Source organism: Choloepus didactylus, chromosome 1, assembly GCF_015220235.1.
Source record: "Choloepus didactylus isolate mChoDid1 chromosome 1, mChoDid1.pri, whole genome shotgun sequence".
Taxonomy (NCBI): Eukaryota; Metazoa; Chordata; class Mammalia; order Pilosa; family Megalonychidae; genus Choloepus; species Choloepus didactylus.
The window spans coordinates 31,082,691-31,659,406 of NC_051307.1; the positions used below are offsets into that span (position 1 = coordinate 31,082,691).

At 35.9% G+C, this 576,716-nt stretch overlaps 3 pseudogenes; 1 reads left to right on the forward strand and 2 right to left on the reverse strand.

The window, feature by feature from the left end:
- The first annotated feature begins 17,362 nt into the window (after positions 1-17,362).
- LOC119527931 lies at positions 17,363-18,294 on the forward strand (annotated as a pseudogene).
- A 342,326-nt stretch (positions 18,295-360,620) lies between these two features.
- Positions 360,621-362,275, reverse strand: LOC119506461 (annotated as a pseudogene).
- Positions 362,276-395,638: 33,363 nt separating this feature from the next.
- Positions 395,639-397,613, reverse strand: LOC119506550 (annotated as a pseudogene).
- Positions 397,614-576,716: the final 179,103 nt, after the last annotated feature.

The following is a 576,716-nucleotide window of genomic DNA, read 5'->3' on the forward strand; positions in this document are numbered from 1 at the left end:
ATATTAGCACCAAGACCATAAAACTCTTAGAAGAAAATGTAGGGCAATTTCTTAAAGATCTTGTGATTGGAGGTGGTTTCTTAGACCTCACGCCCAAGGCACGAGCAACCAAAGAACAAATAGACAAATGGGATCTCCTCAAAATTAAACACTTTTGTACATCAAAGGACTTTGTCAGAAAAGTAAAAAGGCAACCTACACAATGGGAGATGATATTTGGAAACCACATATCAGATAAGGGTTTAATATCCCGAATATATAAAGGAATCCTGTATCTCAATAACAGAAAGACAAACAATCCAATTAAAAAATGGGCAAAAGACATGAACAGACATTTTTCTGAAGAGGAAATACAAATGGCTCAAAAGCACATGGAAAAATGCTCAACTTCACTGGCTATTAAGGAAATGCAAATCAAAACCACAATGAGATATCATCTCACACCTACCAGAATGGCCATTATCCAAAAAAACAGAAAATGACAAGTGCTGGAGAGGATGTGGAGGAAGAGGCACACTTATTCGTTGTTGGTGGGAATGTAGAATGGTGCAACCACTCTGGAAGACAGTATGGAGGTTCCTCAGGAAGCTAAATATAGATTTGCCATATGACCCAGCTATTCCATTGCTAGGTATATACTCAGAGGAACTGAAACTTAAGACACAAACAGACATTTGTAAACCAATGCTTACTGCAGCATTATTCACAATTGCCAAGAGATGGAAACAGCCTAAATGTCCATCAAAGGACGAGTGGATAAACAAACTGTGGTATATACACATGATGGAATATTATGCAGCTGTTAAGACAGAACAAAGACATGGATCATGTAACAATGTGGATGAACCTTGAGGACATTATGTTGAGTGAAGTTAGCCAGAAACAAAAGGACAGATTCTGTATGGTCTCACTAATATGAACAGACATTAATGAACAAACTTTGGGAGTTAAAAGCTGACAACACAGGTGACCAGGAGATAGAAAGAGGGCAGAGATCAGCCATTTTATGCTGAAGGATTACAGAATGTTTAGGATTGATTGCATAGATCCAGAAATAGATAGCATAATACTGTGTGATTGTAGCACAGTATTGTAAGTACACTGAACAAAGATGTCTGTGAGTAAAGCTGAAAGAGGTAGGATAGGAGAATGTATGACACCAGAGGTAAAGATAGATGATAAAGACTGGGACTGTATAATGTGGCAAAAACTGGAGTGGCCGATGACTGTTACTAAATATACAAATATAAAAATGTTTTTGCATGTGGGAAAGCAAATGAATGTCAACCATGTAGAAATCTGGAAAGGGGATGGTATTCAGGAAAAAACATAATCAAAGCAAACTGGAGTCTATGGTCAACAGTAACATTGTAATATACCTCCATTAAATGTAACAAAGGCAATATGCCAATGCTAAATGTATATGAGAGGGGGATATAGGGGAGGAATATGGGATTCTTGGTAGCGGTGTTATTTGCTGTCCTTACTAGTATATTGTATTATATGACATGTTATTTTTCTTTTTATCATTTTTTTCTTATTGCTAAAAAAAAAACAATTTTTTCTTGTAGTAATCAGTATGTTCAAGTGCTGATTGTGGTGGTAAATGTACAACTTTTTGATGATACCATGAACAACTGATGGTACACTGTGTATAAATGTATGGTATGTGAATATAACTCTATAAAATTGTAGGAAAATATATATATAGGAATAAAAGTGTTGGAGAAAACATGGTGAGAGGGATAATGCCTCACCAATATGGACTAACTACAATATGTAAACTCAGAATTGAATCTTAGAACATAGCTTAACGTGGACATAATAATTGTAATAGTCCCTAGATTGTAAGCTCTTACGGAAGTTAACTCTATCCCTGAATTGTAATGCCTGTCTCTAAACTTTGAGATGCTGATCCCCTAGCGTATAACCTGATTGGTCTCTGGAACAATGCATATCTCTGAGACACCTGAAACTCAGAGCTAGAGCTCGGCAGATATGAATGTCAGTATTAGTGCATACAGCCACTCTCAAAAAAAAAAAAAAAAAAGCTGAAAAAGAGCCCAAACTTCAATTAGTGATATGAATGAAGCAGGTCTGGTTAAGACCAGGGCAAGCCAGGCCAAAGGGTAAAGGTTGAAACTGATTGTGTTTTAAAACTTCAACTGCCATATGAGACCAAGGGAATAGATATCTATTTGGTACAGGATCTAAATTTTCTAAATGGTACAACTCTACAGTTGATTAGTTCAAACACCACAATTGCATGGAACTTTGAATAGGAAGTGAGATACGGTAGGTTAGTATAGGCTGGAGTGAAATAGGGACACATCCCAGAATAATGTGGGCAGATAATAAAAAATATATTTACAGCCTCCCCCTCCCCAGCCCCGAGGATCTGGGGAAAGGTGCGGATGTGTTGGACATCCTCACCTGGACTGGTGTTGATATTGTCACAAACATTGGGACTGGCGGTTTGATGTGCTGAGCCCTCGAAAAATGGGGATAAAAACTAAAGGACAAATGGGGTGGGAAGGGGGGATGATTTTGGTGTTCTTTTTTCACTTTTATTTTTTATGTCATGAAGAACATTCTCTTAAATAAGGAAATTTTGGAATGTTTCCTTTCTTCCCTTCCTTTGTCCATTCAGCCGCCCAGTACCCTCCTAACTCATTCCCCCAACTGAGCAAAACCCTAAAAGCCATTCTTACTTGGGGATGCATTGAGGGAGGGGAGCATGTATGGAGGTTTAGGAATAGGGTCCCAAAGGGGAAAATAGTTTTTCATAGATTTGCTATCTTTCTCATTCTAGATACAAGGCAGAGTTTTTACTTATTGCAAAATGGTATCTGCTGATATATGTCATTAATTAGGCCTGACCTCACAAACTTCTAAATAATGCCTTGCACAGCAGCAGCAGAGAACCCTCATGTTATACTGAATATCTTTCCTTTTTACAATTGAGTTACTATAATAGCACTAAATGACCACCACTGGATGTTAACAATTGCTCTATGTTGGCAGGTCGACTAGTCCTGTGCAACCTGATCGGATTTCATGTTATGTGATGTGAAACTTCCAAGTTGCTAAAGGACTATAGTTATAGGCTTCTGAAGCCTTAGCTGAGTCTGAACAGTCAATAAAATAGAAAAATCTAATAATTACAATATTCTGTTTATATTTTGTGTTTAATATTTTATAGCTTAAAAAAATAGTATTTGTATTTGATTTACTTCAAAAAAAAAAAAAAAAAAATCAGCTTGATTCTTCTTTCCCAGGAGCAAACATTAAGGAATCATAATTGCAGTAACAACCCAATGCAATTTACCTTAGAATAAATCTCAAAAGGATGTGCGAGAACTAAATGGAAAATATTATAAATCATACTGAATTCCTTTAAAGAACACCTAAAAAAGAGGAAGCTAAAAGAATTATTTGAATACCTTGTCTAACCATATATTAAAACTTATTTCAAAGCTGTAATAATTAAGACTCTGGCATAGGCATAGTAATACATGAGACAAAACAGTGATCCCATTATTTATTGAAGCATAATTAATGATATAAGAAAATAGTCATGTTATATTGCTAAATAGGAAACACATATAGGTTACATGACAATATGACCACCATGATCCTAATTACACAGAAAGCATAACAGGGAGAATAGTAACATATTAGAAGTGATTTTCTTTGAATAGTGCATTTTCAGAATGTTTATTTTATTTTTTCTATATTTTTAATTATTCTACAAAGTATCTTACTTTTTGTTTTTGTTTGCTAATGCTACCAGAATGCAAAATACCAGAAATGGATTGGCTTTTATAAAAGGGGGTTTTTTGGTTACACAGTTACAGTCTTAAGGCCATAAAGAGTCCAAGGTAACACATCAACAAAGGGTACCTTCACTGGAGAATGGCTGATAGCGTCCGGGAAACCTCTGTTAGCTGGGAAGGCACGTGGCTGGCATCTGCTTGCTCCCAGGTTGCATTTCAAAATGGTGTTCTCCAAAATGTCTGCATCGCCTTCCAATGACTATCTTTAAAATGTCTGTCTAGCTCCAGCTGGCTATGAGCTCTCTCTGTCTGAGCTGAGCTTATATAGTGGCCCAGTAAACTAAACAAGGCCCATGCTGAATGGGCAGGGCCATGCCTCCATGGAAGTTATCCAGTCAGAGTTATCACCTACAGTTGGGTGGGTCATGTCTCCATGGACACTGAGCCAATAGGTTCCAACCCAATCCACACTAATACGTCTGCCCCCACAAGAATGCATTAAAGAATATGGCTTTTTCTGGGGGACACAATACATACAAACCGGCACTCTTTTATAAACAATTAATGTTACTGAAATTGACAATAAAAATTACCAAAAGAGTATGAATAGGCAGTCAAAAAGAGAGACCTTTTGAGGGCAACTCCTTTTGGAATTTTGGTGATGAAGAAAAGCAGAAAAATAAAATGGCAATGATAAAGACTTCTATATGTTGCCTTTATAAGAGATGTGAATTTATTCGCTCATCTCTAGCAACTGGTTAATGCCAGTTGTTGTCTAAAAGTTGTAAATTAGTTGAAATGAATGTCCTTGCCTACAATGCCAAGTAAGGGATATTGTCGTGTTAATCCGGAACACTTCTGCCAGTTCATAAATACTTTTAAAATCTTTCAAGGGAGATATGAATATTTTGAGTCTATTATTTTCCATTGGTGAAACCTCTAAATAATATGTCTACTGAAATAATTTCTTGCCCTTTCATTTTTAAAGAGCTAATCCAATTTTATTCTTATTTACTATGTGCTCTCTAATATTTAGATCAAGCTATAAATTAAATTTCTGTGCTCATTCAATCTGATTAAAGGTTGTCATAACAAGTAGACGGCAAGAATAGTAGCATAATGCAACACTTTGAACAACATTAATAAATAATTTGTCTCATGAGTTTGGTTGTCTCAATATTCAAGGGCACATAAAATTAATTTTTCCTTGTTCTGCTTAAAATACATTTGGGAACTATTTTATTGAACCAAAATAGGAAATGAGAGAAAGTAAATAGATTCCTGACTGATTGAAAAACATTAAAGTTAACTACTTCAAGTTAATAATTCTCAAGTCATCTATTTCACTGATAATGAACAAAAATGCTTCCATCTGCAATAGTTATAAAAAATCACACATTAGATAATGCATGCAATATAATTTTAGCAAAATAGGAAGGAGGTGACCAAATACATCTATAATACTGAAATTATATACTATTATATTCTACAATTATAACATATTATCAATGAGATATTTAAATTTTCTGGATCTTTTATTGACAGGGAAATCCTTGATTACAAAAAAACAAAAAACAAAAAAACAAAAATAACTACCTACTCCTATTTGTAGGCCTCATTATTTTCTGTTTGTTTTTCCTTCATTTTTCTTTTGTTCATTGTTTTCTGATGTCCTAGGCTCTTACATGCAATTTAATCAATTTATTAATTTCCCAAACTCATTGGACTACTTCTAAATATATGCTTTTCTTTTTGGTCTCTTTTTAAACTGTGTTTTTCTATTTTATTTTCTTCTCTCACAGGATTTCATTGGTATTTCATTTCTACTAGTGTTCTTTTTAATCATGCAAAATATGGCTTTTATTTAAGTTAAAATATACAGGTCTATCTGACATTTTGAAATTTGATTCCAAGTAAGTGACTATACAGCAATGTGAAGAAAGGCCTATTTTTTTTTTTTTTTTTTTAATCCTACTCACTTAACATTTTGCAGCCCATTCTTTGCTCATTGAGGATAAGATTGCAGGTTTGTAATAATGAATACTTGCTAAGCAATTTCAATGTTTCAGGTAAGATTCTGAGTGCTCTATACACATTTTCTAGTTTAATTTTTTGTAGAGTGGGATAACATTTTCATTCATTAGCTATTGCTCTCTGCTTGTACCCCCATCGACATTTCTTGTCACTCTTTCTCTTCCCTCATTGGTGAGTTAGATCTTCCTAATTCATCAATTCAGAGAAAGGCTAATACAAAAGAATCACATTTCTTAGTTTTGGAGTTAAATATATAAAATTTAAGGTTTAACCACTAAACTTGAAATATTCTACCAGAGAAAAGTTTCCCTAGCATGCCCATATCTCCTCATACCCCTTACTCTCCCACAAACACATGCACACACACATCACACTCATACACACATACACAATTAATTTAATTTTGGAATGGAAGGAAGATGAAGAGGAAACCAGAAAGGAGCTTAGACACTGATGTTTCCCTGAGAGGACATCCACTGCTTCTATTCACAGAGATCTGAGTCCTGAGTATCAATTGGTGGGAAGTAAGGTCCCCTCTGCCATTGTTACCAGAAAAGTGCTAAGATCCTGGAGTTCTCCTCAGCCTAGCATGTCTCAAGAGCCAAAAAGTTAACTGAGGTGTGTAAATCCATAGGCCAAACAGAGCTCAGAGATAGGCAGTGGACCGTTTCTGATGTGGTCAAGAGTCACGGGAAGCTGGCTCTGAGCGGGAATTAACCTGAGGAGACCTAGCAGGGATCTGCCTGGCTCCAAAGTGAAAGTCCCAACCTGAAACTTGACAGGCTCACTTGGAATATGGCAGTATGTGTGGGTGATGATCAGGCCTCAACTCAATGACTCTCCCTGCTCCTCATCACATAAACACACACTATTGTCTTGAGAGCGTCTGATTTTTCCAACTACACTTCTTATCTGGAATTTAGATGCTGATCCAGGAAATGGTGACAGAATGTGACTTAAGGGAGATTGTAGTTATCAGAGGAATGAGGAATTTAATTATTAAAGTCCAGATATAGACACATAAAGACTATTTCTTGCACATCTGTATTTTTGAGTTGATGAATGTGGAAAATAAGGCTCAGTATGACTTATTAATTTCCCAAGGCTTCATAGCTATTAAGTGCTGCAGCCAGAGCCTAAATACTTATAGGCTGACTCCAGTACCCACAGTTTTAAAAGATATGACTTCTCAGAAATTTTTCTTTATATGAAAGTAGCTAAGTATTTGGTTTTGTTGTTTTACTTGCTGCTTCCAACTAAACATTATGTGGGTGGATTCTATATATGACAATTATGTTTATGTTTGAGGAGCTTTATTTAAATGATTAGTATATTTTCTAAATACTGTTTGCAATTAAAATGTATTAAAATTGAGAGGTATTTATAAAATTTACTTCCCAGGTTTATTAGAAATTGATTTGCTGTCACATTAAAATAAACTGACATCTTCTTTGTCAAAAATATTACATCACTGTGGTAGGCTGAATTATGTAACCCCACAAAAGACATTTTCTTAATCTTAATCCACATTCCTGTGGGTGTGAACCCATTTTTAGATAGGATGCTTTGAAGTTGTATTATTATTTAAGATGTGGTCCAACTGTATCAGGGTGAACTTTTGTCCATATTACTGGAGTCCTTTCTGAGCAGAAGAAATTTGGATGCAGTGAGACAGAGAGGGCCACAGAAGAAGCCAGAAGTCAGCAAAAACCAGAAGAGCAGACAGACACAAGGGGAGAGAGAAAACCATGTAACAGGAAGCACAGATGAAAGCCAAGGGATCCCAAGGATTGCAGCAAGCCAGCACCAGAACATCAGAGACTAGTGACAAAACATGGTCTTGTCGATACCTGATTTTGGATTTCTAGCATCTGAAACCATGAGACAATAATGCTTGTTTTTTTACCATTGTCATAGCAACCCTGGCAAATTAAGATAGTAACTGAGGCAGGTAATCCCTGATATCAAAGAATGATAGTGGAGACAGGTGTTTTAATGTTGAAATTACATAATAATACATCCATGTATTTATATATATATATATTTAATGTGCAAGAGGTATTGCACATCAGGAGTGATGTGCAATTTCTATTTCAGAAGATTAAAAAAGGAGACGGATTTTGAGTCAAATCATGAGGCTCCATAGTAGAATATCCATAGGGTGAAACACAAAATAAAAAAAAAAAAAAAAAAATAGTTCTGGGAGAATAAATCAAAGCACAAAGGCTGTACTGGGTTGAATAGGGTTCCCCAGAATTATATGACTACCCAGAACCTCAGAATGAAAACTTTTGGGAAATAGGGTCTTTGTAGATATAATAGTTAAGGTAAGATGGATTCAGATGGACCCTAAGTCCAATGACTGGTGTCCTCATGAGGCCCTGTGAAAGGACACGGACACACACAGAAGGAAGATGGACCTGTGAAGATGGAGGCAGACACTGGGGGTGATGCAGCTGTACTCCCAGAATGCCAAGGATTGTTGGCACCCACCAGAAGCTGGAAGGGGCAAGGATGGAATCTTTCCTAGAGCCTTCAAAGAAAGCACAGTCCTGCCAAGTCTCTCTAGAAATGTGAGAGAATCCATTTCTGCTGTTTTAAGCCATGAAGTTTGTGGTAATTTGTCTCAGCAGTCCTAGGAAACTAATACAATGGCTAAATGGTACAAGTTGAAGACAGAGTATCTGCAGCATTAGGTAAGTAGTGAAAGATAAGACTCAAAATATCACTTGAATATTAATCAGAGAGTGTATAGCCTAAATATTAAGGAGTATGAAGCTTGTTCTTGAGGAAAATGAAGAATATCTACCTGGATTTAAATTATGTGATATATGAAATAAAATATACATGGATATGTGAGATCTCTGTGAATATCCATACACACTGCTCACTACACAATCCAAAGAGATGTGTAGCATTCACATAAGCTCCAATTTAGTGACACACTTAGAGTTTTGCCAAAGAGCAGTTCTGAAGATAACTTAGTAGATGGAATAAAGGATATTTCAAGAAGCAGTGGAAATGAAAAATGAGACCTAGCCTTAAATTTTAGCCCTTTAGGAATTTGGGATGAATGTTTTAGAAATACCTGAGTAGGAAACGAAGGAAGAATAATTCAGTTATTAGCATATTGCTCTTGGCTCCAAATGCTGCTTTTTTTTGTTTGTTTGCTTTTTTGTTTTTTTTTTGGTTTTTGTTTTGTTCTGTTTTGTTTTTTAAAACCTGGTCAGCAACAATGCAGCTTTGCAGCAAGCATGTTTTTAGGCTTTGTCAGTAGAGGGTGCTGGAGAGACATTGCTGTAGTAAAGGTCTACTATGTTGCCATTTTTCTTTCTTCTTGCTGCCACCGCACAGCTGTAAAATGGACTCTGTTTAAGCTCAGGCACTGCAGTTTCTCAGCAAGCCTGCAGCATCGACCCTGGCCTGGTGGCCACCTTTCTGAGTCCCTCCTGAAACAGACACTGTGTACCCAGACCTCACACTGCCATGTTCTCCTGCACTCTTGGCTCTGCAGTCTTGCCTGCCTGACTGAGTCAGGCTGCACCTGGAAAGTAGGAGGACAGTTTCCTGCAACTCTGCCTATATCACATCATGCACCCCAAGCTCCCAACGCCCTAACTGTCTTGCATAGCTTTCTTTCAGCCTCAATCCACATACCCCTGGATGGGGTGTTTCTAGCCTGCCAGGAAACTGTAGACCAGCCCTTGTCTGGGCAGCCCAGTGAATTTTTCTGCCATTCTATGGGCAGCAAACCACAACCTCTTGGAAAGAGTTCTAAATGCCAGCCTTAAGTTGGGGATCCAGCCCAACCAAATTTGTTTTTCAATGGATAATTTTCTTTAACCTTAGAGTCTGCTTTAAAGTTCTTTTTACATCTTTATTGTACTTGTCTGTTATTGTTAATAAAGCTTTATATTAAACTTCCTCTGTTCCAATTACATTGGTATCTATCTCTTAATTGAACACTGACTGATACAAGGAGTGCCAAGAAAAGGTGAAGGTGAGGGAAAGGGAGGACTATAATGAGTTTGTATTTGTTGCAATTTGACAGAGTTACAATTGAGATAACTCCTGGGAAAGTTATTTCAGAAGCCAAAGGAATATTGTTAAACTTCTTCTTTCATTCTCTAGTTAAAAAGCTGCTTAATAAATACTTGACTGCTTGGCTGACTAAGTAAGTAATTAAGTTAATGAGATATAAGATGACATGGTCAGTGCATTCTGTACTCCAGTCCTATTAGTATGGATATTGGATTCTTAAAGCTATTTATAGATAAACCTTTGTCCAGGTCCCCATGGGGGTGAGAATTATACTTGTCAACCTCTAGATCTTACCCAAATGAGAAAGCAGTAAGGCCAAATGACAGGATCCTCATCTAAGGTGATGACCCAGATATTTTATAGTGGATTTTCCTTAATTTCTACTCCACAACATCAAGGTTACATCCCCTGGTCCTTATGCTCCATATTGATTAGGTCATTCCTTTATAACACCTAGGGAGGTGAGTATTTTGGGGGCACTTTAGGAGATAAGTTTTGAGAACATTTTACTAGATAGGTCTCAAAAATATGTAAATAATTAATTTCAATTTATGTTAAATTTAAGCTAAAGTGATTTCAATATTTAATATAGTGTGACTTTTGATTTTCTCTGTGAAAGGATGAAAATCAAAATTTCTGGTTATTAAATTTCCATGTATATATTGTTTAATCATTTTTCATCCTCTGAAAGGTAATAGTCATTAAATAGGACTTTAAAAAATCTCCATGGAAAGAAGGACAGCTAACTGCGTGCCCAGTAATTGCCATTAGATTGTGAGGCTATCATTCTGTTATATAATCACCATTCTTCATGAACGTTTGAGCTCTATTCTTGTTTATTAACTGAAAATTCTATCCTAAGTAATAAAATGTCATCTAATTCTGTTCCCCCTTCCAGATTTTGTGCATATTATACATTTCCATTTTTTAATGTTTGATAGAGTATTCTTTCACATAATCATTGGACACATCCACAAATTATGTACTTGCAGGCTTTCTAGATCTTTTTGGTGCGCCTTTAATGAACTGCACTGAAAGTTATTTTTCTTATTCAGCTTATACATCTCTAAGTTTCAAACATTTTTTTCCATAAGAAAAATAAAGAAATAGCCATTACTATTTTCTGTCTTAGGAAAAAAAAAAAAAAAAACATTTTTCCACCTATACACTTGTTTATAATAATTTTTTCTTAATTACCAATCTTTAGCTGTTGTGTACATCATTTTCTTGACAGACGCTTCTCTAATAATCCCAAATTCATTTCATCTTCATCCTCAGATAAGCACATTTTCACTTTTGGGGGCGGTTATCTATACTTTCTTAAGTTTCTTAAATTCTTAAGCTGTCATTTAAATTTCTATTGGTATTATTTAATCAAGTAAATATAAAACATAGATCTCTCATTTTAGAAATGCATACCAATTTGTATATAATAGCCCATACACTTAACTTTTAATCACAATATTTAAGTGTTATGTATAGCTTATTCCAGTTTCTTATCACACCCTCTTACTATAACACTTAAGATTATTGAACAGTTTCTTTTACTGATTTTATCCTATTTTTGTCATCACAGTTTTCTTAGTCTCCAAAGAGAGTGTCTATTTTACTTTTTAAAATTCTTTTTCTTTCCAAGTAACCATTGTGCCACTCATTACCCATTCATTAACATATTCATTGAATAATTTTGTGGAGTGGCTACTATACCAGATGTTGTTACAAGGTGTGGGGATACAGGATTGCATTGAACAAGCAAAAATTCATGTTTCCTTAGAATTCATATTATAGTGGAGGGAAGACAACCCAATAAATTAACAAACAAACATTGTTAGAAGATGGTAAGCATTATGGAAAAATATTTTCAAAACGAATGGAAGTCAGTAGTTCAGTGAAGAACTCATTGAGAATGACAATTTTTCAATAAAGAGGGGAGAGATCTACCCAAAAATGATAACCCGGGACAAGTTTTCTAGAGAGAGAAAGTGCCAGTGCAAAAGTCCTAAAATGGGTATGTGCTGGCTATCTTCCTGGAAAAACAAAGAGGCCAGCATGACTACAGCAGAGGAAACATGGGAGAGTTTTAGGAGATGACATCACAGAGGTAACAAGGTAGGAGAGGGCAATCATGGAGAATCTTCTGAACCATAAAGGATTTTGGCCTTTACTCTGAATAAGCTCAAGACACTGGAGGATTTTGACAATAAGGATGAAATTATCTGACATTGAAAAATAAAACACCAGACAATGATTAGAAAATAGACTGTGGTGGCAGGGTGAGAAATGTGGAAGCAGGGATGCTATTAAGAAAGTGGTTATTGCAACAATCCAGGTGTGATATGACTGGCTTTGTCCTGGGTATTAGGTGTGGAGTTAGTTAGAAGGTTTAATAGCATTTTGTAATATCTTTACACATCCAGTTATATAAGCTCAGAAATTTTGTAATTCATGCATGTTTACATAAGTAGAATTGTAAAATTTACCAAAAACTTGCTCATTGATAAAGCCTGTTTCAGTTTCCTTGCTGCTAAAATGAAAACCATACACTAGACTGACTTAACAACAGGAATTTATTAGCTCATGGTTTCAGAGGCTAGAAGGCTTGCTTCTTCCAGGGGTTTGTATCTGCTGGCTGGCTGTCAAATTTTGTGGTTCCTTGGTTTTTCCATCACATGGCAGTGCACATGGTGGCATCTTCTTTCTTTTCCAGGTTCCACTGAATTCCAGCTTCTTGTATCTCCGATGGCTTCTCTTCCCTGTCAATTTCATTTGCTTATAAGGAAGTCAGCTATATTGGATTTTGGCTCACCCTCATTCAGTTTGACACAGCATAACTAAAAACATCTCAAACATGTTCAAAGACAAGATAGAATTTAACAATGGATTATGAATACTGACTCTCTACATAATTTTCTTTTTCTTATTTGCTAGCATATTAGAATAGCTAGAAGAAAGGAATTGAAATGGTGGAACTGAAACCCATAGCAATGAAATTTGTTCTATAGCTACTTGTTAAATTGTAATTTGAAAGCTATCACCTTTTTGTATATATGTTATATTTCACAATAAGGAAATAACTGAAACAATGGTACTGTAACTCATAACAACTTTGGAAATTTCCTATATAACTACTTGTTAAATTATACTTTGAAAGGTATTGACTTTTTGTATATATGTTGCATTTCACAATGCGTAAGTGACTGAAACCGTGGAACTGTGACCTACGATTTTTTTTTTTAATTTGCTCTCTAACTGCTCATTAAATTGCACTTGGAGAGTTATCACACAACACATACACATACACACACACACATATAATATATAGATATGTATGTTATATTCTACAATAAGAATATGAAAAAAAAAACACAACCTCTTCAAAGGTCTCAATTACAAATGGATTCACACCCATAAAACCAGGGCTTGGAACTCTAACAGGCATTTTGTGGGGGCATGATTCAATCCCCAGGAAAGCCAATGGTAAAATCTCAGTCCTCATCTCACAGCTTCTTCTCCCTGATTAAAATGTAGATTTTCTATGTGTGGCAGTTGGGAATCCTGTGGATATCAAATGTTGGAGGAAGGCAACCAGGAATTCGATCTTGGCCATGTTTGGGCTGAGATATGTGTAGGCCATCTGGATGAATATACTGTGTGGATAATCAAATACATGCATCTCAAATATAGTAGGGAGGCTCAAGACAGGGATATACATTTTGGAGAGCTCAGCCATTTGTTGGTGTTTTTAGTGATGAGAAAGTATGAGATCACTAAGGGAGTGAGTGCAGCTGAAATAGAAAAGGGATATTTCAATGTTCAGAAGGCAAAAAAAGAAAGCCAAGAAAAGAAAATCTGGAAAGAAAATTAAGAAGTCGGAAGAGAGGAAGAAACCATGGAGGGAATGAGAAGCAGCATCTGTCAATGAAGAAGAAGGAAAATCAAAAGCAACTGTCCTGGAAGACAAATAAAGGCACAGTTCCAAAGACATGGTTGTAAATAATGCGCTATGGTGAATTCTGCTGCTAGGTCAAGAGAAATGAGAACTGAGAATTGACCAACAGATTTAGCTATGTGGATGTCATTGGTAATTTTGAACAGAGGCACTTCCTTTATGCAAATTTGGGTAAATCACAAAAGCTCTGAACTTCTGTCTCTGGTTGTATAAATGTCAATACTTGACCAGCGAACCTAATTAGATAATTTTTATGCCTTAAAATTGGCAAAGACATATATATATATATTTAATAATTGACATTATTAAATATATATAATTAATAATTGACATTCCATAGGTCATTTCTCTTTTTCAGTTAACTCTATTAAGTGACCATTTGGTATGCTGTTTGGGTTTTTAACCTGCTTGCTTTTAGTCTGTGTTTTGAAAGATAGATGTACCATTTCTATGAGCTAATAGGTATTGGAAACTGTTTTTAACCATTTCTCATTGAACCATGTCATTTATATGTTTCTGCCAGGAGCTCTACCGGTTTATAGAATTCTAACCCAGCAAAAAGAAGTGTGCAATACAAGACAGTGAAAAAACAATTTTTGAAAATGTAATATAGATTTGCATCATCTCATAAATACATATGCAGGGTACACGTATTTAGTTCAAGATTTAGTTAGTTAGAGAATATAGTGATGTAAAATGCATTAGGATTTTGCTGCTATTACTAAACCTGCAGCTTAGAGGATAAGACATTTAAATCTTTCTACCTCAAATTTTCATCTCTGAAATTAGTGATTTAATTTAGATGTTTCTAAATTCCCTTCTAGCTCTTAATTTCTATGATTTAGTTTTCAGAATGATGACCAAAAATATTTTCAGGTGAGCAAAATCTCCTTTCTCCAAAAATCTTTAAGCATGACTTTCAGTTTCATTGAAATTTATTGAATAAAACAGTGAAGAATGTTCCTAATATGTTTTATTAAGGTATCCATTGCACTGGCTGGGGAAAATAGTTAATATTAAATGGTTGACACAAATAAGTTTCCAATGAAATCTGTTTTATTTGACTTGCCATGTAAGGCCTCCTGAAAACATTACCTATACTTTAGCCATAATCAGATCTATTGAATATGTTCCGGGAGATGAGTTAATTACCACACTTTATGTAATTCCTGAAGAAATCAAATTTCTAGCGTTGTTTCAAAAATTGACAAAAGATTTAAGCCATTATTTAAATAAATTTGAATGAGCAATAAGTGTACACTAACTACTAGGAAAATAGGGATTTCCTGTAGTTTATGGGAGATACATTGTTGAGTAAAGCACACACTCTGCTCCAAGTAAGTACTAATGCAATAAAAGAGATATGGTCAAAAGTATTTATGGTGATTCTAATCCATGTCAGATTACATGCTAGATCTTGGGGATGGAACTGTGAATAAGACAATGTTTCTTCCATTTTGGAGTTCACAGTATAATGGAGGAAAAAATGACCAAGTACATAATTAAAGTAACATCTAATAAGTGCTACAGTGTGATGGAAAAGAGCACAATGGGAATTCAGAGAAAAGCCACTTAATTTGATTTTACAGATACAATGCAAGTTTTCTGGTGGAAATGGCATTCATTTCCAAACCTGAAGGAATGGGAAAGAGGAAGGAAAGAGAGTTAAATCTAGAAAATAATATGTAGACAAAATTAAATTAAGGAAGAGCATAAGTAATTTGTTTCACCAGATTTTAAAGAAGAGTATGCAATGAGGTTAAAAAATAATTTAGGCATATCATAAGGAGATTTTAAGCTACTTTACAAAATTGGGACTTTATTGTGATGTACATGTGGAAGTTGTGTATTGCTTTAATCAGAAAAATCATGATTTTAAAATGTCACCCTTCCTGCAATACACAATGAATTGACAGGAGACATGACTGAAGGTGGGATGACAGGATGGTGCAGGTATCCATGTAGGAGGTGATGGATGCTTTCTCTAGAATAGGGGTAGTGAAGATAGTAAGAGATGTACAGTTCCTTGAGATATATTTGGGGGGTAAAATTGCTAAGATTTGATAGACTGCATGTGAATATTGAAGGTCAAGTATGCCTGCCAGTATTGAATTATTAGCCAGTTAGATGGCGATGTCATCCACTGAATGGATGGTTGTAGGATGCTAGCATATGCAATTCATATCTTCCATTCTAGATCAAGCCACTTCTACCCTGCATACTGGGAGTATTGGTACCTGATAGTTTTGATTTGAGGTGCTTTTAGGAGCTGCCCTCATCTAATGGACATTCTTGACAAAGACTATTTATGCTCTTCCTGGGGAAAACCCATGACTACTGACTGGTCACTGAAGTGATATAAAAGCCAGGCAACTTTCCCTCAAGGAGGGAACCCTGATGGGCCATCCAAACTACAGAATCCATGGGGTGTTTTCTATGGCCTATATTCCAGATACATTATTCTTGAAGTTCATCTTTTCCCATTGCACAATTCTCCTTCACTCTCTCAGAGTTGTTGATTCTTAAGCACTATCTAGTAAATCTCCTGCCCATACGTTTTTGTCTCAGATTCTACTTCCATTTTACTTAAGACTACTGAGCCAAGGTTAGTCCTAGGAAGCAGGCTATAAAATGGAACTTTGGAGCTGAGCCAATTATGTTGATTAGTGATGAGGATTAGAGTATTGGTGGTAGGTGGAGTGGTGATAGCCCCTAGAATAAAGTAGTGGTGCAACTGGATTGCCAAAGAACTGAGATCAGATATTAGTGGAAGGAAATGTACTAGCTAGTGCAATAAATCAGGCATTTACAAACTGTGGGAGTGTTGTAAGGACCATGGAATCACATGACTATTACTAAATGCTATCAATATGTTGGAGAAAGACAAGGAAATACCTGTGAGAAAGTCAGAGGGCAACCTTGAAAAAAGACATTTTTAGTTGTAGCCAAAGGGCAGAAACTTAGAGATCAGGTCTGCATTTAATCATAAGAATAGAGGAATTATGGGAAAAGTTGGACTCTCTACTTTGCAATTCTGTTTTTATAAGGTCAGAGCTTGTTTGGGAGAGTGTGGGACTCTGAGAGTTGGAGGGGAGAACCCTGAGACAATGTGACTGAGAACTGTGTAAGCCCCAATCTTCTGGAATTCCTTAGGCATTGAGAAGTGGCTAATTCCTCTTATAATAAATCTTATGGATCCCTTGCCTAAAGAATGATGTAGGACCCCCTCCTTGGCAATACAGCCTGTCCCTTCCTCCCAATCTCTCCACTGTTCTCTGGCCATCAGATTATCAACTAGTGTCAAATAAAATCATTGTTGGATGCCTACTGGAAGAAAAGAACCTAGTTAACATATATAATAAGATGCAGTAGAATATGTAGAAACTGCTTTTTGAGGGAATTGGAGCAAAGGTTAGGGGTTAAGGGTATGTGATTAGAAATGTCCATTGCAGAATAGATATATTATATAAAACCAAAAACTCACCAGCGAAAATCCAGCTCCATACAACGCTCCGCTGCCGCCGCTACCGGGACTCAGTCTGCGCGCCAGCACCCCCCTACCGACAATTCCGCCACCATGGAGGCCATGAACGAGTACAGCAACATAGAGGAATTCGCAGAGGGATCCAAGATTAACGCGAGCAAAAATCAGCAGGATGACGGTAAAATGTTTATTGGAGGCTTGAGCTGGGATACATGCAAGAAAGATCTGACTGAATATTTGTCTCGATTTGGAGAGGTTGTAGACTGCACAATTAAAACAGATCCAGTCACTGTAAGATCAAGAGGGTTTGGATTTGTGCTTTTCAAAGATGCTGCTAGTGTTGATAAGGTTTTGGAACTGAAAGAACACAAACTGAATGGCAAATTAATAGACCCCAAAAGGGCGAAGGCTTTAAAAGGGAAAGAACCCCCTAAAAAAGTTGTTGTGGGTGGATTGAGCCCAGATACTTCTGAAGAGCAAATAAAAGAATATTTTGGAGCATTTGGAGAGATCGAAAATATTGAACTTCCCATGGATACAAAAACAAATGAAAGAAGTGGATTTTGTTTTATCACATACACAGATGAAGAGCCAGTAAAGAAATTATTAGAAAGCAGATACCATCAAATTGGTTCTGGAAAGTGTGAAATCAAAGTTGCACAACCCAAAGAGGTATATAGGCAGCAACAGCAACAACAGAAAGGAGGAAGAGGAGGTGCAGCTGCTGGAAGAGGTGGACTGGAACCAAGGATTTAATAACTATTATGATCAAGGATACGGAAATTACAATAGTGCCTATGGTGGTGATCAGAACTATAGTGGCTATGGCGGATATGATTATACTGGGTATAACTATGGGAACTATGGATATGGACAGGGATATACAGACTACAGTGGCCAACAGAGCACATATGGCAAGGCATCTCGAAGGGGTGGCAATCACCAAAACAATTACCAGCCATACTAAAAGAGGACCTTGGAGAAAAGAGGAGGAAATACTAAAGTAACCCATCTTGCAGGATGATGTTGAAGATTGGTCTTCTGTTGATCTAAAATGTTTATTTTGTAAAAGACTTTCTAGTGTACAAGACACAACTGTCCAACTGTATATAGCTGCCAATTAGTTTTCTTTGTTTTTACTTTGTCCTTTGCTATCTTTGTTATGCCTTAGTGTGGATTTGTGTTTATACGAATTTTATTTGTATGATTTCATGTTAAACCTCAAATAAATGCTTCCTTATGTGAAAAACAAACAAACAAAAAAAAAAAAAAAACAAAAAAACTCACCAGCTGAGTGTGCTTTATCGGAGAACGTGGAAGAGAAAGATCATTAGTGAAGAGGACAGGAGGCTTTCTGCAAAGCTCAATGGTGTCTAGCCTCTATAGGCCATGTCTGACAATAGTAGATACTGATACAGAACTGAGCTCCCTAGAAGCAATAGGGAGCAGTAGGTATGAAAGGATCTTAAAATAATAGAGGCCAGGTGGCTACGCTAAACAAAAGAAGAGAGCAGGGGTAAAATTAAGTAAAAAAAATAGCAAGGTCGGATTAGCAGCTAGAAATCTTGAACTGCTGAGGGCTACTGAAATGTTTAATAGAACATAGTGTTCTAAGAGAACATACTGTTCATGTGAGAGACAGCCAAAAGAGTACTTCTCAATGTGAAGAACAGAAGAAACAAAAAAAAGATGCATGATCAGCAGGTAGAGAGTACATCTGATAAAATTTAGGATCATTTGCTCAGTTTCTAGACTTGAGCTAGTTCTCAAACTTGGAACCAATTGGCCGGAGGATAGACAAGGTCCCCTTGAAAAGGATGTTGTGACACCTTTGCAAGTATATTCACTAAGGATATTTCCAAACTTTCCCTAAGAGTACCTAATGCCAACTAAATGGTAATCAAACACTTGGGAAAGAGGAATATTCAGACATTTCAATGACTCTTTTTTTAAATTCAGTTTTATTGAGATATATTCACATATCATACAGTCATTCATGGTGCACGATCAACTGTTCACAGTACCAGCATCATACAGTTGTGTGTTCATCACCCCAATCTATTTTTGAACATTCTTCTTACACCAGAAAAAATCAGATTAAGAACAAAAAATAAAGCAAAAAAGAACACCCAAATCATCCCCCCATCCCACCCAATTTTTCATTTAGTTTTTGTCCCCACTTTTCTACTCATCCATCCATACACTGGATAAAGGGAGTGTGATCTATAAGGTTTTCACAATCACACTGTCACCCTTTGTAAGGTACATTGTTATACAATCGTCTTCAAGAGTCAAGGCTACTGGTTTAGAGTTTGATAGTTTCAGGTATTCACTTCTAGTTATTCCAATACACTAAAACCTAAAAAGTGTTATTTACATAATCTGTAAGAATGCCCACAGAGTGACCTCTAGACTTTGTTTGAAATCTCTCAGCCACTGAAGCTTTATTTTGTTTCATTTCACATCCCCCTTTTGGTCAAGAAGATGTTCTCAATCCCACAATGCTAGGTCCAGATTCATCCCTGGGAATCATATCCTGAGTTGCCAGGGAGATTTACACCCCTGGGAGTAGGTCCCACATAGGGGGGAGGGCAGTGAAATTGACTTTCATTCATGAGCCCCAAAGCATCATCATAGTCAGAATAATTACTACATGGAGCCCATTTCCAAATATCACTTATCATGGGGTCATTTGGGTACATAAGATCACCCAGCAGTCATTCTAGCAAAAATACAGTTGGAGTAAGCATACTTTTTAGTTAGCAGAACTATCACAGTACTTCCTTGTCTTACAGACTAAATGGCAACTCATTTAGAAGACCACAAGACCACATGGAACCGTCTGAAACTGCAAGACCAGGAAAGACGATAAATCAGAAACAGTATTGCATCTGGTAAGGGAAAGAATAGCAGAGATTAAGACTTAAAAATTGCAAGGGTTATTGTCCTCAACATAACCCATTTAAGCCAGATTGATGCAGATGGATCCTAGCAGATTAACAGTTTAAAAAAAGATTACCTCAATTGTATTTGCTGTTCCAGATATGGTTTCTTAGCTAGAGCAGATTAATGTTGTCTTTGTTACATGATAGGCAGCCACTGATCTGGTAAATGCATTATTTTCTATCTCTGTTAGAGTAGTGATCAGAATCAGTTCTTATTTATGTTGCACAAACATTTACTTCTTGTCCTGCTGTACTCTCTCATACCCTGTCATCAGCAGTGGTAAAGGACAATGACTTGTTTATTGATCAGGAAACTGGAGACTAAAAACCAAAAAGTAAGATTGAGAACAAGGAAGTATTAAGAAATAGCTTGTGGATAAACCTATGACAATGAGTACAAAGTATGCTCTTTGAAATGCAAACTAGCCACCAGAGAGTATACTTGATGGAAGAGACACTAAACAAGCAAGTAGACAGAATGGTATAGCCAACAGATATCAGCCAGCCTCTGTCGTTGAGTACTGGCACAATGATTTGTAGTAGAGTTGCCATGTAGGCCGAGATCATGGCCATGCATAGGCCCAACAACATGGGTTCCTACTCCCCAAACTAGATATCAAAATGTCCAAATATCTAGGGCTGAATGTGAATCCTGTTAGCACATTTATTATGTTATGTATGTTCCAACTTGAAAGGGCAGTGATTCTTATTGACTGAGATCAATATATATCCCAGCTAAGGGTTTGCTTTCTTGTCCAAAGGGCCTTAGTGAGAATAAACTTCAGAGGTTGGCAGACATACAATCCCACAGAAGACTGCTTCAGACCATGGGGCCTACTTTACAGCAAAGAGTATGACAGGATAGTCATGACCTGGGATCTACTGGTTATGTTGCAAACCATAATCCCTCAAAATTACTAATGTAACAGAACAACAGACTAGGTTTTGAAGCTGTGGCTGATAAGCCATTTTGGAAACAATACACTGAAATGATGATGTCCCATGATTCCATCCTCCAGGATGCAGCATACATTCTAAAGCAATCATCATATTGTGGTCCAGTGTCCCCAGTACATCTACAAAGGTACAGGAACCAGGAGATGAAAATAGAAGTGCACCACTTATTATCACTCTCCGAATGGGGAATTTATGTTCCCTGTGTCACCAACTTTAGACTGTGGATCCAGAGTTCCTGCTTCCAGAGCAGGAAGGCTTTCACCAGGAAAACCAGGAAAAAGAGTCATATGAAACTTTAAATTACAGCTGCCATATAGTGATTTTATCTATTCTTGTCAAGGAATGGTGCCACCATACCAGCAAGGGTAATTGACCCTGATCATTGGGAGATGATAGTGGCCGTGTTGCATAGTGAAAATAGGTAGTAATTAAATTGGCATGCCAGTGAAATAGTGGGATATCTATCACTACTCCCCTGTCCAATTTTGATAGCAAGTGGACAAATGTAGCAGCCACACACTGGGCAGGGCATTTTGAAATAGACAAGCTCAGACACATCTAGGATGAGCATCAGACTCACTCTACTGTATAAGCCACTTAAACTAAGTCAGGGTGTGTGAAATCTAGACTGCATAGTAGAAGGGATGATCAGTGTCACCTTGAGGATTGCTAAACCATTGGGTGTTGTACTTTGTCTCACTAAAATTTCTCTTTTAAGTTTCTCCAAGAAATGAGACCAATATGAATGTTAGAACACCTAAACCCAGCTGGGATGGATTCACATGGTGCAAGTCATGGCCTGTACTGGATTATGCATTGAGAAGCTCATCTACTCCATTCAGGACTGAGGGAACACTTATTCATTCATCTGCCAGGAATGTTACCAGCCAATGGCTTACAACTGAGGAATTGCTCTTGACCTAAAAGCTGCATCCCACATTTAATGACTCATAAATGCCAGGGTACAAGGACCCTGTCCCCTTGCCTCAGTTTGGGACAACTGTGAAGGGCCATTCTAGGTCCAGAACACACAAGTGTTGAGGGCTGAGGCCTATGTTGCAATTTCTTCACAGTTCAACTTTCTTCTTTTCAAGCCCAGTTTTCTTACTTCCCTATAGGAGATAATGTCCGGGTACTTCCACAGAAATTTCCTGCATGCAATTGTCCATCACAAGGTTTGTTTCCAGGGAACCCTGAGCAAGATAGGAATTGTGGGTAAATTAGAAGAAACATGTATAGAGCTTAGTTGATATATATGGTGCCTTTTGCTGTCCCACTTAAGGAGATCTGGGCTGGAGGTATATTGGGGATACACTGCCCTGGAGATGGCAAGTGAAATAATGGGAATAAAGGAAATCACTCAGTGCAAGTGTTTGAGTGAGAAGAGAAGAAAGCACTTGACAGAATACTGGAAAAAACTAAAACAACAAATTCAGTGGATGGGCAAAGGATTAGATACTTGCAATGCAAAAGTAGAAATTGAGGAAGAAAGTCATTCAACAAGAATTATCAATTAACTCAAATAATGCTGAGAAGTCAAGACAACTAAAGTAGGAAAATTTACACATGCAAAAAGGATAATACTGATGTTCTGGGTAAGAGCAAATACAGCAGTGGAGACAGAAACCAGATTGCAATGGCAAAAATAATGTGTGTGTGGATAAAGTATTAGTAATTTTAGAAAGCACTTTAAAGAAGTTTCTTTGTGGAAAAGAAAAGAAAGATGGCTGCAGCGAGATGTGGAATGGAATGAGATTTTGTGGGGAGTTTTATAATGGAAATATTTTGAGAATACATAAACCATAATTTTGGAAGTATATAAAATCCTAAAATATCCCCAAAAGAAGATATAAATAAAGTGCTATAGCAATTTGGTTATATCTTCCCAAGAAAAAATTCTAACAATTTTGAAAATAAATTTCTTAAGTGGCAAAATATGTGTGAGCAGTTTGAAGAACTTTTAGTCATTTTGCAGTTTTTCTATCTACTTAATGTCCAGTTTATTGCTTTGGAGTAATCCATGAGAATTGATGTTAGCATTTTGCTAATAAGTAAAAGTTATGAAAAAATACTGGTTAGGGCAATATAAGAAAGTCAATACAAAACCTAAAACTGTAATATTTCATATATATTTAAGTTATTGGAGTGAATACTATATCAATTAGCATAGACAAGCCATCCACTGCTAGCTATTTCAATTAAAAATAAAAAATCTTTCATTTTGCCCATAGGAATCAGAAATTTTAATGGTATTTTTTTTTTTTAAGAGATGCAAGAGAAAAAGAAATTTAGATATTCTCAAAAGAGTTGATTCCTTTAATTGTTCTATTACTCTGGAATATATTTAAGTGTTGGGAAATGAAAGTTTTGGAAAATAGCTAAAGGTTGATGCAGTTTAACTACCTAGACAAAGAGTATTACTTACATAGCTGTCAGTCATCTCTACCTAGTGTTCTAATAGCTGAAATTTGTATTGGCCCCAGGTGCAAGATCACCTGTTAACTGAACAGAAATGCCTGCCCAGTGGTGGGATGGAGAGGTATAATCTAGTTAGTCTGATTGAGTCTTACCTTAAGTTGTGCATTCTCCAAAGCAGGAGACAAGTACTTAACAACCAGCAAATCATTGACTGCAGTATGAAAATTTGGTGGAGTATCCTGAAAATGCAGATTTGTATGCCAAATTTAAATAAATTTGGCATACAGGATGTTAATTTGTTTTGAAAGTCAATTTTTGAACTAGCACATTCTAAGCACCTGACTAACTTCTTTTGAAAATTCTATCAAGAAACTCAAACATGAAGATTAGATATCAAAGTTAATTTCAGTTTAATAGTTTCAAATAAGTATGAGGATAGGTAAACTAATGTTTGGTTTGCATTAAAGAAAAGTCAATAGTCTCTGTGTTCATTGCAAAAGTGTGAAAGGATGAGTTGTATGTGGAAATCAAATGCATAGAAAAATAAAATAGAAATGTATTTCCATGTGTACTGTATCTTCTTATTGCCATTTCAAAAAGAAGCTGTCTTATTCTTTTCCTTGCACCCTTGTCTCTCCTAGCTGTGGATAATTGACAAAAATATATAAATCCTACTCAATGACAACATTTGATAGCCTGGTTATCTACCTTTGATTTGTGACTTTTGCTGAAATGATAACCCAGAAAAATCATATGGTATTCAGTGGGCTTGAGAAATTGATAAATTAAGTCTTTTGGTGATAGATGATGAAGCAGGAAGGGCATTTACTTACTGAGGGACAGTATGTACTTGACAGTGATGGAGAAATCAGAGAAAGATGCTCAAAATAGAGACACGTATGTAGGAGCCAGAGGAAGAAAAGAGAGAAACAGAGAAAAAGAGAGAGAGAAACACAATGAAAGAGAGACAAAGAGACAGAAAACAAAAGCCTGAGACTGAGAGCAGAAAGAGATAGAGAAGAGTATTTTGTCTGTAGATCTTCCATGGCTTTTCCCCCATTTCGAGGAATATGGGATATTTGTTCATCTTTTCCTGAGCTATCAGGAATCTGTATCTTTGCCTACATGTTATTCATCTTTAGAAAACTCGAGTAATCCTATCCATTGAAAATTAAAGCTTCCTAAATAGAAAAAATGAAAGCTAATTTTGTGGAAAAGGACAGAGAAATATGAATTTAAAAACATACAAGTGGAATAAAGATAAACAAGTTGGGACAAGAAGAAGCCAGGGCAAAGTAAAGGTAGTAAGTGATGACATTTTTGTAAAAAAATTTAAAAATGCAGCACTTTTCTTTGTTTTGCTTGTTTACTTTGATTTGAATTATAATTTATATTCTTGGGTTTGCTCCTTTGTAAGTTTCCAATTTCAAATAGTCAAATATCTGTGTTTCTGTGACTGTTTTACACTTTTACTACCATCAGCTCTAAAGAATATAATCCAACATTTGGCACTGAAACCCAGAGAAATATTCTTATCATCTTTGAGCACTTATATTTTGGGGGTAGTTTCAACAATTTACACTTTTGAACTTGGTCATTTTATTGCTTCTCTATTCGCAACATTGTACGTATAATGAAATACAGTAGTATAGGATTGAATTCTTAAGACTGCGCAAGGAATACATTCAGAATGCTGTCATCTTTTACTGCATCTATTCCATGTATTCGCACTTGGCACATAATGTGCTCATGAAAATGATGACCCCAAAAGAAAATGAGACATGAATCCATCGTCTGCACTATGAAGAGGAATAAAAAGCAGGAAAGATAGGTACAGCTTATATTTGCTACGCTGGATAATTGTATGGACATCTTCAATTCCCTAGCAACTGTTTGATCTGATTTTCATTTCATTTCTTGAGAATATTCATCTGTTCCATGGTAAATCATGACCTCCTGGGACATGACATGTTTGATGCATTATTTTTTTAAATAATGAAATATAGCATGTCAAGGGTTATTACACACCAAAAAGCAAACAAAACAAAAGAGGTAGGAATAACAAGGTACCCAGAGCTCCAGAGAACTTATTTCTTAGTGTTTGAAATATTAGTGACTGGTTCAGTACATTTCAAATTGAAAGTAGACAAGACAAATAATGTTGTTATTCTAGTCTCTGCATCTACTTAAGGGTTACCATGGACTGAACAATAGCAATCAAAGTAAGAAAGGAGAAAAATGTAAAAGAAAATGTCAACCAATCTCATATCAACATATTTTTCTTTAAGTGTTATAAAATCACACTCTGAGAATTGAGCTAATCTAATATTCTATTGTATAAAGCAGTATAACTGAGATTTATAATCAATCTACCAAAACATATTTGTGTTTAAAATACAGTATAGTCACTCACTCAAGAAAATTCTTGTGCCCTTAAAATGTTTTACTAGCCAGATGGAATGGCCAAGTCTCTCAGGACAGTGGTGGAAAGAGATATGCAAATAGTACCAAAATTCATCAGCGATCAATATATTTGAGTGTGTGTGTGTGTGTGCATACATACATGTTTCCTTCAATCTGACAGGAAAACCATAATCCTCAAAAGGGCATATCCCAAGTCAATCTAATGCTGAATGCCTACAGATTCACACTAGCGTCAATCCTGTTTTTTTTTTTTTCTGAACCAAACATTCGTCACTGATTGAAACCTTCTTCATTTTAGACATTGATTCCAAAATAGATTTAAATCAGTCAACACAGGTAGTCTTTTTCGGAAGCAGGATCCTGACCTCTTTATTGGAGAAAACTCCTCAATCACCCATATGTGTTATTGCTTAGAAGTGTCATACTTTGCCCAAGGCTAGGTCAACCATTGCAAGTTGATTTTACCATAATTCCATTCTTACATTCTGGGAGCTATCCTGCTTTACTGCTTAGAGTGATAAATGCTTTAATAGAGGTAGGGAAATTGACCTGTGCTGCACAAAAGATGAATACATTCTGAATGCCATTATTTCTGATAGATTCAACTAAAATAAGAAATTTCCTGTATGGGGAGTCTGAAATATATAATGGCATATGATCTGAGTTGGAGTATTCGATAAGAAGAAGGTAGGGAAGGGCATTCTAAACAGAAAGACAAGACTAAGTAAAAGCCCTGAGGCATGGAAGTTTGTTGTGGTTGGAGACAAAGACAAAAATCACTTAGAAAATACATAACTGCCTATGTGGAAGCCAGAGCATTTTAGTTTTCTAAAGTTGCCAAAATGCAATATACCAGATACAGGCTGGCTTTTAACAATGGAGGTTTATTAATTTACAAGCTTACAGTTCTGAGGCTGTGAAAATGTCCAGATCAAGGCACCAACAGGTAATCCTGTTTCTCCGAAGACTGGGGCCATCTGGGACTCCTTTGTCACAAGGCAAAGTACATGGCCAGTGTCTGCTGGTCTTTTTCTCCCAGGTTTTGTTGCTTCAGCTTCTGGCTTCTCCATCTGTGGCTTTTTCTCTCAGCTGCTGTATGTGTCCTCTCTCAACTCCTGTATGTTTCTCTGAATTCTATGTCCTAGAAAGGCCTCCAGTAAGAGGATTAAGACCCACCTGGGTCATGCCTCAACTGAAATAACCTAGTCAAGAGGTCCAACCCTCAATAGGTTTATACCTACAGGAATGGATTAGCATTAAGAACATGGTCTTCTGGAGGTCACAAAACCTCCAAACCATCACAAAGAGTACACTTCTTCTCTGTCTGTCCTCATCCTTCAGGACCAAGACCAATTTATTCATATTTTCATTAAGCTCCAACTGTATGCCAGTCACCAGGCTAAAAGTGAGAACTAAACCGATGAATAAGTCACATTGCCTGCTTCAAAACTCCCACATTTTGGAGGTAGAAAATACAGCATTTAAAGACACATATAATCAATGTGATAAAGATAAAAGAAGTAACTTCAAGGGAAATAGTAAACAATCAGTAACTAAACCAGACTGATGGGGTGGGGAAGGGGGATGAAGGAAGGCTAAACAGACAAGGAAGTCTTCATGGCAGAGAAGACAAATTGCCTGATTTATTTTAAAAGATCAGTAGGAGATTGAAAAGAAAAGGTGAAATGAAAAAGTCATTTTAATCAGAGGAAATAACAAAGCTATAGAAATTGTAAATGATTCTAGGACATAGAAGGTAGGCCTGAGAGCAGTGAAAATTTATGGATGAGATAATGGCAAGAGATCATACCAGGGAGGACTTGCTTTCCTTGTTAAGGAGTTGAAATTTGTTCCTGAGCTATATGAGAAACTATAGAAGGGTTAAAAATGGAAAGGGCACAACCAGATCTCTATTTCTCTCTCTCTCTCTTTCTCATATATATATATGTGTGTGTATATATATATATATTTTTAATCTCTTTATATGAGATAGATAGATTTGAGATTTGAGTATGCAATATTAGAGGGAGAATGCCAGGTCACAGCAGTTAATTGAGAGATGAATTAATTAATTAGGAAGGAATAGAGATTAGAGTACTGATCCCAATATATCATGAAGCAAAATATGCATGCCTCTGTGATTGACTGTATATGAGAGATGGAGGGTGAGGAAATAAATCTGAATTTATTTCCAGCTTTGTAGTTTTGTTAATTATGTAGATGGTGATGCCAGTAAGTAAGATACAATATCAAGGAAGAGAAGAATTGCAGTTTGTCAAATTGAACATGCTTATTTATCTTTGTTACCTTTCAAAACACACTAAAATCTCAAGATGCATAGAGATCCACAAGAATAAAACAATGGCAGAGAAGAAGACATTGAACAAATAATGCCAGTGCATACACTGAAAAAAGAGGAAGAGTTGGACTCTTAAGCAAAGCAGTGAAAGTTGGAACCTAAGTGAAAAGTGAGATACTGTTAGGGATAAAACTAGTCCAATACTGAATCTTGAAACTGGAGCTTGAGGGACTGTGGGGAGCTGGTAAAAGACTGGGATGAAATTATAAGGATTGGGATGAAAGGATGTATCTTTCCCTCCCCTATGATCCTAAGGGAACCAGCAGTTTATTCTCTGGAACTATTGAACCAGAAGGCTCTTGACTCCAAGATATCTGGCACAGGAGAAGATAAGGGAGGCAATGGACAGATAAAAGGGACATCAGTAAAAATCTTCGCAATGGATCTTGTGAGCCTCCAGACCCTCCCCCAATATCATTGGGTTCTCTTCCCAGGATGCACCCCATCAGGCATATAAACTCCATCCCACTGCTAGGGCTATGAATTCTTTTCTGGAAGAACAAGTTAGCGACAAAAGAAATATCTGTGCATAGAAAAAGTTTATTCATTTTAAAATAATGTTAGAGCAAAATTCTCAGATAGAAATGCTACATACCCCCATTCCACCCTGCATTAGTTTTCTAGGATGGCCATAAGAAATTTGGTGGATTTAAACAGAAATTTATTTTCTCACAGTTCTGGATGCCAGAAGTCAGCAGGGTGATACTCCCATTTAAAGCTCTAGGGAAGAATCCTTTCTTGCCTCTTCCATTTTCTGGTGTCTTTAGGCATTTCTTTGCTTGGGGCAGTGTAACTACAATCTCTGCTTTCAGCTTTACATGGCTGCTTTGCTATTTGTAGGTTTTCCCCTTATCTTCTCTTATAAAGATATCTGTCATTAGTTTAGGGCACACCCTAACCTGGTATGTTCCTTCTCAATATTCTTAATGTAATTATATCTGCAAAGATACTGTTTTCAAAAGTCTCCAGGGGTCAGGACATGGACATACCTTTTGGGGAGCCACAGTTCAATGCACTACACACCCCAATCTTCCAGAGAAGGACGTGTTATTGCTCATTCTTAATATGGCTTAGCAGCAAAGGAATGCTTTAAAGCAAGTAGAGTAGGAGAGATTGATGTTGAAGTTACAGGAAAAGATAATGAAAGAAGACAGGATGAGGTCAAGGCTCATGCAGAGGAGTTTTTCTTGTAATGGAGAAAGAACCAACTTATCACCTCTATTAGAGAAATGGAGGTTTAGACTGATAGTAATACATGGTGGCTTATGGATAGAGAGTAAGAAATCACGTCAGGTGACCCTAATCTTTTTGTTGATATAGTGTGCTATTGGGATCCTCCAGGAAATAGATACTGAGACAGATTTAGGAGTGAAAGCAATTTATTGGGGGATAATCCTTATAAATGATAAATGGAGAAAAGATAATTCTTGTAAAAGATAAATGGAGAAAGCAGGACTGCACTATGTGGTAGGTTAAATTATGTTCCCCAACAAAAATTTATTCTTAATTTTAATTTGCATTCTTGTGGGTGTGAACACATTGTATATAGGAACTTTTGAAGAAGTTAATTTTAGTCAAGGTGTGGCTTAAATGAATAAGGGTGGGCCATAGTCAGTATTACTAAAGTCCTTTATAAGCAGAAGAAATTTGGATGCTGAGAGTCAGAGAAGACCACACAGGAAGAAGCCAGAAGTCAGCAGAAACAGGAAGAACAAACACAAAGAAAGAGAAATCACCATGTGACAGGAGACAGAGGCACAAGCCACGGAACCCAAAGGTTTGCAACAACCCAGTGCCAGAATGCTGTAGACTTCGGGGAGGAAGAAAGTGTGGTCTCATGGATACCTTGATATGGGACTTCTAGCCTCTGAAACTGTGAACCAATAAATATTGTTTAAGCCATCAGATTGTGTAGTATTTGTTATAGCAGCCTAGCGATCTAATACTGATAGAGAGAGCCTCAGCCTCACAACACACATCTTTCAGTGTCCCAGGAATGCCAGGAGCCCAGTGAGAGAAGTTCCGAATCAGATAAAAATGACCAGGCCATAGAACATCCATCTTCTCAGTTGTTGGTTGTAGGCTGCCCATGAAGAGCATGGCATTGGCTCAAAAGCTGAGGGAAATCCTGAATATATTGAAGCCAGAAGGTGTCAGCTCACCATACTCTTTGCATCTGAATGTAAGTTCTTTCTTGGAGAGAGAGCCAAGCAAAGCTTTTCCGTGGCCACTCTGTGTAAGAAGGGATGTTGTTTGCTGTAAATTGTGATTGCTAAGAAGGAAGGAAGAAAGGAAATGAACTGGCTCCAGCGGAGGGTGGAAAGTATAATATCATTAAATGCCATTATCTGAGAATAGGGCCAAAAAAGGCAAATTATAAAGTTAATGCTTATTTGGTAAGCATTTTTTGGAGGGAGGAGATAATGGTAACTGATTTTGGAATGACGGAATTAATTCCATGAGAATTTAGAGGTTGTGGTTCAACAATTCATATCGTAAACTATGAGGTAGTTCAAGGGGACAGGGAATCCAGTAGTTTTAGCACTATATACACAGAACCTGACAGTTTTCCCTACTTCCAGTATCACTAAGCAGAACTCTAATACAGTCAGGCAGGAGTGAGCAGGAGGCATTTTGCACCCAAAACAATAAAACCTGAACTTTTCAACAAAAGTAATTTTATACCTGATTATTGCGCTATGCTGATGTCTGAAGACATGATACAGCCTTTTTGAATAAAATGCTTCTGTTTTCCGCCACAATTATTCAAATGTAAATTTGGTAAGATTTGTAATATTTTCCAGGTTGTTCTTTTTTTTTTTCTGTTAAACACTATTGTATCTTTTATTTGGTGAGCCAATCTTTCTTAAGTTTGACTTTTTTACTTTCTTTAAAATTAACTTTCTTTTAAATACTTCTCCCCTGAATCTTCCTTTGGCAATGTATTGGAGATGTAACAGTGAGACAAAAGATCAGGTATAGAGGAAATGAGGAAAGGAGAGATCTGAGAAAAGGATATGCCACTGTATAATTTCTGAGGTGAAATCATTCATATGAGAAGATCCACTGTGGGAATCAAATGGATCATAAATCAAGTCCACTTAAATTGAGAATGTCCATTTCTTTTAAGGAATCTTCAAAGATGTTAAACACTCTCAGAATTGTGATAGAAGTTGGAATGAATCTACAATAGGCAAGATCCCAAAATCTTCAGTGAGGAGAAGGGCTATTTCTAGAAAATATGGATGCAAAATATTAGAAAATGATAGAACACAATGGAATGAACTTCAAAGAAAGATTCCATGTAATTGAAAGCAAACTATTCTGGTATACATATAAGCAGCCAGGAGGAGACCCACCCCTCCTGTGTCACCTCCCCTCTCTCCTAACTTTCTATCCTCGGGTCCTCCATGCGTGAGGACTATAGGACATATGGTGGCTTTAAAATATGTCCACAAATTATTTCAATCTCCCCCTTCAAGAGGTGAAGGCTTTTGTGTGAAGCTGGATTTATTGACTCAATCCTATTGAATAGAGTAAAGCTCTGTTCCTTCGAGCTTTCGAGACTAGGCCGTTCAAGCACTGCAACTTCTCCCAAGATCTGTTGCATTGCTTCCTCTAGGAGAAGTTACCTGGTATGTCAAAAGGACACACAAGCAACCTGTGGATAGACCCATATTGCAAAGAGCTGAAATCTACTGCCAACCACCATGTGAGTCTACTTGAAAGCAGGTCCTCCAACCCCAGTCAAGCCTTCTGGAGAATCAACATCTGAGTGCAGTCACACTGAAGACCTTGAGATACCCAGCTAAGCCACTTCCAAATTAAAATTTGGTCTTTTAAACCATAGAACTGGGAGAAAATAAATGTTTGTCCTTTTAAATCACTACATTCGGAGTCATTTCTTACTTAGCAATAGGTAATTAATATAGGCAGAACCAGGCTATAGTTAGGGGAATAAATGTGAGGAAATTTTGTGAAAAAATTAAGAATATTGGAGAATTTACTAACAATTTAATAATTCAGAAAACCACAATATAGAGGATAAGAGGTGAGTGAGTATTTGGAGAGTCCAGAGGTACATGCTTTCACAAATCGATAATGACATGTCTGATAAAAGAACACCAACAGCACAGAAGATGTACATTTTATTTAGAAACATATGTATATACTGAGAGATAGTATTGTATCTTAGAAAATAAGACTATATTCTCTGATTGTTGTATGGTGTTCTGGTTTGGTAATGCTGCCAGAATGCAAAACACCAGAAATGGATTGGCTTTTATAAAGGTCGTTTATTTGGTTACACAGTTACAGTCTTAGGGCCATAAAGTGTCCAAGGTAACACATCAACAATCGGGTACCTTCACTGGAGGATGGACAATGATGTCCGGAAAACCTCTGTTAGCTGGGAAGGAACATGGCTGGTGTCTGCTCTAGAGTTCTGGTTTCAAAATGGCTTTCTCCCAGGACGTTCCTCTCTAGGCTGCAATTCTTCAAAAATGCCACTCTCAGTTGCTCTTGGGGCATCCTCTCTTAGCTTCTCTGGAGCAAGAGTCTGCTTTCAACGGCCATCTTCAAATGGTCTCTCATCTGCAGTTCCTGTGCTTTCTTCAAAGTGTCCCTCTTGGCTGTAGTAAGCTCACTCCTTCTGTCTGAGCTTATATAGTGCTCCAGTAAATTTTAATCAAGGACCATGCTGAATGGGCAGGGCCATACCTCCATGAAAATTGTCCAATGAAAGATCTCACCCACAGTTGAGTGATCACATCTCCATGGAAACATCCAATCAAAAGTGTCCAACTCAATCCACACCAATATGTTTCCTGCCCACACAAGACTGCATCAAAGATAATGGAGTTTGGGGGCACATTATATATCCAAACTGGTACATATGGCTTCACAGATCCACAGAGTTTTCCAAGGATTCTTAAAATTTTTAATCATAACACCTTCAAGGTGTGGGAATTGTTATAGCCATCACCATAGGTGTTTTAGATTCTGCTGCCCACTCCTCACCACAAGTATACAGAGGACACATGCAATTGCATGCACACATACACACTGTGGTAGTTTGAAGCTGTATTCCAGAAAAACATATTCTTAAGTTTAATCCATTCCTGTGTGTATTAACCCATTGCAAGTAGGACTTTTTGATGAGGTTACTTCAGTTAAGAAGCTGTGGCCCACCTCAATCAGGATAGGTGTTAATCCTATTAAGGGACATACCTCCCTTGCCTGATAGGTGCTCATTTGGCATATAGCAGCTAGATCCTATCCTGTTACATCACTACTGTCATCTCCTCCTAACTGCTTAGGCAGAAAGCAATATGGTCCAAGAGACAAAAGAAAAAGGAAGAGATAAATGAATCCATCTGTGCCGGTTTTAATGTATTGTGTCCCCCAAATGCTATTGTCTTTGTAGTCCTGTGGGGCAGAAGTTTTGGTGCTGGTTAGATTTGCTCGGAATGTGCCCCACCCAGCTGTGGGTAATGATTTTGATGAGATGTTCCCATGGAGGTGTGGCCCCAACCATTCAGGGTGGGCCTTGATCAGTGGAGCCATATAAATGTGCTGACTCAAAGAGACTGAACGGAGTGCATCTGTGAGTGACATTTTGAAGAGGAACAAGCTTGCTAGAGAGGAACGTCCTGGGAGAAAGCCATTTTGAAACCAGAACTTTGGAGCAGACGCCAGCCACGTGCCTTCCCAGCTAACAGAGTTTTTCCGGACGCCATTGGCCATCCTCCAGTGAAGATACCCAATTACTGATGTGTTACCTTGGACACTTTATGGCCTTAAGACTGTAACTGTGTAGCCAAATAAACCCCTTTTTTATAAAAGCCAATCCATCTCTGGTGTTTTGCATTCTGCAGCATGAGCAAACTAGAACACCATCCTTTTTCTTAGACCAACTGAGAAATTTCATTTTCTTTTCTGTACACTTACCTGCCACTGTTCTTGAAGGCCACAGTGCCCACATGTCCTAAGTTTTGTACTGGAGTTCCCACTGCCTAAGACTTGACCTACTCCCAGCCCCTGTCAAAGTTTTCATAACCATGGGCCTTAGATTTGGAGAGTTATATTTGGGGACTGCATCTAAAACCTCATGAACTTATTTTATTTTTTCTATGTTTTGTTTTCATATATATATGTAGATATCATGTATATGTGTATATATGTATGTGTATGCACTAATACAAGAAGCCTGAAAGATATCTTTTTAAAAAGTAACACTGAGTTACTCCTCCAGGAAAGTAGGTAAAAAGCCAGGAACTGCGTGGACTGGACACCACAGAGCAATCTGTCTTTGGGCATACTTCATACAACACTCATGAAAACGTGGAACTGCTGAGATCAGCAAAATCTGTAAGTTTTTGCGGCCAGGGGACCCGCGCCCCTCCCTGCCAGGCTCAGTCCCGGGGGAGGAGGGGCTGTCAGCTCCGGGAAGGAGAAGGGAGAACTGCAGTGGCTGCTCTTATCGGAAACTCATTCTACTGATTCAAACTCCAACCATAGATAGACTGAGACCAGACACCAGAGACTCTGAGAGCAGCCAGCCCAGCAGAGAGGAGACAGGCATAGAAAAAAAACAACACGAAAAACTCCAAAATAAAAGCAGAGGATTTTTGGAGTTCTGGTGAACACAGAAAGGGGAAGGGCGGAGCTCAGGCCTTGAGGCGCATATGCAAATCCCGAAGCAAAGCTGATCTCTCTGCCCTGTGGACCTTTCCTTAATGGCCCTGGTTGCTTTGTCTATTAGCATTTCAATAACCCATTAGATCTCTGAGGAGGGCCGTTTTTTTTTGTTTTGTTTTTTTTTTTTAAATCCTTTTTTCTTTTTCTAAAACAATTACTCTAAGAAGCCCAATACAGAAAGCTTCAAAGAATTGCAATTTGGGCACGTCAAGTCAAGAGCAGAACTAAGAGAGCTCTGAGACAAAAGGCAATAATCCAGTGGCTGAGAAAATTCACTAAACACCACAACTTCCCAAGAAAAGGGGGGTGTCCGCTCACAGCCACCATCCTGGTGGACGGGAAACACTCCTGCCCATCGCCAGCCCCATAGCCCAGAGCTGCCCCAGACAACCCAGTGTGACGGAAGTGCTTCAAATAACAGGCACACACCACAAAACTGGGCGTGGACATTAGCCTTCCCTGCAACCTCAGCTGAATGTCCCAGAGCTGGGAAGGTGGAGCAGTGTGAATTAACAAAGACCCATTCAGCCATCATTTGAGCAGACTGGGAGCCTCCCTACACAGCCCAGCAGCCCAGAACTGCCCTGGGGGGACGGCACTCACCTGTGACATAGCACAGTCATCCCTCAACAGAGGACCCGGGGTGCACAGCCTGGAAGAGGGGCCCACTTGCAAGTCTCAGGAGCCATACGCCAATACCAAAGACTTGTGGGTCAGTGGCAGAGACAAACTGTGGCAGGACTGAACTGAAGGATTAGACTATTGCAGCAGCTTTAAAACTCTAGGATCATCAGGGAGATTTGATTGTTAGGGCCACCCCCCCTCCCCGACTGCCCAGAAACACGCCCCACATACAGGGCAGGCAACACCAACTACACATGCAAGCTTGGTACACCAATTGGGCCCCACAAGACTCACTCCCCCACTCACCAAAAAGGCTAAGCAGGGGAGAACTGGCTTGTGGAGAACAGGTGGCTCGTGGACGCCACCTGCTGGTTAGTTAGAGAAAGTGTACTCCACGAAGCTGTAGATCTGATAAATTAGAGATAAGGACTTCAATAGCTCTACAAACCCTAAAAGAACCCTATCAAGTTCAGCAAATGCCACGAGGCCAAAAACAACAGAAAATTATAAAGCATATGAAAAAACCAGACGATCTGGATAACCCAAGCCCAAGCACCCAAATCAAAAGACCAGAAGAGACACAGCACCTAGAGCAGCTACTCAAAGAACTAAAGATGAACAAGGAGACCATAGTACGGGATATGAAGGAAATCAAGAAGACCCTAGAAGAGCATAAAGAAGACATTGCAAGACTAAATAAAAAAATGGATGATCTTATGGAAATTAAAGAAACTGTTGACCAAATTAAAAAGATTCTGGACACTCATAGTACAAGACTAGAGGAAGTTGAACAATGAATCAGTGACCTGGAAGATGACAGAATGGAAAATGAAAGCATAAAAGAAAGAATGGGGAACAAAATTGAAAAACTCGAAATGGACCTCAGGGATATGATAGATAATATGAAACGTCCGAATATAAGACTCATTGGTGTCCCAGAAGGGGAAGAAAAGGGTAAAGGTCTAGGAAGAGTATTCAAAGAAATTGTTGGGGAAAACTTCCCAAATCTTCTAAACAACATAAATACACAAATCATAAATGCTCAGCGAACTCCAAATAGAATAAATCCAAAAAAACCCACTCCGAGACATATTGTTCTAGTTTGCTAATGCTGCAGAATGCAAAACACCAGAGATGGACTGGCTTTTATAAAAAGGAGGTTTATTTGGCTATACAGTTACAGTCTTAAGGCCATAAAGTGTCCAAGGTAACACATCAGTAATCAGGTACCTTCACTGGAGGATGGCAAATGGCGTCCGGAAAACCTCTGTTAGCTGGGAAGGCACGTGGCTGGCGTCTGCTCCAAAGTTCTGGTTTCAAAATGGCTTCTCCCAGGACATTCCTCTCTAGCAAGTTGCTCCTCTTCAAATAACATCACTCACAGCTGCACTCCATTCAGTCTCTTTGAGTCAGCATGTTTATATGGCTCCCCTGATCAAGGCCCACCCTGAATGGGTGGGGCCACACCTCCATGGGAGTATCCCACCAGAGTCACCTCCCACAGCTGGGTGGGGCACATCTCCATGCAAACAACCTAATCCAAACACTCCAACCTAATCCCCACTATTCTGTCTGCCCCACAAGATTGCACCAAAGAATATGGCTTTTTCTGGGGGACATAATACATTCAAACCGGCACACATATACTGATCACATTGTCAAACATAGAAGAGAAGGAGCAAGTTCTGAAAGCAGCAAGAGAAAAGCAATTCACCACATACAAAGGAAACAGCATAAGACTAAGTAGTGACTACTCAGCAGCCACCATGGAGGCAAGAAGGCAGTGGCACGATATATTTAAAATTCTGAGTGAGAAAAATTTCCAGCCAAGAATACTTTATCCAGCAAAGCTCTCCTTCAAATTTGAGGGAGAGCTTAAATTTTTCACAGACAAAGAAATGCTGAGAGAATTTGCTAACAGGAGACCTGCCCTACTGGAGATACTAAAGGGAGCCCTACAGACAGAGAAACAAAGAAAGGACAGAGAGACTTGGAGAAAGGTTCAGTACTAAAGAGATTCGGTATGGGTACAATAAAGGATATTAATAGAGAGAGGGAAAAATATGGCAAACATAAACCAAAGGATAAGATGGCCGATTCAAGAAATGCCTTCACGTTTTTAACGTTGAATGTAAATGGATTAAACTCCCCAATTAAAAGATATAGATTCGCAGAATGGATCAAAAAAAATGAACCATCAATATGTTGCATACAAGAGACTCATCTTAGACACAGGGACACAAAGAAACTGAAAGTGAAAGGATGGAAAAAAATATTTCATGCAAGCTACAGCCAAAAGAAAGCAGGTGTAGCAATATTAATCTCAGATAAAATAGACTTCAAATGCAGGGATGTTTTGAGAGACAAAGAAGGCCACTACATACTAATAAAAGGGGCAATTCAGCAAGAAGAAATAACAATCGTAAATGTCTATGCACCCAATCAAGGTGCCACAAAATACATGAGAGAAACACTGGTAAAACTAAAGGAAGCAATTGATGTTTCCACAATAATTGTGGGAGACTTCAACACATCACTCTCTCCTATAGATAGATCAACCAGACAGAAGACCAATAAGGAAATTGAAAACCTAAACAATCTGATAAATGAATTAGATTTAACAGACATATACAGGACATTACATCCCAAATCACCAGGATACACATACTTTTCTAGTGCGCACGGAACTTTCTCCAGAATAGATCATATGCTGGGACATAAAACAAGCCTCAATAAATTTAAAAAGATTGAAATTATTCAAAGCACATTCTCTGACCACAATGGAATACAATTAGAAGTCAATAACCATCAGAGACTTAGAAAATTCACAAATACCTGGAGGTTAAACAACACACTCCTAAACAATCAGTGGGTTAAGGAAGAAATAGCAAGAGAAATTGCTAAATATATAGAGACGAATGAAAATGAGAACACAACATACCAAAACCTATGGGATGCAGCAAAAGCAGTGCTGAGGGGGAAATTTATAGCACTAAACGCATATATTAAAAAGGAAGAAAGAGCCAAAATCAAAGAACTAATGGATCAACTGAAGAAGCTAGAAAATGAACAGCAAACCAATCCTAAACCAAGTACAAGAAAAGAAATAACAAGGATTAAAGCAGAAATAAATGACATAGAGAACAAAAAAACAATAGAGTGTGGAAAGCCGCCTCCCGAATCGGGCCTAGCGTATGCGCTGCAGCCTGCTCTAGAGTTACCCCCGCCCATCGAGTGAGCCAAGATGGCGCCTGCATCCTGTTTCCGCATAGTGACGCATGTATCCGCCACCCGCTCCTACCAATCGAAATCCTGTATGCGCGATACTAGCCTAGAAGCTTATTGGTTGTTAATTGTGTATAAAAGGTCTTACCCGGACGGGGTAGGGTGAGACAGCCCACAAGGAGCCGTGCCTGACGGCCACATCGAGGCTGCTCTCCCACGAGGCGCCGTGCCCCGTGTGGGAACCAGTAACACAGAATGTTCATCTAGCTGTAGTAAAGGGCTTGCTTTCACAACTGCCGTGTGGTTCGAGTCGTGATTCATGACCAGGTTAGTTCGCGCAGTCTGCATCTCTCTCTCTCCTTCCCTGTTTCCCCTCGCCGGCCGGGAACCGGGGACCGAGCGGGGCAGCGCCGGACAAGTGGTGGCCCGTATGGGGAGCTCCTCCTCCTGCCTCGCTCTCGACGGTCCCTCTGTGAGGAGAGCAGCGCTGCGCGTCGAGCTTACGGCGGACTTCCCGCGCCTGATCAACGCGAGAAGGTGAGTGCGTCTTATTACATGATAGATAGGGCCCGTGGGTTTTCAGGTGACCCCGGGGGACTCGGAAGAGCTCTCCGAGTGACTGAAGTATAGTGCCGACTGCAATCATGGGGCAGTCCGGAAGTTCACCTCTCTTAGCTCCCTTAAAGAACCTTTTGAAACAACAGGGTATCTCGGTCAGGAAAAGCTCCCTTCAGCGTTTTCTTGATGATGTTGATACTTTTGCCCCTTGGTTTGCCTGCACCGGCAGCCTTAGCCTACCCTCTTGGATGAAGCTCGGTCGCGACATAGACCGAGCGCGCCAGACGGGCGTGTGTATGGACCCGATTCTAGTACCCATATGGGAGACCGTCCGTGCGGTCCTTGAACTAGAATCGGCTACCGGCCTAAGCCCGTCCTCTGTCTTGCAAGAAGCACGGTGCGCGCTCCAAGAAACCCAGTCAGTTTCGTCAGCGGACGGCTCCTGTAAGGGCAAACCGCCGGAGTCCAGTGACTCTGACTCAGAGTCAGATAGCGATACTGACGAGAAGGCGGAAGCATCCCCGCTAATTGAGTGGGAGGAGCCTCCCGCCACACCCGTGCGGCCTTCCGCCCCGCCAATGTCTACCGCTGCACCCCCAGGGACACCCCAGCTCCCAACTGACGCCTTGGGCGGTCCCACCAAAGGACCTTGCCGAGAGCTCCCTCTAGTGGCCATGCCCAGTAAATGTAATTATCCTTTGCTGCCAGACCCGGAAACCCCGATGGGTCGGTCAGGGGAGGGGCAACCTTTGCCGTACCCCCCGCCCGAGTATACAGGCCCTCAGGACCCTTTGCCATTAGGTAGTGGTGGGAGACATTTCTGGAGATGGAACCCTTTCACAACATTTAGACCTTTTGGCATGCTGGGTGGCTACCAGCCACTTGAGCCGCAGCCAGTCTCAGAAATGTACCCGGTTATTATCAATCCCCAAGGTGGCAATCGGCACGAATCATATGATTACAAACTATTGAGGGAATTGAGGCAGGCCGTCCATCAGTATGGCCCCAATGCCCCTTATACCTTGAACATGATCGAGAACCTCTCTGCTCTAAATCATACACCCGCAGATATTTTTCAGCTAGCCCGTGCTTGCTTGCCGTCAGGCCGATTCATAGATTGGAAAGCATGGTTTGAGGAGTTAGCTGAAGAGCAGGCCGCAAGGAATGCGGCGGGGAGACGTGGCGGGTGGAATGCTGACATGCTGTTGGGGAGAGGCGCCCATGCCCAGAACCAAACGGGTTTCCCACAAGAGGTCTATGCCCAGATCTTCCGCTGTTTTGTGGGTGCCTGGAAAAAGCTAACAGGTGAGGGAGAGGCTCAGGCCTCACTCAGCAATATACACCAAGGCCCCACAGAACCATTTGCGGATTTTGTAGCCAGGATGCAAACCGCAGCTGAGAGAATCTTCTCAGATCCAGGAGTAGCAGAGACTGTGGTTAAGCAAATGATTTTTGAGCAGTGCAACAAGGAGTGCAAAGTTATCCTGGCACAAAACAGAGCAAAAAATTTGACAGAGTGGGTCAGGCTCTGTAGAGATGCTGGCAGCCCTTTAACTAATGCAGGTCTAGCTGCCATGCTAGCCAGCTCCCTACAGGTGGCTACAAAAAGCCCGAGAACCTTAGGGGCAAAGTCTAACGGGTGCTATGGCTGTGGCCAATCAGGGCACTTTAAGAGAGATTGTCCCAATAGACGTCAACCCCCTGCCACTCAACGGTTTGGCGAACCAGGTGCAGCAACCAGGCCGTGTGGCCGTTGCCACAAAGGCCCCCACCGCGCAGAAGACTGTAAATTGGTTTTCGATGCGCAGGGTAGACGCCTCTCTGGCCGCCCCGAGCAGATTCCAAAAAACGGGAAGAGGGGGTCCGCCCTTTCGACGGACCCCCTTGCATGCCATTCGACAACACAGGATCCGATCAAATTCGTGCGTTCCCCCGGCTCAGCAGGACTGGACCTCTGTGCCACCTCCAGACTCGTACTAACCCCCTCCATGGGTGTCCAGTTAGTAGGGACCTCCTTCAAGGGGCCCTTACCGGCTGGTACTGTAGGGCTCATATTGGGAAGAGCATCCACGGCCCTGAAAGGATTAACAGTTATACCAGGACTTGTAGATTCAGATTTCACAGGCCGTGCCCAAGTTATGGTTCAATCTCAGCGGGGCACCTTAGTCATTGCAGAAGGTGATAAGCTGGCGCAGCTCCTGCTCTTACCCAGCTTACATGCAGTCTTTCCAAGCAGAATCAGACAGAGAGGGGAAAAAGGGTTCGGATCCAGTGGAGCGATTTTTGAGGGACTCCATATGTCCCTGGAGTCTCGACCTATGCTAACCATTAAGGTGCAAGGCAGATCTTTCTTGGGCCTGCTCGATACAGGGGCCGATCGGTCTATCATAAGACAACAAGAATGGCCCCCCACCTGGCCAACGAGCAGGGCGGAAGAGCCCATTAGAGGAATAGGCCAAATTTCAGCGCCCATGCTCAGTGCAGCTGCCCTTCATTGGGCCGATGAAGAAGGACACCAAGGCAGTTTCCAGCCTTATGTATTAGCCCTGCCTGTGTCTTTGTGGGGAAGAGACATTCTGACCCAAATGGACGTTACTTTAATTAGCGGCTACTCCCCAACCTCTAAGCGACTGCTAAAAGAAATGGGGTATACCCCCGGCAAGGGTTTAGGAGCTTCACTGCACGGACGTGCGGAGCCTATACAAGCTGCCCCCAAGTCTGACAGACGAGGCTTGGGTTTTTCATAGGGGCCACTGAGGAGAGATTCCCACCCACACCTATAAAACTAAAATGGAAAACCGAGGCTCCGGTGTGGGTGCCTCAGTGGCCCTTGCCACAGGAAAAACTTGCAGCGTTGCACGCCCTAGTATCAGAACAACTAGAAAAGGGCCATATCGCCCCTTCCACGTCACCGTGGAACACCCCTATATTCGTAATAAAAAAGAAATCTGGTAAATGGAGACTGCTACATGATCTAAGAGCTATTAACGATTGCATGGAGCCTTTAGGGCCCGTTCAGATGGGACTGCCCCTCCTCTCGGCATTACCAGAGCACTGGTCGATTTTCATCATAGATCTGAAAGATTGCTTCTTTTCTATTCCGCTCCACCCTGAAGACACCCCTAAGTTTGCCTTTACTGTGCCCTCTAGTAATCAAGAGGAGCCCTGTCAACGCTTTGAATGGACAGTCCTGCCCCAAGGCATGGCTAATAGTCCTACCATGTGCCAGCTGTATGTCGCTGCGAAGCTAGCTAGCACTCGGCAGCAGTTCCCTCAAGTGAAAATCATCCATTATATGGATGACATTCTCTTAGCCCATAGAGACACAGATCTTCTTAAAACAGTTTTGTCACATTTAGTCCTTAGTCTTAGAGAAGCTAACCTAGAGATTGCCCCTGAAAAAATCCAAATGACTGACATTACCACTTTCCTGGGGGCGAAAGTCGCACCCACTCATGTTTCCCCCCAAAAGGTGTCTCTCAGGCTAGACAATATACACACTCTCAATGATCTACAAAAACTCATGGGGGATATCAATTGGATCCGTCCATACCTAAAAATACCCAATGTCAAACTAACACCTTTGTTCGACCTGTTGAAGGGGGATTCTAATATAAACTCACCTCGAAGCTTCACTCCAGAGGCAAGGCGAGCACTATGCCAGGTGGAACAGGCGCTCAGTGGCGCTGCATTGAAGAGAATAGACCCTGATGAGCCTTTTGAAGCCTGCGTGCTGCCGACAGAATTACAGCCCACTGCGGTACTGTGGCAGCGGGGGCCGCTGCTCTGGGTCCACCCTGGAGTTTCCCCCAAAAAAGTCCTAGAGCACTATCCTACAGCGGTTGCAGACTTGGCCCTAGAATGCATTAAAAGGGCTGTGCAGCATTTCGGTCAGCAGCCCAAAAATCTCAGGGTGCCTTATTCTTCCCAGCAGCTTGAGATACTCACCGGATGCATAGATCAATGGGCCATTCTCCGGTGTACATTTCTTGGTCCCATTAACAATCAGTTCCCTAAGGCTCCTCTCTTGCAGTTTGTCACCCGGCACCCAGTGATTTTTCCCAAAGTAACCTCTCCTAGGCCACTAGCAGGCGCCCCCACCGTATACACGGACGGCTCCAGCTCTGGAACAGGGGCGTATTGTGTGGAGGGGGACACTCCTAAAACAGTGCTCTTCCAACCACAAAAGCCTCAATGGGTAGAACTGCAGGTTATCATTGCAGTCCTGGAAAGCCTTTCCGAGCCCTTAAATGTCGTCTCGGATTCTGCTTATGTTGTGAACTCTGTACAAATTTTAGAAACGGTGGGCATTGTTAAACATTCCTCTACAGTAAGGACGTTCTTTGCCAAACTACAGGAGGTTATATGGACCAGGCAACACCCTTTTTACATAACCCATATTAGAGCCCACACAGGTTTGCCTGGCCCTATGGCCCAGGGGAACCATAGCGCAGATGTAGCCACTCGACAGCTGCACATCTTTCCGACGCTGGTACCGTATCAACAAGCCCGAGAATTCCATGCCAAGTTTCACATCAATGCAGGTACCCTAGCTAAGCGGTTCAGCATACCACGTGCAGCTGCTCGAGATATTGTCCGAGCCTGCAACAATTGTGCAGAGCAGAGAGCAGTCCCCTCGGTTGGGGTCAACCCTAGGGGTCTCACCCCAGGGGATACTTGGCAGATGGATGTCACTCATCATTCAGAGTATGGTAAGATCAAGTACTTACATGTGTCGGTGGACACATGCTCCCAAGTTTTATTTGCCTCTGCTGAACCAGGAGAAAGAGTCTCCCACGTCATTGCACACTGCCTTGCTGCATGGGCAGCTTGGGGTAAGCCAAAGACGTTAAAGACGGATAACGGGCCTGCCTACACTAGTAAATCCTTCCAAAAATTTTGTGACAACATGGATGTCCAATTAAAACATGGCATCCCCTATAACCCTCAGGGGCAAGGAATCATTGAAAGAGCGCACAGATCTCTCAAAGACTTGCTTAAAAAACAGAAAGAGGGTATAGGCCACGGCCTGTCCCCAAAAGCTCGACTGTCTGTAGCCTTGCTCACATATAATTTTTTAAACGAAAATTCACAAGGAATGACACCTGCCCTGCAACACACCACCCCGAGTCCTCCGCATAGAGGTCTAGTCCGTTGGAAGGATGTCCTGTCGGGGCAGTGGAAAGGCCCTGACCCGGTGCTCAGCTGGGCCAGAGGCTCTGTTTGTGTTTTTCCCCAGGAACCAGGACGTCAACCAGTGTGGGTTCCGGAAAGACTGGTGAGAACCGTGACATCACCTGAAGAAGCCAAGGAACAGCTGTCAGAAACGCCAACGAATATACAACCTGAACCATTAGACCAAGCCTCCGACCCTGCTGATGATGGCGACGACCGACAAGACGATAATAGTAGGACTGACCACCCCGCGGTTGCCCAAAAAGAGGATCGGTAACTCTGTTCTTTGCTCTCCTATAGCAATCCTTCTAATCTGCCTTTTTCTTTTTAGTGGAACTATATTTCCTCCACAAGCTTCAACGAGTCCTTCCCCCTCACCAATGACACACTGATCCTCTCTTTTGCTAACCTCTCTGTCAAGGTTGTCAACACCACAGTTGCGGCGAATGCTACTTGTGAAACTGGTAATGGCGAGTTAAGTAAGGGAGTCTTGCTTGAATTTCTTAACGTTACAGGGAAGAGCCGCCAGTCTTGTGAAGGGATCTTGAGTAAAAAGGAGACTCAAAGGTGCCTTTTCCTTCCAGGGCTTGCTCCTACAGTCTGCAACCGTTCCAAAGACCCGGATGCCTCGCCGCCCCGCTATCCTAGTGTATCGCCCAAGTTATGTCTGGCTCCCCGTCAAGGCAACCGACTGGGTTGGCCCTGTTTCTCAAGTTGTTTCACTTAACAATATCCCCTTCTCTAAGTCTAGGCGTCCAAGAGGCATAAAAGAATGGCTATCGAATGCTGCCAGTGTAGCTTCCTCTTTGTTTGTCCCAACGATCGGGCAGGCTGTGCTACAAGCATGGACAGATCGGCGGCTCGCCATAACGATGGAAACGGTAAATGGCTTGGTCAACCTTACCCGAGACGTGCTACGCCGCCACAATCAGATGCTGAACTTAAATTTCCAGGCCATTCAGAAACTCCAAGCGGAGATAGATGAACTTGGACTGGAAATAGATGGACTCTGGAGAGTGCTTCAGCAAACATGTGACACCCGGTGGCTTACGGTTAAACTCTGTGTCACTCCTGTCAGGGCCAACGTGACCGGAAGCATTTCCAGAGTCTCTGATTGGCTGAAAAGGTCATATTTTCCTGAATTTGTTAATCTCTCCCAACAGGTGGAATCTAGTTTAGACACAATTGGGGGGATCAAGTTAAAACCCGTTAAAGTCGATCTCTCCGGGTTAGGCGAGGTTCTACAGAAACTATTGCACAGTGTTTCTTCCTGGTTCTCTTGGCCCAATTTAACTAATTGGATCCTCATTGCAGTGGGATTATTGGTGGGATTAGTCGTTGTTAAATGTTTGCTAGAACGCCTGTTTCAAGCGCAGCAGCAATTGCGTGTTACCACTATGATGGCTATGACTCCCACCTCTGTTACCCCCGATAGTGACCAATTTATTAACCATACCCCTTCCTGGTCGCCTCAGGTGGGGCGCTTTGGAGCAAAATTTGTAGCGAATCGCATGGCTGTTTCTCGGGTGTAAAAGGCGACACCAGTAGTCATAATTTTGTCTCAGGTGGGTCTCTAGGGCAGAGTCCTAGCTGTGGCCAGACTGGACCCTAGCCATTGCACAGAGACACCTAGTGACACCCCCGACTCTGGTTACTGCTGTTCCTGCCCCCGTCGTTGTTCCCCAGTTGCCAGGCAAAGCACTGCAGGGAGAGTCACGTTGCTTCCAGCTTACGGACTCTCCGGTCTCCATATGACGTGAGCATTCTGGTTGGTGCTAGAGGCTCCGCCGCTGGATGGCTGAGGCCTAGTCCAGACTCCCCAAAGCACCAAAGAGGTTGTGAACCATTTGGGTTCACGGGAGCACGCTCATCACTGGAGACACTGGGTCAAAAATAAATAAGAAAGGGGGAGATGTGGAAAGCCGCCTCCCGAATCGGGCCTAGCGTATGCGCTGCAGCCTGCTCTAGAGTTACCCCCGCCCATCGAGTGAGCCAAGATGGCGCCTGCATCCTGTTTCCGCATAGTGACGCATGTATCCGCCACCCGCTCCTACCAATCGAAATCCTGTATGCGCGATACTAGCCTAGAAGCTTATTGGTTGTTAATTGTGTATAAAAGGTCTTACCCAGACGGGGTAGGGTGAGACAGCCCACAAGGAGCTGTGCCTGACGGCCACATCGAGGCTGCTCTCCCACGAGGCGCCGTGCCCCGTGTGGGAACCAGTAACACAGAATGTTCATCTAGCTGTAGTAAAGGGCTTGCTTTCACAACTGCCGTGTGGTTCGAGTCGTGATTCATGACCAGGTTAGTTCGCGCAGTCTGCATCTCTCTCTCTCCTTCCCTGTTTCCCCTCGCCGGCCGGGAACCGGGGACCGAGCGGGGCAGCGCCGGACAATAGAGAGGATAAATATCACCAAAAGTTGGTTCTTTGAGAAGATCAACAAGATTGACAAGCCCCTCGCTAGACTGACAAAATCAAAAAGAGAGAAGACCCATGTAAACAAAATAATGAATGAAAAAGGTGACATAACTGCAGATCCTGAAGAAATTAAAAAAATTATAAGAGGATATTATGAACAACTGTATGGCAACAAACTGGATAATGTAGAAGAAATGGACAATTTCCTGGAAACATATGAACAACCTAGACTGACCAGAGAAGAAATAGAAGACCTCAACCAACCCATCACAAGCAAAGAGATCCAATCAGTCATCAAAAATCTTCCCACAAATAAATGCCCAGGGCCAGATGGCTTCACAGGGGAATTCTACCAAACTTTCCAGAAAGAACTGACACCAATCTTACTCAAACTCTTTCAAAACATTGAAAAAAATGGAACACTACCTAACTCATTTTATGAAGCTAACATCAATCTAATACCAAAACCAGGCAAAGATGCTACAAAAAAGGAAAACTACCGGCCAATCTCCCTAATGAATATAGATGCAAAAATCCTCAACAAAATACTTGCAAATCGAATCCAAAGACACATTAAAAAAATCATACACCATGACCAAGTGGGTTTCATTCCAGGCATGCAAGGATGGTTCAACATAAGAAAAACAATCAATGTATTACAACACATTAAAAACTCGAAAGGGAAAAATCAATTGATCATCTCAATAGATGCTGAAAAAGCATTTGACAAAATCCAACATCCCTTTTTGATAAAAACACTTCAAAAGGTAGGAATTGAAGGAAACTTCCTCAACATGATAAAGAGCATATATGAAAAACCCACAGCCAGCATAGTACTCAATGGTGAGAGACTGAAAGCCTTCCCTCTAAGATCAGGAACAAGACAAGGATGCCCGCTGTCACCACTGTTATTCAACATTGTGCTGGAAGTGCTAGCCAGGGCAATCCGGCAAGACAAAGAAATAAAAGGCATCCAAATTGGAAAAGAAGAAGTAAAACTGTCATTGTTTGCATATGATATGATCTTATATCTAGAAAACCCTGAGAAATCGACGATACAGCTACTAGAGCTAATAAACAAATTTAGCAAAGTAGCGGGATACAAGGTTAATGCACATAAGTCAGTAATGTTTCTATATGCTAGAAATGAACAAACTGAAGAGACACTCAAGAAAAAGATACCATTTTCAATAGCAACTAAAAAAATCAAGTACCTAGGAATAAACTTAACCAAAGATGTAAAAGACCTATACAAAGAAAACTACATAACTCTACTAAAAGAAATAGAAGGGGACCTTAAAAGATGGAAAAATATTCCATGTTCATGGATAGGAAGGCTAAATGTCATTAAGATGTCAATTCTACTCAAACTCATCTACAGATTCAATGCAATCCCAATCAAAATTCCAACAACCTACTTTGCAGACTTGGAAAAGCTAGTTATCAAATTTATTTGGAAAGGGAAGATGCCTCGAATTGCTAAAGACACTCTAAAGAAGAACAACGAAGTGGGAGGACTTACACTCCCTGACTTTGAAGCTTATTATAAAGCCACAGTTGCCAAAACAGCATGGTACTGGCACAAAGATAGACATATAGATCAATGGAATCGAATTGAGAATTCAGAGATAGACCCTCAGATCTATGGCCGACTGATCTTTGATAAGGCCCCCAAAGTCACCGAACTGAGCCATAATGGTCTTTTCAACAAATGGGGCTGGGAGAGTTGGATATCCATATCCAAAAGAATGAAAGAGGACCCCTACCTCACCCCCTACACAAAAATTAACTCAAAATGGACCAAAGATCTCAATATAAAAGAAAGTACCATAAAACTCCTAGAAGATAATGTAGGAAAACATCTTCAAGACCTTGTATTAGGAGGCCACTTCCTAGACTTTACACCCAAAGCACAAGCAACAAAAGAGAAAATAGATAAATGGGAACTCCTCAAGCTTAGAAGTTTCTGCACCTCAAAGGAATTTCTCAAAAAGGTAAAGAGGCAGCCAACTCAATGGGAAAAAATTTTTGGAAACCATGTATCTGACAAAAGACTGATATCTTGCATATACAAAGAAATCCTACAACTCAATGACAATAGTACAGACAGCCCAATTATAAAATGGGCGAAAGATATGAAAAGACAGTTCTCTGAAGAGGAAATACAAATGGCCAAGAAACACATGAAAAAATGTTCAGCTTCACTAGCTATTAGAGAGATGCAAATTAAGACCACAATGAGATACCATCTAACACCGGTTAGAATGGCTGCCATTAAACAAACAGGAAACTACAAATGCTGGAGGGGATGTGGAGAAATTGGAACTCTTATTCATTGTTGGTGGGACTGTATAATGGTTCAGCCACTCTGGAAGTCAGTCTGGCATTTCCTTAGAAAACTAGATATAGAGCTACCATTCGATCCAGCGATTGCACTTCTCGGTATATACCCGGAAGATCGGAAAGCAGTGACACGAACAGATATCTGCACGCCAATGTTCATAGCAGCATTATTCACAATTGCCAAGAGATGGAAACAACCCAAATGTCCTTCAACAGATGAGTGGATAAATAAAATGTGGTATATACACACGATGGAATACTACGCGGCAGTAAGAAGGAACGATCTGGTGAAACATATGACAACATGGATGAACCTTGAAGACATAATGCTGAACGAAATAAGCCAGGCACAAAAAGAGAAATATTATATGCTACCACTAATGTGAACTTTGAAAAATGTAAAACAAATGGTTTATAATGTAGAATGTAGGGGAACTAGCAGTAGAGAGCAATTAAGGAAGGGGGAACAATAATCCAAGAAGAACAGATAAGCTATTTAACGTTCTGGGGATGCCCAGAAATGACTATGGTCTGTTAATTTCTGATGGATGTAGTAGGAACAAGTTCACTGAAATGTTGCTATATTATGTAACTTTCTTGGGGTAAAGTAGGAACATGTTGGAAGTTAAGCAGTTATCTTAGGTTAGTTATCTTTTTCTTACTCCCTTGTTATGGTCTCTTTGAAATGTTCTTTTATTGTATGTTTGTTTTCTTTTTAACTTTTTTTTCATACAGTTGATTGAAAAAAGAAGGGAAAGTTAAAAAAAAAAAAAAAAGAAAGAAAAGGACAAACAAGGAAAAAAAAAAAAAAGATGTAGTGTCCCCTTGAGGAGCCTGTGGAGAATGCAGGTGTATTCGCCTACCCCACCTCCATGGTTGCTAACATGACCACAGACATAGGGGACTGGTGGTTCGATGGGTTGAGCCCTCTACCATAAGTTTTACCCTTGGGAAGATGGTTGCTGCAAAGGAGAGGCTAGGCCTCCCTGTATTTGTGCCTAAGAGTCTCCTCCTGAATGCCTCTTTGTTGCTCAGATGTGGCCCTCTCTCTCTGGCTAAGCCAACTTGAAAGGTGAAATCACTGCCCTCCCCCCTACGTGGGATCAGACACCCAGGGAAGTGAATCTCCCTGGCAACGTGGAATATGACTCCCGGGGAGGAATGTAGACCCGGCATCGTGGGATGGAGAACATCTTCTTGACCAAAAGGGGGATGTGAAAGGAAATGAAATAAGCTTCAGTGGCAGAGAGATTCCAAAACGAGCCAAGAGATCACTCTGGTGGGCACTCTTACGCACACTTTAGACAACCTTTTTTAGGTTCTAAAGAATTGGGGTAGCTGGTGGTGGATACCTGAAACTATTAAACTACAACCCAGAACCCATGAATCTCGAAGACAGTTGTATAAAAATGTAGCTTATGAGGGGTGACAATGGGATTGGGAATGCCATAAGGACCAAACTCCACTTTGTCTAGTTTATGGATGGATGTGTAGAAAAGTAGGGGAAGGAAACAAACAGACAAAGGTACCCAGTGTTCTTTTTTACTTCAATTGCTCTTTTTCACTCTAATTATTATTCTTGTTATTTTTGTGTGTGTGCTAATGAAGGTGTCAGGGATTGATTTAGGTGATGAATGTACAACTATGTAATGGTACTGTGAACAATCGAAAGTACAATTTGTTTTGTATGACTGCGTGGTATGTGAATATATCTCAATAAAATGATGATTAAAAATAAATAAATAAATAAATAAATCTTCCTTTGTAAACTTTTTCCAATTACTAAAAAAAAAAAAAAAAAAAAAAGTAACACTGAATAACACATAGTATCTGAAATCTACTGACTGCGAAAAAAGGAAAACAAATTGCCAATAAACTTGTCAATAGAATTGTTAGAGAATCGTGGGGACACATTAAAAAAAAAAATACCCAAACTCCACCAGAGAGTACCAGGAATTTGGATATAAATATATTAAAATAGAAACTGTGAAGAAAAAAAAAAACTGTAAATTAGAGATTCAGATTTCTTCTAACTGTAAAAAAAATTGTTGTTAAGTCCAGAACACCTACTAGTGAGCTAAAATTATTTTACAACCAATTATGTCTATTTGCTTGCAGTAAAGTCACAAATTAAGTGTTAAGTGTTGAAAAGAACTGAGTTCCATTGACAATGTGAATATAGTGAACCAATTTTGAACAGGACAAAAACATCCTGAGGTGAAAAGCAGGTCAAGAAAGTGCAAAATTTCTTTGTTTTGCTACTGCATAATGTTCAGATAACAGCTGAATGCAAGGGAAAATATATCAATGGGCTAGAAAGCCTTACAAAATAACTCACGTACAACTAAAGCAATGTAGTATGACTTTAATGTTGCTTATAAAAATACTTGTGTGTGTGTGTGTGTCTGTGTTTGTCTGTGTGTGTCTGTGTATGTGATATTATAAAAATCTTTGCTGGTCTTGGGAACTTCCTGTGATGGAGTGTCTTTTTTTCTGAATCTTTGGAGTTTCCTGTGATGGAGTGCCGTTTTTTCTTCATGGTGGTCCCAGGACCACACCTGCTATTTTTAAGGTAGGTCTACCTCTGCAGTCTTAGGGTGGGGAGCTGGCCACACTGGGCAAGATTAACCATGTCATTAGGGGGTTGGTGCTTTGAGCACATCATATAGCCCACTTCCCTAACCTCTAGGAGGGGAGAGGGAACTGCAGATTAAGTCCAACCACATGGACATTGATTCTATCACTCATGCCTTCGTAATGAGACCCCATACAAACTCAGACACTCAAAGCTCCAGAGAGCTTCCATGATTGAGAAAGTACGTCTCTTTGCCGGGAGGGTGACATGGTCTGACTCCCCATGAAGAAGACATAGGAGGTTGCATTTGGGACCCTCCCAGACCTTTTTCTATGTGTTTCTTCTTTTGGCTTCTTTCCTATTTTTATCCTTTTATTATAATAAAACTATAATCATGAGTATAGCATTTTCAGTGAGTTCTGTGAGTGGTTCTAGAGAGTTATTGAAGCTGAGGGGGTGTTGGAATGCCACCTGAATTAGTAGTCAGTTGGTCAGAAATGTGGGCAGCCTGGGCTCCCATACTTGGGACTTGTGCCTGAAGGGCATTCTTGTAGAGGATTGCCCTTCATCTGTGCAGTCTGGCCTAACTCCAGGTAGAGTCAGAACTGGATTGATTGAGTTACTGCTATTCTTTGCAGTTACTAATGAAGGTTTTTTATAACCTTTATAGTAAGTTGGCAATTGAACTTTTGTTGGAAAAAAATTAACTTTTTTTTATTTCTTATACAGTGTATATTCATGAATAATATATGTATACTGTGTGTCTTTGTATATATATATAGTTACATAATTATTTTTCCTTATAGAAAATGGAAAAAAAATCAAAACTAACTAAACTATATTAACATGCTTTTGAAAAAAGCATTTAATTATGGAAAAGAATAAAGATTTAGTTGCATTAATTCCTTTGTAAGAACAGAAGATATCTGTTAATGCCATTATTTAAAGCTTTTCATCACAATTCATATCTCCCTCCACACCCGTATGGGAATGCCCCCAAACGTAAATGGTTCTTCGAAAATGGAAGTGGGCTGCTTCCTGGGAAATGTGAATGAGCTGCCATAGAGACATGCAAATAGTGTGTTAAGGGGATAATTGACTATAGTAATAATTATAAGTCCTTAATGCCTGCCCTTTTGAGCCTAGAAATTGAGTGAAATTACTTCTGAGGTATGTGTGTAAAAGATAAGGGTTAATTTGTCCAGAGCTGAACCCCTGCTGTTGGAAAGGGTGTTTGTTGTCCACCTCCAAATCCAGTCCATAATGCAAATAGTTATGGCCAACCTGGAGACTTGGATCTCAGTCCCAATATGGGTCAGGAGCTTGCCATGCAATACAACAACTGCAAGTCTTGTGTCCCAGCCCCCAAATATGTCAGGGGAAGGAGTTTTCTCCTCCATACCTCAGCCCCTATACTGAGCCAGCAATAGAGGGCTACCCAGATTCAAGGTTCTAAACAATCATATTGCTCCTGTATGCTGGCCTCTGCTAACTCCAGAGATTTCAGGCTCTTTCCTAAAGCTCCATAGTCTAAAGTCTGTGTCTCTTTATCTAAGTCTCAATTCAAGTCCTATTAGCTCACTTCAGATTTCTATGGGCTGCCCCAGAATGTGAAGGGGCAACAAGCATTACATATTTATTCCTAATACTACCTCTGCAAATTAAAAAAAAAAGTACTGATCCAGCAAGTCACATAATTTGGTTTGACTATTTGCCCTTTTTATTGCATGAGAGTAAGAACACATTAACATTTGCATACACACAGAAATCACTATACCTCCCCAATTCCTTGAAAGGATAATGTTTCATGACAATTTAGAGGCTCTTAACACATACCAGTCAAATTTATAATATGATCTCTTTTATCAAATAAAAATCTGACCAATATTTTTTATTCTATTAGATGAGCAGCAAAGTGATTTAAAAGTAAAATAATTTTTGCATGCTTTCAGGAAATTTTGCCTTTTAAATATAGAAAATTCATTTGGAAAATTATTGAAAGCAGAGAGAAATTAGGTCAATGTGTAATAATACATGTTTTTAAAATTAAATATTAAAAACAAAAGAATGAAATACAATAAGTTATAAAGAAAAATAATTTTGTCTTGAAAATAACTAAATACCTTTGTTTTTTCACATAAGGGCAAATATTTTTCTAAACAAATTTTAGAAAATAGTTTTTAAACTATTTTAAACTATTTTATAATAAAAGTATCACAAAAGTGAGAAACCTATATAGTTTTCAGCTGTTTTCATCCACTAAAATTAATTGACCATAAATTTGTTAGCAGTTGGGCTTTGTAGTAGGATGGAGCTAAAGCACGGTTACATATTATTTTTAATGAACAATGATGTGTAAAATGAATCATAGCTTTGTCAACAAGATAATTGTGAATTATAGCCTATTTGTGGATGAAAGACTGTGTGACAAGCACATGGTGTGATTTGTGGGAGATGCCAGTTGTGGTTTATATTTGAAAGAAGGAAAAACTAAAGGAAGTCTATAGCTTTAGTGACATGCGCATTCAATAACCACACTGAATTCTTGTTCCAAAGAATTTGGATGAGGTGGAACACTTTATTAGTTTCCTGTTGCTGCCCTAACACATTTATCACACTCTTAGTTACTTAAAACAATACAATAGAAATTGATTATCTTATAGTTCTTTAGGACAGAAGTACAACAGATGTCTCACTGGACTAAAATCACAGTGTTGGCAAACTATATTCTTTTCTGGAGGCTCTAGAGGTGAATTCATTTTCTTCTTGTTCAAATTGTTATCAAATTCCTTTTTTTTTTTTTTTTTTTTTTTTTTTTTTGTGGTTGTAGGTCTGAGATATGCTTTTCCTTGCTGGTATTCTCTGAGAATTATTCCCAGCTTCTAGAGGGTGCCCCATCCCTCCATCTCAAAGCTAATGATGATGGGTAGAGTCCCTCTCAGGCTTTGAATCTCTCCTTTGTGTTCTTTTACCTCATCCCCCTGTTTCAGTTGGGAAAGATGTTCTACTTTAAAGGCTCATGAAATTAGATTGGGCCAACCAGGATAATCTCTCCAACTCAAGGCCCATCCCCATAATCGCATCTGCAAATTCCATTTTGTCATGTAAATTAACATATACACAGGTTCCAGGGATCAAGGAGTGTACAACTTTGGGGGACCATTTTTCTGCCTATTACAAACTTGACTTCAGTAATTCTAGGATTATGAGATTCTAAAATTGGAGGACAGTTTAAAAAGCCATTTCTCTTGAAGAGCTACTGAGGAAACCTATAATCAGATAAAACTTACTCAAGGTTACCCAAATAATCAGTTGTATGTTAAGAACTCTAATCTTAAACACCGCATTTATAGTGCAGACTTGACTTCCCCAATATTCCATGTTCCCCTTCCACACAAGCCATATAATTTAATACATGCATTTGCAAATTTTAATAGTAAGGCTTGATTTTGCAAAGATAGAACATAAAAAAAAAAAACTTATATAAGCCCACCTACTCTGACTTCTGAATATGCAACACCTTTTTTTTTTTTTTTACAATCCACGTATTTCCACAGACTTACGCTTCTAAATGATTTGTTCTTCTGAGTTGCTTTAGTAGGGACACATTTTCAGAATTCAAGGAAAACATCACCTGTTCACTATAAGTGTTCACCAAATTCATATTAAGGACTGCCGGTCCTAAATATATAATGATGAAATGACTCTGGCCCTGAATATAAACAATCCACAGGAAAATGAAGCATCAGACAAAGGAATTGGAAATACCAATATTGTGTGGGTTAGTTTTAGGTCATGATTTAGGATAGTCCAGCCTTCCCACAGAGTAGGAAACTGCACAGTTGAGGGGTAGAATTGGGATGGCTTTCTGGAGGAGATAACACTGAGTTTACCTGGCGAAGGCAGGATGTTGATTAGAGAGAGCCATCATAGATTAGAGAATTCCAAAAGTGCTAAGGCTCAGAAGGAAAAGAAACAGTATGCCAATTTAGGATCCTGAATGTAAGTGGTTCACTTTGCTCAGAATCTGGAGGCCCACAGTAGATTCGATATTTAAAAAGGAAGGATAATGGCTGAAAAATGAGTAGGTTAGTGAATAGCCATGAAACCAGAGATATAAATAAAGTCCACATGATGAAAAGCCAAGAATGCTCTGCTAAAGCATTAGGATTTCATCTAGATGCTCTTGAAGAGCTTTCAGTAGATGAATGAAATAAGGGGAGGAGAATGGAGAAGGAGCTACCTTTCTCCTCAAAAAAATTTCATTTTATTCTTACAGTACCAAGATTCCATACCTTCCCTGATGGCCTCCCTTCCTTTAATTAAAAAAAAAAAAAAAAACAAACTGTGGGCAATGACTCTGTCCATCATAAATCATGTGCTATTTTCGTGGTCTAAAGGAGCAGGTCACTGAGATAGACAGCTAGAATTGTGAGTAGGATGAAAAGAAATTTCCCAGAGAAAGAAAAGTAGTTTTCCTTGAAAAAAAAGAGGGAAAGATATGTAGATAAATTAAAGATGATCTCTAAAAGGAACTGTTGGATATGAACCTACCACAATGTTAAAAGGGAAGACCCCTGTATTATTGTGATAAAGATATTTTTAGTATTTTTATTGTAAAGACCTTAAGAAACATCCCCTGCTAAAAGCACACTGTAAAAACATCATTGAACAAATAATTCAAAATAAAAATTAATTTGACATTTGCAAAATGCAAATAGATGTTCTTAATTAACTTCATCTAACGGAAGTATTCAACAGAACATGATTTTACTTGAAAGCAGATTTTCTACCGCCATTATGCTCCTGTATGGGCATAATGGCCAATTGATATCACCTGTCCTTAAATATTTTGAGCTCCAGATGGTCTGTCCTAAGCTTTATGGTGCCGAACTTTGGATCTCAAACTGCACATATCTAAGTACCTAACTAAAATCAAAACTCCGTTTTCAGGGAAAAAAGTAATATATGTTTTCAAACTACATACACTCTTGTGTCCTATACCCTGAAAAATTAAATTGCCATCTGTCTATAGGATCAAGTGAAAGTCTTAAATTTTCAAAATAGAATGTCAATTATACTACCTATGTAGATCATCTACTTGTCACACTTTATTCACCAAGTCAGCACATTGGCATATCGGGCTCTTGGAAAAATTTAGCCAAGTGTTAGGTGTGACCCAGTGGTTTATAATGCTTGTTTGAAACATTTGACATCTTATAAAACTATTTCTTTAAGTTGTCTTAAATTTTAGCCCTTTATTAAGCTAGATTATTAGAAAGCCATGCATATACATTATTTATGTTGGTCTCCATAGAAATATACTCATTGAGTGATGGGTAATGTCACATTTTGAGCTTTTTTTAGAGACACAAGAAAATGGAATATTTGACAAATTTTATCATAAATTACTAAATATGGCTTTTTGAATGTCAAGTTGAGAAAATTCTTTCAGAAATCATTTCCAGTTGAAAAGGTTTAGCTGTACTTAGGTAATTGGCTACTCTAACCAGACAGTTTGAACTCTGAAATACTACATGCATTTTTTTATTCCCATTTTATCAAGATTTTGAAAAATAACTTTAATAACCTTGCCTTATTCAATTGGCAAATGTATAGGTTTTCAAATTATTTTTTCAAAGGTATATTCTAACTAGCTTTTCCTTTTCCAAATATATGTATTTGAACTTTTCCCAATTTTTTTGTTGTTGTTGGTGCTGTCACACAGAGTGGACATGGCAGTCAGATACTCGGCACTCATTACCTCATTTAATCCTGAAAATAAAACTATGAAATTGGTATCCATACCTCATAGATGTGATAGCAGACATAGAGGAGTTAAGTCACTTGCCAGATATCTCTAGCTTCAGCATTGACTTGTGTCCAAATAATGCTGACTTTAGAAGTTATATGGCCTACTGTACGTCTAAAATGTTGGAAGATTGTGAAAGAAGGGGAGCCCACTCCATCCTCCGTGTTCCTGCAAAAGAAAGTTTTATTCTACTCATTTCTACAGGTCTTTATAGCATACAAGGTAGTTTCCTACGTGACTGTTTTCAGGTATTTCAGGGAGGGTACATTTTTTCTAAAGCCATAAGGTATATTTGCATATTCTTAATCTCAAGGGACAATTTCCTTGGGGCTAGACAGGAAACAGCAGGGGCAGGAAGCAGGAGACAGGAGCACTGAAGGAGTCCAGCAAGAGCTCGAGACTATTCCCTTATCTAAATTGCTGTCTGCCTTCAGACATGCAAAGCTTTTGGCCTTTTCCCAGCCTGGAGCCCACCTTCAGGCTTCCAGATTTTGAGAAATGGGCCCTATGTATAATTCTATCCAGCCAGGGGACCTTCTGTGCTCCACAGAAGATGAGAGTGATTGGATGCTATAGCTAAAGACTCAAAAGCATACAAATTCAACCAAGCCAATCATTCCATTCTTCTAGCTGGACACCCAAGATGCAATAGCGAACAGGTTTCAAAGTATCAGTATCACTTTGCAAGAGCTCAGTACATTAATGAGATTAAGGTTTACAGAACAAGTGGGGTTTAAAGCATAAGCAAGGTCTCCCAATTCAAGTTTAAATTAATGAGTATAAATTTATAGAATGTTGATAGAGAGAAATAGATAGAGAAATAGATAAATGAACACATGGATGGATGGATGGATGGATGGACAGAGGGACAGATAGAAGGATATAGGGAGACAGAGGAATTATCTAAAAAATTCTATATCACACAGAAGAAAAACAGAGCTTTTAATGTTTTGAGCCTTTACTGCATAGTTAGTGCCCTGGTCTCTAATAAACAATCATATTAGTAACTTCTCTTTCTTTGAAGAATAGAGAGAAAGAAGGGATGGATAGAATGATGTGTTATAGGATGATTCATAGAGAAGCTTCTCCTTCCCCATATTAAACAAATCTGGGTGTTGGTTTTACTTAATCCCCTCCTGGTTGTGTTATCTTTAGCAAGTTATTTAGTTATTAACATTACATTAATTACACATGAATCTATGATGATAAATGGAATATTTCATTTTAGTATTAATGAGTCCATGTACCTGTAGCATCTATCTTTCTTTCTGTCATTGTTTTGATCCTGAAGGAACCCTCAATCAGAGGATTTATTTTCATCTGATAGTGTCTAATAGTGTCTCCAATTTCCAAATTTCCAAGGAATGCAGCACTAAAGGAAGTTAATGGCTAAGGGAATATAATGCAACATTAAATATCATTCAATTGTAATCTTATATAACAAACTCAAATGTCAAAAAAAATATTTTCTCATAAACATATAGATACCATTTTAGCATATCCTACTGCACTTTGCATTATTGCTTTCCAGGATTGGCTTCATGTACTTGTACTTAAAAGGGCCCCATTGTTGGCTTAATTTCCTGCTGTTGATGTTTTGAAATTCTTAATAAGTTTTGAACAAGGGGCCCGTATTTGCATTTTGCATAGCACTTTGCAAATTATGTAGCCAATCTTGCTCCTATGGATCCAAAAATAGATAGCTGGCACACTCTCCTTTAGTCCTTCCTAAGTAACCATGCATGTTCAGCATGAAGGAAAAATTAAATAAATGAAAACATTAATTCCTTCTATTACACATAGAAATTGAGAATCCCAAAAAATTGCTGTCCCATAAATGTTCACTCACATGACAAAATTTGATGGATTTTTTGTTTTTTCTGCTCTGGGTCCCCAAACTGTGGCCTCTTCTCCCAAGATCTAGCTTCTGGACCTGCCTGGTTTTTGAGGGAGTATTTTACTCCTGGAGTGTCAGGACTCAAATTCTAAGTGTCACTCTTCTGTGCATTATGCTTCCTCAAACACTTCAAGTTCAGTTGCTGCTATATAGCTCATATTTAGAGAAAAGAAAGGTGGCCATTACTTTCAAAGATCTGCTGTATTATTATTTTTCTTCTCTCTGAAATGTTCCCAGCTCTTTTATGGGTTTTCCATAAAACTTTGTTCATATTCCCCATATAGTTACCTAATGAAGAACCTATAATTTGTTGTGTTTGGAAGGTTAATTCTTTCACTCATGTATTTAATAATTTTTTATGTATTTAATAATTTTTAAAATTTAATCTCTATATTTTTCCTGGCATTCTTCTAGGTACTAAGGAAGCAGCAGTGATAGAGATATACAAAAGCTTTTCCTTATGAGACTAAATGATGATGATCATTTCAACTTTCTAAGTGACTCTAACACATATGATATCAGAAAACAAAAATAAGCCCATTAATAACACAGATACTTGCCTTTCCAAATACAAGAAACTTTTGCGTATTCTATAGACAAAGATTTTGGGATAATTTTTTGAAGTGGAAAGAAATTTTGATGTTACCAGCTTAAGAATGATAGGGTCTGGAGGTAAAAGTCCTTTTAAATTGAAGAAAACTTTAACATGAAGCTACTCATTTATTTATTTATTTATTTATTTTTAATTGCTTTTTTTTATTAAATTCAGTTTTATTGAAATACATTCACACACCATACAATCATCCATGATATACAATCCACTGTCCACAGTATGATGACATAGTTATATGTTCATCACCACAATCTATCTCTGAACATTTTCCTTACATCAGAAAGAACCAGAACAAGAATAAAAAATAAAAGTGAAAAATTATGGCACTTATATCCTGGGCCATGGTCTTCTTGATGTCCTTTAAAACCTTTGCCATGTTTTCCTTCCTCAATTGTAGTTCTTTGATTAATTGTGCGAGGTAGAGTGTTTCTTCCGAAATCTTGATTTGTGTGTTTGGAGTTGGATTCTCCATATTGCCTGGTTTTATCATATGCATTAAGATTTTCTGTTGTTTTTGGCCTCTTGGCATTTGTTTTGCTTGATAGGGTTCTTTCAATTTGTAACAAAAAAAGGATATAGATCTAATTTTTCAGAGACATAGTTTAGTGATGTACACGTTCTCTAACTAACAAGCAGATGGCGTCTGTGAGTCACCTATATCCCTCAAGTCAGTTCACAACCTTGTTCCCGTGGTGTGTGGTGAAATGATTCTTGTGGGTTCAGTTGGAGAACTCAGTTTGGGTGTGTTGCTGGAGCCATCTGCCCTGAATGTGGGGCGTGTGTATGGGTGGCCAGGGAGGAAGAGCAGTTCTAATGTTCAAATCCCCCTGGTTCCAGGAGATTTCAGGCTGCCACAAGAGTCTAAGCCTTCATTTCAGTTCAGCCCCAGACCCTCTCTCTTGCTGCTCTACAAACCGCTGGACTTGGCATAGCGCCTCTGGGTTCTCCGAGCAGGTCCCCCCTCCCAGCCGCGATCCTCCAGGAGCTCAGCCGAGGGAATGCCGTGCTATATCACCAGTGCGCGCCATCCCTCAAGGGAAGCCCTGGGCCACCGGGCTGTGCCACGGCATGCTCTCAGCTCGTTTCAGAATGCAGAATGTCTGAGGCTGTCTTTACTGCAACACCGTGCGGGCTGAGAACAGCTGAGGTTTTCTCCACAGAGAAAGAGAGAGGGACAGAAAAACTTCCAGGTTCACCTGTCAGCCAGAGATAGCACCCAATCCTCTGGGCTCCCTATCCTGAGACAGATATGTCCCCCGATTCTCCCAAGGTCAGTTGTCACCAAAAGCCTCTGTCTGCTTGTTGAGGATTCGCTGTCTGTATTGAGCAGTTAATATTAAAACCTCACTTGGAGCTGGGCTGAGAGAGTGCACAGCATGGCTTCCGTAAGGGAGGGGCTCTTGGCTCTAGGCTCTCGGCTCTCAGTGCGGGTCTGCAGTTTTACTTACAGATTTTATGCTGTGATCTCAGGCATTCCTCCCAATACAGGTTGGTGGATGATGAGTGGGCAGTCACATTTGTCTCCCCGCTGTTATTCCAGGTTATTTACTGTTTTTTTGTTCATTTATGAATTGTTCTGGGAGAGACTAAGTCTTCCACTTCTCTCTATGCTGCCATCTTCCCAGAATCTGAGCATAATAATATTTAAGTATCCATGATAAATTCAGTGAATTTTTGCATTGAATTTCATAAACATCAACAAATTTTGAAAAGCAGGTCTTTTGCAATTAACTTTATATATTTTCCCCCAATATTTCCAATAAAAACTCAGAATTTTCTGGATATATCCACTCTCTCTCTCTCTCTCTCTCTCTCCATATATATATATATTTATATATATATATTGCTTATCATGGTAACGATCTCTTATGACTATTGCATAATTATTGAGGCATTTATGAGCAATTTAAAAGCATTTATGTAGAAACAGTGATTACTTGATAAAATAAAATACCATAAATAATCATTATTAAAAAGTCCCTAAATTTTATTTATTTAGCTTAAAGTAAAAAATATCTATAAATATCCACTCTAAGTAGAGCACATGATCAGTGATTACAGTTTACTTGGACCATCACAGTTCATCAGTTATTTCAATAGTTCTCATATATTAAAAAACAGATTATGTCTATTTTAGATATAATCTATTAATTCTTTACTGGTCTCTTGGCAACAAAAAAAATTTTTGTACTTGCAAACCAAGAAAACTTATACTGTGCCGGTTTGAATATATTATGACCCCCAAAACACCAGTAGCTTTGATGTAATCTTGTGGGACAGACATATTAGTGGGGAGTAAGTTGGAACATTTGGATTAGGTTGTTTCCATGGAAATGTGCCCTACCTAACTGTGGGTGATAACCCTGATTGGATAATTTCCATGGAGGTGTGGCCCCGCCCATTCAGCATGGGCCTTGATTAGTTTACTAGAGCACTATATAAGCTCAGACAGAAAGAGCAAGCTTGCTATAGCCAAGAGGAACACTTTGAAGAATGCACAGAAGCTGAGAGAGTAGCTGCAGATGAGAGACAGTTTGAAAATGACCCTTGAAAGCAGACTTTTGCTCTGGAGAAGCTAAGAGAGGACAAACTCCCCAAGAGCAACTGAGAGTGACATTTTTGAGGAACTGCAGCCTAGAGAGGAATATCTTGGGAGAAAGCCATTTTGAAACCAGAACTCCAGAGCATACACCGGTCATGTGCCTTCCCAGCTAACAGAGGTTTTCTGGACACCACTGGCCATACTCCAGTGAAGGTACCTGATTGCTGATGTGTTACCTTGGATACTTTATGGCCTTAAGACTGTAACTGTGTAACCAAATAAGCCCCTTTTATTAAAGCCAATCCATTTCTGGTGTTTTGCATTCCGACAGCATTAGCAAACTAGAACATATACCATAGAACTAGATGTATACATGCTAAATATTAGATTCTTTTTCAAATTTTTTTTCAAATATTTCAGAATTCAAAACAGCTGAATTCTAGCTTGGCTGTTGATCTGTGGAAATCTACTTCTGCCCTGATTAAAACCATAATGATCTAACATTTTACCATTAAAGTTCAAGTGGATTTTTTAAAATAAAATATAGTTACAGCATAATAAAAGGTGCTCATTTACTTTCATACTTTAAAGTTCAAAGTTAATTAATCCAACAGAGTACAAATGTTCAACCATGCATGAATTTTATTAATTTTATCAGAGGAAATGAAAATGTTGTAAAAACAAAAATGGACAGGAAAGTATGTGGCAAGAAAATGAAAAGATTCTTACTGACCTTAAATTCTTCTAAGATTCTGAGTTTAATTGCCAGTTATGCAGCAAGCTAAATTGCAAAATTATTCTAGTTTATTCAGAATACTTACTTGTAATTTTAGGTTAATTTATTGTGTTTGATTGGGGTCATGGTTTAAAATCCAAAGAAATAAAAAAAAATCCTGGGTAAAAGATTGTAAATAGTAAGTGTCCCAGTATAAGCAAAGTGCTCTAGCAATTGTAGTGTCAAGTAGATTCTAACCAAAATTGAAAGCATGTATCTTTTGCCCCCTTTAGAATGTAGTATTTTAATTTAGGTGGACAAATTTAATCCAAAAAATTATTCACTTAAACAAAAATTATATTTAATGATGGATTATGAATGCCAGATCTCATGAAATAATTATGAGAAAATATGGTTGAACAACCCAATTGGTTTGAACTGAATTAAAGCACCAGCAGAATATAAGTTGAGTGATCATTTTTCCAAATATCAACACAATATTTTGGGAAATATTTGCATTTTACATGTGGATTTTTCCTATGAAGGAGGGTTATTCAACCACGTTTAGAAAATAAATATTATTTGTCTCATTTCCTTCATGTTTATTATATGAAAAATACTGTTTCTTACAACTGAAATCAAATCCCTCATTTAACCTATTCTTCTGTGAAATTTTCTTGTTTATTATTTGCTCAGTCTTAAGCTATGGTTTAATTAAATATACCATTCACCCTCAACACTGGTGTTCCAAATTGTGCTTGCCAATCCATCATTTTATAATACCCACAGTCAATAGCTCAACTTTATTTAGAGCACAAGCTTTCACTATATTTGATGTATTTAGAAGCTCTCAGTGAATTGTGTTAGTTTTTCAATACATTCAGTCTTTTATTTTAAAATAACTCTTCCTTTTCTACTATTCACATTCCAGCTTGATCAACCTGTAAGTTTTGTTTTGATTTGGCCTCAAGCAAATTACATTTGTATGTTTCTATTTACAACAAATTTTCTTCTATAAGTACACATATAATTCATATGAATATATACCAGAAATTATGCAGCATTAACTTTATGTACATACACAAGTTGGAATAATTTACTGTACAAGCACAGTCACATACACACAGAGGAATTTTGAGAGTGTGGATAATATAAAGGGTCATAGAATTTTTAGATTTTAAGAAGTCTATTTGGAGAAATCTCTCATTGTCTGTATATTTGTTCAGTTATTGCTCTACATTTCTTTTTATCATCAATAGCCACTTCCTCAAGCTACGTGTTATAGGAATCATTCTTAAGGAATCATTTAATCTCCCTGATCTTTGGATCCTGCTGTAAATTGATTCTCCACACAGCAGTCTAATGAAACTATAGAAAAATGGTTTTGTGATTCTAAACCATAAAAACATGTGGATGGCCCTTCACTAAGAGATGAACTTAAACCCTGGTGTGATTCTTTATCTGTTCACATTATTTTTCATGAATAAAACAGCACAATCACAACAGCCAGAGAGAGCTCTTGGGTTAAGTGTTTGTGTAACTCTCTTTTCTCAGTATGCAATTTCTTATTCTCCTTCTACATTTCTTGAACTGGCTCTTTCAGGATGTCCTCGTTATATCTTACTTTAGCAATACTTCAAAATATGGTCATTAGTGAAAGGGTTCTTTGCTCTGAGAGAAGTGATGAAGGTGTAAATTACATGAGTAGATGCAGAAAAGACATGCCCAAGCAATTTAAACCCATTTTGCCTTTGGGGTTTGGACAAATTCATTCAGTGAACTAATGAGCTATGAGAAATGAGCTGCATTTTAAGCATATTGCTTAGGGTAGAGAATGCTTTACTAGGCTTGGTCCTATCTTTGAAGAGGTCATTTAGACTGTGTCAGGGAATTCAGAATATGTTTAATTAATGTCTTATATTTTTAGAAAGAGTAGTAAAGTGAGTGAGAATTATCAAGAAAACTTGTTTTTTTTGGGGGGGGTGGAATGTGATGTATTTAACATGCTTTTCTTTAGAGCTAATAGTATTTGGCTTTTCGTTTATGTGTTTTTATACAACCTGCTTTCTTTGCACTGAAACCATTTATTCTGGCTGACAGGCTTCATAAGAGTCTGCTTGAGAACTGGAACTGGTGATCTACAGGTATCAAATAATTATTTGGGATTGAGTTCAGCACAAAGCATTAGGTACCACAACTCATTAAAAATGTAGGAAGTTCACAGAAACAGAGAAAAATTAAAGCAAAGGCTTTACTGATAAGCTCATACATTCCAAGGAAGGAGCTCTTTAAGTATTTCAAAGATTATTTTTGTAGAAACAGGATGAAGCATCTGCTCCACTTATCTAGTGAGGCCTGAAAGACAGAAATTGTATACGTAGCAGGAAGTTTTTTTTACTGTAATAAAAGATTATTAGGCTTAACAATGGTAAGACATGATTCCATTATTACTGAATCACTGTGGCCATACTATTCACATAAAATGCAAAGGTAAGAATCATTTCAGCCACAACAAAATAGCATTGATAATTTTCTAATTTAGTTTGAAATCATTTATGAGGCATTTAAAAGGCCGAGTCTGCTGTTTCTAGATGACCCTAGAAATGCCCAAATAATTCAATAGAAATATGCCTTGTTCTCATCACCAATTGGTGAAGAATAAAATCAAATTGTAGTGGTGCTTTCTTTAAGTTAAGGACGTGGTGTGGAAACACTGAAAACACATTACCCTTAAAAAGTCACAATTAAGTAAACCTTTGATTCTTCTGTTTAAGGAAGAAATAATACTTCCTTTTTTATAATTGTATTAAGCTAAGGCAGTATTTTCTTTTTTTCATAAACTTTTTCTGTTTTGACAAAAATAATAATAACAGCTGATGTTTTTGAATGTATACTTACACTGTGGCTGGAATTTAGCTCTCCATTAAATCTGTTCTCTCGCTTTCCCCTCGTGATATTGCTGTTCCTAGGCATTTGGCTTCCTAGTTGGAGAATTCCTTTCTCAGCCCACCTTCCAGGAAGACATGACCATATTATTACCTACTCTCCAATGGAAACAGAATAGTAGTATGTCACTTGGGGGTAGGATTTTTGTGACTGTTGTGCAGCAAGTGCCTACAATGGTGCATCACAGGAACACAGGTTCAGGGCACAGCAGAAACCTTCAGCAAATGATCCTTTTATTATACAGAATAAAGAGTCTAGAAAGGGTACATTTCCTTGTCACATACACAGCACAAAGAGTCTAAAAGAGCAGAGGAAGACATGCCATCATGACTGGTCTCCTTGGGTGGCCGAAAACTGCTCCAGATCAGGGTCAATAGATGGCAGCTCCAAGCTCCCCACTTCACAATGGAGGAGAGAGACCAATCTACATTGTTTGAGTGCAGTTTGGGGAAGGGCAGGCATTCCTGTTCTGTTAAGCATCTGGGGCTGCTTGCTCCCGGTACCCTGGTTAATGTTCTGGCAGGTCCTTATCAATCGATTTCACTTCTCCCACCTGTTGCAGAATGGCACACAATAGAAAAGGAGATGGGGATAGTGGAAGACTGGAGGATGGTGCTTAGGGTGTGTTTGTGACCTCCACGGGGAAGGAGGTGGCGGTAGGTGAGATCCGGGCAATGGCCATTTAACAGGTGTCTGTGATTTCCCTAATAACTGTGGACTCTTCCATATGCTCTTTCTCCTCCCCTACTTGAGGAAATACCATGTGCAAAATTTAGATTATGACAAGGCTGTTTATGACAAGATTATGACTGCCTTCTGGGAAAAGGAATATGTATATTTTTTCACATTAGAGTATCCTTTTTAAAAATAACACAAGCACTGTTTAGCCTTTTATTCCAGCTAAGTTTCACATGTTTAATGTGTGTCATGCAATCTTCTATCTACTTTATGTGAACTATATAATTCAGTCATCGAAACAGCTTAAATAGATGGGTATTTTTACTGTCATTCTTCTTAGAGATAGAGCTCAGTTTTGTCTAGATGAAGTAATTAACCATGCTTGCCCTGCTTCTGCTATATTTCTTTGCCTATAGGATAGACTCAGTTTTGTTTTGTTTTTTCATATTGTAACATCTCTGCTATCAAATGGATCTTAAAATAATTAACATAATATTAAATACCCATAATTTGTATATTAAAAATGATGGTATCTTAGATTTAATGTATTAAACAGTGCTGTAGGTATTCAAACCTAGGTATTCAGGCTTCAGAACTCTTCCTTGGAAGAACTGCTAAACTTAGAAAACACAGTGAACTAAAACATGAATATCTAGGGCCATGTTGTGTGTTTTCCGTGTTGATTTGATTCTGTTTAGTTTCAGTTTCCCATATCTTTTCCAATTTTGATGTAGATAACTAAATTACTTTTAATCTCCATGCATACATAAACTGCTATACTGAAATAACTCAAACTAATAGTGTAGCTCTTTCTTTATATTTCCTTGTGATCAAGAGTACAAAATCTCCATCTCTAGGGATATGTGCTGCTGTCATGGAATTAATAAACCTAACAAAATGTATGATTCACAAGTAAGACACACTTGAAAAATAGTCTCCATTGAGCATATATAGTCCCCTATGTTTCTGCCAAGTCAAGGATGCACTTTTCCTTTTCTGATTCCTTTCTCCCAACACCTTGCTTCCATCATCTTCCTTCCTTCCATCATCTTTCTTCCTTCCTTCCTTCTGTCATCTTCCGTCCTTCCTTTCCTGGAAGAGTCAATACTGGTCATTTGAAAGGTTTTGAAATAATCAGGGGTGACAAAAGTATGGTTTATTTTGGTTTATTGATTAGATTATCAGCTCCAAGAAGAGAAGGTCCATGGATTTTACCTCTAGATCACAGCCCTTGGCACAGAGCCTACTACCTTTTGACTCTCAGATGTTTGTTAAATTTCACTGCATTTTGAAAGATCCAGGTAATTAAAAAATATTTCAATTAATTAATTTAACAACACTGTGCACCTACTGTTTGATTTCATAAATTTGGAGTGTGTTCATTAAAAAAATACGTAATCCCAAATAGGAAACTGTACCTGTGACAACCCTATCATGATTTCAAATATCCATTCTACTTCAGGAAATCTGTCTTAAAGAAATCATCCTAAATAAGAAAACATTTTAAAATAAATGCTTATGACTGGATTTTATAATGGAAAAAATTGGAAGCAATCTCTGATTGTATATATGGAAGTAATAATATCATTGTAAAAGGGTGGCTGTTGAGTATTAATAACAGGGTGAATTTTTGCCCTTAACTTTATTTATCTGTGATTATAAAAGTCTATTTGATAAGGACTTTGATTAGGAATTGTGCAGAAATTTGCAACTAGTATGTAATTCTTTTTGAGGGCTGGTAAAGGCCAACCAGTATACAGAAAGGAATTATAATTATTACTTTAATTATCCATTACAAGCCTTTGAGATAATTGTACTATATTCCCAATTTTTTGCTGGGTATGTTACCAAGAAAGGGCTCACTGCCTGATGGCAACAGAAGTCAATGCCATGTCATCAAGATTTTAAGAAAAGAAAGAGCTTTAAAGACCAGCATGGAGACAGAAGACACTGCTCAAATCTGCCTCCTTAGAGTTTTTGTTAAACACAGGGAGGGTGGGTTAGAGATACCGGCACATTATGATTGGTTAGTAAACATTCAAATTAAGGCTTATAAGTGGGATATTGTGATTGTTTATGTATACATTCAAAATAAGGCTTGTAAATTGGCCTGTCAAGCCTCTGAACTAATTGGGATAGACAGACATTATCAGGCTATAAAGGATGAGTGTGGTAAACAGCATAATTGTAAATCATTTAGCTAATACAGACAATGTTATAAATCCCTCAGTTAGCATAAGGTGACAACTACAATATGAAGTAAAAGACATAAGCTTAAAATAACAACTACAAATACAAGCAAATCTGCTGTAATCAGCAGTTACAGGGAAACAGGTCAAGCGGTGAAATTACAAAAGAGCTGCTAAGCAGAGAAATCAGGACTCAAAACCACATAATTCCAGAGTTGTCTAGATTGATATAACCACTTGGTTATATTATTCCCCCTGAGAAAGATGAACAAGAAATGTCTCTGTCCTCAAGTAGTAGAGGAAATAATATACACAAATGTGAGATTGTCAAATACTATCTTTGAAAGAAAGTAATAATCTGTTTGAACTGAAAAAGACAGAAGTTATCTGTCATTAATTAGGGTGGGAGGACAAAAATAGAAAAAAAAAATCCTACAAAGCTACAAAGTTAATAGGAAATATTGTTTCCTCAAAGGTCACATTGCAATTACAAAATGTCATGATGATCTCGTTTTTGAATGACTACTGCATTTGTGAAATACCCAGTTGTTAAGAGCTACCTAATTGTTAAGCCATCATTACTTTATGACAACACCCAATCTTGAGTTAATTCTTACTTTTCCTAATCCTGATTTAGAAATAGTAACTGATCCCTGCTTCTGTTAGACCTTTCTAGAATTGTTCATTGGGAAACCAAACCTTAAAAGATACTTACCTCCTCCCTCTTGTAGAGTAGTGTGCTGGTTTGTATATATTCTGTCCCCCAGAAAAAGCCATGCTCTTTGATGCAATCTTGTGGGGGCAGATTGATTAATCTTTTTTATTAGGGTGTGACCTCTTGATTGAATGTTTCCATGGAGATTTGGCCCTGACCATTCAGCATGAGTCTTGATTAGTTTACTGGAGCCACATAAGAGCTCAGAAAGAAGGAGCTCGGTGCTGCAGCTGAGAGAGACATTTTGGAGACAGCCATGGAAAATAGACTTTTGCTGATGCTTTGGAGATAACTAGCCCAGAGTTTGCCCCAAGAAGCTAAGCCAAGAGACATTTTGGAGAACGCCATTTTGAAATGTAACCTGAGAGCAAGTAGATGCCATCCACGTGCCTTCCCAGCTGACAGGGAGTTTCTGGACATCATTGGCCTTTCTTAAATGAAGGTACCCTCTTGTTGATGCCTTAGGACTGTAAATCTGTATCCAAATAAAGCCCCTTTATAAAAGCCAACCCACTTCTTGTAGTTTGCATAATAGTAGCATTAGCAAACCAGGACAAGCAGCATTTCATAGCTCCTCTGGAATACCTCTCTCACTGCTTCAAGTCAGTAAACCTGACTTTATAAGATTACAGGTTTGTTCACATAGTTGTTGGTTGATTAGGTTTACTACATGTACTACATTGTACTACATTTAGTACATTGCAGAATGTGAAACATATTCAAATGCTCAGCAGTTGAAGCAAGAAGAGAAATTGATTATTATAAACAAAAGAGTTTATGGAAGTTAAATACAGTGCTTCTTGAGGTAAGCTGTAAGTTGGGCATCAATTTGGTCTATAAAAAAAGGAACAATTTGAACATGGGTAAGAAATTGTCCGAAAACATCAAAGAATTCTGTTCAGTTTGCATTAGGCGTAAAAATGTTAACTCTTAAAAGGAAAGTTGGACATTTAATGCATGTATGTAGCCTCTCAGACTGGGTAAAGGGACATTTGAATTGGAATACAGATATTTGGGTTTACGACAAGAATTCTAGGGTGATGTATAAAATTTGGTAGACCTAACATGGAAGTGCTCTCGCTAAGCCCCAATACCAGCAAAACTAAAATCTAAGTAAGTTTCTAATCCCTGGAAATGTCTGGTTCCCCTAGAAAACAGAATTTAAATCAGCCAAATAGCTATCACCAACTCCCTATACTTATATCAGCTGACTTTCTCATTGCTAAGCAACCACCTGCACTAACCATATTAGGAAATGCTGTCTGCATTAGCCAGTGAAGATTTTCTCCCAATTTATGCCATTTTTCTATCTACAAAAACTGTTCTCTCTTTTTTCAGCAAAATTCCTCTCTACCGCTTGGTGATTGGGATCTCCCCAATTCAAGAACTGATTCAATAAAACTCTCTGAGATCTAAACAAATTTTGCTCATGTTTATTTTAACAAGGGTCAATTGAAGAGATTATTGGACATATGAAATTTGAGGCAGGGAGAACAATGAGAAGGGTATTGTCAAAGTTTTGAGTGAAAATGACAAAAATGGGCCAGTGCTATCATAATTAAAATAAGGGAATATATATGTGAGACATTATTTGGTGAGAGACAAAAGAGAGAGAACACATGTATTCAAAATTGCACTAGATTTTCATCAGAAGATGGTGGTAGACTCAGAAAATGGTGATAAATGTTAACAAGAAGAAGTTGAATAATTCGTCGGTTGATGGGCTGCTCGAGAGCAGGTGATGTACTCAGATGGAGCTACAAATTAGCATTTGGAAATGAGTACAGTAAAAGGAGAGTACCGTTTTACTAGATAGGACAGTTTGAAGGTTGTATCTAACGGACTGATTTTTGAAAGTATATCAGTGGAGGAGATAAACAGAAGAAATAATGTGGAATGGGAGGAATAAATCCATTAGGTATGCATATTTTAGGAGAAGGTGAATAATGAAAAGCTAGTAAATGACACAGAATAATGAGAAAGATTGACAGAGACCAAAAATTGTGTACTGTCATAAAAATAAAGACTTTCAAGACGAATGAAATTGAGAATAGTATTATATAGCACATGAACTTGAGGAAAAAGAGACTCAGATTTGGTGATTATGAAATCACTGATGCACCTTACAGAAGTACTAAGGTATCCCAAATCTTTTTCCAAGTGCTCCATCTTTTGGGGGTAACGGAAATCAATTACAGTATTATTACATTTAAATTTATGATATTTTCCAAAATCTATAATGTGCCAGTTTGGATATATTATTTCCCAGAAAAGCCATATTCTTTAATGCAATCTTGTGGGGGCAGACTGATTGGTCTGTTGATTAGGGTGTGTGCCGGTTTGAATGTATTGTGTCCCCCAAATGCCGTTATCTTTGTAGTCTTGTGGGGCAGACGTTTTGGTGCTGGTTAGATTTGCTTGGAATGTGCCCCACCCAGCTGTGGGTGATGATTTTGATGAAGATGTTCCCATGGAGGCATGGCCCCACCCATTCAGGGTGGGCCTTGATCAGTTGAGCTATATAAATGAGCTGACTCAAGGAGAGGGAAGTGAGTGCAGCTGGGAGTGATGTTTTGAAGAGGAGCAAGCTTGCTAGAGAGGAACGTCCTGGCAGAAAGCCATTTTGAGGCTAGAGCTTTGGAGCAGAAGCCAGCTGCCTTCCTAGCTAGCAGAGGTTTTCCGGATGCCATTGGCCATCCTCCAGTGAAGGTATCCGATTGCTGATGCGTTACCTTGGACGCTTTGTGGCCTTAAGACTGTAAATGTGTAGCAAAATAAACCCCCGTTTTATAAAAGCCTATCCATCTCTGGTGTTTTGCATTCTGCAGCATTAGCAAACTAGACCAGGGTGAAACCTCTGAATTTTTTCCATGAAGATGTGGATCCTGCCCATTCAGGGTGGATCTTAATTAGATCAATGGAGTCATTTAAAGAAGAGCTGGCTCAGCGAGCAGAGAGGGCAAAACACCACAAGAGAAGTTGAGAGAGATTTTGGAGATGGCCATTGAAAGCTAACACTGACACTTGGAAATGTTTGGAGATGCAGACAGGAGGATGTTTGGAGATGCTAAGCTGAGAGATGAAGTCTAGAGTTTGCCCCAGAGAAGCTAACAGAGGACCCCCAGAGGCTTAGAGGGCAAGAACCTGGGAGAAAAAAGCAAGGATGCACAGGAGCTGAGAAAGGAGAAGCTGAAAGAGACATTTTGGAGAAAGCCATTTTGAAACCCAGCCTGGGAGCAAAGGACCAGCAGACACAAGCCACAAGCCTTCCCAGCTGACAAAAGTGTTCTAGATGCCATTGACTGTTCTTCAGTGAAGGTATCCTCCTGTTGATGCCTTAGTGTGGACACTCTTATGGCCTGGAACTGTGAACTTGTACCCAAATAAATCCCCTTCGTAAAAGTCAATCTATTTCTGGTATTTTGCATAATGGCAGCTCTAGCAAACTGGAACTTATACCTTTCTTGATTTCTGATTTATTTCATGGTCTTCAAAATACTGTATTTCTTTAAAGTTAGTGGTTCCTATGAAAAATGGTCCTTATATAAGGTGGCAGTGCAATACTGAATGAACAGATACATGTGCTAGGAAATAAAAAGGAATGGTGATTTGTAAGACAGCACAGTTGCAACTGCTTATATTTAAAGCACCATACTATCACAGCTTATTCTAGGGGTCCATTACTTAAAGACAATTTGTTTTCTATTTTAGACTAAACTTTCAAGGTCTTTTAAACCTAGAAAGTATATATCATGTATTTGAAAACCATGGGTAACTTCAATTAATGTTTCATCTACAACCTCTCCTCTACACACATACTGATGTATTCTAGCATCATTGCTGCTAACTCTTCATGTGGGGAAATGCAAAACAGGTTAATTTTCCTCTGAACATTGAGAAAGCTCTTATCACTTTAGCATTTTTGCCAGTTTTTCTTTTTCCTAAATGCAGGAATATCATACTCAACACAAGAGCTATGTAACATTTTATAACTTACATTTTATTTGTTGAGTCATTCTGGGAACTGCCAAGGGCCCCTTTAAGGAAAATTGCTGTGTCAATTACCGTAATCACTTCCAGCTTCTTTCGCTCTCACAGACATTTGCCATTTAAGTCACAGCTTAGTTCTGAGTGGTCTCTTGATTTTAAACCTCTTGTTGAAAACTTCCCTGACTTCTTAGATTAGAGCCAATTCATTAATTTGTCTACATCCTTAGGCATATTTCAAAAAATCACTGCTGTGCTTTATCATTTTCATTAGGTAATCACTTGTCTATTAATTTAAATGTAAAAATCCATCTTGATGTTCTTTATAAAACTTTTACCTTGCCTTGTTCTAAACATGTCACAATTTGTTCTAAACATGTCATAATTTGTATTGCATTCTGCAATATACATATTGATGTATTCTTCATTTTATCTATGTCAAGTAATGATCATCCCCATTCCATCCCTCACCCCCTCCCCTGGCCCCCAGCTACTCTTTTCTGCTTCAGATCATTTCTCAAATTTCACTTATACAGTACATTCAGAACTCTCTTATGGCCACTTCATAGTTGCTAAAGAGAAAAGTAAGGACCTACAAATTATATCCAGGTTTACTTCTGTATTACATAATTCAATGAATGGGGACAATCTTGATAATTATTTTTAAACATTTTGATCAGTCATGATGCTTTCTATGCATGCAAAACTATTTAAAATGTTTAGGATGAAAACAGACTCTAAATTATCACTAAGTTATTACTCTCTTTTCTGTGTCCCACCTACCTTCTCAAAACTTCACCCTCTTGCATTTTTAGCTATTGATAACGTTGAATTTTTATCTAAGTTCTGTGATCCTGGAAAACAGTGATAGTTAGAGTAATCTCCCTCTCCCCTTCCCTGCTTTAATGTCCAGAAAACAGCTTTCTGCAAAGAACCGTCCTTCCACCTATGACTTAGATAAGACTCAGGGATGCCTCTTTGTTTATCCATGAAAAGGCCAGACACATACGCTCCAGATTCTCATTCTTTACCTTATAAATTATCAATTGAACTGTTTTTCCCCATGGATCAATTGGAACAAAATGCTTGTTAAATTAACAAACTTTGGCTACAACTATCCTTGTTCCAGGCCCCTGAAATTCAGCACATCCTCAACCTCAGCTAGCACACAGCCCCTCCTTAAATAAGACCCTTTCTGGAAAATATGATGAAACATCGATTTTTATTTGACTCTAAATATTCCTAAATATATATGTAAAATGCCAATTTCTCCCAAGAAGACTTTCCAACATTGAACCCCTGCCTTCAATCCTGTCTAATTTCCTACTGCTTTTTATTTTCAAGCTTCCGTAGTACTATTTATATTTGAGGCAAGAATTACAATTGTATCAAAACCTGTGTGGTCATAAAAGGAACTGGTGTTTTGTTATTTAAACTGGTCTCTTTAACCAACTTATTTTCTGCTAAATATTTGGATTATTTTCTTCACATCTGCTTTACCACTCATGCATTTAACTGAAACCATATTCTAACTATGTCTTAGTTTGCTGCAAACATAATCAACTTTACAGTCTAACTAGGGAGAAATTACATATATAGAGAGAGAAAGAGCATATATGTAAAGCATATATATAATGGTCAATATCCACACTATCCAGAAAGTATTATTTCAGTTATATCTATTATTTGGGGAGTTTCATTATCTCAGGATTATTGGCACTCCTGGGTTGCTTCTGCCCAGAGTCTCTCCCAACAATGGGCACTAACAAGTTATCATATTTTTCTTGATCGTTTGAATATTGTACAGAATTATATCACTTTCCTTACTATATAAATTCATGTATTTTTCTCCTCAAATAGTTTTTCTAACAACTGGTGTGTGCTAAGACCATATTAGCCTTTAAAGATAGGGACATTAAATATATCTCTTCTTTATATAGATGTGTCTCCTGTTTGGACTATAAATTTTATGAGGGGTTATTAAGTCTGGTTTTCTTCCATATTACACAAGTCAACTAGCAAAAATATTTCCTTATAGCTTGGGAGCAATAATTGTTTAAAAAAAAATGTGCTAATAATAATGTTCAGAAACATTACAGAGGGCTACCTGTTAGAGAAGCCAGGAGAAGAAATGATATACTATACTACAGGTCAGTGTATACCGCCAGAATCTTTGATGCTAAGAACAGGATTAGAGGACAGCTGATCCTAGATTGACTGGCAGTAATGAATGAATTAATATGATGAGGCCTGGGGACTTTCCAAACTTCCAGGAAGTTTTTTCCTTCCTTAATTTTGAATTTAAACTATAACAGTTCTTCTAAGAATGCCTTATATAACCTAGTTGATTAAAAATTACACTCAAATAAAAATAATTGTGCTTGTGTGTTTTGTCTTGTTTTGTTTTGTAAGAATAAAATACTCCTCTGAACTTGTAATTATCCCAAGAGACACTTTAAGGTTTGAGCCTGCATTCAGGGATTCTAACATCCTAATGAGAGCTACTGAGAAAGCATTAAAAAAAAAAAAAAAAAAAAAATTCTGAGTTTGAGTGTACTTAGTCAAGTTAATCCTATTTATGAATTTCAAATACAATAATAGTGTCCAAGATCCTACAGTAAGCACCTCTTTTTAAACAGCGTACAGAAAGACATGGTCCCTGCTTCTGTGGCATACTGTGTTGAAAAAGATTAAACTATAAATAGCACCCTAAAGCCACTGGCTGCTTTGGCTGCTTCGGGTCCTCCAGCCCTCCTCTTTGCTTTCAGAGACATGGAGAATTGCAAATTATTTAAAGCCATAGGTGAGTGAAAGGAAACAGAAGGACGGATTGACATGTAGGTGATTAACTCATTTCAAGCTAGGCATGTGGTGCCTTTGCCCTTTAGCAGGTCTCAGCTGTTTTCCTGGGCTGCAGGTGAGGAAAAGAGATGATCATCAGTTCCATTTACCCTTTCCCTAATTTTTACTTCCACTAAGGTACACAATTCTGTCTGAAATGTGTCTGAATATATTTGGTTTTATAAACATCAATACAATATTCTGAAACACTAAATATATACAAATAGACAGAAACCATACTTGACATACTAAGAGTTAAAGTTTTGCTTTTTGTTTTTTTTTAAAGGCAGATTTTCTGTATTAATTCTTAAGACACCAGAAAGGTATCTGGTGGAAAGATACAATCCTAGAGAATCTGCTGGGATGAAGGAAAATATTACGAAAAGAGCAAGGACTCCTCTTACAGCAAATTTCTCTAAACAAATAATTATACCCTGTTCTTTGTTATTACTAAGCAGTTAGAACCAAATATGAACTGAACTAAACCCTGTAGTTATCTATTTGGCAACCCCTTCCAAGACTATGTTAATAATCATTTAAAATTAATATGTAATATTCCAAACAGAAAAAGGTGGTCTTTCATTTTTATATTTCTTATAATCCTACATATTGAGAGTTGCATAACATTTTTTCTTGTTATTCACTCATTTGAACTTTCTTATTGAATAGCTTCCAACATGGTAAAACGAAATGTTAATTGGTGGTTAATTAGCCGTTTTACATTTTTGCCTTTAACCCAAAAATATGATGTAATTGCAAATCAATGCATTCTTTGGGGATGACTTAATCCACCAACCTGAGAGGCACAATTTTTGATGACTCAATGACCTTTCAATGTGGATATTAATATTGTGCTTTAATTCTACCCATTCTTTTTTTTTTTTTTCTGGCACTTGCCTCTAACTCCAATTTAACCAGATTTAGCACAGCCTTTCATAATATGTGGCATATGGCACTTGGTAATGGGGAGAGCATATTTACTTCAACAAAAAGAGGAAAGGGAAAAATGAAAAAGAATGTCTCAGGAATACTGGCATTTCTGGAGGGAAAAAGAAGTAGATGGGACCTCCTTCTGTGCCTTATTTAGTACATTTCTCTAAATGGGTCACTGATATGAATATTGGCCTTCAGAGAGACACATTATTTACATGGTTTTGATCAATAACCCCCAAACAACCTAAGGTGCCCCATGGACAAAAAGCAAGGAAAGCAATACATAAATATTTGACACTTGGAAACATTTATCATTTTTCATGATTTTCCTTTGATAATTTCTATGAGGCAGTTTGATTACTTGCATACCATGTGTTCCTTTTCTCTCATCACTATCAGTGTCAATGTTGGAAGTGGTCCATGGTAACACTTATGAGAACACAGGTATCCAGTTAATATCTAGTAGTCACTGTCATTTATTGCAGGTTCACCATGTGTCAGGCACTGTTCTAAATGTTTGAAGCACATTTGCCATTTTCCCTTCATCTAGAGCATTAGGATGTAGGCACTTATCCCCATTTTAAATTCAAGGAGACTGAGTATTAGAAAGTTAAGATATACAACCAAGGCTATATGGCAAATAACTAACAGAGATAAGGCATAGAAAGCTAGGACCTGCTACCATAATCACATTCTCCTGATAGAGTCAAGATAAGGAACTTTCGTTGGAAAGTTTGCATTGTTCAAGCTAACACTGAAAAGTGCTGTGAGCCATCAGCACATTCACAGGACTGCAGTTACTTGAATTTACATAAATTAAACAACAGGACATTATTCTTCCAACTATTTGCCCCTAGTTAACCATAGTTAACATTTTGTAATATTCGTGATTTTGTAAGAAGAAAATAAGATTTTCACATGAAATTGGAGATGTTTTGTCCTTTTTATTTTAACTCAAGTGATTTAAATGTCTTACCACAATATATAGAAGTTTGAATTTTTATGTCTGTGTATATACATACGTATTTATATATTTATTATAGTATTTATGTATAACATATATACATACAAGGGTGAATGTATACAAAGTAATACACTCATGTTTATATTTGTATATATATATAATGGTGTGAACTATGAGAAAATGCATAAATTAGATAATTTTGATTTTCAAATTGAATATTATATTGTTCTTTTATTTTTTGTGTTATTCTTTATCTGTTAATATAAATTATTTTGGTCAACATATAAATAAAATGATGGGTATTTAGTAAAATAGCTTCTCATCATTCCATATGCTAATGTTCAATTATTTATTACTTTAAAAAAAATCTTGATGCTTTATATGATACCAGTATAGCTTAATTTAAAATTATTTTTATAAGACTCTGATTTTACAATGATTCATCAATCACCAAAACAATTAGAAGTAGATGATTGCTGTTTTTCAACTTTATATTTAAGAAGTTTAATTTGGTCATTTGTTTTCAAAAACATTCAAAATATTTGTGTTGGAAAGTAAAACTCATATCATCGATTATAACAAGTATAGGAAAGACAGAACGGTATAAAATGAGTCACTGTATCTTTGGGAAAACTACAAATCTGCCCATATTTTAGCTTTCAGTTTTATTTCCTGGGAAATATTTCTCTCTTTAAGCAAGACATTTTCCTTCATCTCAAAATAAAGTGTACCATTCAGCATGTGATTATGAGAGATTAAATAATTTATGGTGCTGAAAATTTCTGTAGGTTCTTCCAAATTATTCTGATTCAATTTTACATTGTTTTTGTAAGGAAGATGCCATTCAAAAGCAGTGGGTTCTCTGCCCAATGTACTTAAATGACCAATTCCTGAGACACCAGGGTTTCAAAGAGAGAAAGAGATTATCAGGCACAAAACAGGAGAAACAGGAAATCAGATGGCTTATCTACCTAAGAATGTCTTCCCAAACTGCAGTAATTCTGATAGTTTTATAGCACCAAAATATGGGCAAATTTTAGGATAATGAGCACAATGGCTCAAGATTACCTAATTATTAAGCATGCACAGATTGAGTACATGTTTAGTCACAGAATGTATGAAAGAAATGGTGGCCTTAACATGATTATGGGCATGATTTTTAGTATTATAATGAGGTATAGGTCACTTATAGGTTATAGTTTAAGTTACTGTGCATGTCAGGCAGGCCCATTTTGGTTAGATCCAGCTTCTTCTATCTAGATAGCTTTAGAATTGTGGTGGGTTAGTTCTGGGCTGATGTAAGTCCCTTCATTAATAAACATTAGGGGCTGCTTTTAGTGATCATAATACTCTAAGTGGTATAAACAGATAAAGATGTATAAGTGAGGGTCAGTCACAAGGTTTTTCCAATCACAAGGGACAAGATAAAGGCTATATAGTTATACAGTCATTATCAGGGATCAAGCCAACTGAATTACAGTTCAGAGATTTCAGGCATTTCCCTCTGGCTATTATAATATATCTGAAAGTAAAAAGGAATATCTACATAATGTTTCAGTAATCATAATCATCCCCTAAATCCTAATGGTTACAATGCACATATAAAATTAAATAGGCTTATGTCAAGCAAAAATTTCTTCAGCTTTTATAACACTGCAGTAGATCTTTGATTACCAAAACTTTCTATTTAAATCAGTGTTGAAGGAGGATGAGAAGAAAGGAAGGAAGGATGGAAGGGAAGAAGGCAGGAAGGAAGGAAGAGGGAAGGAGGGAGGGAGAAAGGAAGAAAGACTTTTTTCTTAATTATTTTAAAATATTGAGATTGAGGTCCCTATAATTACCTTTTCTGCCTTTTTAAATTACTGCAAATATCTTTCAATTTTCTTTATTTAGTTAATATTTTGTAGATCTAGATTTAGGAAATAGAGTAAATTTTGAGTGTACAACCTTGAACTAATATTGCCTGTAAAGTATGTCTCAAACTTTATTAAATGATTGTTGTGCAAATATCATAGGTAATTTTAAGTATATAATGGAAATTACTTCCAAAAATATGTTAGAGTGCTTGTTAAATAAGAATGCCCATTATTTTAACTACATTGTATTTACCTTTAATACTCACCAAAATTAAATAAATATCAGGTGTGCAAAATTAGACATATGACATAACAAAGGCCTAGAGATTTGAAATACATACATATTTTGTAAGTGGCAGAACCAGGACTCAATCTCAGATTTCTTAGCCTCCAAAGCCAATGCTGTGTCCACTAGGTCATATTGAGCATATTATTTTAAAATATCATTCACTTTACTGAAATATTTTTTCTTTTTAGCTTTATCTCCTGCCTCTTTTTGTAACTCATTTTCTGCATGCATACCTCTATTTTCCTGATTAGTCTGTACTACTTCTCTCTCTAATTTCCCCCCTGTGCCACAATTACCTTTTCTATCTTCTCCATTGCTTTCACTAATTATATAAATATAGAACTGAATTTATCTTATAAAACAATTGCATTTGTTATATAAATTGGTAGTAAATATTTGTCCTCAGTCATTTAAAATCCAATATAAGTGCCTAATTCATTTTCTTTTAATTCTATTTATTTCTTCTTCATATAAATTATTCCTAACATGTCACAAAATAGATAAAATAAAACTCATTGAATAATGGATATGAAAAAGACGTTAGTAGTTGTTTTAATTTCCTGGGCTGCTCAAGCAAATACCAGGAAATGGGGTTGGGTAAACACTGGGAATTCATCTGTCTACAGTTTTGAGGTAAGGAAGAAGTACTTTTCAAGGCATCATCAAGGAGATGCTTTTTCCCAGAAGAGTGTGGTGTTCTGGGACTGACTGTAATCCTTGGTCCTTAGCTTGTCACATAGCAAAACTCCTGGCGGCTGCTCCTGGTCTCTCCCTTCTGTTGTAGATTCTGTTGATGTTCAGACTCTGGCTGCTGGCTCTGGGCTTTCTCTCACTCTATCTGAATTTCATTCTGCTTATAAAGGACTCCAGTGGTAGGATTAAGACCCATGAAGGTGGACTGGTGTAGTAAAAGTTTGTAGAGTGTCATTGAATAAAATTGGCATTGCAGAGTGCCAATTTTTAACAATTTAATTGGTAATTTAAATCACACACACACACACATTTTGCAAGCACAGGATTTTTCTATACTTATTATTAAGAACCCTTATTAAATGAATATACTTGATGGGTACTGACAGATAGAGGAAAGCTCCATTGGAAGATGCTCACAGACATTCAGAAGTATTTTCACTCTCTTCTCTTTAGGTTTACTTTAGTGGGATCATTTGAGAAATGTAATGTGATTCTCCAGTTTAATGCTGAACAGATTATTTCCTTGGATACGATAGAAATCCAGTGTAATATCTATACATAAATCATTAATGTTTCTTAATATTTTTCCAGGAAGTATGAGTCCATTAATAACTCAACTTCCATCATTATGCCCACAAGATTTCTAGAGATATTTTCCAAAAGTCTATCAAAAAGTTAATAATTTCCTTTTTCTTTTCTTGCATGTAAACCCAGCTTTTCTTCAGAGAGGATATATATGTTGTAAGTGTGATTCAGTTGTTCTGAAATAGAAAACAAGGATAAGGAAATTCTAGGCAACCTCTTATCATCTTTAATAGTATAGGGTGCACTTAAGACTTTATATATTATTTTTCAGTTAAGATTCAAGGCTTTGACTTTAGACATTGAATAGGCAGTTTACTTATCTTCTCATCTTGGACAATTGATTTAAATGATTTTTATTTCATTTTCCTCTGTTTTCAAATTGGGAATACTAATAGTATTCAGAGCATTTTTTGCACATGCAGTTTAAATGTGTTAATACCTGTAAAGTAATTTGAAAAGTATCTGAAACAGTTAGAACGTAATACATGTTAAATATATATTTATATATATTTATAAATATATCTATAAATTTTTAAATATATATATGTATACACGCACACACAGAGAGACAAAAGATAGACAGAGACAGAGAGAGAGACATATATAATTTGTTTAGTTTGGGTATATTCTTTATAAAATATGAGAACATTCTCTTTGTCACATTATTTTTAAATAAATTTCCATTTTCTTATAATTTGTCATCTAATTCAGAATAACAATTTATTAATTCAGAAAAACAATTTATTTTAAAGATATAATCAACCAGTTTGATTCACATTATTTAGAAATGCTATTTATATATTTTCAAAACAAGCTTTAATTCTGCTGTTTTTGTTGTTGTTGTTTGTTTTTATTTTTGTTTTTTTGTTTTTTTTTTTAATATGCTCTTCTGATTCTAGGATGAACTTCTCCTGAAAAAGATATTAGGAATTGACCTTAATATATTAGTCCATACTCTGACTCCAATATTTCTGTCACTGCCATGTTATCAGACTTTTCCCTAGGAGTCAAAATCAAGACCAGAGAAACATTTACTCTTTATTTTTCCGCAGCATTCTAAGAGATAAAATGTCAAGATTTTGTCAGATGTTCTACTTTTAGCATACTAAAAGTTGTTAGATACTTCCAAATAGAATGTAATAAAACATCCAGCTATTTGAGATTTTATTGTCTCATTTTAATTAGTAACATAACATTTGAAAATTATTAATTTTGTTCTTTGACAAACATAATCATAAAAAGTAGCATTTTTAACTTTAGTAACCATATTTCCCTTTCATAATGTAATTTTCATATTTTTTACATTTCTCAGAACAACAGTTTTCAGTAAATATACTGCTGTCTAGAGGAGGTAGATGAAATCTTCATTAACTATAAACTTTAATATGATGCACATAAATTTGAAACAAAGCCAGTAAGTACTATTTTTTTTTCCTGACAAGTCTGAAAACATTTGAAATTTCAAAGAAAGCACACATATAAGGAAAGCAGATCAGGAATGATGGGAGAGGATTGTCCACATAGAGCACAAGGAAACATTATAAGATTAATTAAATATATTACATATTATGTATATTTTGTATATATATGCCTGTTATGTGTATTATGGTTATATATCTATATATATACTATATATGAGTGTCAAAATTCATCAAATTTTGTACTTAATATTGATGATTTTTTGCAGGTAAATTATGATTCAAAATTAGTTGATATGTTTCCTTAAAATACCAAGAATCATATCTGCCATAGACAATCCTTTTATTCAAAATATAGTGAACACTTCCTCCCTAGTTCCCTTTTCCCTATCTTTCTTTCTTCCCTCAAAAGCATGTCCTTGAAATGTAATACATTCCTTTATACTCCCTCATAAACCATGGAATTTAAAATCCTTTGTACCTATGATCTCATTTCTTTCCTGCTTTTAAGAAATTTCTGCATGGTTATGAAATGTACATTTAGAATAATTTCACACGTTTAAGTCTTTGGTTTAGACAATGCAATTGACCTCTCTGCAACCAAGAAATCTTTTAGGTCTATTTTTAGCTATATTTGTCACCCACCGTCTGTCTAGGTAGTTAAATTCCCCTGGAGAACAATGTTAAACAGTGTTACTGAGCATTGCATCTCTAGAGCAAAATATTACAGCACAGAAACATGTGCTAGGTACACCTCCTAATATAAATCAAAGCTCTTGTTCTACTTTGACTTAAATAGAAAGAATTTCTACAAATTCTGATCAAATTTATAAATATGATCTCTTTTATCAAATAAAAATCTGACCAATATTTTTTATTCTATTAGATGAGCAGCAAAGTGATTTAAAAGTAAAAATAATTTTTGCATGCTTTCAGGAAATTTTGCCTTTTAAATATAGAAAATTCATTTGGAAAATTATTGAAAGCAGAGAGAAATTAGGTCAATGTGTAATAATACATGTTTTTAAAATTAAATATTAAAAACAAAAGAATGAAATACAATAAGTTATAAAGAAAAATAATTTTGTCTTGAAAATAACTAAATACCTTTGTTTTTTCACATAAGGGCAAATATTTTTCTAAACAAATTTTAGAAAATAGTTTTTAAACTATTTTAAACTATTTTATAATAAAAGTATCACAAAAGTGAGAAACCTATATAGTTTTCAGCTGTTTTCATCCACTAAAATTAATTGACCATAAATTTGTTAGCAGTTGGGCTTTGTAGTAGGATGGAGCTAAAGCACGGTTACATATTATTTTTAATGAACAATGATGTGTAAAATGAATCATAGCTTTGTCAACAAGATAATTGTGAATTATAGCCTATTTGTGGATGAAAGACTGTGTGACAAGCACATGGTGTGATTTGTGGGAGATGCCAGTTGTGGTTTATATTTGAAAGAAGGAAAAACTAAAGGAAGTCTATAGCTTTAGTGACATGCGCATTCAATAACCACACTGAATTCTTGTTCCAAAGAATTTGGATGAGGTGGAACACTTTATTAGTTTCCTGTTGCTGCCCTAACACATTTATCACACTCTTAGTTACTTAAAACAATACAATAGAAATTGATTATCTTATAGTTCTTTAGGACAGAAGTACAACAGATGTCTCACTGGACTAAAATCACAGTGTTGGCAAACTATATTCTTTTCTGGAGGCTCTAGAGGTGAATTCATTTTCTTCTTGTTCAAATTGTTATCAAATTCCTTTTTTTTTTTTCCTTTTTTTTTTGTGGTTGTAGGTCTGAGATATGCTTTTCCTTGCTGGTATTCTCTGAGAATTATTCCCAGCTTCTAGAGGGTGCCCCATCCCTCCATCTCAAAGCTAATGATGATGGGTAGAGTCCCTCTCAGGCTTTGAATCTCTCCTTTGTGTTCTTTTACCTCATCCCCCTGTTTCAGTTGGGAAAGATGTTCTACTTTAAAGGCTCATGAAATTAGATTGGGCCAACCAGGATAATCTCTCCAACTCAAGGCCCATCCCCATAATCGCATCTGCAAATTCCATTTTGTCATGTAAATTAACATATACACAGGTTCCAGGGATCAAGGAGTGTACAACTTTGGGGGACCATTTTTCTGCCTATTACAAACTTGACTTCAGTAATTCTAGGATTATGAGATTCTAAAATTGGAGGACAGTTTAAAAAGCCATTTCTCTTGAAGAGCTACTGAGGAAACCTATAATCAGATAAAACTTACTCAAGGTTACCCAAATAATCAGTTGTATGTTAAGAACTCTAATCTTAAACACCGCATTTATAGTGCAGACTTGACTTCCCCAATATTCCATGTTCCCCTTCCACACAAGCCATATAATTTAATACATGCATTTGCAAATTTTAATAGTAAGGCTTGATTTTGCAAAGATAGAACATAAAAAAAAAAACTTATATAAGCCCACCTACTCTGACTTCTGAATATGCAACACCTTTTTTTTTTTTTTTACAATCCACGTATTTCCACAGACTTACGCTTCTAAATGATTTGTTCTTCTGAGTTGCTTTAGTAGGGACACATTTTCAGAATTCAAGGAAAACATCACCTGTTCACTATAAGTGTTCACCAAATTCATATTAAGGACTGCCGGTCCTAAATATATAATGATGAAATGACTCTGGCCCTGAATATAAACAATCCACAGGAAAATGAAGCATCAGACAAAGGAATTGGAAATACCAATATTGTGTGGGTTAGTTTTAGGTCATGATTTAGGATAGTCCAGCCTTCCCACAGAGTAGGAAACTGCACAGTTGAGGGGTAGAATTGGGATGGCTTTCTGGAGGAGATAACACTGAGTTTACCTGGCGAAGGCAGGATGTTGATTAGAGAGAGCCATCATAGATTAGAGAATTCCAAAAGTGCTAAGGCTCAGAAGGAAAAGAAACAGTATGCCAATTTAGGATCCTGAATGTAAGTGGTTCACTTTGCTCAGAATCTGGAGGCCCACAGTAGATTCGATATTTAAAAAGGAAGGATAATGGCTGAAAAATGAGTAGGTTAGTGAATAGCCATGAAACCAGAGATATAAATAAAGTCCACATGATGAAAAGCCAAGAATGCTCTGCTAAAGCATTAGGATTTCATCTAGATGCTCTTGAAGAGCTTTCAGTAGATGAATGAAATAAGGGGAGGAGAATGGAGAAGGAGCTACCTTTCTCCTCAAAGAAAATTTCATTTTATTCTTACAGTACCAAGATTCCATACCTTCCCTGATGGCCTCCCTTCCTTTAATTAAAAAAAAAAAAAACAAACAAACTGTGGGCAATGACTCTGTCCATCATAAATCATGTGCTATTTTCGTGGTCTAAAGGAGCAGGTCACTGAGATAGACAGCTAGAATTGTGAGTAGGATGAAAAGAAATTTCCCAGAGAAAGAAAAGTAGTTTTCCTTGAAAAAAAAAGAGGGAAAGATATGTAGATAAATTAAAGATGATCTCTAAAAGGAACTGTTGGATATGAACCTACCACAATGTTAAAAGGGAAGACCCCTGTATTATTGTGATAAAGATATTTTTAGTATTTTTAGTATTGTAAAGACCTTAAGAAACATCCCCTGCTAAAAGCACACTGTAAAAACATCATTGAACAAATAATTCAAAATAAAAAATTAATTTGACATTTGCAAAATGCAAATAGATGTTCTTAATTAACTTCATCTAACGGAAGTATTCAACAGAACATGATTTTACTTGAAAGCAGATTTTCTACCGCCATTATGCTCCTGTATGGGCATAATGGCCAATTGATATCACCTGTCCTTAAATATTTTGAGCTCCAGATGGTCTGTCCTAAGCTTTATGGTGCCGAACTTTGGATCTCAAACTGCACATATCTAAGTACCTAACTAAAATCAAAACTCCGTTTTCAGGGAAAAAAGTAATATATGTTTTCAAACTACATACACTCTTGTGTCCTATACCCTGAAAAATTAAATTGCCATCTGTCTATAGGATCAAGTGAAAGTCTTAAATTTTCAAAATAGAATGTCAATTATACTACCTATGTAGATCATCTACTTGTCACACTTTATTCACCAAGTCAGCACATTGGCATATCGGGCTCTTGGAAAAATTTAGCCAAGTGTTAGGTGTGACCCAGTGGTTTATAATGCTTGTTTGAAACATTTGACATCTTATAAAACTATTTCTTTAAGTTGTCTTAAATTTTAGCCCTTTATTAAGCTAGATTATTAGAAAGCCATGCATATACATTATTTATGTTGGTCTCCATAGAAATATACTCATTGAGTGATGGGTAATGTCACATTTTGAGCTTTTTTTAGAGACACAAGAAAATGGAATATTTGACAAATTTTATCATAAATTACTAAATATGGCTTTTATGAATGTCAAGTTGAGAAAATTCTTTCAGAAATCATTTCCAGTTGAAAAGGTTTAGCTGTACTTAGGTAATTGGCTACTCTAACCAGACAGTTTGAACTCTGAAATACTACATGCATTTTTTTATTCCCATTTTATCAAGATTTTGAAAAATAACTTTAATAACCTTGCCTTATTCAATTGGCAAATGTATAGGTTTTCAAATTATTTTTTCAAAGGTATATTCTAACTAGCTTTTCCTTTTCCAAATATATGTATTTGAACTTTTCCCAATTTTTTTGTTGTTGTTGGTGCTGTCACACAGAGTGGACATGGCAGTCAGATACTCGGCACTCATTACCTCATTTAATCCTGAAAATAAAACTATGAAATTGGTATCCATACCTCATAGATGTGATAGCAGACATAGAGGAGTTAAGTCACTTGCCAGATATCTCTAGCTTCAGCATTGACTTGTGTCCAAATAATGCTGACTTTAGAAGTTATATGGCCTACTGTACGTCTAAAATGTTGGAAGATTGTGAAAGAAGGGGAGCCCACTCCATCCTCCGTGTTCCTGCAAAAGAAAGTTTTATTCTACTCATTTCTACAGGTCTTTATAGCATACAAGGTAGTTTCCTACGTGACTGTTTTCAGGTATTTCAGGGAGGGTACATTTTTTCTAAAGCCATAAGGTATATTTGCATATTCTTAATCTCAAGGGACAATTTCCTTGGGGCTAGACAGGAAACAGCAGGGGCAGGAAGCAGGAGACAGGAGCACTGAAGGAGTCCAGCAAGAGCTCGGAGACTATTCCCTTATCTAAATTGCTGTCTGCCTTCAGACATGCAAAGCTTTTGGCCTTTTCCCAGCCTGGAGCCCACCTTCAGGCTTCCAGATTTTGAGAAATGGGCCCTATGTATAATTCTATCCAGCCAGGGGACCTTCTGTGCTCCACAGAAGATGAGAGTGAAATTGGATGCTATAGCTAAAGACTCAAAAGCATACAAATTCAACCAAGCCAATCATTCCATTCTTCTAGCTGGACACCCAAGATGCAATAGCGGAACAGGTTTCAAAGTATCAGTATCACTTTGCAAGAGCTCAGTACATTAATGAGATTAAGGTTTACAGAACAAGTGGGGTTTAAAGCATAAGCAAGGTCTCCCAATTCAAGTTTAAATTAATGAGTATAAATTTATAGAATGTTGATAGAGAGAAATAGATAGAGAAATAGATAAATGAACACATGGATGGATGGATGGATGGATGGACAGAGGGACAGATAGAAGGATATAGGGAGACAGAGGAATTATCTAAAAAATTCTATATCACACAGAAGAAAAACAGAGCTTTTAATGTTTTGAGCCTTTACTGCATAGTTAGTGCCCTGGTCTCTAATAAACAATCATATTAGTAACTTCTCTTTCTTTGAAGAATAAGAGAGAAAGAAGGGATGGATAGAATGATGTGTTATAGGATGATTCATAGAGAAGCTTCTCCTTCCCCATATTAAACAAATCTGGGTGTTGGTTTTACTTAATCCCCTCCTGGTTGTGTTATCTTTAGCAAGTTATTTAGTTATTAACATTACATTAATTACACATGAATCTATGATGATAAATGGAATATTTCATTTTAGTATTAATGAGTCCATGTACCTGTAGCATCTATCTTTCTTTCTGTCATTGTTTTGATCCTGAAGGAACCCTCAATCAGAGGATTTATTTTCATCTGATAGTGTCTAATAGTGTCTCCAATTTCCAAATTTCCAAGGAATGCAGCACTAAAGGAAGTTAATGGCTAAGGGAATATAATGCAACATTAACATATCATTCAATTGTAATCTTATATAACAAACTCAAATGTCAAAAAAAATATTTTCTCATAAACATATAGATACCATTTTAGCATATCCTACTGCACTTTGCATTATTGCTTTCCAGGATTGGCTTCATGTACTTGTACTTAAAAGGGCCCCATTGTTGGCTTAATTTCCTGCTGTTGATGTTTTGAAATTCTTAATAAGTTTTGAACAAGGGGCCCGTATTTGCATTTTGCATAGCACTTTGCAAATTATGTAGCCAATCTTGCTCCTATGGATCCAAAAATAGATAGCTGGCACACTCTCCTTTAGTCCTTCCTAAGTAACCATGCATGTTCAGCATGAAGGAAAAATTAAATAAATGAAAACATTAATTCCTTCTATTACACATAGAAATTGAGAATCCCAAAAAATTGCTGTCCCATAAATGTTCACTCACATGACAAAATTTGATGGATTTTTTTGTTTTTTCTGCTCTGGGTCCCCAAACTGTGGCCTCTTCTCCCAAGATCTAGCTTCTGGACCTGCCTGGTTTTTGAGGGAGTATTTTACTCCTGGAGTGTCAGGACTCAAATTCTAAGTGTCACTTCTGTGCATTATGCTTCCTCAAACACTTCAAGTTCAGTTGCTGCTATATAGCTCATATTTAGAGAAAAGAAAGGTGGCCATTACTTTCAAAGATACTGCTGTATTATTATTTTTCTTCTCTCTGAAATGTTCCCAGCTCTTTTATGGGTTTTCCATAAAACTTTGTTCATATTCCCCATATAGTTACCTAATGAAGAACCTATAATTTGTTGTGTTTGGAAGGTTAATTCTTTCACTCATGTATTTAATAATTTTTTTATGTATTTAATAATTTTTAAAATTTAATCTCTATATTTTTCCTGGCATTCTTCTAGGTACTAAGGAAGCAGCAGTGATAGAGATATACAAAAGCTTTTCCTTATGAGACTTTAAATGATGATGATCATTTCAACTTTCTAAGTGACTCTAACACATATGATATCAGAAAAACAAAAATAAGCCCATTAATAACACAGATACTTGCCTTTCCAAATACAAGAAACTTTTGCGTATTCTATAGACAAAGATTTTGGGATAATTTTTTGAAGTGGAAAGAAATTTTGATGTTACCAAGCTTAAGAATGATAGGGTCTGGAGGTAAAAGTCCTTTTAAATTGAAAGAAAACTTTAACATGAAGCTACTCATTTATTTATTTATTTATTTATTTTTAATTGCTTTTTTTTATTAAATTCAGTTTTATTGAAATACATTCACACACCATACAATCATCCATGATATACAATCCACTGTCCACAGTATGATGACATAGTTATATGTTCATCACCACAATCTATCTCTGAACATTTTCCTTACATCAGAAAGAACCAGAACAAGAATAAAAAATAAAAGTGAAAAAAGAACACCCAAATCATCCCCCCATCCCACCCCATTTGTCCTTTAGTTTTTATCCCCATTCCTCCACTCATCCATACACTAGCTAAAGGGGGTGTGATCCACAAGGTCTTCACAATCACACTGTCACCCCTTGTAATCTACATTATTATATAATTGTCTTCAGGAGTCCAGACTGCTGGGTTGGAGTTTGGTAGTTTCAGGTATTTACTTCTAGCTATTCCAATACATTAAAGCCTAAGAGGTGTTATCTATATAGTGCATAAGAATGTCCACCAGAGTGACCTCTCGACTCCATTTGGAATCTCTCAGCCACTGAAACTATTTCGTCTCATTTTGTATCCCCCTTTTGGTCAAGAAGATACTCTCAGTCCCACGATGCTGGGTCCACATTCATCCCCGGGAGTCATACTCTGCGTTGCCAGGGAGATTTACACCCCTGGGAGTTGGGTCCCACGTAGGGGGGAGGGCAGCGAGTTCACCTGTCGAGATGGCTCAGTTAGAGAGAGAGAGGGCCACATCTGAGCAACAAAGAGGTACTCAGGGGGAGACTCTTAGGCACCATTACATGCAAGTTTAGATGCTCCTTTGTGGTAATGAGCTTCATAAGGGCAAGTCCCATGCTCGAGGGCTCAGCACATCAAACTGCCAGTCCCAATGTTTGTGACAACATCAACACCAGTCCAGGTGAGGATGTCCAACACATCTGCACCTTCCCCCAGATCCTTGGGGCTGGGGAGGGGGAGGCTGTAAATATATTTTTTATTATCTGCCCAAATTACTGTAGGATGTGTCACTATTTCACTCCAGCCTATACTAACCTACCATATCTCACTTCCTATGCAAAGTTCCATGCCATTGTGGTGTTTGAACAAATCAACTGTAGCGTTGTACCGTTTAGAAAATTTAGATCCTGAACCAAATAGATATCTATTCCCTTGGGCTCATAGAAAGTTGAAGTTTTAAAACACAATCAGTTTCAACCTTTACCCTTTGGCCTGGCTTGCCCTGGTCTTAACCAGACCTGCTTCATTCATATCACTAATTGAAGTTTGGGCTCTTTTTCAGCTTTTTTTTTTTTTTTTTTTTGACAGTGGCTGTATGCACTAATACTGACATTCATATCTGCTGAGCTCTAGCTCTGAGTTTCAGGTGTCTCAGAGATATGCATTGTTCCAGAGACCAATCAGGTTATACGCTAGGGGATCAGCATCTCAAAGTTTAGAGACAGGCATTGCAATTCAGGGATAGAGTTAACTGCTGTAAGAGCTTACAATCTAGGGACTATTACAATTATTGTGTCCACGTTAGGCTATGTTCTAAGATTCAATTCTGAGTTTACACATTGTAGTTAGTCCATATTGGTGAGGCATCATCCTCTCACCATGTTTTCTCCAACACTTTTACTCCTATATATATATATTTTCCTACAATTTTATAGAGTTATATTCACATACCATACATTTATCCACAGTGTACAATCAGTTGTTCATGGTATCATCATAAAGTTGTACATTTATCACCACAATCAGCACTTAAACATACTGATTACTACAAGAAAAATTGTTTTTTCTTTTTCTTTTTAGCAATAAGAAAAAATGATAAAAAGAAAAATAACACGTCATACAATACAATATACTAGTAAGGACAGCAAATAACACCACTACCAAGAATCCCTTATTCCTCCCCTATATCCCCCTCTCATATACATTTAGCATTGGCATATTGCCTTTGTTACATTTAATGGAGGTATATTACAATGTTACTGTTGACCATAGATGCCAGTTTGCTTTGATTATGTTTTTTCCTGAATACCATCCCTTTTTCAAATTTCTACATGGTTGACATTCATTTGCTTTCCCACATGCAAAAACATTTTTATGTTTGTATATTTAGTAACAGTCATTGGCCACTCCAGTTTTTGCCATGTTATACAGTCCCAATCTTTATCATCTATCTTTACCTCTGGTGTCATACATTCTCCTATCCCACCTCTTTCAGCTTTACTCACAGACATCTTTGTTCAGTGCACTTACAATACCGTGCTACCATCACACAGTATTATGCTATCTATTTCTGGATCTATGCAATCAATCCTAAACATTCTGTAGTCCTTCAGCATCAAATGGCTGATCTCTGCCCACTTTCTATCTCCTGGTCGCCTGTGTTGTCAGCTTTTAACTCCCAAAGTTTGTTCATTAATGTCTGTTCATATTAGTGAGACCATACAGAATCTGTCCTTTTGTTTCTGGCCAACTTCACTCAACATAATGTCCTCAAGGTTCATCCACATTATTACATGATCCATGTCTTTGTTCTGTCTTACAGCTGCATAAAATTCCATCATGTGTATATACCACAGTTTGTTTATCCACTCATCCTTTGATGGACATTTGGGCTGTTTCCATCTCTTGGCAATTGTGAATAATGCTGCAATAAACATTGGTTTACAAATGTCTGTTTGTGTCTTAAGTTTCAGTTCCTCTGAGTATATACCCAGCAATGGAATAGCTGGGTCATATGGCAAATCTATATTTAGCTTCCTGAGGAACCTCCATACTGTCTTCCAGAGTGGTTGCACCATTCTACATTCCCACCAACAACGAATAAGTGTGCCTCTTTCTCCACATCCTCTCCAGCACTTGTCATTTTCTGTTTTTTGGATAATGGCCATTCTGGTAGGTGTGAGATGATATCTCATTGTGGTTTTGATTTGCATTTCCTTAATAGCCAGTGAAGTTGCGCATTTTTTCATATGCTTTTGAGCCATTTGTATTTCCTCTTCAGAAAAATGTCTGTTCATGTCTTTTGCCCATTTTTTAATTGGATTGTTTGTCTTTCTGTTATTGAGATGCAGGATTCCTTTATATATTCAGGATATTAAACCCTTATCTGATATGTGGTTTCCAAATATCATCTCCCATTGTGTAGGTTGCCTTTTTACTTTTCTGACAAAGTCCTTTGATGTACAAAAGTGTTTAATTTTGAGGAGATCCCATTTGTCTATTTGTTCTTTGGTTGCTCGTGCCTTGGGTGTGAGGTCTAAGAAACCACCTCCTTTCACAAGATCTTTAAGATATTGCCCTACATTTTCTTCTAAGAGTTGTATGGTCTTGGTGCTAATGTTTAGGTCTTTGATCCACTTTGAGTTAACTTTGGTATAAGGTGTGAGATGGACATCCTCTTTCATTCTTTTGGAAATGGATATCCAGTTCTCCAAACACCATTTATTGAACAGGCTGCTCTTTCCCAGTTGCTTCGGCTTCACTGCCTTATCAAAGATCAGTTGTCCATAGATGTAAGGGTCTACTTCTGAACACTCAATTCGATTCCATTGATCAGTATATCTGTCCTTATGCCAGTACCATGCTGTTTTGAGCACTGTAGCTTTGTAATATGCTTCAAAGTCAGGTAGTGTGAGACCTCCCACTTCATTCCTCTTTCTCAAGACATTTTTGGCTATTCGGGGCAACTTATCCTTCCAAATAAATTTAGTCATTGGTTTTTCTATTTCTGTAAAGTAAGCTGTTGGGATTTGAATTGGTATTGCATTGAATCTGTAAAGCAGTTTAGGTAAAATTGTCATCTTAACTATATTTAGTCTTCCAATCCATGAACATGGCATATTCTTCCATTTTTTCAGGTCTTGTTCAATTTCTTTTACCAGTTTCTTATAGTTTTCTATGTAAAGGTCTTTTGGGTCCTTGGTTAATTTTATTCCTAAATACTTGATTCTTTTGGTTGATATTGTAAATGGGATTTTTTTTTCTTGATTTCCTCCTCTTGTTGCACATTACTTGTGTATAGGAACACTACAGATTTTTCTGTATTGATCTTGTAGCCTGCTACTTTGCTATAGTCATTGACTAGTTCTAGTAGCTTTGCTGTAGATTTTTCTGGATTTCCTACATATAGAATCATGTCATCTGCAAATAGTGAAAGTTTTACTTCTTCCTCTCCAATTTGGATGCCTTTTATTTCTTTTTCTTGCCTAATTGCTCTAGCTAGAACTTCCAGCACAATGTTGAATAACAATGGTGATAGTGGGCATCCCTGTCTTGTTCCTGATCTTAGAGGAAAAGCTTTCAGTCTCTCCCCATTGAGTATGATGCTAGCTGTGGGGTTTTCATATATTGCCTTTATCATATTGAAAAAGTTCCCTTCTATTCCTATCCTTTGAAGTGTTTTCATCAGGAAAGGATGTTGAATTTTGTCAAATGCCTTTTCTGCATCAATCGAGATGATCACATGGTTCTTCTGCTTTGATTTATTGATGTGGTGTATTACATTAATTGATTTTCTTGTGTTGAACCAGCCTTGCATACCTGGAGTAAATCCCACCTGGTCGTGGTGTATAATTCTTTTAATGTGCTGCTGGATTCAATTTGCGAGTATTTTGTTGAGGATTTTTGCGTGTAGATTCATTAAAGAAATTGGTCTATAATTTTCTTTTTTTGTAGTATCTTTGCCTGGTTTTGGTATTAGGGTGATGACGGTGTCATAGAAATAGTTAGATAGCTTTCCCTCTTCTTCAATTTTTTTGAAGAGATTGAGCAGTATTGGTACTAATTTGTTCTTGAATACTTGGTAGAATTCACATGTGAAACCATCTGGTCCTGGGCTTTTCCTTTTTGGGAGCTTTTTGATGACTGACTCAATCTCTTTACTTGTGATTGGTTTGTTGAGGTCATCTATTTCTTCTTGAGTTAATGTTGGTTGTTTATGCTTTTCTAGGAAGTTGTCCATTTCATCTAAGTTGTCTAGTTTATTAGCATATAGTTGCTCATAGTATCTTCTCATTATCTCCTTAATTTCTGCAGGGTCGGTAGCTATATTTCCTTTCCCATTTCTGATTTCATTTATTTGCATCTGCTCTCTATTGTTTTTTTTGTTAGCCTAGCCAGTGGTCCATCGATTTTTATTGATTTTCTCAAAGAACCAACTTCTGGTTTTGTTGATTCTCTCTATTGTTTTCCTGTTCTCAATTGCATTTATTTCTGCTCTAATCTTTGTTATTTCTTCCCTTCTGCTTGCTTTGGGGTTAGTTTGCTGTTCTTTCTCTAATTCCTCCAGGTGAGCAGTTAACTCTTCAATTTTTGCTCTCTCTTCTCTTTTAATATAGGCATTTAGGGAAATAAATTTCCCTCTCATCACTGCCTTTGCTGCATCCCATAAGTTTTGATAAGTTGTGTTTTCATTGTCATTTCCCTTGAGGTATTTAATAATTTCTCTTGTAATTTCTTCCTTTACCCACTGGTTTTCTAAGAGGGTGTTGTTTAGCTTCCATATGTTTATGAACTTTATGACCTTCTGCCTTTTATTCATTTCCATGTTCATTCCATTGTGGTCTGAGGAAGTGTTTTGTATAATATCAATATTTTTAAATTTGTTGAGACTTGCATCTCTGTTTCTTTAGTGATCCTCTGTCTAGATGTTCTACCCATTGATGAGAGTGGTGTATTGAAGTCTCCAACTATTATTGTAGAGGAATCTATTTCTCCTTTCAGTGATCGCAGTGTTTGCCTCATAAATTTTGGGGCATTCTGGTTTGGTGCATAAATATTTATGACTTTTATGTTTTCTTGATGAATTGACCCTTTTATTAATATATAGTGTCCTTCTTTGTCTCTTTTAATTGTTTTGCTTTTGAAGTCTAACTTGTCTGATATTAATATAGCTACTCCCACTTTTTTCTGGTTGTTGTTTGCATGAAATATCTTTTTCCAACCTTTCACTTTCAGTCTATGTTTGTCCTTGTGTCTAAAGTGAGTTTCTTGTAGACAGCATATAGATGGGTCCTGTTTTTTAATCCATTCTGCCAGTCTGTGTCTTTTTATTGGGGAGTTTAATCCATTTACATTTAGTGTTATTACTGTAAGGGCAGTACTTTCTACTACCATTTTGTTTTTTTGGAATTTATATGTCATATCTTATTTTTTCCTCTCCTTTTGCCTTTCCTGATAATCTTCATTTCTGCACTCTTCTCCAACTCTCTCTCTCCTGTCTTTTCCTATCAGCCTGTAGCACTCCCTTTAGCATTTCTTGTAGTGCCGGTCTCTTATTCACAAACTCTCTCAGTGTCTGTTTGTCTGAAAATGTTTTAATCTCTCCCTCATTTTTGAAGGAAAGTTTTGCTGGATATAGAATTCTTGGTTGGCAGTTTTTCTCTTTCAGTAACTTAAATATATCATGCCACTGTCTTCTTGCCTCCATGGTTTCTGCAGAGAAATCTGTACATAGTCTTATTGACCTTCCCTTGTATCTGATGAATTGCTTTTCTCTTGCTGCTTTCAGAATCCTCTCTTTGTCTTTGACATTGGACAATCTGACCAGTAAGTGTCTTGGAGTAGGTCTATTGGGATCTATTCTATTTGGGGTACGTTGTACTTCTTGAATCTCTAATTTTCTGTCTTTTATAAGAGTTGGGAAATTTTCAGTGAATATGTCTTCTATTACTGTTTCTGCCCCTTTTCCCCTCTCTTCTCCTTCTGGGATACCCATAACACGTATATTTGTGCGTTTCATGTTGTCACTCAGCTCCCTAAGACCCTGCACATATTTTTCCATTTTTTTCACCATCTGTTCTTTTGTGTGTATGAATTCAAATGATCTGTCTTCCAGTTCACTGATCCTTTCTTCTGCCTGTTCAAATCTACTGTTGTGTCCCTCCGTTGTGTTTTTCATCTCCTCTATTGTGGCCTTCATTCCCATGAGTTCTGCCATTTGTTTTTTAAGTTTATGAATTCTTCTTTATGGTCAGGCAGTGTCTTCTTTATATCCTTCAGCTCTTTTGCTATATCTTCCTTCATTTCATCAAATTTATTTAGCATTAGTTGCCTCCACTCCTGTGTCTCAGCTGAGCTATTAGTTTGTTCCTTTGGCTGGTCCATGTTTTCGTGTTTCCTGGTATGGCTTGTTATCTTAAGCTGTCTAGGCATCTGATTTTCTTGATTATTTTATTTTGGAGCGTGTTTTCCGTCTTTTACCTAGTGGTTTTCTTGTTGGTTGGCTTTGTTCTCTGGCCTCTGTTATTCAGTTCAACTTATTCTAGACCTCTAACTTAGGTTCTATTTAGTTGATCAGAATTTTTCCCCTCTTGTTTTTCCTGTTTCTTGCTCTGCCTCTATGTAACCTTTTTGTGAGTGGGTCTCCTCAGATATGGTCGACCCTAGTCAGATTTTCCCAGTCTAGTGAGTCCCAGGTCTCATTGGGACGGTATGGAGTTTTCTTGAGAATGAGACCCTCCTATGAGGCCTTTAGAATTGGTGCTTTTCCTCTCCTGTCCAGCAGGTGGCGCTGGCCAGCCCTCAGCTCCCCCACCAGTTTAAGGAGGTACAGAGCCTTTAGTTCTCCTGGTGACTCTGATCCTGTCAGGGGGGTGGCTGACTGAAGCAGGAATCTGAATTCCAGCCCCTGGGTTCTGAATTCCCAGAAGGAGGACTGCCAGTTGAGCTGGACCTCCCTCCACTCTCCCGATCCTCAGAACTCCAGTTGTCTCTCAGGGGCACTATTCCCTTCTCCCCTCTCCTCTTTGGGGCATCTCCATGTAGATTCGTTGGTCGGCCTGAGTTGCCAATTAAAGATGAGGGTGGAGGCCTTCAGTAGTGAATAGGGAACTCAAAGGCACTGTGGGTACTCTGTCTCCTCCAAACTCAGCCTAGTCCCTCAACCTGGGCTTTCTGATAGAAAATAACCACATATATTACTTTTAGATTAAAAAAAAAAAAAAAGTAGAATGGAAATCAAGAAAAAGAAAAAAGGAAAAAAAAAAAAAAAAAAAAAGAGTCCCTTTAAAAGTCTTTCCCCAGCCTGGAAGTTTTATCAGTGTCAGAATAGAGCATTTAAAGATATGCTTTTGGCTATTGTCTGATAATTACTCTCCAATAGCTTCAGTTCCACCCCTGTCGGGGGTGGGGGGGGGCTATTGAAATGCAAAAAGATAAGGGATTAGTGAGAAGCCAGAAGGGACAAAATGTAGGGGAAAAAAATGGCTTTTTTGGAGTCTGGGAATGGGTGCCCGCTTTTACATGCCCCCACTTCTCGGAGCCCAGCCCTTCTTTAGCACCCCAGCTCCCAAAGTTAGTTAATTAATTTGTTAATTAATTCTGCAGTTGAGGCTGGGTTGAGCCTCCCTTCTTGCCCTCAGCAGATTGCTGTTTTTTGTTCCCCCCCCCCTTTCAGGGAGCCGGCAGCAAGACAGTCTGTGAGGTCTGGGTGGGGAGGGGCGCCAGACCCCTGGTCCGGGGGAACCCACAATGCTGGCTGCGATCTCAGCTTTTCCTCCAATTCCAAACTTGTGTCCAATGTGTGACTGGTTACTGGAGACCCCGAAGACACTGTTTCATATTGTTCTTGGGTAATTGCCAGCTGCTCTAGGGGAGAGACTAAATTCTGCTCCTCACGACTCCGCCATCTTGCCCCGCCTCCTACTCATTTATTTTTTGTACAGTATTTATTGTACATGTCCTGAATCCAGGAATGCTACTAAATATTAAAATTATACCTGAAAGCAAATCCATTGAGGACTACAGCTATGGTTAAGTCAAATGTCAGCTAAGGTTAATCTCTCCTTTGAGATTTAATGGAATTTATTTGAGTTTCCTAAGATGTATCCTATGGAAAACTCAATATCCTTTCCCATGTGCTGTGTGAGATCCTCCCTTAAATTCTTGTTCCCATATCTGTTTCTGAGTTCCTTCTTCTATACAAAATTATACATCTCACTTTCTCAAACTGTTTCCTCCTAGTCTCCTGCCAATAATTGTAAAACACAACTCTTTTCATTAGATGTAGCATGTATTAAAATTTGGAAACAGCAAAAGGATTTTATGCTGTTCAACTAAAAAATGAATATTAAACATTTCTTATTATTACTAGTATTTAGCAAGAATTTTGATAAATAAAATTATTTTATGTCAATTATTAGTGTCACTCTGCAAATTAAATCTTTTTCCATGTTAACTTTCTCCATAAAGTCCAAGTTCCAGACAATGATTTTTAGGTCTTTGTTTTCATTTTGATATTTTCCCTTCTCTTTGAGCATTTATTCCAGAACCCAAATTCTTATTCACTTCTTATGAATGTAGTTCAGGGGATTCCTACATTTCTTTTGTCTTCTCATCACCTATATTAAATTATTTTGTAACAAAAAGGACAGTTTTCTCTTTAAAAGATAATCTGTTATTGGCAGTTATGGTGACATTTTCAAAGAACTCTATAAACAGTTGGGCAATTTAATAAAATAAGTGTGAAAATGGAAAAATATGGGGTGCTATGACAATTGATAGGTGAGGCATTTTGGGGGAATTAGGACAGCTTTCCCAATAGAAATGACACTTAAAATGAAAAGAAATGAATGTATGTGTTAAATGCAGATTGAGGAAGGGAAAGAGTTATTTTTGGTAACAGGATGCGCAAAACCGAAACTGAAAAGATGATATTGGGGAAGTGACAGGAATTCAGTATGACTTGATTGTGCAGTGTGGAGTACAAGGAGGGGGTACAAAGAGAGGATGCTAAAATAGAGCAAGGCTACAATCAATCACTGTTATGGGTTGAATTGCTCCTCATCCCCCAAAAGGATGTTGAAGTCCTAACCAACGTTACCTTATTTGGAATTAGAAGTGTTGCAGGTGGAAGTTAGTTAAATTAAGATGAGTTATAATGGAGCAGGGCAGGGCCTAATCCATCACGACTGCTGTCCTTAAAAGAAGAGAAGATATAGAAACAGCAAGAAGAAAGCCATGTGACAAGGCAGGCAGAAATTAAAGTATTGAAGCTGCAAGCTAAGGAAGCCAAGGACAGCCTGCAAACCCTAGAAGCTAGGAAGAGGCAAGGAAGGATTCTCTTCTACAAGTTTCAGATGTAGCATGTCTTTGCCATCATCTTGATTTCAGAATTCTAACCTCCAGAACTGTGAAACAATTTTTGTTTGTTTTAAGTCACTCAGTTTGTGTTACTTTATTATGGCAACCCTAGGAAACTAGGACCAATTTTCTAAGGACCTTCACTGTGGACTATTAAAAAGTTGGAGTCTTTTCCTAAAATGAGAAGTTTTTGAAGGGTTTTAAGAAAAAGAATAAGATAGTCAGTTTTATCTTATCTATTAATCTATTTCATAGATATTACTGTGACTACAATATGGACAATGGATTAGAGGGAACAGAGTGAAAATTCAGAAATTAATTCAAAAGTGTTGTGAAAATTCAGATGATAGGCAATTGTGATTTGAACCAGGGAAATAGCATTGGGAATGGAGAAACAAGAAGAGGAATGAGAGAGTTCACTGTGAGCTAACATTAACAAATGTTCACCAACAGTTTGAGAAATTGGTTGATTTATATTTTAAATATTAAGGCAAAATTGGTGTGGCTCAACTGACTCTCTGATATTTAAGTGTTTTTTTATTTTTCTTTCCAGCCACAAGAGTTGACATATGCTTTAAAAATGGTAGAAACTGAGAAATCCTTTTATATTTTTAAATTAGATTTCCTTAAATAAAATATTAATTAAAAAACAAATAAGTTAAAAAATATTTTTTTCCCCAAATAAGAGAGGTGATAGGACAAAGGATGAAAGGACTGGGGTAGATATTTAATATCTGATTCCCTGTCTTCTCAGGGTTGGAGCGGGCCTTGAAGCACATCCAGTCCAATCCATGTTTGAAAGGAGATATCCTTTTTAAAGCATCCCCTATTATAGTCATATAACCTTGGGCTTTTCAAATTTCAATGTCCATACAAATGACTGAGAGTTTACGTTAAAATACAGACTCCAATTCATCAGATTTGCAGAGAGGCCTGAGACTTGGCATTTCTATTAAGTTCCCAGCTGTTGCTGAGATACTTGCTAGTGACAATCTTTTTGAACCAAAGATCTAACTTATACTTGAAAACAAGTTTTAGGTACACCAAGTTCACTGCTGATCCTGAAAATATGGCAAAATAAGAGAGTACTGCTGTGTCCAGACCTTAGGTTAAATGAAAAGGCCGTTCTTCATTGTCTATCATATGCTTTTACTAATCAAAGAGACCACATTTGTTCAATTTTTCCCCAAAAGTGAAGGAATAAATTGTGCCTTTTTCTTCTGTAGGACTCCTTTAATTAATCTGAGGTAACTAATTGATCTACATAACTCTCAATATCCCCCAGTAAATTAACTGATCAAAATACGCATCACTTAGTCTCAATTAAAAGTGACAATATAATGTGTCTGTATCTACATGTAAATTCTCCTTTTACTGTTCTCCATATATTTTATCATCTATAGAAGTACAGCTGGTTTGTAATACCACAACTTTTCATTCAGAACAGCTGCTCCAATTTTTAAACTAAGTTAGAAATTTAGAATGAAGGACAAACCAAATGGTATGATTTTGATAAATGGCTGATGGAATCAGTAATAATCTACAATAGTTTACATTTGAATCTGTCCCTTCCATTTAAGAAGCTTCCATGGATTTTCACTTATATAATGCCTGTATTCTTTTGAAAAATAAGAAAATAACCAACAATACAAATACAGTTTCTTAAACCTGTTTCTAGCATAATTTCAAGATAAAAAATAATAAACATTTGCACTAGCAATAATGTGTGAATTATTACCAATGATAAGGTCATGAATATGAAAGCCCATTTAGGAAAATTGAGAAAATTACTAGCTATGTCATATAAGAAATATGTATGCAATTTGGTTGATTTTCTGTGTATTTGTTTTATACTCACATTTAACTGACTGATGATTTACAAACTGTACATAACTTTTTTCTCTGTTCATTTTTCATGCATCCCATTTAGCTATGCAATAGGATTGAAGGTATATGAATGACTACAATATTGTTTTTCTAATTATTTGTCCATTGGCAATGGGGATTCTCTTTCTGCTATTCCTATGAAGTTATTGTTTGGCAGATAGTATATAGTGGCTCTACTAAGTCAAAAGTACACAAGATGGTTTTCTCATCAAGTGAAATGTTTTTGCCTTGAAAGACTTTTTTTTAAAGAAGATACTATAATAAAAGCAAAATGAAACAAAACTTAGAGTGCTTTATTAATTGCTTTTTGTAATTTCAAAATTGTCTTAAATTCTCTGTTGTCAATTAGCATTCATTTGTTATCAGAAAATGTATTTGTTTAGTTAACATATTTAATTTTCAGGTAATCATTTTACTAATATTAATTTAGTAAGCAGGGGACTCTGTCCCCATATGAAGTACCTAAATCCATTTACACAGGTAAAATCCACCTAAAAGTAAACACCCTATTTCACCATATTGATTTATCACAGAAACTTTTAATGGAAAAAAAAAATCACTTTATGAAATAAGTAATATTCTTTTCTATTCTGATGGCTGTGTGGGGTAATGTGCAGAATTAATAGTTCAGCAAGGAGAATAACTGTCCTCCTCTGTCTACAGTATCTCACACAGCCTCTGAAATGTGGAGCCCACTTGATCCCAAATATCCTTCTATTAAAAAAAAGAAAATGGGCCAGACATCTTCTGGGTAGATGCATGCAAACGAGATATAAATGAGATAAAAATCTTGTAACTCAATTCAAGTAAGAATTCCCAAAATGAAGTAATATATTTTTAAGAAAATTTTCCTAGAATAAAACCAAATATTGCTTTTCCATTTTGTGTTGTTACCTTTTTTCACTTTAGGACTCAGTTTATCAAAAGCACTTTGTACAGCATCTTAAATTCACACAGTTATCCTGGATGACTATTTTTATTGCTCAAGTCTATTATTGTTGAGGAAGTCATGGACACATTTAGTGGCCATTTCCCAGCACTCACTTACTCCCTTCCTTTTCTGATGTGTGCAGACATTTCAATATTTCCATTCTGTAACCAGGAGGAGAGTTTATATCTAATGGAGAGGTCTGACCATACCTTAAACCCTAATCCAAAACTGGGAACAAGTATTTCCAGGAGCTTATCAAGGCAGGGTGGCTCAGTAACAGGGCCCTGGAGTAGCACAGATTGTTTTCTGTGGATGCAGAGCTGCCATCCACCCAATCAATTGGCCTTCCCAGGAGATGCAGTCACAATGGGATCTCTTCCTCTGCTTTTCTGGGCCTTTTGTTCTGTGTAAGTAATAAAGCAGTCATTTGCTGAAAGTTCTGGTTGTGCCTGAGCCTGTGTTCCCATCATGCACCATATAGCAACCCACTCTACAATTATATAATTTTTTAATTCTTAATTGTCTCTGTAGACCTGAGGCTGATATTGGTATCTCAAGTAATTGTAGCATCATTAACAGCTTGCTGTAAGGAGTTACAACAGAATATCTTTTCTTTTCTGTAATGAGTACATTATTCAGTGACCAAAATTATTTAATGGGATGGTATATAGCATAAGATCAAGAACTCAGTCTTTATTAAGTTACATGGTTTAGCTCTTTTTTAGTTACAAGTAACATCATTAATCCTTGCCTATTATGTGAATCCTATTGGTCATAAGGAGGATTGAATGAAGGTGTGTGTTAAAAATTGCAAAAAGCCTGTTCTTACCACTCCAAAAATTACCTTTAAGCACATGTTCTACTGATGATGGACCAGTAGTTTTAAATTTGAATATGAAGGACAGCATATTATTCTCACCTTTCAAGTACTTGGAAACCATTATCATATCTTTAGACAACTGATGCTTAACCAAACAATACATTTTCAATTTCTGCAATCTATCTTCATAACTCAGTGAGTCCATTCCATTAATCATGTCTGACCTTCTCAGACTCCTTCCAAATCCCTGTGTCCTGCCTGCATTAAGATAAATAAAGCAGAAAAAACAAGTCTAGTGTCACCAGAGACAGAAGCTACGGGTAATAGACTGAGGTTTATCCTTGACTCAGGAAGCCATAGTCACTCCATCGGTTATGGACAGAAGCCACGTTGTTTTCAATTGCTGCTCCCCTCAGGTCTTGGCACGTGTGGGTGTGAAAAATGTCTTCTTTTGTGGACTTGGTTCCAGCTTTAGGTAAATCCAAGTCCTTGTCCTTACATGACACATGAAAGGAGACTTTGTTTCAGAAGATAACAATAAAGACAGTTTTGCTGACAGTGACTCAGTACCAATTATCCCAACTTTCTGGTTTCTGTCAGTGTGTGACCAAACTCTACTGCTCAGTCTCTTTTGGTGAATGGATTTACTCTATCTAATTGCAGTAATTAGGCTCTAACCATCTCCCAAGAACTCCAGTAATTTTTTTGATTTACCTCAAGTCCTTCTATTTATTTATCTATTCTTAATTATCAAGACTTTTCACACACAAACACACACACACACTATCATAAACTGTACCTATTAAGAATCAGTCCCAGTGATAGCTGTTATACAAATATAATTTCATTTACTACATATAGAAACACTATAGTATAGATAATGTTATCTGATATTTTCAGGAGAAGTTACACAAATTGTCTGGAATGGACAACCATTAAATAACAAATGTTCAACCAGAACCCTGGTTAGATTGACTCCACAGCACTGTATAACCCAGTCCATGACATGCTTTCCAAAGGGTTCATCTTCACTGTCCACCTAGTTCTTACCATCCCATTTACTTCAAGACAGTAATACCCAAAATAAGCTTTTTAGGCCTGGCTAAACTGCAACTTCTGAATTCTATCTCTTCCAAGTCCCTGGATTATTTGGTTTCCCAATCTATCTGGTATGTTGAGCAGAGATCCTAAAGGTGGGTTTAATGGACTGCTCTGGGTCCAAAAATTGATTTCAGGGAACTATGATTTAAAAACAAAAAACTGTGTTTGTGTGGGGGGGGTGGCGGGGGGGTAAGGAATATGTACATCATCCTGCGGCAATATACTCACTCTACCTGCCAGTTTTCCTCTCTACATCTGTCCAATGCAGGAGTCATATCATCAAATGGCTCTGAATATGACAGAAACTGGTGACTATCTAATTGCCACATTTCAAGGGTAGTGTAAGGTCGTACTCATAAATAATTGCAGTTTCCCATTGCAAGTGGGAGAAGAATCAGCAGATTTATTTGGTAATGCCACATATAGCAGAGCAGCAAATGTGATGAATTTTTTTTTTTTTTCTGATCTACTTCTTCCTTACTATAACTCACTCTGCTTATGGATCATCCTCTAAAAGTATTTCTCCTTTATGGGATATTTTTCATTTATAGGATATTATCTTCCATTATTTATTGAACATGCCCATTTTTATATGAATCTCAAAAGCAATTTTAATTATTTTTCAGTTTCTTGGGTGGATGTTTAATGAAGCAACCCACTTTGATAAATGTTGCATATTTTTGCCATAGTTAATTTTGATGAAATCGAATTTATCTACTTTTCCTTTTGTGTCTTGTGTTTTTGTTGTCATACCGAAGAAACTATTGTCTAACCCTAGCTCAGGAACATTAATTCCTGTATTTTTATCTAAGCGTTTTATAGTTTTAGTTTTATAGTTTTGTCTTTTTCATCTAAGAGTTTTATAGTTTTAGTTCTTATATTTAGGTCTAAGATCCATTTACATTAAGTTTCATTTATTGCTCAAAGTAGGGATAGAAATTCATTCTGTTGCATTTGAATATCCAGTTGTCTTCACACCATTTGTTGAAGACTATTCTTCCCTCATTGAATTGTCTTGACACCATTGCCAAAAATCAGCTGACCATAAAAACATGGTTTTATTTATGGATTCTCAATTCTATTCCATTTATTTATATTATGTTCCTCATGCTAATACAGATGTCTTAATTACTGTAGATGTGTAGTAAGAAATTAGAAAGTATTATTGTTCCAACTTTGCTTCTTCACTTTTTTCCCAAGATTGTCTTTGGTTCTGAATTTCTGTATGAATTTTATGATTATCTTGTCAATCTGTGCAAAAAAAGCTAGATAGGATTTAATAGAGATTATGTGGAATCTAAAACAATTTGGTGACAATTGGAGGTCTTTCCAATTATTTAGATCACATTTAACTTATTTCAACAGTGGAATTGTTTCCTTATTTCATCTTCAGATTATTCATTGCTAGTGTAGAGAAATAGTTTATTTTTGTATATTGATCTGGTACACTGCAATCTTATTGAACTCATTTATTAGTTTCAATAGTTTTTTTCAGAAAAATCCCTTAGAATTTTGTATATACTAGATCTTGACACTTATAAAAATAAAAAAAAAATAAGAGTTTTATTTCTTTCTTTTCAATATGGATGCCTTTTATTTATTTTTCTGGCCTAATTGCCCTGCCTAGAAAGTACAGTACAATGATGAATAGAACTGGTGAGAGATGACATCTTTGATGTTAGCTATGGATTTTTTTGATAGATGGATTGTATCTATCAAAATTCCTAATATAGTCCTGATATGTTGAGTGTTCTTAGAATGAAAGGGTGTGGGATTATGTCAAGTATATTTTCTGCTTTTATTGAGATGAACACATGATTGTTGTCCTTCACTAACATGGTGAATTATATTAATTGATTATTGAATTTGATGCAACTTTGTGTTCCAAAGATGAATCCCAATCAGTCACTGTATTTATATTTCAATGGATTTGATTTATTGATTTGTTGATTTTATTGAGGAATTTTCATGTCATAGGAGAACGGCCTTAGATTCCTTTGTGTAGTTTTGATTTCAGATAATACTGGCCTCATGTAACTAGTTGGGAAGGACTCCCTTATCGTCCCTTTTTTTGGGAAAGAGTGTGTAATGGGCTAGTATTAATTTTTTGATAAATGTGTGGTGGAAATCACTAGTGAAGTCATCGTGGCCTGGGCTATTCTTTGTGGGAAATTTTAAAATTCCACATTTGATCTCTTTACTCTATTTGATATTCATATTTCTATTTTCTATTTTTTTCTTGAGTACATTTCATTAGTTTGGGTTATTCAAGGAATTTACCATTTCACCTAAGCTATCTAAATTTTTGGCACAAGTCTGTTCATACTATCCTCTTATACTCTATTTCTGAATGTTCTATAGTGATGTCTCCTCTTTCATTTCTGATTTTAGTACTTTCTGCCTTCTCCCTTTTTCTCTTGATCAATCTATGCAAAAGTGCATCAATTATTGTGATGTCTTCAAAAACTAACTTTGGTTTTATTATTTCTTGACTATTAATTTCTATTCTGTATTTAATTTGTTTACTCAAAAATATTCATTATTTCTTCACTTCTGCTTGCTTTATTTTTAGTGTACTTTTTTGTCCCCCTAATTTCTGAACTAAGGTGAAGTGTGGCTTTTGATTTGAGATTGTATTCGTTCTTTTTTACACTAGTTGTTGACACTAAAAATTTCCCTCTCTGCATCCGTGAAGCTATATGCCAACATTTTTGTTATGTTGTGTATTTGTTTTATTCATATAAAACTATTTTTATAATTTCTCTTGTAATTTATTCTCTGACCCATTTGTTATCATGGAATGTATTATTTAATTTCCACTTTATGTAATCTTTTGTGTTTTAAAAAAAATGAAAGAAAGAGCATGTATACATTTATTCTGTTTATTGTATTAGCATTCTTATTTACCATTTTCTGATTCTCTACATTTTTTCCTGTAGATTCAAATTATCATATGGTATCATTTCTTTACTATATACAATGTTGTACTCATCTGCCTCCTTTTTACTCTTATTGTCAAATACATTATATGTATATATAACTTATATAGTATATTTTGTAGGCTATGATGCCAACATTACAATTCTATATGTTTTGTTTAATGCAATTCCTTATGTCAATTGAAGAAAAGAGAAATATGGAGCTATTCTGCTTTTATAAATGCCTATATCATTACTTTATTGGCCATCTTTCTTTCTCCTCAGGTAGATTTGAATTTGTCTGCTGTCACTTGCTTTCAGTTAGAAGAAGAATTTTCCTTAGTATTTCTTGTAAGGAAGGTCTGCTAGCAGCAATACTCATAAGGGTTGTTATGTGGGAATGTCCTTATTTCACCTTCAATTTTTAAAAGATGATTTTGCTGGATGTAAGATTTTTAGTAACTCCAGTAACTAGTTTTTTTTTTTATTTCAATACTTCAAATATGTCATCCCACAGCCTTCCAGAAGGCATTGTTCTTGATGCGGTCAGCTGTTAATCTGATCCATTAATGTGATGAGTCCTTCTCTTGCTGCTTTAAGGATTCAATCTCTCTCTTTTTTGTTGTTGTTGTTTTTGACTTTTGACATTTTGATTATGATGTGTCTTTGGTATGGATCTCTTTGCTTTTATCTTACTTGAGGTTTGTTGAACTTCTGTATACATACATTGACATTTTTATCAAATTTGGAAAGTTTTCAGCCATTATTTTTTGAATATTGTTGTCCTTTTCTCCCTCTCCTTTCCTTTTAGTTTTTAAACTGCACTCAAGAAGGGTGGAGGTTGACATTATTGTTGCGTGCTTGACCACTTATGTATTTGTTTAATGACTTGGCTTAACCATCTCTGTTGAATATGTTTCCCCAGAGAGTACAGTCTTCTATGTCCCTCCTCAATATTTTTTTCTTTTTTTTTATCTTTCAATTTGTCTATGTGGTCAAATCTGGGTCATTTGAGCCATTTATTTTTCAAAGGTTGTGCCTAAACCTCTTTGGTTAGATTTTTACCCTTTACTATTGGATGTGAGACTGGCTCACAGGCAGCAGTCACAGTTAAGGAGTTTGCATTTTTGCCTAACATTCAAATGGCAACTAGTAGTTTGGATTTTCCCTCTCTGGTTATTCAGGAGAAAGCACTAACTTAGGCATGCACATACCAGGAATGCATGTGATTTTATTTTTAACCCAGGCTTTCTAAAAGTTGCCCCTGGATGAGTGTAGCTTATTGTTCAACCATTATTTGGTCAGAATTCATGCTTAAGTTCCTTGTGCCAGTGAAGTTTCTACCCTTTGTTGGTGGATCTGTGTTTTTCGAGGACTATTTTCAAGTCTTCCTTGTGTCCAGATCTGATTGCTCCTGAGTGGGTGCAGCCCAGCACATGCACACAACTTTCCTGACATGGGGTTGACTGTATTTCCAGGAAGACTTTTTCAGTCTCTCTTTTTCCCCAATTCTCTCTGTTAGACACCTGTCTTCTTTTCAGGTTTGTTGCATGGTGCTATTAATGCCCACTTGATCGCTCCCCTCCAAATAAAATCAGTCCTCTATAGCAGGCAGAGATGTGGAACTCTTAGTCCTTATGACCTATCTCTTCCTCTAGGGAGAAACTCTGTGTCTCTGCTCAGGAGCTGGGGGTGGGGCAATAACCCACTTGTCCTGGAGAGACATCCCAGCTCTTTGAGCTGACACTGCAGGGAGGTAGTAGCCCCTGATCTTCTTGGATTGCTCATCCCCACATGGAACCTCTGCCCTATGTATGAGCTGGAGCAGGGACAAATGGGCTCAATATTGTAAGTCTGCAACACCTGAAGTGGCTTTCATGCTAATAGAAGAAGTTAGATGGGAGTCCTCCCAGCTGTCTTGTATTGAACTTTGAAAAACAGGATGGAAGGAGATGAGAAATGCTGGAGACCTGCCCCTCCTGAGGTGAAACTGTAGTCTTATGAAGGACCTGGGATGAGACAGAGCCCTATCTTCTTGGCTACACTTTCCTGGAGATGTATGTCAGAGGTAGAGTTTCTTTAAGATATAGCTGGGAGGGGTAAATAATGTCTTAAATGTCACAGACTCTTGCAGTCTTTATCAATGTTTGATAGATTTTCTTGCACAAAAGTTTCTTCATTTGCTGTATGTCCTTAAGACTTTAAATAATTATATTCACGTTTGTTTTTCTTTTTTCAGTTATAAGGTTTTGTTCTGAAAAGATCCACTGCATTCCTCACTCTACCATTTCCAAATTGCCACATCCTTAATAATAATTTGTTGTTTGGATTCCATATTGTTAAAAAATTTTGACATAATATTTATTTTTCATTTAAATTTTTTTGAATTGATTTAAATAAACTTTAAAGTATTAAAAATGGAAGTGGCCTGTTATTAAATATATTTAAGGATTTGTATACCCAAAATTAAGTAAATTGCATGTAAAACACATTGGTAAGTAAATCTTTGAATACATTTTTCACACAGTTTAATATTTTTCAGGGATCATTTGCAATCACTTAATTATAATCTCATATCTTTTTCTCTTTTTCCAAGGCATATTGCACTATGCATGTAGCCCCTCCCCAAAAATAGTTGAAGATGGGAACTGACCTCATTCCCTCAGAATGAACATAGCACCCTTCTTCACATCTTAGTTTCCCTATCCAGATACCATTCCAGATGTGGTATTGTGAAGTAGAGGTATCAGATCAGAATGTGTTGTTTCTATGTTGGAAATATGTTTTTGCTTCCATCTTCTGAATATCCCCTACATTTCTGAAAATTTATTTTCCCTGAACTTTCTTAAAAGAGAAAGAAAGAGAGGATTAGAGAGAAAGAGAGAGAGACAGAGAGAGAGAGATTTTCCTAGGCAATTTGAGATTCTGAATGAAGACTGTAGGTAAGGGACAGAGAAGTAAATCTTCATACTTGGAGGGTATGTCCCAAAGGACACAAGATTGAGTAAGGTTTACACAGAACACATGTAAATTTTGGGCATGCCAGAATTTTTCCCTTAAGTTAATGGTAAAATTTATTCCCACAATTGAAAACTAATGTATAACTTTGATACAGAGAATTGCCTAAAATAATTGTGTTTGTATGTGTGTGTTTGTGTAGTTCAACTATTTGAATTAATATGCATGTTCTATATCATTAAAAATAATCATGCTGGCAAATATTTTAAAAACAGATTATCTTTGACAGTACTACTTCTCTTTCACTGGAAATCTAATTGCATTGGGTATTTTTTAAGAGAAAAAAATAAATAATATTGAATCAATTTCTAGGGCATTTGCTTTTAGGTCCCATCTTAATATAAAATTGTGTGATGCTTATTTCCTTTTCTCAAACCTCAGTGGGAATCCTTTCAGTCAGTTGTTGCAAAGATTAGGTCTTAGTTTTGTGGCACGTTGAAACATTTAAAGCAGGACAAAGGAGGAGAAGAAAGCTCTCTTAGTTAAACAGATAACTTGTATACAAGACATTCTTTTGTTTACAGACTTCAGAGAGAATTCTTTTTACATTATACAAGTTCACATTGTGGGGAACAAAGACTGAATTTCAAAGCCTTGCCTCTTTTCCAGGTGAATATTTCTAAGAAAGATTAATAGGTAGAGAAAAGATCATCTTCAGAAAAGATCAGAGCTTCAGCTGTGCCATTTGTGCATCTTTATGCTTTAGATACTCCCTCAGTGAGAACTGCCCATGCATGGGAATGATTTTTTTTTTTTTTTTTTTTTTTTTTTTTTTTTTTTTTTTTTTTAATTTCCATTGCTTAAAAGTGGTTGACAAACATAGCCAGGTCAGACAGAGTAAACATTGCAATTTAGTGGTATACATATTTTAGGTATTCTACTTCCACTGTGAAGATATTGCCTGTTTTACTTTGCTGACAAAAATATCTTCCTCTTCCTTCTCTTTTACTCTATATTAAATTATTTTTTACCACTGTACACACAATTTCAAGTGCATCAGAAGGACTTTACCTCTAATATGCCCTAGTCTCAAATGACTTCTCTAGTCTCTGTAATCAAAAGCAACCTTCCTTTGGGGCATCCATTTTGGTTCCTTTGTCTGTGAAGACTAAATGTTCTATTCCAAATTATTTCATATTTTTAAACAATCTATCAAAAATCCGGCTTTTCCTGACAAATTTCTCTAACAATAATGTTCTATTTGCTGTTCTTTTAAAATAATTGTCCGCATGAATTATCTCAAGCTTGACATTTGTACCTTTGTAATGTATGCCTGTCTGGATTGGAATTTTTAATATGTATTATTCTCTCTGTAGTGTTTGGCCTGGTGTCAAGTCAATTTCTTGGCATTGCCATTGTATTTTGCTGTATAAATAACATTCATAAATAATCAAGATGAGTGCTTCTGTAGATCAAGGACAATTTATGTGGCTTGGAAAGAATTTAAATAAGCAAATAGTGTCATGAATATATTATAAAATCAACTTATGCTCTTTTTTTTAAAAAAAGAGTTCTAGGAAATACATTGTGGTAGTTTGGAACTGTATGTACCCTAGAAAAATCTGTTCTTAAAGTTAATCCATTCCTGTAGGTGTGAACCCATTGTTAGTACCTTTTGATGAGGTTATGTCAGTTAAGGTATGGCCACCACAATCAGGGTGGGTTTTAATCCTTTCATGGAGTCCCTTATAAGCAAAATGAAGTTCTGACAGTGAGATAAAAAGCCACAGAGGGAATAGTCAGAAGCTGAAATCAATGGAGAGACAAGGAGCTGCTGCCATTTGACAACCCAAGGACCAAGGATTGCAGGCAGCCAGTTCCAGAAAGCCACAGTCGTCAGGGAGAAATCATCACCTTGATGATGCTATGATTTGCGCTTTCTTTTAGCCTCAAAAGTTTGACTGAATAAATGCTCATTATTTCAGCCAGTCCACTGCATGGTATTTGCTTTGGCAGCCAAGGAAACTAAAACATAGTTTAAATGTCACATATGGTCCAAAAATATTTCCACCATATTAACTAGAAAATCTCCTTGATTCTTGTTTGTGTAAAGATATTTAGAACTATAAAGATTTCATTATTAGGGAGTATATAGTAGGTTCACTGGTAAAAGAAAACTGGCAAAAAATCTAACTGCAAACACTTAAATAAATCATATGTACAAAATTAATATAGGCAGATTATATTAAGTGTAGGACACTGGATCTTAAGAGGAAGGTGCTGGGGCCTGGCAAGAGTTGGCAGGCTCCTTTATCACTACCTCCTTAAATGAATAAAATGATTTTCACAGGGACATCCTCATTTCCCAGTTTTCTTGGTAATGGATATGTCTCCATAGAATAGGGTACTTAAACTATTAAAAAAAAAAAAAAAAAAAAAGTTTGAGAACAGAGCAGAATATTAAGTAAAATCTATAAAATATTAGGTTGGAAAACCCAGTAAAAGATTTGTAAAATAGGAAACTGAGGCTAAGAAAATAAGGACTAACATTTAAGGTCAAAACACTTACATGTGTAGCCAGTTCACAAATTTACTTATATGGCACTCAGAAATGCATAGAGTAGGTATTTTATTTGATTCTCTAAAATTTCCCTTTTATGAGTCTCTCATCATGAATCTTCTGCATAGAAAGGAATAATAGGGAAAAATAAATAATTATTAGCAAAAATCTATCTACAACTTAGTCTACTTCAAAAATTTAAACAGGATTTGTGGTTGAAGTCAGTGTTTGGGGGATAATATTTCAGTCTTAAGATTTTTCCATTGTCCGTTGCTCCTGTCATCATTGGCATTGGAAATACCGGGGAAAGCCTTATATAACTTTGAGGATTAGGATGAGGGTGATAACTCTCACCTTGGCTAGTCCTTGGGTATGTACTTTCAAATAAAAATAAATCCAGACTTCAGTATGGCGATACTTTATTCGAATGGATTACTGCAATAAGGGGAAGACAACTATTGTAATGAAGACAGAGGAATTATTGCAATAGGGAGAACCTGCAACCATGACATCTGCAGAGCATCAAATAATAGGTAGAAAAGAGCTTTTCTTTTCTAATAAGGATTACACAGGTTAGAAATCAATGGGTGGGGTTGGGGCAGGGGGTAATGGGCTGAGTGGGTGGCATGATAGGACAGTTGATCCAGTTACCTTTTTCCCTGAGGTCAGCTGATTCCTAGGAGGGGCAGTTAAAGAGGGGTTCTTTCATGTTCCGATGCTTAAAGGTGGTCCAAGTTTCAAGGGCCTGAAGAAGGAGGGGAGCCTGACTAAAGTTTGGTTAAGTCAGTTTAGGGGCATTTTGTCCAAATTGATCAGTGCAAACAGAGTTCAGCTAATCATCTATGAGACAAAGAATGGGAATTTGGGGGTCCTGTGTTTACAGGGTCATCTATGAGTCTTATCTGAGTCGTATGGAGAAGGGTGGTTCTTTGTATTATGCCATTGCAGGGAACCCAAAAGGGTTAGGGAATTTTGTGATCATTGCTGTTTTCCAGGAGCACATGCCTTTGGTAAAGTTCAACTTGCCAACATCAGCCAGTTCTTTGCTGGAAAGCACTACACATACCCCTTGTCGATGGAACTTGCAGTCTGTTCTTCCTCAGTTCATTCAGTCAGGGAAAAGGGAGTTATATTAGATGGCTCAGTTTTCTACCTTCCACTGATGCTGAAGAATGCTGTGAGTTATGCCATATCCACAATTTGGCTCTTGGTTTAGATTGCCTGCTCCCCAACAGCAGTGCCTCAGCTAGAGAATTTTGAGGCAGTTCTGCCAGGTCTCAACCAGTATGTACACAACAGAACTGAAGGGAGCAAACCAGAGTAGCTAGCTGCCTGACTGTGCTTATTTACTCTCTTAATTGACCAGGGACCAAAAAGGTGGTGAGGGATCACCCCCAACGTGACTTCTTGGCAAAATCTGAATTGCGGAGTGGCAAACAAGAATTTTCCTGGTTTACAATGTACTTCAAATAAAATGACTGTCTTAGGCTAACCAAAGAGACAATGCTCATACAAGACTGGGGATGAGATTGGTGGGAGGGCAGGTAAATTTATTTTCAAAAATATTACTTAGTTACTCATACAAGGAATATGTAGACAGAAGACAGATTTTCTGTATATCAGTCCTCGGGTGAAAAAAGTGGAGACATATAAGCAATTAAAAATCAATGGAGAAAATTGATCAGGATAAAAAACTAACAACTTACTATACAGCAATTATTAGAGGAAGTGTATGGATATTCTTTTCTCTGAATAGCTTTTCAGTAGCCAAGCTACAGAACTTGGTGGTGACAGAAGAATTGAACCAACCTGACATTTGTTAATTAGGAAGGATTCTCTGTTGTAAAAGGTAGAGGAATTGACATGGGTGGCTGAGCTTCTTTGTTTGATTTGTGTGCACTCAGGAGAACCGCATGATGTAATCTGCACATAACTTCCCCAGACATAGTAAAGCTGAGAATTCAAAATCAGAATGGGTCTGGGTTTAGAAAACATAGCATATATGTTTCAAGAAATTAAATTTAAATGGGTTTAAGGGAGGGTTTTTTAAAGTTTCATAAGTCAGAGAAATTCAAGGAACAGTGAAGGTTAAGAAACATGCTTTGGGGAAGATTTTAACAAAGTTCATATTTTGTTGAATTGAGTAAAAAAATGGATAACTTAATTACCTGAAGATCTTAAGGAGCTGAAAAATAATCAGTGCTTATCTCATACACACACACACACACACACACACACACACACACACATTGCAGCCAGGGATGATTGCCCAAGAGAGTTATCTTGTGCAGGTAAGGAAATTTAGAGTTTAGAGTAGAAAACTTTTATAAACACTTATGAATGATTTATTATAGCCAGACACTGTGACATTATTTAATATTTCCTTTGCAATGGGCTAGTGAGAAAAATCGAAGGTAAAAGAGGAGAAACAGCACACCATGAAGTATGACATTATCTGATACGTTTATTCAGATACATGAGCATTTACTGAGTGCTTTCTCCATTTTTTTAGATGCATTTCCCTTAAAGCCCCAATGCCTAACCCATTTTACTTAAATTGATCTTTCTTCTTCCTAAAATATTGTGTTTGCTAAAATTTTTCAATTTCATCCATAATATTTGGAGTAAAGTTGAAACTCTTCACTCTGGAATTCCAGATGATTCATGAGTATCCTTCTATAACACATTCATCATCATGTTTTGACACTCACTGATTTTTACCGAAATACCTCAGCCATGCCAGTCTTTCTTTGCACATGCTGTTCCCTCTGGTTGTAATGTCCTTCCCTTCATCTTTCATTTATTAATGCTCTATTATTTAACAAATCACATTTCACATGTTGTCCTTGATCTAAGCAGACAACATGTAAATGCTTTTCCTTTGGGCTCCAAATGGGAAAATTTCCACTAATGCTCTTCTATTAGAATACTTATCACAGATGTTTGCAAGTTAACTTTTAGTTTAGTGTCCTAGTAGCACATGAGTTCCATTAGATTGGGATATTTATCCTGTATATCTCTCTATGCCAGCATCTATCCCACTGCCTGGGATAAAGTCAACCTTCAATCTATATTTCTAAATGGATGCTGAATGGATTGATGAGCACTCACTAAGAAGCACTAGTAGTATATGGCTCTGTTCTTTTAAAACTAGACCAAGGAAAAGGGAGGTTTTATATGTTCCTTTTGAGTTGCCCACTCAGCAAGTATGCCTGATCCTCAAGTGATCATATTGTTCCTACCCAAGCCTTTCATATGCTCCTCACCCGCCACCTCCCTCATTGTCACACTTCAACTTCTGAATAGGCCACATAATAGGATGCTATTCTTTCCTGGAAGGTGGTTGATAAACACAAGGCAAGAACCCTTCATTTTACAGCTTCCCCCCTTATCTCATAGTATTAGAAAGATTTATCAAGATTTATTGAATGCTTGATTCATTCAAATTAACTATGTTAAAGGAAGAAAAAAATAAGTAGTTTGAAATAAGAATCTTTTTTCATATAGTAAAAAGGAAACTATCCGGAAAGGTAAACCTCTGGGGAGTGGGGGGAGGAGCTGTATTAATATCCTAGGGCTGCTGTAATGATGTACCACAAACTAGGTGACCTAAATCAACAGACATTAATTGTTCCACTGTTCTGGAGGACAGAAGTCCACAATCTCAAGGTGTCTGTAGGGCCATGCTCCCTCTGAACCCGTGCTGGAGAATCCTTCTTGCCTCTTGTAGCTGTTGGTGGTTGCCAGCAATCTTTGGTGGTCCTTGGCGTTTAGATGCATCACTCCAATCTCTGCCTCTTTCTTCAGGTGGTCTTCTTCCCTGTGAGTCTCTTCTCCACTTCTTGTAAGGACACTGGTCAATTGGACAGGGCCCACTCTAACATAGGATGACCTCATCTTCAGTTATTCCATCTGTAATGACCCTATTTACAAATAAGGTCACATTCTGAGGTACTAGGCATTAAAACTTCAGCATATCTTTTGGGAGGATACAATTCACAACCTCCCACCCTCAATCCAGCCTGACAAAGCCATTCACCTGCTCCCTTCACTACTCAACATGGGGGCTTAAGTTTTGAATTTACTAATCAAAATGGCCAAAATATGAATCAGGTTCTCTCAATCCCTTGCTAACAGTTTTAGATAATTTCCATTTCTACTTAGATAAATAACCACACATCTTAAGCTTACCACTCTGACCTCAACTTTTATTCTCTCCAACTTACTCATCACTCTTTAGTCACCCTGGCCTTGTTTATACTCACTGAACCTGTCAAACTCCTTCTAGACTCAGAGCCTGAAGCACTCCTCCTTCTGACTTTTACATGTAGCTGTTCCTTTCTGATCAAGTATCATCTGAATGTTAACTTCTTGAGCCCGTTCCTGGCCACCTAACCTAAAGAATTCTCTGTTAATTTCATGTTATTTTGTTATCGCACTTAGTATTAACCCAAATGATTTTTTCTAAACATTTTCTTGTATTACTTGTATTTTATTCTCCCCAGGGTTAGAATATAAGCCCCCCAAAGAGCAGGAAATTTGTCTCTCTTGTTCACTATTACATCCCTAGAGTGTAGAAGACTACCTGGCATACTGGAGTCACTAAATAGATGAATGAGTAAATGAATGAGCAGTAGATAGAGAAAATGCTTAGCTTACAGCCATTCTCCTATTCTTCCTCTATCTAGGAACCCAGGAAGTAAATAATAATTTCAATAATTTCATTCTTCCAGTAACAGCCACAAGGGCTCTTAAATAATAGATCAGTTGTAATTTTCACAATCACTGTAACAACCAAGTAAGTTTTTCTTCATTGATAGATCAATGAATAAATCTATTTGCAAGAAGTGTAAGGACTATGCAAAGAATATTTATTCCAAAAACTGTGTCAGTATATACCCAAAGAAACAAGTTTATCCAAAAATTGTATTAATTTTAAAAATATCCTCAGTAGGGAGGCTGCTTAGAGTTGTTTAGATTCCAAATCTTTTATGAACATCAAGTCATTGATTAAAAAAAAAAACTTAAAAAAAATAAAATGAACTTGAAAAATGCTACAGCACTCTTCCATCACAACCTGATATAGAATATTAATATGAGCTTCAGTTAACCAGTATATATGGTCTAAAGAAGATAGGGCATCTGAGCCATCTGAATACTTTCTGCAATATGATTCCATTCAAAATGCATAGGTCCTATAAAATTGAATAAATTAGAAAACATGGAGTAAAATTTAAGATATGCCTCAAGGGCACACAACATGAAATTTTTAACTGATTTCCTAATCTCAAAGTAATATCACTACTTAAATGCTTCACTCACAGATACATGTATACACAGTGTTACATCTGTTCTTACATGCCACATATTGCTAAATTCTCCAAAGAGATATGTTAAAGAAGACATAGAAGTGAGAAGTACCACTTTTGCAATTTTTATGGACTTCTGAGCACAATGGTTTCACGAGTCTTTGTATAGAAAAGTTCTGGGTATGGCACAGGTTTTGCTTCTATGAAATCACCTTCTGTGCTTTGACAGAGAAACTAATGGCCTAGCCACTATCAGGTTTTGCTTTTTTCTTAGGAACAAAATCCTGATTTTATATGAGTTATCAATGTATTTGGCAAAAGTCTTTCATTATACAATCTTCTTTTCTATTACAGATGACTATTGAAAAGTAGGAAAGAAAAAAATACTTTGAGGTGATTTCCAGGAAATTTCTGTCAAGGGTGCTGACTCAAATCATTGGAAATTCCCCTTTGCCCCTTGATCATCTCCTTCTCTGCGTTCCATGCACAACCACTTGACCTTCAGGATAGAAGTCAGCAGCTTCATTATCCACTGTTTAACCTTCTGGATAGAGGCACACACCGTCAATAATGAAACAGGCACAAAGAAGGAGCCTGTGTCCCTGATGATATGATAGACTGGCTATACTAACCCTGGAAAGTCTATCTCTGTACTTCACTTAAGGGAGAAAGAGAGAACCAACTCCTATTTTTTTTTTAAACCCACTATAGTCAGGTCATTTATTTTAGCAGTCAAAAGAAAATCTTTGCTGATACATGGGCTTATTTCCTTGGGTAATATGAGGCTGCCCACTGATGAGACATGGGAGTAGTGAAACCACTAAATCATAAAAATGAGAATAAATGATAAACAAATAAGAATGAGATGGCAATGATGGTTACAGATATTTATAAAAGAAACCCTGGATTTAAAAAAAAAAAAAAACTATAATTGAAATATATTTTCCCTTTAAGCTTCCTGCCAATTAAGACAACAGAAATTTCATTATTTAATTTAAGCATATTTCATGATCAAAAAGGAACCAATCTATCAAAAGTGATATATGTAATAGCACTTATATTTAAGAAATTTATTTTATTGATTGCTAAAAAGGTCAAGGGCTGTGGGATGTTCATTTTATGTTGAATTCAATATACACAGTAAACCCATGTGGTAGATTTTTTTTTTATTTCTGTTTTATAGCTGACAAATAGAGGGGCAGAAAGGTTAGAGTAATTAAAGGAGGAAAAAATATTCTAAACCTGTAATTAAGGTACCCACTAAAGGTAAAATTATTACTAATATTTGTGTGTGTGTGTGTGTGTTTCTTGTGTCCTACTTGTGCTTAAATTTGCTCATGTAAAAATTAAAATAATTAAACACATAACTGTTTATATTGTTGGGATGATTAAAAGATTTAATTTCAGTGAGAGGATTCATAGGGTACCTGATATGGTAGATTGAATTATGAACCTCAGTTTAAACATGTTCTTAATCTTCATCTGCATTTCTGTGAGTATTAACCTATTGCAAATAAAATCTCTTGAAGATATTATTTTAGTTAAGGTATAGATCAATGTGTGTAGGTCTTATTCTGGATTATTGGAGCCTTTATAAGGAGCCGGAAGCTGGAAGTCAGAGGAAAAACAGAATAGCAGAAGAAGGGAGAGGACACTGCCATGTGATGGGAAAGCCAAGTTACCTCGAGTATTACCAACAGCCAGCACCAGAATTCTACAGTCTTCAGGGAGCATGTAAGCCTTGCCAGTATTTTGAGGTTGGATTTCTATCTTTTGAAGTTGTGAGTCAATAGATTGTTGTTTAATCCAACCCATTGTATGATATTTGTGATAGTAGCTCAGGCAAACGAAGGAACCTGACATATATTAAGCCATAATACTTTAATGATTATTGTTTTCATTATCATTGTTATTTATTCAGAGCTTATTTTGTCAGAGTTTACAATTTCATTCTTTAATGTCAAAAAAACAAGTGACTCAAATTTTGATCAGAAACAGAGAATTTCATCATGATAAAATTTTAATTACAAATTGTGATTGTTAGGTTCATATGTCAACTTGGCCAGGTGCCAAGTTTACCAGTTTCTGGTTAAGCAAGCACTGGCCTATCTGTTGCTGTGAGGATATTTCATGGGCTTAAATCATCAGTATGTTGATTGCATCTATGGCTGATTACATCTGCAGTGAGCTAAAGGGAATGTCTTCTACAATGAGAGACATTTAATCTAATCAGTTGAAGACTCTTCAGCAGTCAGAAGAGAGAATTTCCATCTCTGCTTTGACTAGCCAGCCTCTCCTAGGGAGTGCATTGAAAACTTCATTGGAGTTGCCAGCTTGCAGCCTGCCCTATGGAATTTGGACTCGTGCATCCCCACACTTGCGTGAGATGCTTTTATAAAATCTCATATATCTCCTGTTGGTTCTGTTTCTCTAGAGAACCCTGATTGATAAAGCTTTGGTACCAGGAGTGGTTCTTGAGAAAAGGAATTTTAAAAGTGGGATTTTCAAATGCTTTTCTACTCTGATTAGATTCAAAGGAACTAATGACCTTATTTCCAATAATCAAGATGGCATTGAAAGTTTATGGCATGAGTTGGCAATAGGGATACACAAAATATCACCATTTGATTCTGATAATCATGGGCATATACAAGGCAAGGCTCTGGGTGACATTGTTTGTGGCACCTTAACAAAGTTTTGTGCAGTTAAGAGGTATAATGATGTTGACTGGTTGTTCCTACATGTGCTAGATACAATTATAAAGGAAAGGGATAAGCCGAAGGCTTCAGAATTGCAACTTAAACACTGTATGAAAGATGTAAAAGTTGCTATGTTTTCCCTGAAAGGAAATCTTATTTTCCATGGCCACAGACTCGAGAGCTTTGAAAACCAGACCCAGCATTTCATTGTGTGAGTAGCAGATTTACAACTTAAATTAAAATCTTAACCTCATAGGTGTCTGCTGTTAAAGTAAAGGTATTGATTGGAAAAGAATGGGATCCTGAAAACTGGGATGGGGACATTGGTTGATAATGATGGCAGTGGGGCATTGAAAGTATAGATTCTGCTGAGTCTCTGCTAGATAAACCTGTAATGTCTGCCCTAGGAAATACCCACCCTATCTCCAGCCTGCCTTGAGGAGACAGCTACCAGACCTGCAGTCTGCCTTGAAGAAATAGCTTCCTGATCTCCATTCTTTCCTGAGGATTCTGCCACCCAAACTCCACCTGAAGAGAGTAACCCTTCTGTGCCTGCTCAATCTGTAACCACCACTAATCCTGTTTCACCAGAAACTACAAGGGAATGCCCTGAGGTAATTGGCTTGGAAGACACTTCTAATCCTTTTCATGACCTACCCCTACTACCCCTCTTTCTTTCCTGGCCTATAATGAGACTAAAGTCCTAATAGACCCCAAAAGGTGAGGTACAAAGTGTGACCCATAAGGAGGTATGCTATACCCCAAAAGAACTGCATGAGTTCTCCAGTTTAGACAGAAATCAGGGGTATATGTGTGGGAATGGATATTAAAGGTGTGGATTAATTGGTGAAGGAATGTAAAGATGGATCAGGCTGAATTTATTGATATGGGCCCACTAAGCAGAGATTCTGCATTCAGTGTTGTAGCCCGAAGGGTTAGAAAGGGCATTAACAGTTTGTTTGAGTGGTTGGCTGAAACATGGATCAAAAGGTGGTTGACATTACCTGAGGCTGAAATGCCAGAACTGTCCTGGTATAATGTAGAGGATGGGATCCAAAGGAATAGAGAGATTGGAACATTAGAGTGGATTTATCATGGAAGTCCTGCTCACACACCTCAGGAATGTCCATAGGACATACCTTCCACCAGGTTTGTGAGGAATAAATTTGTGAGACCAGCTCCATCATCCCTGAAGAGCTCTGTAGTTGTCTTTCTCTATAGGTCAGATATTACCATGGGAACTGCTGTCACTGAGCTGGAATCCTTAAACACAATGAGGATGATTGGATCCTGTGTTGGCAGAAGACACATGGCAGCATTTAAGTGTCAAAGACAAGGTGAGTGTGGCTACCATATGGACAGCTGACTCAAAGCAGCAGTCAAAATAATCTGACTTGTAGAGATCTACTGCAGTGGCCAGTAGATCATTGGGTACCTAGAAGTAAAATAAATGGGCAATCTGTGAAATCCTTGTTTGATCTGTATAAGCAGAAGAGTTCTGGGTCAAGTGAACAGAAGTCTAACTTGAATTACAAAAACAGAGAATCACAGCCCCTTAATCATTTCCCAGACTTGAGACAGTTTGCAGACTCAGGGCCCCTTGAATGAAGGGAAGGCCAGGTCCCCTTGGAGAAGGACTCTGTTACACTGCCAAAAATTTACACAGTTAATCTTCTTCCCTGCCTTTGTCAATTAAACCTGCAGCCTTTTACCAGCGTAACTGTGCATAGTGGAAAAGAAATGATCAGATATTTGGTGGATTATTGGACACTGGCTCAGAAATGACATTATTCTGGTCCACCAGTCAGAGTAGGGACTTATGGAGCTCAGGTAATCAATGAAGTTTTAGCTCAGGTCCCTCTCACAGTGGGTCTAGTGGGTCCCTGGACCCATTCTGTGGTTGTTTCCCTAGTTCCAGAATGCTTAATTGGAATAGACATACTTAGCAACTGTAAGAATCCCCACATTGGTTCCCTAACTTGTGGAGTGAATGCTATTATGGAAGGAAAGGCCAAGTGGGAGGCACTAGAACTGCCCCTATTTAGCAAAATAGTTAATCAAAAGCAATTTTGGATTTCTGGAGGTATTAGAGAGATTAATGCCACTCTTAAGGAATTGAAGGATGCAGGTGTGGTAATTCCAACCATACCCCCATTCAACTTTCCTGTTTGGTCTGTGTAGAAAACAGATGGATCATAGAGGATGATGGTGGATTATCATAAACTTAAGCAGGTTGTGACTTCATTTGCAGCTCCTGTTCCAGATGTGGTATCACTGTTTGAGCAAATCAACACATTCCATGGTAGCTGGTATGCAACTATTGATTTGGCAAATTCTTTTTTTCTCAAAATCTGTTAGTAAGGACCATCAGAAACAATTTGCTTTCAGGTGGCAAGGCCAGCAGTATACCTTCACAGTCCTACCTCAGGAGTATATTAACTCTACAGACCTACATCATAATCTTGTCTGCAGGGAGCTTGATCATTTCTCCCTTCCATAAGACATCACACTGGTCCTTTATATTGATAAAATCATGTTGATTGGACCAAGTGAGCAAGAAGTAACAACTACTCTAGACTTATTAGTAAGGCACTTGCATGCCAGAGAATGGGAGATAAATCCAACAAAAATATAGGGACCTTCCACTTCAGTGAAATTTCTAGATGTCCAGTGGTCTGGGGAATGTTGAGATACCCCTTCTAAAGTTAAGGATACACTGTTGCATCTGGTCGCTCCTCTGACCAAGAAAAAGGCACAAAACCTAGTTGGCCTTTTTGGATTTTGGAGACAGCATATTCCTTATTTGGGGATGCTACTCTGGCTGATTTACCTAGTGACCCAAAAAGCTGCTAGTTTTAAGTGTGGCCAGAACAAGAGGAGGTTCTGTGATAGGTCTAGGCTGCTTGTGCAAGCTGCTCTGCCACTTGGACCATATAATCCAGCAGATCCAATGGTGCTGAAAGTGTTAGTGGCAAATAAAGATGCCAGCTGAAGCCTTTGGCTGGCCCATGGAGGAGAATCACAATGCAAGCCCTTAGGAATTTGGAGTAAAGTTTTGCCATCTTCTGCACATAATTGCTCTCCATTTGCAAAATAGCATTTGGCCTGTCACTGGGTCTCAGTAGAGATTGAATGCTTAACCATGGGCCACCAAGTCATCATGAGACTTGAGTTGCCTATCATGTGCTGACTGTTATCTGACCCAACAAGCCATAAAGTTGGGCATGCACAGCAGCACTCTGCCATAAAATGGAAATTGTATATAGAAGAGAGAGCTTGAGCATGCCCTGAAGGCACAAGTAAGTTACATGAGGAAGTGGCCTAAATGCCCATGGCCCTCACTTCTGCTACATTGCCTTTTCATTCCTAGCTGAGAGACATGGCCTCTTGGGGAGTTCCTTACAATCAGCTGATTGCAAAAGAGAAAACTCAGGCCTGGTTTACAGATGATTCTGCATGATATGCATGTACCACCCAAAAGTAAACAGCTGCAGCACTGCAGCCCCTTTCTAGGATGTCTCTGAAGGACAGTGGTGAAGGGAAATCCTCCCAGTGGTGGAATTTTGAGCAGTGAACCTGGTTGTTCACTTTTCTTGGAAGGAGAAATGGCTAGAAGTGCATTGGATAGTGATTCATGGGCTGTGGCTAATGGTTTGGCTGGATTGTCAGGGACTGTGAAAGAACATGACAAAGAGGTCTGGGGAAGAGATATGTGGATAGCACTTTCTGAATGGGCAAAAAACATGAGGACATTTGTCTCCCATGTGAATGCTCACCGGAGGGTGACTTCAACAGAGGAAGGTTTTAATAATCAAGTGGATAAGATGACCTATTCTGTGGATATCATTCACCTACTTTCCCCAGCCACTGCTGCCATTGCTCAAAGGGCTCATAAACAAAGTGTTCATGGTAGTAGGGATGGAAGTTATGCATGGGCTCAGCAATATACACTTCCACTCACTAAGGCTGATCTGGACACAGCCACTGCTGAGTGCCCAATCTGCTAGCTGCAGGGACCCACACTCAGTCCCTGATATGGCACTATCTCCAAGGTGATCAGCCTGCTACCTGGTGGCAGATTGATTACATTGGACCACTTCCACCAAGGAAGGGGCAGTAATTCATTCTAACTGGAATAGACATGCACTAATGATATGAGTTTTCTTTTTTCCCTGCATGCAATGCTTTCCTGCATGCACAACTGCCACCCATGGACTTACAGAATGACTTATCCATCACCATTGCTTCTGATCAAGGAACCCACTTCACAGCAAATGAAATGTGGGAAAGGGCACATGCTCATGTAATTCTCTGATCTTACCATGTTCCCCATCATCCAGAGGCAGCTTTGTTGATAGCATGGTGGAATGACCTTTTGAAGACTCAATTATGGCACCAACTAGGTGGCAATACCTTGCAGGGCTGGGGAAGAGTTCTCAAGGAGACTGGGTATACTCTGAATCAGTGTTCACTCTATTATGCTGTTTCTCCCACAGGTCCAGGAATCAAGGGGTGAAAGTTGGAAGTGGCATCACTCACTATTACCCCTAGTCATCCACTAGGAAAAAAAAATTGCTTTCTGTCCCTGCAATCTTAAGCTCTGCTGGTCTGCAGGTCTTAGTTCCAAAAGGAGGAGTGCTTCCACCAGGAGAAACAACAATTCCATTGAACTGGAAGTTAAGACTGCCACCTGGCTACTTTGGGCTTCTTATGCCTCTGAATCAACAGGAAAGGTAGGGGATTACCATACTGGTTGGGATGTTTGATCCTGATCATCAAAAGGAAATAGGACTGCAACTATACAATGGAGGTAAAGAAGCATTTTCTTGGAATAAGGAGATCCCCTAGGACATATCTTAGTACTACTATGTTCTGTGATTAAAGTCAATGGAAAACTGAAACAACCCAATCCAGGAAGGTTTACAAATGGCCCAGAAACTTCAGAATGCAGGTGTGGTTCACCCCACCAGGCAAAGAGACAGAGTCATCTGAGGTGCTTGCTGAGGGTAAAGGAAACATGGAATGGGTAGTGGAACAAGGTAGTGATAAATATGAACTACAACCATGTGACCAGAAACAGAAATGAGGACTGTAATGGTACGAATATTTCTTCCTTGTTTTGTTATGAGTATGTTTGTATTTGTACATAAAGCAAATATCTTTGTTTTAGCCTCTGTCTTATCTCCTTATCATATTATATAAGTTGTATTGTTTGTGTTATAATATTTAAGTTATAGGATATAAAGCTTAAGACTGACTATTACCCAAATATTTGAACCATGTTCTGGAGATATTTAGTTCATTTCTGATTGTATGCAGTGCAGTTGAATATCACTAGGTGAAAAATATGGTTGTTATGGATTTTTATTTGGAGATTAAGCATGGTTTAATGTCATGTGTATAGCTGCCAAGTTGACAAGGGGTAGACTGTGTTGGTTAGGTTCATATGTCAACTTGGTCAGGTGATGGTGCCCAGTTGACTGGTCAAGCAAGCACTGGCCTATCTGTTGCCATTAGGACATTTTGTGGACTTAAATCATCAGTACATTGATTGCATTTATGGATGATTGCATTGAAGTTAGCTAAGGGGATTGTCTTCTGCAATGAGAGAAATTTAGTCTAATCAGTTGAAGGCTTTTAAGTGGAATGTTACGACTTCAACAATCAGAAGAGAGAATTTCCACCTCTATTTTGACCAGCCAGCCTCTCCTGGGGAATTCGTCATAAATCTTCATTGGAGTGGCCAGCTTCCAGCCTGCCTTATGGAATTTGGACTGGTGCATCCTCACATTTGTATGAGAAACTTTTATAAAATCTCATATTTACAGATATCTCCTTGTTTCTGTTTCCCTTGGGAACCCTGACTAACATACAAATCTTTATACATCTTAAAAGATTTATTATTTTACTTAGCATTAATATATAATCTGTTTCCATTCTTAACTTTTTATCCAAAGCTATATGTGTACATTGCATATTAAATATATAAATGGTGAGCTAGTATTAAAGATATTTCAGAAAGATGTAAGAACTGATATTAATTAAATTTTTGACATTATAAGTAGATTAATCACAAATACTTAGATAATTTCTTTGCTTTCCTTTTGCTGTTGAGGCAATGAAAATGTATGTCACTGAAATAATGAAAGGACATTAGTTTATAATGCTGACAGGTCATTTTTTAATATGATAATAATGTAAAATATATCTCCTATATTTTCAGATATGTGATTTTTCAAATGATAATCTATGGCTCTGGTTCTGGTCCTTTCCTCTCTTCCTTTTGTAAAATATCTCTTCTTTTTATAGTGCATCATTTATCAAAATACTTTACAAAAATACATGCTTTTGAAATAAAGAGTACTCCTAAATTTCATGAAATGTTCATAAGCACAGTAGTTCATAAAACTGAATGAATATTTTTTGGAACTTGATTGCATCTTGGTGTTTATGAAGCAAGAAAACTTGTAAAGTTAAGTACAGTGTATTCTTTAGTTATCTGGTGAATTGAAGCTGAATTTGTGTTTGTGCTTTGATGATCATTTTACCAAGATCTTTGACAGCTGTATATGTATTTGTTGGTCCAGCAAAGTTTTTAGGTAGTTTTGATAGGCTTTAGGAAAAGGAAAGTGGATATATGAGAAGCAAAATGTGGGGTAAGGGAAAAATGGAGGGTGTGGGAAGAGAAAATAAGTTTTACCAATGTCCATGAAATTTGTAATGTTCTACTGAATATTAACAATCTATAATCTTCCCTTTTAGATTAGCAAAGAAACATGTATTTCTAAATTGAGTTTTCTTGCTTTTAATTTTTTTTTTTTTTTTTTTTTTTGCATTTGATCTGTTGTTCATTCAAATGGGATACCACTTTGAAACTAGATTGTGTGAACTAAATATCTTTGGTTTACTTGTGTTTATTTAAGGTATATTGCCTTATAGTTTTTAATTCTTAGTATTATTTGCTGTTCAAGTCTCCTAAAAATAATGGCTTAAAACAATGATCCTTTATTAATCACAACAAGGCTAGTGTAGACTGGGGTATTGTGCTGATCTGGGGTGTGCAGGGATGACGCTGGCTGGGTCTGCTGATAGGTCAGTGATCAGCTGTCAGATGGACAAGGGACTGACAGGTCTATGATATCCTCACCAGAGAGACTCTTTCTGTTTCACATGAACACTTATCCTGCAGCAGACTAGAATAGCTTATTTACAGACTGGTTTCAGGGTTCCAATGGCATAGGGGAAAGCATCTAAGGCCCCAAGAGGCAAAGGCTAAAAATTGTCAGAGCATCACTTTCCTGATAAGCGGTAGCCATAACAAAACCCAGGATAAGTCCAAACCCAAAGGATGAGGAATTGACTCCAATTATCAATGGAGGAAATGAAAAGTCACATTTTGAGGGACAGTATCAGAAGTAACTGAAAAATTGGAGTACTTTTTCTATCAGTAAATGAGCCCTGCTATAGATTAAAACAACTTGGCCATTGTTAACTTGCATTAGCAAAACGCCTCAGGGTATTATTTTTCTTTTTTAGACATAACATTTCTTACATTAAACATGGTTTTATAAATAGAAAGCCTAAGTTAATTCATTCACAGTAGAAAAATTCCTAATTGCTTGCCATGTCAGATAAATGTGATAGAGGTGACAAACTTAGTGGCTTAAAAAAGCAAACAAAAAATAGTACCTTTGTCCTCATTTGACTTACAGAGTTTTAGAGTGCATGAATCAAATGATCATAAAAACAGTCATGTAATCTCAAGTGTGATAAAGTCTATGAAGGAGAAGTGTACAGTTCTAGGAGAGTATAATGAAAGGATTTTAATCCAGTCAGTGTAGTTTCAAGAGATGTTCCTTCAGCATGTGGTAGTAGTTAAACTGGCATCAGACTTCAGAGAAGAAGTGTTGGCTGGAGTTCAAACTTAGTGATTCTTCAGCATAATATTAAAAACAAAAGCCTTGTATATGCTAAAAGTTTACTCTAGAATGAAAGGAAAATAGGACATAGAACAAAGCCATTAAGAACCACAATATTCCATGAAACAATAAATTTTTCATGTTTGACTTACAGATTTCCCAAGGTGTGTTAAAAAAATGAACAAACCTCACAAATGTGTATGCTAGTACATTAAATTCTCTCCTTCATTTTCTAAATGCAGTTGCAAAACCACTGGGAATTTCTGAAATAGCTAATTGTCTTTGGCAATTCAGTGCCATGGTTTATTAGTGATGATGAATTTCAGAGCTATTGAAGAAAGCAATTTTGTTGGTCCCAGAAGTGTGTGTGTGTGTGTGTGTGTATGTGTGTGTGTGTATGTGTGTGTTGTCCATTTTTATTTACAGCCCCTTGGCTACCATCTCTGGCAATACTGAGAATTGTAAATATACATTTTACATTTTAAAATTTATAGGAGATTTTCTAGATATTAAAATTCATAGTTTAGCATCATCTGCAAACAACTGCCATAGAGATAGGCCTGTTTGAAGTATTACTGGTCTATATTTACTTGTTTATGTTATTCTTAAATAATGAAGTTTTGAATGAAGCATTGTTCAGATAAGATACATCCTCAAATTAGTAATGATATCTCAATGGCATGCTTTTCTATAATGGGGAATGTACTTGGAAAAGAGCAACATTTTTACTGACTTTTAAATTACTTTTAATGATCAAATTAAGCAAAAATATATATAAAACATAAACTGAAACCAGCCAACAGATTTTCAAAATACAAATTCTTTCACAATAAATTTTATTTCCATAGACAAATAATTTGGAAAAAAGAGGGTTTTTTTTTTTTTTTTTTTGCTGTTTATTTAAACCTTTACCATGTCCAATCTATGTTATCTTTCCTTCATTTTTTTTCTTCTACTTTTTATAATTAGTTTAAACAAAGCACACATTTAAAGTATAAAGTTATATTAGACCTTGAAATCTTGATGTTTTAGTACTACAACTGTTCTTATTCAAAGCTATTTTTTCAAAACTGTTTTGGTTTTTTGCATTTCTATCTATACTGTAGAATTAAATTTTGTAGTCTTTGTATCACTCCTGTGGCTTGTGCATAACCTCATTGGACTAATTGTAATTTCAATGTGTTTTAAAGTTTGTATCTTCTGCTAACCCACAAGTATTTTGGAATTGCGATTTGAATGCAATACAGTATTTGATGCATATTCAGCCGTAACAAATGATATATATTATTACTTGTTTCGACATTTTCTATTCCATGCCAAACTCTTGTTCCATGATATTGGAATAAAAGAATTCAACCTGCTGAACTTGTTATGGATTGAACTGTATCCCTCAAAAAGACATGTTCAATTCCCAATCCTCATACTCATGAATGTGACCCTATTTGGTAGCAGGATCTTTGAATAAATTATTAGTTAACCTGAGGCTATACTGGATTAGAGTGAGCTCTAATGCAATATGACTGGTGTCCTAATAAGGAGAAGAAATGTAGACACAGAGCAGATCATGTGAGAGAAGGAGAAATTAAGTTATGTTGCTTTAAACCAAGAAACACCAAGGATGATCAGCCACCTCCTGAAAGGAAATTGTAGCAGTAAAATCATAAATGAAAAAAATCATAAGAAGTGTCCATAGATAGGTGAATAGAAGAGCAGATAAAATAGGAATCAGATAAATTGACAAGTTTGGAATGAGAGTTGGGTCTTACAGTACACAGCTCAAAATTATGAGCTAAGGAGAATAATCTTTATGTGGAAAACAATGGAAGAATTTAAGGAGAGACATAATATAATCAAAGTGCCTGGCATATTGATGGAGATACTAAAGCATAGAGACTTTACATAAACTGAGATTTGGAGAACCAGCTTATAATATTGGGGAAGTCAAGGATACATTTAGCAGCTGTCTCCCAGCCCTCGCTAGTCCCCCTACTTTTCTCCCCTTGCCTGTTTGCATGCAGGTGTTTGGTATGTTTCTATTTCTCAAGAGACAGCAGGCAGCCAGGGAAGACCTTAAATTGTAACCAGTCCCAGCTACTTGCCAGGGCACAAAGGTTCCTCACTAGCAGAGCCTCCTCCCTCTGGATTGTATAAAGGCTCAGCACTCAGCAGTGCAGGTGCCCCTCATCTCCACCATGAAGTGGGTTGTTCAGAGCTGCTATCAATTGAAAATTACCCAAGCAGTTGGCCTCCCTAGGGTACTGTCCAATGTGGTTTTGCATCAAATGTTTAATTTCCTTTAAAAAAATAAAACAAATAATTATTTTATATTAACCTACATATAAAACATTTCTGACACTTTCATTCCATCATGAGTTTCCAAATTCCATCGTTTCCCTTCTGTCTAAAGAAATTTCTTCAATGTTTCTTTACTGTAAGTCTACTGATGGTGAATATTCAGCTTTCTTTTTCTGTAAAAATGTCTTTATATCACCTTCATGTGAGATTATACTTGCTCTGCCCCCAAACACATGAAAAAACACACTGGATATAGAATTCTAATTTGATAGTTTTTTTTTTTTTTTTTTTCTTTCAGCATTTTAACAATATTTCTCCAGTTTCTTCTTGCTTTTGTTGTTTATGAGAAATCTGATGTCATTATTATATTTATTCCTCTATATGTCATGTTTCCTTTATCATCAAGCTTCTTTTAAGTTTTTTTTTTTTTTTTTTTAAGATTTACCATAAGCGTTGTTTTTAGAATTTGGATTATAAAATTCCTGGCATTAGTTTCCTTATGTTTCTGCTCCATATATGTGTTTAAGCTTCAGGTACCTCTGAATTTGTTTTTTATCAAATATAGCAAAAAAATATACATTAGTTGTTTATATATTTTTCTTATCTTAGACTTCCTTCTAGCTCTCAACCTACAAATATATTATACCGTTTTGACATCTGCCCCCCCCCCCCAAGTTACTGAGGCTCCTTTTCCTCCCAGATTTTTTTTCCTCTGTGCCTCAGTTTGTATAAATTCAGTCTTGGTCAACATCAACTACCTGACTACATTCTGTAGGGTTGTACTTTAAAAATTACAAACATATAAAACTACACTTTATCTTGTTTTTTCCAAATCACTTGGTAAATAATTCATAGCATGTTCTCCATACAAATTGATATATTAAATAATATATAAATCATTCTGCATCAAACTGGAATTGTTTCTTCACTTCCTAAAGTGCATCTTTACTCTCCAAGAGCTCACATAGTTAACAAAGTTCTGATTGAACACTACTGATGACTCTACTCTACATATCCAGAAACTGCCTTTTGATTCAATCTCCACCACCATCTTAGGGCATCACAGCTCTCTGGTTACTTTTGGTGCCCTTTCAGTATATTCAGTTCTATGTAATTTTAAAACAATGATGTCAAGTGTAGACTTATTGGTTTTCATTCTTCTTGATATATAGTGTTATTTCTCAATATGCAGATTTATGTCTTTCATTAGTTTCAGAATTGTGGCCACCATTATCCCTTGAAAATTAGCCTTCCCCATTCAATGTCTTCTCTTTCTGTGGGACACTAACTAAAGGTATTTTAGACATTTTCATTTCATACTTCAAATCTCAATTATATTTCAAATATTTCTTTGCTATGTCTCTTTTTGCTATAAGTAAGTTTTTTTCTAAATTCATTTTTATTGAGATATATTCATATACCATGCAGTCATACAAAAAAAGCATACATTCAATTGTTTACAGTACCATTATATAGTTGTGCATTCATCACCAAAATTAATTTTTGACATTTTCATTACCACACAACACAAATAATAAGAATAAAAATTTAAGTTGAAAAGAACAGTTAAAGTAAAAAAGAACACTGGGTGCCTTTTTTTTTTTCCTTCCCCTGTTTTTCTACTCATTCATCCATAAACTAGACAAAGGGAAGTGTGGTCCATATGGCTTTCCCAATCACAATGTCACCCCTCATAAGCTACATTTTTATACAATCGTCTTCAAGATTCATGGGTTCTGGGTTGTAGTTTGATAGTTTCAGGTATTTACTGCTAGCTATTCCAACTCATTAGAACCTAAAAAGGGTTGTCTATATTGTGTGTAAGAGTGCCCACCAGACTGACCTCTCAGCTCCTTTTGGAATCTCTCAGCCACTGAAACTTACTTCATTTCCTTTCACATCCCCCTTTTGGTCAAGAAGATGTTCTCCATCCCACAATGTCAGGTCTAGATTCCTCCCCGGGAGTCATATTCCACGTTGCAGGGAGATGCACTCCCCTGGGTGTCAGAACCCATGTCAGGGGGAGGGCAGTGATTTTACCTGCCAAGTTGGCTTAGCTAGAGAGAGAGGGCCACATCTGAGCAACAAAGAGGCATTCGGGAGGAGGCTCTTAGGCAAAATTATAGGGAGGCCTAGCCTCTCCTTTGCAGCAACAGTCTTCCCAAGGGCAAGTCCTGTGGTAGAGAGCTCAGCCCATCAAACCACCAGTCCCCTAGGTCTGTGAGCACATCAGCAACCATTGAGGTGGGGAAGCCCAACACTCTTGCATTCTCCACAAGCTCCTCAAGGAGGCTCTGCATATTTTTTAATTAACTTTTTTTTAAATCAACTATACCAAAAAAATTAAAAATAAACATACAATTAAAAAAAACACTTCAAACAAACCATAACAAGGGAGTAAGAAAAAGACAACTAACCTGAGATAACTACTTTACTTCCAACATGTTCCTACTCTACCCCAAGAAAATAACCTAATATAGCAACATTACTGTGTTTGTTCCTGCCATACCCATCAGAAACTAACAGACCATAGTCATTCTTGGGCATTACCCATGATAGCTTCTCTATTCTTATTGGGTTATCATTCCCCCTTCCTTAATTGCTCTCTATTGCTAGTTCCCCTACATTCTACATTATAAACTGTTTGTTTTATATTTTTCAATGTTCACATTATTGTTAGCATATAATATTTCTCTTTTTGTGCCTGGCTTATTTCTCTCAGTATTATGTCTTCAAAGTTCATCCATGTTGTCATATATTTCACGACATTGTTCCTTCTTACAGCCCTGTAGTATTCCGTCGTGTGTATATACCACATTTTATTTATCCACTCATCTGTTGAAGGACATTTGGGTTGTTTCCATCTCTTGGTAATTGTGAATAATGTTGCTATGAACATTAGTGTGCAGATATCTGTTCGTGTCACTGCCTTTAGATCTTCCAGGTATATACCGAGAAGTGCAATCGCTGTATCAAAGGGTAACTCTATATCTAGTTTTCTAAGGAACTGCCAGACTGACTGAACCATTATACAGTCCCACCAACAATGTATAAGAGTTCCAATTTCTCCACATCCTCTCCAGCTTTTGTAGTTTCCTGTTTGTTTAATGGCAGCCATTCTAATCCGTGTGAGATGGTACCTCATTGTGGTCTTAATTTGCATCTCTCTAATAGCTAGTGAAGCTGAACATTTTTTCATGTGTTTCTTGGCCATTTGTATTTCCTCTTCAGAAAATTGTCTTTTCATATCTTTTGCCCATTTTATAATTGGACTGTCTGTACTATTGTCATAGAGTTGTAGGATGTCCTTATGTATGCAAGATATCAGTCTTTCATCAGATTCATGGTTTCCAAAAATTTTTTCCCACTGAGTTGGCTGCCTCTTCACCTTTTTGACAAATTCCTTTGAGGTACAAAAACTTCTAAGCTTGAGAAGTTCCCATTTATCTATTTTTTCTTCTGTTGCTTGTGCTTTGGGTGTAAAGTCTAGAAAGTGACCATCTAATACAAGGTCTTGAAGATGTTTCCCTACATTATCTTCTAGGAGTTTTATGGTACTGTCTTTTATATTGAGATCTTTGATCCACTTTGAGTTAATTTTTGTGTAGAGTGTGAGGTAGGGGACCTGTTTCATTCTTTTGTATATGGATATCCAACTCTCCCAGCCCCATTTGTTGAAAAGACTGTTATGTCACAGTTTAGTGGCTTTGGGGACCTTATCAAAGATCAGTCAGCCATAGATCTGGGGTCTATCTTTGAATTCTCAATTCAATTCCATTGATCAATATGTCTATCTTTGTGCCAGTACCATGTTGTTTTGACAACTGTGGCTTTATAATAAGCTTCAAATTCAGGGAATGTAAGTCCTTCCATTTCATTTTTCTTTTTTAGAGTGTTTTTAGCAATTTGTAACATCTTCTCTTTCCAAATAAATTTGATAACTAGCTTTTCCAAGTCTGCAAAGCAGTTTGCTGGAATTTTGATTGGGATTGCATTGAATCTGTAGATGAGTTTAGGTAGAATTGACATCTTAATGAAATTTAGCCTTCCTATCCATGAACATGGGATATTTTTCCATCTTTTAAGTTCCCCTTCAATTACTTTTAGTAGAGTCATGTAATTTTCTTTGCATAGGTTTTTACATCTTTGGTTAAGTTTATTCCTAGGTACTTGATTTTTTAGTTGCTATTGAAAATGGTGTCTTTTTCTTGAGTGTCTCTTCAATTTGCTCATTTCCAGCATATAGAAACATTACTGACTTACAGGCATTAATCTTGTATCCTGCTACTTTGCTAAATTTGTTTATTAGCTCTAGTAGCTGTTTCATCAATTTCTCAGGGTTTTCCAGATATAAGATTATATCATCTGCAAACAATGACAGTTTTACTTCTTCCTTTCAAATTTGTATGCCTTTTATTTCTTTGTCTTGCCAGATTGCCCTGGCTAGCACTTCCAGCACAATGTTGAATAACAGTGGTGACAGCATGCATCTTTGTCTTGTTCCTGATCTTAGAGGGAAGGTCTTTCAGTTGCTCACCATTGAGTACTGTGCTGGCTGTGGGTTTTTCATATATGCTCTTTATCATATTGATGAAGTTTCCTTCAATTCCTACTTTTTGAAGTGTTTTTATCAAAAAGGGATGTTGGATTTTGTCGAACGCTTTTTCAGCATCTATTGAGATGATCATTTGATTTTTCTCTTTTGATTTGTTAATGTGTTGTAATACATTGATTGATTTTCTTATGTTGAACCATCCTTGCATGTGTGGAATAAACCCCACTTGGTCATGCTGTAGGATTTTTTTAATGTGTCTTTGGATTCAATTTGCAAGTATTTTGTTGAGAATTTTTGCATCTATATTCATTAGGGAGATTGGCCTGTAGTTTTCCTTTTCTGTAGCATCTTTGCCTAGTTTTGTTATTAGATTGATGCTAGCTTCAAAAAATGAGTTGGTAGTGTTCTCTTTTCTTCAATGTTTTGAAAGAGTTTAAATAGGATTGGTGTCAGTTCTTTTAGGAAAGTTTTGTAGAATTCCCCTGTGAAGCCATCTGGCCCTGGGCATTTATTTGTGGGAAGCATTTTGATGACTGATTGGATCTCTTTTCTTGTGATTGGTTGGTTGAGTTCTTCTATTTCTTCTCTGGTCAGTCTGGGTTATTCATGTTTCCAGGAAATTGTCCATTTCCTCTACATTATCCAGTTTGTTGGCATGCAGTTGTTCATAGTATCCTCTTATAATTTTTTTTAATTTCTTTGGGATCCACAGTAATGTCAACTTTCTCATTCATTACTTTGTTTACATGGGTCTTTTCTCTTTTTGATTTTTCAGTCTAGCTAGGGACTTATCAATCTTGTTGATCTTCTCAAAGAACCAATTTTTGGTGTTATTTATTCTCTTTTTTTTTTTGTTCTCTATCTCATTTATTTCTGCTTTAATCCTTGTTTCTTTTCTTGTACTTGGTTTAGGATAGACTTGCTGTTCATTTTCTAGCTTCTTCATTTGATCCATTAGTTCTTTGATTTTAGCTCTTTCCTCCTTTTTAATGTATGTGTTTACTGCTATAAATTTTCCCCTCAGTACTGCTTTTGGTATGTTGTGTTCTCTTTCTCATACATCTCTATATATTTGGCAATTTCTCTTGCTATTTCTTCTTTAACCCACTGATTGTTTAGGAGTGTGCTGTTTGACCTCCAGGTATTTGAATTTTCTAAGCCTCTGATGGTTATTGACTTCTAATTGTATTCCACTGTGGTCAGAGAATGTGCTTTGAATAATTTCAATTTTTTTTTTTTTAATTTATTGAGGCTTGTTTTATGCCCCAGCATATGATCTGTTATTGAGAAAGTTCCATGAGCACTAGAGAACAATGTGTATCCTGGTGATTTAGTATGTAATGTTCTACGTATGTCTGTTAAATCCAATTCACTTATCAGATTGTTTAGGTTTTCAATTTCCTTATCGGTCTTCTGTCTGGTTGATCTATCTATAGAGAGAGTGATGTGCTGAAGTCTCCCACAGTTATTATGGAAACATCAATTGCTTCCTTTAGTTTTGCCAGTGTTTGTCTCATGTATTTTGTGGCACTTTGATTTGGTGCATAAACATTTATGATTGTTATTTTTTCTTGTTGAATTGCCCCTTTTATTAGTATGTAGTGGCCTTCTTTGTCTCTCACAACATCCTCACATTTAAAGTCTATTTTTTCTGAGATTAATATTGCTACCCCTGCTTTCTTTTGGCTGTAGTTTGCATGAAATATTTTTTCATCCTTCCACTTTCAATTTCTTTGTGTCCCTGTGTCTAAGATGAGTCTCTTGTATGTGCCATATTGATGGTTCATTTTTTTTGATCCATTCTGCCAATCTGTATCTTTTGATTGATATAAGTAAGCTTTTGATATAGCTTATGCTTATTCTCTCTTTGCTTCTAATCTGCTTTAACTGCTGAAAGCCCTCAAATAATTTGTTTGTTTTTTCTTTTTTTTCATTGTCCATCTTTTAAGTATTTCATTATGTGTTCTATCATAATCTGATGATAAACATATTACTATCTGGGGCATATGAATTCCTTGCTATGTGCATCTTCTACTTCTCAACTGAGGTAATTGGTATTTTCATATACTTATTGGCATTTGATTATCAGCTCTTATCTTATTGATATTAACCAATATAACACCTGTGGGCCAAAACTGGTGATATTCCTTTCAGAATGTTTCTCTCTTTTTTATTTAGGTATAATTCTTCTAATGTAGCCTACAAACCCTAGGATGTGCCCCATAATTCTCATCCCCTGGTATTCATGCCCAGTATAAACTCCTCCACTTGAATGTGGAGAGGACTTGTGACTTATTTCTAGCCAACAGAATATGTAAATGAAAGGGGCTTTGGCAGATGTTATTAAGGCCCCCAAATCCACTGATTTTGAATTAATTGGACTATCCTGAGTAGGCTTGACTTAATTAGTTTAAAACCCCTAAAAGAGGAATTGGGCCTTTCTGAAGTCAAAGATTGTCCCTCTGTTGTTGGGTATGAAGAAGTAAGCTGCCATAAGAAAGCAGCCAGGTTGGGGAAGCCGATATTGCTAGAAACCATGGTTAGCCTCTAGTAACAGAGGGCAATCTCTAACAAGAAGCTGAAGATTTGTTTCTGTAATTGCAAAGAAATATATTCTTCCAACAACCTGAGGGAATTTGGAAGTAAATCTTTCCTGAGTTTAGCTCAGATGAGTCTACAGTTCCAGTCAACACCTGTATTGCAGACTGGAGAGACCCCAAACAAGAGAAAATAGTTAAGACATGACTGGAATTCTGACCCTTAGAAACTGTGATATAATAAATGTGTGTATGTGTGTGTGTGTGAGTGTATTTAAGCCATTAAGTTCATGTTAGTTTGTTAGGTAGTAATAGAAAACTAATACAACTACCTTTAGAAACTTTGAGGTATCAAACTTGAAGAAATGTAATGTTCCACTACTACAAAGATGCTTCTAAGGAATAATTATTTCTGTTACAGTCTATGTCTTTGACTTTTGTTCATAGGGAAAACCCCATTCATACTACCTCTTTACTGCTAAGCCTTGACTTCTGTAATACATTATCTCTCTCTACCTCTCTTGGTATGTGTGATCATTGAAGATTTTTTTTAGGTTTTATGAAACTATTAAAACATTAAAACTTATGTTTTATATATAATCTAGTTAATGTACAAATAGAAGCAGAAATGTTAGAATAATATAACACAATAATTATAAAATAACTCATTTCTATACAAACACATAATTGAGTGTTAATGAGATGAAGCAGATTCATTCTTCACCCAAAAAAATGTATCCAAAGATTAGCCACCTATTATGTCAAGAATGAGGAAGATTCTGTAATAAAATAAAATAAATAAAAGGTAATACTTTGGATAGCATATCTTGCTCATTTTTTAAGCAGTAAAAAGTTAATTATTTAAAATATATAAATTTAATAAAGAACAAGAAAAGTCAATTTGCAACCTCCTATTGCTGTGGTTTCTCTTAATTCTCTCATTAGTCTGGACTGCCAGTCCACCTTCTGGAAAATTCTAAATACCTAGTCCATGCTGAATACTCAGATAATTTTCATGTTAATTATGCAATATTAGTGCATATCTTGAACGAAAACAGCTTATCAATTATTATTCTACCCTTTGTATGTTGACATGAAGTATTTCATTCTCAGAATTTATAATTAAAATTCAAACTTCAAATAAAATCTACCTAACTCTCAAATCACTAGAGTTTTCTTAGTAGTATCACTTCACCAAAAATCCACTATTATTGTCTGTATAATAATCATATATTTGTACAATTATAAAAAATATAATCAATTATTATTAATTAAAAAATAAACCTCATCAGAGTTGATCTTTTCTTTTGAAATGTGGGGTTCTGGAGCAAATTATACAGTTATATCAAAAGTTGGTTTCTCTAAATCTGTAATTGGCAACATGTGTGGTATTTCAGAAGTTGTAAAGCTCATGAATATAGAATCTGAACTTTAACATTTCCCTCTTTCTCATATAAAATAAGGGACATGGAAAAGGGAGACTCAGCACTGTGAACCAAAGGCCGAGGCATGGAGAGTCTTCTGTTTCTGCCTCACCGCCTTACCAAGTGACATGGCAAGACTAGGATGAAGGGTATTTTTGTGTTCTTAAAATTTTTTTAAAAGCAACACCCTATAAAATAAAAACAAATTGATAGCATTGAGTTAGTTAAGTTGAAGAGTCAATCACCTAGATTTAGCGACATTATGAAATGACACGTAAGAGTCATTTGCATCAGAATGAAAACCTTTCTCAAGCTGCTGAAGTGAATCTTCAGCTACTGAAGGCCTGCACATTTAACAAATTGCTCTGCTTGAGTAATACTGTCAAAAAGGACAATAATGTCAGGCAGAACTATATAGGCTCCCTGATTAATAGATGTCCCCATATGATGGAGTAAGTTACAACCTTAATGTACAAATAATGAACCTCTATTAAAAGGAAGGGTATCATCAATCAAAATACTGTAGAAAAACCATAAACCTGTGGCAACATAATGGCCACCAGGGCTCAAACTATATTAATCTTGTGTGGTGCAATATCATTGCTCTAGGAGAGACAACTAAATATATCCCACATGAAAGTGAATTATGAGTGTGATAAAGGTTCTGGACTATTCATTTAAGTTAATGACAAGGTTCATATTGTGATATCCCATGGTTTACTCCTCTAGATCTAACTTGAACTCTGCTTCAGCTAAGACAAACATTGACTTGCTCCATCTTAATTCTAAACCTTCCATTCATCTGAAATATCTTTTGAAAGAGAAGAAGAATGGAAAAGTGAAAGCCAGACCACCCAAAACAAACATAAGCCCTCTTCCTTCGAAATATTTTCAGCTTTCTCTATTCTTTAGCTAGTATAACTGCTAGTTTTCTTCAAGCCTCCCCTATATCTAGTCTATCTCTACACAAAAGTATAATCATTATTTCATACCATTATAGGATTATGTCTAGCCTTTAAATTTATACTTTTAGATATGTCTCCTGCATATTTTTCTATTACCAATTGCCTATTGAAAATAAACCTTTCATTTGAATGAAATTTAAAAACCAAAAAAAAAAGCACAAAATATATATCATACCATTTGTTTAGAAAACTTTTTGACTTACAGTTTTAATATAGCAAATGTAATTTTTCATTATTCTAGCCTTGCATGCTATGATTTGTAACTATCATTATGGATAGGATAGATTCCACTAGGATGCAAAATTCAAGTCAGTTGTTTACATATTCTGCTTATTTAAAAATATATTCAATCATATTCTACTAGAAATTACTCATGGTGTGATCAATCTGCTTCAACATCACCTCGGTCAGGGTCCAATAGTCTCTATTACTTTTTTGGGTATATGCATTCTCAGTTGTTGCAGCACATACTTTGTTATTTTACTGTGTTAAAAACTTGAATATATATTTACCTATGATAGATTTAAACTTAGTTCTGGAACCCCAAATTTGTTCCTACATTGGACACGTCTATGTTATAAACTCAAATATTTCTCAGTCCTTTCTTCATTTTTTTTCCCTGAGTCTCTTTTGGTAACTCAATTCAGGATGCTACCTCTGTCTGCTTCCATTTTCCACCAGAATGATCCATTTTTTTCTGAGCCTTGCATATTGGCATTTATACCTCTGGCATCTACAGTCATGTGGGATCCCAGAGGGCCTTTTTGTTTTTGTTTTTGTTTTGGGGTAACAACTCTCTCAACTGCACCTACCATAATATCTATAGTATGGAGCCCACCACCATCCCAGGATGACAGACTTACACAACCTGAGCTCTTCATGTCTGAATCTTGAGGTCACTGTAAAACTTCTATTCCACTAGAATAACAGGTAGAGTGTGTGAAATGAGAGAGAGGATATGCTATCCTGCTTGACTTAAGGAGATTTAAAAGGTTGTGAGTAACTTGTGCTCTAAATTTGCTATAACCCAATATGCTGATATCACTAATCTAATATAAATAAACCAGAAATAAATAATTAGGGCAATTCCACATAATGAAAAGAACAAAGAAGGGAATGTAATATGGCAATGCATAATGTAAAAGTGACTGGGTAAGTCCTTCCTCTAGGATCATCAGAGACGTCCACTCTTTGGGATCACATGAAGAGAAAAGTATATGAAGAGAAAGTGTGAGGTATTGAACAAAAATTTAAAAAAAAATAAAAATAAAAATAAAAAATAACTGAAATTGCTGTGGGAGAGTAAAGTATTTTGTATATTTGAGATGTAGAAAGAAAAGCAATATGGCTAGAACATTTTGTGTCTAACAGAAAGTGGAGACATACATGGCTGGATAAGATTCAGGAGCCCAGTTTTATGATGCCTGAATTGTAGATCATCATGAGGAATTTGGGATTGTTTTAGCTGATCTTTCATTTTTAAATTTTTTGAATAGAATTAATTTGACTGTTTTTATGCTTTAAAAATTTTGCTATGGTTGTTCTTTGGAACGAGGACTGGAGGAGAAGAAGAGATTAAGAATAGAGATAGGTATATTGGTTTGAAGGCTAGAATTTGAGTTTTCCCAAGAAAAGATCATAATCTAGACCAGAATTATAGCCCTGAAAATATGGGAATTATTACAAATAAAGGGATTCAGGCCTGATTATGTCACAAAAATGTATGTGTTCAAGTTATGAATGTCAGTCATTTACTGAAACGGAGAAGACTTGAAAAATTATTTTCAATAGTCTTGGGAAAAAGGCTCTGTTTTGTTTGGGACATGTAGATTTTGAATGATTACTACTATGTTGTCTTGATGCTCGCTAACTATTTTTGAATAAAGGAATAAAACAATAAAATGCCTCTGAAAACTCAGAGAATGTGGTTGTGTGTATTAGTTTGGAGTCATCACATAAAGAGAACATTGAGGATAGAACAACAATGGAGGACAACAGTACTTAGAATTATAATAGGCAAAGAGGATATTGTAACAATACTGAGAAAAGGTAGGCAATAGAGTAGGAAAAAGTCCAAGCGACTATGGTGTCATGGAATGTTATTCCATTACATAATTAAATCAAAGATCAGATATCTACATATATCTACATATTCAATGAAAAATTTTTTAATTCATAGAGGTCTCTGTGACCTCTATAAGAAAATGAATAGTTCATGAACACTGCCTTTGAGACACTCCATCTAATGGGAGATGAAGACAAATAGATATATTACAATATAGTTTGTTAATTTTAGTAAATATCTTTTCTGACACACATTTTCTGAAGACAGTATATGAAATTGAGTGTCTTCCCAAACATCCAAGCTGCACAGCAAGATGTCAAGGGAGCCCAACCGGACTTCTACTTCTTATGAAGATAAAATAAAACACAGAATGTTCTTGAGATCATTCTTTTTTTTTGCATGGTAAACAATATTAATGTAGTCATTTTTCTTTAAGGATGAATTATAATTTGAGGTAATAAACCCACATTAAAGGAAAACAGAAACAAATTAAATACTAACTCAACTGTCTGTGTCATGATTTTGACTAAATTGAAATCAGCATAGAAGAATTGGGACATCTGTGGGTATTCTGTTGGTCACACCCTAAAAATGATTGCTGTAGATTATTGATAAAATTAGGAATTGATATAATTGATTAACTTAGAAACTTTAAAACTATTTTATGTTATGTTATTGTCTAGCAGGTTGTCTTGTAAGTTTCAATTTTTAAATGTAGAATATAGCAAAGTAATAGCAAAGCATAGATGGAATAATAATATTCTTTCTTGGTAAGGTTCAGTTACAAAAGCTGAATGTTAAAATGCACTGCTTCATTTCTGATGCAACTGTTTTCAATGTTATTTATAAACCTGTATATAAGAGTATCTAAGAAAAAATAACAATATGTATCTTGAGCTCAAAATGAAAAGAAAGCAATTGTGAAGATATGCTAAACAGATATTTAAATGGAAATATTAATATACAAATTTTCTATAAAAGCATGATGATACAATATTTCTATAAATCTCCGTATAGAAATGTATAAGTCAGGCTAGCAGGTTGAGCTTTTTGTTGGGAACTCATCTGCCATAGAAGAGCTATGAAAGCCTCAAAGAACCTAGCGGGCCCTATTTGTTTCTTGGAATACCAACTGCAGCTTTCTGCCAAAAAAAAAAAATAGTTCCAATTCAGGGTATATACTCTAAACAATGACAAATTCCCAATAATTACAATTCTGAAAACAGAAACATTAATTTAATTGAAAATTTTAGCGAAAATTTTGAAACTATTTACATTTGCCACTCAAAATCGTATCAAAATATTATTGCAACATTTTAGGAAATACTGTGACACATAGTCAGTATTTAAATATGCAGGTGTATTTAAAAATCATTCCTCTTGCTTATCAAAAAAACTGCCAGTTCTTATTTAACTGAAACCCTACTGATAATCACTAGAAATAAAGCATTATGTTCAATTAATAGATATTTACTCACTGTATGGCTGCATAATTTCTTTATGTAACTACTCTCCTATTGTGTGTTAGGCTCTGTTACTTTAAAAACAAGTATTTATACCTACTAAATGAAGACAAGTAACCATATTTTCTACTCTACATTTAAAAAAAGTTTATGCTATTTTTCCTTATTTTTTTCTCTTATAACTTTTGCTTAAATGTACTACAAGAATAATATTTTCTCTAAATGGACCACCTACTCTCATTTCCTTTCAGATGCCCATGTTGGATTTTTTAATTAGGGTATGAAATGGAAAAAAAAAAATTGGACTTTTTTTCAAAACACATGAATTCTTACTATAAAACTTTTCATACCTAGGCAGATATAATGGCTAGTCATGATAATTTTTTTCATAATTTCTACATCTATATTATGTATCAAGGTATTTATATGACCAAATAATGTAATTAATATTAAATTGTCCTGACAAAAATACGGTAATATTTACTTATAAGGTATTAGAAACATTTCACTTCTTCCTGAAGTTACCAGGGACACTGCACAAATAATTCTACCTGTCCTAAGTAGTGAATATGTGGAACACTTCTATGCAGAGGCACAAATATATGGATCAAATTAGATATTTTTCTAAAATGTGAGAAAGTCATATGGCAACATATAAGAAACAAATAAAACAAACCAAACATTCAAATGAGTGATGTGCTTGAAAGAATTAATGAAGGTTTCTGGTTAACATTGTGGAAGGAAATAGAGTAATAATGGTTGGTCAGCTGTTTTTCACCATGATTTTCATGTTTGCTTCCCTTCCTATCTTAGAAATGAGGGAATGGCAGAGACACAGAGATCAGGGATGGAGAAGCTACAAATGCAAACATATTGTACTTCATCATTTGCTATTTAACGCTCCTCCGATTCCACAGCACCAGAGTTGAAATAGTTTTTTGGGCATTCTTTGTACAAAAGAACTAATTATATCTAAACCTCCAAACCTAACATTTAAGCAAAAGTTCCTAACCATGTACTAATATTTTATTACAGTATATCATCCCACACCTCTTTCAGCCTATCTATTACAAATTCACAGGTAAAATTAAATTTCACAATAAAAAACAGTTCTTAAAATTCAGGATAAAATATTGACTAAAGGAATAGTATCAGAGCTGTAGACACCAAATAGTTTTCCAACTAATTTTTAAATGTCAAGTCAATTATTACTTAAATTAATAGAGCAAATACTTTTAAAAATGAATAAGGAGTAAATGAAAAGTCCTTTAACTATTCTATTTACATCCTGTTTAATATTGAAAGTATAAGTATAGGAGTTAGGAAATGTGAAAAGAGTGTTAAGATGGACATTATAATTTAGGTTAATTAATACATGTAAAATCCTTTATGTTAAAATCATTAGTCATTAAATCCTTACACTACTATTATCCCAGAGTACAAATGAGGGAACCAAAGTACAGAGAAGTATGTAATTTCCCAGAGTCAGAAGCTGATCAGAGATGGAGCTCATATTTGAACACAAGTGTTAAAAGTTCAGAGCCCTTGCCTTTTACTACCACACTGCCCTATCTCTAAAGAATACTCTGGTTTAATGTATACCAGAAGAGAATTATTTCATGATAAAGGAAGAGCTCAACTGTATCAAGTTCTCAATAGATGAGGAAGGAAGATAATCCAAAAATATCTGCTGAGTGAATAGCATTAGTAGGAACAAGCATTGCAGAATTGTAACCTATGTTGGGAAATCCTGTGGTCAATGATAGTATGGGCAGTGAAGAGACAGAGGATTGATTGTAGATTGTACTTTAGAAAAAAATTATGAAAGACAGATAAGATTATGCCTGAAAAGTGTTATAGGATCAAGGGATTGTTTTATCTAAAATATTGTGAGACAGAGATATTGTGCTGGTTTGAATCTATTACATAATCCACAAAAGCCTTGTTCTTTAATGCAATCTTGTAGGGGCAGACATATTAGTCTTTTGATTAGGGTGGAACCTTTTGGCTGAGTGTTTCTGAAGAAATGTGACTCACCCAACTGTGAGACTTTTGATTAGATCATTTCTATGGAGGTATTACCCCACCCATTAAGGGTGGATTTTAATTAGATCACTGGAGTCCTTCAAGAGTGCTCATGGAGAGAAGGAGCTCAGGGAAGCTGAGAGAAACATTTTGGAAAGAAGCTAAAATATGTAATCCAGAATTTGCCTCCAGGAGAAGCTAAGAGCTGACAGACCAAGACACTTGAAGACACTTGGAGATGCAGACAGAAAGAGGTTTGGAGTTGCTAAGTTAAGAGACGAAGCTCAGTGTTTGCCCTGTAGAAGCTGAGAGAACTCCAGATGCTTAAAGAGAAATGCCCCCGGAGAACCAAGCAGAGAGTTGAGAGAAGCTAAAAGAGACAAAAGCTCAGAGACACTTTTGGAGAAAGCCATTTAGAAATGCAACACAGGAGCAAAGAACCAGCAGATGCCAGTCATGTGCCTTCTCAGCTGACAGAGGTGTTCCAGAAGCCATCAGCCTTTCGTCAGTGAAGGCATCCTCTTGTTGATGCCTTAGTTTGGACACTTTTATGGCCTTAGAACTGTAAATTTGTAACCTAATAAATCCCCTTCATGAAAGCCAATCCATTTCTGGTATTTTGCATAATAGCAGCTTTAGCAGACTGGAACAGGTATTGTGATATGAAATAAAGAATACAGTGAAAATTCTGAAAAGATTGTAGAGACAGGCAATATTTGGTAATACTAGAGTTCTAAGAAGGTGCAAGTCACTGAGACTCAGTGCGTGAGTGCAAGAATTAGCCTTAGATAGGAGAGACAACATCTTCATTACAATAGAAGAAAGAGTAAGGAATAGAGTATAGATGTGGACAAATTTGGAGATTTGATGATAAGAAATATTGTCCTATAGCTTAAAATTTATCACTGCAGAAGTGGAGTTAAAAAAATGGAGAATTTAGGGAGGGGCAAATGGTGGGAAGAGTGCAGAAAGTGTGAAATTATCAAGACCAAGTGATTGAGTTCCCTACCAAGTTATTGTTCTGATGCTGCAGAAGGTATATGCAAGGTAGAACTTTCAATACAGGTGGACAGTGAAACAACTGGTATAAAAAGCTGGTAGTTCCCCAGGAAATCATTCAAAGTCCTTCAATGAGACATCTTCTTTCTATAAGCCTCTCATAGTGCAACAGTTCATAGACTTCAGAAACTGAATTACATATACTGGGCTCATAGAAACAATTAAAGGAAAGACTGAGTAGCTCATGTGGCTGTATTGAAAACACAGGTATTGTTTGAAAGTCTGAATAATGAAAACATAAATCCATGGCTCCTTCTGCTATCTTGTCCTAGAACACCTAAAGTCAGGTTCATATTGTCCGAACAGGACATAAGAGGATCTTAAAGGACTTGAATTTACCTGCAGAAATGGTCAATAGGGGAACTCTACTAAAAAAATTGAAATTTTAGTTCTGCAATCATGCCTACAGGGCAATACATTTTTCTGGAACCAGAAACCTTCAAATCCACTTTTTGTTTTAAAAAAATTTGAGATTGTTCATATACCATAAAATTATCCAAAGATCCAAAGTATACAATCAATTGCCCATGGTACCATCGTACAGCTATGCATCCATCACCACAATTAACTTTTTTCAATTTTTAGAACATTTTCACTACTCCAGAAAAGAAACAAAGACAAAAAGGGAAACACAAATCCTCCCATACCCCTAACCACACTCCCCTCCATTACTGACTCATAGTATTGGTATAGTACATATGTTACTGTTGAAAGAATGTTATAATACTACTAACTGTAGTAAATAGTTTGCAATAGGTATATTTTTCCCTATATGACCCTTTATAATTATCTTCTAGTTACAGTTTCATACACTTGTTCTAGTTCATGAAAGAGATTTCTAATATTTGTACAGTTAATCACAGACATTGCCCACCACAAGATTCACTGTGTTATACGTTCCCAATTTTAACCTCCAACTTTCCTTCTGGTGACATACATGACTCTCAGCTTCCCCTTTCCACCACATTCACACACCATTCAGCACTGTTAGTTATTCTCACAATGTGCTACCATCACCTCTGTCCATTTTCAAACATTTAAGTTCAATTTAGTTGAGCATTCTGCTCATGATAAGCAACTGCTCCCCATTCTTTAGCCTGGTTTTATATCCTGGTAACTTATATTTCATGTGTATGAGTTTACATATTATAATTAGTTCATATCAGTGAGATCCTGCAATATTTATCCTTATGTGTTGAACACATTTCACTCAATATAGTGCCCTCTAGTTTTCTTCACCAACCCATTTCTTTTAAGATGGTTTTGTTCACACACCATACATTCTGTCCTAAGTAAACAATTGATGGTTCCCTGTATAGTCACATATTTATGTATTCACCACTATCACCATTATCTATATAAGAACATCTCCATTTCTTCCACAAAGAAGGAGGAAGAGGCAAAGTAGGTACAGACAGAAAAGAAAAAGAAAAAGGAAAAAGAAAATGAAAAAAAAAAACATGACAGCTAAGAAGCAACAAAAGGAAGATAGCATTAAACTAAAGTAGAATAAAGAGTCAGACACATCACCAATGTCAAGAGTCCCATAACCCTGCCTTATGTCCCCCTCTTAAAGGCATTTAGCTTTGTTACAGGGCCTTTGTTATATTAAAGGAAACATAGTACATTTCTGTTAATTATAGACTCTAGTTTGCTTGATTGTGTTTTCCCCCAATACCACCCTATTTTTAACACCTTGCAAGTTTGACAGCCATCTCTTCTCCTTCATGAAAAACATATTTGTACATTTTATCACAATTGTTGAACACTCTAGGTTTCACTGACTTATACAGTCCCAGTCTTTATCTTTCCTCTTTCCTTCTGGTGTTCCACATACTCCTAACCTTCCTCTTTCAATCATACTCACAGTCACCTTCAGTATACTTACATTTCTGTGCTACCATCACCCAAAATTGTGTCCCAAACCTCTCACTCCTGTCTTTTCCTTTCTGTTTGCAGTGCTTCCTTTAGTGTTTCCTGTAGATCATGTATCTTGTTCACAAACTCTGTCATCATCTGTTTGTCAAAATATTTTAAACTCTCCCTCATATTTGAAGAACAGTTTTGTCAGATATAGGATTCTTGGTTGGTGTCTTTTCTCTTTCAGTGTCATAAATATATCACCCCACTTCCTTCTTGCTTCCATGACTTCTACTGAGAAATCCACACATAGTCTTATCAAGCTTCCTTTGTATGTAATGGATTGCTTTTCTCTTGCAGCTTTCAGGATTCTCTTTGTCTTTGATGTTTGATAATCTGATTATTAAGTGTCTTGGTATAGGCCTATTCAGATCTGTTTGGGGTATGCTGCACTTCTTGGATCTTTAATTTTATGTCTTTCATAAGAGATGGGAAATATTAATTGATTATTTCCTCTATTATTGCTTCTGCCCCTTTTCACTTCTCTTCTCCTTCTGGGACACCCATGACATTTACACCCATGCATTTCATATTGTCATTCAATTCCCTGAGACATTGCTTATATTTTTCCATTTTCTTCCCATCTGCTCTTTTGTGTGTAGGATTTCAGGTGTCTTGTTCTTTAGTTTCTGAGTGTTTTCTTCTGCCTCTTGAGATTTGCTATTTTACGTCTCCACTGTGTCTTTCATATCTTGTGCTGTGCCTTTCACTTCCATAAATTTTGCCAACTGTTTTTTTCAAACTTTCAATTTCTACCTTATGTTTGCCCAGTGTTTTCATTATACACTTCATCTCTTTTACCATATCATCCCTAAATTTTTTGAATTAATTTTGAAATAGTTGTTTCAATTCCTGTATCTCAGTTGAAGTGTAAGTTTGTTTCTTTGACTGGGCCATAACTTCATTTTTCTTAGTGTAGGTTGTAGTTTTCTGTTGTCTAGGCATCTGATTTCCTTGGTTACCCCAGTCAGGTTTTCCCAGACCAGAAAGGACTGAGGTCTCAGAAGGGAGCAATACTCAGTATCAGGTTTCCCTGAGGATGTGTCTTAGAAGGTTGACATACCTTGTGAGGCCTCAAGTTGCTGTGCTTTTCCTAACCTGCCCAGCAGGTGGCCCTCAGCCTGTCACCCCTGACTGGTATAAGGAGGTGTGGGCCACTTAGTTTCTGTTTTGGCTGTTTTCCCCCAGGCTCTGCGATCTGTTTCTGAATGGAAGGCTGGTAGTAGAGCTGTCCACCACCTCCTTCCTCTTTGGGAAGATAACCCCCCTAGGCAGTTATCATCATCATTTAATAGGTTCTTTTCTCTCTTACTTTGCTCTCTCCACCCTTGTCTGGGTCAGAGTAATGAGAATTGAGAGTGGCTAAGACTTTCTCCACTGAGCCACTCATGCTGCATGAGAAAAAAAGGGACAGAAAGCACCCTTTCAGGGCCAGTCCATGCCCACCCACCCCCAGTTTCAGCCATCAGCCTGACACTGCACCTGGTTCTCTGGGCTCCCCCTCTCGGGACAGAGAAGTCCTCTGTCTCTCTTTAAGGTCAGTTGTCACTAAAAGCCACTGTCTGCTTGTTGGGATTTCTAGCTTGTCCTGAGCATCCCACATTTGCTAATTAAATCCCCAGTTGAAGATGGACTGAAGTATATTCACTTATTCAGAGAGTGCTGCTTTCTACTTCAATGAGGTTTTGCAGTTTGGGCTGCCATGGGAGGAGGGGGTCTCCCAGCTCAGGTCTGCAATTTTTACTTACAGATTTTATGCTGCAATCTCAGGCATTCCTCCCAACACAGGTTGGTGTATGATGTGTGGACAGTCACAGTTGCCCCCCCTGCAGTTGTTCCAGGTTATTTTCCAGTTGTTCCTGGCTGTTTATTAGTTGTTCCAGGGGACTAACTAACTTCCACTCCTCTCTATGCTGCCATCTTCTTCCCCCTCCAGATCCACTTTTTAAAATGGCTCACATTATATTTGAGGAATGCCTATACATTAGAGATAGAGATGTATGAAGTATATAGTCATGTACACACAAATATACATAAACATGCATACACATACATACATACATATACATACAGGGATGGAGATGAATTACAGTAGTGAACAAAATGATATTTAAAAAAACTGTATTTTCTAAAATTTTAGACAGGATGTTGCAACATTGAGAAATGAACAGGATCATATGAAAAGAACATGAAATAAGCAAGAGTTCTTGGTAGATGTAAAAAAAGAACAGAAAATTTAAAAAATGTATCAGCAAAGAACAAGAAGATAGAGCTAAATATTTTATCAGGATAAAATTAGCAAAAGATGGGCAATGAGAAGAAAAATTAAGAAACTTAGATATTTAATATGGTAGCAATAGAAAGGCATTAGGAAAGAAATTTTAAGGAAATTAGACCCCACATCATGTATTTTACAATTAAAAAGTAGATCTTACAAAAAAAAAAATTAGTAGGTGGTACATCTCAGTTTTCTGGGATCCTTGTCTTGACCCTCTACTATCATTTAGAGGTCAGCTGATTTATCACCTTTCTACTGCAAATGTCCTAAACCATCTAATCCAAAGAAAGTTTCCTGACCTGCTAAAAATTATCACAGTAAAATTATCTACAAATCATTTATATCTTACTCTTCATTGTTTATTTTTATTTCCTATTTCCACACACTAAAATGTAATTTACATAAGAAATGGAATCTCATTCATTTTGCTAAGCTACTTAGAAGAATTCCTGGCATGTGATACATACTCAATGATTTTTTTTGTTAATTTTATTATTGTTGAATCTTGGTTTGAAACATTCAGACTTCTCGTTCAGATAAGTACATCTTTTGAAAGATACATACTGTCAAAATAAATGACTTTTGTTTTTTTATTTTAATATTGCAATGTTATTTTTATCTTCCCCAAACAGTTTTAGAAGAGTTAAGATTTAATATTTGAGCTTTAGCATGTGTATCCTAAAAGGTAGCAAATTTGTGAATAGGCAAGAGTTGTAAGTTAACCCCTACTTAAGTAAGAACCTACTGACAGTATCAGGAATGTAGGAAAAAAGCTACCCTAAATTCTTGGAAGAAATGAATAAAGAAGAAAATGATATACAAGTAGCAAAATCTGTATCACCATTTGATGTTTTAAAATAGTTTCATTTATTATTTTAGATAAAATAAAATAAATTCTGTGAAGCACTTAGAATTTCTTTCATTCAATGATTTCTGAAAATTATTACCCATAGTTAATTTATAGTTAATCATTCTGAGAACAAGTGTGTGAATTATCTCTTAAATATTCAGATTTTTTTTTAAATTAAGCTTAATTTTAAAAATTCACAGTAAAATATTTTCAAAGGATGGTCACTGTTCTAGATATAAAAAGATTATTTGATCTTTTATATTTTCAGCTCTATATTTGTCCTTAATAATTAAAATTTGTAATGTTTAACCTTTTTTCTCCTATAGTAATCTAATTATTTAATTTGCCTTTTAGTATGTCCCCAATATTCCAATTACTACAAATGGTTATAAATAATGAAAGTGTTTGAAAGGACTCTGTTACAGATGGTTAATTTCTTATTAATGGTTAGTAGTGTGCAGGTCACAAATCTGTATCTTCAGAAGAAAAGCCAATCAGTTATTTTCCCTTAACACTAAAAGTTACTTACTTTTCCATACAAATTTTCCATTTCTTGATGTGAGCCCAAAGCTAACCCCCAAAATTCTTTCAAACAATTGTACTCACCACGTAAAATAACCACCAATATCTCCCAAAGATGTCCATATCATAATCCCTGGAACCTGTGAATATTTTGTACTCTATGTCAAGGGGAAATTAAATTTGTGGATGGAATTAATTTTGCTAATCATCTGACCTTGAGATAGGAAGATTATCTTGAATTACACAGATGGTGTAAAGTAACCGCAAGAGTCTATAAATGAAAGAGAGACAGAAGAGTTTGAAATGAGACCACAAACTGAGGAATATGGGGTAGTCTCTAGAATCTGGAAAAGACAAGGAACAGATTCTCCCCTATAGCCTCCACAAAGAATTCAGTCCTGCTGACCCCTGAAATTTTAGCCTAAGGGAATCCATTTCAGGCTTCTCACATCCATAACTGTGAGGAAATCAATTTGTATTGTTTGAAGGAACTGAATTCAGTGGTTCCTTGGTACTCATTTTTAATTGGTTCTGGGAGGCACAAAAAGTACTAAAAAGAGTAAGTATCAAACAAATTTTTCCCATAAGGAATACTGTAAATAACTTTAATGCATTCTGAAACCAAAGACAATGCACATCTTTAAGGCAACATGTAAAAAGATATGGTTGTATATCATTACTTTACATGAGACATAAACCTAAAAATTACTAAATACTGAGATTAAATCAAATAAAAACTTCACTTTACCTGTACTGAGAAGAGTCCGTGGCTTAATGAGAAGGGTGGGGGGAGAGTGGTGAGGAGGAGGGGTTACACGGAGTGTTGCCCTGCAGGAGACTCTCCCTCCAATTGAACATCAGCCACTTACACTTCAGGAGTTCTTTTCTTTTCTGCCTTTTTCAACCTGCACCACAGACTCTGACACAAGCTTTGTCACCTTCACTAAAAACTTATCCATTGAAGACTACTTCTGTCTTTTCAGAATTCCTCAAAAATGTGAAATTGTTTGGTCATTCAATAAATTCACATTTCTGCTTCTCAGAGCTTTGTCCGGATGGTGCTTCTCCACAAAGTTTTGAACTTCTGCCCATTTTGCATGCATTTCTTTCATCAAGAGGGGGCATCCTCTGTCATGTCCTCCTCACCTGAAGAAATCTCTTCAGCCACCTCTTGTTGCTGCTTCTTCTATAGTTCCTGCAACTCCTTAGTGCTGAGCTCTTCATGATGCTCCTCCACTATCTCCTCAGCATCAGCAGCATCAAACTCCAGACCAATGGATTGGCCCAAAGATACAATACCCTGCACAACTGTACCCTCTGTACCTGCAGCCTTTTTATTAGCACTCGCTGCCTTGCCATGCCTCGTGACCCTATGGATGCTGGTCCTCTTTTTAAAATTATCAAACCAGCCATGGCTGGCCTTAAAAATTTCAACACTTTCATCACTCAGTCCTGATTTGTTTTTCAAAATATCAGCATGCAACACTTCAGCTTTTTCACGTATCATGGCTTCTGACTCAGTGTTGCCCACTAACTGCTTCTTGTTTACCCAAATTAGTAGCAGCTTTTCAGCTTCCTCAAGTGTTTGGAAACACTGCTTTGTTACTGCTTTAACTCCTTTCATGACATCAACCTTTTTATCACTTCTTTATTCTTAATGATGGTGGAGACCATTGTTCTTGGCATACGATATTCCCTAGCAATGTCAGTAATGCAAATTCCACTCTCATATTTACCTATTCTTTCTTTCTTTCTTTCTTTTTTTTTCTCAATGGTGGTGCAAAATAATTTTCTTTTCTTCTCAGTGCTATCGCTGCTCATTTTCTTAGGACCCATGATGAGAAAAAAAGCATGAAAATACACAAAATGACCACAGAAGCTAAGATAAGACTGCAAGGGGATGTGCATAGGGCAAGAGCTACCACGTGACTAATGCATGACCCTTTGTTTTGGCTGGCAAGTGTAGCAAGTCCCAAGGCAACTGGCACTGACACGTTCTAGCTTGCTTGTAGAATACCAGACAAATGATGAGTATTGGGACAAAATTTCCATGTCAAAATTCATCAAGTACCAAATTTGATGCGTTTCAAAGCAGCTGAGTACCAAGAAGACTAATATATCACCTATTTTCTATCTGATTCCTTACTGTCCTGATGCTTTTTCACATGCTTGTTATGTAACCTTCACTCAGCCAGTTTCACACAATCTGCCATGAAATAACTGTTCAAATTGGGTCCAACCACCTATTCAAAGCTTCTATGTTCCTTTTGCTTACCTTACTGATTATTATCTATACCTACAATTTTTCTACTATAACTGCAACTACTGTTAATTCCACCAATACATGGTGAATATTTACTATGTGCCAGGCACTGTGTCAAACAAGTTAATTCTTATATGAATAAAAATAACTAATAATAATAGCCCTGTTTTTGTCATTGAGGTAACCAAAGATTAACAGCAAAACAATTTGGCAATGGTTGCAGAGCAAGACAAATACAGATCTGCATGGCTTCAAATCCCTTGTTTCAGACCATTATGTTCCACTGTCTCCTAATATCAGTATAGATTTACTTGAAATATTTCACCCATTACAAACTTTGTACTACCAAGATTGTATGAAGTGCATAGAGGAAGAGGGTCAAAGGTCAAAGCTTATGACTTATTTGAAATATTTCCTAAAAGTTAAAAAGTATTTGGAGTATCTTTATAAATCAGGAAAACTTCCTGTTTATTTTCATCAATCTCAAAACCACAAATTTGATTTCTAGCAGCTTTATCTGTAAATTATGGATCTGTGCTCATTGTCCACATAGGACAATTCCAGTGTTGGCTGTATGATTAAAGTGATACAACTAGATCCTCTTTCATGGTAATTTGGAATTAAGGATAACAGATAAATAATCACAGTGTGGGTGGTCTCTTTTAAAAGGGACTTTTGTTGTCAACTGGTCATATGCATGCAGAAGAAGAGAAAGTTTATTGCAGAATCACAGAACACACACACACACGAACTAAAAGAGATTGGGATACAGATATACACATGTGCCTTTGTGTGTAGGTGAGTGTGTGTGGAGAGAAAGAGATGCTTCTAAGTCCTCTCTGATGTTTATTGATTTTCCTTTTTAAATATCCTTCACTTTTGCTGTCATTGGTGAACTAGTATACTTACATTAAATTTCCTACTAACTTTTTTTTTTAATTGGGGCAGAGGCAAGCTTCAATTTTGGTATTTTGATATTAGAGAACACAGTCTTCCAAAGTTTTTTCTGTGTTCTCTGTGTGCTCAAAAGTATCATGAAATATTGTAGACATGGTTTGACTCTTTAGCATTTATCAAGATCTTTAAAACAAGTACTGATCATATCCCTTAATTTACATCTAGTTAAACTGTATTATTGTTAAAAGATTGATCTCATTTTATAATCAGGACTCAGACATGGACAGATTTATCCAATAGAAATATACTTAGATCTCTCCAATCTAGGAAAAACAAACAAGAACACATCTTATCATTTAACAAAAATTTTAAAAATCCAATTCAGTCCTATTGAACTCATTTCCTATCCTTTAGAAAATAATAGGTAACTCTTTTAATGAAACTCAATGTATGCAAATACTGATTTCCTCCAAACTATTTGAATATTGCATTTGCTTTTTAAAAAATTTTAACTAAGTTTTAGAGATTAAAATTTGTTACATAAAAAAGTTATTTATATTCAACACCAATAGCTACATCAATCTAATAATTGTTAACAGATGCCAGATTATTCAAGGTGACATATCAGAGAACACATTTTTAAATTAAATATCATTAATTTCATAAATTACTTTGTTCAAGTAATACACACAGTTCTGAATTTCAAAAGCTCAAAATTCATCTTTTTGTAAAATTTCTATGTATCTTAGAATCACTTTACTCCAAGTTTATAATTCCTCCTTGAATTTTCTGCAGTAATCAGTTCATTTTATATATTCAAAGTTTGCTGTAGCTTCAGTCAGGAAACAGTTATTACTCTAAAAGCTGATATTGTCAAGGAACTTTTTGGAAAACAAAACAAGAAACAAAACAGGTAGCTATAGTATTATAACTGCTTCACTAATGCCACTGCTCAATTATCATCATAAATGAATTGGAAAAAAAATTAATTGTACTTGTTAATATGTTATTTATTCAATAAAATTAAATGGTTTTATGGTTCAGTAAAATATTTAGTTAATACTCAGCATGATTATCCTTCCTTTTGGAAATAATGTGCTATGTGAAAGAAAAACAAAAGATGAAAGAAAGTAAATGGGAAAACTCTAGTAATATTAATTTAGTAATAACTAAATTAAAAGAAGACACATCTTTATTTTAAGATACTTATGACCACTTGGTTAGTAATTCTTCAAGTGTCTTATGGTTAACAACTGGGGAGGACAGCATTATGATAAAATGGACTTTCCAGAGTAATAAGAGTGAAATATAAACAGTGGAGTTCCGTTTGGTGAGCTATAGACAGAAGTAATCTATGAAGCATGATTAAAAGCATATATACATATATATATGTTCTCTATATATTAATGTCTAACTTGTAATACTAAAATTGAGTCAGATATCACTTTACAGGTGACACTACTCTTTCCATTAATCTCTTAGGAGCTAGGAAAATATAGGCATTCCCACTCTCTATACCACCAAAATAGAATCTTTCAACCATACAAATTCAAAAGTTGTTCAGGTATTTCTGTCTAAGGTTTATGTCTGGAAGGGAGCTAAGAAAAATATTATTTTATCCGTTTAACTATTTACCTTTACCAGTTATATTGAAATGCCCGAATGAAATTTCATAATTAAATAAATAGCATATATCCATGATATATTATAAAATATATTCTGTCCTACATTTAGTTAAAATATGTAGAAAATAAATTCCATAATTTTCGACACTGAAACTCCCTCCACATTATGGGTTTTCATCTGCTAGTCTATAAATTTTTCCAGAATAGGGACTATGTCTTAGGGAACTTTGTTCTACTATGTGCTTAAAATGGTGCCCTTTTATAGTAGATCTTGAATTTTTTTAATATATTGATTTAAACATTTTGAATATTTTGTACATTCTACTATATGGATATGATTTAGTGTAAACACTAGAGACTCTATACTTGGAAACAACACTTAACAAAAGCATTGAAAATCTAGGTATGAATGATTCTTTCTCTCTCACTATATATAGATAGATATATAAACATCTATCTGTCTATCTCTCTCTCTCTCTCTCTATCTATCTATGTGTGTATGTTTTTCTGTGTGTCTTCGTGTGTTATAAAACCCAATGACACAACTCAGGAATTTTCATTATTAATGTGCTTGATTTCAAGTGACAGAAAACATGGCTAAAAGTGCCTTATTAACATAGAGGATGATGTTTTCTGAAAGAACAAGAAGACTTCTACTCCCATCTAGAAGTAGAGATTTGATAAGGCCATGATTTCTACACTGACCGAAAAAAAAAAAAGGAAAATAAAATAAATAATAAATTTTCTTAAGACCTGTGGAGTGCTAAGGTCACAGGTCACCCAAGCAGCTTCACATTTAAGGAATGGCTTCTCCAAGGCCATAAGTTGTGATCAATTGTTGACCTGTGGCAGAGATAACAGGGGCTCTCTAAGGAGAGAGCCTTCAATAGGGAGAATTCAGCAAAAAAAAAAAGAAATTAGCAGATTTCTCAGGGCTGTGGGTAAGATTGTGTGAGTATAGAAATACTGAGAGATGGTGACACAAAAAGACTTCACAGGTGCTTCATATTTTTTTCCACAGACCTTAACTTTTCATTCAGGGGAAAAATTAAGGATAGGGTAGAAAGTCAGAGAAATCCTCCCTGTATGGTGCAGGCTATAAAAAGGAAGAATTCACACAGGGAAGGTACAAACCCTTGCCCAAACCTTTTTCCCTTATAAAACAAAACAAAGCAAAACAAAACAAGAAAAAAAGAAAAAAAAAAAACACCTTTGGGAGTATGGCATGGCATGGAGAAAGAAGACAAGACATGATAAGAGCACTAACACAAGGGAAAGGGAAGCTAATCTTCTGGGCCAAGATTATTAGAGGTTCCCTACCCCTGGAGGAGGGGCAGGAATCAGTTTCTTACGTGTAAGTCCTGTTAAGCATTCAGAGTTTAGCTGCCATGAGAAGAGGAATAGATCAAAAAAATAAATATCAAAGCCCCACCAAAGAGACTGAGGAACATAGGACTTCTCTAGACTGAGAATGGAACAAAACAAGGGACAACACTCCTGTCATCCAGGATAATAGCATGGAGTAAAGGAGCAGCAGTCAACCACAGGAGGAAAAGAAGGGTCATGAAAAAAGCCTCCACCTGACAAGTTTGTTTGTGAACATAGAGTGGAAACATTAAGAAAACCTCCTTGGCAACCCAGTTCCCACTCTAAGTTCAGGATAACATAAGGGAACTCTAAGTGCATGGAAGGTAACCATAATGTCAAGAAAGCCCAAATTCAAGCCATCTCCCAATTAGATTGTCACAATCTCCCACAAGATGGCAATGTCAAAGAGATGTGCCCATTTCCAGTTGTAAGTATCATTTACCCCAATTTCTACTGTTCTACACAAAAGGCATGGTAGTCAATCAAAATTATGAGCTACACGCACAAATAAGAGTAAACAGCTTACTGCCAAAAGGCAAAACAACCAACAGAACCAGACTGAAATGACATAGATTTTGTGAATATTAAACATGAAATTTAAATATCTATGATTAATGTGTTAAAGGATCTACTGGAAATGTAGTCATCAACTTACATAAACAGGGTAATTAAGCAGAAAGTTGAGGATTATAGTAAAGGTAAAATTGAAGTGGTATTAATACAAAATATTGTAATAGAGATTGTGCCAGTTTGAATGTATTATGTCCCCCAGAACACCATTATCTTTGATGCAATCTTGTGTGGGCAGACGTATTTAGTGTTGATTAGATTGGAATCGCTTGATTGAGTGTTTCTATAGAGCTGTGACTCAATCAACTGTGAGTGAAACATTTGATTCTATAATGGGGAGGTGTTACCCTACCCATTTGGGGTAGGTGTTGATTGGATCACTGGAATACCTTAAAAAGAGCCACACAGGCCCAGACTCTTGCTTACAGCCAAGAGGGACACTTTGAAGATCACACAGGAGCTGAGAGAGGAGCTGCAACTAAGAGAGGCATTTTGAAGACAGCCGTTGAAAGTAGACTTTTGCTCTGAAGAATCCAAGAGAGGACAAAATGCCCCAAGAGCAACAATTTGAAGAATGCACAGGAGCTGAGAGAGGAGATAGAACACAGTCTGGGATCAGCAGATGCCAGCCAGGTGCCTTCCCAGCTAACAGAGGTTTTTCAGACACAATTGGTCATCCTTCAGTACCCTTTGTTGATGTGTTACCTTGGACACTTTATGGCCTTAAGACTGTAACTGTGTAACCAAATAACCCCCCCTTTTAGAAAAGCCAGTCTATTTCTGGTGTTTTGCATTCCAGCAGCATTAGCAAACTAGAACAGAGATGAATACCTTCAAATGTGTCATCATTAGACTTGAAAGAGATAAGGAAAGAATCAGGGATCTTGCAGATAAGGTCAACACAAATTGCCAAAACTTAAGACAAAAGGAATAAAATGGGAAACAAAAATAAAAATTTTCAAAGAGCTGTGGAACCATATGAAATAATACAACAAATGAATTCCAGAAGGACAGGAGAGGCAGAACAGGAGAGATGAAAGAAATGAAGACACAGTGGCCAAGAATCTTCTAAAAACAGAGACATGAAACTACATATCCAAAATCTCAGAAACTGTAAGCAGAATAAATTTTATGTGTGCATGTATACACATACACACACACACTCACAGTCACACATCTAAGCATATGCCACAATTCTGTGGGTTGCAGCTAAAGAAGTGCTTAAAGGAAAACCTGCAGCTGTAAATGCTTAGATTAGAAAATAAGAAGAGTCACACACACAAAAAGATTTGAGATGCTGTCTTAAGAAAATAGAAAAACAAGAGTGAATTAAGCCCAGAACAACCAAAAGGAAGTAAATAATAAATGCAAGAGCAGAAAGCAATGAAATCTGAAAACAGAAAATCAGTAGGAAAGATCATTGATATCAAAAGTTGCTTTGAAATACCAATAAAATTGATGAACTCTAGCCACACTAATCATGACCTAAGAGAAAAGACACAGATCACCAATACCAGGAGAAAAAGGGAGACTTCATTTTGAGCCTACAAATATTAAAAGAATAATAAGGAAATGTTATAACAACTTTATGCCCATAAATTTGACAAATTAGTTGGAATGGACATATTCCTTGAAAGAAACCAATCACCAAGGCCCCCTCAAAAGAAATGGATAATATGAATGGTTCCATATCTACTCCAGGACAAATAATTTGGATGTAGCCTGTTTCTAGCATTTGCTTAGGTATTCAGTGATGCCATTGAGGGCATAAGCTTTTTCTATATTTCCACCTTACTATCCTTCAATTGTTAGCTTTTAATTTTCATACATATCAATCATGGTAGCAAAGCAGTTGCCTCCGTTCTAATCATAATATTTATTCTTACAGTAGGAAAAAACAAAACAAAACAAAACATGAGGGGATTTGGGTTTATCTGTTCCTTTTATCAGACACTCAAAATATTTTTTTAAAGCCCTCTCCTCACAGAACAGGTTTCCCCACTTCTCACTGGCCACAGCAGTGTCAGAGCAGTATCAGCTGCCATTAACTACAAGGGAAAAGGGGAAACAGGATTCTAATTGTTGGTTTTGCTGAAACTCTATCCATTGTTTCTGATTAGACCTAATGTGGCTTTAAATAAAATCAGGTATCTGGTTTGCCAAGAAGAAAGAGAGGATGGGTATTTGTAAGAAAACAGTGTCTGCCATATATTCTTCTGCAATCTGACTGCCGTCACAAAATTTTGGTAAATGAAATTTGTATTTAGCTAGACAACAAAGCTAACAATAAGCCCTGAGTTGAAAAAGGATATCAGTGCTCTAATGTAATTGTGTTCAATAAAAATTCTTTGTAACTCGGTGCAAGATTTTAAAGTCAATTTAATTAATTTTTATTTTTAAAATAAGGTTTTCTCTGTCTGTGGGTAGAATCCATCTGTCAGATCACAGATGAGGAAGCCAGATTGAAGTGGGACAAACATTTTAGTTGGGCAATATGTATGAAATGTGGCAATTTTGCAGATTTGAACGCTTAAAAATTTGTGACTCCCAACAAGCAAGCCATAAAATGAAACCAAAGCTGTTAGGAAGAAAAAAAAAAATAAAAATCATAGCTTTCAAAGTTCCTTTTTACATGCAGGGATCTCTGATATGGATCTGAATCAAATTTCAGAATTCAGAATGCGTTCTTCCCTAGGAATTTCAGATAATTCTTGGAATTCTCCCCTTTGCCCCCCTCATCTTCTACCCAAAATTAGTGTGTATAATGCTTCTTCTCTTATTAATAAGAAGATAAATTAATATGAATACAATCTAAATCAATCTAACAATAGCAAAAAATCTTTAGTTAAGGAAGATTTGAAGCATTTGTTCCAAAATTTGTTAGTACTTGACCATATGTTCAGTGCTGTGGATCTCCAAAAGAAATGTAAACACAAGCATTGTTTCCTATGAATGCATTTGTAGATTTTTCAGGCCCTAGCTTCATAGCTATTAAGCAAAATCTCCACAGCAACTGTTATGTTCCTCAAAGCTTTATAAATGAGCTAGAAATAATCTAATGTATTCTAAGCACAGAAATTTTATGTAAACTCTTTTTCCATGTACTGAAAGCAATTATGTTGCTTTTCAACCTGTTGTCCTTATATAATCACAAAAATACTTTCATTCATATTTCCATATAAAGCATTTCTGCATCTTTTTAATGATTTCCTTATTTGATTGTAGACTGTTTCCAGTTCTTCTATTGCTCTGGGGAAAGCAAAATAAGGCAAAATATTGTGGTTACTGCAATTACTCTTTGCTATGGTTTGGAGAAATGAAATATACATACATACGTATACATATATATGGCTATTTTAGGTAATTCATGCATTTCCTATCCTGCTAGATTTTGCGTTAACATCATAACTGAGGCCTATTTGACAATATTCATTCTTTTATTTTAAATGTATTATCCAATATTTATGATGCAAACAAAGGATTAAACAATGCCATAATGAATAATTATGAACCAACAATACAGCTTAAAAAATAAAACTTTAGCATTAGAGATTAGGTACCACACTTCGTACCCCTGAGTGCATTTATCGTTTTTCACTTTCCCAGAGGTAACCACTCAATTAAATTTAATTTTAATTATTCTTATGTATTTTTTCATGATATATATATATAACATTAATTATAATATATATTATTAATGATATATAGTCTCATTTTTCAGGACTTTAAACAATATATATCCTCCTGCCATTATATTGTAAGAATCTGCATGATAATATATTGAATGAATATACTATGATACTATGATTTATTTTGGGGAATTCAGTCTATTCTGTTGTTGGACCCTTAGGTTTTATCCAATTATTATTATTATAAGAGTCTCCATATAGATATTTCAACAAACATAATCTTATGCACATGTGTGAAAGGACATCTAGTTTATATATGTGGGAGTGGAATTTCTGCTTTTATCCTGAATTTTAGTGAAATGCTTCTAGCTTTTCACCATTTTATATGGTGCTATCTGTAGATTCCCCTGTAGGTGCACTTTAACAGGCTTAGAAAATTCCTTCATAGGCCCAAATTGAGAAAAATACTGCCATGAAAGAATATTGAATATTATCAAATACATATCAGGAGGTCTTGAGATGACCACATAGAACTTAACCTGAACCTTTTAATGAGTGACAATTCAATTTCAAACATTAAGCTATTCCTTATATTCCTATGCTCAACACAATTTGTGTATAATGTTTATATACACTAATGGATTTGGTGTGTTAAAATTTACTTACAACATTTTCTTTATTTTCCTATGTGCTCCTTTCTAATCCTCATTTTTTTCCTATTTTTCTTTCCCATATTAAGATAAAAATGCTTGAATGAATTGAAGAATGTCTGAGTTTGTGATGGCTGCTGTAATAAAGTGTGACAGACTGGGTGGTTTAAACAACAGGAATTTATTATCTCACAATTTTAGAGGGTAGAAGTGCAAAATCAAGGTGTTTGTAAGATCATGTTTTCTCTGAAGTCTGAAGCATTCTGGTGGTGGTTTGCTGGCAATCCATAACTTAACCTCTGCCTCTGTCACTTGACCAACTCTCTCTCATCTCTCTCCTCCTACTGTGTCTAAATTTGTCTCCAGTCATATTAGATTAAAGCCCACCTTGATTTAGTTTGGCCTCATCTTAAAAAAGAGTATCTTTAAAGATCCTATTTGCAAGTAAGTTCACATTTATAAGACCAAGAGTTAGGACTTGAATGTGTCTGTGTGGGAAGCATGAGTCAATCCAAACAGTCTGCCCTCTGGCCATTCCCCCAAAGCCATGTTCATCCTACATGCAAAATACATTCACCCCCTTTCAACATCCCAAAAGACTAAAGCCATTTCAGTCACAGAAGTCCAAAACCTCATCTAAATAAAGTCATGGGTTTGTTTCATCCTGGGGTAAATTTCTCCTCCTCCTGTAGACCTGTGATACCTAGAAAACAAGTTTCCAAAATACAACAGTGAGGCAGGCACAAAATAGATATTCCCATTCCAGAAAGGAGAAGTTGGAGACTTACCCCCAAATAAGTCTGAAACCCTGAAGGTCAAATTCCTTTAGATTTCAGTGTCTGAGAGAATATGGGGCTTAATGCTTTGTCCTCTGGGCCTGCTAGAAATGCAGCCCCACCTTCTCTGAACACCAAGGCTGTAGCCTTGCCTCCTCAACCACCAGGACAAGGACAGAGGCCCCTTCCTCTCCAAAATCTAGAGAGGCCCACCCTCTTCAAGTATGAGGGCAGCAGCCCCTCTTTCTTAGCCTAAGTATTCCCTTCATTACAAATTTGCACACATGATTCAGCCCTTGAGATCATTCCTCTTTTATTTCATCCCATCTCTGTCCCTTTCAGTCTAGTCTGGCAGTGTTTCTGCTTATAAAAAGTTCTCAAAAAATGTGTCAACTTTCCATGCAATTGAAGGGAGTCCAAGCCATCAAATAAAAGGATATTCCATGGGTCTTTCTGGAAAATTTTACTCCCATTCCTGATTTACTCTGGCATGATTGATTGGATCCATGAGTCAAACAACTAATCTCTTTAGCAAATTGTTGTTCAGCCACATCTTCACACAAGTCATATCCTCTGGGGACTCACCTACCAGGAACTCAGAGATGGCCCTGTTAGGAACAATTCTGGTCCTAGTCTCAGAGAATGCTATTGGGTAGACTGAGAATTTTCCAAATCATCAAGTGCTACTTCCTTTTTGCTTGACAGCTTGGAAATCTCCTCTGCAAATACCAAGTCCATCACTTATAGGTGCTTCATTCTATCCAACATCAGAACACAATTTAATCTAGTTATCTGCCTTTATAACAAGGATTACCTTTCCCCAGTTTACAGTACTAGTCATCATTTCCTTTAAAGTCCATATCCTATGTGGTGGCTTGGAGCTATATACCTCAGAAAAACAAGTTCTTAAACTTAATCCATCCCTGTGGGTGTGAACCCATTGTAAATCAGACCTTTTAATGAGTTTACTTTAGTTAGGTTGTGGCCCAGCTGACTCAGGATGGGTCTTAATTCTATTACTGAAGGCCTTTAGGGAAGGCCACAGAGACATAAAAAGCCATATAGGGAGCAGCCAAAACTGGAAGGGAATGGAACCAAGTAGCCAGGAGTGGCTGTCATGTGTATTGCTTTGTGGAAGTCCAAGTACCAAGAATTGCCAGCAGCCAGCCCCAGACCACAATCTTCTAGAAAAGAACTCCTTGATGAAACCTTGATGTTGGATTTCTTCTAGCCTCAGAACCATTAGTTAATAAATTTCCATTGTTTATACTTGCCTTTACCTCTTACCTAATTCCACATTTTTGGTATTTGTTACAGAAATATCCCACTTCCAGTACCAAAAAGTGTTCTTAGATTGCCACAGCTGCTATAACAACTATCATAGACTGGTTGGCTTAAAAAAATTGGAATTTTTTTTCTCACAGTTTTGGAGTCTAGATGTCTAAATTTAAGAAGTCCAGCAACATGCTTTATCTGAATTCTGAAGCATTCAGGTGGTGGTTTGAGCATAACCCACAGCTCAGTCTCTGTCTCCATCACATGGCCATCTCTCTCCTTGTCTGTCTCCTATTGTATCCAAATTTTCTATGCTTATAAGGACTCTGGTCATACTGAATTAAGGAACACCCTGATTTAGTTTGGCCTAATCTTAACTAATAATATCTTTGAATATTCTATTTACAAAAAAAGTTCATTCACAGGACCAAGCTTTAAAACTTGAACATGTCTTTGTGAGGGATGTGATTAATCAATAACAAAGAATAATTCCCTAATTTTGTCTTCACTTGAATAATTGGTATTTGTTTGAAATTATCTGCTTAGAGAATGTTTGTTTTAAATATTCCATTAACTGATCTAACCCATTGTATACACATGGGTGGTGAGAGAAATATATGATTTTTTTAATACTTAATTATTTTAGATCAGTTAAATTTTCTATAACTACTTGAGTAAGTTTTGAAAAATTTTATTTCTTTACTAAATTGTACATTTCATCAAATTTTCTTAATTATTGGCAAAAGTATTTAAAACATAGCAACAGATTGATGTGTTAAGAATCCAAGACTTTGTATACTTATCAACAGTGTGCTGTGACATATAACTGTAGATTCACTGGCAATCTAGTGCTTTCATAAACTTAGTGTTCTAGTTTGCTAATGCTGCAGAATGCAAAACACCAGAGATGGATTGGCATTTATAAAAAGGGGGTTTATTTGGCTACACAGTTACAGTCTTAAGGCCATAAAGTGTCCAAGGTAACACATCAGTAATTGGGTACCTTCACTGAAGGATGGCCAATGGCGTCCAGAAAACCTCTATTAGCTGGGAAGGCACGTGGCTGGCATATGCTCCAAAGTTCTGGTTTCAAAATGGCTTTCTCCCAGGATGTTCCTCTCTAGCAAGCTTGCTCCTCTTCAAAACATCACTCACAGCTGCACTGAGTTCCCTCTCTTTGAGTCAGCTCATGTATATAGCTCCACTGATCAAGGCCCACCCTGAATGGGTGGGGCAATGCCTCCATGGGAACATCTCATCAGAATCATCACCCACAGCTGGGTGGGGCACATTCTAAGCAAATCCAACCAGCACCAAAACGTCTGCCCCACAAGACTACAAAGACAATGGCATTTGGGGGACATAATACATTCAAACCAGCACATTCCACCCCCTGGACCCCAAAATGACATTATCTTTCCAAATACAAAATACATTCATTCCATCACAATATCACAAAAACTTAAATCATTTTAGTAACAAAAGTTAAGCACAAGAGCCCATCAAAATCAATTATAGGCATGGCCAGTCTTAAGGCATAATTTTTCTTTAGCTGTGGATCTGTGAACTTAGAACAAGTTATGTACTCCCAATATACAAAGGAGAGACATTCATAGGATAAACATTTCCATTGCCATAAGGAGAAACAGTAAGGAAAACAGGGTTAACAGGAGCAAAACAGTTCCTAAAACCCGCAGGACAAACTCCATTAGATTTCAAAGTCCGAGAGTCATTTACAGAACAATGTTGCATCCTTGGGGCTTGAAAGAGCGGGAGTCTAAAGCTTCCTAAGTGCCTTTGTGGCAGCCCTTTTCTCTCCAAATGCTTGGGTGAGTGCTCCAACATATCCACACATTGGGGAGACCACCTTCTCAGCCCCACCCTCCTCAAACATCGGGGCAGCTCCAAGATTCCCTTCCATCTCTGGGGCACACGCTCAACCCCTTTGGAAAAGTGTGGTGGCAGCCAGGCTCTCCCCAATTTCCTGGGAATGTGCTCCGCCCTCTTTGGGACCTCAGATGGCAAAACTCTTCCAGAGCATCGAGTTGAAAAGCCCACCCTCTACCTCCAGGGCAAACTCACCCTTTCCATGCATGTGAGCTTCTCCACTCTCCCAGCCCGAGACCTCTTGACTCCAGACCTCAACCTCCATGGCTCTGTCTTTGAAGAGATTTTTCCTTTAATTTTTTCCTTGTCTGTCTCCTCCAGTCCAGACCGGCAATGGCTCTGTCTGTAAAGATCTCACAAAAATTCTGTTGGCTTTGCATGAAGCATGCAGGGGTCAAAGCCATTAGACAATAGGGCTTCCCACAAATCCTTTCTGGGTAATTCTATCTTCAGTCTTGGCTTGTACTGAAATGGCGGCTGGATTCCGTGTTTGGTTTGGGCTATAGCTTCAGGGATTCCAACCCCTGGAAGCTCTTAATTTTCCAAGCGATCAGCTTCTGGTCTCTTTGAACCCAAAGGTTCAGTTCTAAGTTTATCTCTTTCCGCTCGCATTTTACTATAAGCTGCAAGGAGAAGCCAGGGTACCTCCTCCACACGTAGTCTGGAGATCTCATCAGCTAAGTATTCCAGGTTGTCGCTTTCAAATTCTTCCTTCCATCTGACACCAGGACTCAATTTTGCCAAATTCTCTGCCACTTTAAAACAAGGATTGCCTTTCTTCCAGTTTGCAACAACACATTCATCATTTCTGCTCAAGTCCTCATCAGAAGTATCTTTAGACTCCATATTTCCATAAACAGTCTCTTCAAAGCAGTTTTGGCCTTTTCTATCAAGCTCCTCACAATTCTTCCAGAATCTTCCCCTTATCCATCCAAAAAGCCATTCCAACATGTTTGGTATTTGCAAACTCAGCAGCAAAAGCACCCCACTTCTCCAGTACCAAAATCTGTTCTAGTCTGCTAATGCTGCAGAATGCAAACACCAGAGATGGATAGGCTTCTACAAAACAGGGGTTTATTTTGCTACACAGTTATAGTCTTAAGGCCACAAAGTGTCCAAGGTAACACCTCAGCAATCAGGTACCTTCACTGGAGGATGGTCAATGGCGTCCGGAAAACCTCTGCTAGCTAGGAAGGCAGCTGGCATCTGCTCCAAAGCTCTGGCCTCAAAATGGCTTTCTCCCAGTACGTTCCTCTCTAGCAAGCTTGCTCCTCTTCAAAACATCACTCACAGATGCACTCTGTTCCCTCTCTTTGAGTCAGCTCATTTATATGGCTCCACTGATCAAGGCCCACCCTGAATGGGTGGGGCAACACCTCCATGGGAACATCTCATCAGAATCATCACCCACAGCTGGGTGGGGCACATTCTAAGCAAATCCAGCCAGCACCAAAACGTCTGCCCCACAAGACTACAAAGACAATGGCATTTGGGGGACACAATACATTCAAACCGGCACACATGGGAACATAAGACTGTAATAGTAATAATAACCAGAAAAGTTAAGAATAATAGGAGTAAAGTGGGGATATTTTCAGTTAGATAAAAATACAGTAAATATCTACAATAACTTGCACCTAAAAACTTATGATATAAAACAGACTTCATTGTTTTAGAAACCAATATATTTAAAAGGAGGCAAAATATTTAGGAAAGTAAAAATTTAACTAAAGAAATTTACAATATAGAATTCTCAATATAATCAGAATATATCAATTGATATATTTTTATAAAAATTGATTAGGATGAATTAGCAATATGTATTACTTAGCTGGAATCTGTGTAAATATTAACAAATCATAATAACAGTAAATATTACATGTGACATAATTTAAGATATTTCTATTGAACAATAGATGTTACCTACTAATTAAAGAGACCATGTTTTTGATTATGAGGTTTGTCAAGACAGCACTCAAAGGAGGTATTGAGGCCCCCAACTTTTAATTGTCATTTGGATCATCTCATGTTTTCATATATGACAATGATGCATCACATGAATATTCTCAAAGTGCATTTTCTTTTCATAAGGCTTCTGCTTAAATGTGGAAATAAATGCTAATTATTTGAATCATAGGAGGCTTAGCTGGATGATTGAGTTGATTTGTAGAGTCCTTAGCAGAAAGATCCTGGAATAATTAAGCTTAAGTCTATTATTAAATTTATATATGATAGAATAAAGAATTTTTATAAATAAAATGAAAGCATGAGAAAGGAAACATGAGAGAATTCAATGTAAAAAAAGACAGAAGTAAGCATTAGAATTCTTACCAAGGAAGTCTGCTGTCTGCAAGGTTGGCATTGTCTCCTAAACAAATGATACTAGGTAAGAAATTATTAAACCACCTTGAGGGGAAAAATTATAAAAAAAATAAATAAATAAGATACTCCACAGATGGCCAGGTCTCCGCCACCAAAAATATGTTTGATTTACAACTATTAACAAATTAATTTACTATTATTACTGAAATAAGCTGATAAGTATATTTTAATTATTCAAAGACTGGAGAACAGGATTTGGAAATAAAATATTGTCCTCATAAGGAAAAAATATTGCCTGCCAACAGCTACTACCAGCTATATATAATTATATTATACACACACACACACACACAGATGGAAATAAACACCCATACTTGGTAATATTTTAAGTACTCAGACCTTTAGCAAAAACTTAAATGGACACTCAATAAGTGTTATGGCAACTAAATTCTACTCTATGAAAAGTGAATGGCATTGGGAAATCTGTAGAACTAGTTTAGAATGGACATGTGAAAGTCCACATTTTATTTTACATTGTATGAAATTAAAATGTACAACTGGTCCTAATGCCAATATTATACCATTGCTTTTATTTTTTTCTGTAAAATGTTGTATAGTTACTGATAGCTGCATTATGCTCTTGTGCATACAAAGCATAAGAGTTCCATGAGTTTTTCGTTATTTCATGCACATTAATTTTACTATACCTATGGTACTCATGAACATTTCTGTTATTTACATTATTTTGTTCTTAATTTTGTCAACTCCTGCCATTCATTGTGCTTCTATTGCACATATATTTTTACTTTTTTTTTTTTTTTAAATATTTAACAATATTCCTTCCAGGAGTCATATAGTATTTTTTTTCCTCTGGAAATAATGGTAAGGCTTGAAGCCCACTTCCACATTGTGTCTAATAATAATTTATCAACTGTCATGGTCCAACACACCCTGGTAATTTCTGCAGGTGTCTGGGGACCTGTTTGGACATCTATTATATGGGATGAAATGCCAATAAGGAGCTGTTCTCCTGTCACTGTGGTTATTGTCACTCTCAAGAGTCGTACGGTCTCCATTACACTACAGAGGTCATTGCAAGAAGTAGCTCAGAGATAATAGTTCCTGCAAAATTTTACAGAGACAGGATTTGCTTTCCATAGTATTGATTAGATTGTACATGTAACAAGAAGTACTTCTTGGTTATAAAAAGTGTTAAAAAAGGGAAAGAAAAAAAGAGTGACGTTAAAAAATTTCCAATGATATAAAAAGTATTTTCCCTTTGTCCTATGTTATTTTCTGTCATCTAGGCCTTTGCTTGAATATAAAACTATCTTATGAGACATTAGATATGGCAAAAAACATGATTAATCTTTTTGTTGATCTACTTGTACAAAATAAATACACTTTGCTCATCAGCACACAGAATTTTAAATCCTTATTCAAATGATGACATAAGAGTCATTCAAACTACTTCCGGAAATTTGGTGATTATACTTTACAATGTAGTCTTTAAACGTAGCATTATAAAATAAGGTCACAGCAAGTCAAACATGTTGTAGTTTTAATTAAAAAAATATCGTCTCACAAAAAATACTTCCTTTACTATTGCTAGCAATTGACCTTGGATAATTAAATTTCAAAACCTTTGAACAGAAAAGAGTATAAAACCATTTCATATACTTTTAATGCACTATATCATTTAATTGCATAATCTCATTCTAACCTGGGCCCAATAAAAAATTAATTTATTAAATTGATATTTTTATGTGCTTTTATAATGCAGTTAAAAGGAAATGTGTTTGCAATATAAGTGTTGAGTTTTGGAGAAGAAACATGTTGCATATATTTAGCTTAGAAATTTTCTTCAGGAAGAGTTACTACATGTCACTTTACAGAAATCAAAGCCATAGAATATATGAAGAACAAGAAGCTGGAAGGATTAAGGTTTTCTTAAGAATAGCAGTCTCAAAAAGAGCCTCCAAATCTCTAATTACTTCTGAATCCATGGCTTTGTAACTATTGTTGGCATATCTTGTTTTGACGGCTTAAGAACAAAAGCTTCTTTAGTTGCCTTTATTTCTGTTTCCATGAAAAATGAGGGTAGCACTGAGTCACATGCAGAGCTTTCAGTGGATGATATTAAATGAATTTCAAAGAGGGAAAGAAAGAAAAAAAAAGAATAAAAGAAAAAGAAAAAGAATGTTGTAAAAATATTTTACTATTAATAAAATAAATCTCAAATATTTACTTAGAATATTAATTTGAATTTTCTCATTGATTTGAATGGAATTATTTGCCATTTAACTATAGCAATCCTAGGAGATTTCCAGACACCAATCTATCTTCTAAAAAAAAGTTGAAAGAGAAATGGAAAAATAAAAGGCAACATGTAGACCCTCTATATAAATAATCAAATGCAGAAAAATATTTAATATGTCAGAGTAAATCAGTGCATATGAAGAGCCACTGACTTTAATATTGATTCTTGTTGAGAAAAAGTTCTGTAATAGGCAATTTAATTCTTAGTAGTTTTGATATTAATTCCATCATGATACAGATATTTTCTAAATGAATTATTCATTTAGAGTAAAAACTAAATTTTTTCACAAACACACATTTTCTAAAGTTTCATGCTAACTAAACTCGAATGTATTCTTCTACTGAGCTCTTTTCTCCCTTCTTCTCTCTTTATTCTGGTATGACTTCTCTTACTTCAGAATTTGATGCCAGAGGATAATTTAAAATAGGGAGGTCTATGGAATAATATTATTAAAACACATTGCATCATTATAAAATATTATTTTGCTACAATAGCAAACAAGACATTGCATTTGCTACTAGTGGCAACCCTGTCTCTAAATCTTTCCATTTATAAGGAGTCATGTGATCTAGAGAAAGAAATGTAGGATTTGAAGAATATTCGTTTTTATATATATATATATGTATTGTTATTCCTTAACTTGTCTCAGAAAAGTTTTTAGGGCCACTGGAATTTGCAATTAAAGTGTATTACATTCTAGGTTACATTATTTTCAGCCTTCCTAGTGTTGAGTGAGGTTTTTAATATGTAAAATGGATGTTATATACCTACATCTAAAAAGTCAGGAATGCAAAGATGGAGGTCTGTAGCCTCTACTTTTTTGTTGTTTTGTTTTTAGTTCAGGTATAATTTGCATAACACACACTTCACCAATTTAAATACATTTTAAGTAAACAATTCCATGGCATTTAGAACATTCAGAATGCTATGAAACCACCACCTCTCTCTAGTTTTCAAAATATTTTCACACCTTAAAAGGAAACCCCATATCCATTAAGAAGTTGCTTCACATTCCCCTCTCCTCCTAGCTCCTAGAAACCAACAATCTTCACTCCATCTCTACGAATTTACTAATTGTGTATATTTCATATAAATGGGATCATACTCAAAATTTCCCATTTTAATTACTTTCAAATGTATGCTTCCATGGTATTAATTACATTAATAATGCTGTGCTACTGTCTCCTCCATTCATTACTGAAAAATTTTCACCACTGCAAATATAATTTCTGCATCCATTAAGCAATAACCCCCCATTCTGCCACTCTCCTCTCCCTCTGGCCCCTTGATAACCTGAAATCTACTTTCCGTCTCTATGAAATTACTTATTCTAGATATTTCCTGTAAGAGAAATCATACAATATTCACCAGTTTGTGTTGGCTTATTTCACTCAGCATGATGTCTTCAAGGTTCATACATTTTGTAGCATGTATTAGTCCTTCAATCCTTTTTATGGCTGAATAATATTCTGTTGTATGTATATACCTCAATTTGTTTATCTGTGCATCACTTGATGGACATTAAGTTGTTTTCCATCTTTTGATGATTGTGAATAGTGATGTTATGAACATGCATGTGCAGGTATTTGTTTGAGTACTTGTTTTCAACGCTTTGGGATATCGACCTAGAAATGGAATTTCTAGGCTGTATTGTAATTCTATGTTACCTTTGTGAGGAACCAGCAAACTTTTCCACAGCAATATATGAGGTTCCAATTTTCCGCATCCTTGAGAACATTTTTTTTTTTTAATTATCGAAACCCTAGTGCATGTGAAGAGGACTTCATTGTGGTTTGAGTTCGCATTTCTCTAGTGACTAATAATGTTGAGCATACTTCCATGTGCTTTTTTACCATTTGTATATCTTCTTTAGAGAAATAACTGGTCAATCTTTCACTCATTTTCAAATTAGATTGTGTCTTTTTGTTGTTGAGTTTGAAGTCCTTCTAATTCTGTGTTTATTAGACCCTTATAAGATATATGATTTGCAAATATTTTCTTCCATTCTGTAGGTTGTATTGATAATGTCCTTTGATGCACAAATGTTTTTGATTTTGTTGCAATCCAATTTATCAATTTATTTGTTGTTCTTTTGCTTTTGATGTCATATCTAAGAATTCACTGCCAAATCTAAAGTTACTATGACTTACCCTTGTATTTTCTTCTAAGTAGTTTATTATTTAAGCACTTTTATTTAGGTTGTTGATCTATTTTTTTGTTAATTTTTGTATGTGATGCAAGGAAGGGTCCAAATGAATTCTTTTGCGTATGGATACTCATTTGTCTCAGTGCTTATTATTGAAGACTATTCTTTCCCACTGAACATTCTTGGCACCCTTCTTGAAAATCAATCAGCCATATACATGGATTTATTTCTGTACTCTCAAATGTATTCCATTGACATATACATATATGTTTATGAAAGTACCACCATTTTTGAGTACTGTAACTTTGTAGAAAAAAAATTGAAAATGGGAATTCTGAATCCCCCAACATTGTTCTTCCTTTTCAATATTCTTTTGGCTACACAAGTCCCTTTGAAATTATGTATGAATTGAAGGATCAGCTTTTCCATTTCTGCAAAAATAACCATTGAAATTTTGATAAAAACTGCATTGGATTTGAAGATGGACTTGTGTAAAATTACAATCTTAACAATATTCAGTCTTCCAATCCATGGACATTGGATGTTTTTGCATTTATTTAGGTATTTAATATTGTTCAAAAAAGTTTTTTTAGTTTTCAGTAAAAGTCTTTCACTGACATGGTTAAATTTTTTCCTAGCTGACTATATTGTGTTCTATTATTCATGGAACTATTTTATTAATTTCCTTTAAAGTTTATCCATTGCTGGTTTATTGAAACAACTGGTATTTGCATGTATATCTTGTAGCCTGAAATTTTCTATGGTGAATACTTTATAATTTTTTTGTTGAAAACTGAACACTTTTGATAATATAATTCAGTAACTTGAAATTCCTCATCAGGGATATTTGTGTTATTGCTTGCTGTTGGCTGTAGCCATTTGTTTGTTTAGTGACTGCTCTAAATTATTTTTGTAAAATTGATATTCTTTTCCTCATTTGGTCTTTGAAGTCTCTTGTCCTCTAGCTTTTGTTTTGACAGAGAATTTCTTGGACATAAGTAACCAAGAAAAATAAAAGAAAATGAAAGAGAGAGAAAGAGAGAGGGAGGAAGGGAGGAAAGAAGAGAGAGAGAGAGAGAGAAAGAGATGAGAAATTTATAAAAAGAGAGAAAGAGAAAAGGAAAGGTAAAGAGGAAAAGCTCTCCCAGTCTTTGTAGATTGACTTTGTGCTAGGGCACTCTTTTAACACTTCGATAATTTACAGCTTTGCCTTAGTCTTCGCTCTTTTTCTAAGCAGGGAGCTTAGAAAGTAGCCTGAGATGATAGCTTAGGGTCATCTAAGGTAGTTTTGAGCATACGCAGTGTGCTAGGCATGCATGTAACCTTCTGATTCTCCAGTATATTCAGTTGCCTTTGAGTGCTGTAATTTCCCAAGAAAATGTTTGTCCCAACTTGTTTCCCTAGGTTTTCAGTACCCTATTGTTTGTCTCAATTTTAATGTTTTCCAGGTGGCTGCAGTGTTTTTAATTTTCATCAGAAGGTTTTGAAGAATGTCCTCCACTGCTTTGCCACTATGAGAGAGTTACAATTTAGACAAAACACAGATAAGCACCTTGCCCAAGTACTTCAGGTAGCCTGCAGATAATTTTGAACAGGTTAAACACAATTCTTTGAGAACAAGATCTGCTCTGCTCCCTCTGGAACCACAGACAAGGGATCAAGACTTGGCCCATCCTGGAAATGCAGGCTGTCATCTACAAGACCACCAGCCGACTAGGGAGGGACATGGGACAAAGGCAAGTAAATGTCACAAAGAACTTATCATTTTTAAATTGTCTTTTTCTTGATTCAGCATTCTCTTGGTTGCTCTAAATCTTTGACCATTTTCCAGAGTTCTGACAAAGTGAATTCTGATCATTTTCGCTTGCTTTTTTGATGTTTTCACGAAGGGGTGAGTCCTTCAGCATGCCAACTGCACCATTCTCTCTGGCATCACCCCTCTACTGCTTTAAATCACAGAAGTTCCACTTAAGTATCTTCTCATCATACATTAGGTAGCTTACAATGAATCTGGTACTTTCATCACCTGCTTCTTGAGGCCAGGGAAATACTTTCTGGGAAAGAAAAGATGCCCCAAGATCCCAATCTTATCTCTGATGAACCAGGAATTATTTTGAAAGCACATTTAAAACACATAAGTAAGCAGGTATTTTTATTATTCTGTACTCATAATGAAAGCAATCTGTTTCTTTTGAAACTCTACAGTTCTCATAGTCACAGTATTTCTCTGGACAAATTGTGCCCTAAGGATAGTCCTAATGGAATTGATACAGGAAACAAACAAACAAACAAAACAAAACAAACAAAAAACTGTGAAAAAGAGCTGTCTTAATTTAATAAAAGACATAGAAAATTTCCACATTTTCATAATGAACCTAAATACGCAGCATTTTGACATTTTTCAGACGAATGTAAAATTTCTCTTTGATATGTACAATCTGACATGTTAGCCAGGTATCTAAATTATTGTACAGGGCAGGCAATGAGGTGTTGGATTATAAGAAAGCTGTCTGAATATCAGAGTCAGTGTTTGAAAATGATTCATGAACCTATAGTAGATGAAATCATAAGAGGATAAATTCCTAAGGAGAGAGGATATAGAGACAATTAAAGTGTGCTCAACTTAATTATATTGCATAATTTTATTTTAAATAAGTGGAAGAGGAAAACATTGAATGTATAAATAAGAGTAAAACAGATTAAAATGTTTGGATTTCCTTTTTAATTATTAAAAAAAGACTTTTTAATCCTGAATTTCAAAAACGTGCATATAAAGAAACCAATTTAGATACTTGTATAGACTCAGTGCAAACACTGTTTTATTTTATTCAGTCCAAATAGCTTTAACTTATGTCCTTGTACCCTTGAAAAGGGGCATAATGTGCATGGTATCAATACCTGTGTTTACATATATAGCAAAATTCTCTTCTCTCCCTCTGAAGATTCCTTTTTGAAAAAAATAAAATAGCACCCAGTGAATTAGAGAAAAGACAACTGTTGGTACAGAGATTTTGACATATTTGGAAGATGAGAGGCAGATGGAAACTTATGGCTACATCATAGAGAAAGGATTCACGGTCCAACACACATATAGGAAAAAGGATGTAGTAGCACTATTTTTCCCAGTAGCAGTCTAGAGAAGCTGAATGTTGGGAAAAGAGAGGAGGGGGAGATGGAGTGAACAATAGAGGAAGGTATTAGCAGGGTATGAGCTAAAGGTTATGCCAATGGCTGTAAGTGTCAGAAGGTTTGAAACATGGCAGTGTAAAAATAAAAATAATGAGGCTATTATTGGCCTATTATATTTTAAAGGAGAACATTAATATGTGGAAGGGCAGCTGCCTCCCTTTTATTAAACAAAAAAATTTTCATTTTATTTAACATGCCACAATTCATCCAAAATGTATCATTTCAGAACACAAGCATTGTGGAATCTGACACACTACAAGACTTAAGATTATAGCTGCTGGAAGTGGAAATTGTGATGAAATTGATGAAAGAGTATATGAGATCTTCTTTTCTTTCTTTTTTTTTTTTGTTTTTTACATAGTAGTAAGGAGACATTGTCTAAAAATTGATGGATTAAAAGATATAAAACTAATAAAAAATATGGGATAATTGTGGAGGGGAGGGATGATTAGGTTAAATAAGGCAATTTCCCATAAAAGAATACTAATGTAGATGTTTGATAAGCTGAGGTGTAAGCATATTGTCAAGACTGCAGAGGTAACTGCCAGCAGAATTAAGAAAAAAGAGAAAAATGATCATGTATCTGGTAGTGGTACTCAATACACTGGATAGTGAAATGACATAAGGTGTCACTGAGCATATTTATGTGAGGCTTTAATAAAGGCAAAAGATGCAGTATAGCAAGAGAAAGAAAGCAAAGACCAGATTCCGTACCTGGGGGATTTCCAAATGCAGCTCCATAAGGTCCTTTCTTTAGTCACACATGACTCACTTTGTCTCTGGAGAAGAACCACCAAGATATGTGTAAAGATTCTTAGTTTTGGGAGCTCTCCCACCAAATTTCCCTTGGGGTCTTTCTGCTACTACTTGTGTAGCCAAAGCAGAAGATCTGTTTTTCCCAGGTGTTACTCATCAATAGGCAAGCTTGCCCTAGTGCCGAAAGACATTTTGAACTTTAAACTGCACATTGTAAATCATCAGCTAGCTGCCTTTGTTCTTATCCTAGCCAAGAGTCTGTACCAAACTTCCATGCTTAACCATGAGGTAAAGAAGGAAAAGGCTTTCCCAGTCCAGCTACAAAATAACTCTGTCTTACCTAAGGATAAGGTAATCAGTAAAGCAGAATACTTTAACTTTCAGTTTTTAGTGGCCTGTTTGAATTTGATCAATCACAATATTTAATAATTAATTTTAAAAGATATCTATGCTGTCTAGTAAAGCATATGCTATCCTGATTTCTTCTTACACTTGAACAAGTATAAAAGAACTAACAGAACCTCATTAAAATATGCAAATAAAATATTACAATAAAATCCTCTATAAATATATATGGCATTTCCATTAATATTTTTTGATGAGTTTATTCTTACTGTTGAAAAAATGGGCCAATATCAAATTAGTTCTCATGGGACATTTAATTTCAATTTAAAAAATTAGAATTAAAAAAACAATCAATAGACATTTGATTTACTTCTCCTGTCTACTGAAAATAGCAGAAATAATATGTACATGTTCAAGTGGAATTTTATCTCTGTTTCGTACAAAGTTCTATAGTCATGAAAGGTATGTGTGTGCGTATATATATATATATATATATACGCACACACATATATATGTATTTTTCCAATTTACTTAGTGTTCTTGTTTGCTAATGTTGCCGGAATGCAAAACACCAGAAATGGACTGGCTTTTATAAAGGGGGTTTGTTTGGTTACACAGTTACAGTCTTAAGGCCATAAAGTGTCCAAGGTAATGCATCAACAATTGGGTACCTTCACTGGAGGATGGCCGATGGTGTCCAAAAAACCTGTATTAGCTGGGAAGGCATGTGGCTGGCGTCTGCTCCAAAGTTCTGGTTTCAAAATGGCTTTCTCCCAGGATGTTCCTCTCTAGGCTGCCGTTCCTCAAAAGTCTCACTCTTAGTTGCACTTGGGATATTTGTCCTCTCTTAGCTTCTCTGGAGCAAGAGTCTGCTTTCAATGGCCATCTTGAAAATGTCTCTCATCTGCAGCTCCTGTGCATTCTCCAAAGTGTCCCTCTTGGCTGCAGCAAGCCTGCACCTTCTGTCTGAGCTTATATACTGCTCCAGTAAACTCATCAAGGCCCACGCTGAATGGGCAGGGCTACACCTCCATGGAAATTATCTAATCAGTGTAATCACCCACAGTTGGATGGGGTGCATTTCCTTGGAAACAACTCAGTCCAAATGTTCCAACTTAATCTCCACTAATATGTTTGCCCCCACAAGACTGCATCAAAGAACATGGCTTTTTCTGGGGGACATAATGTACACAAACTGGTGGTACACTTAGTAATGTATATTTTAAGCCGTATAAAATTTCATTAATTACATTGAGTCCATGATAACTGAAAGCATTCAGTACAAAAAAAAAAAAAAAGCATTCTTCCACTGTTTATTCAGGAAACAAACTAAACTATTTTTCTAGTATTTTGGTAAATTTTTTTTTTTTTTTTTTTATTTTAGTTTCTGCTTCCTTGTTGTAACTTCACATATATTTATTATACTTTTTGGACTATACTAAGTACAGAATAGGTCACCATCTTAGAAATTCTTACAGCATGTTTAACTTCCCCCATATCAACTCTTACTACTGTTTATTGAAGATATACATAGTAGAAAGATTTTTTAAAAATCTATTTTCTGAGCATTATGGACCTTTTACCCCTGCCATCTCTCATGAAGAAGATGAAGTTATGAAGCTAAAATGTGGAAGAAAAGAATAAACATGGGCAGAACAGAAAAGGTAAATAGAAAGCTCTTTGGTACTGGGTGGAGCAGAAGGGGAGAAGGAATAGAGGGAAAAGGGTTAAACACTCCATGCCATCCATGTCCCCAAACACAGGTATGCTCACACACAGCCTTAGATCAAAGCTCTGATTTTGGTTGATGGGAGTGTTTTTAGAAATGTCCAGGGGAGGTTGTGTAAATCTCATAATAGGGGCTCATGTTTGGTGATTCCTAGCATAGTCATAAAAATGTTCCATTTCTTAGAGGCACTTGGTATTTAGCACGCTACTACAGTACTTCTAAAGCTCTTAATTAGAAAAAGGGACTGTAATGATGGTATTTAGGCAAGTGGTCCAGAGTACAACCCATGGAGTCTCTCCCCGCACAATGATCTGAGGAAGAACAAACAACCAAAATTTTCTAGGACTCCTATAGGTTTTAAAAACATTATCAGAGAACTAGTATTTTAGTAGGTGCCTGGTGTATGACAAAGACTGTGGAGAGTGGAGATATCAAGATGGAGTCTAAAGTGGAGATTGCACACACTTTTGGTAATAAGTGCAGCCCAGTATTAAACATACACACATGCACACACATACGCACACGCAGAGGCAGGATTAACTAGGCATGCCTCAGCTGATTCCAGCACAGAAGGGCCTTTCAGTCAGCAGGATGAAGAGCACCTGGTTAAAGAATCGTAGGATCAATAGGCCTCTCCCCTTCTCTCTCCATCTCTCTCCCTTTCACTCTCTCTCTCTTTCTGCTCCCCTGACAACAGCAGGATCCATCACCCCTCAAGACAAAAAGAAGAGGGGAACTCAGAGCTGACTGGATTTAAACTATGCAATGATTATCTGAAAGAGATAAAATGAAGGTGAAAGAAACAGTGTTTTTTTTGTTTGTTTTGTTTTTTTAAATTAGAAGAGTATGAGACAGGAAAATTTTGCTTTTTGTTTGCTTTCATATATGTGTGTGTATGCCCATTATCCTTTTACATCCTTGTAGGCTCAACAATGAGGAGACATACTGCAGAAAATAAATGAATTTATATATTTTGTTGATCTAAGTTGAAGGTTGTCGAGTTTGCCTTCAGTATACAATTAATACTTTACTAGTGTTTCTCTGCCCTAGGCTATAGCTCCATGGGTTCGGAAGTCCTGTGCACTTTGTTTATTGTTCTAACCTTATGACCTAGAATGGTGCATGGTATTTAGTAAGAATTTAATAAATATCTGTTGTTTGGATAAATAACAGGTGCACAAATTCAGCAAATCATTCTCAAGGCCTCCTCCACTTCCAAGCCTTTCATTCTCTGGAGCTGACATCCAACAGGCATTCTCACAGCTTGTGATGCGTCTCTGCTTTGAGATTCCTCCAGTGCCCACTGTTCTCGAACACTCTCGTCTTCCCTTCCAACTGCAGAGAGTTCTTGTTGTTCATTCTAAATATAATCAAACCATGTATATTCTTAATCTATTTCTTTCTTCAATCAGTTGCCATATACTGTAGACTCATTTCATTTCTTATGTTCATTTATTTATCTATAAACATGTATTGAGTGACTACTACCAGTCAGACATTGTTTGGGGGCATTGAAATACTATTATAAAGAAAATAAGCCTGCTTATACTCTTAGAGTGCTTCCATTTTAATGGGAATATTTAGAAAAATTAATAAACAAATATATTTTATTAAAACTGTATTAGGTAATGACATTGTCATAATGTCATCTGGTAGAAATGCTGGGTTTCACAAGTATTGTGTTCCACTGAAGGGTACATATTTTATTTTAAATTGTCTGTTTTCTAATGAATAAGAGAAAAATTGGTATCATAGTAATAGATTAATATGTGTATGTTTGTGTTTGATTTTTTTTTTCCTTTGCCTGATCAGTATATTCTAAACAACTTCTGTGCACCTAGGAAAGTATTTTCAGACTTTTGGACTTTATATATGCCTTCTCTTTATTCACTGACCCTTTAAATGTTGAAATCCCTTCAGGTTTTTTCCTTAACCTTACCATTTCCTTCTTTATTTTTCTTTTCCCCCATGTTCCCTTTTAATCCTATTTCCTTTACCTTCCCCTCCATTTGAAAAGCTTAGCTTTCTCTTAGTCTGTTGACTTTATGTATATGGCCTGACAACACCATACTGACAATATTGAAGTTGGGTCTCTAGCTCAGGACTCTATTTTTAAGGTTTGGTCCTGTCTTCTGGAGGAAAGAGAAAGGGCTGGCCAACCACCCTGTGTTAGGTAGGGCACAATGAAAGTCAGAGGAGTCTCTTATCTGTAGCTGGAGTTCATAATGTAAGATGGTAAGTACCAACATTTTCTTTTTTGGAGAGCTCCAAGGAAATAGGAATTAAGAATCACAGTGCAAATGGGAATGAAATTGACTTATTAATGAATCTGAAACACAAGGAGAATAACAGGTAGAAATGGTGGATGAAAAGAGATACATTCAAAGATAGGTTCTTGTAAATGTCTAACATTATGTGTATATGGGTAGAAGTTGATTTACAGAATATGGGCCAAATTCTAATACTGAACATATCCAAGTTTCTAAATATCCATTTCTATATGGCTATTAATGTTAAACTCAATTCCTAAGCCATTTTTTCTTGCAATTTTATTGAGATATAGTCACATTGCATACAAACATCCAAAGTATAGAATCAGTTGTCCATGGTATCATTATATAGTTATGCATTCATCACCACATTCAATTTGTGAACATTTTCATTACTCCAAAAAATTAATAAATAGAAAAAGAAAAAGAATAAAGTAAAAAGGAAAACCTAAAATAACCCATCCACCCCCATATTCATTTATGTATTTGTCCCCATTTTTCTACTCATCTGTCCATATATTGGATAAAGGGAGTGTGAATCACAAGGTTTTCTATACTCACACAGTCGCACCATATACACTATATAGTTATACATTCGTCTTCAAGCAACAAGGTCACTGGGTTGTAGTTCAACAGTCCCAGGCATTTCCCTCTAGCTATTCAAATGCACTAAAAACTAAAAAGGGATATCTATAGAATGCATAAGAATAACCTCCAGAATGACCTCTCCACTCTATTTGAAACCTCTCAGCCCCAGAAACTTTACTTTGTTTCATTTCTCTTCCCCCTTTTGGTCTAAGAAGGCTTTCTCAATCCCACGATACTAGGTCCTGACTCATCCCTGGGAGTTAGTCTCATGTTGCCAGGGAAATTCACACCCCTGGGAGTCATGTCCCACGTAAGGGGGAGCCTAAGCCAGTTTTACAATCTCTCTCTTTTCCCCTCTCCCAATGCCCGCTCTGTAATCTGCTCTTTGTTTCATCTTCCTTCTCCAGGTTAGCAGTAAAATCATCTGTTCAAGCATCTCTGTTAGAAGCATCACTATAATCTTGCCAGACAAACTAGATTTCAGGTAACCAAATATTATAGGAAGAAAAGCCAGGCATTTCTTTATCACAAAATGGTTAAATCATTAAAGCAAGAAACTTAAATATGTAGTAACCTATTAGCAAAACTTCAAAATGCATTCACTAAATTTGATGAAATTAAAGAGAACCAGATACATTTATAATTGTACTTGAAGACTGTAATACTCCTCATGCAATAGATAGATCAAATAGTCAGAAAATCAGTAAAGACATAAAAGAATAGAAGATTATTAACAAAGTGGATCTAATTGATGTTTATAGAACACTCCACTAAACATCAGTGACATTTTATTTAAGTGCACATGGAATATCTGCTATCATAGATCATATTCTGGGCTTAAAACAAGTCTCATTAAATTTAGAAACATTACATCACCCAGAGATGCTCTTTGAACACAATGACTTTGAATTAGAAATTAATAAAGGTGATGGCTTGGAGCTGTGCACCACAGAAAAAACATGTTCTTTAACTTAATCCATTCCTGTGGGTGTGAGCTCGTTTTGATGAGGTTACTTCAGTTAAAGTGTGGCCCACCTCAATCAGGATGGTTCTTAATCGCATTACTGGAGTCCTTTATAAACAGAATGAAATTCAGACAGATAAAAAGAAAGCCACAGAGGAAGCAGCTAGAAACTGAACATCAATGAAGCCCGGAAGAGAAGGGAGAGGCCAGGAAGGACCCCCATGTGCACTGCCATGTGACAGAGGACCCCAGGACCAAGGATCACTGGCAGCCAGCCCCAGATTGCCAGTTTCAGGAAGAAAGCATCATTTCAGTGATGTCTCGATTGTGGAATTCTCCTTGCCTCAAATTGTAAGTCAACAAAATCCCACTGTTTAAAGCAACCCTTTGAATGGTATTTGCTTGAGCAGTTAAGGAAAACAGAATCACTAAGGAAAATATCTAGAATATATGCAAATATTTGGAAATTAACAGTTCACTGCTAAAAGACAATGGAGGAAAAAAAAAACAAAAAGTATATTGGAACATATTTTTAATTGAATGATGAAGGAAAAAATAAAAATTAATTTAATGTTGTTGAGGCCGTTATTAGAGGAAATATAGCTTTAAAATCTTATACCAAAATAGGTAAATGTCTAAACTAAGTGAACTAAGAAGCTAGAAAAAGAAAGGTAAATTGAACTCAAAGTTAATAGACATTAGGAAATAAAAAAAAAAAAGCTAAGAATGGAAATAAATGAAATAGACAACTGACAAACAATAGAAAAAAAAATTAAAGAAGAGATTTAAAAGATTGATAAAACTTTAGCCAAACTGCTTAAGGATAAAAACCACAAAACTGAAAAAGAAAAGGCAAAAATCATCAAAATCAGGAAAGCAAGAAGGGATGAGTCCACCAACATGAAAAATAATAAGGTGATAGTATGTACAAATTTATAGCAAATAATTTGAAAATGTGCATACTATGGACAAATTCTTTGAAGAGAAAAATATTTAAATTGTCTTTAGTAAAAGTAGAAAAAATGCAAAAGTTTTATATCTGTTAATGGAATTCATGATTGAAAATATTTTCACAGAAGAAATTCCAGGCCTAGATGGTTTCACAGGTGAATTATATCACTCATTCAAGAAAGCAATATTATCAATTCTATACATTTTCAGAAATAGAAAACGAGGAATATATTCCCCACTCATTTTATGAGGACACAACTTCTATGATACCAGAAAATGACATTATAATAAACATAGAAAGAGGTATCCCTCATGAACAAGTATGTAAAATATTAACAAATTGAAATCTATCAATATATCGAAATAATAAAACAATGTGAATAAGTGGGTTTTATCCTCAGAATGTAAGATTTATTTAACATTTAAAAATTCATCAATATAAATTATTAATGAATTATTGGAGGAAAAAAACATTTGAGTATCTCAATAGATGTAAACAGTAATTTCACAAATTCCAATATTTTCAAACTCAGCAAACTAATACTAGAATACTAGAAACTTCCTCAATCAGAAAAAGGGCAGTTGCTAAAAATCCACAGCTAATATCATAATTTTTAAAAACTGAATGCTCTCCCCCTATAAACAGGAACAAAGCAAAGGTGTTTATTCTCAATGCCTCTACTTAACATTGTGCTGGAAAGTTCTAGCCAGGGTAATGAGGAAATAAAGATATAGAAAGCATACAGATTGCTTATAGATTGTGTAAGTTCACCATGATTCTTGAAAACAAAGTATATTCTCAAGCTGTGGAGTGAATTGTTCATATTTGGTCATTAGATCAAGTTTCTTAATTGTGTTGTTCAATTCTTTGAATTTTCTAACTGATTATGTTGTCTATCAATTTCCAAGAACCATAATTTTTAAATTCCCTCAATATGATTCTGAAGTTTTTCTCATTTCTTCTTGGAATTCTGTCAATTTTTTTATTCATCTGCTTTTGATGACTGTTATTGGTAACATACTATTGTACAATGTTTACAACTTCCAGTTGAATCAAATATTTTAGTATTATGTAGTAATTTTTTTTCTAAGGTGAAGGTTTTGCATTCATGTCAATTCATCTCAAATCAATTTAGTTATGCTTATTTTTTAAGTTTAATATTACTAAATATGTTTCCTTTAAATAGACTACATCTTTTTTTTTTTGAATTAATAGAGTTGTTTACTGGGGAGTTTAATCCATTAAAATGTGTTAAGCATATATATTTGAATTTATTTCTACAATCTTATTTTAGCTTTCTATTTGGTTGGCTTTTTTTCTGATTCTCCGTATTTTTCTCCTTTCTTGTTTTGCTATTACATTTCAATTTATTTTTCTGCTCTTGAAAATTAATGTCATCATAATCATTTTTATTTATTTAAATCTCTTTTTCTGTGAATATTTAAAAATTTTTCTCTCCATAAGTCAACACCACAGTCATTCAGATGTGACATTCAAATTGTTTAACAACCAGTGCAAAATAAGCACTCAGCTTAAAAATAGACTAAAAATTATTGTTATGCCTGTTCCAGTGCCTAATGTCAGAATGTCAGCCTTAGATAAACTTGAGGGCCTCATTTAGTTACTCTATTTGGAATCCACTGGCCCCAGATGAACTTTTATCTTATACAATTTTTGAAAATTCTCTAGGAATAGATCTCTTAATATTGCCTCATTGCTTTCCCTCTTCATCGTTATTCTGTATTCTTAACATAACACTGCTTGACCTTTTCACTCTAATCTCCATGTTACTTAATTGTTCTGTTTTCCATACTTTTATCTCTCTTTTCTCCTTTCATTGTAAGTTATTTGTATTGATTTTCCTGCCAACACTTTTCCTCTTTAGATGTGTCAAAAAGTTGTCCATCTATCTACTGGTATCCATAAATATAGCCTGTATTTTATTATTGGTCTATGAAAATTAGACCAATAATAAAAACTATTGTCAGTTATGAAAGGTTAGCATTATAATATACTGAATGCCCTCAATGCCTTATTGCTCTTATATGTCAAAACTTCTAAATCAGCAATTAGTAATAGGGATAGAATATATGTATGTATATATGTGCATGTATAATATACATTTTTTTCTAACATTATGATATTGAAATGGTTCACTATATCCTTTCTCAATATTTACTCCAAATTATAAGCAGCACAAAATTTTATCCACTACTGGAATATGTAATATTACTATACAAAAACTCATGTTTGTAAAAGTCAATAAAATATTTATTTTGATTGTATTCATTAGTAATAGAAATTTGAATCACAGTGATGTTAAGAATCATGAACAAAAAAATGTAAAACATAAACCAACTATGACTAAACAGAAACAATTAAATCAAATTATTACTTTTATAATTTGGAGTAAATAGCAGTCTAAAATATTTCTCAAATATTTCCATAAATTGTTTCTTTCATCTGACTGAATAAGATTTTATGTGACCATAAAGATTACAATAATTCAGAAGAAATAATAAAGTATTAATTATTAAATATAAATGTTCAATTCCTTTAAAAATATCTGATTTTGGAATGTAAAAGCTTATAATATGGAAAATGAAAAATAATTTAGTTGATCTATTATTCAAGTTTTTTAATGTAACTTTTTCAAAATGCAACTTTGAATTCTACTGTTTAGTGCTCATCCTTCTTTTCCTTTCAGATCTGTTAACATCCCTACTACTTGAGGTATAAAAGCATTTATTAGAACAATAATTGAAAAATCTTATAGTCTTGTTTAGAAATATTTCAATTATTATGGCAAGCAATTTCTAATGGCAATGCAGGAAACAAAAATTAGCTTTTATAATTTAGTTTTCCCGTGACTATTGTATTATAAATTATATGGCTCCATGATGCTATGTAAGTGTCTTTATTATGAAGAAGACATTAACATACATATGGTGTGAATTTTTAATAGGCCAATTAAGAATCAATAAAGAAATTGGCATTGCTAAGCAATCTCTTGATTAAATCACTTAACATAGTCTGAATTGTGCTCTGAAGTGTTCATATTTAAATGTTAGCTATAACCAAAGTGTTATTAATTAAATAGAAAAAGACAAAAGAAAACACCTAAATCCTAGAGGAACTGAAGTGACATAACATGTGTGACTTTTGTTCTTCATTTGCCCCCCACACCATCTAAATACCTCCCTCTTTGTCTTTCTGTTCCCTGGGAGCCTGACACTTTGGACTGATGGGTTCAATAAAATGGTTTCCCTTGCCCACTTGCTCCTGGGGAGTTCTCATTGTCTTTTTCCTCTGTGCCATTTAAATTCTGGTGCAATCACTCTGTTGTGGAAGTATCCCTCCATGCCTGAAGCCCTGATGGGCAGCCCCTCACCTGTAATTCTACCTAATAGTCCCTTTGCACTTTTGGATCTAGATTTGATAATGACTTTATGCATTTGATAGGTTCCAGATTCCTCAATATCTCTTAGTCCCCATATTTGTATGTAAGTAGTCACTTCATTAAATCTTCTGTATGTGGACTTTTTTCTGCAAATAATTTTGTACCAAAACCCTGGCAAATATAAAAATCAATAAGTCAAAAATAATGGTATATGTGGTATATGTTATATTCCACAATAAATTTAAAAATAAAAAAATAATAATGGTAGAATTAGCAATCTATAAGTTGTTGATCCAAGATGACATCAGGCTTTATGTTATTTTCACATTGGTGTTATTTTTAGGAAAAGGAATTATTGAGGTATCCAAGTTAAATAAATGAAAGCTGCATGCACTGTTGATTTTTCTAAGAATAAAGAAGATTCCCTGTTTTTTTTTTCATATTCAAAATATGAGTTAAGTAGACTTTTCATTTAAAATATACTCTTTATTATTCTATAATATCCAACTATTGATAGTTTCATCATCAAACTCAAATGATTTACATACTTTTAAAAATAATTTACTCAGTCTTTAAACAGGATTGCATTTTAAAAATTGAGAAATTATTACTAAAAAAAAGTAAATTTGCAAATACAATAATAACTTAAATTGACTAAATTTTGGACACTAGGAATTTAAGGAGAATGTCTGTCTTATACCTTCCTATGTCCCAGCAAATGCATTGTGCCCAGATCTCTTTATGTACCTGATAAATGTGCATTGATTAAATTAATAGATATATAAAAGGTTGGACTTGTATAGCATTTCACAATAAATAGTGTTTCCACACACATGTATATAGGCATTTTGGCTTTCTCCAATAACTTTATAGGTAACGTTGGCTTGGTTTTGTTATAAATTTCTCGAACAAAGAAGCAGCATGGAAATTTTAAAGACTTTTCCAAGACCACATGGCTAATCTAGTCCTGGAGCCAGGGTTAGGTTTGGGTTAGATTAGGATTAAGATTAGGTTTAGGATTAGGGTTAAGTTTAGGGACCCATTGCCTTTTCGGTAAATTGTATGCATTATAACATACATCTCATTAGTAGTTTCAGACCTTACTCAACAAATATGAATATACATTCATATAAGACACTGTTTATTGAGTGATTCTTATATGCAATGCATTACTGATTTACTTATTCACTGATCTTAATATTTAAGACAACACTAAATAAAGGGAGATATTACCACTGATATTATTATTATTATTTTACCTAAGGGGAAACTGAGGGAGAGAATGCTGAACTCCAACTTTTGCTCTGTAAAAGACACCTAGTGTAAAACACACTATCCCATTTAAAAATATTTTATTTGCTAATAGCAATAATGATAGCAGTAACTCTAGCTAAAAATCAAGATAAAATAAAACCTTAGTGAGTAAGGAGAAAATATCCAACCCAGTCATCTCCATAAAAATAAATAATCTCTGTGACTCTTCTTTTCATGTACATTGATATTACTGTATTAGGAAGACAATCAAATAAAATGTATTAAATTATTTGTTCTTATAAATATAAGTAATCATTTTTCTGTGTCTCATTAAGGTCTGGCTCAAGTCATGACACTACAGCAATCATCTCAATATCTATTTAAACACTACTGTTAAAAGAATTAGTGAAAATATTTTGCACATTCTTAGGCAGTATATTGAATTTATTGGAATCTATATTTTGTTTCTCCCCTATTCAAAAATTCTACCTATATATATATACAATTTTTAATGGAAGCCATTTCATTACATTTGATCTTTTCTACTGCTCATTCTAGAAGTTAATCATGTATGAAGTGAAATATTCATCCCTGACAAACTCTTCTAAGGATTTATGTCTTTGAAATTGGATTTTGTAAATTTCCCTTCTTAAAATAACAAAATTGGATACAACACATAAGCAAAGCATTATCTCTCTAGCAACATAAACACAAATAACAAATTTATGGCTAGATAAAATGTTCAGGAAGGCACTACAGGCACATCCATATTTCAAAATGCCCTAAGAAAATAATTATAAATTGATTTTGCTTTGAAAAGCCCATGCTTGAAAAGGTTTTGGTTATGGCTTCCATTTTGCTACCAGTATTTATACATTTTACTTGCAACACTTCTTATCTTTATTTCCTGGTATTTGGGGTCATCTATTTCTCACTTATTATTGCCCAAATACAGAAATGTATTTGACAGTATTCATAGGCAGTAAAGAGGAAATAAATTCTTAATATCAAATATATTTATAACAGTAGAATTTTGCTGATCATCCAAGATAAATAGAGATCTGCAAATGCAAAAAAAAACTTGAAAAATTCAGTAGTGAGAAATAAGAATTTCTGAGTTAAGCATCAGATATGATAATTGCTGTAAATCATTTGCATATCTTAGTTATCACACTGCACTAAAATAATGGTTCAGTGGAACGTATTTCCTGCTTTTATTTATATCTTAGCCCTTGCTTGGAGATTCTTAAAATACTTGATTTTACATAAGTGACAAATAAACAAAAAAAGAGACACATGCATGTGTTTGTATGTGTACCTTGGCCCTTGCAAAGTTCAAATCAAAATTAAAATCTGAGGCAATAGTTATTTCCTTGTATATTTACCTATGATTGCCTTATTTTAATACATTTTGTTATTAAATGAAAACATGAAGGAGTTCACATAAAACAGTGTTGTGAAGTTGATTGAACAAAATGTATTATCTATGGTAGTTTGAAGCTATTATGTACCCCAGAAAAAATCATGTTCTTAAAGCTAATCCATTCCTGTGGATGCAGACCTATTGTTGGTGGGAACTTTTGATTAGGTTATTTCATTGAGACATGTCCCAGGTGAGTCTTAATCCTTTTACTGGAGTCCTTTGTAAGAGGAGAAAATTCAAAGAAACACACAGAAGTTCAGACAGAAAGAGGAGATAGAAAGGAAGCCACTGAAGCTGGAAGCAACGAAACCCAGAAGAGAAAAGAGAGATGAGCAGATGCTGCCATATGCCTTGCCATGTGACAGAGGAGTCCCAAATTGACAGCAATGTGTCTTCAGGAAGAAGGTATCATCTTGATGGAGCCTAGATTTCGACATCTTAATGGCCTCAGAACTGTAAGCTTGTAAGTTAATAAGCCCTCCTCATAAAAGCTACCGTATTTCTGGTATATTGCATTTTGGCAGTCTAGCTAACTAAAACAGCCTTCTTCTGACCAGATTATAACAAAAAACTAGATACACAGCACTTTTGCTTAAGGGCTGTTGTCAAAAAAAAGAGGATAACTATATATTGAACTTTTAAAAACTTGGCAGGACAGAACCCTCTTCTGTTTTAAAAGTGTGCTGCAATTTAGTGAATTTAGCAACCTGTATGTTTAAGCACCATATATTAAGTTGAATCATTTGAAACTGCCAATATTTAACTGCTTTTAACCTACATAATGATGCAACCTAGTATTATAAATATGAATATGGCCATTTTTCACACAAATGTGAGCATTTGCTTCACTAGAGTTAATGTTGTGCAATATGTTATCATGATAAAAAACGAAAGCCATTAATAATGTTTAAGTTTTAAAAAGCTGACCTACAAACTATAATGCAGATTTGTTAGATCTCTAAGGGTGAGGGGTATATAATTGGTAATACCATAAATGCATCGATTATTAAAATTGCATGAATATATATACATATATAGTTTCAGTACATTATCTTTGTGCTCGCTGATTATAAACAAAAAATTATTCAAAATTTAGTAGAAGTTAGAGACCCAATGTTAATTTCAACAACTTTGTATCCAAAAATTAAATGTATAAAAAGAAACCCACAAAAACACATGATTCACAAATACTCCTTTGTGCACAAATAAATATGCATTGACCATTATATTTTCTTAATTTTCTGTGGTAATATCTTTGCTAATTTTAAGTAAGCATATTTATATCCAAAAGATACCCATTCTTGCATTCTTGAATTTGGAATCTGTTTACGATACTACATGCTACTAGAAATTGTCAAGTGCTTTTACTAGAAATAACAAAGATCCACTAAATATATCTCAGTAACTGGGAGGAGGTGTATGGTGCAAAAGAGCAAGTGGTAAAAGAAATCAATCTCTTGGATATCACTATTTAAAGCACAGGTATTTGAATCAGATAGACCTAGGTTTATCTATAGTTTATATCACTTAAAAAGTAAATGCATCCTTGGGAACTTTATTAAATCACTTCAATTTTCAATTTCTTTATCTTTACAATAGGAAAAATAATTTGGCTAATACAAGAAGTATACAAGCCAATTCATGTGAAAAGACTTGCCATAGGATCAAACAGATGCTTCAATAAACAGTAGTTCAAACTTGTGGTCATTAGCATCACTACCAGCCCCAGGTAAATAATTTCTGGGGCCCAGCTGAAAATGAAAATGTGGACCATCTTGTTGAAAAAGCAGGAGAAATGTACTGTAAAAGACACTAAAATATATCATCTCTGGTTGGTTTGTTTCTTTCCACCCAGGCCTCAGATATCGTTTCTGTTTCATGGCATCTTTGATTTACTCTGAACATTGCAAATTCTTTCTACTTGAATGCCTATACATGGTCCCACTTCCCATGTGAGTTCGGTTTACATGCAACACAAGCTGTTAGTCCTGACTACCTCAGAGAAACCTTCATTAATGTCCATAGTCACTAACAGCTATTGTCTTTATAACTTTTGAAATTCAAATACCCAAAAAAGGAATCTGAATTTATTTTAAAATCTTGGGATTGAAGGTTTGGGGTTACAATTTGAGTGTAAGTTGACTAATGGAGAATTCTATGAACTGTCTTTTACTTATTTTTTATATATAAACCATATTGATAATTCATCCTCTGTAATTTTGTTTCTGTCTCCTAAAGCGCATCAAACATCTACAAACACTTGTGAAGTAATTTGTGTGCAGAATCCTTTTAGATGTTTGTGAGTTTTCCCAAGCTTTTTATAGTTGTCCAGCCCACACTTACTTTGAAAGCATATTTCAAGCAGCTCACCTTTATAGAGTTGTTTTCAAGGCATACACATTAGTTTTCATAGAAACAACTCTCTATTTTCACACTCCTATTTTCAAAAGTTTAATTCATATTTAAATAAATTATGTAAGTGGCAAAACAAAAACAACTGGTATAAACAGATTTAGGGATAAACACATCTGATCCATGGTACACAAACTACCGAAACAAAGAGAACAGAAGTATGGGGAACTGTTAGATTCGACTACACGCCAAGAACATTCAGCAAACTATCACCTTCAGTAAATGGGTTTAGCAGAAAGAATGGAAAGCATTGTTTTATCTAGTATGCTTTTAAAATGGGGGTCATTTAAAAGGGCTTCTGTTATAATTCTTATTCTTTACCTCTTTAAATTCAACTCATTTTATTTCAGCCTTCTCAAATTTGTCTCTAAATGGGAGGGAGAAATGAGAACAAACGTGTGTATGTATTTTCTTTTTTTTTTGAAATATTCATTTTATTGAGATATATTCACATACCACGCAGTCATACAAAACAAATTGTACATTCCATTGTTCACAGTACCATTACATCATTGTATATTCATCACCAAAATCAATCCCTGACACCTTCATTACCACATACACAAAAATAACAAGAATAATAATTAAAGTGAAAAAGAGCAATTAAAGTAAAAAAAGAACACTGTGGGCCTCTGTCTGTCTGTCTGTTTGTTTCCTTCCCCCATTTTTCTACTCATCCATCCATAAACTAGACAAAGGGGAGTGTGGCCCTTATGGCTTTCCCAATCCCACTGTCACCCCTCATAAGCTACATTTTTATACAATTGTCTTCAAGATTCATGGGTTCTGGGTTGTAGTTTGATAGTTTCAGGTATCTACCGCCAGCTACCCCAATTCGTTAGAATGTAAAAAGGGTTGTCTATATTGTGTGTAAGAGTGCCCACCAGAGTGACCTCTCAGCTGGTTTTGGAATCTCTCTGCCACTGAAGCTTATTTCATTTCCTTTCATTTCCCCCTTTTGGTCAAGATGTTCTCCATCCCACGATGCCGGGTCTACATTCCACCCTGGGAGTAATATTCCGTGTTGCCAGGGAGAGTCACTCCCCTGGGTGTCTGATCCCACGTAAGGGGGAGGGCAGTGATTTCACCTTTCAAGTTGGCTTAGCTAGAGAGAGAAGGCCACACCTGAGCAACAAAGAGGCACTCGTGAGGAGGCTCTTAGGCACAATTATAGGGAGGCCTAGTCTCTCCTTTGCAGCAACAGTCTTCCCAAGGGCAAGTCCTGTGGTAGAGGGCTCAACCCATCAAACCACAAGTCCCCTATGTCTGTGAGCACATTAGCAACCATTGAGTTGGGCAGGTGAATACCCCTGCATTCTCACCAGCTCCTCAAGGGCGCTCTGCATATTTTTTTCCTTGTTCTTTTTTTTTTTAAACTTTTTTTTTTTAATCAACTGTATAAAAAATAAAAAAATTTAAAAAATTTAAAAAACATACAATAAAAGAACATTTCAAAGAGACTATAACAAGGGAGTAAGAAAAAGGCAATTAACCTAAGATAGCTACTTTACTTCCAACATGTTCCTACTCTACCCCAAGAAAAGAACCTAATATAGCAACATTTCTGTGAACTTGTTCCTACTCTACCCATCAGAAATTAACAGACCATAGTCATTCCTGGGCATTCCCAGAACATTAAATTTACCCACGGTAGCTTATCTGTTCTTACTGGATTATAGTTTCCCCTTCCTTAATTGCTCTCTATTGCTAGTTCCCCTACATTCTATGTTATAAACCATTTGTTTTACATTTTTCAAAGCTCACATTAGTAGTAGCATTCTCTTTTTGTGCCTGGTTTATTTTGCTCACCATTATGTCTTTAAGGTTCATCCATGTTGTCATATGTTTCACGACATCGTTCCTTCTTACTGCCGTGTAGTATTCCATCGTGTGTATATACCACATTTTACTTATCCACTCATCTGTTGAAGGACAATTGGGTTGTTTCCATCTCTTGGCAATTGTGAATAATGCTGCTATGAACACTGGCGTGCAGATATCTGTTCATGTCACTGCTTTCCAATCTTCCGGGTATATACCGAGAAGTGCAATCACTAGATCGAAGGGTAACTCTATATCTAGTTTTCTAAGGAGCTGCCAGACTGACTTCCAGAGTAGCTGAACCATTATACATTCCCACCAACAATGAGTAAAAGTTCCAATTTCTCCACATCCCCTCCAGCATTTGTAGTTTCCTGTTTGTTTAATGGCAGCCATTCTAATCGGTGTGAGATGGTATCTCATTGTGGTCTTAAATTGCATCTCTCTAATAGCTAGTGAAGCTGAACATTTTTTCATGTGTTTCTTGGCCATTTGTATTTCCTCTTCAGAGAACTGTCTTTTCATATCTTTTGCCCATTTTATAATTGGGCTGTCTGTACTATCATCATTGAGTTGTAGGATTTCTTTATATATGCAAGATATCAGTCTTTTGTCAAATACATAGTTTCCAAAAAATTTTTTCCCATTGAGTTGGCTGCCTCTTTAACTTTTTGACAAATTCCTTTGGGATACAGAAACTTCTAAGCTTGAGGAGTTTCCATTTATCTGTTTTTTCTTTTGTTGCTTGTGCTTTGGGTGTAAAATCTAGGAAGTGGCCTCCTAATACAAGGTCTTGAAGATGTTTCTCTACATTATCTTCCAGGAGTTTTATGGTACTTTCTTTTATATTGAGATCTTTGGTCGATTTTGAGTTAATTTTTGTGTAGGGTGTGAGGTAGGGGTCCTCTTTCATTCTTTTGGGTATGGATATCCAACTCTCCCAGCCCCATTTGTTGAAAAGACCATTATGACCCAGTTCAGTGACTTTGGGGGCCTTATCAAAGATCAGTCAGCCATAGATCTGGGGGTCTATCTCTGAATTCTCAATTTCATTCCATTGATCAATATGTCTATCTTTGTGCGAGTACCATGCTGTTTTGACAACTGTGGCTTTATAATGAGCTTCAAAGTCAGGGAGTTTAAGTCCTCCCGCTTCAGTTTTCTTTTTTAGATCATCTTTAGCAATTTGAGGCATCTTCCCTTTCCAAATAAATTTGATTACTAGCTTTTCCAAGTCTGCAAAGTAGGTTGTTGGAATTTTGATTGGGGTTGCATTGAATCTGTAGATGAGTTTGGGTAGAATTGACATGTTAATAACATTTAGCCTTCCTATCTATGAACATGGACTATTTTTCCATCTTTTAAAGTCCCCTTCTATATCTTTTAGTAGAGTTATGTAGTTTTCTTTGTATAGGTCTTTTACTTCTTTGGTTAAGTTTTTTCCTAGGTACTTGATTTTTTTTAGTTGCTATTGAAAATGGTATCTTTTTCTTGAGTGTCTCTTCAGTTTGTTCATTTCTAGCATATAGAAACATTACTGACTTATGTGCATGAATCTTGTATCCTGCTATTTTGCTAAATTTATTTATTAGCTCTACTAGCTGTATCATCAATTTCTTGGGGTTTTCCTGATATAAGATCATATCATGTGCAAACAATGACAGTTTTACTCCTTCCTTTCCAATTTGGATGCCTTTTATTTCTTTGTCTTTCCAGATTGCTCTGACTAGCACTTCTAGCACAATGTTGAATAACAGTGGTGATAGCGGGCATCCTTGTCTTGTTCCTGATCTTCGAGGGAAGGCTTTCAGTCTCTCACCATTGAGTACTGTGGTGGCTATGGGTTTTTCATATATGCTGTTTATCATATTGAGGAAGTTTCCTTCAATTTATACCTTTTGAAGTGTTTTTATCAAAAAGGGAGTTGGATTTTGTTGAAAGCTTTTTCAGCATCTATTGAGATGATCCTTTGATTTTTCCCTTTTGATCTGTTAATGTGCTGTAATACATTGATTGATTTTCTTATCTGAACCATCCTTGCATGCCTGGAATGAACCCCACTTGGTCATGGTGTATGATTTTTTTTTAATGTGTCTTTGGATTCAATTTGCAAGTATTTTTGTTGAGAATTTTTGCATCTATATTCATTAGGGAGATTGGCCAGTAGTTTTCCTTTTTTGTAGCATCTTTGCCTGGTTTTGGTATTAGATCGATGTTAACTTCATAAAATGAGTTAGGTAGTGTTCCATTTTCTTTGATGTTTTGAAAAAGTTTAAGTAAGATTGGTGTCAGTTCTTTTTGGAAAGTTTGGTAGAATTCCCCTGTGAAGCCATCTGGCCCTGGGCATTTATTTGTGGGAAGCTTTTTGATGACTGATTGGATCTCTTTGCTTGTGATTGATTAGTTGAGGTCTTCTGTTTCTTCTCTGAGCAATCTAGGTTGTTCATATGTTTCCAGGAAATTGTCCATTTCCTCTACATTATCCAGTTTGTTGGCATACAGTTGTTCATAGTATCCTCTCATAATTTTTTTAATTTCTTTGGAATCCACAGTAATGTCACCTTTCTCATTCATTATTTTGTTTATATGGGTCTTCTCTATTTTGGATTTTGTCAGTCTAGCTAGGGGCTTGTCAATGTTGTTAATCTTCTCAAAGAACCAACTTTTAGTGTTATTTATCTTCTCTATTGGTTTTTTGTTCTCTATGTCATTTATTTTGGCTTTAATCCTTGTTATTTCTTTTCTTCTACTTGGTTTAGGATTGGTTTGCTGTTCATTTTCTAGCTTCTTCAGTTGATCCATTAGTTCTTTGATTTTGGCTCTTTCTTCCTTTTTAATATATGCGTTTAGTGCTATAAATTTCCCCCTCAGTACCACTTTTGCTGCATCCCATAGGTTTTGGTATGTTGTGTTCTCATTTTCATTCGTCTCTATATATTTAGCAATTTCTCTTGCTATTTCTTCTTTAATCCACTGATTGTTTAGGATTGTGTTGTTTAACCTCCAGGTGTTTGTGAATTTTCTAAGTCTCTGATGGTTAATGACTTCTAATTGTATTCCACTGTGGTCAGAGGATGTGCTTTGAATAATTTCAATCTTTTTAAATTTATTGAGCTTTGTTTTATGTCCCAGCATATGATCTATTCTGGAGAAAGTTCCATGAGCACTAGAGAAGAATGTGTATCCTGGTGATTTGGGATGTAATATTCTATATATGTCTGTTAAATCCAATTCATTTGTCAGATTGTCTAGGTTTTCAATTTCCTTATTGGTCTTCTTTCTGGTTGATCTGTCTATAGGAGACAGTGATGTGTTGAAGTCTCCCACAATTATTGTGGAAACATCAATTGCTCCCTTTACTTTTGCCAGTGTTTCTCTCATGTATTTTGTGGCACCTTGATTGGGTGCATAAACATTTATGATTGTTATATCTTCTTGTTGAATTGCCCCTTTTATTAGTATGTAGTGGCCTTTTTTGTCTCTCATAACATCCTTGCATTTAAAGTCTATTTTATCTGAGATTAATATTGCTACACCTGCTTTCTTTTGGCTATAGCTTGCATGAAATATTTTTTTCCTTCCTTTCACTTTCATTTTCTTTGTGTCTCTGTGTCTAAGATGAGTCTATTCTATGCAACATATTGATGGTTCATTTTTTTTTTTGATCCATTCTGTGTATCTGTATCTTTTAATTGGGGAGTTTAATCCATTTACATTCAACATTATAACTGTGAAGGCATTTCTTGAATCAGCCATCTTTCCTTTGGTTTGTGTTTGTCATATATATTTTTTCCATCTCTCTATTAATATTCTTTCATGTACCCATACTGAATCTCTTTAGTACTGAACCTTTCTTCATGTCTGTCTCTCTCTCCTTTCTTTGTTTCTCTGTCTGTACGGCTTCCTTTAGTATCTCCAGTAGGGCAGGTCTCTTGTTAGCAAATTCTCTCAACATTTGTTTGTCTGTGAAAAATTTAAGCTCTCCCTCAAATTTGAAGGAGAGCTTTGCTGGATAAAGTATTCTTGGTTGGAAATTTTTCTCTCTCAGAATTTTAAATATGTCATGCTACTGCCTTCTTGCCTCCATGGTGGCTGCTGAGTAATCACTACTTAGTCTTATGTTGTTTCCTTTGTATGTGGTGAATTGCTTTTCTCTTGCTGCTTCCAGAACTTTCTCCTTCTCTTCTGTATTTGGCAGTGTGATCAGAATATGTCTTGAAGTGGGTTTATTTGGATTTATTCTATTTAGAGTTTGCTGGGCATTTATGATTTGTGTATTTATGGTGTTTAGAAGATTTGGGAAGTTTTCCTCAACAATTTCTTTGAATACTCTTCCTAGGCCTTTACCTTTCTCTTCCCCTTCTGGAACACCAATGAGTCTTATATTTGGATGTTTTATATTATCTATCATATCCCTGGGGTTCTTTTTGATTTTTTCAATTTTTTCCCCATTCTTTCTTTTGTTCTTTCATTTTCCATTCTGTCATCTTCCAGGTCACTGATTCATTGTTCAACTTCCTCTAGTCTTGTACTATGAGTATCCAGAATGTTTTTAATTTTGTCAACAGTTTCTTTAATTTCCGTAAGATCATCTATTTTTTATTTACTCTTGCAATGTCTTTTTTATGCTCTTCTAGGGTCTTCCTCATGTCCTTTATATCCTGTGCCATGGTCTCATTGTTCATCAGTTCTTTGATTAATTGCTCCAGTACTGTGTCTCCTCTGATCTTTTGATTTGGGTGCTTGGGCTTCGGTTATTCATATCATCTGTTTTTTTATATGCTTTAAAATTTTCTGTTGTTTTTGGCCTCTTGGCATTTGCTTAACTTGATAGGGTTCTTTTAGGATTTGTAGAATGATTGAAATCCTTATCTTTAATTTGTCAGAACTACAGCTTCATGGACTACACTTTCTCTAACTTACCAGCAGGTGGCGTCCACGAGCCATCTGTTTGCCTCAAGCCAGTTCTCCCCTCTTTGTCTTTGTGGTGAGTGGGGGAGTGAGTCTTGTGGGGTTCAATTGGTGTACCAAGGTTGTGTGTGTAGTTGGTGTTGCCCGTCCTGTATATGGGGCGTGTGTCTGGGCAGTCAGGGAGGGGGGGGAGGTGGCTCTAATAATCAAACCTCCCTGGTGTTCCTGGAGTTTTAAAGCTGCTGCAATAGTCTAATCCTACAGTTCAGTCCTGCCACAATTTGTCTCTGCCGCTGACCCACAAGTCCTTGGTATTGGCATATGGCCCCTGAGACTTGCAAGTGGGTCCCTCTTCCAAGCCATGCACCCTCAGGTCCTCTGTTGAGGGATGACTGTGCTATTTCACAGGTGAGTGCCATCCTCCCATGGTGGTTCTGGGCTGCAGGGCTGTGTAGGGAGGCTCCCAGTTTGCTGAAAGGATAGCTGAATGGAGCATGTTAATTCACACTGCTCTGCCTTCCCAACTCTGGGACAACCAGCTGAGGGTGCAGGGAAGGCTAATGTCCATGCCTGATTTTGTGGTGTATGCATGTTATTGGAAGCACTTCTGTCACACTGGGTTGTCTGGGACAGCTCTGGGCTATGGGGCCGGTGACGGGCAGGAGTGTTCCCTGTCCTCCAGGATGATGGCTGTGAGAGGGCGCCCCCCTTTTCTTGGGAAGTTGTGGTGTTTAGTGAATTTTCTCAGCCCCTGGATTATTGCCTTTTGTCTCAGAGCTCTCTTAGTTCCGCTCTTGTCTTGATCTGGCCAAATTGCAGGTCTTTGAGGCTTTCTGTATTGGGCTTCTTGGAGTAAATGTTTTAGAAAAAGAAAAAAAGATTAAAAAAAAAAAAGGGCCCTCCTCACAGATCTAATGGGTTATTGAAATGCTAGGAGACAAAGCAATTAGGGCCATTAAGGAAAGGTCCAGGGGGCAGAGAGATGGTTTTTCTTCTGGATTTGCATATGAGCCTTGGGGCCTGAGCTCTGTCCTTTCCCTTTCTATGTTCACTAGAAATCCAAAAAGCCTCCACTTTTATTTTTAGGTTTTTTTTACTGTTTTTGCTATCCCTATCTCCTCTCTGCTGGGCTGGCTGCTCCCAGATTCTCTGGTGTCTGGTCTCAGTCTATCTATTATTGGAATTTTCATCAGTAGAATGAGTTTCCAATAAGAGCTGCCACTGCAGTTCTCCCTTCTTTTTCCCAGTGCTGATGGCCCCTCCTCCTATGGGACTGAGCCTGGCAGGGAGGGGCGTGGGTCCCCTGGCCACAAATACTTACAGATTTCACTGATCTCAGCAGTTCTACATGTTCATGAATGTTGTATGAAGCATGCCCAAAGTCAAATTGTTCTGTGGTATCCAGTCCATGCAGTTCCTGGCTTTCTACCTACTTCCCTGGAGGAGTAACTAAAACATACACCTCACCACTCCACCATCTTGCCCCACCTCCCTGTATATATTTTCTATACCTCCTAAATAGGTAATTAAATACTTTGTTTTTAATCCCAATGAGATTATATGCTTACAGTTGAGGTGATAAGTTTGAAATCAAAATCTTTTCTTTTTTTTTTTAATACACAGTAATGCGTATCTTTAAGATAGAGACCAGAAGTGACATAAGGATCAAATGAGGAGGAGTTGCAGTTTGGGAAATATGACAGCAAGAAAAGACAAATTTGTTAAAACTACCATAGAGCTATTCTGGAAACTTTTCAGAAAAGACAAAGCTAATGAATAGAAAAAATAGAGAGAAAAGGGACTAAAAGTAACTGCAAAGATTGAATTATCTCCCATAACAATAAATCAGTTTAGTGATTTTCAATATAAATCATACAAAGGGGACTACTTTCAAGCAAACGAGCAAAGAAATATTAACAATAACCAGGCCCAGAATAGGTATAATTCTGAGCAAAGACTGCTTCAAACTATTTGGAATAATATTTATATTTTTGCATTGGTTTTTGTTATAGTAATAGATTTTTCATTTTTTTCATGTTTAACTATAAACTTCCTACATTTAAGGTTGCTATACTATTAAGAAAGTTGAACAATATTTTATCAAATATTTATTTTTTTACAGATAAAATTTTTTAGAAAATCCATTTTTTTATCAACTGATTCTAAAAGGTAGGTTGGTTTTTTACATATCTTTTTTGTCTGTTTCTTTGTTTTAGGAAAATGCCTGATCATTTTGAGGGAATCCTGTTCACTTTCAATAAACTGTAAGTGCATTATTACTTTCTATATCTATGCCTTTGTTTTTGTGACTTATTAATAGATATTAATATCAGTCACAAAGGGGTAGGGTAGTTGGATTGGCATCCCTTAAGCTATTATTATTATTCTTCCTCACAAGTTATAGCAAACTGCAGTCTATCATTCTCAATTATATTTAAAATTTATTTCTTGTAGCTATCAACATATTTATCACATCTAATAATTGGAATTGCAAATTATCAGTCCTCATATTTAATTAAGGGGAAATTGGAATGTTTTAAATACTATGTCCTCCTATCCAGGAACATGAAATATTTTTTTCAACTATTCAGTTCTTCATTGTCTTTTGATATATTTTATAGCCTTCTAAGTGCAGATTTTTTAAAGTTTGTGTTGATCTCATAGATTTTAACTTATTTTCCTTTTGTTATTTAGCCATAATAAAATAAACATGTTTCCATTATAATTGCTAATGAATTTTTACTGAAATATTGAATTTTTTGTGTCTATTTCATAGCTGGTCAAACCTTCAGTGTCTATTTTCTATACCTTTTCTTGCCTTTTCCAGGGAATTATCATATAGAATACAAATACTATTACTTTCTTCCCTTTCTTTTGAAAAAAGTATACAAAAGTGATGAATAGTAATATGCTTTTCTTAAATCTAAAGGAACTACTTTTACAATGCATGTTTACTTTTGGTTTGTTAAAATTGTTTCTTTGATTGAATATTGCATTCAATCAAAATTGCCATTTGCTCTCTATTGTGATGATCACATGATTTTTTTTTTTCATTTGACAATTTTTGTGTTGCAAAATATAAATATGTATTCCATTGTTGAATCTGATTGGCTTGTCTGGTATTTAATCTATTTGTCCTCATGCAATCCTTTTCTACTTCACTGTCAAGTTTTATGCAATATTCTATGCAGGATATTGGTCATCTGAAAATCAGATCTCTTTTTTTGTAAAAGTTGTTTATTTCTGCATTTTTAATTTCATGAAGCCATTTGCTCTCTTTTTCTCCTTAAAAGAGTACCTAGACTGACTTCTGTGTTTGAATTTTTCTTAAGAATACAGTTGAGTTTAATCATTAATGTTACTATTTTCCTCATTATTTCTCATTTTTTATTTCATGATTTTGAGATTTGTTTTGATAATAACTTCTAATTTATTGACTTGACCTAGTATAGTACCATTTCATTTGGATTCCAATTTTCTTGACCTGATTTTCTGCAAGGCTGTAGATGGCCTTTTCACTTTAATTAATTTCTAAATAATTTATAAATTTCTGATTTGACTTTATTGTATGATAACAAAGTGAGTGAGTAGGGTCAGAATTTTGTTGATGTTATGTCTTTTTATTTCTATACTTTTGCAACATCCATTAGATACTCCAGCCTGTTAAATTTCTCCTTTGGTTATTTTTTTTTGAAAGGCTTTTATGTGTTTCCATGTGCATGTGTGGTCTGTTTGAACTTCTAAAGAATGATTAATATTTTAGAACTGTCTCATTAGGGCTTAAAAACAACATTTGCTTTCTGTATAGTTTATACTTCTACTTATTTAATAATCCTAAAGCATCCATCATATCATTCTACTTTTTCATATCATTCACTTTTGTCCACATGACCATTCATGGGTTAAGAGATACGTGAAGCTCTACCTTTGTTTTTCTTGCTGTAGTCATAAGATAATTTAGAAGTATTTATTTGTGCCAATTTTTCCTTTTCATTATAGTCAATAATCATTAGCTAGTCATTGTGGATAACTTTGCTTACTTTAACACTTTTTACACTTTAACACTCTTCCTTGATTTCTACATTTCAGTGTAAACATTTTGATTCCTGGCTATTTAGATGTTGCTGCTAATTTGCCTGTTGCAACATTTATTTACTGTCAAGATACTTGGTACAATTTCTTTCAGTTTTGTTGCTCATAATTTTTAGGGCATATAATGTAGAAGGAATATTTTTGATACGTTTGTTTTTTGCTTTGGTTTGTTTTTGTTGTTTCTATTTTATTTTTGTAACACAACTTGAGAAACATAATTTAGCAATAGAAGTTATGTTTTAACAATTGTAAGGTATATACATGTTTACTTTTATTTTAAAATTGATGTATTTGGCCTTTTGTTAATATTGGTGTATTGCTTCCTTTTACCTTTCTTTGTTGTTTTCTTGATTTACCATGTGTGCTTTACGAACTATCTTTCTTTGACTTTTTTCTCTAGTGATGTTATTAGGGAAAATACATCACATTAAATATTATCTTCTACTCTTGAGATAGGTACTATTATCAATATTTTGAAACACATATAATAACTAAGAAACAAAATGTTTAAAGACCTTGTATGTTTCTTGGCAGTTAATAAGTGGTGAAACCAGGATTTTAATATAGTTCTGATGTTAGTGCCTATGTCGTATCTACCACACAGAAAGAAAAAATGGCACTCATACAATTTACACATTGATTTATAAAACAATATTTAGGATTGCGCTATAACACGAGCAGAGATGAAATGGGATATGAGCTCATTCGAGTAAAATGTATCTAGGAATTACAAGGTCTGGGTGTTAATTGGTGTAATATTTTAAAAGACATGGTCAGTAATTTTCATTTGATATAAGTGGCCATTTGGCAACACCATAGTGCTATAAGAAGCTGAGTAATGGGATCAAAAGGACACTTGCCTTAGCTGACTATTACTTCTTATTTAATATACATTAAATAGACTATTAGTCAGGAAGCCTTGTAAAGAGGGTATGGCACCATTTATAGCTGTTGAAAATAATTTAACTAAACTGTGGTGGGCTGATTAAATGACAGTGTTATACATAATAAAATGCATGAAAAAAGGGTTAGAAGGATTTTGTTATGCCTTAAATTAAAAGATTAAAAGTCTTCTGACAATGATGAAGAACATAGTTTTATGATTGCTAAGGTCAACTTAATAAATGGTTAGGATTTGGTAAGAGCCTAATGGCATTTGTTTTACATATATTTAGTTTGAAGTGATGGTTGTGCAAAAAATTGAAAATGATTAGGTTAAAATATAAAAATTATGGCTATAAATGTATTTGGATCTGAAGTCACATGGAAATATTTATTCTATTTTTGTTGCAGAAAATAATCTCTCATACTAATTTCCTTACCTCATCCTCATCAGGAAGGAATACTGATTAAGTATAAGCAATATTTAATACAACTCAGAACAGAACAGAGAATAAAGATAAACCACAGCTTTATAATATGGGTTAAGTTTTGATGAAAATAAAAGTTTATTTATTAATATCAATAATGAACACATACAATAAAGACACCAAAAAAAAAAAAAAAAAAAAAACAGGGAAGTAAAGAAGAAAGAATGCTTCATACTTTAGAAGAATACTGGGTGGAGACCATCTTCCCTAAATCTAGTTTACTTCCAACTTGGTTGAGACATCTTTCACAAGAATTGATGTAAGATGTTTGCACATTTTTATAAACTGTTATAGATAATTTCCATATCTATGAAGACGTTAGTAAATCTAGTCCTTGAATATCTAAGAATATCTGGAGATTGAAAATCCTCTGAGCTTCTGAGAATATCTATGAATATTGGGGCAAGAGATCTTTTTTATTATAATGTATTATTGCATGAAAGGGCATATGTTTATGAAGAGACCAACAGATCAATTTGTAACCCAACATAAATCAATCAGAAGTTGACTGATATAAAGAATATATTTGTAATAGATACTGTATTAGAGAAAAAAGTTTGTATTTTTCAAGCTTCACCCGTATTGACAAATATGTGTGGATAGAGTGCTAGCTGTTACAACACTTGCATTCTAATCAGAAGGACAGACTATTAGCAGTAGACAAATAAATAGGCAAAATAATTTCAGAAAGGACTAAGAACTCTGGAAAATAAAATAAAGTTTTATGAAAGAATCTGAATAGAATATCAGGGCTATATTGATTGGTTCCTTAATGAGGTGGTGCATTTGATTAAAATGCACAAAGAAATCAAATAACAGATGCAAAAGTAAATGTAGCAGAAAACTTGTAGTGATGTTTTTGTATCTCCATCATGCCCCAACTTTATCAAGTGAAGAAAATAGAAAGAATGATGCCAACTTTTAGAGGGAAGCAGAGAGAGATGACAGATTGACTGATTTAGGTGGCCAATTCCATCAACTACCCTACTCAGTCCTTAAAATTGTTAGAACACTGTGGTTCCTGTCTTTGGACTCTGTGACAATGTATACAGACTGCATATGTTGGATCAATCCAACATGCGTATGTATGTCCAGTGTATATGTTGGACTATATATGTTGAATCCAGAAGGTTAGGTGATCAGCAAGGATTCCTTCATTTTGTGCTGGCTAGGAATTTTATTTATTTCATTTCAGAACAGTGATGAAACATCATAAAGTGAGACTCCATGAGATTAAAGAAATGGCCCAAGATCATACAGTGAGTTCATCAGTTGAAGAATCAACATGTAAATCCAAATATGCCTGAGTCGGAAATATACACCAATTCAACTAATGCTGTAATTTTGGCTATACTTTGGGGATATGTATAAAGAATAGAGTGTGAGATGTAGAAAGCATTATTTATTATTAGAAAAAGTAAGAACAGAGTTAAGATAAATGGAAAAATTGATTAAGATTTTGCGAAGAGATAATTCATTAAGAGAAATTAGTTTCATACAGGATCTCTTGGAGTTGTGTGTGTGTGTGTGCATCCTTGTTTGTGTTGTGGGGAGGGTAGAGCTGACCTGGTTGAAGTCAGGGCAGGTTAGGGTGTGTACAACCAGGATAATCGTTTCAGCCTGGGGCCTTGCTAACTTAGGCATGCTTGATTTCCTGTTTGTATTGGTGTGGCAGGCCATGATAAAGCAAAACACTGTACAGAATTTGCTACTAAAATTTCAGAAATCAATCACGTCTAGATTATTGTAGTCAGATGTTACTGCTAAAAATGCTGTAAGGTCTGTGTTTTTCTGAATTTTAAACACTTTTTACTAGCAAGGATACTTTATTGGGACAGTTGACTACATAAACTTAGAGAAGAACTTTAAGACCTTCTTCAGATGTGTATGTTTGCATATATAGAGATTTACATATGTATGTATATGGCCAAGATTATTATATCAGTCAAGTAATAAATGTCTCTGCATTAGATTACAACACTCATAAATGGATAAAGAATTAACTGGCTTAAAAGATGGCAGGGTCACCAGGAGGTCCTTATCTTCCTTTCTTTGTAATATATTTCTCTCTTTTACTGTGATTTCAATTTTTATTCACATTAGGTATATACCCTTAATTCTCCTCTTTAAATTTCCTAGTTGCTCTTAGCAACATCAAGTTATGATGACTCCCTTAGTGCCTTCATGGTTTTAAGTATATTTTATTGCTCTGTGACTTGCAGGACATAATTTAAAGCTAAAACTTAACTTTTTAATCTCTTTTTGGTTCAGGAAATTTATTGCCTGTGAGAAGTGCAAGAATAATAGGAGAAATAATTCTCCAATGAATTAATAGTATAGTATCACCTTCCTAAGTTTTCTAATCTGTTGGGTTCAGCTAAGCAGAAAGGGTCAAGGGAAATATAAGTGAGCAATGGTTCCTCCAGTGACAGTCAAAAACCTTGGCATATCTGCTTTGACAATGCTCATTGCCACAATAATGGGATTGCAGGATCAACTGGAAAATTTAAACATGGTCTTTCAGATATGTTTCCAAAATTTAGGTTTCACATTTACATTCTCTATCTTGATAACTGCTCCCTCTCCAAGGATCCAATTTAAGCATTCGCTCTCCCCACCCTGGAATCTAAGTCATTTTTAAATTTATTTCAAGACATCAGTTTCCTGCTAGAAAATAAAGTGGGCTAGGCAATGCATGTGCAGATACTAAATGTAAAGTCTTGAGATCAGAGTGTACTGGAAATATTTGTACCTGCTATTCAAGCCTGTAAGTGTGGTTGCAGATCTCTTCACACATTAGTATATGCTTTTTGGATTCCAAACCTGTAAATTTGAACTGATTGTTGTGAATTAGGTTCTGTCTTCTATCATTACATCTGAGGGGAAGAAACTAGAATCAAACAAGTGGCTAATGGGGAAGTAACTGATCTTGAATGGCTGAATACTCTTTGGCCCAAATAATAAATGGTAAGTAGAAAGCAGTATATTGAAGCACAAAAATAAGGAAGAATTGTTCTAAATATTTGATGATATAAAAGCATACATCTGAAAAGTATTTATTATAGGAAAGAGAATATTTTCTTAGAAAATACATGTTTTGTGATCAATTTAATGGCTTATCTATAAGTATGTATATAGATGATTGATAGATACATAGATATAAATGTACATAGTTCATAGTAATAATCTGAGAATGAATGAAATATTCATAGTGATGGTAGAATTTACTTGAGTCTTCTTAATGTTGCATTCCAAAAAAAAAAAAAGAAAAATGAAAGAAACTAATCAAAGTTGAACAAGTCTATATACAGTAAAGCATTTTCAATAATTATTAGTTTTCTGACTTCATGCTTTACCCTGATTTATCTAGTCAGTTCTATATATTGAATTTTAAAAGATGCTGCCACTTTTGCAAAGTTGTATTGACCAAACACCATGTGGATACAAGTGTTAGTTGATATAGACAATGCAGCATCATTTTTACCCCTTAAAGGAACTTACAATTAAGGAGATAAAACATAAAGTTAAAAAGAATAAAACTAAGAAAGCATCTAACAGAATTTCAGAGAAGGACATATTACAGCCTCCCTTTTGATTTTAAACCTGTATTTTCTCTTTTTTTAAAAAAAAAGCAGTTTTATTGAGATGTATTCACATACCATACTATTTTCCATCCAACATGTACAATCATTTACTTTTAGTATAAACACAGAGCTGTGCATTCATCACCACAATCAATTTTAGAATATTTTCATTTCTCTAAAAAGATAAACCTTGTACCCCTAAAAAGATAAACCTTGTACCCCTAAAAAGATAAACCTTGTACCCCTTGTATACCTCTCAATCTCTCTATCCTTCCCAGCCCTATATAACTATTAATCTAATTCTGTCTCTATAAATTATCTATAGCTACATTTTAAATAAGTGTAACCGCACAATATGCAGCACTTGGTGTCTAGTTTCTTTCACATAGCATAATGCTTTTTTTAATTATTGTTATTTTTTAAAAATTAGAGAGGTTGTAGGTTTACAGAAACTCATGAAAAAACTACAGTGCTTCCAAACAACCCTCCTTTTATTGACATTATCATTAGTGTGGTACATTTGTTACAATTGCTGAAAGAATATTGAAATATTACTGTTAACTATAGTCCATAGTTTATATTAGTAATATTTTCCCACCTACCACCTTATTATTAACACCTGTAATAGTGTCACACATTTGTTATAATTCATAAAAGAGCATTCTTATAGATGTACAATTAACCAGAGCCCTTCATCTATAACAGGGTTCTTTGTGTTATATAATCCATGTTTTATCTTCTAACTTTCTTTGTAGTAACATACACAACCCAAAACTTCCCATTTCAACCACATTCACCAACATAATTCAGTCCTGTTAATTACACTCATAATAACATACTAGTTATGACAACTCTCCGTTTTCAAACATTTATAATCAACCTTAATAGAAATTCTGCACAAATTAAGCATTGGCTCCCTTCTCTTTTCCCCCATTCTATCCCCCGATAACCTATATTCTAGATTCTGACTCTATGAGTTTGCTTCTTATAATTAGTTCATATTAGTGAGATCAGATTATATTTGTCCTTTTGTGTCTAGCTTATTTTACTCAACATAATGTCCTCAAGGTTCATCCATGTTGTTGCATGCAGCAGGATTTCATTCCTTCTTACAGTTGAATAATATTCCATCATATGAATATAACACATTTGGTTTATCTAGTCATCAGCTGATGGACATTTGAGTTGCTTTCATCTTTGGCAACTGTAAATAATTCCACAGTGAACATCAGTGTACAAATGTCTGTTCAAGTCCTTGCTTTCAGTACTTCTGGGTATATACCTAGCAGCAGGATTACCGGATCATATGACAATTCTATACTTAGATTCCTGAGGAATCACCAAACTGTTTTCCACAGCTGCTGCACCATTTTACTACTGCACGATTTTACATTCCCACCAGCAGTGAATGAGCATTCCTATTTCTCCACATTCTCTGCAACACTTGTAGTTTTCTGCTTTTTAAAAAAAAAAAAAATTGTCTTTCTAGAGGGTGTAAAATGATATTTCATTGTGGTTTTGATTTGCATTTCCCTAATAACTAATGATGTAGAAATTGGCCCCAGTTGAGTGTACTTGGTTGTCCTGTTGAATATCAATTAGCCATAGATATGATGGTTTATTTTTGAATTCTCAATTTGTGTCCATTGTTCAATATATTTTGTATGCCAGTACCATGCTGTTTTGATGACTGTGGCTTTGTAATATGTTTAAAGTCAGGAAGTATGAACTCTCCAACTTCATTCTTCATTCTCAAGATGTTTTTGGCTATGTGGATCCCTTTACCTTCCAAATAAATTAGATAATTGGCTTTTATGTTTCTTTGAAGTAGGCTGTTGGAATTTGATTGGATTGAATTGAATCTATAAATCAATTTGGGAAGGTTTGACATATTAACAACATTTAGTCTTCCAATCCATGAACACAGAATGTCCTTCCATTTACTTCTGTTGACATGCTTTGTATTTTCTTGTGTATAAATCCTTTAAATCCTTGGTTAAATTTATTCCTATGTATTTGGTATTCCTTGATTTCTTCCTCAGTTTCCTCATTATTAGTGTATAGACACACTGCTGATTTTTACATGTTGCTCTTGTATCCTGCCACACTGCTGAACTTGTTTATTAGCTCTAGGAGCTTTGTTGTTGATTTTTAGGGACTTTCTATATTACAGGATCATGTCTTCTGCAAATAGTGCAAGTTTTACGTCTTCCTTTCCAATTTGGAGTTCTTTCGTTCCTTTTTTCTTGCCTGATTGCTCTAGGTAGAAAAGGATGCTAGATTTTATCAAATGCCTTTTCTGCATCAATCAAGATGATCTTGTGTTTTTCCCCTTCAATTTGGTAATATGGTGTGTTGCATTAATTGATTTTCTCTTGTTTGAACTACCCTTGTATCAATGGAGTAAAACCCACATGATCGTGGTGTTTAATTATTTTTATGTGCTCTTGGATTCAGTTTGCAAGTATCTTACTGAGGATTTCTACACCTATATTCATTAGATGTAATTTTATTGGTCTGTAATTTTATTTTCTTGCAATACCTTTATCTGGCTTTGGTATTAGGGTGATGTTGGAATCATAGAATAAGTTCGGCAGTATTCCCTACTCTTCAGTTTTCTTGGAAGAGTTTGAATAGGGTTGGTATTAATTCTTCTTGGAATGATTGGTAGAATTCAACTGTGAAGTCATCTGGTACTGGGCTTTTCTTTTGGGGTGTGAATTATGACTGATTCAAGCTCTTTCCTTGTAATTGGTCTATTAAAATCTTCTATTTCTTTTGGAGTCAGTGTAGCATGTTTGTATGTTTCTAGGAATTTGCCCATTTCACATAAGAGGTCTAATTTTTTGACATATCATTGTTCACAGCACCCTTTTATGATCTGTTTTTATTTCTGTGGGGTCAGTACTAATATCCCCTCTTTCATTTCCAATTTTATTTATTTGAATCTTTCCTATTTTTTCCGTTGGCAGACTAGCTAAGTTTTTGTCAATTTTTTTGATTGTCTCAAAGAATTTTGGTTTTGTTAATTCTATCTTTTGTTTGTTTTCTTTTTGTTGTCAGTTTTATTACTTATGCTCTAATCTTTGTTATTTCTTTCCCACTGATTGATTTGAGTTTAGTTTGCTGTTTCCTTTTCTAGTTTTCCCAGGTGTGCTATTAGGTTTTTAATTTTAGCTCTTTTTTAATATAGGTGTTTAGGGATAGAAATTTCCCCATCAGGAATGCTTTTGCTCTATCTAATAAGTTTTGATATGTTCTCATTTTCATTAATCTCAGGGTATTTACTGATTTCTCTTGTAAATTCTTCTCTGATCCACTGATTGCTTAAGATTGTGTTGTTCAAGCTCCATATGTTTGTGAATTTTCCAGTTCTCTGCTTGTTATTGATTTCCAGCTTCATAATATTATGGCCAGATAAAGTACTTTGTATAATTTCAATCTTTGTAAATTTAGCCATTGTTTGCCTTATGCATTTTGTGACACCCTGGGTAGGTGCATCCATATGTATGATTTTTATTTCTTTTAGGTGGAGTGTCCCTTTTATTAATGAATAGTGTCATTCTTTGTCTCTTGTAACAGTTTTTCATTTGAAGCCTATTTTGCCCAAAATTAGTATAGCTACCCCAACCCTTTTTTGCTTACTGTTTGTGTGGCATATCTTTTTTCCAACCTTTCATCTCCAACTTATATCTGCCCATGCTTAAGGTGAGTCTCTTATAGGCAGCGCATAGATGGATCACATGTTTTATCCATTCTGTCAATCTAAGTCTTTTAATTGGGGAATTTAATCCATTAACATTCACTATTAGTATTGCAAAGGCAGTACTTACTTCAACCATTTTGTTCTTTGGATGTTATATGTTATATCTCATTGTTTTTCTTTCTTTTTACCCTTTGAGCTACCCCTAATGTTCATTTCTACAGTCTTCTGCAAGCACCTTTCTCCCATCTTTTCCTTTCAGCCTGCAGAACTCCCTTTAGTATTTCTAGTAGGGCAGATCTCTTGTTCATGAACTCAAGTCTATTTATCTGGGATTTTTTTTAACTGTCTTTCATTTTAGAAGGACAGTTTTGCCAGATAAAGAATTCATGGCTAGCAGTTTTTCTCTTTCAGCACCTTAAATATATTATACCATTGCCTTCTCATCTCCATGGTTTCTGATGAGACATCGGAACTTGGTATTATTACTGTTCCCTTGTATGTGACAAATCACTTTTATCTTGCTGCTTTCAGGATTCTCTGCTTATCTTTGGCATTTAACACTCTGATTAGCATATGTCTCAGAGTAGGTATATTAGGATTTATTCCATTTGGAGTACATCATATTTAGTGGACATACATATTTATGTCTTTCATAAGAGTTGGGAAATTTTTGATCATTATTTCCTCAGATATTTTTTCTGCCCTTTTTCCATTCTCTTCTCCTTCTCAGACACCAGTGACATGTATATTTATGTCCTTCATGCTGTCATTCAATTCCATGAGATTCTGCTCAATTTTTTCCATTCTTTTTTTTTTGCCTGTTATTCTGTCTGTGAGATTTCAATTGTCCTTTCTTCTAGTTTACTGATTATTTCTTCTGCCTGTTCAAATCTTCTGTTGTATGCCTTAGTGTATTTTTAATCTCTTCTATTGTGACTTTCATTCCCATAAGTTCTGTTATTTTTCTATTCATACTTTTTAATTCTTTTTTATGTTTACCCAGTATCTTCTTAATATCCTTTATCTCTTCAGCCATATTTTTATTCATCTCCTTGAATTGATTTAGGGGATTGGTTTGAACATCTCTAATTATTTGTTCCAAATTCTGTGTCTCTTCAAAGTTTTAATATGTTCCTTTGATTGGGTCATATTTCCCTGTTTCTTAGTATGGCTTGTAATTTTTGCTATTGTCTAGGCATCTGATTATCTTGATGTGTTTACTCTGAAGGTCTGACTCTCTCTCTCACCTTGATTGCTTTGTGTAAAGACTTTTCTTTGATGTTTGGTCACCTTATTCTAAACCTTTAGAATTTCCTGTCTTTGAATGATCAAGGTTTTTTTTCAGCTCTTCTTCATCTGATTATTGCACTGGATATGTGGTACAATTGTTAAGATTGTCCTATTTGTGCAATTGTTTCACCCCCACCTCCCCAAGAAAACTTTGTTTCCTCTGTTCTTTCCCTGGCAATCTTGATCTGTTTTGTTTTTGTTTTGCCTCACCCCCACCACCCACCTTCCTCCCTCCCTCTCCCTCTCTCTCTCTCTCTCTCTCTCTCTCTGTGTATGTATATATATATGTGTGTGTGTATATATATATACATATTTTTACTCTTCTTTCTTACCTCTAGCAGCTTTTATCTGGAAGGCAATGTCTTGGAGGAGGGTCACCCCAGAGAGCAATTTCCAGGTCAGAATCTCTCAGTCAAAACAGGGCCAGAGATCCTCTAAGGGGATGTGGAGCAGTTCCAAAGTGCCCTGGGGAGACATTTAGGAAATATACCAAAAAGCCTTTTTGATGGCTCCCCAAAGCTGTACTTTCTTAGCCTGCCAGCAAATGGTGCCATTCAGCAAACTTTCCCTGCAGCCCTAGGTCAACTCTCCTTTGAATCTCCACTGCCATTGCCCCTGTGGGGGGTGAGTTTGAAACAATGGTGCAGCAGTCCCTGCTGGCACAAGCTGAAGGAGCAGCTCAGAACTGGGCCCAGGGATCTAAACTAGCTGATCAAAACATGTGATAACTACCTTGCCCTCCCATCCCCTCATTCTTGGGGAAGAGGGCCTACATACCCTTCTCTGTCTGCAGGAGCCAGCTAGGAACCAGACCCCAGATGGCTAGACTCGAGAGTGGGGGGTGGATACCAGTAGCAACTGCTGAGCAATTTACTTAAAGTATTTTTGTACTTTTTGTTGTTGTTTGTTTTTAACCACAGTGTCTGAAACTCTTCAGCCCACTGTTCCTGGGATGTTGTACAATGTTCCCCTGGCTTCTGTAGCCCCAGAACAGTTATATCAGACAGTTTCTTTTCATCCACTGTTTTAGGGGAAGGATTGGGCACACAGCCCCTTACTCCATCTTATTCCCTGGAAATAATCCTGTATTTTCTCCTGACTCATTGTGATGGGCGTCAGTTTATACAGTGGTTGGTCAGGTTGTATACTCTTGTTCTTGCATCTGGTATAGGGACACTCCTAAGAATACCTTGAGTTAGTGATACAAAGAAAATTTAACAAAGGATCAAAAATCCTCAAGTGTCCCAGAGGCTATGCTTTATTTCCAGGGAATTACAGAGAGATACAAGAAAAATTGAAACTTTTTCAATTGGATGAGGGAATCCTTTCAAATGAGTTTAAAATGAAATTACTATAGATTTGGAAGAAAGGTTAGTTTGGAAGACTTAATTTTTGTTCAAAGAAGACACTAAGGCATTCTTAAAAACCTTTGAGGACCTGTGAATATTCTTTGAATAGTTATAAAGAGACACAAGCAAAATATTGATTTATTCATCAGTTATTATATAAACCCATTGAGAATGCAGGGGTAATAAATTTTGTTGTGTATGTGCAATTTAGAGTGAGAAGTGTAAGATAGAAATACACATACCACATAATAGAAAGTCAATGAATAACCATTTTTAAATGATAATGTAAGTAACTTAAAATATGGAGAAGGTATGGATAATTTTAAAATATGGACAAAAGTTCCAAAAACACTGAAAAATGATATTCAGTGATGGTATATGTGGGTGCAAAACCTGAATGTGGAGTAGAGGTCGGGCACTGCTTTGGCACTATTTGATCCTGTAAAATATACAAAAATATGTAAATTTAGTTACTATTTATGGTAGTTGCTGTAAAAGGTAAATTCCAAAATTTCAGTAGCTCATGTCACAATTCAACTGACAATAGTGTGGAGTGTTAAGTGAGTGTAAGAGGAGGAATGTCTATGAAAGAATAAAGTAAGAACACAGATTCCTTCCATTATATATATTAATCTGCATCTATTAACTTAGACAATATTTATACAGAAATAATTGGACCTGGGAAAGGCACAGACTCTTTTGAAATCATTGGCTCTACAAACAGACATATTTTATGTTCACATTCTGTTTTCATGTATTTATCACATAGCCTCATTTAGCTACAAGAGGTCTGGGGAATATAGTTACTAGTGAATTTACCCCATCTTAGTAGCAAATATACACTAGAGAAAGAAAACACGCGCTTATGGTGATCACCTATCTTTCTCGGCTACAATCTATTTCAACAACCATCATTTGATGGTCTGCACCTTTCTTACAAACACAATACACTTTTCATCTTCTCCAACAGAGGCAACCCCAATTCCCTGGTGATTGTTTATCCTCTCTTTCTGTTCCAGATAAGACTATTACCTGTGGTTCAGTAACCCACAAACTAAAAAGTTCAATTATATACCCCACCATCCATCCCCAAACTCTGATAATTGTATGCCAGTGTACAGGGACAAGATAATCACAGCCACCCCCCACCCCCGAAAATGGAATTCTGCAAGATGCAATAATTCTAGTGTATAGCATGTATGAATCCTAAAGGGCAGTATTGCGAAGGCTTCTGCCCTATCAGCAGGGAATTTTCTTTAATTAAATCCTGAATCTAACTAACGAAACATCCTTGTCCACTGTTTTCTGTGACCCATGGCTTTTTCGTCTGAAAGTTCTTTTTTTGTCTAATATCCTCCTGGCTGCTACAGAAATGTCTCAGCACTCTGAATATGTAATTTGCTGCCCAAAATATTTCCCCGTCTTTTCTGGTATTGTTTGGAGTCCAGAAGCAGTCATCTTTTCTAACTTTCAAGGCTTGGTGTTTCTAGACTGTTTCTTCCTTGTTATTTTGTTTGAAATTCAGGCATTTCTTCCCTAAGCCCATCTTTTTGTTCTAATGCCTCATCAAAGGTAACAATCAAGAAAGACTAATGTCAGTGTGTTTTCTAACCAACTCTTCTGGAATTACAGGCACAATCTGCATGTAGTCTGCCTTCCAAGTTATTACAGAAAATAGTGTAAACGACTATCATCATTTCATGGCATAGACCATCAGTTTTACAAAGACAAAGATTCTTCATTTATGCCATCTGAATACTTAATTATTTCTAAATATTTTAAACTTTGGTACTGCAGAATACTATCTCAAGGTAACAGTTTTTGTATTAACTAGACAACTTTATAAACTGTAATATATATATATATATATATATATATATAGTCAGTGATTAAAAACAACAACAAAAGTTTATTTCTTGCTCACATCACCAACCAGTTGGTGGTAAGTGAGGGGTTATATTTAACTTTTTTCATAGTCCTAGGTGCCTTCTGTCTTATGAATTTGTACCTTTCAGTCTTCTACATGCCATAGGCAGATGGGAAACAGAACACTGCTTTCCCAAGCACTTACCACTTTGATTAAAAAATAAAGGAGATTACTTAACGAACCAATGGTTTTTCATTGAGAACAAAGATTGTATACATGAGATAAGAGAGGGATAATCAATAATGTAATTTTACTGAAGACACAAAAAGATGTGGACTCCAATGTAGAGATAAAGGAATTGACCTTAGGAATAATGAGAATGCAGTTGTGAATATTTTTGTATATTTTAGTAGTAAAATACTGGTAATCTATTCTTATAACCTCTATTTTCTTTGACAAGAAGACAGCAAAGCCAATTGTTAGTGTGAGGGAGATGTGTTGGTATCAAAGTTTGAAGAGAGGGGAGAGGATTGGAGATTCTGTGGTGAGGGAAGTAACACTGGGTAACTCATGAGTGATGATAATGCATTTTTACAAAAGTAATAGGACCTTTTGCATGAAATTATCTACCATTGCTCACCTGCTGGAGCAAGGGCATGCTGTACTAAGATAGTTCAGGTCATCCAAGGTTGTTTTGCTTGATAGGTGCAATAAGGAATAACAGAGGAATAAGAGAATTTATAATATTTGCAAAATTTTTCTTGCAATTATGAACCATGAATTCAGGCTGGACAATGATGAAGTGAAAAAAAGAGGTAAATGGAAGAAAGTATACATGTCTCAGTTCCTGTACAAAAAAATTTTAACTATGCATTGGGTAATAAATAAAAATTTTACCCGACCTGGGGATCATTGAATTAGGGATATTTAGAGATAGAACAGTTATATTGTATAAATGGATTTCTGAGTAATGTTTAAAACATCACTGGAAATAAAAACATCATAAAAGTGAGACTTCTGGTTGTTTTCTGGGTTGTCTGTGTGAATGTCAATATCCACTCAGGATGATGACAATGGCAGAACTAGGGGTACAGAAAATTACTATGAACCAGGCAGCAAAGTTGTTCAAGGAATAATTGTTCAAGGAATAATGAAAGTGACAGAGAAAAAATAATAAAGTATTGTCTCAAGCGAAAAAAAAAAGAAAAAAAAGGTCTGTAAGAGGAAAGGAGAATGGTAATCTCCACCTTGGAATCCTGAGATCAGAGGAAGTAAGCAGTGATAATTTAAGAGAGGTGTAGAATACGGAGTAACCTATGTTTTCCAAAGAGTAATCTTTTATCTCCAGGTCAGTTAACGCAAGGGAGTGGAGGCTAATTAAATTGAGAATATCGAGAACTCTGCAGTTATAGAGTTCTACCTGAAAGGTCTTGAGAGGAGGGAGAGAGCTGAAGGCTGAGATGGTGAGAAAAAAGTAGAACTCTACAGAGGCAAAGAGTATACTGAAGAAATCTTTAGGTAAGGGGGTTGAGCTTTGTATAGTGATAGATGAAAATTGAGATGACAGGCATGGAACCAGTGGATTCTGTCTCAAAATGTTCTTGATGTGAATGGACATTGTATCTATGGATCAAGTGTTTGGTTCCCTTTACTGGATGATGGCTGGTCCAGAAGATGTAGGTCTGAAGTATGCTTTGTCTGGATAATAACAGCTGTCCCCAAAAGTGCACACCCTTGTACTGTTCAGTCTATATCTCCATAATTATGTTTACATTTTACTGACTATATGTCTAATTTGATATTGGTATCTACAATTGCAAACATGTAATACTTAAAATGATTTTACAAGGGACTCATTCTACCTCGACTTCAGTTTCAGTTGAGGCACCAGAGGCCAAGAACAATATAATATTATTATACATAATATATCTCATTATTCTAAAAAGTTGCTTGAAAACACAAGAAGGGCATGACAAGAGATTTGAAAGGTGGATCAGCCAGAAATAATTCATTGCCAACTCCAAGGTGTTCTGGCCTCAGTTGAGGCCAAGAATAATATAACCTTGTTGTAAGTATCTCTATATGCTAAAGAGATGTTTGACCACACATGCATGACATACCAAGAGCTTTTACAGCTGGACAGATAGAAATAATTAATCATCCACTTCAAGGTGTCCTGGTTATGCTGAGTCTCTATGGGCCAAACATATTATATATTGAATCAAGTATTCCCACATAAAAAATAGGTACTGGACCACATATGCAGAACAGATAAGAAATTTTAAAACTGAAATAAACCACTCCCAACTTTGAAGACATGGAGTGGATTTATATGAAGTAAGTTGTTTATGTGCTGTGTATTCTCACTTCATAAGAAGTTATGAAGTCAGGTAGGAAATTTGTCAAAGTATGTGGCACCTGGAATTAAAGCTTAAGGTGGCAAATCACAGAGAATTAAGTCTTCCTTAAAGCAAGCTTCAATTCTGCCTATATAAAGGCAAAGACCCCAAATGTACCTACAAAAGAGAGTCTGCCAAGGGTTGTATTTACAAACAACCCTTTCTAAATGAATTGACCACAAACATGAAAGGGTCTCATTGGAAAGAATAGCCAAGAGTGGACAATAGCCACAAGGCCAGGGGCTTATGGGATACAGAAGAAGCCAGGCAGAGCCAAGGCATGGCCAGGATTAGAGGTTCTCCAGGCAATGGCCCCCACAGGAGAGTAGCAAACACACACACACACACACAAACACACATGCACACTCACACTTCCCCATGCGAGAAAGAAACAGAGTGATTGTGACATCTTCATATTCAGAAGGAGCAAACACCACTCTTCCACTTTGCCCCCTGACTTCATTCTGGCAAATGAGCTGGAGACGAAAGAGAAAGCAAGAAAGAAAAAGGAAAAGAAAACTGTGCCTGCTCCCCTCTGTGTCTGCATCGGAGATGGAGGAATGGAGAAGGTTCAAGATAAATTTAGTTTGGAGTCTTTATTACTACATTAAAATGGGCATATTTATTTTTGAAATCAAACTGCTCTGTGACAGAAAGGAAACTGAAACTATGGTCTGTGCCAGAATTTTCACATGGAGGAAGAGAGGAAGAAATTAAGGCAGGATGTTACTGGAGAGGTAAAGAGGAAAAATAAAGTTGCTTTAAAATTGCACTCTCATTTAGCTGGATCAATAAAACCTTTACGAAACACTCATACACACTCAAGACACATTTCTTGGAAAACAGTAGTTTAACTGAGGTCTATACCTCAGAAGGGTGAAATGGCTTGCTCGCGCTGTGCTCCATTCTCAATTTGGTAAAGGGAGTTTGGCATGGAATGAACCCTGCCTCACTGCTCTTTTCTAATATTATTAAAATTCAAGTTTACAATGTCAATGACCCCTCAGGAAGTCTGACAAAAGATCAACCTCTTTTCAAATTGAATTAATTTGGAGGGTTCCCTGAAAAAACACAGTTGGTCCAAACTTCTACTGGAAATGCCCTGGCTTTATGCATATACCATAGTTGACTCATTATACTTCCTAATGTGGATTCTTCAAGGTGTTTTCTATTATCTTATCATAAACTGTATATATTTATATTTAATATATTTTAGAAAACATTTAGCTTTCTAGACATGGAATGAGTTAAATGGCTTAAGCTAATTCCTATTTGTGAGTTAATTTTCAGAAATGTTATATTAATTTACATTCTTACCAATCTTTCAATGTCTATTTCAGCTAATTTGCATTGTACGTTACCAAATTTTATAAATTTATCAGTTGAAAAGTATAAGAATACCCCTTCCTACCCCTTTGTTCCTTCGTTCCTTCGTTCCTTCCTTCCTTCCTTCCTTCCATTCTCTCTCCTATTCTCTCTCTTTTGTCTATCTTTTCTTTTTTTCATGATTAGCAAGGTTGAACAGATCATCAAAATATTTTCAGACATTTTTCAGACAGTCCAGATATACATTTGTATTTATTAGTCTCTGTTTTCTCTATTTATTTCTTTTTCCCTGTTTCCAATTTAGGTTTTATGTTTTCTTTTTAAATTCCAGTGTTTCATTATTAATTTACACATCTCTTATGTCAAAAATATGTGAATTCATTGTTTTATTTTATTGCACCTATTTCTAGAGTTAATTTTCTCTATTAACTTTTTTGTGTATTGTTATGCAAATATTTAACTTTCATGTATTCAAATACATTGATTGCTACCTTTAAAATTATAAATATATTGCATATTCAGTGATCAATACAATTTTTTTATCTTAGCTTAAAGTAAAACATTAGAATGAGACAAACATTTAATAAAAGATGAAATGCCTACTTAGAAAAATGCAAGCAGCAATGAATCCACAATATAGATTAAGATTTACATATCTTATATATTAGTTCCAAATGGAGAAAAAAAATCCAATTAAGAACATATACTCAGTTCTCAGTGATAAGGTTAGAAAGCATGAACTGAAAGTGCACTGGAATAAGACATTTAAGTGGCTTACTTCACTGTCTTGCCATCCCAGCTAAGCAAGTGGGCCTTGATTCTCAGACCTGGGCCTTGGAAATCCCTGCCATTATCGATATGCCCAGGCATCTGTAGCAGCAAGGGAATACACCTACATAGAACCTGCAACACTCTTCTGAACCATGATCCAAGAACATTGGAATTCCTTGCCCAATGGGCCAGGCCTACTCCATATCCCTTATCTTCTCTATTTGAGCATTTCATTGTTGGGTACACTATGAGACCTGAGAAATCACCAGAGGGGACCAGGTATTTTAGGCCTTTGAGAGGTTGTGGATGGAGCTTTGTCATGGGATTTTGTCATCTGCATACATGTTCAGGAGGCAAGTCCAAGAACAGGATGGAGCCAAAGGTGGGAAGTCAAGAGTAGGCATGCTGTGAGCTAGGGATGTTCCTTTGTGATTTTGTCATGACTCTCAGATAACAGCAGCAGGCTTGCACTTAGACTCTAGATTACCTGTGCCGTTAGGTTGATTTGAAATGAGAGAGGACTCTGGATTGGAACTGGAAATTAGAGAAAGGAAAACCCTCTGCTTCTTAGTTTCCTCACCTGAAAAATGAAATTAACCTTGTATTAATGTTCGATAGTTGATCCTAGTTTCTCGTAGTGAATTAAGATTCCATTTTTTTAAAAATATTGAAAATAAAATGGACAGAAAGTTCATATAGTAATTGACTTTTCCACCTCAAAGGGATTTATATACTTTAATAAAATGTTGGCAAGAATTTTACACAAATTAATTTCCTCCTTGTGCAGAAAATTTATTTTTATAAACCCACAGAATCAGATAGATTGTGTGTGTGTCAGCATGAATAGCTGATAAATTTCAGCTTTGCAGTATTGTGTGTAGCCTCTGAATATGGCGTTTTTTGGAATAGTGAATAGTAATCATCACTTCTTTACCTAGTTTTCTTGTATTATTCCATTGTTTTTGTTTTTTTTTTCAGGGAAAAGAAACATAAATCCTTCTTTATACTATACTCTTGTTGCCTACTTTCTGGACTTTTCTCCTTTCATACCCGGGATGTTTTCTCTAATATGTTTATCAAACTCTTATCCTTATTTTCCATTCATGGGGAGGGTGAGTTTAATTTTTGCTTAACATACTTAGGTTAGCATTGCAAAATGAGATTGTATTTGTGGAAATTTGTTTTGATTTGGAGACATTTCTTTGTATTTTTGCACTGGGCCCTTGGAAGCTTTTATGCAACAAAGAAAATAATAACCAAAAATATGAGTTTTACATTTCTGCCTCTATAATTAATTATCTATGTGATCCTGGACAAAGTACTTAGCGATTTTAGTCTCAGTTGTCTGATCATTGAAAGGGAAAAAATCCTTCTTGGGAAAATGTGAAGGTTAAAGGTTTGATATATGTCAAAGCATTAAGGGATGATAGATCCTTGGCACAGGATAGCTTCTAAAGGTGTGTGTTATTTGAATGTGTATTTATATCTCAATATGAGATTTATCCTTATTACTTAATGATGAAATGCTTTCAAGTGTGCCCAACTAAAATACCATATCTCAACTTCTCTCGAAGATAGCTTTGCTGTATTACTAAATTTTATTAATCCAATATGATGGGAGTATTACATTAGAATTCTAAAAAGCATTTCCTAACAGAAAGGGATATATTTACTATATGTCCTAAATAGGAATATGTCCTTCTACCTGGGATACATACATGTAGTTAAAGGTCAAGCAGCCATGTGGGACCATGTCATGACTTGGAATGGAAGCAGCATGCTGAGGATTATAGAAGAGTAAACTAGAGTAAAATTGCATAATGACACCAAAGAGATGCTTTCCATACCAACCATGAAATGCCTACCTCAAAATTTATGTATACATCATATTATAAAGAATCCACATAACATCTTTAATCACACATATTAGAGGAATAAAACTCAGCTTGTATACAGTTGATTTTAATCATACCTGACACAAGATATAAATTAATTTATCATTTAAAATAATATAATTTTCCCTACTTGATCTTCTTAACTTGCTCTTGTTCTTATAGTGTGCAATTTTAGGAATGGCTCTAGTTCCAGTATCCTCATGAACACATCACTTGACCCACCCAATATTGTTTTATAACTTTTTAAAATCTGAATTCAAGGTATCTAGCATGGTATTATATATTAAAGGCTTCTATAAATGCTTGGATCAGTATATAATGCCCCTTTTTTTTTTCAAAATTCCATGTATATTTGGCATAGCTATCCAATTATATTGTAGACATGTTGGTGGAAATGAGATGTGATGGTTTGAAGCTGTTATGCATCCCAGAAAAGGCCACATTCTTTTAATCCATTCCTGTGGGTGCAAACCTATTATAGTGGGCCCTTTCAATTAGGTTTTTTCAATTCATATGTGACCCACCCCATTCAAGGTTGGTCTTAATCCTCTTTCTGGAGTCCTTTATAAAAGGATAAAACACATACAGAAGCTAAGAGATTAAATTAAGAGAAGCACACAGAGAAACTGAGAGATGGAGCAGTCAGACGCTGCAAGTAAGGAAACCTGGGGGAGAAGGACCAGAAGACGTCTACACGTACCTTGCTATCTGACAGAGGAGCCCAAGTTTACTGGTAACCAGTCTTCAGTGAAGATACCATCGTATTGATGCCTTAATGGGGACATTTTAAGGGCCTTGGAATTGTAAGTTTGTAGGCTAATAAATCAGCATTGTTAAAAGTCAGTCCATTTCTAGTATATTGCATTCTGGCAGCTTTAGCTATATAGTTTACAATCATTTTCAAAGATGCAGGCTACTGGATTACAGTTCAACAATTTCAGGTGTTTTCTTTTGGCTAACTCTGATATACTAGAAACTAAAAAGAAATATCTATATAATGATTCAGTAGTCATATTCATTTAAATCTTAATTTTTCAGTTACAAGCATGGTACTTCTTATCTTTATATTCATGTGCTACACTTCTGCTAAGAAAGTATGCCATGACCCGTGCACAGTCTTAATGGAAAGTTATAATTTTGTAGAGTATAAAAGCATGGAAGGCATTTTTCATCAGATTTTACTTCTCTTATCCGATTTCATTTCAGGACAAATAGGTAGTGAAGTGGAAAAAGCAGTGAATCAAATATATGTAATTAAAAATTATTCTGCACATCTTTTTCTTTAGTGAAATTCAGGCCTTACTTGTACTTACCACATGCATCCAGATATATATGACTTTGTCTTTCATAGTTACTTGTATCCATAATCTAGAATTTAAACTGAAGCTCTGTTTTAAAATGGAGTGATTTGTTCATCGGCACCCTTGTTCAGGAGCCTAATATATGCTATTGTTTCTCCAGTATTTTCTAGCAATTTGCATTATTGGCACCCCTCAAATGCTTGACACTTGTAAGAAACATATGGAAGAATTTTATGATTATATCAAATAAGGGCAATGCAAGTTTTCTTAGGGCAATTCTGCCCTGGACTAAAATACTACACACAGGTGTTTATGTAGTTCTTTCTTATAAGGAAATAGCAATATTTGTAAATACCAGCAACATTTATCATATTAAAGGATTCATTATTCAATTTATCTCCTCCCTGAAGATGTAAGCACATTATGGGTATCTATAAGTATTTTCATTTCATAAATAAAGATTTATAGCTTTAGAGAGCTTTTAACAATTTTTATATGACAGCTGGGATTAAAAACAGACATTTCTTAACCTTATTAGAGAGTTTTACTAGTATTAAATAAAATTATATATAGTTTATATTATTTCATATATAATTATACATTTTTATATTGTATATAATATATAATACATTTATATATATTATGTATATATAATTTTATATCTAATCACAATTATATATAATTAAGATTATATTTCCAAAATATAATAGGCTCAAAAGCACAATAATAATCACCATCATAAGAACTGTGTTCCAATCCATGAATTACTACATTGGTAATGAAAATGTCTTTCTCAATAAAGAGGTCTATATAAGGAGATTCCATCTCTCTTTTAAATAAACTTAGATTACAGAAATGCAGAAGATGGAGATAAGAAGGACTGAGAGAAAGTATGACCATGGGTCAGTACTACATGTCTTCATTTTTAAAATAAATGTGAGGATTTTTAATATTATAAAAATGGAATATTGAAAAAAGTATTTGAACAAAATGATCATCTTAATGATTGTATAAAATTAGTTTTCATGATTAGCTTTTGTTGAAACAATTGTTACTCATGTCAAATGATTCATAAGTTGTAAGGAAGAAGATACATGTGATGTGTGTGTGTGCATGTGTGTGTGTGTAGTTTTTTTTTTTCCTCCTAGACATGTGCATGTGCTACTTGATAGATTCTGCTTGTTTAAGAAATGTGTAGAAGCTTCATGGTGTTTTCTGTTTCTGACATCAAAAGGAATAGCAAACAACTGCTTCTTGATTGTGGTTAATTAGAATTATTTAATTTAAGAAAAATCAAATGTATCAGTCAAGAACTGTTTCAGGTTCTTCCTTGTCAAGCTCAATTTTACCTGCACGTTTATTGCCCCACATCCCAGGTGGTGTGTACTTCTCATCCTACTGAAGAGCAATAATCCTTCCGTAGTCTACTCACTTCTAATTGTCAAAGATCATGATCAGTTGGAGAGTCATTTTCTTCCTTATTCCTCAAAATCTCTCTCCATATTGACATCTTTCCCTCAGTGCTTATTTGTCTTCAATATTAAATCCAACAACTAAGCAAAGCAAACAAGTGACCAAACTATCTTTACTTTCTTTTAGCTATTCTCTTAATTTCTCTTTTTATATACTGACTCACATGCCCCTCAAACTCAACAAAGTTATATTTATCAAAATTTTCAAAAAGCAACTTGCCCTCTTATATTGTGTATCTTGATAAATAGCACCATTTATCCAACCATTCCAGTTTGAACTAAGGGTTTTTCTACTTATCCTCCTGACATCCTTCACAACCAAGTCCTGCTTTTTTTTTTTTATTTAATGTAACTAATGTCTCAAATTCCTGACATACTTTCTTATTTTCACTACCACTGGAGTTTATTGTTTCAAAGTCACTCACATTCCTACATGAGATTTGCAAATATAGAGAAAAATTTAAGTAATAACCTCTGTGAATGTAGTATATAGCTGACAAGTGAAAATATAAGTATTTGAATTTAATATGAATGTCTAATTTGAGGCTGGAAGTCAGAAATATGTAGCAGTTTAATTTTGCCAAATGAGATAGTTCTGTTACAATGCGGTTGTAAAATCTCTGTACTATACAACATCACATAATAAAAACCAGAGGGCTTAGGGAAAAAAAATAAGGTTAGGGTCACAACAATCCAAAGCTTTGCAAGTAACATAGTTTTTTAAAGTACCTAATTAAAACAGTAGTCCAGTTCTACAAGTCAGCTGGTAAAGAAATACAAAAACATTGCAATAACTATGTCACCTTAACTCAGAAGAGACATGCCAGGTACTTGTGGAAGTGAGCATTGAAATGATTGCAGCACGTAAGTTATTGTAAAATGGTGTATGGTGGGTTATGTGAAATTGGATGGAAAGTAATAACACCAGACACAGGAGAATGTGATTCATAATACAGTAAAAAACTCAGGTGGTTGATAGAAGGTTGAATGTGAGTTGGTATGTTTTATATATCCTTACATGGCTTTGTTCACCTGGATGAAATTTTTCTGTGTTCACCTAGTGTTTCTTGCAAACAAAATTGCACATTAGCAAAAGCAAAATTACAGCTGTTTTGAATGGAAAGGGAAAATGAGTAAAGAGTGATACAATCTTTGAAGATTTTTAGACGTTAAAAGAAAGGAAGAAAGGTAGTTATTGGTAAAGCTAGTGATATAAGTCTTGGAAGATGACAGTTGGTTTGATTGCCTTCCTAATAAAAAGGAAGAAAATTGAAGAAGATGATGATGTTCTCTTCCATGCATCAGAAGTGTGATTTTACAGTTTGCAGTTCAGCAAGCTGTAGCGGGAACTGTGATTTCAGGGGAAAACAATGTTACACTTAAGAAAAGAAGGTAGAAACATTTGACTAATAGTAAGAGGTTCAGGGACAGACGATTTAGAGGGAAGAAAAAACACCAAGTAATCATGAAGACAACAGTACGTGAGACAATAAATAAAGAGAGAGGCTTATTGCTTTGAGTGTTGACTTAGTTTAACAGAAATATATAGTGTGTCTGATCAATCTATGAACAGATGTCCTAATAGAATTAATCTCAATTTTCTTCTGCTATAACATATAGTAATCTGCTTCTGAGAGAATGTTGTTCATCTAGGTAAGTTCTTAGTGGAATTAGTTCTCACTTTGTTTTAGAAATTATGAGTAAGGTAAGCATGTGGGTGTATTTGTGTGGGTGTGAGTATGTGTTCAAGGAGCCATGGATTAATTATGCTTTGAGAAATCAATATAGATTCTATTCCATTAACCACACTAAGTATAGCCATCATTTAATTAATGAGAAACTAGTAATTGGCATCAAAACCCCCAAATAAAGGCTTTCTTTATGCTATTTGAATAGAAGTAAAACTGTGGTTGCTTATTCACAACATTTTCTTTTGTTATCTTCAGAAAAAAACTTGGGTAATGTGCCAGATATTTGGCAGAGTACCGATATTGGTGCCCTGTAGTAGCAGTTACTTGACTTCATGCTAACCCATTAATGTATGCATTTGTAATTCTTGAGGATAGTGGTTTACATTGATTACTTTTTTAACCCTAGGACATAAATGGTAACATAAAAAACAGAACCACTTAGAAAATATCTATTGAATTTATAAATAAACATAAAAATAGAAGACTGGCACTTATCAATAATATATCCTAGCCACATTAGGTAACATCTTTAAGAGCGTGTTGGTGGCAGGCATGTTTTTCTATTTCTGTCCAAGATCTGAAAGTTCTGATCTTGCGTAACAGGAAAGACTAGGATAGAATTTTACAAGGAGAATCTGTCATGTGACAACTCTCACATGAAAGTGTATTTTATTGAGGAACTCCTCAAGCATGGACAAATGTGGAAAAACCCCAGTTGATAGGGCATAGAAACTTTATATTTTAGTAGATAAAAAAAAAAAGTGAGTGTAACCTGGAAACTAAATAGAAGGTGTTACTACTCAAAGAAGTAAACTTTGCTAAGACAATAAATGCTGAATATTCAGGACATTAGGTATTTCTCTCACTCCAGAGTCTGAGAGAAAATAAATGAAAGGTGTCACAATTCCGAGCACTTTCAAGACACGGAGAGAACCACTTACGTCTCTTGCCGTTTGACGTATATGACTTACAACATGCTAGTCACTTTCAGGGAGAGAATCCCCTCACCTTTCCAAACACTTCAGTTATATTTACCTTTTTGTGAGATTAGAGGTTTAATCAGTACACTCTAGAGAGTAAACTGAGAAATGTTTAATGTCTTGACTCCACAAATGGTGTTATATAAAGGCTGGAGAAAATGTTGTGCATTGACATTTTAAAAACTCAAGCGTTTCCTTACCATAACTCTTATGGTTAGAGAACCAAAGTCTATACTGAATTTTTTAAAATAATTAAAGCTCTTCTAAATGTTGGAATGTAATGAGGAAAGTAACAGTGTCAATGGCATTTTGCTCTCTTAAGATGTATGATTTATTTTATATAAAATAGCTGAGTGATAAAATGGTTTTGTTTTGTTGGTTGGTTTTGCAGGAGGTAAGGCAAATCAATTAGCTCTGGCCAAGTCAAGATCAGTAATTTCCTTGGAAAGTGGGAGATATATATTACAAAAAAAGGAAAAAAAAGAAGAAGATTGGATTGTTTAAATCTCTTTGTTAAACCACGTTCACTGATGCTCCTCACTGATACTCTACTAAGGTAGTTTAACACTGCATGAAATAATCACTGTCTCAAACTGCTGGTAACTTGACTCTATTTAAAATATTCTGTGCAATTTTCCAACAAAAGGTTAAATATATTTTGACCTAAATTGCAGAGCAGTTTTGAATTATGGAGATTATACTGTGGATGATATCACTTCAAGTTTTACCATTTTATTTTATTTTAGAGACTGGGTTTTAACAAGTGTATATTAATGGAATTATGAAAAAGACTTCCACATTGTGGGAGCTTTATCAAATAGGGTACAAGGTGTGCCTTTGTAACACAGAAGCCTCAACGTGCCATGGCTTAAACAAGTAACTTATTTACTGCTGTCTTACTTGCCAGTCCTGTCTTCATCAAGAGCTGATAGAGCAGTTTCCACCTTGAAGTCTAAGAAAGATGCTCCAGTTTTCGAGCAGCAGGAAGAGAAACAGATAAGTTCCAGGAGAGTGTAACGCAAGACTATTAAGAGCATGGATTAAAATGGCACACATCAGTACTATTCACAAACTATTGGCTGAATTTGGTTACATGAACAAAACAGGTTGGGGTGGATAGGAAATGGAATGACTCTCTGAGAACCCATGTGTCCATTTGAGACTTGAGAGTTGTGTTATAAAGGGACAGAGGGGGAAAGAGAGAGAGAGAGAGAGAGATGAATGTTGGTGGATCATGACCATTCTCTGCCAAAGAAACAGTCCCAAACCGCAAGTTAAAGTCCTTTAACTCCTCTCTTCATCTGTATCAAGAATAGATTCTACAAATGTCTTTGAAAGTTTAGAAATGCTCAACTTCCATAGCTATATTTGCCCTTTGCCACTTTGCCCTTCAGATACAACTATACTATAAATCACTAATTTTGAATCAATCCTACAGTGTCTTTTTCTTCACATACTGTATTATTATGGGATATGTCAATTTCCCTTTCTTCAGAAATAAATTCAAGCTTCTCAAAAATCACAGTTTCTGAAAATTTTTGAAACTTTTCATCCCCATTTTCTCAGTAATCTATCACAATTAAAATTCTATAACTCCAATGAATCGTCTTTCACTAAATTTATCAAAAATTTCCATGATCCTCAGATGTCATTGTTATACTAATTCTCCAGAGGTCATTGTTTGCCTCCATTTTGGATTCCTTCTCTTATATCTATCCTTTAAGGAATAGCATTCTCCAGGGTTTTGTCCTCAGTCCACTGATTTTTTTTTTTTAGTAGATATCTCTTGGGTATTATCACTACTTTCATAGTCTTTATGATGATCTCCCAAAATATCTACATTTATTTATTCATTTAAATAATATATATTATTTATGTTTATTATTATTCACTATTCCATACATAACAGTATTGAGAAACATAAGTATTTTCTCATGTCGAGTTTCTGTAAGAAATACAACTAAAACACTTGTTCATAAACTCAGAGTTATTAAAAATCAAATGTGGAACATGGTCCTTGGTTGGAAGAAGATGGCAGCATGGAGAGGAGTGGAATCTAGTTAGTCCCCATGGAACAACTAATAAACAACCAGTAAATAATCTGGAATAATTGCTGGGGGACACTGTTTTATGACAGTCCACACATCATACACCAACCTGGATTGGGAGGAATGCCCAAGATCACAGCATAAAATCTGTAAGTGAAAACTGCAGACCTGAGCTGAGAGTCCCTCTGCCACACAGCCCAAACTGCAAAGCCTTGCTGTGCTAGAGAGCAGCACTAGCTGAAAAAGTGAATATACCTCCGCCCAGCTTCAACTGGGGTTTTAATTAATAAATGTTGACTGCTTGATGCAAGCTATGAATCCCCAACAAGCAGACAGAGGCTTTTGGTGATGACTGACCTTGGAGAGCCAGAGGACCTCTCTGGGAGGGAGGGGGAGCCCATAGGACAGGTGCTATCTCTAGCCGATGGATGAAACTGAGGGTGGCTGTGGACTGGCCCTGAAGGGGGGTTTTCTGTCCCTTTTTTGGCTCAGTGGAGAAAGCCTCAGCCATTTTCAGTTTCCAGCTCTTTGACCTAACAAGGGTGGGGATAGCGGAGTCAGAAAGACTATTCTAATGCAAATGATGTCTTCCCAGGGAGTGTATCTTACCTAAGAGGAAAAAGGTGGTGCCAAGCTCTACTACCTGCCTTCCATTCAGAACCAAACCCCAGAGCCTGGGGGAAAAGAGCCATGGACCACATCTCCTTACATCAGTCTGGAGTGACAGGCTGAAAGGCACCACCTGCTGGGCAGAAAAGCACAGTGGCTTGAGGTCTCAAAGGGTGTATCAATCTTCTAGGACACACTCTCAGGAAGATCTGATACTGAGAATATTGTCCCCTTCTGAGATCTGAGCCCGTTCTGGTCTGAGAAAACCTGATTGGGGTAAACAAAGAAACCAGATGCCTGGACAATAGAAAACTACAACATACACTAAGAAAAATGAAGTTATGGCTTAGTCAAAGGAACAAACTTACACTTCAACTGAGATATAGGAATTGAAAATATTAATGCTATATCAATTCAAAAAGTTTAGGGAAGATACGGCAAAAGAGATGAAGCTTATAATGAAAACACTGGGCATACATAAGGTAGAAACTGAAAATTCAAAAAAACAACTGGCAGAATCTATGGAAATGAAAGACACAACACAAGAGATGAAAGACACAATGGAGACACAGAACAGCAGATCCCAAGAGGCAGAAGAAAACACTGGGGAACTGGAGAACAAGAAACCTGAAAGCCTACACACAAAAGAACAGATAGAGAAAAGAATGGAAAAATATGAGCAATGTATCAGGGAAATGAATGATAACACAAAATACAGGAGTGTATGTGTCATTGGTGTCCCAGAAGAAGAGAAGGGAAAAGGGGCAGAAGCAATAATAGAGGAAATAATGAAAATTTCCCATCTCTTATGAAAGACATAGAATTACAGATACAGAAAGCACAGCATACCCCAAACAGAATAGATCTGAATAGGCTTATGCCAAGACACTTAATGATCAGATTATCAAACATCAAAGATAAAGAGAGAATCCTGAAAGCAGCAAGAGAAAAGCAATCCTTCACATACAAAGGAAGCTTTATAAGACTGTGTGTGGATTTCTCAACAGAAACCATGGAGGCAAGAAGGAGGTGTGTTATATATTTAAGATATTGAAAGAGAACAACCACCAAACAAGAATCCTATATTCAGCAAAACTGCCCTTCAAATATGAGGTAGAGCTTAAAATATTCTCAGACAAACAGACAGTGACAGAGTTTGTGAACAAGATACCTACCCTACAGGAAACACTAAAGGGAGCACTACAGATAGAAAGGAGAAGACAGGAGTGAGAGGTATGGAACACAATTTTGGGAGATGGTAGCCTAGCAATGTAAGTACACTGAACAAAGATGACTGTGAGTATGGTTGAAAGAGGAAGATTAGGAGCATGTGGGACATCAGAGGGAAAGAGGAAAGATAAAGACTGGGACTATATAACTCAGTGAAACCTAGGGTGCTCAACGATTGTGATAAAATGTAAAAATATGTTTTTACATGAGGGAGAACCAATGAATATCAACATTACAAGACGTTAAAAATAGGGTGGGATTGGGGGAGAATACAGTCAATGCAAACTAGAGACTATAGTTTACAGAAACATTGTATTACCCTTCCTTTAATATAACAAAGGCAGTATACCAAAGCTAAATGTATGTGGGGGGGAGGGACATAGGGAAGGGGTGTGGGACACATGGCATTCATGATGTTGTTTAACTCCTTATTCCACTTTGGTTTAATGCTATCTTCCTTTTGTCACTTTCTAGCTGTCATTATTTTTTCTCTTTCTTCTTTTTCTTTTGTCTCTCTGCCTTCTTTGACTCTTCCCCCTTCTTTATGGAAGAAATGGAGATGTCCTTTTATAGATAGTGGTGATGGTGGTGAATACATAATATGTGAATATACAGGGAACCATCAGTTGTTTACTTAGGACGGAATGTATGGTGTGTGAACAAAACCATCTTAAAAAATTGGTTGATGAAGAAATCTTGAGGGCACTATATTGATTGAAATAAGACAGACACACAAGGACAGATATTGCAGAGTCTCACTGATATGAACTAGTAATTATAATATGTAAACCCATAGACATGAAATGTAAGTTACCAGGGTATAGAATGGGGCTAAAGAATGAGGAGTAGTTGCTTATTATGAGAAAAATGTCCAACTAGGGTAAACTTAAACATTTAGAAGTGGACAGAGGTGATGGTAGCACTTTGTGAGAATGACTAATAGTGCTTAATGGTCTGTGAATGTGGTGGAAAGGGTAAGCTCAGAGTCATGTATGTCACCAGAAGGAAAGTTGGAGGTTAAAACATGGAAATGTATAAAACAGTCAATCTTGTGGTAGAAAATGTCCATGATTAACTATACAAATATTAGAAATCTCTCTCATGAACTAGAGCAAAAGTATGACACTATAACTAGAAGTTAATAATAGAAGGGCATATAGGAAAAAAATATATACCTATATACTACAATACATAACTATACTACTGATAGTATTATTTTAACATTCTTTCAACAACAGTAACAAATGTACTATACCAATACTATGAATCAATGGAGGGGGGATGGTTAAGGGTATGGAAGGATTTGAATTTCCTTTTTTTGTCTTTATTTCTTTTCTGGAGTAATGAAAATGATCTAAAAATTGAAAAAAAATAATTGTCATGATGGATTCACAGCTGTATCATGGTACCGTGGGCAATTGATTGTACACTTTGGATCTTTGGATAATTGGATGGTTTGTGAACAATCTCAATTAAAAAAGAAGTCAAATGGAACACAATCTTTACTCCTAAATGAGGTCACTCAGTTTTCATCAAAGGCCTGATGAGGTGTAGCTTTGTTTTATCCCCCATAAATTCAAAATCAATTCCTAGCTGAATATCTCTAAAAGTTTACATTAAATGTTAGTGAAGCAGCAACTTTGTCCAGTAATGGTTACACAAAATACTCTTCTCAGTATGACCCAGTGTTGTATTAAGTCAGTGATAGGTCCTTTGGCAAGAATATCTGTATGCTGTATGTTGTGTAATGGTGGTCATGGCAGTAGTGAGGGAGGAGGTTGCTAACTCTAGCCTTCCCTTAGCTAAGCAGGAGCCAGGGGATTCTGGGAGAGAAACAACAAAGACTCTAGGCCCTGATCACTGAGAAATAAATTGAGGAAGATTGGCTAAGATGGAACAAAATTATCCTGAAAAAAACTCACTATAGGAAGGAGAAGTCTCTGGAAGAGTGTATAGATTTTGTTCTCTTGCTCCATGCTTCTTTCCCTACCTGTGATGTTCCAAATCTATTTCCTTGGAGTTCTGTACCATGTTAACTGTGGTTTTATTTTTATTTTTTCCCCTTAGGAGAGACAGGAATGCTGGAGGGCATGAAGAAAGAGGAATTATCTTAAAGTTTCTGGAATTAGTATCAGAACTGCTTTCCTTTGAAATCCCTTTCTCCTTGAGAGTTAGTCTTGATTATGCATAAGACTTTGAGCATTTCACAATGATTTTTCTTCCCCACCCTCTGCAAGTGCCATAGGGACTGCTGAACCTCACCCTGAGAACTTGGTGAGTTTCTTGAGGTAAAATACTTTAATGTGTATACTTTTACCTCCAAGAGTTTCTCATTCTTATGTTATTCCACACTCAGCTTCCAGAAATTCATCAAAATTGCTCTTTATGTGTTCCTACCAATTTATGCCTCCAGAGGCTTTTACTCCAGATAAGCAGATCTTGCTTTCTGTATCTCTCTGAACATGCCTGTCTCTCCAGATTTCGGAAGAGTGCTTTGCCCTACAACCTCAGGTAACTGCTAGATTCAAGAAGTCATCAATTTTCAGTTTTTCCAACTTTTTCTTGTAATGGCAACAATTTCAGAACTCTTAGAGGTTGCAACTGAAATCAGAAGTCTCAGCTGCCAATGTTATCTCTTGATTGTTATGGCTCATATCATGATAACTAGACTCCAATGATAGTTCTGGTAATCTCAGCTCAAAAGTTGTATGTTTGAATTTTTCTCTCTGCCTAACAATATGGGAACATATGGAACTAGTCATTTTGAAAGATACTTGTAAGTGCATGGGGGGTTATAGGTATATAGGAGCTAGTTTGGACTTACTACAACTGTCAGTCAGTAGGTTTTAATTCCTTACTGTTAGAACTCATTGGTGGTAGGATAGGTCAATGTTTCTTTTATTTCCAAAAGTATAAGATCATGTGGAATGACAAGTTTTTGTTAGTATTATTTTGTTAGTTTTATTAGCACAAATAATTAGGTCCTATATGTATTTTAAATGTAAGTATGAAAATTATTTTATAAATATGAATTTTAAAACGTAAGTTAGCATTTTGTCCCAAGAGGGACGTAGAGCCTTAGATGAGAATATGGACACTATCATAATCTTCATTGACTTCCCTATGTAACTTAGTATCAAGACTTACATAATATCTGTTAGGATAATCTAAGTAATGCAAAATAACAACCTCCAAATCTCAGTGGCTCAAACAAAAAAGATCAATTTTTTATGGTAAATTTTCATTCACATTTTAGCTGGTGGCTCTGTTTCCTGTCAGCTTTAGGAATGCAGGGATGCAGGCTACCAGAGTGACACCATTTGGTTTGTACAAGTCTCCATGGCAGAGGTAGGGAAGTGGCAAACTGTATATTGGATTTTAAAGGTTTCTGCTTGGAAGTGGTATATTTTATGTTTGCTTTTACTTCATTTGTCAGAAGGAGAAAAACTTCAATGACTATCACGTAACATAAAATAATGCTTATATACTTATATCTTAAATAGATAAGCAGACAAAAGTTTTAGTAGAATGGCTGATTAAATGTATTTTTTTCTTTTTCTCCTATGTAAAATTTATTTAGGGCAAACAACTTGGTGAGCTTATTTTTTTCAAGTGCCTGAATATCTTTGGGACAAATGAAACAAAGTAAGAGACCAATGCATCTATCTACCTCCAACCTTATCTTTCTATAATCTGTGATAGATAATTTATTACAAGATGCCTTTTAATGACTATAACTACTATGAGAGGTGACTATTATTGTCATTTTATAGCATTCATGCAAGTTGCCAAAATTTATACAGAATATAATGTCACAGAATATTAAAATTATCCCATCTGTAGCTCACAGTTTATGAGATTGGGGAAAATCTGGAGAGAATTAAACCATTTCTGCTTCCCATTAGAATCAAGCATTTGCAGGTGACTGCTTTGATCTAGGCATATGGAGTGATTCTCTAAAGTATTTTTCTTCTTTGTTTTTAAAGTATTTCACTATTTTATAATTTCAGTGTTTATATATATTTACACACACATGCACACATATAAATATACATATGCAAATATATATAGCTAGTTACTAATAAAGTGATTGATATTAATATCTATTCTCACTAAATTCCAAATAATTTTATGAAGTCATGAATTTCTGGGCTATTAATGAAGCAGTTTTGATTTTCTATTTGTGCATTTTGCTTTAACACTGTAAATCTGGGGGAAAAAGAAACCTTTCTCCCATAGGTGATTTTTATAATGAGATACACTTTCCATGTTATATCACCTAATATGGTAATCCAACTTACTGTTTCATATTTGAGGATATGAAGAAAGACCACACTCAATTCTGGATAACAAATTTGTTAACAAACTAAATTAATGAAGATGTGTTTATTCTGCCCATTTTAATGATATTTGTCTGTCCCCAGAAGCTGAAGGCTATTGATTATTTATTCCAAAAAGACTTTAGAAGATGCATAATGTAAGCAAATGCATTCTACTTGGCCCAAAGTAAATTATAGATTCAATCAAATATGTAAAATTTAGGGACATGATGCTCACCGTTTTAGCTCTCACAGACATGCCTTTGTAAAGGTGGATCACCCGCCAACTTGTTTCATTTAAATGAGAATTTAAGTCAAGAATATGCTAAATAAATAAATGAATAAAAATGAAGATGGAATATTTCTTTAAAAGCATTGCATTAATTTGGGGAAAATATTGAAATAGATATGAGGATGTAATAGATATGTGTAACCAAATGAACATGTCAACTTGACCAGAACTTACTGCATTTAATTATATGGTATGAGCAACAGACTCTATATCTTACAGGACTACAAAATATTATATAATAAACCACACTAGTAATTATCATTTGGAAAGAAGTTATGGAATCTAAAGAAAAAGCACTCTTAAATTTCGAAAAAAAATTCAAAAATTTAATAATTCTGGGAACTTTAAAAATATTATTTTTGAAATTTCCAGTCTTTGATGGTTGATGGCTGATGTGTAAATAAATGAAATCACAGCTCAAATCAATTCAAACAGTTAATAATATGTGTGACTAAAATTAGCCGTCCTTTCCTAATCTATTTCATGTAATCGTGATTTCAAATACATTGTTGTCCTAATTTATTTATTGAATTAGATCTTTAACAGATCTTGGATATTAACATACCCTAGGCAGAATATTTATTGATGAGTCAGTATTTGTGTCTATCATGAAGTAATCGTCCTCCTATACTGCATTTTATAGTATGTGTTTTAAAGTACCTGTTTTCGAATGATAATAGTTTTATTTTCTTTGAAGCCATCAATAGTGGTGAAAATCAACATTCTCCTTCTTCCTAGAATACTTTCTTCAGCAATATATATTTCCCAACAACATATATGATATTAAATATATTAAATATATGATACTAAATATATATTTCCAAGCAACATATGTATTAAAATTATTTTATCTTAAATATAGTATTCCATTAAGTGACTTCTAATGTTCATATTTAGTGAAAAATTATAGGACAAAAATGAGTTTTTGAAAATATTCCAGTGGAAGCATATAGTGAGCCAGTTTCAGATATTGTGATTTATCTTGCAAGAAATTTTAAGTATGATCAGTAACTTTACTGCAAAATTATATTGGATATATGATTATCAATCTAGACTGCAGTATCTAGAAAAATATTACAAAGAATTCCAAGGGCATTCAAAAGTCTGCTGTAGCAACTACAAATTTTACTAGTAAAGTGGTTGTATTACAATAAAATGGTTTGGCTTAACAACAGGAATTTATTGGCTCACAATTTCATAGCCTAGAAGGCTTGCTTCCTCCTGGGGTAGTTTCTTCTGGATGGTCAGTAATATTTGGGGTCCCTTGGCTTTTCCATCACATGGCAATGCATATGACAGCTTTTTCTCCTTTTCTGTTTCTGTTGACTTCAGCTTCTGGCTGCTCCCCATGGCACTCTTTCTTCGTCCAATTTCTTTTGCTGATATAGATTGCAGCCATGTTGGAGTAAGGCCCATCCTCATTCAGTTTGGGTCACACCTTAACTAATAACATCTTCAAAAGTCTATTTAAAAAAGAGTTCACACTCACAGGACCAGGGGTAGAACTTGAGCACTCCTTTTGTAAAGGCCATGATTCAATCCCCAATAGTGGTTAAAAAACGGTTTGCAGTAATTTCACATTGCTCTTATTTGTACATTTATAAATGAATTTAGAAATAAAGAATGACAAATTTGCAGTATTGGAAAACAATGCCTATTTGGAACTTCTTATCCAGGGTTTTATTTTGAAAGACAGCTGACAATATTTGTGACAATATTTTTTTCACATTACCTATGATGTTTCACTCATCCTTAACAGACATTCTCTAAATTAACTTACAATTTATAATACAGTTCACTAATGAATACATAATAGTCCCACTCTTGTTTATCAACTTAAATTAATTTTGCATGCTAATTGGAAACTGCCTAATAATCTAAACTTATGATGAAAACATGCCATACAATTACTATTTAACTTATTTATTTTATGATAACTTTATGCTCTTTGAGTTTTAAAGTCCAGTGATACTGTATATAATCACAAATCAATAATTTTAAAATTTAACATTATATGTTAATTTCAGTTCTACATTTTTAAACTCATTGTGAAATTATTTATGGCTTTCCCGAATCTGTCTCCTTTTTCTTAAACTGGAATGATTTCTCCCCTGATAAAATGTTAGTATTTATAAAGATAGGGGACAAATAAAATAAGTAGATATTTTTAAAGCATTTTATAGAACAAATCACAAGTAAAACAGATTAATTTGGGGCTTTCGCTCAATTGAAATTATAAATGACCTATTATTTCTTTCATTTTCCTAGAAACACTCTTAACAATATTGGAAATATCTTGACAATTACTACAAGATTGAAGAAAATGACATGCCAAATAAAAATGCAATATTAGTACTCATTACTCAATGTGCATTGTTTGAAAATTTAATTTAAATGGAAATGTGAGAGGGGTTTTGTTATTTATTTCACTCTAAACTTCCCTCTAACTAAGGACTTTTCTAATTCCAAAGAAGTAATACAGAAACAGTGAAAGTATACTTTTGGAGAATGTTACCTGTGAGGAGAAACATGAGTAAATGAAAATAACACAGGAGAACTGGATTTAACCTTGATTCTACAAATGCTTTAAGTCATGCAAATTTAGGCAAGTTACCTACCCACCCTCTATCCATATGTTTCATCTACAAAAATAAGAATAACAAATATTTTTTGCTCTTTTCCTCAAGTCAATTCAATAAAATTTCCAATTTAGTTTTCAACATCATATATGTGCTAAAAGTTGTGGGGATCTACTTAGAAATAAGACATGGTCCCTACCCTCCAGATCATAATAAATGCTTCCAATATGAGGCATAAGCTGATAAGGGTGGTAATAGGTATGTAAACAAAGTAACAAGGAAAATGAAATAATCGGTAACTTAACTCCTGCTTGAGATATGAGACAGTTTTTTGCAGGAAATTGTATTTAAGTCTTAGAAATGTATGGATTTCATATGGGAAACATTTTGTAGAGAAGGTCTTGGACGAAGAAGTCTAAGAGAATAGGTTGGGATACTGGGGGATAGTAAGTAAACCAATGGAACTCAAATGTTTGGTCAGTGGTTTGGATGAATGAAGTAGAGCCTTTAATCACTTTAATGGATCTGATAAATGAAGGTAATGATGAGATTTTCCAAAAGCACAAGTCAAAAGGGGTTTTTGTTTGTTTGTTAAGGGGCAGTGGTGACCATAGGGACAAGAGAATGTCATTATCCATTTTTTTTTTCTTTAGGAAGTTGGCAATGTGGATGATGGGCTAAACTGCCTGCAAAACTCTCAGATTTATATTACATTGTCATTTAAAGTATGGGTAATCAAAATTAAAGGCCCTGAGGAATCTCAGGCTTCTATACTATAGATGGTAAAAAAAAAAAAAAAAAAAAAAAAAAAAGGAAGAAAGAAAGAAAAAAGAAAACTATTTTAACTGCAACAGAAAAATACATATTCTCTTTCACATCTGTAGAAGTGGGCTTCAGTGGCCATAGATATGTAAATACTGCTCACTAGACAAAAAAAGTGAAAGCCATATACGAATTGCCAATAAATCAATAGAGTAATAGATTTTTGAGCATTTTTGGTCACTTTAAAATGCCCTTTAGGGCATTTAAAAATATTATATTTAGTTTTAATTCTTTTGTGGTCCCATTTAAAAATAATTAAATAAATTATAGGATTTCTAATTTGAGGTATTAATAGTTATTTATTTTTTCTTCTAGCAGAGTAATTTAATTTCCCAAAGGAAGAAATGATGCATAGATGCATGTTGATATTCAATTAAATGTTAAAGGAATTAAATTAGACAAATCTTAGGTAAATACCATACCAAGCTGACCAGGATTTAAAATATGTGAAATATGCAAAAGTAAATAAATAATAATATGCATTTTAGCATGATGTTCCAACCTCAAAATATAGGCCCATATATTTTCAAAAAACTTTAAGAATTGAATATCAATTTTTAAAAGCTGTAGTGCTTAATTCCTTTCCTATACGTATGTCAAATAGTCATGTTCCTTTTATTTTGGAGGCTAAATTTTCCAGAGAAAATACATCACTGCCTGTAATTCCGAGTTCTAGATATTGTAAATTCTCTAATAAATTGGGTCCTAGAAAGACTAAAATACCCATTAATCAAAACTACAATATTAAATAACTCTCATTATGGAAGGTTATAAATTAAACAACAGTCTAGGTTTAAGACTATAGGTCTTCATGAGTTATGCATTAATTGTAAGAAATTAGTATAGTATTCTCATTACATTGAGCTGAGTTTCAATGTCTGGTTTTATATCTTGAGAGATTTTGGCTCATAACTTTAATTTTCCATGATTTTGAAATACATAGGTTTAAGGAGAATAACATCTATTGGTAATATTTACATTTTTTTCTTCCATCAGACTCAAATGTTCACACATACAAAAATGTGCATACATACATACACATATTAATTGTACAGATTTTTAAATTAAGATGTAATTTGCGTAGATGCTCAGCTCTTTTGTGCACCAATCATTTTTGAAAAATGCATATCAACACAGAGAATATTTTCATCATCCCACAATGTTGCTAAGTGAAACTTTCCAAAACAGACATTACCAACCCACCTTCCCAGAATAATCATTTGATTTCTATCACCATCTATGGTGTCCTAGTTTTACAGTTATTGGAAATTTTATGGTTTGTTTATGCTTCTTCTAACTCAGCATACTATTTTCAGGCTTTATTAACATTGTTGCTGTATCAATGGTTTGTTTCCATTTATTGCTGAATTGTGTACCATTGTATGAATATAACACATTTGCATGTATTGCTTGTTTCCAGTTTTTGGCTACAGTGAATGAAACTGTTAGGAAGTCTTTAACAAGACTCTTTCCAGGTATAAGTTTTATTTCTATTGAATAAATAACTAGAATGAATTTCTGGGTCATGGCAGAGTTTTCCAAAACATTTGTACCATTCTATACTAAAATATGAGAATTTTGGTTGCTTCACTGACATTTGTCAGAACTTTAAAATTATATTAACTCCAAAAGGTATGTAGTGGTATGTCACTAAGGTTAAAATATTCATTTTCTTAATAGCTAATGATATTTAATGCTTTTCTATATGTTTATTACTCATTTTTAAAACTTATTTGTGCTTATTGGTCATTTATGCATGTTCTGCTCAAGATTCTGCCATATTTTTTGCACTGCTTTTTGTCAGATATATGTGTTTTGAATACTTTCTTTGTAGGTATGGCTTTTGTGATGAGAAGGTTTCAATTTTGATAAAGTTCTATTTATCAACTTATCATTTTTTCTGTTATGATTTTTGTGCTGTTTTGTGTCTTTTCTAAATTATATTTGACTACTGCATATTCATAATTCTTGAAAGAGCAAAAAATGCTCTTGTTTTCGCATTCCGCTTCTTCACTCAAACAATAATTTGACCAAACATGTGCAGGTCTATTTCTAAATTCACTTTTCTTTTCCTTTGATCTATTTGTCTGTCCATTTACCAGAATCATGATATATTGATTACTGTTACCTTAAAGTAAGTTTCTAAGTCCCACAAGTTTAATCTCCAAATGTCTTCTTTTTCAAGATGATTTTGGATGTTGTTGGCCTTTCATCTTCCCAAATAAATTTCAAAATCATGTTGTCAATTTTTTAAAAAAGGATTCTGGGATTTTGGTTGAGATTGCATTGAATCTATAGTTTAATATAGGGAGAATAATATTTGGAAAATATTGAGGCTTGTAATCTACAAATATTACATATATTTAAATTTATTTAGGTTTTCTTTAATTTCTCTTAGCAATATTTTAGAGTTTTAAGTGGAGAAATTTTGCACATCTTTTGTTAAATTTATTCCTAAGTATTCCATGGATTTTGATGCTATTGCAGATGTCATTTTTTTATATTTTTATTTTATATTTATTCACTCATAGTACATAAAATACAGTTGACTGTTGCATATTGATTTTGTATCCGATCACATTGTTATTTCCACTTGTTAGTTCTAGTGGTTTTCTTTCAGATTTCTTTTCTTTTTCTTTTTTTTTTTTTTAATTTTGTAGTAATGGTAGATTCACAGGCAGTTGTAAGAAATAAATGCAGTGATTTCTCCTGAAGTTCTTACCCAGGTTTCTTCAATGGCAACATCATACAAATGATGAAAAAACATAAAGTAAGTGGAAGAACAGAGGCAATTTAGCTCCAGGCAAGTCTGGATTTTGTATGTACCTGAGTTCATTAAACTCAGGCAATAATTTTTTCCGCTAATTACTCTTGACAGCTTCTCCCAATTCTATAGATTTTGCCATCTGAACAATATGCCTCATTGGTAATAAGCCTTGAATCCTAACTCCTATAAAGCATATGCACATATGGTGAACGTTATTTAAAAGAGAGTACAAACAAGCAAACACAAGCACACATACTTGGAAGGTAAATAGGTCACAGACTTGTTTAGATATTACAAAAATGTGAATGCTTTAGGGAACAGCATTAAATGTTAGGAAGATAATTATCTATACTATAAAGCTGAAACTGAGATCCTCATGTAAGGAAACTCCATAAATTGTATCACGATAACCCTGGTGGTTATTTAAGTACTTAAATGTGACTGTTTGGGAGAATCTCCTGCTTTTTATTCTATACCTCATGCTTTATTTCTCCATTATGATGATTTTATAGTGAACATGGCTGCTTGTAAAGTAATTTTAGCAAATGTTTAAAAGTATCTTCCGGGCTGAGGGTATTAAATTTTATATAAGCTCTGTTTTCGATGTTCTGTTTTATTGCAACTATGTCCATGGACACTTTAGTGTTTATATAAGCTGCAGGCTACTGCCATCATCTTTAAAACATCTAGCCAACTGCTTTTATTTCTTTAAGATACTCTAACAGCCAAAATAACATTGGCAATAAGCACATCAGGAAATAAAGATACATTTCAGGAATGGACTTCCCTAAAATTCTGACTACTTGATGGTTGAATAGGCTCATAAGTGCTTTTGTAGCTTTTGCAGATAATCAAGAATGAGATTTCTGTTCAGATTTTTATTCTCAGAACGAATTTATTTTACTTAGAAGAGAGAATATGTTCTGATAAAACCATATGTGTGATTGTTTCACTGAATCAATCTTTATTGCACTATTTGGACACTTTTGATTCTTTCTGAAAGTAGGAAAGTAGGAAAATGCCTTGCAAATTTGAAGGGCTTCTAATTTGGCTAACAGTTTGGACTGGTTTTATGGATTACTTTTAGAATTCACATGAAATAAAAAGAAAGATGTGTGTTCTATATATTCCCTTCTTTTTTTTACCTGAACCTTCAAATTAATAATATTTTTGTAACCATCTAAATTCAAAATAATGAAAATCTTTTCATTTATAAAATAAAGGATTTTGGAAGTTTGAAATGGATGAACACAATAAAATTGTGGTAAGATATCATTGGCATCTAATAAAAATTTAGAAGCCTACATTGGGAAGATACAGTATTTTTTTTTATCATTTTTTAATCCCCTGAATTTTCAATGAAGTTGTGTATTTTATTTTCATCTGTGTCTATTTAATTTGGTTGTTGGGGTAGACATAAATAGTATGAAATAGGATTTTTTAACTTTCTTTTATATAACATTTAGATTTTATTGAAAGCAAACAGTTCTTCATTTTATTGAGAAATATTCACATACCATGCAGTCACACAAAACAAATCGTACATTCGATTGTTCACAGTACCATTACATAGTTGTGCATTCAACATCAAAATCAATCCCTGACACCTTCATTACTACACACACAAAAATAACAAGAATAATAATTAAAGTGAAAAAGAGCAAATAAAGTAAAAAAGAGCACTGGGTGCCTTTGTTTGTTTGTTTGTTTCCTTCCCCCATTTTTCTAGTCATCCATCATAAACTAGACAAAGGGGAGTGCGGTCCTTATGGCTTTCCCAAGACCACTGTAAAAGAGCACTTTTGTATATGAGAACTAGTCCAGATAAAAACTAAAGCAATTACTTTTTTGACCTAATGGACACCAGCAAGGACATGAGATAAATGAATAATTTTCCTGAGAAAGAGGGGTCATGGATGGTTGTTACATTGCTGAAAATTAGATAGTAGTCTTTTTTATGAATGTGCTTATAAATATATGTAAATTTTTAAATGTATTATTCTGATTTTACCATCTTGTTATAATAGAAACACTATTGTTTGGGGCCACAGAAATGGGAGAATAAATATATTAAACAAAATTAAGTATATGATAAAATATAAATCTTGATGTATGGAAGAAAATAAGAAATCAATTTTTCTAAAGTAAACGTTATATAAATAGAATATAATTCTTATTGAAGAATTTTAATATAATTGTATAATAGTAAAGGTATACATTAGTTCAAAACACCTATGTTAAAATACTCCTGTTACTAATTAAGAGAAAGTTATATTTTTAATATCAACAAAAATTTAAAATATCTTCCAAAATTTTACCTTTCCGTTTAGCAATGTATAAATCATATTCTCAAATGATATTTAATGAGGAGAAAAAAATAAAAAGAAGTCTTTAACACTCAAATAAGATACTAAAAATAAGCTTTATATCTTCCAAATCATATGCACAAATAATAGCACAGGGGAGAATTTAAAGAAAGAAATAATGGAATGAGCACAAATAGAGGAGAAAAGTAAAGTTTTTGACTTGGATTTGAAAGAGAAACTGGTATGAATATTTAGACACGGCACTATTTTCTTAATTCCTAAATTAAAAAGTATGACTGAATATTTAGGGCACTCTTGCTTCAAATTCAGTAAAAATTTTCCCTTGATAGTTTTATTTACTCTTTCAAATGTGCAAAACAATGGAGTCAACTGGATAGATACATAGTAATTCCTTAAAGAAATATATAATGAAAACCCAGAATTCGCCACACTTTATATCAGGCACTGGAAATAAAACAATGATCATTATAGCACAGGCCTTCAACAAGTTTTATAGCCTAGAGCAGAAAATAATAACAATAATAATAAAATGCATGTTAGCATTTTTGAATGTATTCTGTGAACTAGAAATATATATTCACATTACATAAGTTATATTAGTTACCTCTTACAGTAACACTGTGAAAAGACACCACCATTATATTCAACAAGGCAAGAACCTTGCACTGTTGATAGTCATTTGTTTGGATCGAATGTGTAACCAGGAACTTCAGTCTTTTCAAAATGCCTCCCTACAGAATTGGGATAATTCATTGAGTAGCCTTGTTTTCTGAACTAGTATTTCTATGCATTTTCTTAGCTGAAAATCTACTTAATAAATTTCAATGACCATCATTCTGCTTCCCCATCTGAAAATGTGGAGTCTACATTGTCTAAAATCAGTATTTCTTTTTAACGATTGCAATCAAAGTTGGGGAGTTGGATTACTACCTAAAAACTGGACTGAATGGTGCTGCAAAAAATTGAAACTACCATCTGGAAAGGAAAGTGTGAAGGTTTATTGGAAAAGCCTTAAAATCAGAGAGTTAATAGAGTGAAGACAGCTCCTTTGAACCTTAGTACCCCACAGCTCAGAATGATTGCAGCATAACTAACATTTTGTTAAAGTGTGGCTCTACCCCTATAATATTAAAATATTTTTAGGATCAGGAGTATAGGGAATATCTATTCAGTTTCACCAACATGAGACTTCCTAGTCAGACTGCCAGGTTCTTTAGAAAAGGGGAGCTCCCAAAGCCCAGAAGCTGACTTCAGCTTTTGTTTCTTGGTTTGTTTGTTTTTAACTGAACTAACTTGGACCGTTTGAGTTGGCTTTCTGCTGAGCTAATTCAGAAGCAGGAGAAATGAGTCTCTAGGCTGTCCAAGTTCTCTCTCCTCAGCAACATGAGCAGTTGCCCTCCCTAAAACAAAAACAAAAACAAAACAAATTAAACCTACTGAGTCATGTAAATTTTTTTCTTATTCCTCTCTCAGAACTGGCAAGGCACTTTCTAAGCACAATTAAAATTTTCTCTTCTCTATCACCATTACTTCTTCCATAGTTCATATCCTTAATGCTTTCCTCCAATATTTGCAGTGATCCCCTAAACGCTCTCCATCTCCTATCCTTTTTTTTTGCTCACAAAGATGTTTTAAATATTTCTAAGATATAAATCTGAACACATCAATTACTTGATTAAAATTTTTCACCACCCCCACCCCCACTCTTGATAGATGAGTTTAAATAAAACCTTGCAAAGGCCTTGAGGCAAACATCTCATGGCATTTTTGAAGGCAGTGAGGAAGGCACTGTGGCTGGAGAGGAGTGAGCAGATGGGGGAGAGGTGGTAAGAGAACCTGTAGAAGACATATGGGACCATTCTGTGTCAGGCTTTTGGCCACTGTAAGACAGGTTTTATTGTGGGATATTTAGAGTGGAGGATTGGCAGACATAAAATTTATGTTTCACAGGGATCATTCTGGATGCTGAATTTTATAAGTAGATCATATCATAACAGGCAAAGGAGCAGAACAAAATATCAGGAAGTGACTGCAATAATCCAGGTAACAGATGATGGTGGCTTTGGCTAAATGTTAATGAGGGAGGTGGGGACAAGAGAGGGCTTTCTTATGATTCAAAATAAATACTTATACAACCAAGGTGAATTTATATCTTTCTTCAAATCATGGAAAATATAAAATTGCTAATGTCTGAATTTCTAATGTCTGAGAAATATGTGAATAAGAAAACCTGCAGGGGCTCTTTCTTCTCAATAATGGTAAGAACACAGGGTAGGCAGACTTGTATTAGATTAGTTTACCAGTATTGTTTTTCAAATTGTGCTTCTTTACTTGTAAATTTTTTATAGAAATTAAGACACTCTCAATGTCAATATTCTGTTTTGTTTTCCTCTTGGTTCTCTCAATAACAGTGGATGCATTGATGGACAATAAGATGGAAGAGGAAAAGTTGTTAAGAGAAAAATGGTATCACCACCAGAAATTACTAATACAGATATTGCTAAATAGGTCAGAATATCTCATTTTTAATGCCATTTTACACACTAGTGGAATGTGTGTGTGTGTGCATGTAATAGCAAAATCCTATCAGGAATTTTTGACGCCCTGAATAAAGGTGTCTTCAGAGACATCAATATTTTGCTTGAAGACTTTTACACCTGAGAGTAGTTCCAGGGAAAATTCATAATGGGTCTCACAAAGGCATGAAATTCTTAAGAAAAGTTCCATATTCAGGTATATCAAATTTAAGGAAAGGTGACTATGGACCCTAAGGACCTGGACATTTTTGGTTTCTCTTAATACTCTATATGCCCACTTACCTATAAATATATTTATGGACTAAAAGGAACACCTCTATCTTTGACCACTGTTGCTCTGGGAGATTTGAAGAATACCTGTTTGCTCAGCAACACACACTCTTCTCAAGGAGGAAGCAGAGAGAATTGTGTTTAAAAATTCAACAGAATGAATTGTTATGGAATTTATTCATCTGCAAAAGAAAACCAAGATGCATTTCTGGCTAAGAGATTGAGAAGAGGTAAACATGTCTCCAACTCTTCTGTCATAAACTTTAATACCTATCAATTTCAGGAACTAATTTAAAGGGAAACAATAAACAACCATTGAAAAAATGGCATCACAATGTTGAAAATATTTTTGCAGTTTAACTTAGGGAAACTATTCCTTCCCTGAATCAGTGCTGCCTTAATAGAGACTCAGACTTAGGATAAAATAACTACCTACATATAGTAAAAAATAAAGTTTGTTTTAATAAAAATTTTTACCTAAACAATGCCACCTTTTAAACACACTAGATTAGAGAAATAGGAACTTTCATATTAAAAAAAATTAATGTTAGTTTATTTGTATTGGGGTTTCATTTGAAAGCTATCCTATAGTCTATGTGAACTGAAATCAAATGCTTCATTAATAGTGTCTATTATGTATTTGGCACTATTAGTTACTTGTTTCTCCTAATAAAATTTATCCATGCAAATTGCTGTTAAAATGAAAATCTAAAGTACACTTCATTGAACTGAACAAATATGGTATTAGGGACAATTTTTGCCACATTAATTCAGTAAAGTTGTTAGTTAAACAAGATGTTTCTTAAGTCAATCATCATATCTCTGAGTTATAGCCATAATCTGCTTAATTATTTAGCCTGTTATTCAATATAAGAATAATTCTTCACAACTTTTTTTTTCTAATGTGTTTGCATTATCATGACTCTGTTTACCTGGGTAAAACATAATTTGAGAATGAGGCAGCTAATTCTAACTCTTCAGATTTTATGTTCAAATGTTTTTTGTATAGCTATTGCAAGAAGACAATTTTAGAGTTTTATTCACACTATCATTTAATTGTTTCACAGTAATAAAACACATTATGATAGTAGCCATTCCAAAGTGTGATGCACTATTCTCAATTTAAGAGAAATCTCAGATCATTCCACATTCTCCAAGATATCAGTCCAACATACAGAACTTCTCTTCAATTACTATGAACTGAGGGACAGGGGCTCTAAGAGTCAACTAAGATTGGTAAGTCATGGTACACAGCAATCACACTGCAGTGGAAAATTATCACTTCTATGTATATATGTTATATTCCACACACACAAAAAATATGATGGAAAAAAAGAGGGCATGAATTAATACTGAGAATGAGAATAAATTGTAAATATAATTGACTTGAACAGTGACCAAATTTCCAAACTTGATTAAAAGAAAAACTTAGGCACATAGAAGTAGTGTTCATAAACAGAGGGGCCAAAATGATCTGAATTAAAAGAATACCACAATAAATATCTAATGATCTGTTCTAACTATACAAAGAAGGTTAAATACCCATGAGGGAATCCATAAAAAACAAAACAGCAGCATGAAGCATGAAATCTGAATTTCATCAAGAAACATGCAGCCAGCATGTCTTTCTAGATCAGGCACCAAGTATAAGAGTGATATTTTGCATATATGCTAAAAACTGTACACATAATCTTTTCTCAAGGAAAGAGAGGAGGCTATGTGCATAAAATTACAAGATTCATTATCCAAGTTTTAGTGAGTGACACCAAGGCTACTGGTGGAGGACTGAATAAAGCAATTTCATCTCATTTACAGTAAAGACAATGATCTCAAGGACCCACAGACTTCTCCCCAATCTCAACTTCTACAACTATTTTCCATGCGTACCAAGAATGCTGGCCACATTGAGGTTCTTCGATGTCACAAGAACAATCTTAATTCTGGACCTTTGAACTTTCTGTCTCTCTGACCAGAATGTACTTTCTAGAGATATGCATACCTCATATTCTTGCTTCTTTGAAGTCTCAACTTGAAAGTCACTGTTAAAGCAATACCTTTTGTGACCTATTTGTTCAAATATCAACTCAAAATGAAAGTAGCCTACTGATCCACATCAGATTTTTTATGTAAATGAGAAATAAATCTTTATTTATGGAAAATTAAGGGTTACAGCAGTAGCATTAACTTCCATAACTAAAATTGGCTCTTTCTTCCTTATTTACTTTTAGACAAATTGCATAACCCCCAACCTCCCAACCCCCCCCAAAAGGCTGATTCCAACCATTAGAAGAACTGGTTTTGAGTCCAGTCTCTGTAATATAATTACTGGATACCTTGTAAGAACAGTTAATTTCTTTTAAATACATTTTGCATTTTTGGTTATAGCAGGAGAATATGGCGATTGAAAGGATGTGTTTTCACAGGTATACAGACTAGGTTTGATTTGTGGATCATACATTTACTACCTGCCTGTCCCTGACTAAATCTTAAAATCTATTTGTGTCTCAGTTTTCTCTTCTGTATAATCCAACTAATATCCCCTGCTTTAAAGCTTTTGGTAGAGAACAAAGGAGGTAATATCTATAAAATTCTTAGCATAGTGCCTGGAACATAGTCACTAAATTATTTGTTTAGATAGTTCTTGTAGAATCATAAACTAGTAGTAGTACTAAAATGATGATAATTATACATCATATACCTGCAGGGTTGTTGTGAACAGCAAACTGAATAATGCATTTGGATTCACCTTTAATTACATGCAGCATATTACGCATCTTTACAGATATCCTTTGGAATTTGAAGATTGTGATAAAATGTGCTTGTCAGTTGTTCTGGTCATATATATGAATAAATTCTGTATGTTATATGTTTCCTTTCAGAAGAGCTCACCATTTTTTATAGATAAATTATTTTCAAACTATCCATGGAAACAGAATTTTGGAAAAGCACTGTGTGTCATTTTCTGTTATTATGTATGTGGGGTCTTGGATTGGAAAAGGGCAAGACTATCAACGTTTCTTTATTCTACTAGAGCAATTGCACTTCTATTTTATGGGCTTAAGTTTGCTTAAATTTAATTTAAAAATTATCCAAAATTAAAAGTCACCTTGAGGATATAGCTTTAAGTAATGGCAGAGCAACTTGTACAAACTCTCCAAAGAAAATAATTATAAAATTTGGATACCATATTAAAAAAAATATATATTTGCTGTCATTGAATATCTTCCTAAAACCGAATACAGAGGTCACTGAACCCTGAAGAAATAGGACCTGCACTAAGTGAGATATTCATATTTTCAGGTTTTTGCTGGAGGGTACTTCCCAATCTGTATGGGTCAATGGAATTTGCAGTCAACATACAGATTTTGTGACTGAGAAATTGGAAGGAAAGGTTTTGGAAAGGAGAGGAGAAGGAGGGAGTTTCACATAGAATGAGTCCCAAAGAGGACACATAAACTTACAAAATTCATAACTAATCACTAATCTACTCAAGCATAAAGTGGATAGCAAGGAGCCTGGCAAGTAAAGTGACTCGAAGTTGGAAGTGCATAGTAGAGGTTTCAGTTGCTGTCCACCATAAAGGAGTCAGAGTTTGGAGTTTGAGTTCAGTTAATTTAACTCATTGATTGAATAAATATCAACACACTTCAGAAGAATATAACTGGAACTAGAAACTCCACAGCATAATAACATTGCCCAGCATGCAATAAAACTTACTAGACATGTCCAGAATCTGCAAAATATGACTTACACAAAGAAACAAGCTGGTAACAGAAACCAATCTGAAGAAGAGCAGGATGTTGAAACTGGCAGACCAGGCATTTAAAGCAGCTATTATTAAAAAAAATTCAAGGCCCAAAAGTAAAATCTAGTGACAATGAATGAATAATTGGGGAATATGAGCAGAAATTAAAACTATGAAAAAGAAAAACGTGAATTCTAAACTTTAAAAGTGTGGCAACTACAGTGAAAAATTCCCTGAATGGGATAGACAGCTGGAAAACAAAGTCATGAACTTGAAGTTAGATGAATAGAATTTATACAATATATAGGAAAGAGAGAAAAAATTGAAGATAATTCACAGAAACCCAGTAATCTGCTGGACAGTATCAGGAGAGATCAAGAAAATTTATCCAATATGTAGAACAGTGAGGAATATGAAGAAACTTAAGAGAAATTCAAATTTCTTTGGGACAATAAAATTTTAATATATGTTTATTTATATTCTGAGAGGAAAGAACGGGGAACATTAAAATTTGAGGTAATAATGGCTAAAAATTTTAAAAATCTGATGAAAAGCTTAAACATAAGGATCCAATGACTCAGTGAAACTGCAAGCAGGATAAATACAAGCACACAAAGGCACATGATAGCCAAAATGATGAAATCCAAAAATAAAGAGAAAATCTTGAAAGCAGTCAGAGGAACTGGTGTATTACAGATAGGGGAAAAAATGATATGAATTACAGCTGAATTTTCATTGGAAAGAATGGAGGTCATCCTTCACTAAAATGCCAGGGATTTTTAAACAAATGGCTGATCCCAGGACAACTGCATGTAAAATAATAGATGATTTTCTTACATCTTGTTTGGGTCAGGAATGAAAAGAAAGCTGAAAGAATTGTGGTGAATTGTGAAAGGATCCCAAAGCCAGCTGGAAGAAGGTCCCACTAACTGTATCTAGGACAACTTAATGACCCATTGAATAAAATAGAAATGCATTAGCTGATTTTAATATATACACATACCTAGGGACAAATAGGGGCATCTAAGAGAAGTTCTGCTATTGCTATGTGTGACTTTGATAAGTTTCTTTATCATGATAATATCTATTATAAGCTGAATATGTATTCTGAAGCAGATTATTTGGTAAATATGTTATTACTTCATTTAATCATTATAATGAGTCTATAAGCTAGTTATTATGATCTGCAATTTTAAGGTGGCAAAATTGATGAGCAAAAAGTTTAAGCAACACCCTCAATGACATACAAGTCAAAAGGACCACAAACTAGATTATACTATGATTGTCTTTACTAAAATGTTAGGCACCTAAACACTGCACTATTTCTGACTTCCAAATGAATTGCACTCTCTGTTTCTTCAACTGTAAAAGGGGTTAGAAAAGATGCTTTCTCAGAGCCTCTTTCAACATACATCTGAATGACACTGAGACTTACCTTAGGTCAAGGAAACAGTAGAGAAGGATAGTACCCAAAGCCTTGATGTTGGTTTGATGAATTTTTCATTTCAATTGTAAACTGTTTTTACACATTTATGGTAGAAAAATTTCACAGTTTTATTTTTGGATTTATTTTGTTTTGTTTTGGGATATTATTGTAGACTTTCTTCACGTAATTTTATCAGAACAAAAATATTTTAAGGGAACAGCCAATTATGTGGCATTGTAGGAAAAATGAAGTTAATTGAAAAAAAAATGATTTCTTCCAGATGCACTTGTGGAGTGAAGACTAAACAAAAGACTAATAAACCAAATATATATAAATTCATTCTATAACATAATTTTTGGTAGCAAAATTTTAATTCCTTGGAGCTATGAACTGGACAGTACAAGGGTCCTTGTCAAGGACTTGTTTTTATCATATTTCTAAAACTTAAATTTAAATGTTTCAATGTGTTAAACAGTAATATATTGCTGAATAAAGTAGTATACAAAGCAACCACAGAAACTAGGTGGCTTACAATAATAAGTGCTTTGCTCTTTCATATGGGATTATCTGGGATTTTCTAGGCATTTCTCTTGGTCTTGGCTGGGCTCACTCACATGTCTGCAGTTGCTGGCTTTCACAGGATTTAGGCTAGCCTTGTCTGGGAGTCCATAGGTTTCTCATCCTCCAAGAGGCTGGTCCTGGCATGTTCTTATGGAAGAAGAATAAGAGTGCAAGCATTAGCACTCAAAACCTCGTAAGGCCTACAATTGGAATAGACATGTCGTCATTTCCACTTCATTCAATTGGCCAAATCAAGTCATGTGGCCAAGCTGAGTTGGAAAGATAGGACACTGCAGAGAAACAAGGCAAAGGGCTATGGTACAGGGAGGGATGAAGAGCTAGGGTATTCAGTACACTCCACCACAGTGAGTAAGAAAAGAGATGCTGCTCTTGATTTTGCTTCTTTTTTTTCTAGCCAAAGGAACATTCTTCATGACTGAGTATCTCAAAAATATATCCAATATCTGTTAGCAATCAAAATTTCTCTCAATGGTATTACTATTTTTCAAGCTTCAGGTATATGAAAACTCCATACAAACTTCTCTTCCATGTTCAATTCCCATTCTTTTTCTTGCTACATTTCTGAGTATCATACAGATGCACTATATGAATAATAAATGTGATTATTAAGAGTGATACAGAAGATGTAGTCAAGCACCTTGGTCACTAGAGAAAGGAAATAATTAAAATTTTAATGTGGATCAAATCCTCCTTCCCACGTTGTTCTCTCTTTTAGTTCATCTTGCAATTAAGGATTAGATTTTAGGCTTTTACAAATGGCACAGCTGTGAATTTAGAACATTGTGTGTCTCAGAAAATAACTGACAGAACAATAACAATATTACACCAAACCTGAAATGTCTATGTCAAAAACTTAGCAATAGAGTTAGAGAAGATACAAGAAAAAAATCCTTTAAAGTGATAGTCCTTAAAACAAGAGGCAGTGAACATTCGTTTTATAGCAAAAGGTAAAAGTAATTATAGTAACAATTATCTTTACTGACATTTTATTTTTACAAATTTTTACATGTATGTAATGTAAATAATCATTCCTAAATGCTTACAATAAAAAAAAATCAAAAAAACAAAAAACAGCCCCTGCCGCCGCTGCTATGAACAATCCTCTATTCCCAATTTCAATGGACAACCAATTTAAACTTCCTAAACTTTAATTTTTAATCCCTTTTCTTCAATTTGCCTTAATATTTAGAAATGACCTGGTTATACTTTGCTTTCTTAATTTTTCAACTTTACATATCTACTTCCTAAAGTAAAAATGGACATTTACCTTTCTTATATCCCCACATTCCCACCTTCATGCTCGTTTTTCTCATTGTACCTAAACTTCAATGTAGAGCTATGACTGCTTCAGTCAAAACAATCAGTGCACAAGGTTTGCAGTATGATGATTATATTTTTATGAGTATGGAAATATTTATTATATGTATGCTATGATTAAATGTCCTTTCCCATACAACTCTTATTTTCCTAGAGTAATTTCTTAATATTTTAGTTTTCTAGGTGCCTTTCATTGATCCATCTCCAGGTTATTTAGAACTGCTCTCCTTTCTATAGATAACAGGGAATATGCCAGTTTAATATCTTTTTTTCTCCCTCTTGGAGCCCTCAGTCTTCTGGCTGCAAACAGGATTAGGTGTTGGCTTCATAGATTTTTACCATCTCTGGAATTCCACTCATTTCTTTTTTTAAATTTTATCTCTTTTTCTTCATTCTGTCCCCACCCCCACCACCCACCCCCAGGTTACATCTCATTTTTATGAAATAGATTTTCTAGAAGCTTCCTGAAGGGGAAAATGTATGAAAGATACAGGTTTTTTTTGTGTGTTTTTTTTTTTTTTTTTTTGGTCCGTCTGAAAATGTCATTACCCTGCTCATGATTATATATTTTACTGAGAACAAAATTCTTAGCTGAAAGTGATTTCCTCAGAATTTTGAGCACATTGTTATGATTTTCAAATGTAATTTTCATGTGATAAGTTCAATACTGATCTGTTTACTAAACCCTTGCATGCCAGCCGCTACCACCTTTGTACTCTCTGTAAATATGTATCTCTATTCACAATGTTCTGAAATTTCACAATGTTACGCCGTTGTTTCTATTTACCTTCTTTTCACTGAGTATTGCGTACAATCTTTTAATTAAGAAATTCATTACCTTCTCTTCTGAGAAATTTACCAAAATTATAGACTTGGTGATTTTCCTCCCCCTATTTTCATCATAGAAGTTCAAAGACTGAACTTCTATTATTAGGATGTTGGATTTGTGGACTGAATTACTGAATTCTTAAGTCATTTTATAGTTTGTATCAGATTTTCCATGTTAAGAAGACTCCTTTAACTTAAACTTTATTCCTTCTACTGAATTTTTCTTTATTTCTTTCTTACTTTAATTCCCATGAGCTTCTTTGTACCTTTTGCACATTCCTTTTTATCTTTGTTTCATGGCTGGAACTTTCTCCCTAAGCTTAGAAAGAACACTTCTTCTAAGATTTATTCTCCTTGCATTTCCTTAGTTTTCTTTCTTTCCTAATAATATTCTGTGATTGTCTTTCAAATTTGGGCCTTTCTTCAAATGTTTAGTGAATCCTGAGTATGTACAATCATATTTTTCAATGAGTCAACACTACATGGTAAGTTTCATGTGCAGGGGTGGAATTGTCAAGTAATTAGTCTCAGTGAAGGCTGATTATGTTGGACATTTTCCTTGGGGAGCTACAATTATCAATAGGCTTACATTTTATCCCTTTGGCTGGATAGTTTCACCAGAGAGAAATGTTTTGATTTCTTGTCTTAAGATAATAAGCTTGCTTACAATAATGTTGGGGTTTTACCTTCAGAAATCTTTATGGGTGTGCTTAGTTATATTGGGTGGGCAGAAGGGTACAATTGCATTTTCAACCTATTATCTTGTTTTTCTATTTTCAGGAAAACTGGAATAGATTACTATAATAGAGAACATGATTAGCACCTCAAATCTAATCTACAAACTCATAATAATATGGTATTTTGAGGACATAATTTAGAATATATTTATTAAATATTATAAAAGTGCTTAAATTGGGTAAAATGAAAAAGGAACATAATATTATATCCTATACATTGGATATATTCTCTAGAAATAAAACATTAGGTTTAAAATGTTATTTGCAAAACTGAAATTTAAAAGCAGTTTGAAAATTATTATGAACTAAAATTTTCACTTATAAAATGCTGAAATGCTATTAAATGTAATTTCTTCAGTGTTTATAAGATACTAAACCATGGTATGATTCTTAGTTTTTTTTTTGCTGCTAGGAAATAAATGAAAACAAATAAAACTTTGCAGATTTTTTCAGAAGCTCTAAAAATCAACCCATACCAGTCCATATAAAACACTGTAAATATTACAATTAAGTGAAAAGATCATTTTCTCAAAATCACATATCGGAAAATTTGATGAATGGACCAATCAACAAGTTGGCTGTTAAGCATATTATTTGGCAAATCGATATAAAGCCATCATGCACAATTACAAATAATGTATTATATGTGCAATTCCGTAGTAATCATATACATACTTTTCATGCAAACATTTGCTAAGTATTTATGATATATTTGGCACAGTATAAACAATGAGACACAATGGAGATTAAGAAATATCTTTTGTTCCTGAGGGTTATAGTCTAGCAGAAGAAAGAGCCATGTGCACATGTATCATGTGCTGCATGTGATTCACAGCATACATGATACATGCCTGGAAAGGCAGAAAGAGAAGTCTACAGGAATACAGGCTTGGGGGATGGGTGGGTCTAATTTTACCTGGAGTCACCATGGAAGACTCACAGCAATGTCTTCTTACCTGGATATTGCAACTTGTAGTGTCAGTACAGGATCAGGGAAAAGCTTACCTGGAGTTATAAGACTATCTGGCACATTATACAAACACATTATTTTATAAGTGTGTATGTGATCTTGTGCTTTAAAAACCTGAGGGGGTGATTTCTTTGGCAGGGGTGTCTCTTCAGGCAGGATAAGAATGATAGAGGAGAAGGATTTAAGAGATGTTTTTGGTGTAGTAACTAGTTGTGTATTTAGAGAAATCATTGGTAGTGCTGCAATGAGAGTGGCTGATTAGAAGATAAAGGGTGACTTAAAACAGTACACATTATCTCAAAGTTTCTGTAGATTAGTCACAGCTTTGCTGAATTCTCTACTCAGAGTCTTACAAGGATTAAGTCAAATTGTAAGTTCAGTTGTGTTCTCATCTGGAGGCTTGACTATGGAAGGACCACTTTCCAGTCTCCCTCGGATTGTTTGCAAAACTTATTTCCTTGCAACAGTAGATTTATGGCAATTTGCTTCCTCAGCATTGAAGAGAGAGAGAGTCTATGCTGTTTTGAGTCTCTGATATCAGGAAAGGACTGGACCGTCTTTTAAAGGGTTCACCTGATTAGGTCAGGCCCATGTGGGATAACCTCCCTTTGTTTAACTCAAAGATGACTGATTCGGGACGTTGGTTAGAAGCAAGTCACAGGTTGTGACCATACTCAAGGGGAGATTATACAGTTTTAACTCATTGAGATCACCTTAGGTTGTGTTTCTACAACATTCATCTATAGTAATTGATCAATAGGAAAGATTGAGATGATACAGGGATAATAGGTACAATAAGAGTAACTAGAATGATGTCTATGAAAAAGTTTCTTTTATAAATGAATTTTATAAATATAAGATAGCCATATGTAATTTCACAGTGTCATGTATTACTGATATATTAACAGACGTATCAATTTTTGAACTTAATTGCCTCATTTTAAAAGTGAGATTAGATTGATATTATCTTAAAGTCTGGTAATATAATTTTATCCATTCTATCAGTTAACTAAACTGAAGCTATCCAGTTATTTATAAGCATAAATATAGGACAGAAAATTTGTTCTTTCATCCCAATACTATTTAAAATAAAACCTTTAGCAAATAGACATGTTTCAGGAAAGCATCCAATTTTGCAATTTTATAGATTAATCACCCATCTAGAAGGCAGCCTAGGATGAGGAAAGACAAGGTGGTTATTTGGCCTTTGATATTGAGTATTATTTAACCTCATTATTCAAACTCCAAAATCTGGAAGTGTATCCTTTTTTTCTGATAACAAAGACTCAGATGACAGCTTGGACAATTCACTCTACTTTCATGATACAAATCAAAGCAAAATTACTTATATTTGAGGTTTATGGAATGCAAACACTTGATACATTAATTTGTAGAATTTTGTTTGAGAAGTAGAAAATGTCCACTTCTAGATTCATCATTTTTCTCAGATTTAAAATTACGATCATCATTGTAGCTATCATCTAAGGAACAATTCTCTACTTAGTAGTTTTCCAGTGCAACTCAGTATGAAGAAGTTGAAAGGTTAACAACAAAGATTAGGTAATATAAATAGTCTGAAGAACCAGGTCCAGGATATAGTAAGACACAATAAGATCAATCTAGCTTATTAGAACATTTAGAGTTCTCCTTGGAGGATTATTATCTGACCTAAAACCAGTGCTTGAATTCACAATTATCTCTTTTTTCTCTTAACTTGTCTCTACTGATTGAACATATTTGTATTCATTTTTCCTTGCTACTTTACAAGTCACCACAAACTTAGAGGCTTAAGGCAACTGACTGTTATTTTCTTACACTTTCCGCAGAGCAGGAGTCTGGGTGCTGCTTAAATGGACCCTCTGTTCAGGTTTTCACACTTCAGTGTGTTCAAGACAATTTCCACCTCTCAGTATCTGAATCTCTGTTCCTCAAATAGCTTTTTTCTGGGACTACAGAAGTCCACTTCACTTGCAAGAAGGAGAAGATGGAAATGCTGTGGAATTAATAGCTCCTGGGAGCAGTACTCAACCCCACTGTTGGGCCTGGGTTTATGATTGTGCCAATCTTCTCACCCTTCAGGTTGGATAATTCTAGTGTGTATTATATAGTTAACACCTTTTCTGAGGCTATTCCTTATGGGGTTCAATATCACTTGTCAATTGCAGCAGCTGCTTTAATAATATACACTTCATTAGTTGCCCTCCGTGTACTGCAGTTCACTTTTTTGTTGATGTCACCTGAATCTCCCAAATAAAATATTTCTACTTGATTTCCTGTCACAGGTCTGTTTTTGGTGGAACTGAAAGTAAGACACGATTGAACAGCTTATTTTTCCTCACTGAGTGATTGTTCTCTTCTGGAACTTCTGCTATTGCTTCATGTTCATTTTAAGAGCTGATATGTAACATCTGTCATTTTTCCATCCCACTGGCAAAAAATTCAATTCCTAAAACATGGATGTCTAACATAAAGATTAATGAAACAGATGAGAATGAGGAAGAAAATTTTACAGTGCACACAAACCAACAAAACTTAAACAAAACAAAACAAAACAAAAAACTGGTGTCTCTTGTCAGTTTTTAAAATTTCTTCCTTTATCTATTTTGCCACTCATGTCACAAAATTGCCATTGGTATTCCATAAAAACTGAAAAATATATATTCATTGTACATATGCAGCTCTTCTGCTGAGCTGAAAAACCCCACTCATGCAACAGAAATTGATAGTTACTAGTGACTTAACACCATGATGTTCCTGGTGTTTTGTACTTTCTAAGTAACTGTTATTAATTTGAAATAATAAAATGGCATTATGTTATAAAAGTTGCTTCTATAGCATGGTTTATCTGCTAAAGAAGATTGGAAAGTTGTGTTCTACACAATGTGAGTAAATGGAATTACTGAATGGTTCAGACTCAATGTTTTCTTTTGTTTTAATTTATTTTGGAATCATGTACTGACAGTCTACATTGCAGTGTGTCTAGTTTTCATAATCACACCTCCTTTAAATACACAGAATATGTATTGACAGCCTTTTTTTTTAATTTTTAGCAAAGGTTTCAAAGGAATGTTTACTAATAATTAATGGGAAGGTAGGGTAATCAAAGATATTTCATTTTGAGACACCTAGCATAAGATTTCAAAAATAGGATAAGGGAAATTATTTTAAAACTTACAACCTAAGGAATTAGGATAGACAGTTTTCAAGTTGTCCAAAGCAGTTCTCAAAACACTGAATATTGTATTTTATGTGTGAATAGGGAGACTATGTATTAAATACATTAGATATTACATTAAACATTCTCTTTCTTTCCCTTAAATTGTGTCTGATTTCTTCAGAATCATCCTTTGTGGGTCTCTGTCACCAAAAACTAAGGGCCTATTCAGAGTTTTTAAATTTCTTCATGCTTTGTCTACATATCTTTGTTTTTATCCCACAAATTCCCTTTTCATGTGTTGGCATCCTCACTTAACTCTATATAACATCTAACTCCATATATAAGCTTATATAGTTTACTTATAATTGTGTAAGTAAATATACAGTTAAAATATTTTTGCTCTGTTTCCTAGTATTTTTTTCAAACATTCTAATCATTCTTCTAAAAATCACTGATATCATTGTGGTGTGTTACAGCACAATGTCATATAGTCATCAGTTCAGCTATTATACTTTTCCACTACTCTATCAGTGTGTAACATGTGGGTTTTCATGTATCTAATATCAAGAAGAGTAAATGACACAAAGTGAAATTTCATAGTTTTTTGCATTTATGACCTTCTTTTAAAAAAAATTTCTCACACTTGGTATTGTATTGGCAAATACATTGTTTTCATTTTATGAGGATATATAAGAATTATCTGTAAATCAGATATGAAATGGTGCCAATTTGACTTTAACTCTGTGCAGAATATTATTCAAAGAAATACTGTCAACAATTAATCCAAGATAATTTGATTCTCTACTCTGTTGTATTATATAACAATACATGAAGGAAACATAAGCCTGTGTTTTTTTAAGATACATAGATTTGGAGTATTTGTTACTGCAGTATATTCTAGTATTGTTACCCTTTTTCACTGATAGTGAAATAATTATCAATCTCTGATTATGATACCTAAATTAATTTCAACACCTAAGTACCTTTGCATTCTTAAAAGAAAGAAAGGTGTTTTTGTTTTTGTTTTTGTTTTTTTTTAAGGTAGCCTCAGATGATTGAAAAATCCTTAGGATACCTAATTTGGCATTAGGAAGCTGCCATTATATAACCATGCTGCTGAGATATTACTAAGTTTCTGTGGTATGTTAATTATATAAGCATCTGTTTTTAACAGATTTAACTAAATTCAGTGTTAAAAATTTAGCCTTTGACAAATTTGGTAATTTAGACTCTATTCTGTGCTGTACTTTCCCAGTTCTGATTTTATGCACTTTCTAGTCAGTATTTATTCAATATTTTTTTCTAGGTTTGATTGTGACTTATGTTTGTGGCTCTTAACAGTTGGGCTATGATAAATTTCAAGCTCATTTCAATTAGGTATTATCCAAACATTCTCATTAGAAATTCTGTTTCTGTTAAAAGAAAACATCAAGAAGCCTTTGATGATCAGAATTGGCCAAACCTGTCCATATACTATATTTTTTTCCTTGTTTAGAATAAAGAAGGGAACTCAAAGGTCTCTGGGCAGTCCCAAAGGAAAAACCAATCCCTGTCAGTTTCCCACCAAACTAGATAAAATTTATTGAGTATGCTCAGGTGAACAGATTGCAAATTAAGCTCTTCTAGTTTGAGTCAGGTAACTTGATCTAAATTAAATAGGGAATTGTAGTTTCTAGTGCTAGGCTTTAGAAATTTTAGAATTAGTTTTACAGTCTGGTTTCCTTTTGAAGACCCATGTTTAAAAAGTGCAAAAATTATCCTTAATCATTAATGCAGTGAATAAACATATAACTCATTGTAGTTTATTAAGAAGTATATCTTAATTTTTCCTTAATTCTTAAAGAAAAAAATATTTTATCATGAAGATAAATAATGAAAAATCATATACTTGTGAAACATATTTGTTTAAAGCTCATATCATAAAGGCAGGGACAGTGAAGAGAAACAGAATTTTCAATCTAATCCCTCTTCTTTATTACTAAATATATTAAGTATGATTTATATTAACATTGTTATACCTGTGTATAAAAGTTTTAAAAAGATATATTGGATCTATATAATAGTGCTTTGTTAGATGTTAAAAATATCCATAGCAGTTGACAATTTTCTTTAAAGAATTTTATATGAATATAATGTAATGACTTAAAAATAAATAGAAGCCAAGCACTTTTATGTATATTTAGCATGCCAAAGTTAATGCAATTCATAAAAGTACAGTGTCATCAAAGACTTAAAAAAAAATTGTTTATACTTTTGAATATAGAAATTTAATTTGATAATTTTTTGGAGGTGTTGACTAAATTTCTATCATCACCTTTATACTTATTTAAAAGAACTAGCAACACTTCTCTAAGAACACACACATGATCTAGCATGTCACTATCTGCTTTTGAAACCTCATAAAGATGTCACAAAGTATTGTACATCTCATAAAAGTGAAAGAATTTATGTTATATAACACAATATTGAACATCAGAATATTATGAAAGAGAATATTCATTAAAAGAAGGAAATACTATAACTGCACAAATGTTAGTTAACTATCATTTCTACTGTTCATAAGTCCACATAAAAGGATATTTTTTGTAATATATCAAGTGAGTATTTTGAAATATCAGTACAGAAACTGAGAATCAAAATCAGACGGATATATAACTGCCCTCTGACTTCAAGGCTGTTCCCTCCAGGTTGAGGTTTATATACTGAATGGAAAAAGTCAGGAAATCATGAACTATCTTTGCCCAAGTTGCTAAACTATGTGACTTACCAGAAGATGTCAGTCCCTGAGGCTGTCAATATGACATTCTTTCAAGAATATAGAATTTAAGTAGAACAAATAAAATGCACCAACAATGTATCTTATGAACTCTGTGCATCCTTAGTAGCTGTGATGGAAATTTCTGTCATACTCTTGACAGTACCTGAATAATACTCTTGAATCCCTGATGTGTTTCTATTGGAAAACCAATATCTTTGAACATGTCATTTTTTTTAGTAAACAAGGGTGTCTATTTAGAACATTTTTCTATGACTGTTATTTTATTTATTATGAGCGATATTTAAATATGTCAAAATAATATTTTATTAAAGATATTTTAACACACAAATCTCTATCCAAAATGTATAATAATGGGGTGTAGCCTTTTGATGATAACATAGACATTTGTGAATTATTGGGTAAATATATTTTTCACCTTTTGAGTAAGTTTAGAACTAGGTTTAAATTTTTTAAGGAAGGGGAAATATTCTAGTTTAAAATTAAATGTTTTTATCCCTTTGTTAGAAAAATTTAAATAAATGTTAAATTTATATAACTAGTAATTATTTACACTAATAATAGTAAAAATTGAAACAATTTTCACATTTAATAATGTGGATGATGTTTGTTTGAGAAGGATATAAAATCACATTAATTGATAAAGCACCATAGTTTCTAACCAAACATTATTATACTTTTGCTGATGGGGGTGTGTGTGTGTATGTAATGCCTATAAATATGTAGGAATATGAGATAGACTTCTTTCAAGTAATTAAATAGCATGGGTTGAGTACTTAGCTGATAATTTTATAATTTCTCATAAATTTATAAAAGTCTGTAAGTTTTACACTCGGATTAAATTTATTATTTTTTGTCTCATTTATTGAGATAAATTCTCCAAGTATTTGTATGGTTCCTGAATTTAAGTTAAATATATTTCAAGTTGAATTCATTACCTCAAGGCAAGACATACATTATAAATATTTGATTTCAGTATTTTTTAAGTTTTTGATTGTTATGCTTATTTTGACATTCAATTCTTACAATATTGTTTTCTTATGTTTTGCCACCCAAAAGAGATTGTAAAATGATTGAGATTTTTAGTCCTGTACTGTGTATGCGTGTGTTGGATGTTTGATTGACCAGATTACAGTATTTTTATAATACTGTTCTGACTTAAATGGTAAATGGAGAAATTAGAAGAAAATAAGTAAAATTCAGAATGCTGAGGGCATTTTATAATCCATCTATATGCTTATTTTTAAAATGGCATAATTACTCTTCTTAAATTGGTGGGATGAATAATTGAATTCAAGATATTTTAAATGTATGGATTCAAAATACTTGCATACTATCTGACTCAGTGATTGTCATACCATTGCATGCATTGGAATTAGCTGAAGAGCTTACAGAAGCCCAAATTCTGGGTCTCTACCTCCCGAGCTTATGAAACAGTAGGGATTGGGTGGGGCCCAGGAATTTGCATTTCTAGCAAGTTCCCAGACAATGCTTATGATATAGAAGCTACACATTGTTAACCACTGGTCTAACATGCATTTCTATATATGAGGCTGCTATTGTCTCTAGACAAAAAGAAAGCAGTCTAATACATTGTTCATAGCCAATGCTTATTGGACAATGATAACAGTCACAGTGCTATTTCATTACCAGACACATAATATAGAACTCATTATAATCCTATGAAATAGGTAATATTATAAATCTACTTTGATTTGAAGACACTAAGGTTTAGAATGGTGATTCTCATTAGCCTTCATTGGAGTGGCTTGGAAAGAGACATTAAACACAGTTTCATGGGCTTCTACTCCAAAGTTAAATATGTCAGACAACAATCTTTTATTGTATTTTTTTGTATTGCATTGTATTTTTATCTTTTCTTTTATCCTTTTTATTATTTTATTTTTTTGGAGTAATAAATGTGTAGCAGATAAAAGAAAAACAAATGCAAGAATTTGTGTTTCTACCAGTTTCCAGGTGATTTTGATGATGCTAGTACAGATACCACACTTTTGAGCATCAAAACTTTAGAAAATAACTTTTTTAAAATCAAAGAATTGGGGAGAGGTAGAGTTGAGATACATCTTTGGCTATCTGACTCCAAAATGTTCTTACTATTCAGAAAGTTTCTTGTCCAGTTGAAATTCAAATAATAGCAACCACATTAATATATCAACTAGCAGCATAATAAAAGAGATTAACATATAAAGCTATTTTAAATTATGTATAGATAAAATATACTAACAACTTATAAGATTTTTTGATGGAAGAAATGTTTTCAGTTAACTTCTTCAATGCCATCACTCTTTCATGCAGTACCACACAATGCAGAAATTCTTTGCAAGCATTAATATGCATGGTTCATCCAAATCCCAATAGAATGGATTTTTTAAACGTTAGCTACGTCTTCTTTATTTGAAAAATGACAGCTGGACTCTTTTCATTCAGTAGTGCCAGTTCTTTGATCTGGGCTTCATAAAAGTAAAGTAGAGTAGCTTCTATTTCATGACATCTATTATGATATACAATTCGATGATACTGAAGTAACATTAAAAGTTTGAATGAATTACTCAAATAAATTGTCACTGACAACCACCACCATCCCCACCCATTTGATGAAAACTCATTGATAGTTGATTCTGATTGCCCTTCAGAAAATATGTAACTCAACTGTGGCCTATGAGTACTGAGTACTCTGTTTTCAATCTCCCTTTTAAGGAATATTGAAAAGAATATATGAGATCTTACATTCTCTCATGTGTTCCAAACTTTACCTTAATGTAGTATTTGCACACATGGTTCACTCTGTCTAAAATGCTCTTCTTGCATTTTTAACTATTAACCATCATCCTTCTTTCTGATGTCAACTCAGTAAACATTTTCCCAGAAGATATGTCCCCAATCTCCTTCCCTTCTAGGATATTGTATCTCATTTTCCTTGCCATCAAAATTAATTATTTTGTTACTACTGAAGGCATATTAAATCTCAAAATATATCATGACACCAGGGATGACATCAGGGATCCTGTTCAATTTTGGTCGGCATGAAGTGGACAGATTTTTACATCAATGATATTTTGAATGAATGAAAGAATGAAAGGATGAATCTAATTTAAATTTAAATGTCTTAATATGGGAAATAATGGTATAATAGACTTTAATAGTCTTTCTAAAATTCAGTTTTCTTTTTTAAAAATTTATTTTATATTAGAACAGTTGTAGGTTTACATAAACAACATGCAGGAGATTCAAAGTTCCCATATAACATCCACTCTCTAAAATTTACTTTTCTTTAAAAATATCCTATTTTTAATATTTATCTTTGACTGATTCCTCAACTGATAGTGTTTAAGCAATTTAGAAGTAAAAAGGGCCTTTGTGAATAGAACCTTTCATGATAACCAACATTTAAGGTTATAGGATCAGGAAACAGAATACTTGTGCTAAATCCTGGCTGTGAACTTAAAAGCTGCATGATCCTGAGGAAATTTCATAAGCTCTGTAAACTTCAGTCCCTTTGTCTTCAAAATGGAGATTATAGAAGAACTTTCAGAGAAGATGGTGTTGTAGGGAGATCCATAACTCACTCCTTCCTCCAAATCAGCTAGTAAACAAATAGAAACTGCCTGAAACAACTGTTTTGGGGTTCTGGAGGCCAGAATAACACTGTACAGCATCCAGGGAATAGCAACATGAAGAGGCAGAAAAACTGCAGTAAAGAACTGTGAGTAGTTCTCTCCACATGGCAGCTGTCAGCACCCATCCCCCAGTCTCTAGGTGTTGTGCATTGAATTCCAGTCTCTGGCTAGCTGCTGCTGTAAGAAATGGACATAAAAATTCACTTCCACAAGGACAGAGGGACAGCATGACCAAGCACTGATCATGGCTCTTGATTAGCAAATTAGGATCACTGGGTCCCAGGTTTGAACTACTGTTTCAACCTGGCTTGGACAAAAGTGACGGCAGCCACTATTTCATCCCCACTCCAACTGGGGCAGAGGTGTTGGAGGTTTAAAGACACAGTACCACCTTAGGTCTATGGGGAACAGTTTGCTAAAGGTGCCATCAGCTGGGCAGGCCAGGAAAGTGCAATTTTCAGGAATCATCAAAAAGGCATTTGTCATCATTCCTGACCCTCTTGCCAGAGCAATTTGGAGTTGGTCTGTGTCCCCTTCGTGAGTTCCTGGCCCTGTTTTGGCTAAGATATACTGACTTGAGAAAGTCCTTTCTGGGGTGACCCTCATCCCAGAATTTGCCCACCAGGCAAAAGCAATGAGGGACAAAGAAAAAAGTATAAAACTAACAAAAAACACACCAAAATATAGAGGCAAAATAAAAACAAAGTAGATCACAATTCCTGGTGAACGTACAGATGAAAGGAAGATTTCTCCAGGGGCTGAAACAATTGCACAAATAGTGCAATTTCAAAATTGTACCACATATCCCAGGCAGAAATCATATGATGAAGAAGAAATAATGTGAACAGTTAAACATGGGCTATTCTCATGATCTAGAATAAGTCAAACCAAGTGTCAAAGCGGAGCCTTAGCACAAAGTCAAACAACAATAAAATCCTAAGCAAGAGAGAGAATCAGACCTTCAGAGTAAACTCATCAATATAATCAGATGCCTAGACATCAGCAAAAATTTACAAGCCATATTAAGAATTAGGAAGATATGGCCCAAGCAAATGAACAAATTAAAACTTTGGAGGAGACAAAGAATTTGGGACAACTGATCAAAGATGTTGAAACAAATCTCCTAAATCAATTCAAGGAGATGAAGGAAAATATGACTAAAGAGATAAAGAATATTAAGAAGACATTGGATGAGCATAAAGAAGAATTTGGAATTACAAGAATGGACACCACAATAGAAAGATTAAAAATACACTAGAGGCACACAACAGCAAATTTGAACAGGCAGAATAAATATCAGTGAACTAGAAGAGAGGACAATTAAAATCAAAAGACTAGATAGAGGAAGAAAATGGAAAAAAATGAGCATGGACTCGGAATTGTATGGCAGGATAAAGCCCACAAGTATTTTCATCATGGGTGTCTCAGAAAGAGAAGAGAAGGGGAAAGAATATTTGAGGAGATAATGGCCCCAAATTTTCCAACTCTTATGAAAGACATAAATATAAATGTTCAAGTAGTGCAACATACTCCAAACAGAATGAATCCTGATTGACCTACTCTGAGCCACATACTAAGAAGAATGTCAAATACCAAAGATAAAGAGAATCCTTGTAAGAAGAGAAAAGCAATTTATCAAATACAGTGGAACCACAATAGGAATAAATTCTGATTTCTCATCAGAACACATGAATGTGAGAAGGCAGTGATATACTTAAGGTATTGAAAAGAGAAAAAACTGCCAACCAAGAATTCTTTATCTGACAAAATTATCTATTAAAATGAGGGAGAGTTATATTTGCAGATAAACAGAAACTGAGAGTTTCTTAAAAAGAGATCTTCCCTACAGGAAATATTGAAAATAATTCTTAAGGCTGAAAGGAAAAGACAGGAAAGAGGCATAAAGTAGAGTGTAGAAATGAAGATCATCAGTAAGGGTAACTAAAAGGGTAAAAAGAGAGAAAATAAAAAGATATGACATATAAAAACCAAAGGATAATATGGTTAAAGTTAGTATTAGCCTTACAATAATAATATTGAATGTTAATGGATTAATCTCTACAATGAAAGCACAGATTGGAGGCAGGGCAAGATGGCAGCATAAGGAAGTATGGAATTTAGTTAGTCCTCTAGAGCAACTAGTAAATAGCCAAGAAAAATTAGCAAATAGTCTGGAACAACTGTTGGGGGACATCTTTGACTGGACACACATCAGCCACCAGGCTGGAGTGGGTGGAATGGCTGAAATTGCAGCATAGAACTGTAATAAAAGCTCCCCAAACTGTGAAGCTTGCATTCCTCCCTGACTGGCACAGCAGGCTGAGTTGGAACACTTTGCTGTGGAAAAAAGAAGCAGTCTACTAGGAAAAGGGAAAGTAACTCAATCTCCAATTACAGTTTTAATGAACAAATTTGGACAACTGAATACAACCAACAAGCCCAAATAAATCTAGAGCAAGCAGGAAAGGAAACTTGAGGCCTCTACTAGCAAAGAGGAGGCAGGAATGATGGAAAAAAGTAATACCAGCAAGTAAATTAAAACAGAGGCTTTTGAGACAGCTGAACTCAGAATAATGGAAAATGGCTGTGTCCCAAGAAAGGGGCACATAGAAGTGGGTGCCAACTCTCATTGGTAAAACTTGGGGGCTGTGGACTAGCTTTGAAAAGGGGATTTCTTCCTTTTTTTTTTTTTTTCACTCTTTCTAAGTAGCTCATTAGAGAAAGCATCAGGCATTTTCAATTGTCATTGCTGACCCAGGCAAAGGTGGAGTTAAGAGAATCAGAGAGACAAAGGAAGAAGTCAAGGGTAGGATAAAATTCCCTAAAGGGCATATCTTCCCTAAGAAAAGGGGGTGAGACCTAGCTCAATTGGCAGCCTTCCCTCAGAGAATTCAGACCCTACGGTCTGGGGGAAAAACAGAAATGACTTAAGCTTGACTTCTGACACCCTCAGTCCCTGGTCAGGACAGGTTCCACTGACAATTAAAGATACCACCTCTTATAGCAGTGTGGAGCTGGGGGCTGACAAGCAACACCTCCTAGGCAGGATAGGAAAAGCACAGAGTCTAGGGGCCTCACAGGAAAGTTTGACAACCTGCTGCATCTCATCCTCAGAGAACTTGATACTGATTACACTCTCCTCCTGAGACTTGGACTTATCTGGTCTGGGAAAATATGATTGGGATAATCAAGGAAACCAGATGCCTAGGAAAAAAAACAAGTCACACTTGGAAAAACAAAGATATGGTGCAAAGGAAAAAAACTTACACCTCAAATGAAATACAGAAGTTGAGACAATTAATTAAAGATGTTCCAACAAATCTTCTAAATCAAATCAATGAACTGTAGGTAAATGTGATAAAAGAGATGAAGATACTAGGTGATCATAAAGAATAATTCATAAGCTTGATAAAACAGATAGAAGAACTTATGGGAATGAAAGACACAATAAAAGAGATGAAAAACACAACAGAGACATACAACAGCAGATTTGAAGAAGCAGAAGAAAAGATTCATGAACTGGAGGACAGGACATCTGAAATCTTACACACAAAAGAACAGATAGGGAAAACAATGGAAAAAAATATGGGTAACATCTCAGGGAATTGAATGATAATATGAAGTGTGTGAATATACATGTCAGGGGAATCCCAGAAGGTGAAGAGAAAGTAAAAGGACAAAAAACAATGATGGGGAAAACAATCACTGAAAATTTCCCATCTCTTACGAAAGACAAAATATTTCAGATCCTAAAAGTGCATCATACTCCAAACAGGACAGATCTGAATAGACCTATTCCAAGCACTTATTAATCAGATAATCAAATGTCAAAGAAAAAGAGAGATTCTGAAAGCAGCAAGACAAAAGTGATCCATCACATACAAGGGAAGCTCAATAAGACTATGTGCAGATTTCTCAGTAGAAGCCATGGAGGCAAGAAGATGGTGGTATGATATATTTAAGATACCGAAAGAGAAAAACTGCTAACCAAGAATTCTATACCAGCAAAGCTGTTCTTCAAAAATAAGGGGAAGTTTTAAATATTTTCAAAAAGACAGACACTGAGAGAGTCTATGAGTAAGATACCTGCTCTACCAGAAATGCTAAAGGGAACACTACAGGCAGATTGGAAAAGACAGGAGAGAGATGTTCAGAGAAGAGTGTAGAAATGAAGACTACCAGTAAGGGTAAAAAGAGGTAGAAAAAAAGTAAAAATAAAATACAATATGACAGATAAAATCTGAAAGACAAAACAGTAAACAGCAGACAATACATTGAGTGAAATTAGCCAGAAACAAAAGGACAAATACTCTATGGTCCCACTAATATGAACTAACATTAATGAGCAAACCTTGTAAGTTAAAATCGAGACCACAGGTTATCAGGAGATCAAAAGAGGGTAGAGGTCAGGTTTATGATGCTGAAGGAGCACAGAATGTTCAACAGAATTTATTGTATAGATATAGAAGTAGCACAATACTGTGTGATGGTAGTACAATATTGCAAGGACTCTGAACAAGAATGAGTGTAAGTATGGGTGAAGGATGAAGGCTAGGGTCATGCATGTTACCAGAAAGAAAGATAGAAGATAAACACTTGGAATCTATAATTTAGTGAAGCCTAAAGTAGTCAGTGAGAGTGATTAAGTGTACTAATATAAGAATGCTTACACATGAGGGAGAACAAATGAATTTCAACATTGCAAGGTGTTTAAAATGGAATGTTATAGGGAAAAATACAATCAATACAAACTAGAATCTACAATTAACAGTAACATTGTAATATGCTTCCCTTAATTGTAACAAAGGCTATATACCAGAGAGAGATATAAGTGTGTGGTATGGGGATTCCTGGTGTTGTTGGTGTTGTATGAACTTTTCATTGTATTTTATTTTATTTTATTTTCTATCATTTTTATTCTTCATTTTTTTTCTTCTCTCCCTCTTACACTGTGGAATAAATGGAAATATCCTTATATAGATTGCAGTGGTAAATGCTTAAATATGTGATTATACCAGGAATCATTGATTGTTTTCTTAGGATGGACTGCATGGTGTGTGAATAAAAATGTTTAAAAAATAAACAGAGGTATATGAGTGCTGGAGAAAATGTGGAGAGAGGGATGTACCTATTCACTGTTGGTGGGGAAGTAAAATGGTGCAGTCCATCTGGAGGGCAATGTGGTGTAGTTCCACAGGAAACTAACTATGGGGTTGCCATATGCTCCTGTAACCCTCTTATTTGTTGTCTACTTGTAGGAACTGAGAGTGGGGCACAAGTGGACATTTGCACACTGGTGTTAGTGGTGTCAATATTCATGATTTCAATGCATGGAGGTGGGATAAGTGTACATCCACTGATAAATAAAATGGTGAACTGTGGTGTACACATACAATGGAACACTGAGTGGTGGTAAGAAGGAATGAAGTTGTGAGGTATGCAACTAGGTGAATGGACCTTGAGGATAGTAGTGAAATAAGCCAGAAATTAAGACAGACATTTTAACACCTCATTAATGCAGACTAACAATAATGTGAAAACTCTGAGAATTGAATCTGGGAGCATGGATTATCAGGTGAAGACTTTTGTTAAAGTTTCCTAGACTGTAAACTCTTAGAGCAGTAACATCCATTCATGAGTTGTAACAGTTATTTCTAAATTCAGAGATGCTGAGCTGCTTGTTTGTGCCCTGGTCAGTCCCTGAAGTTCAGGTGTCTGTGTAGCACCTGGGACTTGGACTCACAGTTTGGCAGTTGTGAGTGTCAGCATTGCCTCATGCAGCAACTGTTAAAGAGGCTGAAAAGAAGCTCAGACTTTGATTGGAGATATGAATGAAATGGACTTGGCTGAGACTGGTGTAGATCATACTGAAGGGTAGAAGATGATATTAACTGTGTTTTAAAACTTCTGTTACTGTGTGGGACCAAAGGAAGATATGTTTTTTTTGGTGAAAAATCTATATTTTCTGTAGCAAACTATGTAATTTAGCTTGTATGGTCAGTTTACTCAAACACCATAATTACATGAACATTGAATAGGGAGTGAGATCTTGTTGGTTTGTACAGGTTGTTAGCATGGTGCCCTGATGCATCCCAGAGTAATTTGACCAGAGAATAAAAAGTGTTCGCAAAGCCTGTTTGAGGGACTGAGCAAAAATATGTACATATTAAACATCACTGAATGGAGAATTTCTGATATTCTCACAAGCATTGGGGACTATAGGTTTAGTAGGCTGAGCCCTTAATCTTGGGGCTTGCCCTTATGAAGCCTGTTACTGCAAAGGAGAGGCTAAACCTATTTATAATTTTACGTGGAATTCATCCCCATAGAACCTCTTTTGTTGCTGAGATGTAGCCTTTTTCTCTAAGTCAACTCAGCATGTAAACTCACTGCCCTCTCCCCTTAGATGGCATATGACTCCCAGGGGTGTAAATCTCCATGGCAACATGGGATGTGACTCCTGGGGATGAGCCTGGACTCAGCTTTGTGGGATTGAGAAAGCCTCTTGACAAAGGTATAAGAGAAATGAAACAAAGTTTTAGTGGCTGAGAGATTTCAAATGGAGTTGAGATGTCATTCTGAAGGTTATTCTTATGCAATATATAGAGGTCCTTTTTAGTTTATTAGAATAGCTAGAAAGAAATATCTTAAGCTGTTGAACTGCAATCCAGTGGTCTTGATTCTTGAATATGACTGTATCATTATATAGCTTATATGGTTTGACTGTGTGATTGTGAAAACCTTATGGATCACACTTCCTTTACCCAGTGTATGGAAAAATGAGTAGAAAAATGGGGACAATAACTTAAATGAATAATGGGGGTGAGTGGGGTATGGGATATTTTGGGTGCTCTTTTAAATTTTATTTTTATTCTTATTTATATTTTTGTTTTTTGGAGTAATGACAATGTTCAAAAATTGATTGTGGTGATGAATGCACAACTATATTATGATACTATGAACAATTGTTCTACACTTTGAATAATTGTATGGTATGTGAATATATTTCAATAAAATTGCATTTAAACTACACAGATTGGAGGAATAGATAAAAAGTATGATCCAATTATATGCTGTCTAGTAGAGACTCACAGTAGACTCAAAGACAATTAGGTTGAAAGTGAAATGTTTGAAAAAGACATTCCATGTAAGCAGTAACCACAGAAAAGCTGTGTTAGCTATAATAATGTCAGAAAAAAATAGACTTTGAATGCAAAACTGTTATGAGAGACAAATAAGTACACTATATATTAATAAAAGTTACAATCTACCAAGAAGAAATTAATCATAATATTTATGCATGTAATCATGGTGCCCCAAAATACAAGAGGCAAATACTGGTGAAATTGAAGGAAGAAATAAATATCTCTACAATAATAGCTGGATTTTTCATCACACTTCTCTCATCAATAGAGAGAACATCCATACTGAGCATCATATGAAACAGAGAATTTGAATATGATAAATAAACTAGACCTAACAGACATATATAGACCATGGCACTCCAAACAGCAGAAAATACTTTTTTCTCAAGTGTTCATGGATTATTTTCTAGGATAAGTTACTTGTTGAGTCACAAAAAAGTCTCAATAACTTTAAGTGATTGACATTATACAAAACACTTTTTATGACAGTATCTGCATGGAGCTGGAACTCATTAACAGGTGGTAATTGGAAAATTCAAAAATATATGGAAGTAAAACAATACACTCTTAAATGATCAGTAATAAAAAAAGAAATTGCAAGAGAAATCATTAAATATCTTGAGATGAATGCAAATTATAACAAAACATATCAAAACATATGCAATGCAGTAAAGGCAGTGCTGAGGGGTAAATTTATATCCCTAAATGCCTACATTAAAAAATAAGAAAGTGCTGAAATCAAAGACCTAACTACACAACTGGAGGAACTAGAAAAAGAACAGCAGACTAATCTCAAAGCAATCAGAAGAAAAGATTAGAGCAGAAATAAATGAAATTAAGAATTAAACAAACAAACAAACAAAAAAAAACAATAGTGATAATTAACAAAGCCAAAAGATGGTTCTTAGAGAAAATCAACAAAATTGCCAAACCCTTGGCTAGATTGACAAAAAAAAGATAGAAGATTCAAATAAATAAAATCAGAAATGAGAGAGAGTACATCACTACTGACCCCAGAGTCATAATACAGAACATAAGATGATACTCTGAACAACTGTGTGCCAAAAATTACACAATTTGATGAAATGGACAAATTCCTAGAAATTCCTAGAAATGAACAAACAACCTATGAGAAAAAAGAGAAGACCTCAACATACCAATTACAAGTAAAGAGATTGAATCAATCATTAAAAGCGTCTGTGTGTGACCTGGTTGGTTCCTGGAGCTTCAGGAATCTGTGGTGCCTGGGACTTGAAAATCCCAAAAGGAAAAGCCCAGGACCAGATGGCTTCACACTTGATTTCTACCAATCATTCCAAGAAGAATTAATACCAACACTACTCAAATTCTTCCAAAAATTTGAAGAGGGAACACTTTATGACTCATTCTATGAGGACATCATCAACCTAATACCAAAGACAGGTAAAGATACTACTAGAAAAGGAACTTATAGATCAGTTTCTCTAATCAATATAGATGCAAAAATTCTCAACACAATCCTTGCAAATTGAATCCAACAGGATATTAAGAGAATTATACATGATCAAGTGGGTTATATTCCAATTAGGTAAGGGTGGTTCAACCCAAGAAAATCAATTAATGTAATGCACCACATTAACAAATTGAAGGAGAGAAACATATGGTCATTTCAAATGATGCAGAAAAGATGTAAAATCCAACATCTTTTCATGATAAAAACACTTCAAAAGGCAGATATGGAAGGAAAATTCCTCACCATGATATGAAAAGCCCACAGCTAGCATCACAGTTAAATGTTGAAAGACTGAAACATTTACCTTTAAGATCTGGAACAAGGCAAGAATGCTCATTGTCACCATTAATAATCAACACTGTGCTAGAAGTTCTAGCTAGGGAAATTAGGTAAGTAAAAAGAAATAAAAGGTATCCAAATTGGAAAAGATGAAGTAAAACTTTCACTATTTGAAGATTACATGATTCTGTATATAGAAAGTCCAAAAAATCTACAACAAAACTACTAAAGTTAATAAACAAGTTCAGCAATGTGATGGGATACAAGTTCAACATGGAAAATTGGTAGTGTTCATATACATTAGTCATGAGCAATCTGAAGAGGAAATTGAGAAGAAAATTCCATTTATGATATCAACTAAAGGAATCAAATATCTAGGAATAAATTTAACCAAGGATGTAAATGACTTGTACAGAGAAAATTACAAAATACTGCTAAAAGAATCAAAGACAACCTAAATATTTGGAAGGATAGTCCATGTTTATGGAATGGAAAACTAAAATATTGTTAATATGTCATTTCTATCCAAATTGATTTAAAGATACAACACAACCCCAATCAAAATCTCAACAGCCTACTTTGCAGAAATGGAAAAACCAATTACCAAATTTATTTGGAACAGCTAAAAACTTCATGAAAAAGGAGAAAAAATTGCAGACTCACACCTTAAAGTATATTACAAACTATATTACAAAGTTACAGTGATTCAAACAGCATGGTACTAGCATAAAGATTGTTATATCAACCAATGGAATCAAATTGAGTATTCAAAAATAGACACACATTTCTGGCCAAATGATTTTTGACAATGCTGCCAAGTCCATTAAACTGGGAATGAATAGTCTCTTCACAAATGGTGCTAGGAGAACTAGATATCCATAGGGAAAAGTATGAAAGTGGACCCCTAATCTCACACCATATACAAAAATTAACTCAAAATAGATCAAATACCTAAATATAAGAACCAGGACCATAAAACTCCTAGAAGAAAATATAGTGACTCATTTTCAGGATCTTGTATTATGCAACGGTTTCTTAGACTTTACACCCAAAGTACAAACAACAAAAGAAAGAACAGATAAATGGGACCTCCCCCAAACTAAAAAAAAAAAAAAAAAAAAAAAAAAAAAAAAAGCACCAAAGATCTTTTGTCAAGAAAATGAAAATGCAACATACTCAATGGGAGAAAATATTTGGAAACCACATATCCAATAAGGTTTTAATATCCAGAATATAATAAATCCTACACCCTACAATAAAAGGCAACTCAATTAAAAATGGGCAAATGGTTTGAATTAACACTTTTACAAAGATGAAATACAAATCACTAAAAAGCTCATGAAAACATGTTCAACATCCCTAACTTTTAGGGAAATGTAATCAAAAATATCACAGTTGATATATCATTTCTCACCTACTAGAATGGCCATGATTAAAATAAAACAAAATTACAGGTGTTGGAGAGGATATGGAGAAATAGGAGCAGACATTCATTGCTGGATGGAATGTAAAATGGTACAGCCACTGTGGAAGACAGATTGGCAGTTTCTTGTGAAGCTAAGTATTGAATTGCCCTATGATCTGGCAATCCTGCTACTAGAAGTACTGAAAGAGGAACTAAAACAGACATTTCCACACCAATGTTCATAGCAGCATCATTCACAGTTATCAAAAGATGGAAGCAACCCAAGTGTCCATCAACTGATGAATGAATAAGTATACACATATGATGGAATACTATTCAGCTGTAAAAATGAATGAAGTCCTGTTGCATGTAGCATTTATGACCCTTGAAGATATTATGCTGAATTAAATAAGCCAGACACAAAAAGAGAACATTGATCTCACTGATAAGAACTAATTATAATAAGCAAGCTCATGGAGTCAGAATCTAGAATAGAGGTTATCAGGGGATAGATTGAGGGTAGATAGATATTGGAGCTGCTTAATATGTACAGAATTTTTGTTTAGATTGATGTAGAAGCTTGGAAATTGATGGTGGTGATGGTAGCACATTATTGGGAGTATAGCTAACACTTCTGAATTATGCAAATGGATGTGGTTGAAAGGGGAATTTTGGGTCATGTATGTTACTAGAATATAAGGTAGAAGATAAAATGCAGGACTGTATAAAACAGTGAACCCTATAGTGGACAATGGACTGTGGTTAATTGTTCAAGTATAAGAATGTTACTTCATGAATCATAACAAATATATGACAATACAAGGTGTTAATATTAGTGTATTATATGGGAAAAGCTCCACTTAATATAAACTATGGACCATAGTTAATAGTTATTTTAATATTCTTTCACCAACTTTAAAAAAGATACCACACAAATGCAAAATGTCAACAAGAGGGGTTATATGGGAATGTTATACTTTGTATATGGCTTTTTGGTAAACCTACTTCTCTAATCGAAAAAATAATTAAAAAAAAACATTATGCTACATGAAAGAAATGAGACACAATTCTACATATTGTAAGTTCCCGTTTATATAAAATGCAAATATAAATAAATCTATAGAGAGAAATAGATTAGTAGCTGTGTAGGACTAATTAACAGTTATATAGGGGAAGGATAGAGGAATTGAGAGGTGACTTCTAAGGATTCTGTGGCTTTTCTTTTTGGAATAATGAAATGTTCTAAAATTGAATGTGGTGATGAATGAATAACCAGGTGACTATAATAAAAGCCATTGTTTATACACTTTGGATGGCTTGTATAGTATGTGAATATATCTCAATTAAACTGCTTTAAAATATATATTATAATAAAATTAGTATCACAAGCTTTTATGAGAATATTTGAGATAACCTGTGAGAAGCTGTTATTAGGATGGCTTTGAAAATACAGAAATAACTGAATGACTATCAGCTTATGCAATTATATTTTTAAAATATTAATGCTTTCATATTAGGAATTTATGTCTTATACCACCTACTGCCATGTTCTGAAGTTTAAACTTACATCAGTCTCCTAGATCCCTTCAAAGGTAGGAGGTTGTTGTACCATTTGTGTCACACACATACACATATGTACACAAACACATACGTATATTCTCACAAAAAAAAGTAAAAAGTGTGCCAAAATGTCCCTTGAATAAGTAAATGAATTGATTTTATACTTAAATCTCAACTGAAGAAATTAAAATATAGTACCTGGAGATGAAAATTGTTAAGTACAAGATGGATTAAAAAAAAACAAACAAACAGAATTCTTCTCCTCCAGTTGTATATAAAACAAATAATTCCTTCTCTAATTTTTGGTAGTAGGTTTTATAGACTTCCTAATTCTTGGGAATAGAATCATGCTTACAACATGACATATTAAAATCCTAACTCCTGATTCTGTGGATGTGAATTCACTTGTAAGTAGGATGTTTAAAAACCCTAGTAAGGTGGGGTGGGGCAAGATGTCAGAAAGGTGAAGTGTGGGTTTTAGTTACTAGACAGCAATAATGAACTGGAGATGTTAAATTGCATGATAAATGACTTAGATTTGACAGACATTTATAGAACACTACACGCCACAACAGCAGGATACACATTTTTCTCAAGAGCTCATGGAACATTCTCTAGTATAGACCACGGTTTGGGTCACAAAGCAAGTCTCAACAAATTTAAAAGTATTGATATTATAAAAAATACTTTCTCAGTTCATAATGGAATGTAGTTGAAAATGAATAATAGGCAGAAACTGTAAAATTCACTAATATATGGAGACTAAAAAACACACACTTATAAAACCAGTGGGTAAAGGATGAAATTACGTGAGAAATTATTAAGTACCTTGAGGCAAATGACAATGAAAACACAACATATCAAAACTTATGGGATGCAACAAAGGTGGTGCTGAGAGGGAAATTTATTGCCCTAAATGTCTATATCAACACAGAAGAAATAGGAAAAATTGAATAATCATCTGTTCATCCAGTGGAACTAGAGAAAGAACAGCAATCTAAATCAAAAGCAAACAGAGTGAAAGAAATAACAAAGATTAGAGCAGAAATAAATGAAATTGACACAGGAAAACAATAGAGAGAATCAACAAAACTAGAAGCTTGTTCTTTGAGAAAATCCAAAAAATTGATGGACCCATAGCTAGAATAACAAAAAAAGAAAAAGAGAGCAGATGCAAATAATACAATCAGAAACAGGAAAGGAAACATAACCTACTACTTCTGCAGAAATAAAGGAGATAATGAGAAGATACTATGAACAACCATATGCTAATAAACTAGACAAATTAGATGAAAAGACAAATTCCTAAAAAACGCATAAACAACCAACATTGACTTGAGAAGAAATAGATGACCTCAACGAACAAATCACAAGAGATTGAGTCTGTCATCAAAAAGCTCTCCAAAAAGAAAAGCCTGGGACTAGATGGCTTCACATGTGAATTCTACCAAGCATTCAGGAAAGAAGTAGTACCAAATCTGCTCAAACTCTTCAAAAAAAATGAAGAGGAGGGAAAGCTGCCCAACTCATTTTATGAAGCCTAAATCATGCTAAGACCAAAATCAGACAAAGATACAACAAAGGAAGAAAATTATAGACCAATAACTTTATTGACCATAGAGACAAAAATCCTCAACAAAATACTCACAAATCGAATCCAGGAACACATTAAAAGAATTACATAAATAGACCAGATGGGGTTTATTCCAGGTATGCAAAGCTGGTTCAACACAAGAAAATCAATTAATCTAATACAATAAATCAATAAATCAAAGCAGAAGAACCACATGATCATCTTGATTGATGCAGAACAGGCATTTGACAAAATTCAGTATTATTTCTTGATGAAAACACTTCAAAGTATAGGAATAGAAGGGAATTTTCTCAATATGATAAAGGCAATATACAAAAAACCCACAGCTAACATCATACTCAATGAGGAGAGACTGAAAGTTTTCCCTCTAAGATCAGGAACAAGACAGGGATGCCCACTGTAACCATTGTTATCCAAAATTGTGCTGGAAGTTCTAGCTAGAGCAATTAGGCAAGAAAAAGAAAAAAAAGGCTGCCAAATTGGAGAGGAAGAAGAAAAACTTTCACTCATTGCAGATCATATGATTCTATATGTAGAAAATCCAGAAAAACCTACAGCAAAACTATTAAAACTAATCAATGAATACAGCAAAGTAGCAGGCTACAAGATCAATATGAAAAAATCTAGTGTTCTTATATGCAAGTAATGTGCAACAAGAGGAAGAAATCAAGGAAAAAAATCCATTTACAATAGCAACCAAAAGAATCAAGTATTTAGGAATAAACTTAAACAAGGCCACAAAAGACCTATAGAAAAGAAAGTACAAGAAACTGCTAAAAGAAATTGAACAGTACCTAAAAAAATGGAAGAACATACCACGTTCATGAATTGGAAGACTAAATATAATGAAGATGTCAATTCTACCTAAATTTATTTATAGACTCAATGCAATACCAGTTAAAATCCTAACAACTTACTTTGCAGAATTAGAAAAACCAATAACCAAATTTATTTGGAAGGTCAACATGCCCCAAATAGCCAAAAATATCTTTAGAAAGAGGAACAAAGTGGAAGGGCTCACACTGCCTGGCTTTGAAGCATATTACAAAGCTACAGTGCTTAAAACAGCATAGTACTGGCATAAGGATAGATATACCAACAAATGGAATCATATTGAGTTTTCAGAGATAGACTCTCATATCTGCAGACAATTGGGCAACTGGGACAGAGAAGTCTCTTCAATAAATGGTTTGGAGAACTGGATATCCCTTTCCAAAAGAATGAAAGAGGACCCCTATCTCACACCTTATACAATAAATAACTTCAAATGGATCTAAGACCTAAACATTAGAGTTAAGACCATAAGTCTCTTAGAAGAAAACGTAGGGAAATTTCTTAAAAATCTTTTGATAGGAAGTGTTTTCCTAGATATTACACCCAAAGCACATGTGACCAAAGAACAAACAGACAAATGGAATCTCCTCAAAATTAAACACTTTTGTACTTCGAAGGACTTTGTCTGAAAGGTAAAAAGGCAACCTACACAATGGAAGACAATATTTGAAAACCACATATCAGATAAGGGTTTAATATCCTGAATACATAAAGTAATCCTACAACACAACAACAGAAAGACCCAATTGAAAAGACATGGACAGACACTTTTCTGAAGAGGAAATACAAATGGCTCAAAAACATATGATAAAATGCTCTACTTCACTGGCTATTTGGTAAATGCAAATCAAAAACACAATGAGGTTTCATCTCACACCTACCAGAAAGGCCATTATCCAAGAAACAGAAACTTTAAAGCACTGGAGAGGATGTGGAGAAAGTGGCACACTTATTCACTGTTGGTGGGAATGTAGAATGGTGTAGCTACTCTGGAAGACAGTGTGGAGTTTCCTCAAAAAGCTGAGTATAGATTTGTCATATGACCCAGCTATTCCATTGCTAGGTATATACTCAGAGGAACTGAAAGTTAAAACATGAACAGACATTTGTAAACCAATGTTTATTTTGGGATTATTCACAATAGACAAGAGATGGAAACAGCCCAAATGTCCATCAATGGACAAGTGGATAAAAAACTGTGGTTCATACACATGATGTAATATTATCTAGCCGTCAGAACAAAGACATGGAGCATATAATCACATAGATGGAGCTTGAGGACATTATGTTTAGTGAAGTTAGCCAGAAACAAAAAGACAAATACTGTATGGTCTCACAATTATGAACTAATGTTAATAAGCAAAACTTGAGAGTTAAAAGCTGATAACACAGGCTACAGGAGATAGAAAGGGGGTAGAGATCAGGCATTTGATGCTGAAGGGCTACAGAATGTTCAGCACATTGATTATATAGATCCAGAAATATGTAGTGTAATGTTGTGGGATCGTAGCACACTATTGCAACTACACTGAACAAAGATGTCCATGAGTAAAGCTGAAAGAGGTGGGCTAGGGGCATGAATAACAACTGAGGTAAAGAAAGAAGATAAAGACTGGGACTGTTTAACTTAGCAAAAATGAGTGGTCAATGATTGTGACTAAATGTACAAATATAAATAATTTCTTGCATGTGGGAGAATAAATAAAAGTCAAACATGCAGAGTGTTGGAAAGGGGATGGTAGTGGGGAAAAATATAATAAAAACAAACTGGAGTCCATGGTCAACAGTAGCATTGTAATATGCTTCCATTAAATCTAACAAATGCAATATACCAAAGCTAAATATGTATGAAAGTGGGATATAATGGAGGGATATGGGATTCTTGATAGTGGTGGTGTAGTATGACCCTACTATTATATTGTATTGTATGATATATTATTTTTCTTTTTTATCTTTTTTATTATTCATTAAGAAAACTTTTTTTCATAATAATCAATATGCTCAAGTGCTGACTGTGTTGAGAAAAGCACAACTGTATGGTGATACCATGAACAACTGATTGTACAATGTGGATAATTATATGGTTTGTTAATATAGCTCTATTAAATTGTATGGAAAAATATAAACAGGGATAAAAGTGCTGGAGAAAACATGGAGAGAAGGATATACATAATTACTGTCAGTTAGGATGTAGAATGGTATAGCCTTTCTGGAGGACAGTGGGGTGGTTGCACATGAAGCTAAGTATGCGGATGCCATAAGGTCCTGCAACCTCATTAGGGGGCATTTACTTGGAGGATCTGAGAGCAGAGACATGAATGGACATTTGCACACTGCTGTTTATGGAGAGAGTATGCATGATTTGCAATGGGTGGAGGTGGCCTAAGAGTACATTGACTGAGATTTAGAAAGGTGAACGGTGGTGTGTGTGTACAATGGAATATTGAGCAACTGTGAGAAGGAGTGAAGCTGTGAGACCGGCATCAGGGTGAATGGAACCTGTAGACAGCATTTCGGGAGAACTATACCAGAAACAAAGGGAAACACTGTAATGCCTCACCAATATGGACTAACTACAGTGTGAAAACTCAGAATTGAATATTAGAGCACAGTTTATCAGGGGAATCCTTACAACAGTCCCTGGATTGTAAACTCTTACAGCAGTCACATCTATTCCAATATGGACTAACTACAGTGTGAAAACTCAGAATTGAATATTAGAGCACAGTTTATCAAGGGAATCCTTACAACAGTCCCTGGATTGTAAACTCTTACAGCAGTCACATCTATTCCTGAATTGTAATGGCTGTCTCCGGATTTTGAAATGCTGATCCCTTTGCGTATAACCTGATTGCTCCCTGGAACTTTAGGTGTCTCTGTGACACCTGACACTGAGAGCTAGAACTCAGTAGATATGAATGTCAGTATTAGCACATATAGCAACTGTTTAAAAAGCTGAAAAAGAGTCCAGACTTCAACTAGAGATATGAATGAAGCTGATGTGGTTAGGACTAAGGCAAATCAGGCCAAAGGTTAAAGGACAATACTGACTGCATTTTATAACTTCAAATTCCATGTGAGACCAAGGGAAGTGATGTTTAGTTGGTGGAAGTTCCATATTTCCTAAGCAATTTAACTCATATAGTTTTTTCAAATACCATAGTTACATGGAACTTTTAATAGGAAGTGAGACTTGGTAGGTTTGCACAGGTTAGTGTGAAATAACAACACATCCCAAAATAATTTGGGTAGAGATTAAAAACATATGCAGGGTCCCCCTGAGGGGCTGGGGGGAAATGCAGAGGTGTTGGGCTTCCTCACCTGGATTGTTGCTGATGTTCTCACAAACATTGAGGACTGGTGGTTTGATGTGCCAAGCTCTCTATCATGGGACTTGCCCTTGTGAGACTTGTTACTGCAAAGGAGAGGCTAAACCTGCTATGATTGTGCTTAAGAGTCTCCCTGAGTAGATCTTTGTTGCTCAGATGTGGCCCTCTCTCTCTAACTAAACCAAATCTGTGGGTGAGCTCACTGCCGCCCCCCCCCCACATGGGATTTTACTCTCAGGAGTGTAAATCTCCCTGGAAATGTGGGATATGACTTCTGGGGATGAATCTGGACCTGATACTCTGGGATTGAGAACATCTTCTTGACCAAAAGGGCTACATGAAATGAAACAAAACAAAGTTTCAGTGGCTGAGAGATTCCAAAATGGAGTCAAGGGGTCAGTCTGGTGGGCATTCTTATGCACTATATAGATAATCCTTTTAATGCATTAGAATAGCTAGAAACAAACATCTGAAGCTATCAAACTACAACCAGTAGCCTTGCCTCTTGAAGATGATTGCATAGCAATGTAGCTTACAAGTGGTGACAGTATGATTGTGAAAGCCTTGTGGATCACAGTCATTTTATCCAGTGTATGGATGGATGAGTAGAAAAATGGGGACAAAAAATAAATGTAAAATAGGGTGGGAGAGGGGGATGATTTGGGTGTTCTTTTTTACTTTTATTTTTTATTCTTATTTTCACTTTTTCTGGTACAAAGAAAATGTTCAAAAAATAGACTGGGGTGATGAATGCAGAACTATATGATGGTACTGTGTACAACTGATTATACACTTTGGATGATTGTATGATATATGAATATATCTCAATAAAATTGAAAACAAAATCCCTAGTTAGATGAGGCCAAATTGAATGAGGGGGGGCTTGCAGCCAATATGTCTTAAGGCCTTATAATCAAAGGAAATTTGGACATGGAAAAGGAGCAGAAACCTCAGAAGGGAACAGAAATCACTATTTGACGGAGGCAGAGACTGATCACCAACAAGTCACCACCAGAACACTGCAGAATTCAGAAAAGCATGGCCTACTGATACCTTGATTTTGAACTTCTAGTCTCCAAAACTGTGAGACAATAAAATCCTCTTGTTTAAGCCAACCAGTTTTTGGTATCTGTTATATCAGCCCTAGCAAAATAAGACACCAACAAAACACTGTGTAGCTAGCAAATTATCCTTCAATTAATTAAGATGCTAAGTCATCTAGTGATATGCTAGATTTCATTAAACATATCTGAATATGACTTACTCTAAAATTCTATACTTTACCCTTAGGAAATTTACTTAGAATATTGTTGAATAGTTATCAAATTAAAATAAAATATGGTTTATTGTTTGAAGAAAAATATTGCATAACTAACATAGGAGTAGCTTATTATAACAGCTCTGAGTGCTCCATAATACTCTGAAAGCGTTTATACTCTTTGTTAACATAATCATCAGCAATCAACCACCATATTTGAAGGCTACTATGTAAACTTTGTGGATTATTATATCAATCTTATCATGCTACAAGTAATTCTGTTTATTATTTGTATTTTAAATCCATAAATCTAGCTTTTTGCCTGTGCCAGACTCAAGACAGTGTCTTTGCTATTATTCAGAAAGTTGCCTTTCCTTAGAAGTAAGATTATAAACTATCAGAAATGTTTTCCAAGTTATCTATTACAAGTATTGCATGCCAAAGTAAGATAACTGTACCATAATTCAATTTGATCTATGTCTTTTACACACTACTTGATTTTAAAAAGTCATATGACTTTAAAATTTGTAGCTTTTAAGCCATCCTTAGGTAATACTCTGCAAATTCAAGATTATTTCACATTTGTTTAATTTTAAGTACTTGTAGACATTTAGGTTACTTGGTCAATGAATATGTAAGAATTTGATGTGGAATATTCAGTTGCTTATAACTCATTTGGCATTTAAAATATTTTATGAAAATTGTATTCACTTCTGTTGTAACTATTCTGGATGTTTTAAATTTTTATACCCATTTTGAATTTGTAATTTATCTGGAATGTGTGAAGAAGATTAAATTAAAATACATTAGGAGGATTCCTCACTTCAGTAACATTTTTAAATGGTATATTTTTGAAGAATAATGACAAACACTATATAACTTTCATTTTAATTTTAATTACTTTTGTTTCTACTGTCATCTTTGACATCTTCAGATACAGTTTTCTTCTTTAACAATACCATTCTTTTGAATTTGAATGATACTGTTTTCACTGTTTTCATTCTCTTGTGATGAACCTGAACGTATCCTTCCTCTTTTCATCTCTTTTTATTTTATGTTTACTTACTGATATTTCAAATATTCTTATCTAGTTTGCTCACAACACAGGCTTGAGTACAAAGTCTGCAAGTTATTTCTCTCTTGTGTATCAAAATTAGAAAACACACACACACACACACACACACACACACACACACACAACCTGCACATTGTGGTAATATTCTTAGGTAATTCTAATGTAATTTAAAGATTATATCCATATATTTACCTCCATGCTAGAAATTGATGACTTTAGAAGAATAACAATTTTAAGGAGGTGACAAGCATACTTACTTATAATTTATTTTCTTCCAGGGTATGAATTTTGGAAGAAAATTAACATTTTCTTTGATTATATTCAGAAAGAGCATTATCATCATTTTCATCATCATCATTATTATTTAGAATTCATGAAAAAGAAGTAGTTGAAATAAATTCTGGGCAACAAGAAAATTCATGCATCATTATACATGAAGCTGGTTTAATTAATGTAAGTTTTACAGATTCTTTTATGGCAAAAGGATAATTTTGCTTTCCTATACAAAATGGTCTATAGCCAAGCAATCAAATAAGATGTCCTGCAAATTAAATCTGCAAAAGCTTTATAGAAGTCATAAGCTATGTGGCATTTTGTTGTTAGTATTTCTGAGCTACAAATAAAACATGATGGTTTTTCAAGAGAGAAGGTCTAATCACATCAAGCTTTTTGCTCCACCAGACTAGACTCTATTGCTTTTCTTCTCACTTGAGTGGTATTTCTGTGACCATTGACATTTTAAGGCTGTCTAATCTCTGATCCTTACCTTGCAGTGAAGTGATAATTTTCAATATGACTTTTAAACACCTGTGTCAGGCAAAATTATCTTCTGGAGACATTTTATCAAATATTAGTGCAAAATATTTATACAAGTGGTATGTTGTGATTTTCTGCATTTAAAATTGTCTCATGTTTGTCTTTTTTCACCTTTCTGAGAAATTTCCTCCACTCTTTATGAAATCTTTGGATAGATTATATCTCATTTTCTTAAACATTTCATTGGGGCATCATAATACAACTCAAAATTTCCTATTTAAATCATTTTCAAGTGTACAATTCAATGATATTAATTGCATTCACAATATTATGCTACCATTCTAATATCAATCACTGAAACTTTTTCATCACTTCAAACAGCATCCACCAATCACGGCTCCCCATTCCTCTGTTTCTGTCCACTTTTACCCACAATCCTGGTCCTGAACACCTGTAATCTATTTTCCATCTCTGTTATTTTGCTTATCCCAAGTATTCCATATAAATGAAATCATACAATATTTGTTCCTTTGGGCCTGCGTTATTTCACTCAACGTTGTGGCCTTAAGTTTCAACCATTCTGCTGCATATCTCAGAACTTCATTCATTCTAATGGTGGAATAGTATTCCATAGTTTATTTGCCACATTTTGTTTATATATTTATGTGTTGCTAGACACTTAAGTTGCTTCCAGAATCTGGCTGTTGTGAATAATGTTGCTATAAACATTGGTGTACAAATATCTGTTCAAGTCTCTGATTTGAATTCTTTTGGGTATATATGCACAAGTGGGATTGCTGGGTCATATGATAATTCTCTCTTTTTACTTTCTGAGGAATGGCCAAACTGATGGCTGAACTATTTTACAATCCCAGCAGCAATGTACAAGTATTCTATTTTCTCCACCAATTTAACACTCGTTATTTTCTCTTTGTTTTGTCATTTAACTAATAGTCATGCTGGTGGGTTGAAGTGGTATCTCATTGCAGGTCTTTTTAATGCAATTTTATTGAGATATATTCATATACCATAAAATCATCCAAAGTGTTTAACCCATTGTTCACAGTATTATCATTGATTGTGCATTTATCACCACAATCAATTTTGGAAACATTTCTTTACTCCAAAAAAAAATAAAAAATAAGAATAAAAATAAATGTAAAAGTAAAAAAGAACAACCAAAATTTGTGATACCCCCAACAGTCAATGGTTCATGGTATAATCACATAGTTATGCATTCACCACCAAAATCAATATGAGGAATTTCCATTTCTTCCACAAAGAAAGAGGAAGAGGAGAAATAAATGAAGATTAAGAAGAATAGAAGAAAAAAGTAAACTAAAATGAAAAGTTCATACAACAACAAGAAGAAACCCTATACCACCTCCTTATATCTACTTCGTATTGATATTTAGCTTCAGTGTATTGCCTTTGTTACACTTAATGGAAGCATATTACAATGTTACTGCTAACTATAGACTCTACATATTTCCCTTATACCATCCCATTTTCAACACCTTGCAATATTGGCATTCATTTGTTCTCCCTCACGTAAAAAACATTCTTATATGTATACATTTAATCAATGTCATTAACCACTCTAGGTTTTGCTAAGATATACAGTCCCAGTCTTTATCTTCTATCTTTCCTTATGGTGTCATACATGCCACTAGCCTTCCTCGTTCAAGCTTAGTCACACTCTTCTTTGTTCAGGGTACTTACCATATTGTGCTACCATCACACAGTATTGCACTTTCCATTTCTAGATCTGTGTAATCAATCCTGTTGAACATTCTTTTCTCCTTCAGCATCAAATTAATAATATCTACCCTATTTCTGTCTCCTGACAACCTGTGTCCTCAACTTCAATTCTCAAAGTTCACTCATTAATTTTAGTTCATATTAGTGACACCATACAGTATCTGTCCTTTTGTTTCTGGATAATTTCACTCTACTTAATGTCCTCAAGTTTCACCCACATTGTTGCATGCTTCATAACTTTATTGTCTTACCACTGTGTAATATTCCATTGTACATTTATACCACAGTTTGTTTATCCACTTGTCCATTCATGGATATTTGGGTTGTTTCCATGCCTTGGCGACTGTGAATAATGCCACTATAAACATTGGTGGGTAAATGTTGGCCCGTGTCTCTGCCTTCAATTGCTCCAAATATATACCTAGTAATGGTTTTGATGGATCATATGGCAATTCTATACTTAGCTTCCTGAGAAACCACTACATTGCATTCCAGAATGGTTGCACCATTCTACATTCCCACCAATGGTGAATAAGTGTTCCTCTTTCTCCACATCTCTCCAGTATATGTAATATTCAGTTGTTGTTTTTTATTTTTAACGGCTATTCTATTAGGTGTGAGATGATATCTCATTTTGGTTTTGAATTGTATTTCCCTAATAGCCTATGAAGTTGAACATTTTTTCATATGTTTCTGAGCCATTCATATCTACTCTTCAGGAAAAGATTCTGTCCATGGCTTTTGCCCATTTTTAAATTGAGTTGTTTGTCTTTTTGTTGTTGTGTTGTAGGATCCCTTCATATATTCTGGATATTAAACCCTTATCTTATATGTGATTTCCAAATATTGTCTCCCATTGTATAGGCTGCATTTTTACTTTTCTGACATAGTCCTGTGATGTACAAAAGTGTTCAAGTTTTTAATTAAATTCAGTTTTATTGAGATATATTCACATACCATGCAATCATCCATGGTGTACAATCAACTGTTCCTAGTACCATCATATAGTTATGGATCCATCAGCCAAATCTATTTTTTTTAAACTGACAAATATAAATATTTTTATTTTATCATCAAAATAAATATGTGGAGCATTTTAAGCAGTCATTTTTTAATTGTGATTTTTCACATACCACACAATTATCCAAAGATCCAAATTGTACAATCAATTGCCCCCAGTACAATCATATAGCTGTGCATCCATCGCCACAATTAATTTTTGTTCAATTTTTTGAATGTTTTCATTACTCCAGAGAAGAAACAAAGACTAAAAAAAAAAGGAAGCTCAAATCCTCCCATAACCCTAACCACCCCTCTCCATTGTTGACTTGTAGTATTGGTATAGTATATTTGTTACTGTTTATGAAAGACTGTTGAAATACTACTAACTGTAGTATATAATTTGCAGTAGGTATATATTTCTTTACTATATACCCCTCTATTATTAACTTCTAGTTGCAGTGTCATACATTTGTTCTGGTTCATGGAAGAGATTTCTAACATTTGTACAGTTAATCTCAGACATTGCCCACCACAAAGTTCACTGTTTTATACATTCCAATCTTTTAACCCCTAACTTTCCTTCTGGTGACATATATGACTCTGAGCTTCCACTTTCAACCACATTCATGCACCATTCAGCACTGTTAGTTATTTTCAAAACATGCTACATCACCTCTGTTCATTTCCAAACATTTATGTTCAACCTAGTTGAACATTCTGCTCATACTAAGCAACCACTCCCCATTCTTCAGCTTCATTCTATATTTTAGTAACATATATTTCATGTCTATGAGTTTGCATATTATAATTAGTTCCTGTCAGTGAGACCCTGCGGTATTTTTCCTTATGTATCTGCCTTATTTCACTCAGTATATTTCCATCAAGTTTTCATCATCAACCCATTTTTTTAAAGATGGTTTTGTTCACACCCCATACATTCCATCCTAAGTAAACAATCAATGGTTCACTGTATCATCACATATTTATGTGTTCACCACCCTCACCATATCTGTGTAAGGACATTTACATTTCTTCCACAAAGCAGGAGGTCAAAGAAGGTAGGGAGCAAAAGAAAAATAAAAAAGAAAGAGGAAAAAAACAAACAAAAAACCCAACAACAACATGACAGCTAGGAAGCAGCAAAAGGAAAGATAACATTAGAACAAAATAGAGTGAAGAGTCAGACAACACCACCAATGCCAAGAGTCTCACACCTCTCCCCTGTGTCCCCTTCTTATCTGCATTTATCTTGGTATATTGCATTTGTTACATTAAAGGAAGCATAATACAATGATTCTGTTAATTATAGTCTCTTGTTTACATTGATTTTATTTTTCCCCAATTATCTCCCTATTTTTAACACCTTGCAAGGTTGACATTCATTTGTTCTACCCTATGAAAAAAACATATTTGTATATTTTATCACAAATGTTGAACACTCTAGGTTTCACTGAGTTATAAAGTTCCAGTCTTTATCTTTCCTTTTTTCTTCTGGTGTCCCACATGCTCCTAACCTTTCTCTTTCAACCATTTTCATAGTTATCTCTCTTCAGTGTACTTGCATTGCTGTGCTACCATCACCCAAAATTGTGTTCCAAACCTCTCACTCCTGTATTTTACTATCTGTCTGTAGTGCTCTCTTTAGTATTTCCTGTAGAGCAGGTATCTTGTTCACAAACTCTCTCATTGTCTGTTTGTCAGAGAATATTTTGAACTCTCCCTCATATTTGAAGGACAGTTTTGCCAGATATAGGATTCTTGGTTTATAATTTTTCTCTTTCAGTATCTTAAATATGTCACACCACTTCCTTCTTGCCTCCATGGTTTCTGCTGAGAAGTCTGCACATAGTCTTATCAAGCTTCCTTTGTATGTGATGGATTGCTTTTCTCTTGCTGGTTCCAGGATTCTCTCTTTGTCTTTGACATTTGATAATCTGATTGTTAAGAGTCTGAGTGTAGGCCTATTCAGATCTATTCTGTTTGGGTATGCTGCGCTTCTTGGATCTGTAATTTTATGTCTTTCATAAGAGGTGGGAAATTTTCATTGATTATTTTCTCTATTATTGCTTCTGCCCCTTTTCCCTTCTCTTCTCCTTCTGGAACACCAATGATACACACATTCCTTTATTTGGTTTTATCCTTAAGTTCCTGGAGACTTGCTCACATTTTTCCATTCTTTTCTCTATCTGTTCTTCTGTGTGTAGGCTTTCAGGTGTCTTGTTCTCCAATTCTTGAGTGTTTTGTTCTCCCTCTTGAGATCTGCTGTTGTATGCTTCCATTGTGTCTTTCATCTCTTGTGTTGTGCTTTTCATTTCCACAGATTCTGCCAGTTGTTTTTTTGAACTTTTGATTTCTGCCTTATGTACACCCAGTGTTTTCTTTATAGCCTTTATCTCTTTTGCCATATCTTCTCTAAACTTTCTGAATTGATTTAGCATTCATTGTTTAAATTCCTGTATGTCAGTTGAAGTGTAAGTTTGTTCCTTTGACTGGGCGATAGCTTCATTTTTCTTAGTGTAGGTTTTAGTTTTCCATTGTCTTGGCATTTGTCCTCCTTGGCCACCCCAGTCAGGTTGTCCCAGATGAGAACAGGCTCAGGTCCCAGAAGGAAGAAATATTCAGTATCCATTTCCTTGATGGTGTGTCTTAAAGGATTGACACACCCTGTGCTTTTCTGCCCAGCAGGTGGTGCCTGCCAGTCTGTCACTTCAGACCGGTGTAAAGAGGAGTGGTCCGTGGCTGTTTTCCCCCAGGCTCTTGAATGGAAGGCAGGTAGTAGAGCTAGGCCCCACCTCTTTCCTTTTGAGAAAATATATCCCCTAGAGAGATGTCTTTTGCATATAAATAGATTCTTTGTTTCTCTTATTCTCCTCTCTCTACCCTTGTCTTTGTCAGAGTGCTGTGAGTTTAAAATGGCTGAGGCTTTCTTTACTGTAGAGCACAGCTAGCTGAAAATGGTTGAGTCGTTCTCCACTGAGCCACCCAGGATGAGAGAGAAAGTGACAGAAACCCCCATTTCAGGGTCAATCTACTGACCCCAGATTCACCTGTCAGCCAGAGATAGCACCTAATCCTTTTGGCTACCCATCCTGAGACAGATACATCCCCTGGCTCTCCAAGATGAGTCATCACCAAAAGCCTCTGTCTGCTTGTTGGGGATTTGTAGTTTGTATTGAGCAGTTAACATTAAAACCCCATTTGGAGCTGGGCCTCAGGTATATTTGCTTGTTCAGAGAGTGCTGCTCTCTAGCACTGAGTCTTTGCAGTTCAGGCTGCCATGAGGGAGGGGGATCTCATCTCAGGTCTGCAGTTTTTACTTACAGATTTTATGCTGCAATCTCAGGCATATCTCCCATTCCACACTGTTGCACAATGTGTGGACATTAGCAGTTGTCTCTCAGCAGTCATTACAGATCTTTTACTAGTTATTTCTCATTTTTTATTTGTTGCTCTGGGGGGACTAACTAACTTCCACTCCTCTCTATGCTGCCATATTCTCCTTCCTTGAGAACTCTCAATGTTGGTCGTTTATGCTTTTTTAGGAAGTTACCATTTCATTTAAGTTGTCTAGTTTATTAGAATATATTTGCTTGTATTACCTTCTCATTATCACCTTTATTTCTGCCAGGTCAGTGGTTATGTCTCTTTTCCCATTTTTGATTATATTTATTTGCATCCACTCTTTCTTTTTCTTTTTCTCTCTTTCTTTCTTTTTTTTTTTTTTTTTGTTAGCCTAGCTATCAGTTCATCAATTTTATTGATTTTCTTAAAGAACCAACTTCTGGTTGTGTTGATTCCTTCTATTGTTTTCCCATTCTCAATTTCAGTTACTTCTGATATGATCTTTGTTATTCCTTCCCTTTTGTTTGCTTTGGGGATAGTTTTCTGTTCTTTCTCTAGTTCTTCCAGGTGAACAATTAAGTCCTTAAAATTTTCTATCTCTTCTCTTTTATCTAGGCATTCAGGGCAATAAATTTCCCTCTCAGCACTGCCTTTGCTGCATCACATGTATTTTGATAAGTTGTGTGTTCACTGTCATTTGCCTTGAGGTATTTAATAATTTCTCTTGTAATTTCTTCCTTTACCCACTGGTTTCCTAAGAGGGTGTTGTTTACCCTCCATATATTTGTGAATTTTATAACCATCTGCCTTTTATTTCCAATTTCATTCCATTATGGTCTGAGAAAGTGTTTTTTTATAACATAAATATTTTTAAATTTGTTGAGACTTGCTTTTTGACCCAACATGTGGTCTATCCTAAAGAATGTTCCATGAGCACTTGAGAAAAATGTGTATCCTGCTGTTGTGGGTTATAGTGTTGTATAAATACCTGTCATGTCTAGTTCATTTATTGTACAATTCAACATCTCCATTTCTTTATTAATCCTCTGCCTAGATGTTCTATCAGTTGATCAGAGTGGTGTACTGAAGTCTCCAACTATTATTTTAGAGTTATCTGTTTCTCCTTTCAGTGTTCTCAGTGCTTGCCTCACAAATTTTGGGGCACTTTGGCTTGGTGTATAAATATTACAATTGATATGTTTTCTTGATAAATTGACCCTTTTATTAGTATATAGTGTCCTTCTTTGTCTCTTTTAATTGTTTCACTTTTGAATTCTAATTTTTTTATATTAATGTAGCTTCTCCCAGTTTTTTCTGGTAGTTAGTTGTGTGAAATAACATTTTCCAGCCTGTCACTTTCAATCTATTTTTGTCCTTGTGACTAAATTGAGTCTCTTGTAGACAGCATGTAGATGGATCTTGTTTTTTAATTCATTCTGCCCATCTGTGCCTTTTTATTGGGGAGTTTAATCCATTAACATTTAGTTTTATTCCTCAATGGCAGTACTTTCTTCTACCATTTTGTCTTTTGGATTTTATATGTCATATCTTATTTTTTCCTCTCTCTCCTTTTATGCTTCCTGATAATCTTCATTTCTAAAGTCTTCTCCAACCCTCTTTCTCCTATATTTTCCTATCAGCCTGTAGCACTTCCTTCAGTATTTCTTGTAGCACTGATTCATTCACAAACTCTCAGTGTCTTTTTGTCTGAAAATATTTTAATCTCTCCCTCATTTTTGAAGGACAGTTTTGCCACTTTTATAATTCTTCTTTGGCAGTTCTTCTCTTTCAGTATCTTAAATATATCATGCCACTGTCTTCTTGCCTCTATCATTTCTGCAGAGAAATGTGTACATAGTCTTATCAAGCTTCCCTTGTATGTCATAGATTGCTTTTCTCTTGTTGCTTTCAGAATTCTGTCTTTATCTTTGACATTGGACAATCTGATCAGTAAGTGTCCTGAAGTAGGTCTATTGGGATCCATTCAGTTTGGGGTATGCTGTACTTCTTGAATTTATAGTTTTCTATCTTTTATAAGACTTGGGGAATTTTCAGTGAATATTTCTTCTATTATCCTTTCTGCCCCTTTCCCCCTCTTTTGTCCTTCTGGGATACCTGTAACATGTATATTTCTTTGCTTCAAGATGTCACTCAGCTCCCTAAGACCCTGCTCATAGTTTTCCATTTTTTTCACCATCTGTTCTTTTGTGTGTATGAATTCATATGTTTTGTCTTCTAGTTCACTGATCCTTTCTTCTGTCTGTTCAAATTTACTATTTTATCCCTCCATTGTGTTTTTCATCTCTTCCATTGTGCCCTTCATTCCCAAGTTCTATCATCTGTTTTTGGAAGTTTATGAATTCTTTTCTATGGTCATACAGTGGCTTCTTTATATCCTTCATCTCTTTTCCTATATCTTCCCTTAGCTCATTGAATTGATTTAGATGATTTGTTTGAACAACTTTAATTAGTTCTTCCCTCAGTTCATTGAAGTGATTTAGCATTAGTTGCATCAACTCCTGTATCTCCATTGAACTATTAGTTTGTTCCTTTGGTTGGTTCATATTTTTTTTTGTTTCCTAGTGTGGCTCATTATCTTAAGTTGTCTTGGCATATGATTTTCTTGATTAGTTTATTCTGGAGCTTGTTTTCACTCTTTTACTCTTTTACCTAGGGGCTTCTTGTTGGTTTGCTTTGTTCTCTAACCTTTGTTGTTCAGGTCAACTTATTCTAGACCTCTAACTTAGGGTCTATTTAGTTGATCAGAATTTTTCACCTCTTATTTTTCTATTTCTTGCTCTGCTTCTAAGTAACCTTTTTGTGAGAGTGTCTCCTCAGATATGTTTGTCCCCAGTCAGGTTTGCCTAGTCTAGAGAGGCCCAGGTCTCATGAGGAAAATGTGGAGTTTCCCTGAGAATGACACCCTCCTATGAAGCATCCAGATTCAGTGATTTTCCTGTGCTGTATAGAATGTGGCACTTGCCATCTCACAGTTCTCCCATGAGGGTAAGGAAGTGCTGTGCCTTTAATTCTCTGCAGACTCTGAGCCTTTTGGGGACATGGCTGACTGAAGCTGGAATCTGAATTCCAGCCCCTGGGGTCTGCATTCCCAGAAGGAGGGCTGCCAATTGATCTGGACACTCTCCACTCTCCCAATACTATGAACTCCAGCTGTCTCCCAGGTGCACTATTCCCTTCTCCCCTCTCCTCTTTGGGGAAACACCAGCTTAATTCCTTGATCAGCGTGAGTTGCCAATTAAAGACTGGGTTGGAGACATTCTTCAGAAGTGAATCTGAAATTTGAAGGAGTTCTGGATACTCTGTCTCCCCCCAAAACAAGCCTAGACCTTCAACTTGGGTTCTCTGGTAGAAAATAGCCACATATGTAACTTTTAAATAAAAAACAAAAAAGAAATAAAAAAGAAGTGCCTTTTTAAAGTTTTTCCCCAGTGTGGAAGTTTTGTCAGTGTCAGAATACAGTATTTAAGGAAGGACTTTGTGCTATTTTCTGGATAATTACTCTCCAACAGCTTTGATTCCACCCTTGCCTGGGGATTATTGAAGTGTAAAAAGATAAGGAGTCAGTGAAAAAGGAGAAGGGACAAAATGTAGTGAAAAAAAAAAAAACATTTTTAGAGCCAGGGAATTGGTGCCCACTTTTATGTGTCCCCCATTCCTGGAGCCCAGCCCTTCTCTATCACTCCCAGGTGCAAAATTAATTGATTAATTTGTTTAATTAATTCTTCCACTGAGGCTGGGATGAGCCCCCCTCCTTGCTCCCAGCTGTTTGTTGTATGTGTGTGTGTGTAGTTCCTTTCAGGGAGCCAGCTGCAAGGCCGTCTGTGGGGTCTGGGCAGGGAGGTGTGCCAGACCAATGGTCAGGGGAACTTACAAAGTTTGCTGTGATCTCAGCTTTTCCACTGTTTCCAAACTTGTGTGTAATGTGTGACTGGTCACTGGAGACCCTGAAAACAGTTTCTGGGTAATTACCAGCTGCTCTAGAGGATAAACTAAATTCCACACCTCACCACTTTGTCATCTTGTCCTCCCCCCCCCCCCAAAGTGTTCAGTTTTGAGCAGATCCCATTTATCTATCTTTTTCTTTCATTTCTTGCACTTTGGGTGTAAGGTCTAGGAAACTAACTCCTATCACAAGATCTTTTATATATTTCCCTACATTTTCTTCTAAAAGTTTTATATTCCTAGCTGTGATGTTTAGGACTTTGAACTACTGTGATTTAATTTTTGTATAAGTTGCAAGAGAGAAATCCTCTTTCTTTTTTGGGATATTGATATCCAGTTCTCCAAACACCATTTATTGAAGAGGCTGTTCTGTCGCAATTGCTTTGGCTTGACTGCCTCTTCAAATATCAGTTGTCTGTAGATGGGAGGGTCTGTTAATGAACACTCAATTCAATTCCATTGGTCAGAACACCTATCTTTATACCAGTACCATGCTGTTTTGACCACCGTAGCTTTGTAATATGCTTTGAAGTCAGGTATTGTGTTACCTCTTTCTTCATTCCTCTTCCTTAAGATATTTTTATTTATTTGTGGCAGCATGCCCTTCTATATAAATTTTATTATTGGTTTTCTTTCTGCAAAGTAAGTTTTTGAGACTTTAATTGGTATTGCATTACATCTATAAGTCAATTTAGATTCAATTGACATTGTAATTATATATAATCTTCCAATCTATGCATACGGTATGTCCTTCCATTCATTTAAATCCTATTTGATTTCTTTTAACAATTTCTTGTCATTTTCCGTGTATAGGTCTTTTGTTCAATGTTAAATGTATCCTTAAATATTTAATTATTTGATTGCTATTGTAAATGGGATATTTTTCTTTATTTCTTCCTCAGATTGCTCATTACTAGTGTATAAAAATACTAATATCTTTGCATGTTGGTCTTGTACCTGTCATTTTGCTGTATTCATTTTTATCTCTAATAGCTTTGCTGTAGATTTTTCAGTGTTTTATTCACATAGGATCCTGTTATCTGCAAACAGTGAAAGGTTTACTTCTTGCTTTCTGATTTGGATGCCTTTCATTACTTATTCTTGCCTAATGTATTAAGTTAGAACTGCCAGCACAACTATGAATACCATTGGTGACAGTTGGCAGCCTTGTCTTGCTCCTGATCTTAGAGGGAAATCTGTCAGTCTTTCCCCATTGAGTAACATGCTAGCTGTGTGTTTTTCATAGGTTGCCTTTTTCATAATGTGAAAGGACCCTTCTATTCCTATCCTTTTGAGTGTTTTCTTCAAGAAAGGATGTTGAGTTTTGTCAACTGCCTTTTCTGCATCAATCAAGATGATTGTGTGGTTTTCCTTTTTGATTTATTTGTGTAGTGTATTATGTTAATTGGTTTTCTTGTGTTGAACCACTCTTGCATACCATTTCTGAATATTTTTGATGATTTTTGCATCTATATTCATTAAAGAGATTGGTTTGTAATTTTCATTTATTGTATCTTTGTTGGGCTTTAGTATTAGCTTGATGTTGGCTTCTTAGAATGTGTTAATTAGATTTCCCTCTTCAGTTTTTTTGAAGAGTTTCAGCAGGATTGGAACTAATTTTTTTTTCTGAATGCTGGGTAGAATTCACCATTTGGTGAAGACATCTACTACTGGACTTTTATTTTATAGGAGCTTTTTGATGACTGATTCATGCCTTTATTTGTTATTCATTTCTTCTCTAGTCAATGTTGGTTGTTCATGGCATCCTAAGAAGTTGGCCATATCATCTATGTTGTCTTGTTTGTTAGCATATAGTTACTCACAGTATCCTCTTATTATCTCCTTCATTTTGTGGAGTTAGTTTTTATGTCCCTTCCTCATTTCTGATTTTATTTCTTTGCATCCTTTCTTAACCTCTCCTTTTTTTTTTTTTGCCTAGCTAGGATCCATTGATTTTATTGATGTTCTCAAAGAACCAAGTTTTAGCTTTGTTGATTCTTGTGGTCATGTTTTCTCTCAATTTCATTTATTTCTGCTCTAATCTTTATTGCTTTCCTTCTGTTGCTTTGGGGTTAGTTTGCTATTTAACTAGTTCATCCAGGTGAGTAGTAAATTCTTCAATTTTTGGTCAATTTTTAAAATATAGGTATTGAGGGCAATAAATTTCTCTCTCAGCACCACCTTTGCTGTATCCCATAAGTTTAGATATGTTGTGTTTTCATTTCCCTTGCCTCAAGATATTTACCAATTTCTCTTTTAATTTCTTCCTTTAACCACTAGTTAAGAGTGTGTTGTCTAGCCTCCATATATTTGTGAATTTTCCAGCCTTCTGTCTTTGATTGATTTCCAACTTCATTCCATTATGATCTGAGAAAGTGTTTTGTATGATATCAATATTTTCAAATTTATTGAGACTTGCTTTGTGACCCAAAGTGTGCTCTGTCCTTGAGAATGATCCACGAGCACTTGAGAAAAATGTGCATCCTGTTATAGTGGGCTGTAGTGTTCTACAAATATCTGTTGAGTCTAGTTCACTTATTGTACTATTCACCATCTCTGTTTCCTTGTTTATGTTCTGTCTTGTTCTATCCATTGATGAGAGTGATTTAATGAGGTTTCTATTATCGTAGATGTGTCTACTTCTTTCCTCAGAGTTAACATTGTGTGCCTCATGAATTTTGGGGCAGTCTGGCTCAGAGCATAAATATTCATGACTGTTATGTATTCTTAATGAATTATCCCATATATATAGCGTCCTTCTTTGTCTATTTTAATTGTTTTACATTTGAAGTTTGCTTGATATTAGTACAGCTATCCCCACTTTTTTCTGATTGTTGTTTCCTGAAATATCTTTTTGCAAGCTTTCACTTTCAACATATTTTTTGTCCTTGTCTCTAAAGTGAATCTCTTCTAGACAGCATATAGATGGGTCCTGTTTTGTAATCTATTCTTCCAGTCTATGTCTTTTTATTGGGGAGTTTAATCCTTTAACATTTAATGTTATGTAACTGTAAGGTCAGTACTTTCTTCTACCATTTTGTCTTTTGCATTTTGAATGTCATATCTTATTTTTTTCTCTCTCTGTCATTTTCTCCTTCTGGATAATCACCATTTCTTCTCCAAATTTCTCTCTCTTTTCTTTTCCTATCAGCCTGTAGCAGTCTCTTTAGTATTCCTTATAGAGACTGTCTCTTGTTCAGTCTCTCTCAGTGTTATAATATTTGAGAATATGTTAGTGTTAAAATATTTGAGAATATTTTAAATTCTCCCTAATTTTGAAGGACAGTTTTGCTGGATATAGAATTCTTGGTGGGCATTTTTTCTCCTTCTTTATCTTAAATATATCATACTACTGTCTTCTCACCTCCATGGTTTTGCTGACAAATCTATACATAGCTTCTTACTGAGCTTCCCTTGTATGTGATGGTTCACTTTTCTCTTGCTTTAAGAATTCTCTCTTTGTCTTTGATATTTGACAATCTGATTAGAAAGTATCTTAGAATAAGCCTATTCACATTTATTCTGTTTGAGGCACATTGCCCTTCGGTGGGTCTGTACCTTTATGACTTTCATAAGAATTGATAATTTTCAGTGATTTTTCTTCCATTATTCTTTCCATCCCTTTTACCTTCTCTTCTCCTTCTGGGGCATTCTTAACACATACATTCATGCACTTCATATTGTCACTCAACTCCCTGAGACCCTGCTCAAATTCTTTTCCATATCTGTTCTTTAGAGTGTAGCATTTCAAATGTCCTGTCCTCTAGTTCACTAATCCTTTCTTCTGATTCTTCAAGTCTGCTGTTGTTGATCTCCACTATATTTTCCATCTCTTCTATTGCGCCTGTAATTCCCATAAGTTCTTCCATTTGTTTTTCTTTTTACAAATTTTGAGTTCTCCTTTATGTCTTATCTTATCTCTTACATTGATTGAAATTACTTATATTGAACTACCCTTGCATTCCTCAGATAAATCCCAATTGTATGTGGTATATACTACTTTTAGTATGCTGTTGGATTTAATTTCCTAATATTTTTGGAATAATTTTTCTTCTATATTCATAAGTGATATTGACCCACAATTTTATTTTCTTGTGATATGTTTGTCTGTCCTTAATACCAGAAAAATATCAGTTTCATAGAAAGAGTTAGGAAGAACTCCCTCCTCTGAAAGTTTTTGGAAAATTTTGAGAAGAGTTGATATTAATTTTCATTTGAATGTTCAGTAGAATTTACCAGTGAGGCCTTCTGAACATGGATTTTTATTCATTAGGAGGTTTTTTAATATTGATTTCATCTCTTTACTTGTCATTTATCTGTTGAGATCTTTTATTCTTTCTTCAGTTTAGGTAAATTTTGGGTGTAAGAATTTGTTTCATTTAGATTATCTGCATTTTTTGACATGCAATTGTTCATAGCATTATCTTATAATCCTTTTAAGTTCTTTGAGATCAGTAAAGTCTCTGCTTTCACTTGTGATTTTGGTTATTTGCATCTTCTCTCTTTTTTATTTATTTGGCTAAAGTTTATCAATTTTATTGGTCTTTTCAAAGAGCCAACTTTTGGTTTCATGATTCTCTCAACTGTTTTTCTGAATTTCCATTTTGAATTGTTCATTTATCTTCACTCTAATATTTATTATTTCCTTCTTTCTACTAAAGTTTTATTTAGTTTGCTCTTATTTTCCCATTTACTCAAAATATTAAGTTAGATCATTGAATTGAGAACTTTCTTCTTTTTAAATCTGGGTTGTTTATAACTAAATTTCCCTCTGAATGCTGACTTTCCATAACCAATACATTTTGGTATGTTACATTCTCCTTTTCATTTATATCTAAAAATTTTCTGATTTTCCTTGTAATTTCTTCTTTCACCCATTCTTTGTTTAAGAGTGTTAATTTCCACAATCTGTGAATTTTTCAGTTTTCCTACTGTTATTGACATCTAACTTTATTTCATTGTGGTCAGAAAAGATGCTTTGTGTAGTTCCAATTCTTTTTTTTTTTTAATTTATTGAGACTTGTTTTGCTATCTAACATGTTTGGTCTATCCTACAGAATGATCTATGTGCATTTGAGAAGAATGAATACTGTTTTGAAGTGGAGCATTCTATATATATGTCTGTAGGATATAGTTAGTTTATTGTTCAAGTCTTCTGCTTTTTTATTGATTTATTTTTGTCTGTGTGTTCTATCCATTATTGAAAGTGGTTTATTGAAGTATCCAACTATTATTGTAGAACTACCTATTTCTCCCTTCAAGTCTGTCAATGTCTGTTTCATGTATATTGGGACTCTCTTATTTGGTGCACATATGTCTGTAATTGTTATGCTATCTTCATGGATGGAACTTTTTTAATACATAGTGTCTTTCTTTGTCTTTTTTAACAGATTTTGACTTTAAGTCTATTTTGTATGATATTACTATACCCACTCCAGCTCTCTTTTGCTTAATATTTGCATAGAATATCTGTTTCCATCTTTTCACTTTCTAAGATGTCTTTTGTAAAAATATATTATTGGATCATGCTTCTTTATCCATACTGCCAATCTCTTCCTTTTTATTGGAGAGTTTAATCCATTTATACTCAAAGTAGTTATTGCTATGCCTGGACTTGCTTCAGCAATTTTGTCCTTTTTTTTTTTTTTTTTTTTTTTTTAGTAAGTCTGATTCCATTGCTTTTCCTCATTTCCTCCATTGCTGCCTTCTTTTGTATATAGTTGATCTTTTGTAGTGAAATGGCATGTTTCCCTTCTCATTTTCTTTTCTGTATATTTTTTGATAGTTTCATTGAAGTTACAATGGGGTTTATACTGAACACCCAAAATATATAACAATCTAGTCTGAATTGATATAAACAACTCACATAGCATACATAATCTCTCCTCCCATACTCTACCCCTTCTTTTTGTTGCTCTTGTCATAATTTAAATCTTTATAGTTTGTTCACCTAAAAACATAGAAATACATTTATGCATTTGAATTTTAACTCAGGTAAGATAAAAAGTAGAGCTACATACCAAGAATACAATAATACTGACATTTATATTTATCTATGTGTTTCACTTTATTGTGGGTCTTTATTACCTCAAATGGCTTCAAGTTTCCTTTCCTTTCATCCTGATGGACTTCCTTTTGCATTTCTTATAGGGAAGATCTGTTGGTAATTAACTTACTCAGCTTTTGTTTATCTTAGATAATGTTGATTTCTCTCTCATTTTGAAGAACAGTTTTGCCAGATATATAATGCTTGGTTGACACTTTTCTTTCCACATTTAAAATCCATAATCACTCTTCTTTCACTGTTACATGGTTTCTGATGAGAAAGAAACCTTAATTTTGTTTAAGCTCTCTTGTACATGATGAATTGTTTCATGCTTGCTGCTTTTAAGATTCTCTCTTTGCCTTTGGCCTTCACCAGTTTAACTATAATGCAATTCAGTGTGGAACTCCTTGGGTTTATCTTATTTGGAGTTAATTGGGCTTCTCAGTTGTGTATATACATATATATTTGCTAAATTTTGGAAGTTTTAGCCATTGTTTCTTCAAATATTCTTTCTTTGTCAGTTTGTCTTTTTTTTTCTCCTCCTTTCAGAAATCCTATCATGTGTTTGTTTTTTATTCCTTTTCCTTTCTGCTCCTATTTGAATAATTTTAATTGTCTTATCTTTGAGTTTGCTGATTTCTTATTTTGCCTGTTCAAATCTGCTATTGAACCACTTTTCATTATACTTTTCATCTCAGGAATTTCTATTTGGTTACTTTTTAAAATTTGTAATTCCCACTTTTGTTCATGTATCATCTTCCTTTAATTTGGTGTCTATGTTTCCCTTTAACTCATTGAACTTACTTAGGAGAGTTTATTTAACACCTTCAATTAGTTTTGCCAATGGTTGTGCTTCATCAGGGATAATTTCTGTTGCCTTATTTTGTTCCTTTGAATGGGTCATCTCTTCTTTCTTTGTATGCCTTGTGAACTTTGCTGAAGTCTATAAATTTGATTTTGATGTGTTAGCTATGAATGTCAGATTTTCCTCCTTCCCCGTTTTAGCATAGAATGGCTGTGTTGAGGTTCTCATCAATGCTTAGCCCACTTTATACTGAACCTATAGATCAGCCCATGGTGAAAAATTAGTTCCTTCTCAGTTTTCATGTGCATGCATCTTGATGTGGGCATGCATGGTACCTTTCAAGAATTCATCAGTATGCATAAATATTTCTCCTATAGAAAAGGAGATTCTCTCCCTTGATTCTCTTCCCTAGCTCTGGGCTCTGTGCTCAATGTCTGAATCTCAGTATTTTACCCAAGGTCACTGTGGCCTGCTCATTTCCACTTAACCTTTCCATACTATTACTCTGCAACAGATAAATTCTGGATTAGGCAACCCAAAAGAATGCCTTTAGTCAGTAAACCAAGGAGTGTGTTGGATGGATTTACAAACATGCCAAATTTGCCTGTTAGATGGGCTAATAGCCTGTTGCCAGAAATCTGCATTTAGAATGCATATGAACCACTAAGCCTCTGTTCATTTCACAGCCTGCCAAGGAGCAGGAGAGGCCAGGACAAGTGAATGTGTCCTATGTCTTTCCTACCATTTTTAAGTTTTCCTTTTCCTGATTCATTGTTTGCTGAATTGCTATCTATCTTCCCCTCATTTTCCAGAATTCTAGGAAACTGGATTCTGACAGATTCTTCCAGTTTTAGCTGTTTATAAAGAGAGGCACCATTCACCAGGGACATCTTACACCACACCATTTTGTTGATGTCACTGTCCTCTAACATCCTTTTACATATTAATATGTGATACAATACATTTATTATCCAAGAGTTCAGCCAGAGCAAAAAATCAGTAAAGACACCATTTTAGGAATTTCAAGAAGAATGTAAGTTAATATAATCAAAGCTATTGGAAGTCCTAAAAGAGAAAAGAACCACCACACTAGCTTTCAGATTTGTGGATCCAGCAGATGTTCAGTCAGAAAACAGCTGTTGCCTCCCAGAGGAAGGATATTTACTTCGTAACAAGGTGACTGGGTGCCAGGGAAATACAGATACCACCACAAAAATCCATGACCTGGAGCCCAAGATTCAGTTACCACTGCCAGAGGAAGAAGAACATGGTTTCTGCTTACCCTATACATTCCATTCCAGCTGAGGACAAAATTGAGATTCAGAACCCTAAAGACAAGGGAGCTTTGGAGATGTAGTTACAAAGCTCCATCCCAAATATACAAGGGGAGTAGAGCAATGGATGAGAAAGAATGCTGGTTGCCTGAATTAAAAAAAAAAAAAAAAATCATACCTTTGGCCATGGCTATTCATATATTTTTGTACCTTTTCTTTGACATATCATATTTTCCAGAGTAAAATCTTCTAATATGTTAAGACATAAACCTTTGTGTCATGGATCTCAGAGCCAGAGTGTCAAAAAGGGGAAGATGTTTATTTAGTGCTTCTATTTTTATTAAGTACACTGATCTTCAAGTAACAGATGTTCCTACAATGCAGAATCATTCTGCTCAGGCTCTCAAGAGACCAAACATCTACAATTTTACTAGAGAAAAGTTACCTGGCTGCTCAAAGCAGATCATCAATTGTTTCCTAAGCTAACAAGCTTCCTATTTTTAGCATTACTGTACCTTGCATTAAAACTAACCTTTGATGCCAATAACTGAAAAATTTTGTTCATCAAGACTGGTGGAAATTGGGTCATTTTGGTTTTTCCCTATTGTAATCTTATATTTCAGCTTTCACGTTATGAAAATATTTTTAACTCATCTATCAATGTTGGCACCTTCTAAAATTTTCTTGCTTTTCTCTCATTCTGTTTCCATGTGTGATTTTATTCCTTTCAAGGATCCTTCCACTGTAATATTTAGTGCATTTTCAGGAGTGAGCTGAGATAAATACGAGAGTTCAATCTGTTATTCTAAATCTCATTGAGAGAACTATGCACAGGTGGAATTAAGCAAGCAAAATGTATATGGAGATAGAGTTCTTAAAATGTTATTGTGATGTTCAAAACCAGAGCTCAGAGGAAAATGTTTATAAAGTTCTGAGGGAAAAAATGTTACCTATTAAAAAATAATCTTAGTTTTCCAAAATATCCCAACATAAAGGCAATACATAAAGCTTTCAAAAACTAAATTAAATTGAATAGAGTACCAATGAGACCTTTTTAGAAAAAACTACTTCACATAAAGTTTATTATTCAATTTTAAATGGATGAGAGATATTACAATTTTGGAAGAGAAAAGTAAGACAATTTCAATGTAAATAATTGCCACAAACAAAATAAAGTGAAAGATTTCACCAACATATAGTGATAAAACTAATTTATGCACAAGAAAGTATGTACCATAATGTTCATTATAGAACTGTTTGTAATAAAACAGAATTTGAAAATCATAAATTTCTACCATAAGTCAATAGATGAAGTGCTATTTTCATACAATATATTACAAAGTAGTTAAAATGAATAAGCTCCATCTATGTGCATCAATATTGATAAACTGAAGAAAAAGTAAATCAAATGAAAAAACATGCTAAATGATAGACTATGTTGACATTTATATAAATTTTACATCATATAAACTATATATTATACATATATATTTAAAGTATAAACACATGACTTTATATGTATTAGTTGAACTTCAGAATAGTGATATTGTTTGGCTGTGGAATGGGATTGGCAGTAGTTATTGCAATCATACACATAAAATTTTATTTCTTTATAAGACAGAATTTTAATATATTAAAAAATTTAAGAATGCCTTTTGTATGAACTCTATTTTGGAATATAAAGACTTCTATCTAAGTAAAACAAATAATGGTAATAAAAATAATTATTTATGTATCCACATATTTTATTCAGATTTCTAAAAGAAAAACTCAAAAAATTAGATGAGCAACACACAAATTATAAAATTTTGGAAAAATATCAAAATGTGTTATTATATTAGTTTTTCATAAAATTTAAAATAAAACACACTGAAGTCTTCACCCACATACTCACCCTGTGCACCCAACACACCTTTATACTACCTTCTTGTAGACAGCCAATTTATGAAGAATAAAACATTGCTTTTATAGTTTTTTTAATAAATATATCTGCATGCTTACTTTTGAAGTTAAGAATATGCCATCTCCTATATGATAGTTTTTAATCCAACACTCTTAAACAAGGAAAAAAAATCAAGAAAATATTCCCTAAATGGAGTCATAGGAGAGAACACTGGGATTTATTTCAGCAGTTATTTTTAAATGAATCAAATTTAAGAATAACAGCGACAATGAAGAATATTACAGCACATCAATGTCTACCGATATTGCAATGAGGTCAATATGTTCTATTGAAAGGATTTACTATGCTAGAAAAATGCTGTCATGTAGCCTTAATAATTCATTTTAAATAAAAGAAACTATCAGATAAGTTTTGGTAATTGATTTCTATTGTTATCACTTTTTATCACATAAGAATTGTTTATTGCTGTTAACCAACTATCTTGTGTAGTGAGTTGCTGTACAGTGTGTATGGGAAACTCAGGCTCAGGCACAATAAAGATTCTCAACAAATGACCACTTTGTTTCTTACACAGCACAAAGGGACAAAAACAGAGGAACAGGTCTCCAGGGAAGCCATCTGCCTGGGTCTGGGTCAGTGTATGGTGTCAGCTCCACATGCCTCACTATGCATCAGAGATGAGGGACCTTGTGTTGCCCAAGTGTTGGATTTTCATACATCCTAGTGGAAGTGGCCCCATCACTGAGCACAAAGCATGTATCAAGCAATTTTGTGCAGAGTTCCAACCCTGGCAAGCAGCTGGATCTGCTTGTTCCCAGTTTTGGTTTCAAGGTTTGTCAGGTCATTCTATCTCTGGGTGGCTTGTTTTTCATGCTGGGATTCTTCTCCCAGGCTGCAAAATAGAAGCATATCAAAACATCTACATGAAAAGAAGCAAAAAGAGAACAGGAGGGAACAAGGCAAGGGCTGGGAGATGGCTGAGAAGCAGATCTGTGACTTCCCCAGCAATCCAAACCTCAGCTTCCCAACTTGGCCTGTACTACTCTTCCACATTAGCTTTTTCAACGTAAGCCCATCACCCACCTCAGACATGAAGGCGAGATGTGTCTGGCCTATCACCCTGTAGCTCTCAAAAATGTTGACACCAGTTGCTATAGTACATTAGGATGGCTTTAATGTTATTTATGCATACCATTACTACAAGCAGGGTGATCAGACCTGTCTGGAGTAATGATTGCCCCACTGCCTCCCAACCCTCCAGCAACGAGCTAAAGAGGTTCCACATAGAATCTGTATGCTTTGCAGCCAGTGGACTTGCCATTGGATGCTAGTACTGTTACATTGAGATATTAACACATGTATGGCAGGAGATGTCAGCAATAGTACATACACCTCCTTGTTGGGCTAGCAGATGTCTAAATCAATGTGATTATCAAGCACTACTTTGACTAATGATTTTTTTCTGAGCCTGAAGGGCTCATGCTGTGAATTTGGTTATGCCAACCAAGGAGGTTGACAGATTGTGTTTTGTGTGTTTCATGTGTTTCATTGATGCTTACTGCCAGTCAGGGCAATAGTGATCTGCTGAAAGAGCTGAAGCCAGCACATGGACACCCCACCCAGACAAATCATATTTTCTCTGGATAGTAAGTTGAAAGAGAGCAGTCCAATGAGAAATCTAAGATCAGTGATGAATTTTCAAGGGAACAGTCAGAAACCTGAGGTGTGCATTTTCCCATCACTCTCCAATGACCTATGAAGGTCATGGCTTAACTAGCCCCATTTCTTTTCCACCACAGAAGATTATAAACCCTCAATGGGAACAACCCACCCTTATAGAGTCCCTGGTCATCTCAGTAATGCCAGTGGAAAGATGACTGAGTAATTTGCCAGTTTCATGATATCAGAAGTTGTTATCCAGGGGTTGGAGAAGAAAAGTGTACAGCCAATGGCTGTGCCATTATCTTTGTCACAGGGCATAAATGGAGGGCTCCCTAATGTTAATATAAACACCTGGCAGGGAAAATCAGCCCCTTGAGTGGCAACTCAGACTCAGTAAAGAGGGAAGAGGGAGCCAGGGTTGGATGCAAGATTCCCTGCAGCTGCAATGACCTGGGTCAATAAGATGAAGATGTTTTCTTTGCAGGTTGCACTGGACCAAATCTTTACAAAATGAGAGGAGATGAGACAGGAAGTGTCACCAATGATAAGCAGTAACTTATATTTTCCCTCTAAGGCCACCCAATTTGTCTGTTCCTTGCCTTGAGCTACAGTTTTACCTTTTTCCCAATGATCTGAATATGTTACCCATTTATTTTGAAACATTTCTACATCTTCTCCACAGAAGGAGTTGTTAGGCCTCCTCAAAGTTATCTCATGACTATTTCCAAGGGGACTGGTGGCCTAGACAGGGGAAGGCACCACCCACTAACCTCCAGGATCTGTGTCCCTGTGGATCCAGCCCTGGATTTTTGCTCCATGTGTGTTAAGCACTTTTGACCCACTTCCATCACCCCACCTCTTTGCCTGGCAGCCCAAACTTCCCACTATCCTGGAATTCTGTGGAGGAAGTAATGGGGTAAAAAGTAGGATGATACCCTGTCAGTAGTTGAAAAAGAGAGTCCAAAGTAGTGTGTTCCTGTTCCCATTTTGGGACCAATCCTCATCTTTATGTGTTTAAGGGCAGATGTTTTCTCCCCACCTTCATTTTCTCCCTGTGCTAGGAAGCATGGTAAAATTGTGCTTCCCTTCCACAGAATTGTTGAGTTCAGCTTCCAGAGGGCCTGAGTAAAGTTGAAAACCCCTCCAGTAAGACAGTTGTCAGGATGTATACACTGAAGCTCTTTTTTAGGTGGCCATTACATTTCAACACAATGCCATCTGCCTGTGGGTTGTGGGCAACAAGGAAGGTCCATCTAATTCCGTGAGTCTAGGCTCATTTTTGAGTAGATTTTGCAGTAAAGTGTAATCCTTTATTAGAGGAGATGTCATCTGGATACCTGAAAGTATGGGAGAGCAACTCTTCCAGGGTATCCAATGAATGTACCACATCTTCAAGATGAATGGGAAAGTCAAGGCCATAACCTGAATAGTTGTCTACTGTGACCAAGGTGTAGGGCATAGTTTGGGATGGGAGGAGAGGCTGATGCAGTCCACTTGCCAGGAGTGGCCCACTAGGGCCTCTTTGAGAATAGCCCCTAAATACCATTTCAGCCTCTGTCTTGCAGTTGACATCTTTCACATTTGTAAATGGCATATTGGGTCACTTGGACAAGAGAGATAGTCCATGTTCCTGGGCCCACAATTTCATGGTGTGGGAATTTCCATGTCCAGTTAAGTGGTGGATCCACCCAGTGGCAGAAGAAGCCATTAGGAATTCAGCTATTTCATGAATGTCATTGAGAATAAGTTCATTGTCTTTATTCTCTAGCAGGGTTTATCCTCTGCCTCTCTGTCAGGAGGTTTTATGGTCTTACTGGGGGTGAAAAACAACTTGGTGTATCCTTTATTGACTAGATCATTCCAATGATGTGGGCCCTTGCCATGCAAATCAATATTGGTAATATAGATTGTGCCTTTACACATCACCAATAATTTCCAAAAGTCCTTTCTCCACAACAGGGAACCTTTGATCCTTCAATCATGTCTTCTCCATGAACCTTACCAGACTGCAAGAGCAAACCTTTTGATGAGGAGGACAAAGGAGGAGAACTAGCTTGTTGCCCCATTTGGGGGGGAGGGGAGAATTTATAATAAAATCATCAATGTCTCACTGCAAATCATAATCTGGGGAGGAGCTAAATCCCTCCAGTGGTAGTGGAATATCCACTTGCCAACACCCAATAGTCACAGTGTAAACATGGCTTCTTCCACATTACTCCCAAGGCTTAGTTGTATTTTGTGGGACATCACCCAGAGTGAGATATGCTTGTCTGACTCCCTAAAGGATCCAGTTCAAATAGAGGTTGTCACTGCTGAGCAGCTACACAGTCAGCCAATCTTTCCCAATACCCAGACTCTTCTTCCTTTAAGAGTTTGCTGGAGAACTGGGTAGGATGTAATGTAGTCAAAACTCCTTTATTCAGCCTGGTTGACCAGGGTTGTAGGGACACCTACAGTCACAAGAGGAGATCCTCTAGAGGCTTTTGTCCACACCAATCTTTCATATCTCATATCTCCTTCTCTGTAAAAGTTTGTACTTTCATTTGCATATCCAGGTCCCCATCTTGAGCTCTACCAGTCTCCTGAGTAATACTAACCTCAAGATCAGTCTAGGTGGCTGGAGTGCTGGTATGACTCATTCCAGAATGAAAACAGATATAAGAGGCTGTGAGCCAGGGTAGTGTATGCGAGGTGGTAGACGCCACAACCTCATGGATCTCAACATGGAACCAGCTGACTAGCTCCCTGGAATTCATGGGGAATTCTCTATATCCCATTATCAATGTCCTTCCCCAAAGGATGGAGACACCATGCCCTAGGTTCCCCCAGCATGCATTACTACCTTTACTCATGTTGGTAGTTCAGGGACAACACTTCAGTTTAGCCCACAGTGCCATGAATCCTGTGTTGCCCAAGATGCTCCTGTAAAAAAAGAACACAAGAGTGATGAAATAATTTCCAAAAAAACAACTGACTCCTTACTTCCCCTGCACCTATCTGGCTGTACCAAAATATGTGGAGTAAGTTACTGTATGGTACATTGAGGGAAACAGGCTCATGCATAACAGGAGTTCTCAACAAATGACCACTTTATTACTTACACAGCACAAGGGGTCCAAAAGGGCAAGGGAAGATCTCCTACCACGGTCAGTCTCCCAGGAAGGCCAACTGCTCAGGCAAGTGTTGGTGGATGGTAGCTCCTCATGCTCCACTTTGTATTAGAGAGGAGAGAACCTGTGTTATGTGAGTGGTGGGTTTTTATACAGCCCAGATGGAAGGGGCCCTGCCACCATGCCAAAAGCTTGTATCAAGGAAATTTTGTGCAGCATTCCTGTCCTGGCAAGCAGCTGGGGCTTCTTGTTCCTGGTTTCAGTTTTCAGGTATGGTGAGGCCTTTCCGTTTTTAGCTTCTTTTTCACAGTTGGGACTTGATGTGTCCCCTGGACTTCAAAATGAAAACATATCAAAACTTTCTTCATGCAAACAAGTAAAAGAGGAAAAGATGGAGGAAGGCAATGGCTGGAAGATGATCACTGAGCTTGTCTGTGACTTCCCCAGAAGATTTCAAGGTCAGTAAGTATTACATTATGACTTAAAAATTGCAGCTTAAAAACTAACAGTTCTGTTACATTGTCTGGAAGATTTTCTAAGTTACTAGAAAAATTCCAAATTACTTCTAAGTTTAGAATCTGTTTAGCAGTTCTTCAATTTATCTATCTCTAGAGTACAATAAATTGTCTTACAGAGAAAACACATACATATGTGGGAATTCTGATCTAAACAGCATTTAAAATTTGTCTAAATGTAAAAATATTCCTCCATCCAGTTAACAACTATTAGACAATTCTAGATTTTGAAATCTTTGTGAGGAGAATTTTCTAAATGAATTGACTTTATAACATATAGATGGAAATTCCTAGAAATATTTTGAAATGATTTGAATTGATAAATATGTTGCAAATTGGTTCTTATGAAATTGGGGTAATTTTTAATATTAAATTAATTTTAAAAATTTAATTTTTAGTTAGAGAGGTGTTTGCATTTGATTTCAAAATGTCTGCCCAATTCAGTGAATAAAAACATGTTTAACAGAAAACCTCCATTGATAAACTGATTAGTTATGATTAAAATGGATTTTTGAAGATATATTAAACATTTCTAGTAAATTACACATTGAAGAAATGGTTAATGATTTGCTGTTACTTGTAAAAATAAATACAAGTACAATTAATAGTCCAAAATGTGTGACTAACAATTGCTTTGACTGTTATTGGCTTAATATTTTAGTTTAACTAATTTTTAAAATCTATTCTCAAAATGGTTTTGTGAAAGAATAATTGCATTCTGAAAACCTATGTTAAAATTCTAGCATTTATGTTTAGGAGAAATAAGAACTTTTTATTTGTCTGTACAAAAACTGGTTTAGATGAACCCATGCAATATGGCCTTATTTATTTAAAAATACTTAATAAAATTAATGTTAATTAATATTAGATAGAAACTGCCTTTTATCTTAGCCACCTCATTAGAATAGTGATTGCATAGTACAACAGAAAACAAACTACTGATAAGATTATGTGAAACAGTAGCATAGTTAACAGTTACTACTTTTCCTATTGATAAGGATATGGGAGTAAAAAGAAAAAAAATGGGTTGACCCTGTAAAATAGTTTTTCTTTGGTTGTTGCTGAAGCTGCTACTTTGGCTACTGTTATTAACAAGAGATAATTGCCTGGGGTTGGGGGTGGGGAATCCCAACTATGTGACCAAGAGATATCAAGTATTCTGTGATGAAACAGAGAATTTTCTTGATTTGGTTTCTTAAAGGTCATAAAATATCTTACTACTTGGTTTTCCAATTTTCTGAGGAAGGACAGAAAATGGGAAAATTTCAAATTAATTATTGTTTATTACGAAGAGTTTTTTTCTCTATTACTTATTCAACAGCTTTCACCCATGGAACTTATTACACATTGCAAATATTACCTCGTCAATCATCACTCAATGAAGGCAAAAAAATGACATGCTTTAAATAATTTACAAGACTTCCAATATTAATATCATTCTCCATTTACAGAAAATAAGGTATAATCCTTGCTGAGTGATCATGCTGACTTTCATAGAGGATATAAACATCAATCCATGTCCTAGAGGAAAACTAACAAAATAATATTTCTGTGTTTGAAGATAATTAGAGCCATAGTTTTTAAAATGTGATTCATGTCTACAAGATCAAATGCAGAGAAAGTAATCAAAGGTCCTGTACTTAGCAATTACAAATGTAAGATAAAGTGAGATTCCTGTTGTTAGCTATATTACCAATGAAAATGATGGGCTTGATCCTCAGCCAAACAATTACCTTTAATTTCTCAAGATAGTTTGTCTACTGCTATTCATATTTCAGTATGAATCATAAATTCAGTTATTATTGTTCAGTAACCAATGAGGTTTTGGATAGGCACTAATTACTAAAGTAGAAGTATGATGAAAAATTTAGTTTTATCTACAGAATTTCTAAATGGAAGTTAATCAATGAAGAATAATTCTATTAGATGCTCTTCCTATCTGAAAACTTTATATGTCTCTTTAAATTATTACTTACTAAGAATATTCACAACGGTGACCTAATTTAAATAAAGTTTTGGACTCAGGCAAAGCAGATATTTGTTGATTGCATTTTTTCAGCTGAGTAAACTGATGCCTAAAGAATTTAAGTGCCTTTTTTTTAAGGTCATGCAACCATTACATTTCTACCATTACACTGCTCTACTTTTGATAGTTTCATATACAGAGAAACATATCAATTGAAATGTGAATTCTAAGTACTTATCCAACTGTTCTTTGTAATAAAGCTATGTGATTCCTACATCGATCCTTTCTGGGCTTCCAGGCTACCATTTAGTGCATTAAAGAAACAAATGGAAAGTCATCAAAGATGCATATTTGATGACTCAATTGTTCATTGTATATATCTTTTATAGCAGTTGTAGTCGAAAAACAGAATTCTGAGGAAATTTGCTATTTTTATTAGCATAAGCGGACTCAACAGAGAAAAGAACCCTTATCTTTTCATTGGTGACTGAATATAGGTTATTATGCCTTGTTCTAGTCTCCTTAAAAATATTTTAATTTTTTCAACAAATATTTGTTGATCAACTAGTATAAGCCAGGCCTGGCACAGATTTAGGTTACTATTTAAAAATTGAGTTGAACACATATATATTTATTTTGTTTCTGCCATGTGCACTAGAGTCCTGCCAGATGAAGAGACTATAGTTGTTAACCCGACAAACAACAGCTCTAAACTCAAAGGCCTTAAAACCTAATTATAGCCTCTGAAGCAATTTTAGGGAGTGTATAGTGCTGTCTATTAATAATACAGACAGAAGGAGAGAGAGAAACGGAGGGAGAGAGAGGGAAAAAAACAGAAAATCAATGGTTTCAAGTGACTTCTCTAAGTTTAAGAAACATGTAGCTTCAGAGAAAAGGCTAAAATCCAGTGATCATTTAATTTGGAAAACAGGATAATGGTTGCATGTGAGCTTGATATGTTCCTATTATTTTAAAACAAAACAAAGTTGTGAAAACCTGTATGAATGCAAGTCCTGGCATTTCTTAATTTAAGAAATAACATAAAATTTTTAAGGAATTAAACTGATAATGGGAGGTATGAAACAATTGACATTTTTACATTAGAAGTAGTTTGAAAATGAAGTATATATCCATGTTCATAGAAGTGTGGCAATCTGCTGGTTGAAGAGGCATTACCTTATTTCATTATATCAGAGTTCTGAAATGGTTGTACAGGAATATATTTTGCTATATAAGTGAATAAAAATATTTTCTAAAATAATTAACTTTATATTATATTCTTTTCTCTATTGTAAAAAGATTACTTGTTTTGGGTTTTAATGTAGTTAATAAATGAGGTGTAATGGTAATCTCATTATTGGTCATGTTTAATCAATGGTGATTTAATTTTTAACTTTTTTTTTTCTGAATTGACTTTGAAAAGCAGTTAAAGAAAAGAAATGGCATGATTTCTTTGAGATTCTACATGCAAAATAGCTATGGAGTATATGATTTTAAGCAAATTATGAGTTAATATTTAATGTCCACAGGGATTCCCACATTTGCTAAAGAGAAAAAAAAACAGAAAGAAAGAATATGGATACAATATTTTCTATAACAGCATTGTCCTATAGAATTTTTGCAATGATGAAAATGTTTTATCTCTGTGTTGTTTGATTAGGTAGACAATACTACTCTAAAACTATTACTGGCTACCATATATTCTAGAAATGAATTTCAGTTGTATAGCATGTGTCTTAGATGTCTATGGCTGCTGCAACAGAGCACCATGAGTGGAATGGCTTAAAAGATGAGAAATGTTTTGTCTCATGAGTCTGAAGAATAGACATACAAAATCAAGGCATCTACAGGGCCAAGCTTCCTTTGAAATCTGAAGGGAAAAATGTGTTCTTTGCCTCTCTTCTGGCTTCTGATGGTGACTTTCCAGAAGTCCATGGAGTTCTCTACCTCAGTCATAACATGGTGTTCTCTTTCATATTTACCTGTCTGTGTCCAAATTAACTCTTCTTATAAAGACATCAGTCATATTGGATTAAAGTACCATCCCACTCCAGTATGAACTCATTTTAACAGTATGACCTCATTTTAACATTCCCTCTGTAATGATACTATTTCCAAAAAGATCACATTCTGGAGTTACTAGGGATTAGGACTTCAATATACCTTTTAGGGGACACAATTCAATCCTTAACAGCAGATTAGCTGAATTTCTTAGGAATTGTATACTAGATTTTTGATGATTTTCAAGATTTTAACATAGTATGACATTTATCTTTTCACAACATACTCTGCTGCCACTCTTTTCTTTTTAATTTTGAAATAGTAAATTTATAATTTTAAAGTATAATACTTCATTATCTTCACATTTATAAAATGGATATGCTTTCTCCATCCTTCTCATGGTTACACAGAGTCAAAATATTTCCTGCAGTAGTGAAAACAGTTGGAAATTTAATATGAGTTTTAAATAGGCTGTTTAAAAAATAAGCCAATGGTTATCAAAACACATACTTTTAAGTTTTAAACTTTAATTAATATAACTGTGAAATGTAACACAAATTACCTTTTCATTTTAATGTGTGGCTAAAACTATTTGTTATTTTCAAGTTGTGTTTTCCTATGCACAGTTTTATATCAAGAATGTTACTCTTTATATATTTAATGTCTATAAAATTTTAGAAAATGGAATTAACTATATATGGTCTATATTAGCAGTCATTCATCTATAAACTGAAGAACCTACTTAGCATTCCATTTCAAAAATATATTCTGATTAAGTATTTTGTACGGAGTTATTTCCCACATTCATAAATTAGCAACTTGTGTGTGCTACTGATTTCCTATCATAAACATTTATTTTGAGCAGACTGAATTACTGAAATCAGCTGCTTTGAGTGATCAATTTCACCCATCTTTCCACTTCTCTTTGCTTCCATTGGCACAACTTAAAAATTTCATAATTTCCTTTCTACAGTAGAATAACAACATTGCTCTTTCTCATAATGCCTTTCTGTAGAAGACAGATATATATTACATAACACTGAGATTAGTTCCTCTGTTCTCAACTCTTTTATATCCATCGCCTGCTCACCCTTGATAACATAAATATAATTATCATACACCTTAGTCAGTAACAGAAACAGATTAGCTTTTTATACCAACAGTCTTCTTAGCTTTACAATGGCTTTTGCAAAGCCATAATTGACTATCTCTTTTTATGACCATATTTAATGTGTTTTGGTTCAAGTTTTCCATATTATCTTTCTCATGACTTTGCTACATGATATATTCTGAGTTACAACTAGAATTATACTAAATCTTCAGCACATGGTACTGCATACCAGCACTTCTATATTCTAGGAGTGCATTAGAAGTACCCACAGCATGTTAAAGACTGTTTTTCATTGAGGCTAGAACAGAAATTCATATGCTGGTAAACAAAAGGAATTTCATTGGGATTAAATATGGTAAATCAAAGAACTGAACAATATTTCATCCCTAATTGTCCAGCCATTTCCAGAAGCCCTGATTTTTAGTAAAAGTAATCCCTTATTATATGGAGAGCTGTACTAGGAGTCAGGAAGAATTCAGAGATACCAGGATACCATTGTCTTCTATTTAAAATAAAACTCAATAAATATTTTTCAAGACAGGCTATGCCTAAGGATGCTGCAACAAAGCTTAGCTGTTCTACTCATTAACGATTCTTTGGTATATGACTGATCAAGGGAGATGAAAATATTATATTTTAAATAGCCAGAAATTTGAGGGAAAAAATGAATAGCAGCAACAGAATCAAAAGCATATTTTGGCAAATAGGGACAAAAATATGATAAAGATCAAAATCAAACTGTTATTGATCAAATCAACAGGTAAATATTTGATCATGTGAAGGATAAAAAAATCTAAATGTGAAATATGAAAGGTATCATATAGAGAAAAGATAATATAAAAGCAGATAATAGATTCTGGATTTTTAAAATGTTATGAAATTGCCCTTACACTTTTTGTCATAGTCATAATCTAATGCAACAGCAAATTCTGCCTCAAAATACTACCTGCATTCAACCTCTTCTCATTACTGCATCACTACCATCTTATTTCAAGCCCAGAGCTTTCTATATGCCTGTTATGATAACAACCAAACTGGTAACTTCAGTTCTGCATTTATTCCCTAATTCCTGTCACATACAGGACTCAGAATGATCCTTTAAAAATATAAGGCATATATCTTCAATAGCTTCCCACTTTTATTCAGAAGAAAATGGAAAGTTCTTCTAATAGCCCACACATTTTGAACTAATCTTGCTTTGGCAACTGCTCTGATCTGATTTACTCTACCTCTACGTCTACAGTCAGTTTTCCAAAGGCATTCACATGGCTTTTTATATTCATTGATTGAGGCTCTGCTCCAGCATCATCTTGTTACAGAAGACTTTCTGGATAACCTCTAAAACCACATCATTTCAAAAGACTCCTTTATATTATTATTTTCTTGAATAACACTTTTCATCATCTCACTTGTTTGTTAATTTTATGCCTCTAATTTGAATACACCTCCATGAAATCAGTGCTCTTTTTTGTTTGTTTTTCATCAATTTATGTCCAGAAACTAGAGCAGTGACTGAAATATAATAGGCATAGAATCAGAGAGTGCTGGATAAATAATGAATGAATGTTTATGTCACATGAGGAAAATACTCATTTCAATAGATATTTAAAACTGACTTAAATCAGGATATAATGATGAGTATAAGAAGTTCAGAAAAGTCTTCTAACACTTTTATTGGATACCGATATATCAGGCACTGAGCTAGGGCTGGGGAAATTATGGTAAAGCAAAGACTCAAAGGATCCCTTGCCTTTATATAGCTTAAGGTATACTTTTATGTACAGTTACTAATCATATGAGGAAATAGCAACAAGTCTTACAAATAATGAGCCCAAAATAGAAATTGTGGTCTCATCAGGAAAATGAGAAAACATTTCTTTGAAGAAAAGTAAAATTCAAACTGAGATGTGAAAGATAAGCAGGCATTAATTAGTGGGAGGGGTGGGTGGTGCTGTATAAATGAGCTAAAGATAGCTTTTGTGTAGTGGCCCTGGGTGCTTTTTACTTCTTCTCAGCAGCTTGGGTCTCTTAGAAAAACTCACTAGCAGCAAACTCAAAACCTTTCAAATATACTTGTTTTAAAAACAGTCCAAATAAGCAATTTTTAGCCCTTTTAGAGTTAATATTCTTTGCACACCTCATGAAACGGTGCTCCTCTCTGCTCTCAATTTAGATAAGACCCTGAATGTGTAAGGTCCCACACCATTTCAACCCCTTGTAGCTCTCTGGTCCAGTGCTGATCTCTGTGCTATCACCCAGAAACATTAAGCACTCCTCTCTCCTTTCTTTCTCCTCTCCCCAGGGAGTTTGGGCATTTCCCCTTAGTCTTGCTTCCCCTCTGGTGGTTCCCTCAGGCCATTGGACAGCAAAACATTTCCTCCTGTGGGGCCTGCCCCTCCCTCTGCAAATCTGCAAAGTTGCCAATAAGCACCTTATCTGTTACTGCCACCTAGTGGTCATTTCATCTTGGGGTCAACTCCTAGAGTCTCCATTCGAACTCACTACAGGTGAAAACATGGTGTGTGCAAGAAATTAAAGAAGCCCCTGTGGCTGGAATGCAGAGGTTACATAATTTAATGAGAGAAGCTGGGAGGGTTACCAATAATATGGGATTTTTCTGGATAAATTTATAAGCTCCATCTTTATTATAAAAGCAACAGGAAAGTAATTTATGCAGGATGTCAGCTTGAATATTTCCCTACTTTAGAAAATAAACTCTTGAACTTTGGAAAGAGAACACATTGGGCAAGAATGATATTGGATGCCAGTTGACTAGTTAGACCCTGTGGCAGTAGTTAAGGTGAGAGACGTAGTAACGAGGACTAAGATGAGCAGGTGGAGAAGTTCAAAGGTTAGAGATATAGCAGCTAAAATTGACATCGCTTGGTGAAGGGTGAAGGAAACAAGGGAAGGCACGATGAAAACATGTTAGGCTTCTGGAATTGCTACTTTGTGGATATAAATGTCATTCAGTGGGACAGAGAACAGACTGACTGTGTTAGGTGAGAGACATCCATAGTTCATAATTGGGCAACTTGAGTTTGCTTCAGATAACTCTAGGCCATTCAAGAAAGCATGTCAAACAGACAGTTGGATATTATTCCAGTTTTCTAAAGCTGCTGTTATGAAAAATACCAGAAATGGATCAGCTTTTATAAAGCAGATTCATTAGATTACAAATTTAAGGTTCCTAGGCCATAAAAGTGTTCAAATTGAGGCATCAACAAGAGGGAACCTTCACTGAAGAAAGCCCAATGGCATTAGGAACACCTCTATCAGCTGGGAATGCATGTGACTGGCATCAGATGGTCCTTTGCTTCCAGGTTCTAGTTTCAAAATGGCTTTCTCCAAAATGTCTCTTGGCTTCTGTCTCTCTCAGCTTCTCTCTCAGTCTTTGTGCATTCTCCTCTGTTCTCTCAGGGCATTTCTCTCTAATCTGGGGTTCCTCTTTTAGCTTCTCTGGGATGAACTCTGAGCTTCATCTCTTAGCTTAGCATTTCCAAATCCCTTTCTGTCTGCATCTCTAAGCATCTGGGTCTGTGCAAAGAATCACTATTTACGATTACTTCAGGGTAACTTGTACCCTTGATGGAAGACCATTTTTAGTTATGATATGTAGGAGGAAAGAACCCTCAGATAAGTGGATAATGGGACACTTTATTGATATGGAAGGTGTTTCGATTTGCTAAGAGTACCGGAATGCAATATACCAGAAATGGATTGGTTTTTATAAAGGACATTTATTAGGTTGCAGATTTACAGTTCTAAGGTCATAAAAATATTCAAATTAAGGCATCAACAAGAGGATACCTTCACTGAAGAAAGGCCTATGACATCTGGAATATCTCTGTCAGCTAGGAAGGCAAGTGGCTTGTGTCTTCTGGTCGTTTGTTCCAGGGTTGTTTTGCTTCTGATTCAGGGGCACTTTTAGAAGAGTGATACAGGAGTAATGCAATCAACTTCTGATTCCAGTGGCTTTCTCTTAAAGCATCTGCAGGTTCTCATTTAGCTTCTCCAGGGAAAACTCTGGGCTTCACTCTTAGCTTAGCATCTCCAAACATCTTTCTCTCTGCATCTCCAAGTATCTGGGTCTGTGTCAGTTCTGAGCTCTTTCTCCCCTGAGCTCTCTTAAGGAATCCAGTAAATTAATTAAGACCCACCTTGAATGGGTAGGGTCACCTCTCTATGGGAAAAATCTAATCAAAGGATCCCACCCACAATCAGGTGGATCACATCTCCATGGAAACAACCTAATCAAAAGATCCCACCCCCAATACATCTGCACCCAAAAGAGTGGATTAAAAAACATCATCTATTATCGGGTATATAACAGATTCAAACTAACACAGAAGGTGTCTTAGTTTTCAGGCTGCTATGACAAATATCACCCAATGGTTGGCTTGAACAGTGGGAATTTATTGGCTCATGGTTTTGAGGTGAGAGGAAGTAAAATCAAGGCATTAGCAAAGCGATACTTTCTCCTTGAACATGGTTGTATTCTACAGCTGGTTATTCTTTGGATTTATCAGCACATGAAAATGTTCTCTGCTTTCACTCCTGGGTTCCACTGATTTCCAGTTTCTTCTCTTCCGTGTGACTTTCTCTTTATAAAGTCTCCAGTAACAGGTTTATGGCCAAAACTCATTCAATTGGAACACACCTTAAATAAAAAAATCTTAAAGATTCTCTTAAAGTGAGAGGACTGTCTAGTGGAATGTGTAATAACACTTGGGAATGATAGACTCAAAAGATTTGGATCTTAAACATAATGCTAAAGCAAGTCCTTACTTTGTACAAATAATATTTTGGTGATAAAGAACCACGTGCTATTATATACATACATATAACTGTTGACTTGGGATTATCATAACTGTGGCCATTTGGCATATCTAGCTGAAGCTTGCATAGGAGTAGCCTCTAGGACAGCCTTTTGACTCTCTTTGAATTCTCTTAGCCACTGAAACCTTATTTTGTGGCCTATCTTTTCCCCCTTTTGGTCAAAAATGCACTCTCAACCCCTCAATGCCAGGGTCAGGCTCATTCCCATATTCTGTGTCCCACATCACCAGGGAGACTCATTCATCTGGGGGATCCTTTCCCATGTTGGGGGGGAGGGATGATGAATTCATTTGCAGAGTTAGTCTTAGAGAGAGAAAGTCCACATTTGAACAACAAAGGAGGTTCTCTGGAGGTGACTCCTGGGCATAATTATAGGTTGGCTTAGCCTCCCTTTACAACCCTAAGTTTCACAACAGCAATCCTCAAGATTGAGGGCTTGACTGACAAAGTAGGGGATTCCTACATTCACATAGCATATGTTATGTCCACAATAATCCATCCATATCTCACAATATCATCACTTAGTTGTACAATCCTCATCACTCTCCACTTTAAAAAATTCTTATGACCCAAAACACATGGTAGCTCTTTTCAGCCATTAAATATTTATTCCTATTGTTTGTGTGGTACTAGCATGTTATTACCATTAATTGTAGTCCCTAGTGTGTAATAGGTAGATTTTTCCCATATACCATTCTGTTGTCAACTCTCAGTACTAGTGTCATACCTTAGAAGCATATCATACAAGCTTTTTGTAGTGCTGATCTGTGGAATACATACCTTTAAACAACCCTTTACAATCCTATTCACCTTCAAAACAACTCTGTTACAATTAACAGTCATCACCCCTATCCATTCCCATACCTTTTAATTCACCATCATTAACATATCTGAACATATTAGCTTCTCACTTCACCACCTCTAGCTTCTAGCACTAGTTCCCCAACATCCTACAATATAAGGCATTGATTTTACATTGTTTGGGAAATTCATAGTAATGGTAACATACAATATTTCTCCTTTTGTGTCACACTTATTTCACTCAGCATTATATCTTCAAGGTTCATCCATGTTGCCATATGCTTCAGGACTTGTTCCTTCTTACTGCTACATAGTATTCCATCATATTTATATACCACATTTTTTTAATCCACTCATCTGTTGAAGGACACTTGTATTGTTTCCATCTCTTAGCAACTGTGAATAATTGCTGCTATGAACATCTACATGCAAATGTCTGTTCATGTCACTGCTTTCAAATCTTCTGGTATATTCCAAGAAGTGGAATTTCCAGATCACAGGGTAATTCAATATCTAGTTTTCTAAGAAACTGCCAAACTGTCTTCCACAGTGGCTTTACCATTATAATTTTCCATAAGCAATGAATAAGAGTTCCAATTTCTCCACATCTTCCACAGCATTTATTGTTTCCTATTTGTTTAACGGCATCCATTCTTATTGGTGTGAGATGGTATCTCATTGTAGTTTTGATTTGCATTTCCCTAAAAGCTAGTGAAGTTGAATATTTTTCACATGTTTTCTTAGCCATTTGTATTTCCTCTTTGGAAAGCTGCCTTTCCATATCTTTTGTGCATTTTATATTTGGGCTCTTTGTACTATTGTTTTTGAGTTGTAGGATTTCTTTATATATGCAGGATATCAGTTTCTTATCAGATATATGGTTTCCAAATATTTTCTCCCATCGAGTTGGCTACCTCTTCACCTTTCTGACAAAGGTTTTTGAGGCACAGGAGCTTTTGATTTTGAGGAGTTCCCATTTATCTCTTTTTTCTTTTGTTGCTTATGCAAAGACATATTGAGGTATTTGATCCACTTTGAGTAATTTTTGTATAGGGTGTGAAGTAAGTGTCCTCCTTCATACTTTTAGTTATGGATATCCAATTCTCCTTGCCCCATTTGTGGAAGAGACAATTCTGTCCCAGTTCAGTGGATTTAGAGACCTTATCAAAATCAGTTGACCATAGATACAGGGCTCTATTTCTGAACTCTCAATTCTATTCCATTGATCACTGTATCTATCTTTGTGCCAAGACCATGATGTTTTAACCACAGTGGCTTTATAGTAGGCTTCAAAATCTGGAAGTGTAAGTCATACCACTTTGTTTTTTTTAATGATGTTTTTGGCAATTTGATACCCCTTTCCCTTCCAAACAAATTTGATAATTAGCTTTTCTAATTCTACAAACTAGGTTGATGGAATTTTAATTGGAGTTGCATTGACTCTGTAGATCAGTTTGAATAGAATTGACATCTTAATGTTTAGTCTTCCTATCCATGGGCATGGAATATTTCCCCACTTATTCAGGTTCATTTTTATTTCTTTATTAAAGTTTTGTAATTTTCTGTGCAAAGGTCTTTACCTCCTTGGTTAAGTTTATTCTGAGGTACTTGATTTTTAAGTTACTAATGTGAATGGAATTTTTTTTTTTTTTTTTGATTGCCTCTTCAGTTAGGACACTACTAATGTATAGGAACATTACTGACTTATGTGCGTTAATCTTATATCCTGACACTCTGATGAGTTTTTTATTGGTTCAACTAGCTTTGTCATTGAATTCTCAGGATTTTTGAATATAAGATCATATCATCTGCAAATAATGACAGTTTTACTTCTTTTCCAGTTTGGGTACCTTTTATTTCTCTGTCTTGGGAAATTGCTCTGGCTAGGACTTCTAGCACAATGTTGAATAATAGAGGTGACAGTGGGCAATCTTTTCTCATTCTTGATCTTAGAGGGAAGGCTTTAAGACTCTCACCATTTAGTACTTTGCTGGCTGTGAGTTTTTCATATATGCCATTTATCATATTCAGGAAGTTTCCCTCAATTGCTATATTTTAAAGTGTGTTTATCTAAAAGGGGTGTTGAATTTTGTCAAATGCATTTTCAGCATCTATTGCCAATTCTTTTTTGGAAAGTTAGGTAAAATTCCCTGTGAAGCCATAAGGCTCTTGGCTTTCATTTTTGGTAGACTTTTGATGACTTATTGGATCTCTTTGTTTGTGATTGGTTTGTTGAGGTCTTCTGTTTCTTCTTGGGTAGGTCTAGGTTGTTCATCTGTTTTCTGGAAATTGTCCATTTCCTCTAAATTCTCTAGCTTGTTGGCTATAGTGGTTCGTAGTATCCTCTTATGATTATTTATTTATTTATTTATTTATTTATTTATTTATTTTGTGGGGGCTCTTCTCATTTCTGATTCTGTTTATTTGTGTCTTCTTTCTTTTTGACTTTGTCAGTCTAGCTAAGGGTCTGCCAATCTTGCTGATCTTCTCAAAGAACCAACTTTTGTTTTCATTTTCTCTATATTGCTTTTTGTTCTCCAACTCATTTATTTCTGCTTTAATCTTTGTTATTTATTTTCTTCTACTTGCTTTAGGGCTAGTTTGCTCATCATTCTCTAGCATCTATAGTTGTTCAGTTAGGTCTTTGGTTTTAGCTCTTTCTTGCTGTTTGATATATGCATTTAGAGCTATAAACTTCCTCTCAGCACTGCCTTCACTGCAACCCATAGATTTTGGTAAGTTGTGTTCTTGTTTCCATTTGTCTCTAGATATATACCTATTTCCCTTGAAGTTTCTTCTTTGACCCACTGGTTGTTTACAAGTGTGTTGTTTAACCTCCATATATTTGTGAAAGATCTGGTTCTTTGTTGGTTATTGATTTCTAGTTGCATTCCATTTTGTCAGAGAATGTGCTTTGAATAATGTCAACCATTTTAAATTTGTTAAGACTTGTTTTGTTCCCCAGCATATGATCTATCCTGGAGAATATTCCATGAGCACTAGAGAAGAATGTGTATCCTGGTACTTTGGGATGCAGCAATCTCTATATGTCTGTTAAGTCTAATTCATTTATCATGTTGTTTAGGCTCTCAATTTCCTTATTAGTCCTCTGTCTAGTTCTAGCTATAGGAGAGACTGGTGTGTTGAAGTCTCCAACTATTATTGTGGACACATCTATTGCTCACTTCAGTTTAGCCAATGTTTGTCTCATGTATTTTGGAGCTTCTTACTTGTGTGCATAAACAATTATGATTCTTATTTTTCTTGGTGATTTGTCCCGTTTATTAAAATATAGTGTCCTTCTTTGTCTCTTATGACATCTTTGCATTTAAAGTCTATTTTGTCTGATATTAGTATAATTACCCCAGATTTCTTTTGGTGCCAGCTTGCATAGAATATTTTTTTCCATTCTTTCACTTTTAGTCTCTTTGTGTCACAGGGTGTAAGATGAATTTCTTTTAAACAGCATATCAATGGGTCATACTTTTTAATCCATTCTGCCAGTCTGCATCTTTCATTTGGAGAGTTTAATCCATTGACATTCAAAGTTATCACTGTGAAGGCAGTTCTTGAACCAGCCATCTTATCCTTTGGTTTTTATTTGTTAGATCTATTTTTTCTCTCTCTTTTTTCCCTTTAAGTTACCCTTAATAATAGTCTTCAATTCTGTGCTCTTCTCCAGATCTCTCCTCCTTTCTTTTGTCTTAGCTGGTAGAGCTCCTTTCAGTATTTCTTGTGGGCAGGTATCTTGTTAACAAATTCTCTCAACATTTGTTTATCCATGAAAATTTCATGCACTCCTTCAATTTTTAAGGTGAGCTTTGCTGGATAAACAAATATTACGTGGCAATTTCTCTCCTTCAGAATCTTAAATATGTCATACCACTGCCTTCTCACCTCCATGGGCCCACTTAGTAGTCAGTACTTAGTCTTATATTGTTTCCCCTGTATGTGGTTAATTGCTTTTCTCTTGCTGCTTTCAGAACCTTCCTCTTTCCTTCAGCATTTGACAATCTAATCAGTATATATATCAAAATGTGTTTATTTGGATTTATTCTATTTGGAGTCCATTGGTCTTCTTTGATTTGCATATTTATGTCATTTAGAATGGTTGGGAAGTTTTCCCAAACTATGTCTTAAAACAATCTTCCTAGAGTTTTACCCTTCTGTTCTTCTGGGACACCAATGATTCTTATATTTATATGTTTCATGTTGTCCATCATTTCTCTGGGGTCCATTTCAAATTTTTTTTTTCACCGTTTGCTTTTTTATGCTTTTGCATTTGATTGCTCAGTCTTAGTTCATGTAGTCTTTCTTCTGTCTCTTCAAATTTGCTGCTATGTGTCTCTCATATATATTTTTTGAATATAAAACCTGTCATTATTCAAAATACATTAACAAAGATGGTAGGAACATTCTGTGCATAGCCCAAGAATGAAACATAAAAAAGTGTCAGAACTGCTTTAATTATGTAAGAGTACCAGTTGTTCTTAACACAAATCAAATGTGTAACAAAGGAAATAAAATTACTTTTAGCTCCTTCACACACCTACTTATTTCACAAATTTGAAATCTTCGGGGGGCTTGAACTTCCAAATTTATGCCCCTAATATATTTTTATTTGTTTGACAGCATCCTTTATTACCATAATATCTGCTATTTTTTTGGTTGCCCTTTTGCTTTTTTATTTTAACTTTATTGATATTGTTCACATACCATACAATTATGCAAAGATCCAAAGTGCACAATCAATTGCCCACAGTACCATCATACAGCTGTGCATCCATCACCACAATTATATTTTTTTCCAATTTTTAGAACATTTTCATTATTCCAGAAAAGAAATAAGACAAAAAAAAAAAAAGAAAATTCAGTTCATCCCCAACACTTACCACCCCCCCCCCATTAGTTTTGGTATATACACTTGTTACTATTGATGAAAGAATGTTAAAATACTACTAACTGCAGTACATACTTTGCAATAGGTATATTTCTCCCTATATACTCCTCTATTATTAGCTTCCAATTATAGTGTTATACATTTGTTCTAGTTCATGAAAGAGATTTCTAACATTTGTACAGTTAATCATGGGCATTGTCCACCACAAGATTCACTTATTTATACATTCCAATCTTTTAACTTCCAACTTTCTCTCTGCTGATAAATGTGACTCTAAATTTCCCCTTTCCATCACATTCACACACCATTCAGCCCTGTTAGTTATTCACCAAATAACGTGCTACTGTCACCTCTGTCCACTTCCAAACACTTAGGTTCAACCTAGTTGAACACTCTGCTCATAATAAGCAACTGCTGCCCATTCTTTAGCCTCATTCTATATCCTGTTAACTTGTATTTCATGTCAATGTGTTTACATATTATAATTAGTTCATATGAGTGAGACCATGCAATATTTGTTCTTATGTGTCTGATTTATTTCACTCAATATAGTGCCATCATCAACCTATTTTTTTAAGACAGTTTTGTTCACCTACCATACTTGCCATCCTAAGTAAACAATTGATGGTTCCCTGTATAGTTACATACTTATGTATTCACCACCATCACCACTATCTATATCAGTACATCTCCATTTCTTCCACAAAGAAGAAGGAAGAGTTAGAGAGAAAAAGAAAAAGAAAAAGAAAGGGGGAAAAAACATGATAGACAAAAACAATGAAAGGAAAGATAGAATTAAACTAGGGAATAGAATAAAGGAGTTATACAACATCATCAATGCCAAGAGGACCATACCCCTCTCTTTATCCCCCTCCTATAGGCATTTAGCTTTGGTATATTTTCTTTATTACATTAAATGAAGCACATTGCAATGTTTCTGTTAAATATAGTCTCTAGTTTGCATTGACTGTATTTTTCCCCAATACCTCCCTATTTTTAACATGTTGCAAGGTTAACATTCATTTGTTCTCCATCATGTAAAAAGATATTTGTACATTTTTATCACAAATGTTGAGCACTACAGCGTTTCACTGAGTTATGCAGTCCCAGTCTTTATCTTTCCTCTTTCCTTCTGGTGTTCCACGTGTTCCTAACCTTCCTTTTTTGAACCATACTCACAGTTATCTTTGTTCAGTGTACTTACATTGCTGTGCTACCATCACCCAAAATTGTGGTCCAAACCTCTCATTCATGTCTTTTCCTATCAATCTGTAGTGCTCCCTTTTGTATTTTCTGTAGTGCAGGTATCTTGTTCACAACCTCTCATTGTCTGTTTGTCAGAGAATATTTTAAACTCTCCCTCATATTTGAAGGACAGTTTTGGCAGATATGGGATTCTTGGTTGGTGGTTTTTCTCTTTCAGTATTTTAAATACATCACACAAATTTCTTCTTGACTCCATGGTTTCTACTGAGAAAGCCACATATAGTATTATAAAGCTTCCTTTGTATGTGATGGATTGCTTTTCTCTTGCTGCTTTCAGGATTCTCTCTTTGTCTTTGATGTTTGATAATCTGATTATTAAGTGTCTTGCCATAGGTCTATTCAGATATATTCCTTTTGGGGTACGCTGCACTTCTTGGATCTGTAATTTTATGTCTTTCATAAGAGATGGGAAATTTTCATTGATTATTTCCTCTATTATTGCTTCTGCCCCTTTTCCCTTCTCTTCTCCTTCTGGGACACCCATGACACATATATTCATGTGTTTCATACTGTCATTTAATTCCCTGAGAAGTTGCTCATATTTTTCTGTTGTTTTCCCTATCTGTTCTTTTGTGTGTAGGATTTCAGATGTCTTGTTCTCCAATTCCTGAGTGTTTTCTTCTGCTTCTTGAGATCTGCTGTTTTATGTCTCCACTGTTTTCCATTTCTCATGTTGTACCTTTCATTTCCATAGATTCTGCCAGTTGTTTTTACAAACTTTTGATTTCTACCTTATGTTTTCCCAGTGTTTTCTTTATAGCCTTCATCTCTTTTGTTGTATCTTCCGTGAACTCATTAATTTGTTTTTTGATTTCATTTAGCATATCTCTTTGAAAATCTTTAATAGACTGTTTCATTAAAGTGAAACAATATCTGAACTGTATCTTGATTGAAGTGTAAGTCTGTTTCTTTGACTGGGCCATATATTCATTTTTCCTAGTATAGACTGTAGTTTCCTGTTGTCTAGGCATCTGGTTTCCTTGATTACCCAATCAGATTTTCCCAGACCAGAACAGGTTCAGGTCTCAGAATGGGGTTATATTCAGGGTGTATCTTAGAATAATGACAGGCTTTCCTGTGAGGTTTCCAGTTGTTGTGCTTTTCCTAACCTGCCAAGGAGGTGACTCCTGTCAGCCTGTCACTCTTGACTGAGTGGTATAAGATGTGTTTTGGCTTAGTGTCTGTTTTGGCTATTTTCCCCCAGGCTCTGGGGTCTGGTTCTGAAGGGAGATCTGCTGATTTTTCATTTACTCTTTCAAATTCTTCTTTATGCTCTTCTAGATTCCTCTTGATTTCCTTTATGTCTTTAGCTATCTCATTGAAGTTGTTTTGGATTTTTTTTGTACTTTAATTAATTGCTTCAAATTTTTTTGTTTTGTTTTGTTTTCTGGTTTGTTAATTTGTTCATTTTACTTATCCATATTTTCTAGATTCTTCAAGTGCTTTGTGTTTTTCTTTTGGCTTTGTGGCATTTGCTTGTCTTGATAAGGTTATTTTGGGAAATGCAGGACTATTTGCACATTTATATCTAATTTGAGAGAGCTAGAGTTCACTGGTGTGCATTTCCCCTACCCTAGCAGTATGCAGTGCTATCAAGCTGGTCTTCCCTGCACTACTCCTACATGCTGGGTGTAGTCCAAACTGGGTTTGGAACTAATCAGTGCATCAGTTCTCTGTGTGCACTGGGGACTGTCTGCCCTAGGGTTGTGATGTGGGCCCTGAGCAGTTTTGCAGCGAGTACACTCAAGAGCACCTTCCAAATCAAATATTCCCTGTTCCCTGCTTGCCATGCACACACTAGACTTTGGGATGTGGGAGGGGCTCCTGATTTATTGGTGTGGTGCCTTCTCCTATCCCTGATTCTTGCTGGTGCACCTCCCAGACTTCCATGAAGGGAGAGTAAATGCTGCCTTCTGGGTTCTCTCCTGGGAGCTCCCAGCCATCTGGTTGTGGTGGATCACCTCCCCATCTAACTTCCAAGGTGTGTGAATGGGAGTGGAGAGCTGCTGCTCATTCCCTTGCCAGGAGTTTGTCTCACAACTGCTGACCCAAGAGGCAGACAAGCACCCTGTCCCTCAAGGCACCATCTCTTTACATTATTGTCCATGTTTCCTCCATGTCCTGTGGGGGTCCATCTATTGCTGGTCACATCCCAAAGCCATGGTCCTGGGTGTCCTCTCTCCCATTCTTTCATGGAGGAGAAGCCCATTTTGCCTCACTCACTCTGTAATCTTCCTGGAAGTCTTTACTTTTCTTTTTTATATTTGATTCTTGAAGATTATCAGACACATCATCTGTGAAAATGGAAGAAACACACTTATTTCTGTGTAGTTACTACCAGTTTAAGATCTTAGACCAGACCTCAATACCTCAGTCAATGTTCAATTGTTTCATGATGATTCTGAGGCCATTAATGCTCTGGGTAAACACCTGCCTTGGGAAGATTGTGACCCATTCACAGAAGAATAAATGTAAAAGCAAATAAATAAGGAAGGAACCTATTAAAAATCTGCAAAATATGGGAATGTTGTCAAGAACTCAACTCACTGGAGGTGTACAATTTTGAAAATCATTTACTTCAGCATTTACAGGGCACTCAGAAAAATAGACTGAGAAGAAAGGAATTTGGAACAAATTTGTGGCTAAAGTTGAGGCTGAAAATTTGCAATCTTGATACAGTCCATTATTGTCCTAGTAGAGAGTTCTCATCATAAATCTCTCTTTTTATTATAGTTCTATTCCAAAATACAGAAAAATTTGGGAGATTTTCCAGTAATTCTATGACACTTTATGAAAATTAACTGACATTACATTGATTTATGCACTTGCCGTAATTCCTTAGACATTATATCTTTTAAGGATTTAAATGGATAGAGTTTGTAATAAGTTGCTGTGAGCAAAGAAATTCAATGCTATTTAGAAAGATCAAGGAAGGATATTTTGGAAAGAGGCACAAATCAGGTTTTAAGGATTAATTTCTATGTTAATTATTTCCTTAACTCTGTCTTTGGTAGGTTTACATTTATTTTTTATTTTTGCTTAGGCATTCAATTTTTTTTTACTTGTTTAAAGAAATTTGCTATATAAAAGGAGATAGATATTGTGATTTAAGGAGAAACTATTCAATGAATTGTATGTACTGTGTTTTAGTTCCCTAGGCTGCTTAAATCAGATTCCATGAAACTGGTTGGCTTTAAACAATAGGAATTTATTAAGTTACAAGGTTACAGCTGTGAAGCCATGAAAATTTCCAAATCAAAGCATCACCAAGATGATGCTTTCTTTCTGAAGACTGGCTGCCAGTGACCCTGGACTCTGTCACATGTGAGGCCACATGGTGGCATCTGCTGGTATCTCCCCAGTTTTCCAAGTTTCATTAATTTTAGTTTCTTGCTTCCATGGCTTTCTCTCTCTGAATTCATCCTGTTTATAAAGGAATCCAGTAAGAGGAATAAGACTCATCCTGAATAAGGTGGGTCACACCTTAACTGAAGTAGCCTCCTAAAATTCCCACCAACAATGGGCCCACATGCACAGAAATGGATTAAATTTAAGAGCATGCTTTTCTGAGGTACACACAATTATAAGCAACCACATGCACCCTCTAGACCCCATAAAGACATATTCTGTCCATATGAAAAAATACTCATTCCATCACAATATTCCAAAAGCCTTAAGTCATTTCAGTAACAATACTAAGTACAAAGTCTCATCAAAATCAGTTATAGGTTTGGTCTGTCCTAGGACACAATTCACCTCTGTCTGTGGACCTGTGAAACCTAAAGAACAAGTTATCTGTTTCCAACATACAAAAGAGAGGCAGGCATAGGGTAAATATTTCCATTCCAGAAGGGAGAAATTGGAAGGAGAACAGGGTTATGGGCCCCAAACAATTCTGAAAACTTGGAGAACATATTCCATTAGATTTCAAAGTCTGAGATCATCCATAGAACAATGTTTTGTCTCCAAGTCCTGATGGAGCAGCCACCCCACCCTTTCCAAATGCTTATGCAGTGGCCATATTTTCCCCAAATACTGGGGTGGTGCTCTCCCCAGACATTGATGTGAAGTCTCCACCCTTGTGAAGCATTGGGTCAGTGGCCAGACTCTAGGCTCCACCCTTGTTGAACTTTGGGGTGGCAGCCAGACTCTCCACAGTCCCCCAGGCATCTGAAAAGACTGGGGTGTTAACACTCTTACTGGAAAACAGGACAGAATTCCCTCCCTCTGCCAGTGCTGGGGCATACCCACTCTTTCCACACACGTAGGTGGGTCTGTTATCTTAGCCCAAGAAGATGTTTTTGACCCAGACCTCAGCTTCCATGGTCCTGTGTTTGAAGTCATTTTTCCTTTAATCTCTCCCTTCTCTGTCCCTTTTAGTCTAGGCTGGTAGTGGTTCTGGTCATACAGATCTCATAAAAAATATTATCAGTTTCATATATAGTACACAGGGGTCCAAACTATCAAACAAAAGAACTATCCATATATCCTTGCTGGATAACTGCATTTCCAATCCTGACTTGCACTGAAATAGCTGACAGGGTCCATGTTCAGTTAAACCCTCACATGGAGAACTATTCCCTGGGGATTCACTTTCCAGAAAGTCAGAATTTTCCAAACCATCAATTTCTGGTTTCTTTTTGCCCAGTAGTTCAGTTCTCAGCTTATCCATTGCTACTTATATTTTACCATAAGCTGCAAGGAGAAACCTGGCTATACATTCCACATTTAGTTTGGAAATCTCAGCTAAATATCTAAACTCATCACTTTCAATTTCTGCCTTCCATTCAACATCAGGACTCAATTCTGGCAAGGTTCTCTGCCACTTTAAAATAAGTACACTTTTCTTCCAGTTTGCAATTACACATTAATCATTGCTGTCTAAGGCCTCATCAGAAGTACCTTTATCATCCATGGTTCTACAAGCACAGCAAGCCAGGCCTTTTCTATCAGGCACCTCTACCCATTACCCAATTACAAAGCCATTTCCATATTTTTGGTATTTGCAATAGCAGCACCCCACTCTTGGTACAAAATTCTATTTTCATTTCCTAGGCTGCTTAAAGCAGATACCATGAAATGGGTTGGCTTTTAACAATGGGAATTTATTAGTTTACAAGCTTACAGCTGTGAAGACATGAAAAGTCCAAATTAAGGGATCACAAAGATGATGCTTTCTTCCTGAAGACTAGGTGTTGGTAATCCCCGACTTCTCTGTCACATGGCAGGGCACATGGTAACATCTGCTGGACTCTCCATTCTCTTCAAGGTTTTGCTGGTTTCAGCTCTTGCTTCTGTGGCTTTCTCTTGCTCTCTCTGTATTCATTCTATTTATAAAGGAAGCCAGTAAGAGGAATAAGACCCATACTGAATGAAGTGGGTCACACCTTAATTGAAGTAGCGTCATCAAAATATCCTAAATACAATGGGTCCATGCCCACAGAAATAGGTTAACTCTAAGAACATGCATTTCTAGAGTTTATACAGTTTGAAACCACCACATACCATAATATGTTTTATACAATATATGATTATATATTCTCATGTGCTCCATGAGTAAGTCATGGATTCAAATCTAAAAAGCATTTTTCCTCCTTGAGCTTTGAATTTGAATTTCAAATTTTAATGTATCAAAATTATGCAATGAAATGTATCTGAGTTAATTACTGGCATCTCTTTAAAACTATAAGTTTTTTTTCTTTTTATATTTAAACTGTATTCTAATTTAAATTTCTTTCTATTAATAAATATAAACTTTGGCTTCATAACTAAAATTTAACATAATCAAATGAATTTAATAACCTAAAGCAGACAATATTTTATTCTGTCTCAGTTAGGTAATAAAAATAAATTAGGAGATAATTTCAATCCGTCATTTTGTTCATCACCCTCTGTTTGAAACTAACAACAAAACAAAATCATATTATGTCCTCATTTAATCAGTATTTTAATAAGTTTCAGAGATTCATTTTATAGTCAGAAACTGTTTCATTAATAAAAAGGAAATGAGAACAAATAAATATGCAGAATATTTCCTCAAGTTGTGAATTAATCAAGTTGAGGATTAATTGGACATCAGAATCAATTTTAATTTCTACAACCTAAGAACTGTTTTACTCTTTATATGTGCTGGGTAACTTGGCTTTCACTGCAACTTTACATTTTATATTAACCAAAGAATATATCAATTTAAAATATATTCTGAATGATAGAAATGTCACACAAGAATATCATGTAATTTTACATTAAATTTAGCTGTTACTAATTTTATTTTAATTAATCTCTTTATTTTAATTAATTCTCTCATAAACATTGTTAATTTTTTCATTTATTTTTATTCTAAAGTAGCTTGACTAGTTTTCCTAATGTTAGGTCATGTTAATTATAAAATGGTCTTAAGGTCACCTAATTTTATCTATAAGAATTTCATCCCTATGAACTCATATTTAAATGCATTCTCTTCATTACTGCAGTTGGTTATCAACATGATTGAAGAAAAAGATCTGAAAATTGTGAGGTAAATTCAGGTATATTATAATAAGCATTAACAGCAGTTATTACTAAACTGTTATAAGCTCAATACTAACTTTTCCTTCCATTGATGAATGAAATCAGAATACCTAAATATCTGGGTCTTATTTCTAATCATGAATTTGTGAAATCTGGAGTATTATTTATTAGCTAAATAAAGTGAAAATGACTATTTTATAGGTATACTAACCATTACACTTAGTGATTTTTAGTCATATTTTTAACTATTGCATCAGTGTTCTGTTGCACATTTAAAGTGCATAATCCTACTATTTCAGGTTCTAAATAAATTTACAAATATATATATAATATAAATAGAGTTTACAATAAAAACAAATGTACATTAATTCCTCCTAAGGAATATAAAAACAACTTATTTTTTTTTTTCAGTTGTAAAAAGTAGTTAAAAAAAACAAAAGAAGGGTGGAAGAGTAATTAAAATTCAAAAACTATTAAGTAGAATGTAATGAAAGCATCAAATATGAATCAACTGTTTTTGTTATGATTTATATGGAATTAGACAAAGCAGTAAATCTGTTCTCAATGTGGTGGTAATCATGCAGTATTAAAGTTAATTATTCTCAAAATTATACTTTGAAATAGTGATGGAATTATCTAATAAAAGCTATTTGTCTGCGAATATTAAGAGTGACAGGTAATTGCCTTAATACAAAGGCTTTCCCTATTTATTTTACTGAGACATTACAACACACAAACACACACACACACACACACATACACAATGACTGTAGAATTGAATAATATATAGAACCTAAAATGTATGTTTGTGGGCCTTGAAAAAATAATTCAGACCTAGTACAGTCTAAAAAGTAAAAATATCTATGAAAATCCCAAGAAATACATTGTTTACTTAAAATTATTCTATTCATCTATAGCTATATCCATAAATCTATTTATATAACTAAAATTCACTTAAAATTTATAGCAAACATGTTATTGATTAACCTTAGGATAATTCAGTTTTCAAGTCATTCATTCATTAATGAAACAAACACCTGTGAATTTGTCCATGCTCCTCTTTGTTCAATGTTCAGGATAAAAAGATGATTAAAGAAAATGAGTAATGGTGTCAGGAAAGAATACAGTCAATCATTTCCAAAGAAGGTATCTCAGAACAAGAGAATAAAACATTTGATTGTTCCTCAACATTGTAGTTCTGAATTATGTCTTAGGTTGGAAGAAACAAACTCGAAGGTTTACCCAAAGCTCTGCTTTGGCTATTTTTAAAGACAATATTGATCATTGTCTTCTAGTGATCTACCTGAATAAAAGCAGATCAGAATTATGAGTTGTGTCATATTTCACTTATTATATTTGTAATATTTATCATTTTTCAGCCTTTTAGAAATTCTTTGAATCAGACTGAATGTATTGTGACTGGCAGTTGGCAATAAATAGCTGTATCATTCTGATGCTGTGAAACAAGATGGCAACCCATTAAGGCAAATATCTGAGATGAAAATAGACATTGATGTGTCAAATTCTACCTTGCTGTTTTGACTACAAGAATACTATGGAATCAGAATAATGTTGAAGAGGGTGAATATTGGTATGATACAGTTGAGTCATATCACTAATGATTCACATCTAGAAAGGACTAAAGGAAGTCTTATGACATAGTCAGGTTGAACTTCATTTAGGAGTTGAACATGCTGAACCTAAAATATCTAGGAGGGTATGCTACTTTTGGATGCTTTTACCATATTCTTGAATTATAGGCATACCACAAGTACTCATTGACAACAACATTTTTGGTGGCAGAAGCTGAACTGATGATAATCTTATGGCCTCATGTAAAAGTTCATTTTGGACACATGAGATTATTGGTTTTCTTGACATCTTTAGTTCTTCTTAAAAAGAAGAACTTTTTAACCTAATTTGAGACACTAGAAGGAGTTTTATTCCAGAACACAGGGCAATTTCAGGGGTCAGCCTAGAAGACGATAAAGTAATATGTAAATGTTATACATCACTAAGCTGATGGAGCATTCTGCTTTCCATGAATTCTGCAGGCGAGCATGGACCACCAGTTGAGAAGAGCTCACTGATATGTTGCTTGAAATAGGACTTGATACATTTAAATGGACATTGGCTAATTGTTCCAGTGGCCTAGCTTGAAGGTATATTTGTGGGGATGTTATAACCAATCTAAACTATGAAAAGACATAATTGGCAAGTTTGATCTTTACAGAAAGTGGCTCATGCTGAAGTGCCACAAATTAAAATTAGCATATATTAATTTTTACATGTTACAAAATTAACATGTAACATTAATTAGTCATGATTAGAGAAATCAAGGATCACTATGTTATGTTCATAAGAGATGGATGGACTGTGATCTAAAATGACACTTAGGAAGACCATATTGGTGAAAACTTACTCCATCATTACTGGGTATAGTTATTCCCTTCACCAGATGGAACCCAAGGCTTTTTTGGGCACTGATACCTATTGAGTTACTCAACAATGGAAAAAACATTATATGTGGAAATATCATTTTGTTTTTTAACACAATTTTTATTGAAATAAAATTCACATGGCATAAAATTCAGTTTTAATCCTCTAAATTGTGCAATTCAGAAGGGTTTAAAAAATATGTTCATAGTATTCAACCATCACCATCATCTAATTCCAGAACCCAGGGGGGAAAAATGCCCATTATGCAGTCTCTCTCAATTCCCCCCTTCCCCCAACCCTAGCAACAACTAATTTACTTTCTGCCTCTATTAAACAACTGGTTTTAAAAGCCATCCTGCATACCCAGTTTTCTCTACTCACCTCCATAGTTTTTCACAAGGAGGTTGCAAGAGACCTTTTCATGAAGCACATTTTTTTTCTTTCTTTGTTTGACAGAAGTTGTAGGTTTACAGCAAAAGCATGTAAAAATACAGTTACCATATACAATCCCCCCACACAGTTTTTTCTATTATTAGTATTTTGCATTAGTGTAGTACCTTAGTTACAATTGATAAAAGAATATTCTTATAATTGTACTATTAACTATAACCCCTAGTTTTCATTAAGGTTCTCTGTGTTTTACAGTCCTACATTTAAAAAATTTTTTCTTCTAGTAACATACCTAAAGCTTAAAATTTCCCCCATGCCTACATTCAAATATATAATTCAGTGCTGTTACTTACATTCACAATGTTTTGCTACCATAACTACCATTCATTACCAAAACTTCTCCAACTCAAAGAGAAACTCTGTGACAATTAAGCATTAACTCTCCTTTCCCTATACATACCCTGGCCACTGGTAGCCTGTATTCTAGTTTCTGATTCTATGACTTTACTTATTTTAATTATTTCATATCAATGTAATTATACAATATTTTTCCTTTTGTGTCTGGCTTATTTCACTCAACATGATGTCTTCAAATTTCATCTGTGTTGTTTCATCTATCAGAAGTTCATTCTTTTTTACAGCTATGTAGTTTTCCATTGTGCATGTTTTGCTGAAAACAGACTATGAAAACCAAAGTTTAGAAAAAGTTTATTCAACTAAAGTAGCATTAGTGAGGAATAGCAACAAAAAGTTACTGCTAAAAGGCAAGCTTTGGGCAAGCAATTTTTATGGCTGCTAGGCAAAAAGGGATATATGGGAGAAGGTATGGGAGAATGTGGAGGGGGAGAAAGAGAGAATGAGCTACATGAATTGCTTAGGGCAGGATGTCCTTGGGCTATTTTTCATTAATTTTATAACTTGGACAGGCAGGACCACATATACTCTTTTTCCTCAAGGGAGTCTTTGGACACCCCAAAGACCAAGTATAGTCAATTTGTGATTTCATAGGCTAGTGCTCTAAAGGTACAGGGGACAGGGGAAAGAGGTGTGTAGCTTTGAGGCATTGGTGATGATGTGGTTTAAGACAGTTTTGAGGAGTAGGATGGTGATTAACATGATCACCAGTAAGACTAGGGAATATAACTAGGAGGAATTAGGCAGACACCTCTGATTGATTTCCATATGTCTCTGAGTTGCTGGTTAATTCCATATAGGTATTTTGCTTGCTTGAAGATCTCTTGGATGTTGGTTTTAACTTTTCCAGTGGTGTTGATCCAGGTGTAGCAGGAGATATTGGCAACACTGCAAATGTCACCTTCTTTAGCTAAAAATAATCTAGAACTAGTCAATTATCTATAGCTACAGGTGGGAGGGAATTGAGAGAAGTGTTAAATCCTGAGAGGGCTTGTCTGATTTTGGATGCTATTTTTTCAAGCATAACAGTTAGGTTTTGGAGTGTGTTTTCATGCATTCCAAACACATTCCAAGGGATGGCTAAGCCTAAGAGGACTATTGCTTCTGCTAGGATGAGGCCTAGTGCTCTATGAAGCCATGGGTGGAAGGGGGTGGAATTGTATATTGTGAGTCTGAGGTGTGAGAGAAATCTGACAGTGCATTGTCCTGTGGGTATGATTGTGTGACGGCAAGGTAGACTGAAAAACCCTTCAGAGCTATTATGCAGAAAAGTAAAACCTACAGGGAGGCAGACTTTTCCAAAGTTTCACTTATCAGTGTCAGAGAGGATGAGGGACCAGAGGGATGGAGTAGCCATAGAGGAATTATATGCCATCCAGTTGGATAAAGTTAGAGGAGGCAGGTAACAGGATTAAGACGGTTGTTCGAAACATGAAGACTACATTCACTTTTGCTGAATTCTTCTGTGTAACAGAGTTTTTAGAGCTTAAAGTTACACAGGATAGATTGTTTGGAGTGGGCTTGGGCTGGATTATAGAGATGCCTAGTGAAATGGAGATGTCATCTGCAATATTACAAGTGCCTGGTCAATGGGAAACATCACTTAAGGGTATTCCCACTGGTTGAGGGGAAGAGTGAGGTAGGCTGTTACAATAGATCCAGCAGTTAGTTAATTTTTCTCCAGTAGCTACTGTTTGGAATAACTGAATAATGGCATTATCATTTCAAGAAGTTACATTAGTAGAAAAAGAGGACAGGGTGAGAGTTATGGTTAGGGTAAGGAAAATAGAGGCAGAAATGAGGGATAAAGAAAATTGGCAATTGCTCAAATTAGGGTTATGATGATAATAGAGGTAAGACACAGGTAGCAGTGCCAGCAGGGTTGCTTTCATTATTATTGCATAGGGGTGTAGTCATGGGGGAATGTAAACTCAGCTTTCATCCAGGGTCTTGGGAGAGTAGTCTACTGGTGCCTTCTGCTTCTGTGGGATTAGGTCTGAGGCCTTGAAATTGCAGTCCACATCAGATGCTTCTGGACTCAGTGGAATTGCAGATTCAGGTCTCTGGTGGCTTTGGTGGTGCACTCAGGTGGAAGAGCTGGCTTTAGGTGTGATAAGGGGAGCCAGGATTCTACTCCTCAAAGTTTGGCAGCTGTGGATGTGGTAAGGAGTACTTGGTAGGGAATTTCTACTGGGGCTCAATACTGTGTTTTCAAAGGTGACCCAATCTCCTGGTCCTCAAAGAGGCTATAGCAACAGGTGCCTCTGTAGAAAGACTCGGAAACAGTTTTATGAAGTTCAGAGAGGGTTTGAGAGTTTTTGACAATATGAGGCTAAGGAAGAACTGACTTCTGCAGTTTGAGACCAAGGCAATAAGGGCATTGTTCTACCAGTGACTATGTCATAGGGGGAAAGTTGATGAGGGCTTAGAGGCCATCCCTATAAGTTCATAAGGACTATCAGAAGGATTTCAACCAAGGTAAGACAGAATTGTTCAGAGAGTTTTCCTAACTGGGTTTGATTATGCTGTTAGTCCATTTGACTAACTCTGATGACTGAGGGTGGTAGGCAGAGTAGAGGCACATTAAGATGGGTGAGGTTGACAGTTTAGAAAGATGCTATGCAGTAAAGTGAGTGCCATGATCACTACGGATTTTATGGGGAAACCTCACCATGGAATAATTTTCTCTAAGAGAAATTTGGCTTCTGCAGTTGCAGTTGCCAATCTTATTGGAAAAACTTCTACCCATTGAGAGAGCATACTGACCATAAAAAGACAATAATTATACCTTTGGCTGAGGGGAAGCTGGATGAAATCTATTTGCCAGATTTGAAAAGGCCTCCATGGTAGTGGGAGTTTTCCAGGAGGGAAGTGGAAGGTTTGTGCCAGGTTGTATTGGCGGTGGATACTGCTGTGAGTGGTGGCTTGCTGTGCTGCTATTCCGAAGTTGCCCCACCAGTATTTCTTGTTAAGTTTCTCAGCATATTGGGGCTCTAGTACATCTGGGCATGAAGAGACCTCATCATAGGAAAGGTAAGAATGTCAGGGGGAAAAAAGAGGCCATTTGGTCCAATTCTTAATCCTGATTTGGAGTACTGATGCCCTCCCTTTTAAGTTTTTCAGTGTGAAAGGCAAACATAGTTTTTTGGGCTTTTATGACATCAATTAAAGAGGATCCTTGAGGAATGATTTTTGGTACCTAAAGAACTTGAATTCTAATTCTAATTCTAATTCTAATGCATTTCCTTGTGCTTCTTCTGAACTTATTCTACTAGGTCTTGCAGTTTTGACAATGGCAACAGCTTTGGGAGCAGAAGGCTATCTAGGAGATGGCTTAACCAGACTTTATTTTTAATTTGTTGTCCTGAGTTGGTGAGGAAGCCATGGTGCTTCCAGAATATCCCCAAATCATGGGCAACTCCAAAGGCATAGCACTTATCAGTGTAAATGGTGACAGGTTTCCCTTGGGCTAGTTTGCATGCTCAGATGACAGCAGCAAGCTCTGCCTGCTGTGCTGAGGAGGCATCTGACAATAGCCCATGTTCAACAATTTTGGAGGAGGTTGTTATTCCATATCTTGAAAATTAAGTCTCACAGTAACAAGAGCCATCAGTAAACCATACATAGTCAGGGGTTTCTAGTGGTTTCACTTAAATCTTGCCTTGAGCTGAGAAGAGAGTCAAGAAGACAGGAACAGTCATGAAGTTCATTATCATTAACAGATTTGGGGGGGAAAGTTGCTGGATTCAGAGTTTTAACATGCTCAATGGAAATGTTCGGGTTACTTAATAGGCAAGCTTCAAGGTGTAATAGATGGGTGGCAGAGAAATGCTGGGTGTGGTGACTATTTAACAAGGTTTCCACAGTATGAGGCATAAAAATTGTGAGAACTGAGTCTAGGGTTACTTTGGAAACTGCTTGAGCTAAATTTGCCATGGATTTAACTGCATGTAGGCAAGAGGGGAGGACATGAGTCACTGCATCCAAGGTTTGGCTATAACAGTCCATGGGATAGGAATATCAGCATGCTTTTGAGTTAGCACTCCACGTGCAAACTCTCCTTTCTTGTCCACAACATGTTGAAAGGGAAGGGAGTAATTAGGAAGCCCTAGGGAAGGGAGTTTCAGCAGAGCTTGCTGGAGAGATTGGACAGCTAAGGGAGCAGAACCAGAAAGTGAGAAGGGCTCAGGCTGGGAGTTTTTGAGGAGATCATGTAGGGGATCCACAAGTGGCAGTACTCAGCAAATCCAAGAAATGTGCAGAGCTGTCGTTTGGTGCTGGAATGAGAGAAATTGAGGATGGCTTTGAGATGGAAGTGGTCTAGTGAAAGCCTCTGATAGGAGATGATATGACCGAGGAACTTAACTGAGAGCTGGGAAAACTGAAGTTTTTCTCTTTAGGCTTTGTCCCCTTTTGATGCTAAAGCAGTAAGGAGCATTAAGGAGTCTTAATCCAAGAATCAACAGAAGGGAAACATAGTGAAAGATCATCAACATATTGGAGCAGAGTTGATTGAGGAAGAAAATGTCCACGAGATTGTGTTTTGAAACCTGGGAAAATTAGAGGGAGACTTAGTGTACCTTTGGGAAGTACAGTCCAGGTTTACTGCTGATTATCTCAGGTGAATGCAAAAAGATATTGACTCAGGTGAGACTTCCACAGGAAAGAAAGGACTATGGAGATCATGAAGAATTTGGCTTGGCAGGGGGGTGTGGGTGGGTGGGTATTAGGTTAAGGAGCATATGTGGATTAGGAGCAATGGGTGGTTTAGGTACAACAAAGCCATCAAGTTGCACAGAGATCATACATGAGCCACCATCTATGATTGCTTAGTTTCTGTACTGGGAGGATGAGGGTATTACATGGGCTGATTCAAGGAATAATAAACCATTAACAAGTAAATTTTGGATTATGGGTCTAGCTCCTTCTATGCTGCTGGACTTAAAAATACTGGGGGAGCACTAAGGAAATGGCTGATGCAAGTGGAACAGTAGCCCATAAAGTGTAGGAAACACATGTATGGGGGGGGGGTCAAAGGGAATGATGAGTTTAAAACTGTGCAAATCAAGGGCAAAATGAGACCTGGGGATAGTTTGTGACTGTTAGTTAAATCCTTTCTTTTGTTTGAAAGTTGAGAGTGGCATGAAATGTTGAGAGGAAATCTTGCCCCAGGAGACAAGTGTCATAGTAGGAGTAAAGGAGGAAAGGATGAGTTCCAGTAAGGCCCCCGAGCAGGAAAGCGAGAGGTCTAGAAAGGGGGGAGAAAAGGGATGAATAGCAATCCCCACAACAGTGTAAACTTCAGTATGCCAGGGAGGCTTTTGGGGCAATAAAGTGGGGTTTAAGACAGATAGAGTAGCCTCAGAGTCAATGAGAATGGAAAGAAGGCTACTGTAAATAGTTATTGGGATTAGCCTGAGAGGGTGGAATGAAATGGTGGTAGCCATACATATGCTAATCTCCCTGAGCACCTTCATGCTGAAAAATCTGGGTTAAATTGTAGGGTATATTTTCTCCACATGGGGAGAGGTGGGTGTTTGATGGATTCTTTGTGGATGAGGATTTTTGGGTCCCTCTCAGCACTATTTACAGGTACACTCATTTTTCCAGATCCTAGGGAGTTTGTGGTAGGAGTAGGCTCCTGCTTTAGGCAGGGTGGGGGAGAGCCTTTGAGGGTAATCAAGAGGCAACTTCAGTAACAGGAGGCTTTGCTGAGAATGAAGCTGACTCAGCTGCAGCTGTAGGACTTTAGTCTTTTTCTCCTGTTGTTATAACCAGATGGAGTCCTGCAATTAAGCAATTATTTGAAGGAGGCCTTGTGTATCAAGATTTTTCCAATCAACGACATTGCCCATTACTAGAGTGGAGAGTCTGGGATGGAAACCTTCTAAAAGCATGGAATGATAGTTAATGAGAGCTCGGGGATGGCTGTGGTTTAGTTCAGAGTTTGCATAAACTTCCATGAAGCCGGAGCAATACTCATAGACAAATTCATTCTGGTTTTGTTTTATGATTTGGACTTTTGAGAGGCCAACTGGTCTAGGGAACTCAGTGGGGATACTATCCAATAAAACTTTTGTAATGCGTTGTGCTACATCTCAATGTTCTTTAGGGTTCCATTCCTGCTTAAGGTAGGATTGGAAGCCTGATATGCTCCCAATAGTAAACAAATGGAGACCATGTCCTTGGTCAAAAGCAAGTTGGGCTAGCTGAAAAAGACCAGGGATGCCTGACTTGTAAGTGAGACAGATGATTTCAAACAGCCAGCAGAAGCTAGCAGGATCTTCTTGGGGGTTGGGGAGGGTTTTAGCAAAACTGGCTAATTTGCTTTGGGTCCATGGGCTATAAGCATACCAGCACACATCTCTAGTTACATTGTTTTCATCCCAGATGGTATGAGTTTAAACTTTGAAGGGAAACTGAGGGACAAGATTAGAGAAAGGGGGAGAGGGGAAAGCTCAGGAGTAAATTGAGGGGAGTGATACGTCTTAGGCAGCAAGGGATGAAGAGGTTTGGGGGGTTGGGGAAGGATATGAGGCATGAGGCATGGAGGGCAGGATGGTTGCTTTTGACTAGAGCAAGAAATCTTGCTTTCAGTTTCCTTGCAGAGATCAGCAGACTCTGTTTTGAAAGTTTCCATTAGATCATGAGTCTCTGCTTTCAAGTCCTTCATGAGATTGTTGGTTTCTGTTTTAAAGTCTTTCAAAAGGTTGTGACTCTCTATTTTAAGGTCTTTCGTCTTTTCTTTTATGGATTCCAACTGGGCTTTGTGCTCATGTTCACTAGCTTTTAAAAACTACTTTTTAAAGGCTTCCCATTTGCAGAGTTTAGTACAAACTTTTGAAGATGTTAACTTTTCCCTAAAATAATTTAATTTGGAAAATTCAAAACATGCCTATTGAGGCCAAGTAATCCTAGGGTCATGAGAGGTTAATTTTGTCCACCTTTTAGAAAAGAACAAGAATTAAGTCCAAAGTTAGAGAATATAAAATGAGCTGCTATTCTTTGTGGAAGTGCTTCCCCAGAGTGGACTGACTGACTCACATAATAGCACCAGAAAAACCAGAGAAAAACACTGAAGAGTTCTCTTACCTGACAGCCAAAAACAGAAACTGTGCCAGTTTGCTCAACCAGACTTTAGCTCAGCAAATGGATTTGACCTCAACTGCAATGTGGCAGGAGTTCAAAGATCTGAGAGAGGCTAGCCAAGGTAGCCAGATGATGGACCCAGAGAAGACAGAACACAGAGGATTCCTGCAAGTACCAAGCTCTTCCCCAGACTGTCATCCCAGCATCTTCCAAGCATCCCACCTTCAAATCCTACTCTTCTGACACCAGACTGTTTTGCTGAAAACAGACTGTGAAAACCAAAGTACAGAAGAAGTTTATTGAACTAAAGTAGCTGTAGTGAGGAAGAGCAACAAAAAGTCACTTCTCAAAAGGTAAGCTTTGGGCAAGCAATATATATATATACTGTTAGGCACATAGGGAGGGTGTGGGAGACTGGGGAGGGGGAGCAAGTGAGAGTGAGCTACATGAGTTGCTTAAGACAGGAGGACCTTGGGCTATGTTTCATTATTTTCGCATCTTAGGCAAGATGACTCTTTAGGAATGGGGCTATCTAGTGAGGATAAGTAGACTTGCTGGTGTCAGCATGACTTTTTTCTTCTCTGCAGGGGCAGAGGTCTTAGTTAGCACTGTGAAATATTATTGGTATGTCAGCCTGACTCAGTTGTTCTCAGTTTCTTCTTTGTAATTCCCTGGGCAAAAAGGAAGTTCAAGCAGATCAAGATGATTATAGAAACTATTAACTATTCCATTTTCATATATATATGTGTATTTATATATGTGTATATATATATGTGTGTATATATATATATATGTATATATAACATTTGGTCTACCAATCATCTGCTGATGAACCCAGTTTCTTCCATCTTTTGACAATTGTGAATAATACTGCTGTGAACGTCAATGTGAAATGATCTGGAGTCCCTGCTTTCAATTCTATTTCGGGTACACCTACAAGTGAGTTTGTTAGCTCGTATGGTGATTCTATACTTACCTTTCTGAGGAACTGCCAAACCCTTTCCCACAGCAGCTTCATCATTTTACATTCCCAACAAAAATGAAGGAGTGTTCTTATATATCCACACCTTCTCCAACACTTAAAATTTTGCTTGATTGTTATAATAACAGCCATTCTAGTGAGTGTGAAACAGTATCTGATAGTGGTCTTGATTTGCACATCCTTAATAGCTGATGATATTGAGCATCTCTTCATGTGTTTTTGGCTATTTGTATGTCTTTGAAATGTATATTCAAGTTTTTTCCCATTTAAAAAAAAATTAGTTTGTCTTTCTTTTTGTTGTTGAGGGGTAGGATTTCTTTATATGTTTGGGATATTAAACCCTTATCAGAAATGTGGTTCTAAATATTTTCTCCCATTCTATAGGTTGCCTTTTTATTTTCATGATGAAGTACTTTGATGCACAAACTTTTTTTTTTTTTGATGAGGTCTTTTATTAATCTACTTTTTCTTTTGTTGCTTAGGCTTTTGGTGTAAATTCTAAGAAACCATTGCAAACACTTGTGAATATGCTATCCTATGCTTTCTTCTAGGAGATTTATAGTTTTAGTTCTTATATTTAGGACTTCAATCTATTTTGAGTTAATTTTTGATGTGAGGTAGGGGGACCACTTTCATTTTTACATATGGCTATCCAGTTTTCCCTGCATGATTTGTGGAAGAGACTATAATTTCCCCATTTTGTGGTCTTGGTACATGGTGAAAAATCAATTGGTCATAGTTATGGGGCTTATTTCTGAACTCTTTATTCTATTCCATTAGTCTGTATATCTGTCCTTTTCCAGTACCATGCTGCATTGGTAATGACTTTTAAAACCAGGAAATGTGAGTCCTTAAATTCATTCTTATTTTTCAAGATGATTTGGCTTATCGGGACCCCTTGCCCTTCCATGTGAACTTGGTGTTTGGCTTTTCCATTTCTGCAAAGAATACTATTAGGATTTTGTTTGTGGTTGCACTGAATCTATAAATAACTCTGGGTATAACTGACATCTTAACAATATACTGTCTTTCAATCTATGAATGCAGAGTGCTCTTTTATTTATTTATGTCCTCACTGATATTTTTTAGTAATGTTTTGCTGATTTCTACATACCAGTCCTTCACATACTTGATTAAATTTAACCCAACATATTTGATTCTTTTACTTGCTATCATAAATAGATTTTTCTTGATTTCCTCTTCAGTTTGTTCATTTTTAGTGTATAAAAATAGTTTTGATTCTTGCTTGTTGATCCTGTACACTGCCACTTTGCTGAATTAGTTTATTAGCTCTAGGAACTTTCTTGTGGATTTCTCAGGATTTTTCTCTATATAGGAACATATCATAAGCAAATAGGTTAAGTTTTACTTCTTCCTTTCCACTTTTGATGGCTTTTATTCATTTTTTTATTGTCTAATTGCTCTGGCTAGAACTTTTAGTACAATGTTAAATAACAATGATGTTGGTGGCATACTTATCTTGTTCCTAATCTTAGAAGTAAAGTTTTAAGTCTTTCATCATTGAATATGACTTTAACTGTGGGGTTTTTATTTATGCCTTTTATCGTGTTGAAGAAATTTCTTTCTATTCTTAATTTTCTAAGAGTTTTTATCAAGGAGGGATGATGAATTTTGAGAAATGCCTTTTCAATTTAAATTAGCATGTGGAATTTCACCTTCATTCCACTAATGTGGTGAATTACATTTATTGATTTTATTAGGTTGACCCACCCTTGTATAATGGATAAATTACTTCTGGTCATGGTGTATAATTCTTTTACTGTACTCATGGATTTTGTTTGTTACAATTTTGTTGATGAATTTTACATCTACATTCAAAAGGGATATTAGTCCATAATTTTATTTTCTAATGGTATCTTTATCTGGCTTAGCTATTAGGATAACATCAACCTCAAACAAATTAGGGAGTATTCCTTCTTTTTCAATTTTTTGGAAGAATTTGAGCAGGATTGATGTTAAATTTTCTTGGAATTTTGGCAAAAATCCCAATGATGTCATTTGATCTTGGTCTTTTCTTTATTGGGGTGTTTTTTGATTCCTTATTCAATCGCTTTACTTGTTATTTGTGCACTGAGATCTTCTTTCTTCTTAAGTCAGTACAGTCAGTTTGTGTGTTTCTAGGGATTTCTCTCTTTCATCTTGGTTCCCTTATTTGTTGGTATAGCGTTGTTCATAGTATCCTCTTATAATTGGTTTTATTTCTGTGGGGTCAGGTATAATGCCCCTCTTTATTCTGTGATTTCAGTTATTTGAATCCCTTCTCTCTCTTTTTCTGTGTCAGTCTAGCTAAACATTTGTTGATTCATTGATCTTTGCAAAGAAAAAAAAATGATTTGATTGATTCTGTCTATTGCTTTTTATTCTGTCATATTCACTTTGCCCTCTAACCTAAGGGTGGAATTGGAAGACCAGACATCTGAATTCACACACACAAAAGAACAGATGATGAAAAAGAATGGAAAAATATGAGCAGGGTCTTAGGGAGCTGAGTGACAACATGAAGCATACAAATATATGTGCTATGGGTGTCCCAGAGGGAGAAGACAGGGAAAAGAGGCAGAAAGAACAACAGAAGAAATAATCACTGAAAATTTCCCAACTCTTACGAAAGAGAGAAAATTACAGATTCAAGAAGTACAGTGTACCCCAAACAGAATAGACCCCAATAGACCTACTCCAAGACACCTACTGATCAGATTGTCCAATATGAAAGGCAAAGAGAGAATTCTGAAAGCAGCAAGAGAAAAGCAATCCATCATATACAAAGGAAGCTCAATAAGACTATGTACAGATTTTTCCACAGAAACCACGGAGGTGAGAAGACACTGGTGTGACATATTTAAGATACTGAAAGAGAAGAACTGCCAACCAGAAATTCTATTCTGGCAAAACTGTCCCTCAGAAATGAGGGGGAGATTAACATATTTTCAGACAAAAAGACACCAAGAGTTTGTGAATAAGAGACCAGTGCTACAAGAAATACTACAGGGAGTGCTACAGGCCAATATGAAATGATGGGAGAGAGGGATTTGGGGAAGAGTGTAGAAATGAAGATTATCAGGAAGGGAAAAAAGAAAGAGAGGAAAAAATAAGACATGAAGTTTAAATCCAAAAAACAAAATGGTAGAAGAAACTACTGCCCTTACAGTAATAACAGTAAATGTTAATGGATTAAACTCCCCAATAAAAAGACACAGACTGGCAGAATGGATTAAAAAGGGCCCAATTATATGTTGTTTACCAAAAAAAAAAAAAAAAAAAAAAAAAAAATCACTTTAGATACAAGGACAAAGTAGGCTGAAAAAGAAAGGTTGGGAAAAGATACTTCATGCAAAGAACAACCTGAAAAAACTGGGAGTAGCTATATTCATATCAGGTAAATTAGACTGCAAAAGTAAAACAATTAAAAGAGACAAAGAAGGACACTATATATTAATAGAAGGGTCAATTCATCAAGAAAACATTACAGTCATAAATATTTATGCACCAAGCTAGAGTGTCCCAAAATTCATGAGGCAAACACTGAGAACACTGAAAGTAGAAGTAGATACCTCTACAATATTAGTTGGAGATTTCTATATACTGCCCTCATCAATAGATGTAACATCTAGACAGAAGATCAACAATAAAATGGAGAAGTTGAATTGTATGATAAATGAACTAGACTTGATAGACATTTATAGAACATTACACCCTCCAACAGCAGGATATAAATTTTTCTCAAGTGCTCAAGGAACATTTTCTAGGATAGACCACATGTAAGTCTCAACAAATTTAAAAATATTTATGCTATAAAAAACACTTTCTCAGATCATAATAGAATGAAGTTGGAAATAAATAACAGGCAGAAGATTGTAAAATTCACAAATATATGGAGAATAAACAACACACTCTTAGAAAACCAGTAGATAAAGGAAGAAATAAAAGAAGAATGAGTAAATACTTCGAGGCAAATAACAATGAAAATACAACATATCAAAATTTATGAGATGCAGCAAAGGCAGTTCTGAGAGGGAAATTTATTGCCCTAAATGCCTATATTGAAAGAGAAGAGAGAGAAAATTTGAGGAATTAACTGTTTGCCTGGAGGAACTGGAGAAAGAACAGCCAACTAATCCCAAAGGAAACATAAGAAAAGAAATAACAAAAATTAGAGAAGAAATAAACGAAACTCAGAACAGGAAAACAATAGAGAGAATCAACAAAACCAGATATTGGTTCTCTAAGAAAATCAACAAAATTTAAGGACTGTTAGCTAGGATAATGAGTGAGAGAGAGAGAGAGAGAGAGAGAGAGAGAGAGAGAGAGAGAGAGAGAGAGAGAGAGGGAGGGAGAGAGAGGGAGAGAGAGGGAGGGAGAATGCAATCAGAAATGGAAAAGGAAACATAACTACTGACCCTGTAGAAATAAAGAAGACAATGAGAAGATACTACAAGCAACTATATGCTAATAAACTAAACAACTTACACAAAATGGACAATTTCCAAGAAAAGTATAAACCACCAATATGGACTCAAGAAGAAATAAATGACCTCAAAAAACCAATCACAAGTAAAGAGATTGAGTCAGTCATTACAAAGCTCCCCAAAAAGAAAAGCCTAGGACAAGATAGCTTCACATGTGAATTCTACCAAGATTTCAAGAAAGAATTAGTACCAATCATGCACAAACTCTTCAAAATATTTTAAGAGGATGGAAATCTATCTAACTCATTCTATGAAGCCAATATCACCCTAGTACCAAAATCAGACAAAGATACTAGAAAACAAGATAATTATAGACCAATCTCTTTAATAAATATAGATGCAAAAAATCTTCAACAAAATACTCATAAATCAAATCCAGCAGCACATTAAAAGGATTATACACAACAACCAGGTGGGGTTTATTCCAGGTATGCAAGGCTGATTCAACATAAGAAAATCAATTAATGTATTACACCACATCAAAAAAATCAAAGCAGAGGACCATGATCATCTTGATTGATGCAGAGAAGGCATTTGAGAAAATGCAATATCCTTTCTTGATAAAAATACTTCAAAGAATAGGAATAGAAGGGAATTTTCTCAATATGATAAATGCAATATGTGAAAAACCCACAGCTAACATTGTATTCAATGGGGAGGGACTGAGAGCTTTCCCTCTAAGATCAGGAACAAGACAGGGATGACCACTGTAAACATTGTTATTCAACATTGTGCTGGAAGTTGTATCTAGAGCAATTAAGCAAGAAAAAGAAATAAAAGACATCCAAATTGGAGAATAAGAAGTAAAACTTTCACTCTTCACAGATGACAATGATTCTATATGTAGAAAATCCAGCAAAATCTACAGCAAAGCTATTAGATCTAATCAATGAATACAGCAAAGTGTCAGGCTACAAGATCAACACACAAAAACCTGTAGTATTGTTATACACAAGAAATGTACAATAAGAGGAAGAAATAAAGAAAAAATTCAATTTACAATAGCAACCAAAAGAATCAAGTATATAGGAATAAACTTAACCAAGGCCACAAAAGGCCTATACAAAGTAAACTACAAGAAACTGTTAAAGAAATTGAACAGGATCTAAGAAAATGGAAGAACATACAATGTTCATGGATTGGAAGACTAAATATAATTAAGATATCAATTCTACCTAAACTGATATATAGATTAAACACAATACCAATTAAAATCCCAAGAACTTATTCTGCAGAAATAGAAAAACCAATAACCAAAGAGCTAAAACTATCTTGAGAAAGAGGAACAAAGTGGGAGATCTCACACTACCTGACTTTGAAGCATATTACGAAGCTACAGTGCTCAAAACATCATGGTACTGGCATAAGGATAGGAGTACTGACCAAAGGAATCAAATTGAGTGTTTAGAAATAGGCTCTCACATCTATGGACAATTGATCTTTGATAAGACAGTCAACTGGGACAGATCAGCCTCTTCAATAAATGGTATATGGAGAACTGGATATCCATTTCCAAAAGAATGAAAGAGGACCCCTATCTCACACCTTATACAAAAATTAACTTGAAAAGGATCAAAACCTAAACCTTAGTGCTAAGACCATAAGACTCTTAGAAGAAAATGTAGGGACATTTCTTAAAGATCTTGTGATAGACATATCTTAAAGATCTTACACCCAAAGGGCAAGCAACAAAAGAACAAATAGACAAATGAGATCTCCTCAAAATTAAACACTTTTGTACATCAAAGGACTTTGTCAGAATGGTAAAAAGGCACCCTACACCATGGAAGAAAATATTTGGAAACAACATATTAGATAAGGATTTAATAACCTGAATATATAAAGCAATCCTACAACTCTCAACAACAGAGAGACAAACAACCCAATTAAAAACTGGGCAAATAACATGGATAGATAGTTTTCTGAAGAGGAAATACAAATGGCTCAAAAACTTGTGAAGAAATGTTCAACTTCACAAGCTATTAGGGAAATGCAAATCAACACCTCAATGAGATATCTCACACCTACCAGAATGGCCATTATCCAAAAAACAGAAAATTACAGGTGCTGGAGAGGATGTGGAGAAAGAGGTATAATTATTCACTATTGGTGTGAATGTAGAATGGTACAACCACTCTGGAAGACAGTGTAGCAGTTCCTGAGGAAGCTAAATATAGATTTGCCATATGACCCAGCTATTCCATTACTAGATGTATACTCAGAGGAACTGAAAGTTAAGACATGAATGGACATTTGTAAACTGAAGTTTATTCTGGCATTATTCACAATAGCCAAGAGATGGAAACAGCCCAAATGTCCATCAGTGGATGAGTGGATAAACAAACTATGTTACATACACACAATGGAATATTACACATCTGAAAGAGCAAAGACATGGAACATATAATAATGTGGATGAACCTTGAGGACATTATGTTGAGCGAAGTTAGCTGGAAACAAAAGGACAAATACTGTATGGTCTTGCTAATATGAACTAACATTAATGAGCAAACTTGGAGAGTTAAAAGCTGATAACACAGGCTATCAGGAGCTAGAAATAGGGTAGAGATCAGGCATTTGATGCTGAAGGACAACAGAATATTCAGCAGGATTGCTTGTATAGATCCAGAAATAGATAGCATAATACTGTGTAATGTTACCACAATATAGTAAGTACACTGAACAAAGATTTCTGTGAGTAAAACTGAAAGAGACTGGCTAGGAGCATGTATGACATCTGAGGTAAAGATAGAAGATAAAGCCTGGTACTGTTAAACTTAGCAAAAACTGGAGTGGTCAATGATTGTGTCTAAATGTACAAATATAAAACTGTTCTTGCATATGGAAAAACAATTGAATGTTAACCATACAGAATGTTGGAAAGAGGATGCTATTGGGGAAAAAATATAATCAAACACACTGGAGTCCATGGTCAACAGTAACACTGTGATATGCTTCCATTAAATGTAACAAAGGGAATATACCAAAGCTAAATGTGTATTAGTAGGGATATAATGGAGGTATATGGGATTCTTGGTAGTGCTGTTGTTCTCTGACCCAACTATTATATTATACTGTATGATATTTTCTTTTTCTTTTTATTATCTTTTCCTATTATTTGTTAAGAAAAACTTTTTTTTTTTGTAGTAATTAATATATTCAAGTGCTGACTGTGGTGATAAATGCAGAACCATATGATAATACAGTGAACAACTCATTGTACGCTGTGGATAATTATATGGTATGTGAATATAGCTCTATCAGATTGTATAGAAAATTATAAACAGGGATAAAAGTGTTGGAGAAAACATGGAGAGAGGGATGTACTCTTGGCTAGAAGACAGAATGTGTAGCTATTCTTGAGGACAGTGGGGTGGTTACACATGCAGCTAAGTATGTGGGTGCCATAAGGTCCTACAATCTCATCAGCAGGCATTTAGTTGGAGGATCTGGGAGCAGGGACATGAATGGAAATTTTCACACTGGTTTTTATGGAGAGAGTATGCATGATTTGCAATGGGTAGAGATGGCCAAATGGTACATCAACTGAGGAACAGAATGGTGAACTGTTGTGAATGCATATAATGGAATATTGAGCTACTGTGAGGAGTGAAGCTGTGAGACATGCAGTGAGGTGAATGGAACCTGTAGACAACATTTTGAGTGAACTATTCCAGAAACAAAGGCAAACACTATAATGCCTCACCAATATGGAGTAACTACAATATGTAAACTCAGAATTGAATCTTAGAGCACAACTTATCAAGGGAATGCTTAGGTCCCTTGATTGTAAGCTCTTACAATAGTCACATCTCTTCATGAATTGTAATGGCTATCTCCAGATTCTGAGATGCTGATAGTTTTGTGTATAACCTGATCGATCCCTGGAACTTTAGGTATCTGTGTGACACCTGAAACTCAGAGCCAGAACTCAGCAGATATGGATGTCAGTATTAGCACATATAGCAACAGTTAAAAAAACTGAAAAAGAATCCAGACTTCATCTAGAAATATGAATGAAGCAGATGTGATTAGGACTAGGGCAAATCTGGCCAAAGGGTAGGGGACAATACTGACTGCGATTTAAAACTTCAAATTTCATGTGAGACCAAGAGAAGAGATGTTTAGTTTGTGCAAAATCTGTTTCCTAAACAATGTAATTTGTACAGTTTGTTCAATTTACCATAATTACATGGAACTTTTAATAGGAAGTGAGACATGGTAGGTTTGCATATGTTAGTGTGAAATAGTGACACATCCCAAAGTAATTTGGATAGAGAATAAAAACATACATGCAGGCCCCCCTGAGCTGCTGGAGGAAAATGCAGAGGTGTTGGGCTTCCTCACCTGGATTGTTGCTCATGTTCTCACAAACACTGAATGGTGGTTTGATATACCAAGCCCTCTATCATGGAACTTGCCCTTATGAAGTTCCTTAATGCAAAGGAGAGGGTAAACCTGCTTATAATTGTACCTAAGTCTTCCCCTGAGTACTTCTTTGTTGCTTGGATGTGGCCCTCTCTCTCTAGCCAAGCCAACTCAGTAGGTGAACTCACTGCCCTCTGCCCTACATGGGATCTGACTCCCAGGGGTGTAAATCTTCCTGGCAACATGGGATATTACTCCCACAGATGAATCTGGACCTGGTATTGGAATTGAGAACATCTTCTTGACCAAAAAGGGGATGGAAAATGAAACAAAATAAAGTTTCAGTGGCTGAGAGATTCCAAATGGAGTCAAGAGGTCACTCTAATGGGCATTCTTATGCACTATATAGATAATCATTTTTAGGTTTTAATGCATTGGAATAGCTGGAAGTAAATACGTGAAACTATCAAACTGCAATCCAGTAGCCTTGACTGTTGAAGATGATTGTATAGCAATGTAGCTTACAAGAGATGACAGTGTGATTGTGAAGGACTTATGGATCACATTCCCTTTATCCAGTGTATGGATGGATGAGTAGAAAAAATAAGGATAAAAAACTAAATGAAGGATAGGGTGGGCAAGGTGGGGAATTATTTGGGTGTTCTCTACTTTTATTTTTTATTCTTATTTTCACTTTTTTTGGTACAAGGGAAATGTTCAAAAAATAGATTGGGGTGATGAATGCACAGCTATATGAAGGTACTGTAAACAATTGATTGTACACTGGAGGACTGTATGGTATGTGAATATATCTCAATAAAATTGAATTAAAAAAAAACAAAGAAATAAAGTGAACATGTTTTATGAGGGTTTGTTGGTTAATTATTTACCAGTGGAATCACTCCACCAGGAGTTTGATTTCATTGGTCAGCAGCTGGTACACATTGAACAGGCCCCCTGTGAGCTTGATAAGCAGCTCCTGCTCCCTGCTTTCAGGATCACCATTGAAAAAGCTGGAACTTGCACTCACTTTGTTGACAGCAGTGCTGGCTGGGGGACCCAGCTCTAGCTCACTAATCTCACTCACTGTGGACACCATGGAGAGAGGACATAAAAAAGGTAAGCCAACCAGAGAGTAGAAGGGAGGCACTATATTCTGCTATGATACCAGCTACATCTAAATTGCAAGCCTTACCAAAGGTGAACAGACCTACATTTTCATTGGCCTCATAGAAACCATCATCTTTCATCAAAGGTCAATGCTACACAAATACATTTCCGGCATATTAGACACCTGGATAGTTAGCTGCTTCCGTTATTCACTCAATGAGCACATCACCTAGTGAGCAGTTGCTTTGCATCCTTATATCTGTTGAACAATGTAACATGAAGCCAGCCACATGGCCTTTCACTACAGTGACACATACATCCTGTCCACGGGACTATTTAGCATACTTCTGGAACAGGTATGGAGTTTCATGACAAATGAGATGGCTTAGATCAGCCAAATGATGCTTAGCTCCAGCCAAGAAAACAGCTTTGCATCTATGATCCTGTGTATTCACTACCACTGGGAATGTCAATATTTTTGCTTCATCAATCATTTTAGCAAACTTTTCATGGCCACCATAAGACCAAGTGCCTGGCAGAGGAACACCATGACCAAGAGCCAATTCTTGAAATGTTCATAACTTAGCACAATTCAGGATGGCTTGAGGTCAGTTCATCAACTTGCATCCCATCTTCTCTAGATGGGGCAAAATGGTGATGTCACTATCACTTTTCACCCAAACGGTTGATGTTTTCCCGGGGGTAGGCAGTGATAAGTTCTCCATTGACCCATAGACCCATGTTTCCCTGCTTGATTGTCAAAACCACCCCATCATTAACCAAGGCCCTAAAGTTCAGTTCCTGCTCACATCTGGCCTTCAGTTCTAGAAAGATTTATTTGGGGGTATAGTCTTCTCTGATGGGATGATCTTTCAAAAACCACAACTTTGCAGCCACAGAGCTTCACTTCTTGATCTGCTTGTTCTTTCTTTTCCATGGATTATTTCCTCTTGAATGTGAGCTCTATCCTCCTTTTCTTTATGTTTGATTTTCTCTCACTCTTCACATGATATTTGTGGGTATAGAAGTTCTCCACCCATTTACAGTCAGTTTAGGTCTCTGTTCCTGGCTCAGGTGGCTCTTCCCTCACTCTCAGCTTGCAAAGCCCAGCTGGGGCCTTGGAAGCAAGTGCAAGCGGCCATGCAGGCTGGAAGTCTGAGGAGAGAAGGAGTAGGGGTTTGGGATGCTGGGAGCCATGGCCTTTCCCCTCTGGAGATTGTGGCTCCTGCATCTGGCCAAGCATCCTCCATGCTTGCTCATTTTCTCACTGCCTCATGGTCTACCACTTACCACTACATCCCCACATGCTCACTCCACATACACTCACAACTTGGCATAACTCCTCACTCCTTCACTCTCACCTGCCAGGCATGCCTTGTTGGTGGATGCTGCTGAGTTCCCCAGACTGAGGTACCAGGAGCCAGCCTGCTTGCAGAGCACCATGCAAGCCACTCTATTGTTTTCTGTGGTTGTTTTTTTTTTTTTTTTTTAATTTCTCTGTTTATCTTATCTCTGCTCTAATGCTTATGTCCTTCTTTATGCTTGCTTTGGGTTTAGCTTGCTTTTCTTTTCCTTTATCCTCCAGTAATAATGTTAGGTTTCTGACTTTAGCTCTTTTTTATTTTTTAATACAAGCATTTACAGCAGTAAATTTCTTCTCAGCTTGGCTTCTGCTCATCTCATAAATTTTGTATTTTTGTTCCATTGACCTCATGATAATCTAATTTCCCTTGTGATTAATTCACAGGTATTTGTGAAGTTTTCAGTTCTCCCTCTGTTATTGATTTCTAGCTTTATTCCACTGTGGTCAGAGAAGATACATTGTATGATTTCAAATTTTTGAATGTATTGAGAATTATTTGTAACCTAACATATGGTCTATCTTGGAGAATGATCCATATGCACTAGAGAAGAACATGTATTCTGCTGCTGTTGGGTGAATTGTGCTACGTATGCCTGTTAGGTCTAGCTGTTTTATAGCACAGGTCTTCTATTTCCTCAGTGATCTTCTGTTTGGATGTTTTTCCCCTTACTGAAAGTGGGATACTGAAGTCTCTTACTACTGATGTAGAACTGTATTTCTCCCTTCAATACTGTGAATATTTGCTTCATATATTTTGGGACTCCACCATCATATATGTACTTTCTTGTTGAATTGACCCTCTTGTAAGTATACAGTGACCTTTTTTGTCCATCATAACAGTTTTTAACTTGAAGTCTATTTTATCTGATATTATTAGTATTGCTACCCCAGCTCTTTTTCGGTTATTTTTTGCATTTTTTTTTTTCTTTTTATCCTTTCACTTTCAAACTACTTGTGTCTTTGAATTTAAGGTGAGTCTCTTGTAAACAGAATAGAATTGTGTCATGCTTTTTATCCATTTTGCCAATCTCTGCCTTTGGACTGGAGAGTTAACTACTAATAATATGGGATTTTTTTTCTAATATTTTGCTATTTGATCTTTATCTTTGTGAAACTTACACCATTTTTGTCCCTCAATGCTTCCATTGATGCCTACTCTCATATTTATTTGAGTTTTTGTGTTGTACAATTTGAGTCCCTTCTCATTTCTTTTTATTATATGTTTTTCATATATCTTTGTGATAACATGGAGCTTACATTAAACATTTTAAATCAGTAGTGTTTTATTTGACACCAGCTTCAATAGCATACATATACACAGTTTTTATACCCTTCCATTCCCCAAATTTTTTGCCCCTGCTATAAATTGTCTTTATACATTGTATGTCTAAGCCATATCTTTAACATTATTATTCATACATTTGCATTTTACAACCTTTAATAATTCAAATGTGGTGTTATATACAAGAAATACAATAGTGCTGGCATTTATAATTATCCATATTGTTACCTTTAATGGAGGTCTTTGTTTCTTTATGACCCTTTGATTCACTGTCTAGTGCCTTTCCTTTCAGTCTGAAGAAATCTCTTCAGCATTGCATGTAGCACAAATCTAGTGGTGATGAACTGTCTCAGCTATTGTTCACTTGGGAATGTCTATCTCTCCGTCATTTTTGAAAGGCAGTCTCACCAGATATAAAATTCTCGATTGGCAAGTGTTTTATTAAGCACTTTAACTATTTCTTCTCATTGTTTTCTTCCCTCTATGGTTTCCAACGAGAAATCAGAACTTTATCTTATTGGGACTCCCTTGTACATAACATGTTGTTTTTCTCTTGCAGCTTTAAGGATACTCTCCTTGTCCCTGACAATCAACTGTTTGACTACTATGTGTCTGGGCATGGTTCTCTTCTGGTTAATCCTCTTGGGGTTGTTGGGATTCTTTAAGTTACATATTCATGGCAGTTGTTAAATTTGGGAAGTTTTCTTCCATTATTTCTTTGAATATTCCTTCTTTTTCTTTCTGTCTTTTTTCTCTTTCTGGAAGTTCTGTAATGTGTAAATTGGTACATTTGATGGTGTCCAACATGTCTTTAAGATTCTGTTTACTTTTTTTTAGTTTTTTTTAATTTTATTTCATTTTTATTGTGCAATATAGCATATTTGCATAGAAGTGATAACCTTCCAAGTGCAATTCAACAAATAGGAAATTTCAAAGAATATTATGGGTTACAGTTCCACAGTTTCAGCTGTTTCCTTACTGTGAAACATAAAACATATGCAACAAGGTTACAAATTTCAAACTATGATTAAACAAGCAACCATATAGGAAACCTCCAAGAATGTCATGAGTTACAGTACCATAGCCTCAGCTATTTCCTCACTGTGAAATATAACACATACACAAATAGATGACAGACTTCAAACCACAACACAATAAGTAGCTACATAGCATTTGTATATTTTAGGAAGAAGGAATTGATTAAAAAAAAATGACTTTTCCATAGTTTGTGGTATATATATATATATTACTAATGCAAAAAGATAAACCAGAACTATTTTTTTTGTCTTGCAAACAAAATATGTGATTGTTCATCTGAATCAAGAACAGTCATCCTATTCTTCAAAACAAGGGGCATTTTCTGATTTGATAATTCTAATGAACTGTGTTTTTTAATACAATTTTATTGAGATATATTCACACACCATACAATCATCTAATGTGTACAACTAATTGTTCAAAGTATCATCATATAGTTGTGCATTCATCACCACAATCAATTTTGAACATTTTCATGACTACAAAAAATAAAACTAAAAATAAGAATAAAAACAAAAATAAAAGTACAAAAGAACATCCAAAACATCTCACCATCCCCCCCATTATCCATTTACTTTTTGTCCCCCTTTTTTCTACTCATCTGTTCATACACTGGATAAAGGGAGTGTGAGCCACAAGGGTTTTTACAGATGTACCATCACACCATATAAACTATATAGTTATACAATCATCTTAAAGAATCAAGGATACTGGATTGCAGTTCAATGGTTTCAGGTATTTTCTTCTAGCTATTCTAATATGCTGAAAGCTAAAAAGGGATATCTATATAATGCATAAGAATAACCTCCAGAATGACCTCTCAACTCCATTTTAAATCTCTCAGTCAGTGAAACTTTATTTTGTTTAATTTTTCTTCCCCCTTTTGTCCAGGAATACTTTCTCAATCCCATGATGCTGGTCCAGGCTCATCCCCAGGAATCATGTCTCACATTGCCAGGGAGATTTGCACCTCTGGGAGTCATGTCCCATATACGGGGGAGGGCAGTGATTTTACCTGCTGAGTGGGTTGGAGACTGGGCACATCTGAGCAATATAAAATGTTCTCTGGCAGTGACTCTTAGGCATAGTTATAAGTAGACTGTTTGCATTGATTGTATTTTCCCCAACACCATCCAATTTTCAATACCTTGGAATGTTGACATTCATTTGTTCTCCCTCATTTAAAAGCATTCTTATATTTGTACATTTAATCACACTTATTGACCACTCTAGGTTTCATTAGTCATACAATCCCAGTCCTTATCTTCTGTCTTTCCTTCTGGTGTCATACATGCCCTTAGCCTTCCTCTTTCAACCACACTCACACTCATCTTTGTTCAGAGTACTTACAATATTGTGTTACCATCATGCACTATTATGCTATCCATTCCATTTCTGGTTCTATATAATCAATCTTGTTGAACCTTCTGTACTCCTTTAGCATCAAATGCCTAATGTATAACATTTTTCTATATTTTCATAAACTGTGTTATCAACTCTCCAATTTCACTTATCAGTGTTAGCCCATATTAGTGAGACCATACAGTACCCTGACTTGGAGCCTCCATTTCTACAATCTTCTATAAACCTCTTTCTCCTCTCTTTTCTTATCTGTCTGTAGTGCTCCCTTTAGTATTTTTTGCAGAGAAGGTGTCTTGTTAACAAATTCTCAGTGTCTGTGTGTTTGAAAATATTTTAAACTCTCCCTCATTTTTGAAGGACAGTTTTGACAGTTAAATAATTCTTGGTTGGCAGTTTTTCTCTTTCAGCATCTTAAATATATCATACAATTGCATTCTCACCTCTATAGTTTATACTAAGAAATCTGCACATGGTCTTATGAAGCTTCCTTTATATGTGATGGATCACTTTTCTCTTGCTTTTGGAATTCTCTGTTTGTCTTTGACCTTCAATAATCTGATTATTAAGCATCTTGGAGTTGGTCTACTTGAATCCATTCTATTTGGGGTATGTTGTGCTTCTTGATCTATAATTTTATGTCTTTCATAAGAGATGGGGAATTTTCAGTTATTATTTCCTCCATTATTCTTTCTGCCCCTTTTCCCTTCTCTCTTCCTTCTGGGACACCCATGACATGTATATTTATGTGCTTCATTTTGTCATTCAGTTCCTTGAGATGCTGCTCATATTTTCCCATTTTTTTCCCTGTTTTTTTGTGTGTGGGATTTCAGATATTCTGTCCTCTAGTTCCTGAATCCTCTCTTTCGTCTCTTCACATCTGCTATTGTATTTCTCCATTGTGTTTTTAATCTCTTCTATTGTGACTTTCATTCCCATGAGTTCTGCCAATTGCATTTTCAAGCTTTAGAGTTCTTTCTTATGTTTTCCCAATATCTTCTTTATATCCTTCATCTGTTTTGCCATATCTTCCCTCAACTCATTGATTTGATTTTTGAATTGATTTAGTATATTTGTTTGAAAATCTTTAATTAGTTGTTTCAATTCCTATATCTCACTTGAAGTGTAAGTTTCTTCCTTTGACTGGGCCATATCTTTGTTTTTCCTAGTGTGATTCATAATTTTTTGTTGTTTATGCATCTGGTTTCCTTAATTACCCTGATCAGATTTTCCTAGATCAGATGGACCCAGGTCTCAGGAGGAGGTCATATTCAGTACCAGGTTTCCCTCTGGGTGAGACCCAGAAGATTGTCATACTATCCTACGAGGCCTCTATGCCTTGTTCTTTTCCTAACCTGCCCAGCAGGTAGCACTTCTCGGTCCACAGCTCCCAATGGCATAAAGAGGTGTGTTGCATTTAATTCTTAGCAGACCCTGTCCTGGCCATGGACTGAGGGTGTCAGTAGCCAAGCTTAAGCTGTTTTCTCCCCTCCCCCACTCCAGGCCCTGGAATCTGAGTTCTATGAGGGAGGGCTGGCATTTGAGCTGGGTCCTACCCCACCCCTTTTCTTAGGAAGGTTAATCTTTTTAGGGGATTATCTTCCACATTTGAGTTTTTCCTTTGACTCTCTATCTTAACTCCAGCCTTGTCTGGGTCAGTGTTGACAATTGAAAAAGCCTGAGGCTTTCTCTACTTAACAACTTAGAATGAGAGAAAAAAAAGGAAAAAAAAAAAAGAATGTTCCCTTTTCAGAGCCAGTCCCCAGCCCTCTAGTTCAACAGGCAACAACCAGAGTTGTTACCCAGTTCTGTATGTCCCTTTTCTTGGTAAACAGCCCTTTTCCAGTATTCTGAGCTCAGTAGACTCCAAAGGCCTCTGTTTTTATTTATGTTTTTTCCCCATCAGCTCTGCCTCCTCTCTGCCAGGAGAAAGCTCTATGTTCCTCTCCCACTTGCTCCAGGTTTACCTGTTCTTATTCCATAGTCCAAATTTGTTAATTAAAACTGCAATTGGAGCTTGGTTGAGCTACATTCCCTTGCTCCCAGCAGGGACTGCTTCTTTTTCCTGCAGTTAAGTTTGCCAACTCAGCCTGCCATGCTGGACAGGCAGGGGTGCCAATTCTGCAGTTTGGGGAGCTTTACTTGCACTCCTATGCTGCAATCTCAGCCATTCCACCCAATCCACACTGGTGTATGATGCGTATTCAATCATGGATGTCCCCATCAGTTGTTCCAGTCTATTTTCTAGCTATTTCTGGCTATTTACTAGTTGCTCTAGAGGACTAAATTCCGCACCTCCCTATACTGCCATCTTGCTCTGTCCTACTGTGTACTTTTTAATTCATTTTTCTTTCTGCCTCTCAGTCTGAATCATTTCAATTGTCTTGTCTTTAAGTTCACTGATTCTTTCTCCTGCCAGCTCCAATCTACTTGTGAAATCCTTTAGGGACTTTATCATTTCAGTATTATGGTCTTCATCTCCAGGATTTCTGCTTGATTCCTTTTAAAATTTCTCTTTATTGAGATTCTCATATTGTCCATAAATTGTTCTCATGATAGCCTTTATTTCTTTCTCTTGTTTTTCTTTATTGCCTTCAGCATATCAAATATGATTTTTTTTTGAAGTCTCTGAAAGGCCCAAATTCTGTTCTGTTTTCATTGATGGTTTCTGGATTTTTATCTTGTTCCTTTGGCTGGACCATTGTTTCCTTTCTCTTGGTTTGTCTTATAATATTTCTGTTGAACAGGGTATATTTTAATAGTTTAGTGTTAACTCTGGGATTCGTTCCTTGACCCATCTGGTCCTTAAGTTTGTATCCAGCTAGTGATTTGACAGAGTTTTTCTTGAGTGCTACAAGGTAACAAAAACAAATAAACTAACGCAAAAAATCACCTTTCACAGGCTTTGCAGAATGGTTCTGCATTGTCTGGTGCTCTTCTTCAGGGTTTTGCTTTACTATAAAGAATATTAGGCCAAGACAAATGTGAAGTATAGGGTTTTCTTGGCCTTTTCTAAGCCTGTGCCTTTTCCTTGGCTTGTGCTCCTTCATACCTTTGAAATTTTCCCATTTACAGGAATAGGAATGTTCCCTATACTCCCTATAAAACAGACTTTCTCCCCCTTTTTAATGCTCTAGTGTATGTCTTAAATCAGGTAACACTTTGCCTTGGGCCACTTTTACTTAATTGGCTTATACTGCTTTAGCTTTCTGCAAGCTATTTCTGCTAGCAGGACAGATTCTTAGAAGGCAAATCCAAGGCATATTTCCTGGTTCTTTGATTCATGCACCTACCCAATAAATTGGCATCAACATACAGACACTATGCTACGTAGATAGTGTTTACACTGCTCCCTCTGGAACACTACCAGGGGCCCACACCGTGCTGGGAAGGAAATGAAGGAGGGGCCAGCAAAGGCACTGCAAGCTTTTCCAACTTCTTTTTAAAGCTGTATTTTCTGGATTTAGCACTTGCTCAGCAACTACAACTCTTTAACTTCTTTCTGGAGTTTTGAAGAAGATGGCTTTGGTAGTTTTTGCTAGTTATTCAAAACATCACCCTGTGGAGGAACATCACCCTGGAGTATCTTTTGCTGCCATCTTGGTCAGGTAGAAGTTGGGAAATAGTTGTTTTTTACTTGAACAGTTGAGGTAATGATCTGTCTACATTTTCATTAGACAGATTTCTACATTTCACATGTCTATAATTTTGTGGATCAAATAACAGTGTAGACATTTTTATCATATTTTTAAATCATAGAATATAACATATATACATAGAAGTGATAACTTTCTAAGTGTAATTTAACAAGCATTTAGAGAGCAAAGTTCAAAGAATATTATGGGTTACAGTATCACCATTTCAGTTATCTCTTTATTATGAAATAAGTGCTGTCTAGGCAGTGACCATCCTAACTTGTTCATGTTGAAAAGGGGTGTCAACATTAAGGGAAAAGGGGGCACATCTGGTTGATGTCCTTAAAGAGGCTATTCCCTCTGGGTTTTGGGACTCAACTGTCAGGCATTCTCTGGAGTATTTGTTTCTGAAGAATAAAATTAGTGAGTGAAACTTTTATAGAGTCTCAGATAGGTATCCATGTATTCTTTAGGATTTTCTGGACTACTGTTGAAGTGGGCTTATCATCCTGTGGTCATTTGGTCATTTGTGGTCATTTGGCTGAAGCTTGCACAGGAATAACCTCCAAGACAGCTGCTTGACTCTACTTGAAATCTCTTACCCAGTGAAACCTTATTTTGTTGCCTTTCTTTTCCTCCTTTTGGTCAAAAAGGCATTCTCAATCCCTCAATGCCAGGCTCAGGGTCATTCCCAGAATTCATGTCCCATGCTGCCAGGAAGAGTCACTCATCTTGGGGGTCTTGTCCCACATCAGGGGGATGGTGATGAATTTATTTGCAGAGTGAGGCTTAGAGAAAATCCACTTCTGGGCAACAAAAGGGGTTCTCTAGAAGTGACTCCTAGACATAATTACAGATGGGCTTAGCCTCCCCTTTACAACCAAAAGTTTCACCACAGCAAGGCTCAAGATCAAGGCTTGATTTATAAAGTAGGTGGTTCCTAAGTTCATATAGCATGTATTATGTCCTCAATAATCCATTCATATCTCACATTATCATAACTAAGTTTTACAATCCCCATCACTCTCCATTTTGGACAATTCTCATGAGCTGAAACACCATGTGGCTCTTTTTAGCCCTTAATTATTTTCCCTGGTATTTGTGTGGTATTAGTATGATATTCCTATTACTTATAGTATCTAGTATGCAATAAGTAATTTTCCCACTTACCATTCTTTTGTCAATGCTCTGTACTAGTGTCATACCTTAGAAGTATATCATGCAAGCACATATCTATATTTGAAGTGCTGATCTGTGGGATACATGCTTTTAAACAACCCTTTTCAATCCTATTCATCTTCAATACAGTTCTGATACTGTTTTACTTAGAGTTAAAAAAAAATCAGCTATGAAATATGTGCTAAAAACAATTGTCAATGATTGGACATGGTGCTTTAGTAACACACATGCATGGCAGAAGTTGGGAGAGAAACGCCAAAGGAATTTAGGAACCTATGTTCTTGGTCAAGGAAACTGCCAGTTGTAAGTGGATCACAGGGCAAGAGAAAGCTGTGAAGGAGTTCCTAGTGCCTTGTAAAGTAAGTGAACAAAGAGTTTCAAAAGATGTGTGACAAATAGGAATGTTCTAATGTGCTCTGATAGTTCCCTCAGTGGATAACAGTACAAAAGCATAGAGTTTAGGAGTAAACTCATGCCCTTTTCTATAGACTACTATTACTCTTTTGAGAAGCAGCACCTAGAATGATATTGGGGTCTTGGAGGAAATGAAAATCTGAACATGGGATATCCAATATGCAACCTGAATTGATATTATGAACTGAACTTGTATTTAATTACATTCATACTGGGAGGAATATATGAAGTTGCAAAAAACTGGTGTTTTCCTTGGAAGGTAGAAGGAAAGACTTGTGCTGTAGTATCCTAAATATCAAGTCTATTTAAATAAGATAATATGCATGAAATTGTTTATTGTGTCAATGTAGATAATAAAGCACCTATCAATAAATATTAATGGATTTTAGTTCCCACAATTCTAGTCTGTTAATACCTTCTGATTTAAATATATATTTGCAAAAATAGAGAAAGACTATGCTTTATCATTGAATATTTCACTTTTTTTATAATGGCTATGATGTTATGTTATGAAATAGAATAAAATTAAGATAAGCATTCATAAGAACCCTAATCATCATTATATTAGATTATGATATACTGTTTCTTATTTCACGTTAGGTTTTCATTACAAGACACAATTACAGGGGTATGCTTGCATAGTAAGGATAAAATGTGCTAATGTTTTTACTTTGCACTCCTAAAAATAGAGTACAAATGTCCATTGCTACATGGTTTACCAAAACCATCCATGTGTAGTTTTATGCTTTAAACAAATTGTATACTTTTTTCTGTAACACACTGCTACTCAGCTATACATCAAAAGATTATACATTTTGACATAAAAGTAATTTTATAAATATTTTAGTTTAATTCCTTCATTATATCAGTGAGGAAACTAACACCAGAACATTAAAAACCTCTCCAGATTCAATCATTTTAATTGTGCTGAATTGAGTACAAATTCATGTTTCTGAGCCAATTTTAGTAAACTTTCATTAACCTTTCATACTTCCATAAAATAATTTTAACTTCCTTAACTTTATTTGAACTTAATATTCCACAGACTTCAAACAATTTATATCAAAATCATTACATTGAGGTGGGGCAAGATGGCGGCATAGAGAGGAGAGGAAGCTAAGTAGTCCCCCTGGAACAACTACTAAAAACCAGAAACAACTAGTAAATAATCCAGAATAACTGCAGGGGGACAAACGAGACCATCCATTCATTATATACCAACCTGAATTGGGAGGAATGCCCGAGAACACAGCATAAAATCTGTAAGTAAAACCTGCGGATCCAAGTCGTGAGACCCCCTCCCCCATAGCCTGAGCTGCAAAGCCTCGTGGTGCCAGAGAGAAGCTCTCTCCCAACAAGCGAATATAGCTCAGCTGAGCTCCAATTGGGGTTTTAAGTAGCGAGTGTGAACTGCTCACTACAGGTACGCATCCCCAAAAAACAGACAGAGGCTTTGGGTGACAACTGACCTTGGAGAGCCGGAGGGTCGCCTTGGACTGGGTCTGAAGGGGACTATGTGTTTCTTTTTTGGCTCAGTGGAGAAAGCCCCAGTCATTTTCAGTTTCCAGGGCTGTGACCCGGGGAAGGGTGGAGACAGCACAAGCAGAGAGTGAGACCATTGAAATGCTAATGACCTCCACCTGGGGGGGTTCTGTCTTCTCTAGGAGGAAATGGGTGGGGCCCTTTCCATTCAGAACCAGACCCCAGAGCCTGGGGGAACACAGCCATACCTCCTCACACCAGTCAAGAATTATAGGCTAACAGGCATCACCTGCTGGGAAGAAAAGCACAGTGACCTGAGGCATCAAAGGGTGGAGCAATTTTCTAAGATACACCCGCAGGGAAACCAGATACTGAATATTTCTTCCCTCTGGGACCTGAGCCTGTTCTGGTCTGGGAAAACCTGATTTGGATAACCAAGGAAACCATGCCTAGACAACAGAAAATTACAACCTACATTAAGAAAAACAAAGGTATGGCCCAGTCAAAGGAACAAACGTATACTTCAACTGAGATACAGGAATTTAAATAACTAATGCTAAATCAATTCAAAAAGTTTAGAGAAGATATTGCAAAAGAGATAGAGGCTGTAAAGGAAGCACTGGACATGTATACGGCAGAAATCAAAAGTTCAAAAAACTTACTAGTAGAATCTATGGAAATGAAAGGCACAACACAAGAGATGAAAGAAACAATGGAAACATACAACAGCAGTTCTCAAGAGGCAGAAGAAAACACTCAGGAACTGGAGAACAAAACACCTGAAAGCCTACACGCAAAGGAGCAGATGGAGAAAAGAATGAAAAAATATGAGCAACGTCTTCGGGAACTCAAGGATGAAACAAAGTACAATAATGTACATATCATTGGTGTCCCAGAAGGAGAAGAGAAGGGAAAGGGGGCAGAAGCAATAATAGAGGAAATAATCAATGAAAATTTCCCATCTCTTATGAAAGACATAAAATTACAGATCCAAGATGCGCAGTGTACTCCAAACAGAAGAGATCTGAATAGGCCTACGCCGAGACACTTAATAATCAGATTATCAAATGTCAAAGACAAAGAGAGAATCCTGAAAGCAGCAAGAGAAAAGCGATCCATTACATACAAAGGAAGCTTAATAAGACTATGTGTGGATCTCTCAGCAGAAACCATGGAGGCAAGAAGGAAGTGGTGTGATATATTTAAGATACTGAAAGACAAAAACCGCCAACTAAGAATCCTATATCCAGCAAAGCTGTCCTTCAAATATGAGGGCGAGCTCAAAATATTTTCTGACAGACAGACAATGAGAGACTTTGTGAACAAGATACCTGCCCTACAGGAAATACTAAACGGAGCACTACACGGTGATAGAAGACAGGAGTGTAGGGTTTGGAACACAATTTTGGGAGATGGTAGCACAACAATGTAAGTACACTGAACAAAGGTAACTATGAATACAGTTGAGAGAGGAAGGTGGGGAGCATGTGAGACACCAGAAGAAAGGAGGAAAGATAAAGACTGGGACTGTGTAACTTGGTGAAATCTAGAGTATTCAACAATTGTGATAAAATGTACAAGTATGTTCTTTTATGAGGGAGAACAAGCAAAAGTCAAACTTGCAAGGTATTAAAAATGGGGAGGCATTGGGGGAGGGATGCAGTCAGCATAAACTAGAGACTGTAACTAATAGAATCATTGTATTATGCTTCTTTTAATGTAACAAAGGTGATATACCAAGGTAAATGCAGATAAGGGGGGGATAGGGGAGGCATGTTAGACACTTGACATTGGTGGTATTGTCTGATTCTTTATTCTACTTTGATTTAAGGTTATTTTTCCTTTTGCTGCTTCCTAGCTGTCATTTTTTTTCCCCCTTTCTTTTGTCTCTCTACCTTCTTTGACTCTCCCTCCTGCCTTGTGGAAGAAATGTAGATGCTCTTATATAGATAATGGTGAAGGTGGTGAACACATAAATGTATGACCATTCAGAGAACCATCAATTATTTACTTGGGATGGAATGTATGGTGAGTGAACAAAACCATATTAAAAAAAAATGGGTTGATGACAAAACCTCGAGGGCAATATACTGAGTGAAATAAGCCAGACACATAAGGACAATTATGGCAGGGTCTCACTGATAGGAACTAATTATAATATGTAAACTCATAGACATGAAATATAAAGTACCAAGATATAGGACGAGGCTTAAGAATGGGGAGTGGTTGCTTAGTATGAGCAGAATGTTCAATTAGGATGAACTTAAATGTTTGGAAATGAACAGGGGTGTTGGTAGCAAGATGTGAGAATAACCAGCAGCGCCGAATGGTGTGTGAATGAGGTGGAAAGGGGAAGCTCAGAGTCATATATGTCACCAGAAGGAAAGTTGGAGGTCAAAAGATGGGAATGTATAAAACTGAATCCTATGGTGGGCAATGTCCATGATCAACTGTACAAATACTAGAAATCACTTCCATGAACCACAACAAATGTATGACAATATGATTAGAAGTTAATAATAGAGGGGCATATAGGGAAGAAATGTATACCTATTGCAAACTATATACTACAGTTAGTAATATTTCAACATTTTTTCATAAACAGTAACAAATGTACTATGCCAATACTACAGTCAACAATTGAGGGGGGTTGGTTAGGGATATGGGAGGATTAGAGTTTCCTTTTCTGTTTTTCTTTTTTCATCTTTCGCTTTATTTCTTATCTGGAGTAATGAAAAGTTTCTAAAAATTGAACAAAAATTAAGTGTGATAGATGCACAACTATATGAGGGTACCCAGGGGCAAGTGATTGTACACTTTGGATCTTTGGATAATTGTATGGTATCTGAACAATCTCAATAAAAATGGAAAAAAAAAAAGAAATGAAGCACTGAAAAAAATGATACTGTTAGAACAGCATGTTACAACAATGAAAGCATTATGCTACGTGAAGGAGCCTGTCACAAAGGACCATATATTGTATGATTCTATTAACATAAAATGTCCAGAAGACTTAAATCCATAGACAGAAAGATTAATGGTTGCCTAGGGGTGTAGAGTGGGGAAATATGGGGAACAACTGCTTATGGATTTATTTCTGGAGGGGATAAAAATGTTCTAATATTGAGTGTGGTGATGGTTGTACAACAAATTGTACACTTCAAATGAATGAATTGTACGGTGTATGAAGTATATGTCAATTAAACTGTTATCTATATGCATTGTTTTCTGTATTTTAAACAGTTCAGTTAATAAAAGCATGAAGATCCAAAACATACAACTTTTTCTGAAAAGAGGAAAGAAAAAAATTTAAAGGACCTGTACAGTGGTAAGACTAACAAAATCACTTTTTCAAAATTATGATAGTTTCAAAATCTTATGAAATCTTACACAGAACAGTAAATGTTTAAGAAGTCTTGCCTCCAGGAGAGTATATTCTTGAGATCTGTCACTGTTATTTTAATATTTAATAATCCCAAAGCTCAAGTTCTAAGAAAAAGACATATCTTAAAGATTTCTTGCATTAGTGTAACTTGTTGCCTCCCTAAAAGATATTTTAAGACAGTAAATCAGCTCATGACAGCTCAAATCAGTTGCTGAATTCTATATTATACTCAAAACAGAGTGTGTCGTGAACTAGCTACGAGTCCATGGGCTATGCCATAATGGGTGAACCATGCTACTTTTGGTGGTCCAAAGAACAATGGCTACTCTGTAAAACTGAGCTGAATAAACAAAGGGATGATTCAACTTAAAAAAGAAAAGTTACTTGTGCATTTAAGAAAAATGACTTTCTATTTCTAAAATATAAACAAATCCATGCCTTTTAAAGTTAGTTTTGTCTTTCTGATATACGCACTTAAGTATTTCTGTGATTATAGTTATGGTTTTCTATGTAAATGTGTTAGAACTACAATTTTAATAAAATTAGCATGTCTCTATCCAAGATAATAAATTCAAGTTTATTACAAAAAAAAAAATTATTACATTGATCAATCTTTTTCACAATAACTTTAATTTTTCCTTTTATAGGAATAATCAGTATATTCAACTAGACACAATATGAAAACATTTTTGTTTTAATGCACACTATCATTTTTACAAATAAATAGGTTTTGATAAATTATCTATTATGTGTTTTGTGCTCAGAGTGAAATGGAATCTGTAGCCTTTTATTTAAAGGTACATGAAATCTACTTTCAGAGATCACATGACAGTGGCACATAAAAGAGTTAAATAACAATATGAATAACTATAACATATTTCATTATGGATTGGTAAAACAGGGAAGCTCTGAGCCCCAAAGATATTTATGTGTATGTGTGTATGTGTGTGTATTATATGTATACATCTGCTCTGCAATTGGAGAATTTAGACAGATTGAGGGTGAAAGATTTTCCAAAGATTATTATATTACTTTACAAATGAACATATGTTTTCCCCAGCTGCTATTTATTTATTAAAATATACTTTTCCCAAGATAATTGTTTTAGATATGAAATAAGTTGAGACCATATCCAATTAATATATAAATGAATTGGATGTGAATATATTGCTATCATTTTCTTTATAATTAAACAATGACAGAATATACATATTATCATCTGCCTTATCCCAGCTTTCCTTCCAAGTTCTGTCGCAAAACATGATGGAGAATCTCTAGTATTCTTAGTAACATTTATATTTACCAAGCTGGAGAGTAAGGGAATACGACCCTGATTAAATTTACATGCTAGGACACATGCTTGTCATTAAATAGCTGTGCTATCTAGACAAGTCTTTCATGTTGGTTATAGCTTAGTTTCCTCATTTGTAAACTAGCAGAGATGAAGTGAGATTATTATGTTTGATGTGACATTGTCTTCAGAAATTCTGATTTCCTCCCTGCTATCTCCTGCTCTGCAGTAGGATTACATACACCCACCTTGTTGAACTCAGGATTCCCATATGACTTGCTTTAGCTTTAAAGCTGGTGTGTGGTTCTCCATCTCTACTTTAACTTTTTCATGATTTCCAGAGAGACCCTGCCATGTCAGTCTGGGGCCTGGAGTTTAGACGGCATGGAGAAGATCTAGCATCAATCTATAATTGATATGCATGTGCATGAGAAATTAGCAAGTCTTCATTTCTGTTACCATTAAGATTTTGAGAACATTTTTTATTGTATCACAACCTATCATATCTCAATGGGCGGAGCTACCATTAGGTAATAAACATTTAATGACACCTATTTGTATAAGGGAAAATCCTTGAAATGAATTCATTTAAATACATGGATCAAAATGCTAAAGGATTAATTGTCAAAGAGGTCAAGTCTTCGTATTTACTCAGTATCATTTCAACTTTAATCTCTTTGACATGACCTTCACACAATTAGATGTATAATTTACCTGTAAATGTGTCAATGACGCTTTTTATATTGATATATAAACATAAGCATAGTCATACTAATAAATACATTTACCTAATTTTATAATTTTTGAAATGCTGGTATGATCACCAAACAAACAAACAGCAAAGCAGAGAGATGCCCCCTAAGACACTTTCTGATTCCTGGAAATTACCAACTGAATCCACTTCTGCCTTATTTATCAAATTTCTTTAAAGAAAAATATCCATTTCTTTTGGAACAATTGATAGATTGATATTCTTGAATTTATCACATCATTTTATAGTTTAATGGTACATGATTGTAGGAGAACGTTTAACAAGTCAGTGAAGGAAGCAGCATTCTAAGCATGGAAAAGACAGTGTAAAAGTGTATTGGGTGCTAAAGACTGTTTTACCCTACCATACACTTTTGCCTTGATTCTCTTGAACCATAATTTTTTTTAGCTTCTGCAGATGAAATTTTGAAAGTAAGACCTATCTTGTTATAAAGCGACAAACATTTTGAACATTTTACAATTTAAATCCACATTAAACTTTAAGATTTTATATCAAAGGAAGCCGATAATCATTTCTATGCTATTAAGCTCCTATAAGTGTAATATTTGAAACTATCAAGAATAATAAAAAAGTAAGTTTATTTTTGCAAATTATTTAAAACAGCATATTATGGATTCAACATAATTTTTTGAGCATGCTGAAACTGTAAACTATTTTTTTCTTTACAATTACCTAAGGCTATTTTTCAAATATTTTCAGTTTGCATCCTCTCACTCCCTTTGCCTGAAGACCAACATTAAACAAATATGGAGAGACTTTCCAGCTTGGAAAACTATGCATCTTTATTGCATTTTGCATCTTAAATGTGGATAGAGTTAATACATTTTCTTTAATTATTTTTAATAATATTACATGACATCTTAAAGTATATTTGATAACCCAAATTTCCCAAGGAATCTAAATTTCTATGAAAAATAATAAAGTGTTAAGAGTACACTGAGTTTTACTTCTAGATTTCCTTTGTGACAGACACTATGCCCTGTCCTTACACTTGATAAAGTAGAACACAATATCAGTGATTTTGAGTGACATGAAAACATTGAAAAAAAATCGGAAATTTGATAAAGGTAAAATAAACATGTCTTGACAGCTTTTCATTATTATGAAATTGACCCCAAGAAGATTAATGTTTTTAGGTATTATTTTAAGTTATGTCAGTAATATTTGTAAATATGATTCTATGATAATATATTGATTTTGTATTTTGATAAGTTGCTCCAATTCTCAATATTTCAATTAATTTCAACTGATTATTATTTAGATGTTTAAATGTGTGGTAAATTTTCAACCAAATCTAATGTTCTTGTCTTAAATATGAAGGCAAAGAGAGCAAGGCATCACAATTCTACAGTACTTATTTATCATAACTCTGTGAAGTAGGAATTTTTATTATTCTTACAGTATAGATAGGAAAACAAAGCAGAGATATTAATTACTTTCTAAAAGCTACAGTAGGAGCACTTGGCAGAACCAGGTTTCAAATACAGTTCTGATAAAAACCATCAATGCCATTAAAATTTATGTTTACTCCATTTTTTAGTTTACCTATTGAGAACATTTTATAAAGGTAACCAGATCATAGTTTTTGTTGATGTTGTTGAATTTATGCTCATGTATTATTTTGTTTTTAATAAATCATAGCAATCAGTAAAGTGTACAAATCTTGATTGTACAGCTTGATAAATATATTTACTCATGTAATTTGTAACCATCACCCAGATCAAGATCTAGAATATTGCCAACATTCAAGTTATTTGTGTCCATTCCCAATCAATATCACATTTTTACTTGTATTCACAAACATTACACATGCCAGCCCCAAGATCGATTTATTTTCTACAGAAGAAATATTGCCCATATCAAGGTTAACATAGGGATTTTCAGCTCAAGCATTCTAGAATGATTCATTTACTACGATATCCACAAGAAATATTTTAGAATAGTGAAAGTTATCTAAGATAGCATTATGAAAAAAGAGAATAAGAATATGAAGAGTAAGAAAAAGAGTATAGGAATCAGAAATTCCATTTTCAGATAGAAAAGATTTTGAAATCTTTCATGATTTTCTATGACATTTCTTAGTCTCAACTCATTTGAAAAGGTTTATTGGGTGAAAACTGAATGCAAGCAATACCATGCAATGGACATGGATCAAAGATATGAAAGGCATAGACTCTGGAATTTAATGCTTTATTTTTTAATATATGTGGCAAATCCAATGCACAAACAGCACTTAATACAAATGTCTCTTGAAGCAGGTGGTAACAGTAATGTTGCTGGGAGTTCAGAGGAGAGGAAATTGTGTTTGCATGTGTAGATATAGATATAATGAATAGATTTATATAACTTTAATTGCATGCTTGTGTCCCCATTTTTTTTCAGATTTTTAGTATCGTCTAAGATTTACATATGAAATGATCCAAGAGGTTGTTATTTTATAGGAAAAAAAAAAAAACTGAGATGCTAATAGAAATTTGCTAATGAAATTTCCTAGTAACTGTTTTAGGTAAAGTGCTATTCTGAAAATTCTACCGCAAATTAGTTGTCAGTGAACTGTAGAAAGAGAGAGCCTTTAGCTCTCAATCGACAATTGAGGTGGATTTTCGCTGGTATTATTCTATTAAGAAAAAAAAATACTTCCAGAATAAATACCTTAAACAGCCAAACTACTCAGGGTCTTTTGCTTTAGTACTTAAAAAACCAACAAACCACCACCAACAACAACTTTTTAATGGTTTTTCTACCACTCATATTTAGTACAAGCTGTAAAATGTTAGCAAAAAACACCTTGCCCAAACATTAGAGAAAATTATGTAAACCTTTTATTGATAAGAAATAAGCTTGTATTTTTGACTTTGTTCTTAGCCTTAACTGAAAATATAGTTACTTAAAACTGAAGAGAAAAAAAATTCTTTTTCTTTTTGTTTAAATTTAACTCTATATTAATTTACTGTTTAGAAATAAACCAAAAATAAAGAAAATCCTCCCAAAGGAGAAAGCTTGAAAATCCATATCTGAGATGTAAGCTTGCTTTAGTGTCAATACAAGGAGAAAGTTGGATTTGGACAAGATTTTGGTATTATCAAACAAATATGTGGAAATAGAAGCATAGTGTGCCAGTTTGGATATATTATGCACCCCAACCCCCCAAAAAAGCCATATTCTGTAATGCAATCTTGTGAGGGCAGACATGAATCTTTTTTTATATATTCAGTTTTATTAAGTTATATTCACATATCATACTATCATCCATGGTATACAATCAGCTGTTCACAGTACCATCAAATAGTTGTGCATTCATCGCCCCACTCTATTTTTTGAACATTTTCCTTATACCAGAAAAAGTAAAGATAAAAATAAAAAATAAAAGTAACACCCAAATCATCCCCCCACCCTTTTGTCTCCATTTTTCTGCTCATCCATCCATACATCGGATAAAGGGAGTGTAATCCACAAGGCTTTCACAATCACACTGTCACCCCTTGTAAGCTACATTATTATACAATCATCTTCAAGAGTCAAAGCTAATGGGTTGCAGTTTCATACTATCAGGTATTTATTCTAGCTATTCTAATACATTAAAACCTAAAAAGGGTTATCTATATAGTTCATAAGAGTGTCCACACGAATGACCTCTTACTCTGAAACTTTATTTTGTTTCATTTTGCATCCCCCTTTTGGTCAAGAAGATGTTCTTAATCCCACAATATCAAGTCCAGATTCATCTTCGGGAGTCATATCCTGTGTTGCCAGGGAGATTTACAACCTTGGGAGTCAGATCCCATGTAGGGTGGAGGGCAGTATGTTCACCTGCTGCCGAATGGGTTAGCTAGAGAGAGAGGGCCACATTTGAGCAACAAAGAGGTACTTAGGGGAAATTCTTAGGCACAGTTATATGCAGGTTTAGCCTCTCCTTTGCATTAAGGAGCATTCCAAACCACCAGTCCTCAATGTTTGTGAGAACATCAGAAACAATCCAGGTGAGGAAGCCCAACAGTTCCGCATTTTCACCCAGCTCCTCAGGGGGGCCCTGTATGTATATTTTTACTCTCTTCCAAAATTACTTTGGGATGTGTTGCTATTTCACACTGACCTATGCAAACCTCCCAGGACTCACTTTCTATTCAAAGTTCCACATAATTATGGTATTTGGACAAACTGTATGAGTTAAATTGTTTAGGAAATATAGATCCTGCACCAAATAAACATCTCTTCCCTTGGTTTCACATGGAAGTTGAAGTTTTAAAACACAGTCACTATTGTCCTTTACCTTTTGGCCTGATTTGCTCTAGTCCTAACCACATATGCTTCATTCATATCTCTAATTGAAGTCTGGATTCTTTTCAGCTTTTTTTAACAGTTGCTGAATGTGCTAATACTAACATTCATATCTGTCAAGCTCTAGCTCTGAGTTTCACATGTCACACAGATACCCCAAGTTCCAAGGATCGATCAGGTTATACACAAAGGGATCCACATCTCAGAATCTGGAGATAGCCATTGTAATTCAGGAATAGATGTGACTGCTGTAAGAGTTTACAATCTAGGGACCATTACAGTAAGTGTTCCCCTTATAAGCTGTGCTCCAAGGTTCAGTTCTGAGCTTACACATTGTAGTTAGTCCATATTGGTGAGACTTTATAGTATTTTTCTTTGCTTCTGGTGTAGTTCACTCAAAATGCTGTCAGCAGGATCCATTCTCCTCCTTGCCTGTCTCTCAGCTTCAATCCTTCTCACAGTTGTTCAATATTCCATTGCATGCACACACCAGAGTTCACCATTCTGTTCCTCAGTTGATGCACCTTTAGGCCACCTCCACCCATTGCAAATCATGCATACTGCCTCCACAACACCAGTGTGCAAATGTCCATTCATGTCCCTGCTCTCAGATCCTCCAAGTATATGCCACCTAATGAGGTTGCAGGACCTTATGGCACCCAAATACTTAACTTATTGTGGAACCACTACACTCTCCTCCAGAAAAGCTACACTATTCTGCATCCTAACCAACAGTAAAAAGGTACATCCCTCTCTCCATGTTTTCTCCAGCACTTTTATCCCTATTTCAATTGTTCCTACAATTTTATAGAGCTATATTCACATACCATACAATTACCCACAGTGTACAGTCAGTTGTTCATGGTATCATCATATAGTTGTGCATTTATCACCACCATCAGCACTTGAACATATTGGTTACTATGAAAAAAAGTTTTTTTAACTAATAATAAAAATGATAATAAAAAGAAAAAATAAAATACCATACAATATAACAGTAGAGTCAGAAAACAACACCACCACCAAGAATCCCATATCCCTCCCTTTTATCCCCCTCTCATACACATTTAGCTTTGGTATATTGCCTTTGTTACATTTAAAGGAAGCATATTACAATGTTACTGTTGACCATAGACTCCAGTTTGTTTGATCATATTTCTTCCCCATTACCATCCTCTTTTCAACACTCTGCATGGTTGACATTCATTTGTTCTCCCACATGTAAGAACATTTTTGTATTTGTACATTTAGTCACAGTCATTGACCACTCCAGTTTTTGCTAAGTTAAACAGTCCCAGTCTTTAACTTCTAACTTTACCTCACATGTCATACATGCCCCTAGCCCACCTCTTTCAGCTTTACTGATGGACATCTTTGTTCAGTGTACTTATAGCATTGTGCTCCCATCACACAGTGTTATGCTATCTATTTCTGGATCTGTACAGTCAATCCTGCTTTACATTCTGTAGTCCTTAAACATCAAATGCCCAGTCCCTACCCTCTTTCTCTCTCCTGATAGCCTGTGTTATCAGCTTTTAACTCTCAAAGTTTGATAATTAATGTTAGTTCGTATTAGTGAGACCATATACTATTTGTCCTTTTTGTTTCTGGCTAACTTTGCTCAACATAATGTCTTCAAGGTTCATCCACATTATATGTTCTATGGGCAGACATTAATCTTTTGATTGAGTGTTTCCATGTAGATTTGACTCAACCAACTGTGGGCTAGACTTGTGACTAAATTATCTCAGTGGAGATATGGAACCTGCCCATTCAGGGTGGGTATTAATCAAATCACTGGAGTCCTATAAGAAAGAGACATTTTGGAGAAGGCCATTGAAAGCTGATGTTTGGAGATGCTAAGCTTAGAGATGCTAGTCCAGAGTTTGCTCCAGAGAAACTAACAGAGGACCCTCAGATGGTTAGATGCACAGGAGCTGAAGAGGCTAGGAGACACAAGCCCAGAGACATTTTGGAGAATGCCATTTTGAAACACAACCCAGGAATAGCAGATGCCATCCACTTGCCTTCCAAGCTGAGAGAGATGTTTTGTATGCCATTGGCCATTCTTCAGTGAAGGTATCTTCTTGTTGATGCCTTAGTTTGCACACTTTTATGGCCTTAGGACTTTAAATTTGTAACCAAATAAATCCCCTTTATAAAAGCCTATCCATTTCTGGTATTTTGCATAATAGCAGCATTAGCAAACTGGAACACATGGCAAGAGTATGTGAAGCATAGCTAGAAACAAATGTCCTTTGGCTATATTCTTGTTATCCTCTTATTTCTTCATATGTGATCAACAATAAGAGAACTGTGTCTTTCTTGGTTTCCAAGCTGCAATCACAAAAACCATGTAATGGGTTGGGTTAAACAATAGGAATTTAGTGGTTCACAGTTTTGAGCCTAGCAGATGTTTAAAATCAAATATCAATAAGGTGATTCTTTCTCTCTGAAGATCGTGGTATTTTAGAGCTGGCTATTGGGAATCCTTGGGACCTTGGCTTTTGTATCACATAGCAATGAACATGGCAGTGTCTTCTCTTTTCTCTTCTAATTCCATTGTTTCCAGCTTCCTTCTTTCCCTTGTGACTATGTCTTCACTGTAGTTCTAGTAATAGTATTAAGGCCCAACCTCATTCAGTTGGGCTGCACTCTAACTAAAAATTACATCTTCAAATGGTCACATTTACAATGGGTTCACACCCACAGGAATGGACTAAGATTAAGAACATGTATTTTTCTGGGGTACAGTCTACCTCAGTCTACCTTCCAGACATTCCTATTTGAAAGATGCATTCATTCCATCAAAATATCCCCAAAGCCTTAAGTCATTTTAATAACAATGCTAAGTACAAAGTCTCCTCAAAATTGACTATGGGTGTGATCTGTACTGAGGCAAAAGTCCTCTGGTTGTGGACCTACGAAATCTAGAAAACAAGTTTTCTGGTTACCAAACACAGTGGTGGCACAGGCATAGGATAAGCATTCCCATTTTAGAAGGGAGAAATTAGAAGATAAAGATAGGCTATGAGTCCCAAACAAGTCCAAAACCCAGCAGGACAAATTCTATTATATCTTAAGATCTGTGGATAGATGCTTTGTCCTCCAGACATGCTGGAGCTAGCAGCCCCATCCTTTCCAAGTGGTTGTGCAGTACCCATGCTCTCCCCAAACACTGGACTTTAGGCCACAACGTGAGTATCTGAGTGATAACTAGTCTTTCCAAGAATGCTGAGGTACAGGCCCCACCATTTTCAAGAATTAGGGTGGTGGCACTCTCCTTTAGTATCAGGGTGCAAGGTGTACCCCTCCGATCACAGGGGCAAGTGGCTTTCCCCCTCCAAGTGTAGGGTTTGACTTGCTCTCTTGGCCCAAGGAGAACTTTTTGGTCCAGACCTATGCTTCCATGGTTTTGCTCTTGAAATCCTTCTCATTCTTCCTTCAATTTGTCCCTTCTCTCTCTAGGCTGGCAATAGTTCTGCTCCTAAAAGTTCCATAAAAACCTTGCAGGATTTACAAGCAGTTCAGGGGCCCAAATCATCAGTCCAAACGACTTTTCACATATTCTTGGATAACTGCATTTCCAATCTTGACTTCCACAGAAATGCTTATTGGCTCCATGTTCAGCCACACCCTTTTTAGCAAAAGATTGCTCAGTTAAATCCTCATGTAGAACTCTGTTCTCTGGGAACCCACTTCCCAAAAGTTCAGGGAGGTCACTGATGGAGCCACTACTGATCTTAGTCTCAGAGGACACTACCTGACTAGGCATAGAAATTCCAAAATCTTCAATTTCTGTTTCTTTTGTGTTTAAGTTTACTTTGCAACACATTACTTTCCTCTGTCATTTTACTATAAGCTTCAAGGAGAAACCAGGCTGTACCTTTCATGCTTAGTTTAAAAATCTCCTCAAATAAATACCCAAGGTCATCACTTATAAGTTCTGCCTTCCATCCAGCATCAGAACACAATTTTGCAAGTTCCCTGCCACTTTATAATAAGGAACATCTTTCCTTTATTTTCCAATAATACATTCATTATTTCCCTCTTAGGCTTCATGGAAGTACATTTAATGTCTCTATTTCTGACAATCTCTTCAAAGTGATTGTGCCGGTTTGAATGTATTATGTCCTCCTGAAAAAGCCATATTCTTTGTGGGGCAGACATAATAGTGGGGATTAAGTTGGAACGTTTGGATTAGGTTGTTTGCATGGAGATGCGCCCCACCCAACTGTAGATGATAACTGATGGGATATTTCCATGGAGGCGTGGCCCCACCCATTCAGGGTGGGCCTTGATCAGTGGAGCCATATAAATGTGATGACTCAAAGAGAAGAAACTCAGTGCAGCTGTGAGTGACATTTTGAAGAGGAGCAAGCTTGCTAGAGAGGAACGTCCTGGGAGAAAGCCATTTTGAAACCAGAACTTTGGAGCAGATGCCAGCCACGTGCCTTCCCAGCTAACAGAGGTTTTCCGGATGCCACTGGCCATCCTCCAGTGAAGGTACCTGATTACTGATGCATTACCTTGGACACTTTATGGCCTTAAAACTGTTTATGTGTAGCCAAATAAACCCCCTTTTTATAAAAGCCAGTCCATTTCTGGTGTTTTGCATTCTGCAGCATTAGCAAACTAGGACAGTGATCTAGTCTTTTTCTTTCAAGCACTTCACAATTCTTCCAACCTTTATCCATTATTCAATTCCAAAGTCATTCCCTCATTGTAATCAAAAACTGTCTTAATTTCCCAGCTGCAATCACAGACACCATGAAATGGGTGAGCTTAAACAATGGGAATTTATTGGCTCATGGTTTTGAGGCTAGAAGTCCAAAATCAAGATATCATCAAGGTGATGTCTTCTCCCAGAAGACATTTATGTTCTGTGCCTGACTGGCAGTGATCCTTGGGTCCTTGGCTTTTCTTTCACATGGCAATGAATATCATGGTGTCTTCTCTTTCTCTTCCAGATTCTGCTGACTTCCACCTTCTTGCTTTTCAAGATGGATTCGTATTCATAAAGGATCCAGTAATAGGATTACGGTCCAACTTAATAAAGGGCCACATTTTAACTAAAAATAATATCAAAAGGCCCTATTTACCAAGGGTTCACACCCACAGGAAAGGAGTAAGATTAAGAACATGTCCTCCCCCTACTGTACTTCCACCCGGGATATATAATACAACCTACCATACTTTCCATTCTTTTCTACTCTATAAGCTGAATAGCTTTACTTTAAATTCATGTTCAAGAACTTCATATGGGCACTCTGTATGCACTCTTTTAGTTTTCTTATCAAGTCTTATGGCTTTACTTCTTATCTGTATTCCAATGACACTCTAAATCATATTTTCCATCCAAATCTTTCTGTACTTCAAACTTGTGTATCCAAGTGCTTACCAGATTCTCTACTTAGACATCTATAATTTAGCATGTCTAAATTTAATCTCCTGTTCTTGATCCCCCAAAGTGAATCTTAATCACCTCAGAACTTTCTTGTCTAAATTGCAAACAAAAATTACAATAAAATAAAAATAATAAATACATCATTTTGACATCTCTTTCTTTTTTAATTTCTTCATTTAGTACATCAGGAAATCCTATTATCACAATCTTCAAGATATATTCCTATTCACACTGCTTCTTATCAAATCTTTAGGTACTACCTTGGATGAAACCACCAACACCTCTCCTCTTTATTATTTAAAATGGCCTCTAGATTGGTTTTCTAGTCTTTCGTCTACCTCACTAAACGTTATCTTGATACAACAGCCAGATAAATTCTTTAAAATTTTGATTATTTTTTTCTTATACCCTAAATATTGTAAAGACTTCTCAGAATCTTGTTCATCAGTCTTTACAAAGGCCTAAAAGAGGAACTATGGGGCTAAAAGCCCCTCTTCATGTGCATGCTCATCTCACCTCTTATTTTCCTCTCATTTGCTCTCCTTCAAGCACACTGGCCTCCTTGCTTTGCCTGGCTGTTGTTATTATTCTACACCTTTGTCAGTCTTAGAGCTTTTGGCATCCTACTACTTCTATCTAACAAAAGCGTCCCCTTGTTATTTATATCTTCACTGGCTAATATCTTCACTGCCTATAAACCCATTCTCAAATATCATATGCACAATAAAGCCCATGCTGAAAATCTCTTTAATTCTTTAATGGCCTGTCCATTCCCTTTCCCCCACCAGGGGACTCAGAGTCTCCCATACCTGGTTTTGATTTTACCCCTCCACCCTCCCCAAGGCATTTACCACTTTCCAACATATTTTATAATTGTTAGTAAATGTTACTTTGTTTCTGTGTTGATTATATATCTTTTATTGCCAGTATGAAGCATTGATTTTTATCCGCTTTTTTCACTTATATAGAAAAATGACCATCTAGTAGATGATCAAAATATGTTTGTAGAATGAATGAATGAACAAATGTACAATATTTTATTCAAAACCACATGCCTAGAATATTGAGAAATACAGAGAATTTCCTGGCTAATAACAGAGGCACATTTTCACCCTTCCCTTTCTCATACTGTAGATCTCAAACACATCTTCAATATGTCTACATTTTTTTCATCTCTATTAATTCAATCTTGTCTCATAACACCAGCATTTTTCATCTGGACATTTATGATAACCTAATTGGTCTCCAGTCTTTCACTTTAGCAGCTAAAATGATCTTTTGAAAACATACTTTGGATTATGTCACTTCTTTGGCATAAAATCTTTTAATAATCTCCTTATTCTAAATTGAAAAATATCCATGCTCCTAAATATCATGACTAACATAACTGGGCCTCTATCTAACTCATCTGACTCCTCTTATACTGTTATTCCCACTCCCCTTTTCATTATGATCCATGTTTACCAGCTTCCTTGCTGTTTATAGACCAGATATTTTTAACTCTTAACTATTTTATACTTCCTGTTTCTGCTTAGTATAATTCTCTCTCCTTAGCATTTCTCTGATTAACCTTAGAATCTTTATTTCTGAATATTTACTATTGCCTCATTTTAACTCTGGGTTAATTTGATGGCTTTGATCCAGTATTTTAGCAAATAAACATGTTAGCATATACAATGATGCTTTATGCATATGTAGGATATGTGGAAAATTTTTATTTAGCAACAGAGAATAGGACATGAATGGGCCTCATGAAAATTGCACTTCCCTCAATTCTAAGTCAATCATTCTTCATCTCACCTCCCTTCATTATGACCAGTTATGGCTTTCTCACATGCAAGTTTTTATTCAGTTCTAGTACTGTTATTTTGGGTGTGGTGGGTAAATAACATGACTTTTTTCCATTTAAAAAATAATGTCTGATTTCAGCCTTTTCTTTTATAAACATTCATATCCTGATAAGATTATTTCCTATATTTGATATAATCTTACATCAGTCATCACAGTGCCCATATAAGGATTGACAAAACCCAAATTTAATTTTCAGTTCTAGATTCCCTAAAATATCACTTTTTGGGGGAGAATTCTCCTCATTCCCCTGTTTGAAAATTGCCTTTATCAAAATTGTATCTCTTTGCAGATGTAAATATATTTTACAAATATGCTAGTATTTTCTCACATACCTTGAAGTTTTGTTTCCTCTTTCTAATTTGTTAAATTTTAAATTATAAAATATCTGAAAAAGAGCAGAAAAAATGTGAAAATTAATGAATCACCCAGATATCCACTACTTAGGTTTTTGTCATTTATTCATGTGGTCAATTTCTTCCTTTGGAGAAATAAAATGTGCCACATACAGCTAAAATATCATCTTCCATTCCTCTTAATACCACATTCTGCAGGAGTTTAACAAAATTTTGTGTCTATTTTCTAAGCAGATTTTATAGTTGTTCCAAATATGTGTGTATTTATAGAGTTTATAATATTGTATATGTTTGGGTTTTCCTCTATTCTTCTCCATTTAAAATGTTGAAAAGTGAAGGATAATAAGAGGAGAATAAATTAAGATAATATTTTAGACTTTACATGGCTTCTGTTAGAATTGTGCTATATTTCTGAACATAAATGTGTACTCCTTCATTCTTTTCATGCAATTCATTTTCAAACCTCTTTTTCTATTAGGTAAAGAGGTCAGCATTAAAAGAAAAGTTACATTTTAAACTTTAAAATAAAGCCATGCAATCAATATATATATAAATGCAGTCAACAGATATTGAATAGGTACCAAATAGTGCTAAAAATGTGATTTGGGGTATATTGACATCTATTGAAATGTTTATATACATATATAAATATATATATTATGTATATTCACTATAGAATTTGAATTTAATTTTTATCACTGAAATAAATTGTTACATTTTCTAATGCAATGAACAAAATATGATTACACAGTGATATTAAATTTTTCTGTTTAGCTCAGCTGGCAAAAAATGCACTTTGTTGACATTTAAACAATACTGTGACATATTTATGGCTTAACAATGGAAAACAATTTGAGGCTGATAGAAATGCAAACTAGTCTGCAAGGACCCATCATTCATATTGTATGTTGATATTTCAAGGCTTGGAATAGTTTATTTTACATCCCAGGAACGCCAAGAGTTCATCTATCACCTGCTTAATTGTCTGTGGCAAATATTCAGGCCTCAGGAGTGCTGAAATATACACCATCAGCATAGCGAGAGCAAACAGGCTGTTTCCATAAAGTGCCTTTCCACACATCCTCAACTCTTTATAAACATGGACAAAATAAAATAAAATAAGGAAAAAAAGTTAAAGATAAAAAAATACAATAGATGATGATCAACATCATGATAATGTAGAAGATCATGGTGATAAATAAAGCTAACAATCAAAAGGCTACCCAGACTTTTGTTTTCACTACCGTGGTTAGACTCCCATCCTTGTCATTGATTAATTACGTGACCTTAGGTTACTTAATTTCTTTGTGCTCAGTGTGGTAGGTTGAATTATGTAGCACAGAAAAACATGTTATTAATCTTAATCCATTCCTGTGGGTGAAAACTCATCGTAAATAAAACTTTGTAAAAGGGTTATTTTTTAGTTAAGGTACAGCTAACTGAATTAGGAAGGGTCTTAATCTCATCACTGGAAGACTCATAAAGAAGGTCACAGAGAGGAAGCCGCTAGGGAGGAGTAGAAGTTGGAAGTCAATGGAACTGGACAGAGAAAAGAGAAGAAACAGCCATGTGCACTGCTCTGTAACAGAAAAGCCAAAAGACCAATGATTCCCAGCAGCCAGCCCCAGAACATGGCAGTCTTTGAGGACAAGCATCACCTTGCTGACACCTCAATTTTGGACTTCTGGCTTCAAAACCATAGGGAGCCAATAAATTCCTTTTGGTTAATACAACTCATTGTATGGTTTTAATCAGATATACCTCAGAGTTTTCTTAACAGGAATTAAGACATATAGTGTGTTTAGTACAGAATCTTATATATGGTAAGGACAAAATAAAGTGAGTGGTCAGTATATTAATAGTAGCATTTTTAATATTGTTACAAAACTATCAGTTGTTATATTTTTGGGCTATTCGAGTTCATGTGTATTCTTCAAGACAAGCTTATGAATTTTTTTTTTTTTGTTAGATCAAAATACTAAATAGCAACCATACAATGAGCACTTACTTCAAATAAGTACAAATAAATTAAGTAACCTAAGGTCACGTAATTAATCACTTCACTTTGCCTCCAACTTCTTATTAATTTTACATTCGTTGTGAGGTACAGACATTTTAGTTGTAATTTTATGGTTGAGAAAGATGAAGTTTAGGAAAAAAAAATTAAATTGTGAGTCCCTTGAACACAGCTGGTAAGGCACCCAACCAGGCATTTAACCAAGGCATGTCTAGCTTATTGTGTTTCTTATTATCTTCCTAAAATATCAGCACTTTTCATTGCTTTATTTATTTATGTTTATTTTTCATGTTTTCTTCTTTCATTTTATAGATGAATTTTTGATTAAAAGAAGCAAGTATTAAAAATGGAAGAAAAACAATCTTGGAAAATTTATTATTCCTATAGTGCTAATGAGTTTATCCAGCACTATATTTTAGAATGTTGAAAGTCTAACCCAGGCTGAAAAGAGTCAGATCTACGGATATAGATTAGAAAAGGAATGTTTCTTGGGACTGCAGTAAATGCTTAAAATAATGAATATATTTAAAATATAGAGTTCTTTAAAATATTGAGTGAACTTTCTCATCTAAATTTTACAGTGTCCTTATTCCTTTAAAATTTTCCTTAGTTCTAGTATTAAACTTACCTCGTTCTGACTCTTGCTTTATGTCAGCTGTGTTTTCTTTAATTTGCATGATAATGCAAACTTTTGCTTTCTAAAATTTTCTTTTGTTGAAGATATTTTTCTAAAGCCTGCTAAAATTATCTTTTACATTTGACGTGTGCTTCCTTTGCTTCTTACAGAAATTCTTATTGGTCCCGATTATGGATTTCTTCTATTTGCTTATAAGGATACCACTTCTCTAACCCTCTAGCTTGGCTTTTCCTATTATTATTGTTAAAACTGCACAGATATCCCCTGGGTTCAATTTTCCTATTACTTTGTCACAATTTTCACTTTTCTTCTACAAACTTGAAGAGGAAGAATGAGTGTATCCATGAATTATAGGTACATGACATTTCTCTGTTTTAAAAAAATGAAAGTCCCACTGGTCAAATTTCTTGATCTGTAGACTCCCTGAACCTGGCTGTAACTGATTTCCCTATTCTTGTTTTTCCTTTCTGTTTGATAAATTGATAAATTATCTGTCCCATTTGAACATATTTTTGAAACCAACTTAGTTTAGCATGTGGGAGATAAAAGCACAAACTTTTTTTTAAATTATTTTTAAGGAAAAAATAATGCTTCATTGTTTCCTGTAATTTTGGCATACAGGGTACATTTTTAGTTATGGGGTTATAGTCCATGTTTTCAAAATATGAGGATTAATAATTATTTTATGAGTTGACCTAATCTTGAAGATTGAAGTTAAAAAATACAAGCCATTTTGTGTTTTACTGGAGAATGTTATTGAAATAGTCTTACAAATCCCAAATATAACTGCCTTCAGTTGATTCTTTTAATATAGTATCATAGCCTATGGTCAAACAAGCAGTTTGGTTGGGTTTTATGAGCATTTGACAATAAAGAAGAATATTATATGTTTCTAAGCACAGTTCTTTGGTAACAAAAAGAAAAGGCAATAAAATTCCTCATTAAAAAAATCAAACCTGATCTAATTATTTCTCAAGTAACCTGTGCATAGTTTTCTTCAGGATTCATCCATCCACATCCTTTAAATACTGTGTTCCTCAAGCAGGCAAACATTAAATATATTCCAGCTGGGAATCAACGACTGTTCTGTTCATCTCTTTGCAAAACAATGGTTGGTGAGGCCTACTGTTGTGAAGGTCAGACTCTGGAGACTGAAGGGGGAAAGGAGGATGCTAGAAAAGGGGCATCGAGAATGTGTTTTCTTTCACCATTAAAATGTTGGAGGAAGTTCACTAGTGATTTTGCATGAACAGTGAATTATTTGTTAAAAACTGCTCAGTCAACTGACTGACTGGAGTCCTGAAAGTCTAACACGTTCGGGTGGTCACTGCCACTTGAGAGTTGCAAACAGAGGCCCTTCCTATCACTCTTAAAAAGAAGATTGAAAAATGTCAAAGAAAGATAAATCAGGGGCACTCTGTAAATGAATTTTCACAACAGGAGGGTGAGGCTACAAGGAGACCAAAAAAGAAAACCAAAACACCTCTCAACACTTAGGGGAAAATTACAGGATGGGAAATAGGATCCCCAACATGACCAAACGTGACTTGTGAGAATGATCATTTTTGAGGCCGAAAATAAGGGAGAAGCCCCCCTGAGTAGGTAGATGAAAAGCCATTTTCTGTGTCATATGACAAAGTTGAGTTGAAGAAACCTGGAAGGTGCCCATTATACCAAGAGTTCCCTCAACGGGAACAAGATCTTCCAGCTGGTCTCTTGAGCACTCCTGCTCGTGCCTCTGAGTCCAGAGAAAGCCATTTCAGGGGTGCCCTTCTCTCTGGGAAACCAAAATGCTTTGAGAAAATGCTTTGACTAAATTTGAGGTTTGGAAAAAATGAATCTTTCTGAACTTCTTTCACATTTACTGAGTAAGAGTAATCAAGCAAAAGGCCTGGAAGAACTGAAACTTGGACTAAACCAAGGGAAATTAAGGAAAAATAGGAATAGAGAGAAAGAAATTTCTGTCTTATAAGGAGAAATGGGTGTTTTTTTTTTTTTTTTTTCCCCTATCCAAGAGTACTTTCAATATTATATTATTCTCAGTAACACTGGCAAAGTTGGCCAGCCCCAGGCAAAGACTTATAATGTCCAAAGACAGCAAATTTGTCTGTCTCTGTCCATCTCGCTTCAGTGGGATGAAAGGACGCATCACCCCACTGACCACTGCCTATGAGTTGCCAGAATCCAAGCTAGCAATCTCCTTCCAGCCTCAGCCCCACTGTACATTTGAAATGTCCTGGCAAACTCTGAACCCATTGGCTTAATGGGAATAATGGCATTCCATTCTCTTACTGTGTTTTGAAAAGAGAATTTATTCCTACTGTTAGTGTAACTTTCTTCTCTAAATGAGATGCTTACTGATAAGTGTGGCATGAACTATTAATACGTTTATTTGAATTTCAAAATATAGCAACCTATATAACAGTAACTATATGTCTGTAGCTTTTCTCCATCTTTTCTAATCTTCACTCTCTCTTAATTCTCACCTTTACTTAACCAAATTGGGAAACATGGTTAGAAAATGTGATGGACTATTTAAAATCTATAAGAGTGACATAGAAAATAAAATTATTCACCAAGGTGGATGTTTATGGTTGTCCCATCTTCCCTTCTCCCCCAAATTTTAATTCAAAAAACCTAATTTTGAGGAGTAAAAGTATGTTTTGTACACAATAGGTAGCCTCAGATTTTCTTTGAGACCACCTTGCTATTTTTTCCTTTTTGATATTCTGCCAAAATTTAAGACAGTATGAGAGTATTTAATTCAGAACTCCAGAAATTCTTGAAAAAGTAGGAAGCAAAGAAAAAGTGTTAATATAGACCACCCAAACTGGATCTCAGTGGGAAGCACAAAACCTCTAGAGGGCAACTCGGAAAAAAGTATTTGGAAGAAGAGGAGTAGGAAGAAGACAAAAAAAAAGAAAATAAAAATATACCTTTTCTGGGTGCCCAGTGTTGTTGTTGTTTTTGTTTGTTTGTTTTCCCTTCTTTAGCTGACTTAACTGCAGGTGAAAGCTCTCTTCCTTTTTCTTTTTGGCATGAAGATGTTGGGATGCACAAAGTTTAAAAGAGTCCTGGTGTTCCCAAGTCTCTTGTCTCTGGTCTCTTCAGGTAGTGGTCTCCAGAGCCCAAGTCTATGGTTTCTGTATAGCTGGAAAATTCCTGAGGCAGAGGGAACTCCTCTGTTGAAGAGTCCTGTGACCAATTCCCTTTACCTGAAGCTCAGGTGACGTCATTGTGAAGGTCAGTCAGCATAAGTAGCAGGAAGTTGAAAGAACCAGGAGGACCCGGAGGCCGTCTGGGCCCAGGCGCTCCTCTCTCCCTCTCAGAACCATTCCCTCCTAGCCCGACTTAACGTGGGGCAGATCAGGAGATGGTCCCATGAGTCCCACTGAGATCCTTGGACCAGGCTGCCCAGAAGAGCCGGCCATTCTGAGAAAGCCTGAGCTTCCCTTTGGTCTAGGCAAGCCAAGAGAGTCCTGGCTCCCAGGCAGGCCAGAAGGTTCTGCCAGGCAGGCGTTGAAGGCCAGCACCTTGTCACTGACACTCACAATGACATTGCCTGAGCTGCAGGAAAAAGAGGATTGGTAACAGGACTCACTCTTCAGCAGGAGTTCCCTTTACCTCAGGAATTCCAGCTATCCAGAAACCATAGACTTGGGCTCTGAAGACGACTACCGGAAAAAACAGACAAGAGACTTGGGAACACCGGGACTCTTTTATCTTTATATATATATACTAGCCCAGGTCGGCAGCATCATTGGGGAGCCCAGCAATCTTCTGCTTCAGCTGTAGCACGGTCTGTTTCATCTGGTGAAACTGCTTGCACATGGCACAGCAGGTCCAGCTTTCACCGCGTTCTAAAACTTAGCATCGTGCCCAATGTCATTGCGATGTTTGTCGTCCTTGGTGTACGTCCTCCCTACATCCTCCCGGATTTAGCCCTCCCGGCACTCGCAGCAGTAGCTGCACGGGGTGTTGATGCAGATGTGTGCACACACAGTCTCGCTGCTGGTTGCACACTCATGGATATCTAGACAGTATGGCTTCTCCTGTTTCGATGTGTCTCCCAGTCATATGAGTATCCTGGAAAACAAGAACAGAGCACTCTGCGGAAGTTGTCTCTGCACTGCTGTTCAAAGGGGGCCTTGGCAACGAGCATCATAATCTTCTGGGATGCATTGCCCAAGAACAAATTTAAATCCTCTGCAACACTTTTCTTTTTCTTTTTTTTTTTTTTCCCCCTGAAACACGCGGCGAGTTCGTCCTAAGGCTACTGGCTCGGGTATTTGGTCGTTGCTATTTTGTTTTCTGAGCAAATTTCTCTGTCGCCGTGCTAGGGCTCCTCTCGGTAGGACCACATGTGTCCCAGCGCTAGGAACAACAGCAGCGGACCCAGGATCCTGCCCAGCTTCTCCCTCGCCTCTCCTCTCCGGCTCAGAGGTGGCCCCCAACTTCTTCCCGGGCGTTCGGGCGCTGGAGTTTTCTCTCAGCCCTGCGCCTAGCTCCCGCGCTGTGGCCACCATCGCCTTCCCTCTCCTCGGCAGGGGGCGCCGGAGGCTAGAGGTGTTTGCGCTACTTCCTGGAGGCTCAGGGTGTCCGGGAATGTTGCGCGGTTGAGGATTGGGGTGCTGGGTGCAAACTCCACAGAGCCAGGGAAACGGAGTGCCTGTGATACTGTACGGACGCGGGGGTCCTGAGGTCCTGGTGACCTCGCTGGGAATATTCACACCGATTGACAAATTTCATGGACTTGGCTTTGAGCTGTGCACTCCCCTCTTCTCTTGTCCTCCACTGGGAGATAAGAGCAGGCTGAGGAAAGCAGGCTGTTGTTTGCATTTTGCAACAGGACTGTATGACCAGGAGCAAGCACTAGATTTTAATTTTCTTTTCTGAAGTCATAACTGTTCACAAGAAATCTGTACAGTTGATTTATTGAGCAAGAGTTAAAACATGACTAAACATTGATAAATCCTTTTCTTTCTGAAAGTTCTATATCAACTTACATCCTTAGGCTCTCCTTATTTTTATTTAACATTGCACTTGCAGTTTTAGCTTGTCTATTATGTCAAGAAGATACACAAGTAAAGAGGAAAATGAAAAGGTAAGAAAATAAATGAAGAAAGAGAGAGAGAGGAGAGAGAAAGAAAAGAAAAGAGAAAAGAAAGAAAAGGAAAGGTGGGAACAGGAAACAATCCATCTGTCTTTATGATCTAATAATATGGCAACCTGTAGAAATTCCAATGGCATCCACAACATATCTACTAGAATGAATGTTTGGTAATTGTACAGAGTATAAAATAAGTATACAAAAATCAATATTCTCATGCCCTAGCAACAGACAATTGGAAATAGAAATAAAATATATCATTTGCATGAAGTTCAATAAATTAAATACTTAGGGAAAATCTGGTAACAGATGCACAAGGCCTATACATTGAAAACTACAGAAAAATGCGGAAACATTGAAGAAGACCTAAATAAATGAAGAGCTATAAAATGTTCATGCATTGGAAAATTCAGTGTTGTCAAAATATCAATTCTCAGATTGATCTATAGACGCAATGCAATTCTAAACAAAATCCCAGATTTTTTTTTTTTTTTGCAGAAATTGGCAAGCTTCATTTAAAATTCATATGGAATAGAAAATATTTAGAATAGTTAATACAATTCTGCAATGAGAATAATAAATTTAGAGGACTTACATTATTTGACTTCATGACTAACAATGGGATATTATAATCAAGACATTGTGTCATTAGCATTAATAAAACAGTATAGAGTGTCAAGAAATACATGACATGCATGTGATCAATTGATCTTTGACAAAGTCCCAAAGTCAATTCAGTAGGGAAAGGATAAAATTTCAGCAAATTTCCTATAATAATTGTATCTGCACATAAAATAGAAAATCAATTTATACTCATAACTCATGCCATGTAGAAAGTGGTCATAGACCTAAAAGTAAAAGTAAAATTTAAAACTATGACTTGAAAGATACATAGTAAAAATACATAACAGATAAAACATTTGAAAACTGAACTTCATCAAAATTTGGCACTTCTGCACTTTGAAAAACACTTTTTAGTAAAGTAAAGGACAAGCCAGAGGAAAATCTGGCAATGATTTAACCAGATCATTCGCCAAACAAGACATATAGTTTTAAATAAGCACATGGGGGAGAGAAATGCTCATCATCATTGGTCATTAGGGACATGCAAAGTAAAACCATACAAAGTAAAAAGGCTAAAATGAAAAAGACTGACATTCCCAATTGTTGACAAGAATGTGAAGCAACTGGAATGCTTATTTACTGATGGTGGTGATGAAAAATGTAACAGTTTCCTTTTAAAATGATTTGGAAGTTTCTATAAAAAGTTAAACATGCACCTAACGTAGTATAATCATTCCACAAGTAGGATTTTACCCAAGAGTAATGAAAGCATATTCCATACAAAGATTGTGCACAAATATTTATAGAAGCTTTATTTGTAATTTCCAAAACTGGTAACATTTTTATTGTTTATTAACCAATGTTTATTAACCAATGAAGAGAAATGTTTATTAACCAATGAAGAGAAAAACAAAGTGAGGCATTCCGTTACAATTAAATATTGCACAGCAATAAAAATAAAATAATTATTGATACAAACAATACAATGAGTGAACTCAAAATAATTATGCTGAGTGGAAGAAGCTAGACTAATAAATACCTACTGTATGTTTCCATATATATGCAAAAATACAAATCAGTTTTTGCCTGGGGTTGGGAAATCGTAGAAAGAGGATTTTACTGTGTGAATATGCTCATTATCTTGGTTGTGGTGACAGTTTCATGGGCATACACATTTGTCAGAAAGGTTTTCAACTCTATTTCTACCATCTTTGCTTGTTTGTTTCCCCACCCTCACTATTTTCTGTCTCCTGTCCTACTTGGATTATGGGCAGGTAAAATATGACACTGAGTTAAATTTGAATTGCAGGTAAAAAATGAATAACTTTATAGTATAATCATAACCCATATATTTCATGGGATATACTTATATTTTAAAACCCATAGCTAGCATGATTTTCATATGTTTAACTCTGTGTCCTGTTTTTTTTGTAGTTGTAGTTGTTGTTGTTGTTTTGGTCTTTTGTTTCCCTTAATCTGGCAACCCTACCTCCTTGATATTGAAGAGGTCAGCTCCATTATGTGTTACTGTGGCTGACTGGTGTTCAGAGAGAGAAAAAAATAGATTCATTTTGTTGAGGATTGAATTATGTCCTGCAAAAAAGACATGTTAAAGTTCTAACTCCTGGTCCTGCAACTGCAAATCCATGTGTAAATAGGACCTTTGAATATATTATTAATTAATGTGTGCTCAAACTGCATCATGATGGCCTTAATCCAATGTGGCTGCAGTTATAATAAGCAAAGGAAATTGGACAAAGAAAGGAAAAGCCATAGAGAAAGAAGAAGCCAGCAGTAAATGGAACCTGGAAGACAAAGGAAAGAAGCTGTCATGTGCATTGCCATGTGACAGAAAAGCCAGGGAAACCTATATATTTGCTGCACACCAGAGGATACCAACCTCAAAAGGAAGCAAGACTTCTAGTCTCTGATACTGTGAGCCAACAAATTCCTGTTGTTAAGCCAATCCCTTGTATGATAGTTCTTTTAGCAACTAAGATGCTAAGATAAAGGCATACAACATATGCTTTCTGACCCAGATAAAATTATCTTAGAAATCAGTAACAGAAATTTATCTGGAAGATTATCAACTTTTCAAAAAATGAAAAGCACAGCTCTAAATAACCCATGAATGAAAGAAGAAATCAAAAGGGAAATCAAAAGTATATTTCAACTGAATGAAAGTGAATATATATTAGCTTTTGGAGTGAAGTTAAAGCAGTGTTTTGAGATAAATTTCTAACAAAGAAGATCAATATTAGTAAAAAAAAAAAGATTCCAAACAATGATCTTAGCTCCACCCTTAAGAAATCAGGAAGTAAAGAACAAATTAAAGCCAAAGTATGAATCATAGTGGAAATAATAAATCAGTGCTGAAATTAATGAATGAGAAAAGGAATAGTAATAGAAAGAACAATAAAAGCAAAAACTGGTTCTTTGAGATCACTAAAATTAATAAACATTCAGCCAGACTTATTAAGAAAAGCAGAGAGAGGACACAAATTACTAACGTTAAGAATGATAAAGGGGACATAATTGCAGATCCCACAGAAATTAAACAGATATAAGTAATTATGAAAAATGTTATGGTAATGAATTTTATAACTTAGTTGCAATGGACAAATTGCTTGGAAGGCATAAAATTCCAAAGCACACTATAAAGGAAATATGTAGTCTAGATAGACTTATTTTTATTAAAGGAATTGATTTGCACTCTAAACTTATGAGCAAAGAAAACACCATGCCCAGATGACTTACTTCACTGATGAATTCTGTTAAACACTTAAGGAGAAAATAATACCAATCTTCTACAAATTCTTCCATATAATTGAAAAGCAGAAAATACCAATGGACTCTGATATAAATACCAAACAAAGACACTATAAAAAGAGAAAATTAAAATCCTCTACCCCTCATGCTCATACATGCAATGATTTTTATGAATATTTTATCAAAATATATCATGAGTACTTGAGTTTTAGCCCTGGAATGAAAGGTTGGTTTAACATTAAAAACTAAAATAAGGGATGTAATTCACATTAACAGACTAAAAATTGAAAATCATATCATTTTAGTAGATGGAAACATTGCATTTGACAAAATCAAAAATTCACCAATAGACACTTTCAGTAACATAGACTTGGAGAGAAGTTTTGTAGCTTGATTAAATGCATCTACAAAACAAACAAAAATAAACCTACATTTAAGATCATATTTAATGGTTGAAGACTAAATGATTTTTCTCCTAATAACAGATTATATTCAGTGCAATGAAGAAAAGTAAAACTAGAAACAAACAAATGAACAAAAAAACCCAACATCCTAACTGGAAAGAAGTAAAACTGTTTTAGAAGCAACTAAATTGTTTCCATAGAAAATTCTAAATAGAAAAGACTAGACTGCATATATGAGTTAGCAAGGTTGCAGGCTAAAGGATCACTTCAAATAACTAAGTTTTATTTCTCTATTTTATGTATAAACAAATGGAAATTGAAATTTTAAAATTAATATTTAAAAAGCAGAAAATATGAAATAATTAGGGATATATTAGACATAAAATGTGCAAGATCCATGTGCAGGCTGGAATCTGTCATGTATCCTAGAAAAATAATGTTCTTTAAACTCATTCTTGTTGGGGCAGACCTTTTGTGGGTGGGACCTTTTGGTTAGGGTAATTCAATTGAGTTGTGACCCTGCCCATTCAAGGTGGTATTTCAGTTTGCTAAAACGGTGGAAATGCAATATATAAGAAATGGATTGGCTTTTACAATGGGGGTTTATTAGTTCATAAATTTACAGTTCTAAGGCCATGAAAATGTCCCAATTAAGGCATCAAGAGTAGGAAAACTTCTCTGAGGGCAAAGTTGATGGCATTTGGGGTTCCTCTGTCACATAGGAAGACACATGGCCAGAGTCTGCTGGTCCTCTCCTGAATTTAGCTTCTGGTTTCTGTGGTTTTCTCCAATATGTCTCTGGGCTTCTGTCTTAGCTTCTCTTTTAGCTTCTCCTGGGAGCAAACTCTGGATTACATAGCTTATCTTTTCTCCAAAATATTTCTCTAAGCTTCTCTGAGCTCTTTCTCTGTGAACTCTCTTAAAGACTCCAGTAAAGGATTAAGACCCATCTTGAATGGGTGGGGTCACATCTCCATGGGGACAATCTAAACAAAAGGTCCACCCACAATAGAGTGGATTAAAAGAACATAGTCTTTTATAGGGTACATAGCAGATTCAAACCAGCACAGGTGTATCATAATCCTTTTCTGGAGTCCTTTGTGAAGAGAATAAAAGATAGTAAAAGCCCAGAGAGCCTAGAAAGAAACACCCAGAGACATTTGGAGACAGCCATTGAAACCAGAACCAAGAGAAAGGACCAGCAGATATCACCATGTGCCTTCCCATGTGACATAGAAATACCGGATGCCCACAGTGTTTCCTTGGAGAAAGTATCTTCCTCTTGATGCCTTTATTTGGACATTTTCATGGCATTAGAACTTAAACTTGTAACCTAATAAAACCCCATTTAAAAAGATAACCCATTTTATGGTATATTGCATTTAGGTACCCATAGCATACCAAAACAGATTTCGGTACCAAAGAAGTGGGGTGCTGTGATTTGCAAATATCAAAAAATGCTTGAATGGTTTTATAAATAGGTAAGGGGAAGAATCTGGAAGAATTGTGAGAAACATGATAGAAAATGCCTAGATTGCTTTACAGAGACTGTTGATAGAAATTAGGATGTTAAATGTACTTTCAACAAGACCTTAGAATTGATGAATGTTTCATCAATAACTGGATGGAGGCATTCCTTCTTTTAAAGTGGCAGAGAATTTGGCAAAATTGAGTACTGGTACTGGATGGTAGGGAAAATTTGAAAGCAGTGAGCTGGGATACTTAGTTGAAGGAATTTCTAAATTAAATGTGGAAAATGCAGCCTGGCTTCTCCTTGCAGCTTATAGTAAAATGCAAGAGGAAAGGGATAAGCTGAGAACTGAACTCTTGGGTACAAAGAAACCAGGCTTAAATGGTCTGGAAAATTCTGAGTTTCCAGAAAGTGAGTCCCCAGAGAATAGAGCCTCATGTGAGGATATAACCAGTCAGCCATCTCAGTGTGAGCCAGGCTTGGAGAAGGAGTTATCCAGAAAAGATTTGTGGAAAGTGCTATTGTCTGACAGTTGGGACTCCTGTGTGCTGCATGCTAAACTGACAAGTTTTTTTTTTGTTTGTTTTGTTTTGTTTTGTTTTTGTGAGATTTGCATTAATGGAATCACTGCCAGCCTGGTCTAGAAGGGATAGAAAAGGGACAGATCAACAAAGGTAGAACCATGGAAGCTGAGTTTTGGAGTCAAGAAAACTCAGGGCAGGAGGGCACACCCACCCATGCATGTGGAGTGGATGAGTTTGACCCAGAGTTTGAGGATTCTAAGCCTTCATCCTGGTGTAAGGAAGTGTTACTACCCCAGGGCTCTCAGATGCCTGGGGAATTGAGGAGAGCATAGCCATCCCATTGTTCAGGAAGAGTGCTGCCACCCCAGGCCTCATAGAGGGTGGGACACATTCACCAGGGATTGGGGAGATCCTGGACATGACCTCACTCTTCTGAAAGGGTTGAGCATGTGTTCCAGAGATGGCAGAGAATCTGGGTGCCACCCAGACACTTGAAGAGGTTGAAACAGAGAACAAGGTGGTCTCCTCACAATTTGGAGATGTTGGATCCCTCATCTCAGTGTAAGTACCATGGTGTAAGCCCTTGAAGAGGGTGGCTGCTGTCTCAAGCCCTGAGGATAAAACGTCTTTCTGTTTTGAAATCTAATGGAGTTTGCCATGCAGGTTTTTGAACTCTTTGAGACTTTTGATTCCTGTTTCCATTCCAATTTCTCCCTATGGAAGTGGGTAAGTTTATTCTATGACTGCCCCTTTTTTGTATTTTGGAAACAGACAACTTATTCTAAGTTTCACAGGTCCACAGTCAGAGGGGAATTTTGCCTTAGAACAAACCATGCCTGTAACTGATTTTGATGAAACATTGTACTTACTATTTGTGCCAGTTTGAATGTATCGTGTCCCCCAAACTCCATTATCTTTGATGTAGTCTTGTGAGGCCAACGTTTTGGTGCTGATTAGATTTGCTTGGAATGTGCCCCACCCAGCTGTGGGTGATGACTCTGATGAGATATTCCCATGGAGGCATGGCCCCACCCATTCAAGGTGGGCCTTGATCAGTGGAGCCATATAAATGAGCTGGCTCAAAGAGAAGGAACTCAGCGCAGCTGTGAGTGACATTTTGAAGAGGAGGAAGCTTGCTAGAGAGGAGTGTCCTGGGAGAAAGCCATTTTGAAACCAGAACTTTGAAGCAGATGCCAGCCACGTGCCTTCTCAGCTAACAGAGGTTTCCCAGACGCCATTGGCCGTCCTCCAGTGAAGGTACCCAAATATTGGTGCATTACCTTGGACACTTTATGGCCTTGGGACTGTAACTGTGTATCCAAATAAATCCCTTTTTATAAAGGCCAATCTGTCTCTGGTGTTTTGCATTCCGCAGCATTAGCAAACTAGGACACTATTGTTACTAAAATGATTTAAGGATTTGTGATATTGTGATGGAATTAATTTATTTTGTACATGGAAAGAAAACGTCTTTTGGGGGCCCAGATGGTGGGGTGTGCTATTTTGAATCTGTTATGTGCAAGTTTGGATATATTATGTTCCCCAGAAAAATGATGTTCTTTACTGCAATGTTATGGTGGCAGACTTATTAGTCTTGATTAGGTTGGGATTTTTTGATTAGGTTGTTTCCATGGAGATGTGACTCACCAACTGTAGATGAGACATTTGAATTAAATTATTCCTATGGAAGTATGGCCCTGCCCATTTAGGGTGGGTCTTGATTGGTTCACTGGAGAACTTAAGAGAGCTCAAGAACTGACTCAGATGCTGCTACTTGGAGGTGCTTAGAGATGCACACAGGAGGATGTTTGGAGATGAATCCCAGAATTTGCCCCAGAGAAGCTAAGAGAGGAACCCCAGATGCTTAGAGAGAAACACCCTGTGAAAAAGAAGGTAAAAATGCACAGGAGCTGAGAGGAGCAAAGACAGAAGCACAGACACCTTTTGGAGAAAGCCATTTTGAAGTGCAGCCCAGGAGTAAAGGACCAGAAGACACCAGCCACATGCTTTCCAAGCTGACAGAGGTTTTCCAGATGCCATTGGCCTTTCTTCAGTGAAGGTATATTCTTGTTGATACCTTAGCTTGGAGAGTTTTATGGCCTTAGAACTATAAATTTGTAACCTGATAAATCCCCTTATAAAAGCCAATCCATTTTTGTTATTTTGCATAGCTGCTTCAACAAACCAGAACACCATAAAAGGCAATACTCTTGTAATCCATTCTTCTGGGAGCAGACCTGTTTTGGGTGGGACATTTTGGTTAGGCTATTTTGATTGAGATGTGACACAGCTCATTCAAGATGGGTCTTAACCTTTCACTGGAGTCCTTGTAAGGGGGATAAAAACGTATACAGCTTAGAGAGAAATGCCCAGAGACATTTGAAGACAGCCACTGAAACCAGAACCAGGAGAGAAGGACAAGCAGACATTGTCATGTGCCTTCCCATGCGACACAGAAACACCTGATGCCAGTAGCCTTTCCTCAGAAAAAGTATCTTCCTCTTGATGCCTTAATTTTGACATTTTCATAGACTTAGAACTGTAAATTTGTAATCTAATAAAACACCAATTAAAAAGCCAACCCATTTTCTCATATATTGCATCTGGCAGCTTTAGCAAAATGGAAAAAAAAAAAAAAAAAAAAAACTGTAGAGACCAAAAATGAAATATTGCTAAGAGTAATTAAGAAGACCTGCAGCATAGCATGGCAGCATTAGCAAACCAGAACAGGTAGTTAAGTCTTCCAATTTTGTTAATCTGTTACATGGTTGTTTTGCTTATATGATATTCTTTGCTTTGCTGTATAAATTTTAGAAACAGCCTGCTGCTTTTAGATAAAAGAAAAGTCCACTGTTATTTTGATTCAGATTGCATTGGATCAATGAATTGGCATCTGAACAATATTGAGTCTTTTGATCCATGAACATGACATATATTTCTATTGATGTAGGTGTTTTTAAAATTCAATTTTGTTGAGATATGTTCATACATGATACAATCATCAAAAGTGTACAATCAAGTATTCACAGTACCATCATATAGTTCTAAGTTCATCCCCACAATTTTAGAACAATTTCATTACTTCACAAGATTAAAATATGAATAAAAATAAAAGTAAAAAAGAACACACAAAACATCTCTTCCACTCATCCTCCCTATTATTCATTTAATTTTTGTCCCCATTTTTATACTCAGCTTTCCATACACTGGATAAAGGGAGTGTAAGCCACAAGGTTTTCACAATTACAAATCACACTATGTAAGTTATGATGCATGCCTTCTTAATTACTCTCAGCAATATTTCATTTTTGCTCTCTAAAGTTTTTTGTTTGTTCGTTTTTTTCATTTTGCTGAAGATGCCAGATGCAATATATGAGAAAATGAGTTGGCTTTTATAAAGAGGATTTATTAGGTTACAAATTTATAGTTCTGAGGCAATAAAGGTGTCAAAATTAAGGCATAAACAAGATGATACCTTCACTGAAGAATGGATGATGGTGTCTGGAACCCCTCTGTCAGCTGGGAAGGCACATGACTGATGTCTGCTGTTCCTTTGCTCCTAGGTTGCATTTCAAAGTGACTTTCTCAAAAATGTCTCTTTCTCTTTCTTAGATTCTTCAGCAACTGTGCATCTAAGCATCAGGGTCCTATCTTAGCTTCTCTGGAGGAAACACTGGGCTAGCATCTCCAAATGTCTCCAAGCATCTTTAAGTGTTGCCATCAGTGTCAGCTCTTAGCTTCTCTCCAAAATGTCCCCCCCATCTGTTCTGAGCTCCTTCTTTTTGTGAGCTCTTTGATAGGACTCCAGTGATTAAAGCAATACCCACCCTGAATGGGTGGGGTACATATCTCCATAGAAATAATTTAATCAAATGTTTCACCCACAGTTGATTGAGTCACAACTCCATGGAAAAAATCAAAAGATTCCAACCTAATCAACACTAATATGTCTTACTCCACAAGATTGCATTAAAGAACATGGCCTTTGGGATGACAATCCAAAGTGTCACACTACCTGATTCAAGATTTATTATTTAAAAACAAATACAGTTATAAGGAAGCATGATATTTTCATAAATATAACAAAAAGATCAATGAGACAGAATAGGAAATCCAGAAATAGAGCCACACATATTAGGCTGATTGGTTTTTCACAGAATTATAAAGGAAATTCAATGGAGAAAGGATAACCTCTTCAGAAAATGATGTCACATGGCTAATGATGGTTGAAACAATCTCCCTGTGAAAGATGACCAGTAGCAGGGAGAAGAAAATGGATATGGGGAGAAACAAGTCGATAGATAGATAGATAGATAGATAGATACATAAATAGATAGATAGATAGATAGATAGATAGATAGATAGAGCCAGAGAGAAAGAGATAAAGATAGAGATAGAGAATGAGATAGATAGATAGAGATAGAGATAGAGATAGAGATAGAGATAGAGATAGAGATAGAACAAGGGGGGATTATCATGTGCAACTGTGGGGTCTTGTAGGCAAGTCCACAATTCAGGAAGTTCAGGGTGAAACTCTTGGGCATGGGCTGAAACTAGTCCACAGGAAGAATTTCTTTTCCTCAGGGAAATCCCATTCTGCTCTTAAGCCCTTTCAATTGATCTACTCAGCAACACCTAGAATAATATTCAGTTGAATAAGTGGCAAGTTGACACATAAATCACTATCATAGCAGTGGAATAATTGGATGTTCACTTTTTAATTTTTTTTTAAATACACTTTATCTATACATTTCACTATAGTCCTAAAGGTAAAACCTGAAACTATTAGATTTATAGATGACATAGGATTATATAATTGTGACCTTCAATTAGATGAAAATTTCCTAGATATGACAACAAAATCACAACAATTTAAACGAAGAATGGACTACATCAAAATTAAGAACTGATTTTTGGGAGACACTACAAATAGAATAGAAAACTAAGCCAGATAATAGGAAAAATATTTTCTAGTCATCTATGTGGTAAAGGACTTGTATTCAAAATATATAATGTGAGGGGGTGAGGCCAGATGGTGGTATAGAAAAGTGTGGACTTTAGTTAGACCAGTAGAGCAGCTAAAGTAACAAGGAACGACTAGTAAATAGTCTGGAACAACTGTGGGGAGACATCTGTGACTGAACACACATTGTATACCAGCCTGGAGTGAGTGGAAGGAAGAAATCATGGCATAAAACTGTAAGTAAAGCTCCCCAAACTGCAGAGCTGGCACACCTCCCCCACTGGCATGGCAGAATGAGTTGCAGAACTTCACTGTGGGAGAAAGAAGCAGTCCCTGCTTGGGCAAGGGGATGTAGCTCAACCAAGCTCCAAGTGTGGTTTTAATTAACAAATTTGGACTATGAATAAGTGACAAGCACAGATAAACCTGGAGCAAATAGGAAAGTAACCTGAGGCTCCTCCTGGCAGAGAGGAGGCAGCACTTATGGGAAAAAACACATAAATAAATAAAAACAGAGGCTTTTTGGGATGGCTGAGCTCAGAATACTAGGAAATGGCTGTGTCCCAAGAAAAGGGGCACAGAGAACTAGGTACTAGCTCCAGTTGATCAGCAAAACTGGGTGATTGGGACACTGACTCTGCAACAGGGCTTTCTCTCTTTTTCCTTTTTTTCCCACTCATTCTCAGTAGCTCATTAACAAAAAATTTTCAGTACCAACCCAGGCAAGGGTGCAGTTATCAGAGCCAGTGAGGCAAAGGAGGAATTCAAGTGTGTAAGAGAACTCCTTAAAAAGTGTATCTTCCCTAAAACATGGGGGTGGGGCCCAGCTCAGGTGATGGTGTTTCCTCAGAGAATTCAAATCCCAGGGCCTGGGGGGATGGTGGAAAAACAGAAACAACTTAACCTTGGCTTCTGACAACCCTGGCCTCTGACCAGGACATGGTTTGCTGAGAATTAAAGGGGGCATAGCTCTTTATACCAGTGGGTATCTGTGGGCTGAAAAGTGACAACTGCTGGGCAGGATAGGAAAAGGAGTGACTAGAGGCCTCACAGAAAAGTTTGAAACCCTGCTGGGTTTCATCCTCAGGGAAACGTGATAATGATTACCCCTTCCTCCTGACCCCTGGGCCCATCTGGTCTGGGAAAATCTGATAGGAGTAATCAAGGAAACCAGATGCCTAGACAACAAAAACTTACAAGGAAAAATGAAGATATAGCCCAATCAAAGGAACAAACTTAAACACCAACTGAGCTATAGGAATTGAAATAACTAATTACTGAGCAAGAAACTCTCCTGAATCAATCCAAAACTCAAATAAATAAGTTGAGGGAAGATATGGGAAAAGAGATGAAGGATACAAAGAAGACATTGGGCAAACACAAGGAAGAAGTCAAAAAACAATTGGCAGAATTTGTGGGAATGAAAGTCACAATAGAAGAGATGAAAAACACAAAGAAGACATGAAACACAGATTTGAAGAGGCAGAAGAAAAGATTCATGAACCAGAGGACAGGACATCTGAAATCCTACACACAAAAGAACAGACATGAAAAAAACTGGAAAAAAATGTGAGCAGCATCTTAGGGAAGTGAATGACATGAAGCAAATGAATGTATATGTTATGGATGTCCAAAAAGAGAAGAGAATGAAAATGTGCAGAAACAACAATGGAGGAAATAATCATTGAAAATTACCCACCTCTTATGAAAGATATAAAGTTACAGATCAAAGAAGTGCAGTGTTCCTCAAACAGAAAAAAATCTGAATAAACTTCTGCCAAGAACTTAATAAACAGATTATCAAATGTCAAAGACAAGAGAGAATTCTGAAAGCAGGAAGAGAAAAGCAATCTATTACATGAAAGGGAAGCTCAATAAGACCATGTGCAGATTTCTCAGTAGAAACAATGGAGGCAAGAAGGCAGTGGTATGATATATTTAAGATACTGAAAGAGAAAAACTGCCAACCAAAATTCTGTATCTGGCAAAACTGTCCTTCAAAAATGAAGGAAAGAATAAAATATTCTCAGACAGACACAGAGAGTTTGTAAACAAGATACCTGCTGTACAGGCAATACCAAAGGGAGCACTACAGAGAGATAGGATAAGACAGAAGAGAGAGGTTTGGAACAGAATGTTGGGTGATGGTAGCACAACAATGTAAGTATACTAAACAAAGATGACTGTGAGCACAGTTGAAAGAGGAAGGTTAAGGTTATGTAGGTCATGGGAAGGAAATACAGAAGATAAAGATTGGGATTATATAGCTTAATGAAATCTAGAGTGGTCAATGATTGTGATGAAATGTACAGATATGTTTTCACATGATGGAGAAGAAATGAATGTCAACTTTGCAAGATGTTAAAAATTGGGTGGTATAGGGGAAACAATACAATCAATGCAAGCTAAAGAATATAGTTAACAGTAACACTGTAATATTCTTCTACTAGTTGTATCAAGGGCAATATACCAAAGCTAAATGTCTATAAGATGGGGATATAGAGGAGGGATATGAGAATCTTGGCATTGGTGGTGGTATCTGAATTTTTTATTGTATTTTAGTTGAATTTTCTTTTTTTCTTTTTTTTTTTTTTTTTTTCTGGTCTACTGTTGATAAACTCCTCAGTATTTATCTGGGAATGTCTTAATCTCTCCTTCATTTTATTTTTTTTTTGCCACTTTTTGATTGAGATTTTTCACATACCATACAACTATGCAAAGATCCAAAGTATACAATCAACTGTCCATGGTACCATGATACAACTGTGCATCCATCACCACAATTAATTTTTTTTTAATTTTTTGGAACACTTTCATTATTCAAGAAAAGAAATAAAGACAAAAAAAGGAAACTCCAATCCTTCCATATCCCTAACCACCCCCCTCCATTATTGATTCATAGTTTTGATGGAGTACCCTTGTTACTGTTGATGAAAGAATGTTAAAATACTACTAACTGTACTATATAGTTTGTAATAGGTATATATATATATATATACATATATATATATGTTCCTATATGCCCCTCTATTATTAACTTCTAGTTATAATGTCATACATTTGTTCTACTTTATGAGAGGGATTTCTAATATTTATACAGTTAATCATTGATGTTGTCCACCACAAGATTCACTGTTAAATACACTCCCAACTTTTAACCTCCAACTTTCCTTCTGGTGACATACATGACTCTGAGCTTACCCTTTCCAACACATTAACACATCATTCAGCACTGGTATTCTCACAACATGCTACCCTCTCCTCTGTCCATTTCCAAATGTTTAAGTTCAACCTAGTTGGACATTCTGCTCATAATAAGCAACTGCTCCCTATTCTTTAGCTTTGTTCCATATCCTGGTTACTTATATTTCATGTGTATGAGTTTACATTATAATTAATTCTTATCAGTGACATCCTGCAATATTTGTCCTTATGTGTCTGTCTTATTTCATTCAATACAGTGCCCTCAAGGTTTCTTCATCAACCATTTTTTTAAGATTTTTTTTTCACAAACCGTACATTCTATTCTAAGTAAACAATCATTGTTTCCTTGTACAGTCATATATTTATGTATTCCCCACCATCACCATTATCTATACAAGGACATCTCCATTTCTTCTACAAAGAAGGAGGAAGAGTCAAAGAAGGAAGAGAGACAAAAGAAAAAGAAAAAAGAAAGAGAGAGAAAAAAACATGGCAGCTAGAAAGCAACAAAAGGAAAGATAGCATTAAACTAAGGTAGAATAAATAGTCAGGCAACATCACCAATGCCAGAAGTCATACCCTTCCCTTATGTCCCCCATATGCATTTAGCTTTGGTATATTGCCTTGTTATATTAAATGAATCATAATAAAATGTTTCTGTTAATTATAGTCTCTAGTGTTCATTGATTATATTTTACCCCCAATACCACCCTGTTTTTAACACCTTGCAATGTTGGCATTCATTTATTCTACCTCATTTAAAAACATATTCGTACCTTTTATTAGAATCATTGAGCAACCTATGTTTCACTGAGTTATACAGTCTTAGTCTTTATCTTTTGTCTTTCATTCTGGTGTCCCACATGGTCCTAACCTTCCTCTTTCAACCATGCTCACAGTCATCTTTGTTCAGTGTACTTACATTGCTGTGCTGCTATCTCCCAAAATTGTTTTCCAAACCTCTCACTCCTGTCTTTTCCTTTCTGTCTGCAGTGCATACTTTAGTGTTTCCTGTAGGGCAGGTATCTTGTTCACAAACTCTGTCATTGTCTGTTTGTCAGAGAATATTTTAAGCTCTCCCTCATATGTGAAGGACAGTTTTTCTGGATCTACGATTCTTGGTTGGTGTTTTCTGTTTGTTTGTTTATTTTTTTCTCCTTCAGTATCTTACATATATATCACCCCACTTCCTTCTTGCCTCCATGGTTTCTATTGAGAAATCCGCACATAGTCTTATCAAGCTTCCTTTGTATGTGATTGCTTGGTGTTCTCTGGATGCTTTCAGGATTCTCTCTTTATCTTTGATGTTTGATAATCTGATTATTAAGTGTCTTGGCATAGGCTTATTCAGATCTATTCTGTTTGGGTATGCTGTGCTTCTTGGAGCCATAATTTTATGTCTTTCATAAGAGATGGGAAATTTTCATTGATTATTTCCTTTATTGCTTCTGCTCCTTTCCCTTGTCTTCTTCTGGGACACTAATGACACATACATTCCTGCATTTCATTTTGTCCTTAAGTTCCCAGAGATGTTGCTCATATTTTTCCATTCTTTTCTCTATCTGTTCTTTAGTGTGTAGACTTTCAGTTGCTTTGTTCTCCAGTTCCTGAGTGTTTTGTTCTGCCTCTTGAGATCTGCTGTTTTATGTTTCCATTGCATAAAACATCTTTCACCTCTTTTGTTGTGCCTTTCATTCCCATAGATTTTTCCAGTTGTTTTTCTTCAAACTTTTGATTTCTACCTTATGTATGCCCAGTGCTTTCATTATATGCTTCTTCTCCTTTGCCATATCTTCCCTAAACTTTTTGAATTGATTTAGTATTAGTTTTTTAAATTACTGTATCTCAGTTGAGGTGTAAGTTTGTTCCTTTGACTGGGACATAACTTCATTTTTCTTAGTATAGGTTGTAGTTTTCTGTTGTCTAGGCATCTGATTTCCTTGGTTACCCCAGTAAGGTTCTCCCATACCAGAATGGGCTGAGGTCTCAGAAGGAGGGAATAGTATCATATCTCCCTAAGGGCATGTCTTAGAAGATTGATTTCCCCTGTGAGGCCTCAAGTCACTGTGTCTTTCTGCCCAACAGGTGGTGCCTATCAGCCTGTAGCTCCCAACTAGTGTAAGGAGTTGTGTTCCATGGCTGTTTTCCTCCAGCCTCTGTGGTCTGATTCTGAATGGAAGGCAGTTAGTAGAGCTTGAACCAATTTCTCTCTAGGGAGAGGTCATTTACATTTGAATAGTCTCTTTGCCTGTGCCATCTCCACCCTTGTCTGGGTCACAGCACTGGGAACTGAAAATGGCTGAGGCTGCCTGCACTAAACTGAAAAAGGGACAGAAATCCCCCCTTCAGGACCAGTCCAAGGCCACCCTCCAGGTCCCCGAGATCAGTTGTCACCAAAAGCCTCTGCTTATTGGTGATTCATAGCTTGTGTTGAGCAGATCATGTTTGTTAATTAAAACCCCAGTTGGAACTCAGCTGAGCTATATTCACTTGCTTGGAGAGTGCTGCTCTTTAGCACCTCAATGCCTTGCAGTTTGGGCCATGGGGGGATGGAACTCTTGACTTGGATCTGCAGTTTTTACTTACAGATTTTGTGCTACAATCTTGGGCAGTCCTCCCAATTCAAGTTGGTTTATGACGAGCGGACAGTCATGTTTGTTCCCCCACAGTTATTCCAGATTATTTACTAGTTCTTCCTGGAAGTTTATTAGTTGTTCCAGGGGGACAAACTAGCTTCCACTCCTCTCTGTGCCACCATCTTCTCCCATCTCTCCCTTTTGTTGCTTTTTAGTTGTCATTTCTTTCTTTCTTTTTCTTTTTTCTTTTTACTTTTTTGCCTCTTCCTTTTCCTTTGTGGAAGAAATGGAAATGTCCTTATATAGATAGTGATGGTGAATGTATAACTATGTGAGTATTTAGGTAACCACTGATTGTTTACTTAGGATGTGATGGATGCTGTATTAATAAAACTTTCTAAAAAATGAACTGAGGGATACAAGTTTTGAAGAAAATGTAGAGAAAGGGATGTACCTAATCACTGTTGCTGAGGAAGTAAAATGGCACAGCCCATCTGGAGAGTAGTGTGGTGGTTTCACAGAAAGCTTAGCATGGGGTTGCCATATGGTCCTTCAACTTGATTTTTGGGTATATGCTTGGAAGAACTGAAAAGAGGGACATGAATGGACATTTGCACAGTGGGGATTATAGTGTCAGTATTCACAATTTGCAGTGGATGGAGGTGACCTAAGGATACATTGACTGATGAATGGAATGGTGAACTGTGGTGTGTACATACAATGGAATCTTGAGCTGCTAGAAGAAGGAATGAAGTTGTGAGGTGAATGGTCATAGAAGACAATATGTTGAATAAAATAAACTAGAAATGAAAAGAAAAACATTATAATGCCTCAGTAATATGGGCTAAATGTAATGTGTAAACTCTGAGTATTGAGTCTGAGAGCATAGGTTATCTGGGGAAGGCTTATTGTAAAGTTTTCTAGATTGTATGCTCTTATAGCAGTTACGTTTATTTCTGAGTTGTAGTGGTTATTTCTAAATTCTGACATGCTGAGCTCTTTTTATATAACTTTGTCTGTCCCTGGAACTTTGGTTATCTGTGTGACACCTGAGACTCAGAGCTGGAGTCTGGCAGCTATGAATGTCAACATTACCCCACACAGCAAATGTTACAGTCTGAAAAAAGGAAATCAGACTTCAGTTAGAGATATGAAAGAAGTGGACTTGATAGAATTAAGGTAAATCAGACTAAAGGGTAAAAGATGATATTGATGGTGTTTTTAAAACTCCAGCTTCTCTGTAATACCAAAAGAAGAGATGTTAATTAGTTAAAAAATTTACATTTTTTAACACATTATAAAATGTAACTTGTATGATCAGTTTATTCAAACAACATAATTACATGGAATGTTGAATTGGGAGTTAAATTTGGTTGGTTTGTACAAGTTAGTGTGACACCCCAATACATCCCAGAGTAATTTTGGCAGAGAATTAAAATATATTTGCAAATTCCCCTTGAGGGGCTGAGGGAAAATTTGGAATTAATTATATACTCACAATCATTGAGGGCTACCAATTTAGAAGGCCAAGCCCTTGATCTTGGGGCTTGCCCTTATGAAATTTGTTACTGCAAAGGATAGGCTAAGCCTCCTTACAATTGTGTCTAAAAGTCACCCCCAGAGAACCTCTTTCATTACTCAGATGTGGCCTCTCTCTCTAAGCCAAGGGTCACTGCCCTCACCCTTACATGGGACATGACTCCCAGAGATGTAGCTCTCCCTCGCAATGTGGGACATAACTTGCCGGGATGAGATTGGCCCTGGCATCATGGGATTGAGAAAGCCTTCTTGGAGCAAAAGGGGGGAAGATAAATGAAACAAAATAAAGTTTCAGTGGCTGAGAGAACTCAAATAGAATCAAGAGGTCTTTCTGGAGGTTATTCTTATGTGTTATACCCCTTTTTAGTTTTTAAAGTGTATTGGAATAGTTAGAAGGAAATAACTGAAACTGCCGAACTACAACCCAGTAGCCTTTATTCTTGAAGATGATTGTTTAACTATATAGCTTACAATGCATGACCATGTGATTGTGAAAACTTTGTGGCTCTCACTCCCTTTATACAATGTATGGATAGATGAATAGAAAAAGGAGGACAAAAAGTAAATGAATAATAGGTAGGAATGGGAGTTATCAGATGTTTGTGGTGTTCTTTTTTACTTTAACTTTTATTCTTTTCTTTCATGTGTGTGGCAATGAAAATGTTCAAAAACTGATTGCTGCAATGAATGCATAACTATATAATGGCACTGTGAACAATTGATTGTATAACATGGATGATTGTATGATATGTGAATGTATCTCAATAAAATTTATAGAAAAAACAAATGACCACATTAAAAGATGCTGGGATGATTACTAATTAGATAAATGCAAATTAAATGTACAATGAGATATCACTGCAAACTTATTAGAAGGCTATAGATAAAACACACATATACACACACACACACACTGCAGCAAATTCTGCTTAGGATGTGGTTAGACTGGAATTCTAAAACACTGGTAGTGGGAATGTAAAATGAATACAACCACTCTGGAAAGAATTTGGCTCTTTATTTTAAAAAGTTAAACATTCACCTATAACATAATCCAGGTGTTGCACTCTTAGTATTATTACCAAAATGAAGTGAAGGCCTATGTCCATGTAAAGATTATAAAAGGATGCTCAGATCAGCTTATTTGTAAGAGCCCCAAACTGGAAAAAAACAAAACAAAACCAAAAAAAAACACACAAATGTCCATCAACAAATGAATGGATAAACAAATTGTGATATATCCATACAACGGAATGCTACTCAGCAATACAAAAGAACAGATAATTGATACCTGTACCTACAGGGAGGATCTCAAAGTAATTATGCTGAAAGAAAAAAAAATCAGAAAATATCTGCTACAATAGTAGATTTATATAAAACTTTAGAAAATACAAACTAATCTGATAGTGTTGGAAATTATATCAGTGGTTGCCTGGGGTTGAGGGATAGAGTAAAAAGGGGCAGTGGAGCAATTACATAAAGTCATGAAGAAACATTTTTGAATGACAGACATGCAATTCCTTCATTACTTTCACAGAAATTATGGTTGCACTGGAATATACACATATCAAAATTTATCAAACTGTCTATTTTCAACATTCTCATTTTATTGTATGTTAATTATATTTCAATAAAATTGTAAAAAGAAAGAATGTGAAGAGACAAAGTGAAAATAAAAACAATTCCAATCCTCTTCATTCAACATCTCATTTAAAGTCTTTTTGCTCCTCTCTTGACCCCACAAACTTATGTAATACAAATATCACTGTCATTGAAATCAAACAGAACTGGACATTATTCCCATTTTTACTTCTCACTCATGTGATACTTTTGAAATCTGAATGCTGAACCTGTTTCAACAACTTTAATATGTGAAAATATGTATCCACCACAAAGAACTGTTACGAAGATTGTGCTAGTTTGAATCTGCTATATACCCCATACAAGACTATGTTCTTTTAATTCACACTTGTGGGGGCAGACTAATTGTGGGTAGGATCTTTTGATTAGGTTGTTTCCACGGAGATCTGACTTACCTAATTATGGGTGGGACCTTTTGATTAGATTATTTCCATGGAGATGTGACCCTGCCCATTCAAGGTGGGTTTTAATTAGTTACTGGGGTCCTTAAGAGAGCTCAGGGAGAAACAGAGAACTCAGAGCCAACACAGACCCAGATACTTGGAGAAGCTGAGAGAGACATTTTGAAAAGAAGCTAAGATATGTAATCCAGAGTTTGCCCCTGGGATAAGTAAACAAGGACCCAAAGGAGCTGACACAAAAGCCCAGAGACATTTTGGAGAAAGCCACTGAAACCGAAGCTAAATGCAAGAGAGAAGGTTCAGCAGAGCCATCCACGTGCCTTATGTGACAGAGGAACCTTGGATGCCATTGGCCTTTCCTCAGAGAAAATTTGGACATTTTTATGACCTTACAACTATAAATTTATGAACTAATAAACCTCCATTATAAAAGCCAAACTATTTCTAGTATTTTGCTTTCTGGCAGCTTTAGAAAACTGGAACAAAGGTCTAAAAAAATAATTTAAATTTTATTCCAGTACGGCTGTTCCATTGTGATCAGCAAATTTAATTATTTGTCAGTGATACTTTCATGATTGGGTTTCCTTCTAACTACTGTTCTGTAATCCATGAAGAATGTCTGTCCAATTTACTGTCTATTTAAGTTATGTACCATCATACAACTGAAAAAGGAAATTGATGAAAAGCCACCTCTACTCCCCAGAGAAATGTAAACTCACAAATGGAAATTTTAGGTTAGTAAACACAACACACTTTAAACCTGGAACTCATTCAAATTTGTTCAGTTTAAATTTCTTTTAATTATATTTAAAATACTTTTTCCCTGCCTGAATTTCTACACCCAAATCAATCTAGTCTGTAGTTAACTCCATAGTTCAGGAGGACATTACAATAATTGTTACATGAATAACACAATTTGAGACCTTAAACACAGTAAAATTATTAAAGTAAACCTCTGGGCTTTTGAACATTATTGCTGCAAGTAGAAGTGTTGTGTACAGCTTTGAAAGTGATTATTATATGTGCTAAATAAAAATAACTACTAAGAAAAATTCAAATAAAGACAGGTTGAATACCTTCTTTTAAATTCAGAGTTATTTTACATTCAAGGGACACCCTACTTCATACCTCTGGTCATATTGATATGAAATACTGTCTTTTTAATTCTCAAAGGAAATCTGACCTTATTAATGAATTATTTGCATTTTTGATTTACCTCAGTAAACTGCACTGTTCAAAACCTGATGGATTACTATCAGCAGTGGAAACTCATCTCTAGCAGGAATATAAATTAGTTCTAAGTAATCTTTGAACTTAAAATGCTTAAAATCGTGTGTGTGTGTGTATGTGTGTGTAAATTAAAGGCTGTAAGTCAAGTGATATTCCCAAACAGGTTCTGAAATATTTAACTGTCACTGACAATAATTTTTAAAGTAGGTATGTAGACATTTGCCTGATAGATCTGAGGGACATGTTAATGGAGTACAATGAAGACAGACAGCTCCATTCTGATACCAACAAGCAGAGAACCACCTCATGAAACACTTCTCAGCCAATGCACATCAATCCCATCATGATAGCTGTTCAGAGTAGACAGGGAGGCACACTCCTGTGAATCTTAAAAGGCCATTTCTGTCTCTTGTGAAGTTGTTTAACTTTGTTTTCATTTTATGGAGCCTGGCTGAGCTCTAACACACAGGATTTGACAGATTGATTTTTATAAGTTGTCTAGGAGAGAGTGATTTTTACTGAAACATAAATTACAAATTTCATGGTATAAACTGAAGTTGCCATTAATTTGAGATCCTATATGATGGCATTTATCATTTATTTTTTTCACATGTTATTTACAGATAGTTTTATATTTGGAGGACATTGTTTGATTTGCTACAATTTAAAATATGATACCTGTCAGTAAGAAAACAAAACTTGCACAATATATGTTTACTTATTTTGAAACTTAATTTATATGGTTTATGAACCTCTCAGAATTATTAAGGCACTCTGAGGAAAACTTCAAATACCTGTTGCTGGACAGTCAAAAAGCCGATCATTTGATATGCTGAAAGTAACCTCCCAAATGTATTGCTGTCACTGTTTATTCAGTACCATGCACATCAGTGACACAACACAAAATGCGGCTTCCCACTCTTTCCAGAAATGATTTTACTTGCATTTGGAAACTTACAACAACATAAAGTCAAAGTAAACAATATTAATGTCAAAACTATGTCTCTATGTTTATATCCAAAAATGAATGAAATCTATTATTAAAGATACCATGAGCAAGATACCAAATACTGCTACTCAGAAATCATGTAATGTTTTTGTTTATCTTTTCACTATGAAACACAATTTGTCAAAGTAAATCATTATAAGCACACTGTTTTTTATTGTCCTAGCTAAAACATTTAAACAGTCCTAGGAGTCTGAAGGCCTTTGCCAGAAATGATGTGAACTCCTTGTATAAGGGATGATTCCCGGCTGAGTAATGATTGCTGGAGAATGAGAATGCCCTTCAGTGGGTGATTTTTAGGTTCTGCGACATCTTATCACCTACCAGTACCCAGTGTCATTTTTCCATCCTTTGTGTTAGACATTCCCCTCTGTATATACTTCCTTCCTTATCTGCCAAGTTAGGTCTAGTCCATTCAAGACTTAAAACAGTAAGTGCTTAAACCATGCATATTTACCCTTCTCGAGCAGGTTCATTATTGCATCTGCCCTTCTATTATTTTAAGACACAGAACTCCAGGAATGATTAGTACCTCTAAAATAAATGCAACAGTGAAAGAGCTGATGCTGAAGAGTCTGTCCCATCAGCATCAGTCTACACCTACTAAAGCATCCATTCTCATATTTAGATTCCTAAGTCCCCCATCTAAGAGACCAAAGTAAGCCCTGTTTTCTCACCTTCTATCACTAGCCTTCTGCTAATTCTCTTGAGTAACAAGAGTAACTGGTGACAAAACAAGTACTTTAGTTCAGAGTAAGCTTGAAGAAGCTGTCAGGATCTTTACCTTTCCACCATGTCTAGAATCCTGTCTCCCTACTTTAACGTGTATTTGGGCATGTCTGCCTCTGGATAAACCTCCAAATTTAAAAGACTGCTCTGCATCACCCAACTTGGCCTCCCCTCTGTATGAGAAGATGTTGTTTGAACCTCTAGTGCTGATCATTAGTATCTTTAACAGAGTGTATGTGCCTCCTCCCACCAGCAGCACCCACATGAATGTGTAATTTAAAAATAACTAAAGGGATCATCTCAGTGAGTCCAAGAACTTGTGCGATTCTTTGCTTCCCACATTTTCCCCAGAACCTGACACAGTTCTTGGCACATGCTAGGTATTTTATAAAGCTGTGGTAAAATAGCAATCATATTCATTTTAGGAAAACACAGTCTATTTTTCATATCACAGCCTGTCCCTCTCAATACCACTCTAAGAAGGATAAATGGAGATACAGAGGAATTCAAAGAGGAGGAACAAGGGTAAGTACAGGTTCAAGGACACTGATTGGGCCATGTTTTCTAGGAGTGGATTTTCAAATGGGATTAACAAAATAATGAAAAGTCTGCTTCTGTTTAGGAGGTAGAAAGTCACAGTAGAAAATTCAGCCACAATGTCAATTTTAACTGCGAAGTTTGATATATTGCCCCCATTTACTCTAAAGAAATACATGAGATTTATTTCCCACAAATACTATGCATTTTTTCCTCTTGTTCCATCTTAACATATAATGTCAAATGGTGACCTTCTCCCCACTTACTTTTATAGGATTCTCAGTTAGTGATCTTGGAAGTATATAAAGGGGCCATTTCTATTGATTGTATCAGACAGGATTTTCCTTCCGGATCTGGACAAAATTCTCTCTCTCTCTCTCTGTGGTGTGTGTGTGTGTGTGTGTGTGTGTGTGTGTGTGTGTGTGTGGTAGCAAGGATAAGAACAATAGGAATGGAAGTGGTTGGGTGTTTTTCTCAGAAACAGTGGACTAGTTCTGTGAGAGATAAAGGAACTAAAGCATGAGCTGGTAGAAGAAATCTGGAATATATGAAGGATTCAAAAGGACCAAACGAGGTAATAATTAAAAGCCTCATAGAAAATTGTGGTAGAAAGTGTAGATGCAAACTTATCCCCCTTAATGCATAGATAATCTGGGTAACATCTTCAATGTCAGCTTTGAATTGGATGTTCCTGGTCCTGTATATTATCTAAAGATTTAATACATGCTATATAGTGTTCTGTTAAATTAAACCTCAATTTTATGTTCAGTGGTTGTTATGGAAATGCCAAAAAGAATATATGTTTCACAGATATACTGGTCTTATACTAAAATATATAAATGATTACTTAATGACTAGGACTTTTCTTCAGAAATATAAATTTCTAAAAAGGAAATGACAGTCTCTTTTCTGCTTGTGCTACCAATTGAGACTCCTTATAATAGTAATGTTCACCATAGCAATTTGAGTGCTTAATGTGGGTTAGGAACTCTTTTAAGATTTTTGCTTATGTTATTTCATTTAATTCTGACAACACCTCAATGAAGTAGGTTCACTTTACTTACTAAGAGATGAAGAAACAGGCACAAAGAAAGGATTTGCTCAAGGCAATTAGAAAGTAAGTAAAAACTATATCCACCTGAGGTAGTCTGAGTCCAGAAGCCATGTTTATAGTCACTGCTCTGCCTGTATCATGCACAGTAAAAAATTAGTTGGAAAAAAAGTGCATTAAAAAAACTGAGAAAGAATATGTGTGTATACACACATATATATACAAATATACATATACTTAACAAAAACTGTGTATTCTGTAGAAGTCAAAATCTATTAAATATTTTAAGTAAATTCTTTTATTCAGAATCACAAAAGAAGAACAATAAATTGAGAACCATGCATAAAATATTAAATCTGGTAACAGAAGAGTGTTAATGGCTAATAAGAAATAAAATTATTTCCAAATTTCCTAATTGATAAGTAGATGCAAATATGGACACTAATGATATAATATTTTATAATCTTCATGTTAACAAAATTTACAAGTCTGAAAATAACAAGTATTAGAAAGAACATGGGAAGTTGTTACTCACATAAACCACTGAAGGTGCTGTAAATCAACATATTTCCTACAAATTTTTCTTGTGAGTATAGACCACTCTCATAATTAGGATTAGAGACATTATATGCATATATATGCTTTGGTTTTAACGTAACAAAAAATAAGTAATTTACAAGTTACTAAAACTTTATTGTAAATATAATTTCAATTACTGCCTAATGTTAGAATTAACAGATTCAGTGTAATTACTTGAATAATTAGATGTCTAGATTGCATTCATTTTTTCATAATTATCAGTAACAGTTCAGTGAAAATCTTTCTGTATAAAACAGATGTGAGGCTATTTGCATATATATGGTTATTTCTTTTTGCTAGCTTCCCCGAAGTGGCAATTGTGAGTCTATGAACACAAAAATTTTGAAGCATCCTGCGATATACTGTTAAAAGGATTTCCAAAAGAATTATCCCAATTTGTAATCCTGTAATATGTGATGTGCTTATTTCACTCTCCCTAATGAAAATTGACTTTGCATGTGTGTATGTACATGTGTGTATAAGACTGATTCTACATTTTGTCTTGTCAAAATAAAAAAAAATCATAAACACACAGAAAACTTTATTAACAATCAGCTTGTGGATTTTTTAAATAATAAACTGACATTTATGAAAAAAATTCAAATGCCATTTATTTCTTATACATATTGAAAGACTTCAAACATTAATTAATGTTTTGATTAAAGCAATCAAACTTTTTATTTTTTTAACACAGATCAGTCATGGACTCTTGTCAGTCATGTACACTTTTGGATATTTTAGACAAAGCTACAGTACAAAATATACAAAATATATATTTGGGAATTAAAAAAATAATTTAATTCACAATTCAGTGTACCTAGTAGGACCTTGTACCAGTTTGAAGCTGTTTTAGATCTCAAAAGAGCCATGAACGTTTAATCCAGTCTTTTGAGGTGGGATCTTTTGATTGAGTATTTCTAAGGAGATGTGACCCATGCCCAGTCAGGGTGGGTCTTAGTTAGATCACTGGAGTCCTTTAAGAGAGGTCATGGAAAAAAGGAGCTCAGAGAAGCTGAGAGAGACATTTTGAAAAGATGTTAAGATAAATAATCCAGAGTTTGCCCCAGAGAAGCAAAGAGAGGACTCCCAGATGCTTAGAGAGAAATGCTTCAGGAGAACCAAGAAGACAGCTGAGAGAAGCTAAGAGAAACAGAAGCTCAGATACATTTTGGAGAATGCCATTTTGAAATGCAACCTGGGAGCAAAGAACCAGCAGACACCAGCCATGTGCCTTCCCAGTTAACAAAGGTGTTCCAAATGCCATTGGCCTTTTCTCAGTGAAGGTATCCTATTGTGATGCCTTAGTTTGGGAACTTTTATGACCTTGGAGATGTAAATTTGTAACCTATTAAATCGCCTTTGTAGAAGCCAATCCATTTCTGGTATTTTGCATAATAGCAGCTATAGCAAATCAGAACAGACTTCAAAAATATTAGTTAAATTAATGAATTGATTGGTTATGACTGCAAATTAATTGGACATTGCATAAAAATAATGCTTGATACTAAGAAAAGGTCAAATAAGGAGCTAATATGGTATTATAGGAGTAAAACAAAGTATTGTGCATATGATCATGATTCATTTGTTCACTCACCCATTCATAATGCAACACGTATTTTGATTACCTCCATTCTCACCCTACCACTTACTGGTTGCAGACTTCAGTAGACCATGTTGCCATGTTTTAGTTCATATTGTTCTTGCTGCCAGAAATGCTCACCCTATTTCCACCACACTTCCAGCAAAATCCTCTAATCTACTCAGAGATGCTCAAAGTTAAAATAGTTGGGTCTCTAAAGAGAAGATAGAGTTGGTGTCAAATATGCAGGTGAGAAAAAATTGTGAAAAGTATTATGCAGCAGTAAGACTTTATTTTATGACATATTTTTGCATTTACTGGCAACCAAATTTGATTCAATCTATAAATTACCCTCTGCTATTCGTGAGCCAGTAAAACCCATTTTCTCCCTAGGCTCATATAGTTCCCCCTAGATCCTCTTTAAAAGTGTCTTGGAGGCACCAAGGTCTGCAAGAATCAGCCATTTTCAAATATTAATGTTCTCCTTCTATCTGGTAATTACTTCCTTTGACCCATCATTTCAAACTCCAATAATAGCTAAAACAGTTGCATACATTTCTTGGGAATATAAAGTCACAGGAGCATCGTCATTTAATCCTCATAGAAATTCTATGACACTGGCATTTTCATTGTCCCCATTTTAGGGAGGAGGAAACTGAAATTTAGTGAGAGATGAATCCTAAATAACTTGGCTGGCCTTGGTCTCTGATTTCTGGGAGATACCCTCTAACACTGAAATTTCCCATGATAAGAGTATCTCTGTTATTCATGGTGGGCCCCAGACCATGCCCAGTTTTTATGAAAATGAGATGTCTTAGGGCAGGGCAAGCCACACACTGGGAGACTTAGAAGGGGTGGAGGCTGACCATATCAGAAAGACCAACCATGACATTAGCGTGTTGGGACTCTGACTCACATCATATCAACCTGGTCCCAGGGGAGGGGTGGTAGGGCTGAAGGTTAAGGTCAACTATGTGGGCACTCATTCAGTCATTGATGCCTACATAATAAAACCCCAATCAAAACTCTGGACATCCATCTCTGGTGAGATTTCCTGATTGATAACACCCATCCATGAGCCTGGAGGGCAATGCATTCTCACTCCATTGGGAGAGGAAGAGGACATGGAAGTAAATAGTAGTAGTAGTAGTAGTAATAATAGCAGTAATATTAATAATAAGATTTGCCCAATCACCATAGTTTTGCACTACTACAAAGACTAACAGTCAACCTGTCTTAACTTTATGAAATATAATATTTCTGAGAGCTAAGATAAGTTTTGCGGATTTAAAATTTTCATATACATGTCTGTATGTTTATTTGAAGGTACTGAGGGAGGGTTGGAATTAGGAGAGTAGCTGACTGATGAGCAAAGGGCAACTTCAAAGAAGCAGTAAGTCTGCAAAGAGAAAGACATCTCTGAGGAGAACAACAATAAACAGCACCTAGGGCCAATTGACCTGACCTGAATGATAAAGCATCAAGAAGGAGGAAAAAGAGGGAGGGTAGTAAAATAGTTAGCAAAAAAAAATTACAAAAGGAAAAAAATCTATAAAAGTAGATTGCCCCACAGTACTGGGGCCTTTTGCTTCTCAACTTTCTCTTGTGAGAGTACCTGCATGCACTTCTACATGTGTACTTAACAAATTTTCGGCCTGCTTACTCAAAGTGTAAGTCCTTGAATTCTTTCTCAGACCATGGCTGAGAAACTAGAAACCCAATCCCATCAACATGTTTTAGTGAGCCAGCCAAAAGACACTTCCTCTCCAACTCTCTGGGCTAGTAAGACATAGCTATTGACTGGGATGCTTGGCCACATGCTTTCACTTTTTATACTTGGCTCATTGTTATCTTCTCCTATGTCCTCATGCAACTATGAGTCTATAGAAACCTGGGGACTCTGATGTGACTCTCCCAGGACATAAACTCAGTCTACTCTGATTTCTCTGTCTCTCTCTTCAGAGGTGTCAGGAGCTTGTCTCTACACTGTGCAGATCCAAGAAGATGCAGAGAGGTGGGTGATACCACCCTTGAGATCCAACAGGGGGCTTCTCCCTGTGCCATGAAGAAATTTAGTGGAAGCTGCGCTGGTGTGTTAGAGCTGCCATTATGCAAAACATGAGAAATGGATTGGCTTTTATAAAGGGGATTTATTAGGTTCTGAGGCCATAAAAAGTGTCCAAACTAAGGCATCAATAAGAGGATACCTTCACAGAAGAATGGCCAATGGCATCTGGAACACGGGAGGCACATGGCTGGCATTTGCTGGTCCTTTGCTCCCAGGTTGGGTTTCTTTATTAGTTAGGGTTCCCTAGGTGTGGGCAGCCAATTCAGCACCCGGCAGTCAGCCTAGTGGCACAGTCCCTGGGCCTTCAGTACATGTCGTGGTGACTGTTCCGCAAGGTGGAGCATCGAGTGGCGCCCGAACAGGGACCTGAAAAGTAGTCAGAATGTAGTTTTATTTTTGCAGAAATAACGGGCTGGATAGGTTTCTCACTCAGGGTTTCGCGAGCCCCTCTGCGGAGACGTCGGAGCAAGGATGGGTGAGTAATCCCCTCAGAACTTGAGAAGCATGAGCCACACTGAGTCTGAAGACAGAGGACTCTTTGTAGAAATTTTGCTTCAGCTACTGAAGCGATGGGGCTGTGTAGTCACCAAGACACAGCTTTCTAAGTTTTTACATTTTGTGCAGAAGTGTTGTTCGTGGTTCCCCGAGGAAGGAACTGTAAGTCATGAGACGCGGGCTAAAGTGGGAATGGAAATAAAGAAGTATTATCACATTCATGGTCCAAGTAACATTCCCATAGATGCTTTTGTGCTATGGAATATTATTAGAGATGCTTTGGCTCCGGAACCAGATTGTGAGCATTTACGGTTAAATGACTGTGACCCCTCTCTGCTTTTACAGCCTTTATCATCTTCCCACGCCCCCGAGGACTCAGATTGGGTCCATAGTTCTCCCCATCAAATCCTTAATCATGTTTTTTTTGTTTTAAATTTTATTAATTTGAATGATCAAGGCCATTCCGCAGCTGAAAGGCATTGGCACTTTAAAGAAAGGCCTACGGTCTGGGTAAAATGGAAGGATTTAATAACTAACCAATGGAAAGGACCCGACCCACTACTTACGTGGGGGCAAGATTATGCTTGTGTTTTTCCACAGGACGCCATGTCGCCCCTGTGGATCCCAGAGCATGCTATCCGACATGTCCAGTCAACTGAAACCGGACCCAGTCACCATGCACCCAAAAAGATTGACCACCTTCCGTCCTCCAAGGCCAGAGACTCCACAAACACCTCAGAGTCATCTGAAACCAGAGCGTCTGATCTTCCACGCGGTCAACCACAAGAGGGCCTGTTCCCACCTGGGGTCAGATAAAGGCTTTGACTGGGCAAGCAGAAAACTTGGTCATTCAACAGGGAGGAGTAGTCACCCCCTCCACAATGCTCATTGCTATTTTAGCTGTGTTATCCTGCCAGGTAGGACTTTCATGTTCTTCTACTTACTGGGCATACTTAGCTAAACCCCCTCTCTTACAACCTGCAACTTGGGAAGATGTTAATGTTCCTATTTTTATAAATAACACAGCTTTCTTATCTCCTTGTCCCCTGGCTACAGATGTTTTATGGAAGTTTGTAAACCCTAACCATGGTTTTCCCCCATGGATGACTTGTGTCTTCCCTGTGGGAGTTGCATACAAGCCGTTACAAACCAATGAAGAAATTACTGATTGGTCTATCCCTGCTCCCAAAATGAAAGATTTATTTTGGGCAAACGGAATATGGGCACCCAGAGCGCCGCTCCTCTAAGCCCAAGGAAAACTCAGTTGCCTTTCAGTATTCCTCAGGATGGGTGGATGGAATCCTGACCTGGCGAAAAAACCAAGTGTTTTTTCCTCAGCAATTTCTATGGCAATTATTAGCTGCCGCTGGACCCATTACCTTTATTAGGCCACTATCGCCCAACTCAGAATCTCAACATTTCTATGTACAGGCTTGTGTGCAAGCCCCTTTTGTTCTTTTAGTGGATTCGTCAGATAGTCATCTAACTATGTTATATGAAAATAATGTATATACAATTTCTTGCATGTGTTGTCTCCTTACCAATTGCATAAATAATATTGGTCATAATGAAACAAAAAGGTAATGATTAACAGATTCAAAAACATGAACACAAAAAATAGTTATAGATTGCTTGAATAGGAACTGTTATGCCTGTGCCCGAGCACTGTGTCTTGCTACGCTTCAGGGAGTCTGTCCCTGCTAGCCCATTGATCATTGTGTAAGAATAAATAATGTCTGAAATTTAGCCAAACTATTCTAGTATTGTATGCCTAAATGCTAGTGTGTATGTTACAGAAAATTATAAAAATAAAGCTCTGATGCTCTGCTTGGGCAGAGATTCCATCTTTGTACCCAGACACAACAAGGTGTCTGTCTCCTTCCTTTGCCGACTCCAGCCCCCCATCAGGACCCTGACTGTTGCTGAGGCTGGCCCTCGGCACCTAGGGAAACAGAAAACCAAATTCCATAGGGCACAATGCACGAGTCCAAATTCCATAAGGCAGGCAGCAAACTGGTAACTCCAATGAAGGTGTTCAATGAAACCCTCAGGAAATGCTGGCTAGCCAAAGAAGAAGTGAAGGTTCTCTTTCTTCTCCCTTAAAGGTCTTCAATGGATTGAATTAAATCCAGCTGATTGAGTTCTCTTATTACGGAAGACATGCCTTTCATTGATGTAATCAGTCACAGATGCAGTCAATTGACTGATGATTTAATAAACCAGCCTTCTGGTTAATTAACCAGCCATAAATGTCTTTGCCATAGTGTTTAGGTCAGTGCTTGTTTGAGCAGACACCTGGGCACCATCATATGGCCAAGTTGACACATAAACATAACCATCACAGTCCACCCCTTGTCAACTTGGCAGCTATACACATCACATTAAAACATAATCTCTAAATAGAACACAATTACACACAGGTTTCACCTAACAATACTCACTGTCCTGCATACAAGTGGAAACTCACTAAATCTTTCCAGAATAGGGTGCAAGACCTTGGGTAACATTGACTCTTAAACTTGTTTTCCTATAACTTAAATACTACAAAATGAAAAATATAGTCATAACAAAACAAGGAGGAAATCTTCATGCCATCATAGTCATCATTTCAGTAACTGTCCATGTGGTCATATTTCTTATTTATCACTAACTTCTACTACCCATTCCATTTTCCCTTACCCTCAGCAATCACTTCAGCTGGCTGTTGTTCTTTGCCTGATGGTATGACCCAAACATTCATTCTTGAGGTTTCTGGGCTATTGGTAGTCCTGCCTAGATTGGGTTGTTTCAGTTTTCCACTGACTTTAATAATGGGGCATGGTAGTACTAAGAGATCCCTAATGGATCTCCTATATTCCAGGGAAACTATTCTTTACTCCCATTGTGTAGTTGCAGTCCTATTTCCCCTTGATAATCAGATCAATCAGCCCAGACAGTTTAGTGATTCCCTTCCTTGCCTGTTGATTCAGAGGCATGAGAAGCCAAAAGTGGTCCAGTGGCAGTCTTAACTTCAATGGAATTATTGTTGGGTCTCCTGGTGGAAAGATTCCTCCTTTTGGAACTAAGACTTGTAAACTAGTAGAGCTTAAGGTTGCAGGGACAGGAAGCAAAAATAGTCCTACTGGATCACTAGGAGTGACAGCAAGTGATACCACTCCTTTTGCTACCCCTTGATTCCTGGATCCATGAATCTTGACTGTGGGAGAAACAGCACCACAGACACTGATTCAGAGCATACACAGCCTCCTGGACAACGCTGCCATAGTCATGAAAGGTAGCACCATAATTGAGTTTTCAAAAGGCAATTACAACATTCGTTCAATCCAGCCGCCTCTGAATGATGGCAAACATGGTAAGACCAGAGAATTCCATAAACATGTGCCCATTCCCTCACTTCACTTGCTGTGAAGTTTCCATGGTCAGAAGTAATACTGTGTGGAATAACATGGTGGTGGATAAGATATTCTGTAAGTCCGTGGATGGTAGTTTTGGCAAAAGCATTTCATGCAGAGAAGGCAAACTCAAATCTGGAGTATGTTTCTATTCCAGTGAGAACAAAATGCTGCCCCTTCCATGATGAAGTGGTCCAATGTAATCAACTTGCCACCAGGTAGGCTGATCTCTTCAGGGAATTGTGCCATATTGGGGACTGAGTGTGGGTCTCTGCTGCTGGTAGATTGAACACTCAGCAGTGGCTGTGGCTAGGTCATCCTTGTTGAATGGAAGTCCATGTTGCTGAGCCCATGCAGAGCCACCATCACTACCACAATGACCACTTTGTTCATGAGCCAATTGGGCAATGACAGGAGTGGCTGGGGAAAGAGGTTGACTGGTATCCACCAAGTGGGTCATCTTATCCACTTAATTATAAAAATAATTATATTTATTCTACTGAAGTCACCTTCTGGTAAGCATTCACATGGGACATGGTATCTTCATGTTTTCTGCCCACTCAGAAAGGTCTATCCACATATCTCTTCCCAAAATTTCTTTGCCACCAATTTTCCAATCATGTTCTTTCCAAGTTCCTGACCATCCAGCCAAACCATTAGCAACAGCCCATGAATCAGTAAACCAATGTACCTCTGGCCAGTTCCTCTTCCAAGAAAAATGAACCAGGTGCACTACTCAAAGTTTTACCCACTGAGAGGATTTCCCCTTACTACTGTCCATCAGGGACATCCCAGAAAGGGACTGCAGTACTGCAGCTGTTCACTTTCAGGTGGTACATGCACATAGTGCAGAACCATCTGTAAACGAACCTGAGGTTTCTCTTCCTTAGTCTACTGCCTGTAAGGTACTCCCCAAGAGGCCATTGCTGTGGACTAGGAAAGAGGAGGTAATGTAGCAGGGGTGGGGCCAGGGGCATTTGGGTCACCTCCTCATGTAACTTATTTGTACCTTCAGGACCCACTCAAACCCTACCTTATATATACCATTTCCATTTTATGATGTGCTGCTGTGCACACCCAACTTTATAGCTTCATGGGTTGGAAGCTCACGATAGGTAACTCAGATCTCATGTTAACTTGGTGGCCCATAGTTAAACCTTCTGTCTCTACTAAGACCCAATAGCAGTAAAAAGCTATTTCTCAAAAGGAGAGTGGTTATTTGCAAAAGATGGTAAGTCTTTACTCCAAAATCCTAAGGGCCTGCATTGTTATTTTCCTATAGAAGCCTGCAAAAGATTCCAAACATCATCCCTATTTCACCAACTTGGATCAGCTGGATCATATGGCCCAAGTGGCAGAGCAAGTGCACAGCACCCTGGACCTGTTGCAGAGCCTCCTCTTGTTCCAGTCCATAATCAAAACTAGAAGATTTTCTGGTCACTCAGTAAATGGGTCAGCATAGCACATCCAAATGGGGAATACATTGTCTCCAAAATCCAAAGAAGCAAGTAGCCATTGTGCCTCTTTTTTGGTCATAGGAGGGGCCAAATGCAACAGCTTATCATTCACATTAGAAGGGATGTCTCAACATGTCCCACACCACTGGACACCTAGAAATTTTACTGAGGTGGAAGGCCCCTCTATTTTTGTTGGATTTATCTCCCATCCTCTGAAACAGAAATGCCTTACCAACAAAACTAGTGTAGTTGCTACTTTCTCACTAGGGCCAATCAACATGATATCATAAATATAATGGGCCAGTGTGATGTCTTGTGGGAGGAAGAAATGATTAAGATCCCTGTAGAAAATATTATGACATAGGGCTGGAGAGTTTATATACCCCTGGGGTAGGACAGTGAAGGTATACTGTTGGCCTTGCCAGCTGAATACAAACTGTTCTGGTGGTCCTTATTAAAAGCTATTGAGAAAGAAAAGCATTTGCCAGATCAATAGCAGCCTACCAGGTACCAGAGGGTTTTGATATGCTCAAGCAATGATACCGTGTCTGGAACAATAGCTACAATTGGAGTCATCACCTGGTTAAGCTTACAGTAATCCACTATCATCCTCCAAGACCCACCTGTTTTCTACACAGGCCGAATAGGAGAGTTGATTTGGACTATGGTGGGAATCACCACCCCTGCATCCTTCAAGTCCTTGACAGTGGTATTACTCTCTGCAATCCCTCCTGGAATCATGTGTTGCTTCTGGCTTACTATTTTGATAGGCAGGGACAGTTTTATTGGCTTTCACTTGGCATTTCCTACCATAATAGCTCTCACTGCATGAGTCAGGGATTCAGTTTCAGGATTCTTTCAGTTGCTGAGTATGTCTTTTTCAATTATGCATTCTGGAGCTGGGGAAATAGCCACAGAGTGTTCTGGGGACCAAATGGACTTACAGTGAGATGGAACTGAGCTAAAACTCCATTGATCATCTGACCCCTCATAAGCCTCTACTCTGACTGGTTGACCAGAGTGACATTTTGGGTCTCCTGGAATTAATATCACTTCTGAACCAATGTCTAACAATCCCCCAAATATCTGATAATTTCCTTTTCTCCAATGCACAGTTACCCTGGTAAAAGGTCATAGGTCCCCTTGGGGAAGGCTTGGAGGAAGATCAACAGTACAAATATTTGGCAGTTTAATGGGGTCCTTCCCCAAGGGTACCCAGCCCTCCCCTTATTCAAGGGACTCTGGGTCTGTAAACTGTCTCAAGTCTGGGAAATTATTAAGGGCTGTGACTCCTTGTTTTTGTAACTCAAGGTAGACTTTTGTCCACTTTACCTAGAATTCTTCTGCTTATACAGATCATAAAAGAATTTAGTAGACTGCTCATCTATTTTACTCCTAGGTACTCCATGATCTACTAGCCAACATCATAAGTCTCTGCAAGTCAGATTATTTTGACTGCTGCTTTTAGCCTGTTTTCCATCATGGTAGCCATGTCCACCTTGTCTTTGATTAACTGTTGCAATATGGCTTCTGCCAACTCAGGATCTGATTATCCCCATTGTGTTTAAGGATTCCAGCTCAGTGGCAGCAGTTCCCACAGTAATACCTGACCTATAGAGAAGGGCAATAAGAGATCTCTTTAGGGATCACGGAGCTAGTGTCACAAATTTATTCCTCCCAGACTCGGTGAAATGTGTGTCCTTTGGACATTCCTGGGGTGGGTGTGCATGTCCTCTATGATAAATCCATACTAACTTTCCAGTCTCTGTAAGCCATTGGATACCCTCCTCTTCATTCTATCAGGGCAGTTCCAGCATTTTGACCTCAGATAATGTCAGCCACCTTTAGATCCATGTTCCAGCCAACCACCCAAACTGTTAATGCCCTGTGTAACCCTTTGAGCTACAACATTTAAAGCAGAATCTCCTCCTAGCTGTCATGTTTTTTTTCTATTTCTATTTCTTTTTTTTTTTTTTTTTTTTTATTTTTCTTCTGTCTTTCTACCTTCTTTGACTCTTCCTCCTTCTTTGTGGAAGAAATGGAGATGTCCTTATAAGGATAGTGGTGATGGTGGTGAAAACATAAATATGTGACTATACAGGGAATTATCAATTGGTTAATTAGGACAGAATGTATGGTGCATGAACAAAAACATCTTAATAAAAAATGGTTGATGAAATCTTGAGGGCACTATATTGAATGAAATAAAACAGGTACATAAGGGCAAATATTGCAATGTCTCACTGATATGAACTAATTATAATATGTAAACTCATAGACATTAAATATAAGTTACCAGGATATTGAATGAGGCTAAGGAATGAGGAGCTATTGCTTATTATGAGCAGAACATTCAAGTAGATGAACCTGAACATTTGGAAATGGACAGAGGTGATTGTAGCACATTGTGAGGATAACTAACAGTGCTGAATGGTCTGCAAATGTGGTGGAAAGGGTAAGCTCAGAGTCATTTATGTCACCAGAAGGAAAGTTGGAGGTTAAAAGCTGGGAATGTATAAAAGATTGAATCTTGTGGTGGACAATGTCCATGATTAAATGTACAAATATTAGAAATATCTCTCATGAACTAGAACAAATGTATGACACTATACCTACAAGTTAATAATAGAGGGACATATAGGGAAAATATACCTATTGCAAACTATATACTACAGTTAGTAGTATTTTAACATTCTTTCATGCACAGTAACAAATGTATATACCAATACTATGAATCAATAATGGATGGGGTGTGAATAGGGGTATGGGAGGATTTGAATTTCCCTTTTTGGTCTTTATTTCTTTTCTGGATTAATGAAAATGTTCTAAAATTGAAAAAAAAAGTTGTGGTGATGGATGCACAGCTGTATTACAGTACCATGAGCAGCTGATTGTACACATTGGATCTCTGGATAATTGTATGTGAACACTCTCAATTAAAACAAATAAAAATATCAGTATAATTCCATATCTCTATGTATATACTATCTATATCTCTCTACCTCTCTGTCATTTATATCTATCTATTTATATCTATATATCCATAACTTTAAGGTAATAGATAGATATATCCCTTGTTATAGTTTACAACCTCTCAACATCATCAAATATCAGTTATCTTTAAATTGATTTATAATTTTGGCATGATCCCAATAGAAATACCCATAAGCATTTTTATGGAGCTAAATAATGGACACTAAAGTTCATATGGAAAAAAAAATAAACACACATTCCCATATGATTAAGATCACCCTCCTTATCATGTCTTTACTTACTAGGTTATTATCCCCCTTCACTAACTACTGAATATCCCTAGGTCCCCTATATTCAGCCTGATCGAACTTTATATTCCTTCCACCATTATTTCACACCCTTAATATGCATTCCCACACATATTCCCCTGATTTCTGTCTTTATAAATTCCTCATGATTTACACTTTGTATATCACACTTCAGGGCCTTTTGGGACTTTATTCTCATTATAGGTCTTGAAAAATTGAGTCGTGGTTGGGTGGGTCATGAAAAGTATTAAAAGTATCCTTCAAGCCAATTAACTTAGGACATTCTGTTGTAGTTTCATCTGGTGCAACAGGATTAATCTGTCCAGAAAGAGGATTGAGGGCTGCTTCCTCAGGGTAGGTGATTACAGGTTTAGCAGACACTGAAGGGTTAATCTTAGATGGAGACTGGCAGACTCTTCAGGGCAGACTGGAGGTCTGGAACTCTTTCCTCATGGCAGGCTGGTAGTTGGGTAGCTATCTCCTCAAGGTTAGCTGGAGGTGGGATGGGGCTATTTCCTCAGGCAGACCACCACAGGTATATCTAGCAAAGACTCAGCAGAATCCAGGGTTTCAATGACCCCACTGCCATTATTATCTATCCAGATGGCCCAATCCCAATTTTCAGGATCCTATTCTTTTACAATCAGTGCCTTACTTTATCAGCACACACCCTGTGAGGTTGAGATTTAGTTTACATTGTAAATCTGCTACTCATAAAATGAGACTGAGTCTTGTTTTCAGAGATATTAAGTTTATGGCTACAGGAAATAAGATTTGCTTTCAGGGCACATGTAGAAATCTTTACATCTGTCATGTGGCATTTAGGTTTCAAATTTGAAGCCTTCAGCTTTTCCCTTTCTCTTATAACTTTACATATATAATAACAACCAGCCAACATCATTATACCTCTTAATTCCAGAAAACACTGTTACAGTGTCAAAAATACTGTCATTCAGATCCTTGTCTTATATGAGTTTGAATAGGAAATTCAAAAGGTGATATTTTGTGTATCTCCATTGCCAACTCAAGCCATGGACTGTCAGTGCAATGGAAATAGAGTAATTAGTGCCTTTGGATCTAATCAGTGTAGAAAACCAATTGTAAAAGCCCATTTTAAAATTCTGTTTCTCAAGGGCCACTCTGGGTACTCAGCTGTATTATTAGGTTTCTCTAGCAAAACAGAACTAACATGAGATATCTGTAAATTTACGATTTTATAAAAGTGTCTCATGCAACTGTTGGGAGGCATGAGTCCAAATTCAATGGGGCAGGATGCATGTGTCCAAATTCTTTAGGATAGGATGCACAAGTCCAAGTTCCAGGGCAGGCAGTGAACTGGCAACTCTGATGAATGTTTTCAGTGAAATCCTCAGGAGATGCTGGCTACCCAAAGAAGAAATGAAGGTTCTCTCTCTTCTCCCTTAAAAGCCTTCAACTGATTGGATTAAATACAACTGATTGAATTCTCTCATTGCAGAAGACAAACTCTTCATTGATGTAATCAGCCACAGATGCAGTCAATTGACTGATGATTTAATAGACCAGCCTTCTGGTTTAATAATGAGCCAAAAATGCCCTTACATGTTTAGGCCAGTGCTTGTTTGACCAGATACCTGGGCACCATCCCTTGGTCAAGTTGACAAAAAATCCTGACCATCACAGTTTCAAAATAGCATTCTCCAAAATATCTCTGGGTCTCTCTTAGAGTCTATGGGGGAAATTCTGGTCTTCATCTCTTATCTTAGCATCTCCAAACATCCTCTCTCTGCATCTCCAAGCATCTCTAAGTGTCAGAAACTGTCTGGGTCTGTGTTGGGTCTTAGCTTCTCTCTTAAAGGACTCCAGTGATCTTACAAAGACCCACCCTGAATAGGCAGGGCCACACCTTCATGGAAATATCTAATCAAAATGTTTCACCTATAGTTGGATGAATCACATCTCCATGGAAACAACCTAATCCTAATATCTCACAGATTGGATTAAAACATGACTTTTGGGAGACATAATGTATCCAAATCAGCACAGAAGCCAAATCAAGTCCCCCATTTCTCACAATGTCTCTCTTTGGTTCTCCAAGTCTTCTTCACATCCCCCCCCCCCTTTCTCTCTGAGAACCACCTCTTGATCACTTTCACTGTTTCCTCTAGCTTCTTGACTGGTGTTCCAGTTTTCTAATGCTGCCATTAAGCAAAACACCAGAAATGGATTGGCTTTTACAAAGGTGGTTTATTTGGTTACAAAGTTACAGTCTTAAGGTAAGGGGGTACCTTCACTGAACGATGACCAATGGTGTTCAGAAAACCTCTGTTACCTGTGAAGGCATGTGGCTGGTGTCTACTCCATAGTTCTGGTTTCAAAATAGCTTTCTCCCAGGACATTCCTCTCTAGGATGCAGCTCCTCAAAACTCTCACTTTTAGTGATCTTGGGGCATTTGTCCTCCCTTAGCTTCTCCAGAGCAAAAGTCAGCCTTCAAAGGCAACCTCCAAAATGTCTCTGTAAACTACAGCTCTTCTCTTAGCTCCTGTTTGTTCTTCAGAGTGTCCCTCTTGGCTGTAGAAAGCTTGCTCCTTTTGTCTGAGCTTATATACTGCTCTAGTAAACTAATCAAGGCCCAAGCTGAATGGGCAAGACCACACCTCCATGGAAATTATCTATCAGAGTTATCTCCTAAGTTGAGTGGGTCACACCTCCATGAAAACAATAAAAGAATTACAATCTAATCAACACTAATACATCTGCCCACACAAGATTTCATCAAAGATAACAGCATTTTGGGGGACATAATACATTCAAAGTGTCACAACTGTTTTCTGTATCTCTAGGAAACTGGAGATTCTGATCTGGCTCCTCCAAGACATAATCTTGATCTACTCTGAGTTCTTCACCTCCAAAGAAGCTCATAGCAGTGGGTGATATTGCCCTTCAGACCTGAATATGGCTTTTTCCCATATTATACAGGAGACCAATGGGAGATGAATCAAGTCCCCAATTTTTCTCTCTCTCTCATCAATTTTCTAAGACTTCCCCACAATCTCTCCTTTCCTCCCCTCCTGGGGACTCAAACACTTCCTCCTGCTGATCTGCTTCTCTTTTTGCTTCATGAAAAGTGGTCCTCTCATCTGCCTTCATGAGAGTCTCCTTCCTTCCCCTCTGGATTTCAATGCCTTCTGAGACATTCCATTTTTGTAACATGGGATTCTGGGCTAAGAATTTTGATATCAAATAAAGAGTTGTCTTTGTCTTTCTAGGGGGTCACCTCTGGTTTGTTCCCATGGGAATTGAGTAGTTTCCAGGGGGAATGTCTCCCCTCCAGGCTTGATCATTTACTCTCTATTGAGACCCCTTGCAAACAATATAAAGCTTCCCTTCTTCTAGAACATGCTCACATTTTAGCCTTCAGGAAACAGAAAACTAGAGGATAAAAGTATTCCCAGGAACATTGTCCTAGGATGTTTTCTTTCAGGTGGGGCAGGCCCCAGCCTCAGGAGTGAAGGTCTAGACATCTCCCAGGAAGGAACATCCCAGGGGTGCTTGGTTGTTCCCAAGGCATTGGGCTGCAGAGAGGTTGTTTGGGGTTTGAGTCCCTGATTCCTTGACAGTATTGTCCTGGAATTCCTCCAAGCAAGGATGGGGTTTAAGTCTGTGCCGGTTTGAGTGTATTGTGTCCCCCAAATGCCATTATCTTTGTGGTTTTGTGTGGGGCAGGCGTTTTGGTGATGGTTGGATTTGCTTGGAATGTGCCCCACCCAGCTGTGGGCAATGATTCTGATGAGATGTTCTCATGGAGGCGTGGCCCCACCCATTCGGGGTGGGCCTTGATCGGTGGAGCTATATAAAAGAGCTATATAAATGAGCTGACTCAAAGAGCAGCTGGGAGTGATGTTTTGAAGAGGAGCAAGCTTGCTAGAGAGGAACATCCTGGGAGAAAGCCGTTTTGAGGCCGGAGCTTTGGAGCAGATGCCAGCTGCCTTCCTAGCTAACAGAGGTTTTCCGGAGGCCATTGGCCATCCTCCGGTGAGGGTACCCGATTGCTGATGTGTTGCCTTGGACGCTTTGTGGCCTTAAGACTGTAACTGTGTAGCGAAATAAATCCCCGTTTTATAAAAGCCAATCCATCTCTGGTGTTTTGCATTCTGCAGCATTAGCAAACTAGGACAAAGTCCCTGTCCTGTGTTTGGAACACCACCTCCAAGCCATAGGTCCAGACATCTCTCAGGAAATGTGTCTCAGGGACACCTTGTGACTTGACTCCCCATGTTACCAAGGCATTGTGTTGGTGGAGAGGCTGTATGGGGTTCAGTTCCCTGATCTGTCTTGGTAAGCTCCTCTATTCCTTTCACAGGAGAAAATGGGAAATGTCAACAGTGAACATAAGCTAAAAGACAGGGAAGCATAGCCCTCCAATAGAACTCTCTATTACAATACCACACTCCAGTCTGTGAAAGACAGGGAAAGTAGTCAGGAATTCCCTATGCCAAGATGTTTATGGATCTCTATGAAGATATGGACCTAAGAGGGACTTGTTGCTTGTGTTTTGCCAATGTATGATCCCATTTTAAGCAGAGAGGGTAGGCTAAGGCTAACCTCAGGAATAGGCACTATATATTTACCTGTTTTTTTTGTTTTGTTTTGTTTTGTTTTTAGGAGGCATGAAAAAGTGCAAAACCAAGCTAGTTAATTATATTAAGCTAGAGGAGATTGCTAAGGAGGAAGAGGAAATCTCAGCCCTGTTCCAGGAAAAATTTGTAGAAACTCTATAGAAGTATACAAATGTAAGCCCAAATTCCCAGGAAGATCTAATTTTGCTGGGCACTCATTTCATCAGCCAGTCTGCCCCTGACATTTGGAGAAAGCTGCAAAAGTTGTCCATGGACCTGCAAACTCCCATTAATGACTTGAGAGAAAGTGTCTTTTCTGTCTTTGACAATTGAGACAAGGCCAAGGAGGAAGAGAAGGCAAAAAGAGGTTAGGAGAATACCAGAGAAAAGGTTAGGCATATTGCAGTCACTGTTAAAAATGCCCCATCCCCTTGAAGTCACATAAATTGTGGTTCCATGCCTCAAAGACATTGCTTCAACAGTGGGTCAGAGGGCCATTGGTTGAGACAGTACCAGAAATGTTGGGACATCTAACAATCCTGGGACCCACTGGGGATTTGCCCCAAGTGCCACCAGTTCAGGCACTAGGCCAGGGACTGCACCATCACCTGAAGAGTGTGTAAGGCAGGCCATAGAACTCTGCTCACAGCAAGTAAATAAGACTGAAAGTGCTCAAGGTCATATATGGCTTTGCTGACTTCACATCTGACCATTGACCTAGAAGAGACTTGGGTGGTCCTTGATGTGTCAGGTAAAATTATTGATTTCTTAATAATAGAGCCACTTACTCTGTCCTGAACTGCCACTCTCATTGTTCCTGCATGCCCCAACCACCTTCCAAGGAAGGATCTTCTTCAATCCCTGGTGGCCACCTTAAGACTAGTAGACCCAGCTAGTGTATACCCTCTTGTTTTCCCCAAGGCCCCTACTAGATCAAAGCCTCTCAGCATCCAAAAAAGGATCCTTGAGCATATGGACCCATTCATGTGAGATGAAGACATCCCAAAGCAAGCCCAAGTAGTTCCTGTTTGCATTCAGGTTCTCAAACTTTGAACTTAGACACTTTTTTTTTCATCTCTCTTCACCCTGACTCTCAACACCTATTTGCTTTTTTTAATGGCAAGGACTTAAGGATAGAAGTCCTGTTCAGCTCACTTAGACAGTTGCAAAATAGTCCCCATATCTTTAAGAAAGCCTTAGCAGTAGACCTTATTGAGCTCCAGCTGCCTCAGAGATTGCCAAGTCCTTGAGATAATGAAGAAAGAACTATTAAACTTCTCCACCTTCAGATTTCCTGCTATTTTCTTAAGCAATAGGGGCTGTGCCAGTTTGAATGTATTATGTCCCCCAGAAAAAGCCATATTCTTTGGTGCAATCTTGTGGGGCAGACAGAATAGTGGGGATTAAGTTGGAATGTTTGGATTAGGTTGTTTGCATGGAAATGTGCCCCACCCAGCTGTGGGTGGTGACTCTGGTGGGATACTCCCATGGAGGTGTGGCCCCACCCATTCAGGGTGGGCCTTGATCAGGGGAGCCATATAAACGTGCTGACTCAGAGAGACGGGACGGAGTGCAGCTGTGAGTGACGTTTTGAAGAAGAGCAAGCTTGCTAGAGAGGAATGTCCTGGGAGAAAGCCATTTTGAAACCAGAACTTTGGAGCAGACGCCAGCCATGTGCCTTCCCAGCTAACAGAGGTTTTCCGGACGCCATTTGCCATCCTCCAGTGAAGGTACCTGATTACTGATGTGTTACCTTAGACACTTTATGGCCTTAAGACTGTAACTGTGTAGTGAAATAAACCCCCTTTTTATAAAAGCCAATCCATCTCTGGTGTTTTGCATTCTGCAGCATTAGCAAACTAGAACAGCGGCTCCCAATTTAATAAACGAAGCCCTTTATCTTAAGGCTTGCCCTTATGAAACTTATTTCTGCAGTGGCAAACCTAGGCCTACTTATAATTAATGTCTAAAAATCACCCACAGAGAACCTCTTTTGTTGCTCAGATGTAGTCTGTCTCTAAGCCAAACTACAAATAAATTCACTATCTTCTCCCCTATGTGGATGATGACTTCCAAGTGTGTAAGTCTCCCTGGCAACATGAGACATGACTCCCAAATATAAGCCTGGCCCTTGCATCATAGGATTAGTTAACCAAAAAAGGGAAATAAAATTTCAGTGGCTAAGAAATTTCAAATAGAGTAGTCATTTTATAAATTATTCTTATGCAAATTTCAGCCATATATTGCAAAATGCTACAGTATGCCAAGCCCCAACCAACAGTGTTTCTGAAAACTCTAAAACTCTAAAGAATACCCTGAGCCCCTTCTTTCTCCTCCTCCTGTTCATGCTCTGTATACTAAAATATCTCACCCAGTTTCTTTTTTTTCTAACTAAGCCTTTCACAACAAACTCCTCCTTGACAGAAGCTATGCTCCCATTGCCCTCACTCAACCAGCTACACTCAATAGCAAAGCCAGAGACTTCTATGCTCCCACAAGGAGATTTATGACCCACTGACAGCTGGAAGCAGCTACAGAAGATAGACCATTGGTCCAAATACCCTTAAGATTAAAGGAAGTTAGAACTCTCTGAAGGGGAAGTTGAGGCAGGGTTAGAATTAGGGTGGTGGCTGACTGATGAGCAAAGGACAAATTCCAAGAAGGTCAGGTCACAAGGAGAAAGAAATCTCTGAGAAGAAAACAAATAAACAGCACCTGAGGCCACCTTACCTGACCTGGGGTTATTTATGTACAGTCAGGTGTCAACAAAGGAGGGAGAAGGTTGGGGCCAAATTACCCCAGCTGAGTGAGTCATCTACAATCAAGCATCAACAAAGGAGGAAACATGGGAGGGTAGAAAAATATTTAATAAAAATTACAGAAGGGACAAAAATCTATAAAAGCAGATTGCCCCACAATGCCAGGGCCCCCTGCCTTTCACCACTTGTGAGTGTCCACATGCCCTACTGCATGTGGACTTAATAAGTTTTCTGCCTGCATACTTGATCTGGGCTGTACCCTTGAATTCTTCCTCACAGCAAGAATTCAAGGAACCCAACAATGGCAGCAGTATGGGGTTGGTTACTACAATTTAATTATTTCTTTAAAAGGGCAATTCTAGCTTTCATCACAACCATTCTGATATTGCCATGCAATCATACAATTAATTTTACCTATACTTTATCAAATGTGTCATCAAGTTTAATATATAGCACTCTTGGTTTCTTTTTTGGAGTGATCATGAACTTTGGGACTATTGTAAAATCAGTTAAAATGAAATATTTGAACCTACTTTAGGGCACATTTATCAAAATTTTGACTCTCAAAACAGAAGTGTTAGTCTGAAGGTGCCCTGATATTACTTGTGACACACAGGTAAGCTTCAAAATGATTGCTTGTTCTATAATCAGTTAATTAAAAAAAAAATTGCTATGTATTTTTAAAGAATTGTTTGCCCTGTTTCTTACAGTTTCTCTTTTGCTTTATAAGCATTCTTGAGTGATACACACATTTTCTCAAAACTCCAGACATTAAGTTGAATTCCTATTTTAAATTGTCTATATATACACTTAAAACAGTAACATTTTAAACAAAACAAACAATGCCTCAGTGGTGCAATTCTTTTATTAAAAATATAACAAAACCTATTTTCCTAGGCATAGCTAATTCTCTATAGAACTTATTTTGGTTATGCTTTATTATAATTGTCAAAGACTATGAACTACCTGAATTGGTTTGATAGTATTACCTAGCTGAATATTACCTCAGGGGCTGTGATTAATTCAGATGTGTGTAAGCTATTCTCACAAGTGATTAATATATGTGTATACATATAACGATATCTATTTCTATCTATATATCTACATACATTATAGTTCTCTATCTTTTGAATACATTTTTATTGTGATATTTAACACATACAAAGAACAGTGACAATTCTCAAAGTACAATTCAATAAACAACCAGAAAGCAACCTCCAAAGAATGCCATGGGTCACAGCTCCACAACCCCAGGCAACCCCTCACTGTGAAATGCAAGTCACATTCAGAAAGGTGACAAATCCCAAAGTACGACCCAATGAGTAGCCACAGAACAAGCTTAAAAGCATGCCAGGGGCCACAGTTTCACCATCCCAGCCACCCCCCTCTAGCTACTCTTTATATATATATAAAGATTCAGAATTTGCAATCCTCCACCAAATCCTATCTTGTCTGTCTCTCTTTCTAATCCTCATATTTAATCTTATGCCACAAAAATAAAAATAAAATTTTGCTTGTTTTTCAATTTGTATCTCACTTAATGTACCTTAGATATATGTATGTAATACTACATAATACAGTAAATAAACCCTTTATGAAATTTTATGAATATTCTGTAAAATCAGTTAAAAATGATGTATTTTGAACATATCTAGGGCACATTTATCACCAACTATATTACCTACACTATTTTTAAAATCATTACTTCAAGAATCTCACAACAATAGTGTTTTAGTTTCCAAGCTGATAAAACAAATAGCATGCAATGGATTTGTTAATAGCAGGAATTTATTGGCTCATGGTTTTGAGGTTAGGAGAAGTCCAAAATAGGGGCATCAGCATGGTGATGCTCTCTCCTGGAAGATTCTGGGTCTAGCTGTTGGAGAACCTTGGCCCTTGGCTTTTCCATCACATGTAAATGTACATGGTGGCATCTTCTCTCTCTTCCAGGTTCCATTGACTTCCAGTTTGGTGCTTTTCCTTGTGGCTTCTCTTTCCATGCCCAGTTTCCTATGCTTATATGGACTTCAGTCATTTGGGTTAAGATCCACCCTCACTCAGTTTGGGCACATCTTAAAAAATATCATCTTCAGGGGTCCTGTTTGTAAATCAGTTCCCATCCATAGGACCAGGGGTTGGGACCTGAACATACCTTGTCTGATAGACTTGATTCAATCCCCAACACTAGGTAAAATGTTTGAAAAATTTTACTTATAATGTCATCAAGATTAATTTCTGTACTCTATATAGTGTAAAATGACATGTAGCATTATAAACTTGCCAAAGTTTTCAGCTTTTTAATGTTTCTCAAGTTAGGAAATCTACGAGACAATAAAACATTGTTCAGACACATACCCATTTTGACAAAAGAAGCTATCCACAACATATGGAAACCTTAAAAAATGCTAAATTATAAGAAAAATTACCTTTAATGTTAATACAGCTTAAACATGATTAGGATTTTATAGAATTATGTAGAATTATTTATCCATGATATATTTGATAGAAGTGAGTAGAAATTGAGTTCTGGAAAACAGCTAAAGCTTTGGACTTTTATAACATCCAAGAAAGATTACAACAAACTGTAATCTTTCATAATTGAGAAAGAGTATTTCATAATGTCTACACTGAATTATTAATCTTCTCTTTCCCATATGTGCTAGTTTGGAGCTGTTATGTACCCCACAAAAGTCCATGTTCTTTTAATCCATCCCTGTGGGGGTAGACCTATTGTGGGTGGGAACTTTGGGTTCAATTGATATGCTCCCCATCCCATTCAGGGTGAGTCTTAATCCTTTATTGGGTTTTTTATGGAGATAAGAGAGAGAAAATACCCAGACACATTTGGAGAGCGCCACTAAAACCAGAACCCAGGAGACAAAGACCAGCAAATTTCACCACGTGCCTCCTCATGTGACAGAGTAACCTCAGATGCCAGCAGCCTTTTCTTAGAGAAGGTATTTCCTCTTCATGCCTTAATTTGGACATCTTTGTGGCCTTAGAACTGTAAATTTGTAACCTAATAAATCCTCATTGAGAAAGCCAACCCATTTCTGGCATATTCCATTCTGGCAGCTTTAGCAAACCAAAACACCGTAAAATTTAAAAGTTATCATACTTTTACCATGGCCCCTTAACTATGGGAACAGGGGAAGTGTTTGGATACAAATGGAAGCAGGTTGGTTGCATAAATCACTGTAAGCAGGAGTTGCACTACTGATGCTTTACAGGTAAAGTGCAGGGAAGTTGAATTTCTTAAAGTGCTTGGAAACATGTAATACACAAAAATATGGTATTGCTGAAATTTCAATAGCAACCTTTTTGAAAATTGTGGAGAAAATAATTAAATTTACAAGAGATTAAGAGAGAAAAATATGACCATACTGTTTGAACTAATTCTCTTGTTGTATTCTGAGCCCTTGTATTTGAGATATAGAAAGTATTGTTCTTTAATTTATAATTATGAAAGGCAAGATCTAGTTTTCATATGATTAGGGACCTTATTTTAAAATTAAAAAATACAAATGCCACCTTTGGTGGTTTGAAGCTGTATGTACCCCAGAAAAATATGTTCTTAAATTTAATACATTCTTGTGGGTGTGAACCCAGTGTAAGTTGGATCTTTTAATGAAGTTACATTAGTTAAACTGTGGCCCAGTCCAATCAGGATGGATCATAATCTTATTCCTGGAGTCATTTATAAATGAAATGAAATTCAGACAATGAGCAAAAGTCTGTTATATTCACCTACCATGCAATTATCCATTCTGTATAATCAACTGTTCACAGTACCATAATATACTTGTGCATTAATCACTCCAGTCAATTTTTGAACATTTTCCTTACACCAGAAAGAATAAGAATAAGAATAAAATTAAAAAGTGAAAAAGAGCACTCAAATCATTCCCCCATCCCACCCTATTTTTTCATTTAGTTTTTTTTCCCCATTTTTCTACTCATCCATCCTTACACCGGATAAAGAGAGTATGATCCACAAAGTTTTTGCAATCACAATGTCCCCATTGTAAACTGCAATGTTATATAATTATCTTTAAGAGTCAGGGTACTGGGTTGGAGTTTCATAGTTTCAGATATTTACTTCTAGCTATTCTAATACATGAAAACCTACGAAGGGTTATCTATATAGTGCATAAGAATATTCACCAGAGTGACCTCTTGACTCCATTTGAAATCTTTCAGCCAGTAAAACTTCATTTTGTTTCATTTTGCATCCCACTTTTGGTCAAGAAGATGTTCTCAAGCCCATAATTTCAAGTCCAGATTCATCCCTGGAGTTGCCAGGGAGATTTAAACTCCTGGGAGTCAGTTCCCATATAGGGGAAGGGCAATGAGTTCACCTGCCAAGTTGGCTTAGCTAGATAGAGAGGACCACATCTGAGCAACAAAGAGGTACTCATGGGGAGACACTTAGGCACAATTACAAGCAGGTTCAGCCTCTCTTTTGCAGTAATGAGCTTCATAAGTGCAAGCCCCAAGATAGAGGGCTCGGCATACCAAACCGCCAGTCCTCAGTGTTTGTGACAACATTAGCAACAAGCCAGGTGAGAAAGTCCAGCACTTCCACATTTTCTCCCAGCTCCTCAGGGGAACACTGCATATATATTTTTATTATCTGCCCAAATTACTTTGTGATGTGTCACTATTTCACACTAACCTATACAAACCTATCAGATCTCACTTACTATTCAAAGTTCCATGTAATTATGGTGTTTGAACAAACTCACTGTACAAGTTAAATTGTTTAGAAAATATAGATCCTGAACCAAATAAACATCTCTTCCCATGGAAGTTGAAGTTTTAAAACACTGTCAGTACTGACCTTTACCCTTTGGCCCAATATGTCCTAGTCCTAACCAGATGTTCTTCATTCATATTTCTAATTTAAGTCTGGGCCCTTTTTCAGCCTTTTTTTAAGCAGTTGCTGTATGTGCTGATACTCACGTTCATATCTGCTGAGCTCAAGCTCTGAGTTTCAGGTTCAGTCAACTGATTTTTGATAAGGCCCCCAAATCCATTGAACTGGGATAACAGTCTCTTCAACAAACAGGGCTGGGAGAACTGGATATTCATATCCAAAAGAATGAAAAAGTACTTGTATCTCACACCTTATACAAAAATATATCAAAGTGGATTAAATTCCTCAATATAATAGTACCATAAAACTCTTAGAAGATAATATAGGGAAACGTCTTCAATACCTATTATTAGGAAGTCACTTCTTGGACCTTACACCCAAAGCACAAGCAATGAAAGAAAAAAATGGATAAATGGGAACTCCTCCAAATTAAAAGCTTATATACCTCAAAGCAATTTGTCAAAAAGTTAAAGAGGCAGAAAACTCTATGTGAGAAAATATTTGGATACAATGTATCTGATGAGACTTATATCTTTCACATATAATGAAATCCTACAACTCAGTGACAATACTACAATCAGCCTGATTATAAAAGGGGCAAAAGTTATGAAAAGACATTTATCTGAAGAGGAAATAAGAATGGCTAAAAAGCACAGGAAAATATGTTCAACTTTACTAGATATTAGGGAGATGCAAATCAGAACCACAATGAGATATCATCCCACACCAATAAGAATGACTGTCATTAAGAAAACAGGAAACTACAAATGATGGTGAGGATGTGGAGAAATGGAGCTCTTATTAATTACTGGTTGGACTGTATAACGATGCAGCCACTGTGGAAGACAGTTTGGTGGTTCCTCAGAAAACTAGATATTGAGTTACCCTATGATCTTATCAGCATATACCTAGAAGATCTGGAAGCAGTAAAATGAACAGATATTTGCACACCAATACACATAGTGTCATTGTTCACAATTGCCAAGAGATGAAAACGATCCAAATGTCCTTCAACAGACGAGTGAGTAAACAAAATGTTATATATGCACACAATGAAATATGACGCAGCAGTAAGATGGAATGAGGTCATGAAACATATGATAAATGGATGAACCTTGAAAACATAATGCTGAGTGAAATAAGCCAGACAAAAAAGGGGAGATATGGTATGTTACTGCTAATATGAACTCTCTGAAAAATGCATAATAAGTGTCTTATAATGTAGAATATAGGGGACCTAGAGATATTCAGTAGTTAGTAAAGGGGGGATGATAATCTAGTAAATACAGATATGATAATTAGGGTGATCTTAAGCATATGGGAATGTATGTTTATTGTTTTTCCATATGAAATTCAGTGTCCATTATTTAACTCCATAAAAATGCTTATTGGCATTTCTATTGGGATCATACCAAAATTATAAATCAATTTAAAGATAACTGATATTTGATGATGTTGAGGGGTTATAAACTCCAAACAAGGGATATATCTTTTTAGTACCTTAATGGTATGGATATATAGATATACATAGATACATACAAATGACAGAGAGGTAGATAGATTTAGATAGTATATAGATATAGAATTATACTGATCTTCTTATTTTTTTTAATTCAGACTGTTCACATACCGTACAATTTTCCAAAGATCCAAAGTGTACAATCAATTGCCCATGGTACCGTAATACAGCTGTGCATACATCACCACAATTATTTTTTTCAATTTTTTGAACATTTTCATTAACCCAGAAAAGAAATAAAGACAAAAAAAAAGGAAACTGAAATCCTCCCATACCCCTAACCACACACCCATCCATTATTGATTCATAGTATTGGTATGCACCTTTGTTACTGTGCATGAAAGAATGTTAAAATACTACTAACTGTAGTATATACTTTGCAATAGTTATAGTTTTCCTATATGCCCCTCTATTATTAACTTCTAGTTATAGTGTCATACATTTGTTCTAGTTCATGAGAGATATTTCTAATATTTGTATAGTTAATCACAGACATTGTCCACCACAAGATTCAATCTTTTATACATCTTTTAACCTCCAACTTTCCTTCTGGTGACATACATGACTCTGAGCTTACCCTTTCCACCACATTTGCAGACCATTCAGCACTGTTAGTTATCCTCACAATGTTCTACAATCACCTCTGTCCATTTCCAAATGTTTAAGTTCACCTAGTTGAACATTCTGCTCATAATAATCAATGGCCTCTCATTCTTTAGCCTAGTTCAATATCCTGGTAACTTATATTTCATGTCTATGAGTTTACATGTGATAATTAGTTCATATCAGTGAGACCCTGCAATATTTGTCCTTATGTACCTGTTTTATTTTACTTAATATAGTGTCCTCAAGATTTCATCATTAACCCATATTTTTAAGATGGTTTTGCTCACACACCATACAGTCTGTCCTAAATAAACAATCAGTGGTTCCCTGTATAATCATGTATTTATGTATTCACCACCATCATCACTATCCTTATAAAGTCATCTCCATTTCTTTCACAAAGAAGGATGAATCAAAGAAGGTAGAGGGAAAAAAGAAAAAGAAAAAAAAGAAATAGAAAAAAAAAAACACATGAAAGCTAAGAAGAAACAAAAGGAAAAATAGCATTAAATTAAAGTAGAATAAAGAGTCAGACAACATCAGCAATGCTAAGAGTTCCATACCCACCCCTATAACTCCCATATGAATTTATCTTTGGTGTATTGGCTTTGTTACATTAAAGGAGGCATAATACAATGTTCCTGTTAATCATAGTCTCTTGTTTGCATTAATTGTATTTTTCCCCCAATCCCACCCTATTTCTAACACCTTGCAATGTTAACATTCATTTTCCCTCACGTAAAAATATATTTTTTACCTTTCATCACAATCATTAAGTGCCGTAGGTTTCATTCAGTTATACAGTCCCAGTGTTTATCTTTCCTCTTTCCTTGTGGTGTCCTACATGTTCCTAACCTTCCTTTTTCAACCATACTCACAGTCATCTTTGTTCAGTGTACTTACATTGCTATGCTACTATTTCCTACAATTGTGTTCCAAACCTCTCACTCCTGTCTTTTCCTTTCTGTATGCAGTGCTCCATTAACTGTTTCCTGTAGGGTATCTTGTTCACAAACTCTCTCATTGTCTGTTTGAGAATATTTTAAGCTCTCCCTGATATTTGAAGGACAGTTTGCTGGATATAGGATTCTTGGTTGGTGGTTTTTCTCTTTCAGAATTTTAAATGTGTCACTCCACTTCCTTATTGACTTCGAGGTTTCTATTGAGAAATCCACACATAGTCTTATCAAGCTTCCTTTGTATGTGATGGATCAATTTGTCTTGCTGCTTTCAGGATTCTCTTTATCTTTGATGTTTGATAAACTGATTATAAAGTGTCTTGGCATAGGCCTATTCAGATCTTTTCTGTTTTGGGTATGTTGCACTTCTTGGATCTGTAATTTTATGTCTTTCATAAAATAAGAGATGGGAAATTTTCATTGATTATTTCCTCTATTATTGCTTCCCCCCCTTTTCCCCTCTCTTCTCTGTCTGGGACACCCATGGAATGTACATTCCTGCATTTCATGTTGTCCTTCAATTCTAGAGACATTGCTCACATTTTTCCATTCTTTTCTCTATCTTTTCTTTTTGTTTGTAGGCTTTCAGGTGTCTTGTTCTGCAGTTCCTGACTGTTTTCTTCTGCCTCTTGAGATCTGCTGTTGTATGTCTCCACTGTGTCTTTTCATCTCTTGTATTTTACCTGTCATTTCCATAGATTCTGCCAGCATTTTTTCAAACTTTCAATTTCTACCTTATGTATGCCCAGTGTTTTCATTATATGCTTCATCTCTTTTGCCATATCTCCCCTCAAATTTTTGAATTGATTTAGCATTAGTTGTTTCAATTCCTGTATCTCAGTTGAAGTGGAAGTTTTCCCTTTGACTGGGTCCTAACTTCATTTTTCTTAGTGTAGGTTGTAGTTTTCTGTTGTCTAGGCATCTGGTTTCCTTGATTACCCCAATCAGGCTTTCCCAGACCAGACCAGGTTCAGGTCTCATAAGGAGGCAGTAGTATCAGTTTTATCTGAGGGTATATCTTAGATGATTGATACACTTTGGGAAGCCTCAAGCCACTGTGCTTTTCAGCCCAGCAGTTCACACCTGTCAGCCTATCACTCCAGACTGGTGTAAGCAAGTGTGGCCCTTGGCTGTTTTCCCCCATGCTCTGGGTTCTTATTCTGAATGGAAGGCAGGTAGTAGAACTTGGCACCACCCCTTTTGTCTTAGGGAAGATACACCTCCTAGGGAGATAACATTTGCATTTGAATACTCTTTCTTATTCTGTTCTCTCCACCCTTGTCTGGGTCACAGTGCAGGGAAGTGAAAATGACTGAGACTTTCTCCACTGAGCCAAAACAGGGACAGAAAGCCCCCCTTCTGTGTCAGTCTGTAGCCACCCTCAGTTTTACCCATTGGCCAGAGATAGCACCTGGTCCTCTGGGCTCTCTTTCCCTCTCAGAGAGGTCCTCCAGCTCTCTAAGGTCAGTCATCACCAAAAGCCTCGGTCTCCTTGTTGGGGATTTGTAGCTTGTATTGAGCAGTTAATATTTGTTAATTAAAACCTCAGTTGGAGCTGGGATGAGGTATATTTGCTTGTTCAGAGCATGCTGCTGTCTATCACAGTGAGGCTTTGCAGTTTGGGCCGCCATGGGGGGAGGGGCCTCTCAGCTTGGGTCCACAGTTTTTACTTACAGATTTTATGCTGTGATCTCAGGCATTCCTCTTAATCCATGTTGGTGTATGATGTGTGGATAGTCCTGCTTGTCCCCCAGCAGTTATTTCAGATTATTTACTAATTGTTTCTGGTTGTTTATTAGTTGTTCCAGGAGGACTAATCAGCTTTCCCTCCTCTCTATGCTGCCATCTCTAGAATTATACTGATATTTAAAAGTTTTTTTGCAAATTGCTGTCTTGTTTAACTTTTTGAGTTAGTGTTTTCAATTATTGTTCCTGGGTTTTCATGTATATTATTAAGTGTTCTGCAAATAGATTTTATTTCTTTTTTTCTGATGCTCCAGTTCATAAGCTTCCAACTGTTTTCTCTTACATAATGTCATTGGCTAGTAATTCCTTAGCAATGTTAAATAGAAGTGGTGACAGTGGTATACTTATTTCTTCCTCAGCTCTTGTGAGTCTTTCTCTAAATTTTCCCCATTAAGTAAGGTGCTTACTTTAAAATTGGGGGTTATATATTTTGAACATTTTGAAGAATTATAGAATTATCCATAATACCTTATTATATATATAGTTAGGAATACATATTGACCCTTCTCAAAGTTGTAGGCATATAGCTTTTTCCTGAAACCTATTGCTTTATTGATGTATATTAATCTGCATTAATAGATTTCCTAGTGTTGAATGATCATTAAGTTCCCAGGAGAAAAAAACCCTTTTACATCTTAGCCTAAATATAGCATGAGAACAGGAATTCTTTCATCCTTGTTTATGAATGCTATAGGATAAAATTTCAATAAACAACTATTAAAGGTTGAAGTGGAATAAGACTTAATTTTCACATAATTTTCTATATTATCTCAGGGAAAATCTAATTACAAAGATACAAGGATATCAGTATGTATATCTATAAAAGTAAGTATAAAAAAGATGTTTACAGAATCTTATATCTCCCAGTTCTATAATTATATTCTCGAGGAAGAATATGCTAATTTCCATAACCAAACAGTTTAATAAAGGAGATACTGTGACTGTTAAAAGTTTTTATTTTCTCTATGCATCTAATTAATATGTTCTGATTATAAGATGTCTAATTCCAACTCTTTGCTATTAGACACTTGATTTCACAGAAGGAATCCTGGGTCAAATCTGGAGAGGGAAAGTATTACCTATTTTTTTGAAACACAATGATTTATTGGCATATTTGTTTCATACCATAAAGCAGCCCTAAAGATTTATGTTGTGCTTACACTTAGCTACCAGTTAAATTAAATTATTGTGAAAACACTAGTCCATCTCTGACACATAGTAGGAACTGAAGATATCATTTTCACTATTATTTTCTCTGTATTTTGTAGTTGGCAACATTCTTATTAGAGATTACATTGTGACAAACTTTGCCGTTGGTGAAACCACATTTACAAACATCATCTGACATGTCATTATAATGTTAATTGCTACAGTTGGAGTACGGTAATAAAGAAAAGCAATTAACTACCAGATTTTGGCGTGGTTATGTATTTAATTTTCTGTCCTGCGTATATTACCTTTGAGACTTCAGATGATTTCTTGATATTTTAGAGCCCCAGTTTCTACATATGTATATTATAATATTGATACTTTCAAAGTTATTATTATAACATTCTAATGGTTTTGAGAACAGAATAAATTTACAAATCTCTGTAAATTTCTTAGCATCATGACTGCATATTGCGAAAGCAATAACTATTTTTAATTATTAATAGTATTTCAACCACTTCCTCCCACTTCTCTGCTATTATTCTAACCTACAGTAGCCATCATTTGGGTTCTATCAGAGTGTTTCTCAAACTCTCTGTGGACAAGGACAATTGTTCAAAATATCTGATATTTCTATAATGTGCAATAAAATGTTGCTGTAATGTTCTCTAAGTGTTTCTAAACTCCAACTTTTATTTGCCACCCTTAACTTGTAGGTAACCCTTAACAAGCAGTTTGCAGACAAACTGCTATGGGGATCACAATTTGAGTATCTTTGTATTATATTATGCAACATTGGGTCGTCTGTATATTTTAGATTATTGTGCTTTAAAGTTCAAAATAATAAAGTTCAAAGTTTTAAAGCTCAAAATAATAAAAAAAATTCACCATTATTTCTTTCATAATTATAAATGCCAATTTTATTTAATTTGCTTTAAAAAACAGGTTGATGATCTACTCTTTTGAACACTTTCCACTGTACTTCATATTGTTTGTCATGTCTTTTAAATTTTATGATTAGGGAAAATGGGGTTTATTTATAATCATGTGTATTATTTTAATTTAATGTGTTATACATGGCTTAATTATTATTCACACTTCCAGATTATGCATTTTATGTAGTAGTAATTTCATTAAGGAACTTCAAACTATTTCACAAGAACTAACAGAAAATAATTATAGTCAATATTGCAAATTCAAGGAGTCCCTGTAAAATATTTGGTGGGAAAGAATCTTAAACTATATGTTAAATGATTGTTGGAAATGCTGGTGCAGTATTTCCTTGGATGTGCTTCCATTTTCACATTATTAGAGATAACAAGTACTTGAAAATATCAATTTTAACAATAAATGTTATTTTATATTCTCAATTAGCATTCTTAAACTATTTCATTTATGATTTTGTAGTCAATCATTTTTTATTTGTCTAGGCATTTATGAACACAATGTTTATGCCAGCATTAGATATTTGGTGTGGTTTTTATATTGCTTATGTCAACATGATTATATCTAGACCTTCATTTCATTATGATTTCAGTACAAAAATTGAGTTTGTAATAGACAGTAAAGTGCAAACCTTATACAATATTTGAATTGTATTTCAAATATAGGTATTTTACTTTTAAGCAAAAAAGATACAATAGCTTGTCTCTCTTTATTTTTTTATTATTATTTTCCATTATTTGGAAAGCAATCTGAATTATAGCTAAGGTAAGTAAATAAAAATATGAACTCTACAACTTTTCACTTTTTCTATATTACTATCAAACATTATCATTTTATCCTGTAGAGGTTCAAGCATTTGTTGGAATTATTTTCATAAATAATGATTGATCCAGCTCCAAATGGTTCCAGATTGCTCTGTGCACCTATGCGGGAGCTAATCAACAGCCCACGAAGCTTGGTCCTTTTTGATTCTCAACTAACGTCTGTGATTTTTACCAGGACTCTTTCAACTTTTGGGTTGTAAACTCCAACCTCTATCTTTCCAGCTCTTTCAACTTGTGAGTTCTAAACTCCAACCTCTATCTCTCTATCTCCGATAGGTTACTAATTTCTTTGTCAGCTCATTGGCCACCCAGGGTTTTTGTTTATTTGTTTGTTTATTTATTTCTGGCAGCCTGCTGGTTTGCTTGTTTGTTTTTTGATTTGGGTCAGGACATCTCAAGCTGAGCATTGAAAATTTAGGATTTGACATATGCCTTGAGGGGATATTGTAAAAAGAATTTGGCCTCACTTCATTTCTACTTCACATCCCCATCTTCTAGGAAGCACAGATTCTAGTCGATGCCCTCCATCTCAGCAAGACCTCTCTGTAAGTCACTGACCTCAGCTTTATCCTTAGTCTTTATTTTTCACACTGGAAATCAGCAGATAACCTGAGAGAAATAGCGGAGGCAAATCTGAGGCTTCCTTGTACTATGGGATTTTTTACCCAAGTCCTGACTAATTTAATTGTTCTCCAGTTCCTTTCAATTGCTGTATTATATATTTTATTCAGCTTTTGTAGCCATTTTATGTTGGAGGTTTAGTATCATAAATTACTTTAGAATGGTAGAAATAGAAGGCCTTAAAAGTAATTGAAAGCATTAACTTGAATAAATTAATTTCATTTTCACTAATCTTGAATTTATCTTCTAAGGATAATTTAAGCTCTGAAAAAGTCTCACTAACTAGTAGATGAGTTATACTTACTAAAAGTGTGTTATGATGTGAAAATGTTAGGATGCTCTTCCAAATATATTTAAATAGGTAAATGTAAACAGAGACAAAGTAGTTCTAATCTGTAAACCTATAGTTTCTTTTTACAGATTTACTTCTCTTAATTTTCTTGGTTCTAGCTGGTTCCCACTTGTTTGCTTGCACTTAAAAATAATCTTTTAGGAACAATCCCCTTTCCTACATGTTAGTCTTATTTTTCATAATCCATGAGAAACACTTCCTGTATACAATTCTTCATAGAAATATATTTATGAAGTAAGCACACTGCCTTTTCATCATAAATATTTCCATGCCTGTTTGAATCTTCATTGTGTTTTATTATGTTCCTTGGGCTAACTTTTCTGAAAACAAAGATTCCCAAGAGTATATATTTACCTTTTATGACAACTTACTTGTCAGGGCCATCTAGTCTGAACTGTTTGCAAAATTATGCAGGTCTTGTTCTACTAAATATTGGAAAATACATGATTTGAAAAGGACTTAGAACAGTTAAGAATTTTGTCTTACATATTTCTTGTTTTCTCTCTCTTGGAGTTCTCTTTCTTTTTCTCCCAGAAGTCATTAAAATTTTTAATGAATTTCAAATCATTGTTAAATTTTTCACTGATCAAAATCTCTGCTGACCTAGTGACAAACAAGGTTCCCAGTGAATACTTTTTGCTGAATTAATGAACTTAGTAATTCTATTGTTTGCACAGCTATTGATTAAGTCATTCAATTCCAAAGTTCATATGTTTATATTTTATTATTTAATAATAATGTACTAAGCTGGTATATAATTACACTTTAATGTGAGACTTTCCTGAAAAATTCATTGCACAACTTATTGTATTCATTTGTGTACACCCTATTTGCATTCTTATGCAAAATTTTAGTGCTAAGGTACTGCTTTCTTTTTTATTTTAAAATTTCTAATTTATTGAGATTATTCACATACCATACAATTATCCAAAGATCCAAAGTGTACAATCAATTGCCCCCGGTACCATCATATAGCTGTGCATCCATCACCACAATTACATTTTTTTTTTCAATTTTCAGAACATTTTCTTTATTCCAGAAAAGAAATACAGAAAAAAAAATGAAACTCAAATCCTCCCATACCCCTAACTACCCTCCCTCCATTGTTGACTCATAGTATTGGTATAGTACATTTGTTACTGTTGATAAAAGAACATTAAAATACGACTAACTGTAATTAGTTTGAAGTAGGTATATTTTTTCTGTATGCCCCTCTATTATTTTTTTTTAAGTTTCAGAATAGTATTTAATTTTCAAATATTTATAATCATCTTATTTGATATCATAAAATAGTGGTTGTGTTATAAATTTTACAGATGAGGATATTGTTGCACTATTCTCACCATATATAGGTTGCAGAATAAATCTGAATACAAATCAATACTTCCCCTTCTTCCTCCTTTGTATATTTACAAACAAAAGGCATTTCCTTTTATTATTTCTCTTCTTTGGTATTGTTTTCTAGTAACCTATGAGGCTAGAACTTGACCTTTTAATTGCAGATAAAAATTCCTATTTTCTCTAGGGTAATCCTCTATGGTTTCATAAGTACCCATTTTTTTTCCTTATAATTAGTCAAAATATTTTTAAATGTATAATTATGTTATAATAATAATTCAAAATTAATAATAAACCTGAAGCTTAGTTGAAAACTAAAATCTGTGAGAAATAGAATGATTACATATGTTTAATTTTTAATTGACTATGAATCTGTATTTCTAGTGAAATTAGAAAATTATTAGAATGGAATCAAATTTAAGAAACACTTTACATATCTATATTATTGGTGAAAATGCAATGAAATTGAATTTACTGGCCTTTTTTGTCTATATTTCATAGTTTCAATCAACTGATTAAGACAACAATGAATGTCTAATTTGTAGACAAGTAATTGGCATGCCAGTAGAGAAATAAGTATTTTAGTACTAGTAATACAACCACATTTATTTAAATAAGATAAAATTTTAATTTTAATTTTCTTAAATTATATCTTGTAGGTTACTTCTACAACCAAAGGAAAACTTTGATCTTTCTTCATCAAAATTTTTCTGCCTATCATTTCATCTGTTGATGGACACTTGGGCTGCTTCCACCTTTTGGCTATTGTGAACAATGTTGCTATGACAACTGGTGTTCAAATACCTATATTTCTTCAGGTTGCTGCTTTCAGTTCTGTTGAGTATATACCAAGAGGTTGGATTGCCAGGTAGTATGGTAATTCTATTTCAACTCTCTGAGGAACCACCAACATTTATTTATACAGTGGCAGCAACTTTCTCTAGTGCCACCAGCAATGTATAAGAGTTCCTATTTCTCCACATCCTCACCAACACTTATCATTTCCTATTGTTTAAATAATACCACATTAGAGGCTGTGAAGTGGTATCTCATTGTGGTTTTGATTTGTGTTTCCTCGATGACCAATGTTGTTGAGCATCTTTTCATGTACTTATACATTTCTTTAGAGAAATGTCTTTTCAAGGCCGTTGCCATTTTCATTTGGATTATTTGTCTTTTTGCTATTGCATTGTGGAAGTTCTCTATGTATTCTGGGTATTAAACCCTTATCAGCTATATGGTTCACAATTATGTTCTCCCCTTCTGTAGAGTGTCTTATAAATTCTGTCTTTGTTATTCTGTTCTACAAAAGTCTGCAATAGTTCCCTTCAGACATCTACTTGTGGTATTCCTATAAGAAGAAATAGTGTTCTGTTAATATTAATCTCAGATGAACTGAATATTAAGAGCCTCTACTCTACTCATTTATTTATTTAATTAAACAAATTCTACTGAGCAACTATTATGTGTCTAAACCTAATGAGTTTAGTCCAGCTCTGTATTGGGTGTGGTGGGTATATGAGTAAAGTATTAAATTACAGTTTGATAAATACTGTGTCAAAGATGACATTGTAGTGGTTTGGGGAATGTTAGATATGATGTAACTCATTTTCTAAGTTATGCAGAATTTTGTTGAAAATTGAGATTTACCCCATCACAAAAGGAGGTGTAATATGAGAATGGGAGTTAGCTCTGGGCAGAAGAAAAAGCAGATGCAGTGTCAAAGAATTATATGTGTGTGTGTGTGTGTGTGTGTGTGTGTGTGAATACCATTGTAAAGAGCAATAAAAACAGAAATATTGGAAAAAGAGCTGGTTTAAGAGAGAAGAACATTTAGCTTTAATTCTACATGTAATGAGATTAAGGTGGCTATGGGGCATTCCAGTTGGAAATTTATGGTGACCTCTTGAATATACCAGGGAGGCTGATTTAGACAAAGATGGTTTCATATATAAACTCTTCATCTGGTTTTGAAAAATTTATTGTCTTACTCAAGTCTTAGTGTTTGCATCTATATAATAAAATTGTAAGAGACACTGCCTCACTGTGTGTTTTATATAACAATTTCATTGAGACATAATTTACATACCATAAAATTCAACCATTGAAAGTGCATAATTAAAAAAAAAAAAAAAAGAAAAAGAAATAATGCAGAACACCTGTATACCTAACACTCAGCTTTGTCAAATTTTTACATTTTGCCATTTTTTCTTCAATTTTTTTAAAAGTGAGAATAAGAAATAAAGCACAACAGAGACTAGAAAAAAAAAAAAAAAAAAAAAGAAAGTGCATAATTCAAGGATTTTAAGTATATTCACAGAATTGTGCAAACCTCAACACAATTAATTTTAGGTTGTTTTCATAAGTGCAAAGAGAAACAGTGTATACATTGGCAGTCAATCCATCACTCTCTGTTTCCCCTTCAACCCTTGCAGACTTGAGCAATTGGAAATCTACTTTCTATTACTATAGGCTTCCCAACTTCTGGACATTTCATGCAGATGGAATGATAAAACATGTGGTCTTTGGTGATTAGCTTCTTTCACTTAGTATATTTTGAAGATTTCATCTATGTTGTAGCATATATCAGTACTTCATTCCTTTTAATTGTTAGTATTCCATTGTATGGATGGAATCAATAATTTAAAAAACAAAACAAAACAAAACTTCCCACAAAGTAAAACCTAGGTCAATTAGAATAAATAAGTTGAGAAGTGATCTCTCCTCTTCTATTTCTCTGAAGGTTTTGTGAATAATTGGTATTCATTTTTTTGTAAATGTTTGGTGGAATCTATCAGTGAAGACAAATGTGCCTGGGCTTTTCCTTGTGGGGAGGTTTTGTGTTGTGTGTGTGTGTGTGTGTGTGTAGGTCTGTGTGTGTGTGTTTGTGTGTGTGAACTACTTATTCCATCACTTTACTTGTTTTAGATCTATTCAGGTTTTCTGTGTGTTCTTAAGTCTGTTCTGGTAGTTTGTGTCTTTCTAGGAATTTATCCACTATCTAAGATGATCTAGATAGAGTATCTTAATTGTTGGTATACAATGTTCTTAGTTATCTATTATAATCCTTTTTATTTCTGTGGAGTTATTGGCAATGTCCTCTGTTTCGTTCCTGATGTTAATAAATCAAGTGTTCTTTCCTTATTATTGGTCAGACTAGCTAAAGATTTGCCAATTTTGATCTTTTCTTTTTGCTTTGTTGTTTTACTCTATTGTTTTCTATTCTCTATTTTATTTCTGCTCTAACTTTATTATTTACTTCCTACTGCCTACTTTACATGTAATCTGCTCTTTCTCTTCCAGTGAATTGATTGGATATTTTTCTTTTAACATAGTCTTTTACAGTTATAAATGTGTGCCATAACTTTTAGTATAGTATGTCTTCATTGTCATTCATCTCAAAATATTTTCTGATTTCCCTTTTGATTCATCTTTGACCCATTTCTTATTTGGGAGTGTGTTGTTTAATTTTCACTTATTTGAGAATTTGTTTCTGTTATTTATATCTAATATTTGATTGTTGTCAAAGAACATACTTTGTATGATTTAAATCATTTTAAATTTAATGCCGTATGTTTTATGGCCTAGCATATGGTCTATCCTGGAGAATATTCCAGGTGTACTTGAGAAGGATGTATGTTCTACCATTATTTTGTTGGCCATCCTGTAGGTACCTGTTAGTTCTTGTTGTTCAAATTTTCTATTTCCTTTTTAGTCTTTGGCACTATTGTTCTATCTGTTATTAAAAGTAAGGTATTTAAGTGTCAAATTATTATTTTTGAATTATCTATATCTTCAATTCTGTCAGTTTCACTTCATGCATTCTAGGACACTGTCATGAAGTGCATATGTGTATATAATGATTATAAATTACTCATGACTTTACCCTTTTGCCATACAATATCCCATATTGCTAAAAAGACTTTCCTAAAAATCTATTTTGTCTAATAATAGCATAGGAACTCCAGCTTTCTTATAGTTTCTGTTTGCATAATGTATCTTTTTTCTATCCTTTTACATACAGCCTATTTGTATTTTTGAATCTTAAGTTTGTCTCCTGTAGATAGAATATAATTGAACTTTCTTTTTTATCCATTATGACAATCTCTGCCATTCATATTTGATATTATTATGCAATTTGATTTAGGTCTGCTATTTATTTTTAGTTTCCCATATGTCACATGCCCTTTTGTTCATCTCTTCCTCCTTTAGGGCTTTCTTTTGAATTAAATTAATTTTTTTCTAGTGTAGCATTTCAATTCTCAATGATTTTTTCATTATCTCTTCTTGAGTTATCTTCTTAGTGGTTGGTTTAGACTTCATCTTAAACATTGTAATTTATCAGAGTTTATTTCAGATTTATGCTATCTTAATTATAGTGAGAAATAGAAATACAGAAACATTACTTACATATAGCTTATTCCCCTTTCCACTTATTGTTATGTATCTTACATTTACATATTAAAAATAAAATGGTCCCCTGCTATAACTAATATTTTACAAAATTTATGCTATTAAAAAGGATCTGAGAAGAGAAAGAAGAGCAAATATACACTTAAAGAGTTAAATTACCATTTTTGTTTCTCTTCATTTTTTCCCTTGTAACCATTGGATGGCACATCTTAGCAGGGCTCTCTTTGACTGTCTCTTTCCCTAATCTCTCTGTTACGCTTTCTGCATCTGTTGGTATCACACCTAGCTATTAAGCGCCACTAATATCAGGTTGTTTGCTTTATTCTTTTCAATAATGCCCTGGGAAATAAATTATTCCACAGTCTGTTCCAAGTAAATACAAGCTTTTTGTCAGGGTAGATCTTGAGGCCACCTTTGGAGTTTGCTCTCAGGCTGAGCTTTTTTAGGAATCTTTTTCCCTGATTCTCTGTGGTAACTGGCTGACCTAAGGCTTACCTTGTTTCTTTCATGGAGCTACCAGCATCTTCTTAATTGCTTACCATACAAATCATTGTTTACAAGAAGACCCTTAGGCTCAAACTTTCCAACACTGCATTCCAACTAAAGTCAGTTCCTTTGGAATGAATTCTGGAGCTTTCTGTTTTTATGGCCTGCCTATGTTCCTGGGCTGTATCTCTGACCTAATTCACCAGAAAAGGGAGCAGGAAGAGTGGCCTACATTTCTGTATCTGATAACCCTGCTGTACAAGCACAATTCATGGGGGAGCTGCCTCTAGTCTTCTTGGCATGAAACTTCCACCTCAGGTAGGTTGATTGAAGCCCCAGTATTCTCTGCCTGCTATGCCTGGGGTAGAGCCTCTACCCTATGATAGGAGACTAGGTGGAGGAAAGGAACCCAAAACTTCTCTACTGCACTTCTCTGGAATTTAGCTTTTTCAAGAGGAAGCTGGGGAAACAAATTCTGATAGACTCTTCCTGTGGAGAAATACTGTAACTCTTGACTAAAAGCTGGAGGGAGAGAGAGCACCATTTTCCAGGCCACAAGCACCAAGAGTGGAGTTTATGTCATGCTGAGCTGGAATTTGGAGGAAGAGAGGGAGCCAGTTGTGGTTCAAGTGCCAGTGACTTCTTACTGTATTTACCAAGATTTCATACATTTTATAAAACTACAGACTATTTATTTTCTGGATACCCTCAGCACAGTTTCCAGAGATTTTAAATGTTTGGGGAGTTTATTTACTTATTTACGTATTTATTTTTAATTTTCACTACGGAGCATTGTTTCACTGGAGAGTGGGTCCATGGAGTTCCTCACGTCATTTTTTCCCAAAACTTCCTCCTCAAAGTGTGGTTTTGAAGACTAAGTTTTACACATATATCTGAGTGTGTGTGAATACATACAAACATGTAACATTTTGCTTGCTTCTTCACTATGTAAGTAAACACAATTCTTGGTTTATAATATTATCAAATCTAATAAAATGAATGCTGAAGTGACTATTATATAGCCTGGTGTCCTAGTTTGCTAATGCTGCAGAATGCAAAACACCAGAGATGGATAGGCTTTCATAAAATGGGGGTTTATTTCACTACACAGTTACAGTCTTAAGGCCACAAAGCATCCAAGGTAACACCTCAGCAATCGGGTACTTTCACCGGAAGATGGCCAATGGCATCCGGAAAACCTCTGCTAGCTAGGAAGGCAGCTGGCATCTGCTCCAAAGCTCCGGCCTCAAAACGGCTTTCTCCCAGGACATTCCTTTCTAGCAAGCTTGCTTCTCTTCAAAACATCACTCCCAGCTGCACTCTCTTTTCTCTCTTTGAGTCAGCTCATTTATATAGCTCCACCAATCAAGGCCCACCCCGAATGGGTGGGGCCACACCTCCATGGGAACATCTCATCAAAATTATCTCCCACAGCTGGGTGGGGCACACTCCAAGCAAATCTAACCAGCACCAAAACTTCTGCCCCACACAAGACCACAAAGATAATGGCATTTGGGGGACACAATACATTCAAACTGTCACATTCCACCCCCTGACACCCAAAATGACATTATCTTTCCAAATACAAAATACATTCATTTCATCACAATATCACAAAAACTTAAATCATTTCAGTAACAAAAGTTAAGTACAAAATCCCATCAAAATCAATTTAGGTGTGGTCAGTCCCAAGGCACAATTCCCCTCTAGCTGTGGATCTGTGAACCTAGAACTAGTTATGTGCTTCCAATATACAAAGGAGAGACATTCATAGGATGAACATTTCCATTGCCATAAGGAGAAACAGTAAGGAAAACAGGGTTAACAGGAGCAAAACAGTTCCTAAAACCCACATCCTTGGGGCTTGAGAGAGCGGGAGCCTAACCCTTCCCAAGGGCCTTTCTGGCAGCCCTTTCCTCTCCAAACGCTTAGGTGAGTGCTCCAACATTTTTACACATTGGGGAGACCACCTTCTCGGCCCCACCCTCCTCAAACCTCGGGGCAGCTCCCGGATTCCCTTCCATCTCCGGGGCACACGCTCAACCCCTTCAGAACAGTGTGGTGGCAGCCAGGCTCTCCTCAATTCCCTGGAAATGTGCTCCACCCTCTTTGGGACCTGAGGTGGCAAAACTCCTCCAGAGCATCGAGGCGGAAAGCCCGCCCTCGACCTCCAGGGCAAACTCACCCTTTCCATGTATGTGGGCTGCTCCGCTCTCCCAGCCCGAGACCTCCTGACTCCAGACCTCAACCTCCATGGCTCTGTCTTTGAAGAGATTTTTCCTTTAATTTTTTCCTTGTCTGTCTCCTCCAGTCCAGACCGGCAATGGCTCCGTCTGTAAAGATCTCGCAAAAATTCTGTTGGCTTTGCATGAAGCATGCAGGGGTCAAAGCCATCAGACAATAGGAGTTTCCACAAATCCTTTCTGCTTAACTCCTTATCCAATCTTGGCTTGTCCTCAGGTTGGGCTGTAGCTTCTGGGATTCCACCCACTGGAAGCCCGTAATTTTCCAAGCCATCAACTTCTGGTTTCTTTGAACCCAAGAGTTCAGTTCTAAGTTTATCTCTCTCTGCTCGCATTTTACTATAAGCTGCAAGGAGAAGCCAGGATACGTCCTCCACACATAGTCTGGAGATCTCCTCAGCTAAGTATTCCAGGTTGTTGCTTCCAGATTCTTCCTTCCATCTGACACCAAGGACTCAATTTTGCCAAATTCTGTGCCACTTTAAAACAAGGATCACCTTTCTTCCAGTTTGCAACAACACATTCATCATTTCTGCTCAAGTCCTCATCAGAAGTATCTTTAGAGTCCATATTTCTACAAACAGTCTCTTTAAAGCAGTTTTGGCCTTTTCTATCAAGCTCCTCACAACTCTTCCAGAAACTCCCCCTTATCCATTTAAAAAGCCATTCCAACATGTTTGGTATTTGCAAACTCAGCAGCAAAAGCACCCCACTTCTCTGGTACCAAAATCTGTTCTAGTTTGCTAATGCTGCAGAATGCAAAACACCAGAGATGGATAGGCTTTCATAAAATGGGGGTTTATTTCACTACACAGTTACAGTCTTAAGGCCACAAAGCATCCAAGGTAACACCTCAGCAATTGGGTACTTTCACCGGAAGATGGCCAATGGCGTCCGGAAAACCTCTGCTATCTAGGAAGGCAGCTGGCATCTGCTCCAAAGCTCCGGCCTCAAAACGGCTTTCTCCCAGGACATTCCTTTCCAGCAAGCTTGCTTCTCTTCAAAACATCACTCCCAGCTGCACTCTCTTTTCTCTCTTTGAGTCAGCTCATTTATATAGCTCCACCAATCAAGGCCCACCCCGAATGGGTGGGGCCACACCTCCATGGGAACATCTCATCAAAATTATCTCCCACAGCTGGGTGGGGCACACTCCAAGCAAATCTAACCAGCACCAAAACTTCTGCCCCACACAAGACCACAAAAATAATGGCATTTGGGGGACACAATACATTCAAACTGTCACACCTGGTATTCAAGAGAAGTAAAGACGTGGGTATTTATTCACAGAAAAGAATTAGATCACACAATCTTCAGTGAGGAGGTAGCCACAGAAAGGGACTGTTCTAAAATTATAACCTGCAAGGAATCTTTTAAAATTCCATTATTTGCCTATTCTTGCTTTTTCCCTCCAATATTCTATCTATAATTCACACTCCCTTTCAAAGTTATTCAAGCTATCACATCTTATATTAACATAGGGGCAAAATTATTTTCAAGATATTACTTAAGGGAGCTCTATTGTTGATGATAGCCAAAACATTCAAGTAGGAAAACACCTTCCATTCAGCATTTTGAATATGTTTGTTATCAAATCACAAAATGAGCAATATTAAGACTTTCAGTAACAGTTTTCTGAAAACAAATATCCACTGGGTATATGCATAAATACAATTGTCCTCATGTGTTTTGGTTCTTGATTCATAGAAAATATTACTAGAAAATGTTAAATATGTTTTAAAATGGTGATCACAACACTAGTCAGTCCTGGAGTTCAAATAACAGCATCCAGCAGTAAAAGTTATATCTCAAAATCTATGATTCAGCTGCATCCTTTTTTGAAATGGGCTCTGCAGTAATATGACTTTCATAAATATTATAGTAAGAGCTTCACCTTGAAGTAGTAGAATGTGACAGCATAAGTTAATGGGAAAATAAAAAACAATGTAGTCATATCTGTATTGTGTTATCCTGACAGAGTGTAAATAAAATGAGATTGAAACATTGAAAATACAGGATATTTTGGCCAATTATTTCTAATTTATTAAATAATTACTCTTAAAATCAAAATAAGATATTGGGAAGAATAAAACAGTTGCCCAGAACAATGAATTAAGACTATGGAACACATACAGGAAAATTAACAATTATTGAGCATTTGGGATAAAAAAATTCACTCTTACCATACAAGTAAAATACATTATCAGTTGTGATTGAGTAGCTCTAATTCAAACATGGAGTCCAGAGCTGCTATGAAAACTACCACAGAATGGATTGGCTTAAATAACCAGAATTTTTTTGATTCATGGTCTAGAGGTTAGAAGTCCAGAATCAAGATGTCAGCAAACCATGTTTTCTCCTGAAGTCTGTAGCCTTCTGGTGGTAGCTCAATTTCTGCCTTCATCATGAGGCATTCTGTTTCTTTGGGTCTCTTCCTATGGTTTCTGCTAACTTCTCATACTCAAGATAAAGTGCAATAAATGGAGACCAACATAGAGGTTACCTAGATGTTAGAAATCCTAAACCAGACACTACTATAACTGTGCTCAAGTACAAGAGAAATACGCTTGTACTAAAAGAAAAACAGAAAATAGAAACCGGAAAGACATGATATAAGCAATTTCACATATATATATATAGATATATGCACATAAGTTGCTAGATGAGCCTAATATAAGACACAGGAATGATCCCTATAAAATACTAAAAGAGGGAAAAAACCCAAACCCAAACAAAAACAAAAACAGAACAACAAAACAGAATTCTATATTCAGTGAAAGTGGCCTAAAAGAATGAAGGTGAAATATCATGATATATTATCTGATACATTATATGATATGATATAATTAATGTGGACTTGAATAAAAAGGGAAAATATACAAAATGGATACTTAAATATTCAGGGAAGAATGAAGAGCACTGGAAATAGAAAATATTTGTGTAAAATAAAAGAGACTGATTTGCCTATCATTTTTTTTAAATGCATATGACTTTTTAAATTAAAGATGGTAACAATGTCTTGTGGGTTTGTGATGACTAGAGATGTAACATACATGATAATAATGAGACAAAGAATGGCAGGGATGGTAAATGATTCTACAAAATTGCACAGTTTCTGTATTTTGCATGAAGGTGTACAATATTTACTCTAGACTGTAAAAATTTACAAATGCATGTTATAATATTTGGAGAAACAACTAAAATAATACAAGTAAATAAATGCTAAAAAGTCAACAGATAAAAGAATTCTAAATAAATATACATTTATTCAAATGAAAGCAGAAAAAGAAGAAAAAATGAACAAAAACAGGACACTGGAAAAATATTTAATTACTAGATGTAATCCAGTCACATGGATTATTACTATAAATGAAAATTTACTAAACCTTTTTTAATTAAGAGACAAATAATAGAAAACAAAGAATTAAAATGTAAAAACAGATAGGTTGAAAATAAAAGGAAAGAAAAAGTTATACCATGGAAAATGTATAACATGAAAGCAATTGAAATGGCTACATTATTATTAGATACAGAATACTTCCAGACAAAGTGTGTTGGAAAAAAGAGCTATACTTACTAAAATGGTCAAGACATTACATAGACATGACCATCATAAATTATATGTGCCTAATGACAGAAAAAATGTATAAGCAAAGCTTTAATACTCATTGGAGATTTTTACAATCTTCACTTGGTGTTTGATAGAAGAAATAGACACAAAAATAAGAAAACATATACATTATTTGAAAGAGTTTATCAACTAACTTGACCAAACTTAAATTTGTAAAACACTACCCCCAACGGAGAATCAAAACTTCCAAATAATCCATGGGTCAAAGAAAAATCACAAAGAAAATTGGAAAACATGTTGATATGAAAACTGCATTATTATAAATTACCATGAAGCAAAGTGCACTCTTTATTTTTCCTGTAAACATCAAATACTTGTTGTAACTACACAGCATGAATTCCTCTTTATAAAACATAAGGATATTTAAATCTTAGGTCATCTTCCATTGATTATATTAATATTACTTGAGATGTTATTTATGTGATATTTATCTTACATTTATGAACATAGGTGACATATTGCACTAATTATAGTTACAATCTTTATGATATGAATTCATCACTCCTCACAAATGTCAAGACTTTCTTTTTCTTCTTATTCTGAATTTGATGCTGTCAGTATTTTCTAAGGAGAACCTATTATTCTTATATGCCTTTAGATTCCATGGGTTAATTTCTTTTTTTTTTCTTTGATGTATTTCATTTTATTTTAGTGGAAATAAGAGCTCAGTGGGTTGTATTTTATCTTTATTCCATGGATAAAATATACATAAAATGGGTGACAATGAAAGATCTTAGAAAAAATAATCTCTATAGAAAGCACTGAAGCAAATGAAGAAGTACACCATGAGAACATTATTGTATAAAAGCTAGAATATAGTTACATTGAGATTAAAACCTGAATGTTTTACTGCTTTGTGCTTGCAAATATTCTCCCATATGAAATATTGCTTTATTTCTTTGACTTCACAGTTCTGATACACTCTTTTGTGCAATTTCGGAAAGCCAATGGTTTCACATGAAGTTCCCAAAATCTATTCTCATCATGTAACTCTTGTAATCTGTCATTTTCTTGTGCACACGAATGCCATGATGAAAGTAATTGCAGTGGTAAATGATAATGTTTTCATTATACGTAATTTCATTTTGACACTTTGGTCCTTATTATCAAGAACAGTATGTTATTGCTTAGAGAAAAGCTTGTCAACACCATTTCATGTGTTATTCACAGGACTTGTAAGTAACATTTAAAAAATCACTCAGAATAAGTGACTCCATTTGTACAAAAACAAGATAGTGTATTACAATGTAAATCACATAGGGCATTATTATTTTTAGTTTTAGTGATTCATATATATATTTATGTATATATGTGTGTATTTGTATACACACATTTGAATATTTAAGTTTATGCTGTATGTGGAGATACAGAAAACTAGGTATATAATTGTGGTATGGTTAATACAAGTGGGAAGAAAAGATCTGAAAACAACTTCTAGAAGAAGTAATGTACAGGTGGGCATATGAAAATAGACCACTTTAGTCAGGTTATATGACAGGAACTAAGTAAGCCAAAGGAGCAAATGTGCAAAAACACAGAGATAAATGGGAGTGTATACATTTTAGAAAGAGAAAGAAATCCAGGAAGAATGGAATTAAATTTAGACGATAAAGAATATAAGGCAGAGAAACAAAGAAGAACCAAATGCTGAAGAGCCCTGTAATCATAGTAAGAAGGTTAGATGTCACTCTGAGAGATAATAGTAAGTCATGAAAATAGTTTCGGCAGAAAGAATGTCATGGAACATCACTGTGGCTGCTCTGTGGATAATTATGGGGAAATAGCAAGAACAGAGGTAGAGAGGATAATATGTAAAAAGATGTTGCAGTAGGCAAGTAAAAAACTATTGTGACCTAAATTAGCCACAATCAGGATGGGAATAGATGAAGGCATTTGAGAGACAGTTAAAAGGTAGAATAGCAGAACTACTGGCTGTTTAGGCAGTTTCTGCCATGGAAATAATCAATTAGGGTTTGAACATATTATGCTTGAGGCACTTGTGAAATATTCACATTCATTGCAATACAAGTTTCTATGTATCTATAGCAGATCTCAGGTGCGAATATTTTGCAGTCATTGGAACATTGATGGAGTTTGAAGCAATTGAAAATAAATGAAATCACTCTAGGATCTTATAAATGAGAGAATTGTTCCAAGGACTCAGATATGAGGAACAAGACAATATAAAAGTCAGGTGGTAAACAAAAATGATCTCATCAGAGTTTGCGCAAAAGCAGAAAGCTAGAAGATCATACTATTTAGAGTTATGGAAAACAAATCCCATTATGCTAAAATTGCTTACTCATGTGTATGTTCTGAATCATGGGAAAATTTTTGATCTTGGTTCTTTAAAATATTGTATTTTGCCAAATCTATCTATCTATCTATCTATCTATCTATCTATCTATCTAATCATACATCTATCTGCTCTGGTTTGCTAAAGCTGCCAAAATGCAAAATACCAGAAATAGATTGACTTTTTTAAAGGGGATTTATTAGGTTACAAAGCTAACTGAAGATCCACAGAGGCTTACAGAGGAAGCTATTGTAATCAGAAGCCAAAAGCAATGAAACCTATGAGGGAAGTACTAGCAGACACCTTCCATGTGCTCCCCATGTGACAGAAGTGTCAGGTACCAGCAGCCTTTCTTCAGAGATTGTCCTGTTGATGCCTTAATTTGGACATTTTCATGGTCTAAGAACTGTAAGTTTATAAGGTAATAAATCCCCATTTTAAAAGCCATCTCATTTCTGGTATATTGCATTTTGTCAGCTTTCAAAATCAAAACACACCACATCAACAAAATGAAGAAAAAAAATGTGATTATCTCAATTGATGAAGAAAAGGCACTTGATGAAATCCAGCACCCCTCTTGATTAAACAAACAAACAAACAAACAAAACACACACACACCTAAAACACTAGGAATGGAAAAAAAACTTCTTCAACATAATAAAAGGCACATACAAAAAGCCCACAGCTATCATCCTACTTAATAGTGAAAGACTGAATGATTTGCCTTTAAGATCAGTAACAAGACTAGTATTCCAACTGTCATCGCTGTTATTCAACATTGTATTGGAAGTTTTTGACAGAACATTTAATAAAGGAAAGGAAATAAAGGCATCTATTTTGGAAAGGAAGAAGTAAAAACTTTCCTATTTGCAGATAAAATCCTAAATACAGAAAATCCTGAAAAATCCAAAACAAAGCTTCTAGAGCTCGTAAAGGACTTCAATAACATAGTGGGGTACAATCAAAATGCAAAATCACCAGTGTTTTTACATACAAGCAATGAATAAGCAGAAGAAGAAATCAAGAAAAATATTCCATTCACAAGAGTAAATAAATGACTCAAGTATTTAGGACTAAAGATAACCAAGTTTGTAAACAATTCGTACACAGAAAACTACAAAACATTGCTAAAAGAAATCAAAGAATACCAAAATAAATAGAACATTCTGGGTTCAGGGACTGGGAGACTTAATATACTTAAGATGTAAATCCTACTTAAAGCAATTTATAGATTCAATGCAATCCCAGGAAATTTTCAGCAACCTTCTTTGCAGAAATGGAAAAGCCAATCATAAAATTTGTATGAAAAGGAGAACCAAATAGCTAAAGCCCTTTTAAAAAAGAGGAATGAAGGTGAAGCACTCATACATCCTAATCTTAAAACATACTACAAAGACATAGTAATCAATACAGTATGGTACTGACGAAAGAACAGACATACAGACCAATGGAATTGAAATTAGAGATCAGAAAATAAACCCTCACAATTATGGCCTACTGATTATTGACAAAGAGGCAAAGACTGCTCAATTGGGATAGAATAGTCTCTTAAACAAATGGTGCTGGGAAAACTGGATAACCATTTGCAAAAAAAAAGCAAAAAAAAAAAAAAAAAAAAAAAAAAAAAGCAGGGTCCCTACCCTACCTCATACCTTATTAAAAAATCAACTCAAAATGGATCAAAGACCTTAATAGAAAAGCTACAACTCTCAAACACTTAGAAGAAATTTTAGGGAAGCATTTTCAGGTACTTGTGTTAATGTTAGACAATGGTTTCTTAGACTTTACATGAAAAGTACAAGCAACAAAACAAAGGAAAAAATAGATAAATGGAACCTAATCAAAATACCAAAATTATAACTTTTGTGCATTGTTCTGGTTTGCTAATGCTGCCAGGATGCAAAATACCAAAAATGGATCAGCTTTTATAAAGGGGGTTTATTTGGTTACACAGTTATAGTCTTAAAGCCATAGAGTGTCCAAAGTAACACATCAATGATTGGGTACCTTCACTGGAGGATGGCCAATGGCATCAGCAAAAACTCTGTTAGCTGGGAAGGCATGTGGCTAGTGTCTGCTCCAAGTTCTGGTTTCAAAATGGCTTTCTTCCAGGATGTTCCTCTCTGGTCCACAGCTCCTCTTCAAAATGTTACTCTCAGTTGCTGTTGGGGCATTTGTCCTCTTTTAGCTTTTCCAGAGCAAGAGTTTGCTTTCAATGGCCATCTTCAAAGTGTTTCTCATCTACAGCTACTCTCTCAACTACCATGCATTCTTCAAAGTGTTCCTCTTGGCTGTAGCAAGCTCACTCCTTCTGTCTGAACTTATAAAGTGTTCTAGTAAACTAATTAAGGCCTATGGTGAATGGGAGGGGCCATACTTCCACAGAAATTATCTAATGAAAGATCTCACCCACATTTGAGTGATCATATCTCCATGGAAACATCCAATCAAAAGTATTCAACCCAATCAACACCAATATGTTTCCTGCACACACAAGACTGCATCAAAGATAATGGCATTTTGGGGGACATAATAGATCCAAATGAGCACATGCATCAAAATGCTTTATTATGAAAGCAAAATGACAACTTACAAAATGGGAGAAAATATTTGGAGACCACATACATGATAAAGGTTCAATATCCAGAATGTTTAAAGAAATACTTCAACTTAACATCCAAAAAACAAATAACCAAAATAAAGATGGGAAAAGACTTGTCTTGACATCTCTCCAAATAATATATACAAATGGCCAGAAAGCACATGAACAATGCTCAACATCGTTAGCCATCAGGGAAATGTAAATCAAAACCACAATGAGATATCATTTCACACCCATGATAATGGCAGCTATAAAAAAAAAAAAAACAAAACTGGAAAATAACTAGTGATGGAGAGGTTATGGAGAAATAGGAACATTCATCCATTGCTAATGGCAATGGTGCAGCCACTGTGGAAGATAGTTTGGCAGTTCTTCAAGAAGGTAAATACAGAATTACCATATGACCTATCAATCCCACTCTAGGTATATATCTGGAAGAATTGAAAGCAGGGACTCAAATAGGTATTTGCACACTTATATTCATAGCAGCATTATTTACAAATGTCACAAGATGGAAGCAACCCAAGTCTCCATCAGCTGATGAACGGATAAATAAAACATAGATGAAAGTTAAAGACATTATATTGAGTGAAATAATCCATACACAAAAGGACTAATATTGTATGATATCACTGATTTGAAACAATTAGAATAAGCAAACTCATAGAGTCAGTATCTAGAAGATAAGTCAGCAGAGGACAAGTTGGGATTAGCAAATGGGAAGTTAATGCTTAAAATGTGCAGGGTTCCTATCAGGAATGATGGAAATGTTTTGATAATGGATGATGGTAGTGGCAACACAACATTGTGAACATAATTAACAGCAAGGAAATACATATCTGAATGTGATTAAGGGAAGAAATATTAGATTGTATATATGTCAACAAATAAAAATTAAAAAGAAATTCATGAAACTGTAATACACAGTGAATCCTAAGTTAAACCATGGGCTATAATTAATAGTACAATTATAAAAATGTGCTACGATCAATGTTAACACTATTCCATACCAATGCAAGGTATACGATATACCACCAGTACAGGATGGTATTTGGAAATCCTGTATTTTATACATGATCTGTAAATGCACAAATTCTGTAATAAAGAAAAATCATCCTATTCACAATGGAGTCTACATCTTACCTAATAATAACATCTCCAAAGGTCCTAATTACAAATGGTTACACACATACAGGATGGAGAGAGAGGACTTGAGAATTTATTTTGTGGGGAACATGATTCAATCTCTGGTTTGAATCTGTTATGTACCCCAGAAAAGCCTAGGTTCTATTAATATAATTTTGTAGGGGCAGACGTATTGTGGGTGGGAGGTTTTGATTCAGTTGTTTCCATGCAGATGTGACCCCACCAAGTCAAGGTGGGTATTAATCCCCTTGCTGGAGTCCCTATGAGAGGATAAAAGGCAGAGACATTTTGGAGAGAAGCTTAGAAAGAAGCTAAGAAAGAAAAGGAAAAAAGGACCTACAGAAATGAAAAGATCCATTTTGAGACCAGAACCCAGGAGAAGAAGGACCAGCAGATGTCACCATGTGCCTTCCCATGTGACAGAAGGACCCTGGATGCCATCATTCTTTCCTCAAAGAAGGTATCTATCTTTTGATGCCTTAAATTGGACATTTTCATGGCCTTAGAACTGTAAATTTGCAACCTAATAAATCCCCATTGAAAAAGCCAACCCATTTCTTTTTTTTTATCATTATTTTATTGAGATATATTCACATACCACGCAGTCATACAAAACAAATCGTACTTTCGATTGTTTACAGTACCATTACATAGTTGTACATTCATCACCTAAATCAATCCCTGACACCTTCATTAGCACATACACAAAAATAACAAGAATAATAATTAGAGTGAAAAAGAGCAATTGAAGTAAAAAAGAACACTGGGTACCTTTGTCTGTTTGTTTCCTTCCCCTATTTTTCTACTCATCCATCCATAAACTAGGCAAAGTGGAGTGTGGTCCTTATGGCTTTCCCAATCCCATTGTCACCCCTCATAAGCTACAGTTTTATACAACTGTCTTCGAGATTCATGGCCAACCCATTTCTTTTATATTGCACTCTGGCAGCTTTAGCAAACTGAAACAATCTCCAGCAGTTATCAACTTGAACACCAGAAACACATCTTCTTCATAAAATATATATATATTTTCACCCTATCCCAATATCCCAAAAGCCTTAAGTCATTTCAGTAATAGTAATAACTCTAAATCCAAAATCTCATCAAAATCAATTATGTATATGGTGTGTCCTCAAGCAAAATCCCTTTCTTTCTGTGGACCTGTGATACCTAGAAAACAAGTTACCTGCTTCCAAAATAAAATTCTGATTTTGGTATCTTTAGCAATGCACCCCCACAAAGAGCATTTTTTTAAATCCTGCTTTCTGTTGGTGTGAACCTTCTCATAAATAGGAACCTTTGAAGATGAATTACCAGTTAAGATGTGGACTCATTTGTGAATAGGTTCTTCTAAGGTCCTATTTATTTGTGGCCAAACTGAATTAGAGTGGGTCTTAATCCATTTACTGGATTCCTTATAAAAGAAGTCAGAAGTCAGAGAAAGACATGAGAAGAAAGCAGAAAAACAGACAAAAAAGAGAGAAAGAGCACCATGAGAAAGAAGTCAGAGATACAAGTAAAGGAAATCCAACATCACATAAATCCAGGACCGTAACACTCCAACCTTTGGGAAGAAAACATGATTTTCATAACTCCTTGATTTTGAGCTTCTAGCCTTCCAAACCATGAGACTATACATTCTTATCGTTCAGGCCAACTCATTGTGTGATGGCAGTGCTGGCAAAATAAGAAAGTTTTTGATAGTGGAAAGCAGGGTACTCCTCTTAAAAATACCTAAAAATGTAGAAGTGGCTTTCAACATGAATAATAATAAAGGTTGAAAAAATGTTGAGACACTTGATAGAAAAAGCCTAAACTACATTGAAGAGCCTGCTGATAGTTATATGGAAGTTAAAGATCCTTCTGGTGAAGTTTTAGAAATGATGAATGTGTAGTTGGAAACTGGAGGAAAAGAGATCCCTGTTATAAAGTCACCATAAGCTTGGTGACATTGAGTTCTGATGTCAGTTGGAAGGCTGATCTTCTAATCAATGAATTTGGATATTTAGCTGAGATTTCCAAGCTAAGTGGAGAAGGTGCAACCTGGCATCTCCCTGCTGCTTATAGTAAAATAAGATAGGAAAGGTATAAACTGGGGACCCAAATGTTAAGCACAAAGGAATCAGTGATTGATAATTTGGAAAATTCTTAACCTATCCAGCTAGCATGATCTGAAATTAGAACAAGAAATAGCTCTATCAGCGACCTCATTGAGTTACTAGGAAGTGATTCCACAGAGAACATGTCTCCATGCAAAGGTGTAGCTGAATAACCCTTTTCTAAGATAAAGCATATGATTCCTGAATCCAGTCATCTTTCTCAAAGGAAGACAGGAGGGGAAATGCACTTATCCAGGAATGATCTGTGAAAAATCCCTTTGTCTGATGACTTAGATCCCTTTGAATTGCATGCAAAACTGACAAGGATTTTGAGAATTTTGTATGAACAGACACACTGACAGCCATGATTAAAGGGCCAGAGATCCTTGTTTTCCGTCAAACTTTGCCCTTTCGAAAGGGAATATATATCCCATGCCTGTCAAACCATCATATTTTCTAAGCAGATGACTTGTTTTCTGGGTTTCACAGGTACACAGAGAAGAATTTTGCCCCAGGTTGGACCACATCTATTACAGCAGTTGATAAGAGTTTGAATTTGGGGTTGTTACTGAAGTGACTTAAAGCTTTTGGGATATTAGGATGGGAGAATGCTTTTTTGCATGTGGGAAGAATATGCCCTTTTTGCATCCAGAAAGTGGACAGTGGGAGGCTGAATCATGTACACCAATAAAAGGCATGTTCAAATCTGCATTCTATGGGTATGAAAACATTTGTAAATAGGATCCTTTGAAAATGTAGTACCAGTTATGATGTGGACCCTTTGAAGATGTATTACTAGTTAAGACAATAAATTCTCATTGTTTAAGCCAACCCATTATGTGGTATTTGTCATAGAATTTCTGGCAAGCTAAAACAGTGTGACAGGCACAGGATTGGCATTCCCAACAGAAGATAGAAATTGTAAAGAAAACAGGGATATGGTTTCCAAACAAGTCTAAAACCCAGCAGGACTATTATTGTTGTTGCATTCCCACAATAATATATGAGTTCCCCTTAATCTACATCTTTGCAATTACTTTATATTGTACTAAGTATTCTAATGAATGTATAGTGCTCTCTCATTTTGACTCTATTAATTCATTATCCTTATCTCACTGATTTGAGTGAGATTACCCACTACTCTCAATGGATTCTTACAAGGAAAACCTAGAAATTGAGGTCCCTAAACTTGGATAGAGTCTCACTCTTAGTATTCTGTGCCAGGGTTCAGAGAAACCTAATCAGTAGGAGGATGGTGAATGGATAAAGGTAAGGATTCAAGAAAATACATTATTTGAAAACAAATGTCTTGGCTATTAGGACATTATTTCAATTACAACATGTACTAAATACTAACTACTTTCTTGTCAGTTTGTATCTTGACTAAATAAGGTGACTAGTATTCAAGAATCCATTCATTCAGAATGAAAGGCACTTTATAAAGTACTTTTAACATGCTCTACATAGTGGCTCAGATGAATAACATAATACCACACTCAAAGTACTTCAAGTCTAGGATATATAGAAATAGAAACAAGTAATTGCAATGACATGTAGAAAACCTTATCATTAAGGTACTTAAAAAGTGCTTTGAAAGTATAATAGGAGTAAATTGATTCATCTTTTTGCATCTTGAGGTTCAAGGATTTTTCTCAAAGAGATTGCTTTTGAGATTGATTTTACAGAATGGTTGAGAAAGAGTGGTCAAAATGAATATTAAGAAATGGTTAAAATGTTGGAAATATAAGCAAAGTACAGTGTTGGATATTAGTACAGTTTGTGGGTAAAAATGTCAAGAAGTACAGTATTACTGGGTTATGTGGAGCAAGTTGCTATATAATGCAACATGCGAACACAGATTGTGACAAAAAGACTTTCAGCAAATTGTCACTTTATTATTTACACAGCTCAGAGTGTTCAAAAGAGCAGGGTTAGAAATCACATCATGGCTAGTCTCCCTGGGAGGTCACCTGCTCAGGTCAGGACTGATGAATGACATCTCCCTATGCCCCACTTCCTATTGGAGAGGAGGGACAAATCTGTGCTGCCAAGGGGTGGGGTATTTAAACAACCCCAGGAGGATTGTCCACCCTGTCACTAAGAAGCCTGCCCTGATAAACAGTTGGAAATTCTTGTTCCACTTTCAGGTTTAAGGTATGGTCAGACAGCTCATCAGACTTAACATCTCCCCAGGCCTGGGGAATGGAAATATATTAAGACATCTGCACACAATAGAAAAAGAGAGCAGGGGTAGGTAAGAGCTAGGTGATGGCCACTAGGCGTGTCCAACTTTCCCAAAAGTGTGTCAAGATATTTGGGAACATGAATTTTTCAAGGTCCTTTTAGTAATATTAAGGACTCCTTCTTTGACACTAAAGATCAGTGCTTTTTATATTTTTCTTCTTTTCCTTTGAGAATTCGATTAAAATTATGATCTCCCATCCATGAACACATACAGAAAGGTAGATGGATACATATATATATAGTTGCATACATACATATAAATATAAATACATATATAAAGACATAAATACCAGTTTATTTCAAGGCTTTTAAATTATGTCTTTTTGCATTGTTTTAAATGGTTTCTCTAAGGATTACACTCCCTGAAAAAAGAAAATTGGACCACTTCCTTTAAATATAAGACCTATATTGCATTATATTCCATTTTACACCTATTTGTCCTATATATATATATATATATATATATTTACTTCTGCATTTTATAAACCTTACAATAATAAAATTTTATTGCTTTTGTTTTCAATTTCTGTGATTTTTTTTAATTGAGAGGAAAAAATATGGTGTTTTAAATAGATATCCACATGCTTTCTATTCCTACTGCTCTCCTTTTAAAAAAAAATAGGTATGAAGTTTCCATTTGCTATCATTTTACTTCACCTTCAGATATTCTCTTAATATTTCTTGCAGCACAGCTCTTCTGGCAAACAAACAAAATTCTGAGTATTCCTTTATTTGAAAAAGTTTTATTTCATCCTAATTTTTGCAGTATATAAATTATATCATTATTTCCTAGTATGAAATATGCTATGTTTACTCTTTTTTAAGTTTTCCCTTTACATTTAATTTTAGGTAGTTTGACTACAATGAGGCTAAGATGTTTTTCTTTGATTTATCCTCCACAGAATGTGCTAAAATTCTTGGACCTGTAGTGTGCTTTTTTAACCAAAACTGGTAAATTTGTGGTCATTTTTCCTTTTATTTTTGTCCTCCATCTACTGTGGGATTCTGATTGCATGTATTTTAAACCACATATTATTTTTCCATAGATCATTGATTCTAAGTTTTTTTTCCCCTCAATACTCATGAGTTAGACAACTTGATAGAGTCCCAAATACCACTGAGTCCCAGTTTTTGATGTTGGATGTGTCTTACATTTCACTAAACCTTACTGTTCACTTTCCTATTTGCCATTCAGGTCAGTCATTGATAGTTTTGCAGCTATTTTAATTTACATTTCTAGAATTATCACTTGGTTCTTAATTCAATTTTCCATGTCTTTATGGAGATTCAAATTATTCAATTATTATGTTGATCTTTTTCTTTATTTCCTTAATTATAGTTAGTTTACAATAGCTATTTTAAGGTTTTTATCTGCTGTTTCCAACATTTGGGTCATCTTAGTTCACAATTACATTGACCACTTTGTATCTGATTTTGAATCATATCTTTTTGTGTATGTGTCTTAAAATTTTGAGTAGCATACTTGACAAGGTGGTTTATACATTGAATGGAGTCTGAATTATTTTTTTCTGCACCTAAAATGTGTTGAGTTTTGTTCCCAGACAGTTAAATAATGCTAGATTATTTGATCTTATCAGGTCTCATTTATTTCCATTTAGAGAAGGGTTATTTACTTTATCATGTGTGGCATTTACTTATGGTTCTTTCTCCTAATGTATGGACTTTCTGAATTCTTATCTAACTTTCTGAGCTGCTCAGTGAGGTCTCTCCATTTTCATGAAATGTGTGACACTGAATTTCTAAATTTTTTAGTAGATGCTCTATGCTATGTGTTGTGAAGTCTTGCACTGAATGTGAACAAGATCCTCCATGACAAACTTTACGAAATGCCTCTTTCAACTCTACTCAGCTTCATCTCCTCTAGCACAGAGACTTATGTATTCTCACAAATTATTCAACACCAAATTGCAATTTTTGCCTTCTCAACTCAGTGAGATCCTCATCCTCTGTTTAGGCTGCAACTTAACCTGGCAGAAAGCTAGGAGTAACATGGATCTCTACCTGTTGCTTTGTGCCTGAAATCAGCTGCCTAATTTGCCAAGTTTTATTGTTTGTTTGTTGTTTTTATGGCAGGAGGGCAAATCTGGCACCAATTTTTCTTTCATGGCTGAAAATGGATTCCCCTAACAACAAAATGACTTTTCTAAGTTTAAAAAATATTTTTTCTCTGTCTTATGCCATCCATGAGGGCAGCAACTAAATTTATCTTTCTCAGTAATTTGTCTTCAAAAATTTATTATGTACACTACATTCTTCTTCATATTTGCCAAGTTAAGATATTCCAAAATATTCCTTGGGATGTATGTATTTTGATTGAGTAGAGTACCAATATTGTATATATGTGTTTTAATTGACTAGAGTACCAATATTATTTTTAGTAAGCAAAATATTTTCTCTGTTTTAGCACACAAATGAAGTAGAGGGCAAACGAAAGGGAGTAATTAAGGTTAACCCCACCACTCCCAAGTAATCTCAAAGGGTAGATATCAAACTAACCTAAACAGATGTAAACAGTTATAGAATTAGAGGCTGAAAAAAATAGCAGATCAAATTTGCAGGGTATTTTAAAGGAAAAAATAAGCTGAGGATCTGAATCTATGACTTCATTTGATAAGTCTTTTGAATTGAATATGTAACTTCTATTTGCTGAACAAGATCAAATTCTAGGGATGCCTTCCACTGAATGCAATCTTATGTATGAAATAGAAATGTAGAATGCTGATGTTAAAGCAAAGGATGAAAGAAAAATCAGAAAATGATTTCTCTATCTTTACATTTTGCTTTATCTAGTATTTTTTATTTAATTAATCTTCATTATCTTTTATAGTCAAATGTCTTAATCAGGGTCTATTATACATTAACCACTCTCCAAGATGGTAGAGATATTAAATCTAAGATTAATTTGATCTTAGAATAATCACCAATTATATAGCAATTTACTTTTTTTTGTGAGGTTTCTATGCAAAGAAGTTATATTTACCAATACTAATGAATCTTATAAACAATATTGGACAAAATAAGTCATAGGAGTAGACTTACAATAGGATCCCATTTACATAAATTTCAAAAACAGGAAACAATGAAATGACATTTTTAGGTATAAGTACATGTATGGGAAGAATGTAAAGAAAACAAGTAATGCAAAATTTAGAGTGGTGTTAATTCTAGGAGAGAATGGAAGGAGTTGCAACAAAAGAGGATCACCTCAGGGACATCTAAGCATACAGAGTGTTCCATTGTTGACCTGGGTGGTATCACATAGTTACAAGGGTACTTGCCTCATTATTTTTCTTTAAAGTTTGTGTACACATTTTGTATGTTCTGCCCTCTATGATTCAGGATTTAAACATGAAATCTTATATTTAAAAAATAATAAGTGGCATACTTAAGGTAACATAGCTAGTAGTGATAGGTATCATCTCTTGCTCAGACTGTTATTCATTCTATTATAATATGAATTATTTAACTTCCTTAGTAATGTCTTTTATTCTTTTTTTAGATTACTTTATCAAATAAAAAAAAAACCCAAACAAAATAAAGCAAAGTAATGGTAAAAACAAATAGCATGAAATAATCTCATTCCTTCCAATGTACTCCTACCATGCCAAAAGAAAATTAATGAACCATAATCACACCTGACCATTCCCATATCATTAAGATCACCTTCAATATCTTGTCTGTTCTTATTAGATTATTGTTCTCCCTTCCCTAGCTGCTGTCTATCTCTATGTCCCCTATATTCTAAAATATAAGACACTGATTTTACATTTTTCACAGAGTTCACATTAGTGGTGACACACAGTATGTCTCCTTTTGTGTCTGGCTTATTTCACTCAGCATTATGTCTTCAAGATTCATCCATGTTGCCATATGTTTCACAATCTCATTCCTTCTTACTGCTGCATAGTATTCCATCATGTGTGTATACCACATTTTGTTTATTCACTCATCTGATGAAGGACATTTAGGTTGTTTCAGTCTCTTGGCAATTGTGAACAATGCTACTATGAACATCAGTGTACAAATATCTGTTCATGTCACTGCTTGCAATTCTTCTGCGTACTGAGAAATGAAATTGCTGGGTCATAGGGTAACTCAATATCTAGTTTTCTGAGGAATCAGCAAACTGTCTTCCAGAGTGGCTGAACCATTATACAGTACCACCAGCAATGAATAAGAGTTCCAATTTCTCCACATCCTCTCCAGCATTCGCAGTTTCCTGTTTGTTTAATGGCAGCCATTCTTATTGGTCTGAGATGATTTGCATCTCCCTAACAGCTAGTGAAATGAACATTTTTTCATGTATTTTTTAGCCATTTGTGTTTTTCCTTCAGAGAACTGTCTTTTCATGTCTTTTTCCCATTTTATAATTGGACTGTTTGTACTATTGTCATTGAGTTGTAAAATTTCTTTATATATACACGATATTAGTCTCTTATCAGATACATGGTCCCAAAATATTTTCTCCCACTGAGTTGTCTGCCTCTTTACCCTTTTGACAAATTCCTTTGAGGTACAAAAGCTTTTAATTCTGAGGAGTCTCCATTTATCTATTTATCACATTTAAATTTAAAAATGAATACATAAATGGCTACAATTTTATTTAAAGGAATCTTTTCAGATATCTATGTCCAGTGAAAAAGCTGTATATCCATGATCCACTTGTAAGACTGATTCTTGGTGGCAGACGTGAGTATTAAGGGACAAAGTCCTTAGGATAAAAATATTTAGCCTCTCTTTTGGTTTCCTGGCTGACAAAGCAAATACCATGCAATGAGTTGGCTTGAACAATGGGTATTTATTGACTCACAGTTTTTAGGGTAGAGAAGGTCCAAATAAAGGTGGTATTTTCTTCCCAAAGACTAGAATTCTAAGGCTGGGTGCTGGTGCTATGCTCCTCTGACACATGGCAATGCACATGACCATGTCCCCTGGTCCAGCTTCCATTGACCTTCAGCTTCAAGCTTCCTGTGGCTTTCTCTCTTTCTGAATCTCATTCTGCTTATAAAGAACTCCAATAACAGGATTAAACTCATCCCAATTAAGTTGGGGCACACCTTAACTGAAGTGTCCTCATCAAATGGCCCAATTTAGAATGGTTTCATACCCACAGGAATTAAGTTCAAAAATATGTATTTTGGGGGTATATAGCCCCAAACTACCATAGCCTCTTAATAGTGCTCTATCCCAGACAGTCTTTTCAGGATATTCAAGCAGTTTGGAGCAGTTCTGTAACCAGAGGCTAACAGGGATTTGCTCATAATGGACAGTGTGTGCTCTTGTAGAAGGTTCTAAAATGATAGGGCCCAGATCAAGGTAGATCTCTGGGAATATTTCCTGTTCCAGTGGGGAATTGGAATATTCATTAATGCAGCCAAAAAAATTAATGTTATTTTTTGTATGGGATCCACAGAGTTGCACTAAGCTGAAGCTAGGGGATTAGTGGGAAAAAGCTAGTCCTGGGAATCTTCCAGACAAATATTAAAATTTGTTTTGAGCAGTAGCACAGACTCTAGGATCCACCTACTAATGGAGACATTACTAATATATTGCAAATTTTAGTCAAACCAAACATAATTCTTGATATTTATCAGTATTCATTTACAGTTAAATGTAAGAAAGGAATGTGGATTCCAGATAAGGACCTGCATTGGCTAAATCATTTTAAAAGATAGTTATGGTCAAAGTGACAAAATGGAAAAATATATTACATGCCATTATTGTACACATTTAGATTTATATTTAAAAAATTATTGTTAGTTATCTAAATAATGGATATAATATTCAAATATTTTTCTTAAGTTTAGATGCTAAGGATTTAAGTGCAGAATAAAAATGTTAACTGAGATTTATTAATATTTTACTCAGAATTTTAGGAAAAATTATCAATAAATGCTCTCCTTTCAAGATATGAAATTATTTTGTATATAAAGTCCTTTTAGCCCTAAAATATTTGATGGTCATAGAAATTCACTCTAAATAAATTTTAATATATAGGTTTATTTTATTACCCCATGAAGATAAACTCATGCTCACTGTGTGCAAGTTCAACTGTTTGTGTAACAAAGTAGTTAATTTAAAAAAAAAAAAAGTGTGGCCAACAGTCACATCTAATTTGAAAATACAAATTTATCACAAAATGTGTTGCTTTGGGAAGCTTTTATAGTCACTTCAAAAGACATTGTAATTTGAACTCCATTTAGCATATATAAATATGTTTTCCTATTTTGACTATACAAAATACTCTCTCAGATTATGGAACATATTGCTCCCACATTTTTAATCCTGTCAATGTGCTGACTAAATAATGGGCCATCTAAAATCATCAAAAAAAACCACACATTTATAATCTAAATGCTAAAAAGAACAATGATCTGAGTGAACAGCCAGCTTTATAGACAAATGCAGAACAGGTTAACCCTCCCAAATCTTAAGAAAATCCTATGTAGAGTGTGGTGAAAATAACTGCAAAGAATGAAGATTCAAACAAAAGTTATGCAAACATGATAGAAAATAGAAGAGAACTTCCTGCTCTTTAAATTTTAGGCTTAGATTCAGGATGCTTATAGTACCAAAAAATTTATCTTATTACCCATTTTTACATGTTTTAATATGTTCCTCAATAAATCATAATGAAATACAAGCTAGTTAGAAAAACAATGTTTATTTTTACACTCCTTTTAAATTAAAACATTAACTAGAAAAAATCTCTAATAATATAACTAAAAATATCATGGAATAAGCTCTATTATGCATGCCTTTATTCATTCATTCATTTAGGCTTTTTATCCATTCAATAATGAAAAATTCATTTGTGTTTTAACCTGTGCTCATAACTTTACAAAGGAGTTACAAGGATATGGTCTTTACCATCTAATGTAAAACTTATGATTCATTACCCTCAAATTAATTTTTTCCATAGTCATTTATCGTCATCAAATTTCTATTATGTAGCAGGTTAGTCATGTCAGGGCAATTGCTGCATCTCTTTCAATTGACTTCTCAAGGTCAAGCAATGTATTTTCTCAAGGTCACATTATCCCCCAAATATTTAAAACCATGTCACTGTACCCAGTAGAGTTGTTCTACACAAAGATATGGATTTGGCCTGTTTTGGAAAATACATGTAGAGATGTGGGGGGGGGGGGATTAAGTCCTCATACTTAAATTGATTTTTACCTACTTTGGAAATCTGAGTTCTGTGCAAAATGTGCCCCCAAAATGACAAGTTTACTTCTGTGGAATGTTATTATGCTGGAAGCCACCCAGGCCTTGAGTACATTGACAGCATTTCCTTCCACATCAGTGATGCAGCACGTACTGTGAACCCCAAAATAGAGATCTAACAGCTACTTCTTTTGGCTCCTTCATTCCCTGTAAGCACATCTTCTTTTGATACACAAAAAGTCAAATTGCTTTTCACTTTATTGGCTGCCTTGTAAGAGAATCTTGGTTAGCAGAAAGAGTGATGACCTTGAATGCATACTGTAAATAAATATGGAACATAAGAAAGTCCCTAAGCCAGAAAGGAAGAGAAGTAATGATAATATAGATAGTTGTGGTTACTGAATATAACTCAGCAAATAAACAAGAGAAAAATATTAACTGGAAAATACCAGCATCAAAAATGTTAGAGAGTCGCTATTCTTAAAAAGACATTAAAATGAGTGGGAAACTCTATTTTTCTTTGTTAAAATGTTCTTGTCAGCTCAGTTGATTAGAGCATATATTTTTTTTTAAAAAAAAAGGTTTCCTACCTTTGCAAACTAACAACTTTGGTTGAACTCTAGCCCCAGTCAGTCATTTTCTAAATGGATACTCCCATCAGAGTGAAAGCAAACAGAAACAAGGAATCATCAATATCTGTTTGGTTACAGTTTGCAAAGCACTGTCATTTTAATTTTTATTTGGCATAAAAATAAAGCAAAATGGTTGACTATTGCTGCTCTCCCAATGTTGGAGTTTAAAGAATCAAGTGTCATGAGTGAGAGATTTGTCTAAAATCACCCAGAGAGTAATGGGTCTACAATTCAATATCCATTCCCTTTGTATTTTAACTTTATGTTTTACCAAATATTTAAGTAAAACACCATGACTAGGAAATAGCCCTATCTTAGTGGTTCAAAAACAGTGTCTTCTTACATGGAGAAAGAGATACTGTGAACTCAAGCTTTACTAGAAATTAGATAAAAATTTAAATATTGAGATAAAAAATTATGTAGGGCAGGAGGTAATTAAAATGATACAAAAGTTATCACCTTAAGGATGAAAATAGTGTATACAGGTATACATACATGCAGGTATGTAAATGTGGGTATAGAATTAAACCTCATTTACTTCAATGTGTTTAAACATTGTAAAAGGAGAAATCACTGCAGCAATTTACTAAATGTGATGCACTCATTTTGACCTGCAAGAGTCTAATATATGAAACAAATTTATTTAACATCTCCATACTTTTTGAAAGTGATTTCCATATTTATTCATAAATCTAAAACATGTTTGTATCAATTCCAGTGTTATCTGAGTCCTCCTTTTACAATGTATCTTAATTTTACATTTCCCCATACTTTGCTTAGTTACTGTGCTTTTAAAACTCAGGTTGGGTAATATTTATATCTAATTATCTTCCAGATGCCAGTGTAACTCCTAACAAATTATATTGATATATATCCTTAAAGGGAGTAAATTTTCTCAAACTACTCCCCCACATTCCTAATTTTGAAGAAATCACTCACTATAAGTAAAAGAGTAGTTAGGATAGAAACTGTTTAAAGAGCACATTTCTGTTACCATGGTAACTATAACTTCACCAGCCTCAATCCAGGTTTTATATGGAAGCAATATAATTCTGACATTGATTTTTTCCAGTTTCATATTTTTTATAAAATAAAGAAAAACCCTACAGAATAAATTAATGAGAAAATATAAACCATGATTCCTCTTTGTGTTAGCCTGTTCTGACTTGAGCCAAAACATTAGAAGTTATCTTGCTGTACTTCCCACAAAAATAAACAGGTAAAATCTAGTATTAATAACCAGCCCATCTCTCCTTAATGATGCAGACTTCTTGGTGTTTTTCTTCTAAAATTACTAAATTTAAGAGAAGTTAATTTCAATAGCACCATGAAAAAAATATTAGTCACGACATAGGAAAATTGTGCATTTGTGCTATGTAGACTCATATTTACAAAGAGACTTAAAATATCAAAAACAGATAAACTCATTTAAAAAAACTCTATTTCCACAGTTATATTTCAGTGTACTGATGCTAACTATATCCTAGCTTGATTTGGAAGAATGTATTTGAAAATTTCAAAACAAATAAAATACAAAAAACATGAATACAAATATGATATACTATGAAATGTCAGGTGCAAATGGTCTCACTTACAATGGACATGACACAATCAGAAGCAAGAAAAGAGCAGATACAAATATTTTCAGCAATTATATTGAAATGTTCAGTTTTAATGTGCTTTTTAAGATAAAATAATTTCAAATAGTATTTTTAACAACTACCTTTTTATAGGAAAAAATAGACAAAATAAGTAGGAAATACTGCAAGTTTTTACATATATTATTTCAACAGATTTTAAATATAGTTTTTGTATCTAAATTAAAATTGTACGTTCTTGCATATCTTCTTGATCAGAACCGTGAAAAATACATCCACCCATTTCATATCAGAACGTTTGGGAATGGCATGCAAGTTCATGCAGTTAAACTGTGATATACACTTTGGCATATGTTAGAAATTCTAAAAGAATAATTTATATCAGGCACAGCATCTGTTTAAGAAAGAAGACTTGCTAATCAAATTTCATTTACTCTTCCTGTGCTTATTATTCATGATGGCAAGAGGAAGAACACCAGACTACTGAACGTGTGTGCCATCTGTATTACAAAATCACATCTTGGCCAACATTCAAACACACGTCTTTGATTTTTATTCCCAGAAAATTTCTGGCATGAAACCATAAAGGGCAGGTGGATCTTACTTATACAGGCAGTTGAAGGGAAACATGCTTCTTTACATTTTAGAGTGTTGGGTATGATGCAGATTACAAAGCAGATATATGAGCTGCTTCCTCTATACAACTGTATCTATACATATTTCTGCATACAACACATAAGAATTGAAATAATTTCAGTCTTACCTACCAGTTGCAAGCTCCTTGAGAACAGTGACCCTTTAAATATTTAAGGCCTGTCACAGAGTTTAGCCTAGACTATGAACTCAAAAATTATCTGTGCCTGAACACATATAATTGAGTCATGGGACAGCAGACTCCCTTGGAAGAGGGTCATCTCTATTCAACATTGCACCTGTGTGTTTACACTAAGGACACATGCTAGTTAGTTAATACATTTGTACTTGTTGATTTGTTGATGGGAAAATGATTTTTATGTGTCATCCTAACAGCAATTTTCATTATAGAAAGAAATAATTTCATTGCACGGTACATTTTCTTTTAACTGCTATTTCCTGCAGTCCTTCAAAAACAAAGCATCAAGAATATGAAACTATTTCTTATGGAAAAATAGTGTGAAGGAAAAAGAAATTAATTTTAGATCTCACAGACCCTTCATATCCCCAAAATATTGAGTTGATTTCAGGAGAAAGAAATAGCAAATATTTGCATAATTTGAAAGAAAATATATTTGATCAGCTAACATTCTTTTTTTTTTTTTTTTAATCATCATTTTATTGAGATATATTCACATACCACGCAGTCATACAAAACAAATCGTACTTTCGATTGTTTACAGTATCATTACATAGTTGTACATTCATCACCTAAATCAATCCCTGACACCTTCATTAGCACACACACAAAAATAACAAGAATAATAATAAGTGAAAAAGAGCAATTGAAGTAAAAAAGAACACTGGGTACCTTTGTCTGTTTGTTTCCTTCCCCTACTTTTCTACACATCCATCCATAAACTAGACAAAGTGGAGTTTGGTCCTTATGGCTTTCCCAATCCCATTGTCACCCCTCATAAGCTACATTTTTATACAACTGTCTTCGAGATTCATGGGTTCTGGGTTGTAGTTTGATAGTTCCAGCTATCCACCACCAGCTACCCCAATTCTTTAGAACCTAAAAAGGGTTGTCTAAAGTGTGCGTAAGAGTGCCCACCAGAGTGATCTCTCGGCTCCTTTTGGAATCTCTCTGCCACTGAAGCTTATTTCATTTCCTTTCACATCCCCCTTTTGGTCAAGAAGATGTTCTCCGTCCCACGATGCCGGGTCTACATTCCTCCCCGGGAGTCATATTCCACGTTGCCAGGGAGATTCACTCCTCTGGGTGTCTGATTCCACGTAGGGGGGAGGGCAGTGATTTCTCCTTTCAAGTTGGCTTAGCCAGAGAGAGAGGGCCACATCTGAGCAACAAAGAGGCATTCAGGAGGAGACTCTTAGGCACAAATATAGGGAGGCCTAGCCTCTCCTTTGCAGCAACCGTCTTCCCAAGGGTAAAACTTATGGTAGAGGGCTCAATCCATCAAACCACCAGTCCCCTATGTCTGTGGTGATGTTAGCAACCATGGAGGTGGGGTAGACGAATACCCCTGCATTCTCCACAGGCTCCTCAAGGGGGCACTACATCTTTTTTTTTTTTTCCTTGTTTTTCTGTTCTTTTTTTTTTTTTTTTTAACTTTCCCTTCTTTTTTAAATCAACTGTATGAAAAAAAAAAGTTAAAAAGAAAACAAACATACAATAAAAGAACATTTCAAAGAGACCATAACAAGGGAGTAAGAAAAAGACAACTAACCTAAGATAACTGCTTAACTTCCAACATGTTCCTACTTTACCCCAAGAAAGTTACATAATATAGCAACATTTCTGTGAACTTGTTCCTACTACATCCATCAGAAATTAACAGACCATAGTCATTTCTGGGCATCCCCAGAACGTTAAATAGCTTATCTGTTCTTCTTGGATTATTGTTCCCCCTTCCTTAATTGCTCTCTACTGCTAGTTCCCCTACATTCTACATTATAAACCATTTGTTTTACATTTTTCAAAGTTCACATTAGTGGTAGCATATACTATTTCTCTTTTTGTGCCTGGCTTATTTCGCTCAGCATTATGTCTTCAAGGTTCATCCATGTTGTCATATGTTTCACGAGATCGTTCCTTCTTACTGCCGCGTAGTATTCCATCGTGCGTATATACCACATTTTATTTATCCACTCATCTGTTGAAGGACATTTGGGTTGTTTCCATCTCTTGGCAATTGTGAATAATGCAGCTATGAACATTGGCGTGCAGATATCTGTTCGTGTCACTGCTTTCCGATCTTCCGGGTATATACCGAGAAGTGCAATTGCTGGATCGAATGGTACCTCTATATCTAGTTTTCTAAGGAACTGCCAGACTGACTTCCAGAGTGGCTGAACCATTATACAGTCCCACCAACAATGAATAAGAGTTCCAATTTCTCCACATCCCCTCCAGCATTTGTAGTTTCCTGTTTGTTTAATGGCAGCCATTCTAATCGGTGTGAGATGGTATCTCATTGTGGTCTTAAATTGCATCTCTCTAATAGCTAGTGAAGCTGAACATTTTTTCATGTGTTTCTTGGCCATTTGTATTTCCTCTTCAGAGAACTGTCTTTTCATATCTTTTGCCCATTTTATAATTGGGCTGTCTGTGCTATTGTCATTGAGTTGTAGGATTTCTTTGTATATGCAAGATATCAGTCTTTTGTCAGATACATGGTTTCCAAAAATTTTTTCCCATTGAGTTGGCTACCTCTTTACCTTTTTGAGAAATTCCTTTGAGGTGCAGAAACTTCTAAGCTTGAGGAGTTCCCATTTATCTATTTTCTCTTTTGTTGCTTGTGCTTTGGGTGTAAAGTCTAGGAAGTGGCCGCCTAATACAAGGTCTTGAAGATGTTTTCCTACATTATCTTCTAGGAATTTTATGGTACTTTCTTTTATATTGAGATCTTTGGTCCATTTTGAGTTAATTTTTGTGTAGGGGGGTGAGGTAGGGGTCCTCTTTCATTCTTTTGGATATGGATATCCAACTCTCCCAGCCCCATTTGTTGAAAAGACCATTATGGCTCAGTTCGGTGACTTTGGGGGCCTTATCAAAGATCAGTCGGCCATAGATCTGAGGGTCTATCTCTGAATTCTCAATTCGATTCCATTGATCTATATGTCTATCTTTGTGCCAGTACCATGCTGTTTTGGCAACTGTGGCTTTATAATAAGCTTCAAAGTCAGGGAGTGTAAGTCCTCCCACTTCGTTTTTCTTTTTTAGAGTGTCTTTAGCAATTCGAGGCATCTTCCCTTTCCAAATAAATTTGATAACTAGCTTTTCCAAGTCTGCAAAGTAGGTTGTTGGAATTTTGATTGGGATTGCATTGAATCTGTAGATGAGTTTGGGTAGAATTGACATCTTAATGACATTTAGCCTTCCTATCCATGAACATGGAATATTTTTCCATCTTTTAAGGTCCCCTTCTATTTCTTTTAGTAGAGTTATGTAGTTTTCTTTGTATAGGTCTTTTACATCTTTGGTTAAGTTTATTCCTAGGTACTTGATTTTTTTAGTTTCTATTGAAAATGGTATCTTTTTCTTGAGTGTCTCTTCAGTTTGTTCATTTCTAGCATATAGAAACATTACTGACTTATGTGCATTAATCTTGTATCCTACTACTTTGCTAAATTTGTTTATTAGCTCTAGTAGGTGTATCGTTGATTTCTCAGGGTTTTCTAAATATAAGATCATATCATCTGCAAACAATGACAGTTTTACTTCTTCTTTTCCAATTTGGATGCCTTTTATTTCTTTGTCTTGCCGGATTGCCCTGGCTAGCACTTCCAGCACAATGTTGAATAAAAGTGGTGACAGCGGGCATCCTTGTCTTGTTCCTGATCTTAGAGGGAAGGCTTTCAGTCTCTCACCATTGAGTACTATGCTGGCTGTGGGTTTTTCATATATGCTCTTTATCATGTTGAGGAAGTTTCCTTCAATTCCTACCTTTTGAAGTGTTTTTATCAAAAAGGGATGTTGGATTTTGTCAAATGCTTTTTCAGCATCTATTGAGATGATCAATTGATTTTTCCCTTTCGAGTTTTTAATGTGTTGTAATACATTGATTGTTTTTCTTATGTTGATCCATCCTTGCATGCCTGGAATGAACCCCACTTGGTCATGGTGTATGATTTTTTTAATGTGTCTTTGGATTCGATTTGCAAGTATTTTGTTGAGGATTTTTGCATCTATATTCATTAGGGAGATTGGCCGGTAGTTTTCCTTTTTTGTAGCATCTTTGCCTGGTTTTGGTATTAGATTGATGTTAGCTTCATAAAATGAGTTAGGTAGTGTTCCATTTTCTTCAATGTTTTGAAAGAGTTTGAGTAAGATTGGTGTCAGTTCTTTCTGGAAAGTTTGGTAGAATTCCCCTGTGAAGCCATCTGGCCCTGGGCATTTATTTGTGGGAAGATTTTTGATGATTGATTGGATCTCTTTGCTTGTGATGGGTTGGTTGAGGTCTTCTATTTCTTCTCTGGTCAGTCTAGGTTGTTCATATGTTTCCAGGAAATTGTCCATTTCCTCTACATTCTCCAGTTTGTTGCCATACAGTTGTTCATAGTATCCTCATAATTTTTTTAATTTCTTCAGGATCTGCAGTTATGTCACCTTTTTCATTCATTATTTTGTTTATATGGGTCTTCTCTCTTTTTGATTTTGCCAGTCTAGCTAGGGGCTTGTCAATCTTGTTGATCTTCTCAAAGAACCAACTTTTGGTGATATTTATCCTCTCTTGTTTTTTTGTTCTCTATGTCATTTATTTCTGCTTTAATCCTTGTTATTTCTTTTCTTCTACTTGGTTTAGGATTGGTTTGCTGTTCATTTTCTAGCTTCTTCAGTTGATCCATTAGTTCTTTGATTTTGGCTCTTTCTTCCTTTTTAATATATGCGTTTAGTGCTATAAATTTCCCCCTTAGCACTGCTTTTGCTGCATCCCATAGGTTTTGGTATGTTGTGTTCTCATTTTCATTCGTCTCTATATATTTAGCAATTTCTCTTGCTGTTTCTTCTTTAACCCACTGATTGTTTAGGAGTGTGTTGTTTAACCTCCAGGTATTTGTGAATTTTCTAAGTCTCTGATGGTTATTGACTTCTAATTGTATTCCATTGTGGTCAGAGAATGTGCTTTGAATAATTTCAATCTTTTTAAATTTATTGAGGCTTGTTTTATGTCCCAGCATATGATCTATTCTGGAGAAAGTTCCGTGAGCACTAGAAAAGTATGTGTATCCTGGTGATTTGGGATGTAATGTCCTGTATATGTCTGTTAAATCTAATTCATTTATCAGATTGTTTAGGTTTTCAATTTCCTTATTGGTCTTCTGTCTGGTTGATCTATCTATAGGAGAGAATGATGTGTTGAAGTCTCCCACAATTATTGTGGAAACATCTATTGCTTCCTTTAGTTTTGCCAGTGTTTCTCTCATGTATTTTGTGGCACCTTGATTGGGTGCATAGACATTTACGATTGTTATTTCTTCTTGCTGAATTGCCCCTTTTATTAGTATGTAGTGGCCTTCTTTGTCTCTCAAAACATCCCTGCATTTGAAGTCTATTTTATCTGAGATTAATATTGCTACACCTGCTTTCTTTTGGCTGTAGCTTGCATGAAATATTTTTTTCCATCCTTTCACTTTCAGTTTCTTTGTGTCCCTGTGTCTAAGATGAGTCTCTTGTATGCAACATATTGATGGTTCATTTTTTTTGATCCATTCTGCGAATCTATATCTTTTAATTGGGGAGTTTAATCCATTTACATTCAATGTTAAAACCGTGAAGGCATTTCTTGAATCGTCCATCTTATCCTTTGGTTTATGTTTGCCATATTTTTCCCCTCTCTCTATTAATATCCTTTATTGTACCCATACTGAATCTCTTTAGTACTGAACCTTTCTCCAGGTCTCTCTGTCCTGTCTTTGTTTCTCTGTCTGTAGGGCTCCCTTTAGTATCTCCAGTAGGGCAGGTCTCTTGTTAGCAAATTCTCTCAGCATTTGTTTGTCTGTGAAAAATTTAAGCTCTCCCTCAAATTTGAAGGAGAGCTTTGCTGGATAAAGTATTCTTGGCTGGAAATTTTTCTCACTCAGAATTTTAAATATATCATGCCACTGCCTTCTTGCCTCCATGGTGGCTGCTGAGTAGTCACTACTTAGTCCTATGCTGTTTCCTTTGTATGTGGTGAATTGCTTTTCTCTTGCTGCTTTCAGAACTTGCTCCTTCTCTTCTGTGTTTGACAGTGTGATCAGTATATGTCTCGGAGTGGGTTTATTTGGATTTATTCTATTTGGGGTTTGCTGAGCATTTATGATTTGTGTATTTATGTTGTTTAGAAGATTTGGGAAGTTTTCCCCAACAATTTCTTTGAATACTCTTCCTAGACCTTTACCCTTTTCTTCCCCTTCTGGGACACAAATGAGTCTTATATTTGGACGTTTCATATTATCTATCATATCCCTGAGGTCCATTTCGATTTTTTCAATTTTTTTCCCCATTCTTTCTTTTATGCTTTCATTTTCCATTCTGTCATCTTCCAGGTCACTGATTCGTTGTTCAACTTCCTCTAGTCTTGTACTATGAGTGTCCAGAATCTTTTTAATTTGGTCAACAGTTTCTTTAATTTCCATAAGATCATCCATTTTTTTATTTAGTCTTGCAATGTCTTCTTTATGCTCTTCTAGAGTCTTCTTGATTTCCTTTATATCCCGTACTATGGTCTCATTGTTCATCTTTAGTTTTTTGAGTAGCTGCTCTAGGTGCTGTGTCTCTTCTGGTCTTTTGATTTGGGTGCTTGGGCTTGGGTTATCCATATCGTCTGTTTTTTTCATATGCTTTATAATTTTCTGTTGTTTTTGGCCTCGTGGCATTTGCTGAACTTGATAGGGTTCTTTTAGGGTTTGTAGACCTATTGAAGTCCTTATCTCTAATTTATCAGATCTACAGCTTTGTGGAGTACACTTTCTCTAACTAACCAGTAGGTGGCGTCCACAAGCCACCTGTTCTCCACAAGCCAGTTCTCCCCTGCTTAGCCTTTTTGGTGAGTGGGGGAGTGAGTCTTGTGGGGCTCAATTGGTGTACCAAGCTTGCGTGTGTAGTTGGTGTTGCCTGCCCTGTATGTGGGGCGTGTTTCTGGGCAGTCGGGGAGGGGGGGTGGCCCTAACAATCAAATCTCCCTGATGATCCTAGAGTTTTAAAGATGCTGCAATAGTCTAATCCTTCAGTTCAGTCCTGCCACAGTTTGTCTCTGCCACTGACCCACAAGTCTTTGGTATTGGCGTTTGGCTCCTGAGACTTGCAAGTGGGCCCCTCTTCCAGGCTGTGCACCCCGGGTCCTCTGTTGAGGGATGACTGTGCTATGTCACAGGTGAGTGCCGTGCCCCCAGGGCAGTTCTGGGCTGCTGGGCTGTGTAGGGAGGCTCCCAGTCTGCTCAAATGATGGCTGAATGGGGCTTTGTTAATTCACACTGCTCCACCTTCCCAGCTCTGGGACAATCAGCTGAGGTTGCAGGGAAGGCTAATGTCCACGCCCAGTTTTGTGTTGTGTGCCTGTTATTTGAAGCACTTCCGTCACACTGGGTTGTCTGGGGCAGCTCTGGGCTATGGGGCTGGCGATGGGCAGGAGTGTTTCCTGTCCACCAGGATGGTGGCTGTGAACAGACACCCCCCTTTTCTTGGGAAGTTGTGGTGTTTAGTGAATTTTCTCAGCCACTGGATTATTGCCTTTTGTCTCAGAGCTCTCTTAGTTCTGCTCTTGACTTGACGTGTCCAAATTGCAATTCTTTGAAGCTTTCTGTATTGGGCTTCTTAGAGTAATTGTTTTAGAAAAAGAAAAAAGGATTAAAAAAAAAAAAAAAAGTTCCTTCCTCAGAGATCTAATGGGTTATTGAAATGCTAATAGACAAAGCAACCAGGGCCATTAAGGAAAGGTCCACAGGGCAGAGAGATCAGCTTTTCTTCGGGATTTGCATATGCGCCTCAAGGCCTGAGCTCCGCCCTTCCCCTTTCTGTGTTCACCAGAACTCCAAAAATCCTCTGCTTTTATTTTGGAGTTTTTCGCGTTATTTTTTTTTTTTTTTCTATGCCTGTCTCCTCTCTGCTGGGCTGGCTGCTCTCAGATTCTCTGGTGTCTGGTCTCAGTCTATCTATGGTTGGAGTATGAATCAGTAGAATGAGTTTCCGAGAAGGGCTACCACTGCAGTTCTCCCTTCTCCTTCCCGGAGCTGGCAGCCCCTCCTCCCACAGGACTGAGCCTGGCAGGGAGGGGCGCGGGTCCCCTGGCCGCAAAAACTTACAGATTTCGCTGATCTCAGCAGTTCGACATTTTCATGAGTGTTGTATGAAGTATGCCCAAAGTCAGATTGCTCTGTGGTGTCCAGTCCACGCAGTTCCTGGCTTTTTACCTACTTTCCTGGAGGAGTAACTAAAACTTACAGCTCACCAGTCTGCCATCTTGCCCCGCCTCCGCTAACATTCTTTTTTGTCAAAAAATGGAGTTGGGATGTACAGCAAATGAAGAATTTGTTGAGCAGAAGTTTTTATTATCATTTCAATGATTGCTATAGGCTTTGCCTTATTTTCCCTTTTTTTTTTTTTTTTTGCCACATTTGTTCATTCCTGCTCTGAACTGAAATTCTGTAACATGGATACAAATTTCCAAAGATCAGGATGAGAAATAAGACATAAAAAGTAAAAGTTGCCTTCTTGTACTTTGCTAGATTTTAATCTCATTTATATTACTTGGAGGCCTCTTGACATGTAAATGGACTGGATAATTTTACAAGGATGTTTAATAAATTCTGGGTTTAGATATAATGAATAGGAAGGTTTTCACAATGGGTTATTTTTTGAAGTATTGCTTAAATACAATTAAAAAAATAATTGGGGAAATTGTCAAGATCATCAAAAACAAGGAAAGTCTGAGATACATCAAAGTAAAGAGGAGCCTAAGGAAATAAGACAACTAAATGTCATGTGGTGTTCTGGATAGGATCCTGGAACAGGACAGCAGGTAAAAAGCAAGGGAATCAAAATATTTCATGGGTTTTAGGAAATAATAATATATCAATATTGCTTCATTAATTGTAATAAATGTACTGTAATAACATAAGCTGTTACTTAAAGGGGAAACTGTGTAAGTTTTATGAGAAAGCTCTGTACTAGTGTCCCAAATTTTTAAATATAAACTTTCTAAAAATGAAGTCATTAAAAGTATTAATAAAAACACATATGTAAGGTCAAAAGTTTTCAGAAACCCTTTTCCTCAGGCTCTGATATGCCTTGGCCAGTCACTAGCTTTGTCATCAACTCATTTGACTGGAAGTTCTCAATATTTTGTATATTCATTTCTGGATTGTGTAATTGAGAATTTCCACTTTCTTTGTATTTGTCACAGATTTCTCTCCAGATACAATCCTGAATATGTAAAAACTAGTGCACCATGCTATGATTTTGAGACATCAATCCTCCTGATAAATGGATACATTTGTAAAAAAAAAAATACAATTGACATTCAGGAAAAGAGGGCTTACAAAAGAGTAATGGACTAATGGAAATGAATTTGAAAAATTTCCATAATAACAAGAAGAAATATGTGTTACAACAGCCAAACAAGCAAAAATGCATACATGCACACAAACACACACAGACTGAAATATATCAATTTTAAATCAATGTTTAAAAGTTTGTAAACTGAGAAAGAGAAAAGACTGACTTTATTCAACTTGTATAATGAAGGATGATTTCTCTGCAATGTAAAAATGACTTTCAGGGAAAAGTATGAAAAAAAAAATACAGTCTGTGCTTCTAAGGTAATACTTGACTAGTACTGGTCAGAAAGTAAGTTATAAGTTCCATGAATGCAGTCGTATGTTATTATCTAGCCTGTCTTCAATCTGTAGCTCAATGGCTGACAAAAAAATGTATGAATAAGCAAATGAAAAAATAAATTTAAAAACTAACAGCAAGTTTTAAGAGAGTTGTTTTGAAATTAAAGAGAGAACAACCATTTTGTGTGGTTTTGGATTAGATTTAAACAAAGTTTGTTTATTTTTCTTCCAAATGAGCAAAACAATGAAATAAAATGCTGAAGGAGATAAGGGGGAATATAAGGGAGAAATTGTAATCATTACCTATGAAATTTATGCTGGATAAGGTGGTAAGTGTGAATATTTGGAGGGAGGGGGTGTGGTTAGAAGGATCATAAAAGTTGATATGATCAACATATAAAGAATTGCAATGGATTTAAATGATTATTGGTGAAAGCATACTAGAGAGAATGGACTGATTATACAGATAGGTGGTTATTGTAGAGGGATTATTGAAAACCAGTGTTTGAATTTGAAAATGACTGTAAAGAAGTTGAACGATGGCCCTCAAAACAGTATGTCTGCATCAGTTCCCTGGAATCTTATGAATATTACCTTATTTGAGAAAATGGTCTTTGCACATATAAGTTTTTTGAAATGTGATTTTATTGAAATATATTCACACACCATATAACCCATCCAAAGTATACAGTCAATGGTTCATTGTGCATTAACCACCAAAATCAATTTTAGAACATTATCATTGCTCCAAAATAAAGAAAAAAATTAAATAAAAATAAAAAGGATGTCCAAAACATCCCATATCCCTATTATCTATATATTATTTCATCTTTATTTTATTACTCATTTGCCCATACATTGGATAAATGGAGTGTCAGTCATAAAGTTTTCACAATTAAATGGTCACATGATAAATGCTATGTAGTTATACAATCATCATCAAGAATCAATTCTACTGGATTACAGTTCAACACATTCAGGTATTTCCCTTTAGCTACTCTAATACACTAGAAACTAAAAAGGATTATTTATATAATACATAAGTGTAACCTCCATAATGACCTCTCTTAGCCACTAAAACTTTATTTTGTTCCATTTATTTTTTCCCTTTTGATCAAGAAGACCTTCTCAATATCATGACGCTAGGGCCAGGCTCATCCCTGGGAGTCCTGTCCCTCATTGCCAGGGAGATTTACAGCCCTGGGAGTCATGTCCCATGTAGGGGGTAGAGTAGTGAGTTTATTTGTAGAGTTGGCTGAGAGAGAGAGGCCACATCTGAGCAACAAAAGAGGTTCTCTGTGAGTGACACTTAAGCACAATTATAAATATGCTTAGCTTCCCCTTTGCAGGAATGTGTTTTATAAGGGCAGGCCCCAAGTTAGAGGGCTTGACTTATTGAATTGGGAGTCCCTAATGCTTGTGAGAGTATCAGGAATTCCCCAGGTGAGAAAGCTTAGTTTTTCCACATTTTCCTCCAATCCCTCAAGGGGACTTTGTGTGTGTGTGTGTGTGTGTGTGTGTGTGTGTATTGCAGATATAATTAAGGATTATACAGGTGGCTCCTAAGTCCAGTCACAAGTGTCTTTATAAGAGAAAGGCAAAGGGTGATTTGAGACAGAAAGAAGAGGAGACACAAAGGATAAGACAATGTGGAGTTTGAGGCAGAAATTGGAATGATGTGGCAACAAGTCAAGGAATGCCAATACTTGCTGGCAGCCACCAGAAACGGGGAGACAGACATGGAAAATATTTTCACCTAGAGCTTCCATAGGGAGTGAGCCCCTGCCAAACCCTTAATTTTGTATTCTGGCTTACAGGAATGTGAGAATATAAATGTCTGTTGTTTTAAACTGCTCAGTTTGTGTTAATTTGTTATGACAATAGCTTTGCAGATTTCTAACCTAGAAGAATGAGTAGATAGCTTTGCCATCAATCAGTTATGGTAAATATAGTAGAACAAAAGATTTGTAGAAAATTGTACTTAGTTAACACTGAGCTTAAGTTATTTGTATTAAGGAGTTTTTCCATGGGTTATTGAATTAAAAAACATTCAAGTTAAGTTTTGGATGAAGACACAGTTTTATTAAAGTAATTAATGTATTCATGGTTATTTTAGGCAGAGTGGAGGATCTCCAGGGAGACTATGTATTCAGAGGACTAAGAACAGAATTTCACAAATATGAATATCAACATTTAATAGGTGTGTGAGGAACAATGGTCAACAACATGGTTGAAGAAGAGGTGGTCTAAGAGTGATGCGGAAAACCAGGATTAAGCATAAATGAACTGAGTGATTAATGTCAAAAAAAAAGGGGAAAGATCCAAGAATATCTCATGCCTAGGAAGGCATAACCAGAAGAAAGCTGAAACATGGCCATGGTTTTGAACTAATTAGAGGAAAATAGCAAAATAATTATTATCATTTTCAGTACTATGAGTGGAAAGTATTCAGAATGTACTGAATTTAAGATTGAATCAGAGATGAAGAAAAGCAGGCAGAAATAAAGGATACTTTCATTTTCTATAATAATATACTTAAACAATCACATACTGTATGCACTGGGCACCAGCTATGATTCCTCCATGCTTTGCTCTAAGAAATGTGGTACACAGATCAAAGTGAGGAGTGAAACATAAAGTTAAAATAACATTAAGAATATGTGCTATAAGTGATATAATGGAGGTACACATAATTAAAATGAAGCCTAAAGGCAAGAGGTCCTAAGTGTTCCTGCATCAGGGAAACCCTAAGGAGAAGGTGATACTTGTTCTGAATCTTAAAGGAAGAACGGGTATTTATCCAGCAAAGAAGATTGCACCATGATGTTGCAGACAGAAGCAAAGTATGTAAATTGTTATTTTTGTCAGTAAAAGAAGGGTGTTCTGTGTGGTACTTGTGTGTATGGTGTTCTGTATGGTACTTTTATGGTACTCTGTGCTGGTTTGAAACTGTTAATGTACCCCCAGAAAACACTATGTTCTTTTAATCCATTCTTGAGGTGCAGACCTGTTGTGGGTGAGACTTTTCCTTTAGCTTGTTTCCATGGAGATGTGACCCACCCAATTCAAAGTGGGTCTTAATCCTTTACTGAAGTCCTTTAAGAGAGCTCACAGAGAGAGAAAGAAACACCAGGGAAGGAGGAAGAACTCACAGGAGCTGAGAAAGAGAGCACCATTAAAACCAGAACCTGGGAGAGAAGGACCAGCAGATGTCTCCATGTGACTTCCCATGTGACAGAGGAGACTTGGATCTCAGCAGCCTTTCTTCAGAGAAGGCATCTTCTTGTTGATGCCTTAATTTGTACATTTTCACAGCCTTAGAGTTGTAACTTGTAACTTAATAAATCCCTATTGTTAAAAGTCAACCCATTTTCTAGTACATTGCATTATGGCAGCTTTAGCAAACCAAAAGTCTGTATACTTGTAAAACATGAAGAAATGTACATCACAAAGAGTGGACTTTAATACAGTGGATTTAAAAAATCAACTAGGATCTAAGAGGACTTGGCAAGGAATTCAAACTATAATAAATAAATCTAATTGTATTTCAAACATATGTTTCTTCACTGAAGGGGTGAGCAACAAGGAGCTGGTCGAAATAACTTTGGATGACAATATTTTGATTCAAAACTATAAGAAACAAAATAACTACATAAAAATTGTTCTCAGTTTGTAAACTTGTTTGTCATAGAGATATGGGGTGACAATTCTTAATGTACTTTACATTTATTACTAGGGTTGAAAAATAAATAAATGTTGAGTAATGGAAGCTAGGTTTCTTACTATCAAAGAAAGAAATTACCAATACACAAAGGGATAATGTTAAAATAAACTACATGATGTTGGAATAGATTTGAAATTATCACTGTGTGTTCATATCATATATATGGACAGAGGGTCGCAAATAGGATAGATAGATAAATAGATAAACTACAGATATGTGTGTGTATATGTGTTAGTCTGCATACCTCTATTTCCTATTTCTGTTTGCTGAGTGGTCTTGGAACCAGTAACACCCCAATAATTTTAGTTTCTAAATATCATTTTCCAGTTAAAGGAAACAGGTTTCCTTTTAAAGAAATGACTGCTTATAGTGTTGGGTCAGGGAATATGCAGTATGAAGCAGGGAGTATCTTATAGTTAGAGAAATGTCCAAAAAAAAAAAACAATGGGCACATGTCAAAGGAACACAAGATCCAACTTGAAAAAGCTCTTGATGGCTACATTTGGAATAATTTGAACAACAAAATAAATGATGTTGTATTGGATTATAACCTAAAATATAAAGTAAATATATAAGAACATTCTTTCACAAACAAGCAAACACACACACAAATAAATTGGTTAATGGGGATAAAAAAAAATCTCTTAAAGAAAATTTCCAAATAATGTATGTAAAAACTTTCTCTTCAGGAGGTGGTTATAATACCTAAGCCATTCCTATGTCTGGAGTATACTTTGAGTCTTGCTTCCAGAGTACTGAAAGGGGACAAATAGAAAATTTGTCCCTACAGTGGTGAGACGTGACATACACTATTTTAACCATGTTATCAAGTTCAATATCACCAGTAATAAGTCATATTGGTATCATATACCCCAATTTATCACCAGATGCACTCAATCATATGATGGGATAAGATGGGCAATTCACCCCCTGGTATTCTTCCTAATATTCAGTAACCACAGACTAATCATGAAGAAAACATCAGGCATACTCTAATTGAGAGGCATTCATAAATATATCTGGCCAATACCCTTCAAAACTGTCAAGGTTATGAAATACAAGGGAAAGACTGATAAGCTGTCTCAGTCCAGAGAAGACTAAGGGTTCATGATGACTGTGATGGGTTCAAATCTGTATGTACCCCAGAAAAGCATGTTCTTAAGGCTTGTCCTTCCTGTGGGTGTAAACCTGTTTTAGGTGGGATCTTTTGTATAAGGTATTTCCACTGATGTGTGCCCCAAGTGGGTCTGCGTCCTCTTACTGGAGTCCTTTATAGGAGATGAAATTCAGAAAAGCACACAGAGAAACTGAGAGAAAAGCCACAGAAGGTCAGAGAGAAAAGCCAGAGAGGTTGGGAGAAGACACACAGAAAACAGAGAGAAACTACAGAAACAGAAAAGAGACCACTGAGGCCAGAAGCTGGAAGCAATGAAACCCAGTGTGCCGGTTTGAGTGTATTGTGTCCCCCAAATGCCATTATCTTTGTAGTCTTGTGTGGGGCAGAAGTTTTGGTGCTGGTTAGATTTGCTTGGAGTGTGCCCCACCCAGCTGTGGGAGATAATTTTGATGAGATGTTCCCATGGAGGTGTGGCCCCACCCATTCGGGGTGGGCCTTGATCGGTGGAGCTATATAAATGAGCTGACTCAAAGAGAGAAAAGAGAGTGCAGCTGGGAGTGATGTTTTCAAGAGGAGCAAGCTTGCTAGAGAGGAACGTCCTGGAAGAAAGCCGTTTTGAGGCCGGAGCTTTGGAGCAGTTGCCAGCTGCCTTCCTAGCTAACAGGTTTTCCGGAGGCCATTGGCCATCCTCCGGTGAGGGTACCCGATTGCTGATGTGTTACCTTGGACGCTTTGTGGCCTTAAGACTGTAATTGTGTAGTGAAATAAACCCCCGTTTTATAAAAGCCAATCCATTTCTGGTGTTTTGCGTTCTGCAGCATTAGCAAACTAAAACACCCAGGAAAGAAGGGGGAGACCAGCAGATGTTGCCATGTGCCTGGCTGTGGGGCACAGGAGCTAAAGATCATGTCACTAGGCTTCGGGAAGAAGGTATCCTCCTGTTGATGTCTTGATTAGGACATTTTCAAAGCTCAGAACTGTGAACTTGTAAGTTAATAAATTCCCATTGCAAAAGCCAGTTCATTTCTGGTATATCGCATTTTGTCAGTTTTAGCAAACTAAAACAATGAATTGCAATATGGTATTGTCTATTGGATCCTGGAGCAGAGAGAAGCGCATAGTGAAAAAATAAACTGATCATGTCCAAACAGAACATGGAGTCTAGTAAACAGTTATGTTCCAATGTTAATCTTTTAATGTTGACATATGTAGAAGAGTTATGAAGAAGTTAACCTTAAGAGAAACTAGGTGAAGTGCATATGGAAACTCTTGGTACTATGTGGAAAACTTTCTAGAAATTTAAAGTGTTCCAAAATAAAGTAATGACAGCAACAACAACAACAAAAACATACAAGTTTAATCCTCATAGATTTTCTAAAATTTGCTTTACATGCACTCCATATACCTCATATTATAAAAAGATATAGTTGGAAGTAAGGGAACAAAAGAGTACTTAAAAGAAATCTCTTTGAAATAAATTGAAATAATTTTGACAATAACATAATATATCTCAATTGGTTTTAAGCTCTACGTGATAGATGATCCTTTCTTTTGTTCTACATATTCAGGTATGAGTATTAGATGTGTTTATTTCAAACCCAATCAGGGACTCTGTGGAATCTAGATGTTCTTTGAACACCATCACATTTTTGGATGGGACACTGTGCTTCAGAATATTCTGTTTATTTCTTATCCATAAGATTCTTGCCACCTCTTTTAGAAGCATGGACAATTATTAAGTCCTCAGCTACAGCATCATCATCCTAAAGTGTGCACTTTGTGTGTAATTATTGACCTTGGATAAATGAGACACTAGTATTTGGACATAACCCCAGAGCTCACAGTCTTTAGCTGCTTAGAAGTATGGCAAAGTTATTGTACAGTGCTTCAGTGGAATCAGAGATGTTTTAAGCAGAAACATGAGTGCTTCTCTAGATGCTGAACACACAAAGGTAGAGATTAACAGTAGCCCCAGGATATTTCTTCATACAGATAGAGAATACACACTGACAACACTGATTGCCTCATTTTCTAACTTGCTCAATCAGAGTTCAAGTTCCTTAGACAGCTCAAAAAGACAGCAACTAATAGGGAAGTGCAACTTTTCAGAAAATTTTGCTTTCGTATACATTGTGCAGATTTTGTAACATTTTATTTTATTTTAATACTCATAATTAAGCAATCAATGTTCACATGCTTCCTCAAGTCCATGGAGTTGCAAATGGAGTTTTCATGATGGTTGAAATCTTCACTTTGTTTAGTTTTATCAAGAATGATTGCTCTACCTTTCTAAAAAGAAATGAGCATTGCCATTTATCTTTTCTGTTGATAAAGTGTTTCTAGATGGATACTTGTACTTCACCTCATGGCTGAGTACTTGATAAACAGCTTTCATCAGTAAGTATGGGACATATTGGCCAACTGGCTACATACCCATAGCAAAGCTAAAGGTTCCATAGATTGTACTGAAAAAAATGCATTTTTGAGAAGTTTATTTCCTAGCAAACATTATGCATGTACACATTTTTCTCCTAAGCAAAATAGAATATAATTATTAAAGGCACATGTGAATAAATATAAAGACTTTTATTATCTTATATTCTCAGATCTAAAGAGATGCAATTTTAGGACAGATTTTGCTAACTTAGAATGGTATTTCCTGATGAAATAATTAGGAAAAAATCAATCTGATACAATGTCATATAGTTTGATTGTAATTCTGTGTTCCATCAAGGCATTAACTATGAAGTATTTAAAATAATTATGTTAACATAGGTGACAAATAAAACATAACAATTGATGACTCTTCCTATGATTGTAATTCTGTGTTTCATCAAGGCATTAAATACAAAGTATTTAAAATAATTACATTAACAGGTGAAAAATAAAACACAGCAATTAACAACTCTTCCTCTGGATTTCTAAATAGTCAGACAAAGCATTCTTGTTATTAGGTCAGGATAAACCTCAGAATCAGATATGTTAGTCAATGGCTATAGAATTTTTATACTTCCTAAAATATCATTGTGTTTTTTCTTAAATAACTTAAGACACTATAATGTTTGCTTGGCATTTGGAAAATTTCAAACAGAAAGTGAGTAGGAATGTACAAATCAATCATTTTTTATGAAAGTAATCCAATCACACAGCAATTCCTCTCATAGCTCTATATCCTAGAAAGTCTTACATCTGTCCATCAGGAAATATATACATTTGCAATAAATAAACTATGGCTTCATGAATTTTACAAATATGTTCTAACTAAAAACAGAAAACAAAAAGTATAAGCCAGCCTTGGAAGTTCCATATGGTATTAAACTGTTTTTATGATTACTAAATATAAGCAAAAATAATATATTATTTTTAAGATATACACAAAGTTAGCAGAACCACTCAGGAGAAAAGCCAGAAACTTATAAATACATAATTCATGTTAATGTTGTCTTGTAGGGGATGTTATGAGGAAGGTGGAACTGTGGGAGATGGAAGATGAAGGCATGGGACTTGACAGCAGTAATATTGCTTTTATTTGTTTGGTGCTTCATAAATGTTCACTTCTATTTTATAACTCATGGCTCAGATACATGTTAAATATATTTTCTTACATATATCAAATATTTTGTCAAAACTGAGGTTTCAAAAAGTCTTTGTTCATTAGACTTTCATTCTAAATACTAGATTATTAAACAAAAGTGCTCTTGACCTCTAAAATGTATGCAAATGCCACACATGATCTCAGAATATTTAAGAAGTCTCCCCTCTTCTTTCCTACTTAGGAGGGGAAAAATTACTCAGAGTGCTTCTTCTCTCCCAGGAGAGAAGTCTCTTGTTGCTAACAGCGTTGCATCATTATGTTTTTGGTGTTAATATTATGATCTAGATAAGTACTAACCCTGAGATCTGGCTCATTCTAAAATCCTTTCAGGAAAGAATGAATGACCATCCAAATGCTGATGGCCTGTGCTCTCTGAATCCCTAGGACTGGTTACTTTTCTCAATGCTCCTTGAAACCTCCCCAGTCAGATGCGGCTTTCATTTAATTTTTATGCAACAGCTATTTATTGATTTTTCTATTCTCTTTCATTGTTCTCTTATTTACCCTTCAGCAGCTTTTCTATTAAATCTGATCTGAAGCCATTTGGGTCATACTTAGCCTGAAATATTAATACATGTAAATGGAAAATCATTTCTAAATGATCTGTTGATTAATTAAATTAAAGGGTTGGAGACTGAGGTTTACAAGTAGACAAAAATATGTTTGTGTACAGAATGAAGAGCACGAGAGATCAAAAGCAAAGACCAGGCAGTTAATATTGACATTATATGTATTAATCAGCAAGGATAATGGGCAATTTAAACCTGGCACTGCACTTTTATGCTGTCATTGCTTGTTCTACATTTCCAGTGTGGTATAGATATTCTTATATGAGTAATTTAATCCTCCTTTATTGATCACAGTGTAGTTGTAATTAAGTATACTTATCTTTTTAACAGCTCAGTGTGGCAAAGCCTGAATTAATTTTGCAAACTTCACATATTAAATATGGATAAATTGAGCTCACAATACCAATATTCTCTTGCCAGATTTTTGAAGCTTTCCTTCTCTGTCTTGGCTTTAAACATATCAAAGTTCATTCCAGATACCTAGATGTGTCTTCATTACACAAGAGACACTCTTCATCAGAACTTAAAATAGATAATAAAATAGGTAATAAAAATCACAAACTACCTGAAAAGGTCAGAGGCCTCAAATATGTGAATGAAATTTTATAGATAATTTTTATTCTGGATTACTACAAAGACCACATAAACCTGCCAATGACTCTAAATATCCTAGAGCTCCAAATCCCTGCTATTTCCAATAACACAAAATAATTCACATCTTAATTACTATGATTCTCCTTTCTAGATTTCATGAAACAATACAAAGAATATTTCATTGTTTTTGTTTTGATTTGTTTTGTTTTCTATAAGTAAATTAATATCATTATTTGTGGAAATCAGTTTAAGAGGCCTTTTCTGGAACATGAGAATCTAGGCTTGCAAAAGCATAACATGCATATAGTGGTTACAAGGGAAATATACAAACTGAGGTTTAGAGAATAGAAGATTCTGATTTTCAGGAACTTTTGATGAATATACTTTGAATGTGAACATCTGTTTAAAAAACAAACACATCTCTCCCTCCAAAAATATCTAAGGCTATCTAAATTAGTTTCATTTTTTTCTCACATAACATAAAGTCAAGAAATCAGAAGTTGCTGTGATTGGTTTAGTTTCTTAACAATGTCATCAAAGACTTCCACTATTATCTTTTCTTCTGCTTCCTAAGCATATTGACTTCATTTTCTGCCTGTTGCCTCATGGATTCAAGATGGCTGCTGCAATTCTACACATCATGTTCCTTCAAATCAAACAGAAACAGTGATATTAGCAACATCACTCTTATTTTATTAGCAACATCACTCTTATTTTATCAGTATATTTAAAACTTTCTCACAATTTCCCAGCATATTTAACTGAAGTGATCATAGAGATAGTACTTCTGAGATGGTTGCCCTCAAATGAAAGTTTATTAGGGTACACAGTCACCTCAAACATATTTTATGATCTGTTTCCAACTAAAAGCTTTAGCACAATATGAAGTTTTTGTAAGCAAATAACAGTGATGGTCAAGAACTGAAGAAAGTAGGTAAGCAGGTGAAAGCCAGATCTAGAACTAGAAGTAACCAATATTAATCAGATAGCAAGTTGGCTGGCTGATTTTGTTTTGTTTTGAGAAATAAGTGTCTCTGAAATTTGAAATCTTTGACTTGGATCCTTATTTTTGTGGTAATAAGAAAAATAGTAAAGTTACAAAGGAAGAGCTTTGTGGGACATGATACTAGTGAAGGCTATAAAGCTTACAAGAGCATTACCAGATTATAAACCATCATCCTGAAATGTAAAACTGGGTCGTGGGATTAGAGAAGGAGCCCTATCAGCCAAGAAAAAAGAGTAATAGTTGAAAATGTGGCAATAGATAAGTTCCCCAATGAAGAGAGTGTAAACAAAATAAAAGACATTAGCTATAATAATACTCAACATTCTAGTTTGTGAGTGGTCAGCAGAAGCAGATACAAAGCAAGAATATGGAACAGAAAGAGAGAACACAGATATACCAATCATAGAATATTAAATACAGATTTATAATACTTGATTTGTACCCAGCATCATGCAAGGTGCTAGGCATTCCACAAAAATAAGACCCCATTTTTGTCTTCATGTAAGCAGCAGCTGAGTGGAGAAAATTAAATGGGCAATTGCAGTAGAGTTGGATGTTGGCCAAAAATGCAAACATAAGGTTCTTTGAGAGCCCGAAGAAGGAAGCTTCACCCGGATTTGCATTCATTAGAGACAAAATATTTTTTGACCATAGAAAAGACGCTATCTCAGTTTTTAAAAAGGACATTGAGGTAGGATACAATAGGGCATCAAGGCTGTGGTCACTGGCCTTCTAATCAGCTTCAAAAGAGTTAATGCAAACCTGCAAAGCTTCAACTGCAAACTTCACTGAGCTGAAATTTCCCCTAGTGCTCTGAAGCCTTCCCAAACCATTAACACTTGTAAAATCACGGGCCAAAAGCAAATTCCCAGTTAATGACAAAAAGCATGTGGTCATAAAAGTTGTTAAACATCTGCCCAAAGGCAAAGTTTAGATATGCAAGGGCAGGCCACAAGTTCTAATAGCCATCTCCTTCTAGAAAAATGGAGACACCTTGTTAATGCAAAACATGGTTAATACAAACTTTTAAGCCCCTAGTTTCCACAGTAACTTCAGAAACCTGCTACAAGCAAAGCTTTCCCAAAGAACAATCCATGCATGCTTCTTAATGCATACTTCACTGGAACATGCCCATGCCATCTCTTTAGCATGTTTTCTTTCTCTTTCTCTTTAATAAACATCACTATTTATTTCCACTGGTCCCTCTCATCTCTGAATTCTTTCTGCAGCAAGAGTCCCAAACCTGGAACAGGCTTCTTGTGGCACTGTTGCCAGCAAGGTGCCAGTTACATAAACAAGTCCATGAAGATTTCAAGAGTATTATTAAGAAGATTGTGTCAATTGACAGAGGAGCCAAGACAATTAGGAAATTTATTACTGGCAACTATATATGATATAGAATCTCAGTGATGTTCCTCAAGAAAGCATTTTTAGTTTGGAATGATAGGAGAATGCTGGAAATATTGAGGAGCATGTGGATAACAGAGATATTGAGACAACAAATATTGAATACACTTTTGAGAAGTTGTTGTTGAAGAGAAGAAAAAGATAAAAAGTCACATGAATAAAATGACTAAAAATAGTTTATGTTTAAGTGTAGGTGAATATTTCTTTGAATATTTAATATATTCCCAATGAAAGCCTATATTTCCAGTTTCTATTTCCCCTTGTAAATTTAAACTCATAAACCAAAACAATACCTATTCGTTGTTTAACTTTCTGAAAGGTTGAAATCAACTCTAACAAAAAGTATACATGGCATAAATACTGTTTAAAGTAATGTAAATCTGCATTTCTGAAAGTGTTTCTGTAAAAAGTGTGATGTCACATAAATGCACAAGTTCAATAATTAGAGATTCAATGAAGTACTAAGTGATGGTTTTCTCACAGTTTGTTAGTGGCATAGGACATGAGCCTAAACTTAGCTAGTCTAGGGACTCATGCACTCTGCTAGGGAAATCACAGGCATGCTCAGCAGCCATCTCACAGCCCTCACCTTATCATCCACCTTTGCCCCTCTTGTTTGATTGTATGCAGATGTTTCAATGCATTTCCATTCCTAGCCTGGTGGAGACCTTAGGTCTAATGGAACTATCTGACCACATCTTAAACCCGAAACTGAGAACAAGTAGTTCCAGCTACTTATCAGGGTATACAGAAGACCAGTCTCCCCACTCTTGGGCAGCACACGTCTGTCATCTCTGACAGGAATCCAGGCATGCAGAGCTGCCATCCACCAACCCTGACCCTAGCAGGTGGGGTCTGCAGCACTTCACTCCACAACCTGCAGCTCCCCTGGTAGTTTGAAGACAACCTACATGTGATGGATAATGCATCTACTATAAACAGTGTAGAAAATTTTGTAAGTTTGAAGTGTTTTTGTTGGGTTCTTTTTATAATTCTGGAAGTTTGATCAGTCAGGCTGTTACAGAAAGCCTGGAAGAAGGTTGTGTCTGTGTGTGTGTATGTGTGCATGTAAAAGGAGCTGGTATGTTGTGCAGTAGTTGGTGGTGCATATACCAAGACTGCCTGGGACATGCATTTTTGTAGCTATCACTGAACAGGACTTGAATACATGATATGTAACACACTTTAATAGAGTTGTACAAAGCAATTATATTTTGGGTGAAAAAGAAGTACAGAAGTCATGGAATAAAGAACAACAAAGTAATTTTAAAGCACTTTTTACTTTCACTAATTTGCTACTTCTAGGAAAGTGCTACCTGCAGTATGTGAAGTTTTTATTAGATTTTCTCCCTAGACTCCATTAACTTAATCAAATTATAGTAACTTGGTGCTTGCCAACCTCATCATCATATATTATGTAGTTGTCTTTTAAATTCATTAGACAGAGAGCTTCCACTTAAAGCACATTAGTTTCTTCACTCTTCTGAAACCTTTAGCCAGAGGTGGAAATTTATAAGGGCTAATGTAGTATCCAAAAAGAAAAAAGAAAGACATTTGATTTCAAATTTCATAGAAGAATAACAGCTAAAGCAGTTTTACCAGGAAATTAAAGAAACATTCTTTAGAATTCCACACCTACTCCTGTATCTAATTTTATGTTTTGTCATTTTTTCCTTTTAATTAGCATGATTTCTCAAACAGCAATACTATGGGTATTTCAGGAAGGGTAATTTCTTTTTGGGGGGACAATCTTGGGCATTATTGTCTGCCTAGCAGCACCTCTAGCCTATATGCTTAAGATTTCAGAAGCTGTGAAAATCAAAAATGTGTCCAGACATTTCCAGAATTCCCAAGGACACAGGGTTGGGGATTGTTCTGGTTTGCTAATGCTGCCATTATGCACAACACCAGAAATGAATTGGCTTTTATAAAGTGGGTTTATTTGGTTACAAAGTTACAGTCCTAAGGCCAAAAAGTGTCCAAGATAAGGCATCGACAATAGAGTACTTTCACCAGAGAAAGACCATTGGCATCCAAAAAACTTCTTAGCTAGGAAGGCACAGTGCTGGCATCTGCTTGCTTCCAGGTGGAGTTTCAAAATGGTGTTCTCCAAAATGCCAGCTTTCAATGATCATCTTCAAAATGTCTCTCAGCTGCAGCTCTGTGGTTTTTCTGTTTGTGAGCCCCTTTATAAGACTCCAGTGAACTAATCAAGGCTCATGCTGAATGGGTTGAACCACACCTCCATGGAAACATTCAATCGGAGGTCACACCCTAACCAAAGGTGACACTCACAGTTGGGTGGGTCACATCTCAATGGAAACACTCAATCAGAAGGTTCCAACCTAATCAACACTAATTCCTCTGCCCCTACAAGATTTCATTAAGGAATATGTTTTTTTCTGGGGACTTAATATATACAAACCAGCATAGGGATCATCTGGGTTCTCAACTGGGTCTTCTCCCCCAAAATTGTCTAACATAAGACCTGTATCTGGCATGGCTAGTAGTTATCAAAAGAAGCATGAAAAGAAGATATCATGTTACTTTGTAAGTATAACCCAGCATACTATGTGTTGATGAGTTTTTTAACTTCATATTATTTTGTGACTTTATCAAAATAGCGTAGAAGTTTGATTTGTTTGTGCAAAACTTGTGACAAATTTGCTAACTTGTAACTGATACTAAGTGTATTAGTTAGGATTCTCTAGGGAAACAAAATCAACAAGACATATCTATAAACATAAGATTTTATAAAAGTGTCTCACACAACTGTGGGTATACACGAGTCCAAATTCTGTAGGGCAGGAAGCAAACTGGCAATTCCAACGAAGGTGTTAGATGAACTCCTCAAGCAGCTAACTGGCAAGTCTGATAAGTATTTGATGAACTCCTCAGAAAATGCTTTGCTGGCTAGCTGAAGAAGAAGTGAAGTTCCTTTAGCTTTCTCACTTAAAAGTCTTCAAATGATTGGTTTAAACCAACTTGATTTAATTCTCTCATTGTGAAAGACATGCCCTTTGTTGATGTAATCAGCCACAACTGCAGTCAATTGACTGATGGTTTAATAGTCCAGCCTTCTGGTTTATTAAAGAGCCACAAATGTCCTTGCAGTAATAGTTAGTCTAGTGCTTGCTTGGCCAGACACATGGGCACCATCACTTGGCCAAGTTGACACATGAACCTAACCATCACACTAGTTTCAAATAAACTCTGCTTAACTAAATAATACATATCACACAGAAAATGTAGTTAAAATGACTGGGGACTATGAATTCAAGTTATATATACCATTTATGTGGTAGGCACAATGTGTAAAATATTACAGGGAAAGCATTGTGACTAGATATGGATAGTTCTATAACTGATGAAGTCAAATGTAAAATACTAGGTCATTTTTCCTATATAATAAACTCTTCCACAAATTGAAAATGTTATGAAGAAAGGTAAATCCTTGAACCTAATTGTATATTGTTGCCAATGTGGTCAGTAGCATGTAAGAAGATTATTATTTTTTTCCTTCTTAGATAATTCATTAATACACAGAGGTTCATAAGACTACAGTATATATAAAAACACTATTCTCAAAAAGTATTGATAAAGAGATCTTTCTATGCATAAAGATTTCTTGATTTAAACCATTTTAGTGGTTGTGGTATTTTTTTTTCCTTTCTAAAAAATCACAAAACAATTTGGAGATGGAATAAATTACATGGTAGGGGAAGGGCGTAAACTGTAGAAGTATAAAATAGCTAAATGATTTGCTTCTGAAGACACTGAAAAGTCCCTGTCATTTTAATTCTGGATTTTTAAGCATTGCTTCTATGTATAAATACACTCAATAAAATACCATTTTCAAATATGTGTGTAAACTCAAATATACTTGCTATTTAATTAAATAACTAATATAACTTTTGTAATGGAGCTTGTAAATAAGCATAGTCTGATAAAGCTACACTATTTCCTTTAGATTTTATGATTTCTTTTTCAGTATAATATAGAACTTTCTTAATCTAAAATATCCATAATTCTTTAAAATTCTACATTTGGGTCAATGTCACTGGATTAAAGCAAAAATGCAATTGGTTTAAAAAGGAAGTATAATCACAAAATCGAATAATGCCATTGTACTGATAATTAATTTCAACAACAAGAGTGAAACTGTTCTCTAGATGTCTCTCAATAAATACATTTCCTAATATAAAAGGAGAAGATATCAATGAAAGCCATTAGCAGTACTAAAAAAGTGAAAAAACTATTCATCTTCATAGAATAGATTCTAGATATGAAAACTGCTATTAGGAAAAAGAGAGAGAGTGAGAGAGCATTTTCTTAAACATTTGGAGTTTATACATGAAATACATGGTTCAGATCAGAGCACCTTAATGTGGGCTTCACTGACCCATCTAGAGTTCTGAATGCTATGAAATTATAGAAAAGAGTTCAAGTTGTCATGAATACATTTCTAAGAGAAGAAATTATCTTTATATTCAGCTACACAAAAACACAGATATTCCCTGGCCTAGTAAAATTAACTGTGAGGATGGTAGTGTTTAGTGAAATACAAGAAATTCTTCCCACTAATTATCACATCCACAAGTTCTTAGCTAATATGTGATTCATTGATTAATGGGTACCTCTCTGAACCTCCTGTAATTTTGTTCCAGATAATTTGGAGAGAGATTTCTCAAAATTTGTCATTATTTTCACATGCTCTGCAACATCACAGGTATGATGAATATTCATTTTAACCATGCTTAATCAGTAATATTAACTCAAACTTATTGGTAACTCACTGTGTACTTGACATTGAGCTAAGTGCTTTTCATGAGATCTCGTCTCCTTCAATCTCCAACAACCTGGTAAAGGAGGAATTATTATTACATGCATTTTATTTGTTAGAAACTTTCAGTTTAAAGGGATTAATTGATTTTCTAAAGCTCAAGTTACCACTGCAAGAAAAGCAGCACGCTGCAAATGTAGAGCACTTGCAAGTTGGGACTTTCTTCTACACCACCTCTATATGTTCATGTGGTGTTGAATGACTAAGTAACATGTAATGGAAATAGATCATCAAAAATAATATACTCAAATTCAACTGAAGATTGTGCTATCAAGTTTTTACAGACACACACACATTAATAACTTCTTTCTGGTCTTTGTAGGCAAATGGATTAGAAGTCTCCAAAATATTCATAAAATGTTCCTCTGCTGAAATGTGCCAGAGAATTTTGAAAGTTATTGTACAGGATTCTGAGAGAGTGAGATTCAACTGAATGATATGAACAACTGGTTTTAAGAATGTCCAAGTCAGACAGATTGCTTTTGAAAGGCATTGTAAAATAAGTGGTGTTTTTTTTCATCTTTTCCACTCAATGAAGGAATTGGTTTCAAAGAAAACCTAATCACACTAAATTGCCTGAACTATTTCATCCTTTGTCCAGGTCACCAAGAGAATATAGAGATAAATATCTCAAGACCACAATAATCTCAGATTATAGAGTCAAATAAAATTATTTTACACAAAAATTTATACTGGCAAGCAGCTTCTCTTGTAGGAGACAAACTTGACAGAGCTTTTTTTTTTCTTTCTGTCACTCATTGCTTGTACACATACTTTGCCTCAAGTAACTCAGACTCACTTAATTTAAATTAAATCCTTACAAAGTAGATGTTCTCATCTCTATTTTATATATTTGGAAAGTAAAGCTTAGGAATGTGAAAACACTTGTGTTAAACTTTGTTTTCCTGGCACCATCTTCTGTTTTTTTTCATTATCATCTTTTCTGGCCCAGATCAACTTCTAACATGGTCTTCTAGACAATTGATCTTTAGATTCTCTATTGATTATATATCATTTGAAATAATAAAAGATGAACCATAAAAGTTTACAATGTAATGTGCCTTAGAGAACATATAAACTAGATGGGTAATAAAAGGATGAAATTACTTGATTACTGATTTAGGAACTCTGAACTCCATACACTATGTTTTAAAGACCTACAAACTGTCAAAATGGGCATTTATAAGAAAAAAATTGACTTACTTAGCACTATTTCAAGAAGAAAAACTTGAAACAATAAATGAACTTAATGGAGACACATAGTTCAACGGTGTGCTCTAGTAGCCAATTTAAACTTACCCTTATTATGTGATAATTATCCCTAAACTGCTACTGTATAAGCAGATGAAGGTAATATGTAAAGCCAAATTTGCCATCTAATTTTTTTTTGTTTTTTGTTTCCTTTGCATTTTTAATATAACTTTTTCTATTAAAGAAGTAATTTACAGAAAAAAAAATGAAGGAAATATGGAATTCCCATCCCCCACCCTCACCTTGTATTATTAACATTGGCATTAGTGTGGTATCTTTGTTACAATCGATGAGAGAATATTATTAAAATTTTACTGTTAACAATAGTATATAGTTTGTATTATGATTATTTATATTGTACAGTTAAGTTTTTTTTTCTATTTTCTTTTTTTCTGGCAGTATACATATAGTGAATAAAACTACCTTTTTAGCCAAATTCAAATGCATAATTCACTGCTGTTAATTACTTTCAGAATTTTGTGCTATCATCACCACCATCCAGTACCAAAACATTTCTGTCACAACTGACATAAATTTAATATGAATTGAACATTAATTCCTCAATCCCTAACTCCCATTCCATCCCTTGGTATCCTATATTCCAGTTTCTGACTCTATATCAATTATTTCAGATATGTGAGTATTTGTACTTTTCTGTCTGGCTTATTTCACTCAACATAATGTCCTCAAGTTTCATCAATGCTGTTACATTTATCAGAACTCAATTCCTTTTTATGACTAAATAATATATTTTATGTATATACCATATTTTGTTTATCCATTCATCTGTTGAAGGACACCTGGGTTGCTTCCAACATTTTGCAATTGTGAATAATGCCACAGTGAACAATGCTGTGCAAATATCTATTTCAGTATCTGCTTTAATTCTTTTGTGTATATACTTAGAAGAATATTCCATGAGTACTTGAGAAGAATGTATACCCTTCTGTTTTACAGTGCAATGTCCTGTATATGTCTGTTAAGTCTAGCTTATTTATCATATTATTTAGGTTCTGTTTCCTTATTGATCCTCTTTTTATATGTTTTATCTATTGAAGGGAGTGGTGTGTTGAAGACACCCATTGCTATTGTAGAGCTGACTATTACTTCCTTCAGTTTTTCCAGTGTTTGTCTCACGTACTTTGGTGCACCTTGTTTAAGTGTTTATGATTGTTATTTATTGGTGAATTGCCCCTTTTATTAATGCATAATATTGTTTTTGTCTCATAACAGTTTTGCATTTAAAGTCCATTTTGTCTGATATTAGTATAGCTACCCCAGCTTTTTTATGGCGGGGGGGTGGTTACTGCTTGCATGGAATATCCTTTGATCTTTTCGCCTTCAGCCTGTTTGTACTTTTGGTTCTAAAATGAGTCTCTTTCAAATGGCATACAGATTAATTTATTTTTTGTCCTTTCTGTCAATGATTGTCTTTTGATTGGGGAAGTTAATCCATTTACATACAAATTTATTACTGTAAAGGCAGTGCTCACTTCAACCATTTTTCACTTTGGCTTTTATTTGTCAGATCTATTTTTTTTTCTTTTTATCCTTTTAGTTGCTCTTATTATTAATCTTCATTTCTATAGTATCCTCTAAGCTTCTCTATCTTGTCTTTTTTGTTGCCTTTTTTTTTTTTTTTTTTGACTGGCAGAACTCCCTTTAGAATTTCTGGTAAAGCAGGTTTCTGTTAATGAACTCTTTCAGCTTCTGTTTATTTATGAATATTTTAAACTCTCCATCCTTTATGAAGGAAAACTTTGCTGGATAGAGAATTCTTGATTAGCCCTTTTTTTTCTTTTTCAGTATCTTAATATATCATTCTACTGCCTTTTCACCTCCATGGTGTCTGATGTGATATCAGCACTTAGTCTTATTTGACTTCTCTCATATATGGTGAATGGCTTTTCAGTTGCTGCTTTCAGAAATTTCTCCTTCTTTTTGGCATTTGACAGTCTCATTACTATGTGTCTTAGAGTGTGTCTATTCAGATTTATTCTGTTTGGAGTACATTGAACTTCTTGACTTTGCATATATATGTCTAAGGTTTGGGAAATTTACAGCCATTTTTTCCTAAAATATTCTCCCCGGTCTTTTTCCCTCCTCTTCTCCTTCTGAGACACCTATGATGCATATGTTTGTATGTTTTGTGTTGCCAATCATTTACCTGAGACCCTGCTTACATTTGCCATTTTTTCTCCATTTGATCTTTTGTCTGTTCAAATTCAGTTGTTCTGTGTTCTAGCTCTCCAATTCCTTCTTATGAGTCTTCATATCTGTTGTTGTATCTCTATTACATTTTTAATTCCCTCTATTGTGTCTTCCATGTTCATAATGACTGTTATTTTTCTATGTATTCTTTCAAATTTTTCTTTATACTTATCTAGTGTCTTCTTAATATCCTTTATATCTCTATCAATCTTGTTGAATTTGTTTAGAAGATTTGTTTGAGTATCTTTGATTAATTGTTCCAAATTCTGTGTCTTCTCTGACTTTTTAATTTATTCCTTTTACTGGATCATATTTTCTTGTGTTTATTATGCCTGGTGATTTTTTCCTGGTATCTGGTCATCAGATTATTTTGACAGGTGTATTCTGAAGGTTAGTTTCTTTATTATGCTTAGGATTTAGTTGTTGTTTGGGTGTGTATTAGGGCACTGCTTTGAAAGTTGGGTTGACAGCATTTCCCATCAAAACAGAGCTAGGTATCCATGAAGGGGACTTAGACCAACTCTGTAGGATGTGGAAAGACTCCATAAGGCCTTTTATTTTTTTTCCCCTGCATTTTCCAGCCTGCCCAGCAGATGGCACTCTCTGAGTATGTGTACTTTCTCTGCAGCAGTGCAATCCATGGTGCCCATCTGTGTCTGGCCAGGCAGAGCTGAAACTGTGGGGCTCTCACTTTGCTGGCCAATGTCTGCCTCAGTGTTGGGCTGTGTGCCCCTTTGTACTTGGTGCAGAGGACTGTCACAGCCACCCCAGTATATAGCCATTCCCCAGGCAAGGATTGGGCTGACTTCTGCTGATTCCCCCAAGAGTGGGAGATTGGTGCTAGGAGCCATGGCCAGAATTATAGCCTTTGCCCATGTTTTCTCAGTCTCTTTGCCCTGTACTGACTTAGGCACTTAAATATCCTCCCCAGTTATCCAACATTTGATTCAGACAGTTCCTGCCTGGCTACTTACTACTTTTGGGAAAGAAATAGGTTCTTCCATTCTCTCCCTAATCTTCCATTTTGGAAGCTCTTCCTTGGTTTGTATTCAGCCTTCCTCCATGACTTGCACCTGCCCTGGGTGTCGACTTGGGTCTCTGTGTCTGCATATATGTGGAGATCTATCTTACTGCTGTGATAATTTTGATAATCTGAGTCCCTGGTGGAAAGTGGGAGGGATCCTGGCCACTGTCTCTGAGCACCTCCCAAGCTGTCAGGGACCAAGTGAGTAGAAGGGAAGAGGACTCACTTGTCAGGGGTGGAGGATTCTTACCTGACATTTTTCTTTTTCTTCAATTCAGCATTTGTTGAATCCTTCTCTAGCCTTTAACTTCCTCCAGAGTTCTAAGCAAGTGAGATTTGTCCTTTTATTCACTGACTGTTTGGGTAGGGTTTTTAGTGGATGTCTTATGTTGCCACGCTGATGCCATCACTTGTGTCTTCTTTCTGAATTGCCCCTTATTCAGTATATAATGAACTTCTTTGCCTTTCACAATAATTTTTACCCAGTGTCTATCTTGCCTGATATTAGAATAATTACCCCAAATCTCTTTCAATTATTATTTGCATAATAGTGTATCTTTATCCATTCTTTCATTTTCAACCTGCAGTGTCTTTGAATTTAAGATGAATCTCTTGTAAACAGCATATAGTAGGCCATGCCTTTTTTTCCCATTTCCAATCTCTCCTTTTAATTGGATAAACATCCATTTTCATTTAAAGTAACTTGATAATGCACGAATTTTCTTCTGCCATTTTGTTATGTGAGCTTTATAAGTATTATACCGTTTTTGCCATCAATTCTTCCATTAATGCTACTTTCATCTTTTTTGACATTTTTGTATGATTTTGGGTCCTTTTTCATTTCCTTCTTTATGTATTATTTTTCATATTTTCTCACTTATTACTTACTATGGGGCTTAAATTTAACATCCTATGTCTATAGTGATCACGTTAGATTTGATACCAATGTAACTGCAATAAAATACACCTACAATGTTCCTATACTCCTTCCCCCACACTTTTTGTTATACTAGTTACAAAATATTTCTTTTTAAATTTTTTACTGAAATATAGTCACACACCATACAATCTTCCAAAGTGTAAAACAATTGTTCACAATATCGTCAATTAGTTGTGCATTCATCACAGTTTTTGAACATTCTCATTACTCCAAAAAATAAAAATAAGAATAAAAATAAAAGTAAAAAGAACACTAAAATAGTCCCATACCCCTCCTCCCTATAATATTCATTTACTTTTTGTCCAATTTTTCTACTCATATGTCCATGCACTGGGTAAAGGGACTGTGAGCCATAAAGTTTTCACAATCACACAGTCACACCATATAAGCTATATAGTTATACACTCACCTTCAAGAATCAAGGATATGGGATTACAGTTCAACAGTTTAAGATATTTCCTTCTAACTACTCTAATAAACTAAAAACTGAAAAGGGATATCCATATAATGCATAGGAGTTACATCCAGCATGAACTTTCAACTCCGTTTGAAATCTCTCAGCAACTGAAACTTTATTTTGTTGCATTCTTCTTCCCCTTTTTGATCCAGAAGCCTTTCTCAATCACATGATGAAGGGTCCAGTCTCATCCCTGGGAGGCATGTCCCACATTACCAGGGAGATTTATTCCCCTGGGAATCATGTTCCATGTAAGGGGGAGGGCAGTGAGTTTACATACTGAGTTGGCTTAGAGAGAGAGGTCGCATCTGAGAAATAAAAGAGATTCCCTGGGGATGACACTTAGGCACAGTTATGAGTAGGCTTAGCTTCTCCTTTGCAGTAACAAGCTTCATAAGGGCAAGCCCCAAGATCAAGGTCTTGGCCCACCAAGCTGGCAGGCCCCAGTGCTTGCAAGAACTCCCCAGCTAGAGAAGTTTAATATTTCCACATTTCCCACAGTCCATCAAGGGGGCTTTGCAAATACATTTTATTCCATGCCCAAATTACTCTGGGTTGTATTGGGGCTTCATGCTATCTTGTAAAAAACAACAAGATCTCACACCTTAGTCAAGGCTCCATGTAATTATAGTATTTGAGCAAACTGACCACACAGGTTAAATTATATAGTGTACCACAGAAAATATAGATTTGCACCAAATAAACATCTCTTCCTTTGGTCCCTCACAAAATTCACAGTTTTAAAACACAGCTAATATCATCCTCTACCCTTTAGTATGATCTATCCCAATCTCAACCAAGTCTATTTCACTCATATCTCCAATCAAAGTCTAATCTCATTTTCAGCTTCTTTAACAGTTGATTCATTGGGCTATGCTAACACTCACAGCTGCTGAACTCTGGCTCCAAGTCCCAGAAGCCACACAGATACCCAAAGCTCCAGAGACTGGCCACATCAAAACAAACAGCTCAGCATCTCAAAATTTAGAAATAACTGTTACAACTCATGAATAGATGTGGCAACTGTAAGCGCTTACAATCTAGGAAACTTTATATAAGATTTCCCCTAATAACCCATGCTCCCAGAGTCTATTCTCAGAGTTTGCACATTATTATTAGTCTATATTAGTGAGGCAATGTAATGTTTGTCTTTTCTTTTCTGACTTATTTCACTCAACCTACAATCCTCATGCTCCACTCACCTAGTTGCATACTTCACAAGTTCATTCCTTCTTACTGTCCCCTCATGTAAAAAAGTCATATTTGTACATTTAATAACACTCATTGACCATGCTAGGTTTCACTAAGTTGTACAGTTCCAGTCTTTATCATCTATCTTTCCTTCTGATGTCACAAATACACCTAACCTTCTTCTTTCAACCATATTCACAGTCATCTTTTTCCAGTGCTACCATCACATAGTATTGTGCTATCCATTTCTGGATCTATACAATCAATCCTCTAGAACAGTCTATACTCTTTCAACATCAAATGTCTGATCTCTACCCTCTTTCTATCTCTTGATATTTTCATTTCTACACTCTTCTCCAAACCTATCTCTCCTGTCTTATCCTACCTGTCTGTATCACTCCCTTTAGTGTTTCCTGTAGAGGAGGTCTCCTATTCACAAACTCTTTCAGTGCTATTTTTATCTGTAAATATTTTAAACTCTCCCTCATTTTTGAAGGAAAGCTTTTCCAGGTATAGGAGTCTTGGTTAGCAGTTTTTCTCTTTCCATGTCCTGAAAATATCATGTAACTTCTTTCTTACCTCCATGGTTTCTGCTGTGAAATCTACACTTAGTCTATTGAGCTTCCCTTGTATACAATGGATTGCTTTTCTCTTGCTGCTTTCAGAATTCTCTTTCTCTTCAACATTTGAAAATTTGGTTAGTAAGTGGCTTGGAGTAGGCCTATTTGGTTGAATTCTGTTTGGGGTACACTGTGCTTATTGAACCCATAATTTTGTGTCTTTCATAAGAGTTGGAAAATTTCCATTATTTTCCTCTATTATTCTTTCTGCCACTTTTCCTTTCTCTTCTTCTTCTGTGACATTTATACCATGTATATTCATGTGCTTCACGTTGTCATTCAGTTCCCCGAGACCCTGTTCATATTTTTCAATTTTTTCCCATATCTGTTCCTTTGTGTGCAGGATTTTAGATGCCCTGTCCTCCAGCTCACTGATCCTTTCTTCTGCCTCTCCAAGTCTGCTGTTGTATGTCTCCATTGTGTTTTTCATCTCTTTTATTGTGCCTCTCATTCCCATAAGTTCTGCTGTTTGTTTTTTCAAGCTTACAGATTCTCCCTTATGATAACCCAGTGTCTTCTTTATATCCTTCATCTCTTTCGTTGCATTCTCTCTAAACTCATCAATTTGATTTAAAAGATTTGCTTGAACCTCTGTAATTGGTTGTTTCAACTCCTGAATACCAGTTGAGGTGTTAGTTTTTTCCTTTGGGCCATATCTTCCTGTTTCCTGCTGTGGCTCATGAATTTTTGCTGCTAGGCATCTGACTTTCTTGACTTGTTTACTCTGGAGGTTGTTTTCTCACTTTTTCCTAAGGTTTTCTTGTTGATTGTCTTTGATCTCTATCTTTTCTGTTTTTCTCCCTGAACAGTTGTCAGATTGGTTCTGCCCCACAGTGTTCCCCTCAAAATCAGGCTCCCACTGTGGCCTGCCACAGGGATGGGAGGTAGGCTTTGGGTGCTCCAGCACATTCACTGTGTGTGGTAATACAAATCTGCTGACTTACAGTTGTGCTCTGTTTCCCATTAGCTAGCCAGACCTGGGTTTGTTTTGGAGTCCTGCTTTAACAGTTGGGTCTTCCCTATGTTTCAGCCAAAGCAGTGCTGGGTTTTCATATATGGTGTATAGACAGGCTCCTGTTCTCCTAAGAAAGGGTCTGAAGCATCTATTAAAAAGTATTTCACTTCCCTTGCATTTTGCAGACTGTCCAGCAGATGGGACTGTTTGGTAACTTACTCATTCTCAGAGGCTGCTTTGCTTCTGAGCACAGTCTGTTTGGCCCAGGGCTGAAACTGTGGGATTCCTATGTCTTCACTTTGCCAGCCAAAATATGGCTTGATGTGGGTCTGCACCTGTGGCAAAGTACTCCCTCAGCAGCCCAGCACTCCAGCTGTCACCAAAGCAAGGAAATGGCCACTGGCTGCTACTTTCCTCAATGGTAGGGTAGTGTTTTATTCCCAGGGCTGGAAACAGTCTCTGTCCAGGTTTTCTCAGTCTCTTTGTCCCTCACATTTCTGGACCTTGAAATGCCCTTTCCTGTCCACCAGGTCTTCAAAAACTGGGGATATTTTTCATTGCTGTGAGAGATTTTAAAATCTGTGTCCCTGATGGGAGGGGTCCCATCTGCTGATTCTGTGCATCAGATACCAAGTGAAGGGGAGAGGAGAGAACTGGCTGGTCTGGGATGAAGTTCCTATCTATTTCTTCCCTTTCTTCAGTTCAGCATCTGAAGGGTCATTCTCCAGTCTATATCTTCCTCCAGAATCTCAAACAATTCAGAATTGTCCTTTTTTGTTAACTCTCTGGAGAGAGGATTTCAGTAAGTATTTATGTCTCCATGTTGATGACATCACTCCAAAATATATATCTTTTTATATTATATGTCTCAGACTACAGAATTATCATTGCTTTGAATGCATTTAATTTTAGAACATATAAGAGCTACATAGCAAAATAATACAATTGTACTGCTATTTATAATTACCAATGTGGTTACCTTTACCACAGCTCTTTATTTCTTTATGCTTCTTCAATCCACTAATGTCTTGTCCTTCAGCCTGAGGAAGGCCCTTTAGCATTGCTTGTATGATAGGTCTGGTGGTGACAGACTGCCTCAGTTTTGTTTATCTGGGAATATCTTAATCTCATTTTTCAAGACAGTCTTGCTAGATATAAAATTCTTGATTAGTAATTGTTTTCTTTGATCATCTCACAGCCTTCTTGCCTTCATGGGTTCTGATGAGAAATTCATACTTAATCTTATTGGGACTCTCTTGTAATTAACACATCACTTTATTCTTCCAGCTTTCCAAACTTTTTCCATGTCTCTGGCATTTGACAATTTGACTACTATGTTTCTTGGGTTGTTTTTCTTGAAGTTTATATTGGTTAGGTTTCTTGGGGTTTGTAGAATGTACATATTCATATGTATTCTTAAATTTGGAGAGATTTCTACCATTATTTATGTGAAATTTGAAAATTCCTTCTGCCCTTTCTTTCTGCTCATTCTGGGAATTCCATAGCGTACATATTGGAACATTTGGTCGTGTTCCATACATCTCATGGGCACTGTTCATTTTTTTTTTAATTCTTTTTATTTACTACTCCTCAGCCATATTAATTCCATTGTCTTTTCTTTGAGTTGGTTGAATTTTTATTTTGCCACCTCCAATCTACTGTTGGAACCTTTGATGATCTGAAGTTATATGTCCCCCAAAAAAGATCTTGTTCTTTAGGCTAATCCATTCCTGTGGGTATGGACAAATTGTAAGTATGACTTTTTGGTGAGTAGGATCTTAAGTTAAGAGGTGACCCAACTAATTCAGGGTGGGTACTAATCCTCTTACTATAGTCCTGTATAAAAGAAGCTGAGAGAAAAGACACAGAAGCTCAGAAAAGATGAGACAGGACACAGAGAGAACAGAGAGAAATCATGGGGTTGGAGAGGAAGCCAGTGAAGCCCAAAGTTGGAAGCAACAAAACATGGGAGAGAATGGAGGGATTAGCAGATGGCACCATGTGCCTGGCCTTATGACAGAGGGCTCCAGATCTCCAGCAGCCTTTTCTTCATGAAGAAGCTATTGTCCTGTTGATGCCTTGATACGGACATTTTCATCACCTCAAAATTGGGAATTTATAAGATAATAAATCACAATTGTAAAAGTGAACACATTTCTTGTATATTTCATTTAATCAGCCTTATCAAACTAAAACAAAACCCTCTGAGGAATTTTTAATTTCAGTTATTGTGAGTGAATATAAGTGAATAACACCTAATAGAAAAATAACACCTAGCAGTATTCTGTTTGGTTGCTTTTAAAATTTCTGTCTCTTTATTGAGATTCTAATATTTTTTTATTCATTGTTTTCCTGATATCCTTTATTTCTTTCTCCGTGTTTTCTTTTACCTCCTTGACTATATTAAGGATCACTTTTTAAATGCCGTTTTGGTATGTCCTACATCCCAACCTCTTCAATGATGGTTTCTGAAATTTTATTTTGTCCTTTCAATGGGCCACTATGTTTTTTATTTTATTTTGTCTTGCAATCTTTCATTTTACACTGTATTTTAAAATATTTTAATGAGTTAACTCTGAGCCAGTGTGTTCCTAAAGTTTGTATCCAGATGTGATATGATATATATTTCTTTGTGCACCAGGATATAACAAATGAACAAACCAACACAGTGAACACCTTTCATAATCTTTGCAAATTGGATCTGCTTTGACTGGTGGTTTCTTTCAGGATTTAGCCCTCCTTTCATGATCAGACCAAGCTGATAGCAAAGTCTGGGGTCCTCTTCATTTTATCTGATCCTGCATTTGGTCTTGGGTTTGTGCTTTCGCATAGCCTTAGGAATTCCCCAATTTATAAGAATTCAAATGTCCCTGTATTCTCTATTAAATTCCTCCCCCCATTTTGGGTGCTCTATTGTATGACTTAATGCAGGTAATCTTTTGGCTCAGGCATATTTGACTTGTTTCTTAAGATGCTTTAGCTGTCTGCAAGCTGTTCCTGCTGCAAGTTCTGGGAGAGCAATTCAGAAATGAATGTCCTGGTGTAGTCTTTCAGGCTGCCACCTGATAGATTGGTGACAACATGCAGGTATAAGAATATGAGCATAGGGGTAACAATTCTCCCTCTGGAACAGAGCTCATGACACACACTGGAAGCACAGGCTGGCTCCACAATGTACTATGGAGGGGTAGAAGAGGGATTATCAAAGGTATCATGAGTTTTACTTACTAATATTTTTTTCTGGAATTTTGAGGAAAAATGCTTCTGTTAAGTTTTTGCTAGTTGTTCAAAGATTCTGGGAGACAACAGCATTCTGGATCAGACCACACTAACCAGTTTTTTTCTATTAGGTGTTAGTTTCACTTATATTCAACTCAGAAATTCCTTGAATTTCTTTGTTATTATTCGAATTCAATGAACATTAAGCAAACGTAATGCAAAAATTCTAGAAAGTTAAAAAGTCTAGAAGAGTCAATATAAAGATTGTATATATACATATATTAAAATGCAAATTAGACCTAATACCAAGAAATCCTATATAAAATTTAATATTTTTAAGCAATTAATGTCAGAGATTAATTGAAGATTTTTTCTTTGGCATGAAATACTTTTGCTCACTTATTTTTCACCTAATGTAATGTTTTTAAATTTTCAAAATCAGGTTTTATTTCCTCTATGAAGACTTCTGTCACATGCTACACTCTATCCCTCATTAATCCTGGCTGAGGCAATCACTTCCATGAACAGGATATTCTCTGTTGTAATTGTTTACTTCCATGTTGATCTTATCTACAAAATTATGCACTACATGGAGATAAAAACAAAAAGTCATTTCTTTTTTTGTCTCTATTCCCAATTGCCTAATATAATATTTTGCAATTACTAGATGTTTAACAATTCTCTATTGTCTACATTAAGGGATTAATGAGTTCATGGATAAAATATTTGATAATTAGTATAAAATATATCAACTGCATATAAATGAAAAAGCTATTTATATTCATTTAGGCTTTCATCTGTATAACCTAATAAATTAAAAATCTATTCTAAAAGAAAGGGAGAACATGAACAATTTTTGAAGAAGACATGGAAAAAATCGGACTGGAAGGCAAAAATGTCTGGACTCTCATCATAGTTTTACCATTTAAGATCTCAGTTTAAAGGAAAATATATGTTATGCTCACATATTATCTACAAATAATGTTTACACTGGCATTGTACATTATCCCAAAGCATAAAAATATGTGATTGAAATTTCAATACACAGGTTAGGAATCTGTCTAATTATAAGCAATAATTTGTCAAGTGGAAAATTTCTATTCTAGTAAGTATTTTAAAGCCTGATCATAAGGACTGATTACTTTATTAATTTATTTTTAGTATTAAAATATTATTCTGTTAATAGCAAATTTAGCACAAGAGGAATTGCCTTAAAAGATTACAGGGAGGGGGTGTGGCAAGACGTCAGAATGTGAAGTGTGTGTTTTGGTTAATCTTCTGGGGCAGATGGTAGATAGCCAGGAACTGTGTGGCATGTACACCTCAGAGGAATCTGAGATTGGACACACAATGGAAAACTGGCCCCAGTGTGTGGAGCGGCTGATATCAGTGAAATCTGTAAGTTCCTGTGGCCAGGGGGCCCATGCCGCTCCCTGCCAGGCATGAGAGACTGTTGAGTGACTGGTCTCACAAGGGAGGAGGGGCCAACCATGCTGGTAACCAGGAAGGAGAACTGCAATCGCAGCACTGATTAACAAACTCAGACAGTGGAACAAAACTCCAACCATAGATAAACTGAGACCAGAAACTGGAGAATCTGTGAGCAGTTAGCCTGGTGGAGAGGAGATAGGGCTAGTAAAAACAGTAGAAAAAACAAAATAAAAAACAAAGACTTCTGGAGTTGGAGGTGAACATAATATGAAGAAAGGCTGGGTTCAAAGAGAATCAGGCACATATGCAAACCTAGGAGGCCAAGACCCTTCTCTGAAAAGCCATGTTTTCTGGTTTCATATTTGCTATTCAACTACTCACCAAGGCCTTGGTTTTTTTTTTTTTCTTTTCGTTTTTTTTTTTTTTTTTTTTTGCATTTCAGTAGCCCATCAGAATTGCATGGAAGGCATTAAAGGGCTTTTCTTTAAATAGTCTATACTGGGCCTTTCTTTCTACTTTTTTCTTTTTTTATCTTTTCTCTCTTTTTTAAATAATTATTCTAAATAGCCCATTACAGAAAGCCTCAAAGACTTGCAATTTGGGCCCAGGTAAGAGTAGATCTAAGATAGCTCTGAGAGACAAAGCAATAAGTCTTGAGAGGGAGAAAATTTGCTGAAAGACAATAACTTCTCCAAGAAAACAGGGACATGGCCTAGCTTCAGTGGAAGACTTCCTTTGGGAAACTTAGATCCCAGGGGCTGGAATTCAGAAACCAGCTTCAGTCAGCCACACCACCAACACGTTCAGGGTCACTGGGAGAACTAAAGGCTCCATACCTCCTCACATTGGTGGGGGAGCTGTGGGATGGCAAGTGCCACCTGATGGACAGCACAGGAAAAACACAGAATCTAAAGGCCTCACAGGAGGGTCTCATTGTCAAGGAAATTCCATACCCTCTTCTTGAGACCTGGGCTTCTCTGGACTGGGAAAACCTGACTGGGGTTTACCATATCTGAGGAGACTCCCACACAAAAAAGGGTACATAGAGGCAGGGCAAGAAACAGAAAAACAATAGGTGGAATTCTCTGATCAACTAAATAGAACCTAAGTTAGAAGTCTAGAATAAGCTGAACTGAACACCAAAGGTTAGAGAACAAAGCCAACCAACAAGAAAACCCTAGGTAAAGGAGTAAAAACAAGCTCCAGAATAAACTAATCAAGAAAGTCAGATGCCTAGAGAGATTAAGATAATGAGTCATACTAGGACACATGAAAATATGGACCAGTCAAAGGAACAAACTAAAGTTCAACCAAGATACAAGAGTTGAAGCAATTAATGCTAAATCAATTCAATGAACTGAAGGAAGTACTAATTAAGGTGTTCTAGCAAATCTAAATCAATTCAAAAATCAAGTTAATGAAATGAGGGAAGACATAGCAAAAGAGATGAAGGATCTAAGGAAGACACTGAATGACCCTAAAGAAGAATTCATTATCTTCAAAAAACAAATGGTAGAACTTATGGGAATGAAGGGCATAATGGAGGACATGAAAAAAATTGGAGGGATAAAACAGTAGATTTGAACAGGAGGCAGAAGAAAGGATTAATGAATTAGAAAACAAGACATTTGAATTCACACCCACAAAAGAACAGATGGTGAAAAGAATAAAAAACTATGAGCAAGGTCTTAGGTAGCTGAGTGCAACATGAAGCACCTGAATATGTGTGTTATGGATGTTTCAGGAGAGAAGAAAAGGGAAAAGGGGAAGAAGGAATAATAGAAGAAATACTCATTGAAAATTTCCCAACTCTTATGAAAGACAGAAAATTACAGATTCAAGAAGCACAAAACACCCCAAATAGAATAGATTCCAATAGACTTACTCCAAAACACTTACTGATCAGATTTTCCAATGTCAAAAAGAAAGATAGACTTCTGAAAGCAGCAAGAGAAAAGCAATCCATCACATACAAGGGAAACTCAATAAGACTATGTACAGAATTAACTGCAGAAACCATGAAGGTGAGAAGAAAATGGTGTGATATATTTAAGATGCTGAAAGAGAATAACTGCCAAACAAGAATTCTGTATCTGACAAAAATGACCTTCAAAAATGAGGGAGAGGCTAAAATATTTTCAAACAAACAGACACTTAGAGAGTTTGTGAATAAGAGACCAGCATTATAAGAAATACTAAAGGCAGTGCTACAGGCTGATAGAAAAAGACAGGAAAGAGAGGGTTGAGGAAGAGAATAGAAATAAAGATGATCAGGAAGGGTGAAAGGAGAGAAAGGAAAAAATAAGACGTGTCATAGAAAATCCAAAAGACAAAATGGTAGAAAAAAGTGCTGTCCTTACAGTAATAAAACTAAATGTTAATGGATTAAACTTCCAAATAAAAAGACACAGACTGGCAGAATGGATTAAAAAAACAAGACCCATCTATATGCTGTCTACAAGAAATTCACTTTAAACACCAGGAAAAAAATGGCTGAAAGTGAAATGTTGGAAAAAGATATTTCACGCAAACAGCAACCAGAAAATAGAATTAGTAGCTATATTAATATCAGAAAAATTAGATTTCAAAATAAAACAATTTATAGAAAAAAGGATACTATCAATAAAAGAGTCAATTCATCATAAAATATAACAATCTTAAATATCTATGTGCCAATCCAGAGTACCCAAAAATTCATTAGGCAATCAATAAGAACACTGTAAGGAGGGTTAGATCCTTCTACAATAATAGTTGGATACTTCAATACACCACTCTCATCAATAGATGGAACATCTAGACAGAGGATCAATAAGGAAACAGAGATGTTGAATTATATGGTAAATGAACTAGACTTGACAGACATTTATAGAATACTAAACCCCACAGCAGCAGGATACATATTTTTCTCAAGTGTTCATGGAACATTCTCAAGGATAGACCACATGTTGGGTCACAAAACATGTCTTAACAAATTTAAAAATATTGATATTATAAACAACACTTACTTGGATAATAATGGAATGAAGTAGGATTAAATAACTGACAAATATTGTAAAATTCACAAATATATGGAGACTAAACAACATTCAGAAAACCAGTTGGTAAAGGAAGAAATTACAATAGAAATTAGTAAGTACCTCAAGGCAAATGACAATGAAAACACAACATATCAAAACTTATGGAATGCAGCAATGACAGTACTGAAAGGGAAATTTATTGTGCTAAATGCCTATATTAAAAGAGAAGAGAGAGTAAAAATTGAGGAATTAACTGTTCATCTGGCAGAACTAGAGAAAGAACAGCAAACTAACCCCAAAGGAAACACGAGGAAAGAAATAACAAAGATAAGAGCAGAAGTAAATGAGATTGAGAATAGGAAAACAATAGAGAGAATCAACAAAATGAGAAGTTGGTTCTTTGAGAAAATCAACAAAATTAATGGGCTCCTTACTAAGCTGAGAAAAAAAAAAAAGAACAAGAGCAGAAGCAAATAAACGCAATCAGAAATGGGAAAGGAAAAATAACTAGTGACCCTGCAGACACAAAGGAGACAATGAGAAGATACTATGAGCAACTATATGCCAATAAACTAGACAACTTAGCTGAAATGGACAACTTCCTAGAAAAATATAAACAACCAACATTGACTCAAGAAGAAATAGACAACTTCAACAAACCAATCACAAGTAAAGAGATTGAGTCAGTCATCAAAAATCTCCCAAAAAAGAAAAACCCAGGACCAGATGGCTTCACATGTTAATTCTACCAAGTATTCAAGAAAGAATGAGTACCAGTCCTGCACAAAGTCTTCAAAAAAATTGAAGAGGAGGAAAAGCTACCCAACTCATTTTATGAAGCCAACATCACCCTAATACCAAAATCAAACAAAGCTACTACAAAGAAAGAAAATTATAGGGCAATCATTTTAATGAATATAGACACAAAAATCCTCAATAAAATACTTGCATATTGAACCAGCAGTGCATTAAAAGAATTATACACCATGACCAGATGGGGTTCATTCCAGGTATGCAAGGCAGGTAGGTTCAATATAAGAAAATCAATTAATTTAATACAGCACAATAAAAATCAAAGTACAAGAACCCCATGATCATCTCAATCCATTAAGAAAAGACATTTGAAAAAATTCAACATCAATTCTTGACAAAAACACTTCAAAGGATAGAAATAGAAGGGAATTTTCTCAATATAATAATGGCAATATATGAAAAACCCACAGGTAACATCATACTCAATGGGGAGAGACTGAAAGCTTTTCCTCTAAGATCAGGAACAAGACAAGGATTTCCAATTTCACCATTGTTTTTCAGCATTGTGCTGGATGTTCTAGCTAGAGCAATTAGGCAAGAAAAAGAAATAAAAGGATCCAGATTGGAGAGAAAGAAGTAAAACTTTCACTCTTTGCAGATGACATGATTCTATATGTAGAAAATCCAGAAAAATCTACTGCTAACCTGTTAGAACTAATCAATGAATACAGCAAAGTGGCAGGCTAGAAGATCAACCCACAAAAATCAGTAGTGCTCTTATACACAACTAATGTGCAATAAGAGGCAGAAATCAAGAAAAAAATCCATTTACAATAGCAACCTAAAGAATCAAGTATTTAGGAATAAGCTTAATGAAGGCCACAAATCACCTATACAAATAAAACCACAAGAAACTGCCAAAAGAAATTGAACAGAACCTAAAAAAAAAATGGAAGAACATACCATGTTCATGAATTGGAAGACTAAACATAATTAAGATGTCAACTCTACCTAAACTGATTCATAATTCAATCCAATACCAATTAAAATCCCAACAACTTACTTTGGAGAAATAGAAAAGCCAATATTTGGAAGGGCAAGGTGCCCTAAATAGCCAAAAATATCTTGAGAAAGAGGAACAAAGTGGGAGGTCTCACATGACCTGACTTTGAAGCATATTACAAAGATATAGTGCTCAAAATAGCATGGTACTGGCGTAAGGATAGATATATCAACCAATGTAATCAAATTGAGTGTGCAGAAATAGACTCTTGCATCTCTGGACAATTGATCTTTGATATGGAAGTCAAGTCAAAGAAACTGGGACTGAGCAGCATTTTCAATAAATGGTGTTTGGAGAACTGGATATCCATTTCCAAAAGAATGAAAGAAGAACCCAATCTCACACCTTATACAGAAATTAACTTGAAATGTATCAAAGACCTAAACATTAGCACCAAGACCATAAGACTCTTAGATGAAAATACAGGGCAAGTTCTTAAATCTCTTGTGGTAGGAGGTAGATTCCTAAACTTTACATCCAAAGTGCCAGCAACCAAAGAACAATTAGATAAATGGGATCTCCTCAAAATTAAACACTTTTGTACAACAAAGGACTTTGTCAGAAAGGTAAAAAGGCAGCCTACACAGTGGGAGACAATATTTGGAAACCACGTATCAGATACGGGTTTAATATCCCAAATATAAAAAGCAATCCTACAACTCAATATCAGAAAGACAAACAACCCAATTAAAAATGGCAAAATACATGGTGTGCCGGTTTGAATGTATTGTGTCCCCCAAATGCCATTATCTTTGTGGTCTTGTGGGACAGACGTTTTGGTGCTGGTTAGATTTGCTTGGAATGTGCCCCACCCAGCTGTGGGTGGTGACTTCGGTGGGATACTCCTATGGAGGTGTGACCCCACCCATTCAGGGTGGGCCTTGATCAGTGGAGCCATATAAAACATGCTGACTCAAAGAGACTGAACAGAGTGCAGCTGTGAGTGACGTTTTGAAGAAGAGCAAGCTTGCTAGAGAGGAACGTCCTGGGAGAAAGTCATTTTGAAACCAGAACTTTGGAGCAGACGCCAGCCACGTGCCTTCCCAGCTAACAGAGGTTTTCTGGACGCCATTGGCCATCCTCCAGTGAAGGTACCCGATTGCTGATGTGTTACCTTGGACGTTTTGTGTAGTGAAATAAACCCCCGTTTTATAAAAGCCTATCCATCTCTGGTGTTTTGCATTCTGCAGCATGAGCAAACTAAAACAGATTTTGGTACCAGAGAAGTGGGGTGCTTTTGCTGCTGACTTTGCAAACACCAAACATGTTGGAACGGCTTTTTAAATGGATAATGGGGAGTTTCTGGAAGAGTTGTGAGGAGCTTGATAGAAAAGGCCAAAACTGCTTTAAAGAGACTGTTTGTGGAAATATGGACTCTAAAGATACTTCTGACGAGGCCTTGAACAGAGATGATGAATGTGTTGTTGCAAACTGGAAGAAAGGCGATCCTTGTTTTAAAGTGGCACAGAATTTGGCAAAATTGAGTCCTGGTGTCAGATGGAAGGAAGAATTTAAAAGTGACAACCTGGAATACTTAGCTGAGGAGAGCTCCAGACTACCTGTGGAGGATATACCCTGGCTTCTCCTTGCAGCTTTTAGTAAAATGAGAGCGGAAAGAGATAAACTTAGAACTGAACTCTTGGGTTCAAAGAAACCAGAAGCTGATGGCTTGGAAAATTACGGGCTTCCAGGGGGTGGAATCCCAGAAGCTACAGCCCAACGTGAGGATGTAACCAAACATGGAACCCAGCTGCCACTTCAGTACAAGCCAAGATTGGAGATGGAATTATACAGAAAGGATTTGTGGAAACTCCTGTTGTCTGATGGTTTTGACCCCTGCATGCTTCATGCGAAGCCAACAGAATTTTTGCAAGATCTTTACAGACAGAGCCGCTGCCAGTTGGGACTGGAGGAGAGAGACAAGGAACAAACTGAAGGAAAAGTTTCTTCAAAGACAGAGCCATGGAGGTTGAGGTCTGGAGTCAAGAGGTCTCAGGCTGGGAGAGCAGAGCAGCCCACACACATGGAAAGGGTGAGTTTGCCCCGGAGGTCAAGGGTGGGCATTCCACCTCGATGCTCTGGAAGAGTTTTGCCACCCAAGGTCCCAAAGAGGGTGGAGCACATTCCCAGGGAACTGGGGAGAGCCTGGCTGCCACCACACCATTCGGAAGGGGTTGAGCGTGTTCCCCGGAGATGGAAGGGAATCCGGGAGCTGCCCCGATGTTTGAGGAAGGTGGGGCCGAGAAGGTGGTCTCCCCAATGTGTGGATGTGTTGGAGCGCCCACCCAAGTGTTTGGAGAGGAAAGGGCTGCCGCGGAGGTCCTTAGGAAGGGTTAGACTCCCGCTCTCTCAAGCCCCAAGGATGCAACGTCATTCTGTTAATGACTGTCTGACTTTGAAATCTAATGGAGTTTGTCCTGCAGGTTTTAGGAACTGTTTTGGTCCTGTTATGCTTTCTCCTTATGGCAATGGAAATGTTTATCCTATGAATGTCCCTCCTTTGTATATTGGAAGCATATAACTTGTTCTAAGTCCACAGATCCAAAGCTAAAGGAGAATTGTGCCTTAGGACCCACCACGCCTAAATTGATTTTGACGGGATTTTGTACTTAACTTTTGTTACTGAAATGGTTTAAGTTTTTGTGATATTGTGATGAAATGAATGTATTTTGTATTTGGAAAGATAATGTCATTTTGGGGTCCAGGGGGTGGAATGTGCCGGTTTGAATGTATTGTGTCCCCCAAATGCCATTATCTTTGTGGTCTTGTGGGACAGACGTTTTGGTGCTGGTTAGATTTGCTTGGAATGTGCCCCACCCAGCTGTGGGTGGTGACTTCGGTGGGATACTCCTATGGAGGTGTGACCCCACCCATTCAGGGTGGGCCTTGATCAGTGGAGCCATATAAAACATGCTGACTCAAAGAGACTGAACAGAGTGCAGCTGTGAGTGACGTTTTGAAGAAGAGCAAGCTTGCTAGAGAGGAACGTCCTGGGAGAAAGCCATTTTGAAACCAGAACTTTGGAGCAGACGCCAGCCACGTGCCTTCCCAGCTAACAGAGGTTTTCTGGACGCCATTGGCCATCCTCCAGTGAAGGTACCCGATTGCTGATGTGTTACCTTGGACGTTTTGTGTAGTGAAATAAACCCCCGTTTTATAAAAGCCTATCCATCTCTGGTGTTTTGCATTCTGCAGCATGAGCAAACTAAAACACATGGACAGAAGCTTTTCTGAAGAGGAAATAAAAATGGTTCAAAAACATATGATAAAGTGCTCAACTTCACTGGCTATTAGGGAAATGCAAATCAAAACCACAATGAGGTATCATCTCACACCTACCAGAATGGCCACTATCCAAAAAAAAAGAAAATTACAAGTGCTGGATAGGATATGGAAAAGGCGGCACACTTATTCATTGTTGGTGGGAATATAGAATGGTGAAACCACTCTGTAAAACAGTATGGCATTTCCTCAGGAAGCTAAATATAGATTTGCCATATGACCCAGCTATTCCATCACTACATACATACTCAGAGGAACTGAAAGTTAAGGCATGAATGTACATTGGAATATCAATGTTTATCACAGTGTTATTCACAATAGCCAAGAGATGGAAACAGCCCAAATGTCCATCAACTGATGAGTGGATAAAGAAACTGTGGTACATACACATGATGGAATAATACAAAGCTATAAGACAGAACAAAGACACAGAACATATAATAACATGGGTGAAGCTTGAGGACATTATGTTGAACTAAATTAGCCAGAAACAAAAAGACAAATACTCTATGGTCTCACTAATATGAACTAACATTAATGAGCAAAATTTGAGAGTTAAAAGCTGATAACACAGGCTAACAGGAAAAAGAGGGTAGAGATCATGTATTTGATGCTGAAAGAATAAAGAGTGTTTAGTAGGGTAGATTGTATAGACCCAGAAATTGATAGCATAATGCTGTGTGATGGTTGCACAATATTGTAACTACACTGAAAAAAGATGTTCATGAATAAGCTGAAAGAGGTGGGCTAGAGGCATGAATGACACCTGAGGTAAAGCTAGAAGACAAAGACTGGGGCTGTTTAACTTAGCAAAATTGGAGCGGTCAATGATTGTGACTAACGTAAAACTGTTCTTGCATGGGGGAGAACAAATGAATGTCAACCATGCAGAGTGTTGGAGAGGGGATAGTATTGGGAAAAAATATAATCAAAGCAAACTGGAGTCTATGGTTAAAGTAACATTATGATATGCTTCTATTAAATGTAACAAAGCCAATATACCAAAGCTAAATGTGTATGAGAGGGGGATATAAGGGAGTGATATGGGATTCTTGGTAGTTATGTTGTTGTCTGACCCTACTATTATGTTGTATTGTATGATATTTAATTTTCTTTTTATTATCTTCTTTATTACTCATTAAAAAACAGCTTTTTTTCATTGTAAGCAATATGTTCAAGTGCTGACTGTGGTGATAAATGAAAAACTGTATGATGATACCATGAACAACTGATTGTACACTGTGGATAATTATATGGTTTGTGAATATAGCTCTATAAAATTATAAGGAAAATATAAACTGGGATAAAAGTCCTGGAGAAAACATGGAGAGAAGGTTGTACATATTTACTGTCGCTTAGGTGGTAGAATGGTATAACCTTTCTGGAGAACGGTGGTGTGGTTCCACACAAAGCTAATTATGTGGTGTCATAAAGTCCTGCAGCCTCATTAAGGGCATTTACTTGGAGAATCTGAGAACATGGTCATGAATGGACATTTGCATGCTGGTGTTTATGTAGAGAGTATGCATGATTTGCAATGGGTGTAGGGGGCCTAAGGGTATGACTGAGGAACAGAATGGTGAACGTTGTGTGTGCATACAATGGAATATTGAGCAACTGCTTGAAGGAGTGAAGCTGTGAGACAGGCAAAGATGTGAATGGCACCTGTAGACAGCATTTTGAATGAACTACACCAGAAACAATATTGCCTTACCAATATGGACTAGCTATAATGTATAAACTCAGAATTGAACCTTAGACCACAGCTTATCAGAGGAACACTTACTGTAACAGCCCCTAGATTGCAAGCTCTTACAGCAGTCACATCTATTTCTGAATTGTAATGGCTATCTCCAGATTATGAGATGCTGATCCCTTTGTGTATAACCTGATTGATCCCTGGGACTTTGGGTATCTGTGTGACACTTGAAACTCAGAGCTAGAACTCGACAGATATGAATGTCAGTATCAGAACATACAGCAACTGTTTAAAAAGCTGAAAAAGAGTCCAGACTTCAACTAGAGATATGAATGAAGCAGATGTGGTTAGGACTAAGGCAAGTTGGGTCAAAGGGTAAAGTACAGTACTGGATGCATTTTAAAACCTCAAATTCCATGTGAGACCAAGGGAAAAGATGTTTAGTTGGTGCAAGATCTTTATTTCCTAAACAATTTAAATAGTACAGTTTGTTCAAGAACCATAATTACATGGGACTTTGAACAGGAAGTGAAACCTGGTAGGTTTGCATAGGTTAGTGTGAAGTAGTAACACATCTCAAAGTAATTTTGGCAGAGAATAAAAATACATATGCAGGGCTCTCTTGAGGAGCTGGTGGAAAATTCAAAGGTGTTGGTCTTCCTTACCTGGATTGTTGCTGATGGTCTCACATTAAGGACTGACAGTTTGATGTGCTGAACACTATCATGGGACTTGCCCTTAAGAGGTTCCTTGCTACAAAGAGGCTAAACCTGCTTATAATTGTGCCTAAGAGTCTCCCCCTGAGTACCTCTTTGTTGCTCAGGTGTGGCCCTCTCTCTTTAGCTAAGCCAACACAATGGGTGAACTCACTGTCCTCCCCCCAAGTGAGCTCTGAATCCCAGGGGTGTAAATCTCCCAGGAAACATGGGATATGACTCCCAGGGATGAATCTGGACCCAACACTATAGGACTGAGAACATCTTCTTAACCAAAATGGGGTTGCAAAATGAAATGAAACAAAATTTCAGTAGCTGAGAGATTCCAAATGGAGTTGAGAGGTCACATTGGTGGGCATTCACATGCACTATATAGATAACCCTTTTCAGGTGTTAATGCATTGGGATAGCTAGGAATAAATATCTGAAACTATCAAACTGCAACCCAGTAGCCTTGACTCTTGAAGACAATTGTATAACAACACAGCTTACAAGAGGTGACAGTATGATTGTGAAAGCCTTGTGGATCACAGTCCTTTTATCCAGTGTATGGATTGATGAGTAGAAAAATGGGGACAAAAAACTAAATGAAAATTAGTGTGAGAAGGGGGGAATGATTTCGGTGCTCTTTTTCACTTTTATTTTTTATTCTTAGTTTCACATTTTCTGGTACAAGGAAAATGTTCAAACAATAGATTGGGGTGATGAATGCAAAATTATATGATGGTACTGTGAACAACTGATTGTACACTTTGGATGATTTTATAGTATGTGAATATTTCTCAATAAAATTGAATAAAAGGATTATGGGAAAGGGCTTCCTTCCTTCCTTCCTTCCTTCCTTCCTTCCTTCCTTCCTTCCTTCCTTCCTAGTTGTAGGATTCAATGAGTAATTCACCACATTCATAAAACATACAGACTTAATATTGAAATAAGAATTAATTGAAAGATCTCAAAGGGCATTATTGTTAAAATAGATTATAACAAGTTCAAATGAACTGTTACAGTCTAATGGATGAAAAACCAAGTTCAATATTGATTTATAAAGCTATATGCACTACTAAAGAACAAAATATATTAGTTTATGAAAAACCCTTTATAGATTTACCTTATAAGTCAATAATAATAACAAAAATAACACATCTTTTATTAATTTATAAGTATATGATTATATGTACATTTCTATGAGAACATGTCTATTCTCTGCATTTCTGAGAATAAATAATAGTTTAAAAAGGAAAAATTTACTTGATATTTTTATATTATTCTACAACATTATCAAAGATATCACAGGCTACTTTTCTTAGCTCTCTAAAAGGATACATCTATTGTCTGTCAGCTCTCATGGCCCCCAGACAAGGACAACACAAGAAACAAGCATAACTAGTAACCCAATCTTGATTTCTAATACCACTCCCCAATAAAATAGGACCAGGTTTCTTGGAAAAGTATCTGATTCTAGTACTGCAGCAGAGAATATGCAAGATGAGCTTGGACCATCTTGCTTAAAATGTAAGGAATAGTTAAAAACTAACAATCAATAAATCAAAGACCAAAGCTGGAAAAATTTGCTCATTGAAATTGTATTGGATTATAATCCAAAGTATAAAATCAATATTTATGAGTCCATAATGATATAAAATACATATGAAATAAATAAATAAATGGGAAGAATAAAAAAAAATTTGCAGAGGATTTCAAATAATTTATGCAGACATTCCATCCTCAAAGGAGTGAAACATCACTCTCCACTCCTTATAGATGGGCTGCACACAGTGCTTTTCTACCAAAGAGTACAATATCAAAAATAGGCAAAAATATTTACTTTATAATGGTGAATACTGATAAACACTAAGTCATCTAGGAGAGCCAGCTTAACATCAGCAGTGAAAAGTTATGTCAATAATATATACTCTTGATATGTTATGATAAGAATGTCACTTTGCCTCTGTGTTCTTTCTCCCCCAAACCCATAAACCCAGTCTAATTATGATAAACTCATCAGAAAAATCAAAATTGAAGACCAGTCTTTAAAATACCTTACCAATATTTCTCAAAACTAAGAAGGTATGAGAAACTGTCAGAACCAAGAGTTACCTAAGGAAAGGTGATGGTTAAATATTATGTAGTATCCTGAATGGGATCATGGAACAGGAAAAGGATATTTGGTACAAAGCTAAGGAAATCTGAATCAAGTAAGGACATGAGTTAATTTGTCAATACTATTTCATTAATTATGTCAAATGTACCATACTACTGTAAGATGTTAGCAATTATGGATAATTCACATAGCTTATATGATAACTCATCACTTTTCTATAAACATAAATATTTTAAAATAAAATATATATTATAAAAATATTGGGATTTATGTATTTATTCCTTGAAAATTTATTTAAAATACATGACAGGCTTTATTGGAGGTCCTATATGTACAGTGAACAAAACAGACAAAAATAATTCCTGCCATCATGGAACATTTTTGCCTAAGAAAGTTAATGATACTAATGAATTGTGCTTTTGAATGGTGTGATTACTGCAATAGACACTAACATAAGTTTGTGCTTTTTGGTATATTAGAAGCAAGAAATATTTCCTGTAAGATTATTATTTCTTGGTTTCATTATGTTGAGTTAATGAATGGTAAAAAAAAAAAAAAAAATGTATCCAAAATCCTAATTCCCAGTTTTTATCACAAATATATATTTCCTTTTAGATATTTTAGTGTAATAAGTATTTAATAGCATTTTGATAAGGTTCCAGATGGACCTTTGAGATTATGTATCTCATTATTTTTCTGTACATGACCATTAATATGGATTTGTTGCTATTATTGTTGTGTATTTTTAAATTTTCTTATCAGTATTTATTGAATCAGAAACATTCATTCAAATAAAGAATTCTCATTGTGAAACAATCCCTCCAAAAAAAAGCTTAACATTGCAATTATTTACTCTTTTAAATCTGTGCATTAGACAGGAAATAATCTCTTACATGTGTTTGTTCATTTTTTGGGATAAGTGGCCAGCTCAGCACATTTTTCTTCTCACAGGGTTGACAGAGGTATAAGACTGCAAATGGAAAGCCTTTTAGAGCTCAGCCTTCGATTTGACAAATAATCAGTTCTCCATCATTCAACTTGTTTAAGCAAGTTAGCTGGCTTAGCCAAAAGTAAATGAATGAGCAAGTCCTTGCCCAAGCTGGGACCACAGCAAGGTGGAAGGTATAGAATGCATTGAGGGTTTGGGGCCAATAACTAAATCTATGCCATCTACTATGAAATAAGGAGCATGAAATATAGTAAATATGGATGAAAACTGTCAGGATCCTTTCACTCTTGAGACCCAAAATAAACAGAGCTTCTGGAAAATACAAGGTACTGTATGTGAATAAGGAAAAGATATCCCTTTGGGTGTACAAATTAGGGAAAGACAACTGTTGTGGAAAAGTAATTAGAAATGGCCAATCCATAATTCATCCTCTGGTTGGATATGAGTCCATTGCCTGGAGTAGAGTTTTGCAAGTGTAGTGAAGGCTAAATTTCAGCCCCCCAACCATATTTTGTGGTACCTTTGTAGGGTGCAAACTACACCAGTCAGATATTACCAAGGAATAATGTAAATATCAGCAGTAAATACTCAGATTCAATAATTTTACATTGTTTATTGGCATATGTAGTAGAATGTATAATGTACATTTTCCCCCCAAAAGATACCCATGTCTTATATCTGGAAGCTGTGCAGATGTGATTAAATTACGGATCATGAGATGGGATGAGTATCTTGGATTATCCAGGTGGAGTCTAAATGCAATCAATTGTATACTTATAAGAGGCAGGCAGAGAGAATGTAACACTAACAGAAGAGACAAGGCAATGTGACCACAGAGGCAGAGGGTGGTGTGGGGCTGTCACAAACCTAGAAATTCTGGCAGCCACCATAAGCTGGAAAAGGCAAGGAATGAATCCATCCCCAGAGTTTCTGTAGGGAGTGCGGCTCTGCTAATGACATGATTTGGGGTCAGTGGAACTGATTATGAACTTTTGACTTCTAGAATTGTGAGAAAACAAATGCCTGTTGTTTTAGGCAGCTGATTTTTTGGTAATTTGTATAGCAGTTTTAGGAAACAAATATAAGGGATACTTTAAATATAGTAAAATTAAAACTCTTTGATATTCAATGCCATGATCTTTAAAAAATGCATAGAGCCTTTTAACCAAAAACAACTGAGGTACAGAACAGTTCTATTACCCACTCTTCTCCCCATTTTCCCTATGCTAATTAGTAGGCAGTGTCGTACTCCATGTCCAGCCCCTGGCAACCAGTGACCTTCTTCTATGTTTTTTCCTTTTCCAGAATGTCATATAAATTAAACCCAACAATGTGTAATCATTTTAGGTTGGCATGTTTCACTTACCAAAATTCATTTATGTTCTGAATATCCATAGTTCTTTTAAATAACAGATTAGCATCCCCTTCTATGGATGCATCAGCTTATTTACCCATCACCATTTCAAGGATATTTGGGCTGTTTCCAGTTTTTGTCAATTGTGAAAAAAAAAACACTAAAACAGTCATGCATAATTTGTGTGAATATGTTTTCATTTACTTTGGTTAAATAGCTAGGAGTGTGATCACTGTGCCTTTTCACAGGGTAGATTTAACTTTATAAGAAACTTCCCAGTTGCTTTCTATAGTGACTATACTATTTTATGACCCCACCATGAAGCTGTGAGAGTTCCAATTGCTCCACATCCTCATCAGCACTTGGCATATTAGTTGTATTTTTTTTTTAATTTGTCATTCTAATAGGTGTGTAGTAGTATTTCATGGTGGATTTAATTTGCATTCCTCTAATCATTTAATCTTTTTATCATGCTTTTTTTTTTCTTTTGCAAAGTTGTTCATTTTCTATTTTCTTAAGTTTTGCAGTAGTTTATGTATTCTGGGTACAAATTCGTTGTTATATACATGTCTAGCAAATTGTTGCTCCCAGTCTGTGGTTTTTCTTTTCATTCTCTGAAGAGTGTCTTTCAATAAGCCAGACATTTTTACTTTGATAAAGTCCAACTTACTGATTTTTATATTCATTTTTGTATTTCTTGATATCATATTCTGGTAAATTTTGATAAATAGAATTTGACATATTTTTCATCTGTCTATAGTGGAAATATAATTACTTTTTTCCACTAATTTTTCTTTTTATGGATTCTCAGCTTTTTATATGGTAGCAATATGCTTTATTTATATTTAAAAATAAAATCTTGAAAGGGAGGACTTCCACTCCTGATCATGATGGAGTATCAGGGATTATATTTACTCTCTTGCCTTAAACATCTAGGAAACCAAACAGAATACATTAAAACAAATAAACAAACAAAATGTATTCAGACAGTGGATGACAGAGTACACAAAGTAATCACTGAGAAAGGAGCATATGATATGACACATACTGTATTAGTTAAGGCTCTCTATGGAAATAGAACCAACCAGAGATATCTGTAAATATAAGATTTAATAAAAGTGTCTCATGCAACTGTGGGGATACAAGAGTCCAAATTCAGTAGGGCAAGATATATGAATCCAAATTGAGTAGGGCAGGATGCACGAGTCTGAATTCTATAGGTCAGGCAGTGAGCTTGAAACTCTGATGAAGGTATTTGATGAACTCTCCAGGAAAGGCAGGCTGGCTCAAGAAGTGAAAGTTCTCTCTCTTCTCCCTTAAAAGTCTTCAAATGATTGGATTCAATGCAACTGATTGAATTATCTAATTACAGAAGACACACCCTCACTGACGTATCAGCCAGAGATGTAATCTATTGACTGATGATTTAATAAACCAGCCACAAATGTCACTGAAGTAAAAGTTAGGCCAGTGCTTGCTTAACCAGACACCTGGCACCATCACCTGGCCAAGTTGACACATGAACCTAACCATAACAGTCCACCCTCTGTCAACTAGTAGCTATACACATCAACTTAAACCACACTTAATCTCTAAACAGAACATGATAAGAGACATATGGTTTCACCCAACAATACTCAGCTCTCCTATATACAACCAGAAATGCAGTAAATCTCTGCAGAGTAGGGTATAAGTACTTGGGTAACATGCACTTTTAAACTTGATATCCTATAACTTAAATACTATGAAATGAGCAATACAATTTTTGTCATATGACAAGGAGATAAAATAGAGATGGAAACAAAGATATTTGCTTTATGGACAAATACAAACATACTCATAACAAAATAAGGAAGACATATTGATGCTATCATAGTCCTCATTTCTGTAACTGGTCATATGGTTGTAGTTCAGTGGTGCCACTCCCATTTCCACTCCTTGATTCCTGGACCCATGAACTTTGGCTATGGGAGAAAAAGCACCAAAGAGTGGATGCTGATTCAGAACATACACAGCCACCTGGAGAACACTGTCCTAGGCCTTAAAGGTATTGCCAACTAGTTGGCACTGTAATTGAATCCTCAAAAGGCCATTCCACTATTCTATTAACCCAGCTGCCTCTGGATGATGGGAAACATGGTAAGTCCAGAGAATTCCATGAGCATGTGCCAATTCCCTCACTTCACTTGCTGTGAAGTGAGTTCCTTGATAACAAGTAATGCTGTGTGGAATAACGTAATGGTGGATAAGGCATTCGATAGGTACATGGATGGCAGTTTTGGCAGAAGCATTGCATGTAGGGAAGGCAAACCCATATCCAGAGTATGTGTCTATTCCAGTTAGAACAAATTGCTGCCCCTTCCATGATGGAGGTTTTCCAGCGTAATCAACCTTCCAGCAGGTAGTAGGATGATCACCTCAGGGATTGGTGCTTCAATGGGGACCAAATGTGGGTCTCTGCAGCTGGCATATTGGGCACTCTGCAGAGGCTGTGGCAAGGTCAGCCTTTGTGAGTGGAAGCCCATGTTGTTGAACCCATGCATTACCTCCATCCCTACTACAATGACCACTTTGTTCATGAACCCATTGGATAATGACAGGAGTGGCTGGGGAAAGAGGCTGACTGGTATCCACATAATGGTTCATCTTAGCCACTTGATTATTAAACTCTTCCTCTGCCAAAGTCACCCTCTGGCAAGTGTTCACATGGGGCACAAATTTCTTCATGATTTTACCCACTCAGAAAGGTCATTCCACATACCTCTTCCACAAACTTCTTTGTCACCAATTTTGCAATCATGCTCCTTCTGAATCCCTGACCATACATCCAAAACATTAGCAATAGCCCATGAATCAGTATACAAATGCACCTCTGGCTAGTTCTCCTTCCAAGCAAAATGAGCAGCCAGGTGCACTGCTTTAAGCCCTTCCCACCAGGAGTATTTTCCCTCACCACTGTCCTTCAGTGGTATCCCAGAATGGGGTTTCAGTGCTGCAGCTGTCCATATTCAGGTGGCAACTACATATCATGCAGAACCATCTGTAAACAAGGCCCAAGTTTTCTCTTCCTCAGTCAACTCATTGTAAGGAACTCCCCAAGAGGCCATTGCTCTGGGCTGGGAAAGAGAAGGTAATACGGCAGGAGTGGGGTCCATGAGCAATTAGGTTACTTCCTCGTGTAACTTACTTGTGCCTTCAGGACCTGCTTAAGCTCTATCTCATATATACCATTTCCATTTTATGAATCAGTGCAGCTGTGCATGCCCAACTTCATGGCTTGGTGGGATAGACAACATCCAGCTCATGATAGGTAACTCAGGTTTCATGGTAACTTGGTGGCCCATGGTTAAGCATTCTGCTCTACTAAGGCCCAATAGCAGGCCAAAAGCTGTTTCTTAAAAGAAGGGTATGTATCTGCAGAGGATGGTAAGGCTTTACTCCAAAATCCTAAGGGCATGCATTGTGATTATCTTATAGGAGCCTGCCAAAGGCTCCAAACAGACTTCAATATAAGAGAAATTACCATAAAACACCTGGAAGATAATATAGGGAAACATCTTCAAGACCTAGTATTATGAGGTAGCTTCTTAGACTTTACACCCAAAGCACTAGCAATGAAAGAAAAAAATAGATAAATAGAAACACCTGAAAATCAATCTGTTCCTCAAACAGCTTTGTCAAAATGTGAAGAGGCAGCCAACTCAATGGAAGAAATATTTGGAAACCATATTTCTGATAAGAGACTGATATCCTGCATATACAAAGAAATCCTACAACTCAACAACAGAAGTACAAGCAGCCCAATTATAAAATGGCCAAAAGATATGAAAAGGTATTTTTCTGAAGAGGGAATACAAATGGTTAAAAAACACAAGAAAAAAATTTTCATCTTCACTAGCTCTTAGGAAAATGCACATCAAAACCACAATGAGATGCCATCCCACACTAATAAGAATGACTGCCCTTTAACAGGAAACAATAAATGCTGAAGAGGATGTGGAGAAATTGAAACTCTTATTCATTGCTGGTGGGAATGGAATATGATACAGCCACTGTTGAAGACAATTTGGCTGTTTCTCAGGAAACTAAATATTGAATTACCTTATGATCTGGCAATTACATTTCTCTGTATGCATCCAGAAGATATGAAAGCAGTGACATGTACAGACATTTGTACACCAATGTTCATAGCGATATTGTTCACAATTGCTGAGAGATGGAAACAATCCAAGTGTCCTTCAACAGACTAATGGATAAGCAAAATGTGGTGTGTATATATATATATGATGGATAAGCAAAATGTGGTGTGTGTGTGTATATATATATACATATATATATGTATATATATATACATATATATGTGTGTGTATATATATATACATATATATATGTACATATATATACATATATATATGTGTATATATATATATGAATGATGGAATACTATGTGTCAGTAAGAAGGAACAAGTTCCTGAAACATATGGCAACATGGATGAACCTTGAAGATATAATTCTAAGTGAAATAAGTCAAACACAAAAGGAGAGATATTGTATGCTACCACTTATATGAACTCTCTGAGCAATGTAAAATCAATGTCTTATAATATAGAATATTGGGGATCAAGTGATAGTAGCTAGTGAGGGGGAATGATAAGCTAATATGTTCAGATATGTCAATAATGGTGAATTCAAAGATATGGTAATAGATAGGTGTGATTGTTAATGGGATATAAATATCAGAGTTGTATTGGAGGTGATTAGGATTGAAAGGGATTGTTAAAGGCAAGTTTCCCACAGATCAGCACCACAAATAAAGATAGGGGCTTGCATGATATACTTTTAAGATATGACAGCAGCACAGAGAGTTGACAACAGAAAGTTACATGGGGGAAATCTACCTACTGCCTACTAGGAACTATAATTAATAGGAATACCATATTAGAACTACACAAATACCAGGGACAAATAATTAAGGGCTGACAAAAGCTATGAAATGTTTTGTGTCATAGAATTGTTTAAAATGGAGAGTTATGAGGATTGTACAACTAAGTAAGGATAATGTGAGATATGGATGGATTGTCATGGACATAGCATACACTATGTGAACTTAGGAACCCCCTAATTTATGTCAAGCCCTCATTCTTGAGGCTTGCTCAGGTGAAATTTATAGCTCTAAAGGGGAGGCTAATCCCACCTATAATTGTGCCTAGGTGTCACTTCCAGAGAACTTCTTTTGTTGCTAAAATGTGGACTTTGTCTCTCTAAGCCTAATTCTGCAAATAAATTCATCACCCAACCCATGACATGGGACAAGACCCCTTAGATGAATGAGTCTTCCTGTTGACATGGGACACAGATTCCATGAATGAGCCTGACCCTGGCTTCAAGGGATTGAGAATGTCTTTTTGACAATAAAGGGAAAAAGAAAGACAAGAAGATAAGGTTTCAGTGGCTAATAGAATTCAAATAGAGTCAAAAGGTTGTCCTGGAAGTTAATCCTATGCAAGCTTCACTTAGATATGCCAAATGACCACATTATGATAAGCCCAGTTAATAGCAGTCCCAGGAACCTTAAAGAATACCTGGATCCTTAACTAAGACTCAATAAAGGTTTTAGTCACTAAGCTCATTCTTCAGAAACTTAAATTCTTTAGTAAACTCCTTTGCCAGCTAAGTCCTAAAACCCAGAGGCAATAGCTCCTTTAAGAACATCAACTAGATATGTCCCCTTTTCACATAAAGTTGACACACCTTTTTAACATGAGCAACCTAGGATTGTCACTGTCTAGATGTCCCTGAAGACTGGGAAAGTGATTAAACTAAAGGAATGTGTAGCAACAGACAAGATGGCATTTAACTAAGGTTTATGAATACTGAATCTTTATATAATTTTCTTTTTCTTAGTTGCTGGAGTATTAGAATAGCTAGAAGGAAAGAACTGAAATGGTGGAACTGTAACTCACAGAATCCTTTGAAATTTTTTCTATAACTACTTGCTAAATCATAATTTGAAAGCTATCACTTTTTTGTATATATGTTACATTTCACAATAAGGAAACAAATGAAATTATGGTACTATAACTCCTAACATCTTTGGAAATTTCCTACATAACTGCTTGTTAAAACATATTTTGAAAGATATTATCTTTTTTGTATATATGTTATATTTCATAATAAGGAAATAATTGAAACTGTGGAACTATAACGTATTATATTCTTTGAAATTTGTTCTCTAACTGCTTGTTAAATTTCTCTTGGAAAGGTATCACTTCTAGGTATGTATGTTATATTCTACAATAAAAATAGGATAAAAATGAAGGGATATCTTGACATGTCCCACACCACTGGGTATCTAGAAATTCTACTGAGGTGGAAAGCCCCTGTATTTTTGTTGGATTTGTCTCCCATCCTCTGATACACAAATGCCTTAACAATAAGTCTAGAGTAGTTACTACTTCTTGCTCATGAGGTCCAATCAACATATCATTTATATAATGGAGCAGTGTGATGTCTTCTGGGAAGGAGAAATGATCAAGTTCCCAGTGGTCAATATTATGACATAGGGCTGGAGAGTTGATGAACACCTGAGTTACAGCAGTGAAAATATGATGATGGCCTTGCCAGCTGAATGCAAACTGTTTCTTTTTATCCTTACTAATAGCTATTGAGAAAAAAAGCATTTGACAGATCAATAGCTGCATATCAGGTACTAGAAGGTATATTGATTTGCTCAAGCAATGATACCACATCTGGAACAGCAGCTGCAATTGGAGTCACCACCTGGTTAAGCTTACAATAGCCTACTGTCATTCTCCAAGGCCCATCCATTTTCTGCAGAAACCAAAAGTGGTAGGAATCACCATCCCTGCATCCTTCAAGTCTGGAAGAGTGGCATTAATCTCTACAATCCCACCAGGAATCTTGTATTGCTTCTGATTTACTGTTCCCTAGCCAGGAGCAGTTCTAGTGGCTTCCACTCATGATAGCCCTCACTCCATGAGTCAGGGAACCAATATGGGGATTTTGCCAGTTGCTGAGTATGTCTATTCCAATTATGCATCCTGGATCTGGGGAATTAATCACAGAATGTTTCTGGGGACCCATTGGGCCCTCTGTGAGATGGACCTGAGCTAAAACTGCATTAATTACTGGACTCCATAAGCCCCTACTCTGAGCAGTGGGTGAGAGTGATATTTTCGGTCTCCTGGAATTAATGTCACTTCTGAGCCAGTGCCAAATAATACCCCAAATATCTGATCATTTCATTTTCCCCAATGCACAGTTACCCTGGTAAAAGGACATAAGTCCCCTTTGGGAAGGCTGGGAGGAAGATTAGCAGTGTAAATTTTTGGCACTGTAGCAGGGTTCTTCTCCAGGGGTAACCAGTAATCCTCTCATTCAAGGGGCTCTGAATCTGAAAACTATCTCAAGTCTGGGAATTGATTAAGGGGCTGTGACTCTCTGTTTTTGTCATTCAAGTTAGACTTTTGTTCACTTTTCCTAGAATTATTCTTCTTAGACAGATCAAACAAGAATTTAGTAGACTGCCCATCTGTTTTACTTCCGGGTACTCAATGATCTACTAGCCAATGCCGTAAGTTTCTGTAGGTCAGATTATTTTGACTGGTGCTTTGAGCCTGCTATCCATTACGATAGCCACACCTACCTTGTCTTAGGTGATTAAATGCTGCCACATGGCTTCTGTCAACTTAGGATCTGATTATCTATCCCCCCTGTGTTTAAGGATTCCAGCTCTGTGACAGTGGTTCCCACAATAATAACCTGACCTACAGAGAAGGGTGACTACAGAGCTCTTCAAGGGTAACAGAGCTAATCTCACAAATTTATTCCCCCCAGTCTTGGTAAAAGATGTGTTCTCTGGACATTCCTGGGGCCTGTGAGCAGATCTTCTGTGATAAATCCACTCTAATTTCCAATCTCTCCAAGTGTTTGGATATCCTCCTCCACATTGTACCAGGGCAGTTCTGGCATTTTGACGCCAGGTAATGTCAGCCACCTATTGATCCATGTTTCAGCCAACAAATCAAACTGTTAACACCCTTCCTAACCCTTCATACTACAACATTGAATGCAGAATCTCTTCTTATTGGGCCCATATCAATATATTCAGGCTTAACCAACTTTATATTCCTTCCACCATTATCCCATACCCTTAATATCCACTCCCACACATATTTCTGTGATTTCTATTTAAATTGGAAAACTCATGCAGTTCTTTTGGAGTATATTGTACTTCCTCATGGGTCACACTTTGTACCTCACTCTTCAGGGCCTGTTGGGACTTTATTCTAGTTATAGGTCTTGAAGGAAAGAGTGGTGGTGTGGGTGAGTCATGAAAAAAATTAGGAGTATCCTTCAAGCCAATTATCTCATGACATTCCATTGCAGTTTCATCTGGTTATACAGGATTAATCTCTCCAGACAGAGGAATGAGAGTTGCTTCTTCAGGGTAGGTGATTACAGGTTTAGCAGGTGCTGAATGTTAATCTTTTTAGGTGGAGTTTGGATGGCAGTCTCTTCAGGGCAGACTGGAGGTCAGGAAGATGTTTCCTCAAGGTAGGCTGGAGGTAGGGGTTGTTGTTTCCTTGTTCTAAGAAAGACTCAGCAGAATCCAAGGTTCCAGTGTCCCCACTGTCATTATTATTAATCCATTTGTCTCCACCCCAATTTTTAGGATTCCAATATTTTCCAATCAATGCCTTTATTTTAACAGCGGACACCCTGTGAGGTTGAGATTTTAGTTTATATTGTAAATCTGCTGCTCACACAGTGAGACTCTGGATCTGGTTTTCAGAGATCTAAAGTCTGCCACCACAGGAATTAAAATTTTCTTTCAGGGCATGCAAAGAAACATTTATATCTGTCATGTGGTATTTAAGTTTCAAATTTGAAGCCTTCAGCTCATCCCTTACTCTTGTAAATTTATCCAGTGTATCTAGGAACAACCACCAGACATTGTTATACTTCTTAATTCCACAAGACTCTCTTAGGGTGTCAAAAACATTGTCACCCAGATCCATGCCTCCTACAAGAGCATGATTAGGAGAACCAAATGGTGATATTTTGCGTATCTCCATTGCCAACCCATGCCATGGACTGTCAGTGCCATATTGATTATTGGAAATGAAGTCAATAGTGCATTTGAATCTAACTGGAGAAGAATAACAATTTTAAAAGTCCATTTTAAGGCTTCTCAAGAACCATTCCCAGTGCCAAGCTCCATTAGTTAGGGTTCTCCGAGGAAACAGAACCAACAGAAGATATCTGCAAATATGAGATTTTATAAAAGTGTCTCATGCAACTGTGGGCATACATGAGTCCAAATTCTGTAGTGCAGGATACATGACTCCAAATTCCATAGGGCAGGAGGCACAAGTCCAAATTCCATAGAGCAGGCAGCAAGCTGCGAACTCCCCAGGAAAGGCTGGGTGGTTGAAGAAGAAGTGGAAGTTCTCTCTCTTCTCCCTTAAAAGTTTTCAACAGATTGGATTCAATACAGCTGACTGAATTCTCTCATTGCTGTAGACACACCCTTCATTGACTTAATCAGCCCCAGATGCAATCTATTGACTGATGATTTAATAAACCAGCCTTCTTGTTTATTAAGCAGTCACAAAAGTCCTTGCAGTAATGGTTAAGCCAGTGCTTGCTTGACTAGACAACTGGACACCATCACCTGCATCTCCTGGCCAAGTTTACACATGAACCTAATCATCACACCTACAACTAGCATATTTCACTGCTTGAAGGGAATTACTAGGCTGAATTACAGAGTGGGAAGTTCAAACTAGGCAGTGTGTTCTCATTAAGTCACAGAGAATTGTCTCAGTGAGGCCATTGTAGCTAGAATTTTCAGAGAAGGGTACCAAAAAGGAGGGAAATTTAAGAGAGAGAGGTCTCAGGAGACATTCAGAGGAGTTCCCTAAAATGATGATGACTGGAGTTCAAATAGCCTTGAAATAATTAATATTCCCACCAGCCAGAATACATAGACAGCATAATAAACAGAAATTCAGTAAAATCCTAGAAAGTGTGTCTGATCTTTAATTTAGAAATTTTCCTAGAGTCATGAGTAAAAGGATTCTAAGTCACTTAAGTGCATCTCAGAACCAGGTCCCACAATATTTAATGGGACACACACAAAAAAACTCAACCTCCAAAAATGTAAAATTCAAAATTTATAGCATCCAATAAGACATTGCCTAGTATGTACAGAAGAAGAAATATGACCCAAAACAGGGAAAATGATCAAGAGACAAAGAAATGACAGAGATGATTGGATTAGTACATAAGGACTTCAAATGCTTTATTATAAATATATTCCATATATTTCAAAAGGTAGAGAAAATTATGAACATGAGGACAAGAAGATAAGATAAAAAATGGAAACTGAAATTCAGTTTCTTGAGACGAAAATTAAAAAGGAAACAGCAGCAAAGTAGACATTACAGAAGAAAATAGAATGAACTTTAAGACATGGCAATATAAAGTAATGAAAAATAAAACAGATAAAAGACTGAAACAGTGAAGAAACATCAATAACCAGTTGGAAAATGTCAAGTGGTCTAATAGACAAGTGAGAAGGACAAAGTATATTTGAGGAATACTGAATTTTTTTTTAATTTTGAGCAAAAATATAAGTCCTTATATCTAAAAAGCTTAAACCTCATACAGAATTATCATGGGAAAAACACATATCAAAAAATTTTATAAACCTATTTCTGAAAATCAGTCAGAAATTTGAAGAAAGTAACTACAAGAAACATTGTGATGACTTGGTTCATGTGTCAAGTTGGCCAGGTGATGGTGCCCTGTTGTCTGGCCAAGAAGCACTGGCATAAGTGGTCTTAAATCATAAGTAAGTTTATTGCATCTATGTCTGGTTACATCTATAATCAACTAAGGGGAGTGTCTTCTGCAATGAGAGAAATTAAATCCAAGCAATTGAAGACTTTACAGGAGAACTGACGAATTCATCAGTCAGAAGAGAGAACTTCCATCTCTACTTCAGCCAGCCAGCCTTTCGTGGGGAATTCACTAAAAGCTTCATTGGAGTTGCCAGCTTTCAGCCTGCTGTATGTAACTTAGATTTGTGCATCTCCATGGTTTCATGAGACACTTTCATAAAATCTCATATTTACAGGTATCTCCTGTTTGATCTGTTTCCCTAGAGAACTCTGACTAATACAAACATCATAACCAGAGTTCTGAAAAACAGCAATAAAGAGAAAGTATAAAAGTCAGCTATAGAATAATGACATATTACATACAGAAAATCAAAAGAAAAGAATTATGCCTGACTTCTTGTCTGAAATGATGTACACCAGCAAACAATGAAGCGTCATCTTTAAAGTTGTGGAAAACAGACCTAAGAAGTAAAATCCTGTATCAGGCAAATACTTTTTTTTCAAAAAATGAAGGCAAAATGAAATCTTTTTCAGGCAAAAAAATGCTTAGAGAATTTATCACCAACACACCTGCAATATAAAACATGTTAAAGGAAGCACCTCATGTAGAACTCAATTTCAGAAATGATATTTTCTAAGCCTGTAGCATCCATGAATCTAAAACAGGGAAAAATATAGTCTACTATCAAAATTGTGAATTGACTATCCAAGGCAACGAACATTGTAATTCAAAGCAAACCTCTCCAAAAGGTAGTAACTTAAAACAACAGCACTGTTTGATGTTCCTTGATTCTGAAGTTCAGGAATTAGGATAGGGCACAGCAAGGATTGCCTTTACTCCACAGAGTCTGGGGCCTTAGCTTATAAGACTTGAAGACTAAGAGTAGCACAATGGCTATAGGCTGATATTAATTGGAGGCCCCTTCATGTGATATGTCTGGGCCCTGAGCTGGAATGATTTGAAGACTGCCAACCAGAGCACTGCATTTGGCTCCTCTTTGGTTTGGTTCCTCATAGCATGGTGGCCTTAGGATATTTCTACGGGTCTCCCAGTTTGAATTTGTCCATGGCTGAGGAGGCATCTGCATTGGCTTTCATGATCTAGCCTCAGAAGTCATGTAGTATCATTTCTGCCGTATTCTATTACGGTCACAGTAGTCAAAAGAATACCCAGATTCAAGGGGAAGGGACATAGATCTTTCCTATTGATAGGAAGAAAGTCAAAGTACTTACAGACTCTACATTTCTGGATTTTCCATCAATCTCTACTCCCATTTATTCCTTTCTTTTTTGTTGTAGTCATATGATCTGTAGTTCACTGCTTCTCACTGAATATCTACTCCAATTTTCTCCTTACCCTTTACCTCAACCAGCTTCCTTTACTTATTCTTGAACATAGCTCAAATATTACCAATGGTCTTTCTAAACCATTTCAACTCAACACAATGTGACTACCTAAAATAAAAGAAATTGTCCCTTTATTCAAGTATTTTTGAAAGAGAATATGACTGACCAAGTACTATGCTCACATAAGGCCACTTAATTCATGAGTCAGTAATTGACATAGAATTATACATGACCAGGAAAGGGTGTTAGGAAATGGAGTGAAAGAATTTGGGCCTTCCTGGAGCTATGTCTGATGCTTCTGTGAAAGCCTTCCTGGAATGTTTATATATATATACATAAAATATGGCCAGTGCTTTACCACTTTTATCAAACATTTGGTTAATTAAAGCAAATCACCAGGAAATAAAAGCATTGCTATAACAAAAGTTTCACAAGACATCAAAGGTCATTTATTTAAAGCAGAGTTAAATAAAACAAAATAATAGTCAAAACTATATAATATCTTCTTTGAAATGTCAAGGACATTACACATTTGAATAATCTTTAGATAAGACAATGGATTTTGAGGTAATGTTAATGCAGAATTATTTTTCTGATCTTTAAAAGAAAAATGAAATACAATATACAATATTACGTTCCTTTACTGCAATGAAACGAGTCTCTTTTACAAAAAGAAAGGGGGAAAAAAAAGCTTTATTGTAAAAAGGACTATTTTTCTTTATTAAAGAAGTTGTGGGTTTACAGAACAATTGTGCATAAAATATAGGCTTTCCATATACCGCCCTATTATTATCACCCTGAATTGGTGTCGAACATTTGTTACAATTGGTTATAGCACATTTTTATTAACTATAGTCCATGGTTTAACTTAGGATTCACTGTTTGTGTAGTGCAGATCCATGGATTTTTTTTTTTAATTTGTATTCTGTTACCATATATACAATTTAATATTTCCTCTTTTAATCACATTCAGATATATATTTCAGTGCTATTAATTGCATTCACAATTTTGTGCTTTCATCACTAACATCCATTACCAAAACATTCCCATCATTCCAAATATGAAGCCTGTACATTTTAAGCTTTACCTTCCCATTCCCTATCCCCACACTTTCCTCTGGTAACCTATATTCTAGATTCTGAGTCTATGAGTTTACTTATTCTAATTATTTCATATAAGTGAGCTCATACAATAAGTTCTTTTGTGCTTGGCTTATTTCACTTAATATAATGTCTTCAAGGTTTATCCATGTTGTCACATATATCAGGACTTCATTACATAAAGAGAATTTTAAGTGAAATTCTTTCAAAATTTCTAGTTGAGAATAAATTAGACAGCATTCTCCTGTCTTATCAAGATGATGTTATCAAAACTGTACTCTCTGAAAGTTTAGTTAAAATACATTGAACATTTACTATATAAAAAGTACTATAATAAAACAGTTCACTTCTATTTTTATTTGAAATGTGAAAAACCTTGGAGGCAGCTATTCTTATATATATTTTCCAGATAATAATACTGAGGCTTAAAGGTTTAAGTAACTTAACTGGTATCAGCTATCAATAAGGACAGAAAAAAACAGAAGATTTAAAATAAGTTAACACAAAATGGAAGAATAAAGCATGCCTGAATATAGAAGTTATGCCAAATTACTGGATGACAGACTCAAAGTCAGAATATAATTTTATTTGGATAAAGAAATGTGATTGTTCTCATATTCAGATATAAAAACAATTAAATATATTACATAAAAATAAGGACACTGAAGCTCAAGAAAGTTAGGTAACTTACACATATACACACATCTTTCTAGTTGCTGGGCCACAACTTGAACCTGAATCTCATTTCTCCCATGCTGCAGCACTCTCATTCTTTCAATTTGTCATAACATTTCATTCATGAGGAATCCCTGCACAACTCCTTTTGCAGTATGTGTGTGTGTGTGTGTGTGTGTGTGTGTGTGTGTGTGTGTGTGTGTGTGTATATAATTATCTAACCCAAATCTTTCCTACTCCATGGGTGCTTTATGTCACACTATATTAAAGTGACTTTCTAGAGCACTTATCATGATACTACCCAGTAGTGTATTTACAGATGTTTGTTATATATTCTTGTTAATTAAAACAGTGGCATCTCTTCTAAGAGCTTGGTAGTTTCAGGAAGGCACAACCCAAGTATTACTAATCTTTTACTTATTATTGTGGGTATCATTTTGCCTTTTATGTGAAGCTTCTTAAGAAAGAATAATATTTGGGGAATAAGAAGAAACCTTAAGTTTTTGTTAAAATGGGCAAAAATTGTCTTAACTACCCTGCACATTACTTCTAGAAGCAAAACAATTAGCAGAAAAAGCAATATATATTTGCTTAAGTATAATAAGCCTGTTTTACAGTGTTATTTAAAAGTTTTATTTAGATAATTAAATGTGCCTTCATATGCCATTTTTTTTCTTGCTTTAAAATACATTCAATATACTTATTATAATAATGGCAACAATATGAATAATCACAAGGCATTAGAAGTGCTATCTTAACATATATTTTCTTCCCAGCATTGTTGGTTAAAAATTGTACTGAGTACAAGTTGTGAGCAAATTTCCTCTAGTGCAAATAATGTGTCACACAACTATTAAAACTCTTCTACAAATAAGTTCTGTGGTCCAGATACACCAGCCTCTTCATAGATCTTCACCAAGGTCATTTTAAGTATCCAGTTTAAGTTTGTCAGTGTGCCTTATAAAAATCTTTTTAGATAATTCAGTCTAAATTGGTACATATATGTTGCCAGGCAATACCAAAGAAAAATACCAGATTTAAACGTGTTAAAAAATGCAAGTGTGTTGTATCTTTCCATCATCACCCTTAATTGGAAAAAAAATTATACAGATAATTTTCCTAGTATGAAGAAGAAGGTTTGTCTTGGGAAAAATGAGTTACTTAGATGATTATTTTAAATGCATCAGATTTATGCACTCTAGTATTCTTTGAATATTTCTTTTGGATTAATCTAAAGCATATGCAAAAGTTCTAAGTTGTTTTGTTAAAAGCATATATACACATATACACAAATACACACAAAGGCATTTTGAGACTATCTCCATGAAACAGTGTTTCTGTAAACAGATATTAAAAATACATTCTATGAAATTCACATTTCAAAGACTATTTGATATATTACAGGAGTACCACATTCCTGCTAATATGTCAGATACTCAGCAACCATGGGAAGTGGGTGGTTGTGATGATAGTTTTAGAGCTAAGTCATCCCTAAACTCTTGTTCCTACTCAATTTGATTAGTCTTGTTCCTTGCTTCTATTTGCACATAAAACTCAATCACTTTCCTTGGATTCTTTAAAATCAAATAAATAAAATACTTCTGAGTGCCTCCTCCAAAATGCAACAGCTAATTATCTAAATATTCAAGATTTTGTTCTATGGAAGCTTTGCTGAAGTCATGGAAGTTGGGACATATTTGAATAACAATACAACAAAAAATGTAAAGTCAAATTGAGGTGTTTGACAGTCCAAAATTCTTTCTGCTCTGCTTATTTCCATCCTCCTACAATATTACAACATCTCTCTTGAAAATATACCACATCCATCCAATCACCACCATGACCTCAACATTATTACCACCATAATTGCCATTTCATCTAAGGGAATTTCTTTAAAAAAAAAAAAAAAAAACAAAAATGAAAACAAGAAAACAGAACAGAACAAAACAAAATATAATAAACAGAAAGTCGTCCATTTTCCTAAGCAAAGCAGTCAATGCTTATGAAAATACCTCATCTTCACCCTCTCCTTTCAGATACCACTCAGGTCCAAATGTTTTAATAAATAAATATCTAGCAAGTGTTTTCCTAATTCAACACCACCAGTATCCTAATAGGAACAGACTTAGGATACTTAAAATGTTTTTCTCAATTGTATGCATTAAAGAGTACATCATATATGTAACTATTTAATTATAAATTAAATATATGGTTAATATAAGGAGTTATAAAGAAATAATTCATCACATGACCTATTCCTTAAAAAGTATAATTGAATTTAATCTCTGTTATTGAATAGGGATTCTACTTAAATAGATTTGGCTGGATTTATTGAATCTTCAACTATTATAAATAAATGTTTATGCATATAGAAATATATTCATAGGTGTCTCTGTGAAAGATATTTGTTTTTCATTCACCAAATAAAATTTCAAGGAAGAAAAGCATGGCTTAGAGTCTTATCTTTGGTATAGAAGAATGAGGAAGTGTCTATTATATCACTGAAAATACGCAAAGGGGTGCACTGAGGTGAATGAGGAATGATGCATAGGAGATATACTTTCTTGCATTTTAGTTCAGCATCTTTCTCATGAAACATTTTTGGCTGTCTGTGATTTATGCAGCACAATAGCTTTTTTATGACATTTATGTTAATCTTATTTCCTCTTTCCATTACCTGAATGTATCAGTATGTTTTCTTGTTGAAATAATTTGGAGTAGGAATTTGCAGATTTCTTCTGACACAGCCTTAAGGTACAATAAATTTCTCATTCAGTAGGAGCCCTTGAAATGTGTTTTCAATATCTCTGCTGCAAATGAAACTAGTGAGCTACAAATGTGCAAGTGCCCAGAAAATCAGAGAGAATTAATTTTTTGCTTACACAGAATTGGATGTTTCCTTAATTATTTGTAACCCAGGGCCATAAGGAAGTTGCTGATTTTATAATTAGATTTTACAGATAGAATTTCTTTGTTTATGTAACTGCACTATACTTAATGAGTTTGAATCAGAAAGAACAGAAAGACTTAAACTTGACCAAAAATACAAATTCCTTTTAAATAATTTCTTAGATTTTTCCCCTAAATGGTATTAAATCTACATAAAATAATTAACTTCATTAAATGCCTATGGAATAGAATAACAAAAAGTTTATACTAATTTAAATATTGAACATAATATTTAAAGCTATTCTTCTGTAACAAATAATGTTTATGGAAGGACATGTGTTAGGAAATCCCATGTGCTGCGGAGAATTTCTCCAGAACATAGGGTTCATTCAACATTCTCTTCTTTTCAATTCTCTGCTTTTGATAATTAAAAATGTACACAGTGATTCAGGAAAAGAAAGTTACCTCGTGTTTCACAGTCTATATAGCTCATTACTGTGAGACTTGCTTCCCCATCCTTCTAGTAATTAAATCCCACTTTCAGTTTGGAAACTGAACCTCCTACCCCTTACTGGATTTTCTTTCACAGAAACTCCTGCATCCATCATATCAAGAAAAGGCATGAAATCAAGATTGGCTAATGAGAGATCTCCAATTGCTTGAACATGGTACTTAAAGAGGCATGGATGTGTAGCTGACGGAGAAAAATCAGAATATTTCCCAGATTTTAATTTTGTTGCTAGAGGAGAAAAGAGCCTTTCTTCCAGCTTTCTAGGGCTAAGAATCATATAAACCAAGAGTCTTATTTGCAGCCTTGTGGAAAACTTTCATAGTAATGGAAACAACACAGAGGAAAAATGAGACAGATATCCAGCTGTTTATACTTTTGGTTATTCCCTTAGACTTTGTAGTCATATGAGTCAATAAATTCATTTTATGTACTATATTAGCATAAGGTAGGTTTTAATCATTTGCGACCAAAACGATATAATACATATATATATATATATATATATATATATATATATATGTGTGTATGTAGATATAGATATATAGAAATAGATATATAGATACAGATATGGCTATAGATATAGATGTAGATATATAATTGTCTTTTATATTGCCTTTCATATTTTTAACAATTACCTTTGTCCCCTGGGCAATATGCTGTACTGCTATACTGATTAAGCCATTTATCCTGAAAACAGACCATTGGGGTACAAGTCCTTGCTCTTCCACTTATTAACTTGGGCAAGTACCTTAATTCATTTAAAATGCTTAAGTCAGGTTTGGGATTGGTAGCATATAAGAGAAAATCAAATATAACAATATCTTAAATGCTTAAATGGCTACTTTTCACCTATGTATCTCTATTTCAAAGGCCAGAATCCTGAATTCTTAGAATGACTTGATTCAGGCATCAAAAACTAAGGCTCCTTCAATATATTTCTATTGTCTACTTCAGTCTTCCATCCTCATAGCTGCACGATGGTTACTGGAGATCCAGGCATTGCATCTGCATTTCAGGAAGCAGAGATTTGGCAAAAGACAAAAGCAAAGTGCACAACCTTGTCCTGTAGTTCATCCCCTTTAATGAGCCTTCATGTAATTTCTACCTTTTACTATCAGCTCATTGGCCCAAACATAGTGAACTGGATAATTACCTACTGTTCCATTTACTAGTACTGCTTAAATACTTCAAACTAAGTAGAATAAAACAACAACCATTTTATTATGCTCATAGTTTCCATAGTTCAGGAATTAAGAAAGGGCATAGGAAGACTGGCTTGTCTCTACTCTAAAATGTTAGGTAACTCAGTTAAGAAGATTCAAAAACTGAGGGTAACTTGATGGCAGAGGGCTTGAATAAACTGAAGGCAGATTCACTGGCATTTTTGATAAATTATGGCTGTCAGCCGAGACCCCACCTGGCACTGACAGCTGCAATACCTACATGTGGCATTTCCCTGGGGATCCTTGGGTTTTTCACAAAATGGACTTGTTCCAATAGTAAGCATCCTACATAAAATAGGCAGAACTTGTATGGTCTTTTCTAAATTAGATATGAGCATCACAGAGTATCATTTGAATGAGTCTTTTCCAGCAAGCAGACATAAGCCTTCACAGATTACAGGGAATGGGAATTAGACTGCACTCTGGTGGGCTAGTGGCATGTTTCTAGAAAAGCATATGTTGTTGGAGATATTGTTGTAGTCATCTTTGGAAATACTATCTCCTGACTTTACAGTTGAGTCTCAGAAAATCTGGTATTTTTGCTGGATTCATTCCCCCTCCCCTTATAAAAATGTGTGAACTGACTGCTTCTCAGAAAGAAGGGAGAAAGGATATTCTTAAAGTTAATATCAGCAATAAGTAAAATAATTCCAACTGTCATTTTCAGGGATATTGTAGAGTAACATGGTTACCTGAGATGGATCCTATAGCCTGAGCCTTTAAATCCCCATGATTTCCCATGTGCCCTTTAGTGACACATTTCCCTGTTACTGCTATAGGTATCTTCTTAAGTAATATTATAACCCAGCAATTCTCAGCCTATTTCATGTCATGGCCCAGAGAGAAAATGACAATATTTTACAGCAACTGGTATAAATGACTGAAGACTCCTCACAGCCTGAAATGCCAGGCTAAAAAGCTCTGGGTTCCCCAGGTCTAACCTAGCACTCCCCTCTGCTTAGGAAATCAATACCTCTGTATACTTTCAGCATACTCCTTACCATTATCAACACTTCTTGGGCCAAGCACTTCTATCCCATAAACTATTTCTTATAATTTCCCTTTTACCTCTAAGTTCATGAGCTACTCCATCACCATAAAGATTTAAGTTTTAAACAGGAACTTAGGCAACCCTGAAATAATTTCAAGTTTCCATATCTCTGAGCTCAAGATAATATAAGTTTGAATCTACATGATATTTCCCATGTAAATAATTTTGTATTAGTAAGATACATTAATTCTGGGCTGGGTGGGAATTAGGCAGGCATTTTTGCATCCTGGTGGAAACCTCTGAATCTGAGCCTTATAAATTTGGCAATTGAATTTATTCATTCTATGTCTAGTGTGTTGCTTCTGTCCTGTACCCAGGTCTTTCTATTAACCGCCATGGAAAAGAGTAACAGAAGGGGAAGAAAGAAAGCACAAGGAAGGAGGAAAGGAGAATAAAAGAAACTTTACAATAGTCATATGGTCGTTTAGAAGATTTTATAGAAGATTTGGAGATTGGAGTAGAATGTTGAAATGAGGGAACAAGTTAAATCTCAGATGTGGAAAATAGATATTTCAAAGTTAATATTAAAGAGTTCACAATTGTGTAGGGTCCTGAAGCCACTCTTTCAAGTTTTGCAGTAGAAAACATAGTTCTTCCTTGAGCCTCTCTACACTCTTGCCTTATCTCAATTACATTTCTTTCTAATGTTAGAAGTTTTGGGATATTTTCCTCCAAAAAGTTTCCTACACATGTGGATAGAATCATTTCTCCCATTAAGACATGTTCAACTCCTAACTCCAGATACTGAGGGTGTGAACTCATTTGTAAACAGGACCTTTGAAAGTCCTGTTTGGGTGAGATCAAATTGAATCAGGGTGGGCCATAATCCAGTATGATTTATGTCTTTATAATCAGAAAAAAGTTAGCATGCAGTCAGTTAGGAGTAGACAGGGGAGAGAGATTGCCATATCATGGGGGCAGAAATACATCTACAAGCCATGGAAAACCAAGGATTGCTGGCAAACCAACACTAGAATACTGTGGACTCTGAGAGAAAGCATGGACTGTTGATACCTTGATGTTGGACTTCTGGCTGCAAATTGTGAGCCAAAAAATTCCTGTGTTTAAGTCAACTAGTGTATAGTATTTGTCATAGCAGTCCTGGCATAACAATACATTTCCTAAGAAGAATTATGATACCAACTGTCTTGCTACTTATATTACTTCCAGAAAAATATCTTCATTGAGAAGAAATTTGTGTGAAGTGGGAAGTCACCATTCTCGGCAATGGTAGACTCCAAGTAACTGCTAGGTAAGCAATATAAGAGCTCTTAGATCTGAAAGTCTCACAGACCTACTTAGGATGTTTGAATTATACAGTTTATTGAATCATTTTAAAATACACAAAAGAAGCAAGAAGAAAGAGATGTGGTAGTTTAACACAATAAGGATAAGATGCAAGTAGGTTAGAGCATCCGCACTGAATTCTTCATTATGCAATACTCATATGTCCTGTCTCCCTCTCACTGTCTCTGCCACAACATCCTTCTCTGTGATTGGGAGAATCAGAGTCGTGTTTTGATAAAAGGGAAGCAGCAGAAAGAACACATCTGGAGCCAAGTGTACTGCAGATGTGAGGGCAAGAATGCCTGGCCTGTAGGTATACCTTGCTGATGATTTACTGGGATAAAGCACATGTGGGTTCCAAATGGGGCCATAATGAGTTACAAATGGGCAACCAATTAGACATGACTATAAAATTAGAGTTAGCATGATTTATGCTTATTGATATTTCAGATTTACTTCTTCCTCCCATGCCTTTCTAGCTATAATAGTACTTTTATATTTTCATATAGTCTACTTATTATATCTATCATTAACTTTACATTATAGGGTGCTAGCTTATTTTCTCATCATAATATGCCTTATGAATTCTTCCTTTGACTTACAAGTGACTTGCTTACTCACTCTCTATGCTTAATACATCTTATGAGTTTCACCCATTGTGGTAGGTTGAATTATATATGTAGAGTGGGGTGGGAGGTCATGTTCTTAATCTTAATTCCATTCCTGTGGGCATGAACCCATCAAAAATAAGACATTTAGAGATGTTATTTTTAGTTAAGGTGTAGCATGGCTAAATTAGGATTTTTTTTTCCAGGAGGATATTAATCCTATTATTGGAGGCCTTATAAAAGAGAAAGCCACAGGGAAGAGCTGGAAGTTTGAAGTCAGTAGAACTCAGAAGAGAAAGAAGAGGACATTTTCATATGATGGGAAAACCAAGAGATCCAAGGATTTCTAGTCAACCAGGATGCTGTAGACCCGAGGAGGATGCACACCTTCTAGCTTCTGAAACGGTGAAAAAATAAATTCCTATTGTTTAAGCCAATCCATTGTGTGATGTTTGTTACAGCAGCCAGCAAATAATATTACTTTCTTCTCATTATCTTTAGCACAATTGAGCATTTTTAAATAGTAGAGTATACATAAATAGCACTTCAGAAAAGAAAAAAAATTGAAACTATTAGGAAGAACATAAGAACTGGCACAAGGATTCTGAAATTCACACTGTCCATAATCTTATCAAAAACTGAAAAATATTGTGGATCTTACTTCACTTACCACTGAAACAGTGTTTAATTGCCTTTCGGCGACGAGAGATATGGGTAATTTGTGTCCTATGGGGATGCTTTCTGGTTCCTTGCCAAGTAATGTCTACAAAATTTAGCTTGCTCTATTCTGAAGTTTGGGTGAGCATTAAGACACCCTCTCAGATACACTGTCAGGTATGGATAATTCTATATTGTCAATAGCTCTTGGAAGGAGGCTAAAGATCAAGAAGACACTGTAGGATGTCATCATTTCTTCAGCAACAGGAAGTAAATTTTGCCAACAAACCAAGTGTTCTTGGAAACACATATTTTTCCTCTGATGAGAATGCAACCCAGTCAACAACTTGATTGCACTTTTGAGGGACCTGGTGCTGTCTGTTCCAGACTTTTGACCAATGAAAACTGTTTGATAATGAAGGTGTACTGTTTTAAAATATTAAGTTTGTGGTAAATAGAAAACTAATACATTTACCAAGAATTATTAAATAATAATAGGAAACCCTAATAAACAAATAACCATTTACAAACCAAATCAGTCAGAAAAAAAGTCTCTTTGAAAGTAAAGGTGTTCAACATATTGTAATTTAATTTTAAGGAAATATATTGGACAGAATAAATCCCATATATTATATGAATAATTTTGAAAAAAACAAAGAGGATAAAACTTGAAAGATTCTAAACTCATTACCTAATAAAATTTGCCCTAGGAAAGGAAGAATGAGATTATTTTTAAAAAAAAAATCATTGTAAATCACATTAACTGATTAAAAGAAAGGAAAAACTCTTGTTAGATTCAAAAAGACACCTGACAAAATATGTACAACTTATGATAAATCCTGGCAAACTTTTCATATAGAGGAATTTTCTATAAACCTCTCTGCTAAGAATCAAAGAAACATCATACTTGAGGGGAGAAATGAAGAAATATTTCCTTTACTGTAGGCAAAATGTCAGTTTGCTCACTAACACAGCTCATACTCTCAGGGTGCAGGAAGTCCTAGCCAAAGATATATAACCAAAAATTGAGGCATGAAAAGGGGGAATAAAAAGGAAAAATATGACATTTAAAAATAGATCGTGTGGGAAAGGCTGAGATATATTGAAAAATATAGTAAAAAATATTAAAACATTTTTATTTCAAGAAATGACAATTTGTTACATTCTTTTTTTAAAACAGTGTGTGTGTATGTGTGTGCTTTAGTATCACTATGAACTCAAGGGTTTAAACATATTTAATTTAAACATCTGATGTACTTTGATCCATTGCAATTATTTATGCTTATTAATAATCAGATTGTGCCATCTATGGTCAGTGGGACACTATTCAAATTGGCTCCTGAATCCTTTTGATGTGACAACAGTTAACCCCTTTTTTGCCACTTTGGTTTTGCCTTGTATAAAATTTCATATAAATGGAATCATAAAATAGGGACTCTTTTGTTTCTGGCTCCTTTTGTTCAGCATGATGTTTTTCAGGTTCACCCACGTTGTTGTGTGTACTAGCAGTTCTGTTTTGATGCTGGATGGGTTCCATTGCTTGGATATTCCATGGTTTGTTTGTTGTTTCCCTGATTGATGGACATTTGGGTTCTTTCTAGTTCAGGCATTATGAATAAAGCTGAGATGAAAGTCATAAATAAATAAACAAATAAATAAAGTGATTTATGATGTAGAATATCCAAGAGAATCAACTTTAACTCCTTTAGGACTAAGGCATTTTGCAAGATAATTGTATCAGCATCAAAAGTAATAGAATTCCAATGAAGCAGCAATAACAAAGAATTAAAAAGAAACAAAAAAAATGATATCATTTAACATAATGCACAAATTCATATATAATATGAAAACCTAAAAAAAAATCAGATATTAAAAGAAAATTTGCTGTTATGTATATGTCAACAACTGACTATTAAATTTTCAGAATCTCTTTGATGTCAAAAGCATCATCAGTAAAATTTAAAAGGCAAAAAAACAGAAAATATTAACATGTAAGAACACAAATGTTACCTCAGAGATAAAATGTTTAAATATTTAAAATATTTAAATGTCACATCAAAAAGAATGACAAGCATCACATCAAGAAACAAAAATAAAACAACAACAAAAATGCAGGAGAATCTACATAAGAGGCAACCAGAGGCAAATAAACATATAGATTTATTCACAAATATGATATTATTTCATTTTATTAAATTAGTAAATATCAGATATTCTAAAAATTCCATATGTTACCTAGGACATGAGACAGGAAAAAATGAACCAACAGTTGGATTATAAATTTTCTAAATATTTTGGAAATGCATTTTAAAATAGATGGTAAGATTAAAAATGCTCATCTTTACACTGATCAATTGTACCCCAAGGAAACAAAGATTTATTGTAGCATTGTTGGGAAAAGAAAATTTGGAAAGAATTCTGGTTAAAAATGAAGAAGAGGCAATAGAAAATACGTGTAAAGTTTAAATCCACAATCAGAGGTAACATTCTATCCTTTATAATTTTCCAAATATTTCCATAATTCACAATATAATTTCAAGTAAATAATAATAATTGAAGCCATATAATTAATATAATAATCTGATATATATATATAGATGTAATGCCTGAGTAAAACCTCAAGTCCCAAAATACTCATGTACAAAGGAAATAAGTTCACTACTGTTGAAGTATAACATGGCAACTGATATGTGAGCAATATTGAAGAACAAAAGGAAAGAATGTATGTTAGGTATGTTTAGTTGGAGTCAAGAAGGTAAAGCTCAAGCTGTATTTTAAAAGATAATAATGCCACTCCAGAAGAGGGACTAGAATGAGAAGAAGAAGTCTCTAAAATGAAATCTGCAGGAGGACCTACATTTAGGGAACACAAGAATAGAAATCAACACTTCAAAGAAGACAGAGTTAGAGTATCCAGTGTTAAGAATGATAAGATGTAACTATCAGACTTTGCTCATTTATCATGTGTCTGGATATGTATTAGGTCTTCACACACATTGCTTTCCTACAAAAATCAAGTATGCTGATATTATCTCATATAGAGATAAATAAACTAGGCTAAGAGAATTTAAAAAGGTTAAATAAGAATCTCTTGGTACAAGGATAGATATAAATGCTACCTGATTCCAAAATTCCTCTTCTGAAAACTAAACTTAATTGACTTTATAAAAGAGTGGTTTCATAGAGGCAATAAAGAAAGACTTTCAAAATGATTATAGATATGACATAGACATGAAATGGAATTTATAGAGTGGAATGTCAGTTAGAGGGAGATGGATGGCATTTACTATGTTATGAGAACAGGATGCAGAAAGATTGCATTCAGTGGTAAAATCATTGAGAAGTGAGGGACAAGGCATGCTAAGTGCATTATTTTAAGCAACTGCGCTGTGAAGGAAAGAGAAAAAGAGTGTTTATTGAAAAGGAACTATATAGGTCTTTCATCTGTTATGATTTTATGAATATTATAAAAAACTAAATTGTGGTCTAGCATCATTGTACTTGAGGCCATAGCCAGTGCAGTAAGTTGAGACACATTTTTAAAAATGCAAAGTATAAGGATTCAAAGATGAAAAATAAAACTTTATTTTCTTTTACAAAAAGTATGATTGTATATATGTAAAATGAAAATTAATTTTACACAAATGCTAAGATATAATAAGGCAATTTACTAAGGGTAATATAAGTGCACTCTTGTAGGTGAGGAAAACAATCAGAAAAAAATAAAATTATAACATTTCCAATAGCATAAGAAAGATAAAATGCATAGTAAAAAATCTAACAGAAGAGCAGGAATAGCCCTAAATTAAGACTGCAAAGTATGAATGATTGATTAAAGACCTAAACAAATACCCTATTTCAAATTTCAAGGTTTTGGGAAGTCAATTTTGTGAAGATGTCAATTCTCTCCAAAGTAATCTATAGATTCAATAAAATCATGATAAAATTTCCAGCAGGTTTCTTTGTAAAATTTGATTAGCTTTTCCTAAAATTTACATGGAAAAACAAAGACATAAACAAAGCTTAAGCATACTTGAAGAAGTAGAAGAAATCTGGATAATTTTTATTCCCAGATATAGACATCTGTTGTAAATGTAAGCAATTAAAATAGTTTACAATTGGAACAGAAATAGACAAATAGAAAAGTGAAACAGAATAAAGTAGTCAGAAACAGACATGCATATACAGTCACCTGACATGTGAAAGATGATGTGGTAGTGAAGTAGGGAAAAATTTGTTTTTGGTGTGGATCCAATTGTATATTCATTTGTGAAAAAAATAATATTTACTTATATCACTGTATTCACAAAAGTCAATTCTAGGTGCATTATGGACTTCAACATGAAAAGTAAAACAGTATTATCTAGAAAAAAATATATCTTGATCTTCATATTCTTCATGAGTTTGGAGTAGGCAAATATTTTCTAAAAATGACAAAAAGTAGCAACCATGAAGGAAAACAGGATAATTTGACCTACATTAATTGTAACAACTTTTATTTTTCAAACAGCACCATTAAGAGAATGAATAGGAAAACCACAGATTTAGTTTATATTACTGACAATAAACTCACATGCACAATATATGCAACATTCTTACAGATCAGTTAGAAGAGAGGCAGGCAACCCAATAGAACAAAATATGTAAACACTGAAGAAATCCTTCAAAAATATTTGAAAAAATGCTCAACCTCATTAGTCAACAGGGACATGCAAAATAAAACCACAATTAAATATCAGTTCTTGACCACTAAACTGATAAAATGAAAAAAAATCTGTCAATAAGAGATGTTATAGAGGGTGTGAAGGAACAATAACTGTTGTTCTTTGCTAGTGGTAATTTAGGGTGTTGCAGCCAGTTGGAAAAAATGTTTAGCCACTTCTACTAGAGCTTCATGTTCACAAATTGCACTCCCAAGTATACAAATAAATATGTTGCAACATTGTTCATAATAGCAATGGACTGAAGACTACTCATTAACTGTAAAAGGTGTAAATATTTTGTAGACTTAAACAATTAAATAACACAACATTATGAGAAAAAACAAATTATTGTTTGGATAAATCTCAGAAACAGAAGTTTGAGTCAAACATGCCAGACACAAAATAATATATAAGATAAATTTTCTTTTGTTTAATTTACAAAAGCAGACAACATTACTTAGAGTATGAAACATTGGAGAGGATATCATCTTAAGGGAAAATTGTTGGTGACTGGGAGAAATTACAAGGCTGTCTTCTGGGAGCAGGTGATGCTCTATCTCTTGATCTAGCTGATGCTTACATGGGAAATTCACTTTATGAAAATGCATCAAGCTATACACTTACGATTTCTGTACAGTGTATGTTTGTTACATTTCAATAAAATTACTTAAATATTGAAAGTTATTACCTATCATAATGTGTATTATCACATACAGAAGATTCATAAAATACATAAAAACATTCTATGTACTTTGTTTTAGTTTTCTGGGCTGCTCATGCAAATACCATGAAATAGATCAGGTTAAACAATGTGAATTTCTTTGCTTATGTTTTGAGGCTAAAAGAAAGTCCAAATCAAGGCATCAGCAAGGCTATGTTTTCATACTGAAGACTGTGGCATTCTGGGACTGATTGTGACTGACTCTCTATCCTTGGCTTGTCACATGGCAAGTCACATGGCAGTGTCTCCTGGTCTCTCCCTTCTCTTATGATTTCTGTTGGTGTTCAGATTCTCACTTCCTATGTCTTATAACAGGCACTAGGAAAAGGGTGAAGACTCATCTTGATTGTGGTGGACCACCCCTCAACTGAAGAAACCTCATCAAAATGTCCTAATTATGAAAATTTAGGGAAATATCATAAAGATCTTGTGATTGGAGGTGGTTTCCTAGACCTTACACTGAAAGTGCAAGCATTCAAAGAAGAAACTGATAAATGGGATCTCCTCAAAATTAAACACTTTTATACATCAAAAGACTGTTTCAGAAAGGTAAAAAGGCAGCCTATGCAATGGGAGACAATATTAGGAAACCACAGATCAGATACCAAGAATATATAAAAACCCTAAAACTCAACAACAGAAAGACAAACAACACAATTAAAAAATGGGCAAAAGACATGGATAGACTCTTTTCTGAAGAGAAAATACAAATGGATCAAAAACATGAACAGAGGAGAGGAGCTAAGATGGAGGCATAGACAGGAGTGGAAGACTGCTAGTTCCCCATGGAACAAATCATAAGCAACCAAAAAACTAGTAAATAACCTGGAATAACTGCGGGGAGACAAACATGTCTGCTCATTAACCATAAACCTTAATTGGGAGGAATGCCCTAGATTGCAGCACAAAATCTGTAAGTAAAAACTGTGGACCTGCACTGAGAGCTGAGAGCCAAGAGACCCTACCTCAGGGAAGCCTCCTGGTGCTAGAGAGCAGCACTCTCGAAACAAGCTCGTGTACCTCAGCCCAGTTCCAACTGAGGTTTTAATATTAACTGCTAAATACAGACAGCAAATCTTTAACAAGCAGACAGAGATTTTTGGTAACAACTGATCTTGGGAGAGTTAGGGGTCATATTTGTCTCAGGACAGGGAGCCCAGGGGATCAGGTGCTATCTCTGGCTGATGGGTGAATCTGGGAGCTATCTGTCCCTTTCTCTCTCTGTGGAGAAAGCCTCAGCTATTTTCAGCCTGCAGTGCTTTGCAGTAAAGAAAGCCTCAGCCATTTTAAAATCACAGCATTTTGACTTGAAGAGTCAGAGAAACAAAAAAAAATTATTGACATGCAGATGACCTCTCTGGAGGGGGCATAGCTTCCCAAGAGGAAAGGTAGGGGCCCAGCTCTACTGCCTGCCTTATGGGAACCAGACCCCAAAGCCTGGAAGAGGAGAGCCATGGGCCACACCCTCTAACACCAGCTGGTGACAGGCTGACTGGTGCACCTGCCAGGCAGAAAAGCATAGAGTGTGTCAATCCTCTAAGAAAAACCATCAGGGAAATCTATTTCCTCCTTCTGTGACATGAGCCTCTTCTCATCTGGGAAAACCTGATTGGGGTGGCCAAGGAGGTCAGATGCCTAGACAACAGAAAACTACAACCTACACTAAGAAAAATGAAGCTATGGCTCAGTCAAAGGAACAAACATACACTTCAACTGAGATACAGGAATTTAAACAGCAAATGCTAAATCAATTTAAAAATTTTAGAGAAGATTTGACAAAAGAGATAAAGGCTATAAAGAAAACACTGGGCATACATAAGGCAGAAATCAAAATTTCAAAAAAAAACAACTGGCAGAATCTATGGAAATGAAAGGCACAACACAAGAGATGAAAGACACGATGGAAACATACAACAGCAGATCTCAAGAGGCAGAAGAAAACACTCAGGAACTGGAGAGCAAAACACCTGAAAGCCTACAAGTGAAGAAGCAGATGGAGAAAAGAATGAAAAAATATGAGCAATGTCTCTGAGAACTTGAGGATAAAACAAAGTACAAGAATGTATGTATCATTGATGTCCCAAAAGAAGAAGAGAAGGGAAAAGGGACAGAAGCAATAATAGAGGAAATATTCAATGAAAATTTCCCATCTCTTATGAAAGACATAAAATTATAGATCCAAGAAGTGCAGCATACTCCAAACAGAATAGATCTGAATAGGCCTAACCAAGCACTTAATAATCAGATTATCAAACATCAAAGACAAAGAGAGAATGCTGAAAGCAGCAAGAGAAAAGCAATCCATCACATACAAAGGAAGCTTAATAAGACTATGTGCGGATCTCTCAGCAGAAACCATGGAGACAAGAAGGAAGGGGTGTGATATATTAAAGATTCTGAAAGAAAAAACACCAACCAAGGATCCTATGTCCAGCAAATCTGTCCTTCAAGTGTAAGGGAGATCTCAAAACATTTTCCAACAAACAGACAATGAGAGACTTTGTGAACAAGGCAGCCACCCTACAGGAAATACTAAAGGGAACACTACAGAGTGATAGGAGAAGACAGGAGTGTGTGGTTTGGAACACAATTTTGGGAGATGGTAGCACAGCAATGTAAGTACACTGAACAAAGATATCTATGAATATATTGAGAGAGAAAGGTTGGGAGCATGTGAGACACTGGAAGAAAGGAGGAAAGATAAAGACTGGGGCTGTGTAACTCAGTGAAATCTAGAGTGTTTGACAATTGTGATAAAATTAACAAATATGTTCTTTTACGAGGGAGAACAAGCAAATGTCAACCTTGCAAGGTGTTAAAAATGGGGAGGCATTGGGGGAGGGAAGCAACCAACATAAACTAGAGTCATTGTATTATGCTTCCTTTAATGTAACAAAGGTGATAAACCAAGGTAAATGCAGATAAGAGGGGGGATAGGGGAAGCATGTTAGACACTTGACATTGGTGGTGTTGTCTGACACTTTACTCTACTTTGATCTAAGGTTATCTTTCCTTTTGCTGCTTCCTAGCTGTCACTTTTTTCCTCTTTCTTTTTTCTTTTTCTTTTACCTCTATACCTTCTTTGACTCTCCCTACTGTCTTGTGGAAGAAATGTAGATGCCCTTATATAGATAGTGGTGAAGGTGGTGAACACATAAATATGTGTCCATACAGAGAACCATCAATTGTTTACTTAGGATGGAAAGTATGGCATGTGAATAAAACCATCTTTAAAAAAATGGGTTGATGACAAAACATCGAGGGCAATATACTGAGTGAAATAAGCCTGACAAATAAGGACAAATATTGCAGAGTCTCACTGATAAGAAAAAATTATAATATGTAAACCCATAGACATGAAATATAAGGTACCAAGATATAGGACAAGGCTAAAAAGTGGGGAGCAGTTGCTTAGTATGAGCAGAATGTTCAACTAGGATGAACTTAAATGTTTGGAAATGAACAGAGGTGTCAGTAGCAAGATGTGAGAATAACTAACAGTGCTGAATGGTGTGTGAATGAGGTGGAAAGGGTAAGCTCAGAGTCATATATGTCACCAGAAGGAAAGTTGGAGGTCAAAAGATGGGAATGTATAAAACTGAATCCTATGGTGGACAATGTCCATGATTAACTGTACAAATATTAGAAATCTCTTCCATAAACCAGAACAAATGTGTGACAATACAATTAGAAGTTAATAATAGAGGGGCATATAAGGAAAAAAATATACCTATTGCAAACTATATACTACAGTTAGTAGTATTTCAACATTCTTTCAGAAACAGTAACAAATGTACTATACTAATACTAAGAGTTAACAATTGAGGGGGGTTGATTAGGGATATGGGCGGATTCTAGTTTCCTTTTCTTTTTTTTTTTTTTTTCTTTTTTCATCTTTGGCTTTATTTCTTGTTTGGAGTCATGAAAAGATTCTAAAAATTGAACAAAAATTAAGAATTGTGATAGATGCACAACTGTATGAGGGTACCAGGGGCAACTGATTGTACACTTTGGATCTTTGGATAATTATATGGTGTGTGAACAATCTGAACAAAAATTAAAAAATATAATAGAGGGGCATATAGGAAAAATTATATACCTATTGCAAACTATATATTACAGTTAGTAGTATTTTAACGTTCTTTCATCAGCAATAACAAAGGCACTATATCAAAACTATGAATAAATAATGGAAGGGGAGTTGTTAGGGATATGGGAGGATTTGAGTTTTCTTTTTTTGTCTTTATTTCTTTTCTGGAGTAATGAAAATGTTTTAAAGTTGAAAAAAACATATGAACAAACACTTAATATCACCAGCTATTAGGGAAATGCAGATCAAAACCACAATAAATTACAGGATGGGGCAAGATGGCAGGATAGAAAGAGTGGAATTTAGTTAGTCCCCTGGAACAACTAAGGAAAAACCAGGAACAGCTAGTAAGTAATTTGGAATAACTGCTGGGAGACAACCATGACTGTACACACATCATACACCAACTTCAATTGAGAGGAATGCCTGAGACAGCAGCATAAAATTTGTAAGTAAAAACTGTGGACCTGCACTGTGAACCCTTCCCCCAATGGCAGGCTTTGCTGCAAACCTCACTGTAGTAGAAAGCAGCACTCTCTCAGCAAGCCAAAATAGCTCAGCTGAGCTCCAACTGGGGTTACAATTAAATGTGTACCACTGAATACAAGCTACAAACCCCCAACAAGCAGACAGAGGCTTTTAGTGATGACTGACCTTAAAGAACCAGATGGCTCATCTGTCCCAGGAGGAGGAACCCAGAAGACCAGGTGTAACCTCTGGTTGATGAATGAAACTAGCATCTCATGTACTGGCTCTTAAAGGGGGGCTTTCTGTCCCTTTTTCTCTCTCTCAACCTGAGGGGCTCAGAGGAAAGAGCCACAGATATTTTCAGTTCACACCACTCTGACCCAGATAAGGGTGGAGATAACAGAGTCAGGAGACAATTCACATGCAGATGACAACACCCTAGGTGGTGTATCTTCCCTAAGAGGATGGAGGTGGGGTCCAGCTTTCCCTTCAAAACAAGACCCCAGAGCCTGGGGGAAAACATCCAAAACAAAAACTGAAGGGGTCACTTCTCCTTACACAGGTTGGGAGTAACAGGCTGACAAGTGCTTCCTGCTTGGCAGGTTAGGAAAAGCACAGAGACTGGAGATCTCCCAGAAAAGTCTGCCATTCTTCTCAGATACAACCTAAGCATAACCCCATTCTGAGACCTGAACTCATTCTGATGTGGGAAAATCTGATTGGGGTAACCAAGGAAACCAGATGCCTAGACAACAGAAAACTACAATCTATACTGAGAAAAATGAAGATATGGCTCAGTCAAAGGAACAAACTTACATGTCAGTCAAGGTACATTGAGATATGATTTCACTTTAATGAAACAATCTATTAAATACTTTCA